Source organism: Accipiter gentilis, chromosome 10 (assembly GCF_929443795.1).
Source record: "Accipiter gentilis chromosome 10, bAccGen1.1, whole genome shotgun sequence".
Lineage (NCBI taxonomy): Eukaryota > Metazoa > Chordata > Aves > Accipitriformes > Accipitridae > Astur > Astur gentilis.
In genome coordinates this window covers 8,169,315-8,740,397 of record NC_064889.1, presented here as the reverse complement: position 1 = coordinate 8,740,397, position 571,083 = coordinate 8,169,315, and the positions used below count along the sequence as shown (strand labels likewise).

General features: G+C 37.9%; 7 protein-coding genes and 1 long non-coding RNA gene across 32 annotated transcripts; 2 read left to right on the top strand and 6 right to left on the bottom strand.

Moving 5' to 3' along the window:
- Positions 1-378: 378 nt before the first annotated feature.
- On the bottom strand, positions 379-10,259 carry ADAL (adenosine deaminase like). The gene is made up of 10 exons (XM_049813340.1): positions 10,174-10,259; positions 8,707-8,837; positions 8,118-8,178; positions 7,248-7,335; positions 6,578-6,659; positions 5,667-5,793; positions 4,878-4,958; positions 3,775-3,913; positions 3,172-3,272; positions 379-1,818 (listed from the first exon to the last, which is right to left on the bottom strand). The coding sequence occupies exons 1-10, from the start codon at positions 10,225-10,227 to the stop codon at positions 1,627-1,629; spliced, it is 1,056 nt and encodes a 351-aa protein (XP_049669297.1). The 5' UTR covers positions 10,228-10,259; the 3' UTR covers positions 379-1,626.
- A 933-nt stretch (positions 10,260-11,192) lies between these two features.
- TM2D3 (TM2 domain containing 3) lies at positions 11,193-17,018 on the bottom strand. 3 transcript variants are annotated; one of them, XM_049813357.1, is made up of 6 exons: positions 16,900-17,018; positions 15,315-15,410; positions 14,284-14,441; positions 13,542-13,716; positions 12,840-12,915; positions 11,193-11,546 (listed from the first exon to the last, which is right to left on the bottom strand). In XM_049813357.1, exons 1-6 carry the CDS (start codon positions 16,925-16,927, stop codon positions 11,381-11,383), a joined length of 699 nt encoding a protein of 232 aa, XP_049669314.1. In that variant the 5' UTR covers positions 16,928-17,018; the 3' UTR covers positions 11,193-11,380. The 3 variants fall into 3 exon arrangements, with proteins under 3 accessions (XP_049669314.1, XP_049669311.1, XP_049669312.1); XM_049813354.1 differs by lacking the exon at positions 16,900-17,018 and adding an exon at positions 16,537-16,666 and having other exon boundaries at positions 15,315-15,413; XM_049813355.1 differs by lacking the exon at positions 16,900-17,018 and adding an exon at positions 16,537-16,666.
- Positions 17,019-17,396: 378 nt separating this feature from the next.
- Positions 17,397-36,078, bottom strand: LOC126044072 (threonine--tRNA ligase 1, cytoplasmic-like). Of its 2 annotated transcripts, XM_049813327.1 has the most exons (19): positions 34,418-36,072; positions 33,745-33,837; positions 32,756-32,946; positions 32,080-32,203; positions 30,793-30,914; positions 29,859-29,976; positions 29,158-29,222; positions 28,376-28,454; positions 26,996-27,142; positions 24,863-24,961; positions 24,363-24,529; positions 23,656-23,818; positions 22,642-22,779; positions 22,118-22,195; positions 21,918-22,018; positions 20,619-20,723; positions 19,741-19,813; positions 18,887-19,001; positions 17,398-18,762 (listed from the first exon to the last, which is right to left on the bottom strand). In XM_049813327.1, exons 1-19 carry the CDS (start codon positions 35,015-35,017, stop codon positions 18,614-18,616), a joined length of 2,727 nt encoding a protein of 908 aa, XP_049669284.1. In that variant the 5' UTR covers positions 35,018-36,072; the 3' UTR covers positions 17,398-18,613. The 2 variants fall into 2 exon arrangements, with proteins under 2 accessions (XP_049669285.1, XP_049669284.1); XM_049813328.1 differs by lacking the exon at positions 18,887-19,001 and having other exon boundaries at positions 17,397-18,762; positions 34,418-36,078.
- Positions 36,079-37,367: 1,289 nt separating this feature from the next.
- LOC126044089 (uncharacterized) lies at positions 37,368-72,155 on the bottom strand. Its single transcript, XR_007507569.1, has 6 exons — positions 71,816-72,155; positions 69,377-69,425; positions 67,171-67,276; positions 51,031-51,146; positions 38,073-38,159; positions 37,368-37,765 (listed from the first exon to the last, which is right to left on the bottom strand). It is a non-coding gene; the product is annotated as an uncharacterized LOC126044089 (long non-coding RNA).
- Positions 39,929-239,298, top strand: TJP1 (tight junction protein 1). 15 transcript variants are annotated; one of them, XM_049813285.1, is made up of 31 exons: positions 39,929-40,346; positions 43,251-43,401; positions 82,138-82,270; positions 194,453-194,509; positions 200,753-200,877; positions 201,095-201,197; positions 202,649-202,928; positions 203,540-203,643; positions 204,401-204,569; positions 204,931-205,075; positions 211,351-211,487; positions 213,872-213,977; positions 214,818-214,968; positions 215,510-215,618; positions 216,227-216,446; positions 216,863-217,047; positions 217,184-217,279; positions 217,649-217,731; positions 218,837-219,047; positions 219,584-219,684; positions 220,873-221,226; positions 221,645-221,896; positions 222,684-223,583; positions 223,920-224,014; positions 224,531-224,755; positions 229,120-229,170; positions 229,948-230,123; positions 230,862-231,303; positions 232,744-232,961; positions 234,299-234,403; positions 237,685-239,298. In XM_049813285.1, the coding sequence occupies exons 1-31, from the start codon at positions 39,929-39,931 to the stop codon at positions 237,777-237,779; spliced, it is 5,997 nt and encodes a 1,998-aa protein (XP_049669242.1). In that variant the 3' UTR covers positions 237,780-239,298. The 15 variants fall into 15 exon arrangements, with proteins under 15 accessions (XP_049669242.1, XP_049669241.1, XP_049669243.1 ...); XM_049813284.1 differs by having other exon boundaries at positions 234,299-234,442; XM_049813292.1 differs by lacking the exons at positions 39,929-40,346; positions 43,251-43,401 and adding exons at positions 72,201-72,218; positions 72,905-72,966 and having other exon boundaries at positions 234,299-234,442.
- Positions 239,299-274,683: 35,385 nt separating this feature from the next.
- On the top strand, positions 274,684-454,548 carry ENTREP2 (endosomal transmembrane epsin interactor 2). Of its 5 annotated transcripts, none has more exons than XR_007507562.1 (15): positions 274,684-274,950; positions 342,263-342,319; positions 387,671-387,781; positions 397,690-397,821; positions 414,822-414,929; positions 425,057-425,217; positions 425,803-425,938; positions 432,553-432,628; positions 435,320-435,910; positions 440,056-440,130; positions 440,808-441,136; positions 443,219-443,416; positions 447,121-447,293; positions 453,311-453,490; positions 454,460-454,548. XR_007507562.1 is itself a non-coding variant. In XM_049813334.1 (12 exons), exons 1-12 carry the CDS (start codon positions 274,705-274,707, stop codon positions 443,402-443,404), a joined length of 2,208 nt encoding a protein of 735 aa, XP_049669291.1. In that variant the 5' UTR covers positions 274,684-274,704; the 3' UTR covers positions 443,405-443,419. The 5 variants fall into 5 exon arrangements, 1 of the variants encoding a protein (XP_049669291.1); XR_007507561.1 differs by having other exon boundaries at positions 454,411-454,515; XR_007507563.1 differs by lacking the exon at positions 447,121-447,293 and having other exon boundaries at positions 454,411-454,515.
- APBA2 (amyloid beta precursor protein binding family A member 2) lies at positions 443,428-553,427 on the bottom strand. 4 transcript variants are annotated; one of them, XM_049813331.1, is made up of 15 exons: positions 553,303-553,427; positions 549,193-549,276; positions 489,818-490,824; positions 480,688-480,768; positions 479,294-479,330; positions 472,996-473,141; positions 471,621-471,656; positions 469,941-470,027; positions 460,908-461,093; positions 457,247-457,426; positions 455,070-455,282; positions 454,117-454,236; positions 447,617-447,757; positions 444,499-446,241; positions 443,428-443,457 (listed from the first exon to the last, which is right to left on the bottom strand). In XM_049813331.1, exons 3-14 carry the CDS (start codon positions 490,784-490,786, stop codon positions 446,170-446,172), a joined length of 2,268 nt encoding a protein of 755 aa, XP_049669288.1. In that variant the 5' UTR covers positions 490,787-490,824; positions 549,193-549,276; positions 553,303-553,427; the 3' UTR covers positions 443,428-443,457; positions 444,499-446,169. The 4 variants fall into 4 exon arrangements, with proteins under 4 accessions (XP_049669288.1, XP_049669287.1, XP_049669289.1 ...); XM_049813330.1 differs by lacking the exon at positions 549,193-549,276; XM_049813332.1 differs by lacking the exons at positions 471,621-471,656; positions 549,193-549,276.
- Positions 553,428-560,313: 6,886 nt separating this feature from the next.
- Positions 560,314-569,850, bottom strand: MCEE (methylmalonyl-CoA epimerase). Its single transcript, XM_049813358.1, has 3 exons — positions 569,730-569,850; positions 564,385-564,722; positions 560,314-561,000 (listed from the first exon to the last, which is right to left on the bottom strand). Exons 1-3 carry the CDS (start codon positions 569,758-569,760, stop codon positions 560,848-560,850), a joined length of 522 nt encoding a protein of 173 aa, XP_049669315.1. The 5' UTR covers positions 569,761-569,850; the 3' UTR covers positions 560,314-560,847.
- Positions 569,851-571,083: the final 1,233 nt, after the last annotated feature.

Sequence of the window (571,083 nt, the reverse complement as noted above, 5' to 3'; positions counted from 1 at the left end):
TTAGAGAGCTTTTCCATAAGAAAGAAAAAGAACACATTTACCATAGTAATTATTTTTGTAGAGAGAAAATGCAAACTTGATCAAACAGCAAGTGATAATGCAACTTGATCAAACAACAAAAGATAACAACGTGATCAGTGAAACTATTTGGAATTTGAAGTACTGCTTATAAATAACAAGTCAGCATGAGGTCTTATTCTGAGGTCAGATAGGAATATATAAAACTACAGTTCTGCTTCACGTAATTTTCCCCCAACTCCAAAAGGAATGTTTTCTGCTTGGAAAACATTCTGTGGAAACCTCAGGTAGCCACACAGACACAGCAACTTCTTTACTATCCTCCCATGCCCCGCCTTTTTTTTTTTTTTTCTCCCCCCCTTTTTGTTTTTTCATTTCTTATTGCCACTTTGGAGCAAGAACAACTACTTTATGCTGATTTTATTAAAAAAGACCAAAACAGAAGTCATGAACAACTTTTGTATCATTCTATTTATATTCAGTATTCCTTGCAGAGCCCAGAATGTTTGCTTTGTTTAACATAATCAATGTAAAAATGTCCTAGGTACAAAATAACCCTCTCTCTGCATACTTCCTACACTAGCTACCAATATCTAGTATTAGATGCTGTTGCATGTGTATGTTCATATGTATTTTGATATCTCACCATCAAAATACACGTGCACAGAGAGAGGCAGAGTGAACCCTGTCACTGCCGGAACCACGGAGCACCCTCCGCTGTCAGAACAGAAGCCCGCAGACGGCACATCTGCCCCGGAGAGTCGCTCGCCAGATCCCGCAGCAGGTTATACGCGCTTCTCTGCTATAGCTCTGAAATGCAGACACGCACATGCACACACACACGCACACACGAGGCAGTGGTTTCAAAAACACAGAGGTTGAAGCTATTTTTATTGCTTTTTTACAAGAAACAAAGAACAATTATAAAAAGCATTTTAAGAATTAGACCATTGCCCCCAGGTAGCTCCCAGTTTGCTAAGCCATTCCAGATTCTCAATTTCAGCTAAATACTACCGCTGCCGAGTGCATCAACGGGCACCACCACATGTGCTACACAGTCCACAGCAGGCTTCAGTCACACGTGTACACCAATAAAAACAGATGCAATGTTTAATTCCTTTGGGACAAACATTTCGTCCTCCCTGAGCTTGTTTCTGTCTTCACATTCCATCAATTGCTCAAAACTTCTGTTTAAAAACAATATAAAAACCAAATATACACACCATACATACAAACTGCTTGGTGTCATGTTGCCAAGAGACATTTTAAACCCTAACAGCTGTGCCTTTATTTTCCTCTGACTCTCAAATGTTTGTAGTATGGTAAGGTATTTCAACTAACTATTTTTTAAAAATCTCCTATCAACTGGAGAGAAACGACATGATGACACATTTGGAATTTCAGTCACTGGTTGAGAGCCCTTCCCAACTACAAAAGAACATTTACTTCTGTCCCCACTAACAAAGGATGCATTCCTGTCATCTTCATTTTGCACAGGCACAGTTTATGGGCTGGATTTATAAACCTGAAGTCTGAAAAAAGCCAGGGACCTCAGTAAAAAATGTTGCTTAACTAAGCTAATACACACAAGCCGTTCAGAACAACAGTTTAACCAAACAGAGTTGGCTTCAGTTTACACCACTGTTCCCTTAGCTTTGATTTTACTACACTCGAAGCAAAGATATAGTTGATTGATTCATAGGAAAGATCCCACATCTGCGATCGAGTCAGATTAAATGTTTTTGCAACCAGCTCGTATTCTTGCGATAGATCTGTTGCAAAGACGCCTTTATCATCTGTCTGGAGTTACATTGAAAGAAATAAAAAAAAAAAGAAGTTTTAATTAGTTCCTCTACATCAAAAAGGGGGTTTTCTACACATTACAGACCAGTTTTATCTTGCTGTTTCACATTTTATTCCATGGTTCTTCCATCTGTTGGTAATTACTTATTTGGTAATTACTTTATTTGCCCTATTTTCACTCAATAAATTATTCAAACATACAAGAAAATTTCTTGAAGTGATGGCACAATCTATCAAGTAAATAGGATTTCCTATTAAAATTGCTAGAAAGATGGCTGTCAAATGATGCATACATGCAAGCTATGTCAGGATGTGTACATCTCCTTATGCCTCTTTTCCCTTTCCTCAGGACTGGCAACTAGAGCATACTCTCTATTCCTACATCTTCAAGTGTCTTGCCTTCCACACTTAGGGTCACCTAGAACAATTTCTTGATACTGATGGAAGTACTAGGCTAGCATCAAAAACATGTGATCGAGAGCCACCTAAAGATTATTCATCTAAAAGGAGCAAGTTAAGATTATTTAAGGTTTAATGAGATTACCCATCTGCATCTTGGAGTCCTTGTGTCCCCGCAGAGAAGAAAGCTAACTATATCCTGTTAAACTTGAGACACTGTAGTATCTCCTCCTCCTCCTCTTGTTTTTATAGGCCTTTATGGGTAAACTGCTTCCTTACGTGACTTTGTTGGTTATCTAGGCTTTTCACAATTGAACATCTCAGAAATAAACTCTAATCATGAATTATTTTTTACCAAATACAACAGAGTTCAAACTCAATAATAAATATTTTACACAATAAAGATTGAGGCTTATTTGAATAATAAGCACAATGCTCTAATATATATACACACACTTGGACAATGCTCCAAATTACAGGGGTTAAACCAACAGGATGATAGTAAAATCCTGCCAATGCCAGCAAAGTACTTGGCACCTCAACATTTAAGGACCTTATTTAGCTGTCAAGAAAACTCAAGAACTCTCACCCAACACGATAAATACCCAGGTAAGCACAAGCTTAAATGCAAACATTGGACCAATATGTTTACGAGAAACCTGTCAGTATGCAGACAGTTAAGAAGTTCATCACAGCATAACTGATGATCTTACCTACACAGAAAAAAAGGTCTTGCTTTACAATAAAGCCAAGAAAATTACTAAAAACCTCCCATTTGTATTACAAGCATTTCTCAAACAGAACTTTATGATTTCCTATAGGCAGATGATTCAATGCAAGGTCAGAAATTGTTAGTAAGTCTGCTCTGATCCATAAAAGGAGACGTACCTCTCCAATTTCACACTAGTTTGGCTCTTTGCCTAAGTACATGGTTAAAATCAAAAAACTTACACAAAGCACTGTAGGGTGGCCCATGTTGTACCAGTATCCAAAATGGTGTTTGTCACAGGAAGGCACTGTCTGAGTTTTGATGTTTGATGTCATGCAAAGTTCTAAGGGGAAAAAAAAAAAGAAACAAGGACACGTATCAAAACAAAAGACATGGGTTTTGACACACTAATTGACTTATTTCTGTTCCTGAATGAAAATTAAAATTAGTTATTGTTGTTTCCTTGATTTTCTGTGCTTCAAATATTTGGGAGTATCTTCTGAAGAAAGTTAGGTAATCAATTTCTTCTTAACTACTGGCTAGATATAAAATTTAGGGAGCTTGCAAACCAGATACAGAAACACCACACAGCCTGGCACAGTAACTAAAAGTTATGATTTAGTTTTGTTTTCATCTGGAGACATCAATTGTTGTCTGCTGCCACAAATATGTCAAAACCACAAAAGCGTTACCACTGCACCTCTATAGGCAATCCTCTCGCGTACGCTGCCACATTTTTCTAAGGCACCTCTGGTCAAATCAAATCAGAGTTACTAGATCAGCAGTACGTATGATATTATGAAATCTAGAGATCACCAAGTAATTTTCTTAGCTTTTTTTCTTACCGATAGGTATATGATTCTGTCGAACAAGTGGCACTAACTCTTCTGAACCTGCTGTTGCAGAGTTGAGAAATGTCCCATGTCCAATTCTGTCGGGAGGCAGGCCCAGGAGAATTTTGGTCTCCTCTTCTTGATTTGGAATCTAGAGAGGATATATTTTACATTCTGTCAAGGCAGCATAAAATAACACATTAAATAATTACAACAACTTCAAGTTCTATTTTCACAGCATATCTTATCCAAAAGAAAGTGTTAGGGATACTAACTATCTGCACTATTACCCTGTAAAGAAAGAAGTAGTGCATGAAAGTAACTCTCAACGTGGCATTCCAAACTGAAGAAGCCATAATCCTAAACTGGTATGTAAAAATAGACGATCACTATTTGCAGTTCTGAAGTACTTTCAGTTGGAGGCCTCAAATCAGCTTTGTGTGCTTCAGTTTCAAAACTACACCATCCAGATGACCTTTAATGCCAGTTTTACACAGGGATTAAAAAAATGGCGCATGAAGAACTTAAACTGCAAGAGGCAAAACCAACCAAACAAAATAGAAACAAAACCAAAAGACCACTGAAACATTAAGAAATAAATTTTCAGAGAAGCATGCAGGAATATCCTGCAAAAGCCTCCTTAATAAAATAGAAACAAGTATAAACAGGCCTGTGACATCATAGATCATGCTTAATTTCCTGAAGAAATGGTTTCAGTATTTATCAGACTTAGAGTGAATTTCAGCCACCACTTCAACAGATTGTATGGAGAAGCTCAACTCTTTCTACTGATACAAACAGAGCTAACAAAACTACTCATGAAAATGTGTGAATTTTACTATAAATGACTTCTGATAAAATACCAGGAGGAAAACAGTGGATCTCTCACACCTAACCCCCAACAGATATGGTACAGTAAGAAATAATTTGGCAGTTCTGATTCAGAACAGATTGTTTAAGATCTCTCCTTGTTTTCTTCTCTCCTGTCAAAATGCCCCAAACAATTACTACTTTGGCCTGATAAGTTCAAAATGTACAGAAGTTAATTTTAGTTTCAGCAAGGGTTTTATATAATGGGAATTAGAGAGAAGGACCAAAATAAAGAAAATTTTTACCTCTGAAAGATGCAGTGCCAGCCTTAAACCTGCTTTTTTTGCTTCTGAGAGCGGTTCCAAAAAATCTTGGCCATGTCCTGCCTTGAAGACAGAAACACATCACCATGCTACAGTTTGCTTCACAAAACTCCTCCTATTACAATAATTAGGAAGTCTAGCAATACAAAAATACTTAATTCAAATACAGTTACATTGAATTATTTTTCTTTTCCCATTACCTCAGTTTTGAATGCAGCAAGTCACATTATGTTCTGCTATACGGGCATAATTTAGACAAATTGGTCAAACGTCAGCAGTGCAGATGATGATGCCCAACACTGACAGGCCAATTGTCCTGATTTTGATATCCTTTCTACAACTATCACCTAGAGCTATTTCACTTCAACTTGACAGCTATCCTCAAACATTTTTGCTTCTTAATATGCAATAAGCATTTGGTGCATCTAAACAAAATTTAAACTGGTGTCAGCGTGCAGTATTGTTTTATTTGCCTCAACCCAGTCAATCTGCCTGGGACAATTTAGTAACAGACACTTCCCAGATAAACACTACTTTTCAACAGTTCTTTTTTCAGTGTCATATATATAAATCTATCAACTCTTTGTTAGAGTATCTGTCCCTTACGGCAGCAGGGATTAACCTGGTATCAAGATGACACACAATCCATTCAAACTAGCAACAAACACCGGACAAAAACTTATAAGAACACAGTATGATTAGAATCACTTGCTGTTACACAACATTATATATTTATCTTCAAGAACAGACCAAAACAGAACAAAAACTTACAGTGGGATCACCACTGAGGTCAAGTCCTACTACAACCCCATCAGTGGAGAGAAGGAACTCTTCAGCAAGTTTAACAGTCTGCTTCGCAACTGCCGGGCCACCTCGTCTATTTATTGCTATTAACAATCTAGAACAGAAAAGTACATATTAAGTTGAGTACGATCTGTAATATTGGGAGACCAACAAATCCGATACCAACAAAAATGGCACTTCACATCCTTCATGGCTGAATATAAAGAGTATTTGTATAGGAAATTGTTCAAGGAATGAATGTACCAAAGTGCAGAGGGACACAGATTAGATAAATACATTAGCCTGTGAAATGCAATAGCCATGGTGAGCGGGAGGGCAGGGAACAGCACACTGCTCATTTGCTGCCTGCACTATCAGGCGAGCAACCTTTCCGTGGTGCACACGTGAAGAATGAGAATTCTTCAGCTTCCACGAAGAAATCTAACAAGGGGTGTTACCGAGAGTATAAAAGACAGGCAAGCAGACTGCCTGCAAGCAACCGCTGACTCCTTCTGAAACTTTTCTGCTGGTGAGGACTACCTCTCCTTTACAGCAGGTTGCTTGTACAGCTAATCAAGCAGTATCTTTGCAACGACTCTAGGCTGTGAAAAAGGAGTCTTTAATGCAACTTCCATCAAAAACACTGCTTTTCCTGAAAACGTTGCAGAGAATGGACAGTTTTAGAGCTGAAAAGCTTTACCCAGTTTCATTCTCTATCAGCAAAAAGGAAGATAAAAATTCAGGTTTCCATATGCATTACCTGTTTCCATGCCATGTAGTCTAGTTAAAGCATTATTTTCTTTCCTATACTGGCAGGTTGTAAACTTCTCTGCAAACCACAACCGAGCATCGGACTACACAAAACCCTGAAACAGTGGTACTCCATGTGCTTTATTTACCTTACATCTATATCCAAGCCTTCTTCTTTACACTGCTTTATACCCTCAAGTACAGTTTCAACATACATCCTTTTGGTCATACCTACAAACACACGTACACATTTGGAATAAGAATATTTGAATTAATTTTGTTATGTTGCAGACCCAGCTCTCTAGCCTCCTAAGTTTCATTTTGCAGCTTTGATTTTAGTCCATAGTCTGCTAATCTATATAGTTCTAATTCTGTTTATAAATATAGCTTTACTTTGAAGCGTACATTCGAATTAAGCCTCCTCCTAAGCATCTGGAAGAAAGAAAGTAATTTAGTGTGAACAAGAGAGTAGCAACAGGACTTCTTTTACATGTTTCTATTAAACAACATCTAAAAGAAAATAACAAATGAAGTAACAAAAAGAAAATATATCAGCTCTTAAAAATATTAGCAGACTCACATGTCATACTAAAGCGAATAACCCAAATTCTTGGGTAGTAGAATTATAAACAACACATTTTTGTCCTCAAAAATCTAACAGTAAAGTGACATGCTTTTACGTGGTTAAATCTTTGCTTTTATATTTGAAGTATATTTTTATTGAACCAACTAAATTTGACTTTACTTGTTATTAACATAATCTTAACTAAGTTTTATAGCACATCAGACTTACAAATCAAAAGCCAGAACAGACTATACCTGTGGACTTTTCTTCTCTAGGAGTGCTCCTCAATTCCAGATACTTGACACCATCATCAGCAAATTCTTTAATAACATCTTTAGTTATCTGATTAAGAAACAGTGTATTTAACAACATGAAAGTAATGCTTATAATTACTTATATTTTCCTTTACAACTAGAAGACCCAGTTATTTTGGGGCGTGGAACACTTGCAAAATTTTCAGGCCCTATGTGTTTTTAGTGCTCTCCATTTCTGGAAATACTACCCCACAGAGGGCACCTTCGGTTCCCTCAGTGATACTAAAGAGACCTAGGACAAATGAGAATTTTCTTGTCTGAACAAGGATACCCCTCAAGTGGTACAGTTATAACCCCTCCCACAGCTACTGTACCTTTCTGTAAGTTTAACAGGCTGCCTAAAAGGCCCTTTACCGGAGGAAAGAAGAGGACACTACACCACTTTCTGCTCCCTGTTTTGATCCCACAACAGGTCTCCTTGACAGTTTTGTAATCCCAGGTGAACAAAGGACAATTCTAGTTCTGTAGTTTTGGTACATAAGGAACCAAAAAAGAAACAGGAGAGTACCGTAAATCAAAGCTTTGGTAACAAGGAACACACATTGCATCTTTTAAGACATTATCGGTCCAAGCATCTGAGTGGTCATAATGACCACCATATTGGAAGCTCCTCACCTTCACAAAAGTTAAATGTGGAATTTATAGAAAATCCTGTGGTTCTAAATTAATGTGTTTTACAACAATAATTCCGACCTCCAATTGACGGGAACCATTGTTGGTATTGTTACTTGGAAATCAGTGCTGTTAATCCAAGTAATTTTGACTGTGTGTATTGCTTGCTTGTTTTAAGTGAACTTTTAATTAACTTACCAATAAAATATCTTCAGTCCTAGTGGTAATCTGATAGATGATCTGAAACATCTGAAAACATCTAAAATAAGAATTTAAAAAATTGAACAAATGTTGAACAGTAAAATGAGTATTCAAAAAAAAATAATCTACACTTTGAAAATATGTACTCGCTATGCTCAATTAACCAGCTTGTTGCTTAAAATAGAAAGACCACCTGAATGGCAATTTCCGATTTTAGGTGCTAACAATGCATTTGCAACAAAAATTATTATTACCACAATGTTTTCTGAAGCACGAAGAAAACATGAGGTTTCCAAAAAAAGGAAACTACGCGAGTCAAGTTTCTCTGAAGAACGTATGCTACAAGGGAAAATTTTCAATCCTTTAAAAAAGGGAATTAATCAACATGAGATTTCCATGTAGGCTGCAAACATCTAAGTTACTCTACAGATACAAGTAGCAAAAAATCTAACAGGTTGTACTGTAACTAAAACTTGAATATGTATTTTCTGCAGTCAGTGTATAAGGCCATACATTCCTCTGTTTTAAACTTAATTAAAAAGACATGCAGCAAATGTTCATCACACACATACAGGTGTATACTCACTCATCTAAGGTTCTTTTCTTTCCTTTGTCAATCATGGTCATGCCGTTCTGGATCTGAAGGTATGGCTTCTGGGCCATAAGTTTCTTCATAGTGGCAGAACTGATAGAGCCGTTCAAATGAGCATGAAGTTCCTACAGAAAAAAAAAAATCCTACGCATATGCGTGTGGTGAAAAGGATGGCTTCTATATCTGTTTGCATTGCTGTTCTTGTGTCCTACAGTATTGTTTCACTCTGAGTTTGAAAATAAAAGTAACAGTTATCTCTGTGTTTGGCTAGCAATTGTTGCCTCGTGCTTTTGCATGCACGGATTCAACCGAGACTTTGGGGTCCAAACCTATGATCCTCAGCTCCATTCCTCACTTCACCTTTGCTCCTTCTTATGATCTCTTGGCTCCTGACATATGGAAGGGGTCCCTAGTGCCCTCCCAACTCATTCAAAATGTATCTGCAAAGCATCGGCTTCGTTACCCAGCCCCTCGTCCCCCTGGAACGCACCCCTTCGCGCTGGGAAAAGAAAAATTAGAGAAGTATTTCTTCAAGCCTTTGATTGGAAAACGTGTTGAAATTGTAACTCCTTCAAGACCAGTTATTTTAATTTTGTGAAGTATTACATTTCAGATTCCTATCTGGAAGTATTAAGATGACTAGCGGAGGAAAAGGGGTCAAATTCTCTTAAGCTGTGGAGGCGCGTGACTCCAGCTAAACACCCGGAGCTATGGCTGCTTACCACCTCTGGAAATCAAGTCCAATACATACTGCTACTGCTACTACCGCATGAAGTTTTTCACAGTCTCACAAGCGAGATGCCTCACTGACTTCTGCTAGACATGAAGCACACAAACCCTGAAAAACATCCTACTGCAACAGAGCATGAGAAGACAAGCAGGGACGGTGCAATTCACGGTCTTTTTGACCGTGCACCTGTGCAATTTATGGCCTAAGCTCTCGGTTGCAGTACGTGCCATCTGCTGTTTTGCACGTCCCAGACGGGAACACCGATAAGACCGCCGTGACACGTACCCAGCGACAGCACAGATACAGCCTAAAAGTAAGGCACACCCTTCGGGACACGGGGGGAGAGGGGGAAAAAAAAAAAAAAAAAAAAGGCAAAAAAAAAAGCGCGTTATCCGAGACAGACGTCTTGAGCTAGCCTGGGGGAAAAACAGGACAAACGAAGGAAACAGAGATCCCGCTCAGCTGATGTAACTGGAAGATGAAACGCCAAGAGCCGCAAAAAACCCGGACAGGCAAACGCAGCCGCCCACCGCACCTGTCCGCGGGAGGGATAAAGCACCTCAGGAAAAGCCCGCCTTCGCCCCGCAGAGCTCCGAGAGCCCAGCAGCCGCCAGCCCCAGCGCCCCGGCCTCTCGGGTCCCCGCACCCCGCCCGGGGCCGCCGCCCGAGGGACGGGACGGGCAAGGGCCCCGGCCGCCCTCGGCCGCCGTGCCGCCGCCCCCGCCGCTCACCACTTTGGGCAGCCGCCGGTAGAAGCTCAGCGCCGGCTCCGGCTCCGCCGCCATGACGGCACCCGTGCCGGCGGAGGGCGGGCCGCGGCCGGGGTCACGGCGACGGCGGCCCCGGCCCCGCCTCGGCCCGGCCCGCCGGTTGCGCTCCGCCTCCCCCCCCCCTCTCCGCCCTCAGCCGCCCGGGCAGGGCCGGAGCGGGGCAGCAGGAGCGAAGGCGAGGTCGCAAACACCACCGTCGGTACTTAATTCCACACAAGCTTCAAGTTTATTCAAGGGACAGGGGGTTGGGCTCTACTGCAGCTTCGCGCTACGCAAGCGACGGTTCGCGGCCAGAGGGGGCCCGGCCGAGAGGCAGGCGGGCTCCGCACTTGCCGCAGCGGCGCGGTACGAAGACGCGAGGGAACGAACGCCTCCGCGATATTGCCAACCCTTTTTTTTTTTTTTTTTTTTTTAAATCAGCTCGGCGAGCTTGCTAGCGCAAGGCTATGAATTGTACCTTTCACAGATAACGCGGGTCAAACCCCACCGGAATACAGGCATGCTGGAACGATCCCAAAATCTATTTCAATTATTTCATGTTTAGGTTTTAGTGTTACTGCAATCTAATTCTAAAAAACCCACAAGTTTAAGTCAACTAGTCACTAAGCAAATGCTAGCTCTTGCTATATCCCAGAACAAGAGATGAATGCAATTAACATCATAAAACACAGTGATCCACATACTACTAGAGTAATTCAGGCAAATAAATTATCCTCCCACAAAGGCAAACAAACAAACAAACAAAAAAACCAGCCCCAAACCCGAAACATCACTGACATATTTCGGGAAGTTAGCTTTAAAGTTAAATTCAAGCATACAAATATGAAGTAAACAACTCAATATTCAAGTCAGTTACGCATCTCTCTTGATACTTGACAAACATCCAAGTTCAAGCACAGTGCAGAGTCGGGTTAGCCGTTCAACTTCTTTCATAGAAAAACAGCGTGTCCATAGAAGAAAGAAAATGAATTTCAACTTACTCAGTGATCCACTCTTTTATTTTACCTTAGTTAAAGGCAAACTAAGTACAGATACTGTACATTAAAACATATGCACATAGAAAGAACAGTTGTTCTTCATTCTACCTTAAAGGCTCAAATCTCTACATTCTTTTATTTAGAGCCCTTTCCACGCAATTACTCCTCTCTGAAACATGTTGCACCCACATTTAAATATAAAGAGAACCATCTGCAGGTCCCACATAGCCAACACCTATTAGCAGCACATCAATTAGTGTCCATATTCCAAGTCCACCAAAGCTGAAGAGTTTTCCCAGACCTTCCCGCCACTGGCCCAAATAGAAACGATCGGCACCAAATCCACCGAGAGTGATGCTGTAAGAATAAGAACATGATTTTTTGTTATTTTTTTTTAGAGGAACTCAGTTTGGGTATCCATACACACTTCTTTCTGACACACCTACAAGTGGATGACTGTTTTGCTCTACCTCATTTGAGAAACTATACATTTTTTGTACAAGAAGAGTGGAGTGGGTTATTAAATGAGAAACCTTTTGATGAAATAGCACTATTTCTTTGCTAATTAATACTATCCAGAGACTTGAGAGTTTTCCATTCATGACAAGTGATAAAACCCCAAACTCTCAAATTTATAAGTGTGTCTCAGCTTTTCTAAGCTAGCAGAAGCTAACAAAAACCCCAAACCAACAAACAAGCTATAGAAACAGACCGAAATGCTAAATTCATCCCCATGCGGTAGTCAGGCAACAGCAAGTTCTCCAGCTGGTGGCAGAGAGAACAACTCTTGCTATAAAAGGAAGTATGTTAGATCGCTTTCTTAATCAGAGTCTTATTGTATCTTTGGGTCCAGGAATAGAGTGTCTCACTACCTAATTTATCATATTAACCACTTCTGAAATACTAAAATTCAATGAAGAAGGTCTTACGACCAAAAGAACTGCTACTTTCAAATGGCTATTGTGGTGCTCTAATGCCTTAATATTCCAAAAATAACCTAAACAGTTTCTTTCAATACTGCTACACGTGTCTCTTCCCTAATAATTTAAAATGCAAGAAATTTCATCTTAAGGCATTTCTAGCTGTTGCAGCTGGGAAGGAAGCCATAACAAATGTATACCAGCTATAGGCAGCTCAGTGACTTCTATCAAATTCAGAAAGAGCTGCATTCATTTCAGATGCCGAGAAGTAATTTGGACAATTTTCAGCCCTAATTTTTTAAAACACATACAAAACTGGGAGAAAAAAACATAAATCTGCAGATTATTTTTTTTTAACATTGGTACCTCGTTTAATACCATACAGAATAAAAGCCCAACATGTCCTCTTTAATCCAAAAATGGATTGCTTTGTGAAGCATAAGTATCATTGGCCTCTACTCTGAAGAAAGTACATTCAATGCAGAAATCGGGTAAATGTTTTCTCTCAAGCTCTGTTTACAGAAGACAGCTAGTATCACAGCATATGAAATCTTCAGGCATCCTATGCCTCTGAATTCTAAGCTAGACTACATGAAATATTGGTTAGCCAGTACACCATTAAAAAATACCAAGCAGAAAAACACACAAACTGAAGATTTTATAGACAATTAAGCTATTTCTAGTAGTATTATCTATTTTAGCTCAACATTATCTAACAGTTCTTATGTACCTTAGTGCCAAGGCAGTAGACCACTTATAACCTCCAGTCCAGTTGCAATAGAGCATCTTAGGAAAGACACGATTACCTAAACATTAGAAAACATTCAAACCTTGATGTAACAAAACAAGGACCACATAATGAGTAAGAAAATGACAAGCAAGAAAATAGTCTGTTTTCCTAACAAGAGTCTAAAAGGGTTGACACTATCTGAAACAAACACTGTCAACACAAAAGCTCACATATACACTACAGTCCTTTGTTCCATCAATCTTTGTCCTACATCAGAAAACATGCGAGGTCACTGAACAAACAGGGAGAAAATTAAACTAGTCAGGTGAAACCAGCATGCATTTTTTTAATTACCCTACTGAGACATTTGACACTGATTCTATTAGTGGTGTCGAAATTAACTTACTTCATAGAAATTGACAAAAATAAAACAAAACTACTTTCTCTCACTTGAAGGTATACAACAGTATTAAAAGCCAATGTCTACAGTTAGATGTCACTATTCTGCTTAAAAATTAACATGTTACTATAAAAAAATTCAATAGATTAATCAAGGTGGAGGCTGTTACTGCAGTGGGCAGTGTTTTGTATTTACCCATTAGAAAATATCACTTTGTATCATTGTATTTACCCATTACAAAAAATGTTAAGAATTCTTTAGGAAAAAAGCATCTTTACAGCATGTGTTTTAGCCCACCTTACCTAGACAATGAATATGATCCCGTACTGTACAAGTGGCATTATATCGTTGTCGCGGACAAGAAACCGTCATGCAGTTTGTAGAATTGGTACACACATAATCCGTTGTTGCAAGCTGCCAGCAAAACTGGCATGTCATGTTAATTGTAAAGTTCTCCTGCTCCTGGTTATTCTGATCCTACAGAAGGACAGCATTATCACTTCACTACTAATAAAAGAAATTCACAGTGTGCAGCATCAAATTACATTTCATGGGTAGGCATTTTGGGCAAAATAACAATTACCCTCTTTGCTACCTCTAGGTAGTCAATTAAAATAGAAAAATCAACATTAGAAAACTGACAAAGAGCTATTAAAGCACAGGCTAACGTTACTGCTTCCTCCAATCTAAGGCTACTGCCAAAATGAGGACTCATTTGGTCTCACCTGTAAGATCCATTTGTACCTCTGACTGATATTCAGCCTCCCCACTCTCAAAATGGGTCAGTTTTGATTGGTCAACAAATTGATTTAACTCAATTGCATGGCTGTGTAACAAAAAGATCTGACACAAGAAAGGCAAAACAGAGAAGGGCAGGTCTGCCTCTTCAGCAACAGCCTACGGTTGAATCGGATTAAATGTATCACAGATCTGCAAACCTGCCTATGTAAGAACCTGGAAATCAATTTTTCTGTCTTTCATGACAAGATGCCACAGTTTAATTAAATTACTTCAATTTGGGTTTAAAATTAACAGGTTACTTACAACACAATGAACATGTGGCTTGACTTTGCAATCAAAAGTAGCTGGCTTCCCATATATACAGGAATAGTTTGTGTTACATGTCATGCAGTCTGGTGGCAATCTACTGCAAAGCCCGTTGCTAGGACATTTAGTCACATAAGATGGAATTTCTGTACTTTCTGAAAGGTGAAATACGTGAATAAAATTAAGAAAGTGAATGAAAAAAGCTATATAAACTGAAGTATATATACACACATTTTCTTTTATACATATACACACACTCACACATATGCACTGACACTGCATAAAGGGCTTTCCTTATTATCCAGGGAACAGCAGTACAAGTTTGCATTGTGGGAACCACTGCATTAGCCACGTGAGCTACACCACACAGCAGGGTAGCCTGCAAGATCTCACAGAAGTTCTGTACAGGACAGCACAGCAACACAATTCAGTACAACACGAGAACAGAGCTTAGTACGGATTAGTGCCGCCTCAGCCAGTGTTTGTCAGCATAAGTAATGAGTTTAGGTATAAAAGCAGGTTGACACATGTAACCTATTTTTAGTTCAGGTCTAATTAAGTTTACAGCTAGCTCAGCCATTTGCTGTTTGTATGTGTTCATTATCACCTCTTAAATTACTAGCAAGAACAGTGTGTCAGCCGGTCCTGATGCACCCCCTAGTGAGCTTCAAAAACTGTATTTATGTTCAATAGGGAACAGTAACAAGTTCCTGCAGAATGCTGGAGTCTTTCAAGAATTTCCACCATCCTGGGAGGGTATAAAACACATGAACCACAATGGCAGTTTAACTGGTTGTTTTCTATTTGTAAGATCTTATATGGACCAATTTTCTAATTATATAATCCAAACTAATTGTTAAGGTCGTTGAAGAGTAATTCATAATGTGTTATACTATAATGTCTTTTACCACTGTAAAAGCACGTACAGGCTTCTGAGATGTATAATTCAAGAACTTTACTACAAAACTCGAGACACTGAGGAAAAAGGCTCATAGAAGAAAAACAGAAGAAACAGTGTAATACTGTACCTGCTGCTTTAAAATAAGGAGTATTTGTACTTGTTGAAGTTAGACTTTTTGCCAATGTAGACTGTGGCTGTGAATGCTTTGTGGTCATCAAAGATCCTGCTGCAAGAAAACGAAAATGGAGAAAGTGATACTTCTAGAATAAAATTAATCTTCAGAAACAGTTTGATTTCAGCACACTGATAGGAAATTACAAGTGGGAAAGGTAATGAGAATAAAGAAGTATAGAAATCTGTTTTCCTGTTCTATAAATAGCAGAATGCCTGAACATTAAAATGAGCATTAGCACCGAATCGTTCCTTTTACCCAAGAAACCATGTTTATTTCAGTTCAGTCTTGTTTTTTTTATTCTGGCGAAATAAAAAACACTGCTCATAAAGCAAGGGTTACACAGTATTTGCTACCAAACAACACCACTCCATCAAGCAAGGCAGTTACTTCTTTGATAGAAAGCTGGAACAGAAAAACTGGCTGGCAACCACGGCTGCGTTTGTGCGTGCCCTTCACGTTTGTCTCTGTGCGACCGCCGCGATTCCAAGGACCGTGGGCCGCTCAGAGACGGGTAGATCTGCCTGTGCCCGAGCCCACGAGGCAGCACACCCCACACCCACGGCACGAGTGGGCCGTGCCCGGGTGGAAGCGCAAACCCAGGTCTGGCACACCTGCCTACCTCGTCGGTGCCGAGAAGCCCCAGTACCTCGCCCGTTACGCTTTGCATCACGCAAAATTCTGCGACGAGGAGCACGCACAAAGGACTCCATGTAAGCCCAGAGCGGCAGGCGAGCCGGTGAGCGGGGCCTAGCCCGTCGTTCGCCCTCAGACCCGGCATCCCAGCACGAAGTGCCAGCCCTGCAGCGCACAGTTCCGAGCACCCATGCCCCAGGCACCTGGCTCCCGCCCCCCCTCAGGGAAAGGACTACGCATCTGCAGCAAACCGAGGTCACGGTCACCTGCCGCGCTCGGCCGCTCGGAAGCCGGACCCGCCAGGGCCGCGTTCGGCCCGGCTGAGGACACCGTGGAGAACAGCCCTCACCTGCCGGCGAGGGGCTGAGGCGCCGCCGGGCCGCGGGCTGGCAGCGCCCGCCCCGGCCCGGCCCGCCCCGGCCGAGCCGCCCGCGGGCAGGCGGCAGCACCCTCGCCTGCCCCCCCTCCCCACCCCCCGCCCGCCCCTGCCCCGGTCTGGGCCTCGGGGAGCCCGGGCAGAGCGGCGGCGGGCCGCGCTCACCGCGGCCGGAGAGGACGTAGAGCTGTGAGAGGAAGAGCGCGACGCCGCAGAGCCTCCGCAGGGCGCGCAGTCCCGCCAGCGCCGCCATCTTGCCAGCCGCCGCCTGCCGGCTCCGCCGCTGCCGGCCTTGAGCGGGGCGGGGCCGCCGCCTGAGCCGCAGCCCGGGGCGGGGCGGGGCCGGGCGGGGCGGGGCGGGGCCGGCCCCTCCGCTGCCCGCAGGAGGGACGGACCGCGGGACGGCAGCGACCGCCGAGGAGCAGGGGCGGGGGGCAGCCCGGTACTGCCTCTCGCCCTTCCCGCCCCCCTCCCAGGGCTTCCCCTCGGGCACCGAGGCCACAAAACGCAGCTGCTGCTTCTACCGACCTCGGTGGTGTTCTGAACCGTCGCTCATCACCGTGGCGTTCAGGCTACCGCTCCTGGGCCGCGCTTCCCTCTCTCCGTCCTCTGCCTGCCTGTCCTCTCTACGCGTTTCCCCCTGCAGAAAATGCTAACTTTCAGTATTTCTATTAACTTACACCCTTCAGTTACCTCTCTCCTTGCTGCAGCTCATCTGAAAACTTAAATGGCGACAGCAGAGATAGAGACATGCTAAGAAGTTAAGTCTTAAATCTGCAAAACCTCGAAATTCACCGTAAAAAACCCCACCTCTGAAAGTTTTCATTCTGCAGTCTGAATACATCACGCCCGTATCATGAAGGCTGTAGTCCAGAAGAATATGGTATCTTATATATAAAAATATATTTCTAATAATAAATATATATAAAAATCACCCTCCATACCCCATGTTAATTCTGTAAAGTGGAACAGAAAGCTTTCCCAACACTTGTTCCTTCCATATTTTTTTTTCTTTTCTTTCAAAAGCAGGGGATAATCAGTTGGTAAAAACAGATACACAAAACCAAGCTAATGCAAAAGAAAAAATAGGCCTATTGAACACAAGTCTGTACAAGTGTCAGGCAGAAGAACACTAGCTTTGTATTTGTATAACGTTTATGCACTAAATAGTATTTTCTGCTTCATCTCAGTGATATTTAAATCACAACAACTACAGTTGCATAGCTGAGGTAACTGAGTAACACATTTAACACTATCTAAGCTTTGTAACTAAAAAACCAGCATGTAGCAGTGAAAAAAAAGATTGTGGTAAAAATTCATCTCTCCAAAAAATCCAATTCAATTGCCTGCCAACAGTAACTTAAAAATAATTTATAGGCATAAACAAGTCACATAAATATGGCCAATATAAATTCCCACATGCCATCTTCTAAAATGAAAATTGTCATCTGCACCTTTTCAGCATTCTCAGTATCCCACACCAATACAGCAGTAAATCACACAGGGGAAGTTTTTTCCTAAGGTTTGTTTGTTTTAGAAAAAAGCCAAATCAACAGCAAACACAGGAAAAAATAAAGCATTTCCTACACACAGGTATGGTAATTCAACTTCATTCTTGGCAATCACCTTTACAGCAACCAATTACCACACCAGTTCAAACAGTGCCTCGTTTCACTGAGATTTCCAACAAAGACACCAATGTATTTGTAGCCTGTGAACATAAATTCAGAGAGAATCAAGCTATTCCCCCACCTCCCCAAAGAAAAAATATTATATAGTCTGGAGTTACAAAAAAAACTAAGCCAAAATGCTCCTGATGCACCTACCAACTGCCAAGCCTTGGATTCCAGGTCACGTCAGTTATGCAACTGCTACGTGACTTGAGGTAGCTCAGCAACTGCAGCAGCAACCAGTACGCTTCCCAGCCTCCCGTTCCTTGACTTCATGCAGCCCTGATTTATTTCCACAGCAAAACCCACATATTTTAGCAGAGGTGTAGGACTTTTTAAATATGCATTCTGCAACTCGCGCAGATTGGAATCCCATGGGATTGTGAAAGGAGTTGGCAGTTGCATCTGTCCTCTCATTCTATTCCTGGAGCATCAACATTGCTACATTTGCTTATTTTGTGTATCCATTAACTGAAAATTCTCTCAGATGGGCATTACTGCTGCACAGGAGGAAAGAAACACGATTTCACATGGGCAGCTAATAATTTTTTTTTGTTTTCTTAACAGCAACATCAGAACTCTTCTTCTGCATTTGGCGTATGTGAACTCTTAAATTTCTGGAGTTTCTCAATAGCAGAAGATACCGAAATCTCTCCATGAACTTTGTTGTCTCTTGTTCGCACGTTGACAGCGTTATTTGCTTTCTCCTTTTCTCCAACCACTGCAAGACATATCACAAACAATGTTAAACTGCCTACCTACATTACAAAATGAGAGTCTAGACAAACTCTATGCCCAAAATTAAAACTTAAATGATACTCAGAAACGTAAGGTGCTGCAATTACCTAAGATAAAGTTATACTGGGCCAGCTGTGCATTTCTGATTTTCTTGTTTAACGTGCAACTTTGATCTAGATCCACATCTGACATAAATCCTGCTTCAAAAAATTCGCTGCAAACCTAAAAAACCAAAACACTTTCACTTAATATTACAGTATATATTCTACAACATAAATTGGTACATGCGGTAATCCCTGATCTCTTCCAATAATTAATTCATGTGTGTGCAGAATTTTGCTCTCCTGAATCGTAAGGAAGTCAATTAAGTTATTTGAAAGAAAACCGCACACACACTTGAGGGCTTAGCAGGACTCCAGCTGGAAGACAATACGAGGTAACATCCATATCAAGTATTTGCTGATCTGCTCAGATACCTACACTGCTGAATGTCAAAAATGTTTCCTCAGTCTGAGGAGAAAGAAGAGAAGGAACTAAACCACTTATGCTTGCATTCAAAGAAAAGCAGGGGAGAGGGGTAAAACCAACCATGGTCAAATGTAACGCAGTCAAGATTATACATGCTGGGAAATGGAAGAAACCAGCTCTGCCCCTACTTTAAGCAGATAGTTCTGTAATGAAACATTAGTTAGTATACAAGGCTTGTCACCCAAAACGATTTGTCTTTTAATAATTACTAAAGTCTGTACATAATAACACAACTCAAAACACTTGAAGTTACATATCCCTTTCTCAGGCTTATACAAATTTTAGACTACATGGAAAAATTTACCTCTCCCCCCAAATTTATTAAAAATTATCCCTCCAAAATTATTAAAGCATTCATTCTTTGTTCTAGGACAAGTACTTCAGGAGCTATCGAAATTGCTTGCTACTATAAAAAGGAAGGCCCTACTCTCACCTGCTGGGCATACTCTTCAGAAGTAGGTCCCACAGGCACAACCATGACCTGCCGTGGAGACAGCCAGAATGGCCTGGCAAGCAGAACAAGAAAAATACGCAATAAATGTGCATTTTACACTTGCATTCATATCCATAGTCATGTTCCACAATAATTTCTTTACTTCATAAAATTATTTGTTAGCCAAGGTTGTTAGATAGTATGTTATCTTTCTCTTTTCGAGGTCACATAAAATGGCAAATAGATTGATTCTGGTGAAATGACATATTCTGTTCACTTCCTAGCTGACTTCACCATTTTAGACAGAATTCTTTTTTTTCCACATAATTTCCACTTTTATTAATAACTTTATAGTGAAACATGGACAGTCAGACAGATAAGTGGCTGAAAGTAAGAATTAAGTCTTCCTTAATACTTTAAATACATTAATGAAGAAATATCTTCAGAGCTTATTCAAGATCAAACAATACATCTTCCAAGTTAAGAAGTATTTCACATATTAGGACTAATTCATGTCTGTGTAAATAATTGCTTTACGTATGTCTAACATCTTGCCAGTACAAAACCATGATTTTTAAGAAAAAAGGAAAAAGAATAATGCAGCACATATATATTCAATTACAATTCTTATTTCTGCTTTATTGTGTAATTTTTCCTGCAATCATGAAACTGCATTTCTAATAATGAACTATTAATAAAAGTATATCATACAACTCAGACCATAAAATTAGACTTCTTTGCTTGTAATCTTACCTACTAATTTTGAGAAAATTCTAGGGATATTATTTTGCATTATAATATATGGGACATTAGGGAGGATCTGTATTTTCTACGTTGTTAAACATTTCTTTTCTTAGAACTGCATTTGTGCCACATACCATTTTCCTCCATAATTTTCTGCTAGAATAGCTATCATTCTCTCCACAGATCCCAAAATAGCTCTGTGAATTATCACCGGCCTTTTCTTATCATCGCCATCCTTACTGAAAAAGAGTAAGTCAAGTTTAAAAAAAAAAAAAAAAAAATTAAAAAAAAAATCTCTTGGCTCACACACAGATAATCCTACTAACATTTTTGATTTTACTTTTCATGGAAAGACAAAATGAAGTTATCTATACTTAGGCAAAATCTACTGTTTTTATTAAAAATGTACTTTATTTAAGTCCCCTGGGCTTTTAAAGGAATACTGAATAATCATAGAGACTTAAAATAATCACGCCTGTAGCTAACGGCATAGGCACAAACTTCTAAGTTTGAAAAGACACTCGACTGATGCAGCTCCATTTCTGTGCATTTTAATATTTTATGTTCTTCCTCGCTCTTTCTTTTCTGTTATGTCTTGCTTTTGTTTTGTTGCACAGGATCTTACCTGCCCTTACTGGCCATTTCTTTCCTTAAGATTAAAAAAAAGCCAGCTGCTGTTCGTAACAGTGTTATCACCTACCAAAGAGCTATGACATCTAGTGTAGAACATGCAGGAATACCAAAAAATAACAAAGATTCTTATTCTACCTTCCCTGTCAAACTCTTCCTAACATGCAAAAGCAAACATAGCAAGAAAAACAACCCAGAAAATGTGTGTTCAAGTCAACATGGTACTAAGATTACCAAGATTAATTGACTCAGTGGATAAATATCCCTCTTCCTAGCTGGAAGCCAAAGTGAGATCTTTCATTAAAAACTGTCCACAGTTGGTTTATGCTCAAAGTTAACTAACTTTATCTGATAAAAAGCATGAAGTACTTATTACAAACCTCCTAGCTCCCTCAGACATATTTGAGATTGTATGCAACGTCTTCAAAGGAGACACAGTGACTAGCCTGAAAGTGAAAACTGACTCAGCTGAGTTTTCTTTAGCATTATATATGATCAGTTGTCTTCTGAACTGGCAGACAAAACAGATAATGAAATTTTCCTCCAATCAGTAGCATTTACAATTAAAGTGAGCTATCATTACATTGAGGAAATATCTTCCAAGTTTGTGACTCAGTCCTCTACTCACTGGGGATGTTTCCCCTCCTAACCAGGCTACTGATATACAGGCTAATCACTTGTTAGGTGAGCAACAAAGCATTAATATAAATCAGTTTAATGGGAATTACAGATAAGGAAAGTAATCATCTTTTTTTTTTAATTATTTCATTTAAAAGAGGAAGATATTTAGCTTAACCACTCACCCAACGTAAGTTAGATTAAATCGAATGGGTAGTTGGAAGTCAAGTTGGATAGTAGCACATTGGTGGTACCTGCCAATAGCATCTTTGATTTTAATATCAATCTGTGAAGCAAAATAACACAGTTACTAAATACAGTTTTCCTGCATTGTGTCTTTATTCTTGTCCATCCCAAAGCTGTATTAAAATGCTGATTCACCAACCTTAGGACCATAAAATGCTCCATCTCCTGGATTCAAATTCCATCGCTCTCCAAAGTTATTCAAGCTGTTTTGAAGTTGCTAAACATAAAAATGAGAGAATAATTAAAAAAGGTATAGCAGTGCCTTTCATTATTGCAAGTCAAAGCATTTGCCTTTGAAATACAAAGGGAATCAACAGGCAGCATGACTCCTATTGTTCAAACATTTAGTCTTTTATGATAAATAATCTTGAAATGAGTAGTTCCTTGTACAACTGTAGTGATTAATCAGAAAAAAAGATTAATAAAAATCAAATCAGTTCAAGATAAAGGGCTAAGTAAGAATCAGAAAGTTCTCATTTTATACAGACACTTCACATTTAACGTGATGCTTTTCAACGAGTATTTCCACTAAGGACAATATTTAGCATCTGATTTAAGCTATTTCACTAATTTCCCTATGCAACATGAAAGAACTTGGTTAAATATCCACCCCTGCAAATAAAAATATTAACGGGTTGGTTTGTTTGCTTTTAAATGACTTACCTTTTCTGCATGATCCCAGATCTCTAACTCTCCTAGATAATTTTCTGGTCTTGTAGAAAGATGTAGTTGAAAGGTAAAACCAAAGACAGCATACACTGACTTCAAGAAATCAAGACAGCTCTTAATTTCTTCTTCAATCTTAAGCATAAACAAAATATATTAGTTAAAATTTACTTACATACAAATATAATTGGATTTACTGAATTCCTCATAACCAGTATATGAGTCCATTGAATAAAGAAACAAACCAAAACAAAAAACACCACTAAAAATCACATGAAAATTACATCACACAAACCCAAATGTAGGTAATAGGTGAAGAGAGAACTGCGGTGTTGTGGCTTCAACGCATGCCAACAAAAGTAATATTCTTGTTAAGCCTGGGCTTCTGGAGCCAAATTGCATGAGTCAGACTTGACAAGAGTACATCAATTTATTCACATAGCTCCACTAAAATCTACGGCATTACTGACGAAGTACTTATTCAGCACTACTATGGAAAACAAAATGCAGTCAACAGGTTTTTTTCTTTGCAGGGTGAGATGGGAGGTGCAAAAGACCTTGCCTTTTGGGGTTTAGTTGCCCAATGTATCTTTCTAAAGGGAGAAATTCTATACAGAAAATCTTATTACGTAATTCACATTCAATAATGACATTCAATAACGTCCTTCAAATAATGTTGTTTTCTTCTTTTGACATAAGCATTTTTTAATTTTGCAGAGAAAAATAAATAACACAATTTATAGCACTGCTGTTTGAGAAGCAATATTGCAGAAGGTTAAGAAATACGGAATACCAGATGACTAAGAAGGAAGTACCTAAACCTACCAAAAACCTCATCAACAGCGGCATTATGCTATCAAGCAACACAATAGAAGAAGCTAGAGCTGAAATACTTTGGGGATTATTTTCTTGGTTTATGTTGGTTTGCACTGGGAAGGAAAGGAATTCTTTTTTTTGGTTGACTGGTGGAGGGAGGGTGGTGGTTGTTTTTTGGGGTTTGTTTTTTTTCACCTGTTCCATTGTGCAAAAGATGTGAGCATCATCTTGTTGGAAGCGCCTTACACGAGTCAAGCCACTTAAAGTCCCAGAGAGTTCATTTCGGTGAAGAACCCCAAAATCTGCAAGTCTAAGAGGCATTTCCCTCCAGGATCGTGGACGATGGGCAAACATCAAGCTAGAAGGAACATGCAAGAACCTTCCTTTTATCCTGCTTATAGAATATTTAAGACAACACAGAAACTAAACCAAGATCAGTACAGACAGTAATCACATTTTTAAGTCTGTATTCATTCGCGTTGTCTGCATCCTAAAAGGCAGGCAAACAGAAAAGTACAGCACTCAGAATGTATTGCTAAAGACCACCTAGAAAAACCACTGAGAGTAACAATCAAGACTGGTTCATCTGTACCTTCTTTTGGTACACCACATCTGATGCTCATCTCTATCCAACATTACTTGTATTTACTAGTGGTACACACTAGTATTAGAATGCACAAACCTAGCTCACTTAGTGCAGACTTACTGGAAAATCCTCCTCCCAAGAATTGTATTTGGTCTGCTTTGGGACACTGTCAGAGGAGCTCTCTGGACATACTAGTGGCTTAGTAGTCTATTGTAAACATACATGATAATATATATTACTACTGAATTTATTTCCCCTCAACCCCACAAAGGATAAATATAGTAAAATAAGAAGTTTTTCAGTTGAGAGTACAAACCAATGTCCTGGACAATTCATCGGTTTAAGGGCAAAAGTTTCCTTCTCGATTTCAAAAGAGAACATATTTTCGCTGTAATGCTGCCAGTGTCCTGAAACTTCCCACAGTTTACTGTTGAAGATGTTTGGAGATAGAACTTCAGTAAAATTACGCCTGTGATATTCTTCCTATAAAACAAATTCAACCTTTAAAAGGTGATAGAGCTTTTGACAAGCAAAAGCCCAATTCTTTTTAATTGTGCTCTTACAACGGCAATTTACTCAGAGACTAAAGGACTACTGCACATGTAGGTTTTGTACAAGTAGAAAAAGCACAGCTCGATGTTTTACTCTGCCCTATTTTCAAAAAGGTTAGATCTGTATAATCATAGTGAAAATCAGGTATGTTTACATACATAGATGCTTCTCTTTCTGTGCATAGCTCTGTGCTATGAGTGGCCTATCACCCAAGATCAACAACTGATATTAAGCTTGTTAGGAGTTACATTAGTATATACTCACTCGTATGAAATCTATGAGTGTGTTATAAATAAAGGCACCTCTGGGGAGGAAAAAGCAGCTTCCAGGACTCAAATCATGAAAGAAGAAGAGTTCTTGCTCCTAGATAAATTAAAAACAGAATGCTGCAACACCACTTCAGATGGAACTGCAGAACATGACTACTTCACACGTTGGGACTCTGTTCACAAAAAATGCAATGTTACAGCAACAAGATGATTTCTAGAAGTCTACAAGTTCTCAGCCACAGCAGTTAATTTTTCTGTAGTTCTTACTCTTAGAAGTTTGTAGTAACACTAGAATTCCATTTGAGTCTGTGACTATGTAAATACACATTTCCTCAAAATCCTGAAGCCTTAACCAATCTTACCTTCAGTAACCAAAGCAATTAAGCATATATCCATCACATCTGAGGGTTAATGGCTGAAGCTTGTAAGCCAGTCATTCTTTATCAGAATTTTGTCTCAAAATCAGAAGCTCAGCACTGTGGCTGTCCTGGTTTCAGCTGGGATAGAGTTAATTGTCTTCCTAGTAGCTGGTATAGTGTTATGTTTTGCGTTCAGTATGGGAAGAATGTTGATAACACATTGATGTTTTCAGTTGTTGCCAAGTGATATTTAGACTAAGTCAAGGTTTTTCAGCTTCTCATGCCCAGCCAGCAGGAAGCCTGGAGGGTTACAAGCATCTGGAAGGGGACGCAGCCAGGACAGCTGACCCAAACTGGCCAATGGGGTATTGCATACTGTGTGACATCATGCCCAGTATATAAACTGGGGGGAGTGGGGGTAGGGGGATCGCTGCTCGGGGACTAATTGGGCATCGGTCGATGGGTGGTGAGCAATTGCATTGTGCATCACTTGTACATTCCAATCCTTTTATTACTATTGTCATTTCATTAGTATTATCATTATTAGTTTCTTCTTTTCTGTTCTATTAAAGTGTTCTTATCTCAGCCCATGAGTCTTTTTTCCCCCGATTCTCTCCCCCATCCCACTGGGTGGAGGCAGAGAGTGAGTGAGCTGCTGCGTGGTGCTTAGCTGCTGGCTGGGGTTAAACCGCAACAGTGGCTCTGATACATCTTTGGAGAACCTTAGCCTCTTCACTATCAAAGATATTAGATATCTAGACACTAGATAAGTTGTCTGATTGATACTAGATTATTTGTTTTTTGAAAGTCATTGAAGAAATCATTGAACAAATACTATACATATATTCAAGTCTTAATGAGTTAACAGAAGTAAGCATGAACACTTCTGTAAAGATAATTTTTCTACTTCTTCCCTTTGTCACTGTTTTCTGTAAATTCCTCATTGGCTCTTCCTCTTCTGAGTTACCTTCAGTCGTTCATCTTTGCTTATGAAGGTCTTTCAAAGTCTCTTCTTTCATGTCTGCCAGTAAGTAGTGAGAGGTTCATGCCCGCATCGTCTTGGCCAATGATGCTGACCTTCATTTACACATAACTTTTTCAAATAAATGTCTCCCTGCTTTCACCTGTACTGCTCATTGTGCCTTTAAACACCCACAAAGCTTCTTATCTTCTCTCAAATACCCTCTCCGTAACTCCACCTTCTCCACAAAACTATAGCAAAGGTGACAACAATTAGGAGACTGCATGCCAACAAGACCGGTACTAGGTCACAATCCTCATCTGTGTCAATCTAATGTCTTCCAATTTACACTCAATTCAGGATTACATCTGTTCATTTAAATCTAGTAGAGGAATATTCACAACAGCTAAGTACTGCATGTACATGCACTTAAGTATTAACTTATTTATGCCTCTAATGAAGAATGACCAAACCATATTATTTGTACAATTTTGAGTAATTTCTCTCTTATATGAAAAATATTAGTAGGATCTGAAAAGACTCTACATTAAAAGGTTTAAGATATACTTTCCTAAACCGAGGGACTACCCCATTACTTCGTCCCAACATTAGTTTAACATTTGTATGCAAATGACAAGTTGAGTTTGTAGAATTAAAATTTTAAAATACAACCGACACCAAGAAGTTTATAGAACTGGCTCCCATTCAAACTGTAAAAAAATGAAAAAAAAAAAAAAAACCAACCTATGAAAGAGAATTTATTCTATTACAGAAGCATAAAAGCGTAGTAGACAGTAAAACAGTGTACCTTTCCAATTTTCCTATGGTCCCGATTTCTGGCTTCTTCCTGGAATTTTTCCCATTCCTTCATCATTTTGTTATCAGGAAAGGATATTCCATATATTCTCTGCAGAGTTTCCATGTCAGATTTTCCTTCCCAATACGTAGAGGAACTCTGATGCACAAAACCCATACTTAAAGATAATATTATATAATCTCAGGGAAAGGAGGAATAAACACTAATGCATTCAAATGTTATGATTGTTTTCCTTGAGAAAAGAATTATATGCAGTCATCCAGCATTTTTTATATTACAAAGATACTGGCACTGCCTTTTAGTCAGCATACAAATACAGAAGACAAACAGAAGTGACTGGTCAAGCCAAGCTTTTATTCTACTTAGGTACCTTTTTTTAACTCACACTATGGCACGTTTTATTATCTCACATTGTATCTTCTAAAAAAGCAGCACTTGTTTATGTTCAAAACATAATGCAGTAGGGAAACACAAAAGACAAAACGAAGCTAACTCACTCTCACAGTTAAATCCTAGCTGTTTTGACAATCTACCACTTAATCCCCAGAACTCATTGTTCCATAAAATTCAGTTAGGGAGCCAGCAAAAGCAACTATGATGAATATTCCAGTGAGGTCTGTCTAATAAGGTTACCAAAATTAGCATCTGCAAGTAACATAAACTACATCATAACTAGAGACATCTTCAAGCACTGTCTCTGGCTTTCCCATAAGCAACACCATTTTTAAACAGCAGCACTTGCAGATGTGGCAGGGTCTGCTTTATCTCCTGTACCTGAAGTATACCATCTTACAAGGGCAAAATACTAGTTCTGACCCAATGAGTATCTTAGATGCTCGTTCACTGCAGAAGAGAGCGCACACACACACATATCGTGCACAGATATGACAGCTAGTGCAGACTCAAACTAAGACATTTGTATTACAAAGTGCAGCGCTGGTTGGAAATACTAGCACACTACTGCCACATTAGCTTAGGCACTGCACTTTACTTTGCATGGTATAATTGGTTCCACAGCTAATCTAGTCACTACTAGCTTGAGTATTTTTGCAGTGCTCCTCATTATAGCCTAAGCATGCATGTCACTGCACTAATACTAATACTCTGACAAAAAAGATGCCGTTAACTTTCACTGATATACTATTGTGATGGTTGAGAATCAGTAAACCTTGGAAGCAGATGAATGATGAAAGGCTGTAGTTCTACTTGTACAATGGGAGCTGGGAAATAAATGAAGGACTATTTTCAGAGTAAGAAAAGAGAACAACACAAAGAACCCTAGCATAATCACTTCAGGAGAAATAAATACATAAATAAATCAGCTGACCCACAGTTTAGTTAAGTTTTAATGCACAGTTAATTTAAACTTACCTTAAATATTTTAAGGGCCTTAATTTTTCCAGTGTGTCTCACATGTGGACCCCTGCAGAGATCAATCAGCGGACCACATCTATACACCAAAAAAAAGGGTTTATTTCAAAACACTCCAACATTTTTAAGTACAGTCACTAATCAATGCCTGACATGTACAAACACACTAAAAAGTACATATACGCAACACTCAGCAAATTCAGTGCATCTTAAATGTAATTGTGCCTTCTACCTGAAGCAGAGTGTTCACTCAGTAAATACTCAGCACACTTGATCCATTATCAGCATCATAACACACTCAGCAATTCATATAGTTCCATACGTAAACTTTGTTGAAGTTGCCCAGGAAATTTCAAACTATGCACACCAAACAGAAATAAATAAATAAAAAAAAAGGTTTTGCCATTTTCCAACTAACTAGTTTAATCCCTGACAATTGAATGAACTGGTTCCGCACCCCACACTGAGCTACGAGTTAGCTTTACCCATTATCCGGCAATTCAGTGTCATGGGTGGTAACTTATTTTAATCTGTTTACTGAAACCAGAGTGAATGAGTGAAAAGTGGATTTGCCATTGTCCACAAACTGAGACCTAATTTGATCCAGCAGAGAAAGATCTGATTTTACATAAGTAGCAATATTAATTGCAAACTTAAAGTCCCAATCACGCAAGTATTCAAAAGTTAGAAGAAAAAAAAAAATTCCTTCTTCTCTCAATTTAAATGAACTATATCTAACTACAGAAATACTTCTTCATACCTTTTAACTTAGTTTTCTTTACCTGTATATTGTGGTAGTTGGTGTGTTCACCTTCTCATTAAGGATACGACACTTAAACTTGTTATACTGTGTGGGGAAACATGAAAAGTCAGAAACATCAACAAAATGATGAATAAAATTCTATTTTAAAATTATGTATTAATAATGCAAGTGCATCAGTAAAAGACACTCACAACTTTTTAAAAAATGGAATGATCACAAAAACCTACACAAAAGTTCAACATCCTTTCAGAAGGGTTATAAAACAAAAGGGGAAAGAGACAAAAATATCTCAATCTCCCTGAGGATGTTAAGCATAGTGATTACCACCTGAACACCTCAAAGCACTTCTGAACGGCAATTAAAACACAGTGCAGTGAGACTGGTAATATTCACTGTATAAAACAGAGGACTACAGGACAAAGCCTTTTTTGACTTGTCTCTGCAAGTGAGCCAGAATGAATGTATGCCTTTTGTATACTAATTTCCTGGTCATCTCACTGAGCTTGAGGTGTTTTAGTGTAATAAGAAATTGTTTTTATTATTGCCTGAAAACATCCTGAACACTTGAGAGGTATATGGAGAGGGGGAAGAAGATGCTATTCTTTTTCTTTGTTTTACTAGACAGGTGCTTTTCTGATGAGTCAGTTAGATGCAGTATTTTATAACAGTTACATTTTAAAAGATCATTGTACCATAATCACAGCTACTTCAAAGATTTACCTTAAACATGTCTAACAGGATCTCCTTTTTGACTTCCAGCCTTTCAAAAGCCTGCTTCTCTTTTATGATATTTTTACAGCGGTTCTCTAGTAGTGGGAATTCAGTACTAGATACACCTCTAAACAGAAAGACACAGGCAAAAGATAAATTAATTATTTTGATATTCCCATTTTTTTAAGTGACCACTTTCTAGTAGTCTAATTTGAAAAACATGGTATGTGTCATTGTGATTTGTCACAGTATTTTCTTAGTTTCTTACTATCAGCTGCACTTTCAGACGCTAAACTCAGAAACACAAATGGTATCACCCTGGCCAAACCCACTGCAATCACTCCTAGAACAGTCTTTGACATGCTTAAATGTCTGAAAGATCTGTAGCTCAAAGTATAAATGATTTCAGAAAAAAGAAGGAAAAAAAAAAAAAAGGCTCAACCCAGCTGCAAGAGCTAGTTTATCAGCCAATGCAGATTTGGTATTCTCCCTGACTACAGAAAGATAAACAAGGAAAAAACAGAATCGTAAAGCTGTGCACAAGGATTAGAAAAGTAGTAAACACCTATATGAGTTACATGCATACGTGCCATTTCTACAAGGAACTATGGCACTTTGAAACCTAATTCCCATGATTCTTCAAGGAAACTGTCTCCTGTATCTCCCAGGAACTTCAGAAAGTTTCACCCAAACACTCTATTTTTTTCACAGAACATTCAACAGCTGCAAGTCTTAACGGAGCAGGTGTCTGAACACCGCTCTTGAATTTAAATAAACACACACACTCAATATATATGTATACATAGAAGACTAACCTGTCAGTTTTAACCCATACTAGATACACAATTTTACTTTCAACATGCAGAAACATGACCAAACAAAAATAATTCTAGTACTGCGCTTCAATAAAGAGCATTAAAGTACTTAGACACTGAAATTTTACCTATCTTCAATATACATGTCATAATAAAATCCATTCTCAATTGGTGGTCCATAGCATAAGCAGCCCCCAAAATAACCTTCCATGGCCTCTCCAAGAATATGAGCACTTGAATGCCAATAAACCTGCAAATAAAGTCAAGTGAGCAAGTCATGGAGTCATTGGCATTGTGTAACTATGAAGAAAAAACAAAACAGAGGTATATCTGCAGATGAGAAATACACTAGAATCAATGTTTTTTAAATGCTGTGAGCAGTATAACAATTTTCTTTTCTCATTTTGAAGTACGCTAAATGATTAACATTAAGGCAGACGTAGCAATAAAGCCCCATTGTATTTCAGTCTGAAAGATGATTATACCTCTGCACAATTCCATCACCTTAGTACTTATTGTACCTTGTTCGTTTATAAGTTAGTTGCCAGTCAGTGAAAAGTCTATGCAATACTAACTGCTTCTAAGGCAATGTAGCCAATTAAGTTACCATTGTTCACATACCGTATATTTATTAATAGTACTGTAAACCGCTTTACCAGAAATGTCAGAAGAGGGGAGTCAAAAACCCAGTAGATCAAAAACCCAGTAGATCAATACCAGTCTGATGTTCTAAGTCCCTATTAATTCAGACCACTTCATAGCCACTGCTACAAGATAAAGCCTTTACAGGCTCCTGAAATGTCTCAAACAAGCTTAATCACATGAATATTTCTTTGACAAAATGAAGTCTAATTCTAGTGCATAAAGATAAACATAGGCTTAAGACTGAATCCCATTATAAAAATAGAATCTTGGGTGTGTCGCTAAGTATATTCATAGTTTAATTGAGTAAGATATGCCTACTCAAGTTTCTAATAAACAATGCTGGTACAAGGAGGTGTAGATTTTGTTTATGACTCAAATCTGATACCGGAAAACTTTTAGAAAACTGTAGGACAGCCTCACTGTTGCTTTCAGTGGCTGATCTTCAAATGCACTGAATCAAACCATAGAACACGTCTTCAAAGACATCAAACTATTTCAAGTTAGCATACAAATCAACACCTTCTGTAAAATCTCATTTGAGAAATAACCTGTTTATGTAAAAGGGAAGGGAAGAAAAGAACACTACAATTTTATTCACTTATAGTTCACAGGTACTTAGTATCTAATCTTCTTTGACAAATGATGACAAATATAATACTTGAATAGTTTTGGGGATTTTTTTTTTCTTTAATTCAAGATTTTAGAAGCATAATGCTGCAATCAATTTCGCTTCACCAGTTTCAAGCAGAAACCAGCGAGTGTTTACTCACAGCTTTTGCTTCTTCATTATCAAACATAAGCAGCTCCAGACTACAATCTCCCTCCAGTGGACGATCCAGGTCCCACAATTCACCATTCACTTTGGCTATGACTGCATTTGAAGCCAACACTTGACTAAAAAACACAAACGATGACAAGAGACAAAAATAGTTAGGTTCAGATTTGCAAAAGTGCATAGGTTTCTAAACCCCATGAGACCCCATCAACATCTCCTAGCACCTAAAGACCTTTAATTTTTGTTTCTGTGGTCATCTTAAACACTTTTCTATTTTTAAGGTATAGACCCTTAAGGTTTCATTCAATGGTTTTCAGTACTGGGGGTCTGGAGGAAAGACTGCTTCTAACAACAGTTTCTCCTGTTAGGTGGTAACTCACAAAATTTCAGATGTCTCTATTAATTCCTAGCAGTCTCAGCATTACATTTTTTTAATTGAAAGCAAGCATTATGATCCCAGCACAGAACCTCAAGCATCGCTCAGAACAGTAACTTCACCCAGCTGTTTCTACTGCATTAAGCTGAAGTTTCAATACTTTCCAAATAAACCAACTTAAGAGAGTCATCATCCACTGACATTGACATACGTATTTTATGCAACAAGGTAAGAGACAAATGATAGTTACAGATTTATCACTACAAAAGTACAACTCCTTAAATCTGCAGGTTACCTAATTCCTACAGCTAATTGATATGGTGTGGTTTTCCAAGATTCCCCTTCAGTCATCTTTCCATCTGTCAGAATAATTTTGATAGGTTTGCTCTGGTTGGCCGCTCTGTAAGCTAGCAAAGCATCATGTTCTTTTTTAAGTGCTTCATAAAGCTTCAGTCTGTCTTCTATGAAGCTTGGCTCATACTGTAGCTGTAACAAATAAATTAGATCACACACATACATATTTGTGAGAGAAACAGAAAAGGATTCACAGCATTCATGCATCCCTAGAGGTTCCAAATGAGACCAGATTTCACTGTAGTACAATTTATACTAATAGCAGCAAAGCATTTGTAAATAATTATACACAGAGTAGTCCCATAAAACTTGCTGACTATTTTATAGTGGCTTTCCAATTTTCCCATGCACCTTCATCAATCTGGACCTAAATGGCTTTATGAGTTTGACCTCAGAAAGCAGCCTATATTCCTGCCCCAGAATTTGTATTTGGCTGACGTCCTAGAGAAGTTTGGATCACTCCAACAAGCCCTCACTTCTGCTAGTCCATTCAAAGCATCGAATTCAAATAAGATAGTTCACGGGAAGTTTCTTTTAGTTTAGCATAGGGTGAATTATTAAGATCTACTGAACGACAGCTAGTGCTGCCAACATCCTCTTTCAGACATCATGCACGCTGTTTAACTGTTCATGAACCGTCACTCTCTTTAGGAACCACGGTATCCTGACCCTTATTTCCCAACAGCCCAAATCCTTTTGTTACCTCAAAAAGTAGATATCTAAGAAGGTGTAAGTAATGCTACTAATTACATGCAGGATGAAGCTCTTAGCTCTTATGAATTTTTTCTATATGCCTGCTATAGCAAGCCTCCTTACCAAAACCTGGGATTTCAAAATACAGCAAAGTACTTCAGATTTCAGCACCTTTTCTGAACGTAGTCAAACAATACTCCTTCTTCTACCACTATGCGGTATAAAATAACCACTTACATCGTTCCGATGTCGGTTCACGGCTTCATTTTCTTTTGTCTTTTCCTCTTTATTTTGATTCACTGCAACAGCTGGACTTCCACTGGAGACTTCCTGAAAACAGTGATAATATGAAGCATACCCCTATGCCTTTAAGACCTTTCCCAGCAATCATTGAAACAGAACAAACCAAACGAGTGCAATATTGTGCTAAAAAGGCAATTAGACTCGAATAAGGCATGTCCTTAGTACAGAGGAAAGACTTCTCATGACACATCCAAACCGCGTCCTTTCAGCAGACACAGCACAAACGCTCGCCAAGCAGAATCTTCTCAACGCAATTTCCCCGATTTTACTACTGCGACCACCACCGGCAAAATCTCCCCAGCGAGACCCTGGGAGATCAAGAGGGCCCCGTGAGCAGCAAGGACAACTTTCGGCGGTCAGAGAAACTTAACTCCACCTTTGCGAAAAGGCAGGGCCTCCTGGGAGAAGCCCTGCTCAGCGCTCCGGGCACACGAGGAGTGCGGACAGAGACGGAGCCAGGCTCCCATCCCCGAGACCCCCGCCGGCGGGGGCCGGCCGCTTCGCCCCCGTCAGTCCTCCCCCTCCCCTGCGAGGCCCGTCCCAGCCCAGAGCGATGCGGGGGCCCGGCCCGGCCCGGCCCGGCCCCGCCGCCCTCCCCCTCACGCACCGAGGAGGGCCGCGGGGCGGCCGCTGCCTCGCCGCCTGCCGGGGGCTCGGCCGCCGCTGCCCTGCCCAGCTCGGCCGCCAGGCTGCGGCGCAGATGCAGGAGGCGGTAGCGCAGCTTCTCGTTCTCGGCCCTCAGCCGCTGCAGCTCGGGGCTGCAGCTGCCGGGGCAGCGCGGCGGCTCCTGCTCCTTCAGGCGGCCGACCTCCGCCGTCAGCCAGCGCAGCTCCTGCTCCTGCCGCGACAGGCGCAGCGCCGCCACCTCGGCGGCCGCGGCCGCCATCTTCCTCCGGCGGCAGCGGGCCGCCTCCCTGCTGCTGCTGCTGCTGCTGCTGCTGCGGCGGAGGGACGCCGCCACCGCCGCCCCGCTCCGCCTCCCCGGTGGCACCCCAGGGGCCCGCCCCGCGGCCGACGCCGGGTCCGGTCCTGCCCTCTGCGGCGGAGGCGCTCGGGCGGCTCGGTGCGGAGCTGACCCCGCCCAGGCACGGTGGGACTTCGGGCGCCTCGCCGCAGAGTTACCGCTGTCATTATTCGTTCTTCTAATTGGGTAAATGCCTGTCGGTAGCCCTCCCTGCTGTGGTGGTAGTAAAACGTGCCCGCCCATCTTCCTGCGAGGCCGATGAGCAATTGGGAAGTGTCAGTATCCACAGCTTGTGGCCGAGTCCCGCTTCAATTTACCTAGAAGGGTTCTTTGAAAACGTCTCCTCTGTAACCCTCGCAAACAAGAAGCTGAATAAACTGGGGCAGCAGGGAAGAATCGCATCGCTAATCCTCAAAATCCTGGTCCTGCCATTTTGTGGGGAGCGTGACAGGCACAAGTAGTTTGTAATAGGGAGGGGAAAACACTCATCAAGTTTGCTTTATGTTCCCAAGTATCCAATTCGGCATCCGTGGAGCCCCTTGTTATTAAAAACACAGAAAAGCAACAATTAAACTATTAAGTAAACACATGCTTTCAAAGGACCTACATGTAACATCGCCAATGTCTTGGTCCTTTCAAAGGATTATTCAAATAAAAGAGAATGATAATTACCAGGTGCCTTGGAAAGACAGAGACATTGTCAGCATATGGAAAATACGGATGGCACCCACTTGAATGCAGCCCCACGGCCTGTTCATTAGCACAGACTTCAGGTGGTCCACCCCGCACGGTGCTGAGGCCCAGCTCTAAGGTCTGGTCAGCCCTAACGCTCAACTATGGCTGGTTTATTGTCCTTTCTGATCACCATCCGTTAAACACATCAACCTGTGAGAGTTGCCTACAGACATGCTTTCTCCAAAAACCAGCTTGGATCCAGGCATTACAATGGGAGCTGAGGTCTGCAGACAAGACAGGAAGATGGGAAAGGTGAATAAAAAGTGGCAAAAGCAAGCTGAGCAGAGAAGCTGAAACCCAAAATACTGTCACATAAGCAATAGTTCATACTGCATGTGCCCTGCCACCCCTGTGAGTTCTCCCTCCAGCTCAAGCCATCCTTCCCTGCCACTACTGCAAGTCCTGGTACAAGCTGATCACTTACACCTCTACCTCTGCCGGTCCACGTAGTCCGGTTCAACTTTTTCCATAGTTTCCCATAGGGTGATAGGATTACACAAACAGTGAGGCAGGCAGGCAGGCCTGGGGATGGCAGTCAGGACCAAGCAGGAGTCCAGACTGCCAGAAAACTTCATGGCGATGAGGCAGCTCCAAGGTCAAGCCAGAAAAGCAATCCACAGGTCAGGTCCCATGACGGTAACTGGGGCCAGACGCAGGAGTTACCAGGCAGGTCCATGGTGACGTGGCAAACTCAAACCAGGATGACAGCCCACAGGTCACAGTCCAGAGCAACAGAAACCAGTGACAGGCACATCTCTCATGGAGCTCAGGCAGGGCCTGATGGTCCACGGCTGAGCCTCAATGGAACCCCTGGGCCCATGGACAGGGGTGTGCGTGGAGGCCCCAGGTGAGGTCCCTCTGGGTCATTAAGGCCAGTTAGTGCTCCCAGGGCCCTAACAGTCTGTGCGGCATCCTTCTTCACCATTCTCATTATGAAACAATGCCAATGTCAAAAAGTGTGGGTCGGACTGTATCCTTATTTGACTACAATGCCAAATAAACACTGCCAGAGCTTATTTCTAGCAGATGCCTCATGTTTGACACCCATTCTTATGAAATTAGGCTGTCTGAACTAAACAGCATCTTTGCACAAATTGCAGAACTTGGCACCAAGGTTGAAGAGGTTTGAGATGCTAGGTAGTTAGGACTCAGAGCTTGGAAAGATTGTACAACTTCTACCGCACAGTCAAACAGTCTGCATTGTATCATTTACAGGTCCTTGCAGTTAAATCCCTCAGTTTCTGAACCCCAGGAAAACAACAGTTCTCCATCACAAATCCTTTATTTCCACTGTGTATTTCCATGTATATTTTGTCTCAAATACTTCTTTGTCATCTTCAATTTCTCTAGTTTTCTCCCTTGATTGTACTTTACAACCGCTTCTCTGTATTCGGTTTCTCAACACGCACTTTCAACATTTTTGCCTTTACCTAATACTCAGATTTTTCAAGGTGTGGATTTTTACTAGAATTCTGGCAATTACCAAATCAGAATTTTAGCATTTTATTCTCCAGGTTACACAACTGGAAATAACTACATGGTATGTGAGAAGGTAGAGAGTCGAGTTTTGTATTTGTCCACAATTTGATACATTTCCTATGATATCACCCATTTTTCCTTACGGTTTTAAGATTTTATAAAAACATACTTAAGATTAAAAGGATATATTCTTTTACCAACAAAAATAATGAGGACATTACTGGGTCAAAACATTGTAGTCCTTTAGAAAAAAATACTGTAAATTATTCAGTGCATGGAGCCCAAAGACACTCCTACACTGTATACTCACAAATTTCAAGCTGTCGTTCATGTCTCCCACTACCCTGGATGACTTCTGTGTGTAGTACAATTCACTGTCTTTATTAACCAGTTCATATTATACCAACTTTTCTTTGCATTTTCATTGCAGAGTACTGTATTCTCTCCCATGAATGCCCAGAATTTTCTAACAGCTTTGTAGTTAATTCTTCTAGTCATTCTGCCCCAGCTAAACACTTTAATGTTGGTGGTTTTGTTTGTTTTTTTTAAAACTAGTTTTGTTATTTAAGGTATATTGAAATATCCCCCAGAAAACTGATACTTACATACATTTTTCATTTGCACAAATTCTTTGTTCTTTTTCTGAAGAGATGCAACTTGCAATTCTTCCTTCCTTTTCTGAAGAGATGCAAGTTGCCAACACCTATGTCTATCACTTACTATAGCAAGGTCACTCTTCTTCAAGGATGGACTGTCATGGGCAGATCTGCCATGGACCTGTAAAAATAAGACATACTCTATAGCTTCCTTTAAAAATTAATTTCATTATTAATCTGACAGGCTACCCATTTTTTTAACTTCTAAATTCACTACTGTGCAGAATTTATTACTCCATTTAGGATACTGATGACAATCAGTGTTATCAGCACAATAAAATAAACACAGATTTAGTTTCAAGGTTAAACTCTGAGAAATGTATTCAGGTTACATCCTCTGTATCTCATCTTTGGGCACTGTCCTATGAACCCAAACCCTGTAACTTTGGCCTTGCTCTAGCATTTATTGAAGTAATGGAAAAACTTACCATCAGAATTTATACTGGCTGAGAAGGCTGATTTGTAAAATACTGTCTAACATATGTGGAGCACCAGGCTTCATCAGGATCTTTTACCTGCTGAGATATTGTGGTATTAGTATAAGTAGAACTTCTGAGAGAGAAACAACTTGGAGAGAAAAAAAAATGCATGAGATTTCATTGAGAATATGGAAAGAATAGGGGTGGTAGTAGTGTAGTATTTGTACCACCCCTATGGAGGTTCAAAAACCAAAGAGCATCTTAAGAATTAGGCTTATAAAGGAGCCCTTACTTTTAGAAGATGTGCCAGGCCTTTCATATCGGTTGGCTGCTTTCTCTGCTTACTGCGTATTACCCTTGTTTAGCTGTACTACCTGACTAATGGGATAGCAGATGCCTTTTACCACCTATCTTTCCCCAAGTGGGTCATCTTTCATGTGGTGTGTGATGTGATGCCATGGCCATGCAATGCATAAGTAGGTCTATCTGAGTAGATGATTACAGAAGAAGCCCGAGAATCTCACTGCTGTGGTCATTAAGCTGTAACATTTTAAACTGCGACCATTAATATGGCTTAAAATAACAGATAATTCCACTTGTCCTTGCTCTAGATAATGCATCACGTACAAGGCTTGTTGTATCTGCAACCAACCACAAGGTGACAGGCAATGCTTCCAAACAATTCTGTGAAGCCTGGCTAGTTAATTGTTTGGATGGTGATATACACAATAAAATTCCTAAATTATTATATGGTCAGTGGTCAACTTTAATGCTGACTGATGAATACTTGAAATTTCAGAAACATAAGAAGCCTGACAGGAGGATACAGTGGTTGCATCTTAAGATCATAAGGACTGAAAATACTGTAAAACTTGTTTTCCTAAAAGCTTGGCAAAATAATTTTGTTTGCTGCACAACAGGTAAAGTACCCTTAAGAAAACTGCAGATAAGGCCACATGAGTGAGGCCATGGATGCATTATCAGTTGGAAGTAATGGAAATAGAAAAAATAGACTAAGAAAGAGGAGGAGGAAGAAGCAGGAAGTACTCATAGCTTTTCTACACAGGGAATTTATGTTGACAGAAACTATGAAAACAAGACCAAAAAGTCCACGTATTAAGCAGCATTTGCGTAAGGGAGGTTATGTAATGTGTGATCCTCAGTGAATGATTATCAGTGGCAGAACACCTCCACTAGGATTGCACTAATCTCCACTGTTAAACCTGGTTCACGAAATGGACGCTATATGGTGTTCTATTTTGCTTGGACACAACTTAAAGATCTAAACATGCAGAAATATTGTTATTCTTAACAGTAACGTATTTACCTTCACAAAAAAGGTCTTATTCTGTAACCTTTTTTTTTTTACCTTTTGCATACAGGATTACAAAATATTTATAGAAACATGCTTTCTAAATGTATAATTCCACTGCATTGTAAAGCTAATATTTTATGAAAGAGTAAGAAGTAGAGGGCATTTATACTGTGGTTTGGGTATGGCCTCTGAGGAATACAAAATTAAAGTGTACATAAGACACTTTATTTTATGTCCTGTACCAACTTGTACGGATTATTTCAGTTTGATCAGCTGTCTTCTTGAATTAATTATTTTTTGCAAAGGGATATCTTTGAAGATCAGTTACAGAATTAAAAAGTAACAGTAAGTAAGCAATTCTCAGTCTCATCATTATGGTTCAGAAGCTGTTAACGGTTGTAAAGGGCTAATTAGTGTAATGTAATCCTCTTAGGAGGCTGCAGGCATTGAGCTAGATTTCTTTATAATTTGTATGTAGGCCTTCTTTATTCCATTAGAATTACAATAATTATGGACAGCAGTATGTATTTGCATTCTATCCATCCACATTATGTTTACTTTGCATACTGAATACTGCACAACAAATGCAGGAATAGAATTTTCTATTTTCTATTTAAATATCAAAATGTTTGGAAGAACAGCCAAATCTTGGTTTTATAACTGTGCAAAATCTACCAAAAGAGAAAATCCAAACAGGAGTAAGTGGCTTTCTGAAATCCCAAGCAATCAGAGAGAGAAAATACTGGAAGAGCTGGATGTGAACAAAGTGCTGTCATATTTGGTTTACAAGAGAGTCTTTTCCTTGGAGGAATACAAAGACATTTGGTCCCAGGAGAGCTACAAGAAGAGAACTGAATATTTTTTAGATAAACTCTCCTTAAAAGGCCCAAGTGCTTTCTCTGCTTTTTGTTCCATTTTGGAGGAGGTCTGTCCTAACTTGCTGACATGCTTTCTCCTTGGCTATGAAGGTAAGGTCACTGTCTGCTCTGAAATGCTTAAGTGTATATTGGTAATGTCTTGGAATCCTTTGACACTAATAGTTATTTGCTATAATTAGTGTTTACTTTCTCTCTTGCACTAAACAAGAGAGAGTATTTGCTGTATTTCTGGTTCTTTGTTATAAAAGAGAAAATAATGGGAAGAAACATTTATTAAACAAATACATGGTATTGTTATACTTTGAACATTTAAACTGGTAGCAAAATACTGTATATTAACATTGCTGCTACTAATAAATGAGAGTCAGGATAGGGAAAAGGATTCCTAAGTATTACGGATAATGCTTAGCTCAGAAATGTAACACTGTTCTTTTACTCTCCTTCCCATTTCTGAAATATTTAAAAATAGATTGAGAAGTTCTGTAGGCATACTGCCTGAGTAATGGATCCCTTTCACAATTTTCTTGTAAGTCACATTATTTACTATGCCTATCTGTAAACAACTGCATGAGAAATATTGCATTACAATACAACTGAAGTTAATAAAAATTTTATTTGGTACTATTCATACCCACTTGAGAAACAATGTTTTACTAGGTATTAGCAAAGATAATGGGAAAAAATATGTGCAGAGTGTTTAAAATTACATCCTAGTGGCCTATTTTTATTTTTTGTGTCTGTTACATTCAAAATTTGAGTTTTTCAAGTCAACTAGAGTTTTCTCAGCAATGACGGCAGGGTTGTGCTCAAAGGTTATATACAGAATGTCCTTTTAGAATTTAATTTAAATAGTCATGTCTTTTACCAATCCGTTCAGTTATAGGTTTAAACACCCTTAGTATTACAACTATTTATAAATAAAACACAGTAAGTCTGAGTACTGTAAGAATTTTAATAAGGAAAAATAAAATCTAAAACCATTTTCACCTTTAAAAAAGCTGTAGTCTGTGTCCTCTCTTGAAAACCTAATTACTTTTAAAATTGACAGTTAGAGATCCAATTACTCGAGAAGGCAACATATATTTTACCATAATTTACTTATGAACAGATGCCCATTTAGTGTATCTTTTCAAGATCAATTTACAGTGCAGTTTTATGGCAGTTACAAGAAAATCGAAGGAGGTTCACAAATGTCATTGTGGATTTTAATATGTGTAGAATGTACTTCACGGACAACCACATTATGAAAAGGCCAGTTAAGGCCTCTTTCTGCTGTCATTTTTTTAAAAAAGCATACAAATATAAATACAATGGATTATAAATACATTATAAAGCCATGTCTTCCGGAATACACATTTTGGAATGAAGTTTTGGCGTCCTCTGAGTTAACTGCAGAGACAGCGAGGGGAGATTTTTATTCTATGCCACCTAAACATTTCATCCAGGGGCCTGTCACAGAACAGATTTAAATCTTCCAGCGGGTACAAGGTTTGGGGGGGAGTACTGTTATCAAGGGTGATGGCCTCGGCAGTTGGGTGCAAGTCAAGGACTCTGTCTCCCTGACAACATCATAGTAGATACAGAGAAAAAAGGAGAAAGCCAATGCTGCACATTTCCAAAAGACTAAAGGATACTGTTGGAACAGCGTCCCCGATCCATTCTGTCTGTCTGTGCCTTGTGTAGGCAGCAAAATGCCTCGGGCTGCCTTAGCTCAGCCACTATTACACTCTTTTCTCCTTCCCCTCCCCCAGTAGCATACATCAAATGTGCAAAGCTAGTTTTAGAATCTGTTATTGCTAATAATAATCTACTGGATAGCAGGCAAAGAAAAACACACGCTATATATTCACATTAATTCATGCACATAATCTGTGTAAATTCATGCACACATATGTTGCAGATTCAATTAAGTGGATTATGCATTATGGATTTTCATGCATTGTGGATTTTTATAGATTGATTTTGATAAACCCTGTTACAAGGTACACAGAAAGGTATGACGAAAAAGAGCATTGTTTATTATTTCCATTAAAATAATTTTCTTCTCTACCCTATAAAAGCTGAGTGATAGGACAAAGGAATCAAAATGGAAGGAATACTGTCTAGATGCCCCATGAGAAGTTGCTATGCCTGTGCTATGTGGCTTCAACACCCCAGCTACCATAGCAGTTGTGTGCCATCCTGTCCACTGTACTTGTTAAAGAGACTCTTTATGGTAGGCTGACTGAGCACACAGAAAAGATCAATCCCTGTCATTGATCAGCTGCATGTACAGCAGGGGCCAATTTCTGTTTTCTGGACCTGCCCATGTTGGCAGATATGGGTATTTTAATGTGTTTCCATTGTCTTCATGCCCTACAGAAAGAACCATTTGACAGGTGCTGGAAATGTGGCATGGTTCCAAGAGGTCACTCAGTCTCTGGACTCATATAGTTCACTGCAAAAACTGTAAACTCTGCTAGTGAAATGTGGTGAGCAAATGATGTACTGTCACTTGCACACAGTTGATTTAAGACCACTTTGAACTCTTTTGTCTCATTATTTCAAAGAATTACACCCACAGTAATTTAAGGAGTGTTATAAGCAGTATTTATTCTGCAAGACGCTAGTGACTTGATTCTTCTACTCTTCTAAAATTCTCATTATAGTATAAAGCAAAGCTCTAGTGACTTCACAGGGAGAAACATTTGGTTGTTACTTGCCCATATGATACAGTAGGAAATCAGTTCTTCATTGGCCAGGCAGGAGTTTATATGGAGCAAGAATTTCAGGTTTACTTACAAAATTCCTATAAATTGTCTGACCTGTACCTCTCAAGTCTATTGGACATATGAATATGGAAACAACTTTATCTATAAAAAGTCAAAAGAAATTATGTTTACCTAAAAGAACCACTTACCCAAATGCAACATCACAGACAGAATTTCATCAAACTGTAGGTGTTATTTTGAACTATGTATCAGCTATGAGAGAAATTTCTTTATTGTTATCCAGACTGTATGCATAGACGTTTCCCAGCGTTATCAGAGCAAACAAAACTGAGGGCTGTATCAGAGATGGAGCTGCATGAAACCTGTCAGATGAATGACCAAGAAGGAAGCCCTTCTGCTGAGGAACAACTGAATCAATCATTCAACAAATACAGGTTAAAATTATCAGTGTCATGGTGTCTTTAATGATCACAGTATTTCCTGTCACTTAGTTTCCATGTAAGTGAAGTGCACCACTGATGCTTTAAAGAAGTTTCTGATTTGCATCTCATTTTACTTGGCATTTGTAAACTATGATTCTATTTTATAAAATGAACATCTTTTGATGCTGATGAGTGCTGGGGGTCACCTCTAGTCTTTACTACAAGCATTCAGTAGTGATGTAATGCATTGATGACACTGCTAGTTTTCAGTGTTCAAGGACTAAGTACATACATAGAAGAACATTCTACTCAAACTTTGTTGGAATATGAGAGACAACCTAAGTTGGTATCACAGTTCCTGTTACTTTATTTCTTTTAAGAGGAATAAAACTGAGAAAGACCTGTGTAAGAACAGCATGTAACTTGATACATGCTGGGATACTGGGTTTTAAGTCCCTGCTTCAGAGATTTGAATGTAAAAAGAGGACACAAGCAAAACTTCAGAAAGTCCTATAATGCTGCATTTTATGGAGATAGTATTCAGTTCAGGCATTTGCAGTTGTGTGTTTGGAATCATGCTTTGCTTAATTCAATAAGAATCTAGCTGAGAATGGACTAGAGCTCTCAATAGCTCATTAGCTGTTAAGAAATACTGTAGTTGATTTATGTATGTCCAGCTAAGATAGAAACTTAGATTCTGAGAAAAATGCTTTAAAAGTAGTTAAAAGCTGTACTGCTGTTTTGATGTGTCAGTAGCATATAAACAGTAAATTATGAAGCCTTAATACCTTTGCATGTCTAGGTTAGTTCTGTTAAGTTTCAGCTATGGACTGGATTACACTAGCTTGTAGAAGTGTAGTAAAACTTAATGACTGTGACGTGATTGAAAAAATTGTGGTCATGAGAGGTTAAGTTCATCTTCAGTAACAGTGAAACATGAAATGGTAATACAATATGAAGACACTTGATACAATACAGTATGGGCCCAAATTCTACAGTATGGGCTGATCTATACCCACAACTAATGAAATCCCAGTCAGAACTCCTTTCTCCATTCACATTCACAAGAGTTCCAGGAGACTTGCCATCGTTTGTAATCTGAATATGTGCCATTTGGCTTTAAATAGATTAATACTGTAGCACTGGTCCTGTAACATCACAAGACAATTCACTTACAAAACCAAACCAATTAAGAAGTGCCTGCAGCTAAAGAACCACATTAGGGAAGTAGTAGACACATATGAAAGCTTTCCTAAAGGCAGTCTGTGCTGGAAATACTTGAGAGCTCTAAAGAAATCAACCAGGTATCATAAAACATGACAGTATCAGTATTTGCAGGCTCAGGTAGCCTCAACTGTAAGATTGTTATATACATTCCACCTGATAAGAAATCATATGGTGTATTAGTCCTGCATATACCCTGGAAGAAGAGAAAAAGATGATGGGGCTATACTCTCTCCACAGTGTATCAGTGTTAAGCGTGGAAGTTGATGTAGCCCCAGAAGTCACACAGCAAGAAGGGAATAGTCACCTCTATTGGGAACAGAGAACTCAATGAGAAGTCAAACTGGTGTGCAGTAGCACACAATCTACTTCAACACCAGTGTCCTGGAAAAAAAATAGACCTTGACATGAGGTTAAAAAAGTGCCAATCTTTCCACACCTTCTGTTGTATGCTGACACTCATTTCCTCCATCCAAGAAAAAAAATATAATAGGTAACTGGCTTATGCTAGTTTTTTTTAAGTGCCACACTTGTATCCAACACCAGAAAGAAAATCTTACACAATCAACATGGTATTTGTGGAGAAGCGAGTCTCAAGTGCTTGTAACAATTTGTGAAAATGACAACCCCTCTTTTGAAGAAAACAATATAGCTGGAAGCAAAGCAAATATGCCACCCGCATGTATCTTGCATAAATTTGCACATTACAAACCACAGTTGCAGGGGCCCTATCAACAAGGCAACCAATCAGAGACAGAAAGTACCATCCATAAATAAAACAGGGCACAGCCACAGGGTGCATAAAGACAACTAGAAATACGTAGCAGTGGTTAGAAAGAAGAGAGGAGCATAAAGAGAAAATGGAAAATAGCTTCACTGCCCTTTTCCCAATATTTGTAAATATTCTCAATCATTTGTAGAGTATTTTTTCCAATGATAGAAAAATGTCAGACACATAGACACTCTAAAAGACAAGAACTTCCTGTCTCTGAAGTAAATGACAAAATTCCAGGACGATGTTAGTGGGAGCATCACGGTGAGCTACAGTACTTTGATACTACAGATAATAATAGATATTACACAATTACATAGCAATTGTAAAGCTATGTTTTTATGTTTATACAAGTTATCAGAGTCTTTATCACTGCAGAATAGATATGTTAGAATATATATGTGGTTACTTTACATGTCTGGGAAGAGCAAAATCACATCAGTTTTAAATACTAAGATGATCCTGTTAGTTAAGAGTCAACCAAGTATAGCCATTACATAGATCAGTCAGTAAAGCACCTTGGGCAAACAGAAAACAAAATTAAAGATGTAAAAGGTGTGCGGATTCACACTCAATTTTTCATTTACAGGTGAGAGCCCTAATAAGGATACTCTGCTCTACTTTCACATACTCTGCTCTACTTTCACAATTTCCCCTCTTGAGACAACTCCAACATTTCTGATGAATACACTAAAAATGTGATCTTTAACACAAGTGAAACTGAGTAAGTTTGGAGTTTGCATATTGTCATTTGGTCTAGGATTTCACAGGGCAAGCAGCTTATCTACAAACACCCTCACAAAGATGCCAGATAGAAGTACTATATCGCATGACTTCTGCAAATCAATGTTAAGGATATGTTCTTGGTCTGGTTTTGGATCAGAAAACGTTGTCCCTGGTTCTCTTTATTGCTCTCACTCTATCTTCTTTCCTAGAATACCCTCTCCAAAAAGGACAATCTCTATTAGACAAGTGGATGGAATTATAGGTAGGGTCAGTACTTGCCTGAATATGACCTCAAATTAATTAGTACTGCTTTCAACACTTTTTTTTTTTGCTACTTTCCTATCTCTCTCAAGCATCACTGGACATTTGATGCTGGCCCTATGAAAGTCATGCAGATGACATAAAAGAAAATAGTTAATTATTTTCCTCAGGCTTTCTGTTTCCTTCTCCAACAACAGTTTTTATTCTCCTATTGATTGAGAACTAGTACATATATGTGTTAGTTTCCCATGTATTAAGAAAAGATTGTGTCACAATGTCTGTCAAATAAATTATCAGAATAAGTAATATCCAAACTGTGAAAATCAGATACTATTTTTGCAGTTGTTACAACACAAGCCATTTATTTTCACACTGTGAGCAGCAAGAGATTTCTGCTAGCAGCTCTTCCGTTTTCATGTAAATAGATTATGTTTGTGTGTATACACGCTTTATAGTGCATGTAATTAATTTGTATTTGAAGTCTGCTTTATGGACCTCCCACTTATATTTAAAATTTTGGAATGGCTCAGTTCTATTGTAGAATGTACCTTTCCAAATCTATTGGAACTGTTATTTTACAGCTCTTAAATAAATGGGGTTTCAACATTTGAAATTCAACATTTTGCACTGGGAAAAATAGCTTGAGTGTGGCAAAACTTCACTGCTAATTATAAGCCCTGTGGGAAAGGAGACAGTCACTGCTTTGCTTTAGATAGCAAAAAATAATATGTAGTACAAATCATGGAAACAGCATTTACTCGGGAAGAAGTGTAGAGCTAAGCCACAGCACCAGATTTTTACAATTTATTTGGACAGCCATATATTGGCGTCTGACACCCCTAAACATCATTATTAATTTAGGAATTAGAATGTTTATGCATTTTGGCATGTGTTTAGTGTTCCTTTAGAAACTTGGTAAGGGCACAGGGAGCACAATCAAAAAATTATAATTATGCCTTAATCTCAGCACTGTTGAGGACAAAGACCCAATTACCTGACAAGGTACTGTAGTCTAGCAGTCACAAAAGAATTACTTGTGTTTTTCTGTAAGATGGCAATCTGATGCTTATAAGTTTCTATTTAACATCTTACTATTTCATCATATAAACATTAGATTATCTATACTGTATGTTAGGCTGAAAAGCTTATGGTCTGGCTAAGTAACTACAGCATTCTGTTTTCTAACAATTAAAAAAACTGAGTTACAAAAAGTAAATTTACACCAATACAAGATGATTGAGAAGGTGTTACAATATCAGGCTTATTGAATGAATGTAGTAAATTGGCCTTTTCTCATTTTCCATACCATCTGTAAAGTAATAGCTTAGAACTCCCTTAAACTTTTTGCTTTAGAGAGAGAACTTACTTTTCTTCGCAATGAATACTCAGTGAAATAGTTATTGACAAAAAAATCTCAAAAAAGTAATGTTGGATTTAAAACTGCAAAGACATTTTTTCAAGTGTCTTCTGTCTACCTCAATCAAAATCACAGGATTCAAAAAGCTTCCTGAGAAGAAGCTGGGAGCACAAGCCAGGCAATAAGTAGCCTTGTTACATTTAGATTTGCAAGGTTATCCAGTAAGTTACATATAGTAGAAAGATGTTTTCTGCACCATAATAATAATAATAAAATCAAGCAGCAAGTATGCATCATGTGGTAGTTAATACTGAAAACTTAAGGTACCAGCCTCTGATAAAGTCCTGTTCAATTTGGCCACTAGATGGTACTATATCACAGTTGTTAAAAAATTCCTCGGCTACCTATTTGCAATTATTGCTGTGAATTATTATTTAGAATTGTAACAATATCATAACATTTAGTAGTGATGATTTGTTTGCTCAGTTTTCCTGGACACGATACACACACACACACACACACACACACACAAATATAGAGGATGCATATAAAAGGTTTAGAAGCATTTCCTGATTCATTAATAACACTTAATGAGTCTATGTTCCTTATTAACCAATACAAATGTAACTATGATGTTTCAAAGGCATAGTGACAAAATACTGTCTTTCCTTCATTGCCTGTTGTAAATACAATACTCTTTTGGACTCTGTGCTCCCCAGACAGGAACAAATGGCATCCAAACAACCCAGTGAAGAGTACATGCCCAAATCTGGAGATATGATAACGTTTACACTTCAGGCATTTGGAGATGATTCCTTGCTGGCTTGGAAACATTCATACCCACTTTCCGTATGCAAACAACAAAATTCAGTGCACTGTAGTGGTAAATCAAGCCCATGAAGTCCAAACCAAATACAAAACAATAGCCATTTAAACATTCAGGTTTTATCTGTTTTACTAACTGCTGCTGGTATACTCGCTCACTTCCAACAGATTATATATGGTTCCTTTTTTTGCATACATATATCAAACCAAATCATATATCCATAGACTTTCTACTCCTCTTTTATACAGTTTCCTCATTAAACTGCTGTAATGGGTCCTATCTTCTTGGGTCATGAGGCTGCATACTGTTCAACTTCTTTTGCTCTAAAATACTTTTTCTATGTCCTGATGCATTCCTTTGGCAACGACTATTAGTGTCCTACCTCCTCCTAGAAGTTAGACTTATGAAGTTTATTCTTTCTTACATGTGACACTCCATGTATCTGACCACATGAAGGGGGATATGTAACATGGGGGTCAAATCACATGACACACAGAGGCCATAGGGCTGGACTGCATATAGGAAAAATCACTTTCAAGAGAACTTCAGTGAGTACAGAATCTTGGCAGAAAACGTACAGTCCTCCACTGCTGGGAAATGCCAAATAATCCCCTCACTTCCTGACCAGTATGTCAGGCACAGATGAACCAGAAGTCACAGATCAGGTCAATTAGCTTTAGCTAGTATGCAGGATCCCATTGCAAGAGACAGAGCATAGTACAGTATGGCAAACGATTCTTATGCATGAAGTCTGAGATAGGGGACCACGCAGCTCTGTAACACCCTATAGACCCGTGCCGAATACCACATTCCCCAGCACCATAATCATGTCCCTCCCAAACCTTCAACCATGTGAGCACAGTGACAATACAGAGAGAAGTCATCAGTGGAATTCTGCAGGGGATTGATTCTTCTTAACAAACTCAAAAATTGATTGGAAAAAGGCCTTAGCAGTGAGGTGGAAAAGCTTGCTGAGGATACACATCTACTCAAGGTAGAAGTGTGAGGGCTGAATACATAGAACTGTAGATGGGCCTTAAGACTAAGAGACTACGTGACTGGGTAACAAAATGGCAGAGGAAATTCAGTGTAGATAAATGTGAAATTACGTACGTGGGCCAAAGTATTCTTGGCTTTAAGAATAAACTGATGAGCTCTGAGCTGCCTATTACTACTCAGAAGTGAAAGTTTGCGATTGTGACAGATAGACAGTTTCATAAAAACAACAACTCAGTGTGTGGCAGCAGTCCAAAAATGTAAATGTTTGGAATTGTTAGGAAAGGAAAAAAGAACAAAGCAGGAATATAATTATGCCAGTCTATAAAATGCCACGGTTTGCTCACACCTGGAATACTGTGTGCTGTTCTGGTGCTTGCATCTTGAAAATGTTACATTAGATCTGGAAATGATTCAGAGAAAGGTAATAGTGATCAAACACATGGGACAGAATGGTTTCCATACGGAAAATAATTGTGCAGGCTGGAACTCTTTATTCTGGAAAAGAAACAGCTTATGGAAGGAGATAAAAAATGAAAAAAGGAGAGGGTGAGAATTAAAGGGTCAGATATGCAAGTATGGGAAACTAGGCTGAAGTAGAGTACACTGAACATGACAGCAGCTACAGCTTCTAAAAGGTGTCCAAGGAGCTGCTAGGTCCTGCCTAGTTGTGCTTTGTTCAGTGACATAACAGGATAAGGAAACAGAAAAATGGCCCTATAGTGAGTTGGATCCCCCCTGTCAAGCTTCCCCCTCTTCTTGGTGTTGTGAAAAGCCAGGCCAGGCTGCCAATGCACTAGAAAGGAAAAAGTGGAGCCTGGTGCTCTCACTTATTGTACCTCACATTCTCCTACTTCCAAGGATTATTTAGAGAAGTAGTTAGTCCTCAAAAGAGCTGCTAAGGACGTGCTCGGTATGGAAATACAGAGCTCCTTCATGAATAGTCATGTTTTTCTCCATATCTGAATGATTCGGAGTGGCATTGGAAATAGAAAACAAATCCTGCTCTCCTGATGAAATTTATGTGGGAAGAATCTATAAGAGAAAATTCTCAGGGATTATGCACCTCCTCATAAAGGGTATTCTGCAAGAGAGGATGTATTGAGACAATGCAATCAAGGATCAAGAAAAGCAGGAACAGCCGTTTCTTGCCAGCGATTACTGAGACAAAACCTTGACTGGCTTCCTCCAAACATCTGCTACTTGGCATGCCCATGTCATTGCCAGTATTACTGCTGTGAGGGTGCCATCCCTAATTTTGCATGTATTTTTAGTACAAACATGTTTTGTAAATTGGGAGCTAATACAGCAGGTAATATGCATATGAAAAGGTTTTATTCACATTATGTCCGATCCCAAATGTTTACTGAGGTTCAAGAGGATTAGATTTTGATGAACCAAGGGACTGCGCTGTTGTGCTGCTTTACCACCTGATATTTTTATGATATGCAGCAACAATAAAAATTAGTGTTGACATACCTAACAATTGTTACCAGTTAGCTTGTGGCTTTTGGCATCACAGCAGTCATGTCAAGGTCAATTCATCCAGTAGCACTGGCTTATTTGACAGGAAGCTGCTCCTCTCAGTTTGGAACCTGGAACAAGTAACCATGGCTATAGTCAGCAGTAGAAAGAAGTATAAAAGAGAAATGAAGAATGAGAAGACAAAAGTAAATAAAGATGTCAGAACAAGTGTCTTTCCCAAGTAATTTTGGAGATTTCCATTTTAGAAATACCATTAAAAGTACTTTCCAGTCTGTTACTGGAATTTCTTGCAACTGGTGGCACATTAGCAGTTATCAGATACTGTAGTTAATTGTTTTGTAAGTATAGTAAATCATAATAAAGACAAGACTGTTTCTTTAGTAGCCTGCTCAGCTCAGGGTAATAACCTGCATTTTCATCTATATAAATTGTCACTTCTGTAAACTGCTACCTTTGCTACACAAAATGTAAAATATGTCAAGTTCTAATATATTATAGATAACTAAAAGGCACTTCTGACTAAAGTAGCAGTTGCTTATGTAAGCTAACCACACTTGTACAGAATTTAATTTTTTTTCCATAAAAGATACCAACTGTGGTAACCATTACCATAGCAATGCATTATGCATGCTTCCTGACACAATATCCCATGTCTCAAAATATCCAGAACGCAGTTATCTATTCTCCCTGGATTCTGCTTGCAACAAAACCAGAAAAAGGATCAAGGTAGCTTTCAACCTTGAAAACATTTTTTCTGATCTTTGAATTTCCCTAATTTCTGGCTTCTACAGTTAATTAGTGCAGCCTCGGACTACTCTAAGTTATTTTTGACTGTTCATGGTGAGGAATGCCCAAAAGGTTGTTCTTTGCATCAGAAAGTCAGGGTACAGCAGTAATCCAGCTAAATACCATATTCTGGGAGCTATGATGAGGCTACTATATGCATATTAAGCCATCTCTTCACTATCCAGAAAACCTTTTTGCATTATGTATGCTTCCCAGGTACACTTTGCATTGTTATAGTAGTCCTGATACAGACAAGGGGAACGGCTACCTGTCCAGCCAGCCAGCCAGCCACCCAATAGTCCCGTCTTAAGATGACTCTTCCTTTCTATAATGGTTTCCTCTTACGAAAGTGAGGGGTTTTTGGTAAAGATTAATAAAATGGAAGTGTCAGTTTTGAGAATGGGTATGTGTGAGAGGAGGTGGATTTAGTAGTATGCATACCCACTGATACTGTGCTGGTCAGTCACTTGGAATATGCATATATTCTTGCCATAACTTAATTTACATTTAAACCAGTCCTTAAGTAAGAGATCATAACAAAATGACTGCATCTTAGTAAAAACTTCTCACAGAAGCATTCTGTCTTAAGACTTGGCTGTACTTAGATTACCTCTCTGTAAATTTACATATTCTTCGCTACAGGTCCACCCCAACAGCACTGAATCATAAAATTGCCATAAAAATATTTCTTCTAAGAGTGCTATTGGCATATGCTCTGCTTGCACACTGAGGAAAAAAAAGTATTAAACTATATGTAATAACAGCATTCAGACCTTTCTGTCATAGCAATGCTTCCATAAAGACATACTTAAATTGTAAACACTTCTAGGTCAGAATACACATTTATCAGTCTCACCTGGGAACTCCAGGCACTGAAGTCATACAAATAACACTAGTTACAATATTACCAAGAAAGAGAGACTCAGTTTATGGGAGAAAAAAAACCAAACAAAACATTGTTGTTGCATTTGGTATCATTCACAACATATATTGTCCAGTGTTTTGGAAACTTTGTGTTGGATATTGCATGAATAGTCATATGAACCTCAGCACAAAGTTTCTAGAGTTCTTGCAGTGAAAGTATATGTAGGTGTTTACTGTGCAAGCTAATGAATTCTCAAGAGGCAGAGTGCTATATACACAATCACTTAAAGCAGCATTTCAATCAATCAAATTACTTTTTTTTCACATCTTTTAAGACTGAGCTATAAATAAGAAATTGAACTATCCACAAATCTGGGAATAAAGCAAAGTATTAAACTTAGAATACCTTTTATACAAATATATTGACCCCGATGCCCATTCTTCACTACATTTTAAAATCTAAGTGGAATGTTGAACACACATACACAAAATTACAGTCCAGGCACTGCAATCTTCAGGATGTTTTACAAAGCCAGAAGAAAACTGACAAATGCAGAGACAGGATTATGAATTTATTTCAAAAGGGACTGAATAATTTGTAACCACTGTCCAATTTCAAGATTCATTTAATGATTTCTGAGAAAGCTATACATTAGTCTACATTGGCAATGCAACACTTGTACAGAAATGGCCAAAATAAATTTTCATGAATAGATCAAAGAGATTATTATCTTCTATTTAAACATTTTTCTTTATGGTGCATATGTCACAGCCATATAAATGATCTTGAATGCTTAGATTCAAGACAGTGTCTTTTCACAATGAAGTCTGCCCCATAGATTAAGTTTTAATGGTAAATATGGATGAAGATTTTCCCCTCCTGTTTAAGCTCATTTATTGACGTAAGTGAGCATTTGGGAAAAAAGTCCTAGGGTAATAACATTCAAGTTTTGGTGTTTTATTAAAGATTTTATCATCAAAAGTACTGCTTGTATTTTAAAAGTCTTACTTTACTGGAGTAGTAACCATGATGGTTTTATTCACTGGTTTGTCTGTTCATTTATGGACACAGTTATAACTGAGATGAATGGAATTGCCTGCAAGTTAATTTGGCCTATTATCTTTATTTCTAAATTTATAGTTACCATGGGAGAAAAAAAAAAGCACTTGCCAGTAATATAGAAAGCTCAGTAAGAACTAATGATTGGTGGTCTGTAGCAGCCCAAATATTAGGGTGCAGAAAGAACCTACTGGAAAACCCTCCTCTCTAATACTGTTCACCATTCTTTTTTCTCTATCCCAAAAAGGAAGGAATAAAAAAATCAGTAAGAATAAAATTAAAATTACTAGGCAATATATATTATTACTCTAATAAGCAAAGATATCTTTCTATCTTGAGTTTGAAAAAAGGGACCCTTTGATTTAGACTAGAAAGTAGGAAAAGGCAAAAGGTTAGTAATAGAGGATATGAATTGAACTTTTAGAGAAGTTATATCAAGAATCCCTTTTTACTTCTTGTCCTGAGACAAAAAAAAAATGGAGTTTGAAAGGATAGAGAAGAACAGAGCAATTATGTATTATTTTAAATTCTTTTATGAAAATCATAAGTAATCTGTAGAATTCATTGCCACCAGACATGATCAAAATCATTAATTTAATGGGATTCAGAACTGGATTTTATTTTTGCACAGATAACACACACTTCTATAATCTTACTAAAAGGAACTTTAATTTCCCTGCCATATTATAAACTCATGTCTAACAGAAGAGTGTTTAGAAGAAATGTCTTCTAGAAAGAGTTTACTCTTACTAACATCCAAAGATAAGGCAGCTGTGGTAACACAGGCAGTGCACCCTATAAAGTCTATAGGGCTGGTGGAGGAAAATAAAATCTATGTTACTCTGCATCTGCACTCTTTATGAGAAGACTAAAACCAAAAAAGTAGGTAAAAAATGATGGCATATGAATGACCATAGCCTACACCATATTTACCAAAATAACCCTACAGCATTACCTGAAGAATGTCAGCATGCAGTGAATCCTCACCTACTGGTTCTGCCTTCTATCAAGATTTATGTTCCACTGTGCCAACTAGTCCCATGCTTTAGTAAGACACAATCAAGCAGCTATTCCAGGAACAGTTTGGTCCTTTATGTGCACTGGTTCCTATCTCTTATTTTCTTCTCAAGGCTACTGTCTCAAGTCTAAATAAAAGAAACAAAATAAAAATACTGATTGGAAGTTTCAGTATGTTTCTTAAATTTATAACGTCCCTAGAAACCATTGATGTGATTTTGCATAGAAAATAAAAATACTTTGACTTTTTCACATTATATTTAAAATAATACAGTAAGGTTTAAATTAGTTATTTAATGTTAAAAATTAAACACTTTTTGCCCTAGCATTACTGAATAATACTTTTTTTTATGATTTAAATACCACAGAATATCTTAAATATGTTTTCTGATAGATCTGGGGCAGCAAATCCCTTCTGGACATTTATCTCTGAAATTACATTGAGAGGAATAAACAGCTGTCGGGAATATAAATGCTAACTCATCAGAATGCTGACTCAGTGCTGAAGAAATCAAAATATGTTCATACACTGCAGAGGTAACATGTCATATACCACCTAGCCATATTTTATGCTGGACAACCATAAAACCAGTTGAACTAAAATGCTGGAAGAACACTAGGGAGTAGAAATCAAATTATAAATAGGGAAAATTTTAAGGTCCTTGTAAAGACCTGCTGTATGACTGAAAAAATAGTAACCATCAAAGTCAGGACTTGTTAATCCGTCACCTTCAGTGGTAACAAACCTACTCTTTAACAAGGATTATCTCTTGAAACATCACATGATTAAAGGCCCACTTCTGCTTTCCTTGCAGTTAATAGAATTTATAATTTTGTGGAAGCAGGATTTAGCAATGAATGAACTGGACAATCATTCTGCAATGCCATGTTTATACTAAGTGTCTCATTAAAGATGATGGTCCAATTTTGTCACTAAATATGAGTTGAATGCTAGTGACTTTTTGTACTAAGAGTTCTTAAGGGTAGAAATTTGTTGCAGGAAAAAATTATTGTATTTTACTAAATTATCTGATGTTCTGCCAAGAGATGTGAGAAGATTTTTTTTTTCCAAGTAAGTATTGTTCTGGTAATAAATTCTCTTAGGAAAATAACTGCTATCTAGGCATTATTTCAGGACTTTTTATCCAGACTAAATTTATCTTTGATACCTTGGGTCAACTATTTTGACATCAGTTGAAGCTCTCTGCACTCTCTGGCGAAGATTTTGGCTCAGTCTGGAGTTTTGTCCAAGGAAGTAATGACCTGGACTAATAGCTTGCTGCACGTTTTCTGGTGGAACAAATTACCTCACATTTAATGCATTTCTTGCTTAATACTCCAAAATTGTATATATACATGTGAATGTATGTGCATATATTCCTAAAAACATTTCTACAGTTGCTGATTTTCCCTTTCATATTTCTTTACTGATCTGCATCTAACTCTTGAGCCAGACAGATCCCTTAGAATTCAACCTATAACTTATAAAAGGATAAGTGCCTAGTCCTCTGGATATATGCTCTGCCATAGGTCCTGCAGCAATGCTGCAAAGGAAGAATTTGCTTTTCAAAAGTATGACCCTGGGCATTACTCAGCAATGATGGCTGTCAAATGGAAAGAGCAAAAGACAGCAAGAAAATTTCTTTTGAAATATGACATTAAAGAGTCTTTCCACTGAAAAAAACCCCACCCCTCTGCTAAAAGAGAATCTAAAAGCACAAAAATCTTAAGCACTTCATACAATAAAAACTTTCTAAAGATAAATGATGATAGAATACAGGTTTATTTCTTAAAGAAATCAAAATATTCATAAAGACATATTAAAGCATAGAAACATAGACTTCCATTTTTAATTTTGTAACCTCAAGCTTAATTCCTTTATTCATTTCAACTCTTCAAGCTATCAGGATTTCTCAAGCCACAATCTTTCCAGGCAGCAGAATTTCTCTGCTGGGCTCCCTGATCCTGTGGCATCTTTGTCATGCCTAAGTTATCACGCAGTTTCACAAGGGAGCCCCAGGTTCTGCAAAATCCAATCTAGAGGCATTGTTTTATTGCCCTAGGTAAAGTAGTCTTGTTTTGTAAACTGAGTGAAATTTGCCCTGTACTGGCATGTTAGGCCTTCTGGTTCCAAATCATCCAGCTGTTACTAATTTGTTATGTAGCTAGTATCTCTTTGTGCTGTATGATCTATGAGCAGCCAACTTTTCTACATATTTTTATACATCAACATGCTTAATAACCTGTAACATTATAAAATACTCATGCAGATATTATAGAACAAGACTACAACTTGGACCTACTTAAGGCTTACCATAGCTTATTGGTTTTGGTTTGAAAAATTACTTAGTCAAGTCTATTTCTGTTGGTTAGTCCTTAGATATATTTTGTTAAAAATCTGTGATGCAACTTTTAGTTACTTTAAATAACTACCATAATTGAAACTTTTGACTTGTGCTTAATATCTTTTGCTGCTTCATTAAAAAAAAAAAAAAGCTGTACCTCCCTCCATATGATTTTTTTCTTGCAATTATATTACATGAGAAGAATAAAAGGAACTTTTTCTTATTATACCCCTAGATACACTATCTGTGATCTTGCCTCCTTAACTTCCTGGCTTATGAAAGATTTGGTGGCTTGGAAACATTGTTATCTCACCCAGACTTTCACATCTGGCACCAATATCAGCACAGATATAAAGAGTCTGAAGCAATTTAACCTCTCGCTCTAATTCCAACTTCTGTTGAACAGCCTTTCTTCAGCTGTTCTACTTCCAAATTAGCTTAGGATTTCTGATGTCATGGTAGTTCTAATCCTTCTAGTTAGGGACATGTTATCCAGTGGCAGCCCTAGGACAAGATTTTTCACCTCAGCTGCATACATTCTTTCTGCAGAATTCAGAGAAAATGATGAGTTTACATGTTTATTTTGTATTAGCAATTTCATTTTCATTGCTGTTGTAACTATAGATGGCATAGTGGATTATTTCTGAAATGGGATTTTTACCTTGAGTAGCTCTGCCAAATAAAACTTCCATTTATCCAGACTTGGCCCATGGCTTCTGATTCTGTGGTTTAGCTTTCTTGTTTGTATTAACAGTAAGCTTTGGATTTGCTACCAATCTCAGAGAGACTTTGAAAGGCTCCTCTTCTCAGAGCTCTGAGTTATACAGTTCTCTTCCATCTTTCCTCCTGACTTTCTCCTGCTCCTTTAATCTACCTCTTGCAGTCATGAAACTATAGGAGTTTCACAAATTTTCCAGGTTTCCTAAACCTTCTCTTTTGAACTTTCTGTTCTGAATTTCACATTTTCTATATAAAGTTTATTCCCTATCCCTTTGGCAATCTATTCTCTCCTGGGAACATACACCTTGGGGAATTCCACCCCGCATAAGAGCAGTTAGTGACAGCGTCTAGTCTCAGCTTCTGGCACTTCTGTCTGGGACTCCGGAGTTTGCAGTAATGAAGCCTGATTAAGTATGGTTGGAGCTATGTGATATTTCTCTGTGATAAAAACAAAATCGAACAACATTATTTGGGATCTGGTCCTCAAAATAAATCTGGTGCCTTAGATCTCTCCTTCTTTAAAAGTCCTTAAATCCAATGAGTCTCTGAAACAGAAAATAGGGTTGGTTCTCACCTAAGGTCTGAAACTAAATTTTTTGTGATAGCTCTCTTTATATCCAGCAAATAAAACTCTGTTTTAAATCAATGTAAACTCTCTGAGTAATAAGAATTTTTAAGAGTGCCAGTGCCGCAGGATAATAAAAACCTGGCACAGAGACATTGCTGTCATGGAGAAACGTTAGGTTGTTGCATTAACTAATAACAATAGATGAATTAATCAGTTTGCTTGCTTTTCTTTGCTGCCAGCCTGGTAGACTGTGATTAAGTTCTCTATTGCTGGCCAGGTTGAGGGTTTTATTTTTGTCTTATTTGCTTATATGTCTATTTTTCTTTTGTCAATACAATCCTATTCTATTCTTAGGTCTCCATAGACAACTCCTTAATAAGTGTTACACTTGTGATAAAGAACAGTGTTGAAACAGCCACAGTCTCCCTTGGGAGGCATTTGATCATTCTTTTTATCTGGATCACTTAAAATCTTCAAAGACCAGCTGTACCTGGGTATTAATGCTCTTTCAGAACCATATGTTTCCCTGCTGCATAAAACCCATGTAAGGGGGACACTTACATAAAAATCTTGCTGCAAATTATTGCTGTGTGCTCCTTCTGTAAGGGATAAAGGATAAGGAACAAGCAGGAACACATGATTTTAATCAACCCATGGAAGACATAAGAAGTCCTATAGGATATTTAAACATGGCTAGATCTTTCCCTTGCCTTCCTCCAACCCTCCCCCAAAGTAATGGCAAATACTGCCTGCAAATAACCTCTGTCTATTCAGCTATGTAGAAATATAGGCAGCTCTTTCAGAACTAGGCTCAGTTGGTTTTCGCTTGATGTGTTCCTCAGTTACGGAACTGAGAATGTTATATATTATGATATCTGTTGGTACACACAGCATACAGACACATGATGGTTATCCGATAAAGGAAAATTGGATTATATATGCACCTATCCCACTCTGCGGCATTTTGAAACATATTCAACATATGGCTTTTGCCCATTGGCTTCCTCTGCTTTACACAAGCAAATATGCCATCATTATTAGTAAAGACATAGAAAAGTAAAGGCAGTATGCAGCAGGCAGGCACAAGAGGATAATTTAAATTCAGTTTTGAAATTGTCTGATTTCTTGGGTTTGTTAATTCCTTTAATATTCTCCTATTCTTTATGTGAATTCCTTATAACTTTACCAATAGTTACTACCGAAACATAGGTAGGAGGATGTGTATTCCTTCTACAAACAAATGTGATAAAAGGAACAGTATCTTTATAAACCACCTGTAAACCTTATTCGTACAAACAGAGCTCAATTATGTGTGTTCCCATTAATTATTCATAAGATTATGGAAAATTGGCATGTGCAAGCCAGGTGATGGAACTCCTCTTTTCTCTGGGTTAAAAATAATTATATGTACCACAGTAACTAGCAGTGTCTGGTATATACAATGAAGTTGTAGAATGAAGGAATAATATCTGGGGAGGGGTGAGTTTGCTTCTTCTGGTGGTTGGCTGTATGTCAAATGCACAGCACAATTTATGAGTAAGTTCAGCGCTGCTGCTAAACAAATGGAAGATAGCATTGTCACTCTGTGTAGGTGACAGAAGATTAATTTTGTTTTTTCTAGAACACTTTCAACAGACTGCAAAGAAAAATTTAGCTTATGATATTGGAGGGGGAAGCATCAAAAAAGGAAGCACATCAAAAGCTAGCAACAAACTCTCTGAAAATGTCTCAAGATGTTTCAACATTAGGCCTACAGAAGCAGCTAAGATAAAATCTACAGGGCTTTTACATGGGTCATTTCCTTACTAGCCTCTTTCTATTTAATGTTAGCCAGAGAATATGTGAAGAACAAGAATGTGTGTTCGAGGTGTCTTGATAAAAAATAGCAGAAAATACTTTCTTTTTCTTCCATCTAGTGAAGACCAATCGAGTTCACAGGGCAAACAGCTGGTTGCTAGAATAAAGCATGCTAATGAGATTCAGAGAAACATAGACTGAGACAAAAGGTGATAAGAGTATGTACTGTAGGTTAGAGGAAGTGGAATAATTTTTAAATAATGTTATATATCAGAGCAGAAATGTTTGTCACTGGTGCATGTTAGGTGTGTTAACAGGTATATGTTATTTGTACAGTACTATGACTATGCATTTGTAAAGAGAAAAGCAGTGTCTCTCAAACTGACGTTCTTCATACTGTAAAAGACCTATGGCAAAGAAAATGCAAATTAAATCTTAATATTTTATCAAGGCTCAGATAACTCTTGTAGCCAACTCCTCCAAAATTCATCAGTCCCAAAGTTGGTGTTATTCAGCATTATACTCCTTCAGAGAGGCTTGTATAAATTTGAAGACGACAAAAAAAGGAATGCAATTCTATGCATTATACTTAATTTAATTGTATACACTCAGATTCTTAGCTATGACCTTGAATTTGGTTGTATTTGTAATATAATTCACCAGAGAGAAGCTGAGCTTCCGGAGCATCAGATTTGTCAGGAGATGTCAGATGTCTGCATCAAGTAGGATGAAGAGTAACTGAGAAATGACATTGGTACTATCCTGATTTTAAATCCATCAGAAGAGTAAAATTCCTTGCAGCCAGAATAGCATCAGGGTGCTTATACAGAACTTTTCTTCCTTGCTACTGGACAACTCTATCCTGCTGCTACGCTGGATATTTTTTTCAGTGTGCTTTCCAACCATTGGGAATTGCTGGGATCAAAGTTGTGTAAGTCAGTTGAAAGTTTTATTCTGGTAGAATAGCACTACATTGTCAAAATTTACAAAAGTCAGTGGAAACTGAAGGTATTTAGTACATCATGGGATCAGATAAAAGATGCAGCACAATGCTAAGACAGATGCTTTCAGAAGTTGCAGTACAAGATATGATTTAAAAATAACATAGTTTACTTAAAGATGTGTTCACATGAAAATACAGGAAGGCAAGAGCAAAGCCTATTTCTGTTCCATTCACAGTGTAGCTACCACAGTAATAACATTCCATAAATGACCAAGACAGATGGTATGTATATTCTTTGCATAATAAGATAACCAAAAACTTATCTATTGAAAGGAGTGAATCCAATACAATCGGACCCACCTTAATCTTTGGCTTCAGGTTCAGAGGAAACCTCCCTCTAAACAGTTGCAGAGCTTGTGATTTATTGCTGCTGTCACAATGATGTGCACAGATCACCAGACTGAATGTGTTTTGCAGTGACTACTTGCAAGTGTTGGTATTTTTGCTTTGTTCCTACAAACACTATGTCTTCTGTCTTCTACAAGGATCTGTGGGTTTTCTTTTACTGTCAGTGTACTCTGGTACACATTCAAACTGTCAGTGCCGCAAAAGGGTATCTTCAGACACCGCGAGGTCACTCACAATAAGTGGAACATCATCACTTTTGGCTACATGAGCAGATGTGAAGCTTGATTTAACTATTTCCATTTGAATATTCACTGCTATTTATTTCTTCTTGTGTCTGGTCACTGCTTTATTAATTCTATTTCTTTGTCACTAAGGTCCAGGCAAAGTTTTGGGGGAGGAATATCACACTAGATTTGTGTGAGAAATCAGGTAATTTTCTTCAGAGAAATGCTCTGAGCTTCTGTAGAATTTGTATCTTTCACTAGGGAGTGAGATCAATGAATATGTGCTCTAGCTGCTTGGACAGTTGGCTTGAAGATAAATGCAGTGGGTTTAAGAGCACCCTTGCTCATTATCCATTAAGCAATGGTCTTTTTTGTGTGTTCTGGTTTTCAAATCTCAGTAGCGGTGCAGATGGTTCCGAGGAAGAGTTTGCACTACTGCAATAAAATGAACAGATTTGCAGAGATGTTTAGGGTGCCAGGAGAGATCTCTATTTATGGCTCTTTCAGTTAATCTTCAAAATTTGTCCTTTGTACATTATTGAGCAATTTTCACAGAATCAAAAAGTAGGGTTCTTTAACTAAAACTAAAATAATAAAAACTAGAGCTTTATTTTCATTTTTGTTGCATCCTCTCTTGCTGCTCCAAAGATTCGAGAGCCAATAAATAGCTCCCAAAAAATCACAGTGCTGAGTAAGAACCAGACAGTTTCATAACTGCTTGGGTGCTCTTCACATGCAGATGGTAGGTAAATTGCTTGGCTGGCAAGAGAGCAAGTGAGCTCTCAAAGCTGCTAGTGTGTAATGAGAAAAAAAGGTTGTGGGTTATTCCGAGAAGAGTAATTATACTGTTACTGTTAACGTGGTGTATGCTGGCATTGTAGCATGACAGATCTCAGGACAGATACTATCCAGGTCAGCTCCAGGAAAACACTCATTAGAAAAATTGCTTCCAACACTCACCAAAATGCATGGACTAAACTATGCTACCAGACCCTCACATGGTATAAAATGATGACTTCAGTGTGGCCTTGTTACTCTATGCCAGCAGGGTACACCTGACCCTAACAGGGTCTTGTATTTTCTTTGGATGCTCCAAGCAAAAACGTTAAATAATAAGAGGCAAACAAGGGGCAAGGACAGGGAGTGTATTAAAATATAACTTCATTTCATATCTTTTGCTGATTCATTTTTGGAACATATTAGGAAGTAGAAATATTTCAGTATTAGAGAGTACTAATGTGATGACCAATTTTAAGTTAGACGAATAAAATCTTGTACAACAGTATTGTACACCCTTCTATTATTTTTATGTCTAAAAACAACAAAGAGAAGCTGAACTCATCAGGAAAATGTTATATAAACTGCCATAACAGCAAACAGTGATTTAAATCTATTTACCTTACCAGACAAAATCTTAGCAGTGCATTATTTACTTTACCTTATTCTTTGGCTTAAAACCAACCAGTCAAAACACACCATACCCCATGACGCGACCCCAAAACTTTGTGCTCTGTGTTAAGGGAAGAATAGTAATTTGTTTATTTCTCCCCTTCTTCCCTTTTGCTATTCATCTGTTTTCTCCAGCATGTAAGGCCTTATGCAATTTGATAGTGTAATATCAGGAATGCCATAAAGGCAGTTTTATTTTTATACTGGGGCAATTAAAAAAAATTGGTCTACTCACAGCAAATTTGGAGCCAGATCATCTATGCCAAAAGTAGCTATAACTGCAGTGTATAAGAGAAGCTAGAATTGATTGTGTCTTCTCTGAAGCAGAGGACAGAAAATTGCTTATTTGTTATAAAAATCTGGTTTGTAGCAAGATTGTTGATCTGCACATGAATTTTTATCATTTATAAATAACTTACTGGAGTCTGGAAAATTCTTGACACCAGTTAGTAAAAGAAGATAGAAGACTGGAAATCCCTTATGTAGTCAATGAAGTAAAAAAATACGTTTGATATTCAAGAATACCTGTACCTGGAATGAACAGATCTGTTCTTTATTTTGTATTAGATGGTCTTGAAGGAAACTAAGGAGAAAAAAATGTTTTATATGCTTAATTTCCATATTCCTGAAAGAATGTAATCCAGCTGTTGATTATTTTAATGACATACTTAAAATTTTAATCACATTGTTTTATGTAAAATATTTTATATTAATTTGGACCAATAGTTTCAAAGTTGAACAAGAATTTGGGATAACCAGTCAAACATATAATGTATTCTCTTAAGTTAGACTCTCAGAAATTGAAATGTTTTTTAAACTTTGGTTCAGGAGTTCCTTTAAGCTGATTTTTGTATCTCTCACATTATATATATGTATATTCATATATATCCGCTCCCCCGCCCTGACATACACACTTGACGGGAGGGCTTTATCTCTCTGGAATGTTACAAATGCTACCCCTGCTGTTTTCTTTAAAAATTCAGTGACTAAAAGACTGGTTCTTGCAGATTCTTAACAGTATGAATAGCTTTTGCTCTTGAAAATGGTCATATTGGATTTTTGAAAATTTTGTAGATGCAAACTGTAACCCACTACCATATTTTGAATCTAACCAAATGTCTCCAGTAGAATAGGGTACCATGTCACTAGGGTATGGCATGTGCTAATTACTGATGAAAGCAAAAGTGAAATCATAGGAAACAATCCTTCAACCTGTTGTGTTCAAGCTGATTTTTTCACCACGTGTAGTCCCAGATACTCACAAAAATAGTTCCCTGCAGCATCAAAGCTTTTTCATTTTTTAATTCCTACCTGCTAGGCTTACTGTGTGTATCTTAAGTTTTATGATCTATCAGGATGTTACAAGAGACAGGTATATAATAACAGTATAATCACTTGGGAAATAGATCTGCAATCTGCACCAAAATTTCATTTAGGTTTCCCTATGCTGGAATTACAGGAACATTTGGTATATATTAATATTGATATATATAGACCATTTATAGGCTTAAACCCATAAATTCATATTTGATTCCTTCATCCACGTTGCAAAAGGCTTGTTTATCACTATTTAATCATTTATATTCTTTGTTTTCATTTTATCTTTTATTATTCAGACAGGACAATGAAATGAGTAGCTTGTAGTCCTTTAGTTTTCTTCTGTTTGTATTTTGTTCCACTTCTCTCTACCCCAGACAAGAGTAATACTTGACTATTACTAACCCTTCTGGGTTGAATTGTTTGATTAATGTTTTGTCAAACCCCCCCCCCCCAAAATCTGATTAAAATCAGGCTTAGTGTGATTTTAAAAAATTTGAATAATTAGCATAAACAATATCCCTGTCATGAGCTCTACTTACATTTTTGTGTTCTTTTCACAGTAGATTACTGTATATTTGCCTTTAATTACAGTAAATCCTATTACATTAATTTTCATGGTACTGGTAATCTGATTAAAATAGTATAGCATTAACAGTCATATACATTGTAATGAGAACAGCTTTCTTCCTGAAAGTGAAAAATGGTTTTCATATTTGTAGTAAGTGTGCAAATATACAACTAGACATACAAAGCAGTCTTCAACTAGGATTCTGAACAATTTCAACACATTCATGAAACATCCAGCTAGCCTTCAGACTTTATATCTCATGGATGTGGAAACATTCCTATCAGCCTTTAATCAAAGATATTAATGAAGCTAAATAAGGGTCTGAATTACTACTAATTTATAAAATTAGGCATGTGTGCAATTTTTGGCAGGAGAAGCTCCTTAAATTTTAGTAATACTCTCTCTCATTTTGATCTATCTATCCTGATGCAGCTACCATGTACAGAACTCACTATTCAACTGAAAGAAAAAAAAAAAAAAAAAAAAAAAAAAAAAGAAGGAAATGTAAGGAAGTAATCTTTCTAGACAATTGAGTACAGTTTTATGAATTGGTCCTCATTCCCAATTTTTCACAGTGGCTCTAACACACCTACCACAACAGTTCAGATATACATATTTTTTTCCTCAGTCTCCTATATTCTAAATTTTTGTTTTTCAGAATTCTACACCCTTGCTTCAGGGAACCATCGTTATCCCCTGCTTTTCATAATCTTCTCTTTTAAATATTGTGTGCTTGGAGGCTTCCCCATCAGGCATCACATCTGAAAATGAAAGCTATTAGCAACTCTGCATCCCAGAATGATAGCAAGGTCTGGTCACACCTCACCTCAGAGTTACATACTCTCACAATTCTAACAATATGCAGTTAGCAAGACTAATTAATTAGATCTTTGTGTTCTGAGATTGTGATGTGTTGCAGATGACAATCTATTTCTTAGAATCTTTTCTGGGAAGTGATGTTACTTATGCTTCTTTTTCTTTTGCATCTCACATTGAAATTGTATGCTTGGTGATTTCTTCCCTCCAGTAGTTTTCTACATGAATAAGCCATATCAGAGAGCAGTCATGGAATTCATGCATATGCTTATTTTTTTTCTACATTAAGCTTATTTTATCCTGTGAGAGGGTAATGCTTGTCAGGCATAATGTGATATTTGGATAATTTTGACTTAAGGTGTTTTGTTGTTTGGTTGTTTTTGGTTTTTTTTAAGAGTAAAATCTTAGAATTACAAGTTTGCAAGAAATGGGTAAATGTGAAAGTATTGAATAGTGGCAGTACAAGTCCACTTTTTTCTAGACTTCACTTTAATAGTATTATTTCTGCAGTAACCTAAAATTTTATAGTAATAGTATAAAGCAGCTCCACATCAGACCTGGTAGAACAGCACTAACACTATTTGTACAAGAAGTCATTACTAAATAGCCCTGACTGTAGTGAAACAGGGATACTTGCTTGCAAGTTCCTTGTAAATATTTCAATTGCTTAATCTAGCACACCCTTTCTTCTTGAATAATCCATTGTCAAATAAAGGTTATTTATTCTGTGAAGATCTTCTTCTTCTGAGGAAACAGGGTGAACATTCTCTCCTTCCAAAGTAAAATTATTTACCTCTCTTTATTTTGGCAGCTCAAATGAATGACCAGTATAAACTGTTTCAGAAAATGCAAGTTAGTTCTAAATGACTCTCAGTTTATTACCATACCCACTTAGACCCATAGTTTTCTGCCACCAGTCAAGCTAGCCTGTCATGAAGACACTTTAAAGAAATGTGAAAACTTCCCCTTTTGTAGATGGTCAATTGTGCAGTAAAGTGTGGTAGGAAAATTCCTCCGAGTGTTTTTGTCTGTTTTTTAAGATGGTACTGTATGTATCTTTATAGATCTTCACATAATGTGGAGTTTATGGAAGAAACAGTAATAGACCAGAAAAAGGCTTTGCATTATATACAATAAATACATTAATGTGGGTATAGAAAAGCCCTAGTAGATCAGAAAAAGTCACAGAATTATGTATTGTAAATGCATAGATAGGAAACACATAAACAAACACACACATTTTTCTTACTTTTGAGGAGGGAGAAAAGTTCCCTTGGAGTCACTGCATCTGACATACTTGCAGATTCTAAGGAACTCTTTTGCCTTTGACAGGTGTGATACCTTTCGTTTTCTTTCTGGAAAGAAAATGGAAGATGTATGAAGCTTACACATGACACTGAAATGACAAGAAAGTCTGTTTCAGTAGCTTTCTTGCCTGAAGGATCTGCATTAATGCTTTTAGTTAACATAAATCTTTATTAATATTATGATTATAATTGACTAACTGTACAAATTAACAGAATAAAACATTACTAACAACTACTGCAGAAAAAGAACCCTCTTTAGTTAACAGGAAGATTTAGATTAAATTAGAGATGGAGATCAGTCATCTAATGTCATGTTTTAGTGTCAGTGTTGTATCAATCTCTGGAATGTTGCCACTTTACCAACTGAACTGTGTAATAAAAAGTTCTCAAATCATATTAAATACCACAGAAGCACAGAATACGACATGTATATCAAGATGATTTTGTCAATCACTAGAGTAAAAGCCAGCAAGGGGAACAGGTATATCCTAGGAATAAACGAAATGTTAATTCTTCAGCACACAAAGTAGCACAGCATTGAGAACTATATGGAACGGACAATGTAATGTTACAAAAAGTCTCTGTTATATGCAGAGTAAAGCCAAAATTAAGACTATTCTAAAATGCAAATAAAAGATGCTATTTAATATGCCATCAAAACAGCAACAAGTTTATTTAATGTTTGCTTTAGTTCTGATACAATTTTGACAACCTAAAAATGAACATAATCGAAGGCTCAAAATGTCTCATTAAGGCCTAATCCACCCTCAAAAGTTTCTGATGTAGCCATTACAGTCCGAATAAAGATGCCATTTATTCTGGTAAGATTATTTTCTTCTTTTTGCCAGACAGTGTAGCTTATACAGGTTTGCTGAACAAAATAAGCTACATCAGCAAAAAAAGAGTATTTTTGCTTGTTCACCAGCACAGCTATGACACTTAGAGGTGTGGTTTCTTTTTCCTCACATTACTGCAGAAAAACTACATTATCTGAAGTAACTTAAGCATAGCCAAGACTTTTAAAAGTACATTTCTGTAATGTCTCCAAAGAGTCTTTTGAGTCAGACCTAAATTTCTCCACCTCCTGTGAGCTCAGTCAAGACTGAGTGACACAGGTGAAAATTTGAAAAGGATGCATCTAGTGACAACTGGCACTACAGGGAGGCGTGACGGGCTAGTGATAAAGGAAAGCAAGATAAGGTTCCGCAACCCTGTTCTAGTGACAGGCTAACTGAAATCAAATCTAAAATCAGCAGAAGTAGATAATGCTGTAAAATCTTGCTTTGCATTACCTGAAATTTCATGTATATTCTAACAATATTAAGACTAAAAAAATGAGAGGCACAACTTAGGATGAAAATAGCTTTATGACACAATTACACTCCCTTATTCTTAGCTCCCAATGTACAACTCCCTCAGTCGCATCCTCTAAGTTGTGGCCAGTCAGTCCCCGCTGCTGACAACAGCCTACTCTCCACCTAAAAACACCAAGGCATAGGCCAAGATTAGATCACACACGCTGGCATTAAACTCTGCCTTCTCAGTGTCAGTCCATCCATCCATCTTCTAGATATATCCCTGTCCTAGTATAACCATACTATCGTGAGCAGAGTTTGTGCCAACCACACATCCATTCAAGTGCAGAAGTCATATGTAATATTGTAACTGTCTGAAAGAGCAGTCTGTTATTCTGAGCCAAGAAGTGCATTGGAAGGTCATTCTGGGGACAGGCTTCAGAAGAGGCAAGGCCATCAGGGACTGCAAGCAATAGATAGATTACAGGGCTTGTTCTGAGGTAAAGTCTCCAGTTAAGTTACCTCAGCAAAAAAAAATAATTAAGAAGTTAGTATGGTTCTGCCTGGTTTTTTATTGAAAAAACTATGAAACAACTATATTACCTGAAGCAACCTAACAGGAATTAAATTGTTTTTAAGATGCACGCTAGGTTCAAAAAAATGGAAGCAGTTTTCAGCTTTCTGTAGTGGAAGAGAGTGTATCTTGTCAGACAGAATGAGTTTGCATTGAGAAGAGCAAATATGATCAGACTGCCTCTCTTGAAGGGATATCTACCATATAAATTTTGGATGTAGCTCAGCTAATGGGTCCACACAGGCCTCAGAGCTAACAGTGGGATGTCCAGATGCTTACCCTAATCTGGAAGCTGCTGATTGACTCCTGTTAAAAACAGGCAGTTCATCTGAAAGGTAAGAAAGACAGGATCTTTCTACTATTTCAGCTATATAAAACATAGGCGCTTAAAGTATGATATTCTGAAAGGCAATATAGAATGGAGCAATACTAAGAAGGAACAGGTAAGAGAGAAACAGAAATAATGCCAACTAAAATTAGAGGATAAAATTTCTTCATTAATATCCATTTTTTGTCTCCGTAATGCACACCAAGAAGTAAGGAAGATGATATGTAAAATGTATAAAACAAGTTAATTTGTTAGTACCAGATTGATAGAGCACAATCATTGAAAACTGTAGAGCTAAATCTGGAATAACTGTCATTATTTTGCAAATTTAAATAGATTTAGGAATTCCTATTGAATTAAGAATAGAAATCACATTACAGACTTTTAAAGAAGTTGAATAAGGATTTGAATATACAGCCAGCCCTCATTGTAAGTCTTTATGCAAGGTATTGTTGGCACATTTCTTGAGTCTTTTGTATACAGATGCTTAAAATAAATTTATGTCCTAAACCTGCCAATGTAAAAATTAAGAGCTATGTTTTAGGACTCTCTAATACAAAGTCCTTTTACAATGCAAAGAACTCTGAAAGCTTACCTGCTTCTTCCAGGTTTATCGGCTTTCAAATAAACTTTGCTTCCCGTGTATCCTTAGATTGTCTTATCGATGAAATTTCTACCACTACAACCAGACTAAGACTAGATTTTTCTTTCAAGAATTTCTATACGAGATAAGAATAACACATATTTTTTCAGACAGATGTAACATTCAAATTGAAATGTGACATTCAAACTAATACAGTCTCATAATTCTTTTAGTCAGCATCCCCTACCATTTCAAGGTGTAAATGATTTTCTTAATAGGATTGCACAAGTGTAAATGAATATTTCAATTACAATTTAGCTAGCATTCTAATGATAGTGAGAATAAAAGCCAGCCCACACTTACTCTCTTATAACTTGTGTGGGCAACAAGTGTTTTTTCAGTCAGCTAATGATGACTATATACACAGAAGGATAAAGCAATGTGTTGGTTTTACAGTTTTTGTTTTTAAGGCAAAGAAAGATCTCTACAGGTTTTCAAACTGAATTGATGTTCTGTCTACAGAAGATACAGACTTTCCAGTTAGTGTACTACTAGCACTGTTCAAGTACAAAAATTAGTTCCTCCTCCTTGACCTTCCTAATCATTTCAAGTTAGCCATCCATCACCACTTTTAATGCTTGCTCTCTCCGAAGGCAAAGAACCCATTAACAGTATCTTGAGAGCTGTAGACATACAGGCTCATACTGGGCATCGAGTTGCCATTTGAGTTTTTTAATTGTTTGTATCACAGAATTTCAGGACATTTGTATACATCTCAGATTTCTTGGCTGAAAATGCAAAGCCATCCATCTCATTAACTACAGTAATACAACTATTCTGTTTCTAATGAAAATCTGCTGTGCTTACAAGTAATATATTTATCTTCTCTGCTTCCTGCGTAATGAACAGGCCTAGGTAGAACGTAGCCTACTACAGTCTAGAGGTATATATTACACACAACAAAAGAAGAAAAATAACGACTGAAATGCTCATCTTTGAGCCATAAAGTGCCAATGCTGTTCACAGTATTTTTCCTAGCTAACGGTGTCACCTTAGGACCTCAACTCAGGGTAAGTATTGCAATTCATACTATTTACATCACAGCACCTTAATGAAAAGTTGTCACTTCAGCACGGATTTATTCATCTCTGCATTCTGCAAAGTATCTACATACTTAAACAGGGTATCTCTAGCCAAAGTATTTCCCACCAGTATTGATTAACGTGTCAGCTAAGTGCTACCCTTCACTTCAGGGATGTTTGCGCTGAGGAGGGTCTCTGATCATATCGCACCGTGTTTTAGAATTAATTCCAAAAGCACTTGTCAAACGCCACGGTCTTCTGCCGCTCTTAGTGCGGAGCTTGAGGAGGAAGGCACAAAACAATTACAGTTGTGATGATAATTGTGTCACACCTCAGGCCGCTACAGCTCGGCTAGTTTTGCTGAAGTATCCTGAAGGTGGGCGCCCCTCTAAAAAACATTTAATACTTTCAGTTTGACTCAGACACCACCTGATTTTCAAACACACTTCGGTTGCTTTCCTCAGATGGAAATAAATAGAAAAGAGGGGGGAGGGGAGATGCCCGTGCCCGGGGTGGTGCAGGGGGGGCGTGCCGCGGCGGGAGCTGCCCTCCAGCCGCCTCACACGCCGCCTTTCCTGAGGGAGCCTTGGCGGGAAGCGCGGCTGCTGCTGCTGCGCTGTCCCGCCGGCCCGCCCGCCTCCGCACCTCACCGTTACTTTCAGCTTCACCCTCGCCTCACCTCACCCTCACCTCACCCCCACCCCGCTGCTGACCCTCCTGCTCACCTTCGCCCTCACTGCCTCCGCAGGGCCGCCCCAGCAGGTGGTGAGGCGTTTGCCTCCGCAGCGTGGTTACCGCTAACCCACAGCCGACATTGTTAGCCGGGGGGAGGGGGGGGGGGAGGAAGAGGTGATTAAAATAACATGGGGCTATTCTAGGCGCTAATGGGATTAGAGACGAGGCGAGCGAGGCGCCGGGGAGAGGGCACGGCCGCGCGGCATCCAGGCTGCGGCATGGCGCCCCTCTGATGGCGGGAGGGTAGAGCAGCAGCTGCGCCACATGGGCGGGGGCGGGATACCCCAGGTAATTGGGGAGGGGAGAGGAGAGGAGCGGAGCGGGGCGGGTGCGCCCCGGTAGCCGGGAGGGGACAGAGATGGCGGGGAAGGCCCGCTTGCCCAGAGGGGAAGGGTAGGAGCGGGCCCACCGGCGGCCCGGCCTGTGGGGCTGAGGGAGCGGGGCGGGGGGGGGGGGGGAGAGGCTGAGGGCCTAGCGAGGGGAGGAGGCGGCCGCCGGGAGACTGCCCAGGTGAGGAGGAGGCAGAGCGGGAGGCGAGCGGCCTGGTCAGGGGCAGGTGCGGGGAGCGCGGCAGGGCGCGGAGGAGGGGGAGCCCCGCAGCAAGGTGGAGGCGCGGCTGCGAGTCTGGGGGGGAAGAGCGTGAGGTGCGGGGGGCTGAGAGAAAGGGAGTGCGACAGCGGGAGGAGAGGAGGAGGAGGAGGAGGAGAGGAGCGTGGGCCCGGGGGAGGGCAGAGCGCGGCGGGAGGCGGAGGAGAGCGTCAGCTGGAGCAGGGATAGCGGGAGCGCGGCGGGAGGTGGAGGAGGAGAGCGTCAGCTGGGGGCAGAGATAGAGGGAGTGCGGCAGGAGGAGGAGGAGAGCGTGAGCCGGGGGGGCAGAGAGAGAGGGAGCGCGGCAGGAGGAGGAGGAGGAGGAGGAGGGGAAGAAGCGCGACGCAGGGACGGCAGATGCCTGGAAATAAAAATTTGATGATTGCATGCAGCGGCTGGAGAGACTCTGTCGGTGGCGGCGGCGGGGACGAGGCAGGGACAGGGGGGGCGACGGCAAAATGAAGTATCAGAAATACCTGACTGTCTTGCAGATGGCCATAGGGGTGACCGCCTCCAACAGGGGCAGTCTGATGCCCTTAAAGAGGAAGCTGTGGTGAGTAGGCACAAACGGGGCCGGCGGCACTGCGGGCCGGGCCGGGCCGGGCAGGGCAGGGCGGGGGGCGCTGCGCCTGGCCGAGCGCGGGCCGCGGCGGGACGGGCGGGCGGGGGGTTCCCCCAAGGCACGACGGCCGCCTGTGGGGCGCCGTGCCGAGACCCGGTCGGGGCGCCGAGCGAGAGCGGGCCTGCTGCTCCCGGCGGGCATCTCCGGGGCAGAAAGTTCCCGGCGAATTCACCGCCGGTCGTGTGGAAAACGCCGGCAGGCGGCGGCGGCGGCGCCGGAGGAGCTGTCCGCGCCGCGCCTCGCCTTGCCTCGCCCGCCCTCGGGCCCGCCGGAGGACACCCGGCTCGGCGCTTTGCGCGGCTGGAAACAGGGATCCCGCTCGTAATGACTCACGCGTGCGATCGTACGCTTTGAGGGAGACCTGCTGTCGGACGCTTGTCAGAGCACGGCAATGGCAGCTTCAGCTGAGGGGCGCGGGAGTATCTCAAGCAGGGGCTGCCGAAGTGTTGCCTCCGACGGTAGCGCATTCTCCTCCCTGCCCCGGGCAGTGCCCAAAGCCGGGGTCTGGATTTCCCAGCCCCTGCTACTGCTGACAGGTGTGTTTAAAAATTGGGAAAAGGGAGATCCGAGTCTAATAGGTTGGAGAGCGACAGGGGTAGTACCGTTCATATATGATCGTTTTCATTTAGAGCCTGCTTTTCCCCTGACTCCTTTCCACTGTTCTTGCGGTTGACGATTGTGTGCTGAACTGATTCTTCTGGATGAATCGACAATTTGTTATGAAAAATGTATTAAAGTATAATGGTGTAATGTGGGTGAGTAGGGCACCGACAAGCATATGGCACTGCAATACGCACTCAGTCGTGGACTTGTAAGAGCCCACTGTTAGCTTGATTGAAGCAGTGAGATGTGTGTCATCATCAGGATAAATTGTAAGGAGAAAATCTGAACTTGTGAAGTCAGATTTTCTGGGAGGAAAATATCAAGAACGAATTAGTACACTGAGAATTTCTTATCTGTAAAAGACCAAGAGTGATATCTAGGTGCTAATGGTTATACGGTTTTCTTTCACTGTACTTACATGTTCCTAGTGAAGGAAAGTAAAGTGTCATAGGAGGCACGATAGATTATTTTATTTAAGAACAGGTAGTTCACAAATAGAAATATTTTCATGTTGGCAGTTGTAATAAAAATGGGCCTTACATGAATTGTAGAATGTGTTTTTTTTACCTTTTTCCCCCTCACATAGTCAGCTAGCGTAGGTAGTCTCAAGGAAATGCATCACTTGAAGAAACATAATGTGGAACTAGTAAGCTTTCCGTCATTAATTTCAAATCTTGCTATTCCTTGCAGATAAGAACACAATTTGGCAAGTCTATCCATTCTAACTGTAATGCACAAAATCAAATGTAGTCTTAGACAAAAATATGTTGTCATACAGATAAGTTTTATTACATTTAATCAAAGGTTTTTGTAGTGTATTGAGTGGTATGATTTTGATTATGTAAGTCACATAAAGTGTACCATATCTATTTTATTTTCCCCAAATCCTGTCTGTGTGCAGCAGTGTATATATTAGTGTGTTACTTCTTTTAAGAAGTTTAGTTATGGGTACTATAATGATAACAGTTGTTCTATTTCATGTTTCCTGTGTCTCCTTGGAAATGTTTTCTATGCTGGCATGTTAAAGTGAAGCTGTCTATATTTGCGCACTTTAAAATTAAGTCTGAAAGGACCCAATTCAACTCCTACCTTACATCTTCAGTTGCAGTTAGATCAGCTCTATATAGCCTAGTTTCATGGTCATAGTCTGTGCTTTTTGAGGTACAGCAAAACAATATAGTGGATCCCTGCTAATACATATTATAACATTGCATTTCATAACATTTGTAACTTGACATCGTGTTGCTGCAATGCAATGCTGTATGAAGACTTAGTTGACCAAGATTGTTAAGAAAAAAATTACTTTGTTTTTCCTTATTTTTTTTAAATTTTGGAGAGTTGTAAGAATTACTTGAGTATTTGAAAGCATGTCTCTGGGATTTTCTTATTAATAGGCGACATGATATTATATAGTCACATTTCCTTTGAGAACTTTAATAGCATTAGGCATTATCTGTATGGATAGAATTTATGCTTATGGACTAAATAGTATTTTCTGATGCATTTAGAGAAATGCTTAAGGATACTTTGTCATGTTAATTTTTTTCTTACTTGTGTATATACTTGTGCATAGACTCTATCAAATAATGCATTAAGAAAATCTGAATATTAGAAGACTATGTTGCTGTTACTAAAATTAATGCAATATTAGTGTGTATTTCCAAAAGTGTATTCCGGTACTGTATCACTGGAATTCTCAAAAATCCTAAAGAAAATGTATAAATCAAGTCAGTCTATAATCAGAGGATGCTTTTTCATCTCTCTTTATTTACTTATTTTTAAAAACTTATAACGTTCTGTCTAACTGATCAAATTCATAAACTCTTTGATGTGTTAATACATATTGTAAGTGGAAGTGAAGAAATAATCTAATAAAAAAGGGTTAAAATACTCATCTTTTGTTGGTGGAGATAATCCACCTGAATCCTACTGGAAGAAAATGAAAAAGGTACCAGCAATGTTTTATTTCTTTATAGAGCATCTGTCACTCCAATTTTCTCCTGCTTCCTCCCCAAAATGTAAGTCCTATTCTGTGATGTATGAAAGAGCTGCAAATGAAAACAAAAAAAGACAGACACCAGTGTCTCATGATGGGTTAAGAATAAATTATTATAAATTAGCTGAGAATAAAACAGACAATTGAACAAACAGAAGTAAGCTATGCCACAAGCTTGCAGCAGGAAGTGGTTGAGTCAGAAACTTGTTTGTGTTTAATGTGGAGGTTGATCATTTTATGGTGAGGTTTACTTGGGGCGGTAGAGTTTTGGACTCGGTGATGGAAGAAGTTGCTGGAGTCCCAAACTGCTGATTCAGACCCTTTCCTGTGTTTGTGTGGCGTTGTAATCTAGTATGTGGGAACCTAAATGAGATGAGGAGGATGTTTTTAATCATCTTGCTGGGGGGACAGTATTGGGATACAAAACCCACCAACATAATGCTGCTAGTATAGGTAGAGTGCAGCAGGGACTAACATTTGCTAAGGTGTTCAAGAATAACTACTGACTTGGGAGCACCTTAAAACAGTAAAATAACATAAATACTTACTGAAATTCCAATATGTGAAACGGGGATGCTTTTACAATAGGGAAGTGCTAAATCAGATTATTAAGGGGAACTACATGAGTAGACTATAATTTCTTGTCACACTGAATATTATGTTTCTGTGTTCCAAGGATAAGGAGCAGGCAAAAAACCAACCAACCAAACAAAAAAACCAAGATATCCTAGCAATTCTAATAACTTTTCTCACTAATATTCCCTTCTGTTTCTTAGAGCATTTGCCTCTACTTTGAAAGGCTTCCTCTGCTTTGGCTTACTACCTCTATGCTGCCTTTGGTGCAAGGGAGTGCGGAGTCATGAAATAAGACAAAAAGCTCAGTTAGTGATACGTTTTCATTGTGAAGAATATGGAAATGGCTGAGGCTATTCCGTATTTACATTTCCTGGATCTTTTAAGAGTGATTGGTAGTTTTATGAGGCAATCTAGGTTACAGAAAAGAATGCAGATGCAGTGTAATACAGAATTTGAATTTTGGCAGGATTCAATTCCCCTTTTCGGTGCTATTCTTAAGTGAATGTGTGATACAGAAGCCTGGATGTTAAATGATAGCTGCTTCTTGTAAGATACTGCACAGGCATATTTATTTTCAATCATAGGAGTAAACTTGCTTGAAGTCAGTGAGGAGTAACCAGCATGTCTAGAATTAAGCACCGATCTAAAAGCTTTGTTGACTCAGAGTCTTTGTATTCACGCTGGGCTTGGATGTAGAAGTCCAGGCTTATATTGAAGGATGACTGTTTTATCATTAGGACCATCCCTGGGGAGAAATGTGCTGCTGTTTGTTTATGTTCTAAGTACAGTCATGTTTAGAATAAGCAAATAATAGAAAATGTCACTTTAGTATAGGAGAAAGAAAGCATCAAAGATTGAACCTCTTGGGTGTCTCTACAGAACTATGTGGAAAAATACAGATCACCAGAATGGATGGGTGCTATTTTTGATTACTGGTTCCTGTTAATATTTGTTTGAAATGGGGATAACCATTTCAGTTTAGCCCATTGTAAGGATTATTTGTGTTGCAAATTAATAGTTTTTTCTTTTCTGATGAAGGCAGCATACTGTGCTTAGAACTGAAGATGTTTGCAGAGGCGCACAAGATTTTAGCATAGTAGCTGACTGCTCAGTGTTACTAGTTGTTTCAAATTTGCTTTTTTCTTTCTTTTTTTTTTTTCCAAACCAATATTAATATTGAGCATCTGTAACTGTTATGGCTTCCAGTCTGATCAGTGGGAGTAAGTTTCAGCTTTTCTATCCTTGTGTTTGAGCCAGAAGGCATACTGATCACATGCAGCCGAGTCCAGCTAATGTCTTTACTTTCTGTAGTATTGAGGAAGCCTGTCTTCTAATGGGAGGACATATAATTGTAGAAATTTTATACATCTGTCAACTGAGATCTGTGTAACTACTAGTAGTAGAAGTTTCTAAGAAGTTTGACTTACATGTTGTGAAACCATTTATAATAATAATAATAATTTGCTAGAAGTACCTATGTGCTTTTTTAAAAAGATAGGCCGACAACTTGCAGTATATGAAAAGTGTAATAATTATGTCACCATTATAAGTCTTGTTGAAGCTATATAGTTGACAAAAACTTGTCCTCTCTGCATTAACTCCAGCATTAATACTACACTCAGAAAACAAATAGAGAAAATGTGTCATTTCAAGACTTGTTTTTTAAATATTTTGATGTTATCTTTTATAAAACTGTTCAGAACTCTAATCACTGAGCAAGAAGATAATTTTTTAAGTTCTTAAAAGATGTTCAGTCTAACTGGTCTGTCTAGAAAATACCATAACACTAGTTTAGTCCTTTCAGACAAAATTTAACTACAAAAAACATGTTAGGTAATATCGAAGGTTGTTACAAATAGTAATTATGTGCAAGTAGAATATAAATACATTTTTTATTAATAAAAACTATTATTTTATATGCATTCCATCTAATTATGTTATGATGTGTATTAAGTTGTTAGCCCTTGATGAGATGCTGCACCTTGAAGTCACTGTTGCATAGTCTTTTGTTAGGCTAGCATGTTCATCAGTGGAATACAGATACTGAAAGTTTAAGGGTTTTGCTTATTTTACAAACTGGAGAAATAATTTAGAGTCATGGTTATGTAATGTGATATATGATCAGGAACCAGTCAAGGTCAATGAAACTCTTGTAAGAATTGTGGATAATAAATAAGGGCCTTGGGCTCCAGGTGGGATTTACAAAATGGTTCAGTTTTGCTCGACTAAAATTTCCAGAAGTTAATGAATAGGGGTGCCTTAATTTAGGATTCCTGTGATGAGCTCCATTAGAAAGGTGTTACGTTTCCAGAATATTAAAGACAAATTCTTTGAACAGAAACAGCACATTTCAAACAAGGCATCCAGAATTGTTCACCCCCTTCAAAGATCTTGATCCTGCATTCTACTTTGTAAAGCTCTAGACTGCCTTGAATGTATCGTTCTTACACTTTGATTCGAGAATACTTGCCTTGAAGTAGTTGATGAGCTGCAGACATTTTAAAAGGGATCTTACAAATCTTTCTGCTTTAACCTGTAATAATTCCTCTATACCCCTGACGCATGTACTACAGCCAGTGACTTAGCAATTCACTTATTAATTTTCTATTAATTAAGCAATACAAATAAAAGATGAAAGGAGGAAATAATCAGATGTAGTAAATTTCATTTGTAGTTAATTTTTTTAAACTTAAGGTTCAGATGCCAGAACCATAGAATATTGCATTATAGTTTCAGTATTAATTTAAAAAGAATAAACTCTGTTTCTCTGGTTACAATGAACACTTTGAGAACACAAAGCAAGATTCAAAAGTGAGAAGGATTCTAAAAAAGCTGTTTTTCAGGTTTTTGAATAAATTAGTTTCAATTCAAACACTTTGGTCCTTGTCTCATGAATTTGGTCTCACTGAAGCTGACACTCGTGTTTGTCTTGCAACTCTATAGTCTTAAATTTTGAGTTGTATTCCTTGTGGAAATTTCTAGTACTTGAAAGAGTTCCTGTTGCAGTACTGCATGAGTGTTACTGGAAATGGATTCTTGAGAGCTTCATTGCTGCATCCAGCATTCTGAGAAGATGGGGTGAAATAGATCCAAGTCTGTCTCAGGTCTGTTATTGCTTCACCTTGCTAAAACTGTAGGAGTAGCAGAGGCACTGGAGAAACTGATATTTAATTTTATTTGCACTTGTCCTAAAGTTTCTTCACCAACCATAGAGTCAAACCCCCGTGATTCTGTAAATACGATTATCTTGCTTCATATCCTTCCTTTGGTGCACAATACAGTGCAAAGCTTCCAGATTACCAGTACTGATATTAATTGGATTTTTCTTTAGTTGATCAAATAATACTTTATTTTCTTGTCAAGACACCTATAAATTGATGATTTTTATAAAGGATTGAAGGGAATCTTTCAATTGTGATATTTCTTCCGATAAAATTATATTTTGAAAGCTAAATGTGACTTTAAAAGCATTTTTCTGAATCTCAGAAACTAACAAGTAATGGCCATAATTTGCTCTCCAGCAGAATGAATTGGTGGGTGGATTCCAGAAGCAGCAAGTTCATTTTTTAAAGTGGCTTTGAAGAGTGGAGCTTCCAAGTGGAAGGGCCTTGAAAACATACCATTAGTTTAGTTCTTTGTTAAAACTACATAATTTTGATTAGCCCCTTATTTTTACTCTTTTTTTCTTTCACATAAGGTTTTTCTTATTTTATTTTATTGTTTTATAAAGGCTTCTCAGTGTCAGAAAACATGAAAAGACTTGCAACTTAAATGAATATTTATAGGTAAGGCCCTAGAATAAGTGGTCTGAAACATAGTTCAGAATGAAAAAAAGCCCAATGCAGCTTACAGCTGTTTAAAAAATTTTCTATTAAGTATAAGGAAGAAGTCTAATGTACCAAGCATTTAATTTGCTGGAGGTGCATTTGAAGATTTATTGACCCAAGTGATAAGTAATTAAATAGGCAGCCCTCAAAGATTTTTTTTGGAGAGAGAATAAAGTCAGACCTCTAACTGTACTGAAACAATGGATTTTTCTGTGGGTTCCAACATCTGCATTTGACATGGACTCAGAATACATACAGTTACATACGTTTGGATTAACTTTATCAGAAATGTTTGGAGATCTTGGTGACAGAAGATACATTCATACAATAGAAATGTACTATCACCTTAAATGTCACTGTCTGGAACAAGAGTTGAGACTGAGCAATTGCCTGTCTTTGGAAAGTTGTCCTGGAATCTGTGCCATTTTTGCAGTTTCTGTTCTGTGAACAAATATGTTACTGTAGCAGCCAGGCATGTTTCTCAGAATTTAATCCATATATAATTATACCAAAAGTTCTGGTGCAGTTTCAGCAGGAAGTTCATAATGTAATTAAAATGCCTGAATATTATAGTTATGTTTTCAGTTAGAAATTTTTATTTATCTTTGCACTTAAAAGTTGGCAGTAAATTAACCCAAGGGGGGAAAAAACCCCCTCTAAAACAAATTACTATATTATCAAGAGAACTTACAGCAAGCTGTTCCTGCATGTGTATGTGTAAAACCCCAAAAACCTCAGGCATCTGACACCAAAACATTGGTTTGGTAATCACAGTAGTGCGCAAAAAAAAATAAAAAATACCTTTATCTTTATAAATCAAATATGAGATTTGAAAAGATCTGTTTTTTCAAGTTTGGTTATTGCAATTTTTTCTTCTCCCTAGCCTTCTATGAACATGCATTTGGACCTTTTATCCTCACCATGAAGCTGTGTAGACCTAGGAGTCTCACTAATCAAACAAGTGCATTCAGCCTGTGGTGGTTGTATTTTGTATTTCAAGTGTTAACGTGGCGCAGTCTGTGCAATGTCCTTTTCTGGTGGTGTACATGTATAAGACATCTCCACCTTTCTCCACCTTTCTTTCTTTTTTGTAAAAACACTTATGTGTGTACCAAAGCCATTAATTGGAAGTAAAAGAACCTAAAACACGCACTTAAATTTTTTTTGTGAGAGGAATCTTAATAATTATAGAGAAAAACACTGAACTGCTGTCCAGAGTATTGGGAAACACAAAGAAGATACATACTATTTCTAATTTAAGTTAGTTTTTGAAGTCTTATGGCTGCAGTTGAGAAATTACATGAAACAAGTGTAAATCCGCACATTAAAAATTTTACGTTTTTAGGTGATTCTTGGTGAGCATATTTGCTGGAATGCGGTTTCCCTTTTTCTAATGTGTTGTCAGACTGACTAGAGACTATTTTGCATTTAAAATACTGACCTCACAAACCTTAATACATTTGGTTAATTGTTAACCCCACTTCTATTCATTGGTACCTTCCAACGAGCTCCTTGAAACGTGGGTTGCTTGCTCAAAATACTTTAGTTATGGACTTCCCTTGTAGACTACAAAGTGATGAAAGACCTTATAAAGCATAGTTCCTTAACTTTAAGAGATCCTATTAATTTCATTATTGTTCATCGTTATTCATTGCTGGAATAGCTGAAGTACCATTAGCACTCAAACTGGAATAGATCAAAAGCCAAATACTGCCAGGCTATACTGATTTAACTGACATGTATCACAGGACTCAGTTTTTCATTGAATTAATAAAGAAAAACATTCCTTTTAATTTTTCAGAACTTAAATACATTTTCCTGTAATCTGTCTTTTTTTCTGATACTTCTTTTGTACAAAAATTATGACTGTGATCTGTTTTTGACTAAGTCTGCAAGCAGTGGTGGACTTCTTGAGAGCTAGATATCTACATAATTTTGTGGTCTTTGGCACTTATTGATTGAAAACTAAAGCTTGGAATGGCATTACTTCTTTGTATCGCATGGCGGTGTTTCTCCCTTTGTAAATATTTTACTTTAAGCAAATGTATTCAATAAAAACATACATTCTTTGTCTGATAATTGGCTCTTTTTGTCTGACAGGGTAACTCCATCTTCTGAAAATTCCAATGGTGCTACCTGTAGTGTAAGTCAGGGAAAGCCCTCTTTAAGAAGAATAAAAGGGAGAATACACAGAAGCAAAAGTCTTGATAGCATTGATTTCTGTGAATTCACTGTAAGTACCATATCTTTTATGTTTATCCTATATGAGGTTACAAGAATCCCGCTAATAAAGCAGTTGTCCCTCTTGCATTGGGTTTATCTCTTTATCAGAATTAGAAAAGGTATTATACTTAATGATGTTGTAATTGTAGTTCTACACTGCCAAATGTTAAGAACAGTGATGTTGCTTGTATAATTAGTGATGCGTAACTGTGGTTTTGTTCTTCAGCAACCATTAGATATAAATTTTGATGTTAGATTTTAATATTGCTGCTTGTGTAAGATGAAGAAGTGGAAGTGGAGTAAATGTGAAAAATTAAATATGTTTTCAAATTCTCTTTTTATATTTAAATTTTCAAAGTTGCATTTAAAGTAGAATAGATTATTTTTTACAAAACTTCAAATTTGTTTTCATTGTATATAGCTATAATAGATTACTAGAAAAAGGAATACATGTTCTTAAAAGATGTGTGTGCTTATAGCACTTAAAAGCTAGTATCACAGATGATATCTTACTACAGTTAAGCAGTACTGGTATACGCTTATTTTCTTCTCTTTGGTTAAGGTGTAGATTTGTTTGTCTTACGGTTTCAGAAAATTCAGTGTGATCATGGTGTCAAAGAATTTGTGTTGGTGACGCTTTAGAGATTTTGCTCAACAGAGAGAAAACTGGAATAGTTTTTTTACACAAATTTTAACTCAGGAGGAGTTGTTTACATTCAAATAATGGAAGAAAAGACATTGTTAATATGAAAGAGTATGGGACATGGGGGTTTCCTGCTATTTATACTGTTTACAAAATATTAGAATTAGTCCTAAACATAGTATGTTTTCAAAAACTCTTTACTGAAAAACCATTGAAAGCTACACCTCTCAACTAACTGGGGGGAATTTGGCCAAAGCAAATTATATTCTGATAACTTAATATAATGTAGTTTTGAAATACTGAAATAATGTCAAAGAATATGTTAAATTATAAACCAATTATTAAATATGAGGATGAAAGAGGTAGATGGGAAATACGTGCTGTCTTTAAAATGTACAAATCAGTAGTGATGTGGAGATACTGTCTGGCATTACATGGTAATATAAACAATATAACTAAATTGTTCAGATGCAGTTTGAGAAAACATTTTTATCTAAAGCAAAACAATGGTTTGAGTGTGTTGCAGCATTTGGTGTGGATTTTTTTTTTTTTTTTTTTTTTTTTTTTTTAACAGATGATGCCGATAGCATAATTGGTATTTTTTTTCTCAGGGCTGTTTTGTTTGTAATTATGAAGTCTTGTCGTGCTGTCTTTGGGACAAAGAACTTGTTGTTTGCTGTTTAAGGAATTAATGAAATTAGTAGCAAGGATTTGTGATTTAGTGTATTGTGTGGTGCCCAGATACTTCTAGCATTGCGGGTACTGCAAAGCCAGGTGTCGTAGCTGGGGAGACACGCGTGCACTGAGCCTGTGCTCAGTTCTGTGCTGTCAGTACCTTGCACTGCCTAATTTAAAGCTGGTTTTGGTGTGTCTATGCAAACGGTTGTCACAGCGGTGATACCAGTGTAATCATTACCTTACTGAAGGTTAAAAATTCCCTTAGGGAACGAGATTACTGAAACAATAATTTTAGCTTGTGCTATATGGGTGTTCATCTGTGTGGTCCTATTAAGGCGTTTTATCTAAATCTATCTCTGCTCTTGGGGCCTTCAAAGAAAAAGATTATAGCCAGCGGTAAAAAGAATATCTTGCATGCTATAGAACCTTTGCAAAGCGATTTGAGACAGATAATAATGGGGTATGTCTGTATCTGTAGCATACAAATGTGTAGAGTACGTACATGTATATAAATTCATACATTAATATCTAAGTATTGATAATTAGGATGAGGAAAGGAAGCTCACTTTTCTGAGGTCTCATGTTAAAGGATGAGTTTAAATAGCTAAGCACACAAATTAGAGTTATAAATATGGATTTTCTTGCTGCTACATAATTTAGAATCACACTGAAATATTTCTTGATACTGTATAATGGTACTTCTATTGTTTTAAAATTGTGATTAAAAATAGATCTAAAGAAATAATTGAGGAAATTAGTATGCCTAAATCTTTCCAGAGTGCTTCCAGAACTAAATGTTTTTCATGTTAAACATCTTTTTCTAATAAGAAGGCTCAGGTACTGACATAGAATAAAATTGAAAATAAAGGATTTAGTAGAAGTGAGACATTCTTTTACACAGTGAGGGGAAAGAGCTTTTTAAAACTTTTTCTTTACAGCTGTTTTATGCTGTAGTATATCCATTTTAGGTACAACAAAGATGACAAGTTTCATATTTAAATATCTGGATAACTTGTATACTGACAAACTCAAAGTAATTTGAGCAGCCAGTGAACTGTTGGTTTTCTTCATTGTGTAATGAGATTGAGATCCATTAATAATTCTGAGTGTTACTGGATTTCAGTTTAAAATAAGTAATGCCTAGGTGCATCCCCAACTGATCTTTTTTCTAAATCTTTTGTTCCCTATCACTAAGCAAATTCTTACTGAGGACAAATCCTAACAGCGGAAAGACATAAAAAAATAAGTTATGCTTTCTTTTCTCCAAGCGTGAAGAATTGTGTCCCCCGTGGGAAAGTTCTGGATTTCTATGGAATATGCACATATAAAAATTCAATACACAAAAATACTGTATTTAGTGCTTTACTGTGGCTTCAGCTGTGGCAGGGAATAAGTTGCAGGAACCACATTAAGCTGGGAGGCTCATTAAAAATCGGGGTTATTCTTTGCAAGGGAGGGACAATCAGTGAAGAACGTATTGCATATGTAAAGTTACAGCAGAGGCGTAAGAGTGACTTGGCGGGACTACCATGGGAGCCTTCAGAGGATTGTCCGAGATGAGATGCTGCCAAGTTTTTTTTACCACAGTTAATAAAACCTGAAGTTTGTGATATTAATGGCTTTTAGTTATACCTGTGGCTCTTAATATGGATGATATACTGAAGAATGTTAGAGAAGTCTTTCCCTTTAAAACCTCATTATTGGATGGCCTACTGCGGCAATGATTTATTGCAAGCCTCAGGTTATTTGTGAGAGGCTGTCAAAGCGCATGACTCTTGGTTGGTGCGTTGCATACCTGTGTTACCATCCCATAGCTGGCTCACACTGTAGTATCCTTAACATCCTTTTAGGAGGTATAAGTTCTCCTGGTGGGACTCTGCAGGATTGCTGAAAAAAATCTGGATTTTATTTCTTAGTGATACCTCTGCTGTCTTAAGTGGATGATACTGGGGTTTGTAATAGTGATGGCTCTCGTTACCATTTTGGTAAGACAGCAAGCGAGAAGATAAAGCGGTGAAGTGATGTTAAGCCACAGGGTGATAGTACAGCAGCTCCCTTAAAATGTGTAACTGTCTTCACCTTCTTTCATCCTTTTTCTTTTTTTTATCCTCTCCATGTATTAGTGCTACCACTTGGATTAGGACCTGTTCCCACAAACTAAGTAAAACCTGTTTTATTGCCCTTCAGTTCTTGTTTAAGGAGCATCATCATGCTACGCTTCCCCAGATATTAGCCCTTGAAATACTCAGCTTTAGTGGTATGTATAAAAAAGAAAAACAAACCTGTATTTTTTATTGAATATTGGTAAATGGTTATCCGCAACCCAGAAATGTTGCAGAACTCCTACTCCATGTTGCAGTAAACTTGGGAGAAGAGAGAAAGAATAGGATCATCAGCTCAGAGAAAGATGTGGAATACATATTACCTTGTGGAATTAGCTTGTTGTACTGATGTTCATGCATATTTTAATTTTTATTACACTGAAACAAACTCAGGCTTTGCACAAGCTATCCTGTATAGCAGTAGCACTTCTGAGTCCAATTTGTCGACAGTGATTTTGTTGTACTAGGCATTGTGCAAACACAAAATGTTTACTCTCAAGGACCTTACATTCTATTTATAACAATAGGTAGATGTGACTAACCTTTGATTCTTAGCTGCATATGGCTCTCAAGCTGTTCAAGTGCTGCACCAGTGCTAGGGCTTCTGAAGGTCGCATTGGGATGCAGCTGCATTTTGGGTCTGCCCTATGTGATAGAGCACTGGGGGGCTGCTGGGAAGTTTTCCTCATTTGTGTGTAAACTGCCTTTGGAGTCTATATGACAGGTCTGAGGTGTATGAATGGATCTTGTGGTTTCTGACCACGTGACAGATTTTGTATGTGGCTCATAGCATTGCAAACATTGACCACCCCTACAATGCGCAGATGCGGAGAAATTGTTCCCTTCTTTCCCTGCAAGACAGTGATGATGTTTTGTGGGAATGATAGCAAGGGAGACTGAAAGCATTTATAAGGAGCTTGTCTTACAAACTTTGAGGGTGGTGGAATGTCTAAACTATCATCTTTTTCATTTTTAGTATTGTAACTCTTTGATGGGACTTGAGACAATACTAAAATCAGCATCTTGAAATCTGTCCTTTGTTTAAAGGGATATGGACATAATGCTTTCCTGCTGAAATCAGCCCTTGTGGAAGAAGGAGCTCTCCTCGGAAATCAGAGCACTGCAGTCATTTACAATATGAACAAGTCCAGTTCTGCATGTTTTCTGGAGGCAGCTGGTTCTAGCCTGCTCTCAATAAACATGCACACAGCAAGTTTTCAGTTAACCTACAGTCATAGCAAGGCAGATAATCTCCAGTGTACTTCCACTTGCATCAGGGTGGAATTCCAAGGAATAATTTTGCAAAATGTTATAGAAATGCTGAGTCTTCCCTCCCCCTGCCCTTTTCCATTCTTCTCTAGTCTTACCTTTTTCAGATATGTGGTTTTGTCTTTTCTCAGCATGTACTGACAATGAAGTGAATTTGGCTAGAATGGCTGTGTACTACTGCTTTAGAGGTCAGTGGCTGTCAGCGTGCAAAATAAAAAAGTAACACAGTAGAGTCAGAGATTACCCACAAGAGGAGAAAAGAGAGACAATTAAGTACAAAGGACAGTCTGAATAAACCACTGTGGAATGCATGACAAAATGGAAGAGGCAACAAAGGAAGAGATAATCAGAAAGTGAGAATTAGCTAATGCATGATTGCCTTTTCTTATATAGGGGGTGCACATGTTCACCTATAAGGTTAATTTTCAGTACATTGTAGTAAGTATTATGGCATTTTAGGATTATGATATCTTGTATGCTTCCTTGCAGAGGAGATGTAGGAACTCTGTATTTCTCTGTGCTTGCCTGCTCTCATTAGCAGGATGGAATGATTGACCTCGCATGCTCTCTGTGGGGATATGTGTGTGCCCAGCATGCTCTATGCGCAAGGAGGTGCATGTGCACCAGAGTGCTCTGAGAGCAGCTGTGAGTGAGTGTCTGTACATTATTTTGCTGCAGTTGTTGTTACTAGGCGTTTCACCTGCTTAATAATTTGTAATGAAGTTGCAAGGCTGTTTAGCAGCTTTAGTGATTAACTTCAATGAAAGGATGTTTGTGATGACATCCTTATTTCACTTCCCTGGTCTCTTTGGTAAATTTTTAAAGTATATGGCAGGCTGCAGAATCAATTTGTTGTTTGAAATGTCCTTACCAGTACATTTGGTAATTGTTGCTGTGATTAGCCCCGCTTGCCCCTGTGAAAAAATCTAGTGATCAAAACAGGATACTGTACTGTTCTGCTTAACTAGTTTGTAGAACATATTGCTGAGCAAGGCAATCTAGTCTGTACTGAAGAGCATGGTTTTATTGAAGTTTCTATTTTATTTAATCTAACCAAAACTCATCTTCCCTTTAAATCATCTTATAAGTGGCCTCTGAGGTGGTAGATATTCTCTAGTTTGACAACCCACCCTCCAAAAATTGTTCTGCTTTTATACTTCAATTTGTCTTGACTTTTCCTGCTGAGTGTTTTAATTTTAATATGTGTCCGTACAACTAGTAAAATGGTAAATGAATAATAACACAAATGATACATATCAGAGTTATTTCTTTGGACGGACACATAAGAACACTGACATGCCTTAAAAAGTCCTGCAGGTATTTTGGTCATATCTGTAGATGTGGAAGGAAAAATTCATTAGCACAGCTGGAGTCTTGTGGATGCCCTTAATTTGTTACTGTTCAGAGAAGTGTGGTTGTTACGCAGCTGTTTCCAAGAATTAAATCCTCTATAGTAGCTTAGGCTTGCTTCACAATATTGTTGTTGTACTGTGACTCATTTATTACAACAATAATTTCATCTATTGATGGATATGTGAACACAGCACTGACCTTATACACAGCAAAGCCAGTTTGTTTTACCAAAGATAGTTTAAATTATTTTAAAAAAGTTTTACTTAACCAATTAACACATTTTACAGTTAATTAAATGAAAGTACTTTACATCTGTCTTGTATTTCATTGGTTGAGTACATAGAAAACAATGTAGAAAAATACATATGACTGGTTTTAACATATAGTTAATATTTTTAAACAGAGAGAAAAAATTAAAAAAAAAAAATTGGAACAACTTTTGAAATATAATACTAATGGAAAAAAAAACCTACTGGCTTTTGATCCAAGATTACAACTCCACCGGGAAAGAGGTGTGTATTTTCAGCATTGTTTGTTCTGTCATCTTGCCTTTTATTTGCTTTTTATTTAAAAACAAACCTGAAGTTTTATGTAAGAACTATTCTAAATGTCGAGGCAAATTATTAAGTCTCAGGCATAGTACTAGGTGACGCTTATGCAGCCTTAAGATTAACTTAAGGATGTTAACCATAAATGAACAAGTAATTTCATTTGCTAAATTTTAAATTGTGATTAATCTTGATTTGTGTTTCTGAATTGATTCAGCACTCCAGTTTAAATCCACCAAGGATATTAACTCCATAATAGTCATTATACTAGGAACTGGATTGACGCTTTATTTTAATTAGAATTGTATTTTTGAGTGAGTACATTTTTTTAGGTTATCTTTATTTCTTCTCAGAATGGCATTATGGCAGATGGAGCTGTACTGAAATACTCTTTGGCATTTGTTAGAGTAATACCTGGTTGATTGCTTCAACACCATGATACTTTGCATACGATTGTGACTTCTCGGGTCTCTTGTTTCTTAAGAAAACCTTGAAAGATACATAGGCCACTGTGTAGTTTGTCTTTAAATTATGTAATATCAAATCCCTTTTGTGTGGTTGTATAGGATGCTACTGTAATGTATTCACCCTCAATATTACCATGCACGTGCCATTACCTTCCAGTGAACTGAAGCCCCGAGCAGGATGAAGGTCCAATTGTTTGTCCTTCAACTAGCCCAGGAATCCAGGGAAGCAGAGAGGTGATTGAGAATAACCACCATCTCTGTTTTTGAGGTACCTTTGTGAGCTCCTTTGAATGTCTTGATTTCTCAACTGGATTCTGTATGCATCCATCCACATGATGATCAATGTCATATTAAAGTAATTTGATGGGATGACTCAGGGAAAAGAATAACATTTATATAAGTATAAGCTTCTTTAGGTAAATGCTAATCTAATTTTTTTTTTCTGAAAATCAGTGTTTCTTGATCTAGATTAGATACATTAACATTTTGTTAGGTGTTACATATTTATGTAGTAAATAATGTTTCTGTCCAAAAGAATTTTATGTGAATCTGAACTGTTTTTTAGTCTAAGTGCATTTATCTTTCATTCCAGAAATTCTGCCCTGATTTATTTTTCGAGTAGAAGTTAAGAGTATATTGCTCAATCTATTTTCCTGTTATTGATAGATTTTATTTGTTTGACCTTTCTCCACTGTTGTGCTCAGAGAGGCAGACTGGTTATATATGAGGAAACAAAGACTGCAACAATTTCTGTTGCAGGCTCTCAGCCTTGTGCTTAAAAATAGCAAATAAAAGGAGTGTCAGTATCAATGGCTTTTCAAATATATGACTAGAATGTATATGCCGAGAATTCTAGTAGCATGTCTGTTTTAATATTTGTATTTGGTTGTTGGTTTTGGGGTTTTTTCTTGTTTTTTTTTCTGTTATTTTGCCAATTTTTTTGGCCTTACCAGAACTGTTTCCCCTTGGAAAGTAGAATTTGTGAGTGATGAATTCTAATGGTCTTTAAAATTTGGTTTTTGTTATTAAAAAAAGTATGCGTTGTCTCTGTTCACAAAAATGGCTTGGAATTTTCTGTCATGAAATATATGTCTAAATATGGGCACCATTGGCCAGTCTGCAAAATTATAATAATTTCATGGAAATAATAATGATCCCATAATGCAAGTACAGTCAGCCTCAGAATGCAGTGTTAGGTGGGGGCAGAAAATTTTCTTGCTACTTTTTCCATCAAAAAAATTGAAATGTTTCCCATGACCTTCAGGCACTTAGTTTCTGTTACTGTCTCAGAAACAAGATCCCTTGGTCTGTGCCTGGCAGTGCTGCAGGAGCCCTTCTGGTTAAGGATGGGAATATTAGTATTTCCCACACACTTAGAACTTGTCTGTGCACTGAAGTGAACAGAAGAATATTTTCTTCCTGAAATACGGGAATTGATCTATGTGAAAAATCAGAGTATCTTCATAACTTATGCACAAAGACAGTAACCATAGTTATAATAAAGGTCTTCAGGTTTTCAAGAGTTTTTAAGCAAGGAGCCTTTCACTAAGCGGGATTCTCTTAAAGTGCCCATCTGTTGGTATTCTCACCAAGCAGCATTTCTGTCAGACAGGCCAGCTTGGTATGGAGGTACTTTTGGAGTTTTCCAGAGGAACAGGTACAGACTTATTTGTAAACAATGCGGACAGATCGTCTGCAAATGTTGCAGTCATACTCAGTCTTGTTTTGATAAGCCCGAAGATGCACTTAGTCAAATACTAAGTGAGAAGCTGAGAGGCAAGCTGGGCAAGATCTTGAAATGCATTTGGCCTCATTAGAAGGTCTTTGAATTTTTTTTTTCTTAAGTTACAATAGAAGAAATATTAATCAAAGTATTCCATAACTGTGACTTAGGTGCTTCACTCAGAATTACTACCAGAACAGTCTCAAAGAGGGTATTTCACAGCACTGGCTTTTATTTTTTTCTTTACACTTTGGAGAAGGTCTTTTCAGTTACACAGAGAGATGAGAAGATAGTGTGAGTTCCTAAACAGCTGCAGAATACCTCTTTTTAAACTCAGCCATGCTCAAGGTTATCTGCCACTGATGCTGTTGTACATATCTGTCTATATAAATTATATAAAAATATAAATATAAATGTATTATATATATACACGTATGCACGTTGCATTTAATATACAAAATTTTAATGGTTAAGGTCACTTTTTGTCAGCACGTTTTCTACGTAAATTTGACTAAACTCTGCCTGTCAAATTATACTGCCTCTGCCAGTAGCAAGCATCTCCAAGAGCAGGGCCTGACCCTAAACAGGCAGTCCTTTAACAACAGTTGTAGAATGTCACTGTCACTCTGTTAAGGTCTGCTTTTACCAACTTTTTTCTTAGCTCTCTAGAAGTCCCGGTGGGTGCTCAGGAATGTGTCACTTATCACTCAAGTAAAATACTGCTTTTTTTAAACATTCTTCACCATTCCAAATAATTCTCCATCTAGCCCTTTCCCCATCTTTGTTGTCCGAACAGCTGAGGAGTGTGCCCAGACAGGGAACAAAGGAATTTGCGTTTAGCAGATGGTTTATTTTAAGACGATGCGCCAGTACTAATGTAGAAGAATTGACAGGATACTCTCAGCAGTCAAAAAAGATTTTGAAATATGGGCTGTAGCACAAGGTTTTGCTGCAGTCGCTGGAAAAGTATTAAAAAGAAACAATATGTTGTTAAAATAATGGAAATATAATTCTATGCATTGAAAGTTGAAAACAAAGTACATTCTATCCAACACATAAGTCTTCAACCTAAATGCAGACTAAAATAAAAAAGATTGATTGTAAGCACCTTGGAATTCAGATTGCATGAATTTGCAAAAATGTCGTAGCAAAATTTGAGGAGAATGTTGGGTTTTTTTTAGTCCGAATAAATTTTCTATTTTGAAGTCTGGAGCTGTGAATGCAAAACAAATTGTTTATAAGCTGCACTTAGACTGAAAAAGAGAGTTAGAATGCGTTAATGGCATAGGACAGTTAGCGTGGGCTGGCTCATCATTCTTGCAGTACCAAAGACACTTTGAGTTTGCAGAGATTCTGGTTTCTTTTGGCACAGATGTCCTTTTTGTCCTCTGGCATAGTTTTCCTTGATTTTTCAAAGAAATATTGGATGTTTTTTGCCCATCTATATCTAAGAAGAGCAGCTTGCTTCTCCCACTGGTATAATATGCCTTTGCTTATTGCTCTGCAGTATTCCGTGAGGGAGCTTACAGGACTGGATAACCTCTAAAGAGCAGCTGCCTTCGGATATTTGGCACTGTTATTAGCAATATACTATTGGGATCGCAGGCTCCTGTAATAAATTTAGCAATCTTGGCTGCACTATCGTTATACTTATCTAGCACCCCTCAGAGCTAGAGAATTTGAAAAGTACATATCCTGTTCTCACTGTGGTGAATGCCACTGCATGAATAGGAAGCAAATAATAAGTGTATTTTTATGAAGATTTGACATTTAACTTTTGATATGTACTGACTTCCTCCAGCTGTTTGCTGTGTTGCAGCCCAGGGGAAGGGGGCTGAAAGGTTGTTAATGACAAAAAAGGGCCAAGGAGAAGATACACTCTTGGAGCTGCCCAAATGTTCAGAAACCAGAGTGCTTTCTGCACTTGCTCTGAAAGTAAGTTAGGAATAGACAATACTCAGAACTGAGAGATGCTTTTCAGTGAGGTTTCCTGCAGTTCTTTAGATAAAGGGAAAATAGTAAAGTCATATACTCCAGTGTAACATGGAGATCATACAGCATAACCTAACTACAAACACAGTTAATTTTCTCCCCTTCTTAGGAAGCCACTGTGTCTTATTCTTTGGCCTGTCTCTGATGAATGTATAATATGACAATTGTGAATTCCTGTATGTCAAAGTTGGATGCTGCCTGAAGTGCCCAGGCAGTACTTCAGCTGCACTTTTTTAGGCATATTTTTTACATGTGGACAGTAAAACACTGCTTTGTGAAATCACGGTTCATTTACTCTAATAAGATAGAGATGTGAGCTCCTGAATGAAAAATCCCTCAACAGCTCCATGAAAGCTTTTCACAATTTATGACTGGATATGCAGTCTATATTATTTTATTCTTAAACATGTGATCCCTGTGAAACATGATTGACAAAATTAACCAAGTTCGACTGACTTTGTTGTCTACCAGTGTTTGCATAACCAGAGAAATACATGCCTTTTCTTTCTCTATCTAGAAGGTAGTGTAGGTATGGCCTAAATCAAGCTTTTTCATCTTGCACCACCTTAGTCAAGATTTTTCCAGTAAAGCATATGCAGTATTTTCTCTATGTTCACTGGCAACAGTTTTGGACAGTATAACAAAATAGGTTTGGATGCCTGGATGATTACTACTGAATCAAGTACTCGCAAAGCAATAGCAATCCAGGGATGCAAGCACCTAGAGATGACCTGCCTTCATTTCTTCACTTCGTAGCGATTCTTTTTTATGTTCACAGGCAAACTAGAATGAGTTCAGACACATGCCCAGAAATGTGATGCATCAATCCAAAAGTTTTGCAGTCAGTACTATGTAGTCTCATATTTGCATTATTAATCTCCTCTGAAGTATCCGTTTCATGGATTTAGGTCTGCTGCTGTACATTCTGTGAGGGAATCTTGGGGCTTTAAGATGGGTGCACAAAGAAATACAATTTGGGATGGAAAACAGTTTTTTAGAACAGGTGCAAAACCAGGAAGATAATGGATGAGTCAGGAGAATTTGTTGGACTCGATCCCAAACAACTAAAACTTCCTGACAGGAGCTTCATTTTTTCTTCTACTACTGCAAACTTTTCCATTTAAGATAGTACTTAGAATGGTGCCTGCACTCTGTGGAGTGCTCACAAAAGTGGTAAAGCAAAATTTGCAGTGTTATACATCTTCTGCTGATACATACACACTGGTATGGGCAGCAATTGCAAGTGTAAATTATCAGGAAAGCATTATAAGTAGCTCCCTGCCAGCTGAAATCTTTCTTATAAACTTCCAGATTCTGTTGATAATCTGGGATTTTCAGTAGGGAGATTGTGTTTTTTTCAGACCATACCTTTGAAAAGGATCTTCGATAAATTGATGGGACTAACATACTATGCAGGTTTGGGATGAGGCATTAGATGTCCTTGACTAGATCATACTTTATGACTTCCAAAAAGACTAGCTGAAGATCTGCAGTTGTATTTTGTGCCTTAATGATTTTCCTCATTTGGGGGTTGCAGTGGGTTTTACATTAACGTTTACACAGTTTGTTTTCTGTTTCTTGTTTTCATCTTCAGCTTTTGTGGTTCTTTCTATTATGGTAGTACTTAAAGCACCTTGTTAGCATCACAGTCCCACTGTACCAGATGTTCTACAAACATAGAAGAAGATTCAATTCTCTAAGCATCAAATATGTTAAAAAAACACTAGTGCAGATATATCAATTAAAATTAATAAGGTACAGATAGCTTATCACCATAGTGTTAGTTTGGGTTCCCCTATTATCTGAAGCAAGGCACTTCATGTAACTCTTTGTTTGTTCTTCTACCTCTTCACTTTCACGCAAACATCTTAAAAAATTAAGTATTCAGCAAATTGAGCTGGATTTGTCCTGAAAACACTTTTTGTCAGGGCCTGTAGTTACTCTGGCATTAAAACATGGACACCTGTACTGCCTCTTCTGTGGCTACTCTAATTCAAAGTGAAGGAGATGCTCAGTATCTCGTCAATGGGCAAAACCATGTGTAAGGATATTAGAATGAAGCTCATTGAAATGAGGGATCGTTGGCAGACTAGAATAAGCAGGATAAATGTGGGATTGAACAAAACAAATGTGCTGTAGGGGAACACATGGGAGGAAACTCAGCCAGTGTGTTTTCACCCAAAGGACATCCTCTGGAATGTTTGTTTAAAGGCCGTATGTTCTTAGTAGAAATATCATTGAGGAAACACTTTGAGTGAAGTAAAGTACATTTGAGAGGAAGAGGAATGAAAGTAATAGCTCTTTTAAAAAATACTTGCTTTCTGAAAAAAAGAAAAATTTTGAGAATATTAGCTGTCAGCATTTTGTTTATGGTTCATAATGTGATATTAGAGGAGAGAGCATTCTATTTTAAGATTATTGCGGAAATCCTGTCTCAGACAAACACTGTGTTCACTTGTAATGGTGCAGAGAAAGCAAACAAATTTCAGCAGAATGTCTGAGAAAAGAAGTCGCCACTTCTTTAATGCAACTGTTCCTGTTTTCTGGAGTGCAAAGAAGTGTTCTCAGACAGTTCCTTGCTGATGAGGAACAAGATGACCAAGAGAAGAATGAGACCCATTAATTGGTAGCTTTTATGCATCCAGACTAGTGAATGAGAGTGATCTTGCTGGTGCTGTAGGGTGCCACCTAATGAAAGATGACTGCATCTAAAGATTACCTCCAGAGATGCTCAACATTAATAAGAGGGGAAAATCATTCTTGTACCAGAGAAGTTTCTGGGGCATTTCTGATTGAAGAGGTGCTAAGGTGAGGAGGTGCGAAGGAATACAGAGAAAAATACTAACATATATGTTGGAATTCTACCAAAGTTTACCTAGCATTGAGAGAAATGTGCTACGTAAACTGTCCTGTAGGCTAAAGTCAGAAGTGGGCGGTAATTACCTTGCTACTTAAGAGCAGAAGCCTGAAGAAGTACGAAAATTGCAGAGTGTCCAGTCTAGTCAAGATTCCTGTGTGTATGCCACCTTTCCTGCAGATTAATTAGATTATTTTTAATTGTACTGAGAAGGGAAAATAATCTTTGCCTTATCGCATATATAAAAATGATAAGATGAGTGCAGGGATGTGTACCTAATTGAAGGGGCTTTTAACCAGCTGGAATGGAATGTAAAAACTAACAAAAGCTTCCTCTGTTAACACAATGCATTTTCATAGTCGTTGTGGAAAAACGACCAGTAGGGTGCATAGTTGGGCTGCACAGTGGTATGGTGTTGCCATTTACTATAGTTTTAGTCCAACCTGTTTGATGTATGTGGTGTGGGGTTTTTAAGTTCTTCCTGTGGAAGATTTTTATTGATCCCCTCCCTCATATCTGTGGGAACAGCTTTAGAACTTGGTTGTAGCATATACCAAAAGCTCAAATAAGAAAGGACAAAAAAATTGTTAGACCTGAAAAAATGTGAAAGAAACTCAAACCCTATGCCTTTTAAGTCAGTTATGACTCACAGTTTTGACTGACTGAATTTGGCAACATTTGTGCTATTTTGGGTATATTTGTGGAAGCCCACAATAGTGGGTTTTGTCATCCTTTCTATTCAATAATTCAACACAGATTTTAGTCTTTTAAATCATTAGAGTCCTTTTGAGATCTTTTCAGGAGTGGGAGCTAGCTTTGAATTACTTGAAAAGTATTATTAAATAGATTATGTAAAGAAAGTGTGATCTCCTTTTGGAGGTTTTCTATCCTTTAATCAGGGGCAGAAAGCCTGGGAGCAGGGCCAAAAGTAAGGAGTTGGCAGGGACTGTGCCTCCTATAGAAGAGGGAGGGGAATTTGGAGTCTAAGCCTGGGCAGACAAGGGGATGGAGGAGAATAAGCCAAAAAGAGGGTGTGCAGCTTTGAGGAGAAGGGGCAGAAGCAGTGGGAAGCAAGGCATACTGACAGCAGCTGCTTGACCAAACCAGACTGTACTATCTCTATCACAGCTGGAGTCAACCTGCATGTGGTCTCAAAGTTGCAGTCACCTGCCCTTGTCCTGCCTTTAGGGACAGCGCTCTGCAGAGCTGTGTCCCCACATCATCATCTTTCTTCTGCCCCCTCCATAGTAGGACCCTTGGGAGAGGGTGGTGGGCGCACAGCTGTCACCCTCAGCACTGGTGCTGGGAAGAGCCTGTTGCAAGCCTCTGACAGACCCTCTCTGCACTGCTCTGGGCCCTTTATGAAACATAAGGGGCTGGAAGAAATTGAGGATTTCAGCCTTGTTTTGAGTGAAGAAGAATCATCTAATCTAGCTGCTAGGACGAGTCAGCAGAAATAACTAAATATGTGCAAGATTTTAAGTGTTTGATATGAGGGTGAATCAGCTGCAAAGCTTGGCAGGGTCCAAGTACCTGAACCCCAGTAAACTGCATTTTTATTAAATTAGAGTAAATTACAGAAATTAAGGATTGACAAAGGTTTTAGAGAAATTATTCTGACACTCAAAGGTTGGACAACCATCTAAACCTGCTTTCTACTCTTTGATTAAACTAATTAAAATGCATTTGAATATAAGGTAAATTAATCTTTAAAGAAGATATTAAAGCATTATACAGTAATATTGTCTTATGTCAATGAAAATTTATGAAATCAGATTATGTCAAATAAAAAACTCCAGGGGGTTGTTCTTTTTGTTTTGTTTGTTTTTTTAATATCAGAGCTCAGATGGTTCAGATAGTTCAAGAGCTAAAGAGTAGCGTTGAAAGGCTATCAAAGGTAAGGTAGTGTTAAACTCCTATAGATTGCTTCTCAGAGTTGTGTAGCTTTTCTCCAAAAACTAGCCACTGAAATTTAGTTAGAGGTAAAGCTGATTGAATATTGGCAGATCAGTACCAGAAGTAATACAGCTGCAGTTTTTTCAAGTACAGGTGATCTGTCCTGAGCCAGTCTCTTGGCATGAAGGTAAAGACTTTAAACACAATGCACAATTTTCTCCTTTTTGAAACATTTTTCTTTATTTATCCTGTAAATGTGCTAGATTAATTTTCAGTAAACAATTCCTTCATGACCTATAGGGACAGCTTCTGCAACTTGCTCATTCACACTTTGCTTAGTTATGATTTTCAGTTTATACAATTAATCAAACTAATGAACTTGCAAAGCAAGTAATTAATATTATGTTGTAATTAAGCCCTCTTGACTTTGCTTTTCGACCTTTTTGGATGTTTGAGTATTTTTTCTTCAAAAAGCATGTAAGAAAATTCTATAACTGCTTTTGGAGAGCCGTCCCAAGTTTACTGTCCTGCTAAGGACCATCCATATCAATCCATGAGGGATCATGTCAAGTATGTTGCAGAGCGTATCACATCTGTTGTGCTTTCACAACCTCCCACTGAAGGCAGTTGGTTGAGTCACACCCTGTGATGCTATACTAGTGAGTGGTTTATACACTAGACTGCATTTACTTGCTTCTTTTTTCCTTCCTTTTTTTTTTAACCATTCCACATTTCCAGAGTAATCTCATTACACTTTTAGTGACAAGAGAAACTTCAGAACTTTTGACAATTCCTTCACTGTGCAGCTTTGACAACTAGAATGCAGTGTGTAAATTAGGCTGGCCATCTTTTCACAACTGTGTGTAGGCTAAATTTAAGTGTGGTGTCAGTGGTATTACTATGTCAGTTTGAATGCAAGGAAGAAATGAAGTTTTAAGCAGGAAAAGCAGCTAGAAGAATTGATGAGAGAAACTATATCTTATCTGATACCACATGTAACTTTGCAGACTTACCTGCCAGTGTGAGGCAATTTAACATTAAATAATGTATACAGACCTCATAAATACAGCTTAATGCTGAACCCTATTAAAAAAGTTTTTGAAAAGAATGCTTTTACCACAAATGAATGCCTATGTGCATGATAGGAAATGTATTGTATCACAAATAATCTACTCGCAGAAAAGAAGTAGCATCTGAGAAGTGAATAGAATTTGTTAGTATGTGGTCAAACATTTTTATAAAAAAGTAGGAATATTTTCATGGGGAAGCCTACTAGAGTTTTCTTAGTAAGGGCCCCTTGTTTTTCTTCTCTTGTACCGCTGCATTTTCTCCCATTCTCCAAATCTTGTGCTAATTAGCCTCCTACCTGCTTTTTCCTAATGCCAATTCTCACTGTCTCACACCATGTTCAGTGCTTGAATCCCCTTCCTTCTGTCTTATGCTGGCTGAAATCCATCTCTCTGCATGCTAAATATGTTAATTAATTTTCTCATACACTGGACTGATATATAAACTTGTTTTATCTAATCACACATATTGGTCATGTAGTTTCTTACAGAATACAGATACTTTCATATATGTTCTGTAATAAGACAGGAAAATTATCAGTCCATATCTCCAAATATATACTTCTCCATCATCCCTATAAACTGAAAGTATCAGTCAACCAGAACTGTATCATGAAGCAGTCCATCTCTGGTTGAATCTCTGCTTTCCCTGTTTATTTTCAATGCAGTCACAATCTTCTCATTGAAAATGGAGGAGCATGCAGGGAAGGGAAAGCTGTAATGATAGTGAGCAATGTGATAATATTGTAAGTTAGAACTGCTCTACTACAAAGTACGTTGCAGTACAGAACAGTAGAAAGAATTTGTACAGAATGCTACATTGTGCTTTTGGGGTTACAATGTCAATGTAAGGGACCATTAGCAAATGACCACTTTGCCACTAGGGAAGGGTATAATCTCTGCTTTTATATACTGTTAAATACTCTTATTTACATAGTCTTAGTATTGCTGAGGGTAGCAAATGACAACAAACATACTGGTTACACTAGCACAACTTCCTGTCTGTGAGAATGGCAAGAACCAGATGCTGGAGATGTTTCAAGTAAGCATAGGTATAAAAATCTTTCCCCTGAATAACTCCATGTTGCTTTTATTTCAAAAGAAATTAGTTTAGGCCTTAAGCCAAAGTTTTAATATCCTTTTCAAAACTGTTGACGATGTTTGTGTATTCTTGAGATGCAAATATCTCGTCTCTGTTGCATAAACAGAGAAGTGACAGTTTCTGCCCTGAAAACTTCCTCTGGCAATGAGTTCCGTAGTTTAACCAAGTTTAAAAAAAATGTTGTTCTTTTTATGATTGGGTTTTTTTGTTTTTTTTTTATTACTGGCTTTAGAAAGTTCAGATATTAATTTATTAAATCTTCTTTCTGGTAATCTGAGACAAAAATCTAATCTCTGTACCCATCGTGAGAACATACCAGTTTGTCCAGTTGCAATCTTTTCTTTCTTCATAAAAGAGATTTTTTCTTTGCAGTCTTGTATCTTTCTTCTGGTCCTGCAGTTCCCTTTTTAGAAGGAATGACACACAAATGTAGAATTCAGGTGAAGACCCGTTATTGATTCCTTGAGGAAATTATAGTGTTTTCAGTGCTATTCTCCATTCAGTTCCCTGTGTATCTTAACATTGTGTTACCCTTTTTTGGCATAATGATCAGATGTTTCTGCTGAGCGTTCTACAGTTAAATCAATCATCACAAAATGTATTTGGTTTGATACAATTAATTTAGAACTCTTGTAATTTTATTTTTTATTTGTTTTAGTTTGCGTTACTCATATTTTTGAGCATTAAGTTATATTTGTCTTTATGTTGCCTGTTCAGCTTGATTGTTTAGTATTTCTGAAACTTCTCATGGCATTTTTGGTTCTGACTTGTCAGTTGTTTTATGTCATCCGCATATATATTTTTAATTTGCTACTCATTATTGCTCCTAGGAGATCTACTAACAAGTATGGAGCAATTCATTGCCATAGTGAAAAATCAACCATTTATTTTTATTCTTTACTTTATAGGCAGGTTTTGACCCAATATGATAAATTTATATTGGGCCAAAATGTGCATCACACATTAAGGGTGAGTATTTAGCAAGAGATCTAAAACGTTCCTATGCTACCTCAGCACAAGAAGATACTTCTGTGAAAAGCACAGGATTTACAAGAAGTTTTAATTATCTTGCCTAGCTTCGAGTTTTTTTCATGTTTTAAATGATTCCGTTGTATAAGTCATTCAATATGCCAAGGAACAATATATTGCAGTATTTTTTTTTGTTTGTTTGTACACAGCAAACCTGTAAGCCTGTGAATGTGCTTTACAAACATAGGTGCATCCACAACCAAAGTTCCAGACCTTTCCATCACATTGATTTTAGTTCAGCTGCTTTGCTACTTACCTCCTTGCTTCAACAGAAAGGAAACTGCAAATAATAAAAATGCAGAATGAAATGGGAAAAAAACCCCCATTAATTGAATGGAAATCCTTTAGTTCAATTTCGTCAATGCATACTTCTAATCTTACTTTGCTATTTTTGTCTTTTTATTGCCATATAGTGTTCAGACCTCATTAGTGCTATCTTGCTTCACTTTTAATAGCTTTTCTTTAAATCCATTAATACTCTAAATGGGATTAGTCTTTCTGATGTCCAAGAATCAGAAGGGAATCCTCAGAGGCGGATTGTTACAATTTAAGTTCAGAGTATTGCTCTCACTAGTACAAAATTTGAATTCTTGGTAATCATACCTCCCTCACAGATGTGAACAGAAGTGTCTGTTGAAAAGATCTGGCGTAGAGGTTAGAGAGCAGAGATTTAAGCTTTTATGCATCCTCCCTTTTTTGTCCTTGTCCTTTGGAGCATGCTTTTGTGGGGGTGTGTTCTCAGGCATTTATAAAAGAGAACACTGTAGGGTAACTGTATGGGTAACTAGATTTTCACAGATTTTTTTAGGGTATGCCACATCTGCAGGCACAGCTCAGGATTTAAGGTGCAGAGTGCTACTATTTGGTTTGGTGGGAGAAATGTGGTATAGCCACAGTAAAGGTTCTTTTACCCTGAGTAGGTTCACAGATTTGCTGGTGCTTTCAAGTAGATCTGGCTGGAAACCTCTATTTATTCTGAATGTATCTTTGATACGATCATAAAAGTAATAAGAAGATTGTCAGCTATTGTTTTAAATGGTTGGGTTACAGGAAATCCTTGAAACACCCTACATTTTTAAAGATTCATGTTTTAATTGGGCCAGTTGGCTTTGCTTTCACCAACTTTTTGCCGTGTGACAAGCAGCTGATAGTAGGACTGGGAAAGACCAGCAAATTTAGAAACACAAAGCTGCTGACTTGCAGTTACTGTTTACCAGCAAGCAGGAAGGGGTTTATCTCATTACTTTTCCTTTGAGGTTTAAGCCCAGCCCACACACATACCAGAATATTTAAATATGTATAGAAACTGTTTTCAAACCCTTTTGAATCAAGTTTTTTCTTACCCCAGCTGGCTTCATTTCTGTATCTTGGCCTCTGTTGGGTTCCTGTGTTGAACTTGTAATTCTTTCATTAGTGCTTCTTTAGGGAAGACTACAAAATCTGCTGACAAAGAGTTTTGTCAATTGTATGAGTAAATCTTCTTTAAATGTTAAATTATGTTCCAGGTACATTATTCTTAGTATCACTTCAAGCCTTAAGTTCACCTTGTATGCTGGAATGCATCAGAATGTTGTATAGCATGAATCATGAAAAAACCTGCATACTGTCTTTGAAAAAATTATTTATACTGTATCTCTTACTCTGAACTGTAGATCTGAGAATGTTTTAAACAAGGTTGTATTGTCTAAAACCATTAGTGAAAGAAAACCAGGGACCTGGAACTAGAAGATGAGTAATCTCTGTGACAAATAATTAAGAGAAACTTCTGAATATTCTCTGGAAATTTTTTAACTTTTGCCTTTTATCTCCAAAGAATCTAAGATTCCTGAAAAAACTAGTCATTTCACCAAATAGATGTAGTCATTTTGGGTTTTGAGCCAAATCTGCTGCCTCTAGATTGAGAGTTATGCAACTGACTGGTGAAATTTCTTTGACTAATTCTTTCTTATAAAGAGTGGAAGGTGCGATAATAATTCAGTTTGGAACAGAAGCGTGCTCAGGGCTAAGCATGTAGGTAGCTCACTGAGGTGTGAGGTACCATTACAGATAAATACCATTGTCTTTGGAATCTTCTGTTTCAGAAAACAAAGTGTTTTCTTTCTTCACATTGAATTCTGTTTGATGTTTAGGAGTGTAAAGATCTCTGTGATGTTTTGTATAGAAGACAGAATGTGTAACATCATATGGTGATGAGAATATAATAGTTACATAAGGAGTCTTTCTACACTGATACATATTACCAAAATTGTTAACATTAAAGCTTAAATATTTGGGTTTGTTACTCATTTTTATACAACACTCCATGGACACTGCAGGGGTACCTTCCTGGTACGTTTAGAGAACTGAAAGGAAGGGCAGCTTTAAAAATAGGAGGATGGGAGTACAGCTGGGTTGGATGGTGACCAAGCATCTCAGAAGCCCTTTAGTGACTCACTGTCACAGCTGTCTCGGCACTCTGATTCCCAAGCAGCCGCTCTCCAGGACAGCCACACTGCTGACCCTGTGATGTATCAGAGCTGACTCGAGCTGCTTCAGGGCTATATGTAGCTCAAGAGCCTCATGTTGGTCCCTCTGCCATGTTCAAGTTTGTTATGTCTTGTGGTTGTTGGATGTTATTCCACTATGGTATGTAGGTATTACAAGGCAAAAAGCATATCCCTGTGATAGTCCCTGCGTAAGAATTCATACAGGTATGAAATATAGATGCTTCACGTTTTTCGGAAAATTTCTTCATGCGTCACTTCGATTCTACAACAAAACTTGCTTTCTGAAGTTCAGCTTCAGTTCTTAGTAGGCATTGAGCTTTTAGTGATGAATACTGATTAACGTGACTGACTTCCTGTGCAATTTGTTTCCAAACCAATTTTTTGAATTGGAATTTAATTTTTTGTGTCTCTGCTATGTGTAAGGTATTAGACCTTTACGGTTTTTATTTTATATCATATTACACCTTTTTTCTTCCACTATAACAGAAGAATCGATGTGAAAGCATGAATCTCATATTCCTTGTTCCTCCGTTTAGTGCTTTGATTACGTCATAGATTTTTAGCATGTACAGAAGACACAAGCACCAAATACTTTTCTGACTGTGAATGTCTTTTTGCCTACTGCCATCACAATTGCCTCATGTGCACTTTTTTAGTTGATGCTGATTCTTACTGACCTTAATCCCTCTTCTGAAGAGAAATGCCTGTCGAACCTTGTAATACTGTCAAAAAGCATGAAGTTCAGAGAATCATAGTCTAGTGATGGAAAAGTCCTGTTAGGTCATCCAGTCCATCTCTTGCCAGCACACGATTCTCCACAGGGATACTCTCTAATGCTCTGCCTGCTCGAGAATGGTCTGTAGTTCTTCAGCTGGAAACCCAGAGACTGATCCATTGTACATATAGAAGTCCCGTTGCAACGTTTCTCCTCTGTATTTGCTTAAACTTTGACCTGGAGACCATTCAGGTAATAACCAGTTGTCGATCCAGGGCATCTCTACATGTGTATGTGGCTGTGGTGTATCATATCCAAAAGGCATGAATGAATACTGGCAAAATAACAAAATATTACCAATGTCTAAAGGGACACATGACTGAGCAGACCAGCATCCTATTTCTGCGCCAGCATGCAATTCTTGCCAAGAAGCTGAGTATCGGTGACTGTAAGGGTCTGTAAGGAACAGTCTATCAGACCTCTCTGGAAGATTTCTAAACTGTACAGCCAGTCATTGTCTGTTTAGTTTGTAAACTGTATGTTGTAACTGTATACTAGCCAGTCATGTTGCAAGCTGTAAGAACAGTGGCTGCCTTGAATTACGATGCATAAAATTAATCCTTAAAATAACTGTCTTTTCACATGTAGGGAAAAGCTTTAAAGGGATACCTACAGGGTAATTTTTTTTTTCCTGTAGAGGTTTCATTTAACTAAGTACAATATAGGAAAACTAGTGCTTAAAAGCTTAGAATTTATGATAGAACATATAATGTGGCTTTCTAAAATCGTGTTTAGTCTCAAGGTGTGCATTTTCCTGTTACAAAAAAATGCTAAATTTTAATATTTTTGTACTAGATATTCTAAAAGTGAAAATAAAAAGTTCATGAACTTAAAAGTTAGTTTAATTGTGCCAAAGGGAAAAATAGACAGCTTTGAAACTTTTTTTTTCTCCAAACATCTTCTGAGAAGACTATGTCTATCTCACTTTGTATCATCAAACTATAATCTTTTGATGAGAACTACCTCTTATTAGGTGCTTCAGGACTGAATTCCTTCAGTTGCTGAACACCAATCAGGATAGCTCATAAACAGATTGTAAAAGGGTGATTCATACTGAAGATAAATTTTAAACTCTTTGTAAGGAAATGCTGGGGTAGATAAAACTGTGGAAAATACCTCTTTTCATATTTTTGTAGATACATAGTGAAATCTATGTATGCAGTCCTCTTGTGAATTATTGGATGTATTGTGCTATGTGAAGTATCAGTTCTATGATTATATCAATATGACAGGTTCTACTCACAAAGTCCTTAATAAAATTGATAATTGAAATTGAAATATGAAATCCTGTATGGGGAAAAGTATCATGACATGCAGAGCTAAGAGCAGAATTGAGGCTAAGAGATTGTCTTGCAGATGTAAACTGCTATATCGTAAGAAGTATGGAAATCTATGTAGTTGCAGAAATCTGATTTTTCTTAAAATATTAACTTTATATCATTCTCAGTAGCAGACGAAGAAAGATTAGGTGAAAAAATACACTTCACTTTGAGCAGTCATCATTGTTAAAGAAAATTTCTTTTTTTTTCCCAGCTTAGGATTTGAATTTACTCTCCATGTGGAAAATGGTAAAAATAGATAGGGTTTTGAAAACTCAAGTCCTTAGTTTATTATGTACTCTTAAAACTTTGAGAGCAAAGTAGTTACTTGAAACAAAAATGTCATGTAATTTATGAAGTTAATGGAAGGTAAAACTTCTGACATTCCTTAAATTTTAATCCCTCTGTAGTGCATGTGATTTCATGTGATCTCTTACCCTCTGAGAAACTGCTTCATTATCTTGCATAACAGTTTGGCAGATCTCCATCTTTGCTCTACTGAATAAAGGAATAGTGTTTCTACAGAAACAAGTTTGAGAATTTACAAGATGGAGAAGGGAGCTCCATGTTTAAAATCTAGTTCTTAAATAATCTCTTGTTAGATGCCAAGCTTTTTTACCATAGTCATATTGCTATTAATATTATAATAGAGTAGGAGCTGAATTTAAAAAAAATAAATTGCAAAATATTTAGATGCTGTTTTCATTCTTATAATAACAAGCTGGTACTATTTTTCTCTGTCTTTAGAATCAGCACTTTAATGTTGGTTTAATAATATTCTGTAGTTTTCAATTAGTAACTTCATTCTGGTCTCTTTTCTAACTTATGCCAGTATAGTATAAACAGGATCAGCAGCAGATACCTGTTATCATGACAATTTTATTCTGTTGTAGAGTTACGGGTTTCTTTTTTACCCAAAGAAAGATCCTGTTCATATTTTATTATCTAACCTCTACACCCTACAGGGTGGTTTTTTTTTTCCCTGCACACAGTTAAATTTAGGACATGGCCATTTTTGGGGGAAAAAAATCTGTATTTAAGACACACACAAAATTGGAACCTATAAATTTCAGTTCAAATTTTGTCTTTCACGTACAAAGAATTCCCAGAGCATGGCTGAACTTTTGTGGTGTCTCTTCGTAGGGGAGGAAGGCTGCACAAACCGACTCTGTGTGTGTCTGTGCTATGCGAGTGATCTGAGCTCAGTGTCCAGAAAAGTGATCTGAGCTCAGTGTCCAGTGTGAAAAGAAGCTACACAGATTCACTGCCTGCAGATCACATGTGGAAGGCTGCACTGGGCTGTTGTCAGACTGAGAGGTCTGACAACATGTGTTGGAAAAATTTTGTGCAAGGGCCTGAAGCTTCCCATGGCATTGGAAATTTAGAAAGACCCTGTGAAAAATCACAAGCAAAGACAAAATTTCTGTTCAGTTGCTATTGGGATATGCAGATAGCACTCTATGTTTACTGTTTGTTTTTTCTTCTACAGGGACAGATTTAGCCAAATACAGTTCAGAAGTTCACTTAATGTCCTGTTATTGATAATTCTAATTCTTAAATGCCAGATTTTAAAGGAAGCATGTCCCATTTATGCAGCAACTCCAAACCTGTGCTGTGACTTCTGTTACTATTGGGATCCAATTGTAACACTGGTAAAAAGCAGCTGTGCGTTCTTTAGGTCTGAAAAAAACAAGGCACTTGGCTAAAGATTGTTGTGTATGGGTGCATGCAGCTATTTGTGTGTGTGCATATGTGGAAACTAGAGGTCATATGGATTGGCTGAAAATGCCAATTTTAAATATTTATTTTACTAGTAAACAAATCAATAGCAATCACTAAAGGCTTCATTAGATTAATAATTTGCACTCATGTAATATGATTGATTTTGTTATTGTGGGTGCACTTGAAATTGTTTCCGCCGCACTTATATAGTTCTAATTTAATTTAATGAAGTAATGGATGAATCTAATTCCTTACAGTGTTACTGAAATTGATTTAAATGTATCTACACTAAACTGGATATGAAAGTAGTTTAATTAATTTAGAACAGTACAGCAAAATAATTCACATGTACAGCTGTAGCTGATACTTCTGTGTACACTGTCTCTGAAGTGGTGTAGTATCAATTCCAGTTACAGTACTTTTTCAAACTTAGTGTATGACCGAAGGAGTGGACAGCTTTGTTCATTCCACAGACATCCCATCCAAAACATTATCAAATAGATTTAAAAAATCATTAGAGACATTCCTACCATGATTCACTGTGTTCTGGTGCAGTAATTCTGGCTAAGATGCGACTGCTGCACTGATGACAGCAATTGTTCACTAAGGAGTCAATCCATTCATCTAAAATAACTGTATTCGCTATTGATCCAGTAAGTTTAACCACCTGCACAGGTTTTTTGCTATCTATGAAGTAATCAACACACAGAGCGTTCATCAATTATTGCTGTATTAACTGCTGAGTTGGAAGTTTCATCTGCCTCTTGGGAATGGAAATTTAAATCTTAAGAGAAATTAGGAGATTTATACTCCTAATTTATCACTTGATTCATTTGTTCTGCTAGACTACCACAGTAAGTGAATAGTTCCTACTATGAAATGGAGTAGAAGTAAAAGCCAGTGAACTTTAACACAAGAAGGTAGGTTTGTCCCTGTCATGGGAAATGGAGAAACAAGCCCCGTTAATATGTACATGAGTAGTGTATTTCTTTGCTACAGCAAAGGGATGAGCTTGCTTACAGTACTGTTGTTGAGCTGGTGGTCTTCTTAGTATACCAGGGAAATTTCTGTTAAGCAACAGTATCTAAACTTGTCAACATACAAGTGAAGTACTGGTGGTAAGACTGGTCTTTTAAACCAAGATAGCTTGCCATTGGCTAAAAATAAAGTTTATAGATATGACAGAATGAGCCCTGGTGGCAAAACATGCCATTGGGACCCACAAAGGCTGTAAACATTTCATGATATATGCCAACTCCATTTAGATTTTCTTTAAAAAAAAAAAAAAAAGAGGGGACAAGTGGATGCAGCAGACTGATGTAATACTCGATTTATACTTTATCTATTTATACTTTATGTAGAATAAGGGATTTTGTGATGGACATGTTTAAGGGCATATACTGCCCACTTTAAACAAATAGATCTGACTGGAGTCACATTTAAAAGATAAGCCAAATTTGTTCTCCGAGAAAAGGTACATGGGTCTAAACAGTGAAACTAAAATTTAGCTTATGCATGTGTTGCATATTAGTGCAACTATAGAACCACCAAATGGAAATTTTAAAAGTTTCAAAAATGTTGTGTGTTTATGTTATTTTATTTTGTGTTTGAGTGTGAGTGTGTTTTTCCACTACAGTATTTTTTCCCATGTAAAATCACTAGGGAACAAGGCACAGATAGCTCTTAAATGCACCCCATTTAGATGAGTTTGGGGTGAGGTATAAAGTGTGTTAAGCTAGTCAAGGAAGTAATCATACTCCGTTACTGTTTATTTTCAGCAGTGAAATATACCCCATGGAAAAGATTCTTTTGCATTCATGGGAGCAGTTACACTAATGCTTACTGAGCTTTTCTACTTCTGTTTCTACTTTTGATCTACTTTTAGTCGTCCCACTTCTTATATTTATTGCTAACGTACATGGACTGAAAAATTAAAATTCTTGCCAAAAGGCAAGATGCCACCCTTAAAAGTAGCTTCTGTTGGATCTGTCAGTTGATAACTAAGTAATGCATGATTTTTTTCTAGGTCATTTGAGCATATGAGGCAAAGATCTTGCTGATGGTGCGGCTGGTATTTTTTGTCCTATGACATCTTACCAGCTAAAAGATTTCCTTCTTAATTTGAGGTTGAGTGAAATATTCAGGAAGTACAAGGCATGAGATGTGTACATGGCATATTGAGGAAAAAGACTTTTTTTTAAAAAAAGCAAGAAGATAATCAAGGGCTAAGAAAATCTTTTTTGAAATGAGACGGTGTGGAGAAACAGACTCTAAAATTAGATAGGTAATAAAATAATGCTCACAGCAATAGTACTGAAACACCGAGGAATGATTAAACAGACTGAAAACCAGAAAGACTTACTTTTCAAAAGGCAGCCCTGATCATAACTGAATGGAGAGAAGACGAGGACTAACTTAAAGCACAGGAGAAAAAAGTGTTCTTTCTCTATTGTACATTTGACGTTAGTTGAGCAGTGCAAAGTATCTCTTGAAAACAAGCTAGAAAGTACTTCTTTGCAGCACGCCTTTATCCATCTTAAATATACAAAAATGATAGAAATACTATTTAAAAACAATTATATAGAAGGCTGTCCTTAAGTAGAACCATTATGCAAACCAAGAAATACCACAGATTCCTGGCATTCTCATTCTGTTAGTACTGCAGTTGTTTCACTCTAAGCTTTGTTCAGGAATAAGAGGACCTGGGCAGGGCTGTGTTTCAATCTGTGATGTACTTGCAAGACTTTCCATATCAAGAAAGCTGCTTGTCAGGAAATTTCTCCACCAGGAATGGCTCTTAGGACAGCGAAATTGTTGTTACCAGCCTGCCAAAACAAATCCCAGTAAGGAAAAGTAAACAAATCCAGCGAAAGTAGCAAGGTGACTTTTTTTGCTTTCCTTTTATTATTCCCACAGGGAAAGGTGGAGTCACAGGGAATAATAGTACATGTTTTCTTTAGCATTTAGAGACAAGTTCATTCCACTAGCAGAGTAAATATCCTGCATTCCGTTAATGTCTTGCAGCTTGTATTTCAGAGTGATTTCAGAAGTGGAAACTCTTCATTGAATTTTAAGTTATAGCATGTCTCTTTATGTTCTTTGTGTAAGAGAAACAATAGCAGGAAGTTACAAAAATTATTTTGTAATCTTTAGATTCGGATTGAGATTTTTAATTTTGTTTGAAGTTTTAAAGCAAATTATAGAAGTGTTGTTGTAGCTTAATTTAAACACAGTTGTGATCTCTAGACACCTTCATAGAAATAAATAAGGCTTACTTGACGTCTTTGAAATATAAAAGACCTGTCCACATATATAGCTCCCACCTAAGACCAGCTTCCAGGATTAGCAGTTTCACATAATGCTACCAATTTTGTATTTTGGTTTTCCTTGTAATTGGCTGTAGATAGTTTAATACCACCATGCCTGCTGGCCTATGCCAAATTCCCTCTGGCTGTCAGTGAGATTCTGTGGATATCGTGGATCCAGATATTTGAATCTTTAGTGTTAAAATTGATTTCAAAGATAGGAAAATGCAAAGGTCAAATTAAACTTCCGTAATTTTTGGTAGAGTTTGAGGAGTCTTAGAAGAGAATTTGTTCAGTATCTGTAAGAATGACCTGGCGATACAGTCAAATTGTGCAGAGCAGTGGGAAAAACATGTTGTGCTAATAATGGTAATTTTCTTTCAGTCTGCTCAAAATACGTCTGTAAGTTAGAAGGGGTCAAGCAAAATGTTTTACTGGTGTCTCTGCTTTTTTTATCATTATTTTAATCTCTTGAGTTGAAGCCCTATTTCAGTTTTCAGACACCTCCCCACTGTTCTGTATTCACACAGAACAACAGAGGTTTTTAGAGATGTTTTTGTTACTCCCACAGTGATAGTCTAGCATGAAGTATTATGCTTTCCAATCTTATATAGAAAGCATAGTGTATGTTCCTGTCATATAAAACATGGCAGGCTATATATGTTAGGTAAACATTTTTAACATTTCCTAAAATTATATGCCTTTCTTTCAGCATGCTTACTTTTAAATGTAAAAAGTATGAGACAGGGCTTTTGCGCTCTTTATTTGATTTTTGAGAACCACTTTTTACATTATACGGTTATTTCAGAGGAGATTTCAAAGTCCCATGTCAGAACAGTCCTACCTCACACTCTAGTTAGCTGAAAGAAAAATTAGCTAGTATGTGCAGCATTCTTTAAAAGCATTTTTCCTATGATTTATCTTTCAATTGATCGCTCCTCTTATGGAATCATTCTATAGTTTTAATTGAGGAAGAATAAGAAATAATACCACTCTGTTCATGTAGTGGCTCATGTGCTGAACAGTTGCAAGACTGGGAGCCTTGCCAGTTGATTTGCCACTGGAAGAAAAAGTTACAAGCTAGACTGTAGCATACTTCCTGAAAGTGACTTCACGACCTACCAGTCAGTCATCTTTATCTTGAATAAAGATATCTACAGATGGCGCGTATATAATCTCCTTCAGCCCAAGTCTCAGTAGCTCAAGAAAAATTACACCAAAATCTATGTTAGGTACAGAAATTGAGAAAGCAAGTTCTCTTGCTGTTTCTATGAGACCAATTTGTTGTGTCAATAGTAAATTCTGTCTTTGGAGACTGAAAATTAGCTACATGTTAAGGAAAAGCACTGCTGAAACTGAGTGGTACAGTGCCATCCAGCAATTTCCAACTTAGTGGTGTTTACTATTATTTGCAGTGGTAGCATTGGGAGACTTCAGCTGGTGATAGTGTCTAATTATGCTAAGAGCTCTTAATTTTATGTATATATAGTGAGAGGTAGTTCCTGCCCTGAAGAGCTTACACAGTTAAATATAAAAGATGGACAAAGCAAAGGGAGGAAACATGCAAATAGTTGTCCATGAGGGCAACAAGAGACCTAGGAATGGCATACATCTGGGATGCCACTGGATCTCTAGGCCAGTGGTCTGTACGCTAAATGAGACTGCCTCAGGAAAAAAGGGGCGGGGGGGGGGAAGTTGAAGGAGTAAACCTGCTCTTTTATTTTGAGAGGGTCAATACACAAAACCAGATTTTTCTAGCTGTTTCTTTTAGACAACTGGAAGTAGAATGTCTCTGGCCTTCCAAATGCACCCCCTAGATTTAATTCCTGATGATTTATGAGTGCCCTATGGAATATACATTAATATATAATAAAAAAAGCGCACTGTTGCAAACAGACAGTGTTTGGATTGAGCTTTTCTGGAACATCAGAAAAATCCTCCAGATGGCAGAATAACTGCTTCAGTGAATATACAGTAGATGGGGATATAGTTTATCCTCACTACAAAACATTCCTGGTTTTGAATTGGTATCTGATAGAGTAACTGATTTTTTTGAAAGTAATTTTGATCAGAGCTTGTGAGAAATTACACAGTTTAAATAATATTTGCTTGTTATGTTCAGAGTGCTGATTGAGTACCTTACTTTTGTTCTATTCTTAAATAACTGGAAGTCAGAAAGAAACTTATTTAAATGTGGAGTGGCTTAAAAGATTTCATTAACAATACAAAGAAGGTGGATATACTAGAAGTATGTGGGATATTTCCAGGTCACATTTCACATTCCATTTATTACTGCCCAGCATAGCAATAGTGATAGGAAAGCTTCAAAATTAAACACAATGTGAAGCAAATTTGGTTTTGACACGTATCTTTTACTTAGTGCACTGTAATTGCCCAAGAAAAAACTCCTCTCCCTTCAGAAATCTCCCTTGCTTAATGTCTCTTCAATAAAGTTGTGTGGAATCATAAATTTGATACAGAATTTGTCACGTATGCCATCTTCGTATGTTTTGACTCTTCTTGTGCCTAGCATCTATCTCAGCTTCTTAAAAGACACATCTCTGGAGAATGCATAATCTCTTTGTATTTTCAGGATTTCTCATTCATTATTCAGTAATATAGACTTAAATTTCAACAGAAAAGGTCATATTGTGAAATTATTAAATATATTTCAGATTTCTTCTAATGCAATTTCACTGCTGGAAGCAGCAGGGGAAAAAAAGAGAATTTTGTAACTCTTCAAGTCCTTACAGATCATCAGCATATATGCTGCCAGTAAGTGATAGTCCATCTGCCACAGAATGAGAGTATTGATGACATTTTGGCATTTTCATTTTGGCTTCTTCATTTGTGGAGAGGCAGCAGATAGATGGATGCATCCTTCCACTACTCCTTCTGAGTCCTGCATGATGGTAAATGATTTCTAAAACAACATTTTGATAAATAAAACATGAAATACTCTTGAAAGATGCTTGTCCAGAGTTCTCCCTTGTATAAGTACAGGATTTGCTTTGAGAGACATTTTGACACATCTGGATGCACAGCATGTTAGCTGAAGGCAAACAGACATTGCAGTGATAAGGGACAGCTGGGTCCTGCTTGCTCAGCACACCGGAGGCTTGCACTAAAATGCTGACACTGCATCATGACCACAGTTCCCAGGTGATCACTCCATTGCCTGTGACATTAGAAATCAGCAGAAAGTTGGCTGAGAAGTCATTCATGCAAACTCAGAGAGCGAGAGAGAGAGAGAGAGAGAAAGCAAAAGAGAAACCACAGCTGACAGAGGCAGATTGGTAAGTTTCTCCATTACAGAAGTTTTGGCCAGTTCATTCCATTCCTCAAATCAAGTTAGAGGTAAGTTCAGATTCAGGTGTATTCATTTCATCAATCTGCCTTGAAATCAAGATATATGAAAAAAAAATACACAATAGATTTTATTTAAATTCACATAACCTGTATAAATGCATAGGACTTTTTTCATATTGGCTTTCATTCTGTCTATCCATTTTTATCTTTTTGCTGGTTCCAGGGGGATCTGCGGAAGGAGGGGAAGGAACACAATAAACTTCCACATGGCTTGTAGCCATTATTTATCGTCTCAGTATGCAAACACCTTCAGTGGTTCTTTCAAATAAGTACAAAGAAAAATTTGGAACACTTGGGTAACTCAAGTCTTTATATGAATTTTTTTTGCTTTACCATGGGTTTTATAGTTTGACAAGTAAAAGTTGAATTAAGTGCAGAAAGGAAGAAACGTTCATAAATATTTTTTAGGTTAATGGCATATTACCTTTAGTAGGAGCACTAAAGCAATTCCAGAGGGTTTTTATTTGTTCAGAATTCTAAGAGTAGTTAGGCCCTGGGACCTCATGCTTGTCAGTAGTTCGCACACCAACAGTAAACATGATTGAAAAGCATTAATTCCTGCATTCATTTCAAAGGGCATGTATGGCTGCTCAAATTATCAACAAAAATGTGGTTAAAATGAGAAATCATGTTCTGAGACAAACACTTTTCTCTGTTATGTATCGGGACCAAAACAGGCAAAGTGTGTACAAATTGAAATTTGCACTTAGCATTTTTTATGTTTAATCTAAATTAGATGTCTTTTCTGCCAAAGTTCTGCTTTAACAATTCAGAATGAACACCTGTAAAGTGCAGTTCTCTTTTGAAAAAATAAGAGCTGGCCAAAGGAAGGATGTTCATGTGTACTGCTTGCTACAGAGAAGGGCTACAATGGGGGAGGAAATCACTATATCCACTGATTTGGCAAAATAGTTGAAAAGGTATTGTCTTTTATTACACTGTGCTTTAGCAAGATAAATGTACAGTATATAATATCCCAAATTAAAACTCATTAAATAGTACATAGTTAAAAAAATTAAAGAACAGTGACACTATACTGTTTCTTTTTTGATTCATTTGTAGAAATGGTGTTGCATGGTATACATGCTGTATTAATATTAAGTACATGATATATCACCATGTAAATGAGATTATTTAACCATGGAAATCTCCATACCTGTCAGTATTTGGAAGTTATAAACATAGATACTTGGGGAGAAAACAGGGGAGTTAATAATTCTGCTTGGAATTCTAGAATATTTATTTTAAGACATATTTAAAATGTAAAAGGCAGACGTTTCAGTTATTGTATGGATTTTAACTTTGCTTTAGTCATCACCACGAGCACAGGTAACATGCAGGGAGGGCTGCAGGATTTTAGCAAAGGATGAAACATAGTTCAGAAAAGGAGGGGAATGAGTTAAACTGTGTTTAGATAAGTTGGATATATTCAAGTTGGCAGTTCTTGATGGAATTTATCCTAGACTACTTATGGAAGTAGCTGAAGCAATCTCTGAAGCATTAGCAATTAGCTTTGAAAACTCATGGAGGATGAGGGGGGAGAGGTCCCAGTGGTCTGGAGATGCACATAATACAGTATATCTCTTTAAAAACAGGAGAAAAAGAAGAGCTAAGGAATTGCAGACAAAGGAGCTTCGCTAGTATCAGCAAGATACTAGACCAAATTGTTCAACAACCAGTTTGTAGCATCTCAAGGATAGTAAGGTGGTAAAAACATTGAATGTACTTTTGTGGTGTACAAATTACATCAAGCCAAGTTCTTCCTTTTTTTCAGTAGTTAAGTAGCCTGGTAGATGAGAGAAAGTGAAAGTGGCATTGTATATCTGACTTCAGCAAGGCTTTGAACACAACTCTGTATAACATTCTGGTTAGCAATCTAATGAGGTAAAAATAGAAATCCCCTGTAAAACTGTTCAAAGCAACATGCTCAATATACTAGTGCCAGTGGTTTGTTGTCAGAAGGGGTAGCTGGTTCAGGTAGGGTTCAGCAGGTGTTCATTCTTCCATCCCTACAAGGATAGTTTTCATGCATACTTTTTGTGAGAGAGCAGAGAGTATGTTTATGAAACATCTGGATGATAACAACCTGAAACTGCTTCTAAATCCTTTGAGGAGCAGGTTGGAATTTGGAATGATCTTGATTAATTGAAGAAATGCTCTGAGATCAATAAGACCTAATTCAGTAAATTCAAAAGCGAATGAAGAAGAAATCAGATGCAGAACATAAAATGAGGACTAACTGGTTGGCAGCAATAATGCAAAGGATGAATGGGGAATTGTGGAGGGCTGCAAACCGAGTGTGTCAACACTGTGATGCTGTTTCAAAAAAAAAAAAAAAGCAAACATTGTTCTGAAATACATTCATAGGATTGTCAATATCAGATGTATTAGTGAGACCTTCTCTGAGGCCAGGAGTAATTTATTCGCTTTTTGGTTCTACCCTTAGAAAGAAAACAGATAACTTAGTGTACAGAAGAGAGCAGCAAATACGGTATGTTTAGAAAAAATTGCCAAATAGAGTTTGCTAAACCTAGAAAAGGGAAGAAAAGAGTAAACATTAGGTTTTAAATAGGTAAAAAGTTGTCAAAACATAAACAGCAACCATTGTTCCCCAGGATCAGAGATATAAAGTGCTTTGTTTGCAGCAAAAGTGACAGACAAAAGTCATTGCAAAATCCATCAATCCATCATTTTGTTTTCAGTCCCCTTCCTATCACATTTAAGTGAAGTCATGAACTGTGATTTGTGCTGAGGTACACATGCACAGACTGTGTTTTGGAGATTTTTTTCAAACAAGTCTGAAAAACACCTGTAGGAGATTGTTGGGATTGCTGGGAGAGAATGAGCTAAATCATACGGAACATTTCAATGAGATAAGGACTGGATTTTGTTCTACGGCCTTACGTGGTTTTTACTGTGTAGTCTTGCCAGATCATTTGCTGTGATCTGGTAGGGGATGTGGGACGCCAGCAAAGATGATGATGGGGAGGGCAGCACCTCCATAACAATTCCTGTGATTCACAGCTTGCTCCTGATGACTTCTTGGGAAAAAGGAATGGACTTTGGCCTGGATGAATTGTCCTTCAGGCTCTCAATCAAGCCCTACTGGGCTAGATGATCTCTTGATGTCTTTTACAGCCTCTGATTCTCTGATTATTTAAATGTCATTTTCTGTGGTCAGACTTACAGGCTAAACCAGCAAGTTCTATTTAGACTTTTCACTTTATGGTTCATTGACTGAAAGAACTGTTCTGGTCTGTTGGTTTACTGTGGGTGATAAACATATAGCTAGTCAGTACTTGATAGGGAAAAAGAATATTTCTTCAGCATTCAGGTTAAAATAATTTTTTATTTGTGCATTCATATTTTTCCCTAAAAAATAGAAAATCTATTTTTAAACTTGGAGACGTTCAGAATATAAATAAAATTGTTTAAATATTGATGCAGTTGATGAGATAAAAGTATGTGAAATATGAATCTGTATGGTAAGCTAATTAAATCTCCTACATACATGTTTTCAATATTATTAAAAAAACCCCAAATGTTGCATCTTAAGGCAAATTGTGACCATATCCAATAATTTTTAATGATTGACTACAATAATGTCTGAAATTAGTGTTTTGCTGAAGACACTTAACAGGCTGTTACATACAGAAAGGTGTTGCTTATGATGGGGACTCTACAGTCATCCTGAATGTTCAGTTTTTGTCATGGTAGTTTGGTACCAGAAGGACTAATTACTCAGCTTGTGTATCCTGGTGAAGGTCTCCCTACATCAAAACATATGCATTGATTTAGACTGTTTGAGAATCTTCAGTGTGACCTACAATAAATGCCTTGAATTCCTGCATTAAGCTTTTGGTAACAGCTAAACGCATTTTAATTCCTTGGGACCAATCTACATGGGTTAGCCGCATTCCTGTATGTTCAGAATCCAAGCAGATGTATAGGTAAGATGTGTAGGGCAAGCTTATCTTTGGTTGATGGTTTTTTGAGTATATTGGACTGAAGTATGTGAGTTGAACTCCCTCAGGTGAATGATGTGAGTATCATGAATTCCCTGTCTGGTTATATTATAGAAATATTCCTTGTTACCATAGCAGCAAGCAGGCATTTCAAGCAAGGAACAGAAATCTTTTCCTAAAAGTGACATTAAAGCATTTTTTTATCCCCTACTGATTTACAGTAAACAAGATTATAGGATGTTTGTATTTGAACTTCCAGCCTAGAATATTTTGAGGAAAGGGAGAACATCATTAGATGACACAGGTTGAGAAGCTGGGTGACGCTCTTGGTGAATGACTGTATTAAGAGTACATGGAAATACTGCATTTCTCTGGGATAGTGTGCTTTCCTCAGTCATGTTCTATTTAAGGTAAAAAGGCTTTTAGTTTAGTGTAGGCAGAGCAATTAGGATTCCCCTGCGGGAGGTATGTAATTATTCTGGAAAATAAGAAGCATCATCAAGAAGTTTCTTAACATGCTCAGCTAATTTTCTCAGTATTGAGAGAATTTTCCAGTTTTTGTTGTGTATTATTTAATACCAGCTATTTCTGGTTCCTATCTCAAGTCTTCTTCTAAGGGGCCAAAAATCCTACAGAAATGGAGACAGTATCTTACATGCTAAAATTAAAAGCATTGATAATAGTAGCAAATAAACTATGTAGCTAGTAGAATATAATAATAGAAATATCTTAATTTATACATGTCGGTGTGTGGGGAAGCTCTTTCACTGACATCTTAAGGTTTGTTTCAGTGTTGAGTTCCAGCAATGGGAGAAATTTGCTGCTAGTGAATGAAGGTGTTTATTTTGTTGTTGATGAAAAAAAGATCATGATAAGCAAAAACACTTCCTAGAAAAAGGTGGAATATAAAAAAATAGAAGTTCAGTGGACTTTCAGGTGATGTACTTGAAGTGCTGGTGTAGGAGATAGTTGCCCGATAGGTAGTTGTTTCTGGAGTATTACATATCTCTCAATTTAAATAGTAAGGGTGAAGTGGTGCCCAAGGATACAGAGTCTTGGAAACTGCAATACACAAGATCCCCGAGCTGAAATGAATCCTCATACTCAGGCCAGCGTGAGGTTTGATGAATGTCCTCATGACAGACGTCCAGCCCATTGGTGAGGGGAGTACCTAGAAGCCCCTCCTCATATCTGACCCCTGCTTCGTGGCCTGGCCATCTCTGTTGGGCGTTCTGCTGCCTGCTCCGCTGTGCGTTAGTAAGAACCAGGGTGGATCTGCAGTGCAGCACGTCAGTGGTCTGTCACGGGTGGCCCCATTTCCCATCCTTTTGTCCTGCTGTGGTTCCGCCAGCACCATGAATGAGCCCCGCTGTGATTTCCAGCGGCACTTTGAATTGCAGGCTCTGTGGTGTGTTTCTGTGCCAGAGGACACAGCAATTTTGTGCAAATTCTGGAGCAAATCCTATGCAGCTGACTCTAGTAAACCATAACCACATTCTGGATTGTTCTAGAAACCAGATTAGTAGTCCGTGTTATTGACCGTGGTTACAAATGGAGCTGCCACATCAGCTGAGGAAGCAACTGTTTCCTGGGCTGGAGTCTGGTGAGGCTCACAGTGGTGTAATATTGTGCCACCGCCAATGAATGTAGCAGTACTTCCGAACTGTAAACAAACATGAACATGAATGTCCTAGAGGAAGAAAAGAAGATATAGTCAAGATTTCCTACTGCATTTGCAGAGCCAGAAAGTGGCTTGCAGTAATAAGACACAAACTTCAAAAGAGACTAAAAAGGTACATCTGTGTTGTTAATAAAATCTGCATTGCTACTTCTGTTGATTGCACTGAGAAATCTCAGTGAGAACTAACCTAAGTAGCAGGATATCCCTGTGGTAAGGACTCACTTAAATAAATCTGCCTAACTCTATTTCATTTCACCAGGGCAGATGTGTCCAATTACTCTGTCCCATGCAATGCATTCCTTCGTGTCTTTGTACTTGTTTTCTGTTGTGAGACTGCAGATCGGGCCCGTCTTTGCTTATGTTAGCAGCACATTCAGAATCCATCCTTCTACAGAAGTAGATTAACCCAGCTCCCAGTGGTTGTGTAACTTGAGATACTGTGTTATGTACTAGACAAAAATAGCTGGGAAGGGGGCGTGATGTGCTCAGGTGGGTCCCGGTAACTTGAAGGATCTAGTGGCCAAGCTGGGAAAGAATATGGCTAGATATGAGGAAGAAGGTTATACTCAGTAGAAGAAATTTGGAAGATGACAGAGCCAAATGTCTGGAATGCTAAAGTGGAGAGAAAATCAAGTAGGCACCTTTATAGTGACCACAAGCCCACAGCTGTCAGAAGCACACTGCATTCTCCCCCATTGCTTCCCCATGGTGACAGATGGCCTACTTTTGCAATTCAAAACTCTGGTCATGCTAACTTATGAATTATACAAAGAAAAAAACCACAAAAATCGCTTCACCCATCACTGAAAAGAAGCTACCTCTAGGCTGCAACATTGTCACTGTTTAATGGTGCAGGACAACTGTATAGAGCACTTACGACTTCAGGAAAATGTTAAGCATAGGATAGCTATTCATTTTTAAAAAATGACCGGGCTGCTGACACTCTTAACATTGCATGCATGGACACACAGACATGTATGCACTGCTTTTTCATGGCCGTTTTTCATGCATTTTCAAGACATTTTATTCTTTATCTGATTGAAAACAGTACCTTAGTCCCCTATCCTATGTTGACCTGGGGGAAAAACTGACTTAGTAGATCATTACTATGAGCATTTCTAATAATACCGGCACCTTCTCCCTGGTGACCTTTTATACAAACAGATAGCCAAGCTCATCCTGGGTAGTTTAAAGGAAACGGTGAACTACTTTTCCAACAGCTCTGATTGCAAAAATATATTTGATTTGATTTATGAAAATTTAAAATCTTTTGGGCATAGGGGATCAAACTTTGTGCATACTTAGTAGCATTTTTTTTCATTATTTATGTCTTCAACTGTAAACAATAGCAGCAGCATTTATACTCAGGAAATAAATTGTGCAGTTAAACATAGCCTGAGTTAGTTGGCTGCAGAATAAACTTTCCCCACTCTGAAAGAGGTAAAAATACTGTAACCAAAGAAGTTCTGAGAAAATATTTGAACAGAGAAAAGTACATAGGAGTGGCAGACCAATCCTGGAAAATAGTGCAGTACTATTTTCTAGTGATACGCCAAAAAAAATTGGCAAACATTCAGGTATTGTGGCTTGAACTTGGGTGGGAAAGATATTTTGATATCCACTGTCTTTCCACTTACATAAAAACAAGAAAATACTCAATGTTGTAAAAGGAAGAGATGGATCTAACCCTTCCAGTTCATTGAACAAAGTGAAAAAAGCCTTAGACCTCCTTTACTTGTTTTCATTCTGGGTAACAAATATCAATTCACATGTTTGGAAATAATTAATCCATCCATCATTTTTGTCTGTCATGCATAAACATTTTTATTGTTAGTTTAAGTGTCAGTCCACAAGTAGTGGAAAACTTAGATGGGGTCCACTCCTTCTCCTCTTTCTTCATGGCATAATCCCACATTAACATCCCACACAGTTCCACAGACATGTGGCTTTCTGAACCATAAAGATCTAAAGCCTGTGGTGGCTTTGCCATAGGCCAACATTTTCAGAAATGCTCAGTTGCTACAATCACTTTCCATTTTCTGTGTAAGTGCTATAAAATTACTGCTTTGCCCCTTCCTCCAAATTCTCTTGAGGTTAAATGCTGTACAAGTTTTCCTGCAATCTTAGTAGTAATTTCTCTGCGCAGGGCCTGGTGGGAGAAGAAACAGTTTGCAGATGACATTTACAAGATGAGATGATGGCACATGTGTAGGATTAAATGGAGTTGCCAGGCACTAATTGATTCACATGTCAACCTCTTGCTACACGTGTAAGGTGGATATGGAGACTTACAGCTTGCAACTTGGCTAGCACAAAGTTTGTTTCCAATGTTTGGATATTCTCGCTAATTGTATCTCCGCATTGTATGTACTGTAATAGACTAAAAGACAAGCAAAATACTTGTTTTTAAAGATTTAAGTTTTGATATGCGTTTGAAGATGAATAGCGTTAGAAATCTTGATCGTTGCTTCTGTCAAAGTAAACGTGTCTATATAATGCAATGGAATATATAACTGTAAGCGCTGTCATTGCAAACTGTCTTTTGGAATTTCTGGTAGAGGTTTGATTAGGACAGCCAGAGCTGAGATTCCTTTCTGGGTAGATGCTGTACTTGAATGACCTTAGAGGAGAAAAAAAATCCTGACTTGAACTGTTCTAAACGTATGAACAGGAAATGCATACTTTTCACTCTAATTCCTTCAATGAACTTAATATAAAAATAACCTGCCATTGCTGTAAGGTTAATGGTGCAGAGAGTTTTCTCTGGAGGTGGACTGACTTTGACAATTCTCTTTCATCCTCTTTCTCCCAGGCCACATGGTGTTTCTCATAGCAGAGTGGGCTCAGGCTGTGTTTAGAAATGCAAAGCTGTGTGGATGCACATGTGCATGTGAAAGCAAGAGTGTTTACTTTCTAAGTAATTGAAATGCATGGGAGAATAAATGTGCATTTTCTAGTATATAGTTGCATCTGCTATGGCAAGCTGATCCTTAGTACCTAAATAACAAACATGCTGCTTGGGAAAACAAGAAGTATAACTCTCCTACATATCTTGAGCCCCTGTCTATGTTCAAGACCATACTGATTGTCCCTCAAAGTTTCCTCCAGAGTGCTCCTAACTTCTTTGGTTATTGCTGTAGTGCCACACAGTAACTGAGAAGTCACCCAGCAGCTGTTCAAACCACCTTCAGAAAGGCTCCAAATCCCGACTCTTGTATATATTGCAGTCAGCAAATTAAAAAAAAAAAAAAAAAATCAGATTCCATTATGTTATCATCTATGTATCTGCAAAATGCTTTCTCAATGCTTTGGCATGTATGGCATGAAGAAAGATGAGCTGTTGCACTTCTTCTTTCCTGAACATTTCTTTATGGAGACTTCTACTATAGGATTACAAGCTGGCAGAATAATGCCTGACAGGAATTGATAAAGAATTGCAACATGAATCCCTGCAGGGCACATTGGGGCAAGTTTGTTATAGGAACAGTCTTCCTCTGTTTACATGAACAAAAGCTGGGTTTGACAGTTTCACTGATCAGCAGCTTTGGGAGTGTGTGAACTCACTGTTACTCTGTGTGGCTTTTTCTACAGTTTTCTCTATGGTAGCAACAGTCTCTCTTTTTAAACTGTTCTCTTTCAAAGTGTTCTCACCCTGACTGTCACTGCTATGCAGTACTTTCCAATGCAAAGCTTATAGAGGGAGTATCATTAATCAAATTTAACTTAGTTTGCCTTTGTACGTTGATTTATAAATGACAGCAAGTAAAGAACATGAATACTGGGGGGAAAGCATGTGGTGATTGTAGCTTGATTTTCATATGCTTTCCACTGAGATTTATTTCCACAATTACTAGGTAACAATCCATTTAAAATGAAGTTGTGCTCTGACTGAAAGCAGGCTACACCCATATTAGTGCTGATACAATTCCATTGGTAACTTCTGCTAGGGCTAAATTTCAACCTCGCTGTCATCATCATCCTTGTGTAGGGAAAGTGATCTATTTCAGTCATATAGCTCCTCAAAATTCAGTCAGGCTGATCAATCTGTACATTCATGTTGAAAGAATGTGTTTTCTAGAGATTTTAGTCCAGGATTCTGCAGAGACACAGTGTAGCACCTCTATTTTAAAATGAGGTTGCACTTGGTGTGCTCATGGTATTCACGGGAGTCACATGCAAATGAGAGAAGAGTTAAGTTTTAGACGGTGCTTTCCTTCTGCTGAGCAGGCGGAAGAGTCCTGTTCTGTAGCAGTGCTCCATGAAGCTCCTGCACTTTAGAGGACAGGAGCACAGCATCTCCTCAGCTTGGGTCTGCTGTGTGCTCTAGCCAGTGGTACAATTCACGTGAAGCCTTCCAACCCAGAGTAGATGGAAGTGTTTTCTCTCAGAGTTAAATGGTGAGCGTACAAATTGATTTGTGATTTTTATTATGCATCCTTGACAGTATGCTGACTCATGACACAAGAATATTGTGATGGAAGATCTCATGATGATTTTAGATTGCTTTAATTCTACTGGCATCAGTGGAGTCATTTTTGATTTACACCAACATGAACATACTTTGGCTGAGGCCTGGTGAGAAGGTGGACTGAGTTATGAATTTTACATTGCCAATGACATCATCAGAAAGATGCTGGTTCTTTATCCGTTTTGCAGAATTATCCAACTCATCCTGACTTCCCTAACTCGGTGTAGAAACGCTTTTTGATACATGGTATCTCAAGTGACTGTGTAGGTAACAATGGAGAGAGGAGCAGGGTTTTTTCTTTGATACTTTGATTTTGAAAACATCTGAAAGCTTCTTTAAACATACAGGTACTGCTTCATTGTCTGTTTCCTGTTAGTCATTTTGCAGTTGTGCTGTAGCACTGGACCTGAAGAAATGTAATAGTAATTGGAGGTGATTTTTCTTCCCTTTCCCTTTTTTTCAAATTTCCTTTCTGTTCCTTTTCATTCCTTTCTCCTCAGTTTGGGGTATGACTGTACAGAAAATTATCCTCTCTGACAGATGGAAAACAGAACTCTGTCACAACAAAAAAAGGCAAGGCTGCCGTAGGTATACCTGATTTGTATTCTAAAAATAATAATTTTCCTAACCATATGCCTGGAAAATTTGCATCAAAATTAATGGGAAATGCAACAGCATTTTCCATGGTAGTATGGTCAATCTTTAAGTCCAAATTAAAAAGGACTTTAATCTATCATTCAGCTTCTTGTTATTTGCTTTTCCTGCTACACCCACTTCCGCCACTTGGAATTATGATTAAACAAAGAAGTAGCAGAATCAGTTGCAGACAGAGATTCTTGCGTGCCCCTTCTTTTGCCTTGACTTCCTCTAATTTGTTGCTGGCAGCCTCTGTGAGAACAATTGTAATAGAAGTGGCTTCAGGTTACCATTTCTTTGAAAAATTTCTGCTGCTTTTAAAACTCTTCGTTGCAAGAGCAAAATATATGAAGTAAGTCCAGCTTCTGTTCTGCAAGTGCTGTGCTTTTTAACAGCTCGACTGTGCTGAGAGGGAGAAAGAGGTACAGCCAGGGAATTGCCTGTTCAATTCGCAAGATTCAGTTCAAAAGCTTCATCTCCCGAAGGCAGGTGACCAGTGGGTCCAAGTGAGTGTTTAGACTCCATTTCTGCACAACATTTCTTTTCATGTCCATTATACAGTCATTAAAACATGCACATCATCTTTCATAATAAAGCTATAAATTCACTTCTCCAGCAGGTCTTTGTGAAAGGAGAGTTTTATTCTTTTCCTAGTACCTGTTGTAAAGCTAGTTTGAATAGGTAGTACAGTCATAAATGATACTGTAATTTCCAGGTAAATTCCACAGGGCTGCAAAGTACATGTTAGATAGCCCCTTCATCCATCTTCTCCAGTCTCAGTTTACTGCCCAGGCTGCAGAACTGGAGAGAGAGAGAGAGAGAGAGAGAGACAAAGGAGACAACAGAGGACTGTTCCATTCAGCCAGTGTTGTCCTGCCTCTGGATCTACAGGCACAATCAAACACAAAGTATTTTTCAGACTTGGAAGCAATTTCTTTCAATGAACAGGAAATTGCACACATCAGGAGAGCTGTGTGCTCAAAAGAAAGAAATGCACTTTGTAAAATGGTAGAGGGTGCAAACAGCAGACATTATTACAAAACAGTAGGCCCTAGACAAAGTTTTCATTAACAAACACGAGTTAATGTCTTCTGAAGGTTCACATAACTTCACTGAGTGAAAAATAGCTTTGGTCTTTGTTGAAAAGCCATTTAAACGTAGTATAATAGCATTGGCACTGATTTAACCTCCAAGGACCAAATGGTAAGAAGGCTAAAAACTAGAAACTAAGTCACGGTGGTTGTGAGACTGAAGGGCATTCATTACATCATCAGGTGAGCAAGCACTTCAGTATGGGGATATATTTGCAAATGCTAGTTTAGGAAGCTATTTTGAAAATGAGATTAAAAAGCAAAGAGGAAATCGTACCATTTTTTGAACGGTCTGCTTTGACAGTTTCATATCTCTAAAGCCTTTCTTCTTTTCTGCTGAGCTAATTAGAATTTCATATAACCTAGTGTCATCATTTAACTTATAGGATATTCATTCTCTTTGGAGAATTATGCTATTGAAGCATGTTCTAATCAGATGGTATTAGTGCTATTGTGTTGAGTATTAGCAGTAGAATGTGTGTGGGGTTTCGGGCGTGTGAAAAGGAGTCAGACTTTAAAATGCCAAACCAGACCAAGAGCTATTCTTCTGGTACACACAACCAGGGATTTATCAACATTGCTGTTTTTTCAGATTGTGCATATGACTCTTTTATACTTAACTATAAATAGAAAAGACATGCAAGCATTGGTGTAACCTAAATATGTTTTCAATACATATTTAAATTATCTGGCATTTGGTTAGGGACTTCAAGTTCCTCATTATGTATGCAAGGAAAGTGAGTGAATAGCTTTGTAAGTCACACAAACTACACAATTTAGTTCAAAATCAGGTTTTAAGGTATTTACTCAATTACTTATATAAGTTCTGACAAGTCTATGAAAAATACTGCGGGGACATAGTTTCTAAAAAGTTCAGACAATATTCTTTAATTCATGGCTTTTAAAAATTGGTAATATATACCTCCTTTAGCATATCTTGGGTGCAGATAAAAGTGTTAATGTGTGCAGGTTACCGTGGACCTGGTTAAAGCTGCATTAATTAGAACTCAAATTTATATTACTTCCAAACCTATCCATTTGGGCTGAAATATTCTGTTCATTTTGTTGCCTAAAATTTATGTTTTGGAAAGGCTAAGCAAGACTTTGGGGGTTTGTTTACTTGGTTTGAGGGGATTATGCATTCTCTTATTTGAGCAATGCTTAAATGAAATCATAAACTGAAATATCGCTTGTAAATAATCCTTTCCAATGAAAGTGCATAAGAAATTGTCTTTGACCTGCCTGATCTTTGAGCATGTAGAATCTGACTTCTGAGTGTTTGCAGGAGAGTTGTTTTCTTTATTTTGCTGAGCTTGTTACTGCGCACCTAGGAAAGGATATCCTTTATATGCACGTATCCTAATTAACTTTGCAGTGAGCTGGCTCGCCAGCCAAGGTCAAGGTTAAGGTGGGGAGCTCTTACAGCTGTGTAAGATCATTCATCCAGACTTCTGAGCAAAGAGAAGAGAGAATAGTTTCCTGCAGCCTGGCTGTTTTTGTAACACATGCAGTTAAATTAATTTTCAGTTAAGAATAATGGTATTTATACAATAAGATATTGCAACAAAATCCCTAAAAACATAGGAGAATTGAAAGAGAGGCTGTATTTTAATTCTAAATATCTGCAAGAGGCAGTAGGATTTTGATCATGCTGTTATTTAGACAGGTGTTATTACTGCACAAGACTCCAGAAATGCAGAATAATAAGATGGTTTCTGCTCAGAGATCCTACAACTTAAGTAAAAGATGAGAGGCAGGTGATGGTACAGAAGGGGCAGCACGGGGAAACCAGGAGACAGCATTGGTCAGTATGAGAGGAATGCTCCCAACACACCTTCTGTCTAATGCCTGCCAAGTTTTGCAGACAAAATTAAGAGTTTTGTTGGAGAGAGCTCTTTTCAAGAATGAAGAAGGTATGAAAATGCTGATGTGAAAATTTCAGGAGCCTTAAGAGAGGCTGACATTTTTGCCAAATCAGAGATGAGAGCTGCTGTGTCAGTGTTTAAAGAGGTCTGATTGATAGGTAGATTGAGGAGGTGTTCATGGAAGGATGTGAAGACCATAGAAAGAGATGCAAACTTTTTACTGTTCCTTTACTTAGAGTGTATTGCATATTTTTCATACAATACTATGACAGTCTTTTGTTGTCAATCATCTATAAAGTTTTTCTTGCTACACATATATGTTTAAATACATAGGAAAATTAAAATGTTATTTTGTATTTTTTTAATATGCTTTATAGTACCTTTAATTGAACTTGAAAAAACCTCAACAACTAGAAAAACAAATGGTGTCAGTTCAGGATTCACTTAAACCTGACATTTATAAAGCACTCTCACTTACAAAGACTACTTTGAGTAGCTTGTAATAGCAGAGCTACTCAGATCATAGCATAGATGAAAGAGGTTATTCCACTGGGAGTATTAAATTTAAACTAGTCACCTCTGGTTTGGCTTTTGAATTATGACAAGAGAATCAATGATTGCTGCTGTTAAAAGTCTGAGGAAGCCTTTGGCTTACTAATAGTCTAGATAATAACAATTTTTAAGTCTCTTCATACCAAGGGACTATTAAGATGAAACAGTAGCTTTAAATTAAGTACCATCATTCCCTCAATTTATCCCGAAGGAGAGAAGTAATTAGCCTTGTTTATCTGAGAGAAACGAAAGATGAAATTACAGGGAATGCCCCTAAACTGACCCTGTAACTAAGTTGAGTTTACCAGAGAGTTCATCTTTTTCAGTAGTTTAGCTCCCATTCTTTTCAAGCATGTCCCCTATTGCTGTTTAAACTGAAAAATACCAAACCATGAACTAAATTTGTGTATCTTCCTGTTAGCAAAGTCAATTATCCCATGCTTCAGAAATCATACATCCTCTTTTTCTTCTATAAAGGTTGGTACTATATTGTAGCAAAGATTTTGAACAGTGTTACATAGAATAAAGGCAGCAACCTTTTTTTGTTAGTAGGATGATATTCCTCTGCATCATCAGATTCACCTACATCCTTATTCTTTTCCTGCTTACTCCAGGTGAAAGTAACACTTAGCTCTGACAGCCAAATCCATGAAACTGCAAAAATGAGGATTTCAGGACTGTAATGAATTAATTCCCAAGTAGTAGAGTGTCAATATAGTTGTCATCTTAGCACATTGCTACCTTTTACATTGCCACAGGTGATGCATTGAATTGAAGAATTTTTAATGCATTGTGTGTAGGCCTTGCTAGCACCTTTGGACAAACTTCAGGATCTATATCAGCTCCTAGCAACATGATTCTGGGGCAATTCTGCTGCTGCAGTTAGTGCTAATGATCACCAATGAGAAGGAAAGCAGAAGAAATTCTAAGGCCTTGGAAGTCATTAATACTGAAAAAAACCATGTAAAATGATTCTTTTTAAAAGTGGGTTTCTGATTTCTCTACTGGCTATTTTTATATCGGTTGTAAGTTTACTAAGTAACTAATTTCATTGATCTTTAAGAGTAAAATTCACAAAGCCATTTAAAGAAACTGCTATGATAGCTTTTCTACATTTCCCTGATGAATATTTCACACTTTCATTAGATTTCTTCTGCTTCTATTTCTAGTTAGGGCATGCAACTCATTCCATATTTAAAGACCATTGAGTAGCATAGCTTCAAGCCAAGCACTGGCCCTGTTTGAGACGGAATAGCTTTGTTGAAAGCTAATTCTGTCTTTGCTGTATGGTATCAGGCTTTTAAGGAAGACCATCTAAATGTGAGGAAGTATAACCTAGGTGAAGGCGTTAAGAGTAAAAGACCCAATTTTTTATTTCTGATTTTGTCACCTTCTGTGCAGCTTGTCCCAATGGTTTGATCTCTATCTAATTTTTTTCTTTTCCTTCCTATTTCGATGGTAGGCTGTTTGGGGCAAGCTTGATTCTTACTGCATTATTAGATGTTTCAATAGTATAAATGCAAATAGCTTTATTGGTCCAAGTGTCACATGAGGGATAGGTATGTTTGAGTAACTGCAGTGATGGCCCTCCCCTTTGATGGCAGAATAAGATGGTAATTGTAAAATGTGTTGTGTTTTACATGCTATATGCAGTAATTTACACACGTGTGCATGGGGACAAAGTTGACTTGTTTTTTCATTTGTATAAGGAAAAGCAAAAGGGAGGAGGATCTGGATATCAATCTTTAGAAAGGAAAAAGCCATTTCACTTACATGTTAGTCTGGTATGTCCAGCTTCTTCAGATTCCTCTGCAGAGCTTCTCTCTTAGCTGTTCCCCAGGCAGCCTCTGAAAGCTGGCACTCCCTATTTCTCTCCGACTGAAGGATTTTTATGCTTCTCTTTTTATTTATGCTTTCCAGTAGGCAAAATAAGATAGATTGTAGGATCCTCCAATTTAATAGTAGTCTTTTGGATATGTACAAAATACTCCTGTCTGGGGGTCCTGACGTGGCTTCATGCTTGTTCTTCCAGCAATTCACATTAAATGGTCTCAGAATAAAATTAACGCCTAGCTATCCCAGTTAAGTTAACCAGACTTCAGTTGCATTATATTTCCATATTCTGACATTATGTTTTGGGTTTGTGTGGTGGAGTTTTGGTAGCAGGGAAGGGGCTACGGGGCGGCTCCTGTGAGAAGCTCCTAAAGGCTTCCCTGGCTCCAAGTCGGACACACCGCTGGTCAAGACTGAGCCCATCAGTGATGGTGGTCGCACCTCGTGGATAACATATTTAAGAAGGGGAACCTGCAGTGGAGAGGGGAGTGGAATGTGAGAGAAACAACCCTGCAGACCCCAAGGTCAGTGAAGAAGGAGGGGGAGGACAAGCTCCAGGCACCGGAGCAGAGATTCTCCTGCAGCCCATGGGGAGGACCATGGTAAGGCAGGCTGTCCCCCTGCAGCCCATGGAGGTCTACTGTGGAGCAGATATCCACCTGCAGCCCGGGGAGGACCCCATGTTGGAGCAGGTGGATGCCCCCGACAATGGCCGTGACTCCATGGGAAAGCCCACGCTGGAGCAGTGTGCTCCTGATGGACTGCACGCCGTGGAAAGGACCCACGCTGGAGCAGTTCCTGAAGAACTGCAGCCCGTAGGAAGGAGTCACATTGGAGAAGTTCGTGGAGGGCTGTCTCCTGTGGGAGGGACCCCATGCTGGAGCAGGGGAAGAGTGTGATGAGTCTTGACCCTGAGGAGGAAGGAGCAGCAGAGACAAAGTGTGATGAACTGACCGAAACCCTCATTCCCGTCCCCCTGTGCCGCTGGGGGGAGGAAGCAGAGAAAACTGGGAGTGGAGTTGAACCTAGGAAGGAGGGAGCGGTGGGGGGAATGTGTTTTAAGATTTGGTTTTACTTCTCAGTATCCTGTTTTGATTTGATTGGTAGTAAATTAAATTGATTTTGGGTTTTTTTTTCCCCAAGTTGAGTATTTTTTGCCTGTGACCATAGCTGGTGAGTGAACCCTCCCAGTCCTTGTGTTGACCCACGAGCTTTTCTTTGTATTTTCTCTTCCCCATTCCACAGGGGAGGGGGAGGGGACGAAGGAATGAGCAAGCGGCCTCGTGGTGCTTTGTTGCCGGCTGGGCTTAAACCATGACACATTATTATACAGTTACATCTCACCCATCACAGTTATCTTATGTTACTGATGAGTTAATCAGTCACATACACTAAGCAGGTTTCTTTGTAGCATCACAAGAGAATTTAAGGAATTGTAACTTTATGCAATATCTTTTTAAATTCTTGCATTCTTTCATATTGGACTGTGGGGCTGCTGGAAGTCAAGAATAACATTGAACCTGTACATGGGCCTGTGTAGCATTCCTCTGAAGCCTGCTCAGGTAATATCTGCAGTGACCCTTCAGGCATCTGTGCAAGTATATAGATACGTATGGAGCTATTTTAGTATATTCATGGGAAATGCTAATAATCAGTGAGATTTCAGTCCAACCCCATGGAATTAAGAAAGTGCTTGATTACTAAAGAGAAAGTTCCAACTTATGTAAACTTATTTTATGCAGTGTGACTGCAAGTCTCACACATTTCTTTTTTGTTAAATTGTGACATTTGGAATTAAACAGTCAGAGAGGGAGAGAACATTTTCAGCATACAAGAACTGTTGTCTTCACGTGTTTCAGACTCTTCCATTTAATGTGCTGTTCAATTTCTTTAGAGCATTTTGTCACTGACTTTAATTGATATATTTTCACAAACACTGTAATTTAACATCATAATTAATGTTTTTCAAGTGCTTGGAAAATATAAACAGTTGTATCAGTGTAAAATTATTGCTAAGAACAATGAAATTAACATTATATGATGATTAATATTTATTGTAGAAATGGTGTCTTGCTAGTGATTGAACATAAAAGGCAAAATAATGTGGAACTGAAGAGAGTTGAAGAGCTCTGGTCCTTATCAGAAGGTAGGTTTTGCAGGCAGTGCTGTGCTCAGTTTTCGAAGCTTATATAATCATATACAGAACTGTTACTCACCTGCAGTCCCTGGAGAACTTCTTCGGGGCGAACCTTTGTAACTGTATTAGCAGCCTGTGCCTCTCACAGACATTTCTGAGGTTCATAGTAAAAAGTAATGCTGACTTCCTTTCAATACTGATATCAAAAATTTATTTAGCCTAGAGATACCAAGTGGAAATTGAAGATGCTAAAAACCAGGTATGGCTGGATATCAGACAGACTTAGTTTAAGGTAAAACTGTTACTTAACATCTGTACATGAAGATACTGTAACAGGCTAGTTTGAACTCGCTCCTAGAGTCTTGGATCGAAAATCTGCAAACATTTTTAATATTTAGTGCTGCCGTGGTTTAATCCCAGCCAGCAACTAAGCACCACGCAGCTGCTTGCTCACTTCCCCCCCACCCAGGGGGATGGGGGAGAGAATCGGGAAAAAAAAGTAAAAGTAAAATTCATGGGTTGAGATAAGAACAGTTTAATAGGACAGAAAGGAAGAAAATCATTATAATAACAACATTAATAAAATGACAATAATAATAATAAAATTATAGGAATATACAAAACAAGTGATGCACAAGGCAGTTGCTCACCACTTGCCAACTGATGCTCAGTTAGTTCTTGAGCAGGGATCCCCCCAGGGCAACTCCCCCCAGTTTATATACTGGGCATGACATCACACAGTATGGAATATCCCTTTGGTCACTTTGGGTCAGCTGTCCTGGCTGTGTCCTGTCCCAACTTTTTGTGCCCCTCCAGCCTTCTTGCTGGCTGGGCATGAGAAGCTGAAAAGTCCTTGTCTTGGTATAAGCACTACTTAGCAACAACTTCTCATAGTAAATCCAAAACATAACACTATACCAGCTACTAGAAGGAAAATTAACTCTATCCCAGCTGAAACCAGGACAAGTACTCAATAACAAGATTACACACAAAAATTGAGTGTCTGTCCTTTGAATGAGATGTTCATTGTGCATAGAAAACATTGGAAAGAGCAGGCCTTTGGGGAAGGGCAGATGAAATCAGCTGTTAAGAAGTGTTGAGGAAGTGTTTGATGTATATTTGATGTCAGCAGACCATGGTTCCCCTTGGCAGGTATTTTCATGAAAAATGCTCACCTCTCTTCTGTTCCTGGAGCGGAGTAAACAAACACAGATAAACAAAAATGGGCTCTTGGACAGGTTAAGGACGTGTCTTAAGAACTATGTGCAAACAAATCCTCTTCATGGGAAAGTTTCTAATTTGTTGCAGAAAGTGACTGCAGAAGAATTAGCTGTTTCTTAAACAGTCATTTGGTTTAGTGACATTTCCTGCTTTTTTTAGCAGGAAAAGCAGCTAAAACACAGTCCTAGAAAGCAGTGAGCTTTATTTGTATATTTGTAAGCCTTTTTATGTGTTCTGTCTTGAGACTGCATAATCAGTAAGACACAGTGATGTTATGACCACAGAACAATTTTTATTCACTAATTAAATACAAAGCATGAAAAACATAGAAATCAAGAGAAATAGAGAGTAAAAGTTACAACCTAGATGCTTATTTGTGCATCAGTAGTGCAGGAGAGTCATACATGGTGCTAGAACATGTGTTGCCTCCTGTGGCTGCTGCTTTCCATATTTGCTAAGCCACGGTGCGGTGGCATGGAGCCAAATATGTCAGGTTTTCACCACCTCAGTGTTTCTCAATCAGTAGGGAATCCCCAGTTTACGTACTAAGATAGATCTCACTTTCCTTTTCGATTAATGCCAAAGGGGTGGAGTTGGAACTCAAGAGAGTATCATGATCTTTAACATATATGTGTGTCCTGAAGGCTTTCAGTGTATACATACATGTTAACTGATTTAATGTTTCTGTGAATTTTACCCAGAATGAATGTTTCATTTTGTGGCAATAATTACATAACATTATAAAAATCCATCATTTAAACCCTAAGCTGTCAACTCCATGATTTTCATACAAATTCAGAAGTGAGTTTGTTATGTGGTGTACAAAGGCAGTTTTGTTTTAGACACAGTATGTCCTCTTAGCTGGAGAGGATGGTCTGCCAAGAAGTGAAATAAAGAGAAAGATACATGTGGTACTGAGGAGGTGAGTAGGAGTCCTATAAAATGCCTAACTTTGTTATGCTTAAGATTTTCTAACACAATCAAAAATAACTCTTCACTTTCTGTGTAAGGCAAGAACAGAGTGTGCGTTTCATTATTGCAAGCCCAGATTCTGTGGCAAGCTAAGATTTATACACATCAAAACCTACAAAGATGTTTGTCCTGGTGTTCCTTAAAGTCAGCCAAAAAAGTGTTTTGTATGGGAGTCAAGGTGTGGCATTTCGGCTGCAGTTCAAGAGTCAGATCCATCCTACAGTCATATGCAGAAACTCCTTGGTCTAGTCAAGGGAGGAACAGTCTGTCCAGATCCATGAAGCACTACCCTGTGCTCCAAGCAGCTGTGGTCTCTGCTGGAGACAAGATGCACAAGTCCAGTTGCTAATTAGAATGCAAATCCTTTTTAACAGTGACTTATGTAGTCCCTGAGTGTTTGAGTCCACAATTCAATGACAGTTTATCTAAATGTTGTTTGTGTACAGTTTAAAAGTTTGTTTATTATGCGGCATAAAAACATAGCTTTGTTTTGGAAACTGTATGCCCTTTTAGTTAGGGAGGACAGTCTGCTGGGAACTGGCATAGGAAACCAGGGAAAACTGGTGAAGTTTACCAGGGGAAACTGGAAAGTGGTGATAGAATATACCTCCTCTCAAAACCCGTTTAATACTCTGTGTCACTATCGAGTCATGGTAATGATTTTGAGCTAATTTAGAAACAGCTTTCTTCTAAATATATGTGTTAGGCTGGAACCAGAAGGAAGTGAACATTTTCAAGAGGAATTTCTGTGAATGTGTGTATCTATATATATGATTTTTAAAAGATTACCTTAGAGAGTAAATTTCTACAACCGTATTAGAACAAAAGTTGCATTGATGGAAACTTTTGATGGTAATAAAAGTTAAAATCTGATTAGTGAATTGATTCCTTAATTTGCCTGAATGTAATTGACTTCACTGCTGTAGACACCTCGGATTAAGGCCAAGCTGCAAATGGAATTGGTGTTGATAAGTCTCATTACCATCAATAGCATCATCTCTAGTTGGAGAGTGATAGTTATAGCACTAATATAAACAGTAAAACTCATCACACCACAACTTTGGATCCTGTCCTGCTCTTACTGAATTCTAGGGCAACACTCCTATTGGCTTCAGTAGCAGCAGGAACAGGTCCAACTGAATTATCTGACAAGAGGATTTTTCTTTAACTGTGTACTGGCTGAGTTATGTAGGCCAGTTGTTAAAAACTCTGATACATAATCCAGAAATCTTCACAGTTGAACAGTGCTGATTTATGCACTGTCTGCATCTGCTGGTGGTAATGATTTATTAGCAAGAGGATATTCACTCCTTCAGCTCTATCACAAAAAAGTATGCGTGTTTCATGCAAGGTTTTGTCCTCAATCTTCTCTTTTCCTAATAGTCTTTGAAATTTGTAACCTTAGGACCACACCTAATGTTGAATTACTCTTATTTATTCAATTAATAGAGACATTAAATTAACTTTTTTTTTTACGGACTATTTATAGTTTTTCAAAAGAGTACTTAGAAGGAATATTTTTAAACTAGAGCAACTATGTGTTGCCATTAGCAGAGTTTCAGGCAAGATACCACGTTCTTGCCTTTTTCATGTCAAGTCTATGAATGCAAGATATTTTATGTATCGTTGGAGCCTGTAACAACATAAAAATGTCTATAAATGATACCTCCTGGATTTTTAGTGTATATATTGAATATATTTCATACCACTGTTCCTTATTTGCAGTAAAATTTGTTTGTTTGGATGTCATGGACCGCTCTGTGGAGAACGGTATATATTAGAGCATGCCAGGAAATTCATGGCCTTGTGCAAGAATATGGGAGGCAAGTGAGCTGTGCTGCTTCCAAATGATATGAAATACAGTGTTTATAGTGGCTGTGTGCTGTACCTTCCTGGCTGGTGCTCTGGAGAGGTATTTAAGGGTGTGGGTCACAAGCGTATGGCTCTTGCTGCCTGGCCCAGCAAGGGACCCACGCCCATAGGCAGAAATTAGTTCTAGCTTTAGTTAGAACAGATTGTGTATGGGGACCTATTTTGGCTAGCATACAAGTAAACTTAATGTTGACTTTCCAAAGTACATGTGCTCCCATTTGAAGCTGGATTTTACTTTAAAGGTAGTGATGTCAGACTTTCGATGAGGAAGTTTGCCTGTCATTTGACGCTATACAGTACAAAATTGATTCCACATTATCTGTATGCAGATAAAGTAATTTTCCTCTGCAGCCAGTCAAAATATCAGTTCTCTTTCTACATCTCTTTCAGTATTAGCACTGGATTATATCCTTTGCAGCAGAAACAAGTGAAACCTGTAGTAGGGTTCCTGAATAGGACAATTCTTCAGTCCTTCAGTTTTGTTTGCATTTGTGTGTAGGTGTTTACTTCAATTTGTCTCAGTTTTGGAAAAGAGCTGAAAAATATATTGGGGGGGGGGGGGGGGGAGATGGGGAGTATTGGCCCTAGAAGAGTGTAGAAAAACAAAATATTCTCCAAAATTTGACAGCTGAAAAAAAGCTTCTCCTTGAGCAGCAGAAATACTGATCTGTGATTTTCTGTTGGTGCCTGAATGCCCTACACCTCTTACTGCCATATCTTTCCCCATAAAGATAGCCTCTGAATTGTTAACTATTCACAGCCACCTTGTCCTTGGTATTCTTCAGCATTTCTACTGGCAGAGATGGCAGGTAGAGAAGATGATAAAACAAGTTTGTTTTCTTAGGAAACCCAGAAAAATAATGAACAGACACTTTCTTATTTTGAACAAGATGACTGATTAATATGATCAGCATTGCCAATCCCATTTGGCACTTGCTATTGTTTAAATAACATCAACAAAGCATATTGTAAACGAGCTTGTAAGAGGAAGCAATGTAGTCATGTTGTCATCATTTCACTGCAGGCTGTTAGGAGATACATTTGTCAGATCTTGCTTATACTTCATCTGGAAAGATCAGTTTGGTGTGATAATCAATTAACATTGTGTATTTCCAGTGTCCTTCCAGGTTGCAATTTGTTCTCTTTGTCATTAAAACATGTGAATCACTTTTTAATTTAGGTTATATAGATTTGTGTGCAGATTTTCCTTAGTAAATTGAAAGTTGGCAGTGACAGTTTTAAGATGTATTTATTTAAGATGAAATAAAAAAATGTTAACTGTACTTTGATGACAAGAAATAGCCCTTCAGTACTGTTTACCTTTTTTATTTCCATTACTTTTCTTCCTACAACTTGCTGCTACTAAGCACAAGATTATTTTAATATTAAAAATATGATTTTTAGATTAATGTAAAGGATGTGATGTAAACTATTAATAGGTTTAAGGAATTATAAAAACGATATTCCACTTTGAGGTGTTTATCAGAATTAAGATATGTTTGTGGTACTGTTGATATCTGCTATTTATTCTGCTCAAGCTAAAAAAACAGTGTAAGCTTTTTGCTAGAGGGTATTTCTTAAATATTATTGTTACCATGGATAATGCAAGTTGACAGGATCTACAGTTGAGGGGCAAGTCATATGGAGTCTGCATTCAAGGGTTATATTTTGGCAGGCAGAGGACAGGTCGGAAACATTTCAGCAGAATGATAAAGTTTTACTGCTTTCAGATACGGGTTCACGCCAGGCATGTACACAAACCATCGATATATCTCAACTAGGCGGGTGTCTTTGAAGTGTAGTGTAAAAAAAAAAAGGTCATCGTAAAGGCAAACTGTATTCGAAATGACATCAGATATTAGAACAAAAACTTCTCCAGAAGCATCCTTTGAGAAATGTGTCTGTGTGTGAACAGAGGAAAATTCTGCATGGCGAAGGTGACTGATGGCAGTGTTTAATTTCAAGATGTCACGCTTTAACCCCAGCCAGCAACTAGGCACCACCCTGCCACTCGCTCACTCCTCCCTGCTCCCAGTGGGAAGGGAGAGAGAATGGAAAAAAGTAAAACTCATGAGTTGAGATAAGAATGGTTTAATAATGAAAGTAAATAAAATATAATAATAACAATAATAAATATAATAATAAGAATAGTAATGAAAAGGAATATAAACAAAAGAGAGAGAGAGAGAGAAATAAAACCCAAGAAGAGACAAGTGATGCACAATGCAATTGCTCACCACCTACTGACCGATGCCCGAGCAGTGATCCGCCCCTCCTGGCCAACTCCCCCAGTTTATATACTGAGCATGATGTTCTATGGTGTGGAATATCCCTCTGGTTAGTTCAGGTCAGCTATCCTGGCTATGCTCCCTCCCAGCTTCTTGTACACCTGCTTGCTGGCAGAGCATGGGAAACTGAAAAATCCTTCACTTGGGACAAGTGCTACTTAGCAACAAGGTTATTCTCACGCTAAATCCAAACCACACTGTACTAGCTACTAAGAAGAACATTAACTCTATCCCAGCCAAAACCAGGACACAAGACCACACACAGATGATTTCTAGGCTCCGTGAACTGTTCTTGAAGTCTGATAGAGTGCAGTAATGTTCACACATGGTTTAACTACATTTCCAGTCTGGTAAATCTATGTTAGAAATTTTTTGTTGGTCTGTGTCTGAACGTTGTTCTGCAGCCGTTTTTGAACTTTTGTATGGGTGGGATGCTGAGCTGTAGCCAAGGACACCTGGTTTTCCCTTTTTAATCATGGAATTAACTCAAGTGTAAGGAATTAAAAATGGTAGCCTCCAGTGAAGTTGGGAGCCAATCAGGGAAAGTGTGGTGGAGAGGTTTGTGTATTGTCTTGCCCACTGTTAAAGCTAGAAGCTCTTTGCTGCTTTGCTGTGTTGAAAGCAGGGATTTGGTCTACAGGGACTGCACAGTTAGTCTGTTCAGAGCAGCGTGAGCAAGATGCCACCATTATCAAATGCCCTAGTCCAGGCTCAAGTCATTTAGATACATACAAACTGAGCTTTCTGTTCCTGATTTCCAAACTGCCTTTTCTAAAACAGCACAAGCCTTCTCCATCCTGCTTCTCATCCTCAGAGTTCAGTTCATTGCTTAAATTTGCCCTTTGTTCTGCTTAAGTGACTGCAACACAAGGCAAGCTGAGTCCTAAAATTAGTTAAAGCTAACTGGGTAGAGAATTTCAGAGAAGGGGAGCATAACGCAAGAAGCGCCTGACTATGAAGTATAATAAGGATTGGAAAAGAAAAGGGAAAACAATTAGGAATATGTTTATTTAAGGGAGAAAGTGCAAAGAGGAAAGCCAAAACTGACGGTGGAGCATCCTGCCAAATTTTTCCTGCTCCTGAAGCCAGCCCCCAGACAACATGGAGCCAGTAATTAAACAGCTGCTAAGTGGGGGTTCAGTCCATTTTTAGAAGGCTGAAGGAGAGAGCTCTACCTTCACAATAATTTGGAAGCAGTGCTGCAAGTAGTGTACCTGTGTCTAAAAAATGTATCATAGAGCATAATATCAACATACCTAGAAAACAGGGATTGCAGTTCAGATGGACTGAGAACACAACTGGATTTCTTAGCTAGTTTACACAAGTGAAAAATACCCCAACGTGTAATACTGGCACAGGATCACAGTTGGCAAGGAGTATTACTTTCTCCTGCTTTTCATATATGTGATGTAGACCCATCGGGAGAGGTCGTAGATACAAGCACAGCTTTGTGGACTGGAATTTCTTGGGGTACATTGTAGCAGTGGTACTGATGTTATAGGTTTTCAAACTGCTTTCCTTTATTTTCTTGAGCGAGGAGGCCCTATACTTGCAGAGGTTCTCACGTCTGACTAATTTTAAGAACTGCAATAGGTAGTGTATTATGCCTGCCCTTAAATAAAACATCAGCTAAATCTTTGTGCAATCTAATTGGGGAGAGGTTGGGGAAAGATTGCTGATTATTCTTTAATATCCTAATAAAACCTTTTGGCGTAACTGTGGCTTCTAGTTTCACTCAATTAAGTGAACAAGTCCTGAGCATGCACAAAGACCTGTATTAAACATGCAGATAGACCCGAGGAGAAATTAAAGGCAATGAAATGAGACTAGCTGCTGCCAACAAGGAATTAAAACTGAAATATAATGAAACCCACAACCTGTCAGTTCTTTTTTTTTTTTTTTTTGTAATCAGGCATCTTAAATGGAGTAGTGTCTGCTTCTTTTATTTTTCTTGCCCTTCTGCCTTTTCTTGCAGTATTTTGGCGCAGTGTTTTGTACAGATCGCGTGCCAGGTGCTTATGTGCCTTCTGCACTTGCTCAAATTCTCCATCTCCGGGGGAACACGGAACAATGTCGGTCCTGAATGGCCGGAGGTGGTGGTGGTGGTGGTGGTGGTGAGGAGCTGGGAGGAGCAGGCAGGGGCTGTCAGCATTCCTCGGGGAGGAGGGGGCCGTTGTCTCTGCACATGCCCTTGTGCTGGTAAAAGGTACCACGCCAGGGCCTGGCTTGGCAGATGCTCGCCCGGGGGACGTCGCCCAGCGAGCTGCCCCTGGGAATGCCCAGTGTCTGTGCAGGTGCTGACCTGTCACTGGTGCCCGCAGGGACTTGGCGATGCTCCCCGTTGCGCGTGATCTGTAGAAATTCTGTATTCGGTTTCCATCATTTCAAGAACATGAAGTCTTGCGGCTCCTGTCCTTCCCACACTTGTAGTAGCTCTTTGAATTTCGTACCCCACTTCTGCTTTTCTTCAGTTAATGTGACTGATTGCTCACTTCTGCTTTTTTCTGCAGCAAAGTGAGTATGCTCGCGCTCCTGGGCACAATGGGTGGCCCTTCAGGTGTTGAAGTGCCTGCAAAGAAAAAAAATAATTAGCCATTACTGAGGCCTGGGGGAAATGCAGACAATGAATTTCTGCTATGCTATTTCTGTACCTCAGTGCTTGCAAGGTTTATAATTTCTGATCTGCAGTCTCTCCCATCTGTGAGTTTATCTGCCTGGAAGTAGCAGGTGGCAAATAGAAAGTTTACAGCTGAGAACATTCAGGCACGTTTTCTTTATTATTAAAGTTTAATAACTTTAAATGGATGTGGAATTCTACATAGCCCTGGCCTAGCGAGGCTAGAGAAGGACAAGGTGATTGCCCTGATAACAGTCCATATGTTACCATCTTGGGTTTCTTGATTGTTTCTAGGATAAAGAGCACATAAGAGACAATTTTACTGTTCCTGAGTAAATGAGATGCTGTTCTGTGTCCAGAAGGCAGATTCTTTAGCCTTTACAAAGGAAATTTGAAGTACTGTGATGGCAGTACAGTAAAGTAAGCGGCAGAAACAACAATGTGCAAGACCAATGTTTCCCTTATCATCTAACCTAATCAGCTAACGTTCCAGTTGTATAACTAAATTTCAAGCATTATAGGGAGACTTGGGAAAGTAGGGGAGGGCCCAGAGAAATACTGATAAGAGGTTGTTAGGAGTGCTTGTTTGACTACTAACTACAAAGCGATCTCTTCAGTGGCAAGGAGTTTAGTCCCTCACAGAAGAACAAAAATGATCTGGTAGGAATTTTGTCATTGCAGATATCTGGATGAATTCTGTGTGCCGAAGGGGAGCTTAGCACAGCAGCCTACAGATCCTTCAGACATTTCCCAGGGGAAAAGGATTAACAGGGACAACACTGACATCTGATAGCTTTTGACTGTTGGACGTTGATAAATGTTAATCATTGAAGAAGCTTCCTTTAAAAAGTCAAAGTTTTACTTTTATATAAAACTTATAAGATGTAAATCTCTGAATGCAGTAGTTTTGTAAGTTGTGTCATGCTTTATTATTCATACAGCATATAACAGAATAGCATATAATTCATATAGTGTGTAACACATAACCAATCTTAAAGGATTTGCTATACTGCGAAACTGTTGGTATTTCTCTCATGCAAATGTATTCCCTCTTAGGGAAACTGTGAAAAGCATAAAAGTAGAAACAGAGGAGGTGCAGAGAGTACTCGGTAAAGGGGAGAAGGCTACCGAGCAAATCCTTTTCTTAACAGACAATACTGCATTGCTGCAATTCATTAAATGCCAAAGTGCAGGGGAACCAGGATTCTTCCTCCTGTGAATTTAGCCACCTAGCAGGGCTGTCTCTTTATACTAAAACTTGTATCAGCAATAACAAATATAATAGGAAGTGCTAATTAGTTTCTAGCATCATCTCCTTTTTTTCTCTAATATTTGAAGCGTGGTTTGGGGTGAGGAAAGGGAGCACAGGGCATCCTGTCAATCTGGTGCTGAACAGGTCTTCAGAATATTTTCCCTGAATGTTCAGAGGGACAATTTGTTGCTCAGGGTTTGCTTGGGACAGAAACACTGCTGTCACTGTCGCATCACAGGAACTTTCCCAAGATTCTCTTTCCTCTGATCCCCCAATAAAAAAGGCTTCTGGTGAAAAGCATCACTGGGGAAACCAGCTTCAGTGCTTAGAGCAAACAAGTCATCAGGCAAAGGCATGGAGCCTTGTGGTAACGTTGCTTCATTCCTTTGATACGCACCTTTGCTACAACTCAGTGCTGTATACATACAGTGAACAAGCTGGCCTTAGTTGGTGCTATAATAATTCCCTTGCTGCCATGGTCAAAATTATAGTGTCTGAAGTATTCCTTCCAGATATTCATCAAAATGTGTGTTCTTGCCACTAGCAGCAAATCTGAGTCACACCCTCAGTGTGGCTGAGAAAGAGTTAGTCAACAGTCTGAAGCCAGAAAGTACATGCTGAAGTCTGGAGCAGTGTGAGAAAAAGGTTGAACAGTAGGCAGGAGGATGTGAAATGCCATTCAGCATCTCGGTGGAAGGGGTAGGACATGCCTCATAGGACAGAGGAATAGGAAGCTGTAGGATTGGCCCCAGATTGTCTGAGCCCGATGTTCTTCATTCATGGCTATGTGGCAGCCACAATGACATGTCAGTGCAAGAGCTGAGGGGCAGCTGCGGTGAATACAGCCCAAGACCTGGTGAACGGAGGCTGTACTTGCCTTGTGAGGTAACGTATGGATAGAAAAGTAAAAAGGGGAAGAAGTGAGGTGGAGACTGGAAACCCAGCAGTGTCAACATGTCTTCATACTGAAAGCGCTGCGGAGCGGGATCTTGTTTACCTGTAAATCCACCAAGACTAATTTAGATGTAAGTGCCATGGGCCCCTGGTACTGCGATTTGGTGGAACAGTCACTTTTCCAGGATTTCTTTCTGTTCTCTAGGCAAACTGTTTTGCTACTCTTCCCTCAGTCTGCCTACTACACTGCCATTCTTTATGTGATCCAGTCACTTCCCCACTTCTTTCTGGCCTATTTTTGCTGTTATGAGAATTCATTTGATTAATAATGGCACATCTAGGGAGAAAATGGGAATAATGTCTTGATCTTGAACTGCTGCTCACATATCTACATTAGCAAGTCACGGATAAATAGATGTTCAGTACTTCAATTAGGCATTCTTCCCTTTCCTACTACCTTCTGTTCCTCTACAGGTTTTAATCTCTGTGGGTTAGAAAATGCCAGCAGACTATGGGGATTGCCAGAAACTAATAATAATTAAAATTCCTTGCTATAAAAAGCAGCGTACGCCATTTGAGCTGAAAGCATTAGAACACTTTCCAAGAATTCCAGCATATTAAATTCTGCCGTGACATTTGACTTATAGCATGGTAATTTTTTTTTTTCTGCTTCAGCACTGTGTAATGACAGTAAGTCCCAGTTTTGTAAATAAGTTCCCACACAAATTCTTCATGACATCGCATGTGGGAGTTCACATAATAAAAAAGGAATGTTCCCCTCTTCTTCATGTTTCTTTACAAACTATCTCCATCATTTAAACCAATGTCAAATTTTCTTTAAAGACATCGAGTCCACCTGCCAGAGCTACTAGAGATCTGTGCTTTGTTACCTATATTAATGTTCAGAAGTGCTGTATTCTTAATTAACCTCACTGATAAGCAGGATTAAAAAAAAAAGGAAAGCCTTTTGTAATATTCAGCAGCATAATCCAGTTGCTGTAGTCGATTGGACTGGCTAATTCAGGGTGCTTTGGTGGCAACTGCAACCTCAGAACTGGCTTAACGAGTTACATAGGGATTCCCCAACCAGCATATTGACATAAAAGCAGCACAGCTACCTTCATCACCGGGCTCTGGCTGAGGTTCACATCACAGAGGTGGAAAGGATAAAGCAAGACTTCAGCTCAGGTCTGTTCTCTTGAGTTTGTACTCTGTCGGATCCTGTGAAACTCCGTTAAGGTTCTTACTGATGTAGTTAATTTAAGTTGTGCTGATCTGTTTCTGAATGCTGCTGGAGACTAAACTTCAGGGACAAAATGGGTAGTTTAAATCCACTTTCCCCACAATCACTGATGTGTTGACACTAAACCTATACTGTAGCTGTGAATTTATTTTTATATGCCCAGGGCTCTGTAAGCAAGATCTGCATCACTGGACTAATGTAAAAGCAGATCTTTTTAGTTTATCGCGCATGTGCAGGACAAGAAATCTATCCCTTTTTAGTGATCCTTGTGTGGTTAACAAGCACTTCTTTTACATTAGTAAAAAATTGTTGATACTTTGATACTCGCTTCACAAAAGGAAAGCTGTGTTGCAACGAAGACATTCCAACTATTAAATGATTCCCTTGCACTGGCCTCATCAGGGATTGTGTTCCACTCTGAAACTGCCCACCTTGTTCACAGAGCCCAGGCTCTGGCCAAACTGGAATTGTTTGGCACTCACATGCCAGCACATTTCCAGAACAAGATCAAATATTCTGATGTCTGAGTGTTGCTCTTGTACCAAGGCACAGTAGAGATGTGTTAGACTTGTTAAAGGGAACATATTGCCAATTTGGATTTGACTTATAATTTGATGATCACTTACTGTGTTAGTGGTGTCAGAAACTCACATTCAGTTTCTGTGTTGTAGTTGTTCTGTCTGTTCCACCTGCACTCTGAAGCAGTTTTGATATGGTTGCTCAGAAAAACGTTTTCATAAGTTACTTCTCAGATGGAAGTACGCTGTTGCTGCTACTGAGATTGACCCAGGCTACACACGCAGCTGTAGCTGGAAGGTGTAGGGGGCACTGCAGTTGTCTCTTTTTTATGCCTAGGATATTGACACCGGAAACATTAGCCCCTGAATTTCCTTCTTAGGAGTCTAAAGAAAAAAAATTAATTATGAAGCTTTGTATTGAAATGAAATATGTTTGGAAGCAAACAGAAAATATTTAAAGAAAACAGGTATTCATGTGTCCTGAATGCTTAGTTGTGGTACCAGTGGGAACTTTTTTTTCTGTTTTGTTATTTTTTGTTGTGGAGAATTCTGCATAACACATTGAATACTTAGAGGTTAAAAGCTGGTAGGACTGGTTCTTCACCCCATATTCTCTTAGCATCAGAAGGCATACAGTTTTCTTTGTATTCCTAGATATTTTTCAACCCATGTCTCCTGTTATTAATTTTTTAAAAAGTTACTTTATTACATCTTGTCATAAGAAAAGACAAAAATAAAGTGTATATCTATTTAGCCCAATGGAAGGAGAAAGAGAATGGAAAACAAAGACAGAAGGGTCATTCTCATCAATTAGACATCTCTTTCTCCAGTAACAAAAGTAATTGCCAATCATACAAGTGAAGTCAGATCAATGGTTAACAGTATTTTCAGAGCCTGGACCACACCACAAAGTAACCTTTTATTTTCTGTGGCCATGTCCTTCATAATTCTGTTGCATTTTAGATTGTCATATTGAATGGAAATCCTGACATTTTCACGTGCTAGCTACCACATCAATATTTGTTCTGCTTTTCTATTTTTTGTGGATGCATATGTGCTCTATATAAAATTAAAACAAGAAGACATGCTAATGTTTCTTTTGTATCGTCTGTTCAGCTTTGAATACTGCACAGTGTGCTGTAAGGTGCTGTGACATATCAGTTACTTATAAATGACTTATGTGGTTCTGGTGTAACAGTAGGAGTCATGCGAAAAACGCCATGACCATCTGCAGAGTGGAAATCTGGAAACACTGTAAATACCACATACAGCATCCATTCATTCCACATGGTACTGAAATCAGTCTGAAGAACAGCACTGTTTGGCTATAAAGTATCTGTACAGTACCAGATCGGTATTTTATATGAGCTGTTTCAGGTGTAGAAACATTAAAAATATTAGTATTATTCTAAGCAAAATAACAGAGCAGTCCCGAACAAAGCAGAAGTTACAACGGACTGGGCAGCAGCTGAATTTTTTCTAAGGCCACAGCATTGTCACAGGCAGCAGACATGCAGAAAGATGTGGAAGCCTGGCATTCACAATACAGTGCCCTGTTGCCAGCCTGGTCCTCCGGCACTTTTCCAGTGCCTTGGCCTCTGTGCAGGTTTAGCTTACAGAGAGTTTTATTTTTCAGGTTACAAGTGTAATTTTTGTAGCTCTTCTTGCTTCTGACAGTCAGTCAGTCAAAGAAATACATTGTCTTATTGAGGGGTAAGGGTTGATTCTGTTTTTCACCTAGCTCAACTGGGAGTCTGGTTTCCTCCCATCCTGCTGTGTACTGCAGTGACATGGAGAATTTCAGAGGACTTGCAAGTCCAGGAGAGAATTCCCATGATATGCTTGATGTTAGGAGGCGCGTGTTTTTCCCACTCCAGCTCCCATTGTAGGAGGTCCGCTGAGGACATGATGAAGTATGCTTGTAGCATTCTGCTAATTTACAAAATGAACTGCCGTAACCCTAGGCATGGGCAGCATTCAGGCAATACAGATATGACTTAAAGACATTTTTGCCTTCCCCTGGGCTGTACCTTCCAGAAGAAATGAAGCGCAGTATCTGTCCAAAGAAATACAGACAGATAAAAACTTAATTTTAGTTATTCAGCGTCACCTGGTCAGCAGAGGACTGGAATGGAAGGACAGCTTTGAAATTCTTTGATTCTACTCCTGCAGTTGGTGAACAAACTCCACTGATTCTTCCACAGAGCTACTGTAACGTTCTCCTTGTTATTACATTTCATAAAAAAACCAGCTGCTGCCTCTTACCTTTATTTCCAGCTGTTAATTCCTTTAAAAGACAACTGAAAATGAAGTAAATAGCATCCTGATAATTTTTTCCATTCAGGTAATCACTGTGGTTACTGTGCTACTGCAGACTGGGAAGAGGGATGTTGGCAATGGACGGGAGGTCTCACTCAGAGCAATATGAGGACAGATACGTAGATACAGGGTAGTGTTGTAACTCTGTGACTCTTAACTGGTTTCGATGAGGTTCTTACTTGTGTGTAAGGTGCTAGTAGCTATGTGTAAGGAATGACAGAACCCATTCCTCTGAAAAAGCACAGGGACCCCTGGTATAGAATAGAATTTATTTTTAAATGGAGGCCTTCTCAAAATATCTTTGTTTTGCTCTGGGATTATTGCCAAAAATGTGTTTTTGTGACATTTTATAAATGCACCTGCATCCTTAGATAACATTATTTTTGTTGTTGCTCAAAACTATTTACAAAAAGAAACAGAAAGAAAGGGATATAAACTCTATCGAAGTAAGTGCAGGCAGTTACCTAGCAAGACAAAAGGAAAATGGCAGAGATGGTGAAAGAAAAGCTGGATTTGAAAGGCAGCAAAAATTACTATCTTGCAAAATTCATTCCAGCATGTGAGTTTGCTAGAGTGGAGAAATGTGATTGAAATGCTTATCTCCAGGTTCAGGTGCACAGCAAGTTTCCAGGCATCACGTGAAGTTAGGAAGTGATTCAGTAGGTTAAAGGCAGTCAAGAGTTCGAGATTGCTGAAGCAGCACAAATGAGAGAGCAAATCCTGTCTGGGGATCAGGAGAAACATTGGAGAGAACAAGGCTGAAAGTAGATTGAACAGAGGAGGACAGCCGTGTTTAAAATCAGAGTCGCAAAGTAAAGGATGTCAATGAAGTATTATCAAGACATTTCAAATTCTGTTTGGAGACAGATAAGAAAATTGTGAAAGTAGGAAAGAAATGTTTACTGTAATAAATAGCATTTATATAACATATCCATCACTAGGTCTTGAAGTGGTTTACAAAGGCACTTAGCTATTTTATTTTTACTTTATATGTGATCAAACTGAGCAAATTAAGTGACCTGAGCAGTTACACAGAAAGTCAGTAGCACAGCTAAACTGCTGATCAAGAGCCACTACGTACAGTAGTCTGAATGTAAAGATGCTAGAACAGGCTCTTTCCTGTAGGGTAGCTGTTCATCTCACACCTGATGTTTCTGTGTAACTAAACCACAAAAATGCTAGACTGCTGTATTATCATCCCTGCATTACCTGAGTTCAAAGCATTACAAAACTATTTCTAAGCTTTGGAAACTGATGTCAAATGTTTATCAAGATAGCCTGCAATTTCTCTTTGCGTTTTGTCTGCATTTCACAGCATATTATAAGTGGCATGTCAGTAAAAAATAGATTCAGTCTTGCCAGCAACAGAAAGCAAAGAAGGAAGCGGCGGTAGTTGGCTCCCAGCAATGTTCTCTTGGGAACAAGTCTGAACTGAGGCAGCTTTAGGGCTCTTTAGTTAAATTAGAGTTTTCCTTCAGTTCTCTGCATGATAGGGTTGTTCTTTTAAGGACACTACCATTTTGCAAACATCTAAAGAAAAAATGAAATACACTCTTAGGAAACAGACGTCTTGTTGCACTGCCTAGGTTATAGTAGATACCAGTGCACAATACACAGAGAAAATACCTCTTGGTACCATACAAAAGAGCGCAGAAACATTCCATAAAACAGTAGAGGAAAACTCTCTCTGGCTGATGAGCTTTTGTCTTTAAGGCACAAAAATCTTGTGGGGTGTAACAAAGAGCCACAGATATCTTACAAGGAACAAAAGACAGTTGTGGCCGACTCCGTTAACTGGGGTTCCGAGGCAGAGCTGGAATACTGCTGTGCGTGTCAGTACTCTCTGCTGCGTGCTATTTCATAGCACTACAGGGGGCTGAGTTTTAGAGACCGTTTATGTGATTATTTCAGTTGTTTGAGTCTTCTTCCAGGAAACTCATCTTGTGTCTGTATTTTGTTGTAAGTTATCTGCCACTTTTATTACTGTACTGGATTCAGTTTGATCTGTGGATTAAGTTTACGCAGATGAAAGTAGAGCTGGGTATGTTCCAGTCCCCAAAACAACCATTTCCCACCTTCCAGCCCCTCATTTTAGCATCACCTTTTTGCTGATTCTCCTGTATTCCCTAGTCATTGTATCTCTGAGATGTGCAGCGGCTTCTTTGTAGTCATTATCATGACACCAAAATGGCTTAACAGTGATTCCTCCATGTGGCTTGTCACAACTGGAAAATGGTGCTGATTGTCCTGGATGAACTGGGTAAGAGGATGAACAGATAATCATAGAAATTATTAAGTTTGGCTTTGTGATTTATTGCCTTCCAGTAGTCCTCAGTTCTACCATCCTTGCTACTACAATCTCAAACGTGGTGTACTGAAGAGATCAAGAGATCTCTGAGCAAGAGGATGTGTGGACTTATTTGGAAAGGCTCCAATGTGGAGTGGCCACAGCAAAAGGAAGTGAGAGTGGTTTAATTATGGGATAATCATGCCACAGTGACTCACTGATCATGGGTGGATTGCTGTGCTTGCATATCTGGAATCCACCAGGAGCTTTAAGTGTGGACAGGCTTTGGCAAGAAACTGAGAAGTGTACAAGTGTTTGTGCAAACAGAGAGTCCTTTTTTCTGTAACTTACCAAAAGAGGTGTCTCCTTGGATGCCTGATCATGAGGATGGCAGTACTCTCACAGTTTTGCTCAAAGCTGTAAGCAACCTTCAGTAATGTGGATAGTCAGAAAATATGCCAGACTTACGTAGTGGCCCTTAAGGAAAATTACTCACTGGAGCCATTTATACCAGCTTATATTTGCAAGGGGGAAAAAAAAAAAGATATTTTGGTCTAGCATTACAGATCTTAATCCATAAAAGCAAAAATACTGAAATTATTTATGTTTGCATATTGAATGCTGCTTAAAGGAGATAAAATAACAACAAAAATTTGCGGAGAAATTTAAGTATAGATAAGGTGGAAGTAAAAACAACTGTGTATTAGTTGATCATTTGCTAGCTTCTCTCTTTTGGTTCCTGACTCCAGTCATTTTACTAAGTTTTGTATGTAAATTATTTTGTTTTCACATTAGCTTTTAAAGACAGGAGAAATTCTCATATAAGTGCGTGCAGAGCTGACCTGCTTTTTATAACTTTTATAGTATCTCTTTGAGAAAGGAGTAAGGAACAAAAAAAAGTAAAAGCACACTGTTTGCCAAATGGCAGTAATGTCTCCCATCAGGCAGTAGAAAGGAGGGGGAAGGTATAATAAAGCTCACTGCTATTACTTAAGAAGCTTGAAAAAGTGACCTCCTCTGGAGGTGGAAAATACTTCAGGAAGCTCGTTAAGGAGGTTGAAAAAGTTCAGAACATGAAAGTAATATTCCGTTGTAAAAACAAGCTAATACAGAGGTGAAAACCCTGAGAAATTCTAATTTTCACTAGGGAGAAGCACTAAGCATAGGATTGTGGAATAATTCGGGTTAGAAGGGACCTAACAAGGGCTCCCACCTCCTCTCAAAGCAGGGTCAGGTCTGGGGCCAGACCAGGTTGTTCAGGCCTGTAGCCAGTCTGATCTTGAAAACCTCCAAGGGTAGAGGTTACACAGCTGTAATGCTGAAGGGGAAATTGAGATGACAGAAGAAATTAAAAGATAAGAAATTAAAAATAAGTTTGCACTTTGCAATGTAATGTAGCTTTCAAAAGAGCCCCGGCTGTCTGCATCTGCAAAAACGTCATGCTGTAGAAGAAAGTGACAACAGGTGGCCTTTTCTGTTAAGAACAATCTGTCAAATTCCCATACTTTGCCAGTACATAGTAAGCTATAATAAGCTACTATGCTGAAGTAACAGGCACTTGTAAGACAGTCAGGAGAGAAAAAATGAAATTAAAATATTAACGGCTGAATGTGCACGTTGCATGAGTTTTTAAGAATGGCTACCAATATTTGGCTTAATTTTGTCTTTTTCAGTTACAATTTTACAGCAGTACTGTGTACTTATGTACCACCAGTTAATTTCTAAAGCACATAAAAAGCTGCTTCAAGTTATTTATTTGGCCATATAGCCCCCATTGATGTTTTACTGATGTACAGAGAAGTGAAGTGACCTAAGCCAAGGTCACCGAGCATGCCTGTTGCAGCTGGGTGTTAAACCCAGGTGTTTGTGCTGTTTGTGTCTCAGTGGTCCTCCTCTGTGAGGGAGAGGTGACAATACTAAGGTCGTACAAGAGAATTCTCTGTCAACAATGAGTACTTTCTTCTGAAGAGGTCCCAGAAAATGCTTGGAAAAGGAATGTTGAAAAGCAGTAGGCTTCGTGCTATGTATTTTACGCTTTTTTTTCTTCAGGTATGTAACATAGCAAAAATGAAGAGCCTAGTAAATGATCTCTAATAAAGAAACCCCAAAACTAGAGAAGAAAAATGAAAAAGACTGGCTTTGAAGCCATTTACAGAGCTGGAGGGATGTGAGGCTAGTGCAGTCCAGAATTTTAACATCTGTATCCTGCTGCTGCTAAAATATGGGTGTAGTCATAGTTGTTTGCCCTTTCGTTGCAAAGTGGAGGTTAATAAACATCCCTGACAATAGAAGCAGGTATGATTTAATCACAGCTGTTACCACAGACAGGACTCTGCCAGTTACGTTTGCATTGCATTTATATTTACAGAAACAAGTTTGTTCAGAAGAAAATTATCTGTCTGAGAATCTGTGCTTACATCAAAGTATGTCTATTAAATACTTCTTCCATATAGTAGGGAATGGAAATGGAAAGATAACATCACAAATTAAATATTTGTTTAAAATATTGAAATAAATGTTAAAAATAGAAAAAAAAAATGGTCAATTTCTGGAGCATTGTATCATTAAATATGTTTTCATAATCAGTACCGACTTCCCCAGAGAGGAGAAAGGGCAGAGGACGGTTTCCACGGTAACTGTCAGATTGCTTATGAAGGTTACTACAATATTTGTCTTGCCCATTCCATGCTTTGCTATGCAGTCAGAAACAGATTTCTGTGTTTTCAAGAGCTGTTCGGGCATAATTAGAGGCTCAAAACGAGTTGAAATCTCAGCTGGCGGCCTAGCAATTTGTTTTCATGCTGCAAGTCATTCAAGATTTATATGTGCATAACTTTTTGATGGGGTAAGGGGATATCCTCAGTCCAAGTGCACTGTTACACCTCTGTTTTTATGCAAGATACAGTGCACTCGGTGTCCGGCTGTGTGCCGTCTTCTGCCCCTTAACGTGGCAGAATCTTGAGTAGCTGCCGTGCTTCTGTCTCTCCGAGGCAAAGACAGCAATATAATTGTAATAATGTTATATAATGGTGCGTTTGTTTCACTCGTAATGCATTGCAGCAACAGGGTCGTTTCTAAAAATATTAGCAATGCAGGGAAGTCGGGCTCCTCTGGAGCCTGGAGAAGGTTTCCACGGCAGAAGCCCTGCCTGGGGCAAGAGGGCTGTGGCGGGCAGATGGAGCACGGCGAAGGGAGTGGAGCAGGTCAGAGCGGGTGCGCGGCGAAGGTGCCTCCAGAAGCAGGGCACTGACTCACGGCGTCCTCTCTGGGACCAGCTCTGCTGGGGGGGTGTTGGCGGAGCCCTTGGCCGGAGGTGAAGGCTGCCTTGTCCCCGGTCAAGGCAGAAGGTGGGCGAACACCAGAGCTGTCACCCTCTGTCTCTCAGCTGACTCCCTCCGACAGCGCAGCAGCGGGACTGCTTGTGTAAGGGCGTGCAGCCCACAGCTCACTGCCTGCACTGAATAAACAAAGAAGTTGCTCCCAAACAACTTCAGGTGCGTGACTTTTTAAAGCATCTCTGTTTCTTTAGATTCAACAAGCCTTTTAATGAAGGAGTGCTTATGTTGGCTGAATTCATTTCAGTTTCCAATAGAAGAACCGCCTCTTTAAAAACAGAGAACATGCTGGGGCTGTAGGATACTGTTTTTCATACTGTCTAAAGAATAATATGAATACTGGTAAAGCCGATTGTACCCAGGTGTACTCCTCACTGTGGCAGTTCCTTTCTCTGTCCCCGACTGCCACGCAGTAACGTATCGGTGGAGCACTGGCCATCCTCGCTGTTGAGGCATGACATGGTTTTTGGAAGGGGAGTTGGAGGAGGGTCATGTAAGCTCTGTGTTTGCCCTTTCAGGACAAGCGGGAAGACAGAAAATAATTGGTTTTAAAAACCAAGAAGTAGTTTATCTGCATATATAACACATACGTTTGGGAGACCTCAGTCAACTTATCCTTGAGACCACTGGAATTATTTTTGCAGTGGCATGAAAAAGGCTATGATGTAGATAGCCTTCAGTTACACAATCTAATCTGTTCACCTAGACACAAAATACTAATTTTTAAATTAAATGTGATACATAATGAAATTTTAATTTCAAAAGTTGTAATTCAAGTAACAACAGTCACATGCTCACCATCCAGCTCGAGTCGTGACATTAAATCACGTTTTGATAAGATCTCATTACTTGCGTTGTGGCATCATCAAGTACTAACACAATGGCATGTGTGAAGACGCATTCATCTTATTGCTCTTCTGCCTCTCACTAGCAGATTATACAAGATGGGGCTTGTGCTGCTGGAGGGAGGCATTGCCGTTCACACCCTTGTCTCTGGGCCTTTCATGACCATGCATGGGTAAAGCTGACCCTGCATATATATGAGCAAAGATTCTGCAAAGCTCAGAATTTATTTGTTGTTTTTAATATAACGAGGGCAACAACTGCTATATTATCCCATGCCTTTGCAGATATAATAAACGTTGTACATGATTTGTAATCCTTGTTGAATATGCTTATGTAGGTAGAGATTATTTTGCTGATTTTCCCAAATGATCTAAGCGTTCAGTGATTACCCCTCTAATATATTTCTGTGCCAAGAATAATGAGTGGGTTAACTGCTCATGATGCAGCTCTGGCTGGGGAACAGAGAGGAGGTTTCATGTGAGTTACGGCAACTACTCTGGTGTTCATGGGGGAAAAAGGCCTCCACCTCCCCTTCTCCCCTCTGCTGTGTAAATCTCAGTCAACCCTTGTTGCTGCCTCCAGATTACAGGGCTTTTAAAGAGAAACAATTAATTATCTTCATAATCAATTTGGCAGGTCCATTAAGGCCTATTAGTGCAGCCAGGGCTCTGACACAGTTATAGAAACGGAAAGAAGTAGGCTGGAAAGAAAAAAACTAGTCTGTACTGGAAGAAAAGTGTATAAAAAAGGTGTTTCTTCTAGTAATATGTTTTTGGATGCTTTCTGTGGTGACTTAGTGGCTAGGCTTGCTCTGTTTTTTGCATGGTCTTGGCATATATTGCTCAGAAAACAAAGAGATGCCCAGTTGTGAAAATAGAGTATGGCTACCCTGATAGAAGCATTTAGAAATAGTATGAAACCTATTTGTCCAGCAGCGAATGTCTAAAAAGCAGCAGTGCAGGTATTTGATGTTCTGAGAAATGTCAGTATGACACATAGCCAAGCAATAGTCATAGGGCTTATTTCAACCTCTGTATTTACAATCGGGTCTTTGAGAGACAAAAAAAAAGTCTGTTTTGAGGGCTGCCCCTTCTAATGAGAAGCTTTTGGAAAGTATGGGAAAATAAGTCTAAATAAAGTATCTCTGGAAGACCTTCTTCAAAACACTTGTTAGATTTATCATAAGAAGCTGTATAAATCACTTCAGTATCAAGCATCTTGTTGTCAATTATAATATGTACTCTTCTTAAGACAAGAAGTAAGAGTTATATGGCTCACGAAAGTTCTCATGCTTGGCAAAAAATTGACTTCTCCAGTTTTGAAAAGGCTTTCAGAAAGACTTGCTAGTTAGGGAGCAAGATTTATGGGGAGAAGCTGTATCTTTCATTAGACCAAAGCATAGCATTGAAAATAAAGGACAAGCTTTCAGGCAAAGGGATCGAGGGACTGAAAACAGCCACACTGACTGGGCTTCGCAGGGAAGCTTGCTTTAATGCTTCTCCTTGCTTTACCTGGTCTGAAAACAAGAACCATTTCAGTCCCTAGGCTCTTGCTTTAGCACTTTTCACAAGTATTGAAATCTCACACATTTAAAAAAAGATATGGCAGTTACAGTTTTTCAGCTTGCACACTGGATTGAACTGACAGGTGTGTAAAGAAAAAATTTAGCTAATGAAATTGATATAATGCACACTTTTCTGTGAAGCCTATGCTACCGAAAATGTAGAAATGTAGACGTGAGAAACACTCATCCAAGTGTGGTAAATACAGCGTCTGCCCTCTTAGCTTTACACTGTAAATATTTTTGCTTTGAATCTTTCTGTCCTGTCTGTATACGTTTAGCTAGATTAAAGCATCATTCTGATTAGAGCCTCTTGGCATCACTATAATGTAAGTTGTGGCATGTGGTCCTATACAACAAGGAAGGTTTCTCTTGTAATGCAGCAGAGTCAGGAAAATTTCTGACTGCGTATTTCTCAGATTTAAAGTTGGAGTTTAAGTAAAGATACATCCTTAGTCACGTACGTTTATCTTCTCAAATGCTAATGTTTTCTGAGTAAGCAAATGCACAACCAGTTGTTATCAGCAGCACTCAGCTAAGATCAGAATCGAGCCCCCCCCCCCCTCTTTCTTGGAGACAGATGTCACCTGTGAATGTTTCCGAAGAACTTCTGGTTTGGCAATCGTGAATCAGTTTACAGATCTGTTTGCAGTATAAATGCTTAGAGAGCTGCACTGAATCTAATCAACTGAGAGAAATCAGTGAAGTTTGGACTCTGTATCAGTATAAGAAGTGTGATGACTCATAAAAAAATTATCATTTAGTACTGCACGTGTTTTTGAACCTCTTGTTTACTGTGTTAAACATATCCAATATTACTCTGTAAATCTTGAACTAAAATGTATTACAGGTTGCAGTTAATGGGACCAAGTGTAAAAAGCATGCATGTTTCCTGAGGACTTCTGAGTGATTCAGTGACAACTGGCTTCACTGAGTCTCTATACAGCCAATACTATATAAATCTCCAAACTAAAAAAATGTGCATCTAAGGATTTCTTGCACATGCATGGTGGCATATCTTACAGGACTACTTGAAAAATGTATTGTGATTATCCAAGGAGTAAAGCAAGCAATCTTAGCTCAGATGAGGTATGGGTGCCTTACCTTTGTACCTCTTACCTCTGTACTTTACCTTTTGTCCACAAGTTTGGAAATCTGCAACTGAGGAGATCTACATGCTTGAAGTGTAGGTGAATGCCATGTAAGCATAGATACATAATCATGTTATCTTTACTAGTAAACCCAGCTTAAAAAGTCCCCATCTTTGGCCTCTTATTCCTGCCTCTGTGTGACGAGGATAATTTTTAACCACTATCACTTTAGTTACCCCCATACAGAGTTAGCTTGATGCAGCTATGGACGTGGTGGCACGGTGCAAGAGCAGAAACAAGTGGTCAAGTAACGTTAGAGGAATGTAGGGCTTCCATCACGTTAGTGTGTAATGCGCACAGATTTCATGTGCTGTGACATACCAAAGCCCGAAAGCTAACCTGTGACATGTTTTTTCTTTCCTGACAACAACAGTCAGGAAATAATGCAATATCCTCCCACATTAAGCACTTCCTATTCTATTATCCTCTCTTGTATATTGTGATTGTGAAACTGTTACATAAAATGAAAACTTTTAAACTTATTTTAAAAACTTGTAATGGGTTTTATTTGTGTAATTAAAAAGATTAGTATTAACTACATTGTAACAGTACAGATGAAATACGCCGCCAGGACATACTGCAAAACCGCATGTTGTCCCTGGGAGCTAAATTTTGCTATTGATTGCAGACACGGCTAGAATAGAATATGTGATATCACGGATAACCAGATGTCTCCTTAGTTGCTACAGAATAAAAGTGACTGAAAAGCACTCTTAACTTTAAGATGGGAAGTATGTGATGCTCAATAAATTTGTCTTAAGTAAGATCTGTTGGGGGTGGAGGCCGAATTATTGAAACATGGAGTTAAAACTCGTAAAATTATGTTCTGCTGTAGTATTTTATAGCAAAACAAGATTTGACACATTCATGTCTCAGGCTTAATATATTTTTGAATGATAACGGTTTTGAAAGGGAGCCCCCCCCAAAAAAACATCGCAGACCAGTGGTGACACCACTGTGCAATATGATCATCTAATAATACATAGTTCAGAAGCTGCAGGGTGTACAAATAAGATAACTTGAGTTTCTTCCTTCCACTGACACAAACAGCCATCTTTTTAAAGTGCTTTTCTTTTAGTTGTTTTTAATATCTGGAGGTAGAAACAAAAGCAAATACTAAGGTGGAAAGGGTTCATAACCCTATGGGCGTGACCATCAGGAGCTTAATCCCCTTACTTACCTCCTCTAAACCTTACTGAAGTCACTCTTACAAAGCAGGTGCTACTAGGACAGAGCTACCAACTAAGGTAAAGATTACACTGGAATTACTTGGTGTAATCTGGTCTTCCTACTTCTAAGTACACTGTTAGTCCCTTGACTTGACGGACTTGTGCATGTGAATTTTAAAAGAATAAATGGAGTCTTGTACCAGTTGTAATAATAAAGGCTAGAGGATAAAAATAAATCTTGAGATTCTAAAAGTCAGAAGCTGAGTGGTAATAAAAATGGATTACAGTTTATAAATTCCAGTATTTTAAGTTTCTACATTTTTGCAATTATGCAAGAAAGTCTTTTTTATATGAAGAGTTAAGTAGCAAATGAGCTCACGCTTTTGCAGTATTCTCTATAAACTTTGTTAGGAGTATAACGATTTTCAGTATGTGTTTTTGTCTTGAATATAATGATTTTCAGTACACAGTTTCATGTTCTATATGCATGCCCTCCTCATTAACAAAAATAAGTCACGATCATTTCCTGTGGTACTCATTGCAACTGTGATACTTACGCTTAAGAAACTGGAGAAGTGATCTCACAGTTCCAAATTATCTGGGTTGGAAAACCACACTTCTGCAACCCCCTTTCCTTCCCAGCTTGATTTGTCCTTATACATGGGGATTTCTGTTTGGGTTTCAGAGAACAGTTTTGTCACTGTGCAAGGGTTCCTGGAAAACTTCTGGTTTTGAATGCAAAGTTGTTTGCCAGCAAGGTAATTAAATCAGTCAATTTTATTAAGCTTTCCCTGGGCTGCCTTTCCAGAATACTTACAGTTTGTACGTAACGAAGACCTTTATCCTGATGTGTGTTCATTCTTCACTTTTACTTATCAAAGTCACCTGTGCAGTTAATCTTTAGTACATGTTGCTTGTTGTCTGGACAAGCATTTTTAAGAATGAACTGCTAGTCATGCTCTCTGAAAGCAAAATAATAAAAACAAGAATTCTAGATCAGTGGAGCATGTGTGGTGCTTGTCTGTGGTGTAACTGTTTATCAGACTGGAACCACACTAGCAGTGAATGTACACCTGCTTAAGTTCCACAGCTGTCTGATTATTTTTACTGTCCCCTCTCTACCAAATAAACCTGGAGAAAGTAGAACAATTCAGAATATCTGACATTTTGACATCCAGTGGCTACTTATAGTGAAGCATTTAATAAAATCAGCCTTGATCAGCTGCAGTGCATTTAAATACACAGTCCCATCCACAAAACATCTGTCTGAGATGGGAAGTAGAATAGTTTTACATAACATTTCTGTAATAAATTAGCTCTGCTGTTGTGAACCAAGATTAAAACTCATGGATAACATTTTCTTCAATGGTGGTCTCAGATTTTGTCACTACACAGAATTATACAGATAACAGTGATTCTCTAAGACCTGGTCCAAACCAAGGAGACAAGAGTTGTATTTTTTATAAGGCTATCCCAAAATAATAACGAAAGAGGCTACTCCTCAGCTCTACTGTGATAAATTCTTTAAGTATGTTAAGGCTGCAAATAATCTTGCTTTGCCACTGCAACCTACTTTTAATTCTGTTTGTACACTTGCCATTTGCTTAAAAATTGAAGTGATATTCTGACTGAACAGAAAAACTTTGCACTGTGTTAAACCTAATACTTTTTTCTTCAAGGTGTTAAACGAGAAATAACAATGAGTTTAGAACAGCAGGAGTTTAAGACAGGCTGACTGGCAAAACAGGTTAGGTTTATTCCCATTCAGGGCATATTCAGCCTCTGGTGCCTACTTGAGGTGTATGGTTTAATCTATTAATAAGAGATAAAGTACAGATGTTTGGGATTTTGTCTTTGTCTAACAGTTCCAATATGTAAGAGGCAATCAGTTCCTGGAAGACTCTGTTCACTGAACATTGAGCAGTTATCTGCAGTGTTTTTAGAAGAGGCACCTACAGTGGTACACAGCCTTTGAAGGAGGAAGTAGGTACGGGAAGCAAGCTTTAACTGCATGGAAGTGGGAGGAAGATAAGTATCATTACTAGATATCATTACTACATTAATTTTTTCCCTAGGGACTTGATTCAGCAAGACACTGAAATTCTGTGTAATTTTAAGGACATGAATTTCCCACAGCTTTCTTTAAACCACTTTCTTATTTCTTGAGGTGGAAACAGAGATGTTCTTCTCTTGTGGTTTACATGGTGAGTTCTGATTTTCTCTTCCCCTATTTTCTTCATTACTGAAATGCTGAAATCAGGTTGGCAATTACAAATACAGAACATACAATATTGACTAAACTGCTTGACATCGTTGATAATATATAGGCACATTTACAGCTAACTATCCCAGGACTACCTCATAGGGCAGCAAAACCATCTGATATTTCTGAAAGATCTTACATGAATTGTTCTCTTTCTGAGCCACACGCACCACAAAACCCACAGGAAGTTGTCTCTGTAGTGGCTGTGGTTCTGCAGTTTCCTTCTTCCCCATCTTTAAGTGGTCAAAACATTTCTCAAAAAGTTAAGTCAACACAAAGTAGAGAATAGACTTCCTGTACTTGCAGCGTAATAGGTACACGTGCCTTCAGTTAGAAAGAAGGATTCACACATCTGATTGTCCTTCTGTGTCCTTTGAATCAGTTTAGGGTTATTGTTTGAACTATACTGATTAAATAGCAGTTTTATCCTTAGGTTTCCTACCAAGAAAATAGAATAATAATTCTTTTAGACATCTCTCAGTAGCAGTTATTTACAGGAGGAGTAAAGCACTTGCTTTTCTTCAGCTGTTGACTTTGAAGACAATTTGCTCTCTTAACATGAGGAAGCCATCCTGTTTTCAGGACCTAAAAGGGCAGTATGAGGAATATGATTTAAAATTCTGATCCTTCAGCTAACAGATGGGACTTGGTATATATCTGTATCTGACTGAATGTACTATATATATAGGGCATATATATGCATAAACACTGACATGTATATATCTCTCACGATATATCAATATGTGTATGTATATACATTGACATTTGCTGTTTCCTTGAAGCCTTTTTGAAGGGAATACATGAATACACTGGAATCCCAACAGTCTTAAAAAAAATATAACTTACTCATTTCAGAAATTAATTTTTTAAAACTTTATTAAGAATAATAAAAAGAAAAGTATCATTCAAGGTTTCTTTCACTTAATATAATTATTTTCAGTTGATTCGGCCAACATTTGACCAACATTTGATTTGGCATTTTCAGTACTGTTGATGGTAGCTTTGCTTGTGAGCAATTTATTAATGAAGAGATGAAGAAGTTCTCCTGAAGGAAGAATTTGAAAGAATAGGAACAGGATCCTGCTATTGCCTTGTTTAAAACCAAGCAAAACCATTCATTAAAATAATTTGTATCTACCAACAAATATGTGCATTTTACCAGTGCTAATAGAATAAGATGGCATTTCTAGCTCTTCTAATTCATATCAAGAGTAGACATGGAGTTTTAAACAACTGTTGGAAGGAAGGAGAAGGGAGGTGGGGAAGGAGGGAAGGAAAGGAAGGAAAGAAAGAAAGAAACAAACTAGTCCCATTAGTCTCTGTGGGCTAAAAGAGTTACGTACGTCCTCTCCCAGACTGGCAAGAGATCATCTGTGATCATTTTATATCCACTGCCAGATGTTTCAAACCCCTAGATAGAAGTCCTTCCTTGTTAAATAGTCTCCTCCCTTGTCAAATTCAGCGTATGGATTGATGGCATTTTCTCATCCAGTGTAAGATGATACAAAAATGGCACCTCCATCTTTGCTGGAACTTTCTTTGCTTAGTGTTTTTCTTTCTTGAACCTTTTTATTTGTTCCCCATCTTTCTCCCAATAACCCGAATAACTACTTTTCTTTCCCATAGTCCTTCTCCCTTATTTTGGGGCTCCATCTCCACCTCTCTGTGTTTGCATCCCTGCCATCCTCTTTCATTCTCCTGCTGTATGCTTCATCTTGGTCTGTGGTCTTTCCTCTTTGTTCCCAGGTTATCCTCCCCCCCCCAAGCCCGCAGGCATTGCCTACCCTTCCCAGAACTATTCTTATACAAGGGGGGGCCAGATGAAAGGGAGGGATTATTTTACCCTACTCTTTATCAGGTCAGCCTCCCCAGAGTTTCTTCTTGTGCGTCTCCACACCTTGAAATCTTCCCCCTCCTTCCTGTTGTGATCTCAGCCTTTTCCTTCCTGCCTCCTCTGGTGAATACCAGTAGACTCTGGCAATGAAGCACGCGGGCATAAAAAAAAGTCACATTCCGCCTTCTGCATGTGTAGATAGATTAGAAAAATATATCTAAGGCTTAGTTACGTCTAGCAATTAACAAATAAAAAAATCTGCAGAAACGTTTTCATGGCAGCGGCCGGCAGAGGAGCTTTGGCAGAAGGCCGTACCGCAACGTAGGAGAACTCCCGTGGGGATGAGCCCCTCCCAAACTCAGCACAGCCGCTGCGCCTCTGCGGGAAAAGGGGAGCCAAGCCACGGTATTCGGGTACTCCGGGAGCAGTCAGGTGCCAGAAAGTCGGGGATGGTGCTGACTAAAGCTTGAGGTTACTGGAGCTTTGGGGCTGCGCTAGCGCGTACTAGGAAGAGGGCTGGCACTGTTTGCTCTGAGGGAGAAGGTCCCGGTGGGCTTACTCTGCCCCGCAGTGCCGCGTTCTCTGCGCCATGGTGGAGGAGTTGGCTCTTCCCCCCCCCGATTTCGGACTGCTGCCTTGGGAATTTGCTTCAGCTATTTCCTGGAACATGAATTTGTTTATTTTCAAAGGAGAACAAATGTAAAACTCATACGGGAGCTTTGGGTAGGGCGTTCCTTTGTGGAGGACTGATTTGGATCGTTGAATTATTGTCTCTTTTTGAGAATTTAAGTACTTCTGAAGATTGCGTGGAGCACGAAAGCAGCTGGTAGCACGTAAAAAGCACAACTGCAGAAAGTTATGGCCCCAGTACCATGCCTTTTACTGTCATCTACGCCTTGTGAAATGTTTGCAAAGCGAGTGCTAAATACTCCAATGTTGGTCTGGAATTTTTTCTCACCTCCTGTCCTTTCACTGGAAGCTGATGTATCTGATTAGTTATGGAACTTTTGCTCAAGTCTAGTATCTAAAGAGTAAAGTAATCAACATAATAAAACTATGGACCCTAAGCAATGTGGCTAATACCCAGAGCGTGCCCTCTTTTCACTGAAGCACTTCAGTGGGCGAGTCTTTTGGAAGTGGTTTGATTAACTTAGGACTTGGCCCTGCAAAACTTGGGAGCACGTGCTCAGCTTTCTGTGGCGTGAGCCGTCCCGTCGTGGTGAAGCCAGAGCGTGCTCGAGTCACAGCTCCAGCTCCATTTTCAGAGCGAGCCTCATCCTGCGTGGGTTTAGGCACCCACCTCCCAAAAGTAAGATAACATCTTTAAAAAGCCTTTTTCCAAATGGAAGGAGGGAAAAGGAAAGCCTTTTTCCAAATGGAAGGAGGGAAAAGGTTTGCGGCGTTTCTCTTCGTGCCGAAATAAACACTTACTTCGTAGAAGCCACTAAAAGCCCTTCGCCTAAAATACTTGAAAAGAGTTTATTTTTTAAAGCCACGGGCATCAGTTCATGGCGCTATAGGAAATGCTAAGGCTATGTAGTCACCACCTTAAACCAAATCAAATCTCCGGAGTTGTTTTCTCTTTGTGTCTTTATTGCTTTTATCTCAAGAACAAAATGTACAATTAGGAACTTGAAAACTAATGTCCCGCCGCTTCAAACAATAGACAAACACGAAAGCAGGTTCGAGCCCTCACTGATTGACATCCCAGTTCTGCCGTCCGTTACGGGGGTGCGAGAGAGAATTCGTTCGTTCGTTCGTCCGCCCGCCGCGTCGGCAAGGCCCAGCGCAGAGGAGAGCGGGAAGATAAGCCCTGCTCAGCCGTTCCCGGCGGAGCCGCCCCGGCGCCTGCAGAGGGACGGACGAGGGCACCGGCCGCCTCCCATCAGCGGGTGCCCCTCCAACAGCTGCCGGACTGTTGGCGGGCGCGGCGCCGCTCCGCTCCGCTCCCCGCGTTTCAAACCGGCTCCCGCGCTCCCATAGGCTGCGGTGGGCCGGCTGCCGCTCGGCCCCCGCCGCCGGTGCCCGCCGCCCCGACCATCGCGCGGGGGAGCCCGGCGGCGGGCGAGGCCCGCGGACGCCCCCGCGCCGTGCGGCGAGGGCGGCGGCCGCTCCGCCGCAGCCGCTCCGCCGCAGTTCGGGGGGCCCGGGACCGGCGGCGCTGGGGGAGGTTGGGGGGGTGGGGGGTGGCGGCGGGGCGGGGCTTCCCTCCACCCCCCTTCTCCTGCGGGCGGGATGGGCCGTGCCGGCAGTCAGACATGTCAGTGGCTGCGCGGGGGGAAAGGCACGCGGCGGCCGGGCGAAGGGGAGGCGCGCGGCGCGGCCGCTGAGGGGACGGGCGGGCAGGGGGGGCCGCTCCCGCCTTCCGCGCCCCGGCGGCGGCACCGCGGGCGGGCTCGGCGGGTCCCGGCCGGTCCCGGTCCCCGGCGCCGGGGTGCCAGGCGCCGCTGGCCGCCGGAGGGAGACCGGACTTTTACCAAACTTGAGCCTCCGCTCCCCTTCCTCTTTCTTTCTTCCTTCCTCCCTCCTCCCCCCGTCCCCGCCCCTTCCCCGCCGCCCTCCTCTTCCTCCTCCCCCCCGCGCCCTGGGATGTTTATTCGGGCAGCTGCGTGAGGCGTGGGCGGCGGCGGTGGCGGCGGGGAGTTTCTCTCCCCCGGCCTGAGTAGTTGCAGGCGCGTACGCGCTCGCCCGACTCCGGGGGAGAGAAGGAAACAAAATGTCTGCCAGGGCCGCGGCGGCTTCCACTAAGGTAAGGCTCGGCCCCGGGGCGGCGGCGCTGCTCCCTCCCCGCTCTAATCCCCGCCGTCCCTTCGGCGCGGTTTCGGCGGCGGCGCCGTCTCGCAGCCGCTTGCCGCGCCGGCGAGCCTGCGTCCCGGTGCCCGCGGCTTCCCTCGCCCGCCCCGGGCGCGCAGGCAGCGCGGGGGCCGCTCGGCCTGAGGGGGGGTGGGCGAGGCGGGCCGGGCCGGGGCCTCCCAGCCGCCTTCCCTGAGTGCCCGGCGGGCCTCCCGCCGGCCGGCCGCGCCGAGCGAGCGAGCGCGCAGGTGGTCCGCAGCCCACCCCGCCGGTCCCCTCCGCCCCGGCCCGGGGTCGCTGCGGCGCTCCCCGCCCGCCCGCCTACCTGTTGGACGTGCGGCGGCACCACCCGGCTGGCGGGCGGGGAGCGCCGCGGGCGCCGGGCCCCGGCGGCGGGACGGGTCCGGGTCCGCCTCCTCCTCCGCGCCGACCCCGGGCGCGCTCCCACGAGCCGAGCCGGGCCGGGCCCTGCCCGGCCCCCCGGGAGAAGCCCCCGGTGGGCGGCCGGAGCTTGCTCTCGCCGGCTGCGGGGCAGAGGCGGGTTGGGCGGGCGCTGCCTGCGCGCTGGGGCAGGCCGTGCCCTTTTGTTCCAGGCTGAGGAGTCGGCTAGCAATTGGGAAAGGTTTAACCGGGAGGGTCCAGTACTGCAGGATTTTTCTGTAGCCGCTGAATCAGTCGGGGATGATTGTTGCTGACATACGGTAAACAGATTTGGGGCGGCAGTAATCCCTCAGAAACTTGTGCCGGTTCTCCACCTGATCCGTAGGTGTTTATGGTGCAGGTGCACGTTGTGGGGTGTGTACTCTGACCTCCCCTAGGACTGCCGCGGCGGTGAGTAATGCTGAACGTCCCCCAGGGAAAGAGGTGGAGTTAGGAACGCTCAACAGGTTATTTTTCCTTCGTGTAAAATTAAAGGCTTGCTTTGAAACTAGTTCGAATTTAAATTTCCAACTAATTTTTAGCTGTGACTCCTGAGTAGGCAGCTGCCTTGGCATCAGCGTGGCAAGTTCCCATCGTGTGTTAGCTGGTGTTGCCGTAGCACGGCTTAGTGGTGTTTGCTCGCGGAGTGAAACTATGTGGTTTCGGTCTGATGTCACTTACTGGTATGCACTTACTCACTCAGAAGTGATATTCTGCAGGCTGAAGCAAAATACACACCTTATCGCAGTACTTGAAATACTGAGTTACTGGTAAACTTACTAGTTGTAAGGTGTTGTTAGCTGTGGTCATTTTATCAACTCCGAAGTCTTAATTTTACTTTCAGGGTATATTCGAGGCAACTTGAGTTTCCAGAGTGCTATTTAAAAAACTTAAATGCCATTGTCCATCTACTGAGTTGCATGCCCCTTTCTAAGTATGCTTTCAGAGATCTTTTATTACATTTTAACTTGTATGTGCACATGTTTCAACAATAAATGCATATGATTGTAGAAGTAATTTATTTTGGGTGATATTTCAAACTGATGGTATTGCCTAGCTACAGAGACAGATAAAGCGTAGGTTTTTCCCACCCTGTTCAGACGCATTTGTATTAACAACAAACGGGTCCTGAAGGATAAATGTTGTCTTTGCTCCCGAAAAGAATAGTGTTGTGTTAGAATCCTGCCACATGAGGAATTGTGAGAAACTGCATCAGCTTAAATTTTGCAGATTTTCTCTTGTGTAAAATCAGGGTGCAAGGTTCCCACTTCCATTTCAAAATACTCTCCTAAAATACAGCTATTTTGTGAGGCTGTGGAAAAATACTGCTTTCCGCAAGTGCAGGCACTGTCTTAAAAAGGAATTTTATTTTTTTAAATACTGAAGCATTATCTATTTTGACTGTAGACTGGGGTACAGACTGGTGTAAAATTGGAAGTTGTATGTTACCATAGGAGTTATTGGAAACTTCTTCCAGATCGTGGTCATATTAAATTGGCCCTTTGAGCATGTATACAATATCACCCAAATTAATTATACTGAAAGGTATGTTAAATTAAGAATGTTGCAAAATATAGCCTCCCTCGGGATTAACTCTTCACTGGTACACTTTCAGAGTTTATAGAAATCAAGTATTTGAAATAGCGTATCTCTTTCTCAGGAAAAAAAAAAAAAATTACTAAGTCCTGTAACTTTTTTAGTGTAAATTCTTACAGTCTGTAGTAGTCTTTTATCAAAGTTATTTCTTACCTTTTTGATCTTGATCACAGAATTGTCTTTAGAATCTTATGCAAACAGTTCATACGAATTTCCTTGTCAAAACAGAAATGCTTTCAGTAGATGGGTAGCGTTGCTTCTACTTCAGTTATTAGTTCCTAGGCTACTGTGCATATATAGTTATAATAGTTGTAGGTGAGGGGATTATAAATATTTTAGAAATACTAGAATACTGGAGGACTTCTGTGTTCAAGTTTCAGATCTTGTTTCCTTCATCACCCCGTTGGACATGGTATCTGGTTTCTCATTTTTGCGGTTGTAATACATTCAAAAAACCTCTGTGAATGGTTTTCTCTTAATTGTTACTTAATGTACCTTTTAGCCTTGTGGGCCTTGTGTCCGTGACCACATTTATCTTGGCACACTTGACCACAAGAGAACAAAAAAAATTTTTTTGATTAGCTGAATAGTTCCTATTTGTACATGTGGGAATCTTGGCTGGTGTGATTGATTGTGTTATGCCCTATTATCAACATTCTTTATGCTACCTTCCACTGCCCTTGAGTTTCGGTTTCTTAACTTTATTCCTGCTATACTGTAAAAGAATGTGTTTTTATTAAGGTTTTTAAATGCTTGCTGTAGCTGTTGGTAGTATGCAGTAGGAAACAGCGAGGGAAATGAAATGTTGCTTGTGGTCTAATGTAGTGGTGGCTGTGATTACAAAATGTAAGGGGCCTAATCTCTTCTGATGTCTTTTTGAACAATACTAATCGATGCTGTGAGAATGAGCGTGTCAGGGTATTGGTAATGAGCTGTAAAGCTTTCCACCTTTAAGCTGAGAGTTCAAATACAGTCCACATTGTTTTTTTAAAAAAAAATAAATAAATGCTTTTAAGTGGTAAATGTGGGGACAGGACTTCCTGAATCCTACAGCCTTTTTGAATGCCGAACCTGAGTTCTTGAGATTTTGTTCTAGTTTTAAATACGTGCACAAAGAATATTTCCCAGTCTTTCACCTCAGTCCTGTAATTAACTGGATTTTGGTTGTTCTAACTGTCTTCCTGGCTCCAGGCACGTATTGTATTATCTACCACTTCAATCAGAAGTTGAGAACTTGATCATATTAACAGTTCAAGACTTGCTGATTGCAAGGGCTCTTTGGTTTCCTCTGCTAGAGGGATTGACCTATAGTTTTCATAAATGTGGGTTAGCATTCTACCCCAAATCCTACTTCGAGACATCAATGTATTTGTTTCCTGTAGAGGGTATATGCGCAAGCTTTTACAGTGTTTTTTTAATGTGCCATAATCTATGAGAGCACAAAGTTTGGAACGGTATTGTGGTTTTCCGATTTAAGTCTATATGAATGTTGTAATGTTAGATCTATTCTCAGGTTGCTGGTGAGATTCTTCAACTATAACAACAAAGAATAAATAAGTACATAGAAAATGCATATGGGGAAATAACACCGAGTGTGGAAATCAGCTGAAGATTTGGTTTAACATCAGAACCTACCTTCTACTTGGGAAAAAAAGGTCCTGTAAAATGACTGCGTTTAATTTTGATAGTGTCCCATAAGTTTTATTTGGACCCTAGGAAATATTTATTTTAATGTTTTGTTTTCAAAAAAGAAATATCTATGTAACTTATATTTTGGATTTGAATTTTCTTAAATTCTTTGACTGTTCCAGTTACGACTATAGGCAACTTCAGCTACCAAATGATAGTTCAGGTGTATTTTTCAGTGTGAATTTTATTGTAATGTGAGAATAGCCATGAGCTCCACACTCTGTAGATCATTATGAAGTGTATTCTGGTGTTTTCTTCTCATTGAACATGCAGCACAAAGATTACTGTAATGTAAACAGAACTTGAAATCTGATGGTGCCTGGGAGCTGGTTCCACCTTTATAGAGTGGAAAATCAGTAAGACCTTATCAGTGACCAGCTAGCTAATCTTTGTTTCAAGGAAACCGTCTAGAAATGGGTTATTGGATGTCATAAGTATTTTAACGTACATGTTGTACTACTACTTAAAAGCTATGAGAATACATATTGGGCTTCTGCCTAAACAAAAAAAGGATCAAAACATGGTATTTTGAATTGGTGCTTGAAGTGAAGAGTACAGTGTACTATCATGATCAAAACTTTACAGTATAAGGACTCATGAAAATACTTGATTAAAAAGTCCTCAGCATAAGATACTGAGTTGAAAACAGACCTGTACCTAGTGAACTATTCAAGCTGTGAATTGTGCTAAATACTTCGGTTTAGTTACTTGAAATGCTATGCGGAAGAGTTGTCTGTGGCAGGTCAAAGCACTCATCCAAAAACTTTGTATCAAAATCAGTGAAGTTCTGACCAAGGACCAAACTGTTCACCCATTTTGTTGCAGGTCATGCCAACAAGATTGCAGTATGAAATAGGATCCTTTCTTCTGTTTTGTTCTCCTATCCTCTATAACTAGAGGAAAGGTGATGTTTTGTATATATATATCGAAATCAGATCACAGTTGCAGCATGGGGGGAGTAAAGCTGTATTTGTGTCTGTGTCAAAATTAATAGTGCCAATGTTTGCTTTATTAACACTGTGCCAAATTCTAAGTGTCTGCTTGAGGTAAGGGATAGTGTTTGAAGCAAATGCTTATTGTTAAGTTTATAGGATGTCTGAAGTTGCATAGTCTGTACAGCAAACTACCCTCTGGTTAAGGAAGACATTGGTCATTTTTATCCCCCCAATTTTTCATGGTTATCATAGTATAAATGCAACAAAAATTAATATGAAACTATGCTCAGTGTTTTCTCAGGCAAATACATTGCTAATGACTTCTTCACTGAATGTACTGATTAAGCAAACAGCCGTAGGGAAGTCTTAAAATGAATTCCATGATTCTGTGCAGTGTATTTATGCTGACTCCAAAAAGTCCTGAAATGAAAACATTGTCTTGTCTTACAATTATGCTATTTTAGGGACAGATTAAAGATATGCTCTAACCTCATAAATAGTAGGGTTGCCCTTGTTTTGAGGGGCTGTGATGTGCTTCAGTGAAGGATCCGAGAAGATGGAGCAACACGTTCATCTGAATGCTGTAAGGTCCAGCGTGGGTCCCTTGGACCCTGCAGAGTAACAAGCGCAGCTAAGGCCACAGGTCCAGGGACAATGGTATCTGCTTGGTTATCCATGGGATTTTCCTGCTGTGGTATATCCTTAGATAATTCCTTAAGCCACAAGCCCTGTGGACTGTTTGAGCTATGTAGATGGGCCACTGCAGGGTTGGAGAACTGCCCTAGTGTGTGCAGGACTGGACACTTTGCTCACATTTGCTGTTCCTAACTCTGTAGAATCTTCAGTAGCTCTTTAGAGTTGTTTCCTGCCTTTGCACATCAGGATTTATTTAGACACTTGGAAAAATCAAATATATTGTAGGTGCTCAAAATTTAAATATTGGCTTTATGTTAAAATAGTATTTATTTTCTCAAGGGTATTTGGTAATCTCTAATAGGATTCTTGTTTCCTAATCCATTATAAACAGATGTTCTACCCTTTTGTGGTGGGGGAGGGCAGCCTAAATTCAGTAAGACGATAGCAGTAGGGAGTGTTGAGTTGGAGAAGTTCATGTTCTTGTGAGATGTGGGAAAGCGGACTATGACCCTTTTCAGCCTGCATAACTCATCATAAGGTGTTTTGTTAGTTTTTCATAGCAGAGGAAGCAATAACAGAACTTGGTACTGCTTTGATACTGTTTTAGTCTCCCCACCCCCACATATGCAAAGTACTGATATGCTAAAAATAGAAATTGAGCAAAAGTAGGCAGTTTCTTTGATTTGTAGTTCCAAGCCTTTTCCCAGTAAGTACTGCACTGAAGAGCTGTCTGCTGTCTTCCTCACTACTGCTTTTTACATTTGAGTTCTTTCTTAGAAACTTAATTACAAAATATTCCCCCCCCACCCCTCCTAAACCAGTCAGTAATTAGTTTTCAACTCATGATCCTTTGGGATTGTATAGGCTGTTTCTTACCCAGTTTGAATGGGGTCCAGTAACAATGTCTGCCCCTCTACCCCATTGGGTCAGCAATCATTTTGACAGATAGCCCCCATTTATGTGTCCAGCTTTAAATTTTTCTTGTAAATATTAAATGGCCCTGTTTAAGCTATTTACACTCTAGGCTGGTGACTGTTTCTTATGATGTGTCCAGATGGGACATAGAATAAGCAAGATGCATAGAGAAAAGAGATGGTGTCTTTTAGATGTGTTAATACATTTCAGAGCATATGGTCAAGCTTTTGGACCTAGTTCTTTAAGAAGAGTTGGTGTGGCTGGAAGAACAACCATTGCCCTTTCCTACAAATCTTGTTGATTGTCTGTCTTTAGACCACAACTGCTACAACAGTGTCGCTATTGCTACAGCATTAATGACTTGGTTTTATATTAATTATGAAGTTGGATAATACAAAAATTATGAACAAGTAACTTGTGGCTGAAGAGACACTGCTCAATTTTTTTAAATAGAGTTAATTAAAAGGAAATAATAACATTAAATTATAACTAGAAGCAGTAGCGTAATGAAACAGGACAGATTGTGAAATTTGAACAATGATGTCAGTTTTTGTGTTACTTAAATTATGAGCAGTGGTGACATTGCGAAAGGACTGACCTGGCATGCATTGCTATAAAATGATTTAAAAAAATCCCCAAATTTACAAGTCTTAATAAATAATAATAAAAAAAAAAAGGCAAGAGGGAAGTATTTACATAGTTGCTTTCAGCTTCATTGAAAATATAATGGGCTTAAATTATGCCATCTCAAGATTTGTTGTTTCTAGTAGAAAGTAACAATTGGAATTACTGTAACTGTAAAAGTCTAGGAAAAGTAACTTTAAAAGGTGCTACTTGACAATGTGGTATCATAATTAGTCAGTTGTAACTAATACAGGATCGGGATAGTACCTGGGGCTAAACATGCCAAGTATTGTTTATCTGAGCAAATTCCAAGACTCATAATAAATCTGTAATTCATGTTCATTTTAGATGACTGGCTTCCCCACAATTAAATCTGGGTGAAGGCCAGATCATGTTAACTGTCTCAGCACAGGATGCTTGTTTAAATATCTCACGTGACCCAGCATTGTTCCCACATGTTATTTGGAAAAATACTCCTTTGCCCATAAATGCCTCCACGTGAAGTAGTTTTCCAGCATAGTGTTATGTAGAAAAGGTACAGGCTTTTCCTGTAAATCTGGACTCCCTAAAATAGTATTTCCAGTGGGTATTAAGATCTTGAAGGCAGGGCTTTCTGACAAAAGAACTTGTGTTTCCTTCAAAATTGAAATTAAGTTGTGGAAAGTGATTTGCCATCGCATGCAGGATAAAGTCCTCTGTTAATAACCCAGCTGTGTAGGAATGGAAATTCCTGGAGTGTAATCTCATATGAGAGAACTAAATGGACTTGCATTTTGTTTGGGTTTTGCCCTCTATGGATAGTGTAGACTGGATTAATGCTCCTAAAACAGGGAGCCTTTAGCTAGGGAATACAAGAACGGTCTACAGGTTTATAAAAGTGTATTAGTGGCTTGAACCAAGAACATGTTTCATCTGAATCGAGTAGAATGGTGTAGAAGCACTTTGTAGTATGCCAGCTTATTTTTTCCAATCTTGCTCACGTAGTTTTTTGTAGTTTGTTTATTGTTGGTAGTTAGATGGTAAATGCTCCTTAGAGCTGTCCGGGAAACTGCTGAGTTCCAAGTTAGGGGATCTATCCGTAAAACTGTTTGAATACCCTGTCAGTATGCAACTCTGATTATTTAGTCTATTATATTCATCTTGCAGCTGCTGACCCCTGTATTTTACATTTCTTAGGTGCAGTAGTACCAGTTAGGCTGAAAAATATCTATCACTTATCTTGTAAGGTGGTAAGTGGGCCATGAAATGTCAATGGCAGAGGCACTGTATCACTGCAAAGTTGTTGTTGGATGTGTTGTCGCCCCACCCCTCCTGTTCTTCTGATATTGTGTGTCTTGGTGGAATATTGCCTTTGCCACTCAGTATTTCTTAGACATCTCTGAAACTGAAAATGTCTGCATCAGTGTGTTCTCCTGCCAAGTTGCCAAGAGTGCATCAGATGAAGTTGGTCTTTACAAGCAAGGAGGATTCAGAAATTAATAAATAGCAGACATGTTCCAGGCTACTGCAAGAGAGTATTGTCTTTTAAGAATTAAGAGGGGGAAGCTGGAATAGCTAGGTCTGTGCAATACTTTGAGTTGTTTGAATTCCATCATCATCTGAATGAAAGGTTGACATCTGCTTTCTCAAATGAACTTGCACCAGGGGGAGGCCAAAAATCTGTTTTTGGTTGTGTTGTAATTGTATTTGCCTACCTTTCCTGGATTTTTGTGCAAGCTTCTGTTGGCTAAGCCAAAAGTGAAAGCTATGATGGGAGGAAAAGAACTGCAGAAAGAAAACAAGGAGGAAAATACTAGGTAGTATTTGAGGGAGAAGAGAACAAAAGGAAAGAGTGACCTAAAGGCAAGCAGACAATTTTTAATCCTGAGTCAACTACCTATTCTTCCTCTTTTTTCTTGCCTTTGCCCTCCCCAGCAAAGAAACAAAAACCTTAGCACAAAAGCTGAGGTGTCTGGACTCTCCAAATAATTATTGTGAAACCTTGTGTTGTATGACTAAGCCTTACTCACAGAATTGTCTCATCAAGACTAACTGTATCGTTGTTTTTAAAGATTACCATTAAAAAAAAGAAAGAATATAATAGTATCAGACTGAACCTCTGAAAGAGCCATAATAAAAATGTAGATGTTTTGCTCAAGTTGCAGGAGTATTGTTTCTTGTAGCTGTCACGGGAGCTCATTTGCTTATTCCTGCTTTCTGTAAGAGAGCTGAAGGGAGTGGGGAGAGGAAAAGAACATTAGAAAAGCTCTTTTAAATGCTAAAGCAAATAAAGGACAGTTTGAAGGACTCTACAATTCTATATGGAATTCTAGATAATTAGACCTTCCATAGCAAGCTGGATATATTTCAAAACCTGTAAGAATGCAAACTTAGATGAGAAATAATGAGAAGCTGTAAAGAAAACGTGCTGAAATGCACCTACTGCTTACCCATTCTTGTACTGAGTGTGCTGGCTTATGGAAAGTCCTCCTCTTCTCCAGCTAAAACAGTCTATTTAAGGAAGGGGAGTAGCTGAGAATTACTTACTTTCACAGTATGCTTTTCCAGCTGAGAGGGAATACCACCCCAGCAGTCTAAAGGTGCAACCACTCCAACCCCCCCAAATGGTCTGTGAACACTGGCAGTATTTTTAATGTTAAGAATATGATTTTTCTTTGTCCATATTTGTCAGCTTCCTCAAATGTCCTGGGGATTCTGCCCTCGTGATATTGGGGAGGAGTTGAGGTGGGGGCTGTTGCATGCCGAGAAGAGCTGCAGATAGGATTGAAAATCAGTGTCGGTTCCCCCTGTTCCCAGCCCAAGAAAATAAAAGTTAGGAGGTGGCTGTCTAGCCAATCACAAACTGCAGTTCCTCTTGGGTGAGGGGAGTCGGTGATCCCAGAAACGTGTCTCTGTTAGTGCAGTTTCTCTGCTGGTGCACTATTTATTCCCAGGAACCCATTCTGTCCTTTTTCAAGTGTTTTTTTTCCCATTACATTTTCTTTCTGAAATACAGGATTATGTAATCAAAACATGGTGTTGTTGCAAATTAAATTTCATAATTTTTGTCTGATTTCATAGCTGCCTGTCCTGCCTGTTAAGAGGAATTTGGGGGTTGGAAGTTGAAATATACATTAAGCGTACATTTGGATTTTTAGTTTTGAATAACTCTTTGCCTTTGAGGGTGTATAAAGTCAGAGATGATTCATTTGAAATAAACCAATGCTAACTTAAAAGGTTTTCTTACTTGTTGGTTTATCTGCAATTTGGTAAATGCCTCTTTATTTTGGGAAGATGTGTAAACAATAGTAAGAAGCTTATGATTGAGAGTCGCTGAGATCATTGCTCCTTCAGAATGACCAGTGGTATTGCGCTTTTTTTTCCCTTTCCAGTATTATGACGATATCTTTTAAGTCAGTTGGATTATTTGTAATGCTAGGACTATCTTTTTGGCTGTAAACTTAGTTTGGTTGACAACAATGTGAGATTTATGTTCTGTACTTCAAAGTGTGCTAGCATCTTAGTTTAAAATGCAAACAGGTGGGGGGTGCCTTTAAACTTGAATGTGATATTTCTGCAGCATGCATTTTGCTAGCCTGAACTTCTGATTACATTGACTATCTCCCTTAAAAAAAAAAAAGATAAAACATGCCTTTAGTTACTGATAATAAAAACACTTTAAACAAAAGCAAGCAGTCGGAGAAATTTATGGGCTTTTTCCCTTCTTCTCTATGGTTGAATTAAAATGGAGAATTTTTACAGTTTTGTATTTGTCCTTTGTTGTACTCCCTTCTGTGTGAATGAAGAATGCTTGAAGTCACCTAGAGTGAAGTAGTAGAAATAGATTTGTAGAGTAAGCAGAGTCGTCTTCTATGTAGCAAAAGGGCTACACAGGACAGAGTGAAGTAAACTATGTAGTGAGCTGCAAATACAGATACCTGTTCCATGAGCCTTGTGATGAGGTTGCTGTGCTATATGCTGTGGTCTATGACAGGAGAGAAGCACATGAATCAAATAATGAGTTGAAATAGTTTGAATCTTGCTACAATCCTGATGAGGCTGTTCGCAACTAAATACTAATTTTTTAACCTTGTAAGGTAGACTGAGGGATCCAATTTTTCTATTTCTAGAAAATTCTTGGAATAAAGTCAATGACTGGCCTTGCTTTGATCTAAGTAAATTGCTTGGGATGTTTATAGCTGGCAGTAACAATTTATCTTTTATAGAAAGTACCATTTTTCAAACAGAACTGGATGCTTAGTATGAAACTAGATTTTGCTTGCTCTATCCTTTAGCTTCCACAACAGGATCTTTTGATTTGCTCAGTAGTTTCAGTCTTTCTGTATTTAAAAACTTAAGTATTTAAAAATTAGTTTTATAGAAAACAACATTTTGGAACTTTTGTTAGAGAAATAAAAAACCCCTCAAAGATATTTATACTTGATAAAATACTGTAGATAGTGTTACAAAACTTAGTAAATAGTTTGCCCTCTATCAGAAAAGCAAATTTTTCCATGTATTAATGTTCCTTTATTTTTTATTTGTACGTTAGTCCATATTTCCTGGATATACTTACAGTGTGGAGGTTAGTATGTGGCTGACCAAAACATAATACCTAAAATCTGTCTTTACTGTCCTAGCTCTTCAAGCAATGTAATTATGTTGCTTCCAAGCGATAAGCCAAGGCAATTTACAGATTACTGGAATGCTTGAAAACACTGACCTTTCGGGTCACTCTGAGCACTCCTATTATGCAGAGATTGCTGTGGCACTGTTGTAATGTGCTGGCCTGTCACATGCTGACTAACTTGCAGAAAGCTTTGATGCAGCTGTTTTAAAAATGCTTTTGCTGACTGATAGGCACTTAGGCTACTGACTGTGAACAAAGCTGGCTCTCATTCCATGCTTTTAGCCCCCATTTTCTATAACAACACTTCTCCCCTGCTGACTACACACACAGTTCTTATCTGGGCCCAATTGTTGACCTGTCTCCATTTAAATTGTATTTGTGTTAATTTTCACTTCAGAAATAGTGTGCGAGAGATTTGGTTTGTGTGGTTTATTCAGAGCTGTTGCAAATAAGCAGCCTTGAAAAGTTGATGTGGTGGCTTTAAAGAGTGGGTGGATTAGGGGGGGAGAAAGGGTGTGCATGGCTGGGCAAAGCAGGGGAGAGAAGGGATTAAGAAACAATGGTCTTCTATTGATGATGACCAATACAGTGGACAGTAGTTTCCTGAAATGTAGCATATGTCATATAGAAGTTGGAGATCTAATGATGTTTCCTGAATTGGGTGCAAAGAGTAGGAAGAAGCTGGTAAGTAAATGTTTCTTTTGACTATGTGACGCTTAATGGGCATCATACATGGGAACTATAATGCCAGTACCTTCTTCAGTAGAAGCAGGACTAGAACATTAATAAAAATTAAACTGACTTGACTTTTTTAATCTCTTTAATTTTATTAATAGTTGTTAGATCAGGTAGTGCCTGACTTGCAAGGGTCATAGGAAAAGTAAGTCCAAAAGCATAAAATCTTTTATTCCAGTAGCCTGACTAGAATGTTACAAGGATAAACTGTGTTTTGCTTTCCAAAGACACTTAACAGAGAATCCATATTTTCACTGAAAATAAGGCACTGGATGTTTGTGGGAAGTGGACATCTAATCCAAGTAAGCCTGTGCAATAAGAAGTATAATAGCCCATTACCTATGAAGGGCAAAGTTCACCAATTCACAATTTAACCTCTGACTCCGGGGAATGTGTTGATTACTTGTACCTCAGATTCTAAGCCTGTTTGAGTTCAATGTGTTTGGATCAAAAATTAAGCATCTCTGTTCTATTCTGCTGAGAGGTAGAAAACAAAGTAGTATCATTTGATTGGTATTGTGTATGTATATCATGTATGAAGTTCCCTATAATTCTAAGACTGAGCTTCTGCTGTGCAGCATGGCATCATTGTCTCCTTGTTTGGGGGGAGTATGACTACAGGTATTCACCTGTGTTTACTGCATTTCCAGTAATTGCAAAATACTCACAGCCTGTGCCTAAAATCTCTTGAAGCAGTAGTGCCTATTCAGGGATAAGTGGCTGGTGTATTTAAAATTGCTTTTTGCTGTGTAGCTAAATAGTATACAGTGACAGTGCACTAAAATATAAATTTGAAGTTGTAAAAGGATGCAATATATTTTTTCCTGCTATAGTAATGCAGTGAAGAGAATGGAATGAGTAATGAATTTATGGCAGGAGACTGACTGAACAATGTAATTCAATAGTGAGTATTTTCCTACTCTTCTGGGTAAAGAAAGTCTGCGCTCTTTGTAGTGATTGGTAGGGCAAGGAAGTTTGTTCTTTGTATATATTCAAATTATCTTTTTGTAGTTGCAGCTTCACTTCCATAGAGGAAAAATATTTTCCACGGCTCAGTTCAACATTTGTTAGTCTGGATCAGCTTAAATGGTGCAGTGGGGCAAAAAAGATGCATTACTATACCTGTGGATAACATTACAGTATCTTTTAGAGGATTAAATTTCAAAAGGAATGACTTCTGAAGGTGAACCTACAAAAATTAGCGGAAAAAGATGCAACTAAATCAATACATTGATATAAGAAGTACAAATTTAGTAGATAGTGTTACTGCACTTAATTTTCTCTTATAAATTATTAGAACTTGCATGACTACGAAGGTATAAATATTAAATCAGTCAAGCTTTGAAAGCACTCTTTTTTTACAGTAAGTTTTCTTTTGCTGTTCAATTCTGGTTTTATTGAAAAAAGACTGAACTGTAACTGTCTTTGCTGGAAGTACTGTTTTGTTTCTCATCTTTCTGACCAACTTTCTCACTGTTTTTTATCCTCATCTATTTAGTCTTCAGGATTTTTTCCAAAGAATACTCTGGATTAAATGGTTTCTCTGCAAACCATGGCTTTCTGGTAGTGGTTTCCATTGAACTGACTCATCAAACAGATTTGTCTGGTGTACTGAAGCTAAACTCTTGAGGTTTTTTACTCTATTAGGAAAGATGTTCCTTTCAAAAAAAAAAAAAAAAAGCTAGCTGATTTTGCAGGTTTGTAGGTGATTCAGTTGCTTCCTTCTCCCCCCACCATCCCCAGCATCTAGTTCTTGCAGGCATGTAACTTGATAGTTTTTTAGGCCAACAGTTGAATGAACTGTAGCTGTAACCTAGCATAAACAGGTCATAGGCCAAAATTATACAGGCATTTCAGCTGTTAACCAAGAGCTTATCCAGTTTCTTCTCCAGCTGGTTGGATAAACAGCTAGAAAGTCATTCATGCTTTTTTATTTCAAAAAATGTGCTGAGTAAATGAAAAAGACATCTGCCCATTAAGCACAGATGGGAAATACTTGTTAAGAGGTGGGTTTAATGGGTAGCATGTCTGAGTAGTTATGTATAGACTTTTATTTTTAGTCCTTGTTTTCAGAGTTCCTCTTCTGAAATACTCTACGTGCTTGTCATCATCTTCACCATAGCTTGGCTAGCAATCAAGGATTATTCTTTATGAAATGATGATTACCTAGGGAGAATGAACAGCTTCTCATAAGTCTTATCTTCTAAGGGTGTAGTATCTCTGCTTGTGCTACTTATTGCATAGTGGATGCCGATTTCAAAGTTGAGTCGAAGCCATGACGTCCACTATTACTTTAAGGACATGTCTTTATGCAGTGATTAGTTTGGGATTCTTCACTTCATGAGTCTTATCTCTGCAAAATCAGAATAACATACTTGAACATAATTAACTCTTCTTGTTTGTGTGTTTATAAAAGGTATCAAACTAACTGCTATAGAAAATAATTTCTGTGATGTGTCTCTGTATTGGGTACTTAAGCTGATGGCTTCATAGGCTGAGAATGAAGGTAGTTCTTCAGGCCTGTACAGATAGGGACACTGCCAGTAGTTTAATGACAATTCTCCTAAATATGCGATGACATTCTCTTGCTGTTCAGCCTGCCAATAGAAAGCTTTCAGTGTAACTTACAGTGCTGGTATGTCTAGATTTTCCTTGTCAGACATTCTTGATGTGTGTCAAACTGTTGCCTGTGTTTACTGGGTTGTATTTGTAGCTTTCTTTAATACCTCAGTAATTTTTTTTTTTCTGGTGAGTGCTTCTAGGGCATGCAAACTTTGTTCTTCCTCTTCCCAATTTTGAAAACAAGTCTTTGAAGGTAACAAGCTCATTTAATTATGAGCACTACTTCGGTCATGTTAGATGGTTTTTCTTGAACTGATATAAATGGCTTATGCTAAACGTTCTTTTAACTTGTGCTGGAGTTGACTAATTTGGGGGGGGGGGGGGGGCGCCTTAAATGTGTTATGGAACAAATGCAAAGTGAGACCACTAAAAAGCAAAAATGCTTTGTAATTCATTCAGCGGTACCATTCTATCAGCCTTGTTTAGGCAGACTTCCAAGTGCAAACTTCAGATACTGCGATTGTGTGTGTTTCGATGCTTATCACTTGCTTACATGAGAAGCTCAGATTTCATCTTGGAAAAAACATGCACCCAGCTCTAGTAGCAGTAGGAAAAAAACAATCTTGAAAATGTGGTTGTATTGTATCCCAAAAATAAAGAAAACATAAGTAGATCTAAAATACTGCTTTTGAAAATTATTTCAAAGTAATACTAACATTTGTGTTTAATTGTACTGATGCAGTGACGTGTACTATGTAGGTATGCAGGACTTTTGATTATTTGAAATAATGATATTAAGCTGTGCTATACCTAATGCTTTGCAGCAGCCTTCGCTCCAGTTTGGAGGAAGAAGTTAAACCCTGCAGAAACTTGGCACTTGTGTGAAGTGTTGCGGTGCCATTGTATATTAAGTATATGCATCAATAATCTGCACTATTGATATGATAATGTATGTGTTGTCTTTGATCTTTTGAGAGTAAGTATGGCTGGGGAGCACTGACTCCTTAGCTGACAGTGGACTGTCAAGGAAAAATGGCACCCGTATCATGAGATGGTAGGTGCATGCTCATGGAGCCTTAATGTGTTCAATTTATGATGTGGTTGTCAGGATTGGGTAGCTAAAATATGTCCTTAGTTTGCTGTGTAGTTGCAAGTTGTAAAGCAGAGGTGGAATGGGAAAAGAGCTTTTAAGTACTTTTTTTCTGTATTGCCTTGTAACAACATAAAAAGCTCTTTTTTTTAAAAAAAAAAAAAGGTCACGCAGCAATCCTAAGACTATGTTTCTGATTTAACCAAGGCCCAGAAAAGACCATGTGTTGTTGCAAAAACGACCTTCTGGGTCTTTGACTTGCAGATATCAGTAACACACCTGATGTTTGGGCTGCTGGTGGTGAGGAACATCCAAGGACAAGCAAGAGTGTGGTACAAAAACCAAAACCGGTGTGAAGTTCTGCTCTTGAAAGAACTTAAGTTTAACTGTGAAATTAAATGATGTTATATGTTGATGTACACCTTGCCTCTCTAGAGTCAAGGGGCTGTTTCAAGTAGGACAAGAGTGCGGAAGCGCTTCTGCTGTTGCTTACTCTTTTCTTGTGGAACGGATTGGAGCTAATATGCAGCAATGCGAACAAACTTACACAGAGGGGGAAAACACAGTGAAGTGGGATGTCTGTTAGCTTTCTTCCCTGCTTCTTTTTGAACTTCGGCACTCTTCAAGTGAATGTGTTCTCCTTTGTCAATTAAAGCCTTAACTTGTTTTAGAATGTGAAGCTTAAAGAAACAAGGTAACAGATGGGGAAAGACTTAAACTTCTACACTAGTTATTTCCCCTGGTTTGTAACCTTTTGTTATTTTCTTAGAATATATTATATTTGGAATGTAGAAGTTCAATGAAGCTACCTTCTGTACTGCAAGGAGTGCTGGAGTAATAAAGGGGTGAGGTAAATGTTGTGTAAGCTTGAGTAAATTTTCAGTTTGCAAACTGGAGTGTCAGGTAATAGTTTTGATGCTTGCAGTTTTTAAGTTAAAGTACAATTGGAACAACTCTCAAAAAGGGAGAAGTTTGCCCTTGCAAAGGCTCTGGTTTTAAATATGGTTCTAGGTAGTTAGAAGATGCAGTTCTGGTAGAAGCACAATGCATATTTTAAAATGGCCCTGATCATTTCTGCCTGCATAGTTTTCTCTGCTGTTTGGGAATGTGCATTCCAGAGTAGTGATGAACGGACATGATGCAGTTTTGGTCAAGAGTATAATCCTGTATCCTTGATATATTTGAAATTGTGGGAAGAGAGGTTAGTGTCGTGGTTAAAGCTGCTGGTGAGGCATTTTGTTCCACTTAAATGAGTTTATTTTTGATTGCTGATGTAAATACAGAAGTAGCTTTGTGACCGTTTTTAAGGTTAACCTCTGGCTTTCTGGGTGTGGCTTTTTTCCTTTGGAACTGTGCTTTTAGTTGTACGTTGGCTGTTTTATCACCTTAAATGCTCAATTGGAGAAGTAAAAGGTGAAGTTTAAACTGGAGAAGGAAGGCCTCGAAGCTATTTGATCTGAAAGATTATAACTTTTGGTAATTCCTTACTTAAAAAGCTTTCTAAATTTGCATGCTAAGTTTTACATAGAATTCAGGTTTAGTTCACTTAAAATGGTCCGAATAATTGAAAGTCTACCAAATGGCTCATCGTGAGAAGAGGGCATTTTATAGATTTTGAAGTTTGCAGTTTTGCTTTGTATGCATAAAGGCAACATGCTGCTAGGAAGTTCTGGTCAACAATTAATGCTCTTGAGCATGTTAATTCCCTTGTCCCTTCCCATGCTTTGATGTGCAAACAGGAAGGAAAAAAATCCTAGCTGTATGTTTGTAGGGTGGGATGGGAAAAGGCATGATGGTTATGTAAATCTGAATACCTATAGAATTTAATTTGAAGCCTATGCAAAGCCTCTTGTCCCGTAATTACTCTGTGATTTTGTTCTAGTGACGGTAGCCAATGTCTCTTCTCCCCTGGCTTTGGAAGGGAAGGGAAAGAGTCTGGGTGTTTTCTCTTGAGTCAGTGAGTGAGAAATTACTGTGGTAATTCCTCAGCCTGGGATTTATGGGAATTCATAGTTATTTGGAGTGGGAGTAGGGCTGCAGTCTAAAAAAGAGAAAATTAAAACCCCCAAAACCAGAACATGCTGTTTTAAAAAAGGCTTGCTGCTCTTAACTTAAGTTTAATACATGGTGAATTGCATCCAGCTTTTCTTAAGAGGTCTGCAAATTGGAGGAAGTTGTGAACCACTGGTATAGTGAAAGGCAATGGTGGCATTACTGCCAGTGGGGAAATCAAAGAGGAGGATTGTAATCAGGGTGGCTGTTGGTGCTGGGTGGTATCTTAGGCCTGCTTTTATTGCCTTGTCCAGTCTTGGCTCCCCAGTGGAGTTGGTTTCATTGATGCTTTTTAAGAAGGTGAGGAGTTACAATGGGAGGAAAAAGATGTTTCTGGCTTGGTTTGGGTGGCAGGGGTGTCCCTGTTGCTGCTGCATGTCCTTTTAAGGAAAAGGAAAGAAAAGTGTGGATGCATCTTGCTGGTTCTTCCTTGCTTGCTGATTCTTCTGGAGCTGCTGTTATTTTCTCTAGTGCTTGTTAGTGGCCATGGCTCCTGAAGAGAAGGAAGCTGATCACTTAGAAAAAGGGAAGGGATAATAAACTGGAAGGTAGAAAAATATGTGCGTGTTTTCCATAAAACATGTTTGTAAGTCTTACTTCAGTAACAATGAATCTTCTTATGCCTTCTGAAAAGAAACATCCACATCTTTCAAATATCTAACACTATAGCCATGATTAAGTTTTAAAAAAAAAAAAAAAAAAGAAAAAATCCCACTCTATAACTGGCTGTGAATAAGCAATTGTTTGTTACCCACTAAAGCAGCTAGGGTTATGAAAGTGACTGTGCGTATGTTGTTAGATGAGTGATGTTTCCAAATTCATAAGTCAATGAATAATCCACCAGAAAAGACTTCTGTTTTTTGTTAGCTTCTCTTCTTGCCTGCTTCTTTTCCACCTTAAGAAAGCAATCACCTATGCCAGACTGATTCCTTAATTCAGTTCAGAGTAGCTTTGCAAATAAAGGAGATACTGTGGCCTGAGGTTGAGAGCAGCCTTAAGGTTAGGCTTTTGCTGCTCCTTAACCCTTTGTATTGTCAAGCAGCAGGCTGAAGGTGCTGTTTTAGCCATTACGCTCATTCTGACAGGAGAGGTTGCTTGAAGTCCTCTGGCTGCTATGCCTTGCCTCTGCAACACTGTTGGACACCTGCTCAGTTGGTTCACGCAATTACAGAAATTAACCCATCCTTTTTCTTAGACCCCATTCACCCCTTTCTACCACACTTGAAACTGAGCTTTCACAATCACTTCAGTTTTTCTTATTAGTAGTGGATAATTTTAATCAATTTCTGTTACATAGACAATAAACAAAAGGGTGTGAAGGACTGATGAAAACGAAGTCGTTAAATGAGCTGTAGGAATATGCTCCTGGGGATGTGGAGTTCATCTGTAGGTCTGCAGGCTACTGAATGCAATGTAACGGCTTGGTATAAAAAAGAAGAGTACTCGTCTCCTCTCTTCTCCTGCATTATATTTTTCAGAATTTAAATACTGGTAGTATTTACTAATATTTCTTAATATGTTTGTTTGTTTCATTCTATGTCTTGTAATATTACCTGGGTTTGAGTTCTGTCAGTGCTACATTACTTGGTTTTGTAATTGGATTTAGGGACAATTGTAGCATGCTAATTTTTTTTTTCTTCATCACTTAGTTAATAGTCAATGTGTTAGCTTTAGAAAAGAAGTTTTTCAGGAAGAAAATCCTGGAGCAAACTCATGTTGTGCATATAAATAGGGAGACTGGGAGACAACTGTTGTGAAATAAAGTGTCAATGCCTACTAGATTGTGCCTGCTTAAACAGATGCCTCTTCCCTTATTCAAGGTCCATGTTTTGGAAAACTAGGTAAATGAGTACTGCATTTCATGGTGAAGTAATTCAAAACTAGGCATTGTTAATAGGATGGGGATAGTCCTTTTTGCTGAGGAAAAATGATGTATTTTCCACTTCCCATACTTGCCTGATAAGAAAGTTCAGGAATGTTTTCCTTGCTGATAGCTGAATAAGCCTTTCAGATGCATTAACATTGATCACTACTGTAGTGTTTGTTACCTTGTCCTCTCATCTAAATCTCATGTCTGCCTCTGACCAGCAGGGTATTGCAGTGCTGCTCTAATTCTAATAAGTCTTATTCCTTCTCTCCCATTGTCGTCTTGTACTCTTTTTTCCCCCCTTCCTCTCTCAACTTACAAGCATTGCACTTAATAAAAAAAGAAAAAAACAAACCAGTTGTGGTCCCTGTTATGCACTACTTAAACCAAACTATTTGTTACTATTGACTCCTTATCCCAAAGTCACTAACATCTTCCTAACTAAAGAAGTTACTCTTTTTCAAAGAGCTGTAATATTTAACATTATTCACCATCTCCTTCTCTTTAAACTTCTGCATTTCTGTATCCTTGGCTTCTAACTTACTTCGAATGTGTAAAGTTAATGTGAACTTAGAGTTGTAATGTGTTCTGCAGATGCTCTAGCAGCCATGTGACTAAAATTGACTCTTCTTAACTGACAGTTACCAGAATTGGGTGGGGAGAGATGCCATCTCTGTGTGTGTGGTTGTTCAGGGTGGTGAAGGACACTTAACCCAAAATTTCTTTCTAAGAGTGGCTGGTTGAGATTCAGAGGAAGAAATTTCGTACCTTTAAAAAGAAAAAAAATAATAAATCTTACTACACAAAGTGATATATTTCTTCACACTGAGATTCAGGGGAGAAAATATCAGGAAGAAACCGCTGTGGAATTTGGCAACTACAAAAGTAGTTGTCAACTGCTTGTACCAGGCAAAAGGCAGTGTGTGTTTGTTGGGAGTACCTGCATTTCAATAATTTCAGAAGAATTTGGTAAATTAACCATAAAACATATTGTTTTGTTGTGGCTGTGTAGGCTTTAAAAAGCAGAAACAAAACAAACAAAAACCCCCACACATTTTAAGGAGAAATTAACCTGTGTGTGCTGTTGTTTTATTGTCAAGCTGGAAGATGGCAAGACCGTAATTTTGCATCTGTAACTTGAACTGTTGGGCAAGGCTCTTGAATGTGTATTTTGTCTGATTGGTATTTTGAAAGCTTTCAGTAGTATCATGGGAAAAACAACCGTGCTCTGTCTTAGTGGGATACTGTTGCCTATCCTGAGGCTCTCATTTGACAGATCTTCAGAGTACAAATATCTAAAATTGATGTGATGCAGTGCTTGGTAACTAGGCTATGATTTTCTTTATTAGAAGCAAGGCAAGAGGCATTCTGGCTTAAAGTGAGGTGCTTGAATGCTTTGCTTGCTGCTCTGATGTCAAACTTCATGTTGGTAATTTTTTGGTGGCCGTATCTTGTGTTCGTTTTGGCTTTGTATTTTTTAATTCAAAAACAATGGTCAGGTACGTAAGCCTGATTTAGGTTTCTTATATAAAACTAATACAGTATGATTTTGTTTTCTGTGGTACTGATACTGTGCTCTTCTCCTCCTCCCCCAAGGGGAAAAAACATAACTGGAAGAACTTCAACTAAGGTTCTTAACTGAGTGATAAAACAGTAACACTGAGCTGCATGTAAGAGCTGGGATGGAGGCTGTGTCTGCATTGGATGATTGGATTTGGTTTCAGGAATGTGCTGGAAATGTGACTTACATAGAATCTCAGAGTAATTAAAGTTGTAAGGGACTCTAGAGATCAGCTAGCCCAACTCTCCGCTCAAAGCAGTTCTCACTAAATCTGGTTTACAGAATACTTGCCGAATGGCAAGGTCAGAAGGGTGCTCTGGAGATCATCTAGTCCAGCCCCATGCTTAAAGCAGGGTCAGCTACAGCAGGTCACCCAGGATCTTGTCCAGTTGAGTCCTGAATGCCTCCAAGGATGGAGGTTCCACAGCCTTCCTGGGCAGCCTGCACTGCCGTTTGACCACCCCTGTGGTTTCAAAACAAACCAACCAAGAAGGTAGTATCTGATTGGAATTTTGCATTCCAAGTTCTCAGTTGCTGTGAAACTGGTCACAGCTGTGTACACTTAATGAACTTCACTTGTATACTTCAATGTAGCTTATTTTACTTTGATGTGAGGCTGTAGTTTGAGCTTTTATGTTAACAGGGCTGACTTACAAACTGTGCCACTGGCAGTTGCAGTCGGTGGAGTTGAGATGAACTGACAGTGAACAGACAGGTAGAAAAGACCACATACATAAGCGTAACACACAAGTGTAATTTTAGGGAGAGGGGTATTTTTGAGGATGGACCCTAGTAGGAGGGCAGTGTGTGCTGCTTAAGCAGTTACTTGTGCTAAAAGTGCTTTTCAAGTTGCATACTGAGATTTAAAGAATTAAAGTATCACAGTGAGTTTCTTGAAGATCTTGGTTTTGAAATGATTTGGAAAAAAAAAAATCTGAGCTAAAGTTGATCTTTAAATGAAGAGAAGATAAATACTTTCAATTACATATTAAAACTATACTCTAATTTTGTTATCTTTGTCCTAATAATACTGACCTAGGTTTGTATGGTAGAGAAATGACTTAAAACCAAAAGCAAACTGCAAGTTATCTGTGCTTCCCCTTGGCAACATCACTTGGGGGAGAGAGAAACATGGCTTACCACTTTGTTTTTTAGCCTTTCTGTTCTGTTGTGATTTTGGTTCCGTTTTGCTAGCATACTGGCCTGGAGTAGTGATCTCTGAAATGCTGCTTGCCAGTGCTTTGGAGTTTGTGATCCTACATGACTTTGCTGCCAGCTGGAAAGCAAAATGGAAAGAAGTGAAACAGACAAGGATCCCAAGTTCTAAAGCACAGTTTTCCTATGCTGTAGAGATCATGAAGCTAGTAAGCTTTGCTTAGCTGCTGGCTGATACTATTAGGAGGGTGTTTGAGCAGTAGTCTTCATCTGAAGTAACTTCACCTATAATCATTTGAGATGTATCTGCATTTGGGTTTTACATTCTGGTTTGTTTTGCCTTCTTGTTCCTGAGTGTCAGCCTTCTGCCATTCAGGGATAATGGTATTCAGTAGGCCTGTATCATAAACACTTATTCTCAGATTTAACTGGATCTGTAATCCAGTATTTAATTATTTCACTAAAATGCAATATACTCCCAAATCTCTGCATACTGTTTAGGGCTTTTTTGGAAGGAGGGTCTACAGTTTTTTGTATATAGCAGCAGCAACAACAAAAAGGTTTTTATGACCATGGAGAGCTAACAGTGATTTATGAGGCTTGGACTTGAGAGGCCATTCTGGAAAAGTGAATCATGCTTAAAAAGAAGTTGGGTATTACATGGGACGAGCTAAACGGTGAGCTTGCTTTTTTTTTTTTTTTTTTTTTTTTTTGGTTTGGAGAGAATAGTGCCCAGAAGTCAGAGCAAAAATGTCTGAGCAAAAATGTCTTGCTCAAAAATTCATCAGGAAAACTAGCAGAAGTGACATAGATATATGCAGTATCTACATGTTCAAAATACAGCAAGTAATCTTAGGAATTTTAGAGTAGGGAGAAGTGGAAATTGTATTTAGTAAGATAGTATCCCATGCAGCAGCATGTGGTTGTGGAAGCATAGGGAGAATTGTGCAGAATGGTGAAACAGCCTAGCTATTATTAATTTAGTCCTTGTTTTACTTCTCAAGGTTGCTACTCGTGATGTAAAGATAACTTCTGTTGTCCAGGCAGTAGGTATTACTATTGTAGTAGAGACTTTGTACTTCTAGATTGATATAAGTAAAATCAAGTTTACTTTTTTTAACATGCAGTGTTGAGAATTCTGTATGTTGTCGGTTTTTTGTTTTTTTTTTTTTTTTTTACGTGGATTGCACGTTGTCATCTGAAGACCAGCTTTAATAATGGTGTCTGTCTTGGTACAAGCTTTTCATGAGGTGGTCTGTTGAATATAGACAAGTGTTGGGGAGGAGTGGAACTCTTGACTAGAGCTTGGGACATGTGCAATATATGAAATAGGTGGGGGGGAAAAACCTGCGATGCACGCTGCTTTACTTCTAGGTGTTTAGTACATCTGCTTGAAAGAATAAGGTTAGTCTTTCTGTTTCCAAAATAAATGGTTGATATCGCTTCCATGGATGTACATTCAGACAGAAGGTGAGACTAAAGTGGCTTCTCAGCTTCAGTTATAAATAAGAATTTTTATACAGATCTCAAAAGAGAATGCTCTAGTGGGTGTTTTCTTCTCCACTTAGCATTGGCATTACTGTGTAAGGGAGATAATCAAATAGCATCAGGTGCATGTTGTTTGTCTCTGCAGCAGTCCCTGAGCTGCTGTTTCTGATCTCTTGAGTCTTTTCTCAAAAATAGATTCAGGGAAACAGTCTTTCCTTCTTGCAAAGAGTGATGATAAAGTGACAAACAAGGATATAGGCTGCTTGCAGCCTAGTACAGAGATACCACAGTTCTGAGTGCAAACAGCCAGCTTCAGCAGTGTGCAGTTTGCTGTGTTTATCTTGCCTCAGAATACCCTCCTCTTTGGCTTCGTTTGCTCTAGTAGTTGGCTTCCAGTATTTGAAATAGCTCAAATATCTCTAAGGTACTCTGTAGAGTAGATGTGGTGCATTGCGTATGTTGTATAAAGACTGTAAGACAGCTCTCATTTCGGTTGGTAAAATCAGTCTGATAATAGGATTCTGTCCTCTTCTGTCCTCATTGTGCTGATTGCAGTGGAACAAATGTTTAAAAAAATCGATTTTTTTTTTTTGTTTTGGTTTGGGGTTTTTTGTCAACTGAAGGCTTTTGTGATAAGACAATTGGAGGGAATCTGCTGGAATTTAAGGTTGCTATAGTTTAACGAGGCAAGAACAAAGGTGAGTGTCTATAGGAAGTCTTCCTGGTCAGTGTTGGAAACAACACACTGCTCCAGCTGAATGCTGAAAGATGCACTGTGTAAGGAAGTGACCTCTTCATTCCCTGCTCAGGGCTGGCTGAGGAAAATTCAGTTTTCTTTTCTGAACTTTGTCAGGAAGCTGTTTGTTGTGGATATTGACTTGGATTTTCAAATTTTTTTCATACCCTAGATAGATACCCAGCAAACCTGCAGAAATTCCTGCAGTTGTGAATGCTAATTGTTAATGATAAACATTTTTAATTCTTGTTCCCACAAGTGCAATCAAGATATACTGATTCTGCATTTAACCTTTAAAATTTCAAAGTTCAGTAGCATCCTACTGCTGAAGTGGACTTCCCCAAGAATAATTGAGAATTAATTTCAGAAGCCAAATAGAAATACAGCAAGATAAAGTGTATAAATGTCTCCTGTGTCCTTCTGAAGAGACTGTCTCGAAATATAAATTTATTTCCTTCTTTTGATACAGCCCCTTAGCAGTTATTCTTCCTTTTCTCTTTTTTCGTGTCTTGAATAAGAAAACTATTTCTCAAGGTTGTTATGATTTTATCAGGACAATTAGGAATGTTTTTAGACATCAGCATTTTCTTGGAAGTAAGGTGTACACAAATGTACAACATGAGGCTGCAAGCTTGAAGCAAAGATAGTGTTCTTTGTATGTTTGAATTGGTGATTTGGTCATTCAAGTTTCTTATAGTTGCTTGCTGTGGTTGAAAGCGTCAGAGCAGGGACTTGGATCTGTCACAGGTAGCTTTCCTCTCTATTGTGTTTTGCAGAGAATATGTCCCCTGAGGTGGCAGAAGTAGCTGCTTCATTTAGTGTCCGCAGGACAGCTGTCAATGCTGAGCCACGATAGTAAAAGTGCTTTATTGCTTCCTATGGTAGGTTACTCTTGTGTTGGTCAGAGGAAAATCTGTGTGTTCTAAGGTTGATACCTAAATATGATTTTCTCTGAAAATGTAATGATCTCATTGTTAGTGAGAAATGTGTGGAAATGTATAACAGTAGATATTTAACACTTACTGTTTATTTATAGGAAGTTACTGTTGAATTTTACTAGGAAATAAGGTGATTTAAAACTCCTTTGACCTCATGTGTCAAAACTTGGTTGTAGTGCAGCAAACAGTTGCTTAAAATCTAACCTGTCATTCTTGACACACTTCTTGTGAAAAGCAGTTCAGGTTAAGGTAGATAATTCCTCTATTAAGTCCCCCTAGACTTACAAAGAAACTATTCTGGCTTTGATTTCAAGAATACATAGGAGCTTTGGCCTTAGTCTGAGCTCTTCCTCTAGGTATAGAAGTCTAAAGAAGTGTTATCCTGCAAGAAACTTTACCTCAGTAGCCTTGCATTATTATATGTATAAAATACTAATTTCTGTGGCTGTTGTTTGAATCTTTCCAAACACAAACTTGAACTGTCTTCTCAAGCCCACGGGTGGCTCCAGTGCTGCTGCTGCTAACAGCTTTTCCAACTGCAGTATTTGCAAACATGATAGCATTGCTCAAACTGGTAGCCAGCAAGGCGGGGTTTTTTTCCCCTTCACAATGCTTGAAGGAGAAATCTTGATGCATAAGTACAAGATTAATTCTTGGGGAAATTCAGTGTTATGTATGTGTGCATGTGCCCAGATGCATGTGTGAAGGTAGGAGTTGTATGAGAAAAGGCATGTTTTTAAAAAAAGAAAAATGAAAACTGCAGCCTTTGAGAAGCAGAGAAGAAATGCGGTGAGAAGGGGAACAAAAAAATATCTGTTGTTGTTTGAAGGACCCTTGTAGCCAACAAAGGGAGCTTTCTGGAAAGATGTTTACTTTAATATGTTTCTATCTCAGGGCAATTTCAAAGATGAAAAAGTTGAACAAGACTTGATACTTCCAAGAATCTGAGCAAATGATAAGTTGCATTACTTCCAAGTTGATGAATTGGAACTTCATGTATGAATTTATCCTTTAAATAATAATTAAAAAAACCCCAACCCACAAATACATCCACTTGCCATATACAGAGCTGGGAATGCTACTAGTTGTCTGCATAAGGGTGTTTAAGATGAGCCTAAGAAAACTCTTCATTTTAATAAAGCATAAGCGTAAAACAAATCATTTTTCCAACACTGAAGTCATGATACCGTAAGTCTCTTCTGTTCTTTTTATTCTTAATACATGTAGAGAACCACAGATAACATAGACATAGTATCTGGAGTTTGCAAAGTTCAAATGCTGTCAGTTGTCCACTTGCATTTCAAAGGTACTTAATGGTCTCTATTAAGGTACTCTAACCCTAGACTGTAGCATCTTCGTATTCTCCTATATTCTCAGTTTCTGGGGTGTTAGGCTCTATGTATTTCTCAGTTCCTGCTGAGTCACCTTGGATTTCCACTAAATCCCTGGTGGATGACATTATTTGGGGTACCAAGCTTGGCACCAGCAGTCAGAAGGGCTGGTACCATTACTGCAGACCTATGCTGTCTTCCCCCCCCGCCCCATCCCACCCCTTAATTAGAAGCAGTGTTTGCCATTTCTAGAGACTTGGGAATTAAGTCCTTACAAGATTCCTGAAATTCAAATGCTGTATGAAAAACAGAACACTTTGAGTATGGTCTAAGAGCAGCATCACAACAGGGACTTCAGCTGACTTCTGCCTCAGTTGTCGGTGCTTAGCAGGGTGAGTACCTTCACAGGTCTTCATCAAAATTCTCAGTCTTTTGTGAGTGAATGCAATTCTTTACAGATGAGAAACTAACTCACATAAGCAGTTCGCGTCAATGCCAACAACTCACCTCAGGCTGCCTTTGAACTGTTTTCACTGTTCTTGATTGGACTGTTTGGGCATGCAGAAAGAATGAAAATAACATATTACTTGGTTTGCTATCTAAGTAATGGATATTTGATGTTTCCAAGTCTTGTGAATTGGAAATGAATGTATTAGTAAAATCTAGGGGAGGCGATAGCAATACATGAGTGGAGGAGATAGTGTGAGCGAGAAAACGGAGAAGAACAAGCAAAGGAAGTGGAAAGACTGAGCTTCTACAGGAGCAGTTCTCAGAAGCGTGTTACATAGGTCATTTCCATTTTTCTTAGTCATTGCTTAGCTCTGGGATCGCCAGTTCTCCCAGATCCAGTGGGAACAGTGCCTAGCTGGTTAAACTGGATTTTATCAGTCTTTGCCATATCCAGAATCAGTTGGTGTGTTTGCACCATGCCCTGTGTACTGAGCTCTGACAGTGAGGCATTTAGAACTCAGAGCCATTGAAATCTGGGTACCTCGTTAGCCAAGTAGCTCAAACTGCTGTGCTAAAGTGCCTCTGACTTCTGATGAAGTGTGGTACCTGCATGCTGTTGCCAGGACAAATGTGGTAAATGAGCCAGTCAGGGTAACCACTTTGTTGATAATTGCAGATAGAAATGAGGTAGCCTATTTCATTTACAGTGTGAATTGAGACTTTTGCAGTCCTTTATTGGATTCCTGTTGCACCTTTTTCTGAACAGGAGCTATTTAGAGGTTTTTCTTCTAGAAGTTTGCTTGCAGAGATAATTCTTCACTTGTTGACGAGATGTTTTGCCCGAGAAACTCCTGCCAAAACTAAGACAGAATGAGAGCATCAGAAATAGGGAAGAAAATCAGTATTCATTAACTGTTTAGCAAGCAAACTGTTCTGTTCTGTTTCAAAGATGGCTTTGTGTGTGAAGATCGTTACTGGTTTAATATATATTTGGTCTGCTTTTAAAAAGCTGGAGAGAAATAATTCAATTCTGAGGTAGAGTTGAATCAATTTATAATGCAAAGGAGTAAAATTTGGTACTGAATGGAAGCGGAAAAAAGCTGTTGGAATGAAATATATCCCAATTAAGTTGCACCAACACTTTCAGGAGAAGTGAACCCTGAAAGAGAAATGAGCAGTAACACAGCATATCCTAACCGTTTAAATTAGAGCACAAAACATGGAGGGAAAAAAACCCACGTCTTTTTGCGGTTGTGACAACTCACTTTTTAAACCTAGCTGCAAATTCTGTTATGAAACTGGATAAAGTTTTCAGAGGTATTGATTGTGAGAGTAAACACTCCTATTCCTTTTCTGTATTGTATTATACAGGACTGGATTAAAAGTTAGGGGTACTTTTTGTTGTAGTGGCTGAGTAACCAAAACGAAGAGTAAAGTAGACTTTCAAAAAAAACCAACACTCCCATATTGCAGAGATTTTTGTGTTCTGATTCTGTTCCTTATCCTTAGTTAGTGGATTGCTTACTTATGAGGGGGGAGGGTGTGGAGCAAAACACTGGGAGCTCCCTCTGGAAAGGTAGAAAATGTAGCAGCAGCAGGATAGCAGGAGACTTCACACTGTTAGCTGTATATTTCCGGCTGCCTTTCTGCCTGTTTTCAAGCCTTTGGCTCTGCTCACTTTTCCTCCCTCATGCCATCTTCCTTCTTCCAAATGTTTGCTTGTCATGGCACATTAAGTAGTGTAAGTGTCTGCTCTTTTAAGCAGAAATGCAGGTATGTAAATATTGTCATAATGTTACTGTTTAATCTAGTTCCCTTAGAGAGGACCTTGTTTATTTCTGCAGTGCTACTGTTCACCAAAGAAATTAGTGTACAGTGAACTGTGGAGTTGGTTAAATGTGACCTGTATGCATAATACAGTAGCACAGGTACTGTAATCTATAGCTGATCATTCATGAATTAGTGCTAATCTGCATATGGTTAGAACAAGCAAAAGGACAATGTTTGCAGAAGTATGAAGTATGTAAGTTAGAATATCAATACAACTGATTACAATGGAAAACTGTAAGTGGACCTTGGGCTAGCTTCATTTACCCTACACTTAATGAGCAACCAAGAAGAGCCTACATCACAAATGCTTCTTGTAGTCCTTGCCTTTAAACTTCTTTGTAACTTCAAGTTCTGAAATATACGGAAAGTAGAAATCCATTTTGCTTGTTCATTCCCCTGACACCCCCTTCCCTAGGAGCTCAGGAAGTTCAGATGTGACATATAAAGACAGGAAATATGTAACAAATGAGCCAGCCCTACTTCTCTGTAGCTATTCAATATGAATATTAATGTTACTTGTGAGTGTAAGTTTCTAGTTGTGGTTTTGTATAGTCATTTAGACTTCACTGTCAATAGGTGTACTAATCTTTGGGTTTTTTTCTCCTTAGAGCACAACAATGGAAGAAACAGCTATATGGGAACAACACACAGTGACTCTTCACAGGGTAAGTTCATACAATTGGTTGTGTATGCCTAACCCAGGATACTGGTAGCTTTTGAAAACAATAGGAAAAAGCCAGATGTCAGGAAGTAAAAGAAAAGGAAACTCATATTCCTTTGTTTAAATTTAGATGTGTTGTAAAAGCTCCATTTGATAGTAGCTCTATTTGTTGGGTTTCAGAGATAAGCCTACCTACAGAAAACCATGCAAGAAACAAAGCTTTAGATTACTTCTGTACGTAACTGAAAGTAGTTAGAGGTCTAAGTGTTCATTAATGATTGTGCTGTAACTATACTTAAATATTTTAAAACTTCATTTGTAGGGGCATAAAACAAGGTAGTTAAGTATAAATAAATGTGTTCAAAAGTGCAGTATTTGCTTGCCACTTTCTTAAATTAGTGGCTGAAAATAGTGATTTTTTTGGGTGGTGAGAACGGGCACCTTACGCAGAGGAATGCGTACTAGTAATCAGTGACTAGAAAGACAACTTTTACATTTAGCTTGACTCCTATTTTATTTTAGTTATTCTTAAATTGATTTCTGGTGTGAAGTTGTACAAAAGAGGCAATAAGGAATGAGTTGCTTAGGGAGAGTCAGAACAAGGTGGGATGCCATTTTTGGCAGCAGCTTAACTTTAAAGTGACCGTGGAATTATGGCCCAAATAGCTATATTCATTCCAGCAAAAGGGAGATGCGCTAGCGTTTTCTCAAGGGAGCAAGTTACATCATTTGCCTTCCATTCTTCAGCATAGAATCAAGGCATTTTAGAATAGTAGCATTGATGAGATGAATGGACCTTTGACTAAAAATGTGTATGCATGGATCAGCTGGTCAGATAAAATATTAATTCTCTGTACAAACCTATTATCTGTTGAATCTAATGAGTGTAATGTTGTTGATTCAGAATAACTGTTTTAGTACCTGCCCTCTTAAGAAGAGAACAGTTATGCTCAGTTTGAGCAGAAGGCTGTCTAGCACAGTGCCCTGTCTCTAACTCCAACCACGTTAAAAGAAAAGTATAAGTAAAACCTAAAATGTGTAGTGATACTTACCTAGGCTGCTCTTCAAGCTTCCAACAATTTTTAGGTCAATGAGTTCGTGAGCAAGAAGTATTATTTCTATATGTAATTGCCCTTCATGTTTTCTTCCTGAAGCTGTCCAGTCATCCCTGGAACCTGTGTGAACTTAAAACTTTTTTTTTCGTATGACTGCTTGAATCAGTTATGTCTTATATTCAAAAGCAACCAAAAAATTATATAGTAATATAAGGTTTGCTAGTAGACTTGATGGTAGTTTACCTTCCTTGAAGGGGATATTTTTCTGGTTAATTGGAGCAGTAACCTCAGTGAAACCTGAAAATGAGTTCAGTCAGTGCACAAAGGAGTAATGCAGTATGGTATTAACTTGAACAAATTTTGAAATAATAGGTAGGAACTAGAAATCATGTCTTCTGCTTGTGCTTGCAGTATAGTCAGAAGTCCTTGTGGAGTATAGAAGTGAAAGTGTGATTCAATTATAATTTTGATTATGATTTTTTTTTTAACGTGCCAAACTTCTGCCAACTCTACTGGTTTAACAGTTTCGTTAGCTGAGTATGTATCTCTCACTTGGATGATGAAGGGTGATGGCATGTACTATTAATAACTCTGATAGCATTAATTTAGCTAATTAAAAACAATGTTTTCAATCTGCCAGATAACAAAACCAAAACTATTATGCTAATGTTAAGCAAACTGGTGCTGAGAATTTATCCTTAGCACTGGGAAGAGGATTTAGGAGAGCGACTGCATATTTGCTTGTGGGGATTCTGATTTCGCTTTTTACTTGTGACGTTCTTGTGGTGTTAGATTATGAAGTAAATGAGGTTACTTCAGTTTAGTCAGAGGAAGTGAAATGCATCCAAAATCTCAGTTATCCTCAAAGATATCTAGAAGTTAATAGAATTGGAATAGACTCAAAATGCCACTCTGAGTGGTTGTGGAATATTTTCTGTGTGAGGTTTATCTGCTTCACTTCGCTGAGCTACAGAACTATTAGAGACCATCTACTGTCAGCCACACAAAAAACATTTTGAAGAACTGAATTTGCTTTCTCAATGGCTTAGCTGAGGGCAGTAAGCTGGCTGCGAATGATGGAATTAATGACGTTTAACATGTGCTGAATTTCAATGGGGTACATGCAAGTCATGCTTCGTGTTACTGGCTTCCTCTTTATTGGTATGCCTGTGAAGCTCTTGATTAATCTAACTTTTATTGTACATTCTGTCAGTATTTGCCTTCAGAAATGAGGCTAGACAAGTCATTGGAAGAATCTGATGCAGAACAAATTTGTCTAAAACCTTAGTAAGTCCCCTTGGGAGAGGCAGACAAATCCAGAGTTGGTGTCAGTCTAGGTCAATTCTTGTCTCTTCACAAGGACCTGCTTAATGGCAAGCAGATCTGTTGTCCCTAGAAGTGCCCCAAAGAAACTATGTAACCGTGGTTTCTTTTTCCATTTTAATTGGTTTTTATTAATAGTATTTGATCAAAACTAGTTAATGAGTAAGGACCACTAACTTCTATTTTAATGAGTAGCCTTAAAAATAGTGAGGAAATGCAAGTTGTTTGGTAGGTGGCATATGTGTGTGTTAACAAAGATAGATAGAATATTCTTGACTACTTTTCTTCCTGTTTTGAGACTCACTTTTGCCCTGTTGGTAATTCCACCACTGACAATTTTACTTCATTTTAAGTCTGTGCTGTTCTCTACTACAACTTCATTGTTCCTGTGTGTGGCAGGGTAGGATTCCTTTAACTCTTCTTGGGCTCCATAAAGGTAGCCAACACTAAAAACAAAGCAGTTTTGGTAGTAATCATAAAATTTTAGGAAAGTAGATATTATTTGTATGCAACTTCTTTCTGAAGGAAAAAAAAAGCCACATTAGCAGGTACTATATATAAGATATTCTTGTATCTTATCTATAAGGTATTCTATCTGTATAGTCTCCTGATTAGTTTTTTTGACATGTCAGTGTCTGAGGTATTAAACATTTAAAAAATATGTCTGTATTGTTACAGGGGCAGTTACTGATTTATAAACCAATTAATGGCAGTTCAGAAGTGTTGTTACATACCTTAAAAAGATAAATGTTTTGGGTTTTGAACATGTTTTGATCCTGTAATGGCCTTTTAAAAAGGGGATAGTATGGCATATAAACTTGGAAGATGAGCCTTACAAAAGAGAAGGGAGTGCTTTACACAGGAAGCTCTTGTTGAAGAATGCAGCTTTGCTCACTTCTTCTGAAGAGTTTCTTCTGATGACCTTTACTTTCCAGAGACGTCATTACAAATTAGGGACAAAGTATGCTTAATCCCAGTAGTTGCAGTATACATGTGTCAGTTTAGACACTTTGATATGGTTCAAACATGAGATTTTTTTTTTTATTTTTTTTATCCATCTGCTTAGAGAATCTGGAACAGAGCTTTTAAGCAGTCTGACTGTGCTGTGATTTAACACAGTAGTTAGTGAATTACAGCACTATTGTCAAAAGACTTATTAAAAGCTATTTTTGGGGAGGAGAGGCTTGAACTTCTAACCAAGAGGTTTTGTTCCCTTTCTTTACTATCTTTCCAACTTCCTGGACTGCTGCTTAGCTCTTAAGATGTTGAGCCAGTCTCAAGTTAAAGCTTATCAGGTAGCAACAGTATTATCATTTATTGGGAGATCTTCTGGTTTTATATACTTAAGTGTGAAGGACTTTAAGGAGGAACCATGCGCTTCATGTATTTTGTGTGTTTCTTCGTATTTGGAGCTCAACTTGTGTGTGTCTGCGTTAGATGTGTCTCCTTCCCCTAAAGAACAGAAACCAGGTATGTATGTACCTTCCTGCTTCTCCCATGCTGCCCTACTGTGGGAGAGCAAAATAGTACAGTTTGTTCGTTCTTCTGTTGTCACTACAACATCCGACAGGTGAATTTGTGATGGGGCAGACTTCTTTTTTATTTTAAATGCAGTTTTACTTGATATGTGTTTATATCTTGTATAACCTGTAGTGATCAACTTCTTAGTATTTCCAGACATGCCTAGGAGCTAGGTTCAGTTTTCTGAGGGTAATTCAGTTTATCATTTATCTCTTAAGATGATGGTAGGCAGCAGGATAAAATGAAAAGTAGTAGGCTGAGGTTTAGTGGCAGGTTTCTTATTTGAGCTCTTAAATTTTCAAAAAGATCTAGTGTTTGATTTGAACTTTCAAATTTGGAGTATTTCTGAAGACTTTGATTTATGTTATTAGAAAGCCTTTATTCTGGTCTTGTTTCGCTGCTGTCTGTATATGAGACTGCATTGTTTCAGGGCTTCTTGAAAAGAACAACATTAAAGTATGAAACTAATCATCCTAATATTGGTGATTTGGTTTGCAAATCTACTCTAAAAAAATAAAGGCAAGCAGCAAGATGAGGTTTACAGTGAGTTTCTGCATATCTGCTGGCCTTAGCCTGATGACTGTATTTCTCTTCATGAGTGGAGAACTATGGGAATTTTTTTGTTTTATGGTATAAGGAAAGATAGAGAACATTTAAATGAAGTTTGACATAAATGTCTATGTTATCTCCCTTCTCCCTTTCCTTCCCCATTCAAATATAGTGCAAACTGAATTCTGTTCGTTAGAGTAATGGAAAACCGAAAGATGAAGCAGTGGCATGAGAAGGGGGAAATATTACTATTTTGAAGGGGTGTTTTGTTACATATTTTCACAGGCTATTATGTATTCTCTTTGTCAACTATCTGAAAAATAAAATGGAAAGAAAACCTCAGCTCTGGTTATAAGTAGTCATTATGATCCTTTAGACTGTCCTCCTGTGTGGCACAGGGTTTCACTTAGTAATTCTTGATTCCCAGCCATGATTTCTGGTTGAAATGTATTTCTGGCTGGAATGTATCTTGAAAATATGTCCAGTTTTCCTTTTAATGAATTAAAATGAATGTAAAAGTGGTAAGATGTACCTGTCCTCACTACCCCACACTTGTTAGACCAACTTATCTTCTTCATACCTGGCAACAGTATTTAACTGTTGAAGTCAATTTCTGAACAGTGAGTCTCCAAATCTTTGTTTTTAATACTGCATGGTTCTATTCACTGCTTACAGGCTAAATCTTTTTATGACCTCTATTTTGGGGGGAAATAGGAAACAGGTTTCTTGAGCAGTAATTACTGTCCAAAAAGCTGAACATCATGTGTCTTACAGCCAGATACAGACTGCCATGTTGCTTCTGCTGTCACTGTAAGGTTATGAAACCCATTGCTAAAGCTGGGTCATGTTTGGTGAAAAGTCTGAAAAAGAAAGGGATAAGTCTGCCAGTGTGGAGCGTATGCTGTGTGAAATGGAGAGGAGGAACTGACTGAAACCTGATCTTTTCCATCCAGTGACTGTGTTTTGCATAGTCAAAAATTTCAAAATAAATTATTAGGCAAAATAAAGCATCTAGACAGTAATACCCTTCTGACAATGTTTTCTGGGCAATGATGGAAGAGCTAGATAGTTTTGCAAATCAGTTATATTTAGAAAGTTTATTTCCCACCCTCACTGCTTCCAGGCAGAAATGTAAGCAGCATTGTTGTATCTTAAAATAAGAGGAATAACTTTTTAGAGGCATTGACCTTGCTGTAGTGGCAGGTCACCCTAGAGGGAAAAGACTGAAGCAAATTACTTTTGTTAAGATGCAGATGATTTGCAAGTGCTGACAAGGTTTTGATGTATTTAATGGTACAAGTGATCTTGGTATTATTCCTAAGAACTGAGCCTGCAGTCATACTACTGTGTGCTACGATCCTGTCAGTTCCTGATCTAAGTGAGGTCAAGCTGGGTAAATACCATAATGTGAAATCTCAAAGTACTGCAGGAAGTGATAAGGGTTTGAATCAGTATCTCAACACAGTGGTATGGTATGTTGTGCTTACTGAAGGTTGAGGTCTTACTGATGACCAACTGAGGCCCAGGACACAAAAATGCAAGTGAGAACTCTAATATTTTGTTCTTGGGAGAGATTGGGTAGTTAGTCTGAAATTCTCTGCCTAATAAAAGTGGTTTTTTAATTTATTTTTAATCTCTTTCCTCTTCTTGGATTGCATAGCATTGCATGGTTCAATGATCCTTCTTTCTTGCAGAAAGTTGTATTCATCTCGTAAGATCTTTTTGTGTTTGACACAGGAATGTGAATTGTGACCATGTAAGTATTAGAGAGTAAAAATATTTCTCGTGTTACATTATAGGCCCCTGGATTTGGATTTGGTATTGCAATATCTGGAGGAAGAGATAATCCTCACTTTCAGAGTGGTGAGACATCTATAGTTATTTCTGATGTGCTGAAAGGAGGCCCAGCAGAAGGACTGCTACAGTAAGTGCCAAACTATACCTGAATTCTGATTTGGGGGGCATTCATTTTGGTCAGTGAAAGCTTAACCTCTTCATTGTTTTGCTCTCAAGATATCTGTCTGTAACTGTTTGTGTAGTAGGTTTATAATACTGGTAGTTTGTTCAGGGACACTCATTCCCCAGTATTTTCCCCTTGGCCTAAAGTATTTATACTGTGCATTGTGATGCTTTTCATTTAGAGAAAATGACCGTGTTGCAATGGTTAATGGAGTTTCAATGGATAATGTCGAGCATGCGTTTGCTGTTCAGCAGCTGAGGAAAAGTGGGAAGAATGCCAAAATTGTAAGTGAATGTCCTGAAGATTTTAAGCTAACTTAAATTCTGTAGTTATAGAGCAAAAGTGAAGTGGTGTAATGTCTGCTATGAAATACATGCATGATGCAAGGTCCTTGAATAATACCTCTGTGATGCTTCAGGTTTAAGTGATGATCATGACATGTTTATCATGTGAGTCACTGAAAATTTTTTTTAAAATGTGAGTGGTGATGTTTGGGTAGTGTAGCACTGGATACTTCAGACTCCTTTTCTTTATGGTAAGGTTCTCAGTTTGCTAAAAGTTCAATTCTCAGCTTTCTTTAATATTTATTTGCTTTGTGTGCATTTTTGTCAAGTTTTTCAAAGGCTGGTGTATGCTAAAGGACTTTACCCACTGTTCAGGCACTAACATAGTTCTCTTTAAGCTCAGCAAGCAGTTTGCCAAAATAAAGTATAATTACCTCGATTCCTATAATTTTGTAGGGTTATTCAAAGTGGTTGGCTTTTGAACTTTGCAAAACAAAACAGGTCATCACTAAAGGGTAGTAATCAGGCCTTTGGTAGAAGTTTGAGATTTATTTATGTTACAGAAAATAGAACACAAATGCACACTGTTTAACAATTTCTTAATTGAGGAAAACAGACTTTTAGGGCTTGTAGAAGAGCTGTTGTGCTGACAATTTTGAGTGCTCATCTGCTTTACTCCAGTTGCAAAAAATTGTGTTGTGTTTTGCATTTGTAGATTCAGCAATTCTTTAAAGCTTACACAAAATATGTGGCGAGCTGTGCAGGGTTTTCAGTATCTTAAGTATTTAGTGTGTAGATTTATATGGGGAAAAGCAATTAAGGAAAACTTTATGGTATTAACTTGGTTCAGTTCTGTAACATAGCAAATAAACCTCTAAACAGGGTTGGGTCTTATTCTGGAAACAGCTGACTTCTTTAGTGCAAACCAACTTTGAACTTTCAGTGGGAATGTTCCCCTTCCTCTGTGGCTTGCATAAACATTGCTTTGGAAGATTGGGAAGCTTCATAGTTGAGGAGAATTACTGTCAATAACGTACTGAGTATACAGATTACATGTTAGCAAAAAGTTTTTAGCAGTGCCAGTAGCTGATTTGTCAGTTTAAGCAAAGAGAGAGGGCATTCAAATATGTAGCTCTGTGAAGACAGATTATTGCCTTATGCTACAGAGGCTTTTATTATCCCTTTGCCACTTTTGCAGAAGCAAAAAAGGACTAAAACAAGTGTAAAAACAAACATACCCCTCACCTCAGAAATGGGTTTCTAGTAATATGTATGGATGAGTCTCCTGTATTAGTTGGATAGAATTTTATAATGAGGGTGTAATAATTTAGAGCATTCACTAATACATCTGTGTGTTTTCTTTTGACTTTTGGGATTAGCTTGGCTTCTGACATTTAGTAATACCATTAGCATTACATAGCCAGAGGCTGATATCTAGTGTTCGATTGTAGACTATCCGAAGGATGAAGAAAATTCAGATTCCAGTGGCTCGACCAGAACCTGAACCAGTGTCTGAAAATGAGGATGATAGCTATGATGAAGAGATACGTGATCCAAGAAGCAGCCGTGGTGGTCCAAGTGCCAACAGAAGGCATGAGAAGAGCTGGGTAAGAGATCGAAGTGCTAGCAGAGAGAGAAGTTTATCACCGAGATCAGACAGAAGGTCGGTTACTTCCAGTCAGCCTGCAAAACCTACTAAAGTAACACTGGTGAAATCGAGGAAGAATGAAGGTAACTAGTATGTAATTTTCTTGCTAAAACTTTTGCTAGTTTTTAAAGGTCAACTGCTTCAGTCAGTGTTATGTTAAGGGCTTCATGGACTGTATGAACAGTGCTGTTAACAGTTTGCTAGGCCATTTTACCAGTAGCTAGCTAAAAAATTTAAAAGCTGCTATTGTATTTCTGGTGGTATTTTTCATACTCCAAAATACACGTGTTTAAATAAGGGTGAATTATTGTATAGTTTAAACAAATACCAACTGTGCACCTGACATCTGGTAGTCAGTGGCTACATACCTTCCATATACTTTAGTTGTGTCTTCAGTGTCTGTCTTGTTTGAAAGAGGGAAAATTGTAGGTAGCATCTAAATTAAGGTATTGAACAACAACTATTACAGGCAAAGTTGGAAGAGATTGATATAATGGTAAATCCATAGTGTAATTCCACTACAGCCCTTCATGTGCCAAGTTCACTCTCCTCTGTGTGTTTCCAGTGTAAATATATTGTAAAGCAGTGTTGTAAATCTTCAGATGCCTCCCTCCTTTTTTTTTCTTTTCTTTTTTTTTTCTTTTACTGTAGCTTCATCAGTTTTCTTTTTTCTTTTATTGCTATTTATATAAAGAGTATGGTCTACGGTTGGCAAGCCACATATTTGTGAAAGAAATATCCCAGGATAGCCTGGCAGCAAGAGATGGCAATATTCAGGAAGGAGATGTTGTACTGAAGGTATAGTAAATGGTGGTGGTGGTTGTTCAAAGGGAAAACTCATTGATGTAACTGTTCTTAGAATTAGCTCTCTCTTAATAGTGTAATTATTTTTAGTAGATGATGTATCATTTTTTATTAAATTATTTCAAAGATCAATAAATATAAGTATAAATCAACCTTAAGGAAAGGAAAATTATAAAGCATTTTTTGGTTTTTTTGGTATTTTTCCCCAGGCCTTAATCAGACAAATAATGCCCACTATAAATGCGTAATAGAAAATATTTGGGAATTTAAGAGACTTTGGCCCTACGTTCTTAGTTATACAGTATGATGTTGTGGAATTGTGGTATTGAGCAACACTAGAACTTTCCTTCAGTTTAAATTTTGATTTTTTTATTATTTTTTTTTGGTAGAGATCAATAAACCCAGGGCTTTTTAATTCATACTAACAATTTCTATTCCAAGATATTGCTGTAAATGTCTTGGTGCAGAAAACATACCATTCCTTACTCAGCAGTGCTGGTTCGAAAAACATAACTAATATTTTAAAATTTTTGTATTAGTGGTAGAGGCTTTGTCTTTGAAAGATTAAAAATAATTTTCTATATTATGTTATAGTTCGGATGTGCCCAATAGTCTTCCATTGTATTTTGGTAATTTGATAAATATCTCTAGCTATTTCTAAATATCATCAGACAGAAACCCACTATCCTTATTGGAGATTCACTGTTTTTTTTCAGTAAGTTTATATCTGCTCTTTTGTACTTTGTTCCAGATAAATGGCACAGTGACGGAAAATATGTCATTAGCAGATGCAAAAACACTAATAGAAAGGTCAAAAGGCAAGCTGAAGATGGTTGTTCAGCGAGATGAACGAGCTACGCTGTTGAATGTCCCTGATCTTTCTGACAGTATTCATTCTGCTAATGCTTCAGAAAGAGATGGTGAGTATAAATAAACTTGACTTCCAAAGGGAGAGAAGAATTCCCTGTGTTATGAAGGTGTGGAATACCAGAGTGGGATGAGAGGGTGGGGAGGAGAAGAGTTAGGAGTACGATTGTCATGTGGGTAAATTCTTGTTTGAATGTGATTGAAATCCACATGTTCAAAAACAGAGAGAAAAAGATATAGTTCCTATTCTTGTAATTATTCTTTCAGGAATATTAATTTTACTTGTTTTGAAATAATAAACATGGATTTAACATCTTCATAAAAATTCTCTGCAAAAGCTTATTTCCATTTGAGCAGGTCATGCCACCATTTTAATTACAATCATTTCATGAAAAAACAACTTTTATTTAACAGACATTTCAGAAATTCAGTCGCTGGCATCAGATCATTCCAACCGATCACATGACAGGCCCCGCCGCAGTCGTTCACGATCTCCTGACCAGAGGTCAGAGCCTTCAGACCATTCCAGACATTCTCCACAGCAGCCCAGCAACGGCAGGTGATGGCAGCATTGTATTATTTTTAAATCAACTATTTAATGTGACGTATAAGTTGTAGGAGTGCTTGGATTTATACAGTGTGACAAATGTGATGCAGAACTATGGTAGTAGTAATATGGCATTCTTTCTCTCAAGAGATGCAGCTGATAGTGATCCAAATTTTCTTAGACTTCAGGAGAAATTGAACGTTTAACTTCAGTGTTATCAGTGTTATCCCTTTTTTAAACATAATCTTAGAGCATGGTTGTATGAATGACAATGTAAGTTTGATAGTGATATATTTTATTGAAGCATATGTAATTATATTTTGGTTTTAGAAAGCAGTTAGGTGCAAGGATATTTGAGATGACTAGTAGCACAGCTCCTGTTGAATGTCTGACCTGGGTAAACTTGTTGAAATCTTGCTTTATTTAGGCATAGGCTTTTGATTTTACTCACTAGCCTTCTTTAAATGTTATCTTATGTTTCTGAATACATTTAATTCTTACAAAGTAAGGTGTATTGCACAGCAGCTTTTCCAATGTAAATTTAATATTTGAACTTGGTAGTGGGACTTTCATGGTAATTCTGAAGTAGGTAAGTCTACCTTGATATGAATTCAGAGAAGTGATCTACTGTATGGTTTGGATTTTTTTCTTCTGCTATGTGAAACTTTAGCCTTAAATAACATAAATCTGTCCTGTTTTGCATTTCCACAGTTTGTTGGACATCTTAATATATTGAAATAGAAATGCAGCATAGGATTTCTGATTCTACTAAATATTTTTCATAGAAAAGTTTATCTGCTGAGTGCTCAGAGATGATGGAACAGAAGTTAGAATTGATCTGTTGCAAATTCCAAATTCAGAGCCTGTATTTGAAGCTTTTCAGATGCTGTGAAAATTCTGAAAAACAAATTGCAGCTGGCTGTCATAAAACTAAGATATGCCTGATTGGTTATTAATAACATTTTGTTTGCCCAAGGGGAAAATAATACTATACCTTAAAGATTTTTAGTCTTTTAATGACTAATAAAATTGCAAGGTAGATCTTACCTGCATGTATATCTGGTTCGGGTTATGGATTACAGACGCCTTTGCTTCTCTTCCTTGTATATTGTTTGGAGGGACCACAAGGCATCAACGTTTGTTTTCAAGTAGGAACTCCATATTAGTGGGGAAAAAAGCAGGGTCCCAGATGCAGGGATTTGATTGTGAAGGTTGTGAGGTCTCTGTCAGATTTAAAACCTTCATTTCTTGGCATGCGTTTCTAATGCAGTGTGAAAAGGTCTTCTGGAAGGAGGAACAACAACAAAATAAAATCCATCAAAACTGAAACTATGACTGACTGACCCTAGTGTTAGTGCTTTCCTGTCCTATTATAGTGGTTTAGATCGGTGGTCACTTCCTCCCTATGGACTACACTGTCAGAAGAATTAAATCCTTCCTGAGAAGGAACTTTGAAGTTATCTTAACTCTGAATGCATCTGCTTTATCTACTTCATGAACAAGAGCTACCTTGGCATGGATTGACTTCCTGTTGGATATGTCCCTTTCAAGATCAGAAGATCTGGGCCCTGAGCCACATGAAGAAAAACGTATTAAAAGCAACTTCTCTTTGTAGAGGTTATTTGTGCAAGTTCAAGTCTGCTGTAAGATCAAATTAATTGCAACTGCTTCATTTTTTAAAAGTTTGTGGAAAATGTGGATGGGGAAAAAAAACCAAAACGCTTGAGAGCAACAAGCTGAGGAAGAAAAGGTGCAAGAAGTCCTTAAACTGAGCTTAAGGAGGACATTAAAAATGTATTGAAAACACTGAGTCTTTATTTAGACTCTGTTCTGCCAAGTGTTTGTATGTTAATGAGGAGAGAAATTCCAGGGGAATCCTCTTAGTCCTTTCATACAAGCTTAACTACAGACTTGACACTCTTAGGTGTGCACTAGAGTACAGAAATCTGCCAACAGACTTGCTTCTGTATTGCTTTGAGTTCTGGCAGGGTCTTCAGTGTTGTCCATCTTTCAGTATTCCATACTGGTATGTACACCACTGTGCTTGCAGTTTTCCTGGATATAGAATTTCCATAACAATTGCTATTTGAACAGTCTGTCAAAGTAGTTTTCTTTAGTCCAGAGGAAGTTTACAGATGTCTTTTGAACAGTCTTTATAAAACTCAGATTCTAGAACACGCTGTTCTTAATTTACTAATAAAAAGGACTAATTACGCTTGTATGGGTTTTTTCACTTGTGGAGGATGGCAAATTATCCATAGTCAGTTTTGAAAAGAATACAGAGAATTAATCTTACAAATCTCCAGATGCTGTGCTAGAGACTTGGAAATTTTATAGCCAGCTGATATTGAATTAGGTACTAAGTGTATAAGATATATATATGTCCTGGTTTTGATGAGAAGCTCTCTGAGCAGATCATGTTTTAAAGGTTAAGTGTAGTTTTAAAAGATGCATATAGTTTTCAAGATGTGCAGAACAACAACTGTTCAGGCAGAGGATAAATGCATCTTAAATGTGGAATGTTAGATAACATAAGGCAACTTTGTATCATCTGTTAAGAGCTGTACTTAAAAAGCTGGCATGAGCAAAAGGGATCTCTGCACCCTAAGTTGGGGAGTACTTGGGAGGAAGTATCATATATACTCATTCTTACCTATCTGGCCTTACTGCTGGCAGTAACAAGTCATTGAGCTAGATAAGCTTTTGGTGTGACCCATCCTGAAAAGTGGCATTTACAGCCAGGTGCTGGCAAGCCTGCCAAATTACATCTCTGGGCTGCCTTTTACCAATTGAAAGAACTCCCACTTGGGAATTTTCTCTCTTATGCTGCCTTCCTCAACTGGGTACTAGAATAGTAAAAAATGTTTTCTGCTAAGTTTAATGCTTCAGCATCAGCAAGAAAGATGTGGTAGCTTGAAGAAATCCCTGTAGAGGTCATCATCATTTTTGGAAGGATGAGGTTGATTTCTGTAATACAGCTGTCAATTTATATATTACACAAGAGAGTTGTTCTGTCCGTTTTCAAATCAAGTTGAAAAACTGGAATATAGGACAAAAATGAACACCGTTTTGAATGTACGTAGGAAGGAGCTTCTTGGCTCTTACTATCTTCTCATGCTAAACAGTTTGAGATAGGCTAAAAACACATTTGGAAAGAGCCTACGTGTTCATATTTTTCAAAACTTTTTCTGTGCAAACAAACATTCTAACTGTGTGTTGCAGACCATCTTTTTTTGTTCTGAAGTAATAGCCACTGTTGATGGCACTCGTGTAGCTGACTGCATTTTGTGACTGAAGGTTATTTACAAATGCTTCTGTTAGGTATACTTTAAAAGGGGGGGGGAGGGGGAGGCAGGGCAGGGAGGAAGTTAGGTAAATAAAGGGGGCCCTGACAGAGCACAGATGTTAAACAGTGGTGTCACAGTGCACACAGTGAACAACACTTTTGTCTCTTGGGAAGCGCAGCTGTCAGTTTTTAACAAGTTTCCATCACTTAGAAACAGTGACAGCATCAAGTTGTTTCCTGTATCATCTTGTGATTTGAAATACTTGGTGCTTACTGGACAAATTAAGCTAAATCAAGAAAAATTATACTCTCCTGCCGTTCTGATTTTTTTTTTCCATTTTGTTCTATCACAGTTGTTTTTCTATCAGCTTTTCCCCCATTTAAACTTTGTTGTCTTATCTAGAATAGAACTGACCTTTTGCAAGCATTTTAGTTGGCATGGTGTATTTGCCAACATGCATAGCATTAGCCCAGTCTGGAAGCATATTGCTTCAGAGATTTACCTGACTATTTTGTGCTGTGCTCTCAGTGTCTGTGTTTTAGTTACTGTTCTTGAGAGCTGTTTTCTTTCATATTTATGCTCTGTTTTTTGATATATATGTGAGTATAAAAGCAGCATAAAATTATAGAGGGTTTGGACTATGTGGAGAGGAAATGTAAAATGAACCTTGTCCTTGTGTAGTAATTGCAGTATTTTTGGCCTTATTTTTAAAGCAAGACAGAGATACTACTGTTTTGGAATAATGCTTCTGTTGAGTGTTCGGACATGCTTGGAAACAGGTAGAGATGGTTCATGGGGACATTTACTGTAATATCTCATTACCTAGTGCTCATTACCCAAAAATCTTTGGATGGGGAGGGGTATTAGTTGTAGCTTACACTACTGCAGGACTTTTTTTGTTTATAAGACACATAACATGCATTTAAACAGCTAAATGTATGTGTCTGTATTTAAAGAGCCAGGAACTATTTTCAGGGGAATGATGAGTCCAGTCATATTTTAGTCTAGTGCTGGAAGTAAAATACATAAGATTTCAGCTTATGCACTTCATTTTAAGTACAAATGAAAATATGCTGGAAATCTGAAAGAGAAGTAAGAAAATTTTTGTTCTTCAAGTTTAAGAACAAAGTAGAAGGATAAATGCTTACTTTTCATTTTGCTAGATGTAATGGTTTTAGCATCATTTTATTCAACTCTGGAAGCACTCCACCCCCAAGAGGTTTATCTGAATAAAAAGGGACAAAAAAGGATTTTAAAAATCAGGCTGCTGTATTTATTTTTACTAATTATTTAAAACAAGATGGTTGTTTACAGTGCAAGGGTGCCTGTGTCTTCCTGGATTGTTCTGATGATTGCAGCATTTTTGTGTATTCCGGTTTTTTTAGTTGCCTTCAGACACAGTTTTATAACTAGCAGAAGAAAGTACTGAGAAGTCTTAGTGTGTCTTGGCTGAATAGCTAAGCTTTGTTTCTGATGTTTCAAACTTCACTTTGCTTGAGGAAAGCACATTCTGCTGGTATTTAGATGTTTATTCTTTCTCACACATCTTGGATGAGTAGATTTGCTGGCATCTGTTTTCCTAAGTCATATTTCCAACTCTTGGCATATCGGTTCTGATTCAAATAAACAGTCTTTGTATAATGGATTTTTTTGGATACATTTGTGCTTTATGGAAAGTGATACTCATTATTGCCTAGTAGCACCATCTAGCTGTTGGTAGTGAAAAAGTTTCCTTTATGACAGGAGATGGGCTTGCACCTACTGACCAAGCCGTTGTTATCTTTGAGGAAGTACCTTTTTTCCCCTCCTTGGCAATTAACTCTAATACCATATAAAAAGTTGCAATTTGTTTGTGCATGTGTCTTCTCGCAAATACTTTTTATATCCTTGTTTATTTGCCAACTCTCAGGAGCTGGATAGATACTTTTGAGCATATCATGACTTTTTAAGAATGTATATGCTCTGGAATTAAGACTATCACTTTGGCGTATTGATCTACTTTTGTTTTCCAGCTGATTATTAATGTTCATCTGTTCCTTACCTAGTAAATTATTTACTGTTTCAAAGATAGCAGCATAACAGTTAACACTTCAACATGCAGCATTATGTTCTGTTCAGTTCTGCTATGGCACAGCTAGCTGGTAGCTGTATGTCTATGTAACAATACAAAAATACCTGATCTTTTGAGCTGAAAGAATAGAAATTATGTTCTTTTGAGCTTTAGTTGCTGTCATCATTTAAAGAACACGAGAGGATTTTTTTTCTTTTTTAACTTGTCATATATGCCTTTGTTTTACACTATAAGCATGTGTAGGAAATGCATAAGAAGCAGCAAGTTGTCTTTTTATTTAAAATACATGGATGACTGAGTGTGAGAGAAGCACTCCTCTCTGATAGCTGTGGATTGAAGGCCTCATCCTCTGTGAAGACTGAGAAATCAGGGGCATGTTTGCATTCTACATATTAGCTCTGCAAAGCCCTACCAAGAGCCACACTGGCAGCACTTGTGTTGCAGGGCAGCTGCCATACAAAGGAGCAGATAAATTAGCTTGATCACAGCAAAGCCTATGAGTTAAGTCTAAAGAGCCATGATTTCTACAGGGAGGGGTGAGAAAAAGACCATCTTAACTGCTCTTCTCCCCTTCTTCCCTTAGCTTCTCAATTTCTTCTATAGCTTTTAATATATAGCACATGTGTATGACTTCTGTGCTTGAAGCAGAACAGTCTGTTTAACCATGTCATTCCTCCTTCTAAACAGTCATATGTAGAGAAGTCCTTTATTAATGTGAAGTTAGGGACAAAATTCTCAGATTTAGAAATTGTAAAAATCATTAATAATGTGATAGTCTTAAGAACAAAATCTTGTTAAATAGTAATTGGTAATTCCTTATCCACCAAGTGTGAACTTCATGAATTAAAAAGTTTATTCTTTAGTTTTAGTAGACTGAGGTCATAAAAACAATTCTATATGCACAGTGGAATCTTTTTTTTCTAATATAGTCTTCGAAGCAGAGAAGATGAGAGAGTAACTAAACCAGGAGCTGTCTCTACACCTGTAAAGAACACAGATGATATTTCTAAAACTATGGAAGAGGTAGCAGTCGAAAGAACTGAAAAACAAACTCCACCACTCCCAGGTAAAAACATTAAAATGTATTCATTATGCATGTTGTTGAGAATGCATGACCAGTAAAGACTTTATGCTATTGCATATATGGACGGTCTTTGTAACCATAAGTGCATTTATATTTTAGAGTTTTGGTCCTGAAAACCTAAAGTGCGGGGTCTGCCCATTATATAGGGGTCAAACTACAGTGTTTAGAGCTGTATTTATACGTGATGATTGTCAAGAGTTTTGTCCTGATCTCTCAAGCAAGGTTAAAATCCATCATCTCTTTTTGGAGAATTAAGCAGTAGACTGGGTCTTATGGGTTACTGTAGCAGACTATATTTAAAGAAGTATGTAGTTAAACCTGTTCAGAACTGCTGTTTCCAAGACACAACTCAAAACACTGAAATGCTTTGTTACTGTAGCACTTACTAACTACAGTCATGGACCAAGAGGGCATTTTAACAAGTACAGTACAACTAATAAAACCAAAACAAAATTTCATTCCTTTTTTCCAAAAAGGGAAGGATAAGCTAAATGGCAGCAGATAAAAGCCAGGTGGTGTAAAAAAGAAAAAAGTAAGATAATACAGTGACAGGACACTGTTCTGAGCAGGCTGACTTACAAGATTTTTGTTTACAGAATGAGGTCCCTTAGTGAAATTATAAGTGGAGAAAGAGGAGCTGTGCAGATAGTTTAGAGGGAGCTGTTCTTGAAAGGCTGGGTAGAATAAGAAAAAGCACATTCAAACTTGAAAAAATTTGAAGACTTAATGGATGAGCAATGATGCTTCTGCATGTAGTATTCAGTAGCTCAGTGAAAAGTTATGATGTTGATAGACTCCGAAAGATCTTGAAAATGAGAATAGTAGATTTTCTGATGCAGCAGCCGTTACTGGAAAGATTGTCATAGGAAGTGACCTTTTGCAGTGGTGTTATGTAAAGATGCAAATGAAGTAAGTTTATATTTGCCAAGATAGAGAAAGGATGTAGTAGTGAGATTAGAAAGATGAATTCAGTATTTCTGTAAGATACTGAAGATTAATAATCGGCATAATACAAAGCCAGCCAGGATAGGAGACCCTTGAGATGGTTCTTAATCCAAAGTAATGTACTAATAATTGGTTTGAGGGACTGGCAAGCAGGTAGGAAGTGCTGTGGGGATTTTGTTGGTTAGTGGAGAAGAAGAAATGTTCTGTTCTTGGGTGAATGGGAAGAAGCATAGAACCATTAGCTTGGGTGGGAGGAGATGTAGGCCAATACATAAAGATAATACTTAAAATTTGTTTCTGCGGATAAAATTAACTTGCCATAATACATAATCTGAGATAAAAAGGTGCAATAAAGGGCATAATCCTTTAACAGCATCACAGAATGCTCTAGGAAAACGACAATCTTTCAAAGAATGTAATGAAAATGCGTTTAGAAAAGTAGTTGGCGGATTGTGTGACAGTTTACTGCTTAGACTAAGGGCAAGATGACTGTCACTGTTTATTTTGTCAAAGGAGGTCGGAAGCAGAGTATTGGTTCAGAGGAATCATCAGAGGCTTAGGCTAGGAAAGGGTCATTAAAGACTTAAAGGTAAGTGCTATGTTACTGTATGGTAAGGGCAAAAGTCGCATTAGCAGAGGCATTATTACCAAACTGCCAACTGAAATTTCGAACTGATTTGTTTGGCAATTTGGAGGGAAGACAGCATAGTTGTTGGGAAGATCAGGGATGTTAGAGTAGTTCAAAGCCAGCCTAGTTTGAAATCAGCTTTTGTCAAGTGTGCAGAGATAAGCCTTAAATACAAATTCTTCTAACCAAGCATGTAGCAGAGAAGAGCCCCTATTAGCGCTCATTACTGAGGGAAGACTGCAGTGGCAGTTACTTCCCAGTGACTCCAGAGAATCTATGCAGCAGAGAGCCACACTAAGTGCTGATCTTTAAGAACCACCAACTGGATCAAAGTAAGCATTGAAATCTGCCTACCTCAAGGCATGCAGCAGTAGCTCGAATGTTTGTGGTATATTTGTTTCAAAAATTGAATTCTTGAGGGAAGAGAGCCAATGGAAAGTGAACAAGTTACATCAGATAAATCAAGATGAGAAACAGCAGGGTTGCAAGTGGTCTTGTAAGCATGAAGCCTTCTAGTTCTTGTTTTATGGTGTTCAGAGTACTTAATGAAGTACAAAGAAAGTTTTGGGACTTCACTTCAGTAAAGAAGTGATAATTAGGCCAGTAATTATGCTGCTTTGGCACAGTGAGTGTCTTCTGTTTTAAGTTTCTAGTATTTCACTTTTAAGTGGGTTTAAGTGGGGTAGAAGGAGGCTACTGAAGAAGTCATTAAGCTCTTAATTAAAAGTTAAGCTTTACTTTCTCATCTTTAAATGACCAAATGGACATTTGAAATCTTTTGATGTTTTAATAGAACCAAAGCCAGTGTATGCACAAGGAGGTCAGCCAGATGTGGATTTACCAGTCAGTCCCTCTGATGGTCCTTTACCCAGTTCAACCCATGAAGATGGAATGCTTCGGTAATGCAACTCTAAACTCTATTTGAATCTGCCTGGTCCTTGAGCAAACTAAGCTTTTATCCAAGGAAATGAATAACCTGTATAAATGGTCTGATGTAAAGTCTAATATAGTGTCCTGACACTTCTGTTCAGAACTACTAGGGTGAAGACTTTAGGTTTATTCCTGAGTCTTGTTGGCACCTATATTGTGTAATATACTGTTTTTCAGTCTGTTACTTTTCTATGGAAATGAGCAGTTACAGTTATCAACTGGTGAAAAGAATTTGCGGTGTTTCTCTCTCCCTGAGCACCCCCAACCCTCTTGCCCTGTTACCATCTCCAGAGAGAGGAGAGATACTGTGGCATGTTCTTTTCCTTTCATAATAGTTGGAGAGCAATAAAGGTCACTGCAGAAATGTGTGAAGTCATGATGTGGAAATGAGTCTGCTTCAACTGGGATCTCCTTTATGGACCTTAGTGTACAATGAGAATAGATTCTAGTTTGGTTTTGTCTCAAACTCATCTTGATCTCTTTAGAGCCGAAATAGATCTATATGCCAGCACAGCTCTTTAAAAGGAGGAATGTTTTTGGAAGAGAGTGTCAAAGTGCCTCACTTAAATCACTGTAAGAGTGTAAGGCAAATCCCACTAAACAACTAAATACAGTGGGGTGGGTTTTTTTGAAGTGCTGATAATGTGTGTTGTAATGCTGCAGTTTATAAGCAGTTAATGGTATGTATAGCTTAATGTCCTCTAACTGAAATGATAGGCAAATTAGTTCTTTGCATGTGTTCAGTCTCAAATTTACCAGGTTATTTTGTGCTACTGCACCTCTAAGTGGAAAATTTTCTAATACTCCAGGCCAAGCATGAAACTGGTAAAATTCAGAAAAGGAGATAGTGTGGGCTTGCGACTAGCAGGTGGCAATGATGTTGGCATATTTGTAGCTGGTGTTCTGGAAGACAGCCCTGCAGCAAAAGAAGGATTAGAGGAAGGGGACCAAATTCTCAGGGTATGTAAAAAATGGTAACGGTACAAATGTTTTGTGTTACCGAAGTAGGTTTTCCTTCTGTAATATTGAATATATTGCCTTTGTGGTTCATACAGGTGGGGGGGGGGGTTTGTATGTAATTATTAGATGATTTAATAGTAGCAAAATCTCCTGTTACTATACTGTTGCTAGGAAGGTTGGTAAGTTTCACATTCAATTTCTTGGACTAATTCAGTTGATAAAGTTGTTTGGTTTTTTTAACTGTTGGGTCACTAAATTGTCAGGGGGCTCTGTATGTTAGTAATGTCTATAGGTGCTCCATAACATGGATCTGAAGAATATCAAATGAACAGCTACTTATTATTCTGGAAGCTATGCTTTTATCAAGAAATAAAGTGGTACAAGAGACATCTTGAGATACACGCACTTGGTGTGTATGTATGAAACTGAGTAAAAAAATCCCAAATCTTAGCAATAAGTTAATTTAGATTTCCCATTGTATAGTTAAATCTCTGTTACAATGTCATATGCTAAATCAAACTGATTACTTCATTGATACCAGGTAAATAACGTAGACTTCACAAATATCATCAGAGAAGAAGCTGTCCTTTTTTTGCTTGATCTTCCTAAAGGCGAAGAAGTAACCATTTTGGCACAGAAGAAAAAAGATGGTAGGTATTTGTATATTGGGAACAATTTAATAGACTGCTTGGGACAATATAAAAAGTATAGCGAATGATGAATAACCTAAGTTCTTCTGCCTTTGGGATAGGTTACTAATACAAATGGACTAGAGATTGATAATATAACAGTACACCCCACACACACCTCCCCCCAAACAAACCCCCCCAAACAAAACAACCCCCAAAACCCCACCAAAAATATAACCTCTAGCATCTGACAAAAGTATTGGCATTAAACCTTGGGGAGAGCAGTGGGGTCTGTTGTAGTTATGACATTGAAAATGAGTGATTACACTGATGTGCATGCACACACAGACTTCTTTCCCAGTAAGATTCATTCCTTCTAGGGGAGCTGAATTAAGCTTGCACTAACACCAAATTTTTGACCATGAAAGTTGAATTTATGTTGGTAGAGTTTGCTATTAATAGTTGTGCTACTTAAAATAGAGCAGCTCTGAGACATTAAGGCTTCTTGAAGTAACATTGTTTATTTAAAACAAGGAGAATTAAGATGAGCCACTACTTTGAGTAATTCTTGCAAGCATTAGGACATCACTTACCTAACACTTTATATTTTTGGGTTTCTTTTTTTTCAGTTTATCGTCGCATTGTTGAGTCTGATGTAGGGGATTCTTTCTATATCAGAACTCATTTTGAATATGAAAAGGAATCTCCTTATGGACTAAGTTTCAACAAAGGTGAAGTGTTCCGGGTGGTGGACACTCTGTACAATGGCAAACTGGGTTCATGGCTGGCAATTCGGATTGGCAAGAATCATAAGGAAGTTGAAAGAGGTATCATACCTAACAAAAACAGGTACGATCTTAAAATATTTAAATTGGTGTTTTAAAACTGAAATTTAATTTTTTTGTCTGTATAATGAATGATTGGACTTGTCTGCAGGATGCTAGTTTATAGAACTGGTTCAGTCAGAAAAAGTGACAAAGTGTTAAAACAAATTAAAGTTAAATATCTGATTTATGGATTTGTTTTTGACTCTTACACAGACCACAAAAACCTAAAACTTTCTTTTCAATACAAGAGGCAAGGCTATATAAAGCTTTAGAAATGTGCTATCAGCCCCAGCAGTTCAATCTTCTACTTCCTAATACAGAACAACAAAAGCGTAATTCAGCAGGTGGTAGGTTTTTTTTGGAAGTATAAGCTTGCTAGTCAGGTATTACTTCATAAGCTGACTTCCTTTAACTGGTTGGGATTTGTTGTCATCTTAGAGCTGAGCAACTAGCTAGCGTACAGTACACGCTTCCAAAGACAGCAGGAGGAGATCGAGCGGATTTTTGGAGATTCCGAGGTTTGCGTAGCTCAAAAAGAAATCTCCGAAAAAGCAGAGAAGATCTTTCTGCCCAACCTGTTCAGACAAAGTTTCCTGCCTATGAAAGAGTTGTTCTGCGGGAAGGTATGGCTTTATTCTTACTGTTGCAGGTTAACAGGTTTGTGTGGTTTGCTTTGTATTAGCCTATGTATTTAAGAGTATCTTGCATTTGTTTTAAGCAATCAATATATTTTGACTCTTTTGTTTGCTTCAATTGTAGCTGGGTTTCTCAGACCTGTAACCATTTTTGGTCCAATAGCTGATGTTGCAAGGGAGAAACTTGCTAGAGAAGAACCAGATATCTTTCAAATTGCAAGTAAGTGTGAGGTCAGGTTTTTCTGTGGTTATGAAATTGTCGACTTCCTTTTGCTAGATTGTTTGTTTCTACATTATTACTTTTGCAGTTAACATGTTTGACAAGATGTTGACAATGAAAAGGAACTGACTAATTGTAAGCTCTTGTACTGTTTTGTTGCTGATAATTCTCTGAAGGTGAAAGTAATAGTTCTATTTATAGCCTTCTCAAATTTAATTTTAGATTTCTGTGTATTGTTTTGAAGCAGGAGGAGTGTCTTCAATCTGAATTAGACAATTTGAACTATGAAATGGTTTGTTTTATCTTAATGAGGAAATGTAGAATATGTTGTAAACTTACAACAGATTTTTACTGTGTCCTCTTTACCAGAAAGTGAACCAAGAGATGCTGGTACTGACCAACGTAGTTCTGGCATTATTCGTCTTCACACTATAAAACAGATAATTGATAGAGTAAGTCTTTTATTGTCACTGTACTTCTAACACAAGAGGAAAAATTGGTATCAAGTAAAGTGTTGGGTATTTAAAATGTAGAAGAATAATTGAGTATGTTTGCTTAAAAAATAACTTTCTTGTATTTCTACTGGTTAATTTAAAAAAAAAAATACCACCACTCCTTTCCTTCTCCATATTAATAGCTGCAGCCTAGAAGTAATTCTAGGCTTTGTTCCTGGGAGTGTTGTCCTCTCTCTATTAAGGCGGTTTTAAGCTGTCTCTCACTTAAAGCCATGGTGTGACATTACAGCTAGAAATTGTTACTTTATTTATGGAGTTGTTAGTCTTCTCCCATCCCAATTTACAAATTAATAATTTCACATCACTTTTTGTGCAAGGACTGGGGGAAAGGGTCCTTCAATCTCACTTCCTTAATATCCTTAAAACTTTTGACATTAGTTCATGATGCAAGGGTGTATTTCTCACCTTTTTATTTCCTTACTTAAAAACAAACTGTAAGCCTTTCAGATGCCCAAGTTGGGAGGGGGGAAGCTATTCTAGCAGGAAAGTGGGGATACTGTGTGCTTGAGATGAATCTTGCAGTGGATGAAAGCTGGCCAACTTCTTGCATTCAGAATGGTGGGGATTATTTTATTGAGTTTTTGGTGGGGGGGTTTTGTGTTGTTTTGGGGTTTTTGTTTTTTGGTTCGTGGGGTTTTTTTGTTTTTTGGTTTTTTTTGAAAGGAAGATGGAGGTGTATAATGAGACTAGGTCTTGTGTTTCAATCTTTCCTTTTTTCCTACTAGCAGAATACGAATAGGAAACTTAATTTTAGTTTAATGCCTGCTTTACTTTGAGGAGCCTTTTTTAAATAGGGAGTTAAATAATGAAAACCTCATAGTTACGCAGTGAGTCCTACAGTTCAAAATGTATATGCCTATGTAGCCTGGTATTGGAATTGGTTTGGTTTCCATTAATCTATTATTCAGATAGGAAAAGAACTTAAATCAGTACTTTGAAAGAATGACCTCTGTAAAGGCAATACAAAATAAATTTGTAGAGGATGGTTAAAATCTAGTATATAAGTGATTCACTTTCTTGCCTCTGCTTTTTGTCACAACAGGACAAACATGCTTTATTAGATGTCACTCCTAATGCAGTGGACCGTCTGAATTATGCCCAGTGGTATCCTATTGTAGTGTTCCTAAATCCTGATTCTAAGCAGGGTGTAAAGACTATGAGAATGAGGTTGTGCCCAGAATCACGAAAAAGTGCAAGAAAGCTGTATGAAAGAGCTCACAAGCTACGCAAAAATAATCACCATCTCTTTACAAGTAAGTAATGGGATATACTGGATCAGTATTTCTGAGAGGGAGGAGGAGGTGAGATGGGAGTAACTTCTTCCTCCAGACTTTTCTGCAAATGGGCCAAGTCAAGCAGTTGTTGACTTGTTTGGGCTCCCCTGTTCAATAACCAATAGTTCATTGATGTGTGCATCATTTGCACGTCTGCACAAATGTGAACTGAAACATCAAAATGACATTTTTAATAAATTTGGTGTCTTTGCAGGATCATCAGCCAAAATCAAACATTTGAATAAATAGGAAGATGATATAATTTTATTTTTTTTAGTCTGGCTAAACTGAAGCCTCACTTTATTCTAAGCTACTGTTAACTCAGTATTGCCTATGGGATAAAATGTCCCAAACCACATCAGGTCTTAAGGTTGCTTTGAATATTATTTACATTACTAATTAAATCTCATAGTTTTAACCTACCAGTTTATATTGCTTTTATCACTGGTGATACAGATCTTTCTCATAATTCTGCAGAAATCATAAGTCAAACTAACCTGCTGTACTACTTCTAGCTACCATTAACTTGAATTCAATGAACGAAGGATGGTATGGAGCTCTAAAGGAAGCAATTCAACAACAACAGAACCAACTAGTGTGGGTTTCAGAAGGAAAGGTAAGAAATAATATGTTTGGGGAGAAATGACAAAACTGTATTTGAGAGGGTTTTTGTTCATTCTTTCTTACTAGCATTACAGATACGGGCAGATGTGGAATTCCAGTTATGGAATGTTTTCCTTTTTTTCCTCATTTTAACCATAATTTGAAGATCTAAAGCAGTAATGCTTTATGGCTGCGTGAACTGCTCAAAACTGATTTGTCACTATATTAGTGCAGTTATTCTGTTAATGACAGCTATACAGTTGTCCTTGTGCATGTAGCAGTGTAGTAAGTGAGAGCATTTGCCCATTGCCACTATTGACTGGAGGTTATATTACTGCTTTGAAGATTTTGTGGGGACTGGATGCTTTCTCATGGAAGAACTTCTGGGTGTTCTGCTGCATTGGTACTAGGGGCTGGGATTGCCTGATGAATTGTTTTTTTTGTTAATATAAAAGCAAGTGACATATTCTTGTTCTTTCGGACCTTTCTGAGAACTGTGTTCTTTCAGTTTTGAGAACACAGATACAAAATTGCAAGTCGGTATTCTATGTTTCCCACTAAACTCCACTTGCCTTCTCAAGCTGCATGTTACACTATGCACATTAGATCCATCCTCTTGAAGAACTAATATCAAGCAAAGTGCCAACTACAAGTAAGCAAATGATGAATCAGTTATTGCTATATGTTTCTTAATATTTGGATGATCTATTTCTGTTCAGATTGAGCTCCTTTCACTTCCTTACATCTACCTTCAAGTTAATGAGTCCAATATCATAATATCACTTTAAAGTGCAGCTGTATATCTTTCCAAATAATTTGATGTCTGTGGACACTATGCACTATCGCCTCCCTTACACTGACAGTCATCGGACCCCTTAGTAAAATGATTCAAAGAGCTATACTGTAGAAAAGGCTTTTAGGTGTAAGCTTAACATCTTCAACGGTTGAAACCCAATTTCTCCTCCTCTGTGATATTCAGAATTGTTTAATTTTCATAGTGTTGCTGTGCTGTTGGATTTGGAATATGACTAACTTTTTTAACTACTAGACTTTCTGTTGTGGTTCAGAACAAGACAGATGCATTCCATTTGTTCTGTTCTTAATTAATCACAAAAAAACTTCCTAGCTTTACACTGCAAGAAAAAGGGCATTCTTTAAAAGGTATTTCAATAAATGTGTACTATAATTTTGTTTGACACAGGCAGATGGTGCTACAAGTGATGACCTTGATTTACATGATGACCGCCTTTCTTACCTCTCAGCTCCTGGTAGTGAATATTCTATGTACAGCACAGACAGTAGACACACATCTGATTATGAAGACACAGATACAGAAGGGGGTGCTTATACTGATCAAGAACTGGATGAAACTCTGAATGATGAGGTTGGGACTCCTCCTGAATCTGCTATTACACGTTCTTCTGAACCTGTTAGAGAGGATTCTTCTGGAATGCATCATGAAACTCAAACTTACCCTACTTATGCATCTCAAGCTCAGCCACAGCCAAATCTCAGAATAGATTCTTCAGGATTTAAAGCAACTACTTCTCAGCCGGTAAGAAAGTAATTTTATACACTGACCACTATACCTTTAGTTCAGATTGCAAGTTCTCTTGAACAAAAAAGTCTGTGTTTATAGTCTCCTTTACCAGTATTGTGAGTGTGTACAAAAATCTGTCAACAGCAGCAATAATATGTTATAATAAATTGGAGAATCAGCTTGCCCTACCTGTTTTAGTGACTCATTCTGACAGGAGGGTGGTTGAAGTACCATTCTGCTTTGATTAAATGTTTCACTTTTTTAATCTTCAACATGATGGGTTTCTGGAAGCGCTAGTGCATGATACTTTCAGTACATTTCATTCTACATCTAGCTGCGTTGATCAAAGCATCATTTAAATTATTTTAATAAAAATCAAAGTCATACAGTGATTCAATAGCAGTATATTTAAAATATTTTAAACACTTCACAGAAAGCAGAAGCCTCACCTGCAGTCCCTTACCTTTCCCAGTCGCCTGAATCAAACCCTGCAACCTCATCAACCTCTGCAGTAAATGCTAATGTAAACCTAACTAATGTCAGACTGGAGGAGCCTACTGCTGCTCCTTACAACTCTTACCAACCACAAGCGGGCCCCTTAAGAACATCAAGTACTGAGGGAGCTCATATAGTCCTAAGAGATCAAGAGCCATCATCCTTATCGCCGCATATAGATCCAGCAAAGGTACATGTGCCACGTTGTTGCGCTGATTTCCTGCTATAGATCAAGCTAGCACATGATCTTTTTGTTTTGCCCTTATTTGGACAATTCCTTCTAATTTTTTTTTCCTGTAAGAGATCATGCAGGTTACAAAAAACCAGTGCATCTGAATTTCTAAGCGTCATCTAATGTTTTGTGTGCATGGCTTCAAACTATATACTTTTCACTTCTGAAAAAGATGGCATTTTTTAAAATAAGGCTGCATTCTGCATTTTGATTTTACTTTACGTGTGACTTTTTTTAGCTTGTCAATGTTCTGCTGTTTATTAATGAGGCTTTGAGAAAAATCTGTTGTTCCCCTGCAAAGACGCTAGATCTTTGTATGCTTTAAATCATGCCAAATCCTTGAACATGAAGATGAATCCAGTTTGTTGGGTGACTTTATACACTTCCTCAGCAATGCTAGAACTAACTTAAATGTGTAAATCTATTTACTTCTACTTTTCCTACCCCCTGCAAAAAAGTGTGTATGCCCCCCAACCCAACACCAGACCCAAAAGGTGAGAGACTATTACCTTTGTCTTTCCCTTTTAATTTACTTATGTGTTTTTGCTTAAAAACAGGACTGGAAGGGATCTCTTGAATCACCAAGTTCAGCTTCCTGTGATTGCAAACAACTGCATCAAATTATTTTGCTTTTAAACAAAATTAAAGCCAATATTTAAAACTTAGGTTTGTTTAAAATATTACATTTCAAATGCAGCTGCATTTACTCTTCATTTGAACTGAAAAGAATGCCTCTCTTTAACAGGTATACCGAAAGGATCCATATATTAATGAAGAAGTGTCTAGACAAAGCTATGTCTTAAAACAGCCAGCAATTAATCACCCAGTACAGAGACAAGAAAGAGACCCAAATCTGATCTATGAATCCCAGGCTCAGTATGCAGAAAAACAGCCAAGTAGGGACTATGAACAGTCAACATATAGGTATGATTCTACAAACTATGTAGATCAATTTTCTCGAGGTTATGACCCTCGCCTACATTACGATGACCGCGTGCCTCCATATGAGGAGCACTGGGCTTATTATGATGAAAAACAGCCCTACAACCAAACAAGAACAGCTTATGAAAACCAGCCTCCTAGGGATCTCGATTCCAGACAAAATATAGAAGAGAGCACAGAACGCAGCTATTATCCAGCACAACCTCGTTTTGAGGAACCCCCTCCAATGAGCTATGATGGCAGACCTCGCTATGAGCATGCACCCAAAAACTTCAGCTTACCACAAGTGCGATACGAAGATCAGCATACTGTTGGATATGACACGCATGGTAGATACAAACAGGAAGCTCAGCCATACCAGTCAGCCATATCTCGATCCCCTGAACCGAAGCAGTACTTTGATCCACATATAAGAGCCTATGAGCAAGGTCCTCCTCAAGCTTATAATGCTAAAGCTGGACAATATGAGCCTTCTCATAGCACTTCAGGTGTTTCTCTTCCTCCTCCCCCTTCATCACAAACCAAACCAGAAGTTTTGCCTTCTAACAGTAAACCACTGCCTACACCGTCATCTCTAGCAGAGGAAGAAGAAGATCCAGCCATGAAACCACAGTCTGTGCGAAGTAGAGTTAAGATATTTGAAAGAAGAAGATCGCCATCTTTGGAAAAAATGAAGGACCCAAGTGATACATCAGGTGTCAAGGTAAGTCATTTAAGTGTTCTTTTACTTCCTGGTTTTTGCTAATGAGACTACCTTGCAAGGAGTAAAATACTGTCTTGGCAAAAAGCTTTACTGCTTGTGGAATAGCCTCTTAGCAACCTAACTGCAATATGTTTTAAAAGCAGAAGCTGAAAACTTTTGTGAAAACACTGAAGGGGATCTTGCCATTCTGAAAACTTCTCGAATTCATCTTTCACTAGTGTTTCTGTTTTTCCTTGTGGGGGAAATGAGGGTGGAGTCTTAGTTTTGTTACTCCTAAAGTGCTGTGTCTTTCTAAATGTTAGGATCTAAGAAAATATGCTGTGCTTTTCTTTACAGCCTCCAGAACTAGCACCTAAGCCTACACTCACAACTGCGAGTGGTCCAAAACCAACTTCTCAAACCCAGTATGAACATGACAAAACAACTTACAGGTAGATGCACAACTGATTAAATAAATTTAGTTTTTAACATGAGATTAGAATATTCAGAAAACACATCTTAGTCATTCAAATTGGAAACTGCAGAGTGGAGAGTTGGAATGTGTCGATATGATTTCTGTGTCAATAATAAGGCAGGGCATAAAGTACAGTTCTCATGGACGTGATTCCTGGGAAGGGGGGAAAGGACGCAATATATTTTTTGAGCATTTTTGAGGAGGAAAGTTAGCCAATATCTCCATCTTACTTTTTTCTATGTTTAATTGAGGTAATCAGAAAGTAAAACAAAAAGGAAGAGGTAAGGTAGAAGGGAAATAAGGGTTTCTGTTCTTTATGCTGTCACAGCTATCTAATTTCCATGCAATATGTGTTAAAAAGGCAAGGTGTGCAATTATAAGAGTTACATTTTGGTTGTTTTATTACTAGCTTGGTTATAAAATAGAATTTTATTTCAGGTACTTATGCTTGTTCAACTGTGCGAGCCAACTGTATATTATTGTTCTTGGTTAGGGCCCCAGAACCACAGAGACCTCAAGTGAAGCCACCTGAAGATATTGTGCGTTCAAATCATTATGATCCTGAAGAAGATGAAGAGTATTATCGAAAGCAGCTCTCATACTTTGATCGCAGGAGTTTTGAAAATAAGCCATCTGCGCAGGTTCCTGCCAGCCATCATTCTGAGCCCACTAAACCAATACATTCACAGAATCAACTGAATTTCACCAATTATTCTAAGTAAGTTTGGGGGATTTCCTTTTTTTTTTTAATTTGAAAAAAGAGGGAGGCATATAGGACTAAAACAGAAATTCTGCCTCTGTCAATGGAATTCCAGGGGTTCATGGTATCTAATTGAAAGTTTGTATTCACAAAGTCAATTTATCTGTTTAGATGTAGCTTTACTTTGAAAACATGTAACTGCATAGCTTTTTATTTTGGTAAATTAATAATTTTTGAAGGTTTTGGGACCTTCAACATGTTACTTGTTTTGCTTACCACTTACTAACAGAACATAACAAAGTATTTCCTTAATCTGACTAATACTGAGTGCTTAAACACCTTTCAAACCAAAGGTTTTGGTTTATTCCAGTTCTGTGTGCATTTATTCTGCAGATAGGCTTGTACATGTTAGCCATGTTTGAGATTAGGAAACTGAGCCTTTAGGGAATATTGCTGAGGCCAGAATTTAATCTGTTGATGGAAACATCTGTTTCCTGTATTGTTCAGCTTCCTTGATTTAGAACATTGGGATACAGAAACTGGGTGAAAGCTCATGCACAGATTTAGCTCAGGTAAAGAACTGGCTGTACTGGAGGATACTTACACAAACTTTGTGAATTACTCTCCACAGTTACCTAAAATTCCAACATTTGTTTTGATTCAAACCATAACAAAGTGTTTCTAGTTGTTACCGTGAAAAGCTATCTTGGCTTGCTGCATGCAGGCTGACAGTTGGGCATTTTTGAAGGCTTTGGTTGTTCGGAATCTGGGCTATTTGGGTCAAGATGAAAATCTGGCAACCTTAAAGTAAAGGAGATATTTAGAGTGAAATAATAAACTAGCTTGCTGAAGTTTTATAGTGCTAAGTGTATGTGCAAGCTGTCTTTCATGTACTTGATACACTGTGTTCCAGTCTTAAAGATTTTGAGCTAGGACTCAGGAATCATGTTCTTATTTGTGTAATATTGTTTATCATCTCCAATGTCTTCCTCTGTGAACTGAGAATATTGGAGTCTTTCCAAAAGCTTGATGGGTTTTAAAGGATTCACTTTTTTCTAATCAAGAAGTCTACATATGGTAACTATTTCTTATTTTACTTTTTTATATGTTAAGGAAGGAAGGTGTATAGTAATCTAACTAAACTAGTTCTGATTCTCAGTCAAGTATGTTCTTTATCCTTCCTTTTCACTTGCCCTGTGTCTTCTGATGGAAAGATGGGATCACATCTGTCCTGCCATCTGGGCATCACAGGAAGAAACCTAAAAAAAAAGTCTTGGCTGGCCTCATAATGCATTGCAGTAGCTGTCAGAATTATGTTCCCACATACAAAAAACAATGTTACCTATAGATTGTCCATTTTGATCTGTAAGCATGGACTGTGTTGCCATCGTAAATGCAAGTAATGCTTTGGGAGAAATGTAATCTTTCATCAAGTAATTGTGAAGATTGTAAAATTCTTCAGATGGAGAGTGTTGTCAGCTTTCGTTGTACATTTGTTATCCTCTGTAGTGTTGTCACGCACACTGAAAAACATGAGAAACACACCACTATTGAATTTTTGCTGCAGAATAGCTAATAGTTGAGAGAGATTGTTCCATATTACTTTCTACCTCCTACTTCTGTCTGTCCATTCTTTGGCTGCTCAGTTGTGGCTTTGTTTTGATTGTGAGTTAGTGTATAACTTAAGGGCTTGTACTTAGGGGAAGGTGACATCTTACTGCCACAGAGGAATATTGTTTTTAAGGCTGATAGTTTCATATCTCAAGGGACAAAAATGTGTTGTGGTTTTTTTTATGAAAGAATGTAACTCTTAATGGGAAGGGACAGACATGGGAAAGAAAATTTACCCAGGGTAGTCCAGTGCAAATAGACAAAGACTAAAATATTAATGGGAGTAAGTAGAAATTGATACACAAGAACACTACTCAATTGGACAGTACTGCCTGTAGAACCATACTGCAGTGTCTTTGCATGCAAACGCAAAACAATTGCTTTCTTAAGAAAGCTTTCATATTTAGGACTCTTCTTTTGCCAGGTTCCAGTTTGTACCCTGTTACTCACTCGTTATTTATCTTTTTTTTTTTTCCAGTGAATTTATATGGTAGCTCCTATTCTGTGAATTAACAGGACTAAATTTAGATGATACAGGAACTATAGATTATGCAATCACTTGTTCCTGTATAATCCATATAATGTATTCTGGGTACAGAGGACACATTTATTCATGAGCAGTAGCTACAACTTTTTCAGTTTTTAATGTTAATGTTGAACGTTAAATATGTGAAATTCTTCCCCACTGAGTAAGTATTGTGAAAGGTTGTGTTTTTTCCCATTATGTGTGTACAAATGTCTATTCTTTTAATTTGTTGGGGTGTTATTTGCATCATTTAGGAAATTTATGCCATTACTAAAGCTGCTTTGTATGGGTAATGCCATTATTTGCATGCTATAGTTGTCATTAACTGTAGAATAAGAGATAGTTTCTCTTGATGTGAGGAAATAGTAGAACTTGTAAATAGACATGTTTCGCACATCTTGTTGGAACAATTTGAGGCTACTACCCCTGTGGCTGAGAGTAGTGGAGTTGTTCCTGCATGGTTGAATGTAGTTACCTGCATTAGCTTGACATGCTGCAGAATGAGGTAGCTTATCTAAATTTTGCACTGAGCTAGGGTTAAGAATACTTAAATGAGCAGTTACAGCCTCATCTGAGGAGGCAGTAAGGAACAGTGTCCTGTGTTCACTTCTTAAACTGCTGTAGCTGAACTGTTACATATCTGTTACAGAACTGGAGCATTTTGAATGGGAACTCAAGATCAGCAGTGCAGTTTGATAAGTTTTCTGTTGTACACTGAGGCTTATAACTTGTTGCCCACTGTTTTTTTTCTCATGGTTCGTTTCTGTTTCATTTGCAATTAAAGTAGCAGTTTTGTAACAAAAATTAAGTGGGAAACAGCTTAGGAAACAGCTAATAATTTACAAACATCAATAATTTAGAGGAACTTATTTTACACACTCACAAGTTGTAAGCAAGCATTTTGTTGCGGACCACTTTCATTGCATGTAGGTTCTGAACAATGTGGCTGACCTTTGGTCAGGGCCCTATGACAGAAGAAAGTGCTTCATATTGAGCACAACTTTGTGCTGGTTGTGTTTGTATTGCCATGGCTCGCTTCTGCTCCTTTCATCAAAATATACTACCCTTCCCCATTTTTTAATTCCTCAGAAAGCTGGCAACCAGTTCTGATTAGCTGTTGAGTGTGGTGGGGTTTTTTTCTGTGGGCTTTTGTAGTGCTTCTCTCCCCTCTGCGAAGCAGTGGTTTCAGGTGTGCAGTTTTCTGAGAAAGCAGCTACTGCCCACCTGGAATAAAGACAACAGTGAGTGAGCGTGCAGTAATAACTTCTCTTGTTGGATTAATGGTTTTATATAAAATCATTGGGAACGGAAACTTTCACAGCAGATCCAACAGGATTTTTTTTGCCACGCTGATTTTGGAGACACATACATACAGATGCTGTTTAGCTCATTGAGCATCATGTTCCATATTCATGTGGTCATCAAGCAGACTTTCAAAAGTTGATCAACCCTTTTCTTAGTTTTATAACATACTCCTCTGAAGCAGCAGGACTGGTGTCTAGAATTGTTGCCTGTTACATTTCTATGAGCATACAGAAAGTGAAGGGATGAGGGAACACTGTCCTAATGTAAAATGTATTTTTTTGCAACATATAAGCAAGATAAGCACTAAAAATCGAGGGAAAGTTATCAGTATACTTAGTTTTCTGTCTCTCCTGGTATTCATGAACAGTTATTCTAAGATGTCCTTTTAGGAATTGTTGAAAACAATCAGAAGCATTTTATAGTGTGGGCTCTGCTATTGGATGAGATGATAGTCCTATAGAAACATTTGGTATGAATGTACCCCTCAGTACATGATCTGCAATACAAAACCATCATTGTTCTGTGTATGTTAAAACTGAGGAAATTAATGCAAATTGGACCATAAGTGAGAGATTGTTAGAATATGGGATTTAGATTTTGTTCACTTTTTTCAATATATTGAATAACTTTCTTTGTACAGATAGGAACAAATGGCTTATTGTAGTCTTGTTCTTACTTTCAATAGCTGTCAATTTTTTATCTTGACCATCTCCTAATTCACTGACGATCTCATTAAATATAGTAGGTGATCATTTACATATGCATATAGTAAAGGTCTTATCAGAAACAGCACTGTTAAATTAGTGTTTGTCTTTGTTTCAACAACCTTGTTATGAGAACTGCTAGGACTAACATAAGAAGTGTGAAGAAATAATATGCTCAAGATAGAATGACTGTTTTCTTTCATTCTTCTATTGCTGTTTGCTTTGCCATCACCTAGATTTCTTGGCTCTTACACTAGCTATGACTACTTGAAAAGGAACATCAAGTGGTAAGACTGTTGTTGATGTGAGGATGTTTTCAGGTGTCCTCTCACTGTTACATTTCATCACAGGCATTATGTGCACTTAAAATTTTAAACATCCAAATTCTAAAAATGAAGGGCTATATATTGTAGTCGAAAATTACAGATATTTGTGAAATCTATCATTTCTTGAAAGAAACTTTTGGAGAAGTAGTTCCAATGTAAGAAAAAAGTTTTGAAAATAACATCTTTAAGTTATCTATACTATGCACATAAAGCTAGTGAAGCTTAAGCTGATTGCATTTTTAATTAAGATGGCATTGTTCAAATACTAGGTGTATTTAGAAAAGTTGTACTAGAAACCATTGTCCTATTGGCTAATTATGCTTTTCAAAAACAATCCACACACCCCCCCCCCCAAAAAAGTGGACTTATATTTTTAGTTGGAAGACCTGCTAAATTAGAGAACACTTTTTCATTGAAATTACCCCAAATGAAATTGAAAAAATAAGATCTTTTAGGCAGTTATACAAATACACCTGAAATGTCATCTGCCTTTTGTTTGCCATGATTTGTGTTACTAATCTTCTTCTAAAGATTCAATGTTGTCTTAATCTCTTGTGCTTATCAATAAATGTTTTTATACTTGAGACAGGATATTAAAGAAAATCATGTTTTAATGTTTGTAGGAAGAGATGGAAATCAGGTGATCATAGAAGAAAAAATAGCAGTGAATGCAGGACCTCAGAGCCCTGAAGAAACCAAACAGTCAAATGTTTTTTGATTTTTCTTTTATTTCAATAGGGGGAAACCAACTGACAGTGAATCAATGGATAGGCCTGTTGGTGAAAAACGCTATGAGCCAGTCCCTCAAGTTACAACTCCTCCTCCTGCTCCTTCAGTCCAGTATACACAACCTCAGTCAATCAATAGTCCTGTCCTTTCCCTCCCAGCACATCACAAGCCTGCACTTTCTGAAGGTGAGCAGCTGGAAAGCTAACCTGTCTCGTGGTAACAAGTATCACTTGTCAGGTGCTTGTGTGGCTGCTTCAGCATGTCTACACTGATAACTGTGTTTTTCTCTAACGAAAACTTGGAATAATTATTAGTGAAAATAGTTTTTTACTGTAGTGAGATTGAGTTTTGTGAAATGATTTGGTAATCCTGTCTGAAATTGTAAATTCCAGGTGTTAGTAGTCATTGTACCTGTCTCGTCCGTATTTAGTCATCTCAGCAAAGATGAAGTAAAGTTTCCAGTACTTAAAAATTTAGCACTCTGTGCTTTGCACCAGAGTTCTTTAGGCATGAGTAATAGCTGTAGGCTTCTAAAAACAAAAGAATAAGTTGTTTTCACTTCCGCATTGAGCAGATTGCCCAGTCCAAATGAATTTTCCAGTTTGTGCGAGTGCATGATAGTATTTAAATACTGGTTTTCTATTTTTTTTGTCATGCTATAAATCAGTCTAACCTTTTTATTGAAAGGTCATACCATTGTATCTAACTTACCTATCTAATGAAACGTTAGGTAACTTGCCTGAACATACAAAATATAATGATATGACAGACGATCTGAGCGCGCTAAGCTGAACCTATATATATATATATATTTTATATAGTAGATTAAGAATGGACTAAAATGTATTTTTATGCCATAGTGTATGTGACTAGAAGTTTCTGATGGTTACTGACAAGTTCTGGTCTTTTTATTTGTATTGCAGTTAACTCTGTGTCTGACCCTCCTCCACCTCAGAATAAGCCAGCAGTTTTCAGATCCTCTAGAGAGGACACTGTGCAGTCTACTTTTTATCCTCAGAAAAGCTTCCCTGACAAAGGCCCTGTTAATGGAACTGAACAGATTCAGAAAACAGTCACTCCTTCTTACAACCGCTTTACAACAAAACCTTACACTAGTGCTGCGAGGCCCTTTGAGCGCAAGTTTGAAAGCCCTAAATTCAACCATAATCTCCTGCCAAATGAAGCTCAACATAAGCCAGAGTTGCCATCAAAATCTCCAAATTCTCCTCAACCAATTTTGAAAGCACACAGCTCATCGCAGCCTCCGGAGTTTGATAGTGGAATGGATACCTTTGCTGTACAGGTTGACAAGCCTAAATATCAACCAAATAATGTTAATGCTGTGCCTAAAGCCATTCCTGTAAGGTAAGTTGCCGGTTTTTTCTGTCCATAAGTACATTTACAGGAGTTCATCTGTGAAACCTGTGAAAAATACAGCTGCCTTCTTTCTTTCTTTTTTTTTCTGTGTTTCCAATTCCTGTTGATGTTACAGTTGAAAGATTGATACTATGATTGTAAAACTTTGCCAAAGGGTATTGAAGAGCATTTGGATAGATACTTAAAGTATGTCCTATGTCCCTGTATCATCTTGCATCCTGTTACTAGAAAGTGGCATAGCTTTTATTTCCGATTTCTCATGCTATAATTGTAAATCTTCTGGTAGATAGTAATCATTTGTCATCTCAATTTGTTTCTGGAAGGTGGAATTAATTTCTAAAGATAGATGATGCACCAAATTATATTCATTCTATGTGGTCAGAAAAGAGCCCTCGTGGTACATGTGTGTAAGGGATATTTAAAAATACTTGTAAAAAGAGAAAGTCACTTGAGCAGTTTCGTATTGATTCTCTCTTACTATGAGACAAAACAAGAACTGCTTAAAAGCAGCTTGTGCTTGCCTAACATGCTTTAAGAACTATGCCAAGAGTAGCAGATAGTATTACAATCTTAAGCTGTTTGCTGACTTGTTAAATTCTTTTCACTAATATTTGCAGAACAGTGTTTTATTATCCTTTGATTTCAAAGTAATATGTGTGAACCAAACTTGAAATCATGCTTGATGTTTCAGTAACTCAGAAATGTAATAGAAGAATGAATCCTATTTGTTCTTAAGCACCTGAGAAATGTTTTGATGCTATATAGTTTTGTAGACTGCTAGAAATTTAGAAGTTACTGGTTCTTTGAGTGAAATTCTTTGGAAATTGATCTGAAATCTACTCAAACTAGCCACTTGATAGTGTTATATGTTTCTCTTCAGTTATATCCTGGCAGCCTGGAAAAAAATGTGTAGGTTTTTCTTTTTTACAGGTTTTGTTTTCAGCGTGTATCTGAATAGAAGGGTTCAGTGTGGTTTGAATAAGAATTATTACTCTTTATGGTATTGAAGTCATAACAGAGTTCTGGGAGGAGGAAGAAGCTTTCAGATGTTAATTGCGTTTAGTTTTACTAAGCTGAAATGTGTAGCTGGGGCAAGCTCTTTCTGTATAATCCCAGAAGTAGGCATTTGAAAACACAAGATTCAACAGGTCCAAATTCTTGCTTTAACTACTTTCTGAACTCTTTCTGAGTTTGTGGGCTTTGGTGGGGTTTTTTTTGTGAAGATGATCTCTTCTTATGCCAGAACTTTGAACTACTTTCATCTTAGTTGTCCCGCACAATCGAGTGTGCGATACATTTATTGTTTCTTTAAAATCAGTGCTAGCCTACTGCAGGCTGTGCTCTGCTAAAATGTTAGAGGAAAGCATGCCACTGACACTCAGGAAGAAAATATTGATAAAACTGCTAGACTTTCTGTCTTGCATTCAGCCCTTCAGCACTCGAGGATGAGGAAGAAGAAGATGGACACACTGTTGTAGCCACAGCAAGAGGTGTATTTAACAGCAATGGCGGTGTATTGAGCTCCATAGAGACTGGAGTTAGTATTATTATACCACAAGGAGCCATTCCAGAGGGAATAGAGCAAGAAATATATTTCAAAGTCTGCAGAGACAACAGTATACTTCCACCTTTGGACAAAGAGAAAGGTAAGAGCTGGCACTATACTCTCTTCTGTTAATTAATACAATTATATTCTAACAGCAGCAAAACAGAATATGAAAATACGTTAATATGCTTGAATATATAACCTCTATTTCTGTATGAAGATACAGAGTATACATCTCACAAGAAGTACAAGGGAAGGAATATTCTGCTCAATATTGAAAGTTATAAGTGAGGTGGAGGCCCTGAGTTTTAACTTGGGAATATTTAATTTGTAGGCTTAAGTACTGGTTTAAAACTTACCTAGTGCACTAAAGGAAGGTTCTAATTCTTTTTCTAAGAATCTTTGAAATTGTAGATTCCCTCACAAAGTGCAGGAATTTATTCTAGGCATTCTTAGTAGATATGTTTCACTTCATCTCACAATTAGGTCCGAAAGAATTGCAAAGCACATGACTTAAATTAGTTTAACTTGAGTTAAATATTTGGAATTTACTTCAAGACTTGAAAATACTCAGCTTTTTAATTTTTTTCAATTCCTCTAAAGAAAACAGCTTCATGGTTTTAAAAAAATATTTTAACTTTTATTTATATGGAAGTATATTCCTGACTGTCTTATTAATAAGGGTTGAGTAGTGTGTCTTAGTTGAGCACTTTTTTCATAAAGTCTGGTTTTTATACCATTAGTCCAGTGTACATGCATTTTCTGACCTGTCAGAGTGCCAGTTTCCTCAAGTCAAGAATATAAAGGGGTTAACTTCATAAATTTGCAGTTAAAGCATTACTTGCAATCTGCAGTTACTTTGAATCTTTATAAACCAAATATAGCATGTTCCTCAACTGAATAATGCTGCATTAACATGTAGAGTTTTAAACTAAAAATAGATCTATGTTTGTATGTTTTCCCTTTTAACTGTTAGGATAAGGTTCATAGGTTATTGAGCTGCTGAAGGCTTTATTCAGACCGGTGCACCATAAATCCACAAGCAGAACATCACAGCTGTAGTGCAAAGAGAAGCATGAACAAGGCTGCTTACAGATTTAGGGATTTGTTTCTTTTGATGCACTTGCTTAGAAATTAGCGGGGGGGGGGGGGGGTGGTGGTGGAAATCACAATGTGATTTAATCATCAGACTGTTTATCCTTTTTCATTTTGAGATTGTGATATGTTCCATTGAAAAGTCCCTTGAGTGCTCTGAAAGAGACTATATGAGAAATAGTCTTGCTAAGTGCTATTCTTTACTGACAGGTCAAAATGTCTGTATTTTTCTCTAAAAAAGAAAAAAAAAGGTTGCTGAGTGGCTCTGCAATGTAATTATGTAATACTTTGAACCGATTTCAAGAAGAATCAGAAACGGCTTTTTCTTTCTCTTAACTATAGGCGAAACACTTCTTAGCCCCTTGGTAATGTGTGGGCCTCATGGACTAAAATTCCTGAAGCCAGTGGAGCTGCGCCTGCCACATTGTGCGTCTATGACCCCTGATGGTTGGTCTTTTGCTCTAAAATCCTCCGACTCCTCGTCGGGTATGCTGTCCTCCCTCTGTCCTTTTGGGGCTTTTGGGTGCTATCGTATAATTTAAGTTAATTTGGCTAAAGGTGATGCTGTGTAATATTAAGAACTCAATCATTGTATTTGTGTCAAACTCTCCCATTTCACTTTCATTACAAATGTCTTTCTTACATTTACTCATGGTGCAAATTCATAGCTAAAACCATGATAGCAGAAAAAGAGTAATATCTCTAGTCTATTGAATATTATCGTATTTTTCTATTCTGTCTTCTTTCTTGAGGACTGCTACAGCTGAATACACTTGAAATGATAGTCGCACTAAAATTGAGAGGAAATGATTATGTACCTCTGATTGGCCTTTGTAACATAACTGGTGTTTGTCTGTTGCTTAATTAACCATATAGGACTCTGGCAAATCTTAACAATCTGCATGCTCATAGACCATGATTTAACGCTTGTTAACTGTTTCCATGTGTGCAAGTTGATGCTAACAACTGGGTCATTTAAGAAATCTATAGTGTTCAGTAAAAGCATTTACAATTCATTCTAATGTAGCTGGATTTTCCACAAGACTTTTCTTGCTTGCTTCTGCCTATTTCTCCTCTACTGCCTTTTACCCAGAAGTTTCTGGTTGATAGTAAAAGTTGCAACTAGGTTGCAATTTTATTTACCTGTTCATTTTTACCTCACTGTGGCTTTCTGGGATGAGAGGGAGAATGTATTGGCTGAAATTGTCAGTGAGGAACCTAATTGAGAATTCTGGGCAAGTTTCAAGCAATTTCATGAAATGGCTGTGAGGTTACAGAGATTTAAAAAGGAATTGCACATCTGGGGAAAAAGTCTTAAGGTTTTATTCAGCTACCTTCAAAATTTATGGTGGAAGGTTCAAACCATTAATGTGTACGTATGATCTAAGTAATGACTGAACAATGTACTTCTGTATACAGCATTTAAGCCACCATGTATGCATATCTTCCGTCACTAATGTATCTATCACTGTCAACACCAAAGCACTGATGCTTTGAAAGATTAAAGCATCAATCCCCTTGATGGGGATTCAATAACCTAGAGGTATTAATGGCAATAATTTTTAGTTGTTTTTTTATAAGCTATTATATGCATGTGTTGCATGCATCTATTTAACAATGTGTGTATACATGGCAGTGTTAAAACATGGACTCTTAATTGATAGGGTCCCAAAAGATACAACAACTATGTACAAAAATGACACACTTCCTTTGTAACTAATAGCACCTGTTCATGAACTTACTTGAAGTGAAGGGAGAGGACTCGAATGATCTAAACAATAACTGAAGTTACTGAGACATTTTTCTCCCTTTCCAAAGTGGAATGTGTGTGTGTGAGCATGTGTGGGTGAGAGCAAGGGCGTGTATATTTAAACCTTAACACTTTCTGTACTGTAAATATAACACCACATTCTGTTAATCTGAAATGGGATGTATATCATAACATTGCTCTTTTGAGACAAACTTTAAAATTAGGCAATTCTGTCTTATGATATGTAAGTAGACCATACTGTGTCTTAAATAAATAATTGTTTTCTCTCTTTCTAAATTAGTTGGTTACGGGACTCTGATTTTTGAGGTGGCTTTATGATAACAGTTTATGCAATTCTGGGTTCTTTCCTCTCTTCAGTTGTCTGCTCTACCTCATCTTTTCTCAATGTATGCATGTTCTGTCCTAAAAGTGACATTCATTTGCACTTACTAACATCTTTTCTGCCACATTTAAGCCTCATATATTGATATTTTACTGTTAAACCCCTTCAAAAGCTTGAATGATTCTGGTATTAAAACTGACCAGGAAAAAAGTTGCCCTTTGAGGCCACACCTATTAGAATGTATTAGTAAAAAATACTGAAGGATTTTTTTTTTTCCAAAACAGTTGTATGTAAGTATGGGAAAAACAACCTCCACGGCTAGAGGTTGCACTGGCGAGAGTCTAATCCTTACTATGTATTTAGGAGGAAAGGTTGGAAAAAAGCCTGCCATTGTCTCACATGTATGACTAGGACCTGCTTGTCCTACAGTCTTGTTTTATCCTTCTCCTAATATATTTAATCATGCGAGTTTTGAACGGAATTCCCTGCATCTATAAAATGAAAGATTCTCCAGCATTATTGAGTTTCTTGGCTGAAATAAGTAGTTTTGGCTGGTTGCAGCAAATTTGTTTGCATTCTCTAACTACACACAGGCCACTTCTATTCTTTGTCCCTACATCAGATGTTGCCATCACTCAGTGCATTGTGTACTTCATTTTGTTTTCATGAGTTCTTCAAGAAAATTACATGGAATGTACATCAGTCTCATTTAATACAGAGCTCTCAGGTGTTTCCAGTCTGTGTGACTACATTCTCTAACTTGCTGCACATTTCTCAAGGCAGATCTATTGTGGCCAAGCTGTTTATTGGCAGTTATCTGGAAGGCTTATAAGAACTTCAGTGCCTTTTTCACTGTTCTCCTGTAGTGGGATCATGAAACTTTTTGTGTAGTGGCAGAATTTAGTAGTGATTTTATGTGGGTAAATGAAGAATACTTTCTCCAGTTGAAAGAGACAATTAACTATGCAGATGGAGCGTAACCTTTGTCTGGTGAGATGGCAGCTGATGACTTCCCCTTATAACAGAACATTACACAGGACCTTCGATCATGAGTAGATAAGATCTGCTGTAAAGATTTTTAAGTATGTACCAGTTAACTAGAATCCCTTCTAGAATCTCAGTATTTCAGGCTTTTAAATGAGTATACTTGGATGTAGCTGCAAAATGACTACAATCCTGTCTACAATAACCTCTGTAACAGAAAATAAAACTACCAGTATGTCATAGTGTTTAGTTACAACATAACTTCAGATTTGACTCATCTGTGCTCAGGCCTGTTCCAAGAAACTTCAAATTCATCCTACCCAGGTTAGCCAGTGAATACCTGATTCACTGTTAACACTTCTCGAATGGAAAGCACTATGTTGGTGCTGTAGAGTAGAATGACTTATATTTAACAATTGCTGAGTGCCACAGCATCTGTTTTGAATAACTCATCTATCCTACATTATAAAAAATAAAGGGTTAATTTTTTGTTAACGTACAAACCGCAGGGTTTAAAAAACAAACCAACCAACCCACCCAAACAACAGGTTTTGATTCAGAAAAAGCTCCTGTCCAAAAGCTTGGTTGTTTCAAGATGTACACTGTTTGACAGCAGATACTAAACACCAGCATTGTGTTTTCCTCCCACAGGTGACCCCAAAACCTGGCAGAACAAGTCTCTTCCTGGGGATCCAAACTATCTTGTTGGAGCAAACTGTGTCTCAGTCCTAATTGACCACTTCTAAATATTAAGTTAGCTGGCTGAGTAAATAATGTGAAACTGAGATGGACCTTACATATAAACTGAACCACTCTATCAAGTATTAACTGTTTTATAAGTGATAATGGATCTTGGTGTTTAAGCATCTTGCTTTAACTAACAATGGTTTAGCAAGTACACTCTTTGAACCATGGTCACAATACATGCCACAAGCAGGGAGTGTACAGTGGGAACAAGGTAGGGGTTTTGCAGGTTCTGTATGCTTTTATTTGGTTGTTCTTTTGTGGGTTTTTGGGGGGTTTTTTTGTTTGGGGTTTTCTTGTGTTGTGTTTGGTTTTTTTTTTGAAGGACACTATTAGTATTTCATTGTTTAAAATCTGAAAGTACCAATGGAATTACATTCAGAGGAACTGAATTTGGTTCGTACTCCACTGGTGAAAACAGAATTTGGCCTGCATTTTTACAACTGTGTGTTTGTAACTCACAAAACTACATTTTGGTCTAGTTTTTAAATAACTTTGGGTGTATGTGGCCAATGAAACAGCAATCAACTTGGGGTAGCACAGTTTAGATGTTTTCCTCTGCTCAGAGGCTAATGCAAACACATCTACTTAACTGTATATGGAAACATTGTCATGAGAATGGGGGGGAGGGGGAGGGGGAAAAGCATGTGGGATGACTATGGTTCAGTTGCCTCTGTGGATTTGTAAATTAACCACATTATTACAGACCTATTAACCAGCAGGGATGCCTTACCCTCATGTTTTTAATAGTCTTAGCTCTCATAGTTCTCTGTATTAAGTTTGTATGGCTTTTGTGCTTATCTTGATAATATATCATGAGAGACTGGGGAAAGGGGTGGGGGGGGGGCGGGGGGGAGATTGTGAGTTTGGTTTAGAGAATGAGTATTGTTTGCGTTCATCAGCCAGAAGAGAACCAGAAGAAAATGATGGTATGTTTTCTGCTATGCATTTGAAAATTTATAGATGTTATAGACTGCTTGTATATAATGCGTGCATACCACTTTTGTTCTTGGTTTGTAAATTAACTTTTATAAGCTTTACCTTTTTATATATATAAATATATATAAAAACAAACAAAGTTTCTTAAGGATATCTTTGTATTCTCATACCTTTTGAGCCTTGAACTTTGACATCTGCAGCAATAAAGCAGCATTTCTATAATACACGAACAAGGACATTTTTTAAAAATGCACAAAGTTGTTACCTTTTAAAGTGCTGCATTTAAAGAATATAACTCGGAATTCTCTACTTTGATTAAATTCTTGAAAAGTATCCCTACTGTAATTTGTCATAAGGATGCTGTACTATGTGCCCTGAAATGTATTTTTTTACTAATAGACAATTTATTACGGCACAATGGCACTACTACTGTTTAGATAATATACCACTGCATTCTGTTAATGAGTTATTAGCTATTCAGGTGTGGCTGATTTTTTTTCTTTGCAGTTATTAAAATTACACGTTTCTAAATATACAGAATAAAACCATTTTTAAAATAATAAAGGAGATTGTAGTACCTCATTGTTTCTGAAATGTATTTATGTGAACATGACAAAATCAATTTTATTTTTTTTCTATATAAGTAGACAGCTGCATTCTGCCTTATGTTCATGCACAAAGCAGAGCTCTTTTGTGGAGTCAGTTGGAGTTGTCTGCAGCAGGGCTTCTGAAATGAACTCCAGTGTGGATCCATTGGAAATACTCAATAAAAGTAGGAGTGGTAGACTTGTCCCTTGAATCGCTATGTTGGTGCTAGTTATACTTACTCTTCCAAATACTTCGGTAGTGTTCTAGCACGTAGATTTACAGATGGTTTAGTTATACAGTTTTAAAGATATTCCTACAGAATCTCATTGTCAGGCCTGTTTGGAGTACTCAGTGGCTGCCTAGTAAGCTACAAATATTGTATAAGAGAAAATAAATTCTAGAAGTTATTTTCAAATAATGCTGGGAAACAGTGCATAACCCAGATGTTTCTTTTCTGTACTTTTACTGACCAGTTAGTTTGTTTCTCAGGCATGACCTGCCCTACAAGATGCATTCACTACTATTACTCCTCATGGCTTATCTCAACTCTAAGAGCAAGCAGAAAATTTCAATAGCAAAAAAGCTATTCATGTCAGGATGGCATTTTTCATTTCTTAGTGATAACATATTGGTGGTATTTTTTTTTTAATCAGTAGAAAGGAAGGTTTCAAAACGGCATGCAAAGCATCTTGGAGAAAATTCTAATGCTAAAATTTCTAAGTGTTCTTTTCCAGTTCAGATCTTAGTAAGAAGTATGTGAAACACTACAAAAGGAGTCAGTCAGTTGGACTTGAGGGACCCTGGAGTTACACTGCATGGGCTATTTGCAGTGTTGTCATTTGTGTCTTGGACATCCTGAATCTAGCATGCTGTAAGGTGTAACTGTCCCGAGTTGCTTTTATTGTAGTGATCCAGATAATATCTTTCTGCTCTTCTTTTAAAGAGTGTAGGATCATGTCTTTCTATACAAATGGAAAAAAAAATAAAAATGACAGCTTTTGCTCTGCTGTCATTTCTTAAATAAAATGAGAAACTTGATGCTGTTAAAAAATGTGGCAATTCCCTACTGCTGAGCAGCCTGTCAGTGGGATGTCTTTTGCTGTCTACCTGGAGGAATGTTTATTCAAGTGGCTAATTTAAACCACATGTGTATTTTCATTGTCATTAAATCCCAATGCTTTTGGGTTAAAACGTGACCATTGAGAATAACTGTGCTAAAACAACACATTTTCTTACTTTAAAAGACAAGTGTTTTTGAAATCTTTATCCTTGCAAGAGATTACGTTCCTTATGCATTTTATATAGGCTAGGCTCTGCAGGAGGTAAGTTCACATGTAATATTTTAATTTACTATAGGTTTCTATTCACTATAATGTGACCTTCAAAAACTGCATTCTCTTAATTCTTCCTATTTGTCTCAGTGTACTGGCCAGCTTTAGCCTTGCAAGTTGTACAGAAGTTTTAATAAAGTGAGTCTTGGGTCCTGTGCTCCTTTCTAAACAAATGGCTTCAGTGGTAGAAACAGATGCTCAATGGGTACAGAATTACTGTTCATCTCTGTGACCTAAGTTCTTGGTAAAAATTTATTTTCCTTTTAAAATTTTTTCAAGAGAAGTAGTAATGAGTATTCAACTACACATACACAAGCAAGTCATGATTGTAACGGTACTTTTCTGTTCCTGCCAACCTGGGTTAGGTGAAGCAAATCGGCAGTGTTAGGGTCTGGCTGAAGATTCTCTGCTGTAATATAACCTGGACTGGATGACAGAAATCAAAGCCATACAGGTTTGGAGAATAAAAGAGGTTAAGCATGTCTGAAAATTTTTTTCTTAGTATCTAAGTCACTTGTGAAGAAAGTATTTGTAGAAGCTTCACTGAGTGCCAGTGGTGGTCTGTTTTGTATGGTGTTTTCTGGCATCTAGCTTCATCCATTGGCAAGATCAAATGAATGGGTAAAATAATTTTTCATTATATCCAAATGAACTGTGCATTATGACCCTGCAAGCAAGCATCTGAGAATAAATATGCTTAGTATTAGTGAAAGTATATGAAGCTGGCTGTTTGTGCACACACAGGTAGACATGAATGTTATGTATTGGATTTTTTCTACTAGCTTGAATACTGTGGACTACTCAGCTCTATGCCAAACAGTTGTCAATCCAGTGACAATAAAATAATTATGCCGGCACTGAATTTGGCTTGAAACCCAGTTTTGACAAAGATTAAAGGATGTTTTGGTGGGAAGCAGTGGTGCTATCCTAGTTACCTTAATTAAACTTGAAACACTTACAGATCACTTCACATTGCTGTGAATTGGAGTTTTAGCACATAGAGCTGTCTGTCAGTGACTCTAAATAGTAACAGTTCTTACTGTGTAAGACACAGAGAACAGATCCAGAACAGAACCTCTGTATCTACAAGTACGATTGTTCTGGTTTTTTACTACAAGAGTAACAAAGGAGCCCAAAAAATGAAGAAAGGGAAACACTTAGTCTCGCATGATGCTGTTCTACTAGAATTGCCATCGTGGGAACTTGGAGAAGAGAGCAGGAAATGTAATTTATGCTTAGAATGACAAGAAAATTTTAGGCTAACTTTTGTCAGTTGTGAATTCACTAATGCCGATTCTGAAATTGCTCTAATCTGCCCTGTGACAATGTCCATAAAGTTTCCCATTGAGGTTTATTATGCAGCACTAACTGCCTATTGCTTCTCATCTGCGGCACTGACAAAGCAACAGTGGAAGAGTGGAGACGAATGCAAAATATGACTTCCCTCGGCCTGGAGAGACTGCCAGTAAGGCAGGTTTGGTATCTGTCACTGTTGCTCGTTGCCAACAAGGGAACAATTATGGTTTGTGTTACATAATTGGACCTTGCCAGATCATCCACTCTGTGTATCTCGTGAAAGCGGTGAAAGATGTTATGCTTTTGTATAATGAAATGAGGTGCTCTGCTTGTGGTTAGGGGCCTATGCAGGGTTTTGTGTGTACATCTTGGTTCTTTGGCTTTTTTTTTTCCATTCCGGCTTGCTCTCTGTGAAGAACTTTGTAAATCAGCAGTACTTTAGAACCTCCAGTAGTTTCATCTGGTTTTGGATTATAAATGCCAGTGTTTTGTACCACTGGAGACCATTATCAAACCAGGAGTGTCGTGTGTTTTCATTGTCTGCATCAGCTTGCTCTATTATGCAGTGTTTGCTTGTGTTTCTGACCTGATGTCCTGTATATCTATTCTGAGTTTAGTGGGGTGGGGTGGGGGGTGGAGGGCAGCTGTATGGATGGATGGATGACAGGCATGAGGAATGGGACTTCTGCAGACCTGGGGACAACTGCAATAAAAGTACTGTGAGTAGCGGGGAGAGCCTCAGAGGTTTTACAGTTTGTGTAAAACATGAATGCTGCTGCAGGTCTCTGTATTCAGGAGTCTGTTGCTTTTCTCAGCATGGCAAAATTTGCTGAGCATTGTTGCTACTCTGAAAATAGTACTAGGCTGTGATGGCAGGCAGGAGCTCTTACGACAAGTAAAACCTGGGAGAGGGGAGTTGGGTAGATACATTAGGCATACAGAGAGGTGTATGGTGTTTACCTATTGAAGAGAACTTATTTTCAAGTTTTACGCCAAGTTTTTCATGTCTATTCAAATAATGTGAGTAAAGCTAAAGTAATTCCACCATTTTGTGTATCTGTTGCAGCAAATCATTTCCAGTAGAGAAACCTGCAATTCTCTAGTTGTTATTCTAATGCTAACTATTGCTATGTTCTAAGGGTCCTTTCTATTGACTTTAATAAAAATTAGCTAGAGAACTGAAAAAATAGCTTCCTAAGGAAATAAACTGTAGTCTGTTACTGACTACTGATACTACCTTTTCTCTTGGGTGTTGAGTGCATATTAAATATTCTTTAATTGAACAACACTCCCCCCCCCCCCCCCCGTTACTTAAATATTCAGCTAATGTACCTTTTCTTTACAGTATTCTGCAGCATTTGTCCATTTTATACAAAAGTTGCTGAGCACAGTACATATGATATGCTGTGAAAACACTGTATGTAAGTTACAGCCTGTTGAGTGCAGAGTGCAGGTTCAAAACATGTTGGTTAATATATCAGTTTCTAAATTATAATAAAAACAAGCAATGTCTTCCCAGAAGATTTATGACCTACTTCCACCCTTCTTCCTTTCAGCTTTAGGGCTTACAATTTGGGGGAAGATCGAAGTGAGAAACAGGCTGTAGAATTTAAGGAAAACGAGATATGGCATTCAGTTGTGTAGGTGCTTTTGTATCTTGGCACTGGATTACCAATGGTGATACTTAAACTTACAGCATGCACTTAAAACTAAGTCTACACACATTTAAAAGTCTTGCCAAAGACTTAAATGATTTTGAGGTAGTCTTGCCAGAGTGGGAAGCTGGCATTGAAAATTCTTCTTTGCAGAAATAAGAACAAACTTCTTTGCTTGAAGGAGCATTTGTAATACAGAGCTTGACAGTGAAGTCCCAATATGGGTGATGTAACAGTGAAGCTGGCTACAGTGATTTCTCTACTACTTACACTTACTATTGTCCTTACTGAAGTAATGATTAAATATTTCAAGTTCATCACATTGCAGAATAAAAAGGTAAGGCAGAATTAACTGAACTGGTACTAAAGGAATTTACATATTTGATAACTGAAGTAGCATGTTGGTGAAGTAGTACATCAGGGAAACCAGTTTAGTGGCCAGGAAATAGTTGCCTTAAGGTTTGTATTGACTGTTTTCAGTTTGTCTTGGATAAAAGCTCTGGAAAGGCACAAGATGTGTGCAGATGCAAATCTTCTTCTCTGGTATATAATGCTATGAAATTAGCTACATAAATGACAACCTGCTGCCCCTGAAGACCAGTCAGAGCCTATACCAGAAGGAAGAGTTGCAGCCCTTTTCCCTGAATGTCACTGGCAGTCCCACTGCTGCTGCCAGTATTGGCGCTGCTTTTTTTATTTTTACCAGCAACATGCTGAAGTTAATTATAGCACTTCAGATGTCTGCTGAGAATGCAGGAGTGATGAGAGCAGGCTTATGTGTCTTTTGAGTTATATTTTATAGACAGGTTTTAATTTTTTTAAAATAATTGACATCTTTATGGTGCTAGGCAGTCTTGAAAGATAATTCAGACATAACTTTTTGCAGTAATACCTACGCAGTTGTGTCGGTCTCCCCAGAATAAGAAAGCTTACTTAACTGATCTGCTCTTCCTAGTCCCACATCCTTATGCGGTACTGTGGTGGTAAAGATGCCTGTGGGGTTTGTTAGTTTCTTGTAGAAACTCCTGTTTTCTGGTTTGGGGGTATGTAAATATAATTCCCATTGTTCAGGGGGCACGGATGGCATGGAGTTGCAGCCTGTGATAGTAACAGCTGCCCAGTTTTAAACCATGCCAGTGAGTGGGGAGAACAGTTTTGCACAAAATAAGCTCAAAATCACTACAAAGCAGAAAAAGAGTTTCTGGAGAGCCCATAAAGCAAGCTGATTGTGCTGCAGTGTTCTATTTAATACCACCCCCAACCCCTCCCCCCCCCCCCCCCCCCCCCCCCCCAAAAAAAAAAAAAAAAAAACACACCAAAAAACCAACCAAACCAAAAACCACCACCACTAGCAACACTCCCTGATCATGTGTTTTTTGACAGATTTCTGTACAGGATGTAAAAGTTTCTAGGCCCCAGTGAATGCGAGGAAGACTAGCATCAGTCTATGAGCAAGGTTCGGACTTTGTTTCTCTGCAGCATGAGAATAGGTGATGAGCAAGCACAGACTTCATGCTTCCTTATTACACTTTATTTAAATTAATAACAAGCACTGCTCTGACATACACATAACCTGATGGTTTCTGTTTCTGCTTTCTTTTGATTGGATGGTTGGAAGTTTGCTGATGACCTTGCTTCTCTGGTCTGTAGGCAGTAGCTTTTTAAAGTATAAGCAGTGGCAGGCAGTGACTTGTGAGGTCAACATACTTTCTGCTGCTTTGTGTGTGTGGATTTCAAAGCACTTAACAATTCTGAAGGAATCAGGTGCCACTCTTGCTTTCTGGGTGTGATCCTCATTTTTTAATACGGAAAACGCAAAGTAACTAGCTCTGACTTCCTAGTGATGAAGCCATATATAGAGAACACACCATACTCCCATGCAAAAATACCTGCATGTTACTATGTTTAGGTCAAAATGTGACAGAAATGGAAATAAAGGAGTGTACGTTCTTATTGTGTGTGTTGGTGCTCCATTTCAATCCTCTTAAGGGAAAAAGGAATTCTTCTAGCATGAGCAACTTAGTTTTACAGTGGCAGAAGCTGTTGGGGAGGACTGCTCTGAAAACCCCTCAAAGAAACAGAAAATGGATCCGAATGTAAATAAGTGAAGCTTACTGGAATTAACCTTCGGGCGTAAAACCTAGCAAACTATTCTACTTAGGCAGCGTTTCCTGTGGATCTGGTTTTGTGTATATACACATACATGCCTGCCACCACTGTAAGGTCTGAACTTTGCTGATGGCAACGAAGGTGTGTTTCTATATGTAAGTCTTGTTCACCTCCCATAGGATCCGTTGGACAATCTGAGATGGTCAGAATGCACATCTGCAACGCAAGTTGGTAAGCTTTGATCTTTTACTGGATTATCATAGGAAAAGTGTTGCATCGTGGTCTTGAGGGTTTATCACTTCATAATAATGTGTGTGTAATTGGGCTACTCTTGGAAAACGAGAAAAACAAAGGTAATCGCCTGTCTTTGGAACAAAACCATCTCTTCAAATAAGAGGTTTGCTTTTTCTTGCTGTGAAAGAAAGAATATGTAACTTAAAAGATTTCAGTTAAAAATGAGTAATTCGGATCAGCCATTTGTGTTGGATTCCCTTTGTCAGGCCAAGGCTTCTCATGTGTAATGAGAGCTTTCTAGCAGAACTCCTGTGCAGTGCATATACAACACAAATCAGTACAAAATGATGCTTAACTTCTGACAGCCTCTCGTCAATGATTTTGATTTATCAGACTTGTTACTGGCAAGTGTTGCAGGTTTTCCTGCATACTGAAGAGTTGTAGCAGTCTTTTTATGAGCTTGTGTGTGTGAAAGTAATAGGCAGCCACTAGGGGTGAGTCTTTCCTTAACAACAGCGGCAGGCTGCTGCAGAGCAGGGGAGATGGGGTGAAAGGCACTAGGTTTCTATTGCGTGTCAAAGGCGGGGGGGGGGGGGGGGGGGGGGGGAGAGAAATATAAATATATATTCATTTTTTATTCATTCTGCAGGAGTTTTTACATCAGACTGTAGCAGTGCTGAGTAAATATTCAAACTTACTAACAAACAGTGCATTGTGTAACTGGTCTTTTCAAATTTAGATGGCTGTTGTTAGAATGCTGCAGTCCTGCCCAAATTTGCATTGTCTAAGCCTCGGGAATCCGTTAGAGGCCTGGTGTCAAGCTCTGACCAGCCAAGCCTGGGACATACCTGCAAGGACAACCGTGCACAGCTGTCTGCCAGTTGTGCTGGGTGCTGCGTGCACGGAGCACGGGTGTGCGCTGCCCTGCACTGCTGCAGAGCGCCGAGTTCCTAAGGCTCGTGTCTGCAGACAGCTGGTACTTTGCACAGACCCCGACACAAATTCATGCTTCAGAGCACTGAGCTCCAGGTAGTTGCTCTTCTGTTGTATAAGAAAAATGACATCCATACAGAACTGCAAGTGTCTTAGCTGTCATTTAAAACTAGTGTCATAGTTCCTAAACGAGAAGTATGTTTTTATAAAAGGTAGCTAAGAGGAAGGTACTCGTGGGATTAATTCAGGCATCAAAAAGCTCTGCTTGGCCCTCGGTTGTGCGGCAATAGGGAGCCCAGAGCTGTTTGTACAGCTAAAGGTCGTCCATATTCACTTTAGTTGTAAAGGACAGTTGCACTGACTGGCAGAAATGGTCCTTTATCTTGTTCCTTCTGCAAAGGGGCTCGGCTTAATTTTTTGAGGTTTGCTGCCTCTTTCAGAAAACAGTGTTTGCTCAAAGGCTGCTTTTGTGGTTACGAAACATATGTTCTTATGTAGTCAGCTATGCAAGTAACGGAAGAGACAGTGGAATAGGAATCTCAAATTCACTGCGGTGAGTTGCATTTGTGCAATTTCACTCTGCTTCAGCACAGTGTTTTCCGTGTCTGTCCTTTATCCAGGACTGGGGGTTTTCTTCATGGACTAATATACTGACGGGGAAATGCCCGAAGGATGCTCTAATGTAATTTACCCAGCAAGAGATTATGAACTTTTATAGACTTTTGTAGTCTGCAGTTAATTCGTTTTTCATATTCTCTTTGCATGAACTGTTATCTATTCTGAACAAAATTGGAAACAAGCCTTAGGAAAAAGTTCAGTGTAGCACAGAGTAATTTCTTAAAGAGTAGACTACATAAACTGTACTGCTAGGGTTTTTTTACTATCCCAGAGTTTTTTTTCAGAACAGTATGATGTCTGTATGACAGTACAGGTTTTTCTGTTTTGGTTTGGTTTTTTTACAGTCTAAATGGTGTAATCTGGATCAAATTCTAAAATAAAAGGGTTTTTTGTTTTGCAAAATTGTTTTTCCTTCAGGAGAAGATGAACTGACATTTGTGCCATGGGACTATGTTCTGCAAAAATACTTATTTTGTTCTACAGAAATAAAGACGTGCTTTATAAGGTCCCCACTGCAGAGCTGTGATCAAATACAAGTGTTTTAGAGGATTAGTTTGAATGTAACTTCAGCTACCTGGAACATCGGTTACAATAGTCATGTTCAGACTGTTGGGTAATTATTTATGAATATGAAGTTAAGAAAATGAAGTTTTTGTTAAAGGCCTTCTCAGCATTTAAGACTTTAGCATTTTAATGGACAATTCATTATTAAGCCCTTTTTAACTCCTTATTTTTTTAATTGTCTTAAGAAAATAGTGATTTGGAGTATAAATAACAATTAAATCTTGAATGTTCTATAAATACCTTCATGTAGCCTCATAGGTGTTGAAAAAGTCTACATGTAATTTAAAAAAAAATCTTAATGTCTTTTTTCTAAAAAAGTATGTTTTAATCCAAGAAGATCAAAGATTTATTTATTTCTAGTGACTAGTTTTCTGTCAGAATGTACTAATCTTGGGTGATGAGATCAGGTAATATTTCTTGCAACAATGACAGCTGAGTAAGAAATCACTTTGTTACGCAAAAAATTGTCATTCCAAAAATGTTTCTGCTCTTGACTAGAATGAACAGATATTTTAAGTGTTTAGTGAGGCAATGAAATTCAGGGATCCATCTGTGCACCATTTTATTCTTAGTGAGTGTTAAGTTCTAAAAATATTTTGAAAAGAGTGTTGAGGTTCTGGTGCAGAGTTATATAAGGATAAATATAACTATGGAGAATAGTATTTGCTTATGGTATGTGCAGAATTCCAGAATTTTATTCCCCTACGTTTATGGGTATGGCGTTGGCCAAATAGTTTTGTCTGTACGTTTACTTTGCATTAAGAACAGCCATACAGTGACCAGTGAATAAGTAGAAAGAGAGACCCAAAAGAAGGTGTCTTAAGTAATTTTTTTAATTGTGTCTTGCTAAATAATGAAAATATACAAGGTCAGTCTTCTAGTAAAACTTCTAATTTGTGGACAAGTTCTCTTACACAAATCACTTTATGTGTAAGTAAAGGTAATTAAGTAGAACAGTAATTCCACAATAGAGATACATTTTGAAAACCTTCTAAATATTCCGAGACGTTTTTAACTGTGTGTGTATTTGGAAAATAAATGACTGAGGAAGTCTTATACTCATCATCAAGTATCTGTGGATGCTGAACTTGTAGCTAATTATGACTAGTTTGGGCATAAGAGAGTCATGCCGTGACTGAGTGTCTTTATCATTCAAAAGAACCAGTAAGATTTTTCTGCATCTTTGAACTTCCTCACTCACATTCTTTGCGGCGTTGCCACTTGGCCGTTTAGCCATTTTGGAACCATCTTGCCCTGCAGTCATTCCCTTTTATCCTTTTTTCTCTATGCTTTTCTGCCTGTTTGCCCACTAATGTGTGGTCTGCTTAATCATACTGTTGTTCAGACTCAAATTATCGCTAGCCTGTTGCCACTCAGCAGCTGCATCCAGGTGTATGTCACTGAAACCTCATGGTTATGAACTGTATAAAAAGGTGCTGTATGGTTTGTTTTGGTTTTTTTAATACATAAAGAATTCCTGGATGTTGAGGAGTGATCAGGACATAAACATGTTCATATTAAGAAATTTCTCTCTGTAAAGTAAGTGTGAGCTTCTTGGCCTCTGCGAGCAATCTCGTTTAAATATCAGTTTTTACCAAGTGATAAATGACTGCTTTTTTCCTCCGTACAACTTTTATAGGAAATATACCTCTCATAATGCTGAACTTTTTTTAATGTTCATGCACCTTTGAAATTGTCAGAGATTTCCCAGCCTTTTCCACACAAAATGTAATATGTCTAAATCTGGGCTTGTTTAGACTTCGTAATGTTTTGGTCCATTGCAAAAAGTGAAAAGTTTTGATGTACTTCCAAAGACTTTTTTTTCCTGAACTACGTTTCCAGTGTGTGTTTAATGATGTTGCTGTACTTCTGAGTACAGTGTCTTTGCTCATGTCTCCTCCTGGAATGTTTGCTGGTCCGTGTTTTACTAAACTGTTTTAGAAACAGTTTCTATACCAGACAGTAAGAGGATGTTATGAGTATTCTTTAACTTTTTGGGTAGATCGGATGAATGCAGTACCTACCCTATAAGAAAATCTCAGAAGAGCGTAAAAATGAGAAATCTCCAAGTAGACTTGAGTGTCACATGTTCAGGGTTTTTCTTCAGTGTCGGTTCAAATATACTTCAAGAAATCTTTTTGATGTATTTGGGAAAGGAAAAGCATATTGAAAAGAGGTAGAGCAAAAGAGTATCTTGTACAGTCGTAACTCTTCTGGACGAGTAGTGCTGCTCAACGGTGGTGTAGCTAAATGCATAGCTTATTGAGTTAACCACAGAAGTGAAAGGGTGTTAATTTTCAATCCCAGTAATGAGTCACAATACATATACTTAATCTACGTCTGAAAATGATTTTTTTTTCTAGTGCGTGTTGTTTGTGATTCTAATGTGTAAGTGATGTTTTCCTCAGCACTAACAGAAAGCAAATTACCATGGTAACAAAGTTGCACTGTGGGTATGTGGCTGTGTCCATCGGGCCTCGTGAAATGACTTGCTTCTCTTCGCTTTTTTTGTATTTTAATATGGCATAAGAAAACCTTCCTGCTATACTGCATGTTGCCATCAGACCGCCTTCTGAAGGTCTCAGCAGGAAACACTCCTGACATTTTGTTGAACATGAGCTAGTAGTGTGCCCTTGCAGCAAAGGCGGCTGTAGTGGTCTCCTGGGCTGCATTAGGCAAACTATTGCCAGCTGGTCAAGGAGGGGGTCCTTCCCCTTTACTCAGCACTGGTGAGGCCACACCTGGAGGCCTGTGTCCAGTTCTGGGTTCCTCAGTACAAGAGAAACATAGACATACTGGAGAGAGTCCAGCAAAGGGCCACAAAGATGGTGAAAAGACTGGGGCTTCTCTCCTATGAGGAAAGGCTGAGATAGCTGGGACTGTTTAGACTGGAGAAGAGAAGGCATGGGGGGAATCTTTCATTTTTATATATTAAAAAAAACCCACTAAATACATATAAAACCAAACTGCCAGAAGGGAGGGTGCAAAGAAAATGGAGCCAGCTCTTTTCAGTGGTGCCCAGTGGCACAACAAGAGAGGCAGTGGGCACAAAATGAAACACAGGAGGTTCCTTCTGAACATCACGAAACACTTTACTGTGAGGTTCCCCAGGGATGTTGTGGACTCTCTATTCTTGGAGGTATTCGAAAGCCACCTGGATGCAATTGTGGTCAGCTGGCTGTAGGTGGCCTTACCTGAGCAGGGGAGTTGGAGAAGGTGACCCCTGGAAGTCTCTTCCAACTTCAGCCATCCTATGATTCTCCTGACCAGATAGCATGACATTCATGCTAGCCCTGGTGAAGCTGTTCGTTATTTTTACGAGTATGCGAGTTTTAATCTATGGACCACTATGGCCTGCTAACTTAGGGAGAATCTGGCTGCGTCCAAAGAAGTGTGGTGACAAAAATACTGCACTTCATAGAGGCTCGCTCTTTCTGTAAGACGCCAAGGTGCCTTAAAAATTGGTTAAGAAATAGCTCAGTTGCTGTTATGCCTACTCTGGCCTGCTGTCACACTCTTGTTTATGGAAGAAGATTGGAAGCAAATAAACATAACAGGTAGTTCTAGCTCAAAATCCCTCTTAGTGGGTTACACATTTTTGTGTTAATTGAACAAAAGGTACTTGTAGCCGTTCATAGCTCTACTTTTAATCTACCTAAATTGTTTATGCTCAGTGAGGCTTCCTGAATTAAAGGCTGCAAAGTTGCCACAGTATAGGGTGGGTGTTGCTTGTTATGCTCTTATTTTCTAATGTGATCTTATCATGTAAATATTGAAATATTGAAATCCTCCTGTAATCCTTTGAAATTTTCACTCTGCACATACTAATGCTGCAAAGCTTTTCTTATTTCCACAGTATTTGTCTGTAATCTTTAGCAGGTAAATTAAGTTACTTGTATTTGATGTCCAATGTCAAGAGGTATTAACTCTTAATACTAGAAGTGGTCTGGTATTTGCAGCAGTTGTTTTCAGCTGGATAATGCTACAGCTACTTCTTTCTGTCTTGGATATCACTGTGCTTGGTGCTTGCAAGTAGCCAGGGCCCTGTGAGACATTCATGCATTTGGTGGACAGACAGAAATAGAACACCATAGATCATGCAGGTCTTCAGCTGTTCTGGTCCATGTAACTTCAAGGTTGAAGCTACGGCTGTATTTTCTGTGGTATGTGTGTTCCATTGTTGCTTTTCACACCTAAATAGTTTCTCACTGAGTATTCCCACGAAGGTTTTATGTTTGACAATAAAATCAGTTCTTGCCACCCAATGAACCTCCGCAAACCTTTGAAAACAGAATAAGGGGAATGGAGGAGGTAACACATGTTCTTACTAGAATCTGAAAACTCCTTTGTCTCACAGGTTTTTTTACAGCCCATGTTTTATTGTTTTAGAGAGAATTCAACAGAAAATAGAGAATTGACACTTAAAAGAGTTTTTCACTGTAGTACTTCAAAGAATTCAGCACGTGACAGAAAAGGTTGTTTTAGCTTCTAGAACATTGCATTCTGTGCTCTATTTATGTAGTGTCCCTGGCAGGGACGTTAATTTCCACTTTGCTGGCACTGCGAAAGCTGCAAGACCAGCTGTTTGATGCTAAAGCAGCCTTTTCATACATAGGCCTCTAGAGGAGAAACGTTCCCCAATTGTATACAGTTATGATTTAACTCACCTTTTTAGTTTTTGTGTGGGATCACAATTGTGGATTGTTTGGCTTCAAGTGATGACTGAAGTTGGATTTGCAGTTCTTGAAGAAATAGTTTTCATTCTGATCTGGCAAATGAATTGCATTTTCATTGTAATTGTTACTCCAGCACTTAGGAGGGAAGCCGTTTGCCACCTTAGAGCTAATAAATGTCATAGACATTTGTATCTAGCAGTCACAAACATTTGTTTCTAGCCTTCATAGACTTATTAGTCCATTTAAATGACAGGCCCTTCTTAACGGGTAGTAGGCTGCCCACTGTGTTTGACTGTTTAATAATTGTTAATGTCATCCTCTGCTGAAGCAGAGAAGGGCTGCAGATAGCAATTTGAAATGTATGCGTGCATACTCTTAATTCAGCCTTTGTGTACTTACGTAGATTTTACACTACTCTTGACATGTAAGGAGTCATGGTCTCCAGTAAAAGAAAGGAGAATCAGGCTTTGAATTTTTCTGAAGACAACAAAATCATCACAGGAAGGAGGGTCTTGTGAACATAATCCAGACACTGGGATGCTATCAGAAGCAAATATAATAAAAACTAGAAGTAATAGTAATATCGACATAATTATTAAGTCAAAATAGTGTTTTACCCACTGGACATGCCAAAACCCCCCATATTTCTACGCTTTCCAGCCTTGGGTTTCTAATAGGCACCCAAAACCTATAGCTGAATTGGGCTTTACTTCATTCAGAGATCACAAGAGAACAAAGCCTACTGGGGACCTGGAATATGCATTATGAACAGGTGAAACAATAGCTGTATAACCTGGATTTAGTAACTGCTCACTTATCTGGCTTCTTAGACTTTTAAAAATCTCCTCTTAATTTGCCATTGTGGTTGCTTAAGTTTTCAGTGCTTTTTTAACTATAGACTTTTTGGAAATACCATGAATGAGCCACACTTACTTTCTACAATATCAGACAAATGGAACTTATTTTGTGCTATATAAAATGAAATCCAATCTATAATGTCCGAGTTCCCCTTAGTCTTTCAGGCACTCTTCTCAAATAGTTATGCAGTTCAGGCAGCATGGCAACATCCACGCTTCTGATGTCCTCCAGTGACTTTGGGATCCCTTGTTCTATCTTTCTAGCTACTAAAGGTGGATTTTCTGACCTTACTGCACATGAGGAAACAGAATTTACTGCTGTTTCTGTCACCAAAAGTGTTAAAGACGAGGATAGCGAAGGCAACAGACCTTAAAATGCCAGACTGACTTAGATGAAAAGATGTATTGATTAATAGCTACCTCTGCGTAAATAAGTGGGGGACCCTGCCAGACCAGTTTTTCTCCTTTTTATCTTGTACTGCTTGTATAAACTAAACAATTCTGTATAAACTAAACAATTCTGAAATCCTTTGTTATGGCTGCATATGGTGAGAGCTATGTAATCAAGTAGTTATGCCTGGATAGAAACTGCTTATGAGAGGAATAATGTAGATGGTGGCAAATAAGTAATTGCCTAGTAATCCATGCAGCTGGTTAAGTACTTGTGTTGCACTCACTAGTGTCAGACTCGGAAGCACACCGAGCACTGGCCTGCACAGCCCCACCTCACGGCAGTTCTCCAGCACCCTGCTAAATCTGATCTGCCAGGTCCTGCACTTTGCATTGTGGTGGAAACTAGCTACTCAACCGCTGAGTACTACAGGAAAGAGCAAATAATGTTTAAAACTTTAGTTGACTGTAAGATACCATGGGAGGAAAAAAACCCCAAACCTATAAATTACTGTGGACACTTCAGAATATCTTTTAACATAAATCAATGGCTAAGCACTTCTGTTTGGCGCTTCCCCCCCCCACCCCCCCAAGCATTGCTTCAAAAGGGTTTCAAACAATATTTGTTGTGGAATCTTACCGTGCTAGTGCATCTGTCCTTCCACAGGGAATTACAAGGACAGCAAATCTGAAGATAGCAACTTGCAGGATAGACTTAGGTTTTCTTAAGTGCTATTTGATATGTATAGGAATGTCAGCAATTGACTCTCAAAAGGATAATTACTTAACTACCAAATGTAAAAATTATAAACAGAAAAATAGATCAAACTGCCTATGAAGAGACTGTATCAAGTCTATATCAAGAGACTATCCAGTAGTCTATGTAGAGCCCATTAACACTCCAGACGTGCCATGTCCATGCACTCTGCTGTATCTGAACGGTACACAGGGAAACAGACCTCAGTAATAAAGACCAGCAAATCTATTGCAGTATGTTTGCAGTAGTGATTAATGGGGTTTCAAGTCCCTCATGAGAGTATCTTTGGGTACACCCTTTTCTTTGGAGATGACCAAAAGACTACTTTGTTGGTAACTTTCCCATCTGTGAAGAAGAGTTCATGAGAGGTCCTGAACTTGCGTTGAGGAGGGCTAGAATTGCTGTGCTGTACTGAAATGAGATTACTCTCTGATGCTGTCCAAGAGGATTTGTTAAAATAGCTTATGCATTTTGGTAAACTGTAGTTTCTGTATAAATCTCCTTCACCAGGCAGTATACTTTTTCTGTAAACAAGCTGCTACCTACAACTTTTCACAGACTAAATATAATTCTAAATATTTCAAGTTATTTCAACTTGTTCGGCACCATAATAAGATCTGATCCTAGGATATTAGAATTATCTTTGTAGTGTGTTTTTGCTTAATAGCATCCAAGAACGATGTAGGATTCAGTTTTCTCAGTGGAATCTCCCACCCTTCTCTAATTGATGAGGGTTTTCTCAAAACCCAGGAAAGTAGGGGTTAAGAGTTATTCCAATATGTATGGCTGCTGTATGAACTGCCTTCTTTACCATGCTCAGTCTTATTCCTTATGAGGGAATGGAGTATCATTAGTTTTGTGGGCTTTTTTTTGTTCCAGGGTTTAAATTTCCAGGCTTATTTTCAAACTCCCCAGCACCACCCTTCCCAGCTCCCTTGGATGTCAGCTCGCAGTGACATGATCTCAGGCCCTGGTAGAGGGACAAGTTCTCTCCTGTATTTGTGCATCCTGAGATGAAGTCTGCAGATACACTCTGGTTTTGCGTTAGCTTCATGATTCTCCCCACTCCTCAAAACAGCACTGATCTTTCTCTGTTCCTTCCTGGCCCCTTGTAGTCTTTCCCTAAATAATGAAGATAATGATCGGTCCATCTCCTTTTATGAAATAGAGATCCACCACTTCAGGGAACCTGTTCCAGTGTTTGACTACCCTCATAGTAAAAATAAACAATAATTAGAAAAAGAGAATGTTATATATTACTTGCTGACTAATAATACATACTCTGAATATTCACTTTACCCTTTTCCATCTTTATACCCCTATTTTGGTAAAGCAAAATTGTCTTCATTTCTTCAAAGCCGTTACTTTCAGTTCCAGAATTTACTCTTGCACAGAAATCTCTGATGCCTATAGTGCTGCCTGTGCTGTGATAATTACTATTAGTCCTCAACACTTTTAATGCTCTAAGCCTTGGAAAAAGAATTGCAGCCAGTAAGGGAGTGGGAGCTCTCAGGCCAGGAGCCTAGTAATGTGAAATACGTGCTACCAATGATAACACTTTATGTTGAGAATCAAAGGATCAAGTCCTGTTTTTGTCGGATTATAAGCTGTTATTTTTATTCAGATGGGATAAAAAAAAATCAAAGAAAAAAACATTGTGTAGTACATAAAATCTGACACTTCTATCTATATCTTTAATATTGCTATTAAAAGGGATTTAATGAAATAAAATACTTTGTGATTTATTGAAGTAACCTGTAATAGCTCAATGTGCTTATAGATTCCTCTTGAAATTCCAAAACCCCATTGTGCTAATTCAGCTACTGGAAGGTCCATCATTACACCACCTGTTTGCAATTCACAAGGCCTCTTAAGCCTATTTATCGTTCAGCTGATAAGGAACAGGGAAGAAAGAATGAGGTTAGAATAATTTTCATAGAGAAAAATAGTATTGAATTACCTAAGTCAAAGTTAGCAGTGCACAGGTTCCTAATGTTCTTCCTTTTTCTACTGAAAAGGCAGTAATTTAATTTGATGCTTAGATCTTCAGAAATATTTGTGGATGAGACAAGTGTATTGGCTAAAATTTTCTCGTCATTAAACCAGCAAAAGACTGCCTTTTAATTTGATTTTTTTTTAAGGAGAAGTACTTAATGGAAAAAAAGTAGGTTGCCCTTCAACAGTAGAGAAGTTACACAAAATCCTCTCTTGGTCAGAATGAAAATAACTGGTGTCTCAAAATGTTTCTCTTAGGTTGGTTGGTTTGTGTGAATGCCAGAATTTTTCCAGATAGAAGAATCTGTAAGCTTCTTGTGTGTTACGAAAAGTAGCTTCAAGGAGAAAAACATAAGATGTTTAAGAAGAGGCAATTTAAATTCTAGAAATGCTTTTTAAACGTTATGTAATTCCAAGATGAAAAGGACTTCAACCTTTGAGTTCAGGTATCTATCTAGAGATGACATTAATGAGCTTTAGTTCATTTTAGCCTTGCTGACATTTTGTTTTCATACTTGAGTGATGTTACATACGTGGAGAGCTACAAAACCTGTATGAAATAACTGGGCTGCTGCCTCTGTGCTATTACATAAGTGGGTATTGGTAAAAGTAGATTAGAACTGAAATGTTTGGGCATATTGCAAAGGTTTTTGGTGACTGTATACAAATCACTGGTCTCTGCTATACTTTAAAGGTCTTTGCTGCAACTCAGCCATTGATGCAAACGACAGCATGGTTTGCTTGCTCTGATGCTGAGTTCTGTTGTTCAACAGTGAGTCATCTATGGGGGACTTTGTATGAAGTTTCTACAACCTTTCCTAACATCTGTAACATGCCATAATGAAAACTTAATTGGCACCCCTGGTAACCAGAGGCACCAGAGCTCCCTGAAGCCACGAGATAAAAAACATAATTTCTTTGTGTAAATGTTTGAGCTGTAAGAGTGAGACAGTTGAGCTCTACTTATGTACCCAAAAAACGGTTTGGTTTGACTCGTCTTTTGGGAAAAGTTCCTCTAGCTAAATAGCATGAAGGTAGACAGAGTTAGCCATGTCAGGAAGGTAGAATCAAGCTTCTAAAGTACTAATTGCTTCAACTCTACTACTGAAGAAAATGGTATTTTCCAGTGTTCTTTTGTATGTTCAGAAAGGAAATGGTTTTGCAACAGGGATATGAAATAAGAGAAAATTATGAGAACTAAAATATCTTGTCAAATAGTCACCCAGCTTCTGAAAAAATAAGTTTTGCGTAGTGTTAAGAGAAATACAGGCTTAGAAAAGAGTAAAACCTGAAAATATGCTTGGAGAAAACCAAGGAAAATTATATTAAAACCAGGAAAATGTTAGTGGAAAAATCTTTGCATGAAAGAACTTTATTCAATCTGGCATAGAATTGTGCATCAATATGCATGCAGCAGGGACAGTTCTTTTCTATTACTTTTAAATGTGAAGTGCCATTTAATTTTTTTCTGACTTGTTTTTAGGAAAGTTCTGTGCACTATTAACAGTATTATATAAGGTTCTCCTTTTGAAAGGAGAAAAAAACCCAAGTAATTCTGTCTTCTTTTTGCTATACCTTCCAAAATTATCATACATAAAAGAGTAAAGAAAGGAATGGGAGTGAAAATAATGGGGGGATGGGGGGGGGGGGAGGGACGACAAAACTGTTGAAATACAGGATTTCTCTTGTTGTAACTAAATACATCCAAATTTATAATGTCTGGTGAGCGCTGAGTGTTGTGGATTTCTTGTTTCTCACAGAATATCAGATACAATTTTCCTGTGAAGGTCTGTAGAAAGATGTTTATGAACTGTCTAGAATAAAACTCCTTGGAATGGAGCTTTAATATGCAGACTGGCAGAATCACTCCTATGGTATCATTAGCTATACTACGGCTTGAATCCCTGCTGTAGCAAAAAGCATGCTGTTTTCTACTATTCTCCTGTTGTCTGTTCTCACTTTATGGCTAGCTGAACTATCTCAGTTTGAATGAGAGCTGAAAGAACAGAGTTACTTGAACATTGTGTAGACACACAAAGACCAAAAGTGGTTAACAGGTATAAGCTGTAATATTTTCACTTGGATTCTTTTTGTCTTTTTTTGCAGTGTGCATTCTGCTCGTTTTCCAGGCAGAACTAGCCAAGCATTTTTCAGCAAATTAAGTGGGCTTAGGTAAAGCACTTGTTAAACTAAAATAAAATAGTAGAAAACTTGTTCAGTCACAATTCTCTAGTTCTTTAAATCCTAGCATTTTTTAAAGAACAAATTAGAATGTTCCCCTAGAGTTTGACCAAAAAAGCAATTTTTAATGGATTTTGGGGGAAAAACAACAACTATGGCAGGTTCTTTGAGAGTACCCTGACAGACATCCTTGCCTTTGCAGTCTGATAATCAAAGCGACTATGGGGTTTATCCAAGTCCTGAATTACACAGAGCAGGCATCTGTTTTGGTTAAATTTTAGCTCTCCAGCAGTGCAACTCCAGTGTAGACTTTAATTCAGACCTTATTGTCACAGGATAGTACCTGTGGCTTGTAAGTAATTTTCACAAAGGTCTAGGCTACATGCTTAATTCTATACTTAGATATCTAACAATCAACTAAAAATATAAATATAGAAAACAGGTTTGTATATATACACACACAGAGCAGAAAACAAAATAGCTAGTAATATAATGGAGATAAGAAACAATTACAGAATGCTATAAAATCTCATTAAAATTATGTATTGCTCCAGTAGCTTTATCTGGGAGAGGGAATGGGGGACTATAATTCTCCTTTAGTTGCATAGATCACATGGGAAAGATTATTTAATAATTATGTTTCAGAGTGTGTTTATTTCAGTCCTGTCTTACGCGATCAATATGCTACTCTATCAGCTTCTACCTCTACATCAAAAGTAAAAATGTCCCTTTAATAGCAGCAGAACACCTACAGTAAATGCTTTTTCTTAAAAACAAATGAAAAACCCCCTAAAACTTAAGCGTAGCCTTAACTGACAGGAATCATGTGGGACCTAATCTTCCTAGGACACCAAGTGTAGTGACCCAGTGCAGCAGAATGCCTGAGAATGTACTTCATTGGCAGCATCTGCAAGCCCTACGTAAATTGAAGGGATTCATTTCAAAAAGGTATGTAATCCTCTCTAGTTCTTAATGCAAAACATTACTAAAGAAGAAGGGTTGATAAGTACCAATAGCCTTTAGAACTCTGTATGAATGGCTAATGCTGTAAGAATTCATGTAAGGTAAGAAACAGAAGCAGAAGAGCAGATTTTTTTCCCAGTTGTTTCTAAATTATTGAAGCTTACAAAGTTACTTTTCCAACTTCAGTAATGTTTCACCCTCGTAATGGTTAGAGGCTATGTGACATTACTGACACGGAATCATTATCGCTGAATAGTAGGGGGTTTTGTCTGTAGAAGTTCAAGCATATATTCACTGTGAGGCTTGTCAGGCATGTTCCTGAACATGCTCACTTCACAACGCTGGAAGAGTCTCCTGAATGGCTTCAACTCCAAAATGGAGCAAAATGCAAAACCAGAAGTATTTTCCTATGCAACCATTTTGTGATACACTATATCCAATGGAACTGTTCTTGCAAACTTACTATAGTATCTCGTAATTAATAAGAGGGCATCACACATTTCACTAGTTGGAAGACTAAAACCAGGTTCACATCTTCTATGGAAGCAGTGGGGGTGTGTTCAGCACAATAGTATATTTTTTTTGTTTGTCCTTCTGGAGACATCTAATTGTTTTGATTCATGGGAATTAACATCATTATACATCCAGAAAAAAACCTCTACTCAATTCAGTTGGTGCTGTGACTGGCCCCACATCTTCCCTCCAGCTTCAAGGAAGAAAGTTATGATCATGCATGTGACTGGCTAATCTTTATAAATTACCCAGTCATTCTTTTCTTGTGCTTAAAATTGTTAATTAACCCCTGTATTGCCTATGTTGCTTGAGTAGGTTACTGTAATTGTAAGGACAAATCACATTAACAAACACCTGTGTGAAATACGTGCCTAGCACATGCCTGTCTTAGGCAGTAATTTAGTTGAATTGGATAGTCAGAACGCTTTGACATTACTAAAGCTAATGAACTAGTTATTAACAATGCACATCTGTACAAATGGATTAGAACTGTTTCATTGTCCAATGTGAACAATTTATACATTGTCCCATAACAATTATTACTGAAATGTTGACTTTGCTAAAACACTACTGACTTCTTGATGTCTACATCTCAAAGCAATTGATTTTTTCTATTTTTTTTAGGTTTCATTACATTAAACACTGTATTTGTAGAAGGATTGACTGAATTTTTTAGCAAATTTCTAAAACGTTCTCACTGTAAAAAGCCAAAAAGAATACAGTACTGAGAGAATAAGTTGTACTGTGATGCATTCAAGGACAATGTTTCTTACATAGAAAATTATATTCATGTTTATATAATCTTCTGAGAATGCATATACAAATAACTGACATATTAGCAGAGAAGTAAGATTTCTCTCATCTTTTTCATCAAGGTAAAATGTAATTTGGGCAAAAAAATATTTTTGAGATTCCAGGATGCTGTTACACAGCTGCTGAAGCCCCAGTCTTATCATAAATGTTTTGTTATCTGTGAAAATAAGACAGAATTTGGTCCTTGATCATAGTTAAGTTTTTCTCAGATAACTCTGGAATTGGCAAGTATGCCTCATTTTCCCTGCTCTGTCATTCCACTCCAGGTTCTTCATGGATTGCAATAAAGTAGTTGTGTCTATATTATATATCATTTAAGAAGCACTATAAGGTGTTGAATTACCTTCTTTTATAGTAGCTATAAATTATTTGAGATTCTATTTCAACTTTGAGTAAGCTTGCAACATCCAAGAGGTCTCTTTAGAGAACCTGTTTAAAAGGTACCTCTTCTACAAACGGCAAATGCACAATTCTGGAATTGTTCACTAAACCATTGTATTACTTACTATTATATGCATGACGAATGGAATTTGCATGCTGACTTCGCTGGCTTTGGCTACCTTTGCTCCTTCAGTGTAAGAGAAGTTTTGTCATTGCAAGAAATGTATCTGTAAAAACCAGAAGTCAGCCAAAAATATTAACAAGGTTGCACCAATGTGCAATGTCTCAGCCAAGACCACTCGGAATCGGTTACTGCACTAGAAACTGTGTTCAAGACAGGGAGGATTAACAGGTTGTTAGATTTAAACAAAATCTTCTGAACTACTGAGTGATAAATAGGCTTTTGGGGGCAGGGGAGGTGGGATTAAAGGCCTTTACTAAACTTGGATTCTCCTTAAGTGTTTATCCAACAGCTGTTCCCCTAAGGGACTCCCTTCTGAATTATTCAATTCTGCAATACAACATATACTTCTACCTGGGGAATTGGAATATTCAGAAGAAAGTTGAAATAAGAATCCAACTAAGTCTTATATTCTCTGTAATGGAACAACTGCGTCCAAATTGCACTTGGTATCTCAGGCCCCAGTGTCCTTTCAGCTGCATCAGTATAATGCTAAAGATGTGTATGAAATTGTACCAGTTTTGATGAGAGGTAAATCTGGCCCTTTCCATCCCCAGTGATGCCAGCAGGAGAAATGCTTATTGCTGCAGGGTGAAACAGAGGGCACCAAACAATCTGGCAAACTGTAAAAAGGTCCCTTGGGAAGAAATGCTTTAACAAGAGGGAGATTAAAAAACAACAGTATTAAGAATTGTGCTGAAATACTGGATGAAGAGTAATCCTCGCTGTACTCAAGCTGACCTTGTTAATTTTGCTAGTTCTTGGAGAAAGAAGCACAAAGCCTGAATGAAATTTCTCAAAAATTCCTTTGTTTGAAGGGCAGCAAGACAATCTGCTTAATTATTTTTGGCAGTTAAGATAAGTCTACTTTTTAAAAGCTTGTCATTGTAACTAATACTCTGTTAGAGTAATTGCTTTTTCTGTACACCTCTCTATTTAATGTTTTTGTATTATTAGTGTTATTATAAACCCTGCAGGGAATTTTTCTCTCTGCCAAACCATTTTATATTCTTGGCTTACGTTCTGCCTATATAGTTTTTGCCAAATTTTCCTGTACTAGTCTCTGACAACCACCACAATTTAAGGAGGATGTGGAAGTTATTTTTTGTATTTTTTTAAATTATCACCAAAAAAATTCCATTTTGAGACATCAAAAAAACTGAAGAACAGAGACTGGTGACTGAAGAGCATTCTCAGCATTAAGTATATAAATAATAAATATATTAAATAATTCTCATCCTGGTACTGCCAAAACCAAAGAGAGAATTTAACTACACCTGTCATCTTTACAGGCCCCAGGCCACTGTGGCTCGGGATGCTGCCAGCACTGTTCCCCAGGCAGCAATGGCCAAGTACACTGCTCATTATGCACTGATACTCCACATGGATTTTTTTCTTTTTTTTTCTTCTCAGGCCAACAGTAAGCTGCTTTTGAAAATATATAGACAGTATTCCTTTAAAAAGAACAAATGTCTCCCACCTTTTGTCATATGGTTCATAAGCAGACAACTGTTTCAGTCTTTCAGATAGAAGAAATGCTGTATTGGAAGTTATAGAAAAGATTATTTTCCTTTTGCGGAAACCATCTTCTAGAAGTGTTGCTAGGTGCAATCATTTGAATAGATAAGGTTTACTGTTTGTAAGAACAGCAAGAGAACCTTCTAAATGCATAAATAATAGTTTTCAGCTAGAATGGCCAGCATCTGTCATGTTGACTTGGCCACAGTGAAGCATATGTATTTTAGATCTCCTGCTTGGAGTGATCTCTTCCTTCCAAAGTCTACTGAATCAGAAGTCCCATGATCTATTTTTTGCACCTTCCAACATAAGAGTATTAATTCTGATAAATTTAGCTGTTTACTTTCTGACCATGCAAAACCTGGTTTAAGGACTGCCACGCATCTGTGTTGAATGAATACCCTATTTTAAAAGCATTTTATAAAGGCTTTTTCAAATATTAACTGTACATAAATATATACAAATTAATCGTGCAGAACTTATCTCTGCATGAAGACTATTTTTTCAGAAAGTGTAGATTAAGACTTTTTCAATTTTTTATGGTAATTCTATTTAAAAAAAAACATATAATGCTTCAGAATCCCATGTATCAGGGAAGGATGGAATTTATTCAGATGGAGTATTTTGTATGGGTGATGCATTTCAGAAGAAATAGCTTCTGTTCAGACAGACTTGTTTTAAAAAATATTCTGTTGTACTGTGGAAAAAACAATTTTCTTTCCAGCCAATATGCTGAAGTCAGAAAAAGTGTTTCCCTGCAATGCCTGGACATAGATGAACAGCAATAAAAGTTTGACTTAAAAGATAAACCTTCATTGCAAATGGAGGAAAAAAAAAAGGGCAAATTGGGAGTAGGAAACATAAGAATAAGAAAAATCCTGACATAATTAAAACTTGAAAGATATTGAAAGGGTCTGATTAATAACTGTGAAATTTGGTTCTTAAAACTTTTCAGTCCTTCCATAGTTTTGGACTTATTTGGCCATTTGTCATCCTCAGCAGCAGGTTCAGCTATACCATTCTCCAAAGGGAAATGTTAGGTTTCTGGCTGACTTCTTTCAGAGCAGTGGGGTTTTTAACCTTTCTCAATTTAGGGCAACTAAAAACTTCTGGTGAAGTGTGGATCTTAGCTGTTTTTGTGATGTGTATTTACACAGTGGAGTTGTCTGATGATATAATTATGCTAAAGCAATTGTTACTTTTTCTGATGTGAGTCAGATCAATGCAATATTCTGAACAGAAGTGATTTCCTTAATTGGGTTTAAAAATCTGTATCCCTAGTGTAACAAAAAATAATTTGTTAGTTCTTCTTCAAGTGCAGACACTGTAACCTTAGAGTTTTGAAAAAAATGGCTGAAGAACTGTACCCCTATTACAAAAACTTTTTCTAACCTGCCATTGAAATCACGTTACTGAAAGTGGAAGAAGTATTGCTTCAGGCTGTCATCAGGCAGGGAGATTCATCCATCTTTGGATGAAGAACTACAAAGAAAGCTCAGAAAAGTGTTTTCTTACTTCCAAGGTAGGAAATCTAGTTCTCTCAGGCACTCTAAAAAGAAGTTGCAGTCAAATTACTTATATTTAATAATTCCTATGAAAACTATACGCATTCAGGGAAATTATCAATTCATGCCATCTAAAACAAGAAAGTCTTTTTTTCAGATTCTCAGTAATACATAGGATACTATGTTGATCATCAGTGGTGTGACATATCTTGTCCTATATTTGGCCTTTCACATCTGCTTTTACTTGGCTTGCTTTTTTTTATCTCTCAGTGTTTCTGCGTGATATTTTATATAGGCAACATAATGTTGCAAATCAGGTTTTCTCAAAGTTCTTACAAGTGTGCTATATGTGTACTCAATAGAATATTCTTCCAGTAGAAGGTATTAAAGAAAAAAAAAGAAAATGCTGCATCAAACTAGAAGTATTCAGCGGTTTTGTGGGTAGCGTAAAAACTTGTTAAAGCTAATTAGATGAGTCTGGGCTAATAAGCACTTGCAGAGGCTGAAATTTCAGCCTCTGCATCAGAAGTATTTTATATCTCCCACTGAACTTCTTGTAACCTTCCTGGGGAGGACATAGGTGGCTAACAACACACAACTACAAAAAATAAGCTGTAGCTAACTTCCAGCTGTCCTCATTTTATTTAAATACCTGGCAACCTTACTACTAACACAGATTACATGTAACAAATGCAGCTAAACAGAGAAGGTTGCACAGTGTACATGACAGATAAGGCATCTGCATAAAACATCACCTGCTCTGCAGTTCGGTGCTTCTCTGCATCTTAATGCCCAAAGCTATCCAGGGCATTTCTGGGTCCTACAGTTTTCCCTGCCTTGATGGATCTAGCATTTAGGCTTGCAGTTGCCTTCCTCCCCCCTGCCCCTTTTTCCTTTTAAACTATGACACACACAAAACCTGAAGCCAAAATTTTGCCCTTAAAATTATGAGAAGATAGTGCTATTCAAGTTTTCTCATTTATAGTTGATAGACAAATTAATCTAGTTTTAAACTATGAGGGACCACCTAATAGTTACATGGGGTATACTGGTGAAAAATGGTCATTCTATGTTACTGCATCCATTGGGGCAGAATGTGTTTATTTTTAAAATACCAGGCTAATGATTTCCAATTTATGTAATTGTGCTTCAGCTTAATCAAGACTTAAGGTGGCTGACTTTAATGAACCTGAAAACAGTGTGTGTATTGCTATAGCAGAGCTGTTAATGTTGTAGGGGATCAGAAGTAGACATGTTAAGTAGCATAGAAATAAATATGGTAGACATGACCAAATGTGAGTTCATAAAAAATGAAAATGGAAGCCAAGTGGCATTTATCTCAGTCTCGGTTTCTGGACTACTAGCTCTAATGCATGTAGCCAGAAAGTTCCTCACATTGCTTATATGGCTTGTAAAGATTTGCTAGCTTGGAATAATAGACTGTTTTATGAGGGAAACTTATTCCTGTGCTTGATCCTAAATACATTCTGTATTTCATCAGTGGTTACAACAAATTTGTGCTATAATTGTGCATGATGATCAAATAAACAAATGGCAGCAAGACATTTTCTTTCTTGAAGTCTTCTGATTTCAAAATGGACTTTAAAAAAAAAAGAAGAAAGAGCAAAAAGGTTATTATAGCCTAATGAAACTTTCAGTGTGCTCTTCAAGTATAGATTTCCAGACAGTGATGTCATTTTCCTCGCTTTACTCTGTGTGTTGACACTCCGAAAACCTAATATAGAACATTTATTTATTTAGAGTTATTTAGAGGGAAGGCTAGAGATACTTAGGAAGATTAGAGAAATGCAGAGGATCATGGGGGCTAGGTAAGCAAAAAGGAAAGGAAGACAAGTATGTAAATGTCAATGGAAGTACATCTGTGCTGGTCAAAAATACTAGACTGGAGAATAGGGTATGAATTAAAATAAAAAATATTATACCAGTAGCTGCAGGTTTCTGCTTGAAATCTAGTCCTACTGTCTCTCTGTCTGGAGCAAGGGGACAAGGTGGTAGGGACTTGAGTATCGTCAGAAGGTTGCTTCTACTCTAGGTCATTTAGTCTCCAAAGGAGGAGGGTAAGTTTAAGACAGACCTGTTTCAAAACTGCAAGTATGTTGCAGCCGTATTAGATGTGGGTAGGTGGATAATGCTGTGAAGCAAGTTTGCCTGCCATAGAAATCAAAGTTGAAGCCCTGTCTTATGAAGGAAGGTAACTTGTGGCAAATAGACTTGAGATATTATTTTAAAAAGTCTCTATATTACAGCCTAACCCTTAGAGTATTGCCAAGGTCAGTGAGTGACTTGTATAATTGCCAGTTGTAGAAGTTTAAGGTTGCCTCAGGGCTGTTCCAACTTACACATGCAAGTTTTCCACAAATGTGACAAACTATGTGACTTTTCTGAGTTGTTTCTTCTTCATACAATTTTTTTTCTATGTTAGCATACAGTTTAACCCTTTCACACCTGGCAAAATTGCTACAGTGTATGGTCAGTCATTACATAAAATACTAAACTATGACTTCTGATTAATTTGAATGTTTCAGACACAGCCAATTTTGCCATCTGATTTTCAGCTGCATGTCATAAAGAAAAATCTTGAGAAAGTAATCCAATATATTGGAGACTTATTTAATAAATCTCAGTAGCAACTTCATATGAAATAGATGTCCCACATGAATTATCATTTCATCTAAGAACCAGTTATTTTAGTAATCCTTAGCTTCAGCTCACCTGAATTTCTATGCTGAATAGTCTTTCTGATTACTTCAGCTATCTAAACTAGAAAAGGCTATGTTCATCTCTTATGGGCTATAACTAAATTGGTATGAGTAGCTCAGCTGGACTTTAACTTAGATTATCTAGCCTATGCCTCTGAATAAAACTGGAGTGTCTTAGCCACCAAACATTGATTTCTGGTTCTCCAAGAAGGATCCTTTTGCCATGTGTTTAAAACTTTACTCATGTACAGGTGACAATTAGAAAGACTGTGTGCTTTTAATAAGCTACTTTTTAGAAAGTGTATCTATCCAGCTAAATAAGAGAGGGGTTTTTTGTCTTTAATTTTTTGTACCATACTTTTTGGTTAATTTGGAAATTAAGCATCAGAGTTATTGTTGCTTTATTTTTTGCCAGGTCCCATTACCAAACAGTTGTGATGGAACCAATAAAACTAGGACTCTTATCAACAGAAAAGGCCATGTAAAAGGGAAAATCAATGAAGACAACACTTGGAAAGTTTTCCCTAATATTTTGATCATTTTTACTTGGTAGTGACTGGAAATTTGTTAGTTTTTCCCCTTTATCTTTTCAGTAATGTGTACATATCTAAGAAGAGTAGGTAGATCCTCACAAGCAGATTAATTTCTGATTCTGTGTCCTTTACCAGAAAATTCAGAGTATCAGCAAGATACTTAGGGGAGGGACTATTTTTTTTTTCATTCTAAACATTTTAAAGTCACTTACCTGTAAATAAAACAAATTAATTTCTTGAAAGTTTTATTTCTTGAATCATAGTAAGTTTTGAGATGTTCTTGTTGGCAAACTAAGTCTTTGTCTTCTATTACATAAAAAAATGTAATTGTCATTTTTCTTTCAGTAAAGGAAATAAAAACCTACTTGGAAATACTTAAAATGATTCTTCAGCTAAGCCTCTAAAATCCAGGTGTAGTTTTTAATGACATTGATATTGTGCACTATTAAAAGTGATCATGTTAAGTTTTTATTTGGGACTTCTAGCTACTTTATTTCTGCAGTAGAAAATAATCTACTAGACTCTGGCCCTGTAAAGCCCAATCATTTTAAGAGGCAGTATGAAGTAGCTAATTCTACATTACCACATTTTTTTACTCTTGGCAATGGGGATCAGTAAGGAATCTGGTTGCTACTACCAGTTATGTATATACAGAAGTGTCGCACACTTTAAAATTTTATAGAAGAAAAGTGGCATGGTTTAATGCACAAGACAAACTTCTGTCCAAACCTTCTTGTATGATGTTGGATATATGTTTTGCAATGTTTTAATTTCTTAGACCAAACTCCTGATTAAGAATAGTCTTGCTAACTTTTGTTAATGAACAGAAAATACCAAGTACTTCTTCATTTTATGTAATTACTTTTTATATTTGCAGTGATTACATTTTTCTGCCAGACCAGGGGTGATCTTCTGGGAGAGAAATCTGTCTTGTTTTAAAAAATAAAATAATAATAATAAAAAATATCTGAGTTCTAGTTTGCCTTTTGTAAAACTACAGGGCAATCTGCTTTTCAGCTCCCGGACACGTCCCCAATTTCAACTTTCAAACCGTCATAAAATGCAGGGCAATTATTTTGATTTCAGTGGTGTCTTTAGCACTCCGGGACATTCATCAAGGCAGTCAATCACATGGAGGAAGTAATTCCAAGGTAGATATTTCTGAAGAAGAGACCCAGACTATTTTCAGATTAAAGCATGGAAATTAAGGATTCTTTCATTTTCATCTGCAAAGCTTTCCTGTTTAAAGCCCCTTTGGCTTACATAATGGAAGTAAATCCTACGGTTTTATACATGGTTAAGTTATGTTGTTAAAGGATGCTATTTTTGTAAAACAAACTGATCTGTGATTATCCTCTGTGTGAAAACATGAGAAAACAGAACAACAAGGGTGGTTACTTCTCTTTGTCTCCTTCAGGTCTACTGTCTGGTTAGGGTAATAGACCAGTACATAGGTACAAGATGGTGCAGAAAATAGCTGAGAAGTTCAGGGATCCACATATAACTCCAAGTCCTTTAAAAAGACAAGTGAGAGAATCATTCCTCTCTGCACAATCATTCCACCAAGGGCAGTGTTCTGCAGCCTACAAGTGGAGAGGTGACAGTTCTGTTTGTGTTACTTCTTGGAAACAGACTTTGTCCAGGCATTGGTTTATTACAGGGCTCTTGATTGCAAGGTAGATGCTCTTGATTTTAATATATTATTTTAAAAAGCTTTCATAAATAGGCACGTTTCAAGCACAGAGGCAGGGCTTAGTCAAAATCTGCTGATCTTAATGGTATTCTTTTCATGTTTTTATTCATAACATTTCTGTACACAGAATCAGTGTGCTTTGTGAACTCTTCAGTCATTCACTTACCACAGAAAAATGCTGTAAAAGGTGGGACTGGTAGTGACATTGTGTGTATGATTTGCAAAGTGAAAACTTGTCTGTAAAAACACAATGGATACTTTTATTAGTATAAAAGTGGTGGTGGGGAATTAATTTTTTTTTAGAGGTTCATTGCTTAGCTACAAGCCTATCAGAGATAGTTGTGCTATTTTAAGAAAAACGTTGAGTCATCAGGAAGCAAAATGACACAAGGCAGCAGTGCCACTGTAAAGGTTAAACAAATCTACAGGCTTAACCCTATGATTCTGTCTTATATTGGTGGGCACTTACATGTATTGTCTCGTCTTTGACACGTTTTAGTATCTGCTAGCAGAATTTTTGTTCTTATTATTTTCAAATTATAAAGCTGGTAAAGCAGGATAGTTCCTGCAAGACACTTATTACAACTGAATGTTGCATATATAGATAAAGCAGTCTTTATTATTTGCTGTCTTACCCTTCTTTCTTTCTCTGCCCAGTACAACTTTTTGGAAGATAGAAGTAAGGAAGATTCATTGCCAAGTGTGAGGAAATGCAAACTTCTTTTTTAATGAACTGAAATACCAGCTTCTGTTGCATTTGAAATTTGATGTCGTTATACGCTTAAAAGTTGGCGTGTGAGAAGATGTTGCTCTTTGGTTCTGCCGATGACACAGACTTTTTATTTAGGTGCCTGTATCCATAAACCAATTTCAGTACTTATGTAAAAATAGGGTATGTTGGTTATGGTTCCTGGTAATCTGAGATAAAGTAAGTTGGAGTGCCTTACAAGTTGTTTTCAGAACAGGTCACAGTGTAGCCATGGAAAAGGATAATTAATTTTTAAGGCATGTGCCAAGAAATAATGGTATATTCCATTTGAATTCATCTTGGCTGTTGTGGTCTTGATGCTTGATTCCCTCTGAGGAATGAACTGGGTAGACAAAGGAAGTAGAAGTACTATTGCTGGTGTTCTAAGGACCGAGCATCTGAATGGCTGAGAAATGATTTGCTAAATATTAGAATAAAAATACTTTATCTTAAAGTCAAGATATCAAGATGCATTATGAAAGTTGGATATGGAAGGAGGTATTTTAGGTTTTGTGGGGTTTTCTCATTTTGTGTGTATGTGTAGATTATAAAGTATACACACTACTTTTCAGCAGCGATACTACCTATCTCATTTGTCCAATTTCCACTACATCTTTAGGATGTATACTGTGGAACAACCTGGATTACTAGTGCTTATTAAGTCTTTAGAGCTATATAAACATAGAGAGAAGAGCTGCTTAAAATAATGAAATCATGTAAAGCGTGTGAATTTGAGACATGCTATGTATAAGTAACAGCACTGGGCCCTTGGATGTATTTTCAGTAGCTATACACTGTAGGGCACCTTCTTAACAGTTTTCTTATCTACATTAATTGGTGAGTTTTACTGTAACTATGAATTTACTACTTTTTGTTTGTTTTCCATTTCTGTCATACTTGAAAATGTCATTTACTTAATTTCAAATAACAATTGCAGAGATAAAGATGCGTGAAACTTACTAAAGTTGAAAGTGAGGTAGAATAAATAGAAACTTCTATCCACCAATATAGTTTCTATACCTCATGAAGCTGCTTTCCAAACTGGTTGGGAGTCAGTGAAGACTGACAGTAATGAGACAATTACCATAGAAGTGGGATCATTATCATGTTGATTTCTGAGTTTTGATGTTTTTTAATAGGCTAATAATAAGGTCTGATATGTAGTGCCCTTCTGGCTGCCTTCAGGAAATGTTTGAATTGTTTGTTGAATTAAAAAATAGTATATTACAGTGTTCAAATAGAAACATGGCTATTACAAAGCTATTATTACTGTAGTTACGGAACAAATTTCGGTACTGCATCCCACTTTAAGTTACGCTCAATGATAGAGCATTGAAAAACACTAATGAAAGTATTTTTAAAAATCTTCAGCAAAATAACTGCATTTAAAGTTAGGGACAATAATATGTCCCAAATTGCCCTCAAATCATTCTCAAACAAATCCAGCAACTGAGAGCCTTCAGAGAAAGCCAAGAATTGAATCCAGAGCCAATTCAGAGCAATATCTATCTACACCTGAATGCTCAGGAAAACTGGAGTGAACAAGATGTGATCTGCTTCTTACTGGAAGCCAAAACAGTTGTTTTCTGGTAGCCTTAGTTTGCCATATTGGAAGCAGTGCACACATTGATTATTTGAGAGCTTACCCCACATGTGAGGTTCACAGACCATCGGTTAAGTATGTGGATTTGCAATGCCAGATCCTCCTCTGGACTGCTGCAAATGTGGATTTATATTTATTTTTTTTTGTATGTGCTGGTTAGAAAGTCCTTGGAAATGAAAGTAAATTGCTTTGTACTTAATGCATACAATAGTATCAGCACAGGGAGTTAGTGAGATGTAAATTCACACCCTGGTGTAATGTGTCCTAATTTCTCCAAGCCCTAGAGCCATCTTACTCCTGAATGAGAGCGCCCAGATAGAGGTTTAAGTGCATTTATTCTTTATAAGGTTTCTAACTGTCCTGCTGTTGAATAACCTTAAGCATTTCTGCCTGACTGGGGAATGAGCTGCTTAATTATGAAGACTGCACAGGTTCAGTTTGGTGCTGGGTTTTGTTTCTTTTTGCTAGCCCCTTTCACGCTGTTTGGCAGAATATTATAACACAGACTCTTCCTTGACTTTGAAAGATATATTTTGAAGTCATGTTTTCAGTGTTGGATAGCAAACAGCTCTACTTGATTAAAAACAAGTAGAAGTTGGTTTTAGTGTGAACTGGCATGAACAAAAATTCAGTGTGATCTAGTACCATACATCTCCACCCCCTTTCGTTTAGCTGTTCCACCTGGGCTTTCAGATGGTATGTAGTGCTCCTGTGCCAGCAATCAATTCAGGAATATCAGGTGAGGCTGAGTATTGGGCCAAGGGTGTGTGTGGTGGTGGTGGTGTTTTGTTTCTAACTGACTCCCATTCTGTTCATGCCTGGTCTGAGAAACTAAGACATTGTAAGCTAACTCTTCTTTTGATTACTAGTAGTATTAATTTAGTACTATTCTGCATTACAAAAAAAACTTGTAGCGGAACAGCTGTCTCTTCAGTGTAGAGTTTTGTCAGGTGCTTTTTGGATCTTATTGAAATATTACTTGCGCATGTACTGGAGCAGTATTTTAGCTATGTTGGGGTGACAGTACTATTGTCTGCTATCCTAACCTGTTTTGTGGCACGGACAGTGATTTAAGTTGGAAGTGGCAAGCTGGTTTTGTTGGTTTGGTTTTTTTCCCCTGTTACAATACAATAACTGAATGTTGTATGAAAAAAGAGGGGACTTAATCTTTTGATGCTTTCCTGTCAAGGCATACTTCCCCACTACCACCTCCCCAGGAAACAAACTATTTTATGCAAAGATGAGTTCTTGAAAGAAGAGGGAAGGCATCTCATAAGCAAAGATTTAAGTCTGGTTTACATATGCTGTTTGGGATTTTTTTATATGAATATTGCAGTATTACAGGTATGTAGATTACACATATCATTTCCTGTATAAAAAAAATTACACTGCTATAGACAATTATGGTGCTACAACCCCTAACCCCAGAACACTTTTACTACCTAAACTATACTGCTATGTAGTGAGATGACGTTTTCGGGTTTGGGGTTTGTTGGTGTGTTTTTCATAAGTAGGCCTAGGTGTTTGCTGGCAATAGGTTATCACTGTGATTTCCCTTCTGCAGAAAACGGGCTTTTTAGCGTGCTTTTAGCTGTTGTGGGTAGCCTTACCATGCTGGACCTCGTTGTTATGAGCAGCAGCAGGGCAGAAGAGTTCTCATAAACAGCCGCTCGTTCTGGTGCTTTTTATCTATTTCTGGTAGTAAGCACCGCTGCAACCTGAGGCTTGGTTGTGGTTCGCTGGGGGAGAAGAAAAAAAACCCAAAAGGTTACGATGCGACCTGAGCGTCGTGTCGTGCCTTAGAGCAATAGCTCTTCCCTTCCTCCACCCCTGGGCCCTCACTCACACACACACACACACACACGGCGGGGGGGGGAGGGCTGCCCCTGCCCCTGCTCCACAAAGCCCAGGTGGGAGAGGTTTCTCCCTCAGAGCCTCGGCGCACAGGAGCCCGGCCCCTGGAGGCTGCCGCCTCCTCCCCCCCGCCGCGGCTCGCCGCTCTCCCGCTGCGCGTGGGGGGGGGGGGGGGCGCCCCGTGCCGGGCCCCACCGCCGGCGCCCGCTCCCCTCACACGCACCGCTCTCCCTGTAGGGCCGCCGGCGGCCGGCGCTCATCCTCCCGCCGCCCGCCATTGGCCGTAAACAACCCTTCCCCCGCCTCCCGCTCCCTGCCTCTCCCCCTCCCCTCCGCGGGAGAGACGGGAGCCGCGGCGGACCGGAGAGCGGGGCTCCGGGTTCTCCCCACACCCCCCCCCCCCCCGGGGCCGGGCCGGAGCCGGGGCCGCCCCCGCTGGCGGCTGAGGGCGAGCTGCGCCCGCGCGCTGCGCGCCGTAGCCCCGCAGCTCCCCCCTCCTGCCTCCCCGCGCCTGCAGCGGGGAGAGGAGGAGGAGGAGGAGGCGGCAGCGGCGGCGGCCGCCCCTCTCCTGCCCCGCCGGCCGCTGCCCTCCGGCCGGGGGCGCGCGGGTCGCCCCGCGCGGCAGGGCAGCGTCTCCTCCTCTTCCATGCGCCGCGGCTGCCCGCCGCCCCGCAGCGCCCGGCTGCCGCCCGGCGGAGCGTGCCCTCCCCGCCGGGCGCGGGGCGGGGGCAGGAGGAGGCGGTGCCGGCCGGCCGCGCCGTGAGGGGCCCGGCGGAGGAATGCCGGTGGGCGGCGGCGGCGGGGCGGCGCGGCCCCCCGGCGGGGCGCGCCCCCTCAGCCCCACGGCGCTGTCCCGCAGCCTGTCCCGCTTGCGGGAGCACCGCGCCCGCTCGCGGGCCATGCTGGCCCTGGGGGTCACGCAGATGGCGCTCGGCTGCCTCATCGTGGCCGTCAGCTTCGCCGCTCTGGCGCTCACCACCTCGGCCCGCGTCCGCCACTCCTGCCCCTTCTGGGCCGGCTTCTCGGTGAGTCAGGGGGCGCGCGGGGGGGGGGGGGGGGGGGCGGGGGGCGGGAGACGCAGCCCCCGCAGCCGCTCGCCGGGGCCAACGGTCGCTGCGGGGCCCCGCGCGGCCGCCGGCAGCGCCTCAGGGCCGCGGGTCCGCGCCGACAGGTGGGACGCGGGCGGGGGCAGCGGCGCTTTCGGGCCTCGTCTCTCCCTCGCCTTCCCCCGCCCCGGGCGGCGCTGAGGAGCGGGGGCAGGCAGGTGAGGCTGTTCCCCGCTCCCCCGCGCCTGGGCGGCAGCGGGATGAGGAGAGCCCCGTCGGGATGCCCTCTGTTCGCTACGGCTCCGGCGCTTCTTCGCCCCGGCCGCTCTCGGAGCCCGGCAGGGGTGGGACGGTGCTTCGTTGCCGCCTTTAGAAGGGTTAGGCGGGGTGGTCTGGCGTTTTATCGGCGGCGTCGGGTGAAAGTTGGGATCACAAATTAACCTTTGGTGTCGCCTCAGCGGTCGGTATCCGTTTCGCGGGCTGCTGTCGCTGTCCCTAGCGTCCTTCGTACCGGCTCTGGCTTCCGCGCCGTCTGAGGGTTCACCTTGAGGTACGGCCGTTCGTCGGGGTCTCGGCGCGGGGTTGCGCTCGGATGCAGATTGAGCCACGGGTTACGTTGCGGTGGAGGTAATAAAATGAGATGAGCACGGCAGGCGCGGGTTTTAAGATACACGCGCAGCATGGAAGACCTCTCCGCTGAGTAGAGCGTGAGTGCGCCAGGAGGGCAAGAAAGGCCTGCGGCTTGGGGGCACCCAGAGGTCCTGCCACGGGAGAGCCTGAGGTGAGCCCCTTGGGAGAGGCTGTTGGTCCCACAAGACTGGATATCTGAGTGAAAAACTCGTTTGTTCTGAACGCCTATGTCCAAAACTGGGTCCTCTTTGACTCCTTTGTGATTTTCTTGTTGGCTTTCCATTGTGTCCTATTAAAAAAAAAAAAAAAAAAAAAAAAAAAAAAAAAGCTACTTTTTTACTCAGGTGGTCTCACTTAATGCTGATTAGCAGTGTTTGCACGTGTCTATGGATACAATGCACACACGCATGCATTAGTATAATACTGGTTGACGAAAGTTTCTCTCCTAAGCAGTGAAATGGGACTTGACAATTATGAAGAATTAGATGCTTCTGAGGGCACTAGTAGCTGTGTTATTGGTGAAGATTTGCTCCATTTAATTTAACACGTTATTGGTTTCAAGTATGTCTTTTCAGCTCTTTTAATGGACCGGAGAGTTTTCAACTTTAAAAGTGCTTGTTAGAAATGAGAACTGTTAGGCAAATTATTTGGGTTATTCAGTTTTGAGCATGTGGCAGAAAGGGTGTAATTTTAAAAATAACTGTTTAATACGCTCTTATGCAGCACGTTACTCTAATTTTTTTGAGTCCGTCAGAGCAGAAGAGCAGTTTTGGATTAATTATTTATATATTTTTCTTGATTTTGCCAGGATTTTTTGTAATCTTGAAAAGAAACATCAGTTTACACTAGTAGCCTTGATATTGTAATAATAGCTCTTTTGAGTTTGAACCTCTGCAAGCTAATATGCAACTATTTGTTGTGATGAGGTGTGAATTTTAAATTAAGAATCTGGCTGCTTACATATTAATGTGCTACTAAAACAGTACAGCTTAGGCAGACTTGGCTTCTTATCTTGACAGACCAAGCAGGAATGTACACAACTGATTGTGTATTCCAGTAAGCACAACTTTTTCAATAATGCCTTTTTTCCCCGGTTCCTGTAATCTTTGTGAAAAGAGACTTTTGGGGGTTATTGGTATTCTCTAAGATACGCTGTTTTTCTGATTGCGGACCCCTTCTACTCTTCTCTCTGTGCAATGTAACCCATAGGAAAGTATGTTTTCCAATTAGGCTTTATCAATGTTACTTGCGTGTCATAGAGAAGAAAGCCCTGATTCTAGCCTGTGGTGTGAACCGGTAGAAGGCACAGGGAAGGCATTGCAAGCCTGTTGACTAGAAGGCTTTATTGTCCTGTGTTATCAGGACGAGGCAGGTATACGTTGTGTCCTAAATTAAGAACTTACTTTTTGAAAAAATAATTCTACCTTATAAATGATCTATTGGAGCATGAGAATAACCATACTTTCCTCCTAATCTCCTTATCTCTTAAGTCTCAAAAATAAGGTAAAAACAGAGCAGTTTTTAAGTATGGTGAGCCCTAAAGAAATTTTTGAGGCCAAGTTAGTTGCTTATAGAGCCTTTTCTAAAAGCCGTTGAGTGAGTTCAGCAAAAACTAGGTATATTGTCACTCACAGCTGAAAAATATTTCTGTGGAAGAGTGAACGTTTTTAGCTTGCTTTTAGAAAACACAATTGAAGAAATAACTAAAGGTAAGTGAAGTGACATTGGAGAGAAATAATGGAAGTATTTCTCTCTTGGTGCCAAAATCAGGCATAAATATTCACTCCCTTCAAACTACTTCCCCACCCCACCGCCTTGGAAATAAATAACTGAGTTGCTTGATGGTCAAGTAGCAGTTCTAAACCTTATTTTTGTTTTTTTAGGTTGTGTGTGATATACTGTGGTTTTTACTCATTAGAAATGTACACGGTAGAACAGAGCAGTCCTGGCATTAGCACTTGCAGCATTTTTTGACACCAACTGCCCCATCAATGTAAGCGAAGGCTGCAAAAATTTGCTAAGAATCTTTTAAATGTTTTTGAAAATTATTTCCCGGCATTTGTAACATTTTAGCTGATTAAAAAAGAAAAAAGAGCGGGCTGCATATTACACTCCTCACAGAAAATTCTCTAATCAAATGCAAGGAAAGGTTCTGATTTCTAGCTTTCTTTTTTGGAATCAAATCAAGTGACTGTACCAGCAACAGCTTATTTAAAGAACAAGGCACCATCGTTTCCATAAAACTCTGAAGAATTCAGAGCTTATTTAAGCATCATCCCATGAATTAAACCATTTTGCTTTATCTTATCTTTCATAGCATCATATTAGCAAGAGAAAAAATATTTTCATATATTTTGTATTAAGACATTTTAAGGTAGTTAATGAGAGTCAAACTCCCACTTGAGCAAAAGGGGATTTGGGGCTTAGATGGGGAGGCACTGGTCGATTCTCTGCATAGGCAGAAATCATTGGCAAGGTGTTACAAACTGTGTGATGAAATGCTAGGCAGTTTGTTCCATTGCAGTCTTTTATTCGGGAGAATGGCAATTTCATCTTCACATTCTCTTGGTTGGGTAAAAGCATATGTAAGGTGTATGAATGTGTCTTTGATCCTTTGAAGAAACGATTCTTAGCCTCATTTTGATCAGGAAGAATAGGTCTCAAAGTTAGGCTGTTCTGGTAGACTACTGAAACTTCCACAAAAGTATAAGCAGTGACAACATTCTTTGTCTCTCCTGGAGGTCCATAGCTGCTTGAATATGAGAAAATATTTGTTCAGTCTTTGCTTTTTAGAATCCAAAACATACACCAGTTTGTAGTTTACAGGCTTTGTGTGTGCCCAGATTGATTGTACTGCTTCAGCTACATGCATTTAATGTTTATGGCTACTGTATGCGTGTTGGGACACTAGCAAACCATAGGCCTGGTAGCTATGTTAGCATGTCTACAAAAGCAAATCTTGCTCTCTGTAGGCATTTCTTGAAATTATTTAGAAGTTGGTGAGGTTTACCCCCCTGCCCTGCCTTGATCCCAGCATTCTGAGAAAATTACCAGCCTCAGAGACTATAGTCTTCTCTAGTATAGGAAAGCATTAATGAAGTTGTAAGTTAAATCCTGAGATTACCCAGGTTTCTGAAATCATACCATGGTGCTAGAAATCTTAAAAGAACATACACCAGAGTACAAGCTATCTCTTACATATAGTTATTTGACAATGGTTGTATTCTTGTGTAGAAGCATGTTGCTGGAAGATCTTGTGCTGCCTCTATTAAGTTTTTTTCTCAATTCTGCCTCTTTTCATCCATATCCCATGTTCAAAAAAGATAAAGTCCTCTTGTTTAAAAGCAGCTTTCTTACAGTATGCCTTCAAGGTTTGTGACATGCGTGCTTTTTTGTGTTCTTTGAAAAGGAAAACAGATATATAGGGAGATTGTCAAGGTGAACTCAGACCCAGCTTCTCTCATGGAAAATGTGAAATACATTATATACTTGTCTGCGTTATTAACTGAGAAAGCTGAGTGTAGAGCCTTTTCTGTATTCTTCAACGTCTTTGTACAAAATAGGTTTAAATCCTTCAGATGATGCATAGAGGAGTTAACTTGCAAAAGCTTCTACTGGTCTGTCACCCTGACTGTTCCTCATATGCAGCAGGTTGTTCTAGCATGTTCCTATGCAGAATCACTGTGGAAGTGAAGGGGAGATTACAAGAAAGATGAATTGTTGGCAACTGTGTGTTTATCTCTTCTTCTTCATTTCAGGTACAGATTTTTTTCCTGCCTCTTTCCCCCATTTTCTTTCCCTTTGGTGGTTTTCCATTATTGCTTGTGGATAGCCAGGTGAAATAAAGGAGGTAGCAGAGTGATGGTATTTGTAGCTTGGAGGTATGAGTTTTAGTTTGTATGAAAAACCTGCTGCCAACAGAGAGTCTGTTACTGTGAAAGTAGAGCTAAGCTGCTTGAGAGAAAGTAAACTTTCTGCTAGTATTGAGTGATATATATTGTATGTACTGAACTTGTAAAGTCTGCTAACATATATAATTTGTTTGTCTTGGAGTTGATCATCTCATATCTAGGACTTAAATGTTAGCTTTCTTGTCCACCTGCTATAGGTATAAATGCAACTCTAGCATGGATATCAAGTAGTTTTGATCAAAATGTCCCTTGCAACTCTGAGTATGCCACATGCTTCTCTATCAGAGTATATAGTATGGGTTGCTTGTTTTGAGTACCTTGGTTATCACACACAACTTGAGTGCTTAACCTACAACCTTCTTAGATGAAACTCAGTTTTTCTAGAATTTGCATAAATCATCAGAAACATTCCTGAACATCTGTTGTAACCACAGAGATGTCATTAGCTGTCTGGGTGTCTTCATTTTGGCTGGGATAAAGTTAATTTTCTTCCTGGTAGCTGGTAAAGTGTTACGTTTTAGATTTAGTATGAGAAGAATGTTGGTAACACACTCATGTTTTCAGTTGTTGCTAAGTAGTCTTTAGACTAAGTCAAGGATTTTTTAGCTTCTGATGCCCAGCCAGCAAGAAGCCTGGAGGGGCGTGAGAAGTTGGGGTGGGACACAGCCAGGGCAGCTGACCCAAAGTGGCCAATGGGGTATTCCATACTGTGTGACATCATGCCCAGTATATAAACTGGGGGAAGGCTGGCTGTGGGCTGCTGCTCGGGAACTAACTGGGCATCAGTCAGTGAGTGGTGAGCAATTGCATTGTGCATCACTTGATTTGTATATTCCAATCCTAGAAGAATTATTGTTATTGTCATTTTATTATTGTTATTATTATCATTATTATTTTCTTCCTCTCTGTCCTGTTAAACTGTTCTTATCTCAACCCACAAGTTTTACTTCCCCCTCCCCCCCCCCCCCCCCCCAATTCTCCCATCCCATTGGGTGGGGGGGAGTGAGTAGGTGGCTGCGTCGTGCGTAGTTGCTGACTGGGGTTAAACCATGACAGTGGGTAAGATTATCTGACCAGATCTGTTCTCTGTAAATGATTGATCTAATGGCAGATTTCAAAATTGTGGACTCCATGACCATGGTGATTAGTTTATTGTGGACAATTTCTTATTCTGTGAAGTTTGCTACTGGTTCAGACAATGTTCTCTATCTGGAAATATTCAAATTCTTTCAGGCTTATTTTGGAAGTAGTTGGTGTTGCTGTTTTGGGAATTGAATAGGTAAGTTTTTGCACTGAAAAAGTGTTCCTCTTCAGGAGACTAATCAGACCTCTGATGCAGATTATCAAATAGAGTTGGATCCAGGGAGCAAATGGAACCGATTTCCATATGTGGTTGTTGAAGGTCTTATGTCAGTTCTGAAAGACAATGCATCCCACACACTATAGAACAGTTATCTCGACGTTCCTTTTTTCAGACTGATGAAATTTAGAAGACCAGGGTATGGATCGCTTCAGAAATCCTTCAAGCAATTTGTTAACCTGTCTTTTGCTTATTCACAGTCTCCTTTCCAATAAATGAGTGACTACTGGATCTGGCTAACAATTCATGGTGGGTTTTAGCCAGAGTGGTAGTCACAAAATAAGAGCAGCTAGACTGGATGAAAAATTTGAGAAACTAGTACTAAATCCTCACTTAAGAATTGCAATATGCCATAACAGTTTTAGTTACCTATGGTGGAACCTGCAGTTATATATACTTGTCAAAGAATTAGGCTAACTCTGATTCTTTGAGACTTTGTCTGTTACTGCCTCCTGCTGTGTCCCTTAGCCCATCATCCCTGTTTTCTCCGACTCTACTACTTAGGTGGGATTTACTAACACCTTAGGCATGCTTTTCCTTTCCTTTGCAAGTTTGTCAGGGCTTTGGAATGTGAGGAAGCTGCGGAAGGAAGTCAGCTATCTCAAACTTTGTGTTTAGGGAAGCCTGCTAGGCATGTATGTTTGCTGGTACATAGTAAAAAATTAGTGGTCTCACCTGCATAGGCTTGCCTCGCCTTCATAAAATTCACGAAGATTGCGACGTGTCTTGTCTAGGTAATTGATCATTATTAATTTTCTTAGCATTCTAAGTACATCATGACAAATATTGTGTGACAGACAAAAAGACAGAACAAGGCTGTTACAACCTGTTATTAGATGCCAGTTAAAACCTGTGGTGGTGGTGTCCAAGAAGGATCACGTCCATCGTGTAATCATAAGGAATGAGAAGCCTTGGCTACATTCTCTGTACTTTCTGGAGTCCATGGTTAAGGCAGAGCTTTGGAACAGTGGATTCATGGGTGAAAATGTTGTTTCCATATCCAGATGGAATGATAGAAAATTAGACAGCTGGAAAGAGGAACAATTTGAAAGAATTAGAAGGAAAACAGTGTTACTTTTTTTATTCTTTTAAGTATATATGGTAAAATGGTTATTTGTAACTTCCTGAGGATTTGGGGCCAAGTGTGACCTTGAGATTTCTTGTCTTCAGTGTGCTGGAAAATAGCGTTGATGGAAGCCACCATTATTTGCTTCATGAGGCATATCACCTTTGCTTCTGAGTATATTCTGTTGCCTAAGCCCTATGGGGTTGAGAAGCACTTGATCATGCAAATTAATTTTAAAACTTCCTGTGTTACAGGAAGGAATAATAGAAGAAAGCAAAGATGCCCCATTATGATGGGGAGGGGGTGCATGTGTGTGTCCAACCTGTACGGAAGAAATGGCATAATTTTTTTTTTTTTCTTCCTGTGTTCTGAAGTCTTTATTTTTCTGTAGGCAGCCAGACTGCAGAATAAAAATACTACATTTTGAGTCAGTCTTTTACTGTTGTCAGCATAAGATATGGTTTTATTTTTTAATTTGTAGTAAAAAGATGGGTGTATGTCTCAGTCTCTTTAGGAATTAAATATTTTTCCTTTATCGTGGTTGTCCTTTCCAGATGTTCTTTTATGCTGGAAAAGTATGAGCATTTGCTGTAAAGACAGTAAATACTGCCCTGGAACTTACAACAACTAGATGGGTGGAACAGTTACAGTCTACTGAGAAACTTAGGAATAGATAAGTAGCTTAGTTGAAATGGGAATTTCCAAGGTCAATTATCCAGTCATTAGCAGCTGCTGAACTTATTACACCTCCATTTTAGTTGTATGTTGCTACTTATTGAAGGAATGAGTTGTGAATTACCATGCTTAATTGGCTATTCTTTCACAATTCGTTTTTGTGCTCGTTCCTGTGCCTTCTGGAATCAAAGGGCAGAATAGATAATGGGAATCTAAGGTGTGAACTGCCTGAAAATATGTAACTTAGAGGAGTATAACTATTTCAGTGGCATATTTAAATGAAAGATGATTCTTCTAGAAGCAGAATATGGTGTGGTCATTACCTCTTCTCTATGGGAGTAACCACACTGCTTTAAAGGAATACTATGCAAATGTGACAAAGCTAGGGAATTTCTAATTGAGCAGTATTTATACATTTAGAGCATCATGACTTATGTGCATGTGCAGCCAATATTTTAAGAGCAAAATGCCCCAAAGCTAAGCTTTCCCTTTTGGCAAAGTCACAGAATCACAGTCTCTGTCCCATAACCAGAGGCTACAATCTGGATTTGTAAGAACAGTGTGTTCATAATTCCTTTGAAAGTACCTGCTCATGCTGTTTGAAACCTCACTCCTCTCCCCAGTGTAATTTATCATTGTCATTTTTGGTAGTCTGTGGATACATCCATATCAGTGTTTTAGTTCTAATCATGTATGTACTCCCACTCAGTGTTCATTCACATTGTGGAGCATTCTCAGAGCACACAAACTTGATTCATGGGAGATAAAATGAAACCGAAAGATGTGCTTTAGGAGCATAGAAAAGGCAATCTCACTGCTAGTAGCTATTAAGTCTTGGGTCCAGACTACAGCTTGTCTGAAATAGTCACCCATCCAGTATGTGTATAGTGTAGATGCTCTGTTCTTAAGAATCAATTCTTTTGCAAACAGATTTGCTCCTGTTCCATTTACTCTTTGCTAATTCAGGTAGAATCTGCAAGGCCAATCTGAAAACTCCTGTATTGTGCAGAGGATGGGAGCTCCCTACAAATTACTGGTAATCCTTTCTATAGGCAGAATTTTACTTTGTACTGGTTACATCTACATTAGTAATTTGATTCAGCTCTGCAGAGTGAAATAGCCAGTTCTGAGGACTAGATGCCAGTGCTCCGTGCGTGTTGCTTTTGAGTAACTTGAGTATTTTGAGTAGTTTTGAGCTAAGTTGCAGTAATGACAAATACTTCTCTGAATTACTGCTGCATCACTTGCAATGAGACATTGTTTTTGTTAGATTGTGATTCAAAAAAAGGAATAATTTTACAATATTCTAACAAGTATAGACTTGCTTGTTATTGTTCTGGTATCCAGATAAACATGACAAAATGTAAGCACTTTGGAGAATATGTATTTTTTACTTGGAGGAGGCAAACTGAATGTAACTTGGATTTCTGATCTTTACAACAGATTGGTTTAAATATGGATAGTTGTGACACTTTTACAAGTTTTAAACTTTTGTGTCTAATTTATGAAGTAAGAGTTGCTAACTTCGCAAGCTTGCTTTCCGTTTCGAATATGAACTTTCTTACTTTCTAGATGCCATCATCATGAGTAACTTAGGTTCTGCAGAACAAGCAAATAATGTCCTCATTGATAACTATGCAGTTTTGTTATTCCTGTCACCTATAAAGAGTCCATCTCAGCAGAATTGTTTTCATGTGAAGGATGTAATTTACTTATGAGATTGTTTTTGCTACTGTTTGTAGCAGAAAAGAGCATGTCTTAATCCGAAGATTTTTAGATAAGCCTTCAGTGCCAGGGGAGATAAAACTAGGTGTTTTTAAACTGAACACACTTAATCCAGAGGCACTGAGAAACAATAAACTAGTAGCTTTATAATGTCACTTTTACATTCGCTTTTCAGACAAGAAACTTGTTTTCATCTAGGTGGAAATTGTGAATGCAGCTATTTTTAAGATTTGTGGTAGATTTTTGGCCTGCTACAGAAAGTAAGACTGCTCTTTAGTTTAAAAAAAAAATCAAGACAAAAAGTATTATTTGAGCATTCATAGTAAAGAGCTAATGGACAATGTCATTGGTCAATAATAAACACAAGTAATTATCTCACTATTATGCCTTCTAGTGATTGTGGGTCTAGCAGAAAAGTTAAACTGTATGATATTCGTTTGTTATAACAGTGAAAGCATTTGTTGATCAATGGTACTAAAATAGGAGGTTTTCAATTTCTGATTGTAAACAATCAAGAACTTTCTAAGACATACTCCTTAAAATAGTGCTGTGAACATGTGGTTAGCATACTGACTGCTATGTTATCCTGAAAACAACATTGGTAGAAAGTGGTTTTGTCACATATTGGAAGTGGCTGTGGTACAAACAAATTTTATCTTTCCAGAGGCTAAATCCAAAACCTTTTGAAAACTTGTGAAAAATTGGGCTAAAAAAAATGAAATGCTGCAGCATTTCTACACAGCTTGGACTGTAGGGTTCATTGGTCATGTGGGGTGAAGGAGGCAAAAGCTCAAGTCCTGTGTTTGTGTCAGTGTCAAGAGAACTCAATCTGTTTTACATGTCCCAGGGAATCTGGACTGCCTAGCTACTGTCTTGACACTTTACACTTCCCCCCCTTAAATAGAAATTTTCCTTGGGGGGAAAAGACCACTTATGCATTCTTCTGGTCAGTTTCAGTTTTGATGTTCATGATCTTAAAGTAAAAAATAAATTTAGAAAACTCCTAATGAAAGCATGGGATCTTCAGATGAAGAGTAGTTGAGCCTCCTCTTGCTTGCTTATACAGACATGTTGGCAGCTGAGAAGTGCATATTTTGCTTCTGAAAGGTTATTGTATCTATTGCAAATGGTAATAATCAGGAAAGTGTATTGATCAGCCTGCCTATCTCTTAAACCAAATGGATGCCTTTGTACTCCTTTCTCCCTTTACAGTTGCTTTCTGAAAGAGCAATGTTAGTTTAAGATGTGTTAGATCTGTTGTTTTTTTGTAGTAGTAGTTTTAAAGAGAATTTCATGTGAAGTACATTTTTATTACATGTGAAAGCGAAAGGGGTGTCCTGGTTTTGGCTGAGATAGAGTTAATTTTCTGTCTAGTAGCTGGTATAGTATTGGATTCAGTATGAGAAGAATGTTGATAATACATTGATGTTTGCAGTTGTTGCTAACTGATGTTTAGACTAAGTCAAGGATTTTTCAGCTTCTGATGCCCAGCCAGCGAGAAGGCTGGAGGGGCACAAGAAGTTGGGAGGGGACACCGCCAGGGCAGCTGACCCAAACTGGCCAAAGGGATATTCCATACCGTGTGACGTCATGCCCACTATGTAAACTGGGGGGGAGTTGGCAGGGGGCGAATCACTGCTTGGGAACCAACTGGGCATCAGTTAGCGGGTGGTAAGAATTGCATTGTGCATCACTTCTTTTGTATATTCCAATTCTTTTATTATTTTTATTGTAATTATTATTATTACTACTACTACCATTATTATAATTATTATTTTCTTCCTCTCTGTCCTATTAAACTGTTCTTATCTCAACCCATGAGTTATACTTTTTTTTTTTCCTATTCTCTCCCCCACCCCACTGGGTGAGTGGCTGCGTGGTACTTAGGTGCTGGCTGGGGTTAAACCACAACAAGGGGGCATCAAAGAAGGATATTTCTTAGAGTTTTAGTTGCAAGTATTTACTTATAAGGATACTTGAAAAAAGTTGTCATACGGAATTGAGGTTTATTTACCTCAATGTTTACCATACATTTGAATGGTATAAATAATTTTCATGCTTAAAATAACATATTAAAACCAGAAAAAAGCAAACAACAAAACAACAATTGGGGGGGGGGGGGGGAGAAAAAATACACGTGAAATAACAAGCTCATGCCCTTGAGTCCACATTATTACTGTGCCTGTACATATAGGAATCTCTTACAGCTGGACCACATTATGTCTCTGGCACATCTCTGACACTTCTACCACAGACCTCCTGCATGGTACAGAGGGAGAGAATAGTGAAGACAAGACTGGAAGAGAGGACAGATGGGGTGGCAGGTGCACTTTCTCTCCCTGATAAATTGTACAGATTGGGCAAAATTTAACAACTTTTCCGTGTTGCCTTTTATGCATGAAGGTAGGAATTGTACCAGCAATGGTTGTCCTTTCAGCAGGACGTTAATGTTCTTGCTATGGTAGATAAGGATCAGATTTAATATATAGGCTTAAGTCCTTCATATACCCAATTTTTCATGCTTGTTCTGGTAGAAGAGGAGAAATTAGCTATTTAAAGAGTTCTTGAAAGACATACGTCTTGTCCTGCTTATACTTGTGTAACAGGGATTATTCTGAGCCTGAAGATTTTAGGAAGTAATTTAAGAATTAATTCCTTACCACCCCTTAAAAATTTCCCTTCCTTCCTGTTGTGATTTAACCCCAGCGAGCAACTAGTCACCACACAGCTGCTTGCTCACTCCTCCCCTCTCCCAGGGGGATGGGGGAGAGAATCGGGGGGGGGGGGGGGGGGGGCAAAAGTAAAACTCGTGGATTGAGATAAGAACAGTTTAATAACTAAAGTAAAATAAAATATAACAATAATAGTAATGAAAATTAATATAACAAAAAAAAAAAAAGAAATAAAACCCAAGAAGAGACAAGTGATGCACAGTGCAGTTGCTCACCACCTACTGACCGATGCCCAAGCAGTGATCCGTCCCTCCCAGCCAACGAGCCCCAGTTTATGTACTGAGCGTGACGTTCTGTGGTGTGGAATATCCCTCTGGTTAGTTCGAGTCAGCTATCCTGGCTATGCTCCCTCCCAGCTTGTACACCTGCTTGCTGGCATAGCATGGGAAACTGAAAAATCCTTAAACTTGGGACAAGTGCTACGTGGCAACAATTAAAACATCAGCCTGTTAGCAACTTTCTCACACTAAATCCAAATCACACTGTACCAGCTACTAAGAGGAAAATTAACTCTAGCCCAGCTGAAACCAGGACACTTCTCATGAAATCAGGTCATAGATTTGAAATAAAGCTTCACTGTCAGACCATACTTTGAGATCCTTTGAAATATCATTACAGCATGCAGTAACTAGCAACAACACTAAAGTATTAGTATGTGCTTCTGAAATTCATGTTAATTCAGTAAATGTTTTCTTAGCTGTCTAAGTGGTCTAAATAGTCAATGCAGCTTTTCCTCTGAGCTTTTAAAAAACTCGCACTGTGATTTGACAGACTAATTTCTGTTGGTACATAATATTTGCCCTTTGAGTGGAAAGGAACCTTTACTGTAAAAGCAATCATGATAGTACAAACAGTAAAGGGTTATATGGATAATAAGTATAACCAACATCAGAATGGCATTTTGCTGTCCACCAGAGACCATGCGCTCAGTTTCCTTAACACAGACCATGTGCTTATCTTCCTTAACCTAAGCTACTGTGAATCAAATGTCTGAAAGCCTGAATATCAAACCAGCTATTAGGAAAAGTCGTCCCCAGTGACAATACCTGTCAGTTCTAGATGAGGATTGTCTGTAGTGTTCAATCATATCCTTCATTGGTTTGTGAATCTAAAGTAATTGGAAGGAAGGTAGGAGGAAGTAAAACCATATTCTATTTCTGACATTGAACCTTCCTCTGAAGCAGTACACTTTTTGCTTGTGGAAATATAATTCATCATTAGACAAGCTGTAGATGTCCTTACACTTGACAGTTCCTTCTTGTGTCCTGACAGTTTAAAAGCTTGCCTTACAGTATTAATTGTTTGGTGTTGGCTTGAGGTTTTGTCTGGATCAGCTGTTTTGGTTCTAAAACCTACACAATTAACTCGCATTATCTGGTTAATTAACCTATTTTGAAAAATAGAGAAGATATGAAGTAATGGGCAAAAGTTTGAGTGTCACAGTTACTTTTCAATTTTTAATGTTTCTGGAACAAACAATTTTTTTATATTTGGAGGGTGGTTATTTTTTGGTATTCTGAAAATTTCTTCCCTTCATCCATGTCTGTTATGATTTGGATAACATCAATGAAACAAGATATGTCTATAAAGAATGAGTTTTTCCCATATAAAAATAAGTCTACCTGTGCTTAACTCTAGAGCTCCTGGAAGATAAGAATTAATTAGGATTTTTGTTTATAGGTAGGTATATGTAGAAACTGTATGAAAGTCCCCAAACAATGTATTTCCTTGTATCTAATGTAGTTGGCTTAATCAGGAAAAAGAATCTGATACCAAATTGAATGCTCTAGTAAAATGTAGTAATGGGCTGTAGCCCAAATTCTTGAAAACTAGCTCATTTAGAAATCGGAGCAATATTTTAAGCAATATTTACCTAATTCAGAAAGGTCTAGAAATACTTCTGGTATCTTGCTTCAGTATGTTAACCATATAAGATGTTAAACAAAGAAATTTTTACTTCCTTTGCCTGCAGGATGAGTGCTTCAGGATCAGGTATTTCAGACAGATAATTTAGGCTGTTATTGATGTAATTCTCCTGTAGAGTTTAAGAAGATAGCAACAAAGTTAGGACTATATTTTTGCGATAAGATTTTGTGTAAAACATAGAATACAACACCAAAACTGTGACCTGTTTTAGTCATTCAGCCAGTAAGTTAAATCTTTAAGCAGGGTGTCATCAGGCAGGCAGTTAAGCAGGCAAAAATATAAGCAACGTCTCACAAGTCACCAGCTGCTGCAAAAGTGAGTCTTCTACTCTTACCTGTTAGAAAGTAGACATTCAACCATGGATCTGTTTCCCTTGTTATTATTTAAGAGCAACCAGAGCTAGGTTCTGTGTTTTAGATTTATATTAAATCCTACCTTACAGGCATCCTACAGGATGAAACAAAGCAGATAGATGTAAAGTTCTGACTAACAGCATAGACCATAGAAAATGCTGAAGGTGAATAGGATGTAAAAAGCTTATACTTAAAAATAATACCATGCTTTGTGAAGTGTTGTGTTTTCTGAAAGCAGAAAATTCAACAGTCAGTGTAATTACATTTGTTAGATGCCCGCAAGGAGTCTGCAGTTTAACAATAATGCACAGTGATTATATTTATCAGTAGGCTCTTGTGGAAGTGAGAGGTTTGATGGTATAAATACATATAATGATACTTTAGATGAAGTAAAAAATACTTTCTGAGGAGATCAGCCTGAAAAAGATGAAAAGTGATTTTATAATTTTGTATAGGTTTGCAAAAAAAGGATTCCATTCTTTTCCAATTCAATTACCAAGGAATAGGCTGAAAAAGAAAAGGTAAGCTGGTATATTAGAAAAGGCGGGGTCTCTAGCATGAAAAAGGATACCTCATGTAGCTATTTTAGAACGTAAAGTTATAGTTGGATGAAGTGTGGTTTACTGGATTTCTCAGAAGCAGGCACTAACTTTTTGGTAACTTCAGTGTAAGGCAATAAAATGGATTTTTAGTATAAAAATCAGTGTATTTGGTGTCTGTTAAAGGATGCTTTTATCACTTAACTGGGGAAATGTTTTCTCCCCCAACTGCCATTTGAAATGCCTGAAGAGTGGGAAGATGAGGATAAGCAAATAGTGTGTTCTCAGACAGGATTCGCACCTCTTCAATCCCAAAAGTACTTTCTTAAGAAATGTGCTATCTGTTCCTTCTGCATTTCAACATCTGACAAGTGATGATCTGTTATTTTAGTAAGCTATAAATATGCTGTGCCATTGGATAAAAAGGTTGTACAAACATGCTGAGAGAACTGTAATAATCGTAAGTGATGAGTTCTTGCCCTTCTTTGCCTGAGAAATTAAAACCTTTTCTAGCCTAAACTGCCCATATCTTTTAAAAATAACTATAGCATGTTGCGGAGACAGTGAATTTAGTTGTTTCACCAACCCAGTGATCTGTAGCAAGGTTTTAGGGAATGTATTACCAGATAACGCAAGGAATATTATTGAAATCTAGGATAATAATAGTAGCATTAGTAGATCTGTAGCTTCACGGTTTATAATCCTGTGGAATTGCAAACATAGAGAAATAACCCTTTTAATTTTAAAAACAATTTCTGCACCGTTCTTTACTGGTGATTGTTGTTGTTTGGGGGTTTTTTGTTTGGTTTGGGGGGGGTTGTGGTTGTTGTTGGGTTGGGTTTCTGTGGTTGGTTGGGTTTTTTTTGTTGGTTTGTTTTTTTGGGGGGGTTGGAGGTTTGGGGTTTTTTTTTATATATAGTGGAGATTTATAGAATGTGATATTGAAGCAAACTAGAACAGGGTAAGCCAACAGCTGATCTTTCAAGAGTGGACTGCTCATGGTAATTCCTGCCCCCCCCTTGGAGTTTAGTTGTTCAGGAATGAACTTAGCGAGAGCCAGATAATGCTTATTCTTCATAAGGTAAGAGTATCATGGTTTTGACAGTAACTTTTCTATCTATGAAAGTAATAGTCTCCATTTCCTGTGTTGAGAAGCCAGGAGCTGTGCATTGATGCTTTTGTCAGGTTGCCTGTGCTCCTAGCTCACAGTAACCTTCTGTATGTTTGAGGGCAGCTACCAACTGTCCTTTCTATCAATAAATTAAGCACCTGCAGTCTTTGTCATGTTCTGTAGACCTATGATCTTTTCCATGGCTCTTTTTTCATCATTGTGCTCCTTCATTGAAATTGTTGATCAGAGAAAGTCTGCAGAATCCTACGTGATATTTCTTGACTGCTTTGATAGTAAAAAACATTTTAAATATTTTTCATGTATAGTTTTTCAACTGGCTGTGTGTTCACCATAGTGAAAAAAACCCCAAATCCAGAAAGCATTAAAGTTGTAATTGATATTAATAATGGTCCTTATTTAATTGTATGAGGAAGGCAAGAAGCATCACAATCATAAAGTTTGTGCTTACAGTATATGATGAAAAGAAGGACAGGGATCTTTAGAGGTCAAAATTGTATTCTACCAATAGAATTACCTCCTTCTGCACCAACAGAGATAAAAGATTGACTTCCAGATGACACTAAGGCATAAAAGGTATTGCTCAGGACACAAAAATAATGTCCTAAATAAAAAAAAAAAAGAAATCAAGCCAGAGAGAAAGCATTATTGAGATGATGTTTGTGATTATCAAGATATTTGGCAGTCTTCTACAAATTTTAAATACACTTCCTTTGTTAAAATAGTATAATGGTGGTACCTGGGCTATCTAGATTACTTTATAAAGAATAAATGTGGGTTTGGATTTGGAAGCTGCAAATTAGAAGTGTGATCAGTGATGAAAGAATTAGGAAAAGGCTGCTAGTATAATCTCAGAGAAACTGCCAGAAACTCAATTTTTTGGAACAGTGATCACATACTGAATAACATTATTTTCATAGGCTCTAATCTAACTGCCAAAAAAATAATCATACTTGCTGATAGCGGGTTTTTTTCCATTTGCTAGCTTCTGTTTGGCCACAAAAGTAGGAACTTCTTCTGATTTTTATCAGGCATTTATTTGACAAAAATCAAAATTCATACATCAAAACTGGGAAAAAAAATGGAGGTAGATAACATTAAAAAAACTTATCTACGTTATAGTTACATTATAGCAAAACCAAACCAAAGTGAATTAACAGGGTAGGTAAAGATAACATGGACTCTAAAATAGCACTAAAAGCTCATTGTTTTTCTCTGTATATCATTTGATCATGTACACAAGCTATGTTACACTACATAGACTGATATGGTAAGATTTGAGTTTTACTGATATAAAAATGCATTTTGCGTGGTTTTTCTTTTTTTTTCTTTCTTTTTTTTTTCCTTCAGGCCACTGGCCTGCATGAATTAAATACCTGATGGTGTATAACTGTCTGGGCAGCAGCAGTAGCTTAGCAACACCAGCTAGTGCTGATGCCAAAGAACAGTGTTGGCTTTCATGATTTTAAAATGCCAGCTGGTCCTTTAATAGTCTTTCTATATTTAGAGATTAATTGATAATTGTGTTTTAACTTGTAGACCTAGGTTGGATTTCACCGTCAAATTGTTTGATAAAGAATTTTGGAAGCTCGGAAGTCTTTAACTGTAGGCACTGATATAAGATTTAGGAAGGACATGGTAATAACTATAAATTCCACAGTACAAAGAAACCTTCCTTGCTTCCTATTCACTATAAGTGCACAAGCAAAGCTACTTAAATGTACTAAAGGAGTGCTAAACTGCATTCTCTGAGAATGATGATGTTTCCTTAATAAATAGTAATGTCTGATAAATACATGCACATTTTTGAAATACATATTTTTGAAAAGAAGAGAATATTACAAATATAGACAACCATATTTTGTGTGTATGTGTATATACACACACTAAAATAAAACATCAAAAATGTATGTTTGTGACAAAGTATAAAATTATAGAAATGTGTGCCTGCAATGAGTCTCAACAGCTCATCTACTCTTATTTTCACTGAGAGATCCATCCAGAAACAACAGCATCTCTTGTTAAGTGTTTATTTAGATATTCCTAAATTTGAGTAATAAAGGGAACTTTGTAACCTGTTAGGTAACCTCTTTCAGCACTTAGCTATTTCTGTGCTAGTATGAATCTCATACGTTAACTGTATACATCCTAATATGTAGCATAAATCTTTGCTGCAAGTTAGGCCTCTAATTATTTTTTTTGACTCATATTTGGTGGACACAAGGGCAAATGATTTGTTTATTTGTTGTGGTTTTTTTTAATCTACAGGAAAACTTCCACTATTCTTTAACCTGAGTAAACAAAACCAAGTCTTTCTAACTTCACTTCTAAGTAATTTTCTAAATCTCTTGGCAACTTTATTTCTGACCTGGATTTTCTACAGTAGCTGGGCATATGTAATGAAATATGATGCCCAGGCTGGGCAGACTATTCTTGCTGAAAATCTTCACCAGTGTCTGTTGCTGCAGAATGTATACTGTTCACTTTGTACATGTAATACTCCTAATTTTTTCCCAGATGCTGTCTGTCTTTTAATGTTCCTCTATCACTTATTTATATTTTGATTCCTGTTTTAAATTAATCCTCAAGTCCTTTTCTGCAGTTTTCCCATTATTCTGCCAGTTAGAGCCTCTTACTTACTGAAGTATTAATCTCTTCTTGTGCGTGTTATGTTTCAGCAGTGTTAGAAATTCCTCATTTGCAAACATCTTTTAATTTCCTGTTTGAAATACTTGTTTTTCATTTACCAAGGTTCTTAGGCTCTTTTACCAGCATGTCTCCCAACTTCGGGTAATGCCTGAATGGTTATCTCAGTGTGCCTTCACAGTAATGTGTTGGTTTGGATGTGCGCTTTCAAAATGAATTACGCAATTGTTTCCACACTGCTTTGGTTCACCTTGTGGAGCCCTCTGAGCATGCAAACTGGATTCCTTTTGGATAACACTGAACTGGAAAGTATGCTCCAGCAGTGTCTCTAATGCTGTCTAGCTGCGAATGGGCATTTAATCCATGGGCTCAAACTAGAGCTAGCTGTATGTGTTTTACAACCCCCCCCACAAAACCAACAAAAAACCCCACACCCCACCACAAAAAAAGCCCCCGAACCCAAACCAAAAAACCCCAACCTCAACAAACAATACTCTGCTAAAATGTGGATGGTGTGGATGTCAGCTCTTCAACAGCATCTGTTCACTCTACAGCTCTGTCCCTGTTGGTCTAGACTACTTGTCAGTGTAGACACGGTTCTCATGAATATGGTGTTTTAGTAAGCTGTAAATACTCCCTATACTAATCTCACATAACAATTTTTTTGAGTGATCTAAACTCTTAGGTGGTAGCTAGTGATTTAGATGTTGCTTGTGCCGTTTGTGGTGTTTCATGTATTTCTCTGGGCCATGCTTAGTTGAAGGACTCAAATTCATCTTAGTATTTTTTCTGTATTCTGATTTGCATTCCTACCCTGAATTGTTGATAGTGTTAAATATCTGGTCATAACTATTACTCTTTGAAAAAGCCAAAAAGATATTTTTATAGGAACGGTTAGAGAGTTTTTCATGAAAGAAGCTTTCCTATTAGCTATTGGACTGGTATTTTCACTTTGTGTTGCTAGAACAAGCCTTACACGTTCCTTTTTAGTTTTAGCCAGTTGTGTCGTTCTAGTTTAGTCCCTACATGATCCTCTTGCTACCCTCTAATAATTTGACTGTCTCTAGTTCACTAGAGCTGCCCTCGGTAGTAGGTGTAACAGCTGTCATTGAAATTACTTTTGTAACAGATCTGTGGGATGTTTCATGTTTGTAAATCTGCCAGTTACAAATACTCGCACGTGTTTTCTGGTTCCATTTTCTCTTATTGTTCCTCTGAGGAATTACTGTACAAATACTTGGAGAAAATTACTTTCTCTTGTGTTTATATAACACTTCTAAATAGCTTTATGAATTGGAAGCTGGCACTGTGCAACTCAAGTCATGTTTAACCTACAGCAGAAAATGACTTTGAGTATTTAATAATTTTCCAGTCAAAAGTCTTCTGTTTTGATGTTAAAGGTATTTAGTGTGCAATAGAGAACAAATTACAGCCTTTTGCTGAAGGGTAAGCAGTATTATAAATTCATATATATATATACACGCAGTTTGTCATTTTCACGATACAGAAAAATGAAGGTTGGGATTTTCAGAAGAGTTTAGGAGTATTAATTATGTGATTTCCTTTCAATGTTGAATCTTATTTTCATCATCGGCTTTGAAAATCCCAGGCTAGGACTATTCCAACTAATATCAAGGTTTGGTAAGTTAGTGATTTTTGTCCTGTAAAATGTGGAGATGGATTTTTTGGCTTAAAAATGACAAGTCGTAACAGCATACAGAAAGACAGTTTACTTGCCTCCCTTGAAGGATGACTAAATGCATGGTAAAAACCATGGGTTTAGTTTCCAAATATTGATAGTGAGTTCTAGGAAGGCACTAAGCGTGATGTCCTGTGCAGACCGACTCATTAAAATGCTCAGTATGAAGGCTTAGCTAGAGCTCAAGCTTTCTTTGCTATTAAAAGTACTTCCTGCAGACTGCAAAGAAGTAAGGAAGGGTGAGCAATTAGGGGCAAAGAAATGTTATTGAGAAGTTGTATATTTGGGGAACGTAAAATCTTGCAAGTGACTTTTCTGCTACATGGGGAAAGCTAGAAATATCAGAGTGACAGTGATATAGAAGGATCAAATCCTAGAGTAGAGTTCATTATTATTTGTAGTACTTTCAATGTTTGCAGTTTAGGTCTCAAGGATATCTATATGAAAGCTGATTTTGCTGATTAAATGAAAAAATACAGCACAATGCTGTTAGCTTGTAAGCCATCTGTAAGAGATCATGTTTGGTAAAAGAGAGTTCTTGCTTTAGAGTTGTAGCAGTGTGTTGCTACTCTTCTTTTAGATAGGTGCTTTTTTTAAGTGTCTGATTTGAGAAAGCTTCTCTTGCTGACCATATCTCTTGGTGATCTTGAGGTAGAAGACGACTGGGTTTCTTTGGCTTACCCAGTTGTAAATCAGTTTAAGTGAGCTTTTCAGACCAGATTCAAGTAATTTAATTCTGACTACTTACAGAATTGGTTCGTAGATCAGCAGGTATTTAAGAATGTGGCAAGCTGCTTTTCCTTTTGAGTATTTGTAAGCCAAGATCATTACATTTTGTCTCTCTGGCTAATAATTGCTAGATAGGAAGTTTACTACCAATTTCAAAATCTTACATATGTCGAAACAGCAGTGCAGAAGGTTGTAGGGTTTAGAAGCTGCAGAATGGGTGTGATAGCTGCATTGTCAGTTATTTGTCATAAAGATTGTTTGGGGATTTTTTTTTTAGTATTCCTAACTTTACTGAAGTTACTGTCTCCCTTCCTGACAGAAAAGATGAGAGTAACTGTGATACGGGAACATGAGATTAAGTAAGGATGGACTTCTATTGCTCAGGCAGTACCAGATCCTGGCTTTTAATTCTCTCATATTTCAGGAAGACATTTTTAAGAAATTAATGACTTTTCATATGAGCTTGCTATCAGTGGGATAGCAAAAAATCGTGGATTCTGGAGCACAATGTATATCACATATTGAAACATGTGGGCCTGATTTGGCACCATGTGGCATCAGAATAATCTTTTTAGCAGAAGGTGTCACTTTTAAAAACACATCGCTATTTGGTGCCTATGCCCTGTTGAAGCTGGTACAGCACCTTGTGAGTGGGCTTAGTGTTTTTTTTAACAGATGGAGTTGAATATTGACTTGCCAGTGAAGAGCTTGCAAATCCAACCTAGGGGTAGCAGATCACAGAAATGAAAGGTTCTGGAGTTTCAGTTCCTTTCTTCAGATTAGTATTTTCTTACCTTTACTCGGAGATCATTTTAATATACCATCATTAATGTTATATTCTGAGTTTTATGAAATGCTTTACAAACTTTGTATTTTTCATCTTGTACCAGTGTAATGACCTTTGGACAGAATTTAGCAGCTATTTGTTAGCTCCTTGAAATACTACATGAAACAATTGAAAACAGAAGGTAAAATACCATGTTTGTTTAAAAAGTAGTCAAGTAAAATTGCAGGCTTTTTCCCATACAGGAGCTTGGTTAGTGTACCAGGGCTATCACCCAAACTTCTTCAAAGTATGACACAGATTTTTTTACAATTGTATGCTGTTTTGCATTTTAATTTAGGTTTAAACCAATGTTCTGAAGAACATATTCCTTACTTCTGTTGAGCTCCAGTAACATGTCCGATTGTTATCTTAGCTGATATTTAACTATCCTGTGATTGTAGTTATAATTTATCATTTGGCTGGAGATTTAACCAGTCTGTTTTCTTATATTTCAGTAGTTCTACAATTTCTGATTTCATTTGTAGAAAGTAAGATTTTATGAAACAAAGGTGACCTTAGCTAAAATTGAAATTAAAAGATATAGCAAGAGGTCAGAATTGCAAGTGTTTTTACAGAGTTTTGAAATGGCTTAAGCAACAGATTTGCACACTCAAATTGAAGAATTCTGACGTAAAAATATGTGTTCTGAGTGATAGTTGCATCAGTATTTTTTTAAATTAAATTTTTTTTGCTTGTACTTTTCATGTAAGTTGGTAAGCCAGAAGGAAAACATTTGAGGTCATCAAACCAGGCGTAGCTGTTTTTTTCCCTGACAAAAAGAGGCTACAGTTTACACACTGACCCACTTGTCAACATTAAATGCAATTATTTTGTCTTATTTTTTATGAACTGATTTTTTTATTGTATCTGAACAGGAAATTGTTTTTCAGTCAGTGTTTGGGTGTTGCAAGAATAGCATGAGATGCTGTTGGGTATGGAGGAAATCACTGTACACATTTGCACAGAATGTACCAGTACTAACTATGTTTGTGTATGTATAGATGTAGGTGTAGCTTGTCTTATAATTGAATGTTAATGATAGCAATTTGTACCTTAAATTGCAGAATTGGCTTAATTATTTTTGCAGTTTAAAAAGAACAATGAATATGATGAAATCAATAGTTCCAACTCAGTCATGAACTGTGTGGTGTAAACAGGAAAACTAGTATTATAAGAATTAAAGGCTCTAAGAATCTGAATGCTAAGCTTCGGTAGGGAGTTAAAAGCAAAAGGGAAGGTTACTGCAGAGGTGGAGGTATTGTAGGAGCTGTGCTAGGTGTTGAAGGCCACTTGAAAAGACTGGAATTGGTTATTTCTGGGTAAGAGGGATCTCTCGATACTGGCATGGTTCAGGTAGCAAATGAGAAGATTAATGCTTGATTTCTGACTTAATATTTGAGATGCTCACTTTCATTTCTTTTCAGAGTCCTTTTCAGCACAGAAACATGTTACCAGCTATACCTTGCAGGAGGAGTCATAAATATTTATATAGTTGGTTGTTTTTAACATTAGTTTTTTAAAATTGTTTTGTTAAGATCTATTTGGAGAGTAAGGTACTTGAGCCTGATGTGTATTTGAATGAGAAAATTTTTTAACAAACAGCCCTAAGAATCCTGGAAGATACAGCTGTTTAACAACCCCCTTCCCTCAGCCAAATAAAAATAAAACATTTTATGTACGAAGCAGGAGCGTACAATTTCAGACTTCCTTCTAAATACATTTTAAAATTCTTCTAGTATTTGCTTTTTTTGTAGAATGTCTTGTAGGTGTGTTGAAGTATCAGTTTAATATCCACCAGTTATTCATCTAGAGATCCAAGCCTGTCATCTCTAAAAGCAGAGACAAGAACACTGTGGAAGGGCCCAGAGATATTTTTGAAGTAGATGGGAGAGAGGAAAAGTAGAGAGTCAGTCTTTCAGGATCTTGTGTAGGCTGGAGGACAAACAGTGATGACTTCAAACTCCTCCTGACTCAGCTGTCCCTGATGCACAGAGCCTGTGGAAGGCATCAGGGTTTTCTGCCCCTAGACCTCCAGCTTTGATTTTTCCAGCTGCCATGGAACTCTTCTCCCAGTAGAGTCTTCTGTTTCCAGTTAGCTGTAGCCCTACTTATTCCAACTTGTCTCTCCTCATCTCAACTGACTTTCATTTAAATCTCTTGGACCTTCTTTCTTTTTTCACAGACTCTTGTAACAAGAGGATCATACTTCTAAACTCATCTGCTCCAGGCTACTTAACAGCTCGGCAGTGACCTTCCCCGCTTTTTCCTGTCACTGTCTCTGGACTGTTGTCATTCTGCTTGAGTGAAGCCTTTTCTGTGCTTGTTTGTTATCCGTGTGTCATTGGGCACAGTAGGTGGCCAGCTCTGCCCTCCTACCTGGCTTTTTCTCCTAGTAAAAAAAGGTGTTGATTATTCCTCAGTGAGGAGTAAAACAAACCAACCCAAGATGCATACTCCATTTAGCAAAAAAATGCCTACTGGAACTTTGTCAGAAAGTGACACGTAGCTGGGGAAAAATTATTAGTAATTCTAGAAAAGTCATAACTGATGCAGCTGCTCATTATTTTTTTGACATTTGATTTTTCTGTTTCAAATACAATCAAGATAGAAAATTAAAATACTGACTATGAAGCTACATTAATTGTTTTGGCTGACTGAAAGTTACATGCTGGTACCTGTGGTGAGAAGAGAGTGCTTTGGCATATGTCTGTGAGCAGAAGGAGCTATTCTGCTGCATTACTAATGTAGTAGAAATGAGTGAATCAGAAAATTATAAAGTTCTCTTTCTGAGCTGAGATTTTGTCCATTTCAAATTGTGCAAAAATGGTGACAGTGTTCCAAAATTTGAGTTTAAGATGAGATAGCTGTGTTAATGTTGTTTGAGGGGTTGTAAATAAATTTCTAGGATTTCTTTAAAAACAAAATGTCTCCTATGAAGGAAGATAAGGTTCCATAGGGCAGTGGTATCATCTGCTTTCTGAAATCTTGCTCTGAAAGCTTGTAATGGGTCCCTGGGACTGAGGGGGGCAGAATACAAACAAATGTTAGTGGTTTGAGAACTCTTTGCTAAATTTCAAGGGATCTTAGAAATCAGTATTCTTGGAATTTACTTTTTGATGGGGAGTATTCTCTAGATCTTACAAATATCACAGCCAGGTTGCATATTCCACTTAAAGAACAGCATGCTGTACGTCAAGCTTGATTTTCTTTCACCTGTGTCTGGGTGCTGGTTTTGGCTGGTGTGAGATCTTACTTGTCCTTCTTGTAACAAATTTTATTAGCCTGTCTTAAACTTTAGGAATGAAAGGATCTGCTTAATAATTATGGCTTTGATTTGTTTAGAATTGCTGTTCAATGAAAGAATTTTGTGGTTCATAGCCACACCTCCTCCTGCAAACAGACTCTGCAGATCTGTTAAAATAGTATGTGCTCATGAAAAAATAAAATTTCCATAGAGCTGTGAGCTTCAATTTGCTTGCTTTTTTTTGTTTTTAATTGTCTACTAAATAATGTAGTTGGAGGTTAATGATTTCATTTCTTGAGTACTAAATAGATGACAAAGAAGCAAGTGTAAAGAACAGGTATCAGTACACATGAAACAAGATTTTTTTTTTTTTTTTTTCCTGTGTATAAGGGTTTAATTTCTGAGAAAGAGTAAGAATAAAACTGGTATCTTTTAGAACTTATTTAACTTTGTCTTTGGTTTATATTACTCAGTGAAAAATAGTGTAAAGTACATAGAGAAACTATTGGGGGTTAACCTCTTCAGATTGGACCCCAGATTAAAGGGTGCTTACTTTAAAATAATTTAAAAATAATAATAATCTTTTATTTTTGTCAGGTTCTAAGAACCAGTATTGGACTGCCCTAATAATGAGTATTTCTTCTTATTCCTTGCAACTACTCTTTCCATATCGCATCAATTTTTTGTGGGATTTTGCTCTAGATAATGTCACAGGAATACTCTTTCTTTTCCTACTGAATAGGAACAAGTTATGTGCATGAGTTCTCAGTAAAGCTTTCTATTATTTACAGAGAGACAAGGCAGTATGTTGTCAAGAATAGTACTGATTGACAGATTTTTGTGGTACTGTAGTTTCATTTAAAGATAGGCAGGGGTTTAATGTCCCTTTTTTTTTTTTTTTTTAATTCAGATGATATTTATTTGAACGTCTCCAAGTAAGTTAAAAAATTCTTATTCCTTTAGATGTTTAGTTCTGATTTTATATTCAGAGGAATAATTGTTGAATTACATTCACACAGAACAAAAATTAAAAGGGTTCACTGAGACTGAGACAACATATGTATCAGTATGTCATCTACGGTTTAGACAGATTGTAATATTTCCAGTATTATGTTAGGAAGACTCATTTTCATAATCTAGCAAGCAAAGCAAAACAAATTATTTTGGTAGAACACACTGAGCTTTTTGGGTTTAGAACTGCTATCCATAATACAACTTCATTGATTTCAGTGTTGATGTTTTCGTTGGAAATCTCTGCATGTGTTTTGTATTTGTTGCCAAAAGTTCACTGGTTATGCCTGGAAGATCCTACAAACTAATAGTAGTTTTTCCTGAGCCAAAACATAACATACCAACAAAAGAATACACCCTTGTCGGCTATTATTATTGTTATTGTTGTTTGAAGTTTGACTTTTTTCTTCAGTATATGTGTAGACACGAATGTGTGTTTAAGTTTTTTGAGACTGTACTTGAGATTTGCTATTAGAATGTAATCAGAGGAGTAATATATGCATTTATTTTTCAGAAAAATGCCTTAGGTCAGTCTTATGAATCTTAGTATGTGACTTAAGCAGATTCCACCTAGGTGCTTTAAATACCTCTTCATGGATTATCCTAGGATTTAACAATTTTTCTGCCTATGTACTGTAATAAATTTAAATTAAAATTACTGAAAATACCTGGTTTGTTGCAGTTCTTGATTTATTGTGTGAGAGGAGAGTGATGGCATTAAGTTTATATTGCACTGATAGCGTGTTTTGTAATTAAGCCAGTCTCTTTTGGTTGTGTAAGAGACTCTGCGGAAGTAATTGTATCCAGACAAGTTCAGACATTTAACAGATACTTCAGAGCTGTATGCATTTACCTTCTGATACAATGCAATTAATTTCTCATGGAACTGTTTATCACATAAAAATTTTTGCTAGGTTCATTTATTTTGTACAAAGTAATGCAGAATATAATGGAAGCATAATAGAGCCATTGCATAGTACGTAGGTAATACTACTTTCAAAATTGGATGCGTAGAATTTTTAGCCGTGGTTGAATAGTAATTGTACTTTGATTTCTAGTAGTTAATTTTTTTTATGGTGCTAACCATCTTTACCTTCCATTGCCTCTTGCAGATATCTCAGGCTGCCTAAAGCATAATCAAAGGCAACCACTTTCCTTTGAGAAACTCAATTTCAGTGACCTCATTCACCACTAGCTCATTCTTTTTTTTTCAAGCTTTATTACTGAAGAAACAACTCTTAATTTTCAGAAAAATTAAGAAGTGCCTCATAATCTATTAGCTGTTTATCTCGGAGGCAAAACTTTCAGTGATGGAAACAAATACACATGGGATTCAGTGATAAGTGTTTGATGATACTGATTTCTGTTACTTCATGTAGACTTCTTGAACAGTGTGATGGATTGTAGGTTTAGCGTAATAATGCTTGTGAAATATGTGAATAGTTATGTTAATGTTTTTTCAGTTGTCTGAGAACCCTATTGTGTGCACTCATTTGTGCTCTCACTTCTTTTCTTTTCTTTAGGTTTAAAAAGGCCTGCTTAATGTTTGGAATTTCTTTTTAAAAAAGCTGAATCAAAATTTCATCTAAGCATCTCTTCATGCAGTAAGATTTACTCAGTGCTGACAAGGAGCCAGTGCAGTTTTATTCTTGTCCATAGGATTTTCATTGTGGGGTTTTTGTTTGGTTTTTTTTTTTCTGTTATACTTGATCCAGAGAATTTAACTGTAAAATGGCATGCAAGTTATTCCCAATAAATAAGGGATTTAGACATTGAAGTTAGGAGCTGTACAAAAGTATAGCAGAACAAATTTTTATCAAGTAAGCTTGTTTTCAAAAAGAACTTATCTTTTTTTGGCAGGAGAGAGTTTTGTCCTATCCTTAACTGCTTTTCTAAGATATTAAACCCAATAGTTTTATACTTGCACTGTGAGTTCTGTAGTTCTAAACTGATTTAAAGGGAAGGTTAATTTTTCTTTCCTATCTATCATACTGGAGGTAGTTATAGCATTAATTTCTTTTACCATCTTTGTCCAATTCTGTTCTTTCTCATGCTCAGAGGTATTCAGGTGCACTGTTCTTAAACAGTATTGAGTTTAAAAGTATAAAACATTTTTCATAAAGCTTTCAAATGAAGGAAATCAAGCTTTATGCAACCTTTACACAAATGACACCAATAAACGTATAAATTGGATTTCACTACTATTCAATGTCATTATAGACCATCTGGTTCCCATCTAGTGTGCCAATGTGGGTTTATATATATGTTTTAAAGTTCTCAATCACTGGCTACCTCCACAGAGGAAGCCCTAACTGGGAGAATCTCAGCAATTGTAAAATGTCAACTCTGCCACTTATTTGTCTAAATAGGAGTGAAGATCACCAGCATTCAGTGTATGTAGCATTATTCAACTTGTGAGTTGTTTTTAGTTTAATTGGCTTTTCAAGTAGTCCTGTCAATATAAACGTTCATGTGGGAATACTCCAAAAGAGCTATTGTTTTGTGCTTTCACTTAATAATCTGATGCATGTAGTCTTGAAAGTTTGTTGTCTAATTAATTTGTATTTTTTAACAGAAATTCTTTTGAATCATTCGGCTCAGAGTAATGGTACTGCAAAGCTGAAATTATTCATACAAGTCAAGTTGCAGCTTAGATTTACCATGATTTGAACCTTATTTTTTTCTACTGAATATGTTTTTGTTAGGAAGACAGTGCTGTGTATTTAATGTGTGTGTTTCAGAATGATTAAATTCTTCTGTTTTCCAAACTTGAAGTGTAGGCAGCAGATTCTATACCAGATTGTGCATCTCCAAGTCTTGAGTCAATCATGTAATCTTTGATGATTTGAATGCAATTTGATACAGAATTTATTAGTAATGTTTTAACCAATTCACTAAAAATTATAATTTCAGCTCTTCTGAAAAAGCGTGGCCCTGTTAATATACTACAGAAAACTGGAGAATCAAGTCTTTCAGATTATTTTTAAGATATACAGGCATAAAGCTTAATTGTTCTGGTGAAATCAAAAGTAGTTTATTATATTTCCTGCACTAAAATATAGTGCCTGGGAAAATTCAACTGGTGATAAAAGTATTTTTCATTTTTTGACCTAGATTTCTCAAATAGTGCTTTTAGCTGTTGAACAAAACCTTAAACTTCCATCCTGGAGGTGATTGCACTTTTGGCTGGGGATAACATTATTAGCATGAATTTCTTCCCTACATTCAGAGATATTGTGTAACAATGTTTGTAAAGAATGTTGAGATCCTCCCAGAAAAGAACATAGGGTGTTATGTATGTGTCCTGGTTTCAGCTGGGCTAGAGTTAATTTTCCTCTTAGTAGCTGGTACAGTGTGATTTGGATTTAGTGTGAGAAAGTTGCTAACAGGCTGATGTTTTAATTGTTGCCACGTAGCACTTGTCCCAAGTTTAAGGATTTTTCAGTTTCCCATGCTATGCCAGCAAGCAGGTGTACAAGCTGGGAGGGAGCATAGCCAGGATAGCTGACTCGAACTAACCAGAGGGATATTCCACACCACAGAACGTCACGCTCAGTACATAAACTGGGGCTCGTTGGCTGGGAGGGACGGATCACTGCTTGGGCATCGGTCAGTAGGTGGTGAGCAACTGCACTTGTCTCTTCTTTGTTTTTTGGTGTGGGTTTTTTTTGGGGGGTAATTATTATTATTATTAGTAGTAGTAGTGTTGTTGTTGTTGTTATTACTGCATTTTATTTTCCTTTAGCTATTAAATTGTTTTTCGATTCTCCTCACTATCCCACTGGGAGGGAGGGGAGTTGAGTGAGCGGTTCCATGGTGCCTAGTTGCTGGCTCAGCTTAAACCATGACAATATGCTAGTTCTGCCCGCTTGTGTGTGTGAGACAGGACTGGGACTATGAAAAGGCCGCTTTTTTTGTGGTGTGTAGTAGCACAGCCAGCAATGTTTGAGATCTGGTAAACCATTCGAGCAGTCTCAACCTTTCTGTATTTACCTACACTATTGACTAAAACCAAAACGAACTGAAATGTTTTCCTGTTACAAATGTTGAACACAGCTTTTATAAAAACCCTTGCTTTTATAAAAAGTACATCTGTTGGTATAGCTTCCCAGTTGATACTTCCAGCAAAGCAATCACATAGGCAGTACCTTTTATGTTTTTAAAAATAGCATTTCTGTTTTAGAAATAGGAGCTATTAGAAGTTCAGTTAAGACCAAAAGTCAGTGATGGTGTAGCTTTTATAAGGAGAGGTCTATAGTAGACTTTATTCTTAAGATACATTTAACAGCATGGGATTAAATAAACAAAATAGTACAGAGATGCATATATTTCTATTATATAATGCCACTATGTCCCTGTTTTCAAACACTTTCTTAAAAGGGATGAGTGATTAACATTTATACAGAATAGTTTCTTTATCAGTTTTAATATCACACATGCTTCTGTGAGAACCTGGTACAGAAAGAGGTAGAGATTTGTATTCCTCAATTCTTTTCTTGAGTCTACTGCTAAAAAGGGTGGATAGTCCAATATGCTGAGCCTCTGCAATGGATACACCTTTTTAGTAAGATGTAGATTATGCTGTTTTGGAGAGAAGATTAATTCTCTGAAATTGCAAAATGTTTTATAAAAGCTTTTTAAAGTATTATTCATATGAGGTAGTTTTGAAACACTTGAAAAATAAAGACAACTTAATTTCCAGATTATTTTTTAAAAATCCAATTTTAATTTGGAAGTAATGGGAGTATGGATTAGCCTTATTGTGATAGTATCAGAGAGTTATTTTTCCTATTTATAGGAAAAATATGATACAATTGTATCTGGCTTGTATAATATGTAACAGTTATAGTTAAATAACATAATTATATATAGTATAGCTTGGATTTTTTTTGGTACAAAATGATGGAATTTGGAGTTTTATTCAGTCAGAGTATAAAGTCTTGAGAACTAATATACAACAGAGATGGGAGTAATTGTCTTGATCTCAAGAACATCTTAAGTGAATTTGTTTTACAACAATAGTTGCTTCATCTGAGCTCTTTTTAGATATTATTTTATGAAGCTTTTTTATGTCAGTGTTAAGTTGCTAGTAGTTAGGTGATTGTGGCATAAACCTGTTACTACTTCTGGCATTTATTGGTACTTTAAAATCAGTGTCAGCAGAGGAACAAGGCTTGAGAGGAGTTTGAGGCTGTATCTTTTTACAAAACAATTTTTTCAGCTTATAGCAATTAACAATGGAAGACTAGAAGTTTTACTGGGATTCAAGCTCCAGGTTGAAACCCCATTTCCAATTCGCTTAAACTAGAATGTTTGAATGTAGAAGTTTCAAGAAGCTGAGCACTGTTCGATGATATTGGGATATAAATACCTGCTGTTTAAGTGAAGGTGCTCTTCGTTTCATGATGCCAGTTAAAAATATACATGCATTTTTTCAAGCTGATTCACATTATGGAAGAAATGCGAAAGTATGGTTAAGATTGCTTACAAATCCAAACAAAGTGTGGCAATTGCTAGCAGGAATAGAGGATGATTAGAAGAGGAATCAAGATATGTTGTAGAATCAATGAGTTGAAATAATATGGTTTATTTTGAAAAGACGTAAGTAACTCAGAAGCTAGTACTTAGTAAAGGCTACCACTTTCCAAAATAGATGCTGGGGTTGGTGCCTGTGTTAAATGAAATTGTAATGTCAGTACAGTAAATTTCTTAATATGCTTTTTTATATGCCATGATGTATTATAGGGCAGGAAGTGAAAGTGACTCTGAACATCTGTAATTCAGGTGCACTTGAAATACATGATTCAGTGCAGCACAACTAGATATTAGAAATAGCTAAAATGAGAGGGAGATCAGAGGATGATAAAAATGATGGTAGTTTCCCAAGTACTTTGCAGTGGGGTGTTTGAGACTCCATAGTTAATATTTATATACATATTGTCATAATTTGCAATATCAATTTAATTACCATGACTAGTAGGAGTTTTTTTGATGCTGTCAGCTTTTTCTGAGAACATTAGAATGCCACCTGTCATTTTGGGATGACTTTAAGAAAATTTTTCTGAGCTTTCAGCTACAGCTGCTGAAATGTGATGGGAACATTTAATGCTTTGATAACACATTTCCCAAATGTCATAAATTTTATTGATTAGTCTTGTACCTGACTCCTAAAGCTGCTCATTAAGAATGTCGCCTTCTAACATCAACAACAAATTGGCTTTAATGCTCTACTCTGCACCGCACCAATAGAATGGGAAGTTGACGTTTTCTGACTATTCATTTACTTACATTTTTTTCCCTAAAACACCTATGTAAAACTCTTAATCTTCTATAAGCCTCAAAATATTAGGCTTCAGTGGATAATACGTATTTTTAAAACTCTAGGGAAAATGGAATGCCGACTTTCAAATCCTCGCAGAAAATAATTATTTCTGAGAAGTACTGGAACAAAAAGCTTGGCTATTCCATTCTCTGCTATCACTATGATACTGAAAAGCTGGTCGAAGAAACTCTCTAAGACTCGTTTTGGGGTTTTAGAAAACAGGTGTTCTTTATTGCAGTGCTGGATGCACGGGGGATAATTCCACCTAGTGCACGTGCCACAGCTTTAGCACAAACAGGTTATGTGGAGTAACAATTACATATTAATTAGATTAGTATACATATAGATAAAAATTATTGTAACTGATTATCATAGTACTGCCTACATCCGATCATGCACAATGAAGAATTCATTTGAGTCGAAGGGCTGCTTTTACAACCACTGACCCATTTGAGATTGTTGGCTGTACTTGAAGTCTTTGTTCTTGTTCTTTGATCTTGAAGCTTAACACAGTTTCAATCACATGTGGTCGGTTTCAGCATTGTTCTCATCTAGTGCACAGGAACGTCTAGTCATAAGAGCAAAAAACTGCAAAACTTATGAGTTTTGCAGGAACTGCAAAACTACCTCTAGCAGTTAATTGCTTGGCTATACTTTAGTCTATTGTTTAAGTCATAGTGTTAGTATAAGATTAATAATTATTTACCAAATCTCACTTTTACAGTCATCTAGCAGCAAACCAGTTTCCATGGCTGGTACAAAATGTTAAAACCATCAAAATATTTAGACATACCATACAGAATGTATGGAAATACGCTATCAACTACGTCACTAGTGTATAATGTCCTTAATCGTAAGCTTAAGATGAACATTACTTTTAAGTTTACTATTTTTGCGCTAGATATTATCTGAAATAATTACTGTATTTCTCAAATAGCATATGAATTAAGCTGCAGAATGCACTGAGAGAAGTGGGACAGTGATGTGGGGTTTGTTTTGGTCGGGTTTTTTTTCCCTTTCTGGAAAGGCAGAGAGAGGTTGCTGATGGTGTCTTCTGTCCAAATGTAATTTTTGGGGAGTGACAGAACTCTTTGATGATGAGGATGACTAATGTAATAGTAGTTGAGGGAACTTCTGTGAGCAACGGGAAATGCACGCAGTAGTTTAGCAGAGGTGGATGTGGGTTGATGATTTAGTTTCTGAACTGATGGTATTAACAGTCTCGCCAGTTCCCCAGTATCCAACTGAAATGTTCCCAAAACATTATTTAGCATCTACTAAGCTGATGCTTTTTTATTTGGTTGGAGAGTAGGATAGATAATCAGAGTGGTCCTGCAGCTTTCAGATGCACAACTATGTGCATCTCTGTAACTGTGTTTCAGAATGCTGATTTAAGTAATGTCTGGGGCCATTTGGTCAAAGAGAATAGATTTGTCCAATATCTTGTGCCTGGAATTTGTGTCTTTAATAGGCTTGTTTAACAGTCTTCAGAAATTATCAATATTTTTTAGTTATCTGCATACATGCTTTTTCTGCAGAGTTTGTCTTGATTCTTAAGGAGAATTCAGTGCTAAAGAGTCTTCTATAGTTGGTATTGGAAAATGCATCAGCTGGTGGAAAATATCAGTGATGACAACCAGGAAGCAGGTCACTCAAGATGAAGTAATGTTTATAAAATATTTATCTAGAAGGACCTGAGAAACATTGTTGTTGTTGTTGAATTAATAAAATAAGATCCTGTCCCTGCCAGCCCCCCACTCCCTACCCCACCTTGTGGTTCTCCTTTTCTTCTTAATTTCCAAACTCTGGGATTATTCTGTGGGATTACCCATAGTGAATGTTTTCCTGTATGTGTGAGGTTGTTTCCTTGCTATGTTCTAGTTTGAATTTTAGATTGTTTGCATGATTATAACAAGTTTATACAATTCTTATTCTGATAATAATTATGTCAGAATAGTCTTAAAAATTGGTAGTTCACAGGCTTTGAAACTGTAAGAGCAGATTGTCCTTGCTTTCCTCAAATCCTGAAGCACAAGCAACAGCGAGCTGTTGAAGGGAAGGCGAAGCAGGTCATACACTGTGGTGGATTGACCCTGTCCAGCAACTAAGCACCACACAGCCTCTTTTTCACTCCCCCTGCAGCAGGATGGGAAGAGAATTGGAAGAGCAAAAGTGAAAAAATTCGTGAGTCAAGATAAAGCTAGCTTAATAAGTGAAGGAAAGAGGAAGGAAAAAAACAAAGCAAGTGATACAAAGGTAATAACTCGCAACCTTCCACAAGTAGAGCAGTTCCCAGCCAGGCTCTGAGCAGTGGCCACCTCCCCCCAAACTCCCTCCCCGCAGTTCTTACTGCTGAGCATGGGATTATATGGTATGGAATAACGCTTTGGTCAGTCTGGATCAGCTGTCCACATTGTGTCCCCTCCCAACTTCTTGCCTACTTGCTGGGGGTGTTCCCCCAGGGTGGCAAAAAGAGAAAGCCTTGAAGCTGTACAAGTACTGCTCCGCAGTAGCCAAAACACTGGTGTGTTACCAACCCTGTTTTAGTCGCAGATTGAAAGCATAGCACCATACAGCTGCTGTGAGGAAAATTAACTCCATCCCTGCCTGACCTGGTATATCCACTATATATATGGTGATTTTCTTTGACAATCACTTTATCTAATTGCTGAAGTGCGGAGCGTGCTGAAGTTAACAGTTACCATTAACTTCAGTGAAGTCAATGTTCTGCCAATTGTTAACCAACCTTTACCTGTAAAAGATTTCATACTATGAAACAATAGGGTTCTCATTGATGCTAAAGCTTCATACTCCATGTGTAGTTTGGTTTTAGGCACAGCAGACCTAGCATCAGTGATTAAGATATCATTTCATATTTGCAGGTATACAATGTAATGTTAACAGTCTTACACTGCAGTTTAGTATCTTGTGTATTTTAAGTGCAGAACCTGTTGGCATCAGGAAATAGAACTTCAATATAGTGCAATATAGTGCCAAACTCATCTGGGAGTTTCCCTGATTACAAAAGACTTAAAAATAGTTTCCCTAGTGTGTTGTTGCTTAATACTTGTTTTAATTCAGTTTGTGATACTGTAGGAACTTGTAAACGTTGTTCCACATGAGGTTATAGAAGATAATGTGAAACTAGGTGACTTTAGCAAAAACCTGTCTGTTCACAGTTTTTAAGGTTCTGTAAGTATAACAGTGAGAAATATTGGGAAAAGTTAGATAATGTTTTAGGGCAACTACCAAAGTAATTTTTGTTCATTTCTGTACTTGTGTACTATGCCTGTCTTGTAGGTGCCGTGCTTTTTTTCCAATACAATGTTTTAAGAAGTATCAGTGTCAAAAATGCCTATTAATCATTTATTTCAAATGCCTTTTCCGGCCTTTCTCCAGGGATAGCGTCAGAATGCAGAGGTTTTATATTTGTAATGATGACTTTTAGTCTCTGGAGAATTTTCCTGTAGATTTCAATGTCTCTAGTCACTGACACTACCACCTCCATCCCCCAGATTCTGTATTTGCAATCCAACAGAGCAGAGAAGAAATACTTGTGTCCTGGTTTCAGCTGGGATAGCGTTAACTATCTTCCAAGTAGCTGGTACACTGCTATGTTTTGAGTTCAGTATGAGAAGAATGTTGATAACACTGATGTTTTCAGTTGTTGCTAAGTAATGTTTAGACTATAGTCAAGGATTTTTCAGCTTCTCATGCCCTGCCAGCGAGAAGGCTGGAGGGGCACAAGAAGTTGGCACAGGACACAGCCAGGGCACCTGACCCAAACTGGCCAACAGTGTATTCCATACCATGGGACGTCCCATCTATTATAGGAACTGGGAAGTGGGAGCAGGGATTCGCTGCTCAGGGACTGGCGGGGTATCAGTCGGCAGGTGGTGAGCAATTGCACTGTGCATCATTTGTACATTACAATCCTTTTATTACTACTGTTGTCATTTTATGAGTGTTATCATTTTTAGTTTCTTCTGTTCTATTAAACCGTTCTTATCTCAACCCAGGAGTTTTACTTTTTTTCCCCGATTTCCTCCCCCATCCCACTGGATGGGGGGGAGTGAGTGAGCGGCTGCGTGGTGCTTAGTTGCTGGCTGGGGTTAAACCACGACAACTTGGTTAAGACTTTGTATCTGTACTGAAGAAGAAAACTTTGTTGTCATTTATCTGATGTTAGCTGGCATAGCATATGAGATTTTGTTTGGTTTTCATAATTACGGAAAAGTACCATTTATAAATAAATCTTGTGTTTTCAGATAGCTGTTTCTTTACATTGAAGACATTGAAATTTTAGGTAGGTTATGTTAATATGCAGTATTTCTTTGATTGTTGGAGGTTGGAACTGTACTCAAGTCTCAAAAATGCATTATGTAATTCAAGACTATAGAAGCTGTTTGAGTTTAAACAAACAGAAAACCCTAGAATGTATCATAATGCATGTGGAAGTTTCCTGCTCTTCACATTTCCAAGCCTACTTCCTTGTGCCTTACAGCAGCACAAAATTATTGCAATCCATTCTTTAATATTCAAGTTGTGTTTATTTTTGTTGCCCTTCTTTTGGAGCTGTGTTATTTACACATGCTTAGGCAGGCATGTGACACTTGGATTCATCAAGGTACATGATATGTTTTAAGAAGTAAATTTCTTTTTCTGCATTACATGAATTGCAGTATTTCTCTTAAAGATAAATGCTGCACTTGTGATGTAGCAAATCAATAGTTTTGAAAATGAAGTCTTTTGGGTACAAATAGTAGTAAGCAGTGTGCGTTGGAACAATTTATGCTTTAATGTTTCATGAAAGGTGGCAGGAATTCTCTTGTACTGATGACAGGTCTTAAGTAGTCACCTCCTAAACAGGTAAGTTATAAAACATGGTAAGCTATCTTTCTTAGCCATTGTCAACATTGTAGTATTGGTGCCATGTCTTTGGAAGTTCAGATGTAGCATAGTGCTAAGGAAGGTTGGTGGGAGGGGGTGAGGAATGTTCGCTATGTTTAAATTTAGGGATTTAATTTAGATACCCATTTAGATACCCCTATGATTAGAAATTTTGGTTCCACTGTGGTTAGTGGAATGTCCAAAAGCATCCTAAAGGAAAAAAAAAAAAAAGGCTTGTTAGCTTTGAATATGCAGTGCTCCTTCATTTTGACATGTAAATTAAAGTTTTGGAATGCCCTTTATTGTATTTAATAATGTCAGTAGTAATAACCTGACTAACAAAACATTGTAAACTTTTTTCATAACTTAGAATCATGGAGTCATTTAGGTTTGGAAAAGACCTTCAAGATCATGGAGTCCAACCATCAACCATGCCCACTAAACCATGTTCTGGAGTACCTTGTCTACATGCTTTTTCAATACCTCCAAGGATGGTGACTCAGCCACTTCCCTGCGCAGCCTGTTCCAATGTCTTGACAACCCTTTTCAGTAAAGAATTTTTTCCTAATGTCCAACCTAAACCTCCCTTGCCGCAACTTGAGGCCGTTTCCTCTTGTCCTATCTCCACCCACCTGACAGAAGAATCTACCTGGTCACACCTCACACAAGAGGTGTCCCTGCTGCCCTCCGGCATTAGTGATAGTGACTTGAGATGTAGTGAGGAATTAGTTCTATGTTTTAAGAGCAGCAATGTAGTGATTTTTTAATTTGCCGAGACAGTAGAATGAGGTGTTAATTGGACAGGTGTCAGTGCTAGGTTTCACTAAGCATGGTCTGCATAAGTGCTGGAACAGCAAGGAGAAAGTTTTGCAGTCTGCATCACTTGCTTGACATAAACAAATTACTCTGTGAATTGTGCATTCTGTCATGCAGTATCTCTGCTGCTTCTCCCTAGGTTCACTGATCATTCAGACATATTTTCTGAAGTTTTCCGAATACATCTGCATAAGACATAGTTTAGCTTTCATGTCAGATTGCCAGCTTTAAAGGAGATAAATTTTCAGCTGCACAACAGAAATGTTAAATTTTGTTACAGTTATTTTTATATCTCAAGTACATTATTATTTTTGTGCTGATTGCTAGAAAAGTTTGATGCATTTAGCTGCACTTATTGATATATGTTACAACATTGCTTTTAGTTTTAATGATGATTTTAAATTGGGTCTTAGTGTTTCATGACATTTTTCTGACTTTACCACTTAAGTTTTATGACTTCAGTACTCTGGCCCCCTGTTTTTCATATCCCATTTCCACAGTCTCTGTCTACTGTGGATCTCCCTGTTTAAGCAGTTATGTGCTTTTACTCTTTTTTGTGTTTAAAAAACAAACAAACAAAAAACTACCACCTACAAAAACAAACCCCACTGTTGATTGGCAGTGCTGTATACTTCCTGTCTTGGTAATCCATTTTGTGTTAGTACTGTTGCTGATTTCCATGTCTCTTAAGATGGGAGGTAGGACAGGAAGTCTCATGGGTCAGAGGGAAGAGACCGGTTTTCTTCTAGTTATGAACAGAAGTAGCAATTTTGCTGCCTCTCCTGCAGTTTTACTGCGCTCTGGATGCAGCTAATCTGCAAAATGATCAATAATATTCAGCAGTACTGTTTCTTACAAAGCTACCTTGGAATTTCCAGAACAAGATGTTTTCAAGGTCTTGCTGTAAAACAAAGACCCAAAAAATGAAGTGTGTTTCTCTGTTTCTCACATATTTGGCTCTGTTTACCAGTGTATGGCTAAAGAAGTTTTCTGTCCTTCAAATCAATTATTAACATTGTGAGAAGGTAATGAAAACACATTAGAACATGAGTGAGAGTCCGTCCGTCTATCACCACCAAATTTTTGTGGCAGTCTTTATAGGAGGGATGTCAGGATACAGATTAGGAACAGTTTTAGATAACTATGGCTGGGATGAATTATTAATCTATAAAGGTGTCTTTTCTGAAATGATTTTGAAAAAGTACAGTAGAAATTGTTTATTACAACATATTAAAAGCAGAATCTGACATACAGTATAAGGTGCTCAAGGCACTTCAAAAATTTATTGCAAGTTCATTAAATTTTGCAGCATTACAGCGAATTAGCAAAGAACTATCTTAATTTGCAGAGAGCCTGAAGCATGGGAAGGTGAGATGACCTACTTAAGTGACAAAGATTTGTACTTTTCAGAGTCGGGAAACCTACTATTTGCAAAAAAAAGCCAGGCTTTTCCCTTTGTATTTTCTCTCTTTGATTCTGTCTCTTTTTTTTTCCATGTCATTAGACCTTCCAGTAGTTTAAGTGATGCCTTTAGTCATTGATCGTCTGACTGCTCATAACCCTATGAAGAAAAGTATATGGCATGATGGTATGTGATACTGTTTTTGCCAGTGCAAGGTTCAACCAAGGTTTTGTTTTGTGTGTTGTTATGGAGAATCTATACTGTCTGGGAATGCTTTTACAGTAAGTAGGAAGAAAATTCTGAAGAAAGTGGAATGAGAAGATATAGATGAAAGTTCCTTTATATATTGAAATGCAAAAATGGCTCCGAATAGAATGATTTCTTTTCTACCTCAGGAAACAAAAGTAGTGTCATTTTAAAACAGTAGTTGAACTTTTTTACTGGAATTATTTATTGAGAGAATTGCTAAAACAAAAAAGATTCCTGATCCACATTAACACTGACTGAATGCTGGATATCACTGTCTTTTGTTCCTGACAGCCCTCATCATTCTTTACTATTCAGTTTCTTTCTTGCTGCTTCCATAAAGAGTATTTAATGAAGTAGAAGCTGTGATTAATTGATGATGTCCATGCCATCTTTGAGATCAAATTGAATTTCAATTATAATTCCCTCTTTCTATGTGTCCCAGGTCTCTTATACATGTCTCTTTGACTCCAGAATCGGCAAAAGTATATTTTGTTTGGTCTTTAATATTCTGATCTCATTATCTGGGCTAATCTTGCATCTAGTCCAGTCTGGCATCTAGTCCTGCAACTGAGAAGTGCTGGGGTTGCTGGACTGGCTTAGGATAACAGGGCTCCAAACCCATGCAGATGCTGTCCATCTCTGATTTAGCTTTTCAGCAGGGACTCGAGTGGCTGCAACCAGTTTGGGTTGATGGGGAGTGTACTGGTTCTTTTAAAGTGACTGTGCACATTGAGACATTTTAAATTTCTTAATGTTCCACTGGCACTCTGTCAGGGTGTTCCATCAAGCTTGACATATTCCAGGTCTGGTGCTTTGGCGCAATCTCACTCATGTTTTGGTTATTTGTTCTTGTAAAGCGAGTTACTTGTTATGCAGGACTGTCTTATATTCAGGCCAATTTAGCACTTATCAGCTCTGCAAAATGCATTTAGCAAAAACTAAATACAAATGCCGAATTATGCATATGCACCCATGTACTGTATTGAGGCTCATTTATAGGAGTTGTCTGTAGTCTCATTTTTATACTCTTTTGAAGATAAGAGCTGGAGGAGTCTTTTAAAAAATTGATTTACAGATTGCTTTATGGTTGTTATGTTTCATTCTGTCTGCACCAAGATAATTTCCCTGTGACCTAGTCAGCATGCTGTATTAATAAAGATGAGTTTTAGAGGAAAAATCTCTCAGACTAATATATTGGACAAGTTACTTGTTTTCTGGCTTTCAGGTGTGCCAAGTTCCGATTTGTTAAGCTCTCTGCTCTCCTTTCTATAAATCCTACATTTTTTTTAATCAGAAAAGAATATAAAAGCAGTCTGATATAACTTGACATAAATTCAGCAAAAAGTTTTTGATAAGATGAAGAACTTCATTTTACTGACCTGAGCTCAGAAATTCCTCTCACTTCTAAATTCTTTTAGTGTTAGATTTGGTCATGATGTTGTTTTCTTTTGGCATAGAAATATTTTCCCTAGAAGTATTAGTTAGGTTCCTTGTTTTGGTGTTTACCTTCATTATGAAAAGAATATTGTAGTTGTGGATGAGTTCACTAACTACTGTTGTCACTTGTGTTCCTTAGAGAAAAAGACTTCTGAAAGATTCATTCAGTTGAGACTATTAAGTAACCCTAAAATCCATCAAACAAAAGATTGCTTTTTCCTTTTTTAAAGCTTACATAAAGTAAATAAAAGCATATTTTTTTCAGTTTTTTTGCAAACATTCATAAGATAATTTTAAGCAGCTGTGATTGATAAGTGGTAATCTTTCTTGCCCATATTGATGGATTGCAAATTTGCTTTATTTCCTTGTAAAATTAAATAGAAGTCCCAGATGGCTGGGGGACTGTCTGTAGTTGGATAGTTTATTCTAAATAATGAATTTCTAAATCAAATTAAATGATATTGCTATTTCATACTGAAAATCAGAATGAAATATTGAGATTTGGGGACTTGGATATTTTTGTGGTAGTTCATACAGATTTGGGGGATTCTAGGGATCAATATTTTTAAATTATTGAATTTGTCTGCTAAAAGGATCCCCTTCACTTTTTTTAAAGAAGTCTCCTCTAAATTCTTGAACAAATATTAATGAATACTCATTGTAGACTATGGAATGAATGGAGACTCAAAAGAGAATTGTATTAAAATATTCTATGATTTGATGTTATTTGGATTGTATTTTGAGGCTGAAAAAGAAAAAGGAATCTTTTCCTTTAGTTAGAATAGTGCAGTTATGACTGCATCTGTTACATCCATTGCTTTTCCTGCAGTCTGAACTTCTATGTTAGGGCTCATTCAGGTTTTAAGTATTCTTTTCCTTTGAAATGCGAATAATTTAAAGGAAATTATCTAAAATTAAGGAAATAATCCTTTAGTGTAAGGAATTGTTATTCCTCATCTCTTTGTGAGATAACATTTTGATAGTTACATTCACATTGAAGATGTTACTGAAATTTTCCTTTTGTATGCTTGAAGAGATAAAGGCACTGACAGAAAGCAGAAGCTTCACTTGTTTGTGCATTTGTGCAGAGTTTTACAGCAATTTCACCACTGTTTCTTATGCCACAAAATAACTGCAAACTAATAATTGAGGTAGTGCTGTCCCTTATTTCACTGTCCTCTGCATAAAGATAATGAAGCTTCAACTACAATCTTATCTTTAAGGATCTCTTTTGTAGCTCAAACTCTCAGACAGTCTTAAAGCAGGTTTTTAGGTAGCTATTTTCAAATCGAAAACATATAAGTTTTCTTTCTTGAGAACAACAGACAAGATAGCAAAGGTTTGATCTTAAGTCTTGTTGAAGTTCTTTTGTATTTAGGTTAGTGGTTGGTTTTAAAGTCTGACCCTTTTTATGATGCTGTGAGAAAATACTGTGAATTCAAAGGTATAAGAAGTTTGTAAAGACCTTCTAGGTCAGGAAGGCATTCTTTTTAGCAGTTCTGTTATGTAATTCATGGGCAGGAAGAGGGATGCAGAAGAACCAAAGGCATTCATACCTTTCAGTTTTATAATAGCAAGTTCCTTTGAGGATGTTACTCTTATTTGTTATAATATATTTTAATTTTATTATTATATTAAAGAAACTGATATGCAGAGTGAATTGTTGCAGTTACCTGTTACCCAATTAAATAGTCTTTCTTTTGTATTTGCAAACTAAGCGAGACTTTTTAAAAATAACACTATACTGTTGCCATTCCTGGCAAAACATAAATAGTGTTCAAATGTACTTTGCCATAAAAATAGTTCCAAGAATACTTAGCAAAAATTATAAATACTGAAGAAGGTACGTCAAATTGCAGAATGTATTAGACGTTAGATGTAACAGTTACTTTGACGTTAATAATGTCCTCTGCTCGTTTTTATAAGCATAGTGATACAAAAAATTTTCAGCTGTTTTCCTAATTATGAATTTGCCATATGTATTTTGTAATACTGCATACAACTTTGAAGTAACAAGTAAAACTAAGGTTTGTAGCTAGTTTTCTTCTGTTCTATGATGCTGTTTCACAACAGCAATAAACTGTTCAGATGTATTGATTGGACTAAATAGTTTAGTATAAGTTTATTATAGACATTTTTAAGTTTCAGTGATTCTTTAGATTCAAAGAGGTATCTTTTAAAAAACTACAAGTTCATTGCTAACAGCTATACAAGTATTAAGAATAAATTCTGTATAAACTTAAGAGATTTCTTAAGAGTACTTGGATCTGGTTTAGTAAAAAGACTTTTTGTATCTTACTGGACACTAAATTATTTTGTTAGTTTGTCCTCTTAAAAACTGGAAAAGTTCCAGTAAAATCCATTGATTGTCTATCTGAATTAATTAGATTTAAAAATGGAGAATATAAGTATATAGTCTATCTGCCACAGCTCCTATAGAAGTTGTCCTATGAGACTATGGTCTGGCCCTTTCTAACAGCTGGACTTCCAAGTTTAAGTTAGCTTTACTTTTAGATTTTGCTGTTTTTAATTTTTTTAAAAGTACATTAAATTCTTATAGAAGCGAGCTCATAAAATACAATTGATTAAATAAGTAATTTTAAAAGCTCCTAAATATTGTGATAAACAACATAATCTGCTTTACCTACAATTTGTAGTATACCTGCAGTTCACTCTTCCTGAGAAATAATTTAACAAACAGCTTAACAAAAATTGCTATTTGTTTGTTTTTCTTATACGTTTAGGTTTCCTTGGAGACCCTTATGATGAATCTAAATGCTGAGCTTTTCCTGCTCAGTCATTTGTTTGTCTCCCTGCTACAGTACATGCTGTGAAATATCTCTTAGACCTAGTATATGAATGAGGATCTTCACGTAATTTCCTCCAGAAGTGTTGTGGCTGTGTTTCAGTAAAATAAGTATTTTCTGCTAGGTCGTAGAATAACAATACCCATGTTATTTAACGTACTGTGGAAAGAGGAGCTGGAGAAAAGGTAATTACACTGCCCAGCTTAACTGACTAAGTTAAAGGGCTAATTTCCTTAGGCTCTGAGTGCAGTCCAGTGGATAGCAGTAGGTGCTTCCAGAGATTAGTTCTAAGTAGGGTACTAATACAGCTGCGCTCTTTAGAGGAGCCTATCACTTCTGACAGTATGGCAGATGAAGGAATTTGGTTATGTGCTTTGGGTAGACCTCCCACATTATCTTTTGCTTTTCTGCTGTGTTCAATGACAGCTGGACCCCATTCTGTGTCAGGACTGCGTTACTTGGTATCTGCAGCCATGCAGTGTGATAGAAAGTGTATACTGCTTCAGGTAATAGCAAGAAAAATGGTAAATCCCAGGAAAATCCATACTTGCATCACCACCCTGGAGCTGATGGCTGTGTATAGCTACATAGAAATAATATTAGCACTGCTTTGGTTGGTTTTAGAAACTTGATTAAATTGATTGCTGTAAAACCAGTTCTTAAGCTTGGAGAACCATGATTTTACTATAAGCCATAAGGAGAAATACATATAAGTTGTTCTGAAAGTGCAAAATGCATAGGCATTTGGGTGTAGCTCTGTGCTTCTGCCCTTGTTCGTTGGTAATGAAATACTAGGAAGCTTGAAATGGTTATGTGGTCAGTATGTATACACTGCAGGAAAGGATTATTCTTATTTTTCATGCTTAATTTATTCTAGTTTTTCCCTTCTTGTTGTCTGTCTTGTTGTTTGCATTCATATCTTCTGTTGAACTGTCTGAACCAGCAAATAGATGAAGGAGGAGGGGAAAGAGAAGACAGGATGTACTGGTTGCATAGACTTCATTTTTCATTTCTGGTGCCTGTGTGGTCTATAACGACGTGGCTGCATCCCATTAATTTCTAACCTGTAGCCATCTAGTCACGTTAACTGTATGGGTACATACTGTGCACATACACCTACAGTGTGCAAAGTGCTTGCACATCCATGTCCTTGCATATGAGTTTTAGAGACTGGCCAATATCACCTTATGCTAGGGTTTGGGGGAGAAGAGGAGAGTTTCAACTCTAGATTTCTAGTCTAGATTGCATGTGTGTATTCTGTCTCAGATGTATGAACTCTGTTTTCAGCTGGGATTTGTTAGCTACCTATATATGGAATAATTTCTGAAATAAAAGCTGTGGAAGCTATAAGAAATTTGCATTCTATTTAGTAAGCTTTGAATCTTTTCTTTGACTTTTTGTCTAATGAGAATCAGTAGTATTCGAGATGCTTTTTAGCAATCTCACATTTCCCAAATCTAGGAAAGGAAAAGAAATAGCAGACTATTTGCATAACTTTGTTGTTTCTGTTAGTGTAGCTTTCACATTTTTCAATGTAATTTTATTTTTTTTTTCCACACAGTTGTTCTTTTTATCACTATACTATTTTCTCCTCCCCCCTTATCCTTTCTGCCAGCTTCCTTGATACTTGCATTGATTATTTTTTCTCTTAAAAAACCAAACCCAAACAAACAAAAAAAAATCACCACCAAAAAAAAAAACCCAAAACCCAAAACACTGTCTTTCTGCCAGTTTTGTAGCTGATTGCCACAGTTGCATTGTCTTTGTTTTTTGCCATGTTGTGTTTTCTGTGATACAAGATAGGGTATAATTCATGTTACAAATTATACTGTAGAGAATCTTTTCATAGTTAAGATACCAGTATCTGATATACCCCCTAACCAAAGACTCCTTGAAACACCAAACACAGGTTGTCATGTTTGTACAAATCAATAGCAATAACTTAAGAGAACCTTCCTTGACAGCACTGGAGTACTGAGGCTGATTTTCTTCACATCAGCTGCCAGCTAGGTGTTTGAGATTAGCTCAACTCATGAATTTCAGTTATCAGTTAATCAGCAAGCTTCAGTGTGGTCCTCAGTCTATTTGATATTGCCAGAAAGCTGACTTTCTCTGTTAAGTACTTTTGATACTTTTGAAGGCTTTATGTCAGGACAACCATCATTGTAATTGTTTTCCTGTCAACTTTGTCAATGTATACGAAGAAAAGCTGCTGGCCAGAGAAGCATTTTAAGAGGTCCGTCTCTTGGCATTCTGCAGCTTAAGAATAAAACTTTTGCTTCTCAGTTGGTAACTTTGGGCAGTTAACATGGGAAGATAGTTCTAGAAACAGATATTACATTTTATTACAAGCTTAACTTTAGTAAAATGAAGCACTATTTTTTTAAAAGACAGATGATACCTTATGTCCTGGAATACCATCCTTTTTTTTTTAGGATGTCTGTCAGTGTGTGTAAAATGTGATAGTCCTAAACCACTTGCAGGTATTAATCTGCCTGTCTTGTTTTCAGTTTATCCTGTCTTAATGAATGAAAAATTTCGAGACAACTAAAGTAGGGGCATAGCTTCTTTTATGAAAGTCAGTATGTTACTCTTTTGTTGAGTCTGTGGTCAGCCATGCTGCAGAAACACAGACATCGAGAGTGTGGGAATCTTACTGGGATGGTAATTTCAAAGCTGCTTTGTGAGTTTTTTTGTGGGCAGAGGCAAGTAGAACAAACCAATGAGGCCCTGCCAGACTTTGAAATATAATCAAGTTTGATGTACTGTGTACTTGGTTTTCTTTGCCACTGAACCTGCGTCATCTGTTAAAATGAAGGCGTTTGACAGTGTGTGATGAAGTTGGAAAATGGTCACATTTGAGCTTAATCCATTCAATATTGCAGAATCATAGAATCATTTAGGTTGGAAAAGTCATTCAAGATCATTGTGTCCAACCATCATCCATGTCCACTAAACCATGTCCTGAAGTGCCTTGTCTATTCTCTTTTTGAATACCTCCAAGGATGGCGAGTCAACCACTTCCCTGGGCAGCCTGTTCCAGTGCCTGACAACACTTTCAGTAAAGAATTTTTTTCCTAATATCCAACCTAAACCTCCCTTGCCACAACTTGAGGCCGTTTCCTCTTGTCCTATCTCCAGCCACCTGACAGAAGAGACCAGCGCCCACCTCACTACAGCCTCCTTTCAGGTAGTTGTAGAGAGTGATAAGGTCTCCCCTCAGCCTCCTTTTCTCCAGACTAAACAGCCCCAGTTCCCTCAGCCACTCCTCATAAGACTTGTGCTCCAGGCCCCTCAGCAACTTGGTTGCCCTTCTCTGGACACGCTCCAGCACCTCAGTGTCTTTCCTGCAGTGAGGGGCCCAAAACTGAACACAGGACTCGAGGTGTGGCCTCACCAGTGCCGAGTACAGGGGGACAATCACTTCTCTGCTCCTGCTGGCCACGCTTTCTGATGCAGGCCAGCATGCTGCTGGCTCATACTCAGCCGGCTGTCAGCCAGCACCCCCAGGTCTTTTTCCACCAGGCAGCTTTCCAGCCACTCTTCCCCAAGCCTGTAGCGCTGCACGGGGTTGTTGTGACCCAAGTGCAGGACCTGGCACTTGGCCTTGTTGAACCTCATACAGTTGGCCTCGGCCAACCTGTCCAGCCTGTCCAGATCCCTCTGTAGAGCCTTCCTACCCTCAAGCAGATCAACCCTCCTTCCCAACTTGGTGTCATCTGCAAAGTTGCTGAGTGTGCACTCGATCCTGTTGTCCAGATCGTTGATAAAGATATTAAACAGAACCGGTCCCAATACTGAGCCCTGGGGAATACCACTTGTGACCCACCACCAACTGCATTTAACTCCATTCACCACAACCTTCTGGGCTCGTCCATCCAGCCAGTTTTTTTACCCAGCGAAGAGTACACTTGTCTAAGCCATGAGGCGCTGGCTTCTCAGGGAGTATGCCATGCGAGACAGTGTCAAAGGCGTTTCTGAAATCTAGGTAGCTAACATCCACAGCTTTTCCCTCATCCACTAGGTGGGTCACCTGGTCATAGAAGATCAGGTTGGTCAAGCAGGACCTGCCTTTCGTAAACCCATGCTGGCCGGGCCGGGTCCCCTGCTTGTCCTGGACTTGGCATGTGAATGCTCTCAAGACGAACTGTTCCATAAGCTTCCCCGGTACTGAGGTCAGGCTGACAGGCCTGTAGTTCCCAGGATCCTCCCTCTGATCCTTTTTGTAAATGGGCGTCACGTTGGCAAGCCTCCACTCCTCTGAGATCTCCCCTGCTGACCAGGACTCCTGATAAATGATGGAGAGTGGCTTGGCAAGCACATCCACCAGCTCCCTCGGTACTCTTGGATGGATCCTATCTGTTCCCATAGATATGTGAGTGTCCAGACAGCGTAGCAGGTCACTATTTCCTCCTAGATTATGGGGGGTATATTCTACTCTCCATCCTTGCCTTCCAGCTCAGGGGGCAGAGTTACCCTGAGGATAACTGTTCTCCCTATTAAAGGCTGAGGCAAAGAAGACGTTAAGTACCTCAACCTTTTCCTCATCTCTGGTGGCAATGTTCCCTTCTGTATCCATTAAAGGATAGATATTCTCCTTGGCTCTCTTTTTATTGTTAACATATTTGTAAAAATATTTTTTGTTGTCTCTTATGACAGTGGCCAGATTGAGTTCTAGCCTTTCTAATTTCCTCTCTGTATGACCTAACAAGATCCCTGTGCTCCTCCCAAGTTGCCTGCCCTTTCTTCCAGAGATGATAAACTCTCCTTTTTTTCTTCAGTCCTAGCAAAAGCTCCCTGTTCAGCCAGGCCAGTTGTCTTCCTTGGCAGTTCGTATTGCAGCGCATGGGAATAGCCTGGTCCTAAGCCATTAAGATTTCCTACTTAAAGAATGTCCATCCTTCCTGGACCCCTTTGCCCTTCAGGACTGTCTCCCAAGGGACTATTACATGAGGTTATTGTAATTTCTCATGAGATACTTTAGAAGGTGTTTTAAAGATTCTGCCACTGAGTTCTCCAGAGAGTTCAACGATTCTCATTACTAGAATAGAGAACTGAAAAAAAAAAAAAAAAAAAGTGAAGACGTCCTAATCTAGCCCTAACCTAAATCAATTCTGTTCCCATTTTCTCTGAACATAGTAGTATGGTGATACAGATGTTGTTTCATTAGGATAGAAAAGCAAAGCTTTTATATAAGGTGTGGGAAAGCAATAGAATTGTTGGAGCTCTGTAGATTTCTTTGTGATTATGGCATGTACACAGTAAGAATTTTATTTCCTTGGAAGAATACATTTCCCTTGTAAATAAGATGTGAGTTGTAAATGAGATGCACAAGACATTATTTGCTCAGCTTAACGAAGCTGAATTGAAGTGGCTTTTGTTACAGTGACAATCTAATGCTGTCAGCATAATGCCTATATGTGAGTGGCTGTACTGTGTGAAATTAATTTAAACTGTAATTTTTGGTCACAGTGGTGGATCCATCACTAAAGGTCATACATGATGCTAGTTAATCTGTAATTCTTGTTAAGCAAGCTTGCTTAACATTGCAATGTGAATCATTTTTTTCTGGATTTTTGCTTCCTCCATCTGTGACAATACAGAGCTATAATGTAGCTTTTATTTGCCCATTATATGATGCAGTAAGGAACTGCAGTTTCTGCAGTTTGAGTTCTGCTGTGGAATGATTCTGTGTAATCTCTGGGAACAAATTTTCAGAATAAAGTGTTTGAATCTAGTAGTAAATGTAAAAATGCATAACTACTTTTTTAAGACTACAAGGTATTTTTCCTCTTAATCTTGACACAAAGTGCCCATTATATTTAAGTCCTGCCCTTAGAGTCAGGTTGGAATAAGCCTTTGGATTCCTGGGACTTAATTTTTTGGTGGAGCAAGGGTTTCTGTAGGCTAAGTGAGAGTGAATTGTGGCTGAATGGCCATTTGCAGCATTAACCTGAGTAGCTGCGAGTTTGCCAGGGTGTCAAAAACAACTTGAGAGGGTGTTGGCATGCAGATAGCAGTGCAAAGGTGTGAAAATTTAATGAAAGTTTGAGCAGGCTTAACATTTGCATCTAAACTTGAGTTAATTTAGACTCAGTTTTTTGGCTAGCCCAGAAGTCCACTTGAGATCCTTCTCATTCAGTCTTCTTTTGGAAATATAAAGTAGCATGAACCTCTGGAAGATTAAATAATACTAGAAAGCAGACCAGAAGATCTGGCAAATGGGTCTGTGTGAGGTGAGGTCTCATATGAATATTGGTGGTTTATTCTTGCTTTATTTCCAAAAATCAAGATGGAAAAAGTTTGAATTTGATGATTCAGCTTGACTTTGTAACCAGTGTTGTAGAAGATTAATTTCTGTCTAATGTTTCCGAGTTTGTGTATTTTGACATTATTTATGATAATTTATAATTTGTTCAAATGAGTTTATAGTGTTATACATTGATGAATCTCTTATGGAGTGAAAAGAGACATTATTTTAGTTGCTCTGTTATGTTTCTAGGATTCCCTGTTTCCCCACTCCCACTCCCCTTGCACCTAAAATGGCTCTCGGTTTTGATTTTGGAAGTAAGGTTATGCTTTATTCAGTGTTTGGACTAGTATTGGCCAAATAATACGTTGCATTAAAATCACTGAAATAGTGTGTCACATGCTCCCCAAATCTTTCGCCTGCTGACAGCTTAAGAAACCTATATATCAGAATTAGATTTTGATTAGAGGGTTTTTGTTGATGGTTTTAATTTTTGCTTAATGTTTGGCTTGAATTTTGGGGACATGTCGTATGTCAGATTTTACTAGAAAACAACTATGCTTTTGCAAAGTAGTTCTGCACTCTTAAGCTGTAAGTCCATGTTGGCATGCTACCAGAGAGCTTGGTGCGAGAACAACTCCTCTCTGTTAGCTAGATGATTACAATAATGTGCATTCTCTTCTGTGAGCTTGATGGCTTTCATTACACAACAGGATGTCACTGAAAACTCATTTTCTTCTGGCTGCATTGTAGAACTTCATGGATGGTTTGAGTTGTTGAACTGATACACTGTTTTCTACTTATCCAAGTCCTTTGCTGTTCCTTTCCAAACCAATTAGAAACAGATTTTTATAAAAATCAGTCTCAGGGGTTGTCACACAGCAGCCATCTTATGCCTTGTATGCAGCATGTTTAAAATAATGTATTTATGGCTTCAATAATAATTAATGAGAATTATTAAGAATAGAACTAATGCTCTAATTATTCTAAATGCATTACATTATTTTTTTAGTGCATTTTAACAGTGTATAAACATGATTTCAGTCGTACAATTTGCTGCTGACAGGCTAAGTGTCAGGAGTTCAGGCCTCTGAGCATCCTAAGCAGGGACCTGGCTGAAATGTAATACAGTTGTTACTGGCTGCTGATGGCACCTGGATCTCCATTCTGTGGCATCCAGTCTGGAGAGGGCCAGGTTGGAGGTATTTCCTGATCTTGTCTCAGCAGAAAACAGTTGAAATAGGATTTGCTTTTGGGGGGTAGGTGTTGAGAAACATTCTCTAGTCATAGTACAGATGTACCCAATTAAACTGATGTGTTTCTGCATAGTATCGGTGCTAAGCACATTTCATGTTGGTGAGGTAACATGAAACTTGCTGTTGTAGTCTATGGGAAAGAGGTATTCTGATCTAACACAGTATAGATTAATATACTGGATATTTTTTGTAGTATTGTCTGTAAAAGTTAAGCAAAAACCCAGAATGACTTGGATCGCTGGTGGATTCTGCAGTTTAATTAGAAAAAAAAAAGAGAGAGAGAGAAAGGAAAAAAAGATAAAAAAAGAGTGCATTAGTTTGCTATTTCTGAATTAAGAAGAAAAAAAAACTTGGGAAAAAACAAGGACATTTGCATAGAAAAATGCACCTGACACAATAACAGGGGGGATGCACAGAAAAAATTGAAAGTTTAAAAGATTGACAAGTCACACAAAACTTTGTTAAATATAAACATCTAATTTAAAGAGTAGCTAAATCTGCCCCTTCTCATACTTCTTGATTAGTAAATTTGAAGAAACAAGCCGGTTATGTAGTGGTTGTGCTTGAGGACCCACATATGATTCTCTTTCTTAAATACAGAACTCTTGTTAATAACTTTGTCTCGTAAAGTTTATGGATAAAAATTGATTATATTGATTATATGTCTGTACATATATTATAAACATGTAAATATGTTTATATTTTTGAAATATATATCTCATTATAACACTTTTTAAAGGAGGGAATCATAGTGGAATACATGGAGTATTTTGTGTTTCTTGTTTATATCCACATATTTGTATATGGGTGTGAACAGAGAAAGGACGAATAAAAAGTAGAAAAGAAAAATTGAAGGCTATTTTCAGTGAGGCTTCTTTGAAAAGGAAGATGAAATAAAACTGTAGGTGGGAGTCAGTGTATAGAGCTCTATACAGTTGAAAAGGAAATGGCTAAATAGATGAGGAGCTAGGCAGCTTGCAGTCTTCAGAGTATTTTGAGGTAAAACCAAATTGAAAGAAGATTTAGGTTTTGATCTTGAACCAATTAATGGGAGATGAGAGTAATTTTTACTGCATTTCCTAAAACTACTCTAGAAAGCAAGGGTTATATTAAAGCCTTTCTCACTTGTATGTGTCTAGTGACAGCCTTAAAATGGTATAAAATATTTTGTTGTCATGAGAGTACATGCTTGTAGTAGGATTATGAAACATTTGAGTTTTGGTTATAATCCACACCTGTAGTTACTAGATTCCATTACCCCATGAAGTTTGCTGTAGATTTTGTAAAATGTATGAAGTTCAATTTGAAGCAGGTGTCCATGCATTTTACAAAAAAAAGGCAATGTAACAATTGACATGAATGAGAAACATCTCAGTAGTGAAGCCAATCGATAGATGGGTGTATGGTTTTAATTACTCTCTTCAGGTGGTAGTTGAGAGACATTAAGCAGGATCACACTGTTAGTAAATAATGAGCATCAGGCTCTAAAACAGTTGGTTTGACATGTTCTGTGAGCTTTGAATTTATCCTTAAAAAATGTAACCATTTATAACAGAAGCCATAGCGATTAAAAGGGAATGTATTACTTTATGTCCAGAGGTAGTTACTGCACTGTAGCACCAGAGCAACAAAGATGGAATTATTGTATCAATTTTTTTGACATGAGACAGAGTTTTTATGAAGGCCAGAGATGACTAGTGGTTTGTACTAGCTATTCAGCTAATAAAACACAGTGGGGTTGGTAATATTTAAAAAAAAAAAAAAAAGAGTTTTACCTGGCTTCAGGGAAAGTAGGTGCATTTGTATCTTTAAATCCTGTTAAGTTGCAATTGAGTCTCTGTTATCTTGTCAGGGAAGAAGCTGTAAGAATCACATAAACTTGATGATTTTGGAGCAAAGTCTTTGGAATGAGTCTTACTGGTGTCCTTGCTACCTGCCATTTAAAGGATTTCTTGTGTTACCGTGTTTTATTTAACAGCTTAACCTTGAGGTGCATGTTAGTTGAGTTTCTGATATTCAAGAAGACTTCTTATTGTTAATATGTAAGTTCATTAAGTATTACTTATACTGATTGTCTAAGAACAAAAATTTTTTTAAGTCTAAACAAGACAAACACTGTAGGATTCAGATATACTCAGTCAGCTAATTAATAGTACTTAAATTACGTTGAATATACTTTCTAGAATAGTAGGAGCCTTTGAGAAAAGTAATTTTAAAAATTACCAGGTAGATACATGTTGTCAGAGACATGAAGTTCATCTTTAGAACCCTTGGGTTGTCAGACTGTTTGGAAGGCATCTATCCATCCTGATATTAAACCTGTGCTTATAAAAATTTATTTATCCTTTCTCTCTTAAGTACCGTTTTGGACATGCTGACTAACAGTTTGTCGTGGTTATAGATGCTTGGGAAGGGTGCTTTAGAAAGGGTGCTAAATGCAGTAGTGTAGATGGCTTTCACCAAGAGTGTGACGGAAGTCAGTAGGCTAAGGTTGGAGAGTGTGTATTTATTATGACCATTTAATATTTGCCCTGTCCCCTTCTATCTGTAGCCTCAGTCTGTGCATCCTTAAACTTTTCTTTATCTGGTAGTGTGGCCCTGAGGTGAGTCACTAATCATAGAATCATTTAGGTTGGAAAAGTCATTCAAGATCATGAGTCCAACCATCATCCATATCCACTAAACCATGTCCTGAAGTGCCTTGTCTATTCTCTTTTTGAATACCTCCAAGGATGGCGAGTCAACCACTTCCCTGGGCAGCCTGTTCCAGTGCCTGACAACACTTTCAGTAAAGAATTTTTTTCCTAATATCCAACCTAAACCTCCCTTGCCACAACTTGAGGCCGTTTCCTCTTGTCCTATCTCCAGCCACCTGACAGAAGAGACCAGCGCCCACCTCACTACAGCCTCCTTTCAGGTAGTTGTAGAGAGTGATAAGGTCTCCCCTCAGCCTCCTTTTCTCCAGACTAAACAGCCCCAGTTCCCTCAGCCACTCCTCATAAGACTTGTGCTCCAGGCCCCTCAGCAACTTGGTTGCCCTTCTCTGGACACGCTCCAGCACCTCAGTGTCTTTCCTGCAGTGAGGGGCCCAAAACTGAACACAGGACTCGAGGTGTGGCCTCACCAGTGCCGAGTACAGGGGGACAATCACTTCTCTGCTCCTGCTGGCCACGCTTTCTGATGCAGGCCAGCATGCTGCTGGCTCATACTCAGCCGGCTGTCAGCCAGCACCCCCAGGTCTTTTTCCACCAGGCAGCTTTCCAGCCACTCTTCCCCAAGCCTGTAGCGCTGCACGGGGTTGTTGTGACCCAAGTGCAGGACCTGGCACTTGGCCTTGTTGAACCTCATACAGTTGGCCTCGGCCAACCTGTCCAGCCTGTCCAGATCCCTCTGTAGAGCCTTCCTACCCTCAAGCAGATCAACCCTCCCTCCCAACTTGGTGTCATCTGCAAACTTGCTGAGCGTGCACTCGATCCTGTTGTCCAGATCATTGATAAAGATATTAAACAGAACCGGTCCCAATACTGAGCCCTGGGGAATACCACTTGTGACCCACCACCAACTGCATTTAACTCCATTCACCACAACCTTCTGGGTTTGTCCATCCAGCCAGTTTTTTTACCCAGCGAAGAGTACACTTGTCTAAGCCATGAGGCGCTGGCTTCTCAGGGAGTATGCCATGCGAGACAGTGTGAAAACATGAGACAGTGTCATGCTCAGGACTGATGCTTGTGGTGTACTAGTGATATCCAGAAGCACTGCATTTTATCTGCATTTGGAAACTTCTGAGTTTGAGGCAAAGAAAATACTGTTACTCTTGATGTTTAGATCACTTTACAATGCACTTCAGCTTTCATCCCTTGAGAAACTGTCAGTAATTGAAAGAGCCATCATCTCATTTCACTTATCTTAAGCAATCTCAGTCTTCATTCTTATAATTATTGGAAGAGCCCAGCAGCAAAAATCTGATTAGTGATTTCCTAACGCTACTGGAAAACAACACTTCTAGAATAATATTCTCTACTGAGTCAATGATACAAGTCAAGATTAGTGAGAAAACAGATTAGAAAATATCTAAAGACACATCACAGCAACATGGTAGAAGTGAAGCCCTCATATCTGGGTAATATCTTTGCACTTGTAATGGAGGAATCATGGAATCTTTTGTTACTGGAGTCAAGATAAAGTTTTCACATTGTCAGCCCTTGAAGAAGTCTAAGTATAATGAAATTACAAAGAATTTAAAATGTACCAGTATTTTGGGAAAGGAAATTCAGTATAATTTTAGGCTTGGAGGTTTTTTTCCCTTATAGAAATCACCTTTGTAATCCATCCTATGGACTGCACATAAAGACCAAAAAAATAAATATTCAGTTGTGAAAACATTAACACTTGAGTGTACAATACCTGTATACAGATCAATCATATTGGATAAACTGCTTCTAATTTCACTGATTTCTTTGGTTCACTGCATTTTAATTAGGCTTTTGACTGCTGCCTCAGTAAAACCTTCCTGCTTCAAAGGATCAATAAGCTATTCAGAGTTAATCTGAGATGTTGTAGAGATGTTGAGTAGCATGTATGGGCAGCAAATTTCTTCAGTCAGTTATTTTTTAAAGAATTACTTGTTTTAGCTTTCACTTTGAACAATATGAAATATACAGCAATTGGTTATGAAATAGTGTTGCTGGTAGTGTTACTAAAAAGTAGTATTGTTTTTTTGATTCATTGATAGGTCATTCTAGAGGAAGGGTGTTGCTTAAGTTCTGTGGGGAGCCTCATTTTAGTTTTAGAGAATTGTCCCAAACAGAAATTGCCGCAAAAAGCTTCTCATGTGATCTCTTACAACATCTCAGTAGGTCTTATTGAGTTAAAGCTCTTCACCTATGAAGCAGCATGTATTGGCTAGGTCTTCAGTCATCTGTTTATTTCAAGTATATTCATAAATGATCTAATAAATTTGAAAGCATGGAGGATTGGTTGCAAACTGCTTAGTTTCCTTTCTGTTTAAATACTGTCATGCTGACGTCTGTGTGCCTTATTAATACTCCTGGATTACATTATGGGACATATAAAATAATGTAATAGTGTGTTCTGTGAATATGTTTAATAAAAAACAGATTAGAATTCAGACTGTATTGTGAGTCAGTGACATACCAGCTCTGTACTTAATATCTTATCTAAATCCCTGTCCATTGCTTTTAATAGAGTTTGCATATAGTAGTGACATTGAACATAACAGATCTGAACCACTTGGAAGAGTAACATACAGAATGTATGATTTTTTTCATAATAAGAAAATATATTATTCTGATGTATATGTGCTCTATCAGCCCTTGTTTTTCTCTGTATGTTGCAGGAAACAATACCATTTGTTGATTAGTCCTTTTTCTACAAAAATATTTAGTGTTTACTGTAATTTTATAATTGTTGGTTTCTTCCATAAACAAACTATGGATGTGAAACAAGCAGATTTCTGATGGGTATGGAGCATATTTCCTAGGAAAACAAAGACAAAACAAATAAAGCTCACCCTAGAGCCTACAATGAGATAAAAATTGTGTACTGTTAATGCATTCTGGTAGCTGTGTCAATGTGTAGGTAATTTTACTGTCCTGTTCTTGTGGGGCACCAAGGGATTTTGTTTCTCTGCTCCTGTTTCCATGGCAATTAGAATTAGATTAGTTTTAGGTTCACAGTGGGTAAATGAGAGAGACTAAACTATGATGCAGTGTTTGAGAGTCTGGAACATACTGAATCTTTTTAGAAAATAGCTCTAAACTGTGCTTAATTTGTTGGGGTTTTGGTTGCTGTTGATTTGCTTGTATTTATCTTGCAGTGTACAGATCTTTTGCTTGTGGTTACGCAGTCTGGTGGTACTTGTGCTCTGTGTTCATAGTGATGTAGTCTTTAAACAAGAGAATGGTCCCTGGATTCTAGTGATAGCTGCATGCTGACAAGTCAGTTTGCAAATCTGCGAATAAATAGCTATATTAACTGTTTTAAAAATTCTTTAGTCTATAACTGATTTTTGCAATATTTTGAATGGGATGGAATGGTATGATTTTTATCAGCACCCACCATTTAGGATGACTTTTTTGAAAGACCATTCAAAAATCATGCTACTGTTCTGTATTTGTCCATGCAGTTTGTGTGTGTGTATGCATCTGGAAATATATATATATAATTATTTTTTTTTTCTTCTGATACTTGTTAATACATTCCCACCACCCTCACACCAATAAATTTTCATCCTTGCTATTTTTCCATGAATTGGAATGGAGAGTAACATTACTGGTAGATTATTCTACTCCCCTTTTAGCTAATTCCCATGCTGTCATAGTTCTTTTTCCTATAGCTTGTATTTCTCTTACCATAATTTTGCACTAATGAATTGCAGATGCTGCAGGGAGTGTTATCATAAGAAGATTTTGTACTCTGCTACTAATGTGTCACACTTTTGTCATCTCTGAGTATGCGATATTTGTGACACTACTCCTGCAATATTTAATACTTGCATTTTGTTAAATAATCATCTACCTGTTACAAGGGCTACTGTAGATTTCACAGAAATGTCATCCTTGAAGATATTTAAGCTGTTGATTTAGTCTCTGTGTGAGGTACACCTAGACCCAAAGGCAGTTTGGGATATCAATACTTTTTCGTTGTTTAGGTACAATTGAACTTTGTCCTTCCAGGAACATCCAAGTTGGCAAAATTAAACCTTGCAGCAGCCTGTGCTTCTGTAGAGGAGAGAGGAAAACCTTGGAAGCGTCAGTGGTTTCAGGCACTTCTGAAGAGAAACAGTTGCTGTAGCACTTTGCTGACAGAGAGCACTAGATACCTCCTGAGGTAGAGTAAATTAGGCAGCCTGCTTACTGCTCTCCTCTCTCCATTGAGCTGCCTTGCGCATCTGCCTGTTTGTGCTGTGCCTGGTTCTGCCTGGCCCACCTTGATGGATGTTTATCTCATGTGTTGTTAACAAATTCTGGTGATGGGAATTCTGTAACCTACCCCTTCTACCAATGTTGAAATGTCTTGAGCATTAGGTTTTTCTTAGTGTCCAACCTGAATCTCTGTTAGTGCAAATGTAAATCAATTATTTCTCATTCAGCCCTTCGTGTACTTGAAGAACAATTGATCAATCTCTTCTTTGTAACAATCTTGTTTATTTTTGAAGCTGCTGTTAAGTTCTATCTCAGTCTTCTTTTCTGTAAAACCAGCTTGCTTCAACCTTTCCTCATAGGCATATTCTTTAAAAAGATGCATTCAAATCAAAAGTGCCTGGAGAATGACAACAAAATGAGAATTTGAAGTGTAGATAGTTATTTTTGCATAAGACATCCCTGTCAAAACTTTGTTTTAACGTTAAGACCTCCTAAGCAAGGCTTCTTATTTTCCAGAGCAAATAAACAGAAAATAGAAAAATTCTAGCAAGCATTAGAAAAATGTTAGAAAATAATGATACAGAAACTTATACCAACATACAATGTTTTTTGTTTATTCCACTTTGAGTACAGCAAATTAAATACAATATCAAAATGTAAGCATACCTTTGGACTCACTGAAGAATTATGGTACTGACAGTTGTTCTCCTTAATGTGTTGGGAGAAAGGGAGAAAATGAAATCTGAGTTTTAGAAAGCTGCAAGTCCTGACATTGTGAAGAGGAGAGATTTCTGGTTTCTTAACTGCATCTCAGCTCCTGTTATTAAGAATAATTAAAGGTGACTGACAGCTGTATACATTTTTCCTCATTTGTAAAAGTACTCCTTTCTTTGACACCTGTTTTGTTACCTTTTGTCTTACTGTTCTGCACGCCAGCTTGACAAATCTGCTGTTACAAAATAGCAAAAGAGCCTTTCTTAAGAAAGCATGACAAGTAATATTTTTGCAGCCTACTCTTTTAATCTAGATTGAGATGAAAATTGAAGATTATTATTTATTTTTTTTTAGTTGTGCCTATTTAATGTTCTTAATACCAGGCTCTTTACAGCAGCACATTGAGGGACAAGAGGCAATGGGTGTAAATTGAAATGAGAGTTTCAGACTGGGTCTAGGGGGGTAAGAAAAATTCCCCATTGGCACAGTGACAGTGTTGGTATGTCCTGGAGTACATGTGCAGATAGACTGTTTGGTTTCTAGGTTATCTAGGTACATTCACAACATACATTTTTGAAAGTATAAGCGTACACATCTGTAAACACATGAATTTAGCTCTAATGGCCATATAAATTTTGCTGATACTTCTATGATCATAAGTCTATTGGTAATCATAGTCATACAATGTATAATTGAAATTTCTCCTCTATTTTTCATGTAGGGTCACCAAAGTTCTTGTATATAATCATGTTAATTTTTCATATCACACTTCTCAAGATAGTTTTCTGGCTTTTAATTTTAAAAGATTCATTAAATCTGCTTACAAAATTATGTATGGATATTTATATTGTTAGAAACATAATTAGATTGCCCAAAACTTTTTATTTATGCCTAATGCAATACCACACACAATTTTGGCTTAATGTTTTAAAAAAACCATTCTGCTTGTTTATGAGTAAAGCTTTTTTTTATGAGACTTTGAACTGAAATCACACCAAAAATACTATGTGGCTGGATTGTATGGGAAATGTGGAGTTCAAGGGAAACTATGGTCAAATGTGATGCAGTGTGGAACAAACCAGTTGAGATCAACTGGTCCAGGGTCAAAGGTCCTTCTTGTGGTTTTAAAGAGAGAACAAAATTAGCTCGTACTTCAAGGGCCCAGTTTATTTTGTGAGGCTGAAAGATTTAATTAAGGTGCTTGTGTCTATTGGATTTAGTTGGGATGCAGTTGAACAGAGAGTTGTATTACTTCTCTTGCATGCGCTTTGCTGTTGTAAGTTGACTTTTTATGGCTGTTTGACATCCTTCTCTTTTCAGACAAGAGGTGTCTGATACAAGGGAGATCATGGCTATCTTTTAGACACTAACTTTCACCTCCATGGGCTGTAGATACTTTCAAATACCACCAAGTGGTATATAATGTGTAGATACAAAAATAATGAAGTAATTCTGAAATGACATATTGGAAGTCCAAAATGTCTTCAGAAATCAGAATACAAAGGGCATTAAAAAAAACCCAACCACCCCACCCCCCACTCCCCCAAAAAGAAACAAAAAAAAACCCAAACCCAACCAACCAACAACAGTCTGCACCCATCCTAATTTAAAATAAGATTAGATGTCAAAATCACAATGCTTTCCAAAAGCAGGAATTTCACCAGTGTCCTGGTTTCAGCTGGGATAGAGTTAAGTGTCTTCCTAGTAGCTGGTACAGTGCTGTGTTTTTGAGGTAGGTATGAGAAGAATGTTGATAACACTGATGTTTTCAGCTGTTGCTAAGTAGTGTTTAGACTATAGTCAAGGATTTTTCAGCTTCTCATGCCCAGCCAGTGAGAAAGCTGGAAGGGCACAAGAAGTTGGCACAGGACACAGCCAGGGCAGCTGACCCAAAGTGGCCAAAGAGATATTCCATACTGTGTGACATCATGCCCAGTATATAAACTGGGGGGAGTGGGGGCGGGGGGATCGCTGCTCGGGGACTAACTGAGTGTCGATCAGCAGGTGGTGAGCAATTGCCCTGTGGATCATTTGTGTTTTCCAATCCTTTTATTGTTACTGTTGTCATTTTATTATCTTTATTAGTTTCTTCTTTTCTGTTCTATTAAACCGTTCTTATCTCAACCCATGAGTTTTACTTCTTTTCCCAATTTTCTCCCCCATCCCACTGGGTAGGGGGAGAGTGAGTGAGCGGCTGCGTGGTGCTTAGTTGCTGGCTGGGGTTAAACCACGACAACCAGGAAGGTGGTATATCTTTTAGTCTTGGATCTGAGCCACACAGATGGTATCAAGAACCCTTGCACATCTGTGGTCATCCTTAGACCTTCTGTTATACAACTGTTTGATTAACAACTAAGTAAAAATGATAAGACCTGAGTAATGAGAATTATGCATTTTCTCTTATTTTTTTTTTATTTTAGTACACAGCAAGTAGTGCCGTATCACTTAACATACAGGTAGAGGTAAATCACTTGAAATTGACATTATCTGAAAGTGATTGCATTCCATGAAGCTCTTATAACTCATAGTGTTCAATAACCCTACTTGATCACTGCAGTACGGTGTAGCTGTTACATACCATGGTTCCAAAGACTACTGCCATCTCTTCAGTTTCTTTGTCGATTCTGGTCTCAAGTCTTGAAATCTGGTCATTCATAGTCAAGTAGCAGCATGGGTGTTGTCTGCTCCGTTAGTTTTGACTGCATGGTTAGTGTTTAAATAGAGGTAAGCTTAATGTGATGAATACATGTGTACACAAAGTTATTCACCCTCTGAGATTCCAAAGACCAACTTGCTGGGCACCTGTATGTGTCAGGTTTTCCCTTCAGACTTCACTGTCAAAGGAGAGATGTTTTCTCAAAAAGCCATACCAGTAGTTAAGAGCTTCGGCAATATACTGTCCTCTACTGTTTCTTCTATGTAAGTGAACCTTCAATTTCCTCAGTGCAGACGAGGAACGGCTTTACCTGGCACTGAAGGGCAAGTATATAGGCAAGTATATATACCTTTTATGGTGGTTGGGTTGGGTTATCTGGGCACCTGAGCTCAGCCACTACCATGTTTCATAGTCCAAAGAAGGAGGAGGGTTTTTAAGAGTCCTTGACTCCTTTCTTTCTGCTTGTCTGAACAGATAGAGTTTCAGTAGTCGTCTTAGCGGTTTTATTTTCCCTGTCCCTTAATGGGACCCTTGTGACTTTGGAAACTCATTTAAGCCCTGCTTATGTAGTTGTGCCGATATTTACTTTAGTATGTTGCTACTTTGCCTTTTCTAAGGCACTTGGAATAACTTGCATTTGCTAGTAGTACGAGGGCATCTATTATGCTGCAAAATAAAAGGATTCATGTTGCTTTATCAATTTTACCTGACCTGTTAATATATTACAGGTGATTTAAAGAGATGAGAGGTTCCATTTCATTTTTAATTTCCATTATTACTAGAGTTCATTTATACAGTTGGGATTGGCTTCCCTGCCCACCCTCTGCAGGAATACTCCATGCATTTAGTAGGGCAATTAAAGATTTCTAAATTATATTTTGTAATATTTCTATTTTTTTCTAAAAATAGTTTATATCAATATATTTTAATTGACATGTCGTATGCATATTGTCATATGTTTTGGTTGGAAGGAAATGCAGATACCTAGGATGTGCTATGATATGGATTCTGTTTATTCAGATAACACAGGAACTAACAATAGCCACTATTTGCATTATTTAGTATCTTAGAAGAAGGCTAAGAAGGAGTTTCTGCAATTAATGGGAACAACTTGTATGCTTATTTTAATGGTAACTGAATCCACTGACTGGAGAATTTCTCGTGTTTACAAGCTGAAAAAGTGAGGAACCCTTAAATTTGCAGAAAAGGAGTGGATGACTTGACATATGGTGTATCAGCCTGAACAAGAAAGTAGGAATAAAAATAGACAACAAAACTTGGTGTTTCCTGTAACTGTCATGCTCTATATTAGACTAGAAAAGCGTTGCAAGATCCCAAGTTGTACTGAGAAAAAAAGAGACAATTTGTTTTATTAAACAAATTAATACTTTAACATCAGTAATTTTACATTTCTGTAAATACCTTTACCTTGATAGTGTTTCAGTATTTTCAATGTGGTTTTAACTAAATTAATATTTATATAAATATACATTTTATGTCGTTCAGAAAAGAAGTTTAAAAGAAGCGTACTAGAGAGTGTATTATGTACAATAACCATTTTGGAGTTGAAGACTTGGAAAGCAAAGCAGGTGGTTTAAGATATATCAAGAGACTGCATCATCTGATCTCTCCCATATTCAAAATCAGAGCCCTCTAAATTTCTAGAGACTTACCTGAGTGTGGAGGGTTGAAAATGCTGGAAAAGACACCATCAAGGGCTTTTTAAAAAATCCTTTGTTTATAGTTCCTGTGCTGGAAAGTAATTTTACCTTCTGTTTTTGTCTTGGCTCAGTATGTGCCTGTTAAAGTAAATGCATCTTTTTCATGCATGAGCACAGCTTGCAATAATGATAATGGAGTTTTCATATGCATGTTGAAAGGTGTCCATACCTAATGTTATTGCATTTCTAATGCTGCAGAAGTCAACACTGATGTATTCTGTTTATTTTTTGCTCTGTGAATCAACACTGTTGTTTTAGTCAGCAGGTACATACATCTGTAGGAATTCTGCTTAAGAAAGTTGGCAAATCTATGGTTTTGAACACATTTTGAGTAGCTTTGATTTATTTTGATTATTTATTATTATTATTACATATTTATTTGATGGGGGAGTTCACTGTAATTCAGCAGATAGAAGTTAGGTCCAAGATATTAGATAAATATCCTATGCAGGCTCTGAAATCAAACCATGTTGCCAAAGTTAAGTAGGCAAGTGGTTAAAATCATCAAACTTCAATTTACTTTTTATTAAGAAAGAAAAAACCTGTGCACAGCATACATATGATGTAGTGATTTTTGAAAAACATTAGAAGATGTGTAGATTGCAATGTTGAGCTATAGATATTTAGGAAATGACAGTGTTTTAATTACTGGTGTAAAAATAATTCATTTATCTTGTGCCTATGTTTCTTGGCCCTTAATCTCGTAAAACCAAGCATGTGGTTTACATACTGCTTCCACTGAAGTAAGCATTGGATAGTGTCAGCGATTATTGTAAGGTCTTTTGGGCCTGTAAGTTACATACTACTTTTCAAATAATTCTTACTTTTGTATATAAACCAAGTGTGGTTCTATTTACTTTAATCAATATTGGCATTGTATTTATAAGAAGCAAAAACTGAAGAGAAAACAAAATGTTAAGGGTGGTTTGTTTGGTTTTTTTTTTTATTTTTAAGTTCCTGGTCTTCTGCAAGACCAAGAGAAATCTTTAGGTTTATATTTTGATAGAGTCATTTGGTGTGTTCTGACAAATGTTGGTATGTGATGTTCTCTGTGTGCTTTTTTGCTAATTATATAGTTGTGTGTATTGTGGTCTAAAGTGTTGAAGGTGCTTGGCACTGGAAATAACTAAATCTCAAAGCAAAATAAGCATTTGGGTAACTACAGTGATGTTGGGGACTAATGAGGTTTGGAAAATTATATTACAGCATTGTTGAGATGAACTCTTACAATGACAATATTTTAAAGATTCAGGCGGAACACAGAGTTTTAGTGCCTATCATCAGTGCATATTGAGAATTTATCAACTGGCCTGACTGTCCTTGAGCTTTTGCATGGTGAGCCAGTAGGGCGAGTGCCATGAAGCTCTCCTTTTCCAAACAAAAACACATGCACCTCTTTCATCCTGCAAGGCCTCTGTAAAGGTCAAATGCAGTTGTAGTTCAGCTGAACAAAAAGGATCAGCTCCCTTCTTCCGTCTTCAGGGGTGCACAATGCCACAGATATGTCAGACAGGACGGGGAGAGGTTTAACAGCAAGGTAGCACAGTAAATGAAAGTAAGGATTTGCTACTCATAGGCAGCACACTAGAATATCTTGACTCTGAACATGTAACTTGGTGACTGAGAAATACTTGCTTGTGCATAAGTATTTTATGTATCAATACATACTCAGTTTTGGAAGGCCATTTCTTATTTTTCCTAAAATATTTTTCTTTAATAACTTCACAATTTCAGCCATCCCATTTATTTAATTAGAGAGCATGTTGCTATCTAGCCTGCAGTCAGACTAGCTAACCCTGTCACTTTACCTTCTTGAGTGCAGTTTCGCATTACAGGACTATCAGCCCAGAGACAGTTATCATACAGCAATAATAAGCTAACACAGCTGTGTGAGCAAATTTAATTAACTGCAAAATTGGAATTCTCAGCTTTTCCCTGGCTTGGCCAACATCCAGAAGTATATAGCTGGTATGTAGCTTTTATGCTGTAGGAAATGCTGTAGAATACAAACTATGCACATTTGCACATAGAGATTATCTGTATAGCCTTTGGTATCCATAACCTGATTTTGGTTCACTTTTTACTGTGTATTTATGCCTTCTCATCTGTCGCGTTCGTACTTGGCTTAAAAACTAACATCGAGGTTCTATTATGAAACCTCACGTGAGTTGTTTTTTTTTAATGGCATAGCTGCTAAAGAAAATATCAAAAGGTGCATTTTCCAACATGCTGTTCTCCTGAATAATGTTTTCAACAACTGCAGCAGCTGCGGATATTATCAAGTTGTGACATATATTTGAAACATACAGTATGAATGTCCACAGACTAGACATAGTGAATGCTTAAACTGGGCACTCCACAACCCAACTTCTCTGTATAACCAGCAGCTCTTTCTCCAACATTCACATCAAGCATCAGTAGACAGGCTGCTTCCAGTCTGGTTCCCCATACTGTGCACATTGCTTCTGTAGTGGCTAGATATAGATGCATTTTTAATTATTATGCTCTACTGTTATTACACCTAAAAGATTGCTAGTAAAGCATGACATAGTGGGAATGGTGACTTTCTGGCAATTGAATTTCAACCAATCTTGAATATAATTTCATGGAAAAGGATATTCATTAGCTTCTGGGCTTCCTCCATTTTAAATATCAAAGGTCTGTAGAGAGCAATAATGATATTGGAGCTTATTCTAAGCAATCACAAGAGGATTTCATAATGATTGTATCAGGCTAGCTATTTATATGAGTTACTGTTAGACAAATTCTTTACACAAGCTGACATGAAAAAATGGCATTGCAGACTCATGACATAAATACATCGTGCATTCTTTTCTCTGCATTTTATTTGTATTCTAGTTTACTATTTTTTAAACTAAATGTTCTAATGAAAAGGTTCCTCCCCACCTTCTTTTTTCTGCCCCAGGGTCAATATCCCTCACCCTATTGCTCCAATTTTTCTCTCTATTTTCCTCTGGTTTTAACTGTATGTAAAGCTTATGGTGTCTTAGCTATAACTTCCATGTTATTTTAAAGTACCTAAGATCAGCTTATAAGTATCAAGGTCTGAATTCTGCTTGCTTTTGGCTTGTAGTGGAGGGGATAATGTATCCGTATGTTAAATATAGCTTTTGAATGAACATATGTGGGCTTTTCCAAATATAAGATCAAGTAGTGTCGTTGTTCAGGTGGCTGGGTGGAACAAAACAAAAAACCCCTTTTGCTAATTTAGCCAGATACTGTGGCTGATTTTGTGATTGTCCTATTGATACTCCCCTTTTTGTGAGCTAATTTTCAATGATGCTAAGAGACCACAAGAAAATTTACCCTAAACATTTATTCTCATTTAGTGCTGATAACATTTTGGACTTGGAGAGAAGATGTTTGAAGACCTACTGTGATCTGTTCAGAACTAACTGGATCTGGCAGATGGATTGAAATTTGTTTTTAAAACAGCTTAGTAGTACTTCTGTTGGGTTTTGGTTTTTTTGGGTTTTTTTTAATTGAGAAAAAAATGAAAACATTTTCTTTTTAGCAGTTTGTTTCCAGCACTCTGGAAATATACATCATGACTGTGTATTAAACTTCATTTTAATACTTAATTTTTTTATTTTTAATTTTTTTTTTAATGACACTGTTATAAACCCCATGTCTCTCTGGTGACTATGCTCTCTTTATTACAGGTGCTGTTGTCAGGATTGATTGGTGTTGTTTCATGGAAGAGGCCCCTTTCACTTGTGGTGAGTGCCAGAATTGCTTTAATTATGTTACACAGACTTTAGATACTAAAGTGACTAAAGGATTCTGTGGAGGTAACTACTGATGGTTTTGGTTTTATGTGGAAGCCTAATAGCCTCTGGGGATGATTTTCCCGTGCTGTTCTGTATCTTAATATTTATAAACACTTAGTACAAAAATTTTGGGACTTTCAGGTTGTATTACATAAACCATCTAGGTGACAATAGTATTTTTCTTCTATCTGTACTTAAGCCTTGGAGAGCCATAATATTCATTATGTGTAAAAGAATGCAGATATCTACTGCCCCTTCCTTGCCATTGTTACAGTCCTGTCTCTCTTGTTAGAAGTGATAGCATATGGTTTAGAAACTTAAATGTAAGAACTAATGAATTATAAACATTTTGATAAATGTGTATGTTTAAAGGAAGGCAACAGTCATACTGTAGTTGACGGTGTGAAATTACAAATGGCTGAAAGTAGTGAGCATTGCAGCCTAGTAGATATGCTCAGTACTGCATTATGGCTTGGATTAATAGATATTCATTAAATATGTTATAATTTTCAAGAATTTGTTTATGAATATATTTTTAAAATTAACACTGAACTGACGAAAGTGCTTAGTCTGTCACTATTGTTCTAGACAGACTATTGGTCTGCATTTATCTTTGCATTTAACCTAACTTGCCTAAAATTTCACCACAGAGAAATCTTTTTAATCAATTGTCTGGATGGCAAAAAAGCATATTCCAAATTAGTAGCTGTTCTTCTTTGTCTGCAAAACCATTTTCAGCTACATTATGTGTTCTGTTTTGAGAATTGTAGTTACTTAATAAGGAAAATTAATTTATGCTTTGTATATGCATGCTAATAGAGTTTCAATTAACCTATTAGCACAAAGCAATATTAGATTCAAATCAGTCTTACTAAAAAGGTGGGATGAATGTGTCAATAAGGATGTATTAGCAGGTAAATGTTGCCTTTGAAAAATCCTGCATATGTAACATACTAACATATGTAACATAGTTAATACTAAAGATAGTTCCAAGAAAAAAGAATATAATGGAAAGTATGAAATGGAAAGACCCATATTAATAAGAATAAGCCTAATTAGAACTTAAGGTATATCTTTCAGTATTGGTTGCCCCAGTATTTCTCCGGTTATCTCTTGCTGGGCAAGTGAGCAGAAAGAGGAGGAGCAAACTATGTTTTTCCTGGTGTTACCAAAAGGGAGCATGGCCCAAAGTGCAGTTTCCTCCATTAGTCCATCAGTAATGTAGTTCGTATTGGAGATTTTACAGGTTTGCAGTGCTGTTTAGAGTAAGAATGTGTGTATCTCGGTAAAGATTGGACTAAATTTCTGCTCGGTGTTATGACCAATAGCTGGTATGCCTGGTTTTATTGCAATATATTTTATTCTACCTTATGGGCTTTGTAAATGATAATTTGCTACCTGGTACCTGGGAATGCTGCCTCTTTGATTGAATACAACTAAATAGAATTGTAATAGTGTTACCTATTAGAAACACTTCAAAAGAAAAAGTTCACCTGACAGTGAAAGAAAGTGTATGTTTGGTACCCAAATCTCATTTCATTTGTGTTACACTTTACTGCTCACATATTATAAACCATTAAAACTAAAATAATTCCTCTGAATTGAGTGCATGTACAACTGCAAAATCTAACTGAACGTAAGACTTTTCAAAATAGTTGCTTGTAAGCAACTGTAATTGCTACTTATGTCATTGGAGTAAATGATATTCATGCATCAGAAGTGTTATTAATGAAACTTGGCTTCTTTGATTCCTGAACACTTGCATATTGTAAACTCAGGCAGGCTTTCAGATGTCAGTTCATTCAGTGAAGTGTAAACAGGCAGTTGTGGTCAGTATCATTCAAGGAAATAAATATAAAAGGGAAGAAATAGTAAATGGTAGCATAATACTCTCAGAAGAGCTCACCTAAAATCTGCTCTAGGAAGTTATTTCCAAGAGTAAGCTTAGTGCTCATGAGTTAGATCCTCATTGTTTTTCTTCTGTATTTCTGTATTGGCACTTGGTGGTGGTATAATAAAGCAGTTGGAGGAATAGGGGTCAGGGATGGTGGGTTTTGCCTCTGTGCGATTAAGCTGTGCAATAGATAGTGCTAATAGTTTTGCAGTGGCTACATAATGTCTTTATTTCCTTGTTGAATTGTAAATACTTTTTAGCAGTTGGAACCTCTGTGTGCAGGATGACTGTTCTGATTAAACAATTAATACTGCATAACTTTACAACCTCATAGCACAAAGCACCATCAGCATGCTAATGAGTCATATTTCTTGTAATCTGCTTATACAATACATATGTAAAATACATATGGTCAATAATTACTTTTTAACCTAATTCATAGTATTAAACAACTATATAATTTATTACAATATACATGTCTTTTGTTGCACTGTGTTACAAATTCTGTCATTGCAAAGAGCGATAACAGAAAGAAAGGTAGCTTTATCATTTGAAGCCATGAATAAAGTTTTATAAAATTAAACCATACACCATCTGTGATGTTCCAAAAACTGGTGAAACTCTGGTAATACTTTAAGGTGCTAGTTTCCTGCTTGTTTTGGTTTTCTGACTAAAACAGGGTTGATATTACACCAGTGATTTGGCTATTGCTGAGCAGTACTTGCACATCATCAAGGCTTTTTCTCTTTCCCACTCTGCATCACTTGTTTTGGTTTTTTTTCCTTCATCTTTCCTTTGGTTATTAAACTATCTTCATCTCGACCCACAAGTTTTTTTCACTTTTGCTTTTCTGATTCTCTTCCTGTCCTGTTGCAGGGGGAGTGAGTGTTAGCTGCTGGCCAGGGTCAACCCCTCACACTACTGATGGTTTGCTCATCACTGTATCCATACAATTTTTTTCACAGATGCAGTGTCTTTTCTTTGCAGATTTATTATTTTCTGCAGGCAAAAAGAGGAAATCGAAGAAGCAATAAACACAAATAGTAGTTCATCAACTGTTAACTTCTGACTGTATCTTACCAGAAATGTGTTATGTAGTATTGGTATAGAAATGAGTGGGTGGTTGCATGGTTTAACACCTTGGAACCAAAGTTAAAAACTGAGAATAGTTGTGTATTTCCAAGATATTAGCATGAGTGGTGTTTTGTATTATATATTCAGTAGAAGATTCACAAATGTGTACGCACTAAGGAAATTTTACTGTGATGTTAATGTGCAGAAATTTAATTACACATAGAAGCTCTCATGCTAAAGTGTCTTTGCATGGCTTAATTATCTGAAGGATTCACCAGATTTTGTTTGCTTATCTGAATTTTATTGGTTACCACCTAGCCATCGGTTGCTTGTGTTGCCAAAATGCTTTATATATACAAGGAATCAGTGTCTGTTATCAAACCAGTATTTACATTTACCAGAGGAGACACCTGGGCAAAGGAGATATTTAAATTGTTTATACATTAATTTTGAAAAGTATTTTCCATATATTTCAGATGTTTCCTCATTAAGCTTTCTGTATTTTTAATTAAGAAATCTCAGAGAATTTCTAGTGGTTTGGGGAAATCTTTTAAGAGTCCCTTATTTGGAAACTAAGTGCTGGCTGTGTCAGTACCACTGCTTAAGGTTAAAATGCTGTGTTAAAATAGGAATTTGTTTCCTCGTGGTTTATGGAAGTGTCTGAAAATTGGCAGAGAGCTTGTATAGCTCCTGAGGTTGAATTACCTTGTACAAAACTTTAAACTCTGCAGTGAGATTATTTTTCTGTTACAGTCTATGGTAATTGCAAATCTGTTTGTGGTAAGGAGATTAATTCAGCCTCTGAATTGAGTAGAAAGCTGTTGCCATCTGGCATTTGGGTCCTAGAAAAATATTTTTACATTTCTAGCTGAAAGCTTTTACAATAAACTGATAGATTTAGTATTATTTTTTTTCAAGGAACAGAAGCGTATTTTTCTAATGTCTGTGAATGTCAGTGAACACAACACAATACTTATTAATAAGTGATCTTGATTACTTAGAATAGCTATTTAAAAGCATTTCCTGTAAATCTGCATTCCAGATACAGTTCCATGTATCAGTGAACATGCAAATCTGTGCATCTACCTTTAGTAATTAGCCTGGGTATAAAGGCTCAAAAATCTGGTCTGTACATTTGTTTTCCAGGGCATTTTCTTATTTCTTTCTTTGGGCTTAAATAGAAGGGGACGTTCTGTTTTCAACACATTATCCCTTCAAATAAACCATTACTTCATGCTTTTTTTTCTTCTTTTTTTTTTTTTAATAAGCAGATAGGATTTTCACAATTTAAGAAAAATAAGAGTAATTCTAAATAGCAGCAGTTCAACCTGCACATCAGGCACAAGGATGAACTGCTGTGCAAGGTCTCAGACTGCACCTGTGGTAAGAATCAGTCAAATACTGAACTGACTTTGTTAGAAAACATTCGTCTTGGGCCAGCTTGGTAGTTTGTTGCAAAATGAGAGATTTTCTTTCTAGAAGTCCTGTGAAAAGTACTGAAATCTGAAAAATTTGAATTAAAGAAGAAAAAAAAAAAAGAAAAAAAAAAAAGGTGGTGTGGTTATTTCCCCCCTCCTGAGATTTGGTTCTGACAGCTGGAATGAATAGATAATCTAGTGGACAGGCAATGTTAGCATAAATGGGTCAAGACTGTAAAAGAAAAACAAGTGAAAAAATGCACACACTGGGGGAATGGAAGAGTCTAAAGGCATCCGTCACCTTGTATGTCATTGTTGGCTTTGATACTTGTGTGATGCTGAGATGAGATGCAGAATATCACTCTGCTTTAACGTATCCCTTGATCATTCTGCAGTAGTGTTTCAGCATGCGTATACTTTGAATTTGTTGATCAAGGTGTTCATTAGGAACCCTGCTATTAGACAAACAGTCGTCTTTGAGGCTGAAGCATTAGTTTAAAGGTTAACAAAACACTGGGTAAAAACAACTACATCTTACATACCAGAGTTTTGCAAAGTTTCTGATAAATTGGGATGTGGCTGAATGCTGAGTATTGCTTGCTTTCAAAAAGAAACTTGGAAAGCTGTAATTGCTTCTACTTGCAAAGCAAATCCAATGCTGGTTCACAAAGTAGCTCTTCTAATATAAAGTTGTAAATTTTGCTCAGAGCTGTTGTGGACTGGAGTGTGAACCCAGTCTTTGAAATTGAGAGCAGAGTGGTTTTGACCTCTTTTCTAGGAGCAAGGAAGGAAAATACTCAAATTCAGAGGAGCTGAATGCTAAATCAAGGGGAAGAGAAAGGCAGAGGACTAGAATGGGAAGGAGGAATTAAAATCTGAGCCTGGCAACATGAGGGAGACTGAGATCAAAAGCTGTTGAGAAGAAAAGGACCTAGAAGAGCAGAGAGGAGTGAATTAAAAGCATGTCAGTAAGAAATCATGCAATGGAATCTCTGATTTTTCGGTGTGATTTTTAAATATAGTGCCATAAGCACCATAACTAATTAATCCAGACTTAAAATATATTTACATCTTTGGTTTGAATGACTTCAGTGAAGAAAGTGTGAGCTGTAAATAATCTTTTCCTGTAGTTGGGACGTAGTTAAGTTTTCTTTGTCTCTTCCCTTCCTCTTCTCCCCTTCACTGAGGGCTAGTTCTATATAGCACTAACATGGCTATACTGCTCTGGCAACCAAACTAGATCAGCTGTCTCTGCATACTACTGCAGTGTGACTGTAGTTATACCAAAAGTTTGTGAGACAGTATCTACAAATGAGGTTAGTGTATTTATTTATTGATAACTATTCCAGTTTACATCAACTTCAAAGGAGATTTAAAATATATTTCTATTTCTGTCAAAGCTGCTTCTGTATGTGTGTGTTAGTTATTCCAAGCAGATTCTCAGAGTAGTTAAACTTGAAGGATTTATTTATTTATTTATTTATTTGGTAGTAAATTCTCTTTCCTTATTTAAAGATAACAATTTTCCACCAAACCAGGCTAATGAATAGCAGATTTTGGGGCCTTTTCAGTCAGCCAGTAACTGTCATTCTTTCATTCCTGCTCCTTCCTTCCTTTCTTCTGAGGATATATGTGCCTTTTCTACCCTGGTTCTAGTAACTGTGACAGTGATCTGTAGAAGACTTCTGGAGAGGAATGTGAGTACTTGCCATTTATCTGGCTACATTCCAGCACCCTATGTGAAATGCATGGCAGAAGCTATGGATCTCTTGTGTGTCTTCTCTTGTCAAATTTGGGTCAGTAAGTGTTCAGATGCTCCAAGGAGGGCATTTTTAATTTACTGAATGCTGTTCCTGGACTGGAGACTTTAGTGAAAAGAGCAGCTGAAGAGGAATAGGAAAGAATAGGAACAGAACTGCAACTGAACAAGTCTGCTTTAGGCATCCTTAGTCACATCATGAATGAGCCATTCGCACAAAAGTTGGTTGCAGATCTTTCAAATTTTTTTCTTTCTTCAGCTTCTGGCAGCAGTTGAAGTTTCAGTAGTGGCGGGACAACCACAGTGTTTCCTCTTTCTCTTTCATTAGGGTATTCTTATGTTCTGTGTAAATCTTCATTTCCAAATACTTGACGAAATAACCAACATTATGAGAAACAAATGGGGATTCCTTAGGGTTTTGTTATGTAAATTGCCTTGATGAATAACATAACTAGGTAAAAATTATAAATATTTTATACAGATACGCTATATTTAGTGACTAGTTTGGGCTGTACTGGTGCTGGTTTTTGTGTTTTGTTTTGCTGTGAAGATTCAAGTGATCAGATTTCACTGGAGCACTTCTCAGAAAGTAGATTTCAAAGCTGTTTGTAAAAGATGCATGTAATTTTAGATGTGCATATGCAGGAATGTGCCCTAGTGGTGTTTGCGCACTTACTCAGAAAACAGAAGTTATCTGATCAACCACACTTGCACAGTCCTGCTTAAACTTTGATATTTGTGATCAGTCTGTGGAAATTAATAGCATACAGTACTTTATTTACTATGCATTAACACAGTGCAATAAATGTTGTTTTCTCCAAAACTCTAACAGTGCGGTTAAGCTTAATTTTATTCTTGGGTTAAAGTGCTACAACCTCTGGATGCCATTTCTGGTGGCCTTCTGAGGCCTTTTCTGATGCTATACGTGGATCACAAATGGAGTTTCTCCTAGACAGGGAGTGACTTTGGGTGACTAGAAAGTAGTTTGTCAAATATGATTAGCTTTCCTATCTGAATCCTCTTGATAGATGTTTGTGCCTTGAATCTGAGGCTTCTGACAGTTTTGTTTTGTTTTCTTTCTAGAATGGGCCTTTTCTGAATCTTTAATAGTTTGGGACCCTGTTAATGACTCATTTCCTCTTAGTTAAGCTGTTGGTCTTGCATTTCTCCAGTCTTCCTATTACCAAGCGTAACTGTTCGGCTTTAGTGCAACTTTTAGTTGCCAAAAAGAAATGCTTTTATGTGTGTGTGAAGTGGGGAAATCAGAGGTTGGCTGGAAATTCCACCAGTGTCCCCTGTCCTGAGAGATGTTTTCCCAGTGTATGAACTGCTGGTTTAGGCTGTGAATTAATGCCTCTTGTTGGATTGAGTAGGGGATCTGGAAAGTGTGGTCTTCAAAGTTTGCAGTTAGAGTGTGTGTGAATTCTGATTACATTCATGATTCATGTCCCAAATTGCTTTTTGCATGCAGATTAACATAAACATTTAGATTTTTAACAGCACACTGTCTCACCTATTGCTGCGGGTTTGTTTTTTTTTTTTTTTCCTAAGGCTGCCTATTCCCTTCTTTCTTCTTTAGTATATGGAAACAACTGACAGAAAAACCTACCCGCAGTGCCATTTTGTTAGAATGTACCTGACAGAAGAAGGAAAAAAGTGGAGAATGACCCAGTAAAGCTGTGAACTGGGAGATAAAGAAACAACACTTGAGGTGAAAACAGAGCAAGTGAATCAAAGAAATCTTTATAAAGGGGGAGAAAAGGTGTGACAGTGAAGCATCTATTTAGAATGAAAATTCTATGTCCCCTTTACAGCTTAGCACTTCTTACAGCTTTTCCTTGCCTGGGTCTGTCTGTCTGCATCTCTCTGTTACCCTTTCTACAAAAGCTGCCTGTTCCTGGGCCCAGCTGCCACCAGCCATCACCCATGTCAGAATCTAGACTCCTCTGTTGAGCATCCATCTGCTAATTAGTTCTCCCCAGTGGCAAAATTTTAAAAGACCACAAGCAGCTTTTCCTGAAGAGCAGATAAAGCCTGCTGGGGCATCACACTTGCCCCTTTTTAAACAAGCGTGTCTTAATTACCCTTAAATAGACCCTTCTACTCCCCATCTGCTCCCATTGCATTGTGTTGCCATGGCAGCAGTTAATGCTAGCACAGTACCATGCAATAGGAAACTGTCACAGTTCCAGTATCATTGCTGCTGCTTACAACGAAGAGTATGGTATGGGTGCTACATTTGCCTCTCTTCAGTCCATCAGCAATTCCCCTGTTCTTACATGCTTTCTAAATATATCTGCTAATGGTTCTTCAATCCCATTTGCTCCTTCTTTTAAAAATGCAGGCTGCGTCACATCTGGTCCTGGAATTTTTGGCAGTCTTTGCACAGTCTAATTTCTTCAACTCTTTCTTGGTGTGAGTCTGGTTTCCTTCAGCATTTCTTCTTTCCTCCTTGGTAAATTAGTCTTGGTTTCTGACATCTGCCTTTGTAAGCACTGAAGAAAATAAATTGGTTTTGTTTAGGGATGTCCCTATCTGTCTTTCAGTAAAATACTTAGTTCATTCTTTATAAGTCTGCAGTCATCTTTATTGTTCACTTTTTGTTTATATGCTGGAAACATCACATTATTTACCTTTGCTTCCATAAGTAGCTTTCCTTTCAGTGTTGAGTAATTTTTTCAGGTTATGGATATTTAAGTCCCTTTCCTGTTCTTCATTTTACCATGTGTAGCTTCTGACCATAAAGCCATAAGGAATGAAAGAATTAACTACCCTTCAACCCTGAGAGTTGCTTATAACTTTATATTTTAGGCATGACTATGGCTAAATGCATTTTACAAGATGAATAAGAAATGTTTGTTCAACCTTATCAGCACAAGAGCATTTTGGGGCATAGATACAAGTATAGAAATGTTAAAAGACTAAAAAATGAGTCACTCATTTCACATAAAAAGGAACAGATCTGGTTGTTAATGTGTATTTTGTAAAACATTTGAGATGTGCAGCAAGATCATATTGTTTACTTTCTTGAGTGATATTTCATGAAAGTGCAGGCAGACACATCAAGTGGAGAAAACTGCTGAAGGAAAGCAAGCTCCTAATTCTCCAAGTAGAGTGAACATTAAATGTAAGATACCTTAAATTTATTATTACTCTTGGTATTACGGCAAGTAAAACCCTGTACTTCCATTTTTTGCATATGAATGATAATGACCAAAAAAAAGGATTTTACCACAAGAACAAACCCATTCACAACATAAAGAAAAGGAGTTTGAGACAGTTAGTAACAAATGTGAAATGTTTGAGGGACTCGGGAGAAAAAAAAACCTGTAGAGGGAGAGATTAGTGGGGGTTTTGGTGTGTTTTGGTTGGTTGGTTGGTTGATTTTTTTAAAGAAGTAAGATTAATAATTTGATGCTGAATATTCAAAAATGAATTTGTTTCAATTCCAGCAGTTTCATTAACAGCTGTAGAGGTTTATAAATACAGTAAAAAGTACTAAGACAATTCATTGCACTTTATCACAAATTGTGTGGAGATGATGGAGAGATAAATGATGATATTTTTAGTTTTCAGATTACAAAAATGAAATATCAGTACTTCGGCCCCTGATAGTTGATGTAGTCTCAAGAATTTTGGAAGCACTGAAGTGTTTCCAAAGTCAAAAGAAGCCATATATGAGCTTTGAGAGTCAAGGAGTCAATATGTTTTAAAATTGTAAATACATCTGTTGAAAAAATACATGCAAAACCAACTTCTTGTAATAATTTTTCACATTTCTATTAATTTTGGCATCTCTGCCTTCTAGAGTACTAATACAAAAGTGATTACACACAGCGTAATGTAGAAGCAGATTGATAATAGAAGCAAAAGCTATTTTGATATCTGTGATTCATTTCCTACTAAATTCCTACAGCTCTTAGATTAGACTTCCACTGAACTCAGTTGATCCCTGTTTATTTACAGTTTATAAAGCATAATCATTGCTGAAGACTTTAAACTGATGACTTAAAATGACTTAGCAGAGTTACCTGGATCCCAGACTGAGAAAACTTACCTTTATGGTTCAACATTTTAGTTGCTTAGTGTTGCAAAATCTTTGGGTAGAGAAGCTGCACAAATCTATAATAATGCAAACAGAAATAGACCACACTCAGTTGGATGCTATGCTTTCTATTTCTACACCATAAAATAATATGAATAAAATAAAATAATAATATACAGGTGAAACTGTATAGTTTGTCTCTAGATATGCAGTGAAACACTGTTCAGAATAGAAAAAAGTTTTTCTGCATTTTATCATATTTCATTTATTATTAGGATTTTAATTCAAAAGGATCTGTTCAATCTCTTCATCATTGTCACAGTACTGTTTCATGTTAGGAAAGGAAAAGACTGGTATCTATAAATAATATAGGTATATCTATTCAAAAGTAGAAATGCAAAAGCATTTTGACACTTTTTAAAATACGGGATCTAATGTTACATAGAATCAGGCAGTGATTGGTTTTCTACCATACAGTAGTTTTTATATAGCCATGAGCAGCAGTCATAACAAATTATCCATATCTATGTTGTCAGATGCTTATTTCTAAATCGTATGTATCTATTTTGTGCTCATGAAAAGAGACAGTACATCCTAGCATCTGAAGAAACATAGTAAGCAACACTCTTTAATTTAGCTTCTCCTACATGTGTTTGTTTTCAAATGTTTTATGGTTACATATAAATTTTCTAGTAAGTATGTGACTTTTATTCACTAGAAGCAAAGAATCTTATCTCTTTTGGGGGTGGGGAGGGATAAGCTAAACAGGCTCTGCAAACTCTATCAAAGAAACAAAAAACCAACCACCACCCCAAAAGAAGTTCTTATCTTCTGAACTGGCCAGAATTTAATCTTGATACAGTCATGCTCTTCAGGGCAGTGCTATATGTGATCAAATAGAGCCACCTCCAAAAAGGGGAGGGGAAGGAGAAGGATGTCTTTTCTGTTCAAAGACAGTAAGCAATGAAAATTGTCCTCTCAGAGTATTCCACAGCCTTGAACTCCCTGGTTGCGTGTGGCAGTGAAATGCGAATCAACTGCTGCCTCTGAATTGCTGCAATAGTAGCTTTATTCAACAGAGGCCCATGAAGATACCAAATCCTTTGAGCTCCTGTAATTTTGGTTCCCACTATGTCAGGGAAAGGGACATGGGCAGCACAGTCAGAAGCAGTCTCTTAGCTTTTTTTAACCTGTGATTTTCCAGGTGTTTCCTCTTTGCTGATTTCCATGGCATTATGTCCTGGTTTCAGCTGGGATAGAGTTAATTGTCTTCCTAGGAGTGGCATAGTGCTATGTTTTTGAGGTAGGTATGAGAAGAATGTTGATAACACTGATGTTTTCAGTTGTTGCTAAGTAGTGTTTAGGCTAAAGTCAAGGATTTTTCAGCTTCTCATGCCCAGCCAGTGAGAAAGCTGGAGGGGCACCAGAAGTTGGGAGGGGACAGGGCAGCTGACCCAAAGTGGTCAAGGGGGTATTCCATACCGTGTGACGTCATGCCCAGTGTATAAACTGGGGGGAGTGGGGGCATGGGGATCGCTGCTCGGGGATTAACTGTGTGTCGATTGGCAGGTGGTGAGCAGTTGCACTTTTCATCATTTGTATATTCTGATCCTTCTGTTATTACTGCTGTCATTTTATTAGTATTATCATTCTTAGTTTCTTCTTTTCTGTTCTTTTAAACCGTTATCTCAACCCACGAGTTTTACTTCTTTTCCTGATTTTGTCCCCCATCCCACTGGGTGGGGGGAAAGTGAGTGAGCGGCTGCGTGGTGCTTAGTTGCTGGCTGGGGTTAAACCACGACACATTACAATATTGAAAGCTGGTTAAGAGAAAAAGCAATTCAGTCTTTTGATTTACTTTGATCTCTCTTCAGCTGCTGTGTTTGGTCATCAGCATAGCTTGCTTACAAATACTGCTACCATGTTTGGTCTCCTTGAAGAGCAATGTAATTTAAAAGTCAATTTGTTGACATATTTTTATTTCCATTTGAGTTGTAGATGGATTAGTAGATCTCATTTCTTTTAACTTGGCATTTTTTATGAAAATTCAGCCCATCAGAATAATTCAGTGGCTTTATTCTGTTTGAAAAGACCTGCAGTTTAGGGTAGTAAAAGTGACCACAGCATAGACATGTTTTCAAGTGTACTTCTAAATACAGAGATAAATGTATCGTGAAGTTACCAATCTTTCTTTCTCTCTCTGTGGTTTTGCTGTATGATTTCCAAAAAAAGCTTTATTGTAATATCCACTACTGAAATTTTTAAAACCTGTAAAGCTATATTGTAACTGCTTGGGTTTTATTTATATTATAATCTGTATAGTCATACCAGCATTTTATGTATGTAGGGATTTGCTTTTTAATATAAATGAGTGACAGCTATCAGGAATCAAGAGGAAAATGTTCATGCTTTCTGGCATAGTACTAGAAAAGTTGGAAATACAGGATAGTGTATGTTAATCTTCTATATGCATAAGAACAACAGTAGAGAACCAGTATTTGCATTTGACTGGAAAAACAAAATATTTGCTTCTTGTTAACAGAGCTTTATTTGCAATAGGAAAACATATACTGGTTTTCTCCATTACTTTTTCAGACAGTAGAGAAAACAGCAAAAACCAGACTACCTTTTGCTAGAATGGTCCTTGCATGTAAAAGTAGATACAACAATAAAAAGGACCTATAGAGAATGGCTCAAGACATTGTATATTTTCTCTAATACTAAAGTGGCAAAAATTAGAGATACATAACATAGGCAGTCTATCTGCCCTCCCCCTTTTGTTGTTCCCCTTACCCTGCTAAGTTTTCACTTGTGTATAGACAGAATGGAGGAAGAGAAACTTACATATGCACAGAGCTAAAGAAATGTATATGGACATTCACACAGATACAGAAACATGTCAGCAGTGCAGTATAGTATAGGGATTGTGTGGGTGGGGAAGGGAGGAGTGAACTCCTGTTAACAGGGCCCAGTGAGCAACTCTGGGTTAGTGTTGCCAGTAGCAAACAGTTCTGCCTCATGTAATCAACATTATAGCCAGTCCCCTCCATTAGGGTTTGTAGAGCAAAAACATGTTGGTTAGAGCTTACCTTAGGAAAGTAAGAAAAGCTCCTGTGTTGGACAGGCCACTCCTGGGGTCTAGAGAGTTGGAGTGGTCCTAGTGTCAGAGTGGAGAAATGAGAAATCTGCCCACGCTGCTGAGTCATGTAGGAAAGGCAGCCTGGGAGGGAGAGCTGGCAATTCGATGCTGCTCTGCAGATCTTAGTCAGTGTAGACCATCCCTCTGCCGATCAGGTCTTTTTTTAATGGTCATCAGCTTTTAATTGAACTGTTCTTCAGAACAGGTAAATAGAAACATCTTGTTGTGTAATTTCCCATGTCCTGTCAATATAGGATTTTCTTCTATCATAAACAGTATATGCTATAATAACATAAAAATTAAATTCTGTTTCTATCTAGGAAAAGAAAATTATAATTCGATGTGTTTGTTTTATCCATGTATGTAAAGGCAAAGCTGATGACTATATGTTTTTCATCCTCTGATTTGGATAACTGGAGTAAAGCTGCATCTGTATGGGATCACTGGAGCTGGCTAGTTGGGCAGCTTGGAAAGTATTTGTTAAACTTTGTCTTTTGTTTTAGAATGGTGAGGAAACAGTAACTTCAGAAATTTATTTTAGATGAGATGAATTGCATTTGAAATGTTTTTATTTAAAAGTAGAATAAATATTTGCATGAACTAATATAAAGTATTTTGGGGAGGTGATGGAGTTGGGGATGGATACCTCATTCTTTATACAATCAAAACTCATGTGATTTCAGTTTCGTTTGTGCAACAGATGGAAGGAAATGCACCTTTATCCAAAGAGAATCTAAATATCCTGTGCTTGTTGAAGAAAAATACTTTGGTTTCAGTGGGATTTGTTTGCCAGGTGAATTGCAATTTAGAACCTGAGTTAGGCATGCCTGTGATCCGAGTGTTTGGGTTTCCTTACTACAGATGCTATAAAATCTCACAAAACCTTATGGATTCAGTTCTGCCGCAGATATATGAATGAAGGTCTTAGAAATTTTAAAGTTCATGTATTGATGGATCTCCATAGAGATGTGTGTGCATTTTTTCTTTAAACAGCCAAAACTATAATGAGGTTATATTAGAATCAAATTTGGAAAAACCACTGTCCACATTGAAGTCTTGCCTTACAAACTGTCTGATACTGAAGATGCTCAGGTACTGTTGATATAATTTAGCAGTTGTGGCTTGCTGACCTTGCTTACCTGACAGAAACCTTCTTCCTTAATGATGAAAGTAAAAGTATTCTGGTGTGATAGCTTTCAGAGAGACCACACAATTGTTCATTAATAAGAATAATTGCACATAGTAGTTAATTGCTATTAATGTTTTGGGAAAGACAGATGCAAAATATCTGTGTATTTGACCTTTACAACCTGCTTCTCTCTAATTATGCTACTGCCAGGAAGGGCTGCTCGCATAGCCTTTTGATGCCTGTCCTTGTCAGCAGAACAACATGAGCTTTTATTTCCTCAGGGTATTCTGCTACTGATGTTATGGAAGGTTAATTTATATGGAGTAGCAACATTGCACTGACACTTCCATGGAGGTGAATCCTTCCAGCAATGTGACACTTGCAAAAAGTGATATATTGTTTATATGGAGGACCCTATTAATGCCATTGCTATGGGAGTATAAATTCAGTCTTATGTAGATTTGTTTTAAAGTTACTAGACTACTCACTTTTTTTTTAATATATTAATTTCTATTTACTGATTTAGCTGGCTGTTTTGTTTAACTATGGATTGGTTTGTTATATACAAAACTAATTGAGAAAAATGTCTTCTTTCCCAATCTAACTATGTTCTGCTATTGCCATGGAACATTTTTGAGAATCAGTATTTTATTAGGTAATTTTAAAAAGTTTCAGTTTTTGCTTCGTCAGAGAATATGTTGGAAGGAAAATTAAACTTGTATGTCTGAGGTAGTTGCAAGTTTTAAATCTGGCTTATGTAGTCAAAATTCTATTCAGAAAGCATTTGTTTGAAGTGTCAATGATCACATTGGATATAAACTCTGCTTTTTCCACATGATTGTAGAGCTGAGAGCAGTCATTTTTGAAGCATTTCAAATTGACAACATTTTGAGTGGCATTAAAATAGGTTAGTGCTGTTTGATTTCTTTTTCTTTCAAAATAATAATTGAGGTAGATTTCATGTGCATGGATTTTTTTATTTAGGTAAGCACTGGTGTATAAATGGAAATGTCAGTGATAAAAATTAGACAATACAAACTACTATATAAAACAATTTTTTTGTCAAAAGGACTTCTCTTGACTGCCTGGACACATAGTAAAGATTATCTGATTAATTTTGTTGCAGTATTAACTGCAGATCATTGAAAGATTCTTTTGAGTGCTTGTTTTCATGTAGCAAACTTTGTATGAGGTTCTGTAGCGTACCAGCTGTCACTTCCCCTTGCCCTTTTAATAGAGTATTTGACAAAACTAAACTTGTTCTCTGCTATGAAAATAATTACCAGCAAAGTTTGCTTTGTTAATATTGCTGTTGGAAATGTGTTGCATTACTTGAATACTTAAAGAGATAGCTTGAATTTTATCTGCAAAAAAGTAAAGCTTCTCTTCTTGTTCCTCTTTCATATAGTAGCAGCCTGTAGGTCACCGATATTAAGATCTGTATAAAATGCACTTTTCAAATGAGTGAATGTGAAAAGTATGTCATATTGTCTATTTTAAGTTTTAAATATACTTAGTAGTATAATACAGTATATTGGATATATGATATGGATGATGTAATTACATAATTTATATTTTATAATATAATGTTATTTTTTACTTGTGTATGTTTATGTGTTTGTATATTTGTTGGAAGGCCTGAAAATTTTTATACTTTGTAGTGAGGTTTAACATGCAGAATCTTAAGAGAATTTGAGGGAACCAATTTCAGCATGTAAAAGTTGCAGGGCCAAAGGGGTGTTTTTGTCACTGATGGGATAGATTGACACAATCAAACACCTTACAGCCTCCAGGTTTCTAGCAGACACACAAAATCTTTTCATTTCAGGAACCTTTGGTGCAAAGGTCTTGAAAGCAAATGGTAAGACTTCTAGTATGAATTTGCATAAAGCAGTGGTAATGGATTTGCCTGATACGTGTTCATCCTCACGTGGCAAATGGATGCCAAAGCAGCGCACAGAGTATAAGGCTCCCTTTTGGAAAGGATCCTGTTGCAGTGCAGCTGCAAAACCCTTTTACTTTTTGCTTTGTCAGAATTTCTTCAGCTGTTGCAGTTTCTTCTTAGCAAAGAATGGAAAAATAGAAGCAAATATGCCTGAAACCTGCAAGTTAACTTCTGTGGCTGCTCACTGGGGCGGGGGGAGAAGGGGGCATGGACAAGAGAGGAATTGGATTATTGTTAGGGCATGAAAAGGGTTTGAAACAGGCTGAAAAGTTTTTTAGATATCGCAATAAATTACTGCAGATGTAGATGTAGAAGTGTTTGCTGCCATGCTAAGAACGGTAGGGAGATGATATGACCAGCAGACCAACTAATGAAATTATCTGTTTGGACTAAGCTTTTCATTTTCAAGAAGGACTGCAAGTTATCCGGTGCTTCATTCTCAAATTACAGCTCAAGTACTCCATGAGCTGTAAGATTTCTGTATAGTAGTTTTATAGAATTACTCTTTGTTCCTTTTAACGCACTTCAGAAAGGTGTAGATGTTAAAAGTGTTAATTAGAATCAAAATAGCAGAAAATGAATGGATTCCAAAGTATCTAGTTTTGACGAATTTTTACTTAATTAGTGTTTCTGAGCTGAGAGCATGAGGGCTTTATTACTAAATCAGGCCCTCTGTTACGCTTCCCTAAAAAATACTAAGCTGTGAATTGATACTGCTGTAATACAGCATTACAGAAATAACAAACACATATTATTGTATGTAGAATATGACAATGCTAAACTCACTGTTGTGTTGCAGTCCTTTAATCTGATTGCACTTGAGGAAATAATCTGTATAGCCATCAGAATTTCCACCTATGCAAACTGCCTTTACTGACAGGGAATTTCTTGGAGGTATTGAATGGAATACTCTTACTATGAGATATTAGAGGAGATTTATTTTGATATAAATAGATCTTTCCCTGTATCTCTCACTCTGTACTCCTGTATACAAACAAGTTAGTGTTTTGCATTCCAGGGTTCTTGAAAAGCCTGGGAAGCAACTACCAAATCCCTAACTTTATTGGTGGTGGTGGTATTTACTAGACAGTGATACAGAAACTACAACTTCTGGTCTTTAAACAGATATTGTTCTTTGTGATGCAAATCGTACTGGAAATACATCGTGCCCCTTTCTGTTGTGCGCTGTGCTCTTGTCAACAGCTTTCAGATAATTATTTTGAAGATGTGGCTTGCTGACTCTTGGTTGAAGCTAATTGCTACTCTAACAATAAATAAAATAGAGCAGGAGAGAGGCATAATTTTTTCTTGTAAATTAAAAACTGTAGCATTTATTATAATCTCAAATAGCATAATTTTTTAAGTTCTAGTTAGGATTTTCCACAGAAAATTTTTACAAAGAAATATAGAAATGAAGATACAACCGAACAACTAGTAAAAAATTAATGAAATTACAAGATCTATTCGAATGAAAATAAGTTAATAGGACCATAACATGGTCAATAAAATCACGTAGACCGAGTTTAATTTTAGAAGTTTTAATCTGAAATATTTAGCTTTGAAATTAGAAATAGTTGCATGTATTTTAATCTTTATACCAAGTTTTCAGCTTTCTCTTAAAAAGTTAAATAGCCTCATTAGACCTAGTCAAAAGGAATTTTATCTGGAGGAAATGTAATTTAATTTAATAATGACTGGAATGGTTTTATATATTTTAGGATAAAACAGAATATAATTTATGGTTTTTAACATAAGAGCATTAAAATCTTTAACCTTATGCTGTGCCACACAGCAGGAAATATTTCTGCTTGATTAACATAAAACATTGTTTTAGACCTAGAGAAAATATTTTTGTTCAAACCTTTATTTTAGTTTAGGCAAAGGACATGGAATGCTGAATTAAACAGATCTGAAATGCCAACACTCTTTCATTACCAGTCTTTTCTTGGCAAGTGTTGAGAAATAATTCTGGAAGTGATATAATTGAATCATGAAACAAAAGAATGTCTGTTGTGAGGCAAATAATAGGAAGCTAAATTTTGTTGTTTCTTGTGTACCTTCAAACTGTGAGTCAACAGTGTTGGTTTGATTGCCATTTCTGTATAGTAAGTTTTTTTTAATGGCTCATTTTAAAATTATGTGTGAGTTATCTATTTAATTCTATAATCTGTAATTAAATGAAGTCTGAATTTTATCTTCTGATATTTCTGTGTTGTATACTTTATAGCTGAATAAATTACAAGGGCAGAAGGGATCAGTAAAATGATGTACTATGACCTCTTAAAATAACAGCCCAAACAACCTTGATCACGAACTGCAAAACTTCCTTTGGAGTTGTGGCATATAGTCCAAATTTTTTTTTTTTAATATTTTAAAAAAATGCTATCTGGTATTGCCTTTGTGATGAACACTCCATCCTGCTCATAGATACAGTATTCCAATGGTTAATAAATCTTACTAAACATCAATACCTTAGTTTAAAAGTATGTAGTTTGGGCTTCCCAGTATTACTAGTTACTTATGCTTCTTTTTACTTAGTTGAAGAGCTGCGCTTTTTTTTTGTTGATGGTAGGACCTTGTGTTGGCCAGGCATTTGAGGTAGAGCTGTCTAGACATTCTACTACAGTGAATTGGGTAGGGAAGATCAATGTGCTTTTAAAGCAAGTTTTTCTTGGAATATAAACTATAATACTTTTACAATGGAACTAGAGAAGAGAGGATAGGAATTTTTAAAGAGTTTTTATATGGATCTTCTCGGAATCCAGGTAGCTTTGTGTAGAATCCTTGCTAGTTTGCTTTCCTCAGTAATTTTCCAAGTGGCAGCACACCACTCTGTTCCTCTCTGTCAGGTTCCTAACATGGTTTCTTCTGTCCTCTGTGCAACCTGGCTGCTGCTGCCTGCTCTGCCTGCTCCTCGAGCTCTGCTCCATGCAGAGACCCTCTGGCCCACATCTTGCAGTCCTAGCAATTTTCCCTGCCTTGAGTAAGCCCAGTTGCTCAGGAGGAGGAGGCTCATCTGGGACAAACTCCACTTCAGGCTCCACTTAAAACAAGTGCTTCTTAATGCACATAGCACCACACTGAAAAGAAGTAAGAGACAGTGCCCATCAAGTCTTTTAGTCTATGGATTCTGTGATTTAAGAGATTATATTTTTTTTCCATCATAGATTTATTACAGAAGCTGGCAAAATTTGAATGTATTTATTCTGAACTCTTTTCCTGGATGAATGACTTGAGAATACAGAAAACAATGGGATCAGATATATTGAAATATAAAAATATCAAGTAGATAATTTAGATGATGATAATAGTAATAATTTAAATTATTGTAATAATATCAACAACGAAATATAATTACTACTACTTGATTTAATGCGAAGTAATCCTGTATTCTTAAGGCCATATGTTGCTAAATTTTTTACTTTCTGCAAAGTTTTTGAAAGGACCATTGGGAGACAGTATATATAAGGACTATTATCTATTACTTAGTATAACAGATCTTAAAACTTCATCATACTTATTATTAGGGGGGTGATTATTTAAGGAAATAGGCAAGAAGAAATGTTAGTCTGAAATAAGGTAAGGTATGATTTATAGTGCTTCAGCAACTCATGTAAGTTTTCCATGAGCACACTATTAGCCATAAAAATGTTATTTACCTCTTGGTGAAATGAGATGAGCTGCTTGTCTGCATTGCGGAGAAAGAGAATGCGCATGTGTTTATTGTGGAGAAGCTGACTTCATAGAAAAGTCAGAAATCATCATATTAAATTCAGTGTCTGGCTGATCCAACAGGTAGCTTGTGTCTGTACCCCAGATAATCTTGCATTAACTTAGTACTGGCACAGCTGCTGATCTCACCACTTCATAATGCTTGGTGCCCATAAATTTTCCGTTTTGCTTCTGCTTGTGTCCTTCTGCATCTCTGTCAGGGAAACTATAAATTCTGTAGAATAAATGATAATAAATGTTACTACGTGTAGACCACGTCAGCTAAAGCTTTGTGATCAAAATACCATGCTGCAAGTTTTTAATCTACTTATGTAGTAGTTTACAGAGGCACATGTATTTGCCTCTGGCTAGTCTTGCTGCTTCACAAATCATAAATGTGTGTATTAAAATGTATATACTTTAAACATGGTTGCAAAAAGTCTGTAGTATCTAATATCAAACTACAGTGTCTCAAAAACCTTGCTTTCTATAAAAAAATTCAAGAATGTACAAAAAAAAGGTTCATTCAAGGATGACTTTATGACCTTTCAGAGAACTACAGGACAGGAAGTAACAGGAAAAAACCACATAGATGCAGTATTACAAGTTCAAAGGATTGGCAGGTTTGCAGAAGCAAACTTAACATGTCAATTCCTGATTTTTCCCAAAGTGCACTACACAGTAGTGTTGAGTAATGTTTCATCAGCATAGAAGGTAACATTTTCTAAGTGTTAGTGTCTTTACTATCAAACCACTGAAAACCGTAAGGGAAAGTAGCAATTGAAATGCCAGCAATGAAAATAAAGTCTTGTTTTGTATAGATCTCCAAAAAAAAAGTTTGAGGAATGAAATAAAAGCTTGCTTTCACAAATATGGTTTCATCTGATACAATATTTACATCACTTTTGGAGGACTTTAATTACTTTGCATATAGAGACTTTTTCCTTCTTGTAGTAGTAAGTAATTCTTCAAACAATATTTAATGGGTGCTGCTTTTTTTTACTGTGTTCCTGCTTTATTCATATGCAGTAGCTATTTTGCTTTACACATTTGCCTATTTTCTTCCACATATAGCAGGCATAAAGGTATGTGCATACCCTTGGTACTGAAAATGTAGGGATGCAACATATTTGATGTAATTGCTTATGGCTAAAGTTTTCAGCGAGTCAGCTTTCACACAGTTGTGTTTGATGTGAAGTTGTGTCTTTTTTTGACATTCAGTTCAAAATGAAAGCACAAACTACTCCTGGGAAGACGGCTCATTTTGGAATGGGTTATTCATCCTTGAAAACTTTCTTCAAACACTTTAAGGGGCTTTGTAACAGAAAAAATGCTCTATATGTGCTTTATTCAAAAAAACAGATGGGTGTTTGCCTATAAGAAGCGGTACAGTAAGATTCAACACATCACCGAAAAAAACTTTTGAAGCTCACTGAACTCAAGCTCACAAGGCTGGACCTGGAGAAATCTGAAGGAGCTCTTGATTTATGTGTTCTGGTACATAAATTCTTGATGCATACATTTTGCAAATTAGTTAATAGGGTCAGATGCATGAAGGTACTTAGGAAGTTATATGGTCTCCAAGCTCTCACTTCACACCTATGGAAAAGGCATTCAGTTGAAGGGGCTTGCCTGAGGCCAAACAGCTGGTCATTAGCAGAGCCAGAGTTAGGAGACAGACCTGCTACTCTGTGATATCTGTTTGTTCCTCTGGTGTTATTTCCTTCCAGTGCTGCTTTGTACTTGAGTGTTGCTGTATCAAATATATGTGTGCTAGGTATCCTGTGTATGACTTACTGCTAGTGGAGTAAATGCTACAGAGGAGGACTTAAAAGTTGAATTATGATAAATGCTGCATGACAGAGAAATTAAATACTTAGCATTCAGTAATACACATAAAATGCTGGGTGTTATTAGGAAAGAAATACAGAACAAGCCATCATATCTTGTTATGTATGTCACAGTTTAAACCCACATATTGAATGCTGTGTGTAGTTCCAATTACCTCATTGGAAAAGCGTAAGGGAAAGCTGACAGGAATAGTGATAGGTATGATGACTCTTTGTCTTGAATAAGACAGATCCAATTTTACAAAAGGCATTACTGGCCTGGAGGAGGTCAATAGGGCATAATTATTTTTCGTAGCAAAAGGTGGCAAGAAATGAAATGGCAAGTTTTATAACAAAGGAAGTATTTTTTGAGATGGCTCATAATGAGATCATGGAATCTGTTGTAAGGAAGCTAGTTGTCCTGGTTTTGGCTGGGATAGAGTTATTTTTCTTCCTAGTAGCTGGTGTAATGTTATGTTTTGGATTCAATATGAGAAGAATGTTGGTAACACACTGATGTTTTCAGTTGTTGCTAAGTAGTGTTTAGACTAAGTCAAGGATTTTTTAGCTTCTCGCGCCCAGCCAGCAAGAAGGCTGGAGGGGCACAAGAAGTTGGGAGGGGACACAGCCAGGACAGCTGACCCAAACTGGCCAAAGGGATATTCCATACCATGTGATGTCATGCCCAGTATATAAACCAGGGGGGAGTTGGGGGTGTGGAGGTGGGTTGCTGCTCGGATACTAACTGGGCATCTGTCAGTGAGTGGTGAGCAACTGCATCACTTGTTTTGTATATTCCAATTCTATTATTACTATTATTGTCATTTTATTATTGTTATTATTATCATTATTATTTTCTTCCTTTTTGTCCTATTAAACTGTTGTTACCTCAACCCACGAGTTTTACTTTTTTTCCCCCAATTCTCTCCTCCATACCACCATGTGGGGGCGAACTGAGTGAGTGGCTGCGTGGTGCTGAGTTGCTGGCTGCAGTTAAGCCAGGACACCCGTTTAACCATTTTTTTATCTAAACTTCATACCTACAGTTTTGAAGCATCACTTCAGGCACTGGTTATGAGGAAAACATCTCTCTACCCACATGGGAGTTAACGCCTCCAAAGTGCACGCTAACTTGTTACATCCCTAGCTGAAAGATTTAGATGTGCTCCTCTCTCTCGGCATCAATGAATTTTGGACCATGTCAAGTCCTCGTATGAGACCACTGGGTAGATACTAATCCAGTGTGCAGTGTTAATTGTTCTGGGTCTTAATGTTTATCAGTATCGTTATTGACAAATGCTTTCTTCCTTGACACCCACAGAAAATTGTCATTTGAGATGCTATTCAGGTATTAATCTAGCACAAACTTTACAGAGAGCTGTGGGGATCAGGCTTCTGTTGGTGAAATTGTCCTGTGATTGACTTCGCTTGGAGGGCTCTGATGATCATCTCTGGGTAATTCATGGTAATAGAGGAGGGTAGTTTTTAGAATTATCCAGAAAGTGAATATTAATAACATGGAGAAGAAACCACAGTTACTTACCAGTAGTTAAGAGTTCAGGAAGAGTTTTCTGTATGTATTCACCCTCTACCTCCACTGTTTTCTAGTTTGGATTTCTTTGATTTCTTGCTTGAAAGGAAACAATATAGTATGGTCTTTGTGCAAATATGGAACAAAGAAGAAGGGCCAGTGAATGAACTGGAATATAGATATTCATTAAGCACAAAATTTTTGGCCTTGAATGGTTGTAATATGTGATTACACACTGTATGGGTATGCGAATGCCACATATTGGTCATAATCTTAGGTTTTTTAAGAATTTTGCTCCTTCAGTCTTAATTATATATTACATGTCAGATGCATGCTCCACACTTTCAGTGACTTATTTGATCTTAGAATGAAAGCTTTGACCAGTTTCATATTTGGCAAATTTATTTCTAAAATTTGTGAGCAGAATTTTTGGTATATTAGCAGTATTAGTTGAGAAGATTACATAGCAATGTAGACGAATGCATTGGCACTTACATAATGCTTTGATATACTTACAGTTAGCATGGACATTTTTGGAGTATTTCCTGGTTATAGAAATCTAATAATGGCTGTTACTTTTTCTTAAGATTATAAAATGATGCATTTAATTGAATATTTAACTGATGGTTACCTTCAGACATCGTGAGGGTTGTGTCTCTGCAAGTATTAATTTTGCAGTTGGGAGTCCTTAGGTATTTGTTCTACTAGCAGTTTTAACTTTTTTTTTTTTTAAGAATGTGGGTGATACTGAATTATTATTGTAATGGAATTTGAAGTTCTCCAGTTATTAATTTTTTCTCCTTTTGCATAAGAAATGCTGTCTTCTCAAACTTCTTTAGAGTAGTACTAGCATACTATGGCTTCTCCAGTATGTTTTTTGCTTTGATGTACAACTTCAATGAATTTTACTTTTTGGTAGAAAGCTCTGCGTTGGCAGAAAATCTAAAATGTTAATGTCTTCTGTTGCAAGTAACAAACTGCAGTGTATACTAGAGTTGGTTGTTCTTTTATTTCTCCCCTTTTTCACTCCTAACACTTCAAGAAACAAATTGTGAAAGACACAGTAAAAGTAAGGGCAAAAAGGTGGTTTAAGCCAACTATCCCAAGGATTAAAGATTGCACTTTTGCAGGTAATACAGTTTTAACTGTGCCTTTGGGAAATAAGATGAAAGGAATTCTAAAGCTTATGGTAAAAACAAAAGAGAATAAATTACTTGAGGTCCATCGTGGAGGAAAAAAGCAACATTAAGAGACAAAAATGAAAGTGATGAAAAAGGATGGAGGGAGACAATATATCAGGTTCTCCAAATCCCTTTGATTTTTTTGGTAGCATCCGTAAAATTAAGACGATCTACTTTGGGACATTCTGAAGGCAGGTGTATGGTTGTATCTACATTTAAGAAATGTGCAGAAAAAAACTTCACAAAAAATCTCACTGAGAATACTAATAATTTTCTAAAAGGTGCTAATTTCCAGATTTCTGTAGTCATACTGCCTGCTATTCTTAAAAGTTGCCTTAAAAATGAGCTATATTTTGAACACAATAAAATGCCAAAATGTGTTGATCTGTAACCATACCTGGTTTTGTACAGTATCACTATTTGAGTAGAAACTCTATTACAGCCAAAAATGTTACATTATGAGAAATAATAAGGAATCTCGAAGTTTTCATAGGAGGCAGGAACATCTGAGAGCTGCCGTTGTGTGTGTATTCACAGTGCAAGAAGACATTTGTATTGAAAAGCTTCATTATCCTTCACCTTTTTCAATTGTCCCATGTTATGACAAAAACAATTCTCAGACAAAAAAATAAAAGCTTTAAACCACAGTTATAGGTAAGAGAAGCTTATGATACATTAAAAAAAATTTGCAGACATGCTCCAATCAAAGCATTATTCATTTTTACAGAAATTTAGTTCCACACAGATATGGAAGTGTAGATTTAGGGCTGCCAACCTCTCTTTGCCCTAGAATCTTTAGACTTTCCACATCCCAGATCTTGTGAATTGCTGTGTATAAACCTATGTTCCAGTATTTTTTAAAGAAACAGCTTTTATAAAGTCTCTTTCATTGTCTGCAGTTCCTCCCTAGTAATGTTGGAGCAAACAGAACAATTTCAACCAAATCTGACAGAAGAATATAGGGTTTAGAGAGAGAAAAATCCTTGAAGTATAGATAATATTGGTAACTGAGTAGAGGATATAAACGGAATGACTGTTCCCACTAAGGGAAAGACTAACATGACTATTTGGTCAGCTAACTGATCTGCCAAGCACACCCATGTTGGTCAGACAGCACATGCAGTTTGCAACTAGTCACAGACCTGTGGTGTTTCTTGTATGGTGGCAGATAGCTGGACAATGGAAAGATAGAAGGAAGAGGAACTTGAGACTCTTTGAGAGGTGATAAGAACACATAGGAGAATGCAGTGTGAATAAGAAATGTGGTTGAAACAAAACATCATAGGAAACCAGGCTTCATTTGTTACAGTACTCATAGAATAACTGGTTTATTTTTAGGACTGTTTTTCCATATTGTTCTTCAGAAGTTAAGGTTTCTTACAAATACAATTTTAAGTATAGTTATAGTGATCATCACAAAAAAGTTTTTGACCATGACTGAACGTTTTAATATTAATTGTTTTTAAAGAGACGTTTTACTTTCCTTTTAACCACCAGTCATAACGTCACCGATGAGAATAGAGAAGGTACCATAAATGTCCTATGTTAGCATTTTTAGACTCTATGGTGAACTTCTGGCAACATAAAATTGCAAGCCGTTTTTAGTCTCTTCTACCCAAAATCCAAGTGTAGTATAGGTGGGTAGAAGTTCTTTTGTCATTGCGGCAGATTTAAGACACTGTAGTGCCTTTTAATCAAGCTCAGTTATGATGCAAGGACCATCTCCCACAAAGATCATATTCCATCTTTCTGCTTTTTGAGCACTGAAGTAGTTGCTCAAATAAGAATAAAGTTGGCGTAAATTACTTTTGTCATGGAAGTATTAGAGCTTCTGCAATATTTTTCTGGTATACAATTACAGGCGGATGGGAAGGGAGATGAAAGAAAATTAGAACAGTATATGGTTCTGAAATGCAATTTTTTTTTTTTTTCCAGGATATCTCCCTTTATTGAGTTGTCAGTAAAAATATTTTCTTGAGTCTAGGACAATAAGAAACTAATAAGGAAAACAAAATTAATTTCTATGGTCATGTACAAATGGATTACCTTCACATACTACTCTGTCTGGAAAGTATGGTGGGGAACTACACTATCTTATAGATGACTTTTAAATTAACACTTAATATCTCAGAAGCATCCAGACACCAGTGTAGATGCAGGTTTCATACAGCTTCAGACTGTCGGGCAGTGTGGTGGCTTTTAAATGTTCTCTCTCCATATTCAAATGTGCATTTCATAGAATTGATCAGTTAAAAGTATGTCCTTATCATATCTCTGTGAGCGTTTTTGGTATTAAAGTACTAAGTTAATTTCCGTTGTTGAAAAGGCATGAATGACCAGTATTGGAATAATTAAGGTACCAAGAAGATAGTTGTTTATTTGTATTTTTGTTCTATAAAATGCAAATGCATTACATATTCATAGTTGTACTTTAGATCTTTTTGTGGGGTGTTTCTCCATTTTGCCTAACTGCCTAACTTTTTCAGTATTGCTGCTGGAAGTTCTTCCTCCCTGAAAGAGATTGCACTGTGAAAGTATTGAATAGTGTCCTAAAGCATAATATAATCCTCAGTGTTTGTTCTCTTGCAGTATGATTAACAACCATTTTGACACTGATTTAATCTGTGTATTACTGTCAAACGAGTTAGTGAGTTTTAGGGAATATAGCTGTCTATAGTTTTTCATATTATTGCTCAGACTATGGTGACTGAAAAATATGAGGCAGAATTGTGACACTGATAGGAGAAATGTTCTTCTGATGGTATATGCAGTCTGTAAAATAACTATATTTACATATTTTCATATTATTTATTAAATACACATGCATTCTTAGATTTGTGTCCTCTTAAGAGAGAACGTTGCAGAAAATTCTGCTGTGACATGTCTAGAAAGCGATGTTTGCAGTTCTTTCCTCATTTTTAGTATAGTCCAGTGAATACATTTTCCAAATTACACTTTAAATATTTTTTTAATCAGTTATCAAAAATATCATTGTGTCAGAAACATGAAAAACGAATAACAATGATCAGAGTAGGAAAGGTAAGTGGTAATTGCACTGTATTTTCAAACATTTTCAGTATATCCAGGCCTCTTTAGTCTTAATGACTTCCATGGTACTCTTTATTTTTAGAGGCATGTTTACAAATTTTACTAAAGATAGGACTAGAAATAACTTCCTTTATAATGGAAAGATAACATAACTTGTTAAAGTTAGGGTGTAAATAATTTTTTTTTCTTTCAGTATGGAAGGTCCCTTATTACAGGCCATCCCTTGTAAAGGCATAGTGAGAACTGAATTTTCATTCCGTGCAGATGTGTATGGAGTGGTCTCTTATTAAGTGTGCATGTTGGGACTGCAATGATTAAAACTCATTCTTGACATACCCTGCATATTTATACTTAAAACAGTTTTCAGAAATGTGTAATTCAATTAAAACCAATTTCTGGAATATTTGAGTGGGTTAATTCCTTGCCAAATATCAGTTTGCTTTCTTTAGCTAATGCCTATCCTACAGTATCCCTTAGTATTTTGAAAAATCTTTTGTATCAGTTTGATGTTGCAGAAATAATCAAGGCTCATCAGAGCATAATTAAACCTTTTTCTTTTGATTGGGATCATCCTTTCTCGTAATCCTTGTTTGCTGGAGAGGTCAGGTCAAAAGAGAATTTACAGAGGAATGCATATGTTCATTACAGCCGAATTGATAGCACTAGGCCAGAGGCTGCTAACTGCCTGCTTCTTAGAAGCCCAGAATGTAGTATTTCTATTTGTAGACTCGTGCATGGCAAGTGCTCTTTCTTACAGTCATCCATTTCAAGTGATTCAGAAGCAGAGGTTATCCTGAATACCCAATGTATGGTTCCCTTTTTCTAAGGACACAGAAATGACTGAAAGGCAAAGTTTCCCCTGTTCTTTGTTTCAAAAGTAATTCACCTTTGAATAAATCAGATATTCATTCTACTAAAGAACATTAAAAAGTCCTCTGCAATCCTGCATGTCTTTTATTTATGCTTTGTTCAGTGATCTCATCAGTCAGATGAAGACCTGTTGTGGTTTAATCCCAGCCAGCAACTAAGCACCACGCAGCCACTCGTTCGCTTCTCCACCCAGCCCCAGTGGGATGGGGAGGAGAATCGAAAACAAGTAAAACTCGTGGGTTGAGATAAGAACAGTTTAATAGGGAAAGTAAAAGCCATGCACACAAGCAAAGCAAAACAAAACAAGGAATTCATTCACTACTTCCCATGGGCAGGCAGGTGTTCAGCCATCTCCAGGAAAGCAGGGCTCCATCACACATAATGGTTACTTGGGAAGACAAACACCATCACTCCAAGCGTCCGCCCTTCCTCCTCCTTCCCCAGCTTTATATGCTGAGTATGACATCCTGTGGTCTGGAATATCCCTTTGGTCGTTTGGGGTCAGCAGTCCCGGCTGTGTCCCCTCCCAACTTCTTGTACACCCCCAGTCTGCTCGCTGGTGGGGTAGAGTGAGAAGCAGAAAAGGCCTGGACTCTGTGTAAGCCCTGCTCAGCAGTAAGGAAAACATCCCTGTATTACCAATGCTGTTTCCAGCACAAATCCAAAACATAGCCCCACACTAGCTACTATGAAGAAAATTAACTTTGTCCTAGCCAAAACCAGCACACCTGTATAGATACTTGACCTAGCAATGAAGTTTTCAGAGGTGTCCCCTGATGAAATAACCCAATATGCTTAATTTCTTTATCCCAAAAGGTAACGTATGTACCTCAGAGATGAACCTTTGTATAGGTAGTAAATCTTAATTTTGCCTGTCAGCAAAACACAATGGAATCAGTTCAAAGCATTTGCAAGACTCTAGAAAAAAATATGCATAAAAGCATAAATATGTGGAATACGTACATAGATAAATTATTCAAAGAAACATGAATAGAATGATAATGTATTTTCTTTCGCTATATTCATCTTAATGCTTTATGTTCCTTTTTATGCTTACAAGCTAACACAAAAGGGGAGGAGATTAAGCAGTTGTGCTAGTTAAGTATGGATGTGTTGTGGGCAGAGTGAACAGCAGGACTGTGTGTTATCTGGCATCTGTCTTCTCTTTATTGTTGCTGCTGAAGGAATGAAATAAGCCAGTGCATTTGTTTTACTTAGTAGAAAGATAAGCTTCGTAAATATTGGTGGCTGGCAATCTGGTTAGTCCTTGAAGGCATATTACTCCACTTCTGTTTTATATCAATATGAAAATTCTTGTTTTGTGATTCTCCACCAGCATAAGCTGCATTATGGTTGATAATTTCCTGTGTTCTGTATCCTAAACAGTAGGAGGAAAGGAAAGGAAAGATATTTGGCTCTCTTTTGTTTTTGTTTTGTACTGTATCATTTCACTAAAAGGTCTTCATATCTGGAAAAAACCCAGAATCTAATGACTGATTCTTATTCTTTTGAAGGATCATGTTCAGTACTGTTGCTCTGGGCATTATTTCTACTTTAAGCTAATGATATTCTATTTGAAAATTTCAGTAATGCAAATTAAAGCCAGATTCTTCTTGCCTGTGAGGGAGTGTAAAAGGGAGCGTCATGTGGCTCTGCCCTTCCTTATTTCCTGGGATGGCTCTTCAGGTCATCTGCCATAGCATGGGACCATCGCAGCCTTTTTTTACGTTGCTGCATTCTGCCTGCATTTTGAAGGAATAAAGAGTAATCAGTTGAGAATTTGGTTGAATTGTAAATTTATTTTTGACTCTTCTCCCAAGTTCTGGGAAGTATAACTCTTCCAGCACAGTAAGGAAAGATATCTACATCAAATGTCTAGGTATAGTCCTAAGATTGTGAAAAAGATCATAGTCAATTTCCCAGGGCACTGTTGAAGCAAAGCAAGATCATAGTTTAGCTAAAGACAAAATCACAAGTAACCCTTCATTAATCAGTTTACTTCTAAATTAATTATTCAATCTGATGTATGCAACATTTTAGTTTATGACTGATAAGGAAAATGGGAACTCTGTAAAAGTTTAGTAAGAAAACAATAGCATGAATCTAGACTGTTTCCCAAGTACAAATGGTGAAAATAACACATACCCTTCTGAAGAGGATTTTTCATCAATAAATTTCAAACCACTCTGCAAAAATGTTTTGTGTGCACATTCCCATTTTACTGATAGTCCAGCTGTACGTGTAACTCCTTAATTAAATAAAATCAGAAACTTTGACTGGGAAGGAGTCTGACAGAACCTGGAGAATTTGTTAGTGTGACCCAGTCCCTAAACTTTCATTGAGGCTTTAATTCATGAATAGGCAGAATAAAAGGAAAGATAAGGTCGTTCCCCATCTTCTCCATTACAGCTGTTTTTGATGCTATGGTAGGAATTTCAAAGACCTCTAGCTGTATTAAACTCAGCTGTTGAAATTCCATGACACACACTTGAAATTCCCTAGCTTTCTTCTAATAATGTGGATGGAAGGGGCTGGTTTTGAAAACTGTAGTCTTGTATCAGGCTTTTTTAACTTTTTAATGTGATGACCAAGTAGCCTAGAAAGTGTTTTACTTTAGATGAAATCTGAGAGATTCACATGATCATATGATCATAGAAGTTGAGACTTCTGCAAAGAAACAATGTAATTGATGATTAAATAGAAACTGGTGAGGTTTCTTGCTGTTGCAATGTATGCCCCAAAGTCAAATATCCTTCATCCCTGTCTTTCAGGAGTACAGCGAAGATATTCTATTAGGCTCTGGCCTCAGCCTCCCTTTTCATTGGAAAATTTTTTCTCCTTTTTGGTGGAGAGCTGATGTGAAGGCTTGATCTTTAAATAGTTTTTTTTTTCTATGAGAAGGCCAAAAGAACCTAGTTCATGTAACCTGAACCTCAGAATTATTGAAAAAATGAAATGAAAGCAGCAGACTAAGGTCATAAAGACAATTAAGCTGGTTTATTATTCCAAGTGCAAGATGACATCTCAAATTGTGAGTTGTTATATCATTTTAAATCATTGCCTCAGAGCAGAGCTAATTAGTTTTGTAGACTTAGTTTAAGACTATGGTAACATTTAAGTAGGAAGTCCTATTAACGTTTATTCTATAGAGTGCTTTGTATAGAATATCAGCTTTGACTTCTCTAGTTAATTCTGCTAACTCTATGTCATAATAAATCAATTGGCCTCACTTGTTGTTTATGTACTAGTTCTTGGTGGCTGTAAAGCTTTTGGAGGTTAGCTGTATTAATGCATCTTCCTGAATTCTAGGAATATTTTCTCTTGTTTATATGTCATAGGTAAAAAGGTAAAGAACATAATACTGTAGTTTTAAAGCAGCATTAAGATGTCATAGCCCTTCAGTGTCTGACACTTAATTCTGTATTTTCTCCAGTGTAAGCTCTTACCCTTGGTCATTGGGTTAACTGCATTTTACACTCTTTCTTAATAGTTTCATACTGCTCCTGCAAGTATGTCACACTGAGCTCTCAGAGCAAATATTCAGTAGCTCATTTTCTGAGGAAAATTTTAATGTGGAAGTTAGACATACTTAATATCATGAATAATGTGTATCTAACTTCATCTACAGTGTGTCATAATGTAGCGTTGGCTCTCCATCATAATCCACAATGACCACTCCTTCAAGGGTTGCAGATATGTTTATTGTACTTATGTCCATGTTAGAAAAGACTGATTTGTAATAAAAACATTAAACACACTGAACAATTTTTTTTTATGCCTGTTAATGTGGTAATTGATATTTTTATGTCTCCTTTTCTCTATTGTGGTTTCCAGCATGGTGGTGAACTTCACCTCAAAAGTTGTGATAACAGCATAACAGGTGTGTCCTATTCCATCAGTGGAAAGCTTTTTTGGTATTTAGGTGAGAAGCATTAAGGAAGGATATTGGAAATACTTAAATTGCTTTTATTAGTCTCTATGTGCTCTGCAAGACGCAAGGTAGTTGCAAAAAGCTTGCATGGGACCTGAGTTTTCCCTTCTAAATACATGCCTGGCCAAGCTTAGGTAATGCCTTGCACAGGACATTGAGAAGTGAGACATAAAATAGCAAAACTGGGAAGACAAGTGTGAAGGAGGACTTAAGTGTTTGCTATGTGACCATGTCACTGGTGGCTGTCACTTTTAAATGCAACTTCTAAACAGAATGTGAGACTTGGACCCACAGAGAAGAGCAGAAATTGTAAGAGCCTGTTACATGATTTTGACAGAGTACTAGATCCTTCTCTCTTGTCTTCGCCTGTGACAAGAGGAAGAGGTTACTTTGGAAATGCCAATAGAGGTTTCATCATTAATGAATGCTTATATGGAGAAAGTACTGTAAAAGATAGATAAACCTGACTTAGGTTACAAACCTTGTTGTCAGCTGTGATGATTGGAAGAATATGAAGCTGGCGACTAAAATTTGTAACACAACTTCTGTCCTTTGTTTAATAACGCGGAGATTACAGGGGTTTTTTGTTTGTTCATTTTTCCAAGAAAGTGCTTGTGGTAGCTTTCAAAAACTGTTTGGGACTGTTATAGACGCTTGTGACAAATTGGAGGAACCAATTTGTAGTGAAAAAAAGTCGAATTTATTAGCAAGCGATAAAAGAGCAAAACAGCGCTGGGCGGCCGGGGAGGCAGTGCTCCACCACAAGCACGCAACTTTAGGTTATAGTTACATTCCTTATATACATTCCATGTATCTCTTTCTTGCAAGTCTCCGCCTTGTCCTGCTTCTTCTTTCTTCATTCGTGCAGGTCTGTCACTAGGCAGATTCGGTCTGTCTTCTCAAGGACGAGTATCTTTTTGATATAGAATGTCCTTTGATATAGAAAAATGCAGTCTTGGTGGAGCCCATCCCGTTATCTGGTAAATTATAGTTGTTCTTTTCCCTCCTTAGCTAGTAAGTTATAGCCGTTGCCCTCTTCCCGTGACCTTTACGCACCAATTAAGAAAGTTTTGTTATTTACACAAGGCATCTGCTAACTCTCAATATGTCTCTTTTCCCTTACCGATTTCATGAACAAAGTTAACCCGTTCATTACAATCCCCCCTTTTCTATTTGATCCTGATTTTGTTCATTAAATCGTTCCAATGCTTCTTTTGCCCGCCCAAGGATAGGAGTAATTCTTCCATCCCCGATTTGTTCATATTGCTTTCGTAGCAGCATTAAATGTGCAGCTTCCAGGCGCCCTTTAACAATAGCGATCAACTTATTAAAAATGCATGGCCCAAAAGTCAAGAATAAGATCAACAAAATAAGAGGTCCTGCAATAGTTGATAATAGGGTGGTCAACCAGGGTGAATAATTAAACATGGACTCATACCAGCTCTGTTGTACTTCCCAGTCCTTTTTCCGTTTTTCTAACCCCTCCCGTAGCTTGGCCATTGTATCTCTCACTACTCCAGTATGGTCAACATATACACAACACTCCTCTCGTAGGGCTGTACATAAACCCCCTGCTGCATGAACATTAAGTCTAAACCCTGTCTGTTTTGTAATACCACTTCCGATAAAGACCTAACAGACTGTTCTAGGGCTGTCATGGCTTCTTCTATCCTAGTCAAATCCTTGTCGACTGCTACCCTTAGGGATTGAAATTTTTGATTCTGTTGTACGAGGGAAGTTATTCCTGTACCAGCTCCAGCAGCTCCGATTGCCATGAGGGTTGCCACCGTGAGGGCTGTAAAGGGCTCACGTTTTTGTATGCGATGGGCCTGAGTAGTTTGATAGTCATACACAAAATCTTCAGGATGGTAAATAAGCCTAGGTATCGCAGCTACTTGTATACAATACTCAGTTGTCCAATCAAAGACCTTTAGGGATATACAAGGTGTAACCCCAGTTTGGGAACAAATCCACTTAGTATTATTTGCAGGAATTAACCACTCAGCTTTTAGTCCTCTTGATTTACGAGTTGTGTTACACAGGTGTCGTTTGTCTTTTGGGACATTTCCTATACATCTTCCTTTTCCTGATACTTGGGACATTGTTATCCCTTGCTTACGTCCAGATTCCTTATTCCACATACATTGAACTGGATTTGCTCTGTTGGCTTTTTTAAATCTACTGTCCACCCCAATAGCTTCATAAAAGGGCGGTCGAATGTCATAACATAACCAACAATGCTCAGTTATATTGGGGTAGGTGGCATTCAGTACCTGATAGCTGGCTTGGAGCATATCCCACAATGGGTTGATTCTTGTTGATATTCCCGGGATATTATTTTCAGCGACGCCTATGCTAGGAAGGATTGTAACAGTATGTACAATACTGTTGCTATCCTCTTCCTCTGCTATGACCGGATTTGGTCCCACACCAGAGGGTTCATTTGGTGCCAGCTCCTTCCTTATTGTAATTATTCCCCCTGAGTCTGCGCCTGGTTCCCAAAGTCTGATTCCCCATGTTCTCCCTGTTAGCCAAGCAGGATCTGTTGGGTTGGTTACATTAATATAAATATATGGGCAATTTCCACTCCATGGTCCTATTTGGCTTCCATCCCAGCCATGTGAAGCAGGTGTACATCCATGAGGTCCCCATCCTACGGATAGGAATTTATCTGGACCTCTCCCAGGGGTCCAGTCAGAAGCTATAGTCTCGCAACCCCAATAAGAACAATAGTAAGAGTTGGGATGGTTGCAATACCCCTTTCCAGGGTTAGAACTGGGGCAAAAATAAAAGCCTAAGTTATGTAGACATGGGTCCCTAGGTACGAGTCGACACAGAGATTGATTAAAACTTGGGGCCCCGGTAGCAATTACTTGTTGTAGCATCATTTGATCCTCCCACCTATAGAGCGTCCATTTATAAGGTTGGTGGGGGTTCCCATTCCCTTGGGTTATCCCTATTAGCATTAGGGACAGTCTTATCATCCAAGTGCTTAATCTTAAGTTTAAGAAAAGTGGTGTACCCTTACCCTTGTGACAGGTATTCCGAGGATGTTGACAATCATTTTGATTTTTATCTTTATCCCTGGTGAGAGATGGGAGACTTCGGGGAAGCTCTGAGGATATTTTGTTTGGGAGTAATAAGTCAGGAGGCTCCGTGAGCCTCCTTTGGAGGTGGTTCATCAACCTTGATCCCCACAACAGTACGTCTCTGCCGCCTTCTCTGCCTATTCTGTTGTTTAGAGCAGCGAGGTGTACCATCTTCTCGGCAGCAGTCGTATTCTTCAGGGGAACCTCCTTTATATTCGGTTTGCTCTGACTTATATGTGTCCCAATTTTTTTATCCTTGAGCTCCCCACCCCACTCTGGCCACTGTTCATCTGCACTGTTTCAGCCTTTGTTGTACGTGTCCCGTTTACATAAAGACAACACCTCTCAGGGTTTATGCCTTTAGCAAAAATATCCTCACCACTCTTTAGAGCCCTTTATAATTTTTCCCGGTTGATACACCCACACGTAATGTTTACCTGTTTGCAAGTATAATTTTTGTGGCAAATACCACTAGGGGAATACCGGAATACCTATAGGAGCAATGTGTCCACCACTTTCCTTTACAGAGTTTACACCTGTAGCATACAAAGGGTTGACATATACAGTGAGGATTTTTACAAAAGATAGTCTCACTCATCCACTTTTCTTCAGAACTTGATCTTCAAACCATCAGGGTCTCTGGTTGCCTCCCAGTGAGAGCTCTGAATTGGTCCTTTGATTCTGCTTGCATGAGTCCATCCTCGTTCTGCAGTCCGGACAGCAGTTTCTGTGGTAAGTAAAACAAGAAAGGGCCCCTCCCACCTAGGAGTGAGAGAGGATTCTCTCCAGACTCTGATTAATACCATATCACCTGGCTTCACTGAATGCATATATATATCTAGGGGTGGCCTCTGTACCACCATTCCCTTCCTTCGCAATCGCTCTCTTCTTTTCATCAGCTGAACGATATAAGGGTTAATACTGTCTTCATCTAAAGTAGGGTAATTAACTGGGCATTCTATATCATAGGGCATGCCATATAACATTTCAAATGGGGAAATTCCAGTATCCGCTCGGGGCTGAGTCCGAATATTTAATAAAGCAATTGGCAAACATTTTACCCATGACATTTTGGTTTCTATCATTAACTTAGTTAATTGTTTCTTTATTTCTCCATTCATTCGTTCCACTTTCCCGGAGCTTTGGGGGTGCCAGGGGGTATGGAACTTCCATTTAGTTCCAAAGGGGGCTAAAGCTTCTTTTACTACTTTGGAAACGAAATGTGGGCCTCTATCTGAATCAATAGTTTCAATATTTCCATATCGTGGTATGATATGTTCTAAAAGTACTTTTACCACCGTATTGGCAGTTGCCCTAGCAGTAGGGAACGCCTCGACATAATGAGTGAGGTGGTCTACCAATACAAGTAAATGTTTATATCGCCCTACTTTAGGGAGATCAGTAAAATCAATCTGTATTTTGGCAAATGGTCGGTGTGCTAATTCCCGTCCCCCTTGTACTTTTTCTCTAAGATGCTGTTTATTGATCCTCTGACACGTTAGGCACCCTTGTACGATTCCCTTGGCTACATTATAAACCCCAATACACATGTACTTTATTGCAAACTGATCGACCAGCGCTTGGACACCCCAATGAGTCTTTGAGTGCATACCTCTCATTATTTTCCATGTTAGTGCTTTTGGTAACACCTGTCTCCCATCAGGTAGTTCCCACTTACCCTCTTTTTCCACTACTCCCATTCCCCTCAATTTATCCATTTCGGGTTTACTAAACTGTGGGCTTAGGGTTTTTGCTGGCGTTTCGCCCGCTGGCGGGGTGATAGTCACAGCAAGTAGTGCTGCTGCCTTGGCCTCTTGGTCAGCGAGATTATTCCCTCAAATTTCAGGGGTCATTCCGCTTTGGTGTCCCCTAACATGTACCACAGCTATTCGCTTGGGCCCCCTTATTGCTTGTAGAGTTTTGACAATTAGTTCCTCGTGGACCAAACCCTTTCCTTGAGTGCTAATAAGTCCCCGCTCTTTCCAAATTTTTCCGAAAGTGTGTACCACTCCATACGCATATTTTGAATCCGTGTACACGGTCCCTTCTTTGTCCTTTAAAAGTTCCAATGCTCTAAGTACTGCATATAACTCACATGCCTGCGCCGACCAACTAGGACTGAGGGGTCCGGATTCTTTTACTTCTAGGCTCTCTCCATCCACAATTGCATATCCTGACTTCCTTTTCCCTGCTATTACTTGAGATGACCCATCAGCGAATAACTTTTCTCCCTTTTCCAATTCTACCTCTTCCAGATCTGGCCTAATTTTCATTTGTTCTTCAATGGTTTGGAGGCAATTATGTGTTAACTCCTCCTCAGGACCCCCATACAAAAATTGTGCCGGGTTCTGCAAGCTCGTTGTTCCGATTTCCAATTTAGGGGAATGGATTAGGATCCCCTCATATTTTAAAAGCCTAGTATCAGTGATCCATTTTTCAGCTTTTTGTTGTAGAACTCCTCGAATATTATGGGGGGAGAACACCCTTAATTCACTTCCAAACGTTATCTTATTCGCCTCTTCCACTATCAGGACTACAGCAGCGACTGCCTGTAAACAGGTTGGCCACCCTCTACTGACGGGATCTAATAATTTGGAAATGTATCCTACGGGTTTCTTTTTTCCTGCCCACTCCCGAGTCAAAACCCCGTATGCTGTCCCCTCCTCGGTGGCGACAAATAAATAAAAGGGTCTCTTCACATCAGGCAGACTCAAGACAGGGGCATTAACTAGATCAGCCTTGAGACTCTCTAATCGTTCTTCATCCTCCTGAGTCCATTTAAGCAGTCCATCCACAGTTAGCTTTTGATACAAAAATCGCACTTTTGCACTAAAGTTCTCTATCCAGTGCCTACAATACCCAAATAGCCCCAACAGTTGTCTAATCTGTCGTTTACTCCTCGGGGCTTTCAGTGATAAAATCCCATTTACTCGTTCAGGGTCCAACTTCTTAGTCCCCTTGCTTATCCAGTGTCCTAAATATTTTACCTCCTCTTCCACAAACTGTAGTTTTGACCGTGATATCTTGAGGCCTTGAAGGCTCAAGAAATTTAACAATCGTATGCTTTCTTTTCTGACTGTCTCCCGATTCTCTCCTGCCAACAATAAGTCATCTACATACTGTACTAGCACAACCCCATCTTGCAACTGGTATTCCCGTAGAATTCGTTCTAGGGCTTGTCCAAATAAGTTTGGGGATTCCGTGAACCCTTGGGGAAGTACAGTCCACCTTAACTGCTGTTTCCTATGAGTGTCTGGGTCTTCCCACTCAAAGGCAAAATAATCTCTACTTTCCTCCTTTAGAGGGCATGACCAGAATGCATCCTTAAGATCTATTACACTATACCATTGGTTCTCGGGCCCCAGTTGACTCAGCAGGGTGTGTGGGTTTGCCACTACCGGGAACCGGCTGACAGTCCGTTTATTGATTTCTCTTAGGTCATGCACCAGCCGATAGCCACCATCGGATTTTTTTACTGGTAAAATCGGGGTATTAAAAGGGGACATGCAGGGTTCGAGTACCCCCTTTCCCAATAGTCTCTCAATCTCAGGTTTTAGTCCCCTTCTCCCTTCATTAGATAAAGGATATTGTTTAACTCTTACTGGAATCTCAGGGTTCTTAGTAACCACCTCAAACGGTTCAATATCCAGTTTTCCAACTGTTTCGGGAGTATACCATACTTCAGGGTTAATTTTCTTCTCGTCCTCCTCTGTAAGGGGACAAAGCCTGATTTTTAACTCTTCCTTCTCCACATCCACCCGAATCCCCATTTCTACGATTAAATCCCTACCTAATAGGTTATATTCCGCTTCAGGTACCAACAACAGCATTCCGATTCCATATCTGCAACTTGATTCCATCGCCACATCTTTTATAACAGGGACCCTAAAAGGTTCCCCTTTTGCCCCAATTACATTAACTTCATCTCCGGATAGTTTACATCCCGGAGGTAATGATTGCACAGTAGACCTTTCGGCCCCGGTATCTACAAGAAAGATCACCTCCTGGCGCTGAGGACCCACTTTTAAAGTTATCAAGGGCTCTTTCTTACCAGGGGTCCTCAGCAAATAGAGCCCCTGACCCCGCTAATCCTCCCGGAACGCTTTTTCATCCTGAATCCTTTTTCTACATTCTCTCTTCATGTGTCCTCTTTTCCTGCAATAAAAACATTCCACGGCCTTATCTCCCCTACCAGATCTACCTGGTCTCATTATCACACCTTTCTGTCCTTCTCTTACCGCTGCAACCAGCAGCCTAGTCTGCCGCTTTTCCGTTTCCTCTTCTCGCCTCACATACACCTTCAGAGCTTCCCTAAGTAATTCATCCAACCCCCGTTCCTGCCAGTCCTCAATTTTTTCCAACTTCTTCCTAATATCTCCCCACGACTTGGCCACAAACTGAGTTTTCAACAACGCTTGTCCTACAGGAGTAGCAGAATCTACCCCAGAATATAACTGGAAACTTCTCCTTAACCTTTCAAGCCATTCTGTTGGGGTCTCATCTTTTTTCTGCTGTTCACGAAAGGCTTTATTAATATTCTGCCCTCTGGGAACGGATTCCCGTATCCCCTGAATTATAATTATTCTCAAGTCTGACATATTATTTCTATGAGCCGGATCTTGATTATTCCAATTTGGCCGATTTAGGGGCCATTTTTGATCCGCTGCCGGACCAGCCTGATGTTGCTGGTCCCACACTCTCATCCCAGCCCCTCTAATCATTTCTCTTTCCTCTACAGTGAGTAATATGCCCAGGATAGATTGTAATTCATCCCACGTGTACAAATTCGGTCCCAAGAATTGATCCAGCCTCTCGGCTACCCACAGGGGATCATCTAACAGACCCCCCATTTCCTTCTTAAATTCTCTTACATCCCCTGTATTAAGGGGAACTGCCACATACCCCGTTCCCAGCCCCCCCTGTCCGTCCCCACCAGGCACTAACATTTCCCGAAGAGGAAACAATCCCTCCCTTCCTCGCCTTATTTTATTACGTACAGACCTTCTGGGAGGGGGTGCCGGGGTCGGGGAATCAGGTTCTGAATCTATCCCTTCCCGGGCCTGGGCTATTTCCTGGCCTTGGGGTGGGTCCTGGATCAGAAGGGCATGAGGGGCATAGGGAGGGGGCCAAAGGGGGTCCTCATCATCTTTTCGAGGTTTATCTGGTCTGTTTTCCCTTAAGGCAAAGAGGAATGACGGCTCCCAGGATTGGGGAATCCATAGGGCGGCATATTCGCTCTCCTCCGGGCTGACTGGTGGTCTTTTATTATTTACCCATATATTTAATTGTTGACACACCCAATCCTCGGAGGACCCGAACACGGGCCAGAGTACATGAGGATTATTGAGAGGTTTCCCACCCCAAATCTCAATACAATAATTAATCATCTTTTCCTTAGACTCATCTGTTCTCTTTGGTGAACCGTCCCAATATCTTATCATCAGGCCTAAGGGACTATCAGGGGGTATGTCCGGTAACTTATCTTTCATCCCCATCCCCATGGATCCAGAGGGCTTGCTTTTCCTCTGTCCCATCTTCCGAGGTGCCCTTTTCCACACACACACTCACTTCCCCTCGGTCGTGACTCGCTCCCTCGCGGGCTACGAGAACTGCACTACTGGAGGGTCCGCACTCGCGTGATCTCAGAGAGACCTCACACAGTCGCACCTCGGGATAACCACCCCAACCAAACGGTTCACGGCTTATACTCACCCACTCCTAGGGTCTTCGCTTGGTCTTTGTGCACAAAATTTAAGGGGTCCTGCAGGTTCTTTTGCTCAGTTATCGTAATTTAAAGGGGTTCGCGGGTCCAGGGTATGGCGGGGGCACCTCCTCAAGACGGGGCTATCCAAGGATAGGGCGCCTCCCCGCTTGCGAGGGTCCACACCAAAGAACCTGGATCCGAGTCACGGCACCAAATTTGTTATAGACGCTTGTGACAAATTGGAGGAACCAATTTGTAGTGAAAAAAAGTCGAATTTATTAGCAAGCGATAAAAGAGCAAAACAGCGCTGGGCGGCCGGGGAGGCAGTGCTCCGCCACAAGCACACAACTTTAGGTTATAGTTACATTCCTTATATACATTCCATGTATCTCTTTCTTGCAAGTCTCCGCCTTGTCCTGCTTCTTCTTTCTTCATTCGTGCAGGTCTGTCACTAGGCAGATTCGGTCTATCTTCTCAAGGACGAGTATCTTTTTGATATAGAACGTCCTTTGATATAGAAAAATGCAGTCTTGGTGGAGCCCATCCCGTTATCTGGTAAATTATAGTTGTTCTTTTCCCTCCTTAGCTAGTAAGTTATAGCCGTTGCCCTCTTCCCGTGACCTTTACGCACCAATTAAGAAAGTTTTGTTATTTACACAAGGCATCTGCTAACTCTCAATATGTCTCTTTTCCCTTACCGATTTCATGAACAAAGTTAACCCGTTCATTACAGGGACCCTTCTTTTCCTGAAGGTATGTGACTAATGTAGGGCGTTTGGAGCAGAATTGATACAGTAGGTGTTCCTTCAGCATAGGGAACTCTATTTTCTTTCAGCTTTCAGAACTTTGTGGACTTCATAGAACTTTGTAGCCTTCATTAGCTGAGGAAGGTTCTTTGAGCAGCAAGTGCTGCATTCGTTCTGCCAGGGATTAATGAGGGGACAACTGAATAAGTAAGGAAATTGTTTTAAGTGTGAAGAATTAACTATTTGGTGTTGTAGCAGGAGAACTATAAAGGTGTTGAGATTATACACAGTTCTGATGACTTTATTTGGAAGTTATATGTCAGCAAAGGACTGGATTTCATCAGCCTTAGCATCACACTATGTATTTTTAATTTCCTGTGAGCCTACCCAAGTAGGTCAACATCAAATTAGAGGATGTTTGCCTTTTGTTACTTTGGTGGTTTTTTAAATGGCTGAAGCTTCATACACAAACTGTACTTGTCAGAGAAGAGGTGTCTGACATTTACATTTTTTTGAATCAACCAAATTTTGAAGTTGTTGTGGTTTCAGCCCAGACGGTAACAAAGCACCACGCAGCCGCTTGTTCGCTCCCCACCCCCCGGCCACGGTGGGATGAGGAGAAAATATAAAGGCAGGCATGTGGATCAAGACAAGGACTGGGAGGGATCGCTCCCCACTTATGGTCATGGGCAAAAGACAGGCTCAGCTTGGGGAAGAAAACAAAATCAGTTTAACTTACTACAAATCAAATCAAAACAAGGATATTGGGAAGTAAAACCAAACCTTAGAACACCTTCCCCCCACCCCTCCCTCCTTCCCGGCTCACCTCCACTCCCGGTTCTCTCCACCTCCTCCCCCCGGCGGCGCAGGAGGGCGGGGAATGGGAGTTGGGGTCAGCTCCTCACGCGTTCTCTCTGCCGCTCCTTCCTCCTCAGGGAGAGGACTCCTCGCTCGTCCCCTGCTCCGCTGTGGGGTCCCTCCCATGGGAGACAGTCCTCCATGAACTTCTCCAACGTGAGTCCTTTCTGTGGGTTGCAGTTCCTCACAAACTTCCCTGGTGTGGGTCCTTTCCGCGGGCCGATCTTCAGCCACACACTGCTCCAGCGGGGCTTTCCCTTGGAGTCACGGCCATCTTGGGGGGCCTCCGCTCCCCTCCATGGGCTGGGGGGGACAGCCTGTCCTCTCACCACGGGCTGTGGGGGCACCAACTTCCTCAGGGGCATCCCCTCCTCCCCCTTCTCCTCCACTGACCTCGGTATCTGCAGAGGGTTCCTCTCGCATCCCAATCCCCCTGCTCACTACCGTTCCCCTCCTGAAATCTGTTCTCCCAGGGGCGCTACCACCGTCGCTGATGGGCTCGGCCTGGGCCAGCGGCGGGTCCCACTCGGAGCTGGGGAAGCTTCTAGCAGCTTCTCACAGGAGCTGCCCCTGCGGCCCCTCCTCTGCTACCAAAAAAACCAACCGCGCCACACAAAGCCACAGCAGAAGTCCATTTGCACACCTGGCTATTCCCTTCTGTAAGGCAATCAGGACTTCTTTAAAGATGTGATTTTTCAGGAACACGTCTATGGTTCATAAAAGAAATATGATATAACCAGTAACATGGATTTACTTCAGGAAAATCTGCAGTACAAGGTTAGCAATTGAAATACTGTCACCATAAAAAGTAAACAACAAAACAAGTAAATAAATTTCATATTTTTGGTAAAAGTTCCATTAACTGTTCAAATGAATTTGCAGTTAAAGGGCTAGAACAGGTATGTTAAAAATCATCTTTAGTATGTCAGAAAGCTCAATGTTTTAACAACTATCACTCTATCATGTATATTATTTTTTGCCCGTATTAGCAAAAATAAGTACATAAAGCTCTTGGGTTACAATGATTAAAAATAAAAAAATTAAGAAATAATAAAATGACGTGATACATAAATATTGAGTCTGCAGGGTATCCATTGGTGCAGATTTTATACTACTTATAGTATCAGTATTTCTCTCACTATATAGACAGACAGACATTATCTAGTTGCCCATTATTATATGGTAGCAGAATGCCTTTTATTCTAGAAGTTTTGATTTTGACACAGATTTGTCACAGATTGTTTTTCATACACAAAATATAGGAGTATTAATTGTAAAAATAGTTGAAATCTTGGTGGGTTTTTTTTTTCAAAATATGCAACAGAGATGTAATTTAACCCTTAGACATATCAACTGGGAATTTTTCGGTTAAGTAAGGCTTAGGTTGGTGAAGAGGGGAACTATTCAAATTCTATTTTTTTCATTTGAAAAACACTAAAAAAAAAAAATCCAACAATTTTGGAGTTAAACTTGCCAGAAATACTCATAGTGTAGACATTGACAAAAGATAACATCTTTTGAGAATAGTGAAAGATTGTAAACTATGGGCATGCTTATGGAAAAAAGATGCAACAGAATTTCTTACTAATTTCACATAACTGAATAGGAGTATGAGTGTTATATGGCAATGTGAACACTGATGTTTAAGGTGACCATATATTGAGCATATGTTTATTCTTGGCCTCTTACTGCTTGTGCCTTTCTACTTCCCTACATAATGAGTTCCCTACATACTGGGATTTCTCTCTGCCCACACTGGGCCAGGTTTTTTTACTTTTAAAGCATTAAAATGATAGTTAAGCAGATGCAATCAAGTTAATGATGGTTTTGGCATGTTTTGAAAAGAGGCAAAAGGAGTAATTAACACAATGGGTAGTTGATGTGGAGGATGCTGCTTAAATTGTAGTTGTTTAAAAACCAAGTAGTTATATTTTATTCACCTTTTTCCCCAACTTGTAAAAACTCACGATACATGATTTTCACAAATACTTTTCCTGTTTAAGATACCCATATCCTCACCAAAAAGGATTTAAATTGTTTTAAGACTTTTTTTTATTATAAAGTTTTTTTTTCAAATCTCACTTGTTAATAATCCTCATTCATAAAACCCATTAAATTTTCAGAGTGTGTGATAAAAGTGGGAGATAAATGGATGACTTTGAAATGGCTGGAGGAAAATAGATGACAGTTAAGTCTAGTTTTGAATTAGCTTTCCCTTATAGTGTGAGACTCAGGATGTTGTCAGATTAAAGAATACTCTACTCTTTTCTTTAAAATGTATAAAACGTTACCATCCATGTAATGTATGACAGGCTGGAAGTTCTTGAATGTCTAAATGATATTTTTTTCTTGTTTGCCTCTTGCAGTGAATAATAATACGCTTTTTGGCTTTTTTCCAGATAACCTTTTTCATGCTGCTGTCTGCAGTGTGTGTAATGCTGAACTTGGCTGGTTCCATTCTCTCTTGTCAGAACGCTCAGCTGGTGAAGTCCCTGGAAGGTTGTCAGTTGGTGAGTAATGAAAAACAAGTCACTTATAAAGGGCAATGAATTTTATTTTTCATTTGTTTGGGGTTTTATACACATATTCCTTTAATTTTCAAAACAGTCTGTGTTCAGTAGAGCCATCTATAGGTATTACAGTATGAAAAATCATGTTGGGAAAGGTTTGAGAGTTAAAGTGCTAATGTATTTACAGTGTTTTGTCACCTCAAAAAGTATATTGTAAAATTAGAAAGACTTGCTTCTTATTGTCATGGTACAAATGATGCTTAAACAGAATAGGTGCAATACAGGCCACATCAAAGCAGTGCAATGATTACCATTTGATGTCAGCAGTATCAGGATTTCATCCAATAGCTCCTTATACAGCCAGTGTATTTCACAGATATACTGATAGTAGTCTTTTGGTATGTGTATGTTAATACTTTATTTGCCACCCTAAAGTAGTTCCTTTTTTTAATTTCCAAAGCAAATGTATGTTACTTATGTTAAATAAAATACAGAATAATAAAAATTAATCATGATGTGGCATGCTCTAAATTATTAAAAGGTACAGTATACATAAAGTCTTTATGTTTTTATCTCGAGGAAAAAAGTAATATACATTGAACTAACATATTTTCTGACTTAAAATTATGAAGATGTCTACAGAACAAAACTTATGTCTGAAATCTCTGATTTAAAGTAAATAATAAAACAATTAACTCCCTCCCCCCCCAAATGAGGAAACAAATGACATTAAATTTTAAGATTGACAAATGGACTGGAGAACATTTGTGGATATGCATCAGTGTTCTTTTTGGTATAATCTGTCTGTCAGTAGACCAATCAAACTGTTTAAACTGTATGAGTATCCACTCGTAGGATTCATTAGGATTTCGTTGCACATTCGCACCCCAAGACATTGATTTGAACAATAAAGAGAAGAGATATTTGTCTCTCTAATACCAACAGATGACTCTACAAAATGCTTGTGCACCTCTTGTGTTCAGCCATTGTCTTCCTCCTTTGTTCTGAGGTTTTTGACCAGTAAGAGCCTTCAGGCTTCCGTTTGCACACAATATATTTAATAACACTAAGTTAAAATAATATGAAGCATTTCAGAAAATATTTCAAAACACGTGTGAAAAATGCAGAACAGGAAACCATTGGGTGTGACCTGTCACATACCTTCACCTTCTTTACTCAGCTTTTAAGCCTGTGTTCTGTTTTGCTATTGCCCTTCCTGTTTCAGAGGGGTATGTCTGCAGCTCCATCAGTTAGGCAGTCTGGAAAAGCTTAGGCATTCTGCTAAGCTTTCTACACTGTTTGCAATTTCCAGGTGTGATTGGGGTAAAGGCTTTATAGAAGAGATGGATGGAGCCAGACAGCTGACTCAGTGGAAAACCAGTAGTGACTCAAAGAGAGGAAGGAAGGGTTTTCACTATAAAATATTTCATCTAGGAAACTCTTGATAAAGTTCCTGGCTCTTGTTTTGATGGGGAGTTGGAGTTGTGCTGCAGAGCTGGAAAAATCAACTGGTGGAACCTGGAGCTGTTGCAAGATGCATGCTGTACTTTGGAGTGCTATGGAAAAATAGCTTTTTTATTGTTGTGGGGTTTGTTGTTTTTTTCCATGAAAAAAGAAGTATCATAGGTATTTTTTGTGGAAGATCTTTGAAGCGAGTCTTAGTAATTTGTTTTGAGATCCTTGCTTTGACATAAAGACTATTTAGAAGTTACTTTGAGGGACTACATTTATATCAGAACTTTCCATGAAGACTTAGAAAAATGGCTTTGTATCTGCATGGAAGAAAGACTAAAAGTAGTCTCTCAAAATGAATGCTTTCCTAACTGTATAATGCAACTATGTAACTATATTGTGTGACCTATCTGCTATAATTTTTTAAACATGGTATTTTGACCTAGAGTGTCATTGTAATGAATTTCTTAGGCTATGTCTAGGCATCATGCTCTGCCGGTAGATATGTCATGTTCCGTGTTCTCAAGCAATGCCATTTTGCCACATCTCTCAGATAGGATAGTATCAAAGCCCTAAAGAAAAAAAAAGGAAGAAACATTGGAATTCTGGAAACATGAATTTACCTCTTCCTGGCTCAGTAGCTCACTGTTTGATTTGTTGGCAAAGTCCCCTAGAATTTTTCTACTGTATGATAGATAAATTATTTCAGAACCAACATGTTCTTAACTACTTACTGATTTTGACATTTAATTGATCATAGTATTAAATGAAGAAAATGTGTGTAGGTATATATGGCTGAGCAGAGCCATTTGTACTTGTGTGTGCAGTTCTTTCACCTTTGACTCAGGAGCAACCAGTGTCGTTACTGACACAGTTTTGACAGATGTCAGGTAAGTTGTGTGAATAGAATTTAAACAACAAACCCTGTCCTAGATTGAGAAGAATGCATGTAGCCAGAACAGTGCCATTGGTGCTGTCACAGCTTAGTGCATGCATGGGTCTTGCTGCATGTGTATGTCTGCTTTTCTAGTTCCTTTTAGGCAGCCATTAGCAAACAGGGCTACTCCGCAAAGCCAACTGAAAAATCCCTAAGCCTACAATTCAGTTGCTTACTCAGACTACTGATAACTGTGATTATGTATGTGCTTGTTGGAGTCTATGTTTAAACAAGTTGACAGTGTTTATCATTTAATACCACCTAGCCATATGTGATCTCTGTTCTGGGATGTATTGTGATAATGTATCTGTGTTAGGATTCCTCATAGGTCTTTGCACCAAGAAGAAAGACTCAGACTAATGAAAGAGAGCATTTTAATTTCTCCAAATACAAGCTGTAATAGAGGTGTAAGACAAAAGGAAGAAAATCAAGTTCATGAGAATCATCAAAGTGGCATTGCAGGGACAGAAAGTTAAAATAAGCAATGTTCTGCTTGATTAGCACATTCATAGACAAAGAAGGTACTGGCTCCAGCCAGTGGTTGGATCTTCACTACCAAGAAAAAGACCTAAGTCAACAGAAAGTCTTTGTAGGCTTTTAAACGTTCTCTTCAGTGACCTCTCTTTGGTTATGAACCCCATGTCTCTTCAGTTTTGGTCAGAATCACCACCTCTAATAGGAAAACTACTGCTGCAGAAGTAAGCGGTGACTGAACTGTGCAGTTGAATTCTCAGATCATTGATGAAGATTAAAAGGAATAAATTCATTTTGGATAAGGTGAAATTTAGAAGAAAAAAAGCACTGGTTCAGGAAGAATTGCTTTTCCTTCCCCCTCCCCCCTTCCCCCTCCCTTTTTTTTCCCCTTCTTCAGCTTTTTGAAAAAGTTGTGTTTCAGTTGTTTGGGATGTTTTCCACTTGGAAATTTAATGTTGTTCCAAAATATCCTAGATTCAGTGATTTTCATGGGACTACGTGTGATCTGAACTTTAAATATCCTCGGGTTCTTTAACTGTATGTTTGCCCCCCTTCTTCTCTCCTTTGTCTTGCCTTCTCTAGTCTTGTTCCAATCAATAGTGAGGGAAGGGCATGGTATCAAACAAATGCTTTCAGTGGGCCTGCAGAGGGTTCACAGGTGGAGGTAGACTTTTTGTCCTTGGGTAGGCATTTTGGCATTAAGAGTTTTGGTGGGTGGGCATGTAGGAATTTACCAAGGAGGTGCTTTCCCCATTTGTTCTCTTGTGGCAGAATTAAAAGGAAACCTTTGCTTGTTTCTCCAGGTTAATGGAACATTGTCACTTTTGCAAGAATCTTGAAAATAGCGTTTTGCATTTTTTTCCAAAGCCAGTGTACTTGGCTAGTAAATTAAAAGGCAACAGTTACGTTTCATTTGTACTTCCCTGAGCTTTTCATTCCTGCTCCAGGTGGAATGTGCAAATTTTCCTCTGGAATAGTGAAAAGCTGAGCTGGCAAAAGAAGATAAAACAAATGTTCAAACTGGTAGTTTCAATTTTGAGCATGATGAAATATTAAGTAGCTTTGCCACAGTGTGTTGTACTAGATGAGGGCAATATAATTTCATTGTGACTGTTTATCATATCATAATTGTTTCAAAAAAAAAAAATATCCCTTCTGCCCAGACCTTACTTTTTAGATTTTCCTTACTCAAAATCACATTTCAGTCAGGTTGGGGACTTGCACGTGAATACATTATATTGCCATGTTGAAGTGCTCATATGTATGAAATTTGAGAGTTCTGTTCTTGTAGGCTACCCACTGGGAAAGATGTATTGTAGTGAGCAACACTGCTTTATGATTAAGTGCAGGATTTGATTCAGAATTTGGTAATGTGTCGTGTTGAACATACTTACTTTATTACTGGTTTTCACTCAAAAAGGAAAAATACCAGTTCCTTAACAACTTGCTCTAAGCTATATTTCACGTTAATTCCTTAGATGGCTTACTTATAGTGTTGTACATCTATGCAGTCCTGCACTATGTAACTGGGTGTACGTTATCAGAGAGCACTAAATACTTTGATTGCCTTCTAGGATACAAATTTACTTTATGGTGATGCAGCTCTAGGAGTCAAAATCCAGCTTTTGTAGACTTGCAGTTTGAGATGCAATTAACATCACATGTAACTGTACCAGACAAAAATATACTAGTAATTTTTGAAGCACAGTACCATACAAAAGTCAAATTAAAAATAAATTCTGTTTTACTTGTAGTATTTCTGTCAAACTCATTCATGCTGAATGTATGGCTTTAAAAGGAATAATAGTATCTACTGTATTGTGGAGTTTAAATTCAGAAGCATTTCACATGTAGAGTAGTTGTTTGAAAAAAAAAAAAAGAATGAGAGACAAGGGTCTTACTTTGCTTTAAACACTGGGAATTTATTGTAGACTCCATAATATGTATTTTTGTGTGGATATGAAAAAAGTGCTCACCATATGTTAGCATTTTGAATGTGTAATTTGTGAATTTAGTGTTTGCGCTCTTTATCCTGCAGCTTAGCAACATACAACACTGAGGAACAAAAAAATACCAGTAGCTTTAATGGCTTGTTATGAAAATTTAATTGAAATTTTTTTCCCATGATTAGCTGTAGAACCTGCAGCCAAAACCTCAAGATACTGCTTTAAGTCAGTGAGAGTAGGATGTGTACAGAGCAGTTACTCATTCAAGCTGTTCATTACTGTGTGTATGAGAAAAAACATTTCTGTCTTACGAATTCTTTTTCAAAAAATTGATCTCTAAAAATCGTGCATAACATATGTGGATAGAGCAATTTGTATATTTTAATTTTTATTCTGTTACTGCATAAGATAGAATTTTGTTAGTGATGTTTTGTTTCTTGGTCTTTATTTGTCTTTACTGGGTGTACCTGTCTTATTGTAAGTTGCTTATTCATTTAAAAAGAAATGCTATAGTTTTAATCAAATTTAGAGCTGCTTATTATTCAAAAAAGTAGTGATATTGTCTATCTCTGTATAGAAAGATTGCTTATAATTTATTTTTTCGTTGTACAGCTGAAACTGGCCTGTGATTATAGTAACATATAAAGGAAGGCTCCTTTTTCCCTGTATTATGTTTATCAGGAATAGACAAAGCAAGGAAAAGCAAAGCAAGTGCAGGTTCACAGAGAGATGAATGGCATAGCCCAGTTCCAGGACTGAGGTTTCTTTGTATTCCATTTTGTGCTGTAGCTATGTTCAGTTCTGTGCATATTGAAAAAAAATTCTTTTAAATTCCAGGAAAATATATATACTTTTATTTATTCTTCTTCACCTGACAGTTTTTTCTCTTGCTATTTCCTCACCACTCAACTTTATTCCTTACTGGATCCTCCTGCTCTTTCTCTTTCCCTAAGCTCCTATAATTGACTAAAGTTCCTTTCCATAAACATACCGGTGAGCCTTTCTTGCACTTCATTGCCTTGTTTTCAGCTTTTGAACTTTTATATTTTGTTTTGAAATTTTGTCATGCTGTTTTTATGTTCCCAATAAAAAACCCTGAAAGTTGATTTAGAAGAAAAAATGAAATCTATTACTATTTTTATTATAAGTTTTACACTTGTAATAGGGAAAGGGTAGAATGCAAAGTAACACTGTTACTTAATCCCTAACTTACCCTTTTTGGTGAAAATGCGTGTGCACTCAGCAGTAATTTCTTCTTTGTTAAGACACCTTTAATACCTAGAAATAATTTAATGAATTGATACAGATGAAAAAAAGTCTGGTCTTCCCACATTTTTGTTACTTTATTGTAATATAGGGTGCTTTGTGTGTGTGTGTGTGTGAGTATATGTATGTATTTTTAATAAGTCTGAAGTTCTCTGTGTTCTTTCTTGTTGGAGGATCCTTCACGTTTTTTGAAACTCTACTACATAAAAGTCAGATTTTAATGGTTTTTATCACTTTTGAAGTAACAGTACTGCTTTTTGGCAAGACAAAATAAACACAATTTATGCATATAGGCAGCTCAGGCTGATGTTTGAAATCTTAAATATGGTTTGGATGAGGGTGTACTGTGCAACTGTCATAAAAGTACACAAACTATACTGTGATTACTGACTATGCTTACTAGCGTAAGAATCACAAAGTGGAATGCAAATATATGCAGGATGGTGAGGAGTATTATGTGCAGGGGATGAAGTGGATGATGCTTTATTCTTGAGCTCTGCCAACCAAAAAGAGATTTAAACACAGCAGAGAAGAGAAAGAACACAGTGTTGGAGGCACTGCTGATATAATTGTGTCTGAGGCTGGCAAAAAACAGCCCTGCAGCTGGAAGGAGTAATCCCAACTCCTTCTCTTTATACCAATGTAGCTCTATTGTTTGTGCAACTGTCTGTATTTATGAAGCCACGCAGTGAATGGCATTTGAGATCTGATCTGGACTAAAAATAAACCACTTCCACACAACAAAAAGAAAAGTTGGTTTTGACACTGTTTGGGTCACAGGGTCCTGACTACATAAGTGTGAGGCAGCAGTAGGGCAGGGATGAGTATTCCAGAGCATGAGGGCTCAAAACTGCTTTCAGCTGCTGTATTGTTGAAAGCACGAATGCAATGACATGCTCAGCCTTTTTTACTGCTCCCCATTACAAAAACACAAGTTAGCAAAGATGTCACTTCACAAACATTTGAAGGAAAAGGTGCACAATAGGACAAATTGTTAAAAGCTCTCCAAAAATGTATGCCTAAGATTAAAATACCATTTTGTTTCACAGTCTGGTTGCAAATCTTAGGTGTTTTTAAATATGCTGTGATTTTTAAGATGTCCCTATGTTTTGCAGGATCTTTCATGTAAACAATTTTCTTGTCGCTATTTTAAAGAATTGAATTAAAGGGAGAGTTACTGGGCAGTACAAAGTTATGGAACATCTTTCAGAATGAATTGAGAATCTCTCATAGATGGGGAATCTTGACCAAGAAAGTATTTCTCTTTTCAGCTTATTTCTGTGACACCTGTTCATTACATGAGATAAAAGTAGACTTGGGATCTATATTTCGTACTAGAAATGTCAAATACATCCCAACATGAGTCAGTTACTATCTTTCATTGGAACAGGGGCAGCATGAATCAGAGAATAAATGATCTTGCTGCAGATAGCTTTGTCTGAAGTCCATTTTCCTCATTATAAAAACTTTTTAACAGCTGAAGACTATATTGATTTGCTGTGTGCCTGGTGCTAGTATACCAGGTGTGCTGTAGCATTCTGGCCACTGAATTTGACACAGCTCTAAGTTAAAAGTGTAAGTTTTGAACTTCCTCTGTATCATTTATCTAACAGTTGACATCGTTTCCAGAGAGGTTCAGGAGCAAGACCTCCCCAGTGGCATTTAGTGCTTTGTATTTTCCATTGATTTGAAGAGCTGAGGTTATCTCATCATAAACCGTGTAGTTGGGTTTTGCTCAGATCTTTCATTTTTTAAAATAGAGTCTTAAAAGATTGCAGGAATTGAAAAAAAAAACACTATTTGAAATCGTTAAACAGCTTTGTGAATTAAATTGTATGCTAATCAGAAATAAACAACACAACTATAATAAAGGTGCTCAAACTATATTTTTTTTCCTTTATTTCTTTTACAGTGTGTGTGGCTTAGGGTATGACCAGTTTCTGTGAGTTGCCATAGACAATTATTTCCAGTGCTGCCTTTGAGTATATGGGAATTGGTGTAATTTATGTACCCAGGTTTTTTTAAAGCCTTTTACAAATTATACTGGCTAGAGGGCAATCTGGAGTTTCAGGAATTGAAGCCCACTGAGACAGCATCCTGCCCTGAGCATGCCTTCTCACTGTACATGTCAAGCATTCATTCATCTGCATATTATCTGGTAAAGTTTATTATGTTTTTTTAATGGACTCTTTCTGCTCCTCTTCTTCTGTTCACCAGCATATAAGCAGAGAGTACTCGATAAGCCTGATAGGGGTGACACTAAAAAATACATATATTTAAATATAGACCTATTAAGATTATATGAACAATTTAAATGTTCTTCAAGGTCTTAAGTAGTAAGAAAATAATTTGTGGAAATGATTCTACATATAAGGCTGTGGGAGGTAATTCTGCAAGGAATGTTGTTACCTATCTTTGTTCAGCAAATTGGCAAGATCCTAGGGAGAATTTGAATTAATAATAGTAAATGCATACTTGCATTGGGAATTTTTTTGTGGATTTGTGTCTGGAAAATTTAATATTTCTTAATTTTGGGTTTTTTCAATGTAAAAGTAACATGGTTCAATGTAAAAGTAACATGGTGATTCAGATCTCTCACCACCCAGTCAGTGTGCTTCTGTCCTTACTTGGGAGGAATATGGGACTGATTGAGCATGCCTGAATGGTACATTGAATCTTTTATTCTTTACATGGAAAGCCATGGAAGTGTCTCAGGTGTGTCATTCTTTCTAATGGAGTATAGAAACCTGGGATCTGGTATTTAAACTCATAGTTCAAGGAACTGCCATGTGATACTAATTATTACTTTTGTCGATATTAACCCAGATTGAACTGCAACTAGTGACCTGGAGAAGTAAGGTATTCTATCCCATTGTTAGCTCTTTAAATAACCTGCAAAAATGAGAATTGAGAAAGCAGAGAAATACCCAACTGAGAAAATTTGAAGCAATGACAGTTCATATTAACAGGCTAGGTAAAAACATGTACAGAGTTAAATTTTGGCTTAATAAAGTTTTGTTGGATGGAAGATAAAAAATAAACATGGCTATGTTTTTTGTTTTGGGGTGGGTTTTGTTTGGCTTTTTTGTTTGTTCTTTAATGAGGAAGTCAGATTCATTATAATAAATATTTTCATTGAGCTGAATGGGATTATTTTGGAATCACTCATATATCTTTACTTTGAGAATAATCAGGGTTCAGTAGTCTTATCAAGGCATGCTTTAATGCAAGTCTTTGAAGAACAGAATGCATAATGCTTTTTAAAATGTAAACACATTGAATGCATATTGTATTCAAGACAAAGTGAACATAGGAAAACAGAAAGCAAACATTTTTCAAAGTAAAAATAGGTAAGATGACATGTACCTCTTAGTTCCTCCACTTTTTCTTTATGCTGAGTTCTCTTTTCTCAAGTACATGTCATGGTTTCTTTTGTAATTATTTTTCCATGTATAAGTTACATTTGTGATCATGACTGCTTCATCTATTTTCTGACTTTTTTCTGTTACTTTTTGTCTTTACCCATTGGGTATGATTTGATGTTTATTCAGTTGTGTTACTCTGGTTTCATCTGCCTCTGTAAAACAAATCTTTTTCAAAAAGAGGCATGAAAGGTAACAGTCTCTGGTATGGTATCCTCTTTCTGTATTTTACCTGGGTTTATAGCTTGTATTAGCCAATGAAAGACATTCCTCTTCAGGGGATTCTGCAAAGAGATTTTACTTTTGCATTTAGGAGTCATTACTGTCACAATAAATGTAAATACAATTTTTGAGAAGTGTTATTTCTGTTGATTTATATTTTCTCTGACCTTTTTTCTTTTTTCTCCACAGATTAAATTTGACAGTGATGGTGTCTGTGTTTGCTGTGAAATGCAGCATCAAACATCAGGCTGCAGTAACTTGGGAGAAACACTGAAACTGAACCCTCTGCAGGAGTGTAATATTGTGAGGCTGACCCTAAAGGTGTGTTAAGAATTAACAGTTTATTTCAGTTTTAAGTAGTGAGTACTTAGCAAGACAGAAGTGTGTGATAAAAGGAGTAGCAGCTGGTGTTCTCTGTGTTCGTACACTCTTAAAATGAAAAAAAAAATAATTATGTTAATCGAACAGAATTTAGTGCTTCTATGCATGAAAATGGTTTTATGTTACACTCTCAATATCTGTATTTGTATAAGTAACTATTTTGTTAGAGGTTATTTAAGAAACAGAAGTTAAAATTGGTTATGACCAATGGTGGAAGGTACAAGAACAGGTGTCTTTCGTGTTGCTGTTCAGGAAAGCTAGAATCAAAGGTGGTGGTTGGCGTTGTTTAGTAATGTTATGGTAGACTGCAAAGAAACACAAAGTATTAGCAGAATGATGAAATATTTCGTGATGTATTGCTAACACTAAGTATTAGCAGTATTTCAGATGGAAGTTACTTTGAGAGAGAATAGTAAGTGTACTTTCAGGAAAATGCTGGAAATATGCTTATAGAGTGCTCTTCAATATTATAAGAAGTTTAAATCCTGTGGCATTTTGTGTTACAACTACCCAGATAAAAAACTGAGAGGAAATATTAAAAATGTTGTATGAGTAAGTTATATCCCGGTGTAATTGCCCACATCATTGTTTCACTTCATTGTCACCAAACAGCAAGACGTGGTGTTACATTCGTTTGGAAAACAGTAAGGAATCCGTGAAAGAATTGGTCAGAGGAAAGAACTCTAACCTGAGAGACAGATTGATTCATTTTACGTTTAATCTAATGATCAACAGAACTAACTCTGTGTCTGTGGCTTTCAATTTCAAAGTATCTATTTTAATATAGTTAATAGAATATAATGGAGTAAAGTAGTGAAATTCAGTGTGATAAGGATCTCAGACTATAGTGTGAGGCCTGAAAATGCAAAGTTATGTTGATATATGAAGGTATATTTTAAAGTTCAGAACAAGCAGAAATCCTGCAAAAGGTATATAATAAATATCTAAAAGTTCTTCAGCTTTGTTAAGAAAAAGAAAAAAAGAAAAACAAACACTAAGTAATAAGGATCAGATAGAAATTAAAACAATTTGATACAGCCCCCAAATTAAGTAAGAGCTCTGCCTCAGGTTTTAATGAGGATGCTAAAGGAGACTATGGGAGCAAAAACCTACTGGGTAGCAGAAATTTAGTAAGTGGAAAAGAAGCATAACTTGATATTGCTGGTCCAAAAATAATAATTAACTGCTATATGGAATGCTAAATTCAGGACTGTATTCAGTGGTGCACTTTCAGTGAAATATGTTGCAAGAAGGAAATACAGGAAAATAACTTCTCAGACATTCTTCAGAATATGACAGATGCAAAAACATGAACCTATCGTACAGAAAAAGCTGACTTGCCGATCCTGTAAAAATAAAGATTGAGGGAGCATATGGTTGCTTGCAGTAAATATGTCAGTAGAGTAAATTTTAATGAGCGAGAAAAGAACTGTTTATGTTTGAGGACACTGTCAGCATATGAAGTGAGTACAAGTGACATATGCTGGAAATCAGGGTAAGGTTTCTAACCAGTACAGCAATCAGAACAGAAGCACAAAATATAATTTATTTTAAAATACAACTTAGTAATTTATAAAAAGAACTGATGACATACCTGCTTGCAGTGGCAGAGGACTGATTTGTCACTGATCACAGGACAGGAGTTCCTGTGAGTATAGTCTGAGTACAGCTTTAATTAAGATTGTTCAGAATTTTTAATTTAAAAGAAGGTGGTTAGTAAAATAAATTTTTCAGGAAGTTTCTTAAATCTTTTTCAGTTTTAATTCTACATTTGCTTTCTATTTGGCTTGGAGAGCTCTGTATTCCTGGCTGTAAATTTAAGAACAGCATCTTACTAAGCCCATAGGAAAAAAAAGATCACAGCTCATTAGGTGAACAATTGACAGCGATAAGGCTCACCTTCTTTAATTGCCATTAACAACTACAGTGTGATTTTAAGAGAACAGATGTTTTAGTACCAAAAGCTCAATTGTGCTCATTGTTTGGGGAGCCAGAGGGAGAGAAAGTGCAGAGTAACAGAGTTAAGATCATACACCTTTATGTATAACGTTATGTAGGTTTCATGTTCCTTCTCTTTATTGAGAGTGGAGTAAAAATCTCATGTTTCACTAAGTCATCTGTGCTTTTTTGGTCATAGCAGCTATGGGAGCTGCATTGTAAACAGAACAATTGCATACGCATCTTCTGTCTGATCTTGTTCTCAGTCAGTCAGACAGGACAAGTTAAAAAACCAGTGGCTACCAGTCCATGTATGCTAAATTGTGCTGGGATCATGCCTTGCATGATATTGAGTAGGGTTTTTTATAGTTGCTTTGAAAAATTTCTAAATTTTTAAAAAATTTGGTTTTGTCATCTCTGCTCTGTATCATCTCTTTATGCTCCTTTGTAAATCAATGTCTGTTTCTTGCTTTCAAACCCTGAATGAGCTACCCAAACGTTTTAATAGGGACACCAGAATTACCACTGCAATATCACAAATATGTACATATAGAGATATGAGCATTGATTGCAAAAGCTGACTGAATATGTGATCTGTGAAATGAGTGCTAATTCCTGTGATTATTTGAATAGTGAAATTTCAGCACTAAATTATATGTTACAGTAAAATGGACAAAAATACTCTGAAATTGCGCTGTTTTAAGGGTTGGGGACTCAACCCATTTCAAGAACAGTGAATTGGTGGTTTAGAGTTTTATTTATAAGATTATATACTTGTAGTCTTGTCTGCATATCTCTAATAAAAATAGCACAGCTGCATGATGTGACCAACTACTAAGATCTGCAGGCACCCAAGTCTGATCCGTCTGCCCTGTTTTACAATGAGGAGATTTTCTGATTACTGTTCTTCACCAGAAGATGCATTTTCTACACATTTTCCTGCATTAATAGCTCCTATACTGTCCCTGAAAATAAGGTTCCTTGCTTTTGTCTGGATACTGAGGGTCAATATTCTGTGCTGCTAAAGAATGTTGGTCTCCCAGTGAATTGATTTTAACAATAACTGTGCTTCTAGAACAACTCTATCCTATGTTAGGAGGTTACTTGACTTAATTCAAGCCAAATGAAGGGAAAAGCAAATCCAGCCTATTTACCAAATTCGTAAAAAGAGTTAAAAAGGTTTTTAGGAATCAGACGTACAGAAATGAGATGATGACCACAGATGTGATGAGCTTAGGGTGCAGTTTCACTATCATCAACTTAATGTGCTTTTCCAGAGCTGCCACCAGAAGAGGCAGTTCTGTGTCTGGCTGTTTCCTGCCACGGAGTTTGTTAGTTTGGATTTAGCAGTCATGCTATCACAGAATGAATCAGTTCCATGAACTGATCTGGTCCAAAATGCCACAGCATCTGCACTGGGCTTTTAGTGAAAACAGTCTGGCACTGAGATCTACACTTTGTTCTGTCACACAGATCCACCTTTGGGATTACTGGAATTCCAAGTCTTCACCTGCTAGGTAGAGTGCAGTGAAGTGCTATAACCAACGTGCCAAAAGGAGCACCTGCTTGCCTGTTCCTTCTGAGTCATCTCTTTCAACAGTGAAGTTCACTCTTAGATTGAATTCAGCTGGTGCGAAACTAGGCTTGGTGTTAGCCACTTTATATGTTGACCTTCATATCCCATACAAACAATATCAGTAAATCATGTAAATCAAGATGAATACTTCAAAGAAACACGTTTGCAAGGCTCATGTGTGTACCTCACTATTCACTCTTGCCAATTGACTGTTAGGTCCGGTTTCATGAGTGTGAATGATAATGGATTCACGTGAACTCTGGTTTAAGGAAATTGTGTGTTTATAATCAAAGATATATGATGGCTTTACAAATGTAGGAGGTGATACTGTTATATAAGGAAATTTGCCTCAGGACATTCCTTTTAATATTTAATGATTTTTGAAAAATTAATTTTTGTGGGATGAAATTTTAGAAATAATTTGTCATCTGCTACTTAAATCTTATACAGACTTACTTTTGCCTTGAACTTGATTGAAGCGGAAAAAGATAACATTATTCTTACAGTAAAAAGATGACTTTTTTACTTACAGTAAAATTCCTAAAAGAAAAATATGAGCTGAAGCATGAAGCTGTGGCAAAGTGTTTTATTTTATTAGTATATAGACTGCCTTACCTTACAATTAATAGAATCTTACAGATCTTGGTATTCTAAAATCTTAAAAGGTCAAGCATATGAAATCTCTTGGGTAAAACATAAAAGGGAGATTATTTAAATATCTGAAAAACAGTCACTTGAGAGAAATTGTTTGCCAGAACCAACAGATCTTGTGCAAATAACACTTTGTAACGTTACCTTATCTTGTGCTTGGAAGCAATTGAATGTTTTTTTCACTTTCTGAGAAAGCTTTCAGTTGATCTCATTTTGCTTTTACCTTCTGACCAAACAAGAAAAGAGTGATTCTAATGCATAAAGTAGAAGTTTATGGCCAAAGATGCCAGGCTTGTAGATTACTAGGGGAACTGTGAAACAGGACAGGAGCACAAACCTGCTATGAGTAGGCTTGAATTAACTAAAGAGCTGAAGCTCCACTAGAAAAGTTCTAGGAAGCTCACAAATTGATGAAGATTGGAAAGCCATGTATTGAATAAAATGGCCAGTCAATTTAGCCGAGGTGTAATCCGCAGTGTATTACTTTGACTGTGTCTCAGTCATCTGATATTGCTGCGCAAGCTGGCTTTTATTTAGGTAAAACCAGAAAAAATGCAGAAGGGTAAATCTGTTTTTTTACATACACACTCATATAAGTAGGTAAACAAACACACAGAGACCTGGTTATAAACTCATATAATCACTGTATTACATTGCTGATTATACTTCAGGCAACATCCTAAGTCTTTTCCAAGATGAAACCAGTACAAATGAAATGCCTTTTTTGCACAGTGTTACCTCTGAATGAGCATAAAATGCTGATGTAGTAATGTGCACTGAATGTGTTGGTTTGTAGATGAAATTTAAGCAACTGAGTTTTTCTTGTAATGTTTATTAACATGAGGGCTGAATTTTCCTGATAGTTTTCATCTGTCAAAATTATTCCTTCTTTCTAAACTCAGAATATCCTGAACTTATTAAAGACATGCATGCAACAAAACTTATATTCTTGAGCTTGTGTTTTGAGAGGACGAAGTTACGTGTTTAGAAGATTGAATTGTTTTTAATGTATTATTACTGTCTGATATTTGCATGTAAGAGGAGAATGTTATGCTGCTTTGCTTTAGTAATGTTCCAGTAGGGTATTAATTACTTTAATAGCTTACACACAGCCCAGAATACCTGCAGTCATGCATGCTCATTTATGATTTTGCTATTTAAATAATAGCTTCTTACTTTACTTAAAGTGCTTCTGTAGAATGGTTTTGTGACTATACAGGCTAGGGGAAAAGCTGATTTCCCCCCTCTATTTTCAGCATAAATATTTGGTTTGGAGCTGCTGAAATTTGAAGTACAGTATAAATAGTAAGTGTCTTTTTCTGTTTACTGATTTCATTCATTAGTTTGTAAGCTAGGCATCATTTTTAGAGATTTATGTAAGTTGGGGTTCTTGCAGTTTTCTGTGTGAATCTTTCCTTTCCTCTCCCTTGAATCCAAATTTATTGTTACTGAATTTCCTGATGATCAAGCCTACCCATACATTTAATTTTTTTTCCATTCAGAAGAATATGCTTTCCCTTGGAAAAGAGAGGAGGGTGACTCCTAACATGTTCTTTAGAGTTATGAGAACAGACCTTCCTCAGATTTGCTGTATGACCAAATGCAAAATATTTAATTTAGCTGAATGACATACCTACAAGACTTCATGATCTGCTTAAAATTGGGTAAATCTTAGCATAGAACGAGTAATTTCCTATCAGATTTTGAAATGCTGGAGTTGTTTCATGTTCTTAACAGGTAACTGAAAATATTATTTATGCTCAGAGTGACTTATCATACTAGATATCATCAAAAATAGAGCAGTTCAGTGTGGGCTTTGTAGTCTGAATAGTTGAGTTACAAGCATTCAAAAGCTCTAAGTAACAGTTGGCGTAACATACATAGTTTGCTCATACTTTTCCTTCCTCATGAATGTTTTTGTTCCTAGCTTAGGCAGTGAGTGAATATGATTGTGAACTTCTCTTATGGCTGAAAAGCTGCGTCTTTGAATGGCTGGAATCTGTTTATTACATACTTGTCTAGTTATTTTATGGAACCTTAGTCTTTCAGGAGTCTCTAACTAACATATCTGCAGTACTAAATTTAATGTAGATACCTGAGTTGATGAGAGATATGCAAACTTGCATCTAAGCAGAGAAGACCTTTTTGAATTTATTTTTCTTAAGTAGCAGCTCTGCACTGCTTAAAAATACAGTAAATATTTTAGAATCATGTGAAATAGTGTACTATATTGTACTTTCATACCTTAAATCTATTTTATGAAGCATTGGACATTTATCCATTTACAGTTCAATGTGCATTTGAGACCCGTATGGTTCAGAATTGATTCTTTGTAAGCAAAGACAGTCTCCTTAGTATTAAAGCAGCTATTTTTTCTAGTGTTTTTCAGACATATCCAGTTAGAACCACTGAAGTTATAATTTGAGTTAAAAGGATTGTTGTCCTTGAATTCACAAATAAAAGAGGTACACAGAGACTAATTTCATGGGTGAAAAAGCTTTACTGCTCATTATCTCTTTTCAGGTTACAGTAGTATAAGAAATGAAGCACTGTAATTGAAGTCAGTCAAGGAGAAAAGAAATCATCTTCAAAGAATTGCACAAGTGAAGCTGGTTTTAGCCCTTGATCGGTGTGGATGTTGAGATCCATGTGTTTAGGGCTACTGATTACAGAGTGTTCTTTTTACACATCAGCAAGCTTATTTTACTCCTTTTATTGTATATTGACTAAGCTCTCAAAATTGCAAAGGACTTAAGAGCTTCAAAGACTATGAACCTTTTATTTCCACAGGAAAACAATCTATTGAGCCAGCAAAATTTGAGTGTGTTGTAAAAAGAATTGCCAGTTGAATATTGTTGCACAGGTTAGAACTCTTAAGAAGTACTGGGTTTGTGCTATGTAACTTTTTTTTTTTTTTAACATGAACATAAGTAACACATTTCACAAAAAAATACTAAATATTGTAAATGTTGTAAATAAATGTGGAGACAGAGAAGTGGGGACAGGAAGCATTGATCTGTACTTTCCTTCTAGAACAAAATAGGTTTAAACACAGTTTCTCAGTTCTGTGTAAGCAGCTTAGCTGGAAAATTTTCTGTTTAATATTTGATAGAAAAAATGAATATTTTGTGGTAGTAGTGCTTCATCTGTGTGGTATGTACCTGTATTGAATGTTAAATTCCCTGGTTTGATGTTCATGCATGCAACTTAATTGATAGTACAGTTCATTGCTATGATATGAAGAGGCAAGGGAGTGATTAAATATTTACCAAAGTCTGCATTTGAGTTGAGTTGTGAAGATGTCCAGAGATTCTTATTTTATTTGGGCTTACTTGATTTTTAATCTGTATTTACTGGGTATGTAAAAGGAATTAGGGAGCTCCTGCAGCAGTTTGGTAAAAGGAGTCAGGTTAAGCAAGGCTGTTGGTGTTTTTTCCCAAGTAACAGTTATCCTGAAGCATATAGTTTTATTGGGCTTATGCTGAAGTCCTTTGGTGTGATCGTTATAACTTGGCTTCATTTCAAGCCCTTACAAAACAGTAGCTTGTGGTAGGTGGTTATGTATTTGGTTTTTTACTTGGTGCTTTATGCTTTTGATGAATAAAGTGTGTACAAACAAGATGAAACACTGTCATTCCAAAGGTTAATGTGTCTTACTGCTTTTTCATAGCTATGAGTTTGGAGATATTGTATATATGGAAACAAAAGTTCTTTAGGAATTCACCTTTTTGCTTTGTTTCATATGCAGGCTGCTGTCAGTCATGTAGTACTTCCCTTCCAGATCTAAAATTACATTGAGTTTTTGCTGTTAAAGTTGAATGCATGTATTATTACATGTATTACAGCTGGATTCCCGCTGTGGTTGACAAATACAGCTTTTCTACAACTGGTTCTGGAAGGCAACCGAAAGAGAGAATTTCAGTTATAACTTTGTTTTCCAAGATGAAGCAACTCTATGGATGTGGCTCACTATTGGAGCAAATTGGTAGTATTCCAGTTTTGCTTTACATTTGCTGTGATAGGAGATACAAATTATGTTTGAAAGGCAAAATTTCAGAAGGGTGAATACACTTGCAGTGAGTGTTCTTTGGTTATAAAGGACCCTGTTCTGCCACCTCTCCCATCACTAATGGGGGACTCATGCTATTATCATTTTTTATTTTAGATTCTGTCTCATTCAAGAGATTTTCTTTGCTTCTGTCAGGTAATTGCCTGTGCTAACAGCTGTTCTAAATTGCTTTCTTAAATTATTGTTTCTACAGTTGAGTTATCAATCACCAATTTTTTTGTTATTCCAGTTTAATACCATCTGAGTGCCTTATCAACCAGCACTTTGATGGAAAACAAAGAAAATGAGTTTTTAGGACAAACTGATTTTTCAGTATATTACTGTATGGGTTTTTTCATATTTAGTTCTCACTGAATTATATAATAAAATTATATTTTTGGAATACAAAATATAAAAATACTTCAATTAAACATTCAAATCTTAAAAAATACTCAGCTTTTGAAATACAGCTCATATTTTAATGTGTTCCATAGGCTTTTGATCATAGTCTCAGATTTAGAGAACATGCATTTTTATGTAAACACTTTTCAGAAAAGTGGTGCACTTGAAAAATGTTGGCTGTGTCTTCTAAAGACTGTGCAACAAAAAAGAAAAGCATGATGTGTAGCAGTGCTAAGTGTGATTTGCTTTTATTTCCTTTTTGTAATTTATCTTAAATATTACCTGCTGGCGATCTTCATTTTGATAAAATTTGAGAGACAGTCACTTTCACCAGTGTCTCTTCCCTTGTCTTCAGTCGCTCACCAATCACAAAAAATCCCTGCCGTGTCCTTACCTCAGCAGTCACTTGCAAACTGGTGATGGAGAGGGATATGGGAAAGAGGTAAAGATGAGGAACAGAGTTTTGAGAGTTGAGTATGCCTAAAGGTGGTTAAAGGGAAGGGGAAGGCTCAGCAACCTCAGGCACTGAGGTTTCCTAACTTTTTCGTGTTGTCTGAGCTCACTGGCATAAAAGTGGTGAGGATCCTAGGATATTTGGGAATACAATTGTGGTTTTGAAGAAGATAGCAAGTATTCTCTTTTCACAACAAATTCAGTGTTTAGAAGCCTATGAAATAAGATAGCTGTATGTTTTCTGTGGGAGAAGAGCTTTATTTAGACAATCTTCCTATGCTTCGTCAAACTTCAGCTCCTTTCTGGAAGAAGGCTTGTCAGAGTGAGGCTGTTCTTTTCTGCTCCTTCCCTAGCACAGCCAGGAGCTGCTGCAACTGCAGTTGGTAGAAACTAAAACGTAGGATGGAAATACTGATATACAACATTCAGATAATAATATTAACTTTCACAATCATGTAGACACCAAAGTATGCTGTAAATTACATGTATTTGCAAAAAAATTATAGCTTGGGCAGCTTACATTGATCAGCTAAAGTCTAAAAGCAATTCCATTAAAGAGAAGTAAACATGATTTGAATGATCAAATGGTGTGTCGGATGTCCAAGAAGGGCACTGGAGATCCCTTTACAGGGCCATGGTTAAGGATTCTAAAAGAATGGCACTGCAAAATATTAAAGCCATCATTTTGCTGGAGAGAGATTGTTACTGCGTGATTGGAGTTGGCTAACTGTTGTCAGTGCTTCATAGAACACAGCAATGCAAACCATCACTTCTGTCTGCTCAGACGTTCAGGGTTTCCAGACAGAACTTCAGGATTTTTAAATTGCAGGTTACACAACCTGTTCTTAGAGTCTTTTTCTAAATAGTGGCCTAATTTTAGTGGCAGTTACAGGTATCTCACCTGAGTGCCATCCACAAAAAACAATACTCAGAAACGGCAGGTGAGGCTGACTGCTCATTATGGGACCTCTGCCAGGTCATGTTTCCATAATTCTGGAAACACGCAAAAAGCAAAAGAAACAGGTACATACTTTTAGGTATATGTATTCTGTTTGTGTAGCCAGCAGTGCTTGCTTCTGTACCTGAAAGCACTTGGAAACCTAACTTCTGAATGATTTTGATGCTTGTAGACAGCAATGTCTTTTCTGTAGCTAAGCTGCTTAGGTAGGTGTGGAGTTTATGTAGTTGTGGCATCAGGAAAACAATACCAATGTTGATTAAATCTGGAACATGTTAAACCCTTTCTCACAACCAGCTTAGAAAATTCAGGTTTTCTACATACTGCTAACAACACATCCCATAAGGCTGTCTTCCAGTCTAACAAGTAGACATAAACCCAAAGGGGAGGTATTTCAGCTTAATTAAACTTAATGCATGTAAGCAAGAAGGAGGAGACAAGGAATATCTCTTCTGCTTCTGTTCAGCTGCCCCCAATATAAATAGTTCTGTGATATATTGCTGCATATTAGATCTGACTGAGAGCTCCCAACTTTGTTTTTTGCCAAAATTGAAAATGAAATGAAATATATGTGTAGTGTCAAAATGGCATTTTTTGATGAAACATTTGTACTAGCTCTATTATAGACCTTACTGCTTCCAGACTGGAGAAATGTTCAATTTCATTTTGAGCTAAGGTTTGAAAGATTTGCTTCTTTTTGTTCCATAAGCACAACAAAGGAAGAGGGCTCACACACATAAAACTAGCATCTGCCAAATTAGTGTGCAGCCCCTCTGTCATGGTTTAACCCCAGCCAGCAACTAAGCACCACGCAGCCCCTCGCTCACTCCCCCAAGTTGGAGTGGGAGGAGGAGAATCAGAAGGGTAAAAGTGACAAAACTACTGAGTTGATATAAAGACAGTTTAATAGGTAAAGCAAAAGCCGCGCACGCAAGCAAAACAAAACAAGGAATTCATTCAGTGCTTCCCATGGGCAGGCTGGTGTTCAGCCATCTCCAGGAAAGCAGGGCTCCATCATGCCTAGTGGTTACTTGGGAAGACAAACGCCATGACTCTGAACATCCCTCCCTTCCTTCCTTCTTCTTCCCCCAGCTTTATATGCTGAGCATGACGTCCTATGGTCTGGAATATCCCTTTGGTCGGTTGGGGTCAGCAGTCCCGGCTGTGTCCCCTCCCAGCTTCTTGTGCACCCCCAGCCTCCTCGCTGGTGGGGTGAGAAGCAGAAAAGGTCTTGACTCTGGGTAAGCCCTGCTCAGCAGTAAGGAAAACATCCCTGTATTATCAAAGCTGTTTCCAGCACAAATCCAAAACATAGCCCCACACTAGCTACTATGAAGAAAATTAACTCTATCCTAGCCAAAACCAGCACACCCTCAATAGGACATAAATAGGCTTATTTAGCCCCCTTTTTAAGGTTATAAAGCTCATACAGTTATTTTTGCCTCTGTTGATGTCCAGAGTTCTATCACTAACATTTCATGGAATTCTGTAGTTAAACCATGTTTAATCTCAGAAATGGTACAATTTCTGCCTTCTGTTTGAGATAGCACTTTGTGCTATTTTGTCCAGATTATTAATTGTTACATTTCTTCTTTCATTTGTAACTTTAATTTCTCCAAATATCTCAATGACTCCTCCACAGTTAAAGGATCAGTCTATTCTCTTTGTTTACAGCATGGTTCATAAGAATCCTACCAACAGAAGACAAAAAGCCAGTCAACACACATGCCATTTAAACTGGACAACACACCTCCTTTTCTTGGCAGTCTCTGCTTCTCAGTTTGTTGATTTATGTGAGAAGAAAGCTATACCTGACACCGCTTAAAATTTTGGCTTGGCAGAATCAGTTTCATAAAAGAGTTGTTTTCTTGAATTCAGTAGCTACTCTAATTTGCTTGCCAGCGTGCATTCTTAGGTCTCAATATATCTGAGAACAGAGTTGTTTATAATGCTGTCTCTCTGAGAAATGTTGTCACAGTATGACTATTCCACAAAGGGCTAAATCCCAATGTCTGCATCTTCTGTTCCACACGCAGCCACATTTTCATGCAATTCATCTAATATTGTTCTCAACATTTTGGTGGGTTAAGAGGTTGGTGCTTCAGAGTCTTTGTACGGCTGAAGAATTACATTCGTTTTGATGTTATACTCTGCTTTCATTCTAAAGATCTCCAGCTGAGATGTTTTACAAGACCACAGATTTTGTGTGACAAGCATTGTTTCCTTCTGAATCAGTTTTGAACTCTCAGGAATGCAAGAGTATGCTTTTTTCAAGAATTTACAGGATCATAAAGGTGGCTGTGACTGTCATGGAGAAAGCATAGGGAGTATGGGATTGCCGTATTCTATGAGAAGGCAATCGCTACTGAAGATGGGGTAAACTCTCAGTAGATATGAAGGAAAGGTTTAGTTTTAGTGTACTTTTTGCTTTGCAAATGTTTATTTTGGAAAATGTGTGTTTTAAAAACTTTTGTTACAAAGTATTATTTTAATCGTGCTAATAAAGGCAGAACTTTGAGGTGCAGTAGCACAGAAACTATCAAAAGAGTAATACTGAAAACAGCTTAACTCAGTAAAAGAAGAATAAAAAATAGATGTTCTCTCCTTAAGTAAGACATATGGATGATAGTGTGAAGGAGATTTGAGGATGCACAAGTATCCTTAGTGGGACCATAGTATAAGTCAAAGGTGTCTTTTATTAGGGAGGGAAAACGTGATAAACAGTTATGTAGGTAATGACACAATTAATTTGGTAAATGTTAAGCTGTAATAAAAATGGAATACTGCAACCATGAAATCTTTTTTTCATAAGTCAGTATTAAATTCAAATTCAGCTTTTGAGATTTACCAGGGGATCTACTTGGGAAAATAACTGGCCACAGAGAAACAGCTCACAATGCCATCTAACTCCTGTGGGTATATAATCTGCGTTGACCTAGGCTTGCTTCCAGGCAATTCTGACAGCTCTTCTGCTCTTAAAGGGATTTTTGTCCTCTGCAATTAGTCAGTTAAGGTGTAGTAAGAAAATTGTATACATAACCTGTGGAAGAATAATTCTACATAGTACATTATATCTATCAGAGCATTAATTATCATACAAACATGCTGAAGAATCAGATTTTTCTCTTAAAAAGACGAAAATACCGAGAAAAATACCATGTAAGAGAAAATTGGTTCAGCCATTTGCGAAGAGCAAAGAATCATATTTCACACCATTACAGATTCATGTGTTGTGTTTTCTGATTAGTGTAGTTCTTGCAGATATCAACCAAAAATCTGTTGCTAAAGCTCCTTGCTTTTGTATTTAATATAGATTTCTTACTCCTTTAGACCCCTATAAATGTAGCTGTCTGTGGCCAGGTGCTGTGGATAGTTAAGATTATCCCTGTTGTGGTTACTGCTTTTTCACAGATACTTCTTAAAGGAGCTCTTGATTGTCGTTGTGTTCCAGCAGCAATCTGCATAAGCACCTACACTGTCTTTTGGGTAGCATGTATGGCCATGGAGGGTTTTAGATCTTGAAAGCCTGTGCTGCTCATTTGCTGTCTATAGTTGAATAAATGGGTGTCCTATGAATTACCTAGTTACTTGTTCTACAGGGCACAGGGAGGAAATTCCCTGAAAATGGTAAATTGCCTGAGGCTGTATAATGTTTGGTTGCAGGTGGAGGGGAGGGAGGGAAGGCTTGATTGTTGTTTGGTTCCTGTTCGAGTTGAAACACACTTTAGGGAAAAAAAACAACAAAGAAGTAGTCTTGCTTTAAGAAATACCTAGTGAAGGTGAGGATACCACAATCATTGCTTAGTTATTACCTTCACTGTTAAAAATTTAAACTTAACATCTTTTCCAAATTTGTTTAGCTTTGCTGTCTTGTTATGTTTTTGGCCGATAGATGTCTGCTCTTTATTGATCTTTATGAAATATATAAAAATACTGCATCACTGCATTTGAAACAGTCTAGTTGTAGCTTCACCTTCAAAAAGATTGCAGTGGGAACAATATTCTAACTCTTGCATGCTTAGCCTGGAAAAGGAGCCTGTGGAAAGAGGGCCATTGTTACTGTGGACAGTAATCTCTGCCCTACATAACAAATGTAATACTGAATAGCAAATTGATTTCAGCTACCCGTGCATGGCAAGGGAAAAATCTCAAACCACAACAAAAAAGGTGTGATCATTTGAGGGTTCAGTCTGGGACACTACTGCAGTCTGCTTACTTTTTCTGTTGTTTCACAATAGTTAGCAATGAATAAAAATAAAAGCAATTGGTTTGACACTCTGGAGAGGTTTTCTAGAATTACTGGTAGAAAAGGAAAAAATAACTAAAAATGAAAAGTATTACTTGGTTTTACTCTGTGCTTTGGAGTGTTGGAGGAAGGAATTGGGGGAAAAATTTAATCCTTTTTCTCTCTCTATCCATGTAGTATGAAATGGGTTTGGTTTATTCCTTATTTTTTATAAATGTGAGAAAAGTATAATTGAGAATGAGGTTTGGTTTTTGGCTTTTCTCCAATAAAAATAGTTTTGTCTTTATGAAGTTGCTTCTGTCCTTACCTACTAGCAGGTTGAAGAGGGTCGTATTTCTGCAGGAAAAGATCTGAGGTTATGTTGGACAAAAAAAATAAATCAATGATGTGCTGTTGCAAAAAAACCTCAGTCATCACTGCAGTATGTGTAAGGATGAGTATAGCCTGTAAAGCACAAGAAATAATCCTTATGCTATAGTCAGCATTTGCAAGGCCTTGGTTGTGCCCAGTATAGGATTCTTCATTTGAGGAAGAAGGTGGACCAGCTTGAGATTAACCAACAGAAATTAATGAAAATGATCAGAGACGTAGGAAATTGGTCTCAGTTGAGGATTGGAGGAAATGGGGTTAATATGTCATGCAGTAAAGGAGAAAAAACCTACAAGCATGATAATAGAGTTTAAAGGAGTACAAGTCTGCTGTGTAACAGCCTGTTCTCAAAAGCTATGGAAGGAAAGCAGCAATGGTTTTTCAGCTGTGGGATGGACATAAGGAGGACACTGATGGTAAAGATAAACATTGGAACAGTGGGATGAAGCTGCAGGATCTTTAGGAGCAGATCAAAGAAACATCTGTCATCAACATACAGGCACAGTTGAGCCTATCCTGAGGCATTTAAGTAGCACAAGGGTCTTAAAGACACCTTGGACCCTAATTTACAACTTTGATGTAGATTTTATTATTTAGCATAAATGGTATTAAGTTATACATTTGGATTAGCTAAACCTTTTGGTTCTAAATGGCTGTAGTAAGCAATGAATGAGGTTTCTCATTGCTAGGAAATAGTCCTATTTCTGCCCTACATCTCATATCTGCCTTGGTGTTTTTTACCTAGGTTTACATATGGAAAACAAGAACATGCAGGATCTCAATCTCTTTTTGTGCCACTGTTAACTAATTGGATCTCTAGGGATTTATTTGCCTGTTTATCTCCATATGAATGCTCTAAATGGGTCTATAAGACTTTGTATTTGAATGAGTCCTCTGTATCACCTTCTGTATGAGTTAGAGATCGGCCCTTCTGGTATTTTGCTGTCGATTCATTATTCCCCTGGCTGAGGGGCTGGCCAAGAAGACAGAAAACCACTGACCAGATCAGCAAGAGCAGATCTGGCTCAGTGTAAGCTGTTAAATGACTAGAACTTGTTGACTCATTTAATGTCTGCCTGGTTCCCATGCCTGGTATTTCCATCTTCAAATGAAGGTCACTTGAGGAGCATGCAATTATAATGGCAGGAGTAAATCCATACCTTTCTATCATTTTTTTAGTACTGTTGGAAAAAACAAAGCGAGCAATGCATTGATTTTATAGCATGGAAGTTATTTTGTGCGCTAGCAGTGACTGAAATACTCTTTTAAACTTAGACCCTACAGAATGTTCTTTACACAGTGAGTGTTTTTACTCATAATATATTAACAACTTTGATTCTGTTTTTCATCTGTTCTCTGTGACGCTTTTTCTCAAATACTTTTACTGGCTGTTCAGAATACTAACTGCGCCATATAATTGTAACAATTACAACAGCTATGCAATTGCTGTAGAAGGAATGTATTAGTTTTGAAATGTCACCAGCATGCTAAATCAGTCAGTGTTCCTTTTCACTGGCTGATGGGAAAGTAAATAAAAATCCAGTGATTGGAAAAGATGGATTTATTATTTTTTTTTAATTATACCTTTGCTATAAAAATGTTTCAGTTTTAATTCAAATGTTAAATTTATTTTATTCTACTTACTGAACAGAAATACTTTATATTCTATTTTAAAAGTTTCAGTTTTTTTAAAAAAACAACATGACAATATGCACTTATTTCATCAGCACAAGGTGAAATGCCTGGATTTAGTCCCTGCTTTTCTCTCATATCTAAAAATGTTTGAGATGCAGAGAGTATGTGATACAGGATAAGTTTCTCTATTTCCTACAACAGTTTCCATTGAATTTTTTAACACACAACCCTAAGTTGTAGGTTTCAACTACTGAAAGCAGTGAAATTTCTGTATGGGTTTTGATTGTTGGTTTTTTTTTTAATCAGAAGTCTGTTTCATAGTATATTACTTGTTATAGCTGTAGCTTGGCGTCCACTGTGAAAGCAGTAATTTGTCTTTTATTTCAGGGAATGGGAAAAGTTGAAATATCAATATTTCTGAGGAAATCTCTTAATACAGATGTATTGTGAGAAGTGGGCAAGGGAAGATGTTTGTTTCTATAATTGTTCCCTTTGCAGACTGATTTAAAAAAATTACTATGAGTGGAATGAGTTCTACACAGTTAATTGAGACCATATCAATTGATAGCAGTTGACAGTGTTTATTAACAAATAGCTAAAAATATGTCCTTTCCTTTGTGTCCCTGAGATAAGATATGATATTCTGATGCATGTCTTTTCACAGGACCTGTTGTTCAGTGTGTGCGCTCTCAATATCGTCTCCACCATTGTCTGTGCTTTGGCAACAGCGATGTGTTGCATGCAGATGGTTTCTTCTGATCTTCTGCAAATGGTGAGTATGTTTCAGTGACAACATAGGATATTGTCCAACATAACATATTGTCCTTATCTCTGTATACTCATTTGTACCTACTTTTTGCTTGTAAACTTAAGCCTATTTGTGTGTCTTTGTGTAGTCTTAGAATGTGGGTATACATGGGTGTATTTTTGTATCTGCATGCATCTATATAAATACAGCATACAGATGTATGCAGTATGAATAGCTGCTGTGTTTAAAATGTTCACATGCTATATTATGGAGTTATAATCAGGATTTTGCAATCGGGACTATGTTATTTTTGTTAACAAGGTTATTAACAAGGTTCAGTTATATATGCATGTTAAATTTTCTGTCATTACGTGTTTATTATCTTCAGTTTCCACACTATCCAGAGCAATTACTTAGCTTTGAGATACTATTTTTCACTGCTTTTCTCGTATGAGGACTACGGAGTATGAGAACTGTGAGTTCAAACTGGAACTTTTCACAGCCCTGTACCAGTAACAGTGTATTCAAAGGAGAACAAGTTCAGCTTCAGAGTAGCACTTGTGTTTAAAACAAAAAGGAAAAGGATTATTAGTCTTCTGCATAGCCAGCTGCATTACAGGATACTGTCTCGTTTTGGTTGGACAAAGACAGCTTTCCTATCCCAAATGAGTGCTGTGATTCTGAAGGTTTCAATGTAATGTTGAAATAAAAAAGAAAAATTTTAAATCCTTTGTATTTTGCAGGCCAGGTATACTGTTTCTAACCCAGCTCTGTTACTGGCTAATCTAGGAAATTATCCTCTGTTTAGTAAGAGAGGGCAAGCACACAAACCTAATACCAGTCATTTGTAAATCTCTCTTATTTTAAAAGTTTGCATAGATAGAATACTGGCCCAGCAAGTTACCTGCAAACCATTTACAGGACAGAGAAATGTTGTATAACCTGCCATGCAGGCATGTGGTTGATTTAGAAATAAATAAGTAAATAAAAAAACACTAGCTGCCATGGATATTGATTTGAGTTTAAGTGCATGAATTACAGAGATAAGGCTGTCCTTTATAGAGAAGTGTTAAAGTCACTCACAAACTTAAAGAGTATCTTCAATCTGTGAACTGGTATTTATTTCACATAGTAGCGGATCGAGTAAGTTAGGCACATATGTCTGCATAATGCCTACAAATGGTACATAAATGCATTTTTTCATATAGCACTGTGTATTCATATTGTGTGTTGTCATGGTTTAACCCCAGCCAGCAGCTAAGCACCATACAGCTGCTCACTCACTCCCTGCCCCCACCCCCAGTGGGATAGGGGACAAAATCAGGAAAAGAAGTAAAACTCGTGGGTTGAGATAACGGTTTAATAGAACAGAAAAGAAGAAACTAAGAATGATAATGATAACACTAATAAAATGATAACAGTAATGATAAAAGGATTGGAATGTACAAATGATGCACAGTGCAATAGCTCACCACCCGCCAATCGACACCCAGTTAGTCCCCGAGCGGCGATCCCCCTGCCCCCGCTCCCCCCAGTTTATGTACTGGGCATGGTATGGAATATCCCTTTGGCCACTTTGGGTCAGCTGCCCTGGCTGTGTCCCCTTCCAACTTCTGGTGCCCCTCCAGCTTTCTCGCTGACTGGGAATGAGAAGCTGAAAAACCCTTTACTTCACACTAAACATTACTTAGCAACAGCTGAAAACATCAGTGTGTTATCATCATTGTTCTCATACTGAACTCAAAATATAGCACTGTACTAGCTCCTAGGAAGACAATTAACTCTATCCCAGCTGAAACCAGGACATGTGTGCTTGTAGAAGCTTGTAAACAGTATTTATTTAATAGTTTTGTTTTGGATGTCAAACAATTGACAAAAATAATCATGTCAGCATGTGACACATTGTATTTTAAGCAGGATTTTTTTAAGGATTTTTATCATATTGTAGGTATTCTTTCTCTTCATACACTTCCCCCCCACCATGATATTTGCTGCAAGAATGCCCATTGACTGAAGATCTTTTTCACCTTGCAGTGATGACAAAGAGATAAAGTGATCATCACACCTGGAAAGATCTGTCTGTCTAGTGTAACAATAGTAGCAGTGGTCCAGAATTGTAACCATATATATTGCAGGAATCTTAACCTACACTTAATTTTATGATATTTAGCAGTGTAAGAGGAATAAAGATGTATAGATGAAAATGAACCAAGAATGATAATAAAGTGCTTTCTGACAAGCATGTGCAAGAAGCAGTAATCTCAACAGGAAGTCAAATACCTTAAAAGCACATTAATTTTTCTCTCTGCCACTTCATTCTGCACTTCTTCCCTAAAATTCTTTCCTTACCACCTGGCAATGCTGCCTGTCAACGTCTTTTTGCTTCCTATGCTTTGTGCTTCCAGTTTTCTATCTTCCTGCTTAGTTGTCCGTTCTCCCAACCTATTCAGCTCCATTGATGAGACTTTTCATCCCTCTCTGCCGAAGAAGGGAATTATATCTTTCTTTCTGCTCAATCCCAGTCTATGTTTGTTTATCCTGAAGTTTTTCCCTTTCTTTTTTCAGGTTGCTGAGCCAGATTCCTACCAGGCCTAAGTAAGCGTAACTTCCCTGGGGCTACGCTGACTTAGACCAGCTGAACTCTTACCTGAAGATTTCTTTTTCTTTCACTATTTTCAGTCTATATTATCCCTTGATCTGCAGTTCCCTTTTCCTCTACTGCACCCAGAAATCTGATTTACTTGCTTTTTTCTTGCTTGTTAATGCTTGATTTGTGCTTTTTCCTTTTACGTTTCACTGAGGTAGGCATCTTCTCTTAGAAGGGTTGTACCATGCTGGAAGTTTAAGAAAGCAGCAGCAAGAGATACCAACCACCCCTCTTGGATGAAAAGGTTTTAATGATTGTGCTGATTCTTTTACTCTGTTCTTACAGTATTCAAGAGCTACATAGGCTCTCCTGTAGGAAGAGGAGGCATAAAAATACAGTTCCTAGCCAGCAAAAGCATTATGCAATAGGGAACATCCTCCTTGGACATCATTAGGTCATCAGTTTTGTCATTCATGTGCTGTGTTAATGTTCTTGTCTCAGAAATTAATCAGAATGGTGTGCAACTTTCAAATAATTCCAAGTTTTCTTCTGGAGTGTTCTATGTGCTTCGGGTTTTATTGCCTAGGAACATAGCGCAGGTATAATACAGTCTCAAGAAAATCTGCAACAGTGCTTCATGAGTATCTGCTGTCTTGCTAACTTTTGCATACAGTGAGTATCTGATTCATACAAGCAGATTGACTGTTTTATTGGAAACTGCTACCTTCTGATGTACTGATATTTTAGTAAAAATGCCCTGGAAAATATAAACACAAGCTGTCTGATACTAAGTGCAGATTACATTTTCCAATTAATTTCAAGGAGTTTTTTGGGTTAAAAATAATCCCACCAAACAAACATTTGGTTTCAAGCATTAAGGAAAAAATACTGCAAAAAATTGCAAACTATTTTTATTGCATTATATTTCAGTTTCCTTTAGTTTTTAATTTTGTACTGTCATATGGGACACAAAAGCATATTTTCCTAGGTTGTTCTGTCTTTGAGTTGACTGTTTCAGAAAGTACCCCAAATTTTTCACCTCACTTTAACCTTTCTCACTCTGTTAAGTTGCTCAGGGGAAAAAAAAATCTACCAATTGTACTAAAGCTGCAAGAGTAAGTGATACCGTAGTTAAAGATTGAAATTGCTTTTGCTATGTGTTTCACTACTTTAGACAGTTTAAGGCTGCACTCCATTATAGGGCTTCCCAGAATTGTTCTTTCTGTGTACACACCCCTCCAGCAGATAAATGTGAATCAAATCAGATTATATCAAGGTTCTGTAATGTGAAGAAACATCTCTTAATAACCAAGCTGTCACTTCCATGTTATTTTATTTGTTACCTAAGGCAGTTTCAGTTTTCGTCTCGTCTAATGAATGGCTACTGCAAAAATTCACCCTGTTTTCTTCAAAAGGTAGCTGCCTGAATTAAATATAGAAATACAAGAAATTATGCCCACTGTGGCCAAGCTAAAGCACGAAGTACACCTATTCCATGAAGTACACCTATTCCAGTCCTCCTTCCACTCCAAATATCTTTATACAGTACTTATCCTAGAAGTACTGGCACTGATATAATTCAGTGTATTCTGATTTTATCACCATCGCTGTTAGTGACTCTTCTTCATGTTATGTGATATCTAAAACAATCTGTTATTTTTGTAAAGGAAATAAGGTAATGATGACACATGCCAGCTGTAACATTTAATTACTGTTTTCATCAGCCATAATGATAATTCAGCATGTCATTAACTTAATAGGCCGTAGTTAATATTTCTACTCAAACATCTCAAATAAAGAACCTCCGTATGAGGATAATATCTTGCTGGCATTGTTTAACCCCTTACCCCGGTGAAATAGTAATAAAAAACCCCCTTCAGTATGAAGCTTCACATTAAGTGAGAATTTATTTTAAGTTATTACATAATTTTTATTACTTAACCTAATTATTTCAAAACCTAAATATTACATTTTTTGGCACAAAGCTCACTTAAAGGTACTGTAAAGCCCAGATGACAGTCCTTTTAGAAATATGCATTGCGAATGACATACATCCGTAGAAACATCCTAACTGTAAATATGATTGGATAAATATTCCCCTCATCCCCAACCACAAATAAAAACGTAAAACAAACCTTTGGTGTAGAAAAGCTTTTGACATTTTTAGAAAACGTACCATTTTCCATTTCACATTTTATTGGCAGAATAAGAATATTTAATATTTAATTCTATTTAAAATATGGTCAGTACTGCAAGAAAGATGTGGTGTCACAGACTAGTCCTTCTGAGACTACAGAGCGAATGGCTTGTGCTGGTTATAGGAACAGCAACTGCAAAAGAACAGAGCAGAAAAATTTGAATCTGTGTTTTTCTTATCAAAGTATCTTCTGTGTTGCAGTTTCCCTTTAAAATCAAGGACAAACTAGAAGAGTCAGCCATGATCCTTCTGTTCTCCCAGACAATTAGTATCTGCATTTCCCTCCAGGAGACAATGATTCCAGTGTTTCAGAAAAGCAAAAAGCAACCTGTCCAGGAGAAGGACAGTTAATTGAAGACAGAATCATAGACCCAAGTATATTGCAAAGAGTTTTTCCTATAGATAACATGCCAGTATTTAAGTATAGGCAATTAGAAAATGTTATTTACCTTTCCCAAGAATTAGCAGATTTTTATAAATGACATATAGAGACTGAAATGAGGATAACGAACCCTGGAGTCTCCAAAGGACTCATTTCAGAGTTACACAGTAAATTTATTAAATGTGATATGGAAGGCAGAGGTAATTACATACAGATATGGGAAATACTCTAGATAAGAAGATTCTCTTAAAGCACTAGTCATGTACTGATGTATAGCAATTACTGATTTAGGTATGTCATAGTTCCTAAGCAGTGAATCCCAGCACTGACCTTTAGATGGAGTCAATAGTGCTGATCAGCTGCAGAATATGTAGAACAGAGGATGTCTTTCTTGATGGGGTTGTCCCATACCTGGAAGTACTAATGAAGAGTTCTTAGTCTCACAGATCTCAGGTAGAAGGACGTACCATATTTTATCACACTGGGTAACTGTTTCATTAGAGAATTATATTTACAGTTCTTATCTGCTGTTTCTTCAGTTCCTTAATTGAGACTTCTCTGTCAGCTTTAACTTCAATATACTCCAAATATTCAGGACATACATAGTAAACCCCAATCATTCTGGTCACTCCAGTGACCAGCTTCTAGATGGACCTCTAGGTGAAGAGCTAGAAATTGGGTCTAATAAAATAAACAAAGTAAATTTTACAATCTTATTCATGGTGTTTATTTCACCTTGAAAAGCTAAAAACTGAGAGGAGCGTTCTATTACTCTACAAAGCACCGCTGCCTTCACTGGGAAGTGATGGCTTATGTGTCTTGCTGCAGGTTCTAAGCTTGCTGAGAAGGTCACTGGTGTCCAGCCTTACATCCCTGGCTGTGTGGAGTTCTCAGTACTACGGTATACGGACCCTTGAGCATAACTGCATTTTCAGAAAACTTCTACCTCTTCTGCTCCCGCTGCAAGTGGTGTGCTTCTAACATTTGTGTTTCTAATTCTCTGCTTGTTAACAACTGACACCATGGCTAACTTCTGTATTGAATTCAGGTCCAAGAAGTGGGTACAAAACCACAGCATTGTCCAGCTTTATTGTTTACCCTGCTGCAGCCAAATGGCATGTTTTATTCTTCCCTCATAACTGCAAACCAAGTAACAAATTAAGTAGTCATCAGTATGAAATAAAGATGAGGGCCGTTTAAAGCAGGCTGTGTAACTCTGTCAAAGTTAAGCATGCCCAATTAAAACACACAAAAATCTGTGTACAGTGTGTGCACTATGTTGCACATCTATTTTAGCACACGCACCAATCTATGTATAATGTCTGTTAGGTATCAGACACGTTCTACAAACTAAAGTAGGGCCATCTTTAGGCTAAGGATGAGAAAGAACCTTCATGTGTGTAACAGTTTCAATGCCAAGTTTCAAACATAAGGTTGGCTATTTCCTAAAAAAAGCACAAATTCTAGATCTGTATTTCACTGCCTGTTGGATTTCTGAAATCTCCCAGCATCCAAGAGCTCCAGGTGGTCAATAGAAGTGGTTGAGTATTTGGGATTTCCAGAGCTAGGGAATATCTATTTATGTCTAGTAAATATGTTCAAGATATCTATTGATAGCTATGAAGTTATGCAAAGCTTTCAACGCTGTTGGCTATTTACAGTGTTTACCAGTGGTGCTATTTGCTGTTCATCCTTGTCTGCAACCATTTTCTATCCATTGCTTCTGCAGTGGCCAGTGGTTTAGTCCCAAAAGCCTGGCTGGGAGACCTGCTTTGTGAATTGTTCTGTAGTATGAGCTCTAGTTTTTGAAATGACATTGAATGCAACTTGATCTTGTTTATACTTGTGACCAAATAGGCCACCTTCATTTTAGGTGGCCTAGGTTTGGCAGTTCTTGTTGCTGCCTGTCCTGCTTGCCACCAACATTTTGAGAGTGATTATTTAGTAACAACCGTCTTCTAATACCAAAAATGTACATTTCCTTGTGAAAGCATTTGTCAGTGTTCCTCCACCTAGTCCAGCTTTGTCAGCTGTTTGCATTTTCTTACTGAATCTTTTCCTTACCTATGGACTTTGTATTAAGTCTTTGCTGAGCCCCTGACAGTCTTCACCATTTGAGACTAACCCTTAAAGATTTTTAAAATATACTTTACTGTAGGAAGAATAAACTTTTGCAGGCTAGTAGAGATTAGTGGATAGGGTAGTATGGAATAAGATATGATTTTTTTCCCACTTAGTAGCTTTCTGATTGTTTTCTCAAGGATGTCTGTTCTTTGTGATAATCCCTTATATTTGCTATTGTTTCATTTCCTGCTAGTCTCCCTCTTACAGCCTTTTTCACTTTAATTTCTGTGCCTTCCAGCAGGATGATATCACACAGGTAAACTGTTGTTTATAAACACCCCCCTCCAAACATGTGCATCTTTCATGTCTGTTTGCCACTCATTTTCAGCGTTGGTCACACAGAGTTTGTTGCCATGATTTGTATTCACAGTAAAGGTTCTTGAAAGGGATGCAAATGATTCTGCTGTTAAACTGAACTGCATCTAAACATTAGATCTTTTCCTTCTTGAACCACAGCCTCTTCTACCCTGTGTAAAAACCTTTCCCTTCTGTCACATCCCACAAAATGTACGCTGACAATTCACTCAGTGTAAAAGTGCTATGTGTTTAATTGCCTTGTTCTGAGGAGTGTTAATAGTATTGCTCCCTATATATGGCTGAATGAAGCAAGCTCCAGGGAACTGAAGAACTGAAGGGATGGAGGTACATGTTCTCTGGTGCAAAACAAAGCTTGGGTTCCATGGCTGTATATGGAAATAGTCTGGGAGAAGGTAAAGAAAGTTGTAAAATTGTTTAGTTTCCAGACTGAAAAAATGACCCAAATTATCAACTCTACTGGGAAAATAAGTGTAGTCCTGAGTTTGGCGGAATCAAGGAGGGTGCAAAATGTGAGCCAAAGTATACAGATATTTCTCTTCATTATGATAAATTTTTATACAGTTTTTAGGTCACTAAGTTGAAGTTTGTCTTGCTTCCTTTTTTCCTAAAAGATTCTTCAATGTATTTGGGATGGTAGCAGATTGATGATCGCTGAAGATTGTATCACTTAGGGCAGCAGTTTGGTGTTTAACAGTTAATGTTAATGTAATGTTACAGCTTGGGAGATGGCTGTTGAAAGATCAGGTAAATTTAGAGCAAATGACTGCAAAAATGTAGTTTTATTCTGTAAGACAAACCTGTAGAAATGTCCAATAGTACAGGATAACAGCATCACATCTCACATGAAAGAGAGTGCTTAACAGCATCAGACAGTTTATGTAACAAAGAGTAAATTAAGTAGATGTCGTGTCTTTTATTCCAGTACCATTAGTAGACTACAATGGCTGAAAGTCATCGAATGGCTGTAAGATATAATGATAGTTACTTGTGAAAATATCTCTAGAGAGCCAATTAGTAAGCAACTAATAGTTCATTTTCACAAACAATTCAAATTGTTCCTCCTAACCCTCTGTTGTGTTGCTTTATTACAGCTTTGATATTTGAAACAACATACATAGAGTGTGTTTAGTAGAATTAAGATGTAACTCAACCTTTTAAATATCGAAGACCAATATAATTTCTATGGTAATGTAAATCCAGCATAACTGCACCAAGTTAAATTTGAAAAATATAAAACTGTGACATTAAAAATGAAGGTAACTTACTGTCTATTTGCTGGATCTCCTAAGCATAAGCATTTTCCCTTTTATTTCCCTCCTTCTGAAGTCTTTATCATGGATTTAAACCAACAGTAATGTAAGGACACAGCATTACAAAGTTATATATTCTCTTGTTCCAGTATAAAAAAGAAATGTGCCTTCAGCAAATTTTCTTAGCTCACTTGTTTTAAAAGGTAAGAGCTAAAGACCAAGTCATCTACTGATCCAACAAAAGTGATATGACAGCAGAAGCTTGCAGGGAGAAGAAAGAATTCTTCTGTCATTTTGCATTGTCTTTTGATCCCCTTTTATCCATGGGGACCATATAAAGCCAGCTCAAGGTGGCTGGGTTCCATGTGATCTGCAGAATAGTCCATATTTGATCTTGAAGTACCTTAAGACTTTGCTGGAAGACTCATTAAGTTACAGTGTTTCTGATATGGAAGGTATCAGAATGGCTTCTTGATATCACTGCTATGCGAGAAGCTGGTTAGGTTCCTGTCACAAATGTTGACAATAGTTCTCAGTATGATTACTTTTTATTATTCAGTGTAGTTATTTTCTTTTTGGTTTTGAGATGTTTATATGGAATAAATGTTTTTCTTTCATACCAGTACTTAAAAACTTAATACCACATTTAAGTGTGCAGTGTCTGTATCACCAAACCACAAATGGCTACTAAGAATATTTTATTTTACAAGAATGATAAAGAATAGTTATAAATGGCCCCTTTTTTGGAAGTGAAAAACGGGTGGGATATTGGTAGTTGTCTTATTCAAATTTAATGAATATGTGGTAGCTTTTTCCTAGTTTGTTTTAATTAGGGATTTTGGGGGGAAGTGAGGTTGGGGTTTTTTCTCTGTAAGCACAAATTGGAAACAAAAACATGCAAGTAGTTATTTTATTACTTGTATCTATTGTTCATCAGTTATTAAAATACAGCTGATTATGTAGTGCTTTAATAAAATTGAATTACAAGGTATAAGTATTTATTGAAAAGCTATTTAATTTTAAATGTCTGTGTTCTGCATCCTAAGAGTGACTAACTTTGAGGCACAGGCCTTTCTCTGTCTGTGTAAAACCTTGGGTTATATTTTGGCAATTTGACTCACACTCCTTACTGACCTCAAGTATTCTTACAGTCCCAGAAGTGTCTCATTTCAGTATGGATCTTAATGAAATTAGATATTAGTCAGGGTTTCTAATACTGACATTTTATTAAAATTTTTATTATTGGTGATGAAGTTTCTACCATCTGAAGAAACTTGACCTGTTCATTTTCAGTTTCTGCCACAGAGACCACATTCTACCAATCCTGACTGCATGACTCCACATGGAACTATCCTGCATCAAACCTTGGATTTTGATGAGTTCATACCACCAATACCGCCTCCACCCTACTACCCGCCAGAATATACCTGCACACCAGTAATAGAGGCGCAGAGGTGATTCTTCTTCCCTGTAGTTTCAGTCATTGCATAGTTCTGAGCTACAGACTAAGAAGTTCTTTCAAAGTGCTTCTTTTCTTGAGAGATTACATAAATTTTTTACAAATTTTTTAGGATGCACCTGGAAATATTCATGTTAAAGTACTGCTGTAATAGAGAACTGATTGAACTTAGATAAGACAAGGATAACAATATCTGAACTTAAAGCAGAGATCAGCCTATAGGTAATCCTTTCATAGTTGTTAACATTATGCACTTGAAGTTGAATATGAGATTTATAGTTCTAAGGAAATATTTTCAGTTAATGTTTATTAGTGTGGAGTAGTGAAGGATGTCAATGACTGCAAAACAGGCTGGTAGAGATAGCTGGCATCCAAAAGGAAATACAATTTTTGAAGCTGCCCTGTGAATGAGGGCTTCATTTTGGTTTGTCTAGGAAATTTCTTCAGTATAATTCTTTGTAGCATCTTGGCTTTGAATTCAGAGAATGCTCTACATCGCTGTGGTGTTAGGTAATAGTTTACCAAATAAATCCAATGCCATTTTTAATAGTTAAGTTTGCTTGTTTGTATTTTTAAACAGAGGTCTCCATTTGGACTTTCCTCATTCCCCATTCAGTGCTTTATATGAAGTAACCATTAACAGCCCAGGAATGCTGTATCCAACTGAGCTGCCCCCTCCTTATGAGGCAGTGATTGGAGAGATGCCTGCCAGTCAGGTAAGGAAAAGCAAAGGAAATTCTTTACATAGTCTTTACATTTTCATGATGCGAAACAATTTTAGATAAATGTAATGATCTAAAATAATTTAGGAGTTAATTGTACTTTGGGGGAACAACCATTAGAAAATATTTATATTCTTTAAAGATTTTTCAGACTATTCTCTTTAAAAGGGTTTAACGAACAAATTTTACTTAATTTGTATTCTCATTATGTTTTTGTGCATGTTTGGGCAAATGCTTATGCAAGTAGTAGTATTTCAACTGGTATCATCCATTAAAAAAAGTTGTATGATACCGGAGTGTCAGTAACAAAATCCTAGAAGAATGGATTGGAGTCACTGAAGCACAGTGTTTTTCCTTAATTGTAAAGGATAATGATGTTTTAAAATGAGACTACACTTCTTAATTTCTATAAGTAACAAGAAATCTTGATTAGGAAGCAGGTTTATTTTCTTAAAAAACCCCTACAGTTGTAAAATATTTTTTATTCTAACTACTGATGATTGTGGATTTGCCTCACTTTAATATACTACTTTTAGTTGGAGCTCAGTACAACAGTGTAGGTTTAGTAAGAAAAAAGATAACTGTGTGTCTTGTGACGTGTAATGCAGTAACTTCTGTAGGTTTGTGTGTGTGTGTATATAGCATAGAGCTCATGGGACATTCGGTTTTGCTCTACGTGTGATCTGAGCCAAGATAATTACAAATTCCCATTTTAAACTGTGTGTAGGTAGAACCTGTACTTGGAAATTCCTAACAAAAATCGCTGTAAATAACCTCAGATTAACAAAGTTAAAAATACCCATTTGCAGTCCTCCACTTATGTCTGATTTCAGATCATGTTCTGGAAAAGTACTGGGATCATCTGGTAATAGTATAGTTTCTTGTAATGGTATGCGCTAGTCTTGACGGGATGCCTTGAACGCAGTGCCAAATTTATGCTTTAGTAGCTGTAAGATACAGCCTCCATAAGGAGGCTCCTATCAGGTGCCCAAGTGCTAGAAGCCGATTCCTGCTTCACTGTTACATTAGCTGATAAGAAACCAAACGGAGCAAAGATTTGAATGATGAAAGGCTAGGGATGTGTTCTTCCTATGAAATAGCAATGAGTAGTTCTTTATCTATTGCTTATACTTTTGGCTGTTACAGCTTTTAATAGCTTCTTCTGTTACATGGCAGAAACAGATACTCCTGAGAGTGCGTAACACCTGTATTCTGAACTTTGAGAAAGGATCCAGTATACTTCAGACAAATATTTACATTACGCTTTTTGCCTTATTTTTTACTACACAGTGTCAACTCGACTGAAACTAAAATTATAATGTATCTGCATGTACAGCCAAAGCTAAGCTGAGCAAAGTTTTGCTTGAAGTGATTTGTGATAATTGAATCAGCTGTCACAAATAGGAAAACACTAAAAATGGCTTTTAGAAACTGTAATTTCTTGCAGGCCCCAGCAAAAACTCAAGGAGTCAAACATTCTAGATACTGCTTATCAGTTGTTAATAGCACACTGTGGAAATATATGTGTTCAGGTTGCCAAACTGCATGCACATTACAGAGGAGAGTACTTTGCTTTTCCTCAAAATACAACATTGTAAAGTTTGCTAGGGGAAACCACAACTGAAACCGAAAAACTATAAAATACTTATATAAAACTTACATAATTTTTTACTATTATACACAAGAAGATTATTAAGATAATTAATAAGCAAGTGTCTGAGAAAAAAAGAACATTGGGATGCACAGTCCCCAACAAAAATGCAATTAAAAAACTGCCAAGATATGCCTGACTGCAGCTTCTGTGACTGACAAAGCAGCTTCTGACAACTCTTCTAGTCCTTTGCCTTGTGTCATACCCTCCACACCTGCCACAATAAGCAGGCCAAACATTCTACTACCTTTGATTTATTTGGCTATAATAAAATGAATCACTATAAACTGCTTGTGAGTGAAATTCTTTTCTGAACAGAAAAATTGGAGTTTCCAAGGCCATCTCCTTTCTAAACTATTTTTAATTCAAGTTCCATCCTTTTTGCTTTACAGTAACTCAGAGGAACCTGTAAGCCCTGGAGGAGTTGATATTTTTGAGTGATTAAAAAAAAGAATTGGCAAAAGCAGTATGAATTATACATGGTTTTGGGGGAAAGAGGAGGATCATATCTGTGATAAGAATTCGTATGTGGTACTAAGTAAGGTTTAGAAAAGTGTCTATTTATACTTAAGCACAAAAATCACTTTGAGCACTCTTGTAGTTGGGATTACACTTTGCTTGAGCATCAACATCCAGCAGCACAATAGCACCAGCATATAACAAAAATATATTTTAACACAACGTAATTTAAAGCAGCAAAGTCATGCTCTTGCAAGAAGAGCATGAGCTCTAATAAGTAGATGTATTGATTATTAGGTTTTGGCATCTGGGATCAGTGTCAGTGCCTTGCCTATTCATCTCTGGTTGCCTGGGTTCCAGAAGTGTCTGTTCTAATTGCAAGTGAAAATGAGTGGTAATTTTTAATTTCTAAATGGTGATAATTACACACTTTCTTACCAGGAGTGAGTTTATACATGCCAGGTCGTTTCTGGTTCAGAGAGCTTATAGGAGCAAAATAACAACAGGTGCTGAGTATCAGAAGTGAAGTACATTGGCAATGCTAACTAAAGCCAACACAGTGACTTTGCAGCCATATACTTTTCTTGACAACAGAAGCCCTAATGTATTTTTTTTTGCAGTCAGTGGAAGAATGGAGACAAAGTTTTAAGACAGTTTTAGGTCTACAAAAGGAACAAAATGGAGTCCTGAGTTCTTACATGATGCAAATGCTCCCATATAATATGCACCAAGCTGCAGTACAGTATGAACGGAAATAACTAGATTTATAAATCCCTCAAAGGCAGACTTTGCAATGGAAATCATGGCAGAGCTTTAGCTACAGAAGTGCTTCTGGGAACCATTATGTAATAATGCCATAATTGTAAAACCTCTTACTGAGCATCAAGCAATAGGTTTTGTTTGTTTTTAAATGGATTGAGATCCTTACAATTTTATTAAATTGAATCAAATTAGACTCAATATTTCATGCATTTCATGGACAACAAATCTCAGTGCTAATTTAGTGGTTGCATCTAAGTAAAAATCGCTGTTGTCATCTGTTCTGATTAGGAATTCCCATTTTATGACTATGAAAAAAAGTGTTTTTCATGCTGTTTTCCATGCAAAGTATTGATTAGGATGTAGAAAAGACGTGAACAAACAAATCAGGTTTCTGCATGAATTATACCAGTGACTGTTTATAAGGTTTACTAACCTGTAGGCTGTGCAGGCTTGTTAAAAGCATGGGTTTTCTTTTCCTTTTCCTATTGATAGCTTAGTGACTGTATTTACCAGCTTTACGTCTGAGGATGTGCAAGTCAATAAGGTTTTGTTACCCTAGGCTGTGCAGGAACCTGTATGAAACCATGTGCCATCCCTATGTGAACCAAAACTCTGACTTGACTAATAAAAATTGTCAGTTTTACCTCCTACAATTAAAACCATGGTTCTCCTTCCCCCAGGCAAGAAGGTTAATCAATTCCAAATGCATATGAGATACATTGAGCAATTATTCTTGTGAATGGAGAAGGAACAAGGGAAGGAAAAGGAAATATTAACACATTGATCAGATAACTTTAAATGGCTTATGTTTTGCAAAATATGGCTAAATACTGAAAAAAGTAGAAGAAACCAAAATTCAAATTATATCCCTGATTTCTTCTGCATGCCTGAAATCTTGAAATCTCTCATTTTCCCACTATTATAGATGCTAGTTATCAATGAGGCCCTTAAGAGATAAACCTTAAAGATGAGGAGTGCTTTTTTGTATGTGGGGGATTTTATATAGAGGGGAATGTTCACAGTCTTCCATTTGGTCTCAAGAAGCAATTTCTCTGTGTGTAAATTTGTCCCATCTATTTGTCATATTGTTGGGGTTTGGTTGTGAGGTTTGTTGTTTTGGTTTTTTTCATTTCCAGCAGGTGTAATTAGAGAAAACTATAATACAATATGGTCTGCAGTATATAAGCAAGCATCCAGAAGTTAAGCTGAGAGGCTGTGTCCTTTGATTCACCTAGTAAGGAGTCACCTCTAAGCATGTTATCTTGTTTATGCAGCCTCATGTCTTTAGGTATGTTGCTGCAGGGTTTCCAGCCTCTCTAGGAGCCTCTGAGATTGAGGCAGAGCCTGAGAAGGAATGTGGTATGTGATGGCTGAGCTTTTGTGTCTGTCTAAATTCCAAAGGATGTGAAAGACTGATCCAAATCTCATTGCATGGAGGAGAGTGCTGAGAACAGTTCCTCTTTGTAGTTTCCCTGAGTAAGGCATGACTCCTTACCCTAGGTGAGCTGAAGAACTCTCAGTATTAACACCTAACAGCAAGGTAAAATGGTTTGTCTACTGCCTGTGTTGGAATACAGGGTCTGTTCCAACAAGATGTCAAAGCAGAGTACTGATAGCTGCTCTGTGGCTTGTGTCAAATGAGCTTAGCTGTCTTATTACCAGGTCAAAAAATTCTGTCAATGCTGTAATTGTTCCCTTTGGCAAACTAAGCAGAGAATAAATAAAAAACAGACATGAAGATTGAACTGTTGTAATCTAGAAGTGTTTGTTGTAATAGGAAAATAAGGTATTGTAATACAATGTATGTCTTTCTTCTGCCTATAAAATAGCGTAGGTTTTTTGAGAGAGACGCAATATTTTTATTTCAAGAATTGCTAAGCTAGCTTTTTTTCAGAAGCCTTAAATTTGCTTTGTATGCTGTGTAATAATGTTCTTGTTATTTTAAATTTACTCGATCAAAGCTACAGATGGTTCTTTTTCATTAGTACAGGTTTGCCAAAACCTCAGCCTTGCATGTAACTCATAGGTACTAGGCCCTTGTATAGGTACTAGACAATGTCACTACAGCTGCCAGGTGACTGGGAGAATGTAGAAGGTCAATAAACATTTCAGCAAAATTATTCAGCAGATATTTTCCTGTCAATGATTAAGAATCTATGAAACCACTCAGATTTAAAAAGAACCTCTAGATTTTTAAAAAGAAACAAACACCCTTAAAACATTATATTATTTCTTCCAAAATGCAGTTAGTCGATTGAATTTTCTCCAGCAATAAAGAGCATTTGAGAACACTTCTTACTTTTCCAGTTAGTTCCCAGCAGTTCCACAGTTAGTTTCCAGGAATGGTCTGCAACTTAAAGTGACACCACTAATTTTTTTTACCACAGATGAGATATTCTGCTTCAATAAAGACCCTTTAAGAAATTTCCAAGCAAGTTGTTTAAAAATACAAGTGATTTCACTTTTCCTTCCCAGTCCTCTATCCATCTATTATTGCTGGATTAAAGTATTTCTGGTACTGTTCTTTGTTTCGAGTTGTATTTGCTAAGCCTTAGACTTAAATTAGTGAGCACAGCAAGTTATGCATATATATGTGTGCATTAATCTACACTGGCTTATGCACTGGAAGCTCTTTCCTTAATAGCTTCAGAGTAACAGTGTCACATTCAATATTTTAGAAGGCCAGATACAAATTAAGCTCTTGACAAAAAGGTTTTCACAGAGGTGACTGATGGTTATTTCTAGACTCTGTCACCAGCTGTAATAAGCTTTTACTAGTTAATTGTGGTCCTACAGACAGAAGCAGATATAATGCTTTCTGCTAAAGATGGTATCAATCTCATTCCCTTCGACTTTTCCTCTTATATTTTTCTCATTTATTGTTACCAGCTATTTATTGGAATAATTTTTTTAATAATCATGATCCCAAAGAACTGCTAAAAATCTAATGAGATTGGCAACAAGGTCCAATCCAAAGTCTATTAAAATCAGTAGAAAGAAAATTACCTAAATTTTAGGTGTTTATGGATCAAGTCTTTCTAGCAAGACTGATTCTGTATTTTGTTCACATGATTCTCAGAAGTGAAGGGAAGTTACCCACTTAGATCCATCCTTTCAGAAAAAAGGTGATAGTATTATCTCCCTTCAGCAATCTCTGATAGGCTGGAGAGCACCCTGCATCAGCCACCTTGGGTGGCAATGATGTGATAAGGTTTAAAAATACATTAGGTGTTAACATCTCAGCAAATAACCAAAGGAAAATACTGCACTTGTGCTTGGTTTTATGGTTTCTGTTGTTCTCTATCCTATTTTACGGTGATAAAATGTGGTGGGAAAAAAGCATAACATGGAAAAATGCAGACTGTAGTTTTTTTCTACAGTCTTTTTCTACAATCTTTTTTTGATTGCTTGTAATAAAACCATTAGTTTTAAGCATTGCAGACATTAAGCTTTGTAATGTGGGCCTGCAGCCCCAGCTGCCTGTGAACTCAAGAGGAATTTAGCTTGTAGATTCTGGAAAAATGAAAAGTTGCTTTAAGCATGTTCCTTTGCCTTGCGTTTGTTCCTGACCCAAAGACATTGTAAAATACTGTATCTTTAAATAGCTTTCAGTCTAAATAGTAGCTTGTGTGGTATTTATTTCACGTTGTCAGGTACGTTCTTAAGATCATCAGTGCTAAACTTTGTTTTGGTAAATTGCAGATTAATGTGCCGTTTCATTATAATTTTCATTTAGGTCACTGGTACTGATCAGCAAGTATCCGAATCAAGCTTGGGTGAGAGGAACAGAACCCTGGACTTCAGCACACAAGGTGATCACGGTATTGTGTTTGTTTACTTGAGAAAGATATAGTAGGATTTTTGAGTGGACTTCTCTTCTGCCCTTCCCAATGGAGAAAGGATTTGCTTTCAGATTGTTCACAGCAAGAAGAACTTTTTCACAGTCATAAACTGATGTGGCTGGAAATACAGAGGACAGTTTTGCTCAGCAAAGCCCTTTGAGGCAGATATGGCAACAGACATTTCTTTTTGAAGAGTCATGTATATAACCGGCAGTTTGTTTCTCATTGTCAGCAACCACGGGTGCCTTCCTGATAGTCCACATGCCTTCTCTATCTAGTAGTTTCCTGCATGGCTTCCAGAAGCCTGAATAGGAAGTTTGCTGCCTGAAGCGTAGATGTTGTGAATGCAAGTAGATGAATAGCAGCACAGAGCATGTTTGTTTAAAGTTTAAAAGTTCCCAGAATAGGCCTCCTTACCATGTCTGATGATACGGAGGGCTTTTTAAACATTACGGCCTCAATGGATCATGCGATGTTGAGCAGTCTGCATGAAATAATTATTCTAGGAAAACTTCCATTAAATACTTTTTGCACATGATATTCATGTCGTATTAATGAATAGACTGGCAGGTGTTCTCAGTTAGTACACTTAGGGGCAAAGAGGTGGTGGCAGAGTGATCCAAGAAATAGAAACAGTCCTCTGTTGCCTAGCATCCAGAATGGGACTGGCAGTCTTAACAGATTAGTGAGGAGCATCTGTTCCTACACACACAAAGTACCTGTTCCATGAAGAAGGATTTCAGTTTCCAGAGCCACCAGTGGTCACCTTTAACTACTGCTAAATATTAAGTTTGCTTTTAAAATCCAGGTGTTTGACAACTGCAATGGAGCGTGGCAACTGAGTTTTTAAGTGCTGCTGTTACCAAGGGCTGTCCCTACAGAGCTAGTTCCTAAAGTTTGCACATACGAAAGTCTAAATTTTAAGTCCAGTGCTAGAGTTTTGACTGTTGGGAAGCAGTGGACCAGCTCTCAAGCCAGGGTTTTGACATTACATGTTGTGCTTTGTGCACATGAAAGGGAACTAGGCACATTTTATTCATGCATTCTCATCTGCTTCAAGCCCCTCCTCCAGCTGTCTGTAGTACCAGAAAAAACACACTAGTGGAAGAGTAAAATAGTAAGAAGCTGTAAATACAGTTTAAGGCCCTTGAGTCCCAGTAGCAAATAGTACAACCAGCCACACACTCTAGTTTAATCAATTAAATCAAATCAAAGCAGAGAGAGTTTGGACAGTGAAGATCTGTGCTCTGTAAACAGGCACAAACTGGATGCTCTCATTTATCCATACAAACTTCATAGATATTTCAAAACTTGAGTTAAGGGAATATGTTGCAAAGAATCATCTAACTAGGTAAAAAATATCTGGGGACTCATCACAAATATAAATGATCCAATAAACCACTGCAGCTTTGCACCTAATACATAACAAACAGGGCATATTATGCATTTTTAGCATAAAGTAGATATTTAGATGTATTTCCATTATTGGTTATTACATCCTTTTTGGCAATGTTATGTTTGCTTTCTAAGTGTTACAAATTTATTTTCTGGAAGCCCCAAAAGAAAATAGTTTTTGTGATTCATTTTATGTAGAAAGAAAATGTCCTTCTTAAAATCCACCCTCATGAATATTTGATTTTCATTTTGATAGTTAATTTCCTTGTACTGTAGGAAGCTTTCTGCTTCCTAGACCCCAAAAGATGGGGGCACTTAACAAACATTCTCTAATTCACTAAAAGATCCTATTTTTCTATTCCTGAACAAAACAGTCAAAATACATTTGTTTCATCAATATGCTTAGCAACAGCTGTTATGCAAAAAAGGGCATCAGAGGTTCCTGAACTGAATAGAATTAAGTGATTTGTATTTTGTAAATATTTTTTATTTTAGATGTAGAAGTTCAAGGAATTCCAGACTGATATGGGAAGAGTGTTGTCTGTATTACTGGAGCCTGGAGCCTGGATTATCTAGTTTTATTTTCTTTATTTTTGTCATGACTTTGGGAATAATTCAGAGTCAAATACTTATTTTCATACAAGAGGCCATTTTCATCCATAACATATATTTGTAGACATGACAGAGGAAATTATCACAATCTCAAGCTTGTATCTGAAGTATCTGTGTCACATATTGTGTGTGCCAGAGATATTATATGATGGTGAATTCTTATTTATAAAGAACTTAGATATATGCTTCAGGGAAATTATGACTGATTAGAAGTGTTAGGTGCAAAGCTAATATTGACAGTAGTGATAGATTTAAAAGTGATGAGAGCCATGTTTTATCAGCATTTGTGTAAAGTTATACTTTTTCTACCATGGGCAATCTCTTACTGTTTACCAGAGAAATCAGTAGTGAAAGAGCTGTTCCTGTCCAAATGTAGTTACAGATAATACTTTGGTATCAGTGCTCAAGTATGCTTATTAGTTGAAGAAAATACTCGAGGACAGCACAAATTGTCTTTGCTGAAGGACACTAGAAACAAGTAAATGCCTTCAGTTGTTTTTGCTTTGGCATTATGTCATCTGAAAGCTTTTGAGTAATTATTGATGTACTTGCCAATTACTAAATTTAAATCAGTATATGGAAAACAGGGCCAGGTGGGGGGAATGGGAGAGGGGCAAGAAGTCTTTATTTCTCTCTGAACCTCTTGTTTTGCAGTTTCTGTTGAGAGCACCTCTTTGATGGTCTCTGAAGCTGTTGATATCCCAGACTGTAGCTACTCCTCTGAAGATCTTTGTTCGCTGGAAGTTCAAGGATCTCTCCATTCTGCAGATCTTTCTCCCTACTGTACAACCCCCAAAGGGGCTACGGACCAGAGCTCCAGCACTCTGGATTACAGCACCCGCTGCAGGTTCCACCGAACTCACTCAGAGGGTTTTCCTGATGAGGATGACAGTTCCCACAGCCGAACCTCTACAGACAGGTCTCAAGGACAGGAAAAGCACCGTGCCCATGGCAGGTCCTTGGACTGTTCCTCAGAGAATTTCAGCCCCTCAGAAAGAGGACTGCAGAGTTCTGCTCAAGAAAGCAATGCCGTGCCACCTTTGAAGCAAAAGAAAATCTGCTGTGTGGACTTTAGCCAGCCTCCTGTCCCTTCCCAGACCTCTCCCTGTTTTGGGCCCGCAAATACTTCATCACACATGAGTGGCCATGAGAGTGCTGTCCGGCAGCATCATATTACAAAATACCGAATTTCAAATATAGTCCGATCAACTAGTGACCCTGTATCATGTTCGTCTTCTACAGAAGGTAGGTGTAGTACCACAAGGCTGATGGAGCATGGAATGAATGAGTGGCATGTGATTTATGCAGTAACTGGTGCTGCTGGAAATTATATGAAACATTCCAATGAGGGTTGACTTATGTGTGAAGGCTTTAGTTCCATGCGCATTTTCTAGATTTGAAAATTTTTAAGAAGAATGGAAATGGGCAAAGCGAAAGAGTGAAATTATTTTTAGCTTTTCTAAATTGTACCGGCCTTTCTGCACTGCTCAGAAAACGATCTCTTGAGTAGATGTATCCACCTCTCTATTACTGTTATACTGAGAAGCTGAACTAAGAAGTTGAATGGTAGCTGGTGTCTATTTAGGAAACAATTAACTGAGCTGTCATGCTTGCAATACAGCAGGTTGTGTTTCCTGAAGGTGACCCCGACATTGACAGTATTGGTGCATGTCAGAGGCAGTCAGAGTGTGACTCTATAGTGGCAAGTTGGAGTGTACAGTGAAAAGTTTTAAAGGACAAAGAAATGAAAGATGAGGCACGTGACAAGATGATAAATTAAAAGGGAAGCTTGTGACTGTTGTGGATAAGTATCTTCTATGACTCTCCTTTTAGACAAGTAGGGGAGAGGAGACATTAGCTGAACAGTGTATCTTCATAAATATCTGCTTGTTAGTGGAAAAAAAATGTTTGATTTAGTAGATTAAATAATAGCAGGAATGTAGAACTGTCTAAACTGTTTGAAAAGTGCACATTTTACAAAAGGAGGTAAGCTGTTCAGAGAGGTTCAAAGGGAAAACCCGGAGAAGCCATTTGAAAGTAAAGATTAAAGGCTTTGTAAGATGTCATAGATCGCGCTGTTACAGATGTGTTCACTGGGCTTTCTAAGGAATCTAGAGGAAGAATCATGCGACTAGCTCAAAAGTAGACAAAATGCTGAAAATAACTGGTTTTATTTAGGAAGATGATAGTTCTATTGTGGTTCTACTGTTGGTGCTATTACACTTTTTGCATCATTATTCTGTTTCTGTGAATTTCAGAGACCTCATACATAGGTCAATAATTGAATGTCTTTTACCTTTAGAAATCTAGCCTCAGCATCCTGTCCAGGAAAAGTGAATCTTTAATCTAGAAGTCTGCATTTATTTTATGAAATTTACTCTGCTAGGATATACGTGCTATGAAGCTGCTGTGCAGACAGTAAGTAGGAATTTCTGAATCCTTTCTACTGTGCCAAAGACAAGAAGAACAGCCCTTTCTCTTCTGGATCACGCTCTGCAAGTTTTCAATATTGTGCCCCATATGCTCTTTGAGTAGTGTTTAAGAGAGAGATTACTGTAGGCAGCCATAGCTACTGTTCTAGCTGACTGCTGGGACACCTGGTAGAACAGATGCTCTGCCTTCATTTGTAACATGTCCTAAATACATCCATCATCTTTTCTGGAGAAGTAGCATTCTGGGAATTATTTTCACTAATTTCCAAGTTCTTAGCCCTACATGAGTTGAGGGACAGGCGTTGAACATTACTGAGATGTAATTGGGCTTAGCAAAGATTGTAATAAAGGAGCAGAGATGGTTCTAGAGATACTGAGACACACACAGCAGAGAGGGGAGCAAGAGAGGTAACTCTGAGGGAATGTGTTTGTGCTGACCTAGTTTGCCGTTCTTTTGCTGCCTACCGAAGACTCTTTAAAATGAAATCTTTAAGGGAAGCAGTTGAGTCTAGATGTGCATATTTCTTTCATTTATATGTTTGGCAAACTACATTTTGCAAAATTTTTACTCTGTGAAGGTTTTCACAACTTCACATCACTTCTCCTTCCTCTGCTTTTTGAGAACTTTGTTTGGAAATCATACATAGGTTAGAAGCAGCAGAATTCTAATAACACGTATCGGCTGTTTGTAGCAGCCTTGAAGCTTATTTTTCCTAAGCTGTTACACACAGCTGAAGTTCTTTATAGTCTTTATAACTTTAAAAAGGTATTTGATCTAGATTTTTCATGACTGGTTATTAGTATTCACTGCACAATTTTAAAATGCATCCAGAGAGTTGAACAGTAGGCAAAGACAAAGGGAACCAACTGAGCTCCACCAGCTAACCAGCCCAGAAGAAAAATGTCTGGGTTTTTTCAGTAACATACACTTATTTTTTTAAAATCATCCTGGAGGAGAAGAACTGGTCAGATAGACTTACCATATGAAAGAGAGCGCTGTAACTATGTGTTGTTAATACTAATAACTCATGTAAGAGTCATACTGTGGATTTTGGAGAACTGCAGGGTGGGGGAGCTTCAGGCATGTTCACAAATGGGAAAATACAAGGGTCAGATTGGTAAGTGGGGTTTGGTTTTGTCTTAGGACTTGGTCTTTCTACTTTAAGAAAAATTATTAATTTATCTTCTGATTAACCTCCCTATACAAGTCAGCATGAAGAGATTTAGAAGTGCAACCTTGAAATTTACTGCGTAGTTTTGTTAAATGGGTCTTGAATATTACTCTGATTGCACTGCACATGGTTTGGAACATAAATTATTTGACACAGGGATGTTACACATGTGCAACAGCGTAGTGACACAACAGCAATGAGATCTAATAAATTAGTAATCTGGAAATTTTAACACTGGCATAAAACTCTGGGCTTTTAGGTCAATAAAAAATTCATGTGCTTCAAGCACATCTTGACATTATGGGGTCTTTATGGTATGTATAGTCAATAATTCTCCCATTAATCCTTTAATGCTGCAAGTGAGCTTGCTTATTTGTTTTGAAATATCTGTCTTTCCCAGTAGAGAAATTATAGATGAAAGTTTAGTTTAATAGGTGCCTTTATAGTCACTGTGTAGTCCCTGGACAATTTAAGTATGGTGGGGTCACATACAGTCTCTGTAAGAAATAGTTCCCTCTTAAAAAAAATTACACAGAAATGAGTAGTTTGCACCTTTTTCTGTCTTTTCCCTATAAAGTTTATCGTGGCAAAGGAGGCCAAAATCAACTTCTAGCACTTATGTTTGTTAAAATAAACTTAATCAAATATGATAGACTATGTGGCTATATCAGTTAAGTGCCTGAGTGATTATTATAGTGTCTGTGTTCCAGATAATTCAGGATAATATCTAGTGGTGTAGTTTTGACTGTGCCGCGAGTACATTAAGCAGTATAATAATGGATGGGAAGACAGAACCTCTGAAGTGTCTCCTCTAAATACGCATGCTCTGATTCATGTGTTGCATAATAAAGCAAACTAAAGACAGAATAGAAGCTGCCTCTCTTAATTTCTTACAGATTTTCTATGTTTGTAGCATCTTACGTTTGTTTTCCTTCATTTAAGTATTCATTCTACCAGAGATGATTATACCAGCTTTTCATCATAAACTTTCCCTGAAGATATGGAAGAAAACCTCTTCTAATCTACCTAGAAGTTCAAAACAGTTTTCAGTCTTGGAAACAGATATAAACAGCCTTAGCATAAATGTGAGGATTTATTCCATCTTGACTGTCACAAGCTTGAAATCAAAAAGACTGCAGGGGTAATTACTGTACAGTGTGATCTCATCATCATTGATCCTTGTGCTGGCATCCCAGAAACTTTGTCATTAGAAGGCAACTATGTCCGGAGCTGTCTGTAGATGCTCTGTAACTACTTAGTATTGATTGGATTATCAGGAACCATAGTGGTCACTACCCATTAACTTAATCAGTGGTGGATAGCATTTGTCCTGCAAAGAATGAGAATTATTTTTAAAGGAGGAAGAAATACTGAATAAAATGCTGGTTTTGTAGAAATAAGAGGGATTCATCTTTTGTGGTTTTCATATTTTCTAAAAGAAACTCTGTCTGCCAAGGAAACAATAGGAAGGTCTGAGGTCTGCCCCTAGCAGGGAGCCTTTCATAGCTTCAGTGCTGAGGCCCGAAATATTTAGGATTTGATAGCTGTGTAACAGAGGCAACCATCAAGCAGCAACTATATTTATTTGGATTTATTTAACAGCTTATAGGACATTCTATGTATAGTAGCTCTCTTTAGGAATGAACATCTTGAAAGTAGTATTTCTTCTGAGTAGTTTCATTCTGTAAAGGGGATAATAAAAGATTCCAATGTATTTTTCCTTGCTTTGGGCAGAGGATAGCAGGGGCTGATTGTGTTCTTTCTGTCTCTCTGTCTTTGGTTAAAGGTGATAATTGTGCCTGGGCTCCTATATGTAGCCAGCGTCAGGATGCAGGATTATCTCCAGCTACATTAGAAACAGGTGAGGATCAGTTTTCTAAAGCAGGATCTTTTGTTTTAAAAATAATTACAAACCTCTGGTACACAAGCTCTGGAAAATTTGGGGCAGAAAAATCACTAACAGTGTACATATATGATGCACGGTGCTGACGGAACCAGCCTTTAAGTGAAAATAAATGCTGTGAATTAAGTCCTCTGTTTTAGTTCAGCATTTTTGCTTTCTCTGTATTTCTTACTCATCTCTCTTGTATTATTCACTGCTTATAATTTCTGAGGGCTAGAAATAAGGGGAACTTTATCCTTAAAGTTGGGGAGGGCCTGGGCCTAAAACATTACAAGTTACACATGCAACACTGAGTAGCTGGTGTTTCCCCTTTATCATTAATGTCAGCTGAAGTCCCTGAAAGTAGAGGTAACAAAAACATCTGTGATATATGAAGTACTTTAATTACCCACCCACTCATCCTAAATGCAGGCCTTCTTGATCATGGGAAAGAGTCTTACTCTTGACCCCTAGCTAAAATTACCCATTTTGCAGAGTTTTCTTGATGGCATGTTTTTGTTATTCTTCAGACAAAATAGACATTTTATGAGAAAGTAAAAACTTCTGTGACAATACTTGTTTTGCCTTTTTTTCTTTTTTTTTCTTTCTTTTTTTTTAACTATTACTTTAAAGATATTCTTCCCCCCCTTTTTTAGTTCCTGGTTCTGGTTCTCGTATGGCTGCCTCTGCTTGTCAGCATTCTTTGAGCAGTTTCCTACCAGCTGGAAAACAGAGGGATACAAGGAAAATTGATCTACATCTAAAGCCAAAGGCTTTGCACACAGTCTCAAAAGAGCGGCCACACTCTTTAGTGGACCTTAAGGCCTATAAAGACACAAAAATTTTAGTGGCAAAATTTTTGGAACATTCAAACTGTAATCTCCCTCCAGAGGTACGTCACGTAGTGAACAGCATACGATCAGTAATAAAATCTGATGAGAGACACATGGAAGAAGCCATCTTCAGTGCCAATATTATAGACCAGGTAGGCCAATTATGTTCTAAAGATTTGTTCAACCATGATAGACAAATACCTTATTTAAATGTTTTTAAAGTATTAAGTACTTCAGACAATTTCTACAGAAGTTCTTTTATAGTAACATGGCTTTAGTAAGAAATAAGTTTATATTTATTGGGCATCAATGCATTTTACACTGAAGCACTCATAAATGCATTTAAAATTTTCAGCTGGACCTACTAATATTGTAGGAGATCTGTAGGGAACTGATTTCCACACTGATAATCATCCTCTCTTATTTATAATGTCTTTCTGCACCTGTGATTGTTCCACACATGAATTTGTGTTTACATATGGAGACAGACAGAACTGACTTGGATCTGTTGGGTTTTTCAGGCAACTGTATTTGTACAGCATAAGCTATTAGCTGAAAAGAATGGGTAGATACACAAGCAGGGCCATGGTCTATCGAAACAGAACAGTACAGTTACCCTTACTCCTGGCCAGAAGAATGATAATGACCTTTGCTATTTTTAAAAAAAAGAATTGAGAAGTTGTGCTTTTGCAAATGAAGGAATAATGCATCTTCTCACCTTGAGTGAGAATAAAACAGACACAAGGCTTGGAAGGAATCCTATAAAACAAGGGAATGAGTAGTGGCAGCAACTTTTATTATCTAATGCATGTCTAATAATATGTCTTTTTTGCAGGAATCTCCTCTTGCTAGTATTGTTACCAGAATGATAGCTATAGAAGTGAAGTTCCTTTTATGTTGTCAGATTTGAAAAGCAGAATGCTCTTAGCACTGACTAACCGCAGTCAGGTTGCCTGTAGGGTTTCCACAGAGCTGGACAGACAATTAAGGATAGAGGCTAGGGGACTGTTTGCCCCCCTTCTGAGATACTGCAATTTCTATGGCATTAGTCTGCTGATCCCTAAGTGAGGGAGACTGGCTAAGTATTAAAATAGGACGTAATAACACTTAAACAGCATGTGAGATAGTTTGATGTGGAGCAGGAAACATAAGGCATTTAATAAACCTTGCCGTAAGATTGTTTTTGCTACCTGTGAAGTAGAACAAAGAAGTAGCACCGTATCAGTTACCATTTAATAAACCTTGCTGTCAGATTGGTTTTGCTACCTGTGAAGTAGAACAAAGAAGTAGCACCATATCAGTTACCTCCATAGTCATATGGGCAGAAAAGCAATACTATCATGACATACTCAATAGGGTGTCAGTATGGAATGAAATTCTAATGTTTTTATTGCTTTATAAAATTTATAGGTCATGAAATCCTCAAGGTTAGAAAGTTGAAAACAATTTTCTTTAAATGAAAAAACCATAGTTACCCACAAAGCAAAACAGTATAGAAAAGTACGAGTGTTTATGTAGCTCATAAAACCAGAAACCAATGGTGCAATTTTTATCCTGTGTGGATTTCTTGGATCCAGGGAGACATATGGTTTTTTCACAGTAAAGAAATAATTTTAGTAGTTATTTTTCTGAGGCAAAACCCATTATTAATTGGTGAAAGTCCAGGGCATCCCAGCAATCTACTTAATAAGTCACAGAATGTTTGATAAAATAGTTGTATAATTCAGATTTGTGAAGTAGCTTGACAGTTCTATTAACACCGAAATGGTTGTTTACCAGGCTTGCAAGGTTTTAGTTCTCTTTCACCCTCAGCAAAGCCAGTGAAGCATCTCTTTCTCCTAAAAGAGACTGATGAGTTTAATTTGCTCCAAACTTATATTTGTCAATTGTAAGGCAGAGCTGCTGCCTTTTCCACAGGTTTCCTTTTCATTCTTACAGAAAGAAACCAATACTTGTTTGCACTGTTGCTGATTCGACACCACCGTACAGATATGAGGCCTGATGCCTTTCAAGCCTGACGGTGCCTTCCAGTAGCCACTACTCAGCCCTGACCAGTTGTAAGAGCAGGAGAAGCGGGAGGGTCTCTGGATGGCTGCATAAACACCATCTCCTCTGGGAGAGTTCCATCATTAGATAAATGAAATAATATTCAGGGACTGAACGTTTTAAATGAAAACTTTTCTTACCCTTTTTTTCCCCATTTTTTCCTTCTCCATTCCTGCCCCTTTAAACAGGTAATTACGAGTTCCCAGCAGAATGTGAATACCTCTAGAAAGCGATTTCAAGAAGATCTTCATCTTCAGAGCTGTGGTGCTCTGAGCTCTCCAGTTGCCTTCTTACGTAGGTCCCATATCACTCGCAGTTTAGAGCGGGACAGGCCTCACAGTTTAATTGGAGTTTGCCGGGAGACCATCCTTTGATAATATTCGCAGGTATGTGATTCCAGCAAAGAGAATTAAGGAAGAAACCAGGACTGGGAGAAATACAAATAGTGGATGACTTAAAAAGGAAAAAGTGTCTTCCTTTGGAATTCCACTTTTTTCCAACAGCAGGAGGAGAACACCTGTTTTTCTGAATGTAAATTTCAGCCCTGATTTTTGCAAAATCTTAACTGATTTATTAGTAAAGTCTTAACAAATGTTTTCCCAACCAGAAATGCGTTTATTTCACTGTATTTATAGAAATGCTACTGATGCTGCCTAGCATTTCTTGAAAACCATTGCAAAACCGCCAGAGACCGGCTGTACAACTTAAAAGTTGTATTTATTTAATGTACCTCAAAGTGTTTTAACTATGATCAGTGTTTTAATAAAAAGTATTTCTGGACTTTGCTTTTTCAACAACTGATTTGGATAGAAATGTAAAGGTGATTCATACACACATACAGTGCTGCTTCTAATCCATTTTTCCAGTGTCCTTCATGCCAGGCTAACTGATCTGTCCTATTAAAACTGCTCCCCCCCACTCTCCCCCAATATGTTGCCCTTTTAAATTATGGTGACGGGTGCAGCGTGGTTTATTTTTGCTTTGTTCTGAATGCTCATGAGTTTATTATTAATGGAGTAGCGTATGTTATTGAAAGCTGACGTTTAAGTACTCTGTGAGTTTTGACCAAAAGATGCATTAGGGACGAAGTCTTTGAAGTTCTGCATTTCCCCAAAAAGCATACTTCACAAACTTTTTACAAATGCCAACTGATAGGAAGTTAGATAAATTTCCATCTAGCAGAGCCTTGAACATTTTTTTCAAAAAGAATTGTTACTCCAATCAGTAGTTTTGACAATGTATTACTAAAACATGTCCTTGTGGTTCTGCTGTATTTATGACTTATTTAACATTGATCTTAAAAAAAAAAAAAAAAAAAAAAAATCAAAAAGTAAGTATCATTGACACTGATTTGATTACCAGCATAAACACAGGTCTGCCAGCAACGTCTTCCAGTGCAAGCTTCATCCTGGCTCTCTCAGAGGAAATTGGAAAGGCCTTAAACAAAAGGTTCTCATAAAGAACCTACCACAGGTTGACGTTTCAGGGTTTTAATTTTTTTGCAGCAGTGCTTGTCAGTAGCGTTAGTTTCCATTTGAGCTTTAATCATATACTGGTTTCATTTGTGTCACTCTGAGCTGGGCAGACATCCTGTGAAAAGGTCACAAAGGAATGTAGCTGAAGATGGGTAGTTTAAGTTTTACAGAATCATCCATTTTAATGTATTTTAATTATAGCATGCTTCTGTATTGATGTGAAGTTACAGTGACATCCAGTGGCAACAAGGTATGCTAATTGAAAGCATCTAATCTCAAGATAATAATGATACACAAATTCCTAATTCAAGAGATTAATTCCTTTTTAAAAAAATAATCTGTGACCTTTGCAACTGCACTTAGATGAAGAATTAAATGATCTTCTACTTGGATTTTTTTTTTATTACGTAAACTTACACAACAAACAAGATAAGCAAGCTTCCTTTATTATTTCAGATTTATTAGTGATAGTAAGTTAATTCTTTCCTAAGGTCAGTTGCATGCAACACACTACTCCTTGAAGTACAGTCATCTAAAGCTCTTTAGTTACTGCATGGTAAGGCTTCTTAAGTCACAGTGTATTTTCTTCAAGGCATTGGCCAAAAAAAATAATCTAGACGAGAAGTTACACCAATTAACATTTATCTCATAAGGAATACAACTTTACTACTAGGTTTTTTATCTACACACATTCTAATACTGGTGATGGTGCTAGGTTATTTGTCAAAACAATTTACATTCAGAACACATTGCCTTAGGAATAAGAATGCTTTATAAAAGACAGAAACAGGTAAGCATGGCTTTCCCATTTTGGGCTAATATAAACAAAAAGGTAATATGCAAAAATTAAAGGAAAAAAACCCCAGCCCAACACATACATTACACAACCTGTGCAATAAGTTATCCATGAAATAACTCTGTTAAATGATAAAAATCACAAGCATTAAAAATAAATATGTATCTAAATAAATATTTTGATTTTAATCTTGTGGCAATTATTCTTTATTTAGCATATGAAACACTTGTTACATGTTTATGTTCACACCTTGCCAAACAGGTTACACTTGTCATAACAATATCAAGTACTACAGTGGTTTTCTTTACATCAGAATCTAAAAGTTTTAACTGCACACATTCCTTTCCACTGAAATACCATCTATTCGGCACCAGTTTTAAAATTATGCAAAGCCATCAGTATTGGACCACTTTATGGGACTGGGATTTTTTTTTTAACTGGAAGCAGCCATAACTTTCTCTAATTGCTTCTCTCTGCCATTTCCTGCAGTCTCATTCATCAAATATTCACATTCACCGTGTTATCAAACAAGACAGACATACATACATCACTCCACATAAAGGTTACAAATAAATATGTTTTAAGTTCTATGAGAAAAGAGTTTAGAAGATGTTGCAAAATACTTAAATGTTTTACAAAGATTTTTGTCAGTGATTATTGTCCTTGACCATCCTTCTCATCAATTTTTCGCAAAGAAATAAAAAGGAAGGAGAGAAAAGGCAGAGACACCTGTCTGTTCCTTGGTTCGGAGTCCTCAGGTCAGCTTCAAAGCCTTTCATTCATACAAAATACAAAATTTTCTTCAGCTATGTGGGCTTCAGCTTTGATGGAATCATTTAGTTACTTTGCTGCAAGAGAGAGTCGCATGCTAGATGTATAGGGGTGTCTCTTGCCCAGTTAGAAGCCTGAACATGGCAGCTGGCATAGTCTTCATGTGAATCTGTCAATTGATTTACACAGAAATTAACAGAAATGTTACTAGTTTAAAATCATCCATGAGGCCAAATCTGTCTGTCCCTGGGGTGTAAGTGCATTTATTGTCCTGGCTTCTATAGATGTGAATGTTACCAAGGTTTCTAGTTCAAAGTTCCCTGGTTCTGACAAGCTGGTTTGCTGTCTTTGCCTTTTTTGTGTGTGTCGGGGTTTTTTTAAATGACAACAACAGGATGCAGCATCATATAGCTTAAAAAGACACCTAAACGCTTTCTATTGCTATACCCTACTCCAATTACAGCCCTTAAAAAGGAAGCAGCACAAACATCTCTGAAAATTCATTCTGGTATTAACTGAACTTAGATTTGTCTTCTATCTTCCTTTCCTGTGGGAGTGTCATTTTGTACATGTTTTCTCCTAACTGGAGTATGGTCCTCTGAACACAAAACTTGGACTTTATTGCCTGATATTTAAATGCGAGTCAAGAGTTTGGTAGAACAGTTTCTCTCATGGCTAGTGTAAGTTCTTTCTAAAAAGGAGTACTGTGATAAGTGTCAGAGGGATTTTACAGACTAACAGGATTAAAGGCATCAGGTAATCAAAGTTGCATCAGAACTGTAGTAACAGCTCAAAGTACCTATCAGACAACATGAGAAGAAGGAACGTAAACTTTACTAACAAATAATACAGACTCTCACCAGCCATATGCTGCCTTGACATCTTGGTCTCTTCATGCTGAAAAAGTTTCATACTGTCCTCATATTTTATCCAGATGTTAGCAGCAAAGAGGTACCATAAAGGCATCGAGGTTCTACTGAAATCTACAGCTTTGTTCCTGCCAACGTGCATGTACTCTTTATTATTTTTCAAATATCATTTTCCACAGGAAAACAAGCTATCTTTGATTTTTGGCAAAGGAAGTAGTGGAAGATCTGGCCAGGGTTGTGTATGACACTACCACTAAATTCAGTAGGGATTTTGATAAACTGGAGGATCTTGTTCATTCATTGCTGATTTCTCTAGAAGTACTGGAGAGAGATGTCTTAACTTATTCCCAAGGTAAGTTGGAAATGAAATTATTAAAATACATATCAATTTGAATCTCTCGCTCTTTGAATATTAATTTATTTCTATGGCAGATGCTGTAGTGATAAGCCAAGAGTCAATGCTTGAGCAATTTCTTCCCTTAATTGATTAGTTTAATTCAAACAGTAGCTTGAAGGTTCAGAATCATGCCAGGAACTCTTGAAAATGAGTGGAAAAATGTAGTGAATGTGCATCTAATTGTTCAAAAAATGATCTGTTAATTGTTTGTTATTAGTGCTCAACTCCAATTTACTCAGGTGTCATTTTAATATTGTGTTAAGACACTGTTTTCTTACCTCTCCCACTGAATTCGACAATGCTTGTACTATCTTCTCATGAGCAGTAGCAACAACACTTTGTCCATTGATCTCAATAATACGATGTCCTACTCTTACCCCTCCCCTCTCAGCTATTCCACCTCGCATCAAGCTGCAAATCTGTCAAGAGAAGCAAATTTTATTAAAGTTAAGAAATGTCATAATGTAGCAGTTACTAGGATTTAATAAATAATAATGAATGGTGACACTGTAAGGATTCCAGGAGATACTTGTGGAAAGTATTAAGCAATACTGTGAGGTTTTAAATGTTGGTTTTGTTGGGGGCTTTTTCTTTGGTTTTTTTCCCCAAAATTTCTGCAAATTACAATTTTTATTTTCATTCTCATGGGCTGGGAATATACAGAAACTTAACACAGTGATACAGGTAGCAGCCATGCAAAAGTGGAGTTAGGGGGAAGAGAGAAGTTTTATGTACTGTCAGGATAGGAGAAGAAAGTGATTTTTAAATATTTCTGACTGTGCCACCTGGACTCTTTCTGCAAAGTACCACATTATTCTTTCTGAACAATGGGAAATACAAAAAGTACTAACGTAAAAATTGATCTACAACAGCAGTTTTTTCACATACTTGGAAAAAAACTGACATAAAGCTTAATCCTTAACCCCGCACAAACACTAAGTTTAGTATGAAGGAAAAGATGATGCCATACAGACATTCTATATTGAAAGCTGGCAATCTGTCAAAAGGGTCACAAAGATATAAGGAAAGATCTATTTCAAAGATACAAGAAAGAAATTTTTTATGATGAGGGTGGTGAGGCACTGGAACAGGTTGCCCAGAGAGGCTGTGGATGCCCCATCCCTGGAAGTGTTCGAGGCCAGGCTGGATGGCGCTTTGAGCAACCTGATGTAGTGGAGGGTGTCCCTGCCCATGGTAGGGGGGTTGGAACTGGGTAATCTTTAAGGTCCCTTCCACCTAAACCATTCTATAAGTCTATGCAACGTGCAAATTCTGTTTCTTTTTACAGGCTGTGCTCAGCATAGTGAAAGTATGACAACTTGATTCCTGTGCCTGTGCAGGTTGGAAAGGGTGCTCTGCTCTCCAGAGCCACTGCTTTTCTCCATGTTTTACAGTGCTGCTGGCCACAGGGAGCTTAGGATGAAGAAGGCAAGTCAGGGCACTGTTGCAACTGGCAGCTGCAGGTGCCAGTAAAGCCTTAGGCACAAGTTTTGATTTTTATGCCCCCTCCAATAGGAGAATAATTCTACAAGAAGGGTTCCATTCAGCAGGCATAGTGCTAACAGGCACTGCTACTTAAAATTATTCTGAAGTTGCAACATGTGTGATGTACAGGCAGAAAGAAAAATCTCAATCCCTATTCAGAATTTAAAAGAATGTTTCCTCCTCAGCAACAGTATCTGTGCTAGGACAGGGCCCTCCCTGACAGACTAGACAGCTGTATATTAGATAGAAATTATTGGTAAATTATGCGGCACATAAGACAGATGTATGGCTTAAATCTGGAACTGAGCAGAGCTTAGCAATGCTGAGATTTACCTTTTGTTTACTGAGAAAAACCTGTTCTTGGAGGAAAAGAAATGAGTGCTAGAGCATCCAGTGATGGCTGTTTCTGCAGTTACTGTCAATGGTTAGAGTAATATGCCAAGAATTATTATGCGATCTGGTTATTTCCTCAGAGCTAAATACAAGCATGATAAGACATGGCTCGTGTCCTGCTGAGTCTGTAATCTAATTCAGAAACATAGTATGTGAGGAGATGGCCAAGTTGCAATATGTGGAAGGTGAAACATTGTCTGTGGTTGACCAGAAACTTTTCTGTTTGGCATTAGCAGTTTCCTTTAAATTCCTTTTCACAAATAACAATGCTATAAAAGATTAAATTGCTTCTTATTCAAAGTTCAGGTTGTCTGATATGGGGAGTGAAAATATATAGTTATTATTTGTTTATAATGGGCCTTTCTCAGCCTTCTGATAAAAACATTTCTCCTGCAGTGAGACTTATCTTCCACCATGTTATCATTAGTGGCTGAGTTTTACCTACTGTGGTTTATAAAGTATTTCTGATGGACTTTTATAGATAGAGGCACCATCAGGACCCTTCATAGAATTGCATCTTGAATTTCAGTCACGTACAATATATTGTTTTGCAGGTAGTCTACTTTCTAATCATATAGCTGACAAGATAAGCTGTACTACATAGATCTTCTCTTTTATAGAAAGCTTCTCACTTCAACTCACTGTTAGAATAACAGTTTACTCCTTGCTGTTGGGGATTGTTTGCAGTAATCTGAAAGGACGAAAGCAGAATGTGCCAAAAGAAACCCTGTAAATATATTTTTCACCGTATAAAAGATAATACAGAGAGTGTACAGCCAGCTGAAATAAAAGCTTTCAGAGCAAATGGAAATGGGACACCTCACCCCACTGGCATAAAGGAAAAGATAATGGCTTGCATATCTATCCAGAGCACCTTCCATTGTGTGGCTCTCAAAGCAGTTTTAATACCATCAGTACATCTCTTCTAACAGTCTCAGACATAGGAAGGGGTCTCTTATCTTCATTCAAGAATGCGATCCCTCTCCAGGGAAGGGAGTCAGATTCCTTTTTGTGAGCATTAACTATTTTAATGAGGTAGAAAGAGAAACACAGAGCCCAAGTGACTCTGCCTAGCCTCACAGATCCTGTTGAGATACAGACAGAGTGCAGGTGTAAAGAAATATACTGTACTTAAAGCACACGTTTATATGGCTCCTGTATTTGCAAGTGGCTGACTCAAAGCAACCTTAAGACTTCTGTCTCCAGCCAGTGGAGCTATGGCAGATTAGGCTGGCAAGTTTAAGCTGAGCAGTACTCTTAAGTAAATATGATTCTATTCAGCCAGGATTGTTTAGCCTGCTGTACTTGTTGAACATGTTGACAGCTGTAATATTATTAAATAAAGCGTGATGGATCTAGATCTTCTTGTAAGCAAGAGCCTATACTCTACTTCCTCTGTAAACTGAAGAAAAAGAAGAAGGGGGGCAAAAAAAAGAAGAAAGGTGTAAACCATACTGGTTCAATCCATTTAGCTGTTACAGATTCTGCAATGTCTTAGACAAGCTGCCGTGCATCAGATGTGAAACTTCAGTAGCTTCACAATCAAGTTTTATTGCAACTGCCCATCGTGTAGCAAAACATTAAGGATAGAACACTGCAAGGCAAACTAACTGTTTATTCTGTGTAAATGGCTGAAATAGAACCTATTAAACCAGGTTTCTCCTCATCTCACTCATATATTACTCTATTTAAACCCTATATATTTTTTGTCCAGTTTTAATAAATATAAACAAAGGCAAGGAAGAAAGAATAAATGTCTATTCCATGAAGTTTTACCTATTTTTACTGTATTTTTAGATAAAATTATGCTAGGCTAGAGATGGGGTAGATGACACTTCTCAGAGAAAGTCTGAGCTCTGAGATGTAAACTGAGAAGTGGTGCATTATCAGCAGTAAAAATACAACTGGTAATACATAGATTTTTTTCATAATCTAGGAAACAAGATAATGGTGTGATACGAGAAGACCACTTGTATTTATATGTCATAATTTTAAAAGAAGTGTAGCATAATGATTTTCAGAAGGTGGCTGATAGATCACCTTATGTTCACCTCCCCATCACACAACATTCATACTTGTTTCATATTTATGCACTTTTTTCATATTTATTCATATTTATTTCCTTTTTCTTCATGTTTTACAGTTCAAATTTTAGATTCCTTTTATAAATATGCACTGAAACTACATCAGTAGCTTTCAATAGCCGTGAAGAATATTTGCATCATTGGTGCAAGAGGAATTCTGCAAAATTAACACTCTGATTTATGCTGTTGTACTGTTCCCTAACTAAAACTTCCAAAAGCTGGCAATACTAGTGCTCCATGAAGCACAACTTCAGGCTTTGCATTAACTAAACCATACAGAATACACAAAGCAAACAGTCACGTGCAGCAGCCCAGTCTCTGCATCTTCCTGATACCCTATGCAAGCAAAACCCAGCTCAGATAGCACTTTTTTTATGTCCAGGTTGTTTATGGGCTATTCACTAATATAATAGCTGTACATCCTGCACAGATGAGATAGGCAGGGTGAAAATGAACCACTGCAAAACTGCTGTCAGAAGCAGCACAGAAATAAGTACCTGCTGCATGCATAATGAGGTAATGGCAAACAGTAGGAGGTATTTAATTATACCTGTTCTGGCAAGCCATTTATTTCTTTGCTCTGCTAATGCTGAGCCAACAAAGAATAAGGATATTATTTCTGAATCCTGTCATAATTTTTAACAATTGCTGGCAATTACAAAACTACTTTTTGAAAGTGTCAAACTACCAGAGAGACTTACTGTGCAGTGAAGTAAGAGAGAGTTTATCTGAGGAAGGACTTACAGGCCCAGACACTTGTCTATGTAGCAGCCTAACAGAAGATGTTAATCTCTCCTTTTTGTTCGTTAGCCTTCATATTTGAAGACGACTCTTCATAAATGAAATGTATTACACGTCTTTCTTTTTTTGTTATCTGAGAAGGATTTTTACACTGATTTTGGTAAACTTTATATTGGATGTCATCTAAATGATACTCATTTAACTGGAATGAATTGTGACCGTTCAGTGTGGTGAATATGACAAATGACCAGTAGATGGAGTGAGCATGCTATGGAAGGAAACAATCACGGTCTGCAGAATTTACTAAACTAAGGCTCCAATTATGTAGGAGATGATTAGCTTCGACAAGATGAATGGATTGTCTCACAGACTCCATTAACTGCTTCTGTCCCTGTGAGGACATGATACGCTTCTTCTAATCCACCTTGGCCTGATTCTTTTCCCCAGCCCTGACCCAGCCCCTACTGATGCTGTGACAGGCTTCCTAAAAGAGTTGATAGACACGCCATAGTATTGCTCATTGTTCCTTAAATGTATTTCCCCTTTTTACAATAGCACCACCTGAACATACTAGGTTTACAAAGGATAACAGTTACAAAATAAATCGATGCCTCATACAGTGTTATATGCTGTTCTCGGCACCCTCTGTCCGATCTTGCAAAACCAGATCCCATCCCTTTCATCCTTTTTATACCAAGACTTGGGAGTTGCTAACACAGAGTGAACTACCAGCAATAACCATACCCACTCAACATACACATACGTGTCGGTGAAAGGGGATTAAGCACAGGCAAAGGAGGACAGAAATGTACCAGACACCTGATTTTTCTGTAATTTTTTACAGACCTCTGTCTAATCAAGTGTCAGAACATTAATCCCAAACATGACAAATACTTTAAACCTCTGCTTTTAAAGGATGCCAGCCTGGGGTGTAGGTATCACTTCAGAGTCCTTCCAGCTGGACCACAGCAGTCTCTGCTGTGACCACAACATGATATGGGATCTTAGGTAGGAACACTTAAAACTTAGGTAGAAGAATAACTTAGAGATGGCTAGCAGAGCTGAAAATCCACTAATGAGCCATCTGTTTGCTAAAGCACAGTAAGACCCATAAACTATATCCTATGGAGTTACCTGCTACTCTTCCAAGGGTGGCAAACAGAAATCTGGCAACTTCAATCGATGAGTTTCACAGAACAGGGGACCAGAGCCCACAGTCCTTTGTGATGTGGTTTTCTGTGTGAGCAGCCTGATTATTTTTTTTCCTAGACTGGAGGAAGAGGAGATGGTGATGGTCCTGCACTACAGACAGTCCCTGATGCTAGTATCCGCCCCCAGAAAGGCCAGGTGACTACCTGAGCTAGTTGTGTCGGGAGTTTGCTTCGGAAAGGTATTGGAGAATGGCTTGGGAAGGAAGAACGACAAGAGGAGGACCCTGAGCTACACTGGGTAAGTGTTACCTGCCACGTTCGTTCTCCTGTTTGCTGCTGTTATTACAGGGAAACTGCAGCATGCAGAGAAGGGATAACTAGGCAATGACCCATACAATTGTAGTGAGAAGTGTTTAGTTTTAACCAGAGGAGGTCGCAATTACATTCCCTTGCCCAGTACAATGTGATCTAAACAAACTATGCACATCAGAAGAACAATTAAATCTTAGTGAGTGTGTGCTGAAATTTTAAAAAGAGAAATGGTATCAGAGCTAAGGTTAGAATTGTATAATTGTAAAAACCTGTTTCAGCCTGTTTTCCTTGCAACTCTGGCACACTAATGACAGAGTTATACATGAATTAGCTGATCCAGATATTGCACTAAACAATCTAGACTATAAATCTTGTGGCTGTATGATGTACGAAAATCCCTCAGGAATGGCAGTACTTGTTCTCCTGCTGCTGTCCATTGGTATTATATTACTCAGAGATGTGATTATATGGTTTTGACTAATTAAGGGATCACAGTACAAAAAAAGTGAGGTCATGTGCAAGGATTTTTTCAGTACTTCAGTGTGTTTCTTGAAAGAAAAAGAAAGAAAGAAAAAAACAAAACCAAAACAATCAGTGAACACAGAAACTTACAATTCCATTCTGTACACTGAAGCCCAGCTGGTATTTTAAGTCTGGCCGTTTTATGAGGACAGTAGTAACAGGAGGACAGCTGACAATGTTCAGTTTGACTTGTGTCTGATTCTTGAGACCCTGTAAGACATTCCAAAAGTTAGTGTTTCTGAAATGGATCTTAATTTGCTCTTTCATTAGTGATTTCCTAATTGCAAGAGTGTAAAGCAGCTGATCTGAGAAAGAACAGCTAGAGTTAATAGACCTCTGTTGTTAACTTAGAGATATATTTCTGCGATTCATTTATTTCCCAAGCTATTTGGCCCAACAAAACATACCAAAACTTTGCCTTTGATTACTACAGAAACTTCAAGACAGTTTTCAAGAAAACAACAAAACTGACTACCACTTGCCCTTTACCAGCATCTGGCTAATTAAGCTCCTGCTGCTGCTGCTGCTGCTCTTGGTAAATTTGCACAGACAGTAGATTTAGTGTCAGTGATTAAAGATAATGCATTCTGAGATTCCATCATGTCTGGGGATTCTTCATATACTCACTTGATCTGTTCTGCAGTCTACCAGCCTCCATCCGTTTCACCTACATGGAGCCCAAAGAAGCATAGGAGATTTTAATCCTCAGATTTTAACTTGGAGGCTGTGGGGAAGCCTGAAACTTTGAAGACAGCTAAGTGACTCCATTTAGGTAGATTTTTCAGACCTGACCTAGTTTGTTAAAGTGCAGTAACAAAGCTGCAGTTAAATTCTCCAGCCCTAAATTTCTGTATGTTACCACCCTCAAACTCTGTTTCTAATTTTACTTTTTGTTAATGACAGATTACTTTTTTTCTTTTTTTTTTTTTTTTTGCAGTGATACGAAAAATCATTTTTCTACAGAAATCTACAGGGTCACTTGTCAGAATGTTACATCTCTGCTGGCTTACAATCTACAGCATATAGTTGTAAGTTTGGGGTACCTTTATAATCCCTTGACATGTTGCAAGAGGTAGACCAACCAAACTGGTCCCATTAATGGACATTATTTGGTCTCCAATGCTTAGTTTTCCTGAACGGGCTGCAGGGCCTCCGTTCATCATGTTAGCCAGGATAACAGTGGGTAGAATGGATCCCCATCCAGATTCCACAATCACTACCCCAAGAATTTCTCCCTTCTGTTTTTCTAGCTGGAGCTGCAATTAAAAAGAAAAAAAAAACAACCGGTTTTTGCTTTGATTCATCTAAATTTGAGCACTAGCATCTCAGTTGTTCCTGAATAACACCTACAGATTACAAAAATAATTCTATTCTTTGCCATTAGGTAGTAGCATGACTTCAAAAATGCTGTTAAAACTGCATCACACATACCTATTTCTTTTCAGGGGTATCCTCCACTTGTTTGTTGAAAGTCATATAGGTCCTTATAATAAGCAAAAAACCTAACATACTGGTTAACTCTGTAGAAAGTGGTGGAACTGAATATCAAATGAATAAACGCCAAAGAAGTTATTATCCTTCTTGGAACTTGGCAGCTAGGGGAGGCTGTAACATTTTGTGGCTAAGGCAATGCCTGGAACACAGGCTTGAGTTCAGGTCCACTTCAGCCATCACTGCTCAGGCTATTTCTTGGTCTCAGGGTTTGTCTGTGCTTACTTTCAGGCAAGGATCTCTTGATTATTATTATTGTTGTTGTTGTTGTTGTTATTAACATTATTATTATTAACATTATTGAATATACTTGTGCCTAGCATATTAATCTAAGATCCCTGATGTGCTGATGTAATGTAAATGACAACTCAAATACGGTGATGTTAACTGTTCAGTAATCATAGCATATCTAACTTTTACAGAGGAGGAGTAAGACTTTAAATAGAGAACATTCTCTTCAACAAAATACTGGGAATTATTTTCTTTCCGACATGGAGGGACAGGGACATCCATACTTATGGGAATCATGAAGGCCAACTGACTTTTGTTGAAGCTATCTATCAAGGCTTTGAATGAACTAGTATGCCACAACTCTGTCATTGTTCAAACATTCATAAACCAATTAGAAACAAAGGTGCCACAAAAATAACAACCTTTTTAATCACTTTGAAATGTGACACACTTGTATTTTTCCATTCCAATTCTAAGTTAAACCAAGATTTGTTCAACTGAATTTTTCCTTGTTTGCTAGAAGAGGAATATTTTGTCATGCTTATATGCACATAGAAACACTTTATTGATATCTAGTGACTACAGATGTATAAAACTACACTTCAAATCAGAACCTTTCTATCTGCAGGTATGGGTTAAAAATGCTCTCTTCCCAAGAACACACATGCTGCACAAAAGAACCTGTAATACTAGAAGAAATAAGTAGGAAAGCTGTGACTGAAGGATTAAGCAATTTGCAAAGTAAGATTTGACTTCATCTCAAAGTAAGATTGCTTTAGGACTCCGCATAGAAACTCTGACCTTTGGAACATGGGCCAAATCCCTAGCACACTGCAGCAATGTAAGACAAAGCAGAATCTGGGTGCAACTGCACTCACCACATTCTGGTTTGGAATGTCCAGTGACTTTTGTATGAAATGTAAAATATATGGCTGTTGTACAGAAAGAATCCATTACATCCAAAATCAAATGCAAATAGTAACACTTATGTAATTTGGGACACTTAAGGGAAACTCTTGCCTTTTCATGCATTATGAGTGTGAAACTCCATTTCATGTGGCAGTTTTGCTGGTGTTATAATAGGGGAAGAGAAATTGGCCTGCTCAGTGCCACAGCATCCTGGACTCATGGTCCTTGTATCTATTAAGAAATCACTTAAAACGTGCATTAAAGTGGGCTGTCATCTCTCTTTCTGTATCAATACATTGGTAAAACATAAAAACACCTTACACTGTGTACTGTGAACAGCACAGAGCTTATCTATGTCGGATATAAATGTACTTTATTACTGTTTTGATCAATGGAAGCAGGAAGACCCTAAAAATGAAAAGAAGAAATTCTAAAAACTTATAAAGCTGATTTTAGTAGCAAGGTATTGATGAAGCAACACATCTTGAGCTGTGAAGTCATCCTTAAAATGCCAAAAGATATTTCCGTTAGAATTTCATTCCTCTGAAAAAATGTATCAATCTGAAATGGAATTCCAAAGCTAGTTTACCTCTTTGCAGTTTTCTGAATTGGAAAAATGTATAAGATCATCATTGTACATCTCCTGGGTATTGATGATGTCACTGTATTCTTTCTGACTGAGATCCTCTGGGTTAATTCCATTGGCTCTTAAAAATTCTTGGTAAGCCACACTGAAAGCCTGACCAATTGACTGAGCTATCAGCTGTGCCTAGAAGGTAGAACAAAATACAGCTCAGAGAAAAGGACTAATAAACAGTTTACCAGTGAAACCATAAGAAACAAGAAAGAGACTGGATTTTAAGACAGTCAAAATAAAGGATCCTGCCAAGTTACCAAGTCAGTATGGTTATAAAGGCACTTTAAGGCCAGTTGTACAGAAAGAATCCTTTACATCCAAAATCAAATTGCAAACTTCATTTAAAAACCCTGCTGATCTCCTTTCATCAGTACATTGCAGTAGCAAGCAACCATATGCTACTATGTACTCGTTCCAATGAACACTGGAGAGTACTGGCTTTGTACCAATATGGAACAGAGCTTACAGAAAAGACTGTCACAAACCCTGCTTCTGATCACAGTGTATTTGCAGGAGTGATGAAAGAAAGGATGCTCTGCTTGCGCATGCCTTCACAGACATGTATGCACTGATGATTTTGGTTGTCATGTCACCTGCTGCTTCTCCACCTTGGTTTTATAGGACTGAAAACACCGCTTCAGCAAAACCATCTGCTCTCCTATTACTGCCATGATACCTATCTCATATTCCCAGAAAACCAGTAATAGCCCTACTTACCCATTGCATATCTACAATAGTTAATCCCATTAACACCTTGACTAGCAATGTCAGGGATGCTTTCAAGAATGCAGCCAGAGCCATGATTATAGCTTGTTAATGTTAAAAACAACTCTTCAAAATCCCCTGTGTCTTTGTTAATTTTTGGAGCACTTATCTGTGCATGCATTTTACTACCGTATGCAATAAAAGATGACTTCCCATTACAGTGGGCTGTAGAGTGAGTAAAATTAATGAAAATTTACAGTGACTGGTATTTGCCTGTGTCAGGAATATATATACATTAGAAAGAAATCTACAGAAACCAACGACGATGATGATAATACTAACAACTTGCACATTCAGCATACTGCGCAAGTCAACTAATTGAACAATTATTGAACTGCTATAAAATTTACTTTCTTGTTCCACTAGATGGCAATGAAACACAGAGAAACAAAGGTAGAGCTAAGTAAAAGGAATTTTTGTCAACTTTTTCTACGTTTGCATTTTTTTTATTTTCCCATTCTGAGTTAACTGCAGCTGAAAGGAGAATGCCACGTTGAGTTTTGTATATTTGTGGTTTTCAGGTACTGTATTCTGTTATCGGGGGATATGAGTAACTCCTAATGATCTGAGGAGGAGTTAATTGTATCTTACCCTAAAAATATTACTAATCAAACCTATGAAACTATTCTGGAAATGCAACACACTTTCTTAGACAGTAGGTACATGCTAAATGCATTATGATTGCATAGGGTTTTGTGGACAACATTGTAATGCTAAATGCATTACGAATGCATAGGGTTTTCTGGACAACATTCTAAATCTAAATCTTCTTGCAATCTACTGATCAGACACACAGTGTTTTCTCTGATCCTAAAAGGTGGTTTTCTTACTTCATTTGTGCTGCAGTACACAAAAGCACCAATCTGCTTTATTCGAAAATTATTTTAGAATCTCAAGGACATAATTAGCCTAGCCAGTCACAAATTGTTCCTTTGTATTTTAAAACATCTTTTCAAATCTTATCAATATACCATGAAGTTTGTAGTGGTAGCAGGGCAGTACAGAAGCCATCAAGAACATTTTTATATTGTTCCATTATTAAAGTTTATCACCAGTCCTTCTTTTTTCGATCTCCAGTGCCATTGTTTTCTCTGTAGTTCTTTGCTTTCACCTCCATCCTACATTCTCAAAAACAACATGTCTAGACATCATACTCTATTCTATTACTGCTAGCAACAGCCAGTTCTCACATCTTAACTTCATCTATGTCTCCAGGTTTTTATGAATGTTTATGAAAGTCTTAAGCATTATGTACAACTTAGAGATAATGTAATTAAGTTGCTCGAAAAGGTCACCCCAGCAAAGCAGTGACAGAGCTGAGATAACTAGGTCTCAGAAAAAATCCCAGTCTAGCACTCTAACCTTTGGACAACGCTGTTTCTCCTTCACAGCCTTAATTGCTTTAAAATAATGAAAATGATTGTTTGGCTCAAAAAATATACAACCTGTGAGTTGTGACTGTCTGAACTCAAGAACTCAATTCTTTTTTAATTGGTATGAGAGAAATTATATTTAAAGCTGTTCTTATATAACAATGGTCAGAAATGTTTAGTACTGCCTCTTATTAATACCTGTATCTCAACTGTCAAGTTGGAAACAGACAACAAATTTTGCTTTTTCTGTTTTACTAGCCTGGAGCTTTTTTCCATGATTGTTTTAGGTTGAAGTCTGCCACTTCAGACTCAGAAATATCTATTTCACTACAAAAACAAACCTGGACGTACAATAGCAGCAAAGCAAGGTTATCTTCCTTTGCCACAAAAGGCAAGGGCATAGCATGCCAGCACTTCACAGAGGTGAAACAGAATGCAGCAGAGATGTACAGAACTCTTTTGCAACCACTACTTCTGCAATCCTATTTTCAGAATAGCTCCAAGTTCTTTCATCTTTTGGTACTTCTGATGCAAGTGAAAATCAGAACCTAAATTCTGAAGTGGTCATTCCCTTTTTTAAAAAAAAAAAGTGGTTTCAGACTAATACAGGCTCAGAGTATCTTATGGCATAAAATGACTGAAATTATGCTTACTGTTGTATAGATGTTCTGAGAGAGTAGTGAGAGTGAGTTCTTCCTAGCCTTTTACTTAAGAATTGCTAAACTCTTCTGGCTGTGAAGAAAAAATTCTATAAATATACGTAACTAAACTTTCTTAGCTCTATTGCATTTATATAAAAATTGTAATTCATAATTTTGCTAGGGATGAAAAAAAGAGAACTGAAAAATGAACAGCTGATTGTGTTCTTAAACATCAAAGGATCCAGTTGCATGTTAGAGAGTATGTATACTAACGACAGGTAAGCAAGCCATAAGGGAATAAGGACTGGGTAGAGGGCAACCTTGTGCTAGGCCTACCAAGTTGGTAGATGTCAGTGACTTGGCTTCAGTTTGAAAGAAGTCCAGAATGGTTTCACCTCATTGCCAAGTGTCTGGAGGTTTATGTGTGTCATTATGTGCCAACCCACTGGACTAGGATCCAGTCCAGGATGAATGATCAATTTGATATGCCATAAATTAATTTTGGCCATGAATGGCCATTGACTTCCAGACAACTCCAAATAATTAGGTACTAAAGCATTTGGGGAAGCATTGTTGAATGAACACAAATGATTCTATAACATGAGACAGAGTGGGTATTTTGGGACTGAGGAGGAGACATGAATTTGCGACATGAATTTCTGGAGACAGAAAAGACATATGGACAAACAACCAGCTAATGTTTCCACAGATTACCTGTAGCTTCAATCAGAAAAGATTGCTAACAACAAAAATTCATTCAAGAAATTAGATGTAATTTCAGAGATTCTCTAAATGACATACATTGTTTGAATAAATTTCATTCCATTTACTTACATCCTCTGATTCAAAGACATGGCATATCATTTTATACTGCTTCTTTCCTTCCTGAGCACCAGGTGTTGTTTCAATACAGTCTTGAGAAGCTGATCTTGGCATGCGGCGGCGTGCCATTAAAACCACAATGTTACCAATATCAGCAATATATGAGATTGTGCGCAATGCATGATCCATCATTGTTTCCTACATAAAGCAAAGAGAAATAAAGTAATTCTTCATGCCTGCTGTTATTCTACAAGTGCTGCATCCTCCCTCTCCTTGATAGCCTATTGTTTGAGAATGACAAAAGCTACAGACACACTTTCTATGGGCCCAGATCTGACATTCCCTACACAGTCAATGGGCCCGAACGCCAACTAAAGGCATAGCGGCTGTTCAGGAAATTGGCTTCAATGGAAATGTTGCCTGAGCAAATACAACATGGGTGCTACTGTAAAGCAATAATGAAGATCTATACTGTTTTATAAACACTTTCATGTTGTTGGAAAATTACGTTTCCCTTTTGTATTGGTTTTGCTGAATGAAACAGATGCATTTCACAATGACAGAACAAGTTTTAGGGAAGCCATATATATATGAGATGATGTTATAATTTCCAATTTTTTTTTATCATGTCCTATAACAGCAATAATATCTAACGTAACATTTTCTTATATACAGCAAAGTGATACTTACTTTCTTTGTAAAGAGGTATGAAGGCAGTATTTTACCTTCCCTGTAGGCAGAATTTTTAATACTTTTTTCTGGCTACCTACATATCTCAGATCAGTTTGGAGGGAACGGGTCTAGTGTCTGGGCTCACAGTCAAAATCCTATTCCAGTCAATGTCATTAGGCTGCCAGTTTGGTTGTGCTGGGAGAACTCAGTTCAGAAGAGCCACTGTCTGTGAGAATGATTTTAAGTGGAAACCTGTCCAAGCTTCATCCTAATGAACATTTCTTATGTAAGAACACATGAAGAGTACTAAATATAAAAAGCCTCTACCTCAAATCCCTGAGCTCTGCATCCTTTTAATTACTTTAGCCTTTTAAATCCTAACTTTCTGATATTCACAGGGAAATCCCAACCTACTACTCCCAAATGTTTTTCTCACAGGAATTATATCATTATTCAGTGGCTTTGATTAGTACTGAGTTGCCCTGGACAAATGAAAACTGAGTGCATGTTTGTAGTCAGAGAAGGATATGTTGTCACTAAACTTGTTTTATTTCACATATTATTTTATCTTTTGTTTCTGTTTTGGGTTTGTGTGGTGGAGTTTTGGTAGCAGGGGAGGGGCTCCAGGGCAGCTCCTGTGAGAAGCTGCTGGAAGGTTCCCTGGGTCCAGGTTGGAACCACCTCTGGCCAAGGCCGAGCCCATCAGCGACGGTGGCAGCACCTCTGCGATAACATATTTTAGAAGGGAAAATCTGCAGCGGAGAGGGGAGGGGAATGCGAGAGAAACCCCTACGCAGACAGCAAGGTCAGTGAAGAAGGAGAGGGAGGAGGTGTGCGATGCCCCTGCAGCCTGTGGTGAGGTGGCAGGCTGTCCCCCTGCAGCCCATGGAGGTGAGCAGTGGAGCCAATGCCCACCTGCAGCCCCATGGAGCAGTCTGTTCCTGAAGGACTGCAGCCCACGGAAAGGGCCCATGCTGGAGCAGTTCGTGAAGAACTGCAGCCCATGGGAGGGACCCCACGTCAGAGCACGGGAAGAGCGAGGAGTCCTCCCCCTGAGGAAGGAGTGGCAGAGACAACGTGTGATGAACTGACTCCAACACCTACTCCCTGTCCCCTTGTACCGCTGGGGGGGGAGCATTGGGAGTGGAATTGAGCCTAGGAAGGAGGAAGGGGTGAAGGGAAGGTGTTTTAAGATTTGGGTTTACTTCCCATTATCCTTGTTTTGATTTGATTGGTAGTAAATTAATTTGATTTTGTTTTTTCCCCAAGTTGAGTCTGTTTTGTGCCCATGACCGTAATTGGTGAGTGATCCCTTGCCCTTGTCTCAACCCACGAGCATTTCTTTATATTTTCTCCTTCTCATCCCACCGGCGTGGAGGGAGTAGTAAGCGAGTGGCTCCGTGGTGCTTTGTTGCTGGCTGACTTTAAACCGCAACAGTTTCCATCTCCAGTTAGTTCATGCTTCTATCAATTGTTATATAAAAGAGCAATCAGGTCCCAGAAGGAAGAACCTTTAAGGACAGTTTCTGTGCACCACTAAGTATGAACTTGTAATAAGTTTTATTATTTCTGAACTCAGCATTAAGTATGAATAAATTAATGTGGCTCAACAGCTAGCAGTCTCATTTTCATTAAAAGGTTTCTATGCGTAAAATAATGTTATTTTAATAAAACAATGTATGTGACATTGCTACAGCGATAATTTCAAAGGATGTTGATATATTTAGGACTGCAAAGACAAACAGAATGACATACTTGTTTACACTAATGTTTTAGACAATTATTTGTACCTTCATACAGGTTTTATTCAAGATACTGTGTAAGCAACCTGATTTCTCCTTTAGATTTGTTCTTTTAAATAAAAATAAATAAAAAGTCACAACTCTTTAAGTTCCCAGAAAGGCAAGTTGCTGTGGAAGATGTTCCATAATGGTAAGAACCTTTTAGGTTTAAAATTAGAGTTTTAGGAATGCTCAGTCAATCAAATAATCTGATTGACTGTACTTTCTTTAAGTGCCTTGAAAACATGACTATTACTGATCTCTTTGCATAATTATGGAGGAAGAGAAATTCCTAGGGAAAAAAGGTAATATAACTTATGTTAGTAATGCTTATCTGGCAGATATTTTGACAATTTGGACAAAATATTGGAAAAAGCCTCCTAGCTATAAGGACTCATAGAAGCCATAAAACAATATTTTAAGGTAGTGATGACTTACATTGTTTCCTGAGGAGACATTGAAGGACTGTATGTTGTTCTTCACCAGGTGATTATGCTGTCTCTCCTCACTCCCCTACTGCCCACATATCACCATCTGACTTAAGGTGCTTGTCCTCTGTACTTGGAGCAGTCAGCCTTTGCTCCATCTCAATTTCAAACAAAGCCAGAATTTACATTGCCGTCATGTGGGTAAAACACCTGTGTCCTGTTACAATGGTCACATGATGTGTGCACTTGTTGTGTGACAAAGAGGAGACTGCAGGAGGCTCATGACAGGTAATTTCAATAGCAGGCTGCCAGGTAATTAATTCAGCTCTCAGACATGGCTGGTGTGCTGTACTGAATCCAATCTGTTGCCATTGGTTGAACATCCTTGTATTTAGACAAAAAAAGAGTCCAAATCCTATTTTTATGGCACATTTCAAACCTGAGCTTTATAGGTTTCTTAAACTGGATGCTGCTTACTTTAAAACCTTATGCTAAATACTTATTTTAATGAAGATAAAGCTTTCTATTGAAACAAAGACCAAGAAAATGCCTCTAAACCATGATTTGTTAGCTTTGTTTTCTATCATTTCTTTACACATTTTGCCATTGTGGAGATGAACTGTTCTCTTCTTTAAGAAACAGGGCCCATCTGAAAATGCCTTCCTGCTGGGGTCATTGGCCAGTTTGGAGAGTTTTCCAGACTTTTATTTATTGCTCAAACTGGAAACATCCAGAAGTATAATAGTTTTATTGATTGAACTAGCTGAGGATGTCCCCTTCTCTCCCCCACCCAAACAGCTAAAAACATCCACCAAATTCTGCCTGAAGTGGAATTAAAAAATACTTATTATTGAATCAATTTGTTTCACTTTACTTTGTGATCTCTATTAGTTTTAAGTCAGTAAATTGCCTTCTGGTGTCTAAAATATCTTTGGTTCTTGGCTAAGACTGAGGTTATCTCTGCTGCTTTTGGCATCTGCTTGGATATATATTGATATTGCTAATGTGAAGAAAAATTGACTACAGGTTTGTTGTTTGTTTTGTTTGTTGTTTTTTTTTTAACTGAGAAGGACTTTTGGTTTTCTTTTTATTTATTTATTTATTTATTTATTTGCTAGTGGCTCTTGAATATCCCCCTGAGCAGCATGAGGTCAGTTTTCATCTAACTCAATCATATTAGATGACTGAGATACCCTCCTTGCTGTGTCTGTAGTGGCAGGGTTTCCCTTGATATCTTATCTTCCAAAAAAACCTGTAACATGCTATGAGTTAATACACAATTTTCATCATTTATATAAGCAGCAGCAGCATCCTTTATATAAACAGCTAGGTATTAGTTTACCATTAGTTGAAAAATCTCTAAGGCCTAAGAGGGAAAGATTGTTCAAGTCAACAAGAGTAATTGTTTTAAGAATTTCAGTACAATTTAACTTGAGAGAGAGAGAAAAATATAAATAATCATTGTTTCTTAGAACCACCTGTCTTACTGAAGAGAATCACTACCCATAAAATCATTGTAATGATTCTTCTCAGGCTTGAAATAAAATTTTCTATGCTTGTACCTAACTATGAAAAGTGATGATGGTTAAGAGATGGTTTGGGGGGTGTCTCTAAGGGTTGCAGGGGTTCAGGAGGATTTATAGCACTTCTCTCAGTATGGAAAAATGTTTTATAATGGACATCTCTCAGCAGGATCTTGGAAGCTCTGCAGAGATAATTGCTTTTCAGCAGTCTGCACTAAGTATTCTGTAAGGGTGTAATCGTACATGCAGTGTGCACAAGAGTGAATGGACTGGGAAAATGAAAGCATTTAATCTCACCTGCCAAGAAAGTCTTTCTGTCCTTATCACACAGAAGTTAATCAAAGGGGTTTTTTTGTATCTTCCCCTTGTAGGGGTGAAAGCAGTCATTCCCCCACTTCCTCCCACCTTCTTCCTGTCTAACACAATTACAATTAGGAATAAGGTAAATCATATGTAGGGACTGTAAACATGTCTTTAACTTTTGACTTACTCGTGACTTGACTTTTTCTTTTCTCACTCCATATTCCATTCCACTCAATTTTCCATTACCATTATCTCATTTTCAACCTCTCTCCTCATTACTTTCCTATGAATCCCTCCATCTCTGCGTATCTGCTTCTCTTTTCTTTCACTCACCCCTTTTCTAGTCCCACCCATTCCATCCTTGTTATCCTTACATTTGTTCTTAGAAATTCAGCCTCTCTCTTGCTCTTTTTCAAAACCCCTGTTCTATCTTCTCCTGTCCAGATTCCCCTTTCTCAAAATCTCCCTTCCTTTCTAAGGAACTATTTCAGAATCTTGTTTGTTGTCCCTTTTGAAACCCAAAGAACACCTGCAGGAGGAAACCTAAGCATTTTTCCAAGCTTTCAAGTGATGTAGTCTTGTGGGAATATGAATTAGACAGCCTAACAAGTCAGATGATTTTATGGAACCAATCATCTACCAGAGGCTCTGCACATATACATTTGTGACCTCTATATCTGTCTTTTTCTCTGCTAGTTTTCCCAGTTGCTTCACTCCTAGCTTCTCTTCAGTGAATAAGCAAGAAGATGGGAGAAGCTGCTGTGATATTTCTGCTGTTTTCACGCACTGACTGCAAGTCTGTAAAGCTGTGGCACAAGGAAGAACTGCTCTCATACAAAGCAGGCATGTGGCCAAACATAAGGTTACTTCTACCATGTATACTAAACAGGTGGTCAACTTGGGCTTAAGGTATTCCGTAACTAAATGCATAAGCAACTAAAAAGTGGCAGGGGTGCCATTCCTAGTGTTGCTGAGGACAACACAATCACCAGAGCTGGCTCTGTTCCGACGTGGCAATACACCTTTATTGGTGCTGCTCAGTATTTTGAACCCTGCTGCATGCCATTTTTTAACTGAGAATTTTACATTTTAAATCAGCTGCTACCTCATGTGAGCTATACAACACTACAGATGCATTAAATCATGGATGGCACACTGCAAGAATAGGTTTTATATAATTGATAAAGCCATGAAAGAACAGATTGTCTCTGCCAGCTGCCACACCAGCTGAAATAGACCTATGGTAATTACACCCGTCAGGAAACTTCACTAGCACTGAAAAATATTACCAAGCCAAAAATGCAAAGGAATTGCTAACAGCAGTGCTTAGAAGTCACGGGAATAAGTCTCTTACAGCTCTCTGAAAGACCCACTGTAAAAAAAAAAAAAAAAAAAGAAAGCAAAAAAACCCACCAGAGAGCTTGTAATTACAATAATTTCCAATATTGCTATTTTCATGTAGTTGAATAGTTTGTACTAGACACCATTCCTCATGGTGCACTGCATTTTGTATCACTAGAAATCTCAGGGGTATCATGAGAATAAGGTAACAGTTACTTTGACAAAGTATTTATGGTCTGCCTCAAAAACTTTCCTTTTTTAATTTTAAAAGGGTTGGTGTTCAGCTGAAATGCTGAACTATTTAAAGAAGGGAAAGAGTGACTTCCCCTAAGACTAATCCTTACTCAACAAAGAGAACTTACCTATTTACTGCCATACGTTCCAACTATAAACTGTAGCTGTTCATTTATCAATAATTGTCTGTAGTGACCTTTACACTGATAATTACTAGCATTTTATTTTCTGCTAATGCAAAAAGTAGTCATAAGCTTTAATAATATACTCTCCGGATGATGCATATTTACCATGAGGTCAAAAAATGGCTGAGCCATAACAAAGAGCGGTATTGGTTATCATGGATGAAATACAGTATCAGGACGATTTATAGATGGCAGATTGTAAATACTACTGGCCATTTTAGATGGGATATTTTACTCCTCATCTGGCTCCATCTCTTGGGAGTTCTAGTGGCATGTTAAGGACATCTGCTTATGTTAAAAGAAAAATAATCCATCTCCTGGAGATACTATCATTACCCTCACATTAAAAGACTATAGCGCTGTCTTAAATTTCAGGAAGAAGTAGGTGCCTCATGGTTTGCACTGTTAGAAAAACAAATTATATACTAATTGAAAACAAAACAAAATCCTCAATGTAGAGGGCTACATTTATCTTTATTGAAATATCTCCTAGAGTTTCAGCTTGTTTCTTCAGTTAGCCATGATATTTCTGAACTCTGATCTTATACATAAAGGTAAAAGTTCAATAACTATTTTCTCTTTCCATCTTCCAAGTTGTTTATGAAAATATTGAACAGTACTACATCAAAGAAACATGCTTGTGAGTCTCCCTCTGGCTCTTTATCTCTTTATATTGCCATCTACACAGCAATATATCAGAAATAAATATACTCTCAGAAATTTTTTAGCCTGCTTGTATTTCTTGTATCTAGATTATATAATCTAGAAAATATTATATGAGATAAAAGCCTTATTTAAGTCAATAGGCGATGCGTGCTGCTTCTGTGCCATGGACAAATATATTCCCCGTCACAAAAGAAAACAATTGATTTGACATGATTTACTTCTGGCAAATCTGTGCTGACTCTTGCTCATCTGCACTCACAAACTGCCTACAAAGGTTTTGTTTGTTCTGGTATCTTCCTGACAGTTAAACTTACCTATAATCCTTAGTCTGTTCTGCTACTAAAAAAAACCCAAAAACACTAAATACTACCATCATAAGTTCTGGAAGAGTATCATTGAAAGGATAGCATAAGGTCACTACAACCATTTTTCCAAATACTACAAGATGAATTTTCTCGTTTGGTGATATGTAGCTTAACTAAGCACTTTCTAAATGGTTTCTTCTTTAATGTAACTTGAGGTTTTACCATTTTTCAACTGCTGTTAGCTGCATACAGTGGAGTTTTTTAGTGAAACCTAAAGCAAAAAATGTCATTAAAATTTTCCTTTTCAAAGCCTCACATAAGAATGAAAATTTAAAGAGTTTCTGTAAGTATGATCGAAGTCTAAGAGATCTTGTGAGATTATTATACTAAATATTGGGATCCATATATAAATTTTATGTGTTTAATTGTAAATGACTGCAAAAAAAAATCCTTCTTATGAAGATATTTGAATATATATATGTATTCCTAGAAGATGAGGCTGATCATTGCTGTGGTCTCCAGATACTTCTTTAGTATGAATAATAATTTACCTTAGGCAAAGGGGATGGTAGCTCAGATGTGATTTATGGAAAAATTGGAGGTTAAATGTTAAAAATGACAAGATACAAATAGCTTAGTCAAAGCAGCAAATTACTTCCCTGTTAGACAATAAATTTGAGTACTGAAACTGTTTCAGAGAAACAGTATACATGCATTCTGAAAGGCTTTTGAATCTTTCCCTAAATTTATTTATAGATCTGTCCTGGTTTCAGCTGGGATAGAGTTAGTTTTCTTCTTAGTAGCTGGTACAGTGTGATTTAGATTTAGTGTGAGAATAATGTTGATAACACACTGATGTTTTAGCTGTTGCCAAGTAGCACTTATCCCAAGTTAAGGATTTTTCAGTTTCCCATGCTCTGCCAGCAAGCAGGTGTACAAGAAGCTGGGAGGGAGCATAGCCAGGATAGCTGACCTGAACTAACCAGAGGGAGATTCCATACCACAGAATGTCATGGTCTGTCTGTATATAAACTGGGGGGCGTTGTCTGTGAGGGGTGGCTCGCTGCTTGGGCATCAGTCAGAAGATGATAAGCAACTGCACTGTGCATCACTTCTATTTTCTTGGGGTTTAGTGGAGTTTTTTTGGTTGTTGCTGTTGTTATTATTATTGCTATTATTATTACTATTATTTACTATTATTATTATGGTTTATTAGTATTATTAGTATTACATTTTATTTTACTTTAATTATTAAATCGTTCTTATCTCAACCCATGAGTTTTGCTTTTTTTTCCATTCTCCTCCCCACCCCACTGGGAGCAGGGAGGAGTGACCCAGCAGCTGGGTGGTGCTTAGTTGCTGACTGGCGTTAAACCATGACAAGATCTCAGCAACATGCACGCATTTTCCAATACATCAAATAAGCAAAACTGGTGTCAGTATTACTATATTGGCAAATGGCAAGTGTTGCAACAATAGCAGATCTAACACTGCTCTTTCTGAATATTCTTATAACAATGAATTTATCCAACTTTAGTTTCCCACTAACAGTGTAAGACTGCAGTCTAACTCAACATTATTTTTTAAGAGATTTAATCATAACTTACCTGTGTGTCTGCATTTAAAACTTTGATTCTCTGTGTGGAGATGAACAGATCCACTTCAGTCAACGCCTGGGAATCTCCCTCTGAAGTCTAAAAGACAGATGCTTTGTTACAAGGGCAGTTTAAATTTCCTCTTTAAAATGACAAATTCACCGATTGCTTCAAGCATAATGTGATGTGAGGCAATTGCACTGTTAAACCACTAAAAGACAGCTATTCAAAGGTGCTTCTAAATACATACAAAGAATGCATTTGTTGCATAGAGAGAGTGAAGCACACTGATTTTGTGGGTAAGAGTGAATTTTCAGAGCCCGTGGGACTGACAGCTCAAGTACTAAAATTCTTTATTTATAGCCAGAACAGGAGAAAGAGTATGGCTGTTTCTTCCCCACTGTCTCATCAATGCACTTCAGTACTGGAGGCACTGGAATTGAGAAAGTAGGAGAACTGAGAAAGTGACTTACTCCCCATCAGCTGCTTAGCCCTTGCCATCTTCAGTGAGCTCACTGAAAAAATTGCAAGCTGGTGCTCAGTACTGTGGTGGGGTTTAGTTTTCTTCTACAAAATAAAGAACTGGCTGCTGAACTATTTTTCTCATATCAGAAAGCCATCAGCTGACTTTTAGACCTCAGCTTCTGAGCACTGCTCACTGGGGAAACAGTTCCATATCCCATTGGAAAACATGGTCACAGGGTAAGTGGGATTACTGTGTAATGCCACATGGCTTCCTAAGTGTGAGTCCTGGCTCTGCCCACGTGAGAAAACAGGAGAGAAAGTGGTAAAGCAGCTGCTGCCTCTCACTGAAGCATCGTCTGAGAGCTTACCTAATATTCTGAGTTCCAGCAGGAACCTATTTATTCCTCCAGGCTACTTGTCCATAGCGCACCACTGCAACTGGTATTTAGCAGCACCCATGTTAGCAGCCTCAGAATAAAATTGCCACAGACTCTTATCACCCTGTGCTAAAGGCAGGCATCCATCTCCAAGTCAGAGATTGGGTCTCTGATGTAACAGTGCAAGGAAGAATGATGTATTTGCTGCTCTTTTCTGTAGTTATAAAGGCTTAGCTATGCCTATTATTCATTCACATTAATTTTGTTTGAATTAAGTCTCATCCAGCAAAATACAAAGCAAGCGCATACTTTGGCAGAGACTACTTGCATTGCTTTCATCCAAGACCATCAAAAAGAGCAAGATTAATTTTAGTGATGTTTTTGTCAACTGTATTTAGTTAACTGAAGTATAGTTTTTAACTGAGTGAAATGTCTTCTGTATGAATTGTTCCAACTACTACCTGGTAAATTTATTCTATTTGTTTTTAAATATCGACAATAATTTAATGAATATACAGTAAGTCACAGGCACAGGAAATACATCTTACTGCTTGGGTTAATAAAATTAAAATAAGCGTTACATTAAAAAAAGTCTCCTGGATAACACTGGCTGTATATCTGGACTAAAAAAATCACAGGTATTCAACAGAAGAGCAGCAGACAGGTACTCCAGCAAATGAACAATGAAGAAAATGAGTTCATTTTATTCCATCCAGTGTTCCACTACTTAACAAAGAAACCAAATGACAACTTTACAAGGACCCATAATGAAAGACACAACACTCCATGGAAAACAAGTACAACAAAAATGTAAGTAAACATTAGCATTCAAGAAAAACCGTTTACACACCGCTTTTTTCTTGATTTTAGCCGCCTTTTGCATCCTCTGAGGAGTAGCATAAAAAAAGAATGCAGACAGATGTACAGACAAAGAAAGAGAAAAGACAGTGTGGGAAGTCAGGGAAATGTTTTGACTATGAATCCAGACTGTTAAAAATTAAAAATTTGGGGGCAGTGGGAGAAGGATGTGCAGGAGAGAAAGATTTGTTTATATTTCATGTAGTTCTCAAGCGTAATTGGATTTAATGCCATTATACATGTTGTCGATTGATTACAAAAAAATTAGTACCAAAGAGTGTTGTCTGTTAACAGCTGCTTATGATATTTATCCTACTAAATATACAGCACTCTAAAATGACAGTACATGCACTATTTTAAAGTCAAGGTTTTCTCTCCATATTGATCATACTTGTAATTGTTGAACAAAATGTAACTCAAGCTCTATTCCATGACTATCTAAAGTAGTCAAGTATCTCTGACAGATTAGGATTGCTATTAATACATGAAACAGTTTTTAGGGAGTTAATTGCAATCAGCAATTACTTAACTGCTTGAGACATCACAATATGCTAAATAGAAATTCAAAGGTTTGGAAAGTTTAAAGAACCGGACCTTTCTTGCCTTCCATTTGTTTCGAAATGCCAAATCAATCATCAATCTCATCAGTCTCTTACTACGTAAATGATTTTCCCAAACTGGTTTCCTTCAGAAACATGCAATTTTTACCAATTAAGTATTTTATTGACTAAGCACCTGATTTTTCTATTAGCATTTAAGTCTACCTCTTTCTAACCATGTGTTTATTCAGATGAGGTATTTACAGCAGATCCAGAAAAAAATGTGAAAGAAAAATCTCCTACTTCGATTATTAATCAAAAAAAAAAAGCATTTTTTTACACAGCTGTATGAAGCAGTCTATGCTACATTATTTACACAGAATTGTTCATTGTAAATAACACCAAATCCAAACACAATAGTAATGGATCTTGTCCTAAAAAAGTAATAATTCAATATATTGAGATTAATCTTCACAATTTGTAGTAAATTAAAGGAATTAATGACATAAGAGGAAAACCACAGTCAAACAAATAACCTGTGCTTTGCCACTGGAATATTTCCTAATTTGTCTTTAATACTTGAATTCTTCATACAGCTTCCAAACAATTTTGAATAGACTCTGGAATAATTTATATTTTGTTCCTCAGACATGCTGTATGTATTTTTATAATAAACACTGGAAACTAATGGTATTTACGTTACTAGATCTATACTCATGTAAGTGCACTTCAGAATAGGTCTGAAGCTGCAAATCCTGTACTTTTTAGAGATCAACCGTCAAACGGTCAGAGAGTATTCTACAAACTAAAAAAATAAAAATCACCTACCTTAACACGGCTCACTGCCTCTTGGGCCTGCATCATTCTTATGTTTTTAGAAGGGTTGCGCTCAGACAGCAGCTGCGTAGAGCCCAGGTAATTGGCTGCAAAGATGATTCCATCAATGAGGTCTTCAGGTTCACAAGGTCCTGGAACTGACATGAGACATTTACAGTTACTGCCTTTCAAAGGAGGGTAGAGAGATGAGAAATTGAATAAAGGATATTATGGCTTGAACAACCTTTTTAATACCTTTTCTAATATGAAACAGATTAAGAAATCCAGTTCAAAATAAATGATGTTTTTCCCTATAATTATTTCCACAAAAAACATACTGTATTTAAAACAATGCATAATGGCTTGACTGTGGAATTCTAGAGGAAAATTATTGGAAAAATGTTTCCTGTGCTGCACTGGTAAACACATTGGAATTATCTGCAAGTTTCAGAAATGCTGATAGGTTCCTTTATCATAACTTTCTTACTATTATTTATAGTATGACTGTTACAGTGCATAAGCTAAACTTCTGCTTGAATACAGATTTGTGTTTCCACATTTTTTTGAGATGTTTGTGGAAGTACACAGTCCCCAAACATTATCGCTGGCACAAATACTGATGAACAACGGGCACAAAGGTGTACTTTGCTTCAGAAAAAGTCCACCATGAAACTTAACAGTTAAGGAAGTTTAGGAAACAAGAAAAGTAGGCATCTTGATGCTGTTTAGTCATGTCTAAGGCCAGAATTCAGAGACTGAAAGAAAAATACAGTTCCCAGGCTAGCACAGATTGTATAAACTGAGAGCTGGCGAAACATGCTGCAATACAGGAGTTCAATGAAACGTTCACAGTCTAATCAATGGAATCTGCACAACAGGTCATACAGCCTTTTCCTCTGAAAGCAGGGAAGAGGAAAGTCACAGAAGGTAGTTATGGAAAAGGAGCACGTGGAAAGAGCATGAAAAATTCCATGTTAAAAAAGATAGGAAAATAGTGGAACTTAAAAAGATCTTGATATTTTTTAAATTTTAGCCTTCATTCAACAAAATGCTTTTGTATATACTTGGTATTAATTACATAGTGACTTCAGTGAGATTCTAACATTAACTTGTATTTTGCAAGTGGTTTCTTTCCAAGGATGAAAAAGAGGGGGCAGGGAGAAGAGAATAAATGATAGAATTTATATCATACTGGAACCATGATCATCATCCTCTTTATTCAGGTGTTAAGCTCTACAGCTAGCTTGATTAGATCAACAGTAAAGAACAGTCATTCCAGAGTCTGGCTGACATCTCTTGACAGTGAGTATTTTCTGTTCCTCAACAGTTTTATAAAAGAGATTTGCTTTGAGCTGTATCAACTTGCTAAGCTGCTAACACTTTTTTTTGAAGTACATGAATCTCACGTGTGAGGAGAAAAATGACACTGAAGAGAGATGCTAATTTTAAAAAAAGTTTTATTGTACAGTGGATTAGTTCAATCTATTTATAATCAACTGAATGGGGAAAATTAATAAGTGGAGAAGGAAAAATATACAGCATGCTATGCTGATGGAATTTACTTAAATAGTGGTTTGCACATATATCTTTTAGTGAGCATTCCTATCCCTCATTTTCCCACTCTAATTTAGAAAAAGTCTTCCAACAGAAAATAAACTTGATTGAAAGAAGTGACTTTCTTCTTCAAGCAATGTTGCTGACACCTACACTTCATGCAGACCTCACATTTGCCTGCTGGAAATCTCAACTCCCACCAAAAAACCCACAGTCTTTGTAAATCAGTAATCAAAGTATATAGACACACATATATATATATTTATACCAGTCCTGCACTCTTCAGAGACCTGATATTGACTAACAATGCTCACACAAAATGCAGCTATTTGCTTTGCTAGCAAACACCATAGTTTCAAGCTTCAAAAGGATAATTATATAGCACAGGAGGACACATTTTGCTTTAGATCACATCCGTACAAATCCAGTAATGGTTTGGACCTTCATTATAAGTCAGAATAGAATTCTGTGGAATTTAAAATTCTCAAAGTATTGGGAAAGAATAAAAAAATATCATTACAATCTCCACTGAAATGTGTGAAAACCCTCAATGAAATCCTTGGGAAGTTACTAATTTAAAAAGTCACTGAAACTCTTCATGAAGGCCAATACCTCACAAAACGATCCTTGTTCTTGCAGCACTAATTCACTGAATTAATTCAAAGAAAATGAAAATTCCACAAGAACTTCATTTACTATATCTCTGTTTCTCTTTGCTTACATCTTTGCACCATTACATTTTTCAGCAGATGGATGATATATTTTATATGGTACCTCTTCTGATGATGTTATTCATACATCTTTTCAGGCCTAAAACTTAAGTCTTTTACCGCTGTACTTCTTTCAGCATGCAACACAATACTAATGTTGCAGTATATTGACATCTTATTTCAAGGGCAGCAAAGAGGGAAATTAATTAAAGATGTGAATTTAATGTTAAGTTAGCAAAACTTCATTAGATACCTGCATCAACACGCTCATTCAAAATTAAAGTGGCTTTAATTTTGTTTTCCTTCATTCACTTCAGGCTAAGTAAATCAAGCTAAATTGAATCAAGGTTGCTTTAACTGTGAAATACACTTACCCACAGAATGTTTATATCAGTCTAACTAACCTCCTTTAGTAGTTAATTTAGAGTAATTTTCTTGAAATATTTTGTGTGTTGGAAGACAAGTAAAATTGCAATTCTTGGTACAAATTCTAATACAGTCATTACTACATCAAGCAAAGACCAAAATGCTAAGAGTCTGCAGGATTTGTCAACAAGAAAATGCTGTGCTGGTTATTTAAAACATATCAGTCCCTTAGTCTACTTTCTTTCCATCCCAAAAACTCTGGCTGAACTCAGGAAAGCTTGTTTTCTCTTCAATTATTTTCAAGAATGTTGAATTTGGCCCACTTCTGGTTGTATTGGTGCTTTGTACATCTTTGAGTAAGAAATTTTTGTCTTGATTTCCGAGTCATTGATAGGCTATGTCAAAGGCACTTTCAAAGACATGTTTAGAGACCTATTTTTGTGTTTACACTGCTAGCAACTCTGAGCATGAAACGGTAATCCCCACCATAGTTTAGGGATCTGTGAAAGAGGTGAGTGTTACCAAGAAAACAACAAATTCTTCTCATGTCTTGGCTGTTTGGTGACAGCAATAGTTTTTTTAACTAATTTGTCTGAAAAACTTCTTGACCATGGAAATAACCTAGGGTTTTAAGCAATTTTATAATCCTAATTTTATTCATTTGGATTCTTTAAAGATTGGGGATTTTTTGGCTGGATAAGGTTTCAAACATCTCTTCATAGCATTAGAAGGTGATTTTTTTGCAGAATCAATATAATAGCAACAAATTCTGTGACACCATGTATAAAACAAAAGCATGTATAAAATGCTTATAGCAATAGCTAATATAGAAAAAAGAAAAAACAAAAACAAAAACGCCAAAACAAAACAGAAAACAAGGCATGTTGGGCAGAAAACATTTCCAACATGCATTTCCCATCATGAAGGCAATGTAAGCAATTGTCACGTAAAAGAAGGCATCCTCTGGAAGGATGGAATGGTATCGAAAATTGCCAGGGTTAAATTGGGTTACCTGAGTGTTTTCTTCCCTTATCTCTGACTGCTTTAAATAATACAAAAATGCAGACTTGGCTGAGGTCCCAGCTCATCAGAGCACTTAAGCATGCCCTTGACTGTAAGCACATGTAAGGCTTACTGATGAGGAAGGGAAAAAGAAAAAAATAGATTTGAAACTTGAAGATTAGTTCAATGTGAACAAAGAGTGGAATTTTATGTTGAGTATTGGTGCTCAAACATTAGGTAACTATTTCTAAAAAATCTAACTGTAAATTTCTGCACTATCTTATCAGTGCAGTAGAGATTACTTGGTTTTCTGCTGATCTATTAATGCAACAAGTATAAATCTATTTCTAGACTTAAGTAGACTAGGTCTAAATATTTTTAAATTAACTTATCTTTTGTATTCATAAAATAAGAAAAAGAATACTCATTCAATAATTCAGCATACTGAATTTAATCATCTGTTAGGAACATATTTTTATATTTATCTAAAATCATGTATGTGTAAACCAAGGATTCAGACAGTATTTAGAGACTGCGCTCAGAGCACAGAAGTACTTTCAACTTCCTGCTGAGAACCATCATACTCCCTGAAATCACTAAGACCTTAGGGTGCGTGGCACTGCAGCAGATTTTGCATAAGGAATAAATGGACACAGGGCATATGTCACCTTACAGAATGGCTATCTACAAGTCCCATATTTTGGCTGATTACTTTACTTCATGGTTGTTACTGTGCAAGGGAATGAGATTTATGGTGATAGGACAAATATAGAGAGCAAAAAAGCCAGAACCCCTGAACATGGAACTAATTAATTACCACTAGAAGCATGTAATGGTACTACTACTGAAACAATTCTAATATCAAAGGGACACATTTCCAATATTTTTTGTGCCTATTATCTGATTTGTTTTTATGTCCACATGGCATATGAACAATATTTTGTATTAATAGAGACAGAGATATAGATATAGCTACTCTAGTTTAAGGAGTCATGCTGAAAGTTAAGTGCCTGAACAGTTGAATATGAATGTAACCAGAATATGACTGTGGTATTGCCATCAAAACTCAGGGAAGAAAAAGGAGTGTTAGCTGGCAGAACTTTTTCTTTTGTGCAGTAGGGTCCTGTTCCTTTTGGGACTCTACATACAAATTAATAATAAAAACTCTGTTTTTCTTTGAATTCAGAGAGCAGTCATGTTAGCTATCATAGGCTCCCAGTGAGCTACATATTTATTTGTATTAGACAATGCCATAGAGTACCTCCAACAGAAAAAGCCTAAGAGATAGCTTATCCTCACATACTGTGCAACTATAGAAAAAAATCAGAGAAAGCAAAACAATTGAACTACAAAAAAATTATCATGCTATCTAAAAGAGTATACTGACCTCTTTCCAACAGAGTAGTGAGCCGATTGGTAAGGTAAGGTAAGAAAAAGACATAACCTTTTTATCCCAATAAAATTAAAATGTGCGGTTGTGTCTACCAGCGCTGTGAGGGGTGAATTTTCTAGTCCGTTTTACAGCTATAGTCATGCTGGCCTCCCTTTATAGTTGTCCACTATACAATCAGTAGATGCTTATTACAAAGTATCAGCTTGCTTTCTTGTCTCATCTACCTTTGGGGAATGCATTTAATTTACCTCTATTTAGGGCCTGTTAGTCAGCACATGCCAAGTGTTACATGTAATTTCCTTCAAATGTCAATCTGTGTAAAAGGGGAAATCTTTGAACCTTCCATTTGCTCTAGCTCTTCAAGGAAATTACTAAAAACAGAAGTTGCTAGTCAAGCTGATGGCATCAGGGAAGAGAAGGAAAATGTGTTGGACATTCTAATATTATTCTAAATCATAGTAAGTTTTCCCTGAGTTGAGAATGGCATTAGTAATCAGGTTTTTTACATTCCTTTATGGTTTCCATTTTGGGAAAAGTGTGTTCATGGCAGATCTAAGGGGTCAGATCCTTATTAGATTCCTACTGTCTTTTTTCACTTTACAGTGTAGACATTTCCTTTGCAGGAAGAGCTGTATGCATTTTCCCCATAAAAAGTTCTTCAGCTCTCTGTGAATCAGAGAATGATAATGTTTTTCAGTATAACCCCATTTTATCTCTGTCCACCTTCTTGTGTTAATAAATTGACTTATTTTTATATGTAATAGCAGTGCAAAGGAGACTGAAGAAACACACGAAAGCATGGCTCTTCTAAACAGAGCATTGGATTACCAATTTTTTATCAGGTCAGGAGAACCCTTCTGTTTGTGCCGACAACTGAGATTCCCAGAGTGCCATAATGTGCATCACATCAAAGTGATACAGAGGCTACTCTGAACAGTTAAATGACTCTTTCCTCTGCACAAGGCCATGAAGAACAGGGTGCTCTTATACCTTCATAAATCATAAATCTCCACCCTGCTGGGGCCCACTGTTACCATCTTTTTTACACCTTTCCAGATTTTTAACTATCTCCATCTTTACCTTAATCTGAGAACTCTATCTGCCCCTCCTTTTTATCACCCATTGCCACAGGGGGGGGTTGAAAATGTTAAATACTTCAATACTTAAAGCTTTTCAGCTGTATTCTCTTGGGTTTGACTGGTTTTTAGAACTGTTATCTTTAAAATATATTAAAGCATTTGCTTCCATTTTATCCTACTTTAACTATGGATGATGTAAAACTTACCATCAACAAAACTTGGAAATGAAGACACTTTCTTTGTCTGTTGAGAAATAAAAATGGTATAGCTGTAACAAAATAATTTTCACAAACCAGAGTGAATTCATACTATATTTAAACAGCTGACTTGTTTAAAAAACTCAAATTTCTCTACATAACTTCTGCATAGCCACTGTTTAGCACAGTGAAACACATTACATCACAGTAATTAACCCAACCTAACTGTTACATAGTACTGTTTACCTGGAATCTCAAGAGCATTTTAAGCAGATCTCATGACACAAAAAAATAAGGCAGAGTAGGGGGGGAAAAATGAAAATGACCTAGGAAGACAGCTGTCAAATGAGCAATACAAGCCAGCAATTCCCAGTCCAATAGTTTATCCACTAGATCACATTGCCTATTAATGATATCCCAAACTTCTAATTAAGAACATTTAACAATATTTTACAAAGCAAGATTCTGGGTCAGTGAATAAAAAGAACTGTCCCTGATTGCACGGTACATAGCATTACACTTAATCTCAGCAGGAGCCACAACAGTGCTCTTTTTATGCTACTGTCTCTATTTTCAATAAACAGATATAGTCCTTCCGTTTGCTTGTCTTTTGCCAGCCTCCTCAGGCATTCCTGTTTCCAGGAAAGAGGCTGATTTCTCCATAATGGGAAAAGGCTTTAGAAATGTACCTCTTCATTAATGTAACAGGCTACAGGCTAAATATGTTACATATTTTTGAGATAACAGACTTCTGCTTTTAAGTCTGAATTTCATTTCATTGTGTCTAGCCTCAAGCATAACCTCATTCTGCATTCTTAGATGTCTTCTTTGCTCCAGTCTGTAGTGACAAGAGCCGATCTGCCTATCACCACATCTTTTTCACAGCACACTGAGCCAGGATGCATCTTACCACAGAGGCCACTCAAAAAGATGTGAATCATTTGAGCCCTCAGCACTGAATGATGTGTTTGATAGCAGGGGTTATTTAAAGAGAATTATTCCTGTGGGAATTAAGCAGTCCTTTGGCTTTAAAGACTGATAGCGGGGGGTGGGGCAGGCAGGAGGGAGAAAAAAAGCAGAAGCCAATTTTTTTTTTGATGCTCCAATAATCCAAAGAGAATTTCTGAAGTGTTCTCTCTATTCTGTATGTCATCAGAAAATTCTAGGTTTGAGTACATGCCATGGACAGTTACATAAAATGAATGTGGCAGCAACAAATTCATGGGTACGATTCAAAGACTTTTCAGAATATGCAGCCATGGTATTTATTGTCAGTTCAGGAAAAGAAACAGAGCCTCCCCATGAGAGGGGAAAAGCTGACAATTTGGTGCCTGCTTTCCCTCATGGAAGCCTGACTGCAGGAAGATGGGCAGCAGAACAGCCTAATGGCCTTAGGTACCCACCTCAGGTGTATTATTATTGTCAACTGGTCCATTGAGATCTGAACGCTGTTGCTTCCTTGGCTGCTCTAAACCATTGCACATCTGTAAGAAAAAACAAGAAAGCATGTTCTCCATTATTTTATGACAGTCATTCGTCATGAAGCTGTTCTGTGTAGTTATTTATATGTATTTATATGTCATTATTTATGTGCAATCAGTATTCATTACTGATATTGAAATATCATAACGTGCTACAATAGCTGGAATTTCCTGTTGTAATTTAGCGAATATGAGATTCATATAAAAATGTTGGGCTGTTTAATTATAATAAAAGATGTATTTTGATGTAAATAATAAGACATCTCAATTATCATTAAGTAGCAGTTACACTACTGATTTAAATTTAAATTATTTTATTTCAATGCAAATTTTTCACAGGAAATTAAGCCAAATGTTGACATGTTCAAATTTTCAGAAACCAAAGTCAGAATTTTTAAATGTGTTTATTCTCAGTACTGGACAAAATCAAAATAGTCCTAATGGCCACCTCTGATCTGAAAAACAGAATCCTAGCACCAGATATAGGATTCTGTGTTCATGACAGATACCTCACGGCATCTCCTTCCTTTTGGGCCAAGCAAATCTACAGCATGCTGGCAGCACATCTTCAGGCTTCTGAAGAAATGCAAAAGGGAAAATATAAAACCTCACACAAGGAAAATACTAAGCCTTTTAAACTACGCAACATTTTTTTTTCTTCAAAGTTCCAATATTCTCAGGGACAGAATTTCTTCTCCAGACCTGACACAAATGACAGAACACCAGCACCCAACACAGGTATGTATAAGTCCCATACATACCAAGAAAGTGAAGTTTTCATGACTCAGAGTTTCAGTGTTAGAAATCTGGAAAACCAAGGTGATTTCTGGAACAAATTTTTATGGTTTATGATATTTCACTTCCTTTTTTTCTCAGTTTCCCCATTATGTATTAAAAAGAGTGCCTAAATGCCACTGTCATTGTGAGGCTTCACAAATAAGAACTTGTATGAACAACTGTGCAAATGGAAAACACTGACCCAATATTATTTCAAAGGGTCAGCCTGAATGTTACATGTGAACATAACTCCTTGTCTTCTGACTTTCAAATGCAATACGTAGCTGTAATCAAAGAAAGTCTGCACGTTCATCTCTGGACAAATTACACCCTATGAGTAATATTTAGTCAGCTGAACAAGTGTGCTAACGAAGCAGGCACATTAGGGCTATTAGCTCAGTAATGCTAATTCTCAGGTAAGACAACATACACAAAGCAAAAAGTCACGCAAGTAGTAAGCAGGATTTTAGGAAACAAAAGACTATCTGCGACATACACGGAACACCAAGACTTGGCGACCCACTGACTAGGGCCCTGTTTACATGGCTGTAGTAGCTAAGAAGCTTACCATATCCCTGCTTATAAATCATGTTCTGTTTGAGACAAGACAAATCTAATTATATTGCATGGCTAAACTAATATGGAGCAATAGGTGTTGATATGCAGTGAAATATATTAATGAGGTAAACAAACATCTAGAGGGCTTTAATAAAACAAGCATAATAATCATATATTATGCCCTAAAGTAGTAGGATTAAATCAAGTATGATTTAAGCAGGGAAAATGACAAGGCCACAGTGAAGATACATTAAACTGTGAACAGTGACAGCAACTATATTAACTCCAGTATGTGCAACAGAATGTTAATACTTTAAAAACTCTTGTCAGTTCTGATTACCCCACACTTGACTGAACTGAAAATGCACCTGCATATAAAGAAAGAATTGGTTGACTGGTTTAGTAAGCAAACCATAAACATTATTCAAACATGTCTCTGTCACAAATCTTGTATGTCGATTGACTTATTTAGCCCTGGGGATCATAATACGATCATGCTCTCTGGTAATAGTTGCATATATAATTCCATATAGTCTTAATATAAAATATGACTAAACACTTGGATGACATTTCGCTTTTGATTTATACATAGCTGTAATTTACTGGAGTTCCTATTTTCAGGTTTTTAGGAATATAAACAAGCCTTGCTTGTTTATTGTTTCCTAGTCACAGATGTAGTTTATATGTCACATATGTAGTATATATGTTGTTATTGTGTATTGGCTGGGTTCCAAAGAAAAGTCTGTGCAGATTACATTATGAGTTGGGATCAATCACATCACCTCTACAAGGAACATAATAAATGTTTTTTACTTACTATTTGGTGTCTGTACACGAAGGCCAATTTTTTTTTTTTTTTTCCCCAGTGTTCCGCCTGTTTGTTTAGGAGCCCCAGTCTAATTAGGCAGAATCTCAGGTACAAAGAATTCTTCCACTTCTTTTATGCACATCTGTCCACACAACATGTTCCAACTCTGACTGATCTATTAACATTTTGATCCTTAAAAATGTTGTGATGGGGAGATGAGTGTGTGAGCACTTCCTCCGAACGCATCTGAGTGTACTATCACATTCTGGAGATCCTCTTAGCTTTAGAGTGTAGCACTCCCTGTGTCCCCTTAGCAGCAGCACATGTAAGGGGAACTGTGCCTTTCTGAGACTTTCTGTGCCCAACATTTGCCTGCAAATATGTGGGCTTTACAATGACCCTTTACAAAATAAGGGTTGAGATCTTCATGCTAAAGAAATGTTTGCTAACATGGTATCCCAGAAGAAAAGGGCAGAAAGAAGTACAGGGAGAAGGGCCTCCCTTTCTTTCCAAGACTTACAGTGTCAAAGGAGAGAACTATGCACAGTAGGCATGGCTATATCTCCCATACGCAGTTACAAACCATGTAGTCTTGTACGTATGGAAGGAGATGCTTCTAGACCAAAGATGAAGGGCTGTTTTGGAGCTTCTTTATGGAATCATTTTTAGAAAACATAAATTCTGCTATTTGGTGTGGGCCGGAAGTTTGTTCATGCTCCCAGGTGATCTGACCAATGTCAAATAAATTATCATACTCAATACTTCCTTTCTTTGTGTTTCTTACAGAGTTTCCAATTTATATTGTTGTTTTAAGTTTTACCATAGCTAGAAAAATCACATTTGAAGGAAATATTTACAAGGTATTATAAATACTTTATACCCTGACTTGCAGTTTAGAATAGAACATAAAGCTAAACCAGAAATCTGGAATTGACTGCACACTAACACAGAACTACAGCTATGTTAAAAGTCTCTTATCCTAGGATAAGATTCTGATAAAAGGACAGATTCTGCAAAGGAAAGATAAAAGAAAATTAAAATATTACAGGTGTAGTATTATTAATACTTTTGCCTCTGAGCAAGTACTGAGGCACTGTCCAGCATCATGTGAAGGAATGTGAGGCAGCAGAAAATGCCATCTTTAGGCTGAGAGGAAAATCAGACTCTACTTATTTGAGGTCACTGAAGCATCTATGCACATCTTTCAGAAACATGCCTACAGCTCTACCCATGTGCTGGCCAGCCCTGTCCTGATGGCTAAATGCCAGGCCTGGGGCCACCTGGGCCTCCCTCCTCCCACCAATCTTGCAGGGCCCCTCCCAGTCAACCAGACCCCCTTTATAACCACCCCTTCCTACCCCTTGAGACTCATCTTGAAGACTACTAAGCTTCTTGGAAAACATGTTTTGTGGTAGGTTCCAACTGAAAAAGGTTCCTTGTGGTAGGCTCCAAAAAGAAAGAACCTTCTTCGACAAGGGACATTTTGTAGTAGGTTGACTAGAATAAGTTATCTGTTGCACAAGTAAACCAACAGATCTAATTGATTTTTTTCATCCAGGTTCGTTGTCTCTCTCTAGAACAAAGGTAACGCAGATGAGTATTGTTACCTTCATCACTTAAGGACAAAACTTCAGTTTCTAGTAGTTTCAACTTTGGTGATCTTCTGTTGGCTTCTGAAGGCGGTTTATCACTGGGCTACACGTCCTCCTGATATCTAAACACTACTATGTTTATAGAAACACATTAAGGTGCATCTAAAACATCTTTTTGAATCAAGAGATGGTAACCTAGTAACAAGTCTATTATGGTGGTAATATTCCTATTAACCCACACGACTGAAATAACATCTCATAGGTGATGTGGAGTGCAAATGGCTTAATGTACCCTTACTGAGCTGCTGCATGAGTTATTGTAACATCAGTAACATGCTAGTGTCAGTAGGAACAATTTGACCCAGCAGGATACACTTAAGGTAGAATCTGAGTAAGGCAGTTTTTGACTAGCTGAAGGATTTCTGATTTTGATCACAGAAAATAAAGGCCAGACTTCACACACTGTTCTCACATAAAGATTCCATTACTTATGTGCTAATTTAGAGCTGTTGCTAGCACAGGTCAGAATTGAAGAGGAAAATATTTGTAGAAAGGAGTAGTTCTGAGTAAGCAAGTCAAGTTAGAGTATGGAACTGGCATGAAAAGAGAAGGAGTCAAAGTAAGTTTAGAGATCTAAGCATTCCACAAAAGCATTTCAATACTCGATCCAATTTCAATAAACATGAAAACAATCACCAATTGATTTCTATCATCTTAACCAACTAAGAGTTTTTTTGTCCTTGCATATATTTAAGATTGAGAACCAGCTGTGTTAAGAGTTTCAGAGAAATAGCTGTGCTGAATGGTGTATTTTCATGTAGATGTAATTTGGAGTGCGTGCTGCCTTCTGCTCAGCTTCCAAGAGAAGACTGTCACTAATGCATCTTTAGGTGAGAAGCATTGATTTGGCTGTCTCCTGGTGTCAGGAGTTTAATGCTAAAAAGCCATGACTCGGCCAATGAGCACAGAGAAACTGGTTTTGTCTGAGAATGTTTGAACTGTTTAGCACTTTTCAGCAAGTACTTATATCTGCTAAGTTTGGGAACTGTCACTTGGTAATAGCTGTTAAGTATTTCTGCCCCACAGCTGCCTAGAACACAAGGGAGAATGCAGCAAGCTCTTAATGCTCTTTACTTGCACCCATTTGTATTTTCTACAAATTCTATCAAATGCATCCCATAATACTCAGACTGAACTCCAGTAAGAAATTCCTAAAATACAGGTTTTCTGAAATGTCCATCATCTTAGCTGCTTCAGACTGTTCTAAGGGTGAGATGTTTTACAGACAAGACTCCTGGATTTGTGGTCTTTGCAGAAGAGCCTATGCCAAGAGAAGGGACTAAACTTCAAATATTTTTGTCAATACTGAGGTCTACTAGTACAGGTAAACAAAACACAGTACCAGCACTGATGTGTACAAAGCTGTTGGAGAACAAACTGAGACAAAAAAGAAGACTTTGTAAAATTTTCTTTCACAAATTATTTGTTAGTGGTATTTTATCTGTCTCTGAATGTCCATGTTGAAAAAGTGTAAGAGCATAGCCTATATGAAATTTGTGAAATGAGACTAACACTGGAGAAGCTTGTAGAGTCCCTACCGGGGAGTTTGAGCATATTTGGTTAGGTTCTCAAATGTATGTCAGTGATATGAAAGTATGATTGAGAAATGAGAAGCCATACAATTCGTGTGTCACAGGCAGCATCATTAAAGTAGACTTCCCTCTAAGGTTCTCCTTAATGGTGATAATGGCAAATCCCTGTTTCTTTAGAAGTGTATAGGTGAAGGTAGGGTGTTGGTGCTGTTAAAAACTTTATCTTTTATTGTTGGCAAATAGATTTGTTTGAATAGGGTAGGAGAGACTATGCATCCTCAGGAGTCTGCAGTCTGAAATCTAAGCAGATAAGACGTGAAGAACAAAGGGCTGATCAGATGGTCATCTGAAGTAGCTCTCGGGCCATGCCAATGCCAGTGTTTCATAAAGCTATGACTCCAGTTGGGATTGAAATAGTAAACTGCCACATATGAGGTTCCAGAGGGAAGCAATTATTTGAGTCCCATTAGTGCAAAAGACATCTTCCATTGGTATTACTTCAGCTGGTGTCCAGTGTTTTGCTAACTTTTTTCTTGACTGCTTCTGCCATTCTTTAATTATGCTACCTGACTGTATAGAGCTAGCATTAACTTAGTATTAGTAAAATAATAGGCAATACCATTGTTCTCTGCAGATACCTTATGGGTGCAATAGGACAAACTAAAGTTCCAAATGCTGTCTGGGAACAGCAGGATGGGCCTGAGACTGCGCCATACCATACTGCTTTGTGAGAAGGAAGCAGGACAATACACTGCAGTGAACTGATCTGGAGACAAGCTTTTTGTGGTTCAAGCTTTGGTTTAGATCAGGCCCTTGTTCATATTTTGTGTGGTACAAGCACTCATCTGCAACAGGAGGACTACTCTCATTTTCCACCTAGTAAAACTGTTCATAGGTTGATTATTAATGTGCCAAACTGACAATATTCTACCTAAACTTGAAGCTATGCAAATGTAATAGCGTTCCAAAAAGATTAAAAACTTCCAAGTCAATAGCAACTACTTTTGCACAGGAACACCACATCAGTTTAAAATTTCTGGTCATACTGCATGCTAGTATCAGTTGAATGAGCCATTCAGTTCCTCTTCCTCCTTACTCCACCCAACAATACTTAAGTCAGTTAATTCATGTTTATTTTACAATAAAAACTGTGATAATTCAGGAGAATTACATCAACAGGGTGTCTGACCATATTAGACTTCCCTGCATGAAGCTGAAACATATAAAATGAAATAGTAAGCAAAAGGGAAAATTTCTTCATGTGTCAGATACTTTAACAGTTGGCTTAGGCTGAAATGACTAAGATGTCAAATGGGGATGGGGGAAACTCCTAGCTTGAGGAAGTTGTTAAATCTGAGTGATGTCATAAAATGCCCCAAATAATCAGTTTCAACTTCATAGATGTAATGCCTTTCTTAAATAATGTAAGCGTGGAAAACCTGCAAGAAATAAATTATGTTAAGCAGTGAGTTAGAGCAAATACACACTCTAAATGTATTCTAGGTTTCCCTCAGGCTTGTCTAGTGCAAATCGTCTGCGCTTCCCTAGAGGAATTTACAAATATAAGGCTCATACAAGCAAGGATCTCCCCATGTCTCCATTTGTGAGCCTCTGTATCTCCACAAGAAATGCTGCTTCACACCTTTATGCCTTGGAGGCCTATCTGCTCTTCTCTTTGCTGGAGATGCCCACAGAAGGTTTGCCCTGTCTCCTTTCTTGCAAATTAAATGCATGTCTCGTCACCCAGTTTGTTTATTCCTTCATGCTAAACTGAAATGGATACCTGTACTGCTGTATCTCTGGCTGTTATCTCTACTTTCCTTTCTCCCTCCATATTTGAAGGAATGAAATATTGTGTATTGTTTAATGCTCTATCCATTAGACAATAGTGTGTCATTTTTATGAAGAGTGATTGTCAGAATTCAATGGCTACGTGCCAGTCAGTGGCTACCTATTACGGCAGCACTTCCTCCATTATTAAAAAAGAGTAAGGCATTGGCCCAAGACTGACTGGAAATAACCATTAAAGCTCAGACAGACAACTCGGAAATACTTAGGTCCCTTTGTTTATTTTCACACCAGTGGCAGTTATAGCAATATCCCGGTGTTACAAAACCCCCAGTTGTTAGCAGTCTGGCAAGAATAATAAAGGTACAATGCAATTCAGCTCAACCTCTGCTAAATAAACTTTGAAAGAGTACAAAAAGATGTTGAAATGAAAGTCCATTTTGAATTCTGTTTTGAATTGGCAATCATTCAGGAGGAAAAAACCTCACAATTTCTTCTTCAAGCATATAGAAGAATTCACTAACTTTCTTATTCAAGAGCTCATCTTCTCTTTTGTTCTGCAAATACTTTCAAAATTTACAAGCAGCAACACTCCTAGTAGCAGCTGCTGGTGTACTGTGCCAGAAAGACCAGAATTAGTCTAAAACATGCTAACGAGACTTCTCTGCTCCTAGTCAATACCTAGTAACTAGTCAAACCATTTAAGATCATCAAGCTTGTTCACACAAGGTAGAACTTTTATGCTGGCAGTAAGGCACTGAATATACTAAGTTATACAATTTGGTTGAAATTGGACTTCTAAAAACAGAATGTAGAAATGAATATTAAAAATTTCCTATAGATATGGGAAATCTGAAAATATTCCCCTAAGATTTTTTTATTCACAATTATAATAAAGGTCAACCTGTTTCATCAGCATATACTTAAACATCTGACTTCCTTTTGCTGTTTTTCAGAGGAATTGACATATTTTAATGTCTGTTTTTAATGGAATCATCTAGATTAAATTGTTTAACTGTGTGGCATTTAAATATAGAAAATCAATATTTATAGATTTGATGAAGCTGAAATGGGAAACTTATAGCTCTGAAGTTTAATAAAGCATTTTAAAGATAAGGCAAAATAATTATCTTTACTAGTCTGTCATCTAAATACATGTTATGTTTTACCTTTTAGGTAGATCTCTATTCATTGCAGAAGATAACTGATATTCAGCTGCATATAACTTCAGAGATGCAAAGTCAAAGCTTTAAACTGACCTTAGAGCAAAGGGAATTAAAGGTGTCTCTAAGGAAGTTCTGGCACTCAACATTAGAATAAGAAAAGGTTATGCATGGTTTAAATTAACATCTACACCAGTCTTGTGATAAAACTGCTTAACAGCACTTTTGGTGTAAGTAAAGCTCCTATTTCTTCCTTCTTGCCAAGGTCAAGATATGCCCAACTAGTACAAAACCACAGCAATATCCAGGCTCTTCTTGCAGTTGTTTTTAACATATGCAGTATCTAGCCTTAGCATACTTTCTATTGACAACAAAAGAAATTAAAAGTAATCAGCCACTAAGGCAATGGAACAGGAGCCCTTAATGGGAAAAAACCTAACCCCTTCAACTATTTCAATGCTGACCCCAGTTTTAAGTTTATCTAATGTGTCACTGCAGAATAAAAATAGTGTAAATAACCTGGTTTGCCCCATGCATCTGGAATACCTTGTTTTACTTAGAATTGTCTGTTCTCTGTGCAAAACCTATTTCTTAGTTGTCTGCCTAAATCAACTGCATTCAGCACCTTTTTCTAAACATCCAATGTGATCATGTAGTTGTGAATGCAATGTAGAGTAAAAAATTAAAGATATTGCTCTCTAATTCTGTTTGGAATAACTAACATAATGTTTGCATAATGCCTCTGACAATCTGATTAAACAGAGAACCTCATACCTGCTCTTGTGGCCACTTCTGTCTGTCCTCTGGGGTTCTTGACTTTGTTTTAAAACCTCTAGGCATATCTCCACTGTGCTTAGAGGCAGATGGGATATTCAGTGATTTTGGCCTCCCCTCGTGCCTGTTAGCACTGTGAACAGCTTCTCCCTTTGAACAAGTCTCTTTATAGTCATGTGCCATGTTTTCAGTCCCAGTGTGCTCTGGACTCATTTCTGTTGTACTATTAATACTGCTCATGCTCATACTCATTTTGATTTCTGCTACAATCTGGTCAATGTCCTCTTCCTGCTCTTCCAGTTCTGCATCCTCTTTTCTAGAATGGTATGGTGATATTCCCTGCGAATTTCCATTAGCTTCTGCTGGATAATAGTCCGGATAGCCACCTTCACTTTGACAATACTGTATATTTTCTTCTTGGTCTTGAATCTCCAAAGATGACACTTCATCCTCCAAAATCTGAATGCCATTATCTTGACCTTCCTGCCACTCTTGCCTGTCTGTCACCTCATTTTCATCTTGGTGCTGAATTTTACCTTCAGCCCATTCTTCTACAGCTTCCTGACATTCATCTGTTTCAACATGGTGTTCCTCATGGGGAGCATACTCCTCCCCATTGCAGTCCATTCCTTCCAGGTAACTGTCATCCTCTGGACAGTATCTAATGTAGTATGTGATCCCCTCCTCTTCTTCTGGCAAGCCTTCATCATAGTCCTCGTCCTCAGAGGTGTTATTCACATAGTCAGAGCTGGAGTCACCATCTCCACTATGATCATTGCACTCATGTTCCACAGGTGTAGGACTACCTTGTCTGACAGTTGCTAGTTCTGTCTCCTTTGCTGCATAATCTTCAATAGGAAGGTCACTTTCTTCATTTTCAGGCTCCCTGTTGTGAGATGAAGTAGGGCAAGCTCTCACTCTGTGATCCAGCATGCTGGCTGTAGTGCTTTGACGTTTCCTGTTTGCCATAGCCAACTCCTTATACGACAACCATTTCTAAGCAATTACTGTAGGGAAGATGGAAAAACACACATTCAGGAAAAGGTCATCAGTAGAGATCAGTGATGTTAATAGGAAACAAACTGATAGATTTATTTGGTAAAAAGGATGTGTTCGTAGATGTTTAAACCAGAGATAGCTAGCTTTTAAAATACTTACGTTATGGAACCATGAAATCGAAGTAATAACTTGCACACTGAAAGGAACAGACAAAGAGAAGGTTCTACATTTATGCTAAATGTATTCAATTCCAGGATCTCCTCTGTCAATTTGACAGAGACTTAATCTTGAACCTTGAAATTAGTTTTCAATTTCTTTTTCCTGCTAGTAAGGGGTCATGCTTTGATTGCTATGCAGTAAACAGGAGCTCTTTTCAATTTTCAGCTTAGGCATTTCTTTAATGTGTACTGAAAGCATACATTTAGAATCTGACCTGCTCTTACAAAACTAAAGGAAAATAATTCTATTAACTTGGCAGTCACATAGGACACTAAAGGATAATGCACTGCTATTAAAGTTATTAAAAAAAAAAAAGAAAAGAAAATCACTCACTGCTTTATTAGTTCTTACTAGCTGGATACCATTAAGTATCTCTCATAGTTAAACCAAATATTGTTTTTTAGAATAGAATAGACTATTTCAGTTGGAAGGGACCTACAATGATCATTTAGTCCAACTGCCTGACCAACGCAGGGCTGACCAAGTTAAAGCATGTTAAGGGCATTGTCCAAATGCCTCTTAAACACTGACAAGCTTGGGGCATCAACCACCTCTCTAGGAAGCCTGTTCTAGTGTTTGACCACCCTCTCAGTAATGAAATGTTTTGTAGTGTCCAGTCTAAACCTTCCCCGGTGCAGCTTTGAACCATTCCCACATGTTCTATCACTGGATACCAGGGAGAAGAGATTAGCACCTCCTCTTTCTACTTCCCCTCCTCAGGAAGCTGTAGGGAGCAATGAGGTTGTCCCTCAGCCTCCTGTTCTCCAAACTAGACAAGCCCAAAGTCCTTAGCTGTTCCTCATAGGACTTTCCTTCCAGGCCTTCACCAGCTTTGTTGCCCTCCTCTGGACACATATAAAGACTTTCACATCTCTCTTAAAATGCGGGGCCCTGACCTGCACACAGTACTCCAGGTGAGGCTGTATCAGTGCTGAATATAGCAGGATAATTGCCTCTCTTGACTGGCTGGTTATACTGTGTTTGATGCACCCCAGGATGCAGTTTGCCCTCTTGGCTGCCAGGGCACACTGCTGACTCGTGTTGAGCCTGCTGTCGACCAGTACCCCCAGATCCCTTTCTGCAGGGCTGCTCTCCAGCCACTCCTCTCCCAGTTTATAACTGTGCCTGGCATTACCCCATCCCAGGTGCAGAATCTGGCATTTTGACTTGCTAAATTTCATCCTGTTAATCGTAGCCCAATGCTGCAATCTAGATAGATCCCTCTGCAAGACTGGTTTTCAAACAGTCTCATCTATGTGCCAGAAAAAGACACAGTTACTGTAAAAGCTCATTAATTCTTCCCACTAAATACTTGTGCTACTTTAAATTACATATTTTTGTCTAAATACTAGATTCTAAATAAATAAAAATAGTCAAAATAAAGAAAACAGCTAATTCTAGACAGGCTTGACAACTGCGATTTGTGTGTGATTTGGATGGGGGAAACAACATGCTTTCAGTATATATGTTTCTCTGTATTTCATTGTTGTATGCTTGAGACAAGGGAGTCAAAAGAATCTCAGTAGACATAATAAAGGGGGATGAAAGATGATGTTTAGTGCTTACATTGTTGAAATTAGCTGAGTCAGAGACAGTTCCTGATAAGAAGCAGGAGCTGGCCCCAAGAGCCAGCCAAGACTGGTCTTGCAGCTTGGGTGAATACCAAGAAACCACTGAGCCTGCGCAAGAAAAGAGGTTACTAGCGGTGACAAAGAGGAGTCATCTATCTTCATCTCTGCGACCACCAGATGACCACCATAAAGAGGCACTGTGCAAGCGCAGTTGAGAGGAGACTATGGAAATGACCTCTCAGAGCTAATTTTAATATGAAGTGGGGATAGGTCATGCATATGTATTGTGAATATGTAACACTTAACTGTATAAACTTGAACTTCTGAGTCGGGTGCCCACAACTTTGGTGGGACTACCCCCCCATGCTGCCCAGTGCTGAATGAACATACCTACTTTACAATCTCACTGACTGTGGAGTCTGTTTTCCACACATCATGCTTATGATAAGCTTGATGTGTGCAGTTACTTAATTGGGGTGAAATGAGCTCAGACATAGGCTTCTGTAATGCACCACACAACTGGATGCTTTACTATATGCATATAACAAAGGCATGTCAGCCAACCACATGATCATTTTGACATAACCAGTTCCCCAAGTCTGTGTGCACACATAAAACCAGTATGGAGCTAGAGGATTAGAGGAGCTATATAGAGATTAATTTCCTAGGCATTATGAATTTATCAAAAATATTCTGTTACTGTAACCTAAAACCTTATAGATATCCCTGCAGAATTTCTGATATCACAAGGAAAACCCCAAACCTTAGTTTGTGACAAATCCAGGAATCTGATGCATCTATGAATTAGTGCAATGGCACCACGTGGCAAATCTAGGCTCTCCCTAGAACAGGGGTTCTAGATTCTGCGATACAAAGCAGAGATGAATGTTAGTCACAGGAGAAGACATGAAAGGAACCCAGTATGTGAAGCTCTCTTCAGTTATTGATACATTGCAGAACTAGTCTTGACAGAAATCTTTAAGTAAATAGTGTATCTGAAGTGAAGTTTTAAATGAGAAAATCAAAGGCGGCAAAACTTTCCCAGTTATTACTTGCACCTTCTCACTATTAGAACTAGCAGACCTACAAGACCTTCTCAATATGATCTGTATGCCCACTACGATCCCCTTCATAAACCAGCTATCAATTCTTACTTTGGAGTCAATAATAAGGAACTCAGAACACCAAACCATCTGTCCACTACTGTTGCCTCCACTTTAGTTAGCTCTACTTGCTGCAAACTAAGGATGTTTCTATACTGTGATTGCAGTATAAACAAAACTTATTTTACATTGGATTAAAATAGCAATCTAGTCACAACACTGCAATGCTCTGCACAGGCTGCAAAAAACTGCCTGCAAGCAAGATAAATTGCTTGTATGAGCAGATCAGGAATGGGTAAGCACACTATACAAACATATCTAAAACAAGTTAAGATGCAGTACTACAAAAAAGATGGTTTTGATGGCAATACAAGAAAGAACTACAGCCACCTTATCTGTATTAACAGTTATTTCTTGTCAGGAACAGAACAAATAAGTGTCTCTTTGGGAAAGAACTCTTCTCATCTGCAGTGGTCTCAGTCTACTAGTCATTGGAAATGTTCTCCATATTAAGTAATATTTAGAGATTTACAGTGTGGTAGACCCTCCATTCAAGTCACTACAGTATAGCTGAAGATAAAGAAGCACAAAGCATGTAACGCAAGCATGGTCTGAAACTCATGACTCAGATTTTCCTAAAGCATATGGAGAGAAGTACCCTCCTTTTTAGACAGACAGTGTAACAGAGTTTTTCCACCCACACCTAAGAATCTTCATTTAGTATCCAGGCCCTGAAAGTGCCTTAAGTGGTATCACTGCAGTGATAACTTTTTATAAATTCCCATAGTTGAAAGTTCATAGATGTTACTTACGTGCAAGAAAATTCACTGCACACTAGATACTGTGTAATTGCGTGTGTCACAGGAACCCATTAGTATGTACTCTGAGAGCCAAAAGCCAGTGGCTAGGCAGGGTAGGAGCCTAGAAAGAGAGGTATGGCTGATGCATGGCACCTACAACAGCTGTGGGGAAATTGCCAGGTTAGGAGTTCTGAGGGCTCTAAGAAAATGGCTATCAGCTGGGCAGCATTAATGACAGCAGCTGCAGTTCTCCCCCAACAGTGGCATGTGAAAGTGCAACATATAAACTATGGGAAGGAGTGTAAAGGAAGAATTTAAAATAGTGGCAGACTGGAAACTTTTTAGAGCATAGGTGATAAGAAATAGAGAAAGGAATTCCTCTCAAGAATGTCCAGCACTGACATACTAAAAAGACATAGGAAACTGGTCTTCGACTAATTCAGTCTGAGGCCATGACTGAAGACAGTGCTTTGCCTCTGTATGCTGAAATGGAGGCATACGTTCCCAATGGAGGTAAAATAAGCCTGATTTTTTTCAAAAAGAGGCAAGGCTGATCTCATTGCTATGGAAACTGAAGTTGCAAAACAATCTCTGCACAACAATTATAATTCTAGTTGGCCTCCTTACCTTTGCCATCTTCTCAGTCAGGCACCACTTTTGGGGAAACCAAGTACTGATCAAATTAAAACAAAAAGGCAGAATTTCTTATTCTCAGCCTCTGAATTGCAGACTGAATGTGCACTGATTATACCATCTTCAACTATAAAATGTAACTTCTACAACTGTACCTACACATCTGAATTACTAAACATGGTTTTCAAACATAAGTCTGAGAATTGCTCTTTATGGAGCTGCATATCCATTTCTGTCAAGGAAACAATCAGCTGTATTTTAACTCAAATATTAGAACAGCCAAGGTAGCCTAGACTTCTTCCACTGTTCCAAAATATCTCTCAGGTTTCCCAGAAAAATACTTCAGTCTTACATCAGGTTTAGTGTAACCTACGTCTTTTAAAATCTAAAATCGTTCTAGGTTTTTTCCAAGCTGTCGCATGTCACACAGCAAGGTGCTCATTCCTGATGGCCACAGGTCCAAACTCTTTTGTCTTCTCACCTACAGAGATGTTAGTTTATCTATGTGGATGACAGTTAACTGAACGCACTGTATTCAGATTTTAAAAGAACAAAAACAGAACTTGGGGCATTTTTTGAGAAATGCAATAGATACCAAATTTTTACCACGCATTCTGCTATTTAGTCTACTGGGCAGAAGCCTTCTGAGTCACCTACTGCAGGGATAAATACTTTTCCTAATTTTCTCAAGAAATCTATGGTGTTAGAAGGTTACATAACTAACATTCACATACCAGTTACTAAGAATGCTCTTGAAATTGGAGAAAATACCAGATTTCTATCTACTACTACTCCAATGTCCTCTGAAGTGAAGACAGGAGTAATGATTTGCTGGATCCAGAGGCACTTTATGAATAAAGGCTTCAATTGAGTCAACAGGTCATTTCCTCTGCTTGGTGTACGACTCCCTGCTACTTCTCATATCTCAGCTCCCTCCTTGATAGTGGAGAGCTAGGTCAAACTTCTGTATCACTCCAAGTCCATTTTTCAACTTCTGACTGGGGGGAAAACAAGTGTTCCTGAGAACATGGGGCATCAATGCCATATCCTTCTTTACTCTCCTCAGGATTCAGTAATTTTATCTTGCCAAGACAAGCAAATGCTGATTTGTGTTGTACAGCACACCACTAAAGCTCCATCAGTGTTGTCGAGATCAGTGATTAAGGGGCCAAGTTACATAAGGTTCTCAATAAAAATGTTTTGCTTTCAGTAATGGTTTTGCTTTATTTTTCTTGTTTCCCTGCCTCAGCTCAATGTTGAAAGGAAGAGGAAATCGATCTCCAGAAACACATGCTGCATTTCTATGTGGCAGTAAAAAGGAGTATGCATAGGAGAGCCAACCTCTTCTGCTCCTAGAAAAAGGACTACTGGCTTACAGCTGGAATTTATTCTAATCAGTGCTCATTATAGAGTCATTAGCTTTCTCCTGAATTCTTTGCACGTAACCCCAGACAGCTGCAGAGAGGGTTATGGAATTTAACACTTCTACAACTTTTCACCTGTGTAGAAAGATACCTTCACTATTTTCTTCCCATGGAGAGAGACCAATTAAATTAGCATTAAAAATGGAAAATGGTACACAGTTGTAAACATGGTGATAAAGTGAAATACCCAGTATAATATTCCTGGCTGTGTTTAAAGAACTGCTTTACATATGTACTTGATTCACAAGCTGAAGAGCATTCTAGTGGGAGCAAGACAAGCTCTCTGACAGTTTTTCATTTAACAAGCGTAGTGATCTGAAGGGATTGGGGTGGGAGTTGTTAGCTTCTTTTGGCAACAAACATGTACTATTGCATGCATATTACAGCCAAATGATCTTTTGAGCCCTGCTTTTGTAACCTATAGGTGAACCTAAGAGTTTTACTGGCCTCAATTTTATATACTCACCTTATTTTGCAAAGCCTCTTTCCTGTGCTTACTCCTCCCCAGGTTTCTTTCATCTACGTCTCACTCTTTCTCCCACGCTTCAAGTATCTGTACCCTTTGTCAGTTTTGACAAAACTCCCATGCAAGTTTTGCTTCCCTGAAATCGTTCAATACCTCCTATTTTCCCCAAATATCTGGTACAATCTAGCTGCTATTAAATTGGTTCTAAAAAGATATAACTCTCTACCCTTTGTAAATCATCTTCAAATATAAGTGGAACATAAGCATTGCAACACAATTTACTGTCAGGCTAGATTATAGCACGTATGGCCTACAAACTTGATTCTCTACTGCTGAGCTGTGTTTTCAATGCACTGCTGACTTGAGCTATTCCATATGTTAGCCCTATACATTCATAATCAATAAATGCTGTAAAAAAATGACCCAGTCCTTTCAACACAGACATACGTTTAGAGCTGTTATACTTATCAAGTTACTCAGTACAAGTGTAACTGAGATGATAATAGTATTTTTCAACAGAACTGCACCAGAAAATTCATAATTGCTTAACTTTGCACTAATTATACCAGTATCTTTTCCAATAAGCAGAGAAGTTAAAGTGGAAAAAATCTAACTTCAATTTCTTCAAAACAATTTTAATATCAAACTAATAGTATTTCTCAGTAGGCTTTCATTACAGAAGACTTAATACACTCCCATCTGCTAAATCACCCAAGATGAATTGTGACTGACCCTAGACTGGGAACTAGAATCTTTAATAAGCAGATAACAACATGAGCCTGCCATGACTATGTCAGATTCTGCAGTCATTTGACTCCCCAAGGCCAAACTGCATTAACTTCATGTTCATTTTTCAGTAGATCTGACTCCACAGACCACGAGAGTTCATCATGCAGAGTGCAGGATAACCTGCCAACTCTTCTAAAAGCAGGTATAAATGGGATTCTTACTCTCATAGGAACCCTGATCCACCTGTGTAACTCACAGCAGACTAAGCATGTGGACACTGATTTCAGAAGGAGCATAATACCTCTAATGAAGGAAAGGTAGAAGGGCATATAGCAAATGAGGACTGGGGATGTTGGTCTCCCATACATAGAGTGAGCCTATGTAACACTGATCTTCTAGCATCTGTACATGGAAACAATAAGACTGTGTCCTACAATCAGAACTACCACAGCATAATTAAATTAGGGTTATGCTGTGCTGTTCTGAGTGGCATCTCAATTTTATTAAAATTGATAAGTGTTTCTCTGAGTAAGGCTGGCAAAGCCTGACACTAATTATTAGCCAGGCCTGTTAAAAATGTCTAGCCTTTTTCTCTAAAGCCTTTGAATTTAAAATAAAAAAAAAAAAAAACTACAAAACCTGTTATTTCAGGGAGGGGAAAGACCTAGGACATAAGTTTCAGTTCCTTAATAGGACATAAGCAGAACTGGTACTTTTATGTCCAGGATGTTAGATATGCATTTGCAGTAAATACATGCAAATATAGTCAAACACATGCATGTCTTTTGCTCAATGCATGCTCAGCAGGTCCAGCATATCCCAAAATGCCTGTTTCTCCAGGATTTTTGTGGCCATAGATGATTCAGGCGTGCTGTTTTAACCTGCAAGTCTTAGAGATGGCTGATTTCGTCAGCCGCCCCCACCAAAAAAAACCCCAAAACTTTTTGAAGGGGAAAAAAACATCACCAAAGACATGAGAAATCTAGAAATGTGGCAGTGCTAAGTCCTAGTCTCCGTGACTTGACGTCTCACTTGGAGTTGGCTGTTATTTATAAACCAATGACATGGCTCCATTCACCTATTTGTGAAAATATAACATAAAGAATACTTTCAAGTAAGGAAGTGCCTGGGTACAAAAGTTACTAATTTTTAGCAGCTTAGATCTGAGTTTTCTACTGTGAAACTTGAGATTGAGAACTGGACTGAGGTCTAGTGTTTGTGTACAGAACTCCAATCTGAGTACGAACAGCCTGAACCAGCAGTTAAGTTGGTCTTGTGAACGTCACTTCTCCCTTTTATGGTGCATGCTAGCTATCCACTCTCAGAAAGCTTTCTACATACTTTATTAAAACTCTTTATGAATAGAACAAGTATTTAGGTAAGCCACACTAATTCAGCCTTGCAGACACATGTCACTGTTCAACAGTGCTACTGACACTATTAAAAAAAAAAAATAATCAGGCAAGCTCAATGAGAATTAGAGAGGACACTGAATTTATGGGGAGTGTATTTCCTTCTATGAGTTGTCATGCATAAACAATACATTTCATGAAGAATTTTTAAATTACTAAGATGATTTTTTGCAGAAAAGCCTGACTGAAAATAGTCAGAAGCCATTTAAAAAATAAACTTCAATAAATAAACAGTATATATGAATAAACCTTAAGTGTTTTGTCAGTGCTGTTGACAACTTAGGACAGTTCCAGCAAGTTTAAAGCTTAACTAGACAGGAATTTCCAGTTTCTGTTGGCTTTTGTAAATACCCCCAAAAATCCTTTCTATTTCCTCTTCCTTCCAAGAGAATTTTTATCCCAGCCCACAACAGGAATAAGAGGGCTAACAGAAGCCAAACAAGTCTTAAATGAGCCCTTTTGCTATTTATTTTAAGATATTTCTACTCTCACATACTTGACCTCTTCTAGCTAGTGGTCTAAAAATAAGAGTTGCAAACATAAAATGTGGATAGAATTAACAGCAACTTGCTAATTAGATTTTTCCATCTTTTTCCTTTATTTAAAATAAAATCCAGCAAACTTCAAATAAGAAAATACATTTTAAAGCATGATTATTTGCAGCAAGCAGAAACCTCTTAGGTTTTAGAAATGCATTTTCTTTTGTCCTGTGAAATTCCATTCAAAATTACCCTATTTTAATCTGACTCTCTTTTCCATGAGTGCCTTTAGAAAATGTTGAAAATCTGTCAAAAAAATTTTTTACAAAATCAACACTGTAATTAGATGTCTTTCAATATTTTTTTCTTTGCCTCTTCTATCAAGACCCAGTTTCCCATCTCCCTGCTGGGCAGATATAAGGCTGGGGCTCCCTCAAGACCAAAGGAAAGAAAGTACTTTACACCCTCTGAACAGACAAGCCAAACAACCACTAAACATATCTTTTGAAGAGAAGAGATGGTCGATATTTCCCCAGTGCCTCTAGCTCATACAGTAACTGCTGTTGACTTTGGTAGCTCAACTGCAGAGGCTAAGTGGCAGTGCTGAGAGCAGTTGGGGTTCATACAACACTGACCATGTGTCCAGTTGTACACAATCCCTTGTCTTCAGTAAGGACAAAAATAATGTAGGAGGTTACAAATTAAAAATATCAACAAAAGTTATTTCGATTTGTTAATTGTAGCAGCAACATGTTAAGTTCCAGATTCATGATCTACCTTTAACCTTAACGCCTCACCCTCACACAGTGTACATATGTTTTGTAATTTTATGATTACATAGTATTTTATACCACCTGTCTTCTGATTTGTTCAAAGCAAAGCTGGGAGAGTCCAGGAGGAAAAACAGCTAAAGGCAATTATAAATTTGATGCTATTTAGTGTTTCAGAGCTTCAATTTACCATCTAGACATTGTTTTAATATGCTTAACATAATCCAAACATAGAATTAGGAAACAGCAAGAGATTTGCATGGGAAGCACAGAGAAAGAATATTTTTAAAGAAATGAGGGAAATGTGTGGAGGAGGTGAAAATGAGCAGCATCCAAAAAAGATGGCATTAAAATACATGACTCGCTAGTTTATCTCAAGACTAGCCACTAGGGTCTTCCTGTGTAGCTAAATGCAAAAAAAAAATTCTGTCTTATCACTGGTTACTCAACTGTGCCTCCTATGAACCTGAGGTATTCACAAAGATACAAATTTGGAAAAAAAAAAAAAAACAAAACACTGAACAGGCAGACAGGAAATAAAATTATATATTCATTATCACTCACCATTATGCTTATTTTATTAGCTTAACAACTGACAAAGTGAGAAATTAAAGTTCTGAGATAACAAATGCATATTTCTTTATGTTAGGATTATTTCAGTTGCAGTCTTGCAGAAATTCTGCTTAAAGCTACAACAGCTGCAGTATACTAGATACCTCAACAGCCTAGGATTTCCAAAATACACATCCCTGTATCCACAGGCAGTGCTTTTGAAATGGAGCAGACTGTCCTGAGTTACTACCTTGCTATAACAAAATTTTGTCAGCAAGCAGATTGCATTCTGAGTAGAATATGAAATGTGTATGCATATACTGAAGAAATGAACAGCATATATGGACCAGTTATATCTAATGCACACCTCCTCCTCACCCAGAAACCAAAGAGAAACAATAGATAATTTGCAATGGAATGTCTTTTGCTACTGTTAAACCACATCAACGTAATCCCTCAGTATATTTGAAATGTTTCATTACCTCACATGAAAGTGAAATCATTACAATTATTTTTCTAGAGGTCAGACAACCTTCCTTTTATGCTATTCATGAGATTATATCACAGTTTATGAGATGACTTAATTATTTTTCATATTTTTAAAATACTTTACATTCTGAAAGGTGTTCTTGCAATTCTTTTTATGGTATATAATATTTTCTCAGTTTGGTTTAATCTAATAAACCTTAAAATGCAATAATCACCTTGTAAATGGCATTCTAAAAGTGCTCTATAATTAGAACCCACCAACAGAATTTAAAAGTAGAACAGAGACAAAGATACGCTAAAGACAGCATAAAATCCTATGACATTGCAGAAATGGTATTCTTGAACATATATCCCCACTGAATGTAGCTTTTATAATTAAAAAGATTAGCTATTTCCTGGTGAAGTAATAAAAATCTGTGTTAATCACATATTTAATTATAATATATTGTTGATGTGGCTTAATCATTCTTTAGGGTTTAATTCCACAGCTCGAAGAGGGATACTAAGCCTGTAGTGCCACTTCCATATAGTTGCTTGAGTAAAGATTTTAGCGCTAGGATGAGTTTTGCAGTGTTATGCTTGCTATACAGAAAAACCCACCAAAAATATAAACTCATTACAGATATCTTAAACTGGGAGAGGGACAGAGGCAGAATATTTTTACTCAACAAAATAAGATGAGCCTCCAAAATTAAGGCAATGAGATTTTATGGCCCGTTCTTGTGGCTGCCCTGCTCCAAGAGACCAGTTTTAAATAATGAAAGTATCCCTTGTGTTTTACCTGCACACAAATGCTCCATTGATAGCTGTGTGGAGGTAGCAACTTTAAAATTTATTTAATAATAAATATAAATTTTAATATCTTCTCACAATTATCCTAAGTATTTCCTAATTCACTGGGAACAAGGGAAAAGTATAGGTTGTATGGGAATAAGGGAAGGAAATACAGGAATAAGGGAAAAGTAAAGCATATATTAGCATTATCATGCATAGAATATATGCCAATTCAATTAAAAAATCATTCTGGCCAGTATGAGACAACTTGCAATCCATCCAGAACTCCGGTAGAATTTTTTAGGCTGTCCTAGGATGGATTATACAAAGTTGTAAAATGCTTTGCAGAGTACCTTTCTGCTGACTATGGAGGGTACTCCAAAGTCTGACAATCTTTCTATCTCCTGCTAACTTCTATGCTTTGTATTCCATCTTGCAGTTTCCTGGGGAATATTTTTATCTCAATAACAAGGTCAGTTTCTATACTGACTTAGCACTACATTGTAACAGATCGCTATAAGCAAAACATGAGCCAGTGCTAATGTTACTATGGGAAGCCATGTGGCTGAAACCAAGCAAGACAAAACAGACACTGAACTTGGAGGCAGCTATACTGTCTGTGGGAAAACTACTGAGGTCAGAAGGGCCAATTTTACAAATGCATACTAACAGAATCTGGCCTCACACAACTGACATGCAAAAACATCACCTATTGCAATTTCTTCAAACTCTTAAGTCTAACACAGTATTTTCGTCAACTTAAAATGTTTAATAAAAACCAGCTAAATTTCCTTCTTCTTATCTCTACATACCAGTATACTTTTGAAAAGATTGTTCACTGGAAAACCACTAAAGGAAAACTTATTCATTTGGCCCCTAATGTAGATTTAACTGCTTTAGTAATCAAATGATTCCACCTAAAGTGTCTGCTAATATATGGAATTCTTCTGTGTCTACAACAATTCAGTGTTTTGAAATGGATTAACAATGATTGGAAGATGTACTGTGCAGTCAGAAGTGTTGTACAAGGGCAAGATAAAATTTATTTTGACTAGAATATGGAAAAAATACTAATACACCACCACAAATTCCTAGAAGAGCCTTTTAAGCCATCAAACCTATACAGTGACTAGTGACTTCGGGGTATAAGCGAAAGGTGAGACAGGATTTGGGGAGTTCCTCAAAGGTGAGGGATTAGCACTTTTGACAAGATGTGTAAATTCCAAATTTCCATGTTGTTAGAGAAAAAAAAAATGCAAGAAGAGAGTCTTCACAATAGGAAGAGACATAAAAAATCTGTTGGTTCCATGAGATTCACTTCCACAAGAATACAAACCTAAACTGTATATTTGACTGTTTCTTTTTAGTAGAAAACTCCCTCTTGTTGTGGTGCAGTCTACACAGACTGACTGCTCTCTGAAGCCTGGTAATCTGAATGCTCCTTGCACTGAGTTCCAGGCTCCTGATCATACTAAACTGGACCTAAGATTACTGCCGGCTACGAGCAGAACAGGTTTTATTGAACCTGACGTGCAGTAAGAAAGGAAAGAAAACTGGTTACATTAAAGCTGTTAGAGCAAGCTTTGCACTCTGTTGCTATCACATAGATATAAAAGAACTCCATGGGTGTTAGCTAAATAGGTTTACACACATGCAAGAATAATTTTAGCTCATCACAATTTAGAAACCTTTAATGTATCCCTCCATGCACATGTATCCCTTCATGCAAAAAGGTGGTGTCATATTAAAGAAAAATGTAATAGCACCGGAAAAAAATGGGGCCATTTTAACATGCCATTATTTTTTAAAATTATGTGTCCTTTTGCCATTCAGATGGAAGAGAAATTCTTAAATTTGATAGTTATTTAAAAATACATGGTGTAGAAGCAATTAATGTTTAAGAACTTGCTTGATTAGCATTTTATGCTTTAGTTTACAGTTTATCAAGTAAAGATTCTCTGTATTTTTTTGGCATGATGTATCTGTTCAAATTTTTAACACAATAAAACTGGAAATACTTACCACAGGAAATTAATTAATCACTGAACCATGATTTCACACATGTGCTTCCCCAGCCTCGTGCAAAAAAAGATAGCTTTCTTTTCATGAATACTAATTTCAGGTTATAGGCAGAGGTAAATAAAGTATACTCTTCTAATAATAATGTAGAAGGGAATAGAAGGACAGAATAGGTCACTTTAAATGAAACATGATGATTCAGCAATATATTTCAAACTGCACCATTTTAGAACAATAAGCCAAACATTCTCAACCTTAATCCAAGAGCATCCATTCAATGAATGGTTAGATGGCTGGAAGGGAAGGTGGTTAGAATATTGAGACTGTCAATTTACAGTATCTGTGGAGGTAGGTCATTGGAAAGGCCACATTTCAAAAAGAAAATTAAGATGCTTAACTTTCTAATAATGCATGGTTTAACTATCAGGGTAGCAGTTCACACCCAACCATTCACACTCAAATTTTACAGCTTTTTGATTCTCAGAGTGTAACTCTTCAAAAAGACTTCTTTTTATCACTATTGACCTTGAAGTCCTGTGAACAGTTTCATGAGTGCTCACTTAACATTATCCTAGGAAAAAAAAAGAAATTTTCTTTAAAAGGGTACAGGGAAGGATTGACAGCACCTTTTTAATGAGTCAAACCTCAACAGAAATTAGATTTGCAGGCATTAACAATTGTCACATTCCCCGTAAGCAGTATCTACTAAGACTTTAAAATTAGGTATTGCTACCGGTCTATAGACTTTTAATATTAGCTATTCTTCCAACTGGCTAGCTGCAAACAGGTAGCTCTAACTGGTCAAAAAATAATTGTTAACCATGCTCCAAAAAGTATAAGATTATTTATCACATGGCTGTTTATTCACCCCATTTGGGTGTTTAAGTGTCACCAAAACCAAATAAGAACAGATACAGGAATTCCTTTTAGAAGTTTACTGTATTCAGACCATTTTCCTGGTGAGAATACAGTCAAGAATAGATATTGCCAAGTATTATTTGCAGTGAAACTACAGAGGAGTAGTCTGGAAATTGCATGAAGTTCTTCCCAGTGAAGAAACCTCTACAATCTTGCTGAAAGCTATTAACACCCTCCCCATTCAATTAGCATAAAAGGATTAGGTTGCATTTTTCTCCTGCTAGCAGAACATTTTTTTCAAACTCATACAAATACTTGCCCTGCTGGCAGATTTAGTAAATAAATTAAAAAAAATTTTAAAATAATAAAATAAAGGTAGACTATTGTGTTAAATCTTTTCCAGATAAAATAATCTGCCTTTGTTAAGCAGAATTAGCAAATTGCAAGGTTAAATTATGAGACATTTTACAAAATAAAGATTTAATAATAATAGTAGATAATAAAGATAATCAGAGGTTTTGTTAGCAGTGAATTATGTCATGGGATTTTGTATTTCCAACCTTTGAAAAAATATCTGTAGCTTGCAGCTGGTTGTGTTTCAGGCACACTGCTCCGTAGTGGATGACCACCTCATTTGAAAAGATTAGAAAGATTTTTCCCTTCTGTCTCTAAAGCATAAATTGCACATCAGTAAAATCCCCTCCAAATTATAACAACTGGTTAGAAGAGAAATACTCTGTCAGTCACTTTGGCAGTTACTCAAGATGGCTTGAAACCTTTACAACCACCAGCTTCTCATCAGATGTCAGCAGAAAATTTTTATATATACATCTTATGACAGTAAGACCTTTCCTCCTAAATAATTTGAATGTAAAATTATTTAGATGTGCTCTGAATAATACTGTTATAGCTCAGTCGGTTTACACATAAATAGTTATTGAAAACAAAGCACCGACCACAATGCTTTAAACTATTATTTGGTATTAGAATTACAGATGCAGTGACCTGACACAGATACTGCTGTGCTAGACGCTATGTGAGCATGTGAAGGATGTGTACTCTACACTAAGAAGTCTGCAACTTAAATGGATATTGATGAATTATTGTTACCTTCTGTTGTCAGCTCTCCATTCCCTATGGCTATGGGGACTAGGAGGTGCCGCATAAAGGGAAAAAAAAATGATACTTTGGCATCTGTACTTGAATTGACTTCCACTAAGTCACTGCAGGTCCAGCAGGGCCACCCTAAGGCCAACTTTATTAAATACCACACTCATTGCTTTCAAGCAGGTTCAAGAAGCAGCATGCATGCTGACCATGCATACTTGACCTCAGTTAGTATAGCTGGCAGAACCAAGCCTCGTATCTCTGTGTACTGCACAGCTCACCTGAAAGGCTATTTCAGCCCTTGTACAGCAAAGTAGGTACACAATAATTCAGTAGTTCATCAGCGTGTTAAGATCCACATCCTTATAACATGGAGCTGCCTGTCTGATATCAGAAATGCACACTTAACCATCCATTGAGAATCCAGGCTGAAGTACCCAAAGTACATGAACTGGTCCTGTGTTTCCTGGTTCCCAAATTAGCACCATAGCCACAAACATCTTATTTCTATTTAGTTACAAGCAGTAAGTTGGAAAATACATAACTAAATATAACATCTAAAAATGCAGACCAGACATAACCTTACAGGAGACAGAGCATACTCAGTGAACAAGACCTACCTTGAAATGTCTCTTAGGTAAAACAGAATAAACTTGCACCTTTCTTCTGTACAAGAAGTCTCACTTATTTCTGAGATTCATTTAAAGTCTCTTTCAAAGATTAAGAATTTGACAGCAATCCTGTCTCTTTACTCAAAAAAAAAAAAAGATGTCCTAAGCAAAAAGCAATTAAACTCATAGAAACAGGGAGACAGTTCTGGGGACGTCTCATTAGCTATTACTTTTTTCTTATCTTCCCTAAGCATCTGTGTTTGGCCACTCTGGGAGGTGAGATACTGGGCCTGCTGATTTTTCCTCCAAGCCAGCACAGCACGTTACCTAAGTCAAACTTTGCTGTTGAATAGCTGTAAGATAGTCCTACCCTTTCAGATAAGTTAAGGTGATATATGTGGAGGCATGTCTTAGTTCTAAATATTGATTTCTATTCACACAAAGTCAGGAATTATTGCTAGGACTATTTAAAAAATCAATTATTTATGTAAATTTGCATTTTGATTGATATAAAATTAAAGTTCATAAGCATCACTTTTCCAAACATTTAGGTCAAAATTCACTCCTTCAATCAACAATACAGAGAATCTGAGCTGTTATCTGCAGAGATACGCAATTTAGATTAAAGAGGATTTTGTCCACAGAGGATAGTTAATTATCACTCAAAATATTCATTAAAATTTAAAAAATGCAGATACAAAAGCCATCACTGCTGTCATTAAGACATTCCAGACAATGTCACTGCACAAAATCACTTAATATATCAGGAGTTCAGATTATTTGGATGAAAATTAGTAATCAAAGACAAAATTATTAACTTGAGGAACTTCTGAGCAAGAAAGCATTCCACAAAATTCTAATATCGCTAAAGAAAGAAGTAATAGGTGTTTACAGAGTCAAGATGCTGAAAGCAATCTTTCTGAAATGCAAATGTTTTTTAAACCAGATGAGAATAGTGTGCTTTCTACAACATTAATACCTGATGAGAAACACAGTGAACACAGTGTTGTACATCAATTGCAGAGTACTGTGGAATTTGGTTACCGAGTATTAAGGCCCTACAGAAGTTAATGTTGGCTACAGCAATTCTTTGTTATTGCTCAGTAAAGTATAACATAGAAGAGCTCTTATATACTGATTCTGGATTTCATGTCCTTCTTCATAAGCATGTGGCTTTAACATGCCTTCTCTCCAAGAAATATTCAACCAAGGAAAAATAAAATGCTTCTCAGGGAGAAATCCGGCATCTACTACTATAGTTACAGGTAAACTGCCTTTTGCTTATTAGCTATGATTGGCTACATAATCAGGAAAATAGGCAGGCTTAATTTTTTATTAAAAAGAAATAAACTTTTAAAGAGTTTCACAGCAGTACCATTTGCTAGCCTACAGATACCTAATTTTCAGGTCTGCGTTAATCTCATCAGTATCTAGGAGTACTTAGAAATCTCTGAAGACAGTTTCTGGAGAAAAGCTAAAGACTTAGCTTGCCATACAATGAACATACAGCCATCTTACACCTTAAAACAATTACCTCCATGTATGAAGACTGCTGTCTAAAAAAAGGTTCAAGTGCTTTTACTAAATCTATATTGTGGATGTCCAGAGTATTTCAGTCTCCAGGCTACTGCACCAAGAGCCTTTCGCAAGCACTGTAATTCCATTTCATCAACAGATGACACATGAATCTAAACAATCTCAGTGCAAATCCTTTCTCATATTCACATTTTCTTCTCTGAATTAATGACTCTGAAAAGGGGAGTATGTTTCTTCCACATTGTAAAGATAAAATATAAATGTAGCAGTCTCACTTTTTTTTTTAATTCTTTTACTAACGTATTTTTAAACTTCTCCCATCCTTTCCATTCCTGTCATTGTCAAATTCACTATCAAGCCATACAAGTGCGTCTTACTGCAAAATAATTTCACTCTGTGAATGTTATGAATACTATACCGTATCTTTCTTGCTTAAGAGTAGTATGCTGGTATTCTGTGTTATGGACTACATGTTTTTAAATTTCAGATTTTAGACTGCCACATCTTATTCTATCACACATCTATCTTCCTTTTCGGTACCTCAGTTTCTTGTAATTTCAACAGTTGTCCAAAATGGTAAAGTTATGTCTCTGTCTTAAAATATAATTCTCCAAAATAAGGACCTTTTTTTTTTTTTCTTTTCATGTTATTAAGCTGTGCATGCTATTCAAAACAGGCCTCAAGCCAATAATTTAACATTTGGTAACACAAAGATAATGAGATTCGTTGGCTCAAAGCAAATCATAGCTGTTGCACATCTTGACTATCTTGTGCCTGGATGCTTAGCTTAGGGATCAAAACCATTCATCTATAATGCATCTATGAATTTATAGAATGTTGTATTTATAGAATGTTGTACCAATGGATAAAATTTGGTCCTGACTCACTCAGAAAATGTGTTTACTAATTAATGTATCTTAAGTGGCAGAGCAGCAAATGCATTCAGGGTATGCTATCTGTTGATAAGAGACAGGTATGCCTGAAAGAAATGTTACAACTCAGCTTTCACAAAACAGCTGTCTTTATTTTTTTATCATGTTATTTAGAAGGATTTAAATTTAAAAAAATAAATTTATCCATGGCTATTACAACTACCACCCTGTAAGAACACTGTAATCAAAAAGGATTAGCAAAAAATTATTTCTCCAGTGTGTTTAGTTTTATCTTGCAGCTTTGGGTCTGTTCAATTTCATTATTTCCAAAGCATATGCAATTTCTTCTTGGCCTTTCATACAGTTGTTAAGAAGAGAGTATCACTGCGGTGGTGGTGGGTGCAGCTACATGTTCAAAACTACAAAGTTGGCAGAGGGAAATAAGAATCAACTCGATTACTTTAAGCTGATTTTAATTGTTTTAATTATCTATCAAGCTTCTTTTCTTTTAATGTTTTCCAAATATCTTCCAAACAGGTATCCAAATACCCTATTTTTTCCTGTACCTACTTTCAGTGGTAATCTTTCTCAGAATGTCAGTCCTGCTTAGTCATAAACACTCCCCTAAGCTCTGCTCAAGAAAGATTAGAATATCACTACCTAAATAAAACACAGGGAAGTAATGTGAGAGAATGTACAGCTGAATGAAATTCACACATGTATCTAAAAAACCAACTAAAAAGAAATTAGAAATAAAAATAAAATCAGAAATATTTACGTAAGATTCAACTGATTTCTAGTTTACTATTTTAGCCACAGAAGCAAATCTCCCTGTGCTTGGATTTATAAAATATCCATTAACACACACTAATACTGTGACTCTCCTTGAATTATCACTGAAAGGACTAGTGAGAAAAATGTACTTCCAATTTAATTTTGTTTCTCAATTTGTATTATCTAAATCCTACGTGTCCCTTTTTAATAGTCACAGTCTCTGTGCACGAGTGCATGCCTATGATACAGTAAGCTGGAGAGACCCAGGGTAAGTCTCTAGGAGCAGCTCAAACCCACAGCACAGGGTTTGCGAGCTATGCTAAGCCACTTTTGTACCTCCTTGCTTAGGTTATCTGCAATACGGAGTCAGAAAACTGTCAGGAATTAAACAGATTGTTGTTCACATACAATGTTTTAATTTGTGAGTTATTAGTCTGAATTGAAAGAACAACACAATACTGTGTGAAAATCAGATGTCTTGTGCAATTCATCTATGAAGCTCATCCAACATAATATAAATAAAAATTTAAATAAGATCCATCACATTCCAGCAGACTTCCTAAGCCCTTTCACTATTTTTTCTGAACAAAAGAGCAGAATCTCATCTGCCTTGCAAAGTACAGTAAGAAATAACACTAAAATGCTCAATACTAAAAAAAAAAAAAAAGAAAAAAAAAGCACCAAACATAGAAATTACAGTATTTCTCTTTGATTTGATCAATTTTTGCATAAGATAATTATTCAAGGCAATAAAAGGGAACAATTATTTGTAATAAATTAACAGAGTGAGAATCCCATACCCAGATTGTACATATTTGGGGGAGCAAGTAAGAGTTGATCTGCGGGAACAAATTAAACTTCATAAGTAGACACCAAGGCCTAGCTATCAAATCACCTAACATAGCTTGTAATCGTTCCAATAGCAGGTGGAAGGAAATTCATACTGATTCTTTTTCCCTATTTGCCAAACAATGTGAAAACCATAGGGTGTGGGGGCTTTTTTTCTTGGCAAAGAGTGTGAGAATGGGGCAGGGAGAGTTAAACGAGCTTATTGTCAGGTAAACAGGTCTGATCCTAACTGATACATGTTAGTCTCCAATTAACAATAAATACTGTTATTAACGTTAACATTATATAAAACTATGTGCATACAGAAGTAACCAGTACTTGGAAATAATAAATGCCTAAAATATATCAACTAAAAAAGAGGATCTATACTTTGTCTGCAAGCTATACATTTAAAAGGATTCCTAATTATTTTGCTTCCAAACCCTCCCTGAATATTGACATGCATTCTCAAAAGCGTGTCCAGATTCTTAAGTGTTGAGGATAATGTACTATGTATCTGCATTAACTCAGTTTTAATATTTAGTTAGGATGTCCTCAATTCATTTTACTGATGCAAATATAAATGCTTTTCATTTGAATACTATCTACAAATAAATCAAAGGAAATAGAATTTTCCTTCAGTGTTAATTTTAAAAAAAAAAACAAACCTGCTTTTATCTCTTATTTCCTTTAATTCATACATATCCATAGCAAAGACTTTTTTTTTTAAGCTCATGCAGAATACATGTATAATATCTTTAAAAACTTTGTTATTACTTATAGCTAGTAAGTGGTTTAATTAAGTCTTATTGCTGTAATGCCAATCAGGAGACAACACTGACAACTAGGAAAGGAGGCACTTTACCAATCAATGTGTGCTCTAATAGAGTTTGGTTCTGACATACTTCCTGGCCAATTTTAACCAGCTGTAGTCATGGTCCTTGGTCTCGCACAGGTTGGCTGGCAGCCACAAGTATGTCTGAGAGTAGCACTTTGTTTTCCACTTTTTAAATTTTCATTATTTGCAAGGGCTACTTGAAAACAACATGTTCAAGAGGAAAAGAATTGGAGAAGCATGTTCCTGCTATAGGAGGTATGAGAAAGGGCTTGTTTTCCTCTAGCTCAACTTGCAGCTATGAGGCTAGTTAATACAAACTACAGAAAAATGCATGTTGACAATCAAGAACTTGTTAAATGAGAATCTTTCCATTAAAAAAAACCCAAACCTAAATCAAAGCTGTTCCTTTAATCTATTTATTGCAGTCATCTATAAATGTGTAGTCCTACTGAGGAAATACTCTTCTGAGGAGAAAAGGGAAAAATATTTTCTGCATTTATAGGCTGCCATGGTATCCTTTTAAATGTTACAGTCACAAATGGTGCTAAGCACACACTGAATGCCTTCTACTTCTATTTTTTCCACATCAAAAGAATTTTTTTGTGCTGACACAGCAAAGCTGACAACATGCTACAATAATGAATGCTGTAGGTGTCTCAGATGAACACAAGCAATAAGGGCTTAAAATGACTGCAGATATGCCATTAGTAACAGGCTGTCTTGAATAACCTGAAGAGCAGCAAACATGCAGCATCTCCAGATCACCTTCTGTCTGAAAATTTCAGCCATGTCTTTAGGTAGTATGACAGAAGATAGCATCATTGACTTCAGAAATCAATATAAAAACACACCAAGGAAAAAAATCTGTCCTTACTAGTTATTTCAAGATAATGAAAGCATAAACTGTCTCCTTCTCCTAATAACATTTAATTTTTATCTTTGCTAACAATCTGCATCAGACACCTACAACATTATGAACTGAGACACGGAACAAAAGCACACAAGGTAAATTAAGTTATGTTTGAACAACAGTCAGTTTAATATTATGTGACTAGCAAATTGACCTGCTAACATAGCACACTGACAGCATACTTTTTTTTCTAGTGGCTGTTGTAATTAAAAGAATCTGTACAAAAAAGAATACTGCATAGTGTCTCCAAAAGAATTAAGGAGCTCCAGGTCACTGAGGACAATGAAAAGTGAGAAATTAAAGATGCTCCAAGTATTGTCCCATCTTAGAAGAGATTTTGCTTCATAGTTGTACTGGATTTGGATATACTTAAACATATATTTTCCCCAAGATTTTATACTAGAGGTCTCATTTAAGCAGTTTCATAATTGCCAGCATAAATACACAAGATACTTTAGAAAAGTAAATACAATTCCCTTTCTCAATGTTCATATAATTTTATCTCAATGGCACAAGAACATATTTCCACATGTACTTGCATATATGAACACACACATACAGTTTCTATATCAAAACTTAGACTGTGCACAAAATTTAACCTTCAAATTTCTAATTCAACTTTTTGTCTACCAAACTCCTTTTTCCTTTTTAAAATAAGATGCATAGAAATTAATGTAATTAATACCTAGTGACTCTAAGGAATAAAATATAACTGTTTGTCTTGTGAGACCAGGATATTTTAAATGGTGCTGCAAGAAAATGGAAAGTTTTTACCTAAGAACAGTTAGAATAGACAAGTAATTTCTACTGCTTCTAAATTTCTTAACTTTCACTTTATGTTTAAATACCCTATCCCCAGTTAAAATTAAAATATCCAACAGGAATAGAAAAGTGATGGCAAGCAATCCACAGCCTTTGTGACCAGGTGTTTCTGCCTACAACCATATGAAAAAATATGTATTTTTTTCAGACTTGTGGAGCTACATGTACTGGTCTGCTGTTTAAATTACTGGGGATGGAAGGAAAAAAAGATGTTTCATAAAATCTCTGAGGAGCACACAGAACAAGCTTTTCATAAGGCTTAGTTTCACATAAACCCCAAAATTACATATCAAAAGGTAAGCGCCTATACTGCGCCAAAATTTAGAGTAACCTAGACTTCCGCGTCCAATGTACTCATTGTGAGGGGGTTTTCTCCACTGAAAATGTTTGTATTTTTGTGTGTAAAATTATGGGGAGGAAAGGAAAAGGTTGTATGTGCATTGGTTCAGCTAAGATTTACTTGAGTCCTAATTCAGCCCCTGCTGATACTGGGGAACATTATTCCATTGCTTTCAATTGACACTGGATTCCTTTTCTGTCATACTTTTTCCTGCCAGACGTACTCATGTACATAGGAGTCCTTTTGGACAGTTTCCTGTATGCCCACAGAGACATAGTCCCATACACATATGTCTATGCATAAGCATACATGAAATTGAAAAATGAATGCCTCGTCTTTTCTTTCTTTTTAGATAGAGGGCATATGTTCATTGTCAACAGCTACGGAATATAAAGTTTCAACTTGGAATAGTTCAGGTTTCAGCAAAAAGAGAAAAAAATACATTCAACAAGCTCAAAGACTAGTTTTCTACAATCAAAAAAACCTAAGTCTGCAAAATAGAAGTCTAAAATGAAAGCCCTTCGGAACTTAAGCAGCTTAGGATGTCATGTCAGATTGTCTGCAGTACCAAATTCTAGCCATTTTCAGAAAAAAAAAGTTTCAAATTTCAAATCCAAATTATTTTATGGACATTTGCTGACATTTTCTGTCAAGCTGATGTTTTTACAGGGTATCGGTGCATTTTATTTATATGCCTGTGTGGGTAAGGAAACAATTCTTCCCCAGGTTAGAATGACAAAGTATTTCTGATTTCATAGGAAAGAATCCACTTCCTGATATCACCATGCTCCTTTCATTTAGAAAATTCTCTAGGATGCTGGCAATACCTTTGATTTCTCCTGATCTTTTAGCAGCACTTTATCATCTACATCTTTTGATTATTTTGTCCTATAAGCTTTATGCTGTTACAGAAAATTAGTTTGTGGCTGCTAGTACAGAGTCAGTCTCTAGATGGTTGTATAAAAAAATGCCTGTATCCAGTTGACTTGTTGCAGAGGACTAAGTTAGTGAAAAAGGCGGTCCCTTCCATCCTATTCAGGAACATAAATCGTATTCCAGGAGAAAAGTTCAGATCCTTCTTCATAAGACTCTAGTGCTCTGCCAAGTTTCTTTCTGTTTTCAGCCTCAGCAAACCATGTAATATCAATTACATTTTTTCCAGATAATTTTCCTATTTTCTGTACTGTATTGCTAAAGATTACCTGTGCTTTTCAGACTATCTTGACAATAGCTGTACTCCTTTAACACAAGCCTAACACTCTGACCATTCCTCTCTTTCTTATTAGAATTCTTCTTCATCACACAACTACCATGCTTACCACTTTCAAGGCCAAAAAAATATTAACAGCTAAATTGCTAAACCAAAACAAGGCATGGTGTATTGAGACTAAAAGGGAAGACTTCTCCATTTTATTTTCCTTAAGTGCTGGATAGAGGATGGTACATTATAACACCACTTAAAGCAACTGCTGCAGTAGATGCTGTATGCACACAGCATACACACCATCTAAACAGACAAGCAGAATAAAACGCCAAAAAGAAGAGAAAAACATATTTGTCCAAAGTTTGTTCAATCTTTAGCAAGTCATTACATGACTTGGTTTCTCTATTTCTTCTGTCCTTCTCTACAGACATATGTATATACTTGGAACAAATTCAAGGGTCTAGATCTTGATCCATCACCACCTTTATTCCTCCACTACTAGTTAGAGGCACCTGTCTGATAATTTTGATTTAGCAAAGTATTTAAGAGTACTTCATGCAAATTGATTTTTAATACTTTTAATTTTCTTCTATTTGTTTTTGTCTTTTCCCCAAAGTAATGAAATTTTATATAAATACAGGACACATTCGATAAAGGATTAGAGATATAAGAAAAAATATGTGGTAGATATTTCTGTGAATTAACAGAAAATAAATTTTATTTAAGAAGCTATGAAATTATTCAAGAATTTTGTTCACCCTGTGACAAAAAAAAAAAAAAAATCTGTACTTAAAAGCATAATTTTTGTAAACCATCAAGCACCTGAGTAATTGTGCTTAGTTTTAATTATGACAACCACATGAAGAATTAGAAAAAAGTACCTAAAATGTAAGTTTTATTTGGGATTAATACGGAATACAAATATATGCCTCCAAGAAGCTATTACCAAAGCAAAAAGCTTTCATTCTCCCACTTTTCTTTAAAAATACGTTTTACATTAAATACTCTCCCACTGAAACAGTTATTGAAAAATACTTTTTACCAAGAAGTTCAATTTCAGATGTGAGCAGCTTGCTCTGAATTGCGTAGGCAGTATGAGAACACTGTAGAAGTGTTAATGTAGAAGTAACATATAAGTGCATGAATAATGTCTTCTTACTTAGTTAAATCCTGTGAAATATGTTCTTTTGGCATTCATAATTAGGGGCAGAGCAGATGGCGAAAGCTTAATATGTCCATTAAAATAAATTATGCTGCCAGTGTTTCTTTAGTCTATAAAACTTTGATTGGGTTTGCTATTTCAGGCTGGTATTTTTTGTTCTCCTTGGAGTAGTTCCTGTGCATATGCTGGAGAGTATTTTGTATTGCAACTGCAGCAGAAGAAAAAAAGAAAGGGAAGGGGAATTCTGTCCAAGACTAACAACACTTTTAAATGGGAGAATTCTGATTTAATTTTCTCCTCCCTCCCTAACAATCTTTTCTTCACTAAAAGAAGGCCTAGTTGCATCCTCCTTACTCTTTCACTTTCAGTGTGTCAAAGCCTCAGAAACAATGCATGTTTCTTTGTTCCCTTCTTTAAATGATCAGCAAAAACAAAGGTCTGTTGTATGTATTGCTGAATTGCATCTCTGAAGTACAGCATGTAAATTTTTTGATTCACACACATTAACTGTTTGTAGGAAGAACTACTGGTATTGTTGGCCATAGCTTTTTGTCATGGAACAGGAGACAAGAAAGGCATTTTATTTTTAGTGTGCACCCACAAGCAGTTAAGAGTCACAGCAATTAGCTGGCTTAATAGCAGAGAGTACCATACCATCTCATGTCCGAGCACTGAGGTTTAGCATTCACCTCAGGACACATTTGAAGAAGTCTTTCCCTTGTAAAAAGAGGCATGGTATTACCTCCATTTCTCTTCAGAGTAATCATTACCAACAGAATATGTAGCACTCATGGTTATCTGAGCAAACTTCATGGCTTGTTTTAGGCAGAAACAGAATTGCTGCAATTCAAGATCAATGGGTAAACATTGCAATAAAGCCAGAGCAGATATGATGGAAGTAGCACAAAACTATTTTGCTGGTATACATTGATTGGAACATAGTTAAACACTGATTGGTCATGGGATTTGAAATGTTCCACTTCCATCATTACTGTTCCAGTGGAAACATTCTGATAGTGTAGAAAGACTGATGCTCAGGTAAGTTTGTGAAAAGCCTTTTATCAAGATAAGGAGTTGGAACTGCATTCAAAGCCTCCTAGAGGCTAGCCTTTGCTGCTCTTCTCCCCACAATGGACTTCTCTTATCAAAAGTAGTCCCTATATTAAGCTAATAGATGTAATTGAATCCTATTGTTGAGAATGTAATAAACTCTATTCCTGCTGCCCAATAACTCAGAGACTTCAGATACCTTCAGCTACGCACAAAAACTGTACTGCAACTCTTAATTCCACAGCGAAAACTAAAGCAAAAACTAAATTTAAAAACTAAGAGAATCTCTTGTTTCATTATGCAGTTTTCTGAAAACATGCTGTATTGGAGAAAAATTTAGTTTTATTTCAATCAAATGTCATCTAGGCAAGTATTTCCAAGATCTGAAATACACATATACTTATTTGTTAAAAACCAACAATGGATTAAATAAAATAAATATATGTTGTATTATTTAGAGTATTTTAATATATAATATTCTGAAATAAAATAATAGAAATAATATCAGAATATTAGGTTGCAACTGACTCCCCTCTATATCCAGAGACAACTGAGAATTCAGAGCACTTTTAGGATAAGCAATAAATTATTCTGCAAAGAAACCAGTAGGGACTGAAAATGGCTTTGAAACCTGAGCCAGTTGGTAGCCTGGTTCAAGACAACTGAAAAGCTAGCTTAATAACCAACCTCAGTGTTCCCCTGAGCAGTGGGATCCAGGAAGAGCTATGTTGCAGTGTCTCCTGTTCTGTTGCATCTGAACCAAATGGGGGAAGGAGAGATGGCTAGAGGAAAGCAATATTGCTGCTATGTTTGATTTACTCTTTATTTCCAGAAGAATTGTTTAGGGAAGAAATATGGACAGTCACAGACTGGGACAAACTTTTTAGAACAGAGTAAAACTGTGAAAGTCACAAGTCTGCATAGCTTCACCACAGGGTCTTCATTATCACTGTTCTTCGGGTTGACCCTTGTGTCATTGACAAAAATCTGCAATTTTATTTAGTTTAGGTTTTTTGCTATGTGTAATATAAACAGCAGGCATGGCTGAGATTTAGAGAAGATGGGGTACACTTTAAATGCATAAATGAAGTTAGATGTGTCAACTGCCATTTCTACCTTTGAAAACCTTCCTTCAGTCTTTGCCATCTGTGCCCTTTTTCCACTGCCTGGAGACCTGCTGCTCCTCTTATCTTTCTGCATGCCTGTGTTGTGCCTGATAAAGGATTCTGCTGTGTGAAGTGCAGATTAGTTCACTGCTTGCATTAATAGTAGCCATCACTGGTAACTACATTCTAAAATAACCTTTCCCAGAAAACCAACTAGGGAAAATACCTCTATACACATCACATTAATATCCTACTTTAAATATATTAAAAATTAGACTATAACCTACTAAATTACATTACATGTTCAAAACCAAAACAGTGTAGCTAGATATATATTAAAAAAGAGTAAAATAAAGCTTCCTGAATAAAAACAAACAAACAAAAAATCAAGTGTTGTTACATTTGAAAAGACACTGCACTAATAGAGAAGTGTAGGAATCAAGAACTGAGGTTGGAATAAAGTCCTCAAAAGCTGCTATTTGATTGCTATGAGCAACAACCCTTTTCCGTACTAGAATCTCAATACAAGAGGAGGCAGTTCCATCACTGCAGAATGAACTCTAAGAGATTTCTCTGTTACTGGGAAAACAATAACTAATTAGAGACTGTAACATCTTTCAAAACTCTTTTCAAATAGCACAGTTAAGACTAATTGAAATTTCCATTCAACATCAGTTCTTCAGTAAGGGGACAATAGGTAGGCAACATGACTTTTACTACTAGGTTGCAAATTAAAATTTAAACTACTGTTGATTCTGGGAGACGAAGCAACAGTAATGGGAAACGGCAAATGGTGAAAGGAGAGCACAGTATCCATGAGAGTTCAAGAAGGGGGGGTGTAGTCCATTTGCACTGCACAGCCACTGACTTTGAGAGTCTGTGCATCTTCTGGAGTTATTTCAAAGAGTAAGAATATTTTAGTGATTAAGGGCTCTATCTTAGACATGAGGTTGAAAGGGGCTCAGTCTCCCTCTCCACCCTAAACTTCCTTTATACTCTTGAGCTAGTCTTGGCTTCTATCCATTAATGACCTTCAGATATACAGAGGTAGACCTTCAGTTTTCAAAAAAAGGGCAAGCAGTTTTACACAAATGTATGTGAAATAGCACAGGAAGCTGGATCTTGGTAAAGTTTTTACTATCTCTTTGATAGGCCCAGTAATTTTTATACCTGCTGCTAACTGGAAAACTGTAGCAGAGAAACCAAGGCAGAAGTGCCACAAATTGAACTCTTTTTACAGAGGCAGAAGGAAAGTCGAGCAGTGGGAAGCCAAAATTGTGTTTGTACTATACATTATCCTACAGTTATAAACTTCAGTTCCAGAGTACCCATGTAGGATCACTCACAGATGAAGACACTAACTCAAATTGTTACTTCAGAAAATGTTTCTTCACAATTAAATTTGAATTCTAATCTTATACTGAATACAGGAAGAATCTCATAGCTGCAGATCAAAGCATTCCTGCTGCTTTAGCTTTGGTTTTAGGCTGCATTGTAACACTATGCAAACAAATTTTTGTCACTATTACAACATTTCACTGCAAAGATATTGTAATTCGCATCAGCTTGGTATCCTCAAGCAGCCACTGCAGCTGGGAAACCATTACTTTTCCTAACTAGCGCAAAACATGAGTTCACAAATCAAGCCAATTAGTATAGTAAAATTTTAATCTCAGCATATTTCATAAAGCAGTATTTATTAAGCAGAATACCCCTCCCCTTCTCCAACAACCTATTGACAAAAGAATGTCTCTAACTACTTCCATTATATGGTTATTATGTTCTAGATCAAAGCAAGAAGACATGTGCTTCAGAAGATGCATTGCAGGCAGAAAAAAAAATTACATAAGATAATGTTCACAGATATCTCTTTGCATCTCTGCCTAAATAGGATGTGAATCATTCAAAATAGTTATAGCTATATACAACTTGGTTTTCCACATCTGTTAATTTCAGTAAAAGTTAAATGTTAATAATAAACCCATTAAGGTGAAACATCCACTTCTCTCTCTCTCTCAAAAAAAACCCAAACAAAAACCAACACTGAAATTTTGAAGTCAGTAAAACTAGTAAATGAAAAGCAAGCAACTACTTTGAAACAAGTTCAATTTTTTGCTCCTGTGTCTCAAGAAATAGTCGGTACACTACTCCTTAATCTACTATTGATTTGCCTGGTGAAGGGAAATCTGCTTCAGAAAACATGACACCTTCTGAATTGCAGGCCTCTAAGAATCCTACAATATCTGAAAAATGGTATATTGATGTATTTCAGAATTGTAATCATCCTATAATTTTCTATTACATTAACTTGTGTATATTAAAGAAATTAGTGAAAAAGAATGCATGCCACACTTGCAATATCTGAAGACTTGTAAGAAAGCTGCTACACTTCAAAGACTTATTTTAGAGGCCTTGCAGTTATGTGCAGATACATGGCAGGGGATGTCCTCAAAATGCGGCATTTGATAAATGAGAAAAAAAAGAAAATGAGAAAGGGAGTAGACTGGGAAAGCAGAAAGAAAATGCTTAAAAGGGATCAGCAGCTAGACAAAGAGTAGTGACAGATACTGATGAGAAAACCCACCCATGCAGCTGAGACAAGAATGTCACCATTAAAGAATATGCTGTTGAAACTAATGATAGGAGGCCTAGAAGATTAATCCCAGTGTGTCAGGTGATCTAAGACTATACCAAAGTATTCTTTCTCATCCTTAGGCTTATGCTAGCAAAACTCACAAATTCAACCACCAGAGTTAAGATCACTATAAATCATCCTAAATTATCATTTATGTACTGTAGTACCTTTGAAAATCTGCCTGTTAACTGTTTGTTTCCAAGATGAAAAATAAACCTCCATGCCATATTTCTAATCTCACTCTTGGATGTCAGTACTGTGTTTGGGGCTGGCGGGCCCAAGCTGTTAAAATTCTAACTACAAACGTACAGCATCAGTGACTGTTCTGGTATACAGCACCGTTGCACAAGTCCTGCAGGCATAATTAAAGTGATAGAAAACTGTACTAAAATGCCACAGTGCACAAATCATACTGACTCTCAGAGGCCAGCTAGAATGCACTGTGCTCTTATCTCTGAACAGGCACTAGGGATCCACCAATAGCATCTGCATTTATACTTTGTCATCAGACCATACTCCTATACATTTAGGGCATTTCTGCACAGATTTGTAGTGTCTGTCCAGATATGTATAACCTACATGTTGATTCCATTATGGGATAGTTACAAGCTCCTACATCTTATGTTTGCAGATTAATTGACAGGAAGTTACAGTTTATATAAGCAGAAATGCTGGAAAAGCAGGATGAACATGACTTGGATTGACCTCAAACAAATGAGGATTCTGGTAAAGTATTCTTAACCTGGACAGTTTAGGGACAGCAGTATCACTATTTTGTATTATAAACTTTCCCAGCATCCCTTACTTAAATTATTGTTACGACTATTTGATTAGCACTATCACAACAGAACTCCCCATCTACTGCTTATTGTTGCATATTTTCATTCCCAGCAGGTTACCTTCTGATCTGCCCCAGTTTAAAGAATTGTTTTCTTTCCACTAAACAAAATACAAAGGTCTCCTCCACAGGCATGTTCAGCTCAGAGTACTAGGATCACAAGTGTGGCTATTGTTCTAGCTGTGTCAAGCAGCCTTAGTGCCTGCTGCTCTGTTTGCACAGAGAGGAAACATTTATTAAACATTACTTAAAGTTTCCTAGGACAGAAAACTTTATCAGACTGATAGAGTTGGGAAGAGATAGTTCACCTTTCAAGTGCATAGGCCTGAAATGATCAATTGCTATAGAAATTCCTATTTCTAGCTATAATAATGGAAAATTTTTTTTAAACTACCAAATTCTGCAATCCATACTCAGGTAGAGCTTCCCCTTGATCTGATGCTTCAGAAAGCTGTAGGCTAATCTGCAGGAGTGGAAACTAAAGGCATCCCAATGGCTGCCTTCTTCATTCCAAGTCAGTTCTGGTCATACCACTTATTCTGGACTCTCTTTGCGAAGTGTCTCCTCTGTGAGAGAAAAAACTCAAATTGATCATTACGTTGAGTTATGCTAGTTATCAGAATATGTTAAGGAGGAAAATGTTCTCAATTTGCATCTGGAAAAACTGAGTCATTGAGGTCTTTCCTTTCAGAAGTTGTTGGGAATTCTCGTTTCTAGTGCATAGTCTGACCCTGCTTTATTTTATTTTTTTAAAGCAGATTTTACGTACCCACAGCTTCCTAATTAAATTCAATGGAACATATTTAGCTGAAAAATAAGTCCAAAATGCCTCAAAAGACACTGATACCCACCTATTATCCATAGTAAAAGGCCACAAAACCACCTTTACAGACTGTTACTAATAATTAACATATTCTGCTGCAATCTTTCTTGAGTTTGTTTGAAAGAATGGAAATAAAAAGCAACATGAACAGGAAAAATGCCTGATGGTAAAAAACAAACATCATTTTCAAATATCATTCTCTTGAATTGGAAGAATTCCATCAAATTAGGGATTTTTAATCAGTGAAAATCTTGGATTACATACAATCTCCTTAGAAGCTCTTGCCTATGACAAGGTGAGAAACCTACATGAAATTTGAAGTATCCATAGTAAAAATATTTCTGTATTAAGAACAGCTATTCCAGTTATGTTTTTACAATTCCTAGCATAATGTGACTCAATGGGCTTTTGGACCTCATGCAATACATGCATACCCAAAAAACTAGTGTTTGGCCATTTTTAAGGAAGGTAAGGGTTCAGAGATGCTCACACACACAAAAAAGCTTTGTTGCTTGTTCTCTCATTTAATCCACAACAGCCAAAACAACATGAGTCCATCACACAACCATCTGACATTCACAGAAAAGTCAGACCAAATCTGTGGCAACAGACTAGTAAGAAACAACCAGCTCAGACTAACGATCAGTCTGCACGCTAAGAGTGAGAACCTCACAGTGCTGGGAGTAACGTAGCTGGACACACTTCTCTTGAACTTGACAAGCATACTCTCATGTGCAGAAGGATGTAAGGAATCAAAGGGATGAGCAGACAAGGGATTCACTGTAGAAGAAAATGTGTGCATTAGGATAAGCAGTGTAGACAAGGGATAAGGTGCAAGAGGATATCAACATGCTTCTTTTTCAACAGGGCTTGTAGAACTAGTAGCCTTTGATTTTTCATGGGTCTCTTGTCTATGCATTTGCCTCAGGGCACCTCTATTACTGTATGCTCATCAAATCCTGTACCTCTAAGATTTTAAAGGCTTTAGTATTATTCTATGGTCAATTGTCAACAGTGTTTTATCATTCCTTGACTGTGTTTTCACACCTCAGCTAAAATTTGTCTAAACAGCTGAGTACAAAATGTACCCAAGAACAGGAAAAACCAAAGTACACAGTAATTTCCTTCAAATGTCTCCTCAGCTTTACAGGAACTTTAAAATTACAGAAAACTATAAACTAGCAATATGTTATTTAAAATGACAATATATATAGGAAGTAGCCTTAAGCAATTTCTATTACACTGTTTTTCCACAAGTGTAGCTTCATTTTAACTTACATTGGTAATGTGTATTGAATCATCCTTGGAGTTTTTATAGTAAGATGATCTTCCATAGTGTTATTTCACAAATGAAAGAAATGCATATTCATCCATTGGTTCAGAGGCCTAAAGTCCTCCCAGGAGTGTCACAAAAGGTACATAATGTTCCAAGAGCTGGGTTGTGCTTTCGGATCACTGGTTGAGCTGGCGGATGTGAAAACTCATGTAACTAGACAGTAAGCTATTGGCTACAGTTCTAAGGAGTGAATAAATTATTTTAAGCTTAGTAGTAATTTATGCTCACAAAATGAGTAAGGGTACCATCTGTTCAAGTACAGACAATACAAAACTCTTTTAATTTGGTGTTAAATTGCCCACTTCTGACACAGCTGTGTCACTGGTGAATACTCCTTATATTGAAATCATACAGAAACAGAAATCTACCTTTTCTGAACAATGGCAGGAAATCACCACAGTAGATATCATGACGTTGAAAAAGTAATAAATAATTTTGGAGTAAAATGTGGGGGAAAATTTGAACTCTTAAAGGAGGGAAAAATGAGAAAGAAGGAAAAATTTTAGTAAAACCACTTGGGAATTTTAGATAGCAGATTATCTCACCTGTTCTCCAGAACTGTTAAAACTTAGAATAAGCAAGGTATCTCACAGCAGGAAACACAACCACTCTCTATGCTCAACTTATTTCCACATTTCTAATAAAAGCCTTGGCTAACTTCTGAAGACTGAAGTTCTCATTCATCTCTCTAGAGATCACACAGTCTTTCCTCCAAAGTAATTTTAAATAGGTTAAGGCAATGGACATGATGTGCATACAGAAGCTGATAATTTGCAGTAGAATCCAATTATTTTTTAATATATTTTTTATTTTATAGCATACCTATGGTACTATCTAAAAGGAATTAATTTTTGCTGCCTTCTAGAGAAAGTGACATCATTTCCTAAACTCTAAACTTTTTTACTAATTCTTACTGGAGAAAGATACAAGTTAAATTTAAACTACATGTTATCACATTGGATAAAAGAAATTATTAGTATAATAAAAACTGAGAAGAACACCTAAAGTAGATTTGGTAAAGAGCTATAACATATTTCTTTCTCTTCTCTCTCCCGAGAAGGATGGGAAATCTATACATTCCTCCTCCCTGTACTGGCAGTTTGCTGAGTCAGAGGAAATTAATTGAGTCTACTATGGCTTACTATTCATATTACGAAGTACTAGACATAATAGCTGAGTGGACAGTCAAACCCAGAACAGTGAGATTCTCCATGTCCCAAGAAGTTCATGTTTCAGATACAAAGTAAAAGCCAACAGACGCCTGCAAAGGCTGTAATACCAGGTCAATCACAGTAAGCACCAGTATTAGCACTTCAGCTGCCTCTCTGTCTTTTCTTTTTTGGGGGTGGGTCACTAGCACAGCAGAATAAAATTTTCATAATTAATTTGCAGGATATAGATAAATCTTTTCAAGTGTTTCATAACACCTTCTCCTAGATGCAAGAGCTGGCATGCAAATAGGCCTAACATGCTTACTAAAAAATGTAACAAATGGGTGATGAAGTCCCATATCTCTAGTTGGCTGCTGAATAGTAAACGAAAGAGGAGAGGAAGAACTTTAAAGGTATTCATTTGAACAACCAGATTTTTAAAAAATCATTATTATTATTATTGTAATGGAAAAGGATGCTGTGCTGACAGAAGAATAGGTGATGTCGTCACACCAGAGGTGTGAGAAAATTATCTTTGTAGTGGTAGCCTGAGTGCATATAAGAAAAGAAAAATTGCATTCACTGAGATGAGAGAAAACATTACAGAAATCAGAAATGACTCAATTAGAATTCGTAAAAGAAGTTTACTTACATGGGTATGATACAAAAAGAATATGCTACATTTAAGAAGGCACATGAAAAGGGATATGCTATTTGCTGGCCTTAATGATAGGTAAAAAAGCGTTGCTGACTACAGTGACTGAGGAAGGAAGTAACAGGAGTACAGGGTATAAAGACTTGGGGTTTAGAGGTGTGTTGCTGAGATATTTTCTTTTAGGAATATTGAGAGAACATATAAAATCTTGAACAGAACACAATGTCTGGAATAGAAGTGCAAGTATTGTCGGTCTAGAGAGGGCAAGTGAATTTGTGTTTGAGATTACTGAGACAAAGGGTATGGAGACAAATAGGACAGAACAAGGGACAGAGCCCTACAGACTTCTACAGGAAAAGAAAGAGGCTCCTTGGGAAGGTATCTTAAAAAAATATTCAGGGCCTCAGAAATGGATAAAGCCATGAAAGACTGACAGGAGAGGGCACAATTTCAAGAAGAAAATCATGCTGGCAGTGTCAAAGACTGTTGAGAACAGAACAATGGTTCTGATCTTTGACCACCAGAATGTGAAGTCTCAGAACAGAAAGCAGCTCTACAGCAGTATCATACGAAGACTTCAGTTTGGTCTAACAGCTCAAAGAAAAGAGAAGAACAGAGCTTGGGGGCGGGGGGGGGGGGGGGGCAGATTTCTATATCCTTAAATTTTTATACATATCTTCAGTATTTACAATGTGCTGCTGCAAATACTGTCATAACTTCTAATATCTTCCACAAAGTTTGTAATAGTATTTTTCTTATGCACAAAAGTATCAAAAGGAACAAAACCAATCCACTTGATTAAATAAAGAGGCATGCATTAATTTTAAGATGTTAGTGAGATCTGTACTTAACATATTGCATTTCTCAGTACAGCATCTGTTTCTCAGGTCACCCTGATGTCTTACAAAGTTGTATTTGGAGTTGAAATAAGAAGCAAAATTACCTGTAAAAAGGGTTTTCACCTACTAGGTTAATAACAACGGAACTTCGATGTTACCGATTCTTTATTTTAGGGGCAAAACCCACAAATCAATTCAAACTTTTAATAGTAAAACCACGCATGAGCTCATATACATCTCTCTTTACTGAATCAAAACCCTATGTGCTCATTCAAATACAGGCATTAAATGTATTAATATTAGGTAAAAGCATATAGTAAAATACAGCAATCAATACAGTAAAAGCATAAATATACATATTTATGAGGCATAGAGAACCTGTTATATACTACCAAGTATCCTCATCACACCAATCAGAATGTAATTATGATACAAAAAATAAACTGATGTGATAAAATGGTTTGGCAGATGAAAATAGGTACTTGTATTTGCAATGCTACTTTAAATCTAAGTTTTCCATGCATAGTTCCCTTTTTGGTTAGCAACTGAATACTTTATATTAAGAATTATGTCTTAATTCAGAACTTTTCTTTTTTTTCCTCTTTTTTAGGATTTAGATCATACTCTAAAAAGATTATATCTGCAGAAGGTTATTGGAAACACTGCAGTTCAGGGGAACACAGATGATGTTTCTGCACAAGCTGGATAAGATCATGAAGAAACTTCACCTAAAGTAAGTGATATCATTAATACTCCAAGTGCTTTGTGAATAATCATGCCAACTACTACCATGCACACTGTTTAATAACATCATCGTATAGGGCTACTCCAGTATGACATAACTGGGTTCTGAGAATCCCAGTTTGGCAAGCCACTTCTGTGCCTGCTGTGCTGCTGAAGTACTGGAGGTACAGCATTACAGAGAGGTACAGGGACACCTGTGTACTTTTAGAGCTTACTTCTGTGCTTAGCTGAGTAAAGGTGGGATTCTTCACCGTCTCAAGTGAGACTGAGCAAAGACAAGTGATCTGCTACATCTGTTTTAGCATATAGGTTTGCCTTGCCTGACTAGAAGTGACTGAGCAATGACAGGTGTAGCCACCATTTCAGTATTTGCAGATGTGTTTGAATATGTCTCAGGTGACTTGCCTCAAGACTATGTGGCTGAGATGGAAATTCTCACTAAGGACCAGAAAACTTTTCCAACTTGTTTTGTAGCTTTGTTGAACCCTTAAGCTCTTCAGGGAATAAAAGCTTTTTCTTTTTTTTACCCCTCATGAGTCTTACAAATGGATAGAACAGTCCTCAAAAAACTGGTGAAACTGGACTACAAAGGTGTTAGATAGGATATCTACATGTACATAAAAATAATGTTACCTCTCTTTCATCACACACTACAGGCAACTTGAGAAGTTAATTCTCAACTTTCTATACTGAAGATAGCTGAAATTATTGACAACAGGAAGTAACAAAATGAAAGTCTTCTGTATTTCAGTGTGTCAGGGTTTTCTATCTCCAAATTTTGTAGTATTGGTCTCCCTTATGTTCTTCTACAACTGCTGCTGCAGTCATGCAAATAAGAGTTTTTTAAACAACAGAAGTGAGAAATTAAAGAATTCTAAACATTTTAGACAAAGTGGTTTGTTTTTAGACTTGAAACAATTTCTAGTGCTGTTTCTAAAAATGAAATTTGTTTAAAGTTAATATTCTGTTTCATTATTTTGCTTCAAGATACGCAGTCTTTTATAATACACTCAGTAAATTATCTGTTCAGTTATTAAAAGTCTGTGAAAGAAAGTTAGAGCTAATATGGCACGTTTCCTAGAAGCTGTACCCAAGATATTAATGCTTCCTACTGAAGTAATTTAAATAGGCCTCTGAGGTCAATCATGTCTAATTGATCTTGCTGTAATAACTTGGTTCGATAGCATTCTAAACACATTCTCTCTGCTTATTGAGATGCATTTCTTGTACAATAGGATTATACAATCTGCCATTTATATTTCACTGTACATTATCATATTACTACATTATTTTATTATAATGTCCTTGAGATCTGCAGTTAGAGATCAGTTAATTTTCTCAAGTCCTTTACACAGTTGGGCTTAAAAGTACTGCAAAACTTGGCTGCGATAAGATTCAACCCTTGGGATCAATGCCAAAAGGTGGCAGTGAGCTGATGTACCACTGCACCATACTGCAGCAATTTTCTAAGTCTAACCCACAGAACCATGTATGCACTCTGAATCAGTAAGTAGCATTCCAACACAAGCATTTACAGAAAAACTGCCAGGTTTCCAAGCAAATCTGACTTGATGAACAATCTCACAGATTTCAGTCAAATAAAGCTTTAGCAAGTATGTATTTTAAAGGCCAAGGAGGGAATAACTTCCTCTTTGGAATAAGAAGGGCCTGTGCTGTACTCTACTGTGGTGGCAGAAAAGAACTGTTCATCCACATGTTGAGGCATGAAGTTGTAAAGGAACCACCAAAATAGAGGACTAATGCTCCTACAGATATGGGCTAACAGAGGGCAAATAGAGGCTACTATGCCAAGTTGTTGCACAAAGGACATATTCTCTAAAAAGACTCAAAACAACTGTGCCTAGTGAATAGTAAGGATAATGAGTATGTGGGATTTTTTTTCTTAAAAATAAAAAATCTTTCAGAGCTTTTACAGCAGTCCTGAGTAACCCTGAACTCATATAACAAATATATAACCCAAGTTGATTATGCATAATAAATTAGGGGCTTATTATAGTGAGTAATTTGGGGAGCAGAGGGCTTCAGGGAAAGATAACTTGTTGCTTAGTTATTCTACAGAAAGAGCAGACATTTTATTTCTGATCAGTTACTCCACTGGAGTTTAGAGATGGATCAGAAAAAAAAGTATACTTTTAAGACCTTATGAATTACAGGAGTCCTGAGTTGGTCCCTGGAATATTCTCATATCCTTCCAAAATAAACAAACATATCTGTTTTCCTGTTTCAATTCATCTTAAAGTATTTATATGTTTTCATGAGATCTTGCCTGTCTTAGGGCAGTATGCAGACTTTACTGAAAAGAATTATCAAAAGAACTAAATAAAATTTGTCCTGAAGGAATTATGCTTGGTACCACACAAATTACGTTGACCATGTAGGGAGCTAAATGCCTTAAGTACTGTCGTGTTATATTCAAAGGAAGTATTTAATAATGTCTCCAATAAGCAGGGATATGTACTCTTTCATACAAAACAAACAGGCTCTACTCTACTTGCATTTGGGCAGGGGGAAATGCACATAATGCAATGTGAAAACAGCCTTTATCCCTCTGTCCATTTGCAGAATTTTAAATGATGCTTCCTCTGTAGTCCAAAGCTAGATTATAAATTGCACATAAATTATTCTTCCTTACAATGCTCTGTTTTTTTGGCAGTGGTTAAAACCTCCCTTAGTATAATTCTGTATGAACCATTAAAATCACATGCTAGTAAATTACTTGTCTGTGTACATACAAAATAAAATCTGATTTAATTCTTCAATAGGTCTATGTAAAAATATACATTTGACAGTGCTGATTTATTAATTTTTACCTTCCATATGAGATGTTTTATGTCAGCTTAAATTCAGAAGATTTTTTTCTTAAAGAAAGAACTCAGGTCTTGTAATTATCACCTTAAAACTCTGTTCAGTTCCTGTATGTAAAACTAGACAGACTTCATTCAGTTACTCATATTTGGGGCATGAATAGACTTCTTCCTGCTTGTGCCAGCAATTTAACATCAACTTGTTTCTTTGATTTCTGAAGAAACTGTTTGGAGAATCTCAGAATACCAGACTGGCTTAATTTATATGCTAATATATGATGATTTAATTGAAGTACTGCACTCTGGGGTCCCAGATGCTATATAAAACAGAACATCAAAATTTTGGTTGTGCAAAATTGAAGTACTCTCTTTTTTTCCAAAAGAAAGAATAAAATGTTTCAGATAAGTGAAAATGAGGATAATAGTTACTAATTTTGCAACAGTGCAGCAGTGGTTAATTAACCAATATCTGTACAATGCTGTGAAGAACCCCTAGTCTTATCATCACCACATGCTTTCATCCATTTTGCTAGCTGCACCATGGAGAACAAAATTAATAGACTGTACAGTATCTAAGTGCTTAGGACTTCAGCAAATAAAACATTTAAAACCTGAAAAGTAAAATAAACAAAAAAAAAAAGCTACAAAAAAAGCTACAGATATATGACACAATTCCTAGAAAGAGTTTATCCTTATTCCACCATTGGCATATTTACTCCTGGGTGATGAGGACTAATTTTCTCCAAGTTATTAGTGAAATTACTGGACTTAATTTGAATTTACAGTGAATGAGTATATGGCTCATTCATTAAGTTCCCAGTTGTAGTTTCTTTTTCATTTCACTGCAGTTTTTTTGAGATACATTTCAGCAGGGACTCAGGCACAAAAAATTGTATTGCCAAGCAAGGCACACACAGGAACAAAGGAAACAAAAATGAACTTACAATATTCTGACACTGACTGTGTCTACTAGATTACATGCTGGTAATGATATTTAACTATTGTTAGGAAAAGCAATTTATGATTTGACCTGCATCCATTCTAGGTAGTAAATTAATGTAAATTTTAACTGTACACAAATCCTGTTAAAGCTCTTAATTTCTCCGATTACTAAGCTTGGGTATTTGTTACACTACTGGAGAACAAACACATCTAGTAGAAAATTGCACTTCCTCGTTAAACTGCTATTTCCCAATACACAAATCACTTAGACAATGTCTGGAGACCGTCAAGAATGTCCTGCTTTTACAGTAACATAACTATTATATTCTTTTTACTAGGAAGATTCTTAAAAATACCAACAGCATAAAAACATTTGAGGGAGTATGTATTTTGCTGTAATCTCTTTTCTTACTTGAACATTTCTAATTTTATAATCACAAAACTTTAATTTCAAAGTAACAGAACATTAAGTATACTTGAAACTCTTTAGGGATCACATTTAGCTAGCTAGTGACACTACAGTTTACAGCCTGCTTTATTCTCGCTTTCTAAATGCCCTAGTATTTTTCTTACAAAATCATGGACTCTACTTCCCTGTAGTTAGCACTGCAGTCTCGTACAGAGAGCCTTGTCTGTATCTGAGACCTCATGATTCATTTCTCCTAGGGCAATTTGTACAATCTATCCCTTTATCATCAGTTTTATAACAGTTAGAGTTGCTGAAAAACATACACACACAAATTATACATAAAAGGATACTTAAAGTCAACACATAATTGAACTTGAATGAAATTTTAAGATAAATTAATTAGTCTGCTTATTATTTTCCAGAAAGCAATTATTTCATAAATTATGCTGCGGCTATGGATTTGAAGTTTAATTCAAGAGAAAGGTATGGATGTGAAGTAACACAGAGGGACCTTAGGAAAAAACTGAACCTTCCTATACATCATGCAAGTGTCAGTAACTAAATGATGCCTTTGTACATTACGTGGAAAAACAGATATTAAACTGTAAAATCTCAAATACATGTAATTCTTTTCTATCAGTTCTAAGTAGCTCTGAATACATCATCAGTTGTTTTGTAGCCTATTAGGATTATGATGAGATGTCTCTCAAAATCCCTTCCAAAACATTCCTATTTGCCTCTAATCCATATTACTGTAGTCACTGCAGATTTTAAACAGCTAGGCAAAGATAATTCCGTTTCACCAGTTTAACTTCAAACCATAATGACAGGAGTTATCTATTCTATTTTCATCTTCCTATTCTGCTCCAACTGCAGCCCAAAAACATCACTGTAAACTGTGAAGCAGCAGCCCAGGGAACAAACATTTCATAGGTCTGCACAAGAGGACTAAAGCACCTTATTAAAAATAAATGTTAGTGCTTCAGTAATGAAAAAGCCCAATCCTGCAAAACCTTAATTGTATGAATAGTGTCACCTATACAAGCAGTAAAACTGAAGGCTCTAAAATTGGTCAAAGGGTTCAGGATTAGCTACCTAACTAGGGCCTAAACTATCAAACCCAGTGTCTTATATTCTTGAACTGTTAGTTGCCATGTTGAGAAAAGATTTTCTTTGCATCCAGAAACACAATTATGGCAAGTAGTTGGAAGAAAATAAAACAGCTGCTGCTCTGCATAGAAAATCACTGCATGTCACTAGTTACAGACAATAAATGAAACACTGGCAAAAATCCACTATGTTATACCTCAAACTACTCCTGTTTACACTCTATGCAGCATAAAAATAAGTGTTGATGTCTTATCATTGTTGTGCAGGTCTGCAAATCTGCATCAGATTTGATTATACTGCACGACAAATGAGAATGCTCTTTCCAATTCCCAGCCAGGCTGATAGACTACAACTACACTCTTGCAAAACTGCAGCCTCTAGGCACCATATCTTGTTTATTCAGGACAAGCCTGATCTAACTGAGATTTTTCTTTCTGTACTTTTTCACTTTTCATTTAAGCTCAAGTGAATTTAAGCATTTTCCTCAAAATTCTTTACCACTGAAATCCTGACATGATGCAGAGGAATTAGCCAAATAACCCAGTAAAGACACTTTTTAGCATGAGCACTATTTCTTACATCTGTACGGAGTGCTGAGGTCTGGGTGAAGTTAAGGAAGCAGGCTTAGAGCAACTGATTAAAGAGAGACAAAAATGGAGCATATGTGTAAAGCAGCATATCAGGAACAAGCAAAACAGATAGCTATGTACCTTTAAAACGTATTTGCAAGAGATCAATTAAGGAATGAATATTTTTTGTGGAATTAGGAAGGAAGGATGACTAACAAGAAAATTATAGAACACAAGTAGATAAATATACTGTTTAAAAAAAAACCAGAACAAAGTACCAAGGTGCAAACCAAATGAAAAAAATACATTCCAAAACAAGAGCACACACTGCAGGCACCTAACTCCTATCTTACTATAAGATCAAAGTGTACGTTGAGGAAATCTGTAATAAGCAGTGTCTTCTAAATGAAAATACAGTAAACGAAAGCTAGTCAGAAGAGTGAGAATCGAAAGATGGGAGCTGTTGTCCACTTTCAAACATTAAGAATAATCAAGATGTTCACATTCCAAAGCAATGCAAGCTGTTTATTTAAGACAAAAGGAGATTCCACAGCCCTCCTCTTGTCTCTCTGAAAAGAATTAAAGGAGTCTTTACATTTAAACATAAAGGTGTTTCTATAATACTAAATGCTGTAGCATTAGCTGGTCTGAATCCACTGATCAACACAGTAAATCTTTACTGGTGGAACAATGACAAAAGAGACGCCCAATTTGCAATTCTTTGTAAATCAACACCCACTATGGCATTTTATCCCTTCTGAGATGACATGGGGCAGGCCCAGAGCGTCTTCCTTTCCCAAGCACTGCTCACCTGGATAGGGTTTCAGTTTAGTACTCCTAAATCACTGAATTCCTAAATTATTTTATATACTGTTTTTTATATCTATTCTTGATAGCATTTCTCCCATTTCTCTCCAAGAATAGTCATGACTAAGATGCTGACAGTGAAACTGGACTACAGGATTGGGTGAGAAGCCGTCAGGTTTTTTCTGCCATGATCTCTATTAGATCCACAATGTCTGACAGACGTTTTTATAATTGACTCCTGGCCCTGCCCATGCCTCATCCTGAAGCTAACAGCCAACCCTCATCAGTGTTGTACTTAACAAAACTGTATGTCTTTGTCGCAGACCTTGATTAAGGATGACATATTTTCACATCAGACTATATATATATGGCCCTGTGACACTGCACAAGAATTCATTGGGAAGACTGAAAAGTGTCATATTTTTCTTTTTAAATTATGATTGTTTTAAAATAAAACCTAAAGCCTAAAAAAGAGTTTTAATGCAGAGCAGCCATTCTTTCACAAACATAATTGGAGATATACCTGTGGCAGAGATGTTTGAAGCCCAGGTGAAGAGGCTCAAGAGCATCTTTTCTTTGCACACACAAATAGAAGAGATTCGTTTGTTCATTTTTTGTCTATGTGTGCTTAAGAGGCCATATTCTTGTGTTTATCTAGATTTCATTTGATAACTATATATGAGGTGATTATTGTAATTCCTTAGTATTTCCTTATGGCATTTTTCGGAAGCTTCTTCCCACGTGGCAAGACCTAATTATTCTTAGGACGATCACTGGACACAATTGCTCCAAACAGTTACTGACAGCAATCATGGTATTATTTCAGATGTACTTGCTGGCTGCAGTTACTGGGTTCTATTTCCTCTCCTTCCTAGTGAAGAATATATTATAGGTTTATTTTGTTTTAAATCAGAGAGCTGGAAAGAGCATAATAAGATATGACAGGTTATAGCAAAAGTCAACTCTTGAGAATTCTTTTATTTCCCCATGCCAAACTTGAAGATGCCATAAACTCAAATTCACTATGCCAGTCATAAAATTTTAATTAGCTAAACTAAAAATACTGGTACTATTTACCACTGTTCTTGTTTCTTAAACTCCTAGATTTAACACTATTAAAATAGATGGCAGATTGCAAAAGGCCATCACTAGTATATTAATACTCTGCTTCAGCATACACGTGAGCATTCTGTTCAGCTTGATTACAATTAATCAGTAATCTAGTCTCTTGTTTCTCACTGCCAAATAATAAATCAACTACTAGCTATGTTCATGGATGGAATATTAATTTATACAATGCCCTAGGGGTACTTCTGTATGTAGTACAAGACACCTCATGAACAGACCTCAATTCAAAGCTTTAGTAGAACTACAAAACAAAACAGACTGAATCTAGTCAGGATCAGCTGCAACTATATTAAAATTGGAGATACCTGTATCAGCAATTTTAGTAAGCACCACTGAAATGATATTTAAGAAATTAAATTTAGATATCACATGGAAGAATTAATTCCTCTTTCAAATGCACAAAATCAAGTACTGTTCCATGCAAAGAGATAGTATTTTCTGGAGGTTTGTGAAAAACACTTTGACTTTTTCAAGGTCAAATTATGTTCTCCAAGTATGCGTGTTGCGTAATGGAGAAATTCGCCAGTTCTAGAAGGGAGGGGTGTTTTTTTTCCCTAGTTGCTCTGCAGTACCTACTGAAGCTTCCCACTACACATGCAAGGACAGCAGATGGATCCAGAGGTTCTGCCTCTGGCTTGCCTGTTTCATCATTCCTTATATGCTGCAGGGTTCATCTTGCAGCATCTTTCGGCTTTCCAGTGCATGAAAATTACCTTTGCACAGATGCAGAAATTATATGCAACTATTTGCCTCTTCCATAGTCTTCTTTCTGGTTTCTCTGCATTTTTCTAGCCTTTGAATGTCAGACAAGACAGATAAAGTATTATTTTTTAACACAGGGGGAAGGAAGTTCCATGAAATATTAATAATCTCGTGGCACTTGGCAATATGCTTAAGATGTATTATATTGCAAAATTACAGTATAACAGAATACACATTTCTGATTTAGTAGCACTAAAAATATAATAAAACTTGAACAGGGAAATTCTGTCCTCGGTCAGTTTTTCATAGTCCAAAGAAAACTGAATACAGCATGAGCTCTTGGTAAGACCATAGGGGGAGACTGAAGCCTCTCTATAAAATGCTAGATTGCATTTTGGTAGCTCACAGCATCCCAGCCCAGAATGATCAAATCAAGGCATCTGGTCATTTGACTACAAACTGCTTGAGTTTTGAGCCTATCATCAGCAATCCAGAATGGCTCTCATAGCACAAGAAATACAGCACAGGAAAATGCTTGCCAAGAATAGGATGAAAACCACTAAGAAAGAAACAGGGTTATCTTCAAATTTCTAACATAATTTTATTAATTATTATGAAGCTTTCTCTCATAGGAATTTTTAAATTCCTCCTCATTCTGAAATCAATCACTGCAGCAAACATAAAATAATTTCAAGCTTTAATTTTAAAAGAATAGGCAATGTACTTTGAAAGCAGCATAAAGATTTAGCTAACAGACATTTCAAGCAAGACCCATATTTTGATTTCACCTTCTCTTCTTGCATTTTAATGTTGTAAGCATCCTGCTTTATGAGAAGGTTATCACTTATTGCATGGCAAGTCTCAGAGAGCCCCTGTTCTCTCTGGACCTGACAGTTCTGTCTCTGGTATAATCTGATAGGAAATAGCTGAGCCAACATGAAGCCTAGCAACGAATGGGGGCAGGGGAAAGCAGCTATGAGCACTGACTTCTAGACCTATGCAACTGAATAATATTGCTTTGAAGGGAAGTGGCAGAATATCATCACTTGACAGCTTACATCTAGGCTACTACAAGGAATAGAGTACTTATATATCAAAGCGTATTATATGGAGCTTCCTCTACAGGAATATGAATAGCTTGTTTGCACAGAGTGCAAGACCTCATAAGCTACTGCAACCCATTTACAGTCACTTATCTTAGGTATCATGAGGCTTTGATGCAAGATTCAGTCACATCTTTGTTTACAACCTTTGCCAAGGCTTGGGGTCTCATTAGACACACCAAACACCAGTTTGACTTCTTCATTCCAGATGCAGGGTTTTTGGAAGCAAGAAACATTGTATATGTGCTTGTGAGCTTCATCTGTTGTCCTTTCAGAAGGCTATTCACCGAATTTATCAGCAGAGGGCACAAGAAAACAGCATTCCTCATCAAACATGCATAAAACTAAGGGAGAGCTCCCAAGGTAACTCCTCAACAAGCCACTAGGTTAGCATTACCTAGTCTATTTAAATTTAAAAAAAAGACAACCCAAAAAAAGCCACAACCCTGGACCTATCATATAAAAAGCATATATAATGTTGGTTGAATAAACACTATTAGTTCATTTGAGATAAAATTCATTATGTTAATAACTGTAGGACATTTCACTCAGCTATCTGAAAACATGAATGTCTGAAGATGAGGATTTATAAATTGCAAATGAAAGAACTAGTCCCTAGTGATATCAGGCAAATGAACAGCATGTTGGTAGATATTAAATCCTAAAGCATAAATAATCTCCTTAAACCTACATCTGTGAAACCTAACAGTGAACTCACAAAAATATCTGTCCCTTATGCTCAACAGAAAATAATTTAAGCAAACAAAGGATGAAAATCAGGGGTGCCAAAATGCTTTTCACTATTGGGTTGCTGGATACAGAGGACTTTGGTGGAACTGACTTGATTTAGTTGTGAAGAAAAATGGCCTACCACCCTACAATTTGCAAGGCAAATTTCAGCACATTATTTAATGACGTTAAAAAAAAGCAATCTGCTATGGATGGATCATCCACAGTAACCAATATGTTGTGAGGATACCATCTTTTATCCTAAACTAGGTTAGGTGGAGTTTTACATTTAGGATGTTGTAGTTCCTTTGAACTCGGGCTCTCTGGAGCTTAATTTGTATGTTGTACAGACAGAGCTTTCAGTTTCCAAAAAAGTACCAAGCACTTACACCAATGTTTAAATCTTCCATGACAGCTGTAGATGCTTTATACATCGAAGGAGCAGGCTCTTATAACTCTATGAGGAAGAGTTAATTACTAAGGTGAATATTTAGAGAAAGCCTATTTCCAATTCTAATTAAGGATCTATTTCCAAATGTTGCTGTAGTATCACATTAGGGAAGATGTAAATTGGGTCAATCCAGACTGAGTTTTCTGAGATGTAAACTGTCTCTGTTATTGTACTATCAATGCAAAGAATGACATTTGGAAAAAGTCTTCTCTTCACCAAGTCAGTCAAAAACACTTGACACAAAATTTGGTACCTAATTTGCCTATTTCATTCTTTGTTGTTTGTAACAACCTGTATTCAGCATTTTTTATGTGATTTATCTGTAGCTGTGTACTCACATCTTTCTCCCAAATCAATCTCCCTCTGTCTTTCCATTTTAAAGGAACCAAATAGGTTCCTGTTATCTGCTTCATATTTATACCAGAATTCACAGATGTATGACATTAAGGGTATTTTTTTTCCAGGCATCTAGTTGAAGAGCAAGAATACATTTATGTTTGTATTCATGTTCACATAGATCCAGGTATGTAGCTACATATATATGGAAAGCAGTTAACCCTCTTCTTGGTTACTCAGATACTTTACCAATGACTGCCTACAATTTACAGACAGAAGATGACAAAGTGCCAATTATGGAAAAGCTTTGAGCAGATAAGCAAATGACTATGCAGATTTCTACCCATGAAATTACAATACCAAAGACAGTGATCTTTTATTATGGGGGATAGAGCTATGTTTTACCTTTTTTTTTCCTTCCTCAGTATCTTTTTTCCTAAACAGAAGATTTCAAAGCTTCATTTGTTTTCTGATGCTACATAAAGAACAAACAACATTCCTCTTTCAGTGAATATACACTTTGAAGTCCCTGCTAACTTCCAAAATATGCCACTGTTTCTCTTTGGGGAGCAATGAAGCTGAGTGGAAGGGCAGAGGGGCAACCAGTGGTGCTTTATGGACTCCGACAGTAATCTTTGGTAAGGAGACAGAGTCAGCTCCACATACCAGTTTTAGGAAAGTCTTGAGGTTTCAGAGAGACAACTCATTGTTCAAGTCCTCTGCAAATACTAGTGATTGCTATAAAAGACCGCTCTGCTGTTTGGAAAATAATGAAAAATACCTTCATGAATGGTTCAAAATGGAGAGTATGAAATAACAGCAAGGGTGAAGCACAATTTTTAAAGGGATTTTTCATCCTTTGGGATATAAGGGAACACTGCCTTCAAACGCAACACACACAATGTATGTGGGTCAAATAAAATATGCAATTAGCCTGCAGTTAAAGGATTCTTTGAAAAAATATGACTCTAGCTATCTCAACTGCCTACTCTAGTTTGAAGAAGTTTTTCAGTAAAGGTGGAGAAATCCTTTTCAAGAAATCTGAAGGCAAAGCTCAAGTGAAATCCTTGACTAAACAGACTTTTTCTGTGCTGAAACTGTAGGGGTTAACTCTGTTGTCTAAAAGGCTCCACTTAAAGCCAGGAAGTCAGACATCATTAGCTGTCTCGGCTCTGATGCACAAGTCAGATCCTAATGGCTTGTAAAGGAGAGGTAGTCATGTGGATCTTGTCTAGCTGGAGAAGTTGTTGAAAATTGAAGAACTAAGCTTCCTCAGACAAAGTAGGGCAACAAAGTGCTTGTTTACTCCTGATCTTGGGTGGTTCTGATAAGAAGAGTAAGGGATTGAATATTAGTCTCTGACCATCTTTGGAAAAAGGCATCTTGATTTTATGTGATTGTCCATAGCAACACAATGGAATCTTTACGATTCAAGGAAAAAAATCAAACAAGTCTGTTGCTGGGAGATGAAACCCCCATAGATGAATCACTTCTGAGCATAGTTCCCCTTATAACATCAGCCTGCTGAAAACTCTGAGGAAGCATTCATCTTCCTTTAGACCTTCATGATGATAACTCATTTATTTCACTTTTGCCCAGTCATTTTAAGGAGCGCGACTGTTTCAAACACTGGAGACTTGAGATCCTGCCCTTTACAGGTGTGTGATAAAGCAGGTGTGAAATATTGTCATTATGCAAATGAAAGTAAACACAAATATTAGAGCAGAAATTGTAGATCAGATTGGCATGAGCCCTTGCTAGTTCATACGACACTCTTTATGTCTTTTTAGACTACACCTCTTGAAGACTGTATGCATGTCATTCCTCCAGGCTCAATAACTACTTCAGGAAAGTACAGGAAACAACAGCTGGCTATCTCTTCTTTGTTTTCCTCTGCGATCCTGTGCTCCGCTAGAGATGGGAACATTGAGAGTTCTAGTGATCTTTCAAAATCCTAACTATTTGGAGACTTTAAGCCTGGCTTTTGGGTTTATTTTTTTTTTTCTTTTTCTTCGCACACATGTAGATAGACTTTCCCTATCAGTAATTGACAGGCTAAGTAGGCAATGCAGCACGGAACAGGAAGGCGGCTAAAAACTCTCTGTTATGCAATATTCCAAAAAGTATTAATACAGCTTCAGCCATTCTCATTAGTAAGCGTACCCTGTGGCTGAATAAGATGCAGTGTCCACAGGGTTAATCAGATCTACAGTTGGCCTAAACAAGAGATTTGTTTTAGACCGCAGCTGGCCTAACTGCAGTACGTAAAATAATGGTATCACATGGAAAAAAACCACAGGTAACAGATCAGTCAGAAAAAAGGCATTAATCTTGCAGTGCAAGGTTGCTGTACCCCAGTACAAGGGAAAGATATAGCTGGGCAGCAGTATGGAAGACACCTACACACAGGAAGCCTCATGCTCCATGTCTGCCTATTACCTTACTTGTGTCATATTAGTTATCAAGAGACTAGGGGAATATTAATGAAGCTTTAGAGACAGATAGATAGATATAAAAGCTAGTATGAAAACAAGAATTGCCCCTGCATTTTATGTCATTTGTCATAAGATAATTCTCGTTTGCTTAATACATTTAAATAAACAATATATTTCCTAGGCTCTCAGTAAATGTAGCTATGCACTTGGATAACACTTTTGAGAATTAATGTTTTTCCTTTCAAAGTGAAATAGCTGACAGATAACTGAAACATCTTACCTGAGACATCACACTGGTACATTGTGGGTCAGTCTATTTCGTATTTATTTATGAATTTTCCAATTCAGTACTCTGCATCTCTCATCACTAAACATGCACTAAGCAGCTACTAAGGCAAGCATGTAAATGGCAGTATGAGTCTTGCTAATACTTATTCTTCAGTGTTTTGATTATTTGTTCATAAATAGATTGGTTCATCTTCAACTGATGCTCAGTATGTGTATAAATTTTGGTATCAGGTTTAGAATAAGTAAAGTCTTGTCTACAGTTTTTTATATATATATATATATATATATATATACACAACACAAAATATTATGCCTAGCAGAATATGATGCTTAAAGAATACTACATATTATATAATTGTTTTGCTCATTGGGAAAGTCAAACATAGACTAATTCCTCTAACAATTGGAAAAATTCCTATTTTTCTATCATAAAGTCAACTAGGTTTCATCTTTCTAAGCTTAATTATTATGGTCTGAACAACTACACCATGGCAGCCTCCATGTGGTAACCAGAACTTCCTACATTGCAAAGATGTAGAGCTATAGATTCTAGATTGTCTTGCAGGGGCTGGTGGGACAATCTGGGGGACCAGAGTACTGCAGGGAAGTTTGTAGCTTGTAGCAAAACTGAAGTCTTGAAATACTGTTGAGCTGCACCCAGTTCAAATTAAAGGTTAGCTTCCAGCCACTTAAATTGCAAAGACACACCACAGTCCCTTCATAGAAGTTGCCCACAATTGTAAAACAACAACCTAACACTGTGCAGACCTTTCCTGGGCTTTCTCAATGGATTTTGGCAGGCACTTAGAAAGCTTCCCTGCAGGATACAACTTTGTACCATCATATACAGCCTAGCATTGCAAGGCTATAATCAACTTCTGTGCCCTTTGATACCTATCAGATCCAAGCCCTGAACAGTGACATAGTATTTTCCTTTCCATTTAATTCTTCATCTTGTATTTGCTATAGTAACAACTGTCAGCTGGGGGCAAATAAATCCTAAATTGTGTGTGTTGTGGAAAAGTCTATTAATCAGGATTTCATTATGTTAAGTATTCTGCAGACATTCCTGCCACAAAGAGCTTAAAAATCTCTAAGTAAGTCTACAGGTGACAGATGAATGAAGCAGACTTTGGGGAGTTTGTTTAAAAAACAAAACCAAACACATATGCACCCCACACATTGACACAGTACTGCTCAAGAACAACAATGGAAATAGTGTAGTAACTGCAAAGCCATCCTTTTATAGTCTCCATGGCAGAGAACATTTTTTCAACCTGCTATTCATATTTACACAGGCAAATTATTTAATACATCCATTTCTAAAGGTAATTATTTTTATATTCATAATTTAAGACAGCAAGAAGGTTAAAAGCAAAATTCAACTAAATAGAAAAACCAAATTAAGATTTTCCAATTAGGCATATTTAAGCTATTTTAACTGATAATTATAGACATACCTATTACTCCAAGTTTTCAGTAAATGTTTGGTTTGTGTGTTATTGATTAAATCCAGTGTTTCACACCCTATCTCTACCATAATATGAGGTTATATTGGCTCTGTACCATGTTTTTACACTCTTGCAATATTCTTTTCCTCAATCAGATAAATGGAAACAAACCATGGAGTCTATTTAGGTAAGTCTTTTGAGCAATGACAGTCCACTGCTGTCTTTGTAAATGCCTACCACAAAGGGGTCCTATACACTTAGTTGGCTCATAGGCTCCACTACAATAAAGACTGTTAATTTTTTTTTCCCCGAGCACCTCCATTTCATTCAGGATGCTACTATGTTATTTAGTTTAGTTCCACATGCATGGTAAACTTCAAACTTTACTGCTTAAAAAATTTCTGATTGACTTTCCCCCATTGCTTGTCTTTATGATATGCGAGGGTCTCTGCAATCTTCAGCATGCTTCTTGTGATAGGGAGCCTGGCGTGCAGCTCAGCAAGAGAAACCACTCCTGCTCAGCCTCACAGGCCTCACAGGGCGGTCTGAAGAAGAGAGAAGGAGGAAGGACTACTACCAGTCCAGCCTGAGGAGATGACAGTCATTGTGTCAACAGGACCAACATGTTACAAGTTGTAAACCAGTCAGCTAGGGTCAACCTCAGCTGTCAGCCCCAGTTAAGAGTCAGAAGTTCATCCACTCATGGGAGAGGTATCATCTTAAAGGCAATACGGATTTCATCCTGTCAAAAGACAAGACTCATTGTGCCAGAGCATGGGAAGGGGTGGGAGACTTACAGCAGTATACAGATTTCATGTTTCCCAACCTTGCGACAGTATCTACCAGTAACCACTGTAGGTTACTACATTACCTTAATTACTACATTAATTTAAGTAGGATTATCATTACATAGATGAAAATATGTAACACCACAGACTACTTACTGATAAAACAGCTGGTTCAGAAACTCTGGATGGCATTTGCCTTGCTTATATTTATTATGAATGGTTATAAAAATCTTAAGTACCATCAGAACAAAAACCAGTAACTTAAGCTTATGTCATTCAAACAGATGCTGGTTACTATTAAGGAACTTACTTCCACTACAACTGCTATAGCACTGCCAATCACAAGAATTCCAAAATTATTTAAAGGTATCATATTGTCCACAGATGTTTAAAGTACACAGTCACAGTTTCTTCCTTCCTGGAGCCTGTATGAGTCGAAACTTGAAGCTGCAATTCTCACACACCAGCAGCTGCAGCCTTAACTAAACCATGAAATATCGTAAGACTCCCAACACTAAAAAGTGTTAACAAATCTAAGTTAAATCAATGTTGGCTCAAGAATAAGCCAGAGATTTTACTAAATTGTGATTTAAAACCTCCAAAACAAATACATAGATATGCATAGGGAAGAAAAAAAAATACTGTCACAAACGGCTAGTAGCACTGTAATAAATATGCCCCACCTCCGCCCAGTTTTCCCTCATTTGTGTCTTTAGGAAGCAAAGCATACATTACTAAGGTTCTTTACTATGTTTTGTATGAAGTACCTTCTCATGAAGCAAACCATTCTTGTAACAAAATCTGAGAAAGATGTATGTATGACAGAAAGCAGATCAGCTAATAGTTTGTTATTCTCCTAAATGCTATGGTACAAAGCAAGAACCAGGTTAAGATAGTACTGTGGATAAAGCTTTAGGCAACTATTCCGGAGATTTTGGTATTATTCCTGGTTCAGTCACTCAGCAGGGTGAATGATTCTGGGCAAGTCATTTCAGAGACTCCCTATCTGTAAAACAGGGCCATCAAATTTATTTCCTTTGCTTGGACACTTTCTGATAAGAAGTTCAAAAGCTAAATCTTACCTAGCATGACGGTACAAAAGAATTACAGTACTAATGTATACATCTTATGCTGCAGTAAAACTGACATGAGATTATTCATCCCAAGATTAATAACATCTTAATGGCACTTTTTTCCCCCCGAATCATTATTTCTAATTAGATCATCTGCTAGTTGGTGGGTCCAGTTATGATGCATAGGAGTTGAATAATAAATGGAGGACAAATATCAGATGAAACACATGCTGTAGAGATAATTTATTATCACTGCAGATAGGTGTGGAATAGATGTGCTAAAAACCCTAAGGCGCTCTCTTCCCAAGTACTGAAAACAGCAAGTATCACAACAGATACCTTCTGGGCCTTTTACTTAGGGAAGAACAGACAGAGATTTCCACCTACCATTGAAAACACAAAGAAAAACCCTTGATTATTTAAAACAAAACCAAAACCAACACAATTGACTTATAGGCACACTCCTGATACCACAGAGATGTTTTCATGGCAACTCTTCTATCAAGAAAGCAGGTAGTCATTTACCAGGAATGAAGAATTCTGCCACCAACAACCTTCATAATATCGGAATCAAAAATGCATGGCAAATCAGTGTTTACTAGGAAGTGTTCCCTTCCACTGCTCATTTTATGCTTCTGATGCAGCACTGAGCATGGAGTTTCTAGTCACCAACAGAATTCCTTCCCTTTCTGTCATCCAGTATGCAACAGCTCTTATCTCCTGGGCCATAATATGTCAAATACTTCTACATAATTAAAGCCACACTGATTGACTGGCTAAGAATATCACAGGGATAAGTTTCTTTTTAAAGCTGGCTTACCTCTAATCAAGAGTTGTCTTCCAGTAACACAAGATTTTGTGCCCAAAAGGACGTTATATATATATATATATATATATATATATATATATACTCACACACACACACATACATGAAAATAACATTCCTTTATCCTCCACAACCCAGCAATAACAAGAAAATATCATTATACTCTGATTTCCCTTTGTAGTGCTAAATCAGAGACTACGAAGGATGGCAAGAGGCACTTACTGAGGTAGGCAAAATGCATATTTTTGTTAAGTATTGAAACTATAATTTATATTCCTCCCCTGATATAAACCTTCATTGCACTACCAAACAGAACCATATTTCATTGGTTCGTTCATCTCTGAGATTTGTTATTATGGTGGAGTTTATTTAGGAAAAAAAATTAAAATCTGTAGAGGTCAGAAATACATGAACAAGTTGATGACAAGGCTTATGCCTTGTCAGGTTATTTTATATTTTAATGTACTGGTAACAGTTCATTCTTTTTAAATGCAAATCTGTTAAGGGTAAATTTAAATATCAAGGCAAGCAATTCTGGTAGCATGGCAACAACATGCTATGCTGCATAGTAAGAATCTGGAACCGAGGCAAGTCTGCTTCTTTCCCATACTGGATCAGTTTATAAGAGTAGAAATATTTGTGTTCTTTGTGTAACTGCCTTTATGACTATTCTGACATTAGTAGTTGTACTGGTCTTTGAAACTCAAGACAGCACAGCAACCCTGTGAAACTTGGTAGCAGTCAGGATGGCCGTGCTTAATAGACTGAAAAAAAAAAAAAGGGATATGCTTAGTAACAGTGTTTATACAAGATTTCATTCCCAGGAGAGAGATTTGGTGTGGATTTGAGTATAGCAGCTCTGAAGCAATCTTGATTCTGAACGAGAAACAAGAAATCCCATCTCCATGCACTCTCCCTGAAGTGTTGAAAAGGCATCTCTCTTGGTTTTTAGAGTATGAGGTTTGAGGCCTATTTTAAGACTTGAGTAAACCAAAGGGGTGCACTTGCCCTTGCACTGAAATGATATTTTTGTGGTAGCTGGTATCAGTGATTCTGGAGAGTAATGTCAATTGCTTGATGTCATTTCACTCCTGGTGACAGGCGAGGGAAAAAAAAAATTTAAATCCTATGTAATTCCAGAACAGAATCTGGTCTATGCAACTCATTCTCTTCAGTTGTTCCAGTTGCTGCAGTAACCAGGCACTCACGAATATATCACCATTTTTCTGGAGCAGGAAAAGGCAAAGTTAACGAGCACTTCTAAGACTCCCTAGAAAGACAAGCTAACCAGTCAAGTACAGCAGACGATCTTCTGATTTTGAAGGACACAGTGGGTGACAGAAAGTCCACCCAAGTACCTTTGTTTCTGTCTAGTGCATGAAGGTAGCAAATATGTGGTTCTTTCACATAAAGATCAGTTATTTCACTGAACCTGAACACTGAATGCCAAACACAGCCACTCCTTCTGGGAGGTTCTTACAATACTGTTTAGATAGGTGCTGCCCTTGTGGAACTTGGGCTTCTCACCCTATGTTATAGCTTGTATAAAGGGGAAAAAATGCTGTTTAGAAATACTTGTCTAAATGTTTTTGGAATAATTGAGCACCAAAAAAAGACAGACGTAGAGCCTGATTTTTTTGTTCCTTAGTAGTTGTTTATCCTGATTTAATGCAGACAACACACCGATGACTTCATAGTCTTGTGTTTCATACAATTTGCAGCAGTTATCACCTTGATTTTGGAACTGCAGCTAATGTTTCATCCAGACTCCCTACTTCTATCTAAACATTCACTCTTTTGGAGCCTACACTTCAAAGATTCCTGTCAATTCTCTTCCTCCTCAGGGAATTTTCATATACAGACACACCACTATGACCACCAACAATACAGATGTCTTGTTTCCCCTCCATCTTTGCCTCCTTCCTTCCTCCCATGTTCTCTTGCTTTCTGATATACTAATTTTATTTCTCTAACTAGTTTAGAACTCCTAAAGTAAGTCAGCACTTACAGGTCTACAACTATCTCCCTTATGTAGAAGATGAGCTTTCTCCAAGTTTTATTACCATAACCCCTTCAAAAGTGTCTGCCCTGTCACAAATGCTTTGAGTTGGTTCCACCTGGCTTTTGATGCACTTTGTTTCTTCCTTAGTACAAAATGCTGTAATGACTTAATCTTCCCTGTGATTGATGATTTCTGGGTGCTACAGTGTCACTTTGCATGAGACCAGTGGTCTTTTGTATGGCAGGATGCCTAAGGAATCCCTTCCAGGGGTCCTTAAGAGATCTGTCCATGTGATTCTCCCAAAAATAGGCCCAGTATGTTTGTGGGGAATTGAGGTGACATTGTCACTGCTGTCTGTTGCTAGTTTGTAGTGCAACTAATGTTTACATCAACTGTTACAACCCCAAGATACGCAAGGTCTTCTACATTTATTCCTATGCTTCCTTCTTCAGCAGCTTATCCAGAGGAACAGACCACACAGTGATCCCAGGGGATCATTCTGATGTCAGTCCTAAAACCTCAGCTGAATGAAGCTCTTTCTGTGGACTCAGGCTCTTAACACAGTGAGATGGAATGATGAAAGTCTATACATAAGAATATGAATTCTCCATCTCAGTTTATCTGCTAAAATATGAATTTTCTGTTCAATTTTTACTGGAATTACTATCTCACTAAATCCCCCAGAGAACCCTGCAGTGTCATACTAAGATAATCACTTGGCTGTCACTCACAACAAATCCAAAGCGGAACAACTGGAAAGCAGAGATGACTCTTCTACAGTCACTGCAAGAAAAATACCTTACTGGAGAAAATGGAAGTGAACCCAGAAAGCCCTATGTTCCTGTGTTAGACATCACTTGGCATTCTGCACGCCAGTGGTCAAGCACCCAGATCTGCACACCTACCAGAACAGTGTCGCCACTAGTGGTTAGTGTTACAAAACTATTATGTTGGGTTGTGAGCTGTTTGTTTGTTGTTGTTTTTTTAAGACGTTGCATACTCATGACGATAAGAAGTAAATTGTCTGCTATGACCACGTTAATAAATCTTAGCTAAATCTAACCACTGTACTGAGATGAAAGAATTTCACTAAATTCTTCAAGGATTAGATCCTGTGAACCATTCATACACAAAGCCAGATGACATATAAAAGAAAAACTTGCAAGGTCAGGCCTCTCTCTTTAGAAACTTTTAGGAATAAACCCAGCAGATTTCACTCTTTGAAAATGATCAGGGTTATGGTACAATTGACTTGGGGAGAGGAACTTCTCCAAAGGTTGTAGTTGACAAGGGCGTCTGTGAGGGGGATGTCTCAGTAAAAGGAAAGACAGAAGTCTGGAAATAATGCCAGCTGGTGACATGCTCACAAATATTCCTAACTTCAATGTACAAAATGAAATTCAAAAACTACTTCATTCAACTAATAGAATGGAAATATCCAACCTGCCTTCTAAGTAATAAAACAATAACAAGTTATTCCTGTGTGGCTGAACCTTCATTACTAAGTCTGTAACCAGAAGGGCCATTTTCTGAAGGAAACTTCATTTTAATAGTTCAAAACAGAAAACTATCCCAAGATACGTCTCTGTGAAGCTCCCACTGGTAGTCCAGGTGGGTATCAGTGGATATCTGCATTGCAGAAGTACCGCTGTTTGAAAACCCTTATCTAGACTCCAGGTCTCACACTGGTTATAATTGACATATTTGACCATTCCAAGACTTTTTGTATACCTTTTTGCCAACTTTCCTTTCCTCTTCATTTCTATTTCAGAAGAAAATGATCCTTCATGCACAAGTATACTTCAGAGTATGCATCTCCAGCAGTATTTCATGCAACCTTCTTGTCATCCCTACCTACATGGCTTCTAGTTCTCCCTCTTTAGCTTAGGTGGAAGTACCTATTAATCACAGAGTTTTCCATACCAGTCTCTGCTCAGCTCTAACTTACTCCTCTTGAAGTGCAAGTCAACTTCCTCTGCTGCAGCAGGTGAACGAAGACAGTAAGTACTGCAATAAAAAAGGAATGTCATGTACTCAAATGACAATGCATTTACCTACCAGCATCAGAAACAAACAGTTCATTCCATATGTGTTTTTACCACTTGTATAAGACCTTTCTTCTGGAAAATAGTATCATTAGACAAGATAAGACTTAAGTTCAGACAAAAATGAGAATTGGAATGAAAGCACTCTTCTCATAGATGCCATAATAAAGCCTAAGTGCTGCATGCTCTGCTTCTGCAGGCAGCACAAGCCTAAAACACCGAACACTTCAAGAAACACATGGTGCTTTCTTGAGCTGCTTTTCACACAGCTCTCAAGGGAAAATGGGTCCTCAGGAAAAAAAAAGAAAAAAATCTTACATTTTAATGCTCTCTTCAGTAGACTAAAAGCATTTGCAAGTATCCAAAGTACTTATAATGAACATTTGACTCAGCAATTGCATGTTTTGTGGAGTGTCTAAAAACTAGTGAATTCTGATTCTGCTTTCAGCTCTTCCTCTTAACTTGTGAAGTGCATGTGACTGCATCAGCCCTTTATTGTCTCCAGCTATAAGAACCACCATTATGTCTCTTGCACTAATGTTGCAAGGCTTTAATTGCCTCACAGGAGTGCCAAAAGATACTACGTAGAAAGGTTCTTGCTTTTAAGAAGTACGTTCTTCATTTTGTTTATATCTACGTTAAAATAAAAATATTTCAAGCAAATATCTCTTCCTTAGGAGGCCTATAGTAAGGTCATACTGATATTATACTCCATCTTTGCTGAGAATCATGGATTAGCCCTAGAATGGGAGCTCTAGTTCTTTCTAAAAAAATTCTGCCTTCTGGAAACATGTCTGCTTCTTGCATCACGTATGGATAGGCACAAACATACAACTGTTCATAGGATCATAGAACAATTCAGGTTGGAAAGAATGTTGGAGGTCTCTTGTCCAACCTCTTGTCCTGCTCAAACCAGGGTCATCAGTGAGGCCTGACCAGGTTGCTCAGGGCATTATCCAGTCTGGTTTTAAAAACCTCCAAGGATGGAGACGACAACTTCTCTGGGCTACCTGTTCCCATGTATGATTGTCCTTGTGGGGCAAAAGATTTTGTTTATATCCAGTCTGAACCTCTCATTTCAACACATGCCTATTGTCTCTCATTCTCTGTCACACACCGCTGTGATGAGTCTGGCTCCACTTCCCTGAAGACCTCCTTATAAGTACTGGAAGGCTGCTGTTAGGTCCCCCCAAAGCCTCCCCTTCTGCAGGCTGAGCAAGCTCCCCTCCCTCACCCTCTCCTCACAGAGCCTGACCTCCAGCCCCAACCACTTTGGTGGCCTCTGCAGAACTCCAGTTCATTAGTATCTTCCTTGTAAAAGGGAGGACCAAAACCAGACACAGTATTATAGATGCAGTCTACTGAATGATGAGTAGGGGGGGATAATTACTTCCCTTGATCTACTGGCTGCATTCTTGTTCATACAGACCAGGATACTCCTGGCTATCTTTGTTGCCAGGGTACGTGGCTGGTTCACACGCAGCTTGCTGTTCAACAGGACCTCTGGGCCTTCTTGGCAGGGCTGCTCCCCAGCCTCTATTGTTGCAATGGCTTAAGGCATGAAAGCATTGCCTTGTTTCTTTAAACACAGGTTACAAGGGAAATGGATATAAAAAGTCTGCAAAAGCACCTAAAACCTGATGTATTCAAAGGCTACAACCAAGATTTTGTTCTGGACAAAACCAGGATCTTCTGTATTTCTTTCTGCGAGCCAGCAGCCTGGAACAGATCACTTCTTGCTAGATTTCTCTACCTTCAGCACAGGAATATCAACTGGAAGAGGTTTAAACCCTGGTTATTTTCACAAATTATTTCCTAGCAAATGTTCTTATCAGAACAGCTGGAGAGATGGTAAAATTATGTTTCCTGAAGTGGCTTCTCATGTTCACAGCCTTAAGCAAAGGTCACTTTTTAAAGACGTAGCTCCTATTTAAATTCATGTCCAGTCTCTAACCTGAACTGGCATTAACCAAGTAACTGCACAAAAAATGCTTTTCGAGATTCTTCCTTAGAATCATAAGACTTAGACCAAAAGAGCTGAGCAGCTATGGCCTTTTCAAGAACGCTTTTCCTTTACCATCAGTGGATTAAGGGGAAGCAGTAATGCAGCTGCTGATTACAGGCAACGCTGCATTTTTAAAAATAGCTTTAGATATTTCCAAGTGCAGATAAGGGCTAAACTATCAGAGACTTTAGGTTCAGGAAGCCTGACAATCAAGGTTTACAAGGGCAAGCCTGCAGCCTGAAATCCTATGAGCCCAAAGTGGAGTAAGGACAGTGGCTTCCCCTTTAGTAGTTTAGTACTCATAGAACAACATATGGAAAGAAAAGCTCTTTCATGCTTGTCTGTCCCATATGGAGGAGAATCTGGACTACACAGTGATAAATTGCCATCTTATGCTTTAACATAAACTTCAATCTTATGCTTTTCAACATACAGACAAACAGAACATACTGTATTTTTACTTACGTGGTAATAAAGAATTACACTAAAATTCCTCCCTTTTGAAATTACCTAATGTGGAAATACTATTGCTTACATGCAACCACATAAAAACTACAATAGCAGTTGTTTCTGGTTTTCAGTTCTGCTGGTTAAGTAATGAGGGATTCTTGGGTAACAGGTACAATACATTAAATACCTTTTCTGCAAATGGATTTCCCAAAACCTCCTGTGAAATTATAGGGTGCCCTTGACCAGGTAAAACAACTGAAACACTACTTGCATTTTTTACCCAAACTGCTCACAGTAATTTAAGACTTCTTTTAAACATCACTGCAATGCACGTTCTTTCTGTACTATGAACATTTTATGATCTCTTGTCTTTATTTAAATTTCTTTCCTTTTATGCCCTCACTAGCATGCAACAACCATCAAAACGACATTGGGGATGCAAAGTATGTAGATCTGAAGGCGCAGACTGCTAGTGGAGGCAAAATAAGCCAGTGTGCCTTTCCAAGATGCAGCTTCAAACGCAGCATTCCCCTTCTCCCCCCCCCCCCCCCATCCCTTTTGTTATGGCAATACAAAAACCTCCCACATATTAAAAAAACTGTTCAAACGGAGAAAACAGACCATGCTATAACGTCTCATGCTGTTTATCCCAACAAAAAAATCAAGTATTCCTAACCGAGCGGCTTTTTCCCTCCAGACCCCATGATGAAGGGAACGGGGAAAGAGTGGATCAAAAGCTCTGATCCATTTGCTGCACTGGCGGCATGAAATCAGAAAGAAATACAAACTCTTAGCGGTGCTGCATTACGCGAGGGCTCCTCTCGCATTTCTTTCGACTCTATTACGGCAAACGGACTCTTAAGCCTCCCGCCCTCCCACAGAACCCAGACATTACGCCTGTGTTGCATTGTCGGTCCCCGCATTACCGATAGCAGACGTTAAGGCACACAGCTGAGGTGAGGCGGTGGGGGTGGCGGGCTGAGCCGGAGAGCTCGCAGCCGTCCCGAGAGGCAGCCGATCGCGAGCCGGCAGCGCGAGGCACCCGCTGCCCCCAACGGCAGCCCGGCTCTGGGGAGACGCTGCCCGCTCTCCAGCGGCTGACAGGAGGCGGTGGCGGCGCGGCTCCTCCGCCGCCACCACCGCCGCCGCCACGGCAGGCAGAAAGAGCGGCTCCGCGCCAGCGGGGACATGCGGGCGTGCGGCAGCCCCCCGTGCCGGAGCCCCCCGCCGCCGCGCCGCCGACCGCGACCACATCGGCGGCGACGCCATGCCGCAGGGGCTCCCCTTCACCCCGGCTCCCCGTCCCCCTGCGGGGGGGTAGCTCGGCTGCCTGGGGATGAGGATGGGGCGGGCAGCCCCCAGCCCCGATTTCCAGGGGAGCAACGTCCGCGCGGGGCGGGGGCGGCCGCGGCGCCCCCTCAGCGCCCGCCCGGCCCCGCAGGCTCCCTGCTCCCCTGAGGGGACCCGCAGGGATGCTGCCGCCACACCCCCGGCGGAGCCGCCGGTCCCCCGCCCTGCGCCCCCGCTCCTTACCCCTGCTGGCAGCGGCGGGGCCGGTCCCCACCCCGCGCCGCGGCGGGGACACGGGGGCAGCTGCAGCCGCTCTTTTGTGTGCCTGCCTCAGCGCCACACACCGAGACGGCTGGTGGGCCCGGGAAGCTGCGTGCTACAATACCGCCGGCCGCCCGGGAACCTGCATGGCACATAGCCCGGCCGCCGCGGCGCCTCGCCGGGGCGCGGGGGGGGGGGGGCGGGCCGGCGGGGCGCGGCGGAGCGGCCCGGAGTCCCCCCACCTCTCCTCCGCGTCGCATCGCCTCAGCCCGCCCGCCCCGGCCCGCTGCCCCAGCCGCTCCGTTGTCCCCGGCCCTCCCTGCCAGCCTTCGTGCCCCGAAGCGCGGGCGTCACTGTCCACTCACAAGGTCCTGGTCGGCCTGCTCCCAGCGACGTTGGAAGAGGCAACGGCAGAACTCCCCGAGCTGCCTCACAGAGGGCCCGTGAGGTGACGCCGTGTTTGTACGCCCCTGAGTTTCTCACAAAATGGCACAAAAAGTGGGTGGCTTGGTGAGGCGGACTAACCCGTCAAATATGCTCTTCCACACATACTGAAGGCTGGAGGCCCAGATCTGCGGCCAGCTTCACACGTGCGCCCACGGAGGAGCTTGCCCAGACCTGCACGCTGAGGAGAGCGGGTCGCAGGGCACATCACTCCTGCACCCCCAGTCTGCAAGATGAAGCAACCCTTCAGCCCAGCTATCCTTCAGGACCCCCTCCAGCAGCAGCGGTAGGCAGGTATGTTTGCTGGAGGCCTCCAGTCCTGCTGTGACGCATGGCGAGGCCACCCTGCACCAGCAGTCTGTACACCTAGGGACCCTGCTTCGGAGGTGGGCCACAGCGTATGTTGTTTTCTGTGTCCTCCATACCGTTCTTCTGTGAAGCACGTTCCTGAATGCTAGCTCGTAATCCTGCTAGTTAATGACCTCAGGTTTCCTTGTTGCTTGAAGTGCTCCAGTGCGACAAAAATCAAACACCAAAAATTTGAACATTTACAGCAGGGGACAGCACTGGACTTAGTTACATTCCATCATATGGCCAGATTTATGAGATCAAATCATGATTTTTATGCCCTTGTGCAGATAATACATAGATCCTCCCACAAAGATTAAAAATGGAAGATGTGATGTGTAATATTTAAAAGCTCACTGAAGTGTGTTTCGCCAAGAATGTTTCTTACAGTGAATGATGAACTTAGTTGGTTCCTCAGGCCTTTTATTAGAAACTACTAGATCTTTCTACTCCAGCTAGGTGATTGTCGTGGTTTAACCCTAGCTGGCAACTAAGCACCACACAGCTGCTCACTCATTCGCCTCCAACCCTGTGGGTGGGGTAGAGAATCAAAAAAAAGTAAAACTCATGGGTTGAGATAAAGACAGTTTAATAGAACAGAAAGGAAGAAAATAATAATAATAACAACAATAATATAAAAGTAATAATACAATAATAACAAAAGAACTGGAATATACAAAACAAATGATGCACAATGCAATTGCTCACCACTCGCCAACTGATGCCTAGTTAGTTCTCCAGCAGTGATCTGCACCCTGTCAGCCAACTCCCTCCAGTTTATATACTGGGCATGATGTCATATGGTATGGAATATTCCTTTGGCCACTTTGGGTCACCTGTCCTGGCTGTGTCTCCTCCCAACTTCTTGTGCCCCTTCAGCCTTCTTGCTGGCTGGGCACGAGAAGCTGAAAAATCCTTGACTTAATATAAACACTACTTAGCAACAACCGAAAACACCAGTGTTATCAACATTTGTCTCATACTGAATCCAAGACACAGCACTATACCAGCTCCTAGAAAGAAAATTAACTCTATCCCAGCTGAAACCAAGACAGTGATCGTGATTACTTTGTATATAAAGGATCATATATGAGATCAAACGCTCTTTGGCCAATTATGACTGGACTTGCTCATAACTATGCAAATTTGAGACTTGTAGCTGTTCTTGAGTGTAAAAAGTAATCTTCCTCATGATAGCAAAAGTGAAAAGCTGTCATAATGTAATTATATTGCGTTCCAGTCAGCTAGATATCAATGTTCCCTGTAACAGCTCTGTGTGCAACTTCGTGTCCTTTTGTTTGCACTGCGGTAGCTATACCAGTTGCTTAGCACCCAGTGAAATTCCATGTACATGGAAAGGCCCTTCATGGAAACACCATTATTTTTTTTATTCTTGGGGTTGGTTTTTTTTAGTTGTTAAGATTTCTGGTAAGATTCACTAACTACAGAGTAGCCATTTGCTACTAACAGGCTATTTTCTATCATGGTTTTCTATGGTGACTTTTCTCATCTATCCCTTTCTATATCCTAATTACTTGACTGATTTTGGTTCTCTTTTAAAGATAATGAGAACTTAAACATTACATAAACTGTAACGCATGTATGTTTTACACAGAACTACAGGAATTTATATATAATCTGTAGATGGGGCTTTTAAACCTTTGGCAAATCGTGTTTTTAATTAACATTATTAATTCTCAAAACTGTTAACTTGATGAAATAGCCTCATTGTACATAAGGAAGTTTTCACTTTCTCAATCAATATACCAAAAGCAGTATTCCCAGCTTGATAGGGCAAGTATGTGTTTTCTTTTTGAAGTTACTGCAGCTACAAGTGTTGTACGACAAATGACCTCTGAAAGACTGCAAGGGTCCCAAAGGGAGTGGGTTATATTTTTTTAACTTCCTAAATTTAAGTTCCTAACAAACATTCTCCCTCCACCTCATTTTGGAGACAGTGACTCAAACAGATGGTTATTATAGAAAATTACATACCAAAATGGGAGGTAAAAACAAGGTACATCATATCAGTCCAATAATGCACGTCTTTCTTACTTTTAAGTTTCTGGAAATAATCTTTTCCATACAAGCCAGCCACAGATGCGGAAGTAGGATATTCCCCCTATTTAATGCAAAATGTGCATCGTCACGTATGCCTTCAGCGTACCCACAGTTACTAGTTACTTCAGAACTTTTTTTTTTTAAAATCATGGTTTAAACCTATCTTTATTACTGAAAAAATGCAATGTTAAAAATAAGTAAAAATCTTCATTAAAGATCTATTTTATAGAAGATTTTAGTACCTATTTGCTATTTTTATGTTAACAAAGCATAGCAGTTAAAAGGTCACTTCAGATTACACTTTAAATTACACTTGAAAAGTCATGAAGTGCTTCAAAATATATCATTACTTCAAAATATTTAAGAGAGAAGTCTTCCTCATTTGTGAATCTATGCTATAAACTCTGTAGTTAACAATGCTGTTTAACAATATGCAAGACAATGCAAATGAACATGAAACTAGATAGATGACATCATGTTATAGATATTTAAGGATTATACCATCCTGGGAGGCAAACCTTCACGATAAGATAAATTTACATTTCCTAAAATGTTCAAACTGCTTTGAAAATGCTTTTCAAAGGTGACAGATTTTGCATTCCTAAGAAGGTGAGGTCTTCCATTTTAAAATGTCAGCATTGGGCCAACTAATTTATACTTTGTTGTTAGTTTCCATTTCCATATTAATCTTACATCATTCGATGTTCCAAGTTTAAACTGTCGGTTACCTTTCTGTGTCTAGTGCCACCCAGCACCCTTAGGAGAAGCACCAGGGCTACCATTTTGGGGATTTCTTCTGTTTCACAGTCTAATAATTTGGCCCACATAAATGCTTTGGTAAAAGAATTGAGTATTTATTGAAAAAATTAACTCTAACTTCTTCTCTTAATTAAGGGTTCTTGAGTCCAACAAGCCCAAGTCAGATCACTACAGGAAGAATTTCTTCTAAGGAGAGAATCAAATGAAGTGGCAAGGAAATCATTCAGAGCACCTACTGTAAGTACTTCAATTAGATATTGTAAACATCTCCATGTTTCCTGGTCTTTCTACAAGACCTCCTTGGTCACACCAACTTCCATTCATCTATGTTAGCAATAAAGTCCAAATCCAAGGACTGTGCGAAACGATAGACAGCAGTGCTTCTGCATGTGCATTAAGAAAGTGAACTCTAGTCTCAGCATTAAATGCAGAAGTATTATCCACCCAGGAAGTGGTCTGCAGAAGCAAGTGCCATCTTCAGTTCCTCTTGTAATTCATCCACAGCTTTCTAAATCTTCAGGCTGTGTTAACTGTGTTAAGGCACTGTATCTGTGGCATCATGATAGAGTACATTCTTCCAAAACTTGTGATAAATTGGGTAAATATGGTAATAAGGAAAACAATTTATTTCAGTGTTTGTTTTTTTTAATTCAGATGAATTAATTGCAGTAGTGATGTGACCAGAGTCTTGCAGATTTGTAAAACTCTAAGGTTAGCTTTTAAAAGGCATGTAGTTCTTTTCTCAGCTTTTTGAGTTTGCTTCTAGGTTTGTCTCATCATACAGAATAGGATTCATTCTGCAGCCCGTTCTCCTCCTCCCACCTAGGAGAGACTTGAGGGTTGCATAGAGGAAGTCAAAAAAGATATTTCACATCATTTAATTATGAGCCCTTTAGCTGCCTGAGTGATGTTGATGGAGTCCAGAAAAATGTGTCTCGTCTGCCTTAGGGAGCATAAAATGGGAACATGCTTGAGCTCAGAGGGGAAAAAAGGCACATGGAGAGACTGGAATGGGGAACTTGCACTCAACAAATGACCCAAGCATGAGAAAATGTACTGGCAAAATATAAACACTTCATCTTCTGAAAAGCTGGACATTACCAGAAAAGAAAGTTACCCTGTACCTTTAGAAACCCACCCCCTCAAAAAAAAAACCCCAAACCAAATACCCATTGTCAAAGCCTAATTCCCTTCCGAGCTAATCAGGCTCCAGTTATTTGAATCACTTTTTCTTTCCAGTAGTTGTATACTGGTGTAATGGGTATATTGTTAAGTGTCCCTCCACTGGAAGAAACAAATCACAGTTCTCTATTGCTCCAGTTTCCATCCCTGACTTTCTACTGTTTTTCTTGATGTTATTCACCTTTTACAATCATGGCAGTGACAAAGGGTAGGGCCCATATATCTGACACCCCCCCACCCCTGCCAACCCCTTAGAAAGTCAGAACAAAGAATGACTTGTGAAGGCTGCCTTGTTTAAGGTGAAGGACTAGAAGTTTATTACAAGTATAGGGGCTGATCCTGCACCCAACTGAAGTCTATGGGAGTTAGGCTTATGAACAGGAAACTTCTCCCAATGTGTCTTAGCTGTCTTCAGATTCTTCAGCTGTCCAACTCTCTTGGCTATTCCTTCCAAGTCTAGAGCTCCAGAGGTGGAAATTATCATATCTTGTAGTACATACCCAGACAAGTAAGGGGGTCTGATCCCACCAAATGGTAAGAGTTTATAAGCATGCCCTGCTTTTGGGTATTGACTACTTTTGCAGACCTAAACTCTCTTTTTTGGGGGAGTTGTTTTTTTGTTAATATCTTGACTTCCAACTTGGTAGGAGTCAGATTAAATGTATAAACTGTGAGTGAGATAGGAGCATGACTTAGTTATGATGAACAAAATATATCAGCTGACATAGTGCTAGGCAACCCCACTGCAGTCAGTCAGGAAAATTGCTGGTTACTAGCTAAAAGCATTACAAGTCTCTTTCTGCTAATAAGATGGGGAGTACAATGACGCAAGTGGAGTAAGTACTGTTTACTTAAAATCTCCACTCCCTAGTACTAACTATATCAAGCAACTACTCTGAGTATATTGATAGATGTCATACACAAAATTCCATGTCTTTCAGACAGGACAAAGAAATGGAGTATGAACCTAGGGAGGACTGCCCTGTTTTCTGTTGCACCAAACTAAGGGTATTAGGTTCAAAGACTTCTGTTCAATTATCTGCAGGTAACCAGCAAGTCTTCTAGTCTTGGCATTCCTATCCTAGTTTTGCAGAAAAGATGCCTCACGGTCTTTGAAAGAACAGAAAGACAAAAGCAGCTTTGCTAATGGAATGTCTCCTAGAATGGCAGAATCGTATTTCAGGAATATCAGATCATCCTGCTTTTCCATCATGAGCCTTAGGATTTCTAAATTCAAACAATTTAGAATTTAGATCACAAACTACCATCTAAATAGCCATTTAATGAAACTCAAGAACCCTGCAGAAGCCTGTATTTTTCTTAAAATATGACAGAAGGAGTATTTGTTTTGAGGACAAAACTATCTAATTTAAAAAAAATGCATGGCTTTGCAGAGGTTTTTTCAGAAGTAAAATTCATGAAGAAGCATCAGTGTCTTTAAAGCCCTGTTTAAATCTCAGGTCAACATTATAGTTGTATTTTGTTGTAGCAAACATGACACAGAACACAATTCCATTTCCATTAAGTAAAAATTCTCCTAGAGTAAAATGAACTTACTTCATATCAAGCTGAAACTATTCACTGTATATGCAGAGATGTAGGAAAACATAAAATTTAGATTGTCATTTAGCTAGGAAAAAACATGACTTTTAAGGATGAAGAAAACCAGGGAAACAGCAATTTCTACAGCCGACATGTCAAAACAAACCTATAAAAGAAAGTATCAGGACAAACAATGCTTGCTTAACGTAAACCAATAAAGCGAAGTCTGTCCATGAATAAGTCAACAAACTGTGACTGCAGTCTATCAGAAATATAAGTATGCTGGCATGCTCTCTAATATTAAAGACAGTGAACATAATCAAGACTTATGTGGCTTGTGTTTTCCACTGATTTTATAAGTGCTTTTGCATAGGAAAACCATATTTATAAAGTAAGTAAAAAGCTTAATCGCTATTTGTTCAGGTCTCTCCCAGATATCTTCCTATGGATAAAGCTTGAAAAACAAATATTCAATACCTGAAAAAAACTAAAATGTAACAAGTATATTTCAGGCAAATAATTTTTCAGGTACTTTTCTCACATTGCCTGCATATCCACAGAGTTCATAAAACAACTAAATGATGATTTATGCATGGTAACTTCCTTGGCAGTAATTGTCATGCCAAGGAAAACTTATTTACTGATTGCAGACACCCATACAGTAACATAAGGGGTTTTTTATTGCATGAACCAATCAATCAGTGTGAAGCACAGATGGTGAATGGTGAAAACAGAAAATACAATGTTCGTTTTTCCTTTATTTCTAAAGGGAATATCTAAGCTATATTGTTGTCACTGAGAAGTGGGTCTCTGCTCTGAAATGTAGAGCAAAATAACGTGGGTTGACCTAGAAACTGTACAGTTTCTGTGGTTACAGAGCTAAAATCATGCTGCAAACATGAGGCAACAGAACATAAATTACTATGTTACCTATGTAACTTGGCTCATGTATTTTTCATTAGAATCACAGAGAATTAAAGAAATGTCAACATAGTAATTCTGAAAATCAGATCAACAACAACAAAAAAGAAAATGACCCTAAATCTGTAGCACTATTTCAGTACTCAAAAGCTGTACTTAATCCACAGGAACTACAGTGAACTTGTAAAGGCTGAATACCACATCAATATTCCCAGCACCAGCTAAGTAACTTCATAACTAATCTATTGTTTTATTTATGAATATTACAGCTCAAGCTTGCTCAAGTTCCACAAGGACTCCATGACAATCTTTAGGGTGAAGAAAAATCACAGGTTTGCCATGTGCACCTATTTTTGGCTCTTCACTCAATATTCGTATCTTTTTTTTCTTCAGTTCTGTCATAGCCGCTTTTATGTCATCAACCTTATAAAAGAAAAATACAGTTCACACAAATGAACATATTACATTGTATTATGCAGATTCTACATTTAGGAAAAATAATGTAATTTCTTACTAAATTATTATTTCTAAATTCTAATATAATTCTGAAAATCAATTAAATTATAAAAGTTTTAAAACATCTAGTCTTAAAAATAAAAATCCTACAGAAGTTTGCATTTGTTGTTTGAAGATTTTATTAAATATTATTTAAACAGATTGTGCTATATTTATGAAATTAAACAAAAATCAGTCATACACAAAGCCCATTGATTTTTTGATGTTGTTACTTTATTAGGACTCCATAAATAATCTAAATCCTGCATTACTATTACTAAGAAGATCATATTGCTTTCAAACTATCAATAACTAAAGAAGAATGCTTCCCTGTCTAAGTGATGAGAGAACACTGAGTCATTAGATGCTGGTAAAAAGGGGGGCAATGGGCAGAAGGTAAAAGGAAAGTCCCTTTTAGATTTATACATCCTCCTTGTCAGTAGGTTAAGCTTCATAAAATTACCTAAGAAAAACCTTGGAATTATCAGAAACATACCCAGAATATGATCTGGTTTTCCTATTGAACTTAATTTAATAATAGCCTTTAACATAATATTTCAGTACAGTTTCCTGCAGAAATATGTAGTTAACAAAAACATGTCTACGCTGTATAATGTGATCTTAAGTCTGATGTCATGTCATCAGATGAAATTTGAATTTTCCCAAACCTTAAATGCATTCATTCTTTGAAATAATAAAATTAGCACTCAGGTTAGCAAATCCAAGAGTCAATAATCAATAAAGACCTAGAATTAAAATAATAGCATTCCTATTTTTGAAGCCTGAGGTGACTGGACATAACTTGGTGAATAAACTTGCATGATGGCATTGTAGGGAAGAAGGAAATACCTAGCTTTAATTCAGAGAAACAGACATTAGTTAATCCCTACTCATTTGCAGCAGTTTTGTTCATAAAAATTCTGAACTCTCCGCAGTTCTTCCTACACACAACTACCAGTCTGCTAAAAAAAAAAAAAAAAAAAAAAAAAAAAAGACTGTCAAGTTTTGTCTAAAATAAAACACCACGTGTAATGTGTGCCATAGGCCCCTCCAGGTTGTTTCTCCAAGCAGAAAAGCCACTGCAGCTGCTGCTCCTGTTCTGCAGGGATGGCCAGAAGAGGAACTGTGTCTGGGCTCAGCTGGAATGAATTACTGCATCCTCAAGGAAGCAGGGAGTGTAAATAGTGGAAAGCCTGTGGGTGCATCAGTGTTAGGAGAGTATCAGGCTCAGATTTCTCTCTTATTCTACCAAGTGTCCAGCATGCTTTTCATTGCAGGTATTAAATGCAATTATAGCTGGTCAGAAATAATTTAATTTCTTCTTAAAATGTTTCTTTTGTCTGAAACAAGTTTCCCTATCAAAACATCTGTCTAAAATTTTCCTTTGAATAGTAAGACAGAAGGAAGAAATGAAAAGATTTTGATAAACTTGTGAGGCTTCCCCTCCAGTACGGAAAGAATTTTTACAATTCAGCTTTTTGTAATAAAATTGTTCATAGAAAGATATTTCTACAAAATATTTTTTTTTATTTCAAATGAACAATCAATTGACACTGAAGTTCTTTTATACTTTTTCTGAAAACTATTTTTGCTCAACTTCAGAAAATGACGTATCTTTGAAACTGTTAGATTTTCCATTCTGTGGAGAATGGAAAATTGGAGAAGAGAGGTTAATATCTTTTTGATTGACTATGGTAGTGACCAAATCTGTTTTCAGTCCCACTTAAACAGCGGGTCAACAATGGATTTCTTTTTTCTCCATGTAAATTAGTCTATAATCTTCCATTGGTTTTTACGTGGAGACAAACATGAAGGACTTAGGGCAATCTTTTTTTTTTTTTTTTTTTTTTTTTTTTTTTTTTTTGTGTAGAGACTCTATTAGTGAATTACAAGACTTCATTTAAGAAAATCTGGCTGCCAGTAGCACTAGCTAACCCGATTAAAGGAAATTAACAGCTAGATTATGACTCCTGGCTTGCTTGACCTACTGTATAGAGTTATAAATTTTTAACACAACACTTCTACATTGTCCAACATGGTATAATCAGCATGTCCTGTTCTTCTCAATTTTCATAATTAACAGTATGAGTTCCCTTGACAGCCATCTTTGATTTATCTGCAACAAGATCATCTCTCATACAAAATGGAGATCTACATAGAACAATTTCAGCTGGTAACAAATATTTCTTGAAATGTCTTAAAAGGGATTACATATACTTGAAACTCTTCGGAGCTTTGAGCTCTTTGCTGAGAAATGCCTACAACTTGTCTTCTACCTATAAGTAAGTACCACTGGTCTTTTACAGAGGGCTGGAGGTCTTTTTCGGTCTTACTGCAAATCACTTCTTTCTTCTACACCCCCCATTTCCTAAGTTCAGCTGAGGTCCTTCACATTTCTATAGCAGAACTGCCTAGCAATACAATTTAGGGTCAATTTAAGCAGAATTAATTTTCTTATTCTTGAACATCTGCAAATAGACAAACTTAATGTAAGAAAAATTGCAATGCCTGTGTGTATGCAAAATTTCTCAATTCTCAATGAAAGTGTGCAACTGCAAGTACTGGTCTTTATGGAAGTATTCTGAAAACAATTTTTACTCACATCAGTAATCCCATTACTTTTTATTATTACACTTTGCATGAAATAATAAAAGTTTGCAAGACTCAGATCTGTAAAATATTAAAAACATGTATCATGGGCAGCAGCATGAAAGTTTGCATCAAACAACTACACTAAAACATGAGTATGCTAAATAAGATAACTACTTTACCCAGCACCTTTACGTCTTGTGTACTTCCAGACCAATCTCTCTTTGATTGACAAGAAAGAACAGGACAGAAGAATCTCTGGAGACTTTACTGCTGTTTGTAAGTACAACTGACAATCTTTTTTAACTTCTGTATACAATCATCAACTAAATATTGAACAGGAAGAAACTTCTGAAAATCTAAACTGACTTAGCTTAAACTTACAACTCCATCTTTTTCCAGTCCAGATGTCCTTTCTAGGTCAGGAAGTTGATGCCTGTTAAACAGCCTTCACAAGCCCTTGGGCTTGTCCACCTTCCACACATACTTAACCCTCCCCTCCTCAATTTAATCTTTAGAGCATAAAAGAGAAAAAAATTATCATATAGCTCATGAAATTGAACTGTGATTTCCAAAACAGAAAAAAGACATGTTTAAGATTTCTTATGCAATATAAATTCTCACAGATATGACAGCCTTATATATTTGTTCTTGACAAAAGTCAAACCTATGAAAAAATTACGCATACTTTATCTTACTACATGATATATTATGTTAAAATACCTCAATGCAGATATGATGCATCCCTCCAGTCTTGTTTTTTTGCAGAAAGCTTGCAATGGGACTTTTCTCTCCTAAAGGATGCAGAAGTTCCAGCTTGGTATTACCCAGCTCCACAAAAACAACGTAGACACCATGTTCAGGAAGAGCAACGGTCTCGCTCACCTGTGCTCCTAACACATCTTTATACAAGGACTGAGCTTTCTCCAAATCAGGTACTGCAATTGCTACATGATTAAGTCGGCCCAGTTTCCACAAAGAGCTTGGAATGTTTTGAGAAAAGGAATTCGATGATAGAGTTCGTATTGTGGGAGCTGAAGTCTGCAATCTGCTAAGAAGCCCTGAAAAAAAGTGAATAGCACCGATACAATACTTTTGAGAAAGTATCAATATCTGCTCTTTCCCCTTTTAATGAGGCCTATGTAACTCCTACATCATAAGCACACCAGTGTGAACAGCTGAAGGTACACTGAGACCAAGGAAATAATTCTTCTGTAGTACTAACAGTTCAATGAAAATTTTTTTCAGAAACTATGTAATTATTCAGAAGTATTAAAAAAAAGCCCAAACACAAATTTGGTGTAAATGCTTACATATGCCTGTTAAAAAGAGGAATACATGGCCAAATGTAATGGTCAATGGTATAATGTACTGAAAAGTGACTTCTGAATTTTTCAGAGCTTCTTACAAAATAGAGAAAGAAATGAGGATATGCCTATACATCTAAAAGTTATAACAAAAGCCAGGAAAACCCAAACAAAACCTTGGACAGAACTGATACTGCAAGAACCGAAAGATAAAAGACTTGAGTTCTCAGCTGTCAGAGCTAACTCCAGTAAGGAAAGAAATGTCGTGTTGCATCTGAGGCTTAAGGAATCCTAAAATCTCCTGAGTTTGATTTAATATTTTCCCTTTCTCCAATGATTAAGACATTTGCCCTTCTTACTTTTCACATGCCATACAGGTCTTCTAATTTGTTTCACCAATCTGTTTCAAGATGTTTAGAAATATTTCAGTTCTAAGTACTGTGAACAATATCATGTCCAACTGATCAATAATAATTTAGAAGATTATCTTTAAAAGGTCAAAATCATAATAGCTTTTTTAAAGTAACTAGTGCCACTGACTTAAGGGTGACTTACAAAAGAAAAAGCGTATGATTTGGCTCATCATAAATGAAAAGGTAATTACAAAAAAATACTGGATGACCATGTGACACAAAGGTAAGGGCTAACATGTAGACAAAAGGAGAAGTCATGGAGAAACTCAGTGTCATGAAAAGCTGCTTAGATAGCAACGGAACTCTTCACTGACTGCTCTGACAAGGCAGTACTGAACTTAGCACTTTATTGAATTTCTGTGTTGCTCACAAATAGTTCTAGGGTTACTTAGGGGTTTTTTAAATCACTAAAAAAGATACAAAATGAGGATACTTACAAATGATTTACATTAAAAATTAATCTGTCAGAGTACTAGAATTTGGAGAGGTTGGGGCTAGGGGAGAAATTGTGATCATATAAGTTGTTTCTAGCACCAGAATTAGAATTAGATGAAAGGATATATTCATAACAGCCGCATTTTGATTTCATGCCAGTTTGCTTTAGGCCACGTCAGAGTTCCCAATGCCTCAAGGCCAAGCTAGAGGCATCTCAGCATTCTGGAAGTCTTTGAGGCATTCTTAGCTTCAAATTCACAAATGTGCTATTTTGTTAAGAGATTGTGCCAAGGACGCACTGAGATTCTGGATGGTGTGCAATACACTGAGGATAGCCTGGCGTGCATTTTTTTCAGACTCTTTATACTCTGTAAGGTTCGTAGTAGCTCTAAGGTTAGTAGTAGTTGTAATTAATCAGCTAGTTTCACTGTATGAAACTATGAAACATTTAACAGGAATTGAAGATTCTACAGCTATCAGTTAATTTTTCTTCACAAAGATAACTGATGCAGTCCTTAAACTAAGCCGTTCTGAGCATTGTGCTGTGATGGCAGAAGTGTTTGTGTGTATTTGAGACTTAAAATTACAACATGCAATGTACATACTTCCAAAGCCTTAGTATCACAAAAGTTAAGTCTATTCAGAATCTTTTGATAATACTAAATCAACATCCTACATTAAGTATTTCCAGAAACTTGCCCAGTTCTGCAATTAACTGCCCTGGAGTATTTCTTGCCAGCCTTTCACACAGTACATCCTGTCATCTCCTTCATCACAGCCAGAAGTTCTGGACAATTCTTTTTCACTTGTTACCTTTAGGCTATCATACTGGCATAGTAGAGCAACTCAGTATTTCCAAGTACTTTTCAACTTTTTACATGTTACAGAAAATCCACTAGCAACTTCTACACAGAAGAAAAATTCTTGTTTTTCATATGTCTGTGCTGAAACTATTTTGTAGATAGACTTGCCATCTCAATGCAGCTGTATTGGGTGAACAAAGCAGTTGCCTGAGGAAGCAATACTATGCAATGCTTATAATGTATAAAACAAGAAACATGCAGTATCTAGTTGGCATAATTAGAGGCATGGATAATTAACTAGACTAGAGTTTGACCAGATCACCAGAGTAAATAACGTATTAAAAAATTAAAAAAAAAAACACCAAACGTGCCTGCCATACAGTCTTTTCTTTCCACCCAAGATTCTACCTAAGTAGTTCCATTTCCTACAATAATTTCTTAAGACCTGATTCAATTCTTGCTGAAGCAAAGAGGAAGTCAGTATTCTCCAAAAAAGAAAAATCCTTCCAAAGATAAGGACCACTTACTTTATAATTTGTTATGTTTCCTAAAGCCTTTTATTGCTTCATTCCTTCTTCCTAATATTAACAGACCACAGTTCAGTAGAAATACTACTAAAGTAAATTCTTCAAGCAGTCTTTACTGATGGGAAAGGCTAGGATTTTTCCCATTCTTTTTCACATCTCCCATCTATAATTCTTGCTGTACTTCACACAGGGCATATGACTACATGGTTATTATAATTTAATTTGTATTTTGTCTATTTTCAAGTAAACTGACAGAAAGTAGAGAGACACTCCAATATTACTGAAGCAATAGCAAAAAGAATAGAAAATGCTATTTCTGTTGGGTTCTGCCCAAGAAACGTTTGATTTTTGTAGTGTTTCCTGGAAAGATAACAGATTGAAGAAGTGAAGTATATTCCTAGGATTCTTGTAAAATCCAGTTAAATGCCCACTCATATGACAGTATTATTTATGCATCTCTCCATTTCCTCCTCTCACTTAATAGATTGCGTGGTGGAACTCTATATACAATTTTTCCTATGAGTATGTAGGGGCAGAGGACTCTTCAAGCAGGTTTGGGGGTTTTTTTCTTTTACTTTATTCTATGAAGTCTTGTGAATTTATCCTAGCTCTAGTCATATGCATATAGAGCTTTAACTGAAACCCATAATTACCAGTATGCATTGACTGAGATTAAACAAAAAGCATTTGTTTTTCTTGCATTATATAGATTAGTAACTATGTAGATTACTTAAAATACTGATCATCATCTTCTTCTAACCCAGTAATCAAAAGATGACCCTTCGTGAAAAAGAAAGCTTTTCAGCAAACTTCAGATTGAAACCCCATCACTTCCATGTTTTCAGGAAAGAAGTGTTTATGTATATATCACAAAACTAGTCCTATTAACTGTTGTGGCTAAATTCTTCAATCACAAAAGCATTTCTCTACTGACTTACAGAATTATTCAAGTAATTCTTAACTTTCTCCAATGTTAAAAAAATTACTTTCTCTGCTGTATCTTTCCTGCTTGAAAAATTTGCATATCCTGACCAAACTCACCCCTGCAGTTGCATCTCCTGGTATGTACAGCATTTGCCTCTACTGTTTGGGGTTTTTTTTAAGATCTCATTTCTCAAACACTGACAACCAAATCTTAATTTTTCTAGATATTTAGTCCTTTAGAGAAGATTCAGCTGATGTTGCTTTCATATATGATTGCTGCCTTCCTAGTCTCAGTGATACTACAGAATGTATGTCACCTTCTTCAGCTTAATTTGAAGAATATTTTTAAATTGATCTATTTGGGGTTTATTCTATTAATGGTTGACGGATCTACTAGTATTATGCACATCAGAGTTTAAACATGTACAGTTGTACCAACTGAGGCTTAGATTCTGTAACAGATTCTGTAACAGAGCTGATTATGAAGCAGCAAGTCTGAACTACCCCATAACATGAGATCCTCATCCTTCAACTATTTATTCGTAGGCTTGTTGCTCCTTATGTGGGGCAGTGTTCATTGACTTACATGGCTAAGTAATCAAACGCAAGCCAAATCCAGCTGAATTCAGTCATGTTCTGTACGAGGAGGTTGTGCAACTGTGTGTCGCAGTAAGAAGAACCTCATCACTGGTCACTGCTCTACTGTCGGCCATTTCAGGTTGAGAAAAACTCCCCAGGCATGGAGAGGATGCTGTCACCATAAGGAGTTTGGCATACAGGGGCTGTGCATTAGCCCTCTGGGCCAAATGGAGAAAGGCCATAGTCTGGCAATTCTTAAATCCCAGCAATTTCACGGTGGCATTAGCGTCTTGGAAACTTTGCCAGCCAACAAGGCTTAGGTCATCCATAGTGCTGCTCTGCTCTGTGCTGGAGGTGGCTTTTGGGAACCAGATGGGCTCCGTAGTTCCTAGAAACTAATCTCATTTTGCTGCAGCTCTGGTTTCCTCCATTAAACTGCAATTATACAAAGGTGTTTTCATTCCCAGAATCCCACTGATCAATCACGGACAGCACTGAGTCTCTCGTTCACTATTCTCCTGCAGTGTATGGCTACCAAGTAAAATAGTGTGGTTTAGGTACAGTGAGTTTAACCTGCCCTTTCTTACTATTAAGACAGTGAACAGTCCAGGTAATTACAATGAACGGGAAATGATTTTGCATTTGACTTCCAAGTTGTACCTTAAAAAGACAAGCTCCTCCTTGCGCCTTAAGTATTGTTTGGAGTTTGCGGCGTAAGTTTATTCTAAGCCACATAATGTCAGTTGTTAATATACCCGTCACCCGGATCAGAAGGCCTTGTCTTTATTTATAAAAGCAGTTCCGTTTTGTTGTGGTCTGTAAGGCTCTCACGTAGAGCCCCCGGCCCGCTCCCGCACCCCGGGCGGGCAGGAGCGGCGCGATGACGCCCTGACGGCCCGCCCGGCCCCAGCACGAAGCGGGACTGCCCGCCGCCGCCGTCCGCGGGGCAGGAGCTCCAGGCCGGAGCGGGCGCCGACACCCACGGCCGCTCCCGGGCCCCAGGCCTGAGCCGCGCCGCCCCCCCCCCTCCCCCCCCCCCGGCCCCGCCGCCCGCCCCGGCCCGCCCGGCCCCCACGTTACCGGCCGCCGCGCGCCGCAAGCAGGCCGCCATCTCGCCGCCCCGCCGGCTCGCACCCAGCCCGCCCGTGGGCAGGCGGGGCCTGGTCGCGGGGGAGCGGCCGCCCTCCGCCGTCACCACGGCAGCGGCCGCCGCCGCCGGCCCCGGCCCCGGCCCCGGTCCCGGCCCTGGCGGGGCCGAGCCGTCCCCCGTCCGCCCGGGGCTGAAGGCGCGCCCGGGCCGGGAGCCCTTCGGCGCGGTGACAGCGCGGGGCTGTGTTTGCGGGACCGGCGCCAGCGGAGCGTCTCGGTACGAGGCAGCGGCAATGGCTGTGTCACGCCGAGGGGCTCGTGAGCCCTCGCTGGGGCGGGCGGGCGCAGCTGCCCGGTGCCTTTCCCAGAAGGATGGAGCTCCCCCGGGCAGGGGCGGGCGCTACGGCCGCTGGCACCGGGACGGCCGCCGTGCAGCTGAAGCCTGCGGCTGACTGCGGGGAGGCGGCTGTGCGGCGCGCCTCAGCCGTGCCGGTGCATGCTGCTCGCCTCTGCGGGGGCAGCTCTGGGCACTGCATTTATCTGGAAAAAGCAAGTGCAAAAGGGGCCAGCTATAGCAAGGGACATCTGTAGAGAGAGAAAGTTTTCTGACTAAAAAATTGTGACAATGAGCAGGCTGTCTTCTGGTGCTGCGTTCGTGTTGTGTCAGGGGCATGGGACATGGCAAGTTGCTGGGACACATCCTAAATATATAAACAGCTCGTGCCATTTCAAATCGGATACTAGCTGAATAACTAAAAGCGCAGGTCAAAACCAGTGCTCAAAATGGGTGTTTAGAAGTCCCAATATATAGAATCATAGAATCATTTAGGTTGGAAAAGACCTTCAAGATCATCGAGTCCAACCATCATCTGTGCCCACTAAACCATGTCCTGAAGTGCCTTGTCTACGCTCTTTTTGAGTACCTCCAGGGATGGTGACTCAACCGCTTCCCTGGGCAGCTTATTCCAATGTCTGGCAACCCTCTTTGTAAAGAAATTTTTCCTAATGTCCAACCTAAACCTCCCTTCGCAACTTGAGGCCGTTTCCTCTCGTCCTGTCACCAGCCACCTGACAGAAGAGACCAGCGCCCACGTCACTACAGCCCTCCTTCAGGTAGCTGTAGAGAGTGATAAGGTGTCCCCTCAACCTCCCTTTTCTCCAGAAGGAGAAAAAGTATGACACTTTCAGCTCCTAACCCAGGTTGTAAAGCGTCAGATGTGTTTATGATGTTCAGAGGACAGGTGCAGGCCATACTCGTGCCCTTGCTGGCTGGGCCCTTCTCCACACAGTGGTTATTTGAGGGTGCAAAGTGACAGTGAGAGGACACACAGAAGTTGCCTAGCGG

Excerpts from the sequence above, each read along its gene's own strand:
- ADAL (XM_049813340.1), bottom strand. The coding sequence starts at position 10,227 with ATGGCGGCGGAGCCGGAGCCGGCGCTGAGCTTCTACCGGCGGCTGCCC. Across the intron at positions 6,660-7,247 it reads TAGAGAAGAAAAGTCCACAG|GTATGACCAAAAGGATGTAT; the intron begins GTATAGTCTGTT and ends GTGTGTTTGTAG. Across the intron at positions 3,914-4,877 it reads TGGCACTGCATCTTTCAGAG|ATTCCAAATCAAGAAGAGGA; the intron begins GTAAAAATTTTC and ends TATCCTCTCTAG.
- LOC126044072 (XM_049813327.1), bottom strand. The coding sequence starts at position 35,017 with ATGGGCGGGCACGTTTTACTACCACCACAGCAGGGAGGGCTACCGACA. Across the intron at positions 22,780-23,655 it reads TCTTTTGCACAATGGAACAG|ATTGAAGAAGAAATTAAGAG; the intron begins GTGAAAAAAAAC and ends TTTATGCTTAAG. Across the intron at positions 19,814-20,618 it reads GAAAATTATGGAGGAAAATG|GCCATTCTGGCTGTCTCCAC; the intron begins GTATGTGGCACA and ends TCTGCTTGCCAG.
- APBA2 (XM_049813331.1), bottom strand. The coding sequence starts at position 490,786 with ATGGCAAACAGGAAACGTCAAAGCACTACAGCCAGCATGCTGGATCAC. Across the intron at positions 480,769-489,817 it reads AGAAGTGGCCACAAGAGCAG|ATGTGCAATGGTTTAGAGCA; the intron begins GTATGAGGTTCT and ends TTTTTCTTACAG. Across the intron at positions 471,657-472,995 it reads AGGCAGTGAGCCGTGTTAAG|AGGATGCAAAAGGCGGCTAA; the intron begins GTAGGTGATTTT and ends GCTACTCCTCAG.
- ENTREP2 (XM_049813334.1), top strand. The coding sequence starts at position 274,705 with ATGCCGGTGGGCGGCGGCGGCGGGGCGGCGCGGCCCCCCGGCGGGGCG. Across the intron at positions 425,218-425,802 it reads CCAGTAATAGAGGCGCAGAG|AGGTCTCCATTTGGACTTTC; the intron begins GTGATTCTTCTT and ends ATTTTTAAACAG. Across the intron at positions 432,629-435,319 it reads CCTGGACTTCAGCACACAAG|TTTCTGTTGAGAGCACCTCT; the intron begins GTGATCACGGTA and ends CTTGTTTTGCAG.
- MCEE (XM_049813358.1), bottom strand. The coding sequence starts at position 569,760 with ATGGCGGCCTGCTTGCGGCGCGCGGCGGCCG. Across the intron at positions 564,723-569,729 it reads CTTGCGGCGCGCGGCGGCCG|GGCTTCTTAGCAGATTGCAG; the intron begins GTAACGTGGGGG and ends ACTTTTTTTCAG. Across the intron at positions 561,001-564,384 it reads TGCATCATATCTGCATTGAG|GTTGATGACATAAAAGCGGC; the intron begins GTATTTTAACAT and ends TTCTTTTATAAG.
- TJP1 (XM_049813284.1), top strand. The coding sequence starts at position 39,929 with ATGTTTACTTTGCATACTGAATACTGCACAACAAATGCAGGAATAGAA. Across the intron at positions 219,048-219,583 it reads TAATCACCATCTCTTTACAA|CTACCATTAACTTGAATTCA; the intron begins GTAAGTAATGGG and ends TACTACTTCTAG. Across the intron at positions 234,443-237,684 it reads ATCCTCCGACTCCTCGTCGG|GTGACCCCAAAACCTGGCAG; the intron begins GTATGCTGTCCT and ends TTCCTCCCACAG.
- TM2D3 (XM_049813354.1), bottom strand. The coding sequence starts at position 16,624 with ATGGCGGCGCTGGCGGGACTGCGCGCCCTGCGGAGGCTCTGCGGCGTC. Across the intron at positions 15,414-16,536 it reads CTACGTCCTCTCCGGCCGCG|CAGGATCTTTGATGACCACA; the intron begins GTGAGCGCGGCC and ends GTTTTCTTGCAG. Across the intron at positions 13,717-14,283 it reads AGCCACATGTTCATTGTGTT|GATCAGAATAACCAGGAGCA; the intron begins GTAAGTAACCTG and ends GTCCTTCTGTAG.